We start from the raw sequence: 421,935 nt of genomic DNA on the forward strand, positions 1-421,935 counted from the left end.
CCATGTTCTCAGGTTTCCCAATCCTTGAAAGGAGATTTGAGAGTCCTCTATGGTTTATTTCCTCCTCTGGCTCATAAGTCAGCTCTGTATCCCTTCACCCAAACATCACTTCCATAGAGCTTTGAAGCAGGAAGGACAAGGGGTGAACACAGTGTGGTTTTGGAAGGGGGCGCGTGGGGGCAGGACGAGGGGTGTTGAAGGGAAGAACTTTGTTTTTCTTCCCTCACCATCTTGGGGACATGGGCAGGAGAAATGTCACTGGCTTCTTTATGGGCTGTCAAGCTGACATAAAACCTGACTTGGAGGAAATTGTACAAAGGCTTTATCCACGGAGACTCTGCCCTGAACTGCAGAGCAGAAAGGAGTCTACAGCTCAACAACCCTCTAGCTCAGCGAGGGGCTCACGGGGGTCCCTCCTGCACCTCCGGCATGAGCAACAGCACCCTGCTGCTTCACTGGCAAAGGCTGATCCCTAGGGATGCTCCAAACCAGGCCTTGCGTTTGCTGTGCCAAAAGCACCAAGTGGCCAATGTCTGAAACCCCGGTGAGAGCGGCAGGTTTGGCAAGCCTCTCACAGGGACTGAGCTCTGTGGGGCCGCTGGCCCTGCCCACGGCCTCTGCCCAGGTGCTGCTTTGGGGATCCCTCGCTTGAGGGAGGTGAGGAAACAAACATACACGTGCCCTTTGGACTCCATCCGCGGCTTGGTGCTTGTTCCTGTGCCCTGCCCGTGGCGACTCACGCTGACAGGTCACCTGCGCAGCAAAGCCAGGCTTATTGCCCGCTCCACAACGCAAGAAGAAGCTAAGAACGTCAGATGCCACAGAGCAGGCCACTGACACAGCAGATGAAGAACTGGCTTAGCTGTAACTCAAGTCTTAAACTGATTAAAGAAAAACAGTGAGGCCTCTCCTGTCCTGCGAGACTTTCAAGCACTTTCCAGTAACTAAAGGGGCTCCAAAAGGCCTGGAGAGGTACTTTGCACAAGGGCCTAGAATGACAGGACAAGGGGGAATGGCTTCACACTGAGAGACGGCTGGGTTTGTTTGGGCATTGGGAAGAAATTCTTCCTCGCGAGGGTCGTGATGCCTTGGCACAGGTTGCCCAAAGAAACTGTGTCTGCCCCATTCCTGAAAGTGTCCAGGGCCAGGCTGGATGGGACTCGGAACAGCCTGGTCTAGTGGAAGGTGTTCCTGCCTATGGCAAGGGACTGGAAAGAGAGGATCTTTCAGGTCCCTTCCAGCCCAGGCCATTCCATGACTCCGTGACTCCATCGGTCTATGACCCACTGGTTCCCAGGAGTGGAGTGGGGTTTGTTGCCTGACAACGAGAGTTGTGATGAAGAGGGCCATGAGCAGCACAGGCTCCAGTCCTTTGCTGGATGAGGAAGGAGGAAGCAGCCTGCTGGCTACTCATCCTTTTTATTATCACTTTTGCCCATCGCTTTTATCATCCCTTTTGCTCACCGCCTTCATTATCCGTTTTGCTCATCCCTGACAAACCCAACTGGGCAGGAAGGCTTGTGTCCCACCAGGGACAGAGCACGTGCAGACATGGCAACATCCCTGGACACGCTCAGCCTCTCCCAGCTGCTGGATCTTGCCTTTGGGATGCCCCAGAAGGGGGCCATTCATTTTGCAGCCATGCGAAAACTGCTGCTGGCTGTGCTGGGGCACCTGGACATGCAGTACCTGACCACCCAGGAGCCATGGCCGGGCCAGCTGAGTGGCCCCTCACTCGCTGATGTTGCAGCTGGAGTGAAAGAAATTAAGAAGGAGATGGAAGTCTATAAGACACACATGTCCAAGGTAGAGGCTCTTCCCGGCCCCCTGGGTGCTCCCCCAGCAGACAGCCCCTCCCTGCTTCCTCAGTCAGCAGTGCTTGGCCCTGCCCTCGCTGCCCAGGTTGAGCCACTGGCAGTGGCTCTTTGCTGTCTGGATGGGCTTCAGTGCTCTGGCACTGCACTGGGCTGGTGCAGGAGGCACTGGGACTCTCCCTGCTGACCTGGCTGTGCCACGGGCTGCCTGTGGCAGGGTGGGGCTCTTTGGGGTGTTGCTGCCCTGGGCATCACCCCTGACATCCCTGTTTCTCGGACTGCTTCGCAGGTTCTTCATGAGGAGATTGGTGGGATAAAGGGCGTACTTTCCCAACTCTCAGAGGATACTAGGAAGATCCAGAAAGCACAGGTCTGTGCAGGCCACTGTGGTGGTGTGGGTCGTGTTCCCCACAGGCACTCCCCAGGGACTCGTCTCTCATACCACTTTCTCCTACAGTCCTGCGTGGCAGAGGACATGAAGAAGTTCCAGGAGGCACGGGATGAGGTGAACTGCTGTTGGGAGCAAATCGTGGGTCTGAGACAGCAGCCAGTACCCTCGGCTCTGCCGGATGGAGGCTCAGCACCCCTGGCCCTGCTGGATGCATGGAGAGTGCTGCCTGCAGGGCCCTGCCAGCCCAGCTGAGCTGGGCCCTGCGCTGTCACCCCCATGCTGCACATACAATGGGGGGGGCAATGCCCTGCAGGTCCCCACGTACCAACCCCAGGGGCTGGCCAACACCACCTCTCCCTCCTAGGCCATGTCTCTCTCCAAGGATTTCCGTGAGGAGATTGGCATCCTAAAGATGACACAGTCCCGCATGGCACAGAAGATCAAGGAGTTGGCTGCCTCGGTGAGCTACAGGGTGATGTCATCTTTGGGCTCTCATGGGGAACTTCAGTGTGGCTCTGTGAGCTCAGGGTTTGGAGTGAGGGGCTGGGGAAAGGTTGGCATCCCCTGGCTTTCCATGCAGCTGAAGGGCCCCCACACAAGGACAACATGAGGTCTATGCCCTGACTCTGCCATCACTGGCCTTCCCAGATGAAGAAGCTGGAGGAGGACATTAAAAAGCTGAGGGAGGATGCAGCCAAGTGGAAAGAAGAGAGCAGCAAGGAGATCTCTCAGCAAATTGAGTAAGAGGACAAGAGTGGGTTTCATACCCTGTGGGGCTGCAAGGGAGCCCAGGGGGTCTGGGAGCATGCTGGTTTGTGGGCACAGGACAGTGCCTGAGCAGCCCTGCAAGGGCTAAGCCTGCCCCTGCCCCCATCTCGCTGGCCAGGGCTGTGCTGCAGGAGATGAAGCACGAGCTGCAAAAGATGGAAAAGCAGCAGGAGATGAGGAATAGCATGCTGGAGCAGCTGGTGACTGAGACAGCCAACCAGCTGAACGAGCAGGTGAGGTCCTGGGGGAGCACTCCCACCACCCGCTGCCTCGGTGCAGTAGTGCTGGTGGTGTTCCTGGCCATATTGCCTGACTGTCTGGGGCCACCCAGCACTGTTGGTTCCATTCAACCCACCTCTGAGCCTTCCTCTGGCCTTCCTGCAGCTTGCTGACATAGGGGAGATAGTGGGGAGCATGCAGGAGGAGCAGGAGAAGGCAAAGGCAGAGTGCTCCAACTGCACTTTTGACATCAGAGTGCTTTTGGGGGAGCTCCTCCAGCGCTGTGAGAAACTCCAGGAGCAGGTGGACTCCCTGGAGTCAAGGCAGATGGCTGTGGGCAAGCTGGAGAAGATGCTGAGGAACTGGGGCCAGGTAGGCAGCTGGCAGCATGAGGGACTGGGGGAGGGGGAGATGGTGTCCCCCGGATGGATGTGCTGTGCTGTAGAGTGGGGGAGCCCCAAACTGCCCCAGATTGGCCTGGACCAGTCAGCAGCATGGACAGAAATTAAAGCCTTGATGCAAATGTCCTGTTGACACTGAGATCCCGTGGCCACTAGCTGAGTAACACAGGTCTGTCCCTGGGGAGAAGCCAGATCCACTTTGGTCAGCACCACATGTTTTTTCGCCATGGAGCAGGACCAGGAGCTGAGGCAGCCCAAGGACGGCACGGTTGTACAGATGCAAAGGGACTATGAGAAGCTCAGCTTCATCTCAGGGAGCCTCCAGAAGGACTCTCAACAAAAGCAGAAAGCAATCGAGGTGTGTGGCTGAAAGTCCTGTGGGGTCAGAGCATCCCCCAGGCAGACCCCAGGCAGGGGACCACAAGGAATCTGTCTCCCTGCCAACCCGCTCACAGCCCTGTGCCGGTTCCACGTGCCTTTCCTTGAGGTTTTTGGGTAGGGGGAACAGGGTGTGCTTCCTGCTCCTGGGGTGTGCCCCAGGAGGCAGCTCCAACCCTGCTGTGGTGTCATGGGTTCCTTTCTGTGCTGAAAGATGCTGTTCCAGTCTCTGGAGAAGCTGCAGAAGGAGAAAGCAGATGAGCAGGACATGTTGGCAGCGATGGACATGGTACAGTCTCGAGGGGCCTCTGTGCCAGCCCAGGGGTTCCTGGGCAGGGTGACAAATGCCCCTTGTCCCTTGGGGGCTGGGTGGCAGAACTGGCCTGGGGGAGAGAGGATTTCCAAACTGCGTGGGGGTCCCCCGCCCTTCAGATGGTGGGATTGACCTTGGCCGTGTGATGGGGCAAACGGGGCCACAGCACCCTGGAAGGGGCATGATGGCCTGCAGGAAGCACTTCTCCCTCTGCCCCTCACACGCGCCGGCCCTGCCTGTCATTCCTCAACCCTTTCTGCACCACTCTCCTGCCTTTCCCCTCTGCTAGAAGGCAGACAAAGCTGCCTTGGGCAGCAAGGTCAATTGCAGCCAATTTGAAGCGAATATGGAGCAGCTAGATAAGAGGATGCAAGAGTTGCAGAGCCAGATTTCAGGGCAGAAGCAACATTGGAACAAGGTGCAGCAGCAGTTCAGTGATGCAATGGAAGAAAAGGTGAGGGATACCTGGTCCCCAGTGTGACAAACTGGCACCTTTGGGACGTGTCAGCCTGAGGCAGCATCCCTCTGAGGATCCCCCTCCAGGCTTTTCCCTGGAGACCTCTGTGTCCCATCCTGGGGCAGCTGGCTGATGCTGTGCACCTGTTCACAGCTGGATCGCCTGGAGCTGAAGGCTTTCTGTAACCAGATGGAGGAGACATGGAACAGGAACATCGAGGAACTCAAGAACAGGCTGATGCGTGACAAAGCTGCTGGGATTAAGAAGTGAGTGCGATGGAGATGCTGATGGCTTTGGGGACAGCAATGGTTCCATTTCCTCCAACTGTCCCAGCCAGTGCCTGTGTGGTCCCCTGCCACGGGAACAATTTAGCTGCTAAATGAACCATGGGGATGCTGATGAAGCAGCTGCACCTTCTCCTTCCACCAGCAGCAGATTCCACACAGGAAAGGAGGCACAAGGAGGGGGCACCTGCAGGATGGAGCCCACCCAAAGCAAAATGGGGGTGGGGGTGCAAAGGCTCCCAGAAGCCAGGGTGGGAGATGGCAACTCATCCCCCCAGGCAAGGGTGTGACACACAGCATCCCAGAGCTGGGTCCAGCCCTGCCCTCCTGGCCAGGCACGGGGCAGGGGTGGCATTGGTGCCAGAGAGGGGCTGAAAGCGGTGCAATGGCTGGTTGGGATGGTGACGTGGGTGCCTGTGGCCTTCACCTGGCATCAGCCCGCAGGTTGGGGATGGGGAGAAACAGGCTCGACAGCCCACGGTTCACCCTGCAAACGCCGTGACTCCCTGCAGTTCCCGGCGCCTGGCTGCTGCCACTGAGCTGCTGCCTGTGTGCGGGCCGGGCTGCGGCCCCAGGAGCTCAGCCCGCCCTCTTCTCTCGCCCTCCTCAGGCAGCTGCCAGTCCCTTTCTCGTGCCTGTCCTGTGACCGCATGCTCACCATGCAGGTTCCTGGCCAGTGAGTAGCACCAGTGCATCAGGGGGTAGCGGGGGTGTGATGGGGGGAGATGGGTGCCAGCAGTGACCCGCTGTGCTGGGCACAGGGGTGAGAGTGGCTGCTTGGGAGGGTCTGATGTGTGGAGCCCCCTCTGCAGCCCAGCCCATCAGCAGGGGGTGTGGGGACTCGTCCCAAGGGCTGCAGGCAGTGGGATGTCAGGGACAACAATCCTGTGGCTTTTGGGCTGCTGCCCAAAACAGGTTGCTTGTCCCCTGTCACCCACCTGTGACTCCTGCCCTCCCCAGGAACCCTGAGAGACTGCCATACTTGCAGCCGCTGCCCCCCAGCAAGGAGCCACAGCACAGCCAAAGGTAGGGGCCCTGAGGACACACGCCCAGCTCCCGGGATGCAGGGTAGCCCTGCAACAGCAAGGAGGACTCTTCCCTGCGTGTCGGTTGGACTTTGGTCTCCTGCAGCAGGTGGAGAGGAGATGGGAGGGACATGCCCCCACAGGCAGCACCCCCAGTCCCCTCCCTGGCACAGCAGGGTGAAGCCCGGGATGCCACAGGGCTGGGCACTCACTATCCTCTGCCCTATCCCACAGGAGGCTGGTGGTCCATGCCAGGGCCCCCCATGTGCCACACAGCTGCGGGGACCATCAGAGCAGCAGCTCCATGATGCAGCACATCAAGGCTTCACCACGTAGAAGTGCACGGCTGCAGCATCTCCCGATACTCCCCAACAAGGTAGGGATGGTGAAGGTGGGGACACAGAAGGGTGGCTGAGGCTTGATGGCATTGCTGACTATTCAGGGGGAATCTGTGCCTTCAGTCCCCAGGGAGAGCTGGGTTGGGAGGATTACTGGGGGATGCTGATTTGGGCCCCGTGTTGCAGCCAGCTGCTCTCTCCTTCCCAGCCCACAGTGACCCAGCTGCTGGGCAGTAGTGGACACATCTCCAGGGGCCATGATGACCATCTTCCTGTGGTCATCAGGACACAGGATGAGTCAGGTGTGGCCTGTCAGGGAACAGCGGTCAGCGGGGAGAGGGGACTGATACTCTGCTGGGTTCAGGCTGGGGGACAAGCAGAGCTCTGTGTGCAGAGCTGGGCAGTGTGGCATGGCTATCTGGCATGCTGGGTGGGATGGAAGGGGCAGAAGCAGGATGGAGCAGGAGAACTGGCACATGGGGCAACTGAGCTTGGAACTGGAGTAAGGTGGGGGAATGGCCACGGCCAGTGTGGGACAAGAGCTTGTGTGCTTGAGCGGGGGGGCAACACCTGGTCCCTGGGGGTCTCTGGCCGGGCAGGTGACCCTGCTGCTGCTGCTGCCCCATCCTGGGCTGGCAGAGCCAGGGGCTGCCCCTGGGAAGTGGGGGCTCACCCTTGCCCCTCACCCCCAGGCCCTGCTGCCTCACGGGAGCACCGGCCGGGCACGGCCCCCCGACACATCTCCTGGGCACCGGGGCTTGTCTAGCCACTCCAGCCCCGCCGGACATCAACAGCCCCCACGCAGATGGACAGCACTGTCAGCAGAGAGAAAAGTCTGTGACAGTGACCATCAGAAACATGACATTTTTGTTGTATTACGTTAATAAAAAAAAATTACAGGCAGAGCCTTGTCTCACCAGCCTCTCTCTTCCCCGAGCTCCCTGATGCTCCTTAAGCTCCTTCCCCCCTGCTGTGGCTCTGCCACCAGGGTGAGCAGATCGTGCCCTGGGGCCAGGCCTTGAGGCTGGTGCTGCTCCCGTGGCGCCTGAGGGGCAGCTCTGAGGATCTGGGCCCTGCTGTGGAACCAGGAGCAGCTCCGGGTGCGCTCAGACCCCGAGCACTGCAGAGGCCGCGGCCCTGAGGGGCTGGGAAGCCGTGGGCAGATGCCGCTGGTGCCTGGTTGGCACTGCTGGGCTCGGGTGCGGGCTGCAATCCCCACGGGCAGCGCTGACGCCGGCTCAGGAGCCGCTCGGAGCCATGCCCGAGAGCTGGCCCCGACCCCCAGCCCCCAAGTGCACTTGTCCCTTAATGTCTGCACGGGGAGATTCCAAGCTCATTTGTCAGCTTCTTCCTCCTCTTCCTTTCTCGAGGGGCAGCATTAGGGGCTGGCCCAGCGGGTTTCCTCCCGCGGGGCTGGCAGCCCCTTGCCCAGAGCTCCCTCTCAGGACCCTGCGGGTGGGCCCGGCAATCCCAGGCAAGAGCAGCTCCCTAGGTGACAGAACACAGGGTGTTATAAATAAAGTATGTAATTCGTGCTATTATGTATAAAACTGGAATGTAATCAGACCATGTAGAGACCGAGTTTCAAAATCCTGGCTGAGAGAAAAAATTCACAACACCAAAAGTAGTTCTCTCACAATAAGTGAGGATTTCACCTAGGTGGGGTTGGATCTTATCACCGAGACATTTGCACCATGACGACGTGATCACCACACTCTGATATCTACATCGCATCTGATAAGGAATTGGACATTCTGGGAACTAAAAATAGCTGTTCCAGGAACCAGAAATGGCCCTTCCATCAGCAGAAATGGCCCACTCATCACCCAGGATGGACAATTCATCAGACCCAGGAAAGGCTTTGTACAGACCAACTCCGAGACAAGAAAAGTTCATGAACATGAGAAGAATAGAATTAATTCGGACTCTACCCAAAATCTGTATAAGAAGGGACCAGCCGAAGCAGCATCCGTGAACTTGGGAGGTCTGGTGCAATAGAGATCAGATCTATGCATGTTCACTCAGCTCCAACCCCGGGCTCGGTGCTGCTTTCCTCGATCGTGGCTTTTGAAACCGATATTTCGGTTGCATAATAAATGTTATTTCTTTATAAATTTTGATTGGGCACTCTGTTTATCTTAGGGGGACATTGGGGGCACGTGGAACACACGCTGAGCAGCACTTCCTGGTGTCCCCATTCCCGCAGAGCCACGATGTGTCCCGGGGCACCCAAGCACAGAGGAATGTTTGTACTGTGCAGGGAGAAAGGACACTGCAGGTGTGCGGGAAAATTCACAACGCCAGAAGTTTATGTCCAAAAAGGAGATTGAGGAGTACTGTAACTTTATTCAAATAAAGGGAGAGGGCCTGGGTCATTTTCCATTGGGTCTCTCAAATTGCTGGGGGACGCAAGCCACTTTTTATCCTAATTTCCCACACGCATCACCCTCTTCCTCATTTGTTGAGGTACTTGGAAGGTATAGACTTCCCAAATTGCCTACTCTATGTCCCTCTCTACTATGCACCCCCACACAAGAGTTTTTTTTTTCTTTTATATAACAAAACACTATTCCTAAATAAATCTTTGTTCTTTTTCTCTAAATTCAGGGATTTAACACAGCCTTGGCTGATTTAAAGTCCCAGTCAATAAGTAACATTTTCTACAACTGATAGTTTCTTCTGTTACTTCCCTATCTAAAAGTTGCTGGCCCTATCTGCAAGCAGATTCATACAGTCTGCTGTAAAGACACGTTCATCTTATTACTTTCACAGGCATGCTCCCCACGGTGTTGTTTGGCAATAAAAACTTGCTGAAAGCGTTGTAAATTATGTGAAAGTGGCAGTTAATGGAACATTATGTAACAGCCAGTGGAACCTTGAGAGGTAACAAGTAAAGGCAGCCCAGGGCAGTTATGGGGCTCTCTGGCCTAAAGAATACATCAATCCCTGGCTAATAAAGGCTTATACCATCTTGAACTGTGTAGGATCAGCCCCAGGCTGCAGGACAAGCCAGGTGTGCCCGGCTGGAAAGCAACTCTGCAGAGGGGTCCTGAGAGGGAGCTCTGGGCAAGGGGCTGCCAGCCCCGCGGGAGGAAACCCGCTGGGCCAGCCCCTAATGCTGCCCCTCGAGAAAGGAAGAGGAGGAAGAAGCTGACAAATGAGCTTGGAATCTCCCCGTGCAGACATTAAGGGACAAGTGCACTTGGGGGCTGGGGGTCGGGGCCAGCTCTCGGGCATGGCTCCGAGCGGCTCCTGAGCCGGCGTCAGCGCTGCCCGTGGGGATTGCAGCCCGCACCCGAGCCCAGCAGTGCCAACCAGGCACCAGCGGCATCTGCCCACGGCTTCCCAGCCCCTCAGGGCCGCGGCCTCTGCAGTGCTCGGGGTCTGAGCGCACCCGGAGCTGCTCCTGGTTCCACAGCAGGGCCCAGATCCTCAGAGCTGCCCCTCAGGCGCCACGGGAGCAGCACCAGCCTCAAGGCCTGGCCCCAGGGCACGATCTGCTCACCCTGGTGGCAGAGCCACAGCAGGGGGGAAGGAGCTTAAGGAGCATCAGGGAGCTCGGGGAAGAGAGAGGCTGGTGAGACAAGGCTCTGCCTGTAATTTTTTTTTTATTAACGTAATACAACAAAAATGTCATGTTTCTGATGGTCACTGTCACAGACTTTTCTCTCTGCTGACAGTGCTGTCCATCTGCGTGGGGGCTGTTGATGTCCGGCGGGGCTGGAGTGGCTAGACAAGCCCCGGTGCCCAGGAGATGTGTCGGGGGGCCGTGCCCGGCCGGTGCTCCCGTGAGGCAGCAGGGCCTGGGGGTGAGGGGCAAGGGTGAGCCCCCACTTCCCAGGGGCAGCCCCTGGCTCTGCCAGCCCAGGATGGGGCAGCAGCAGCAGCAGGGTCACCTGCCCGGCCAGAGACCCCCAGGGACCAGGTGTTGCCCCCCCGCTCAAGCACACAAGCTCTTGTCCCACACTGGCCGTGGCCATTCCCCCACCTTACTCCAGTTCCAAGCTCAGTTGCCCCATGTGCCAGTTCTCCTGCTCCATCCTGCTTCTGCCCCTTCCATCCCACCCAGCATGCCAGATAGCCATGCCACACTGCCCAGCTCTGCACACAGAGCTCTGCTTGCCCCCCAGCCTGAACCCAGCAGAGTATCAGTCCCCTCTCCCCGCTGACTGCTGTTCCCTGACAGGCCACACCTGACTCATCCTGTGTCCTGATGACCACAGGAAGATGGTCATCATGGCCCCTGGAGATGTGTCCACTACTGCCCAGCAGCTGGGTCACTGTGGGCTGGGAAGGAGAGAGCAGCTGGCTGCAACACGGGGCCCAAATCAGCATCCCCCAGTAATCCTCCCAACCCAGCTCTCCCTGGGGACTGAAGGCACAGATTCCCCCTGGATAGTCAGCAATGCCATCAAGCCTCAGTCACCCTTCTGTGTCCCCACGTCACCATCCCTACCTCATTCTGGAGTACCAGGAGATGCTGCAGCCGTGCACTTCTATGTGGTGAAGCCTTGATGTGCTGCATCATGGAGCTGCTGCTCTGATGGTCCCCATAGCTCTGTGCCACATGGGGGACACTGGCATGGACCACCAGCCTCCTGTGGGATAGGGCAGAGGATAGTGAGTGCCCAGCCCTGTGGCATCCCGGGCTTCACCCTGCTGTGCCAGGGAGGGGACTGGGGGTGCTGCCTGTGGGGGCATGTCCCTCCCGTCTCCTCTCCACCTGCTGCAGGAGACCAAAGTCCAACCGACACGCAGGGAAGAGCCCTCCTTGCTGTTGCAGGGCTACCCTGCATCCCGGGAGCTGGGCGTGTGTCCTCAGGGCCCCTACCTTTGGCTGTGCTGTGGCTCCTTGCTGGGGGGCAGCGGCTGCAAGTATGGCAGTCTCTCAGGGTTCCTGGGGAGGGCAGGAGTCACAGGTGGGTGACAGGGGACAAGCAACCTGTTTTGGGCAGCAGCCCAAAAGCCACAGGATTGTTGTCCCTGACATCCCACTGCCTGCAGCCCTTGGGACGAGTCCCCACACCCCCTGCTGATGGGCTGGGCTGCAGAGGGGGCTCCACACATCAGACCCTCCCAAGCAGCCACTCTCACCCCTGTGCCCAGCACAGCGGGTCACTGCTGGCACCCATCTCCCCCCATCACACCCCCGCTACCCCCTGATGCACTGGTGCTACTCACTGGCCAGGAACCTGCATGGTGAGCATGCGGTCACAGGACAGGCACGAGAAAGGGACTGGCAGCTGCCTGAGGAGGGCGAGAGAAGAGGGCGGGCTGAGCTCCTGGGGCCGCAGCCCGGCCCGCACACAGGCAGCAGCTCAGTGGCAGCAGCCAGGCGCCGGGAACTGCAGGGAGTCACGGCGTTTGCAGGGTGAACCGTGGGCTGTCGAGCCTGTTTCTCCCCATCCCCAACCTGCGGGCTGATGCCAGGTGAAGGCCACAGGCACCCACGTCACTATCCCAACCAGCCATTGCACCGCTTTCAGCCCCTCTCTGGCACCAATGCCACCCCTGCCCCATGTCTGGCCAGGAGGGCAGGGCTGGACCCAGCTCTGGGATGCTGTGTGTCACACCCTTGCCTGGGGGGATGAGTTGCCATCTCCCACCCTGGCTTCTGGGAGCCTTTGCACCCCCACCCCCATTTTGCTTTGGGTGGGCTCCATCCTGCAGGTGCCCCTCTCCTTGTGCCTCCTTTCCTGTGTGGAACCTGCTGCTGGTGGAAGGAGAAGGTGCAGCTGCTTCATCAGCATCCCCATGGTTCATTTAGCAGCTAAATTGTTCCCGTGGCAGGGGACCACACAGGCACTGGCTGGGACAGTTGGAGGAAATGGGACCATTGCTGTCCCCAAAGCCATCAGCATCTCCATCGCACTCACTTCTTAATCCCAGCACCGCTGTCACCCATCATCCTCTTCTCAAGATCCTCAATGTTTCTGTTCCAGGAGTCCTCCAGCCGCTTACGGAAAGCCTTCAGCTCCAGGCGATCCAGCTGTGAACAGGTGCACAGCATCAGCCAGCTGCCCCAGGATGGGACACAGAGGTCTCCAGGGAAAAGCCTGGAGGGGGACCCTCAGAGGGTGCTGCCTCAGGCTGACAAGTCCCAAAGGTGCCAGTTTGTCACACTGGGGACCAGGTATCCCTCACCTTTTCTTCCATTGCATCACTGAACTGCTGCTGCACCTTGTTCCAGTGTTGCTTCTGCCCTGAAATCTGGCTCTGCAACTCTTGCATCCTCTCATCCAGCTGCTCCATGTTCTCTTCAAACTGGCTGCAATCGACTTTGCTGCCCAAGGCAGCTTTGTCTGCCTTCTAGCAGAGGGGAAAGGCAGGAGAGCGGTGCAGAAAGGGTTGAGGAATGACAGGCAGGGCCGGCGCGTGTGAGGGGCAGAGGGAGAAGTGCTTCCTGCAGGCCATCATGCCCCTTCCAGGGTGCTGTGGCCCCGTTTGCCCCATCACACGGCCAAGGTCAATCCCACCATCTGAAGGGTGGGGGACCCCCACGCAGTTTGGAAATCCTCTCTCCCCCAGGCCAGTTCTGCCACCCAGCCCCCAAGGGACAAGGGGCATTTGTCACCCTGCCCAGGAACCCCTGGGCTGGCACAGAGGCCCCTCGAGACTGTACCATGTCCATCGCTGCCAACATGTCCTGCTCATCTGCTTTCTCCTTCTGCAGCTTCTCCAGAGACTGGAACAGCATCTTTCAGCACAGAAAGGAACCCATGACACCACAGCAGGGTTGGAGCTGCCTCCTGGGGCACACCCCAGGAGCAGGAAGCACACCCTGTTCCCCCTACCCAAAAACCTCAAGGAAAGGCACTTGGAACCGGCACAGGGCTGTGAGCGGGTTGGCAGGGAGACAGATTCCTTGTGGTCCCCTGCCTGGGGTCTGCCTGGGGGATGCTCTGACCCCACAGGACTTTCAGCCACACACCTCGATTGCTTTCTGCTTTTGTTGAGAGTCCTTCTGGAGGCTCCCTGAGATGAAGCTGAGCTTCTCATAGTCCCTTTGCATCTGCAAAAACTTCATTTCCATGTGCTCCCTCAGCTCCTGGTCCTGCTCCAGGGATGGAAGAACATGTGGTGCTGACCAAAGTGTCTGCTCCCCAGGGACAGACCTGTGTTACTCAGCCAGTGGCCACGGGATCTCAGTGTCAACAGGACATTTGCATGAAGGCTTTAATTTCTGTCCATGCTGCTGACTGGTCCAGGCCAATCTGGGGCAGTTTGGGGCTCCCCCACATTACAGAAAAGCACAGCACAGCATTAGGATGTGGCGTGGACCTTCAACAGGACCACGTCACCGAGGCAGCGGGTGGTGGGAGTGCTCCCCCAGGACCTCACCTGCTCGTTCAGCTGGTTGGCTGTCTCAGTCACCAGCTGCTCCAGCATGCTATTCCTCATCTCCTGCTGCTTTTCCATCTTTTGCAGCTCGTGCTTCATCTCCTGCAGCACAGCCCTGGCCAGCGAGATGGGGGCAGGGGCAGGCTTAGCCCTTGCAGGGCTGCTCAGGCACTGTCCTGTGCCCACAAACCAGCATGCTCCCAGACCCCCTGGGCTCCCTTGCAGCCCCACAGGGTATGAAACCCACTCTTGTCCTCTTACTCAATTTGCTGAGAGATCTCCTTGCTGCTCTCTTCTTTCCACTTGGCTGCATCCTCCCTCAGCTTTTTAATGTCCTCCTCCAGCTTCTTCATCTGGGAAGGCCAGTGATGGCAGAGTCAGGGCATAGACCTCATGTTGTCCTTGTGTGGGGGCCCTTCAGCTGCATGGAAATCCCCAGGGCCCCCCACCCAGTCTGGAGACCCTAACCCCACACCCCTGCTCATGGAGCCACACTGAAGTTCCCCATGAGAACCCAAAGATGACACCACCCAGCAGCTCACTAAGGCAAGGGCCTCCTTTATCTTCTTTATGTCGTCTTCCATGCGGGTCTGCGTTGCCTTTATCCTGTCAATCTCCTCACGTAGTTCCTGGATGACAGCCATGTCCTAGGAGACAGGAGTGGTGGCAGTGAGCCTCTGGGGAGGCTCACTGGGACCCTGCAAGGCCTTGACCCCTGCCATGGTTTGCAGAACACTTGGGTACAGCGCAGAGCCCTGCAGGCAGCACTCTCCATGCATCCAGCAGGGCCAGGAGTGCTGAGCCTCCAGCCGGCAGAGCCGAGGGTACTGGCTGCTGTCTCAGACCCAGGACTTGTTCCCAGCAGCATCCTTCACCTCATCCCGATCCTTCTGGACCATCTTCATATCCTCTGCTATACGACACTGGGCAGCCTTTAACTTTTCAGTCTCCTGGAGCTGCTTGGAAACAGCCATGGCCTAGAAGAAAGGGTTGTCGGAGACAAGTCTCTGGTGAGTGTGTGTGGGGAACATGACCTTCACAACCACCATGGTCTGCACAGACCTGTGCCTCCTGGGTCTTCTTGATGTCCTCTGACATGCGGGAATTTTCTGCTTTTATACTAGCAATCTCCTTGTGAAGAACCTGCGAAGCAGTCCGAGAAACAGGGATGTCAGGGGTGATGCCCAGGGCAGCAACACCCCAAAGAGCCCCACCCTGCCACAGGCAGCCCGTGGCACAGCCAGGTCAGCAGGGAGAGTCCCAGTGCCTCCTGCACCAGCCCAGTGCAGTGCCAGAGCACTGAAGCCCATCCAGACAGCAAAGAGCCACTGCCAGTGGCTCAACCTGGGCAGCGAGGGCAGGGCCAAGCACTGCTGACTGAGGAAGCGGGGAGGGGCTGTCTGGTGGGGGAGCACCCAGGGGGCTGGGAAGAGCCTCTACCTCAGATACATGTTTTTTGTTGTTTTCAACCTCCTTCTTCATCTGTTCCATGTGAGTGGCCAAATCAGCGAGTGAGGGGCCACTCAGCTGGCCCGGCCATGGCTCCTGGGTGGTCAGGTACTGCATGTCCAGGTGCCCCAGCACGGCCAGCAGCAGTTTTCGCATGGCTGCAAAATGAATGGCCCCCTTCTGGGGCATCCCAAAGGCAAGATCCAGCAGCTGGGAGAGGCTGAGCGTGTCCAGGGATGTTGCCATGTCTGCACATGCTCTGTCCCTGGTGGGACACAAGCCTTCCTGCCCAGTTGGGTTTGTCAGGGATGAGCAAAACGGATAATGAAGGCGGTGAGCAAAAGGGATGATAAAAGCGATGGGCAAAAGTGATAATAAAAAGGATGAGTAGCCAGCAGGCTGCTTCCTCCTTCCTCGTCCAGCAAAGGACTGGAGCCTGTGCTGCTCATGGCCCTCTTCATCACAACTCTCGTTGTCAGGCAACGAACCCCACTCCACTCCTGGGAACCAGTGGGTCATAGACCGATGGAGTCACGGAGTCATGGAAAGGCCTGGGCTGGAAGGGACCTGAAAGATCCTCTCTTTCTAATCCCTTGCCATAGGCAGGAACACCTTCCACTAGACCAGGCTGCTCCGAGTCCCATCCAGCCTGGCCCTGGACACTTTCAGGAATGGGGCAGACACAGTTTCTTTGGGCAACCTGTGCCAAGGCATCACGACCCTCGTGAGGAAGAATTTCTTCCCAATGCCCAATCAAACCCAGCCGTCTCTCAGTGTGAAGCCATTCCCCCCTGTCCTGTCATTCTAGGCCCTTGTGCAAAGTACCTCTCCAGGCCTTTTGGAGCCCCTTTAGTTACTGGAAAGTGCTTGAAAGTCTCGCAGGACAGGAGAGGCCTCACTGTTTTTCTTTAATCAGTTAGTTACAGCTAAGCCAGTTCTTCATCTGCTGTGTCAGTGGCCTGCTCTGTGGCATCTGACGTTCTTAGCTTCTTCTTGCGTTGTGGAGCGGGCAATAAGCCTGGCTTTGCTGCGCAGGTGACCTGTCAGCGTGAGTCACCACGGGCAGGGCACAGGAACAAGCACCAAGCCGCAGATGGAGTCCAAAGGGCACGTGTATGTTTGTTTCCTCACCTCCCTCAAGCGAGGGATCCCCAAAGCAGCACCTGGGCAGAGGCCGTGGGCAGGGCCAGCGGCCCCACAGAGCTCAGTCCCTGTGAGAGGCTTGCCAAACCTGCCGCTCTCACCGGGGTTTCAGACATTGGCCACTTGGTGCTTTTGGCACAGCAAATGCAAGGCCTGGTTTGGAGCATCCCTAGGGATCAGCCTTTGCCAGTGAAGCAGCAGGGTGCTGTTGCTCATGCCGGAGGTGCAGGAGGGACCCCCGTGAGCCCCTCGCTGAGCTAGAGGGTTGTTGAGCTGTAGACTCCTTTCTGCTCTGCAGTTCAGGGCAGAGTCTCCGTGGATAAAGCCTTTGTACAATTTCCTCCAAGTCAGGTTTTATGTCAGCTTGACAGCCCATAAAGAAGCCAGTGACATTTCTCCTGCCCATGTCCCCAAGATGGTGAGGGAAGAAAAACAAAGTTCTTCCCTTCAACACCCCTCGTCCTGCCCCCACCCGCCCCCTTCCAAAACCACACTCTGTTCACCCCTAGTCCTTCCTGCTTCAAAGCTCTATGGAAGCGATGTTTGGGTGAAGGGATACAGAGCTGACTTATGAGCCAGAGGAGGAAATAAACCATAGAGGACTCTCAAATCTCCTTTCAAGGATTGGGAAACCTGAGAACATGGAAAGGGAATATATTTCCGGCATCGTGACCTTGTCAGCCACCTTCTGCTGTTTCTTTGTCAGACATGTGAATACGGAAGACTCCTGCAACTCCTCGGTGGCACATCTTCTTAGCTTTAATGTGTTTAATCACTATTGCCTCTGTTTGTTTTTTTCACCTTTCAAGATTTTTTCTTCTCCTTAATTTCTCCAGCTTTTTGTTGCATAGAGTATGAGAAAGAAAACCAGTGTCAAAGGCAGCTGTCTGCAGTAGTGACCAATCAAGTTAATTTCCAGTGACATAACAAGGCTTGTAATAAGCAGCACATCTAGGGAAAAGTATAGCAAAGTAAGTTCCTTTCAATGCTCTGTTGTTTATTGTCCAAATACGTTTTGCAAGAGATAGTAGGAAGATGAAATAAGAGCAATAAAGAAGAATTAAGAATAATAAGTGAACATTTAATTATGGACACAAAATAAGAACAATGAAAGAAGACGAGGAAGGTAGAACAAGAAAGAAGAACAAATAATCAGGAACATTAATAAAGAACATGAATGAAGAATGAAGAACATGTATTAAACTGGCTTCTCTGCCTTCTTCACTTTTTTCATTGGAGGTTCATTCCAGCTGGAGGCCTTGGCTGTGGACGTTGTCTTCTGTAGGGGATGAAAGAAGACCATGATGAAGTTAATTCAAAATAGTCCCTCTCCCCACTTGTTGTCCTCCAAAATTTGGTTTTACTGTTTTCTTTCCTCTCAATATGCTCCCGTCAAAGCATCTCTCCTCTGCTGCCATAGCGCTGCTGCCCACGGAAGAACTTGGTACCGTGGAAAAGTTCCCGCTGCCAAGGCAGAAGAGCAGCTCGTGTGTGAGTGCAAAAGCATCCAGCAGGGTCCATCTCTCTCCACTCTCCTGTGCCCCATGAACTTCCAGAGCTATGGATGGATTTTGGACTCCTTGCATTGCTGCCTCAGGACAATGATTTGTTCTTTTCTTGTCCTGCAGTTGTTATTTTCTTGCTTACAGAATCTGGGATTTTTAGATGACCTCTGGGATAGATCAGCTACAGTGACAACGCTCCCTGCCCCGCAAGGACAGGTGGTGGCCAGTGTGGTGGCTTTGCCGCTCAGACGTTTCCACACAGCTTCTCTTGGTCACTTTTGGGTCAGTGCAATTAATTCCATACTTACAAATTAATAATTGGGATGGCGTATTTCCCGCTGGGCATAAGCATTGCTCCCTTTGTGTTGGGGTCCTTCACCTCCACCATAAAACTCATGGGGATTCCTGAGCTCCTTTTAAGCCTGGGAACAGGGCTGGGAGATGATGATGGAGCAGGAGCCAAGGGTGTCTCCAGGTCACTGCAAGTTTTTTGGGTAAAAAAAGGAGGAAGGTAGCAACGTGTGTCCCTTGTTAAAACGAGAGAAACGTGTGATTTTTCCATGTTCTTCCAGGAGCACATTTGATCTTACCAACACTTGAGGGGCTCATAGTAAGGGCAGGACTGGATCATCATGGCTTTGATCTTGTCCTCTTCTGCAGCATTGGCCTCAGCCAGATTGGGGGTCTGTGTGACAGGGAAGGGTTGGACACACACGTGAAGAACACGTCTGAGCCCGCACAGCCGAAGACAAGAGCCTCCACAGAGCCCCGGAGAGATCAGCCTCTCGAGGTTTTGCTTTCACAGATCTTCCTTCCCAAAAGCAACCAATCCAGAGATTAATAAATGGGTGTTTCATTGACACAGTGTTTTTCTGTACAGGAACATGATCCAGATCCACTGCTTTGGAAGCATTTCCATCAACATTTCCAGAGACATTTACAGACACTTGACCAATGTGTTTGAACCCAAGTGGTTTACAAAACACAACAAAACCCCACCAAAACATGTCTAGGAGTAGACCCAAATTCAAATATGGCACTTTTTACAAAGTCATAACAATACCAAAAACACTTACAAGATCTGCAATGAAACAAAGGAGATTGTGTTGTCCACTGTCCCCAGACCCCAATTTGTGAACAAGTGCAGCAACCAAGGAATGGATCTATAGCTGTCATGGCCAGAAATTCAAAATTCAAGCCTCGCAAGTGTCCTTGTTCCAGAAATGCTTGTTTTGGCTGCTGCAAACCTCCCTGAAATGTCCATAACTTACAGCCAGTTCAATTCCTCTGTACACATTCGTACAAGACAAACTGTTGGTTTCCAGTGCAAAAGTGATGATACAAAAAATGGGAAACAGGTGCTGAAGTGCTGCTGCTTTTGGTCTTGAAGAGGGGTAATGCTGCAACATTACGTTGGGGATGATAAGGTGGCTCCCCTTCTCTCTTCCCAACCTGGGAACTTCTCTTTTTGGGATAGCATCACAACATACATGCATTTTAAACTTACAATGAACACCTTAAATTACTAAAAAGACAGTTTTGATCACATTACCACAATTATCCAGATGTAGATCACAGTGTAAGATTTAAAAAGACTAAGTAAAGGAGTTGGTTTTTTTTTTAAGTATTTGACAGAGACTATCTCTATACCTTGATGAGCTGGGCCGGAGAAAGAGGGGCAGAAAAGTCAGCAACCTGTTCATAAAAGAATTAAACCACATTCAAGTTCAATGTCCAGCTGGGTAACCCCCAGTGTTTCCCACAGCCTGGGGCTGATCCACAGCAAGGCCAGGACTCTTCCTGTCCTTTGGCTGAACTTGAGGAGGTTCCATCTGCTCATTTCTCCAGGCTGCTGGGGTCCCTCTGACTGCAGTCTAATCCTACAATGTTTCAGCTGCTCCCCCCAGCTCTGTGTCCTTGTGTGAGTAGTGACAGGTGGTCATCTCAGGGGAAAGGACACACAGACCCCCTGAGCCGCTCTTGTTCTTCAGCCCCATTGGAAACAGCTCCAGGCTCAGCTACTCCATGTCGTTCTCTGGGATGGAGGTGAAGACTGTCCAGCAGCTCCCCATTCCTGCTCCCCCTCACTGTTCCTGGGGAGGGGCAGGCCTGGAGGCACCGTGTGCTGGCGTGCAGTGGCTTTTGAGAAGGAAATCAGCAATTTTGACAGGGACTTTGGTTCAGCAGCAAAGAGGTGGGGAGGAAAGTGCCTTGCCAGGGAGGCAGCACAGTCTCAGCCCTGATTTCCGTCCTGGGATGCCTGGCTGTGGTGCTCCAGCAAGCCAGGTCCCTGGAATTGGGGCTGCAGCAGGGAGGGGGGACACAGGCATCCCCTGCAGGTCAAATTGCACCTTTAGTGGCTCATGGGTCTCTGAGAACCAACCAGAGACCTGGGTCATGCTCCCCCCATGCCAACTCTCCATCCCAGGACTGGAAAAGGATCCCACCCTCGAGGGAGCATCAGCTGCCTCTGAAAGCCAACAGCAGGAATGTAACACTTTCATCAACTCCTTGCCCCACATTGGCGCTGGGCTGAGCCCCATGGACTTTCTGTGGCAAGAAATTCCTCCCAGAGTTCAAATGAATTATTCTCCTTCCAGCTGCTGGAGTACAGCAAAGCCCACAACAGCAGCTGATGCCATCAACACCTGCTCCATGTGGTGCATGGAACACATGGAGCACAAATAAGCCATGTGGTGACCCAGGCACCTGCTAATCTTGCCCTCCTATTTCAGGAGATCCTGAGACCCTGCACTACACAGGGTGAGGGAGTTGCTGGAGAGACAGAGTGTCTTACCCACCTTGAAAAAAGAAAATAAGGGTGTGTTGCTATGTGGCAACACGGGACAGGTCACACCATATAAGGAAATACAGTGCCTTAGAGAAGTGTATAAAACCAACTCACTCCTTTGAATAAACGATTAAGATTCCCTGCTGGTCTGAGTCTGTGCCTCAATCACCGACAAATGGTGTCCCTGTGTGAGGAATTTATTATACGCCTAACTGCGTGTCCATTGGTGAGCCCTGTGGAACTTGAAGTGCTGCTGAAAGAAGTCGAGAAGCTGGCCAGCAATTGATCCCTGCAAGTTGTAGGTGAGCCATGGGAGATGTAGGGGATGGAGTATCCCAGGAACAAAACACTGCAGAGACATTGGAATGGATTTTAAAGAAACACGGCAGGAAAGTTGAATCTAAAGATTTGAACAGACTCTTGTTCTGGGCAAAGAACTGTAATTCAACTTTAGATAGGACCAATATTTTTGATCCTTGGACATGGGATGCTTTAAGTGACGTGTTGGGGGACCAAGCTGCGCAAGGCGATGCAGCGCTGATGGAGCTTTTGTGTCCGTGGAGGACAGTGTGTAAGGCGCTCATGGTGCATGCAGCACCCAGAGACCGCATAAAGAAAGACGCTTGTGCCACCGCAGCAGCTGTGCCGACCCCTTCTGTGCTGCCAGTGAACCGCAAGTCTGTTGGGGCTGAGGGAGGAGAACCAGAAGGGGCCCCTCGTCCCCCAACCCGTTTGACCCTGGAGGGGAACCGGACGGTACCGTAGAAGAGCTCACGCCGCCACGTGCCATGCAGCATCAGCTGGAGCCGGGTCGCGGCAAGTGGCTGGAGCTGGGAGGAAGCGTGTCCCCTCTCTGTTTGCCTTCTGCGAGAGTGCAGCAGCAGCAGCAGATGCGGCGTGGGTGAAAGTGAGCACATGACGCTGGGGAGCACACGCCGACAAGTGCATGGCAGGGCCACGCGGCATCGGCGAGCACATGATGGCGAGCCATGCCGGTGAGCACATGGCAGCGAGCCATGCCGGTGAGCACATGGCAGCGAGCCATGCCAGCGAGCACATGGTGGCGAGCCATGCCAGCGAGCACATGGTGGCGAGCCATGAGCCATGCTGGTGAGCACATGGAGGCGAGCCATGAGCCATGCCGGCGAGCACATGGCACCGAGCCATGAGCCATTGCCGGTGAGCACATGGAGGCAAGCCATGAGCCACTGCTGGTGAGCACATGGCACCGAGCCATGAGCCATTGCTGGTGAGCACATGGCACCATGAGCCATTGCCGGTGAGCACATGGCACCGAGCCATGCCAGCGAGCACATGGTGGCGAGCCATGAGCCATTGCCAGCGAGCACATGGTGGCGAGCCATGAGCCATTGCCAGTGAGCACATGCCGGCGAGCACATGGAGGCGAGCCATGAGCCATGCTGGTGAGCACATGGCACCGAGCCATGAGCCATGCTGGTGAGCACATGGCACCGAGCCATGAGCCATGCTGGTGAGCACACGGCGGCGAGCACATGGCAGAGCCGCGCCACGTTCCCTGCCAGTCTGGGTCTGTGATTGAGTCGCCAACAAAGGGGATATCAGGGATATCTGCACAGACTGTTACACTCTGGGATAAGGCTGCATGGACAGTTTTCATGGTGTTGGCATCAGGCACCTGTAATTTTCTTGGGGCCTTGCTCTGGAACAAAACCAGCAACTGCAAACCTCAGCTGCTCTTGGAAAGAATTTAAAACTTTCAGGTAATCTTGGTAGTGGGGAATTTTAAATCCAGGAAAAGGAGGGTCCAGGAAGCAAGGGAAAAATCATTCCAGTTTTTCCCTCTATCTTACACAGCTGGCAATATTTTCCTATAAAGGATCTACAGCCCCTGGATGCAGGGAAACACAACAGGAGGAGATGGGTGTTCCCTTGCTATATGGGCAGTGCTGAGCCAGGCCACAGGCAGTCAAAGAAATTCCCAACTGAGATGTTGTACCATGAAAAAAAGCACCAAGCCCTGGAGTAAATCCCCCCAGTTCTGCCTCATGGGTGACAGCATAACCCTGTGATGCTCAGAGCATCCATGTGAACATGTGGTGGGAACACAGGGAGAAGAGGGGCAGGGGCTAGGGGGTGGCAGCTCCTTCTGGACTGATCCACTGTGATCCCCATTTCCCTATGCTCTGAAGGTCTGTGGTAGATGACCTGGAAGGAATGAGGATGACCCAGTCAGAGTCTATGCAAAATGAAGGTGGCACTGCTCAAACAAGTATGGATCAGTGCTGAGGTGAAGGGAGGTGGGTCTGGTGCAGCACCCTGCAACACTCCTCACTCACCTCAGGGCATTATGGATATGGCAGCAAGGGACTGGGGAGACAATTAGATGGAGAGTAATCATGGAATAATAAATAGCACAATCACTCTGAGGCCTGGGAGATACTCAGGAGCTGCCCCAGGTGGGAGATGGTGCTGGGCCTGGCTGTCCCCACCTCTGGCATGGGGTGCAGAAGAGCAAATGCCACTGTACTCCAGCTCAGCTCATCCCAAGGCAGCTCTGCAGCCTCCCAGCCACTTGCAGAGCCCAAACACAGATGGCTCAAGGCCACTGCTGGGGCTCAGGGCAGGGGGAATGGTGCCACAGCCCTGTGCCCCCAGCACCTTCCAGCTCATGACAGTTTGTGCATGGCAGAACACCCTGAACATGACCCAGCAGCCCCAGGATACCCAACTTCTCAGCCACAGAGTTTATTGTTTAGTAGGAGCTCACCATACCAGCAAGCCAGGACAGGGGGATGGTACATGAATACAGATGTGGAGGAGTTACACAGACAGATTTATACAGCTTTTGTACAGAGGAAGAAAATGAATCAAATAACAAAATAGACAGTAGCAGTCAAACCTTTTTTTTGGTCTTTTTTTTTTTATATCATACTAACAAAATCTGATAGCCAAAAAATGACTAAGCTACAAAATTGTAATACATACTGTATGGGTAAAAGGTTATCATCCATTTATACATCTAGTATCATCTTTTTTCTGGTAACTTACAGGAGGCCTATAGGATCTTAGTGTATTAATAACTCCCTACAGATAGTGCTGAGCTGCTAAAGCTGCTGAATAACAGAGTACAGGAATTTTTGTTAACACTTTTACAGTGTCCTTTGCATTATTTTGTTTAATGAAACCCTCATGCATCTCTACTGCAAGCCAGAGGAGCTGCTGGTGGCTGGGGGGAGGCAGGAGCTGTAAGGCCTTGGCTGGCAGCTTGGCACCTGTCATTTCAAGAGCTGTAACACCTGGGCAGTTTGGTACCATCATTCCATAGGGCACCAGCATGGTGCTGGCCCTTGCTCCAGCTCTCTGGATGCTGCAGGAGGGATAAAGCTGACATTCCCAAGCAAGACTGATTCTTTTCCCTTTGGTCTTGAGAGTTAGAGAAGAAATCATTCAGTACTGAGTAGTCTCCATTCCAAAGGCTTTTTCTTTCACTGGATAAGAGTTCAGCTCTCAGCAGAAAAGCATCACTAACTGTCAGGGTAATGCCACTGGCTGTGGGGGTTGCTCCCACAGCCACAGTGGGTCCTTTCCTCGGAGCCCAGGGCTCCCGCAGCATGTCACCTCCTGCTCCCCACCCTGCACCGGTGCTCTGGGCACGATGCTCAGAACCCAGCTCCAGATGGAAAACCAGCATGGCATTTCCAGGCTGGGAGAAAGGCTGGGGAGAGCACAGCCCTCCCTTACCAGCTCTCAGGGATCGAGATAAGGGCAAGGCTGAAGCCAAAGGGGGAGTGAAGGCACAAACAGGCACCAGCCTGGATCAACAACAGGACAAGGGTGCATCAGTGCTCCTGCTACCATGTGCCCCTGGAAATCTCTCCCAAAGAACCAAGCCAGTAAGACCAAGTATCGTGAAGTACTTTATACACCACCACACAGGCAAAAATAGCACTTAAACTTACAAATAAATAGAGGGGCTGGGGAATCTCCTCCTTGTCGTTTCCAAGTGTGTCCCTAGTGAGGTCTCTTACCACCTCAGAAGGGCAGCCAGAAGCTGGTGCCTGGGGGAAGCCTGTGCTAATTTTGGAGAGGGAGGAAGTGAGTGAGTCCAACCCCTCCTGGCCACAGGGTTGAGCTGAAGCCCTGATGAGCACACAACAGCATATCCTGTTGGCGTTGTGGCTGGTCCTGTTTGGAAGCAGCTCCCATGGACCTGCACCCCAATGGGTGGGGGGCTTCAACCCTCAGGCCTGCAACACAGTGACCACACAGCCTGCACAGAGAGCCAAGCAGTGCCATCAGCTCCTGGCTGATCCTCAGGGACCAGCACAGCCATTTACAGCCAGAGAAGACCATCAACATTAACTTTGAACCTGCTCTGACACATCTGCTCCTGTTCTGCATTGTCTCCCAAGCTGAATGGGAAAAGCCACAGTTCTGAGCTGCTCTCAGGGGATGGCCCTTGGGAACAGGCAGTTGCAGCCTGACAACTTTGGATCTGATTAACAGAACTAAATACATGGTCCCCATAACCACTCGCAGGGGACCCCACTTTGTACAGAGCCAAAGGGAGGTGGAAAACACAGGTATCTCTGCTCTGTAGGTGAAGGCAGCTGGTCACAAGTCACTGTAAGACTCAGAAGGGAAAATAAGTTACAAACCAGAATGGGGTCTCTCTCCTGCAGGTGCCCAGGAAGCCCTGGGAAGCCCAGAGGATCTGCAGACATGACTTCAGAGACCATCCAGCCAACAGGAGCATTTTGGGAAACATCAACCCTAAATTCTTAAAAACAGCAGTGAGGTATTCACTGTTGAGGGCTGTAACAAACAAAGACTCGCTCTGGGACTTTCCAAAATCACTTAGAAGATGAATACTCAACCAGAAGGGTTTTGGAGACCACTCCTACAATCCCTTGGGAAACTCCTAGAGGTAGGCAGAGATGTGACAATCTTCCTGGTGATTAGTAAGAACTGAAGAAACACTTCTACAAGGCAGGATGGAATCCCACGTGAATTATTTTCAGCCAGTTCGATCCCACCCTCTCCCTCCTGCTACCATGTGCCAGATTTCTGCTGTGATTTCTGACCTGCTTTACCTCCCTGAAGTCCCCTTCCTCTCCCATCCTCCTCTGAAGGACAGGAAATCACCAATCCTGCATCAAATGAGAAGGTTCAATATTCAGCATCATACTCCTCATGGCAAAATTGCAGCCATGAAGCTCAAGTTTTTCCTAGGCTGCTTCTGGCTGCCCATCCTTCAAGAAGCAGGAGTCTGGCAACGCACTAAGAAAAAGTGACACAACTTTGTGGGAAATCAGAGCAAAAAGCAATGGAGCTGATACACCATCATGTTCACCTACCAGGGGTCTGGCTCAGATCTCCTCTCCCATCTTGTCCTTTCACAGATGCCCCATCATAGCACAAGAGCTCATGAAGACTGGAGGAGTTGGGCACTAACTGAGAGAAGCCTGGAAAAAATATTGCTGTGACTGTTCCCTGTGGTACTGAACGTGAACCTGAGCTGGGCTCTTTCACACCTTTAAGAGCATGTTGTTCCCTTCCTCTGCCCTAGTATCACTTGGGAGCTGTGGTGCAAAGTTAGAGTAAGCCTTGGGAAGAAGGAACAAGATCCTCTGCTGGTACAGTCACAAGAGCTGTGTGGGCTCCAGTCTTGGATTGCCTCTGCTCCAAATACTCACACTCAGGTCATGCAGAGGATTGCTGAAGCCATCAATGTCAGGCTCACAGCAGCACCTTCACCTCATCCACCCCTGGTAGCAGGGGATGGGCATCACACTGAAGAGGCAAAGATGGCTCTGAAAAGCACCAGGCAATCTGCAGTTAGCTGTTAAATTAAACGGGCAAGGAGGGAACCATTTGCTCAAGGCATCTGTTCCACACTGACTGCCCCCAGCATGGAGCTCCAAGGCCAGCAATGCTGAGATCCAGCATCTGTGGAGTCCTGAGTTCAAAACAGACCTGATGAACCCCCCAGGAGTGAGGGGGACCAAGCTGGACAGCTGGCTATGGCACAGGACACCAGCAGGCCTGCTCAGAGATCTCACTGCAAGAAGAAAGGCCAACTACACCCAAGCAAAGTGTGCCTGACCCCAAACTCAGAGCCACCACAGCTTCTTCCCCAAATGGCAGGGGAGAAGAAACAACGTAAATATCCCTCTGAAATGGGATTATTTCCCACAACATGCTATAATAACAAGAACTAAGTGCAGCCTCTGCTCTAAAACAGTGATGTCTTCTGCAAAGGGAGGAGGGGAACATGTCCCCACACCTCTCATTATCAGCCCAGCAGGTTTCACTCACTTGTGCAGGTCCTCAGGACACCAGGGTGGGTGGGAGGGAAGGGACAGACCCCATGGGAAGGGTGCAGCCTATGGGCACATGCTTTGAACATGACAGGCAAATCCCTTTGCAGCTCCTGTGGGGTTACTGGGACCCACTGACACTTCAGCCACAGGTCAGGGCAGCTGTCATCGAGACCACGTCAGCTGGTGGGACAAGGGCAGCTCAAACAATACAAATTCCACAGTCAAAACCAATACAAGTAAGAAACCAAACCCAGAGAGGTCTTTCTGCTCCCTCCTGGAACAATGGCCATCTTGGAAAACTGGACTCTGGGATTGTCCTGATTACATCAGTTAGTACATTATAAACATTGTCCTGCTTTAAAGTGAAAATACTGTGTGTGGTCTTTTGGAGGTCCTAAAGCCAGATGTGGTGTTGTTTTTCCTGACTGTGCAGAGGAACTGATACTGGCATGAAATGATCCTTTTCACCTCTTCTCTATCAGAGCTTCTCCTAGAAGAAAACAGATCTTGTCAGGCAAAATGAGGACAAACACAGAGGCTTTTTTTGGAAGAGGCATGGAGTGGGATGCCCACGGCTTTGCCCAGTATGGGTGGATGAAGTCTGCTGTGGGAGGCCAGGACAGCACGTCCCACAAATGCCACCCATATAAAGGGCACAGCAGAAATCTGAGACTGAGCAGGTTCTAGCAGGGGCTGCCAGGAGCAGAGTCACATAGCACTGACCCAGGAGACTATGGGGAAACTCCCTTTGCACTGCACCTCAGTGTGTCCCTCACCACCACCTTCCCCATGGCTTCAAGGAGTGTCTAGTGAGGGTCCCACCACACTTGGGAACTGGAGTTGTGCAAAGCCTCTTGCTTTTGCTGTGGGAATGATACAGTCAAGCTTTGCTGGCAGAACTACCCCCATCCAAGTGCTGTCCCCACCACAGCAGGCAAGAAACCACACAAAGCAGTTAGTATTCTAAACAACATTCTACTCATAACTTACCTCTTGCTTGTGGGATTTATCCTGCTGGTGAATCCCGTTAGCAGACCCAGAATTTCCAACAGTCTGCAATGGAGAATAGACAACACTTACTGAAGAAAGACACACATCCTGGTGGTTTTGCTTACAAGCACTGAAATCTGGCAAGACTGTCATGTCCTTCCTTAGCTGCCCACTCCACACAAGGAACAGAGGATGCAAAAATCCCACCCCACTTCTGGCAAGAATCTTCCTGCCCTCTGCATCCTGGCTCAATCCCCACATGCCAGATTGCATCCCTCCCAGCTACCAAACATCCCCCAAGCTCCTTATGGTCACAGACCCACTATTCACCCCAACGCTTAAATACCAAAAAACAAACCCTCAGCCAAGGGCAGTGTTAGCTGCAAAGCACAGCTGAACATCGAGCACTGAAAAGGACATTTGCCATTCCCCATTTCCCACCTCTGAGGACAAGCCTGGCAACCAGGGGAGGGCTGGTTGTAACCTGCCTTCTCTCAGAGGATGTATTTCTAAATTTGGCCAAACGGGCACAAATTTAGTGGTGCCCAATGTGTGGTTCGAAGGAAAGTGAAAAGCCTGTGCTAATTACATTTTGGTTTGAATTTACTTATTCCGTGCAGTGGTAAAATAGTCACCATGTTGGTTGAGTTCATAATGTCTCTATATATTCATGTATTTCTGGTCCGTAGGCTTGTTTAAGGTACTAGTGCCTTGCTGGTCCCTAGGCCTATTTGCCTATCCACAACTTGCTCTGATCTTATCCTTGATAAGGAATTTTTGAAGAGCAGGGACACGAATTCGGATTTCTGTTTTGCTGTGCTCGGTGATAATGATTTATAAGAAGTTGACAGAGGTACAGGCAGCTGTTCAAAGTGCGTATGATATGTGGTTTCTCCATCCTAACCCCAGTCCTAGCTTCAGTAGCCTGTTTTGGGAATTTATTAGTAATTGCACCCGGATTGTCAGACGAGGAGGAGACGGGATTTCCCTCCCCTTTAAATTTGATAGGTTATCTTTTGAGAATGTTCAGTTTCCCCTGGATGTTAAAGACACCATCCTCTTGGCATTTAATCTGGTAATCTTCCTCTATATGATTCGCAGCTTGTCTAGAATAAGACCTCAGATTTCCAGGGTGACTGCTGAGACACCTGACCCAGAGGTGGAAAATCCTGAGTGGTGTGGGGAATGGGAGGATATAGGCCAAATCCTGAAGAAATTCTCTGACCCAATGGTTTGCAATTTCCCCCCCTGAACAAGTTCCGAAACCAGCTGAGGTGGGGAAATATCTGAAAGAAATACAATGACCATTCTAATGAGAATATTGCTCCTTGCAATATGTTGGGCTTTGGCATATGCCTATTGCACACTGCAGCAGGTAAAGGTAGAGGGGCAGGAAGATAAATCAGCAAAGCCTGCAGACACCCCTGCAGTCACTCAGGCTGCAGCCAAACCAGACAGCAAGCCCAAACCAGATGGAGAGTCTAAGCCACTGACAGTGGCTCCTGTCACGAGGAAAAAGCACACAACCAAAACTGATCACCCAGTGAAAGATGAGGATGATGCAGGGGAAGGAACCTCAAAATCACCACCTGACTCAGGCACAGAAACCACTACTGTGTCCATGTCCATAAAGGACCTTCACAGCCCAAGAAAGGATTACACCCGACGGTCTGATGAATCCATAGTAAGTTGGATGGTCCATATTTGGGATGCTGCAGGTGATGATGTGATGCTGGACGGTGCTGAAGCGAGGCATTTGGGATCCCTGTCACGTGATCCAGCTATCGACCAAGCGATGGTAAGGGGGGCTGACTCTGCCAGTCTCTAGAGACGGGTTTTGAATAGCACAAAGGATAGATATCTGTGCGGAGATGGTCTCTGTATGCAGAAAACCCCGTGGAAGACCATAGAACAAGGGATCCAGTGCCTGAGAGAACTAGGGGTGGTAGAGGTTGTCTTCACAGATGACCGAGGATTGAGGAGCCCAGACCAGGACAGAGTTAATCCATACACGTGGTGAAAACTCATACAGCTTGGGCCACAAGAATACACTTCTGCTTTAGCAATAATGAAACCAGACTACGGTGCAACTGAGACCATGCAGGATATGGCAGTGAAGCTCCGAGCATATGCAGACTCTGTGCATAGCCCAACACATGTAAAAATCGCAGCTGTGGAAACACGTGTGCAGAAAATGGAAGATAAGATGGAGAAGAATCTCTAGGAATTCAAGCAGGAGATTAAGGAGGAGATCAAAGAGGGCCTTCTCCAAATCTTGACAGTACAGATCAGAGATTCTGATACCAAACACGGATGTTCCCAAGAAAGTACATCCCACGAAGTGAGCTGTGGGATTTCCTGTGTGACAGTGGGGAAAACATGAGGAAGTGGGGTGGCCAATCTACTTTTGCTCTGGCAGCACGAATGTGTGAATTGAAGGAGAGCAAGTCTCAGAAAGGAAGTTCCACCAAAAAGGAAGTAGCTCCAGTTGCCTGTAGCCAAACTGCCGGAAATGATGGAAAAGACGATGGCATGTCCAATTCCCATGAAGGAACCTCTAAGATGCAGGCCCAGGGAAAGAAGGATAACCAGGCATAGAGGGGCCCTGCCTCTAGCCAGGTAGAGGCCGGGGAAAACCATGTTTTTTGGACTGTGTGGATTCGTTGGCCTGGTACATCAGAACCACAAAAATGTGATGCCTTGGTTGACACTGGTGCGCAGTGTACAATAATCCCATCGCAGCATGCGGGGATAGAATCTGTTTCTATTGCTGGTGTAACAGGTGGATCACAAAATTTGACCCTGGTGGAAGCTGAGGTGAGCCTGACTGGAAATGAGTGGAAGAAACATCTCATTGTGACTGGCCCAGAGGCCCCGTGCATTTTGGGCATAGACTTCCTCCAAAGTGGGTATTTCCGTGGGTATTTCAATATACATATTGGGACTCAAGTGGGCTTTTGGAATAGCTGCTGTGGAGACAGAAGGCATTAAGCAATTGAAAACCCTGCCTGGACTATCTGAGAACCCATCTGCAGTCGGCCTTCTGAAGGGGGAAGAACAACGAGTACCAATTGCCACCTCGACAGTGCCATCGCCGACAGTACCAGACAACTCGGGATGCTGTGATTCCCGTCCACAAGATGATCCGTGAGCTGGAGAGCCAAGGGGTCGTCAGCAAGACCCACTCACCCTTCAATAGTCCCATTTGGCCTGTGCACAAGTCTGACGGGGAATGGAGACTGACTGTGGACTATCGTGCCCTGAATGAAGTGACTCCACCATTGAGCGCTGCTGTGCCGGACATGTTGGAGCTCCAGTACGAGCTGGAGTCCAAAGCAGTGAAGTGCTACGCCACTATTGACATTGCCAATGCATTTTTCTCCATTCCTCTGGCAGCGGAGTGCAGGCCTCAGTTTGCCTTCACCTGGAGGGGTGTGCAGTACACCTGGAACCGACTGTCCCAGGGGTGGAAGCACAGTCCCACCATCTGCCATGGACTGATCCAGGCTGCACTGGAAAAGGGTGAGGCTCCAGAACATTTGCAGTACATTGATGACGTCATTGTGTGGGGGAACACCACAACAGAAGTGTTTGAGAAAGGAGAGAAAATCATCCAAATTCTCCTGGAAGCTGGTTTTGCCATCAAGAAGAGCAAACTCAAAGGACCTGCCTGAGAGATCCAGTTCCTGGGAGTGAAATGGCGAGACGGACGGCATCAGATTCCCACTGAGGTCATCAATAAGATCACAGCAATGTCTCCACCAACCAACAAGAAGGAAACGCAAGCTTTCCTAGGTGCCATAGGCTTTTGGAGGATGCGTATTTGTCCTGGGTTGCAGTGTATTCTATTCCCATCCTCATGAGCTGTTGAAATCAGGTGGGGCAGTGTTTCCTTGCCTCCTCCCCCCAGACTATCTCTCTGTTAATGGCCCATCAATGCCATGCAGGACTCAGAGATAACTCCCTCCGGACTATCTTCTGTTAATGAGCCTAATCAACACTCGGCCTCATGACTCATTACCCCATTGTGAGATGCTCCACCCAGGGGGAGGAACCAAGCATTCCATCCTTGATATAATCTGAGATTCTGAACACCAGAGACACCCTTTCCACTGGATTTCCAGAGGGCAGGAGCTACACAGCCACCACTGGACCTGAGGAAGAGCAGACCCTTTTTCTACAGGATCACTGCTTCAGGAGGACCGCAGCCACCATTCTACCAGACTGCTACCACCACCCTGATTAACAGGTGTCAGGTTGTATCTTGACTCTGTCAATTTGAACCAGTGTTTTCTTTTAGTTTTTCCTTTTCTTTAATTTCCCCATTAAATTGTTATTCTGACTTGGTGCCTCCTACTGGTTTGTTTTCAAACTAGTACAATATTCCTGAGTACAGCCAGATTGTGAGTCCTCTCTACCTGGTTACCAGATAGAAGAACGATTTCCATTGGGGCCCTGAACAGCAACAAGCTTTTGCCCAAATCAAGCAGGAAATCGCTCATGCTGTAGCCCTTAGCCCAGTCAGGACGGAACCAGAGGTGAAGAACGTGCTCTACTCTGCAGCCGGGAGCAATAGTCTGTCCTGGAGCCTGTGGCAGAAGGTGCCTGGTAAGACTCAGGGTCGACCACTGGGATTCTGGAGCCGAAGCTACAGAGGGTCTGAAGCCAACTACACTCCCACAGAGAAGGAAATCTTGGCAGCCTATGAAGGAGTCCAAGCCACCTCAGAGGTAATCGGCACTGAAGCACAACTCCTCCTGGCACCCCGACTACCGGTGCTGGGGTGGATGTTCAAAGGAAAGGCTCCCTCTACCCACCATGCCATCAATGCCACATGGAGCAAATGGATTGCTCTCATCACACGGCGCACCTGTATCGGAAAACTGAGTCGCTCTAGGATTTTGGAAATAATCAAACACTGGCCTGAAGGTGAAAACTTTGGTCTCACTGATGAAGAGGAACAAGAACAAGTGACACATGCTGAAGAAGCTCCACCGTACAGCCAGCTGCCATCAGAAGACACACGCTACGCTCTTTTCACTAATGGTTCTTGTTGCATCGTAGGGATGAAATGAAAGTGGACAACAGCTGTATGGAGTCCCACATGATGAGTTGCAGAAGCTACTGAAGGAGAAGGTGAATCGAGCCAACTTGCTGAACTCAAAGCTGTTCAACTAGCCCTGGACATTGCTGAAAGAGAGAAGTGGCCAAAGCTCTACCTCTACACTGATTCATGGATGGTAGCCAATGCTCTATGGGGATGGCTGGAAAAGTGGGAAAGAGCTAATTGGCAGCGTAGGGGAAAACCAATCTGGGCTGCTGAGGAGTGGAAAGACATCGCTGCCCAAGTAACAAAGCTGGTTGTGAAAGTCTGCCATGTAGATGCCCATGTCCCCAAGAGTAGGGCTAATGAAGAACACCAAAACAACAAGCAGGTAGATCAGGCTGCAAAGATAGAAGTGTCACAGATAGACTTGGACTGGAAATATAAAGGAGAGCTGTTCCTAGCTCGATGGGCCCATGATGCCTCAGGTCATCAGGGCAGAGATGCCACCTATAAGTGGGCATGAGACCGAGGGGTGGATCTAACCATGGACAGTATCTCGCATGTGATCCATGACTGTGAGACATGTGCTGCGATCAAGCAGGCCAAGCAGGTGAAGCCTCTGTGGTATGGTGGGCGATGGTCCAAATACAAGTATGGGGAGGCCTGGCAGATTGATTACATCACACTGCCTCAAACCCGCCAAGGCAAGCGCTGTGTGCTCACAATGGTAGAAGGCACCACAGGATGGCTGGAGACCTACCCTGTGCCTCACGCTACTGCCCGGAACACCATCCTGGGCCTGGAAAAGCAAGTCCTTTGGAGGCATGGCACCCCTGAGAGAATTGAGTCTGACAATGGGACTCATTTCAAGAGCAGCCTTATGAACACCTGGGCTAGAGAACATGGCATAGAGTGGGTGTACCACATCCCTTACCATGCACCAGCTGCAGGCAAAGTGGAACGGTGCCATGGATTGTTGAAAACCACCCTAAAGGCACTGGGTGGGGGAACTTTCAAAAATTTGGAACAGCATCTGGCAAAGGCCACCTGGTCAGTTAACACCTGAGGTTCCACCAACAGAGCTGGTCCAGCCCAAGCTGAATCCCTGCATACAGTAGATGGAGATAAGGCCCCAGGAGTGCACCTCAGAGGTCTGTTAGGAAAGACTGTTTGGATTAATTCTGCCTTGAGTACAGACAAACCCATCCGTGGGGTTGTCTTTGCTCAGGGACCTGGTTGCACGTGGTGGGTAATGCAGAAAGATGGAACAACACGTTGTGTACCACAGGGAGATCTGATTGTTGGGTGAAAACCACCTGTAATGTGGAATGCCTGTGTACCCCTGCTTGCTGAGGGTCACTGTTTGTACGTAGCTGGATATATGTATATGTATGTATTGATGTGTGTGTGTAGAATTACAATATATTCGTTTGGGCATTGAGCCAATGATATGGGATAAGGGGTGGAATGTCTTGGGGTGACTTTATGACATTGTATCCCCTATCACTGCCCCATGCCCAGAAATTAATTTTGTGCCTTTCTATGCCTTTAAACTGAGCCTGAGAGGGGAGAGAGAAAAGTGTACTTTTTAAAGGCAGTTGGTTTTCATGCTCCGAGGACACAGAGATAAAACCTGTCTGCTTCTGCAGAGCGAGGGTGGGGAAGCAGCCTGCTTGCTTTCCAGCCACCTTTTGGCCAGTTTTTCAGCTCCTTTTCCTCCGGAGAGTTGAACTTTTGTTTTCCTGGGACTTCATTTTTTCCCTTTTTCTCTGCTGGGCTGTTTCAACATCAGAATACATCGGGAGGAATTTCCACTGAGGCCTTGGCCCTGGACGGGGGCCCACCACCCCTTCCCAGCTCCAAGGAGGGGGAGAGACTATGGAAGGACCCTGAAATTTTCCCAGGTTTTTCTCTCCACAGTGTGAGGTTTTATTATTTAGCATTATTATTCTTTTCCTGTATGTTTGTTAAATAAATTGTTTTTATCTCTTTCACTTTCCTCTGAGGAAAATTCAATTTTTCCCCAACATGGTGGGGGAGGGCTGGTTGTAACCTGCCTTCTGTCAGAGGATATATTTCTAAATTTGGCCAAACTGGCACACCTGGCTTCCCACAGTAATCCTCTGCTTCTTTGCACCTTGGATTGTAGGTGAAGACATAATGCTATTCTGTCATATCTCTACATTTTCTTAAGCATGAATGTATCAAACTTATCTTAGCTGATCTCATAAGGTCAGTTCCAACTCCCTTCAGGTAAGATTAGTCATTTGCTAGAACTGGGGAAGAAATAATTACCACCTGCACAGCTTTTGGAGATGGGAATGCAAAAAGGAAGATTTCCCTTTCTCAAGAGACTGTGTATTAAAGCAAGTAGAGAATAACTTTCCCCACCCCTCCTGTAGCTGCCAAGAGATGAGGCTGTCATGATGCATTTGCATTTGACACATAGCAATTGCAGCAGAAGTCACTCTGGAGGTACTGACGGGATTATGGTACATCCTGGACTGCCACAAACATGTCATCCTGACTCCAGCTGTCCTGCCTGCTGCTGGCAGATGCTGCACTGCAGGATATAGAGACTTGTCTGCAACACACAGATGTTCAATGAGCCAGCAGATTTTTCAGGGTTGCAGTTTTTTACCTTGCACCCTCCTCCTGACCACCTCCCTGCCCGTACCACTGCAATGCAAACAGTGTTTGGTGTATCCAACAGAGACTGTCATGGGAAGAGAAGGCTTGAAACTCCCCAGACTACCTAACACAGCATATCTGCACCTGCATCAGTGAAAAAAAGCTCTCTGCCCATTCTGTGTCTAGTGGCTTGTTCTGTACTACCCTAAGGTGTCTGCTTGTATGTCAGTTGTAATTCATTACTGCAAGAGAAAGACATTTTTCAGCTGAGAATTTAAATGAGCAAGTATAAGAGAAATAATGGTGCATCTGAGCTCCAAAAGCCAAGGCCTATTTGCAGACCCAAGAGAAAATATAGCAGAACAAGGACATGAAGCACAAAGCTTGGCAGAAGGGGCAGGTCACTTTGCAGGAGGAATCAGTCAGGGCTGAGACTCCACAGGTATGAGATAGAAAAGCCAAATGTTGAGAGTCAAGCTATTTCCACCCTTCAGTTTCATAAAGAAGGATGTAAGGCAACAGAAGCAGCTTTTCTTTAGTCAAAATAAACAAAGGGAGATCAGAGGAAGTTGGGGAGAGAAGACAGAAACTGGAGTGGGAACATTCACAGTCCATCAGCAAACTCACATCAGACACCAAGGTGGTAAGAGAGCTCGTAAGAGAAATGGAAAACATTTTCCCAGTCACCTGCAAAGTTTCTGCTTAGGGACTGCAAAGATAAAACTCTCAAAGAAGAGGGATGTCAGAAAAATCTCAACTTCCATGTTATGAACACATGCAGCCAGACAATACTGTACACATAAAGAACAGTTACTCACAGTGCAACTTCCCCAAAACCCCATGTCTAGCAACCATTCTCTGGAGCACAAAGGGATCTGTGATTACCAACTAGCAGGGATTTTATAGCATTAGGCTACATCTGACAGAACAAGGCCTTGTCAGGTTGCACCCAAAGAGAGGACCCAGCTGATGGTATCACTCCCTGAACATAGGGCAAGATCCCGGGGGATTGATGAGGGCTGAGCAACCCTGTTTGCTGATGTTCTACCTGTGTTTTCTCAGAGGAGAGTCTCATTGCTTCCATAAGCTTCTCCATCTGGTGTCCCTGCTCCAGCGCGTTGCGCAGCACATCCTCCGTGCTGACGAGCCGGTGCTGCAGCCGGATCACTTCCGACTCCGAAGAGGGGTCGATCAGGGAGTATCGCCGCTGGTCTGTTACTGACTTCTCCTTGTCCTTAAGACAGCAAAGGGAAAAAAGGAGCATTTTACATCAAAACCAATAGCTGCAGAAACTCAAGGTAGAAATCCACATAACTCCTGGAACTACATCAGCAGATGGGGCAGAGCACAGCTTGCATCAAGGGACCAGTTTGTTTCCAGCAGTTCAAATCAATTATTCACATTTCAACCACTGGAGGACGCTGAAGTACTCGGGAATTAGAGGACACTGCTTATTCTTGGATCAGAGTGTGTGTAAAACGCGGGGGGGTAGCTGAACGACTTTCAGTTTCTCCCATAAATTGTAACCCTATTTATCCATGGATCTAAAACCTGTGGGAACAGAAAAACACTGGAGAAGGACAGAGCAGTCTACAACTTCCTCTCGACGGGAAGCAGAGAGGCACATAGCAACCTCTGCTCTCTGTGACCAGGGACAGGACCTAGGGAATGGCTGGAGCTGTGTCAGGGGAAGTTTAGGTTGGGTATCAGGAAAAGGTTCTTCCTCCAGAGGGTGTTGGGCACTGCCCAGGCTCCCCAGGGAATGGGCACGGCCCCAAGGCTGCCAGAGCTCCAGGAGCGTTTGGACAGCGATGCCAGGCACAGGGATTGTTGGGTGTCCTGTGCAGGGCCAAGAGTTGCACTTGATGATCCTTGTGGCCCTTCCAACTCGGGGCATTCTGTGATTATATGACATATGGACATCTTTGCTGCTTAATGAGATGCTGCTAAGCCAGGCCACAGCTCAGTCGTTGTCAAGAGACTTCCCATCAGATATTCAGCAGCACAAAAGAAAACACAAAGACCTGGAGCAAGAGTGAAGGGCTCAGACCCTCCCCCCCTCCTCAGCAGTATAGAGCCCTGTAGCCTCCAGGCCATGCCCAGGAGGGGTTTTAGTGCCCTCACCAGCACAACCAGTTTCTCTCGAAGCCCCTTGATGTCATCTTTGAGCTTCTGTTCCTTCAGCCGCCACTCAGCTTTGTGCACTTCCCGGCTGAGGTCCCGCTCCGGCCCCGGCGAGTGCCGGTTTGCCTCCAGTAACAGCGCTCTCAGCTCGTTCAGGCTCCTGGAAGAAGCAGCAGCAGGAAGAGATGAAGACGTTCCCAGAGCCCACAACACCACTGGAGTCCTGCTGTGCTCCCTCTCCCACCTTTGCTACAGATCCAAAGAAAGGCCAGTGAGCAAATCTGACCCAGCTCCCACCACTCTTTCCTTGTTGCACTTTGCCAGCTCTGAGATTGGGACCTGCACAAGGCACTGCTTGGGAGCAGGGCAGCAGCCAGCTTGGCTGGCTTGTAGATTACTTCATTCAGCATCTACACGGGTACTGAGCTGTCTTGCTGCTCCTGGCAAGCAGCAAAAGGACAGTGCATTTTGAGAATTCACAGCCTGTAATTCTAACCAAACTCACACATCAGCGTCTCTAAAGAACAGGAAAGCTGTGGGCTGGATTTCAACAATGCAACTCTACATTTCTTCTGGTGGTTGATTACAGCACCCAGAAGGAACATGAATATACAAAGAGCCCCTCTGTCTCCAGCTCTGTCCTCCAGACCTTGCACACCGACCTTTCCTTCTTGAGCAGCTCCTGGCTAATCAGGACCAGTTGCCCTGAGGCATCATGTGTTTTCTTGGTCAAGGCTTCCAGTTCCCCTTCCAACCTCTTCTTTTCTTTGAACACCGAATCAGCCTTCTTTTCTGCTGTTTTGCATTTATTTTCCAAAGCTATGAGAAGCAGAGGATTCAGGGGAAGAAAGGTCACTTAGTCCTTTACTTATATTCCTGCTTTTTGCCTTTTCCCAATCCCTACTCCTAAAAGCACAGACCTAATTAGTTCTTGGTCTGGCTGCAGTTAAGGGGAGATCTTGGAAACAACACACCCAGCTCCACTGACTTCTGCCTCATTAGCTTAACACATAAATAAGCCCAAACCCTCCCTCACAGGACACAAATATCTTCTGCAGTTTGTGTTCAATTCCTGAATTAATTTTTATCAGCAATATCTATTAAAAAAATAGCAGCATCATGTTTTACATCAGCCTATTTCAGCTCTGGGCTCTTGTTCAACACCAGTGCATAGGACAAGCAGGGAAACATTTCATTCCCACCAACACTGGATTAGGGAAACTTACCACTTACTTGGGCCCTTAGAGTTTCAGTCTGGGTCACCAGGGATGACACCTCTTTGTCTCTTTTACTCAGCTTGTCTTGGAGGTCTGTGAGGGAATGAAAAGACAAAGATTAGAGGGTTGGAAAATGCTTTGTGCAAATTGGGAAGGTGTCAGGCGCACAGCGTGGGTCAGGGTGCACCAGGCACCACGGTGGTACACTCCTGTTGGCAGAGAAGCAGCTGGAGATACTGCATTTCACCACACTTGGAGGTGGGATACACACTGGAAAGTTGTATCAGACAGGGTTAAGAAAGCAACCACAAAGGAGGAGGGGGAAAAGGGAGTAAAACATTTAAAAAAAACCCAAAAGGAGCTTTTAGCACATTTTTTTGCATCACCTCCTTCAGTGGAAGACAGAGACTGCTTCAAAAACATGTTTTCTGGAACTGATGTATTTCCATGCTCAGAGCTTAGATCTGAAGTCTGATGCTTTTGTGGCTCAGATCTGACCTGGTTGTTTTCAGTACATCTTTCTGGGGTTTATTCAGTGTGGAAACAATGTACACACAGACTGAGTGGCTATTCAGAGCAGTGGCTGCTGGATCTAGTTAAGCTCTACTGTCACTTGCCAGGAATTACCTGTCAGTCAGCAAACAATTTGGTGTTGGAACATAGAATAGTTTGGTTTGGAAAGGAACTTAAAGATCATCTTCCACCCACCCTGCTTTGGGCAGGGACACCTTCCACTAGACCAGGCTGCTCCAAGCCCTGCCCAGCCTGGCCTTGGACACTTCCAGGGATGGGATATAATATGAATGTGTTCTACATAATCCCATACCTGCAAAGACAGATGAGGCTTATGGACAATGCCTGGCTTGCACTGAGGGCAACAGAAATAGGACAAAACACCTCTGAATCCAGCTCTGCTATTGCTCAGACTCAGTGTTACAGCTCACCCTCTATGAAGGGGCTGAGTGTAGTTCAAGCTGAAATACACTTTGTACAAAGTTTTCTGAGTGCGTAAGTTTCACCTTTTGTTAAAAGGATGGATTTAATTTATAGTAAACTTAATAAAAAGTAACTATCATTATTTGAAGTCAGTCACATTAATATCTACCATTATCACTCCTCTCCTGTGAACAAATAACATTTAATGTCTGAATTTTACCTGCTGTAAAAATCAGTGATGGGATGGAAATGCATCAATTTCCACAGGTCTGTCTGCAACCTGCACCATCTGTTTGGAGAATGTCTAATACAGGTAAAAACATCCATCCCTGCATATGCTCAGCTTGATTAGAGGGAAAAAACAAAGCCAGACAACAAATGTCATCCAGCAAATTTTGACAGATGAAACGACTTCCTAAACCCCTTCCATGCAGCCATCCCTGCAAGAGCAGAAAGTTAGAGGAAGAGAAAGCATACAAGTCACTAGAACAGGGTGTTCCAAGTAAAAATAGGAGCTTCATACCTTCCATAGTCTGCTTCATCTTTATCTTTTCTTCAGAAATATCATTAGTCTCAATCATCTGGAATAAATGTAAAATATGATGAATAATAAACCAATCCTTTACCCAAAGATTCAAAGCAAAGTTAACAACCACAAAGCCCCATCCAAAGCAGAAAGTATCCAGTGTCCAAGTTAGGATGTTTTACATCCTTCCCAAGAGGGAAATAAAGGCTTTTTTGAGGAGCCACTTGTCCAGCTGGGTACTACTGAGGCTGACCAGAGTGCCCACACACAACCTGCAGTTGAGCACAACAGCAGGATTCACCCAGGAGGGAACAGAGCTCAGGTTTTTCCCCACAAGTTCTGATTCCAGCTCTGCACATTCAGAATTTGTGCAGAGGGACGGAAGAGCTGCTGTCCCTCGGACCAGGCATCTCTGGTCAGTCACAGCAAATATCCAACTGCAAATGCTCTCCAGCATGCAACTTGAGACCTACCAGTCAACAAGTTCCTCAACTTCTGTAGAAGCTAGCTGTGCCCAAAGTTATAAAAACATTGATAAAATAATAATTTATTAGAGAACTAATGCATTCATAAAAATAATAACAGGCAAATGCCAGGTCCATACAGGGGATTCTGCTTTTTTCCCCCCACCCTCTTTTCTATATTGCAAGGAAAAGCCAGAGACTGCAGAGCTTTCAATGCCAAGCTTTCCGTGCAGAGGCTACAACTGAGCCCTTCATGCCTCTTCCCATCCAGCAGCCTTTGTTGGAACCTCAGCACCAGACCCAGCAGTTGCTGTGGCCACCACAGCCAAGAGCCCCAAGGTCAGTTCCCTAAAGTCTGGGCTGTGGGACAAGTCAAACAGAAGCATGAGCACCCCCAGAGGAGAAATATGTTTCCTGACATACTTTTGGTATGGAAAAAACTATTTGACTACTCCAGGGAAGCACAGTTGTGGTTCTCACTTGAAGGTCTAGGAAAGACTGTCACAAGACACCTTTGCTTGTTTAAAATACTTGGACAGTGAATACCACAGTCACTTTAAATTAACTAAGACAATTTAAGATAGAACTTGCCCCATGATACTCGAAGGCTTTCAACCATGCATTTCTTCCCATATTCTCCTGATTTTAATTGACACATAGTTGAAATAATTACTTCAAGACTTCCCCGGTTCTAAACCAGTATCAATATCCCCCAGAGCCCTTCTATTTATCTAAAGGGCTCTGGAACAAGCCTCCAGTTTCTTCTTTTCCATTCATTCCTGTTTGAATATTGACAATAATGTGTTACCTGTTGTAGTAACAACCCCCTTTTCCCAGGGTCCTGGCTGTACTTATTGTTCCCAACGGTCCTTACTAGATGAAACATGCTAGAGCAACCCTTCACACACTACTAATGCTGGAGATTCCTCCTTGGCCTTTGCCTCTATTGTCCTCAGTGTGCCTGTTTCCAAGGAGTGAACTTCTGACTTAGACAACATGGAATTCATGGGCTTGACTTTGCTGCCTGGAGGTACAACTGGTTTCAGTGGGGCTGTTCACGTTGGGAAATTAAACGCAAGCATTGAATTCATTGGCACCTCTGTCTGGAACAGAAACTACATCACCAGTGAAATTTCAACAGAGTATTCTTAAAATGTACGCTTTTTACAGCTTATTTTAATTTTCTGCATCCCCACAGGATGTAAATTGGGTTTTTCCTCATTTCTCATGCAAAATCCAAACACAAATAGGGGCTCAGCCCAGAGCCATGAGTAGCAATCTCCCCTCTCACTACAGTGCAGAACCAGCCACAATTCCCTGTGCCATGCACAAAAGTGGGATGATCCATCCTGTGGCAAATAGTCCAAAAAAAAAAAAAAAAAAAGGATGACTTAAGGAGACACAAAGGCCACAATAAATTCATATTACTGCTATTATTTCAGCCTTCCCTGGTCTCATATTTAATCAGGCATTTTATTTATTTTATTTCCCCAGCCTGGTGCCATTCTGACCCTTGCTGGCAGCTTGTCCCCTATCCTCAACATCAGCATTTCCCTGTCTCCCATATGTGCTGTGAAGCCCCTGTCCTGCTGCTGGCACACTCCCACCCCATCCCACAGTTCAGCCACTCACTGCACCTCTCAAACCCTGCTCCATGCACTGAGCAAGGTTAAATCTTTTTCCACCCTATCCTCCTACCACCCCTAAAGAGTCTTGGCCAATAGCACACCAAGACTGCTGCAGCTCCTTGGAGAAACACAACTGTATTGTAGGAATGATGGTTTTTCCAGCTCAGAACACTGCTTGCTCAGAATGAGAGCCCACCCTGGCAAACCACGACAGCCCTACTTTGCTGCCACAGCAGCCTCCAAGCTCAGATGTGGCCCCACTTGCTCTTTTTTCCTAGTTGTCCCACTGTACTGGCTTTCTAGAGTAGAAAGACACCTTCAGCATGGAGATGCAGTGCAGAAAGAGCACTGTCAGTGGAAGGAAAAGACATCCAGATATTTGAGGCCTCAGAAAACTGCACAAGGCAGCGGCTGAGGGGTTACCAACAGTGATAATAAACAAGCCAAATGACCCCAAAGTCATACATTTGCATGCTGAGAAGGATGCAGGGCCTCCATGGACTGCAGCTTGTTCTCTAAGACAAGCACTTTTTCCTGCAGTCTTTGGATCTCCTGTTTGCTGTGGGCTTCTGTTTTCTGTAACGTTTCATAGTCCAACATCTTCTTTTCAGCCAAAGATATCTGCTCTTTCAAGAAAGCTATTGCTTGTGTCTGATCTGTGTATTCACCATGAAGTTTCTCCAGTTCATGCACCCTCAGCTCAGCATCTCGACACTTGTCCTTCACATCCTGGAGTTCAAGAAGGTGCTGACTGCTTTTGGTTTCCATTTGCATTTTCCAGTTGCTGTTGCTTTTTTCCACTTCATCCAAAGCCTCCTGCAGCTTCAGTTTGAGACTCTCTTTCTCCTTTATATGGACAGCTGTCTCAATGTCGTGCTTTGCTTTCAGGTTCTCCAACTCAAGCTGGTGCTCCAACTTTATACTCTCCACCACTGCCTTCAGCTCCACGATCTCCTTGTGCTGGGTGTCAGGGCCTGAGTTGAGTGTGGCTTTCAGGTCCTCCAGAGACTTCTGGTGGTCAGAAGCTAACGTGTCCAACTTGGACTTCCAGTTGTCCATGAGCCCCATGTTCTCGTTAGTGGCTTGCTGAACCTTATGCTTTAGGTCAACAATCTCCTGTGAGTACTTCTCATTGACAGATTTCAGCTTCTCCATCTCCTGCTGGTACTTCTTTAGTGTCTTTTCGTACTTCTCCTTCAGCTGGCTGCTTTCCTTCTGATGCTCCTTGTTGGCAGACAGCAGCTGATCCCGCAGCCGAAGAGCCTCTGACTGCAAGCCCAGGTTATGTTCAGGGGTCTCTGCCTGGTGGGAGCTCCGGAGGCACTGCCGGAGCTCATCCACCTCGCTGCGCCTGAGGCTCAGCTCCTCCTCCAGCTGCAGGATTCTGGACTTCTCAGCCACTGTGGTTAACTGCAACACAACAGAGAACACAAAGTCAGCGCACCTCTCCTCGCTGCATCCTTCCCCTTTAGTAAGCGTGCTCCAGTGGAAGTAAATCCAAAGTACGTTAGTCAAAGTTCAAATAACGAGGTAAAGAACACCCGGTACCTTCCAACCTGAGCACAGTTTTGCACCAGGGTAAGCAGCACCGACAACTCACGGTTATGTCTGTGCCAATTGCAATTTATTTTTCCTAATACAAATCTCTTGCTTTCCACAGAAAAACATCTTGGAAATAACCCTTGAAATTCACTAGGGAGCAACAGTGGTTTATGAAAAATAATGTCCTGGAAGGGCATTATGTTTCCAGATCAGGCATCTTGCCAGATGACGCACAGAGGAGATGTGACTGCACATGCAGGAATTTCACAAGCATCAAAACCAGCATTAAGCATATCATGTTTCCTTTATTGCTCAGCAATCCTCAGCCTGCAGACCTCTCTTCTGTAATGGAATTTGTTTACCCTGGTGTAAAAAGGAAAAGGGATTTTTACACGTGAGTACTTGTTAGAGTTTATTAGCAAAGTCAAAAAAACAAAGGAGGCTAGAGGATGCAAGACAATAAATCTGGCCATGGTGCACATTGAGCTTAAGGGCTATGGATCCATGTTTTGTAATCTGAATGTAACCTGGCAGGGCTGAACTCCCTGCAAGTCACAGGGAGTTCATGGTGCTGAAGCTATGGATGGAGAAGAGGATGAAATATTAGAAAAAGGCAACAGAAAGAAGGAAACTGAGCCAAACCCCAAGAGATCAATTCCACTCCATTTCAGTCGCCATTTCCCCAGCAGCCATCAGCCCAGGAGGCTGGTGGTCATTATTTTAGATGGGCACAGGGGGCTTCAAATCATCCACACTTCTTAGAGACCCTCACATTTGTGTTTTCTACAGCTCTCAAATCCATTGCTGCTCACTGCAACAAATTTGCTGCTTCCCACACCACACCAGCATGAAAAAGCCCTTTCCACATCTGGCCTGCCTTTAGGATTCCTCCGGGCAACCTGTCCTGCTGCAGGCAGAGCCAAGGATCAGAGTGGGCCCACCTGCATTCACCAGGACCTTCCACTTCAGATGGCAGCTCCCACAACTGGCAGGGGAGACTGAAATGTTGATTGCAATGTTATTTCCTCTTACAGCCCGAGGGGGGGGGGCCCTCGAAGCAGAATGAATTCTGCAGGGTGTGGATATTGCTGGGATATGCTAATTGAAAAATGAATTGTGACGAGCTCATGTGTCAGATGGTGGCATGGGGCAGAGAAGCAAACTCAATCTGAGAAACAAGTTCCCCACATGAGAAGCAAAGCTAGAAATCACATTGTACCACTATTTCTGGGAAAGAGAGCAAATAAAAATTAAAAAAAAAAAAAAATCAGGGAAGCTTAAGTTCAAGCCAAAATCAATCAACCCCACAAAAACCAAAAGAAAGAAACCCAAAGCAAGGCATCATGAGCACCAAGGCAGGGCAAGCACTGTCTGCAGGCAGGGCAAGTGGGGGTCCATTACCCTGGTGTCCTCTAATTCTCTGAGGAGTTTTTCAGCCTGTGCCTTCTCAAACAGCAGGCTCTGCTCGAGCTCCCGTATTCGGGCATGCTCCAACTGCGTCTGAGTCTGGTCACACAGAGGGGAAAAAAGAACAGTGGAGATGGGAGTAGGGGAAGGGAGGGAAAGAGAGAAAGAGGGAAAGAGAAGGCTGCAACATCATCTCCAGCGTACAAGACAAGGAAAGGCAGTTCACAACAGGAAGAGAATAAAGATCCAAACAAGGAGGAAAAATCCAACCAAACAGAAAACGGTCCCTACGGGATTTTACATGGTACTCGTAGTGGTTCTTCACAAGAAAATTGAATCTGTGATGGGAAAATATCCTTCTGCATTAGAAACCTGCATCAGTGTTTTCCTGCATCAGCTGAAGACACTTCCTAAAAAGCAAAGCTCCCACCAGTACAAGGCCCTTGTACACAAAGAGAATGCAAAGACATTGCAATGATTCTCCACATCTTTCCTCAAGAAGAATCACAAGGTAGAGTGAAAAGAGTTGGAAGTTTCCATCCTCTTTTTGCTCTGGAGACAGTGTGAATCCTACACTAAGTGGGGAAGAAAAAGCAGGTCAGACTGTACATGACATGTTGTAAAACCAAAAATACACGGCAGTGAAGCAGTCAGGGAACTGAGATACCAAACTGTTCTATAAATCAGTGCTTTGGGTTTGAATAGGCCTGACATGAATTGCAAATTGATTTTTGTACAGTAAGAGTCTACTAATTTTGGCACAAGAAAATAGAACTTTTTTGGTTGGTTGGTTATGGGATTTTTGGTTGGTTGGTCGGTGGTTTGTTTTCAAGGGGTTTTTTTTTGACAAATAATTCAACTAAGCACAAGAAGTTCACATGATCTACCCAAATCCAGGAGCACTGGCTCTGGGCATTCCTTTGGTGCCCTTCACTTTTAAAGCTGAAGTACCACAAAGCTGCACTTGGTGGCAAAGCTCAGCACTCCACAATCACCACTGTAGTATCATGTAAAATTCGCTATAAATAAAAGAAGAGAGGAAAGTGCATGCACACTCTGGCCGTCACATTTTTTTAGCTTACAAAACCCACATTTTCCTTTGAATTAAACTTAATTAATCTACCAAATAAAAAACTTAATCTAGCAAAAAGCAAACAAACCTGCTCAGAACCATTTTTTGCCCTTCATTTCCCATATAATTATTTGCTTCCCCCCCTCTTTCTATTTGAGCCAGTTTTCAGGATTTTCTGCCCTTCCCTACAATAAAGCAAGGCCTGGCTAGTTGTGTACAAATGATAGAAACTGAAGTTAAAAAAAATCCACATTTTATGCTTGCAAAATATCACTGTACATGTATTCATAGATGGCGACATAACTGCCAGTTATATTCAGATGGCTCTGTTTTTTATGTGCCTTGTTGGACCCCTGAAGGAGGAGGGCAAAAACACGTGGATGCAAGAGCTCAAATATTATCAAAATCCCAAATTATATAACTTAAGTGCAAAAGTTGGCTGATTGCATCCTTAAAAAAAAAAAAAAAAGGCATTTAATTAATTAAATAAAACTAATTCTGCTCCCTATAAAGTCCAAAGATCCACATCTCAAGATGGAGCTCCAGGCTTGATTTTACTTACAGGAATAAATATTCCTTTGATACCAATTAATTAACTGGTGGCAGCACATCAGATATTTTCTACCTGAAGATGCTGACCTGTTACAAAACTCATCTCTGGACTTCTCAAAGAGATGCTCTCCAGACTCCTGAGGTTAACACAAGTGCCCAGTCAAGCTCTCAGTCCCACCTGATATTCTTGATCAGTATCTATTAATCCTGCTATTTTCCTACTCTGGAAAAATATATGAAAATAGAGGGAAAAAAAACCAACAACAAAGAAACCAAAAACCATGGAAAAAATTAGATTAACTGTTTTACAGTCCTTAAATCTTAGATTCACATCAAATCCTGTATTATTTTATGTAAATTGGTTTGCTAGTACTAGCCAATATGAGTCAGAGTCTCAAATCCAAAGTTTTCCTGCACTTTGAGGAAGCTCAGATAGGAATTTCAGATTTACTTCTAGCTATTTGTCTTAAATTACTGTTCATTAATTATAAACTGATTTCCCACTGACATTCAAGGCATGCTGCAGGATCCAGGAGATGAGCATGAGAGAGTTCCTTGAAGATAGTATTTCCCGTAAACCATGGTCTTCCACCACAAAAAGCCTTTCCTGAAAGCTTTTCCTAAATTTGGTTTTCATCTTTCAAAGCTCTTGAAAGCTTTTCCTGCATTTGTTTTTCATCTTCCAAAGCACTACAGCATCAGCTGCCAACCAGGATCAAAAGTGGGTTGAATTAATAACTACGTTATTAGCAAGGCTAAATCCACAGTCCCTCTATCAGAGGTCCAAAACCTTGATCTGTATCTTCAGGCCACCAACACATGGATTTCTTTGGTCAAATTGCTTCCAAGGATGCTGCCTGCCATGCTCTACACCCAAGAGCCCTAGATTTGTTCAGAACATACATGCTATTGGGATAAACATCAGAGCATTTAGCCAAGCTTTCAGCAGAAACCCCAGAGCCATGGACCACACAGCAGAGAACCTGTTCTTACCATTGTCATAATTTCTGTTACTGGCTGTTAAGTCACAGTAAACACTCCCCTCTGAATACTTGGAAGAGCTGCTGGTGTAAGAAGACTGACAAGACCAGAGGAAAGCAGACAACTGTCACTGGACTTTGCTTTTGGCTAGTCCAGCTCTAGAGAGGGATGCCAAGGGCTGTGCTTGCAGCCACTGGATGACTTCATTGTGATTTTACACAACAAATATCAAGAACAACCACTTCCCAGGAAACACACTGCAACATGAAGGAGCACTTCTCCTCCTGATTTTCAATAAAAGGTTTCAGAGGTTTTTTTTCTCTAAGTTAATTACTTGCTTCTGGAAAGCTTAACTATCTCCACAAAAAAGCAGGAAGGTGAGAATTAACTCCAGTGGGTCAACTGTTTAGTCTGAGCATGCAAATCAGGCAGACAGGATGTAAAAACTGGCCACAGCCAAGCCCTCTGCCAATGCCTGTGCTGGTACTGATGCTGGACTCATGGACAGCATGCCAGTTCCCTGGATCAGAGGAAATCAAGCTTTCCTAAATTATTTGTTCTTTTGTACAGACAAGCATGGAAGTGAGGACAGGACCATAACAGTCTGCTGAAAGCTTAGCCACATCCCCACTGCAAAACAATTCCTTCCCAGCCCAAAGGAAAGTTAAATCTAAGACTGCAAGTCCCAAACTGAGAATGGGAGCCCTTATCCACAGCAGCTTATGATCTTGCTAAGCACGGTGGCTTTAAAAAAAAAAAAAATCCAAATATACTATCTGGCCAACCCTGGTCCCACTGTCATCATTACACAGCCAGGCTTAAACAGTTGGAGCTTACAAAAGTACAATTCACTACTCTCAAAGGGAATGATGGATGGATCAACCACTCTTCTCTAAGGCACTGGGGGAAAGCTGTCAGCTCAGGGATGAACAGAAATCTGATTTTGCACCCACACAACAGGCAGAAACTGCACTTGCTGTGCTTCAGCAAAGGTCTGCTATCAGTGCACTGCTAATTTACACCCTGTCAAACATCTCCTTCAGCTTCTGGATGAAGAGGAGAGGTTTATGCCAACAGGATCACAGCCACAGCACCATATCCATTTCCTAGTTTTCCCATTTTCCTGGGCTTTTATTGCTATGAGTGACAGTGAAGCACAGGAGCAGGGCCCTTGAGATTTCTGGCTGTTCCTAACCTGGCACTCCAGCTGAAGAGAAGAAAACCTCCCTTGATTTACATGTGGAGAACAGAGCCTTGCTTTCACAGAAAGATTTTCTTTTCCTTTTTTCACCCTGCAAAAGCCTCCCACTCAAGGGCAAGCTCCCAACATCACTTCCAGTTTGCACAATGTTCACTGCAACAGCATCACTCTGAGGAACAGCCCTTCCCAGTGACAGGGTGTCAATCCTTGCATCAAACCCACACTCATGAGCAGTGAATTCCACATGAGGATACCTCAGGACACACAGCATTTTGGCTGGAATCAAATAGCATCCAACCAGGAGACTGCGTGTGCCCATTCGCTGCTAAGAGCAGGACACTGCAGGGACAGGAATTGAACCATCAATTCATTTCTAGAGTGGAAAAACGTATGTTCCAACACACTCAGATACAGATTTTAATATGGCTTGGCAATTCAGAGTGACAGATTAACTCCAGGCAGCTCCAAGTGTGAATAGTCATTGGGCACCACACCAAAGAACAATCCTCACAGTTTACACCATGGTGTTTGCAGCAGGTCCAAAGCCATCAATAAAGTATTGTTAGAGGGGAGCAAAAGATGGCAGAGTTACTCAAGTGAGGCCCCACATGTAACTTTGGACCCCACATTTTGGCAAGATCATAAGGAATTACCTCCAGATCCCCTTTTGTAATGGATTCTTCCTCCACACGGAACTGCAAGTCCTCCACTTTCCTGGGGAAGGAAAGGGACACAAAGAACAATCAGGAACACTCATCTCAGCACCCTCTGTCTAAGCAGCCATTGTGCATAAACCTTTTCACTATTAATCAAGTTTTATGGATTACTGCAACACCATCAATGGAGAGATCATTACCAACAAATGGAAAAGCTGCCCAAAAACTACTGGTAAGCTTTTTGTGTTCTAAAACCACCCACCCAATATTAAAAAATCATGTCATGGCCTGCAAAATCAAATTCTGAGAGGAGAGGAATACAGACCACCTTTGGATACAAACAGCTCAGCAGAAACTGAGCAGCAAGACCCACTGAGCAGGACAGTTATATGCAGCTTTCCACACACAAACATGGCCTTTTTGCAAGGTACATCCTCTCTGACACCAGGATCCTGAAAACAAGCGAACCACAACCAGGTTTCACTGGTTTGTTTAAACCTTATTATCCTGCAGCCGAGCACTGGGCAATTCCTGTGCCAAATGCACAGGGTCCATACAAAATATTCCAAGGGAATTGGATCCTCTGCCTCCTTGGCAGAGAGTGGGCAGTGTTTAGTGTTTCCACAACGTGGAGACTGAGCTACCCCGGCAGAAGTGCCTTCCCCACAGATTGTACAGGCCAGTCATGTATAAATGCACATAAATTCACACACATTAACACAGCCATGCCGAGGAAACTCTTCTCTTTTGGAAGAGAGAAGCCAGTAACAGTAGACAATAATCCAATTTTCTGTTAGACTCAGCCCTCTTTTCCTCTTTACTGATAAAAAAAGGCTGAGGATGTTTAGTTGGTAGGCAGATGTAAGGACTCTGATTCTGTTAGAGATAAAAATAGCTGTGAGTGTACATAACAAACTCCACAAACAAGTTTCCTTGTCTAAACCTCCTCTAATTAGAGGAGGGAGGTATCTGTTGATATTTAGGGGAAAACTCAGCTGTCTTGGGTTAAAGGGCCTCCTGGAGCTGGGAAAGTCAGCTGCCTACCAGGAGTAGGGGGAGACTTATGCATGAAAAACATTTCATCCTCAGAGGGGCATCAGTCAATTGAAATCAACACTGTTTTCAGTTATTTAATACATAGAAATGTTTTCCTATTCCCACTGAAGAGCTTAATTATATACATGGAGCAACTGGACTCCAAGAATGACATGCAGATCTTCACTCTTACCTAGAGAGGAAAAGTATGCACCACGATATATGCATGGATGGGGGCCTCTGCGATATGGGGAGATGGTGAATCACACTACAGTGAGGTTGTACTCCAGTTTGGCTTCCCTTCCTCACAAAGAACATCCTCAAGATCAGCCCATCACAAATGGAGGGGAAGAAGGGGTCTTCAGCAAATCCAGGTTGTACAGGAGGGTCTGTGATGGCCCAACGTGCACATGCCTGTTTATGATCCAAATCTTATTTCATACTGTATCCTTAAGCCAAAGCCACCTGAAGGCTTTATCACTGCCACACATGACTTCACCTCCCTCACACCCATCCACTCCTGCTTTACCTCTTCTCCTCTTCCAGCTGGTTCAACAGCTCAATCTTCTCCTTCTGCATCCCATCCACCAAGGCTCGTGCTCGCTGGAGGTTTCCTTCTGCCTCTGTGACATACTGGAACAAAAAATAAGCCTGAGACACAAAAGCTAGCCATTTCTGAAGTAGTACAAAGCTGTTTAAGAAAGGGTCAGAACTAGGGAACAGAAAGTTTTGATGATCTGTTTCAGAGGATGCTGTGGTAAGAGCACATTTTCCAAAAAGCACAGGATGTAGGGATGGAGACAACAAAAACTGCTCGGTCTCCAGCAGCTGTAAGTGATCCATGCTTCAGTGCCTCTCTGACCTGAACCTTTTGAAGAACCCAGCTCTGATTAGAGTTAAGAACTTGAAGCCTGAAAAGTTCTGAAAATCTGGTCAGAGGTTATCAGTGCAATTCAGCCCCAGACATGAAGTGAGAGAGACATTTCAGACTTCTGTTAATTCATTTGTTACTGATAATTACTGGAAAACACGATACACAAGAAGAAAGTCAGCTTGCAGTTGATTTCCCAACTTCTCGTGCATTTCTGACAGGCAGATGTGACCTACCACATAAATGTACAGTGCCATCCCTGTTCCCAGGTAGCTCACTCGGGTTTATAAGCATGAGCAAGGAATTTAGAACAAGAGCATGTTGGAACCCTGGGTTTAGAGAATTTAGGTTTCTGGGATATAATAATATATATGTGTGTAACAATATGGAGGTGTGGATTTCTTCTTTTCTCCTTCTTCTTCACAAATCTGGGTGTTCTGGTATTGAGTCAAAAAACCCACAGTGCAGATCATGTATAGTTAGTTATTGGATTATAAGTAAAACCAAATTACTTTACATTCCATAATTGGGTAATTTGGACTTTAAAAGGCCTTGGAAGTTAGAACTCACGGCCATTTTCCACCTTGTTAACTTGGAGGCACACTGTGCAGCTGTATTAAAGATAAGAAGACATCGAAGAACCACATACTGACAAACAGCACAAACACATCTCTCTTTAAGCATTTGAATACATAAAATATCCTCTGTACAAATGCTTGTGCAAAAAACAAACAAACACACACCAACCTAATATGATCAGCCTGTTTTCCTTCCAGATTTCCTGACTTCATTAACGTGATAAAAACATCCTCTCTGGTGGGAAAGCAGTGGCATATGAACTGAGCTGGTGTTCTCAGCACCACAAAATCACTGCAATGCAGTCACAGCCACAGCTAGATTCAGTGGCTGAGGGGAACAAATCTGCCTTCCACCTGCATTTCAGCGTTGAAATGTATTGATCCACCAGACACAAACTATCCATTGCCTCTTATCTGGCACAGCCATTTTCCTGCTCCTGGCTCGGGGCAGAGACAGCACATGTGACATTGGGAGAGTGGAGAAAGAGCCTCAGTGTTGGGGTCCCTCCCTCCCCACCATGTGGTCCTGGGAGAGGGGCCCTGGGTGGGAGGCACGAGGTTTTCCCTGCCCCTGGTCAGCCTCATTCCCCATGGGCTGTTTTGTGTTCCCCTGCACAGGGCAAGGACCCTCTGGTCCCATGACTGCCTCAGTTCCTCGGCAGAGCCCCGGCCATGCGGCTGGAGAAATAAACATCTCTGAAACAGCTATCAAGAATCAGTCCATATATATTTCTTTTCCACGGGACTCCTTGTTTGATACATCGTGTTACAGAATCCCCACTGTAACACCTCAGCTTAACTCACCACATAAAAGGCAGAAATTCAGAACCCAAGTTTCACACATGGGGTAACTTTATGATCTGACACTTTCAGGGGATATCAAATATTCAGATACTTGACAGCTAGTGATAAAAAGCCTTATCACCTCCTACCTGCTCATGTTGGGCCTTCATGATGGCAATCTCCTTCTCCACCTCACAGATGTGGCTGGTGGCTTTGGCAACCTCTGCCCGCTCCAGGTCACGCTCTGCCAGCAGCTGTTCAATGTGCTGCTGCTTCTCCTTCAGTGCCTCTTGGAGAGCTGTGGTGCCAGAGATTTTCCGGGCATATCGAGAAGAGGTCTCTGTCAGCTGGGAAAAGAGTTAAAAGAGATGGGGTAAAGCTGTGTCCTTTCCAGTCTAGAATAGTTGAAGTCCCCTGTTAAATCTGGAATGCTGCTCACCTAAACATTTATTCAGCTGAACAGAGCTGCAGTTCCAGCTCTAGGCCCTACAGGGGAGGTTAAGTCTGAGAAACATCTGGACAATGCTCACAAGCTCAATTGCTCTTCTGCACTGCAATGAAAGCACCATTTCCCAAAGGACAGAACATGGGGTGGGAACTGGGTCAGGAAAAATTACCATGTACTGTATCATCTACCTTCTTAAATATAATTCATTGATGACCTGCACTGATGAAATCCCAAAAGGTGAGCTCAGCTGGGCAGACTGATTTCAAGTGGAGACCAGTACGGGGTTGTTCGATCCACTCCCAGGAATGACACTGCACACCCTCTTCCCCAGCCAAGAGGGCTGCAGGTCTTCTGCAGCAACACCACAGCACAGCCAGAGCTTTTAATAATATCACTGCCTGCTCTGCTTTCTGCCTGCTTGAGCAACTGCCAAAACCCCAGGCATATGACCCACGACATTGTCACCCTCCACAATAAGACAGTCACAGTAGGAGCTTTGCACAGCTGGTCAGTGCAGCAGTATGACCATGTGAGACTGGAAACAGTGTCCTTTTTCTGCAGGGATCCCTTATAAACCTGCTCTTGACAGCAGAACTGAGATTCATCCCACTGAAAAATCACACTTCAGGCTCTTCAATGGTCACAGTTGCTTGGTGTCCAGTACAGCCCCCGTGTCCATGAAGGGAGGCTATTTGTGAGGTGGGCAACGCTGTCCCACACTCCATTCCCCTCACCTCATCAATGGTGAAGGAGCAGCTGCACTGGAAGAAAACCCCACCCTCCTGCTTTGTGGAGTTGGGTCACAGCAGTGGATTGAGGCTGCAGAGACCATGCAGGAGCCACTTACCAGCCCACTGCGGCTGGGCCTGCCCCCGACTGATGAGGCCACCGAGCTGACAGAGCTGATGGAGGAGCTGCTGGGGCTGTGGGTCAGGGCTGACACTCCCATGGCCATCCGCTTGCTCTTCTTTGCCTTGGCAGGGCTGGTTGATGGGAATCCGATCCGGATCACCTTGTGGATGGGAGCAAAGAGGCCAAACTTGGGTGGGCACTGAAAATACCTGGAATACAGGAGATGTGAGAAGTGGCAGAGCATCCATCTCACCCAAGCCTTGAAAAATGGCACTGCCAAGCAGTATAAAACCCCGGCCCACAGCTCATCTCTGGGTAATTTGCTGTGACATTGGTTCCTGTGTACAAGTAGTTGGATTATTCTCATTTCCTACTTGTAGTACTGGCAATCTCCATGTTTGCATTTGTGGTGCTTTAGCAGGGAGACCTGAGGTAATTGCCAAGCACTAGTTGCTGTGCACTTTGATAAGATGCCAGGAAAGACACATCTGGTAGCCTGGAGAGCACATATCCCACAACATAAACACAGCCAGAGCACAAGCACTCCTCCTTTACCAAGCAACCTTTACAACAAACCAACCTTCTCAAAACTTGTGTGTGCTCTTTACCCTGCTTTGAAGATAGTGATGCAGTAAAGTGTGTCTGCAGGGAGATGTCAAAAGATGGACAAGGCTCTGCTCCGTGGGGCTCAGCAATGAGACAAGAGGCCATGGGCAGGAAGTTCAACCTGAACATGAGGAATTACTTCTTCCCTGTACAGTGACCAAGCCCTGAAAACGCTGCCCAGAGAAGGTGTGGAGTGTCCTTCACTGGGAATATTCCAGAACCTTCTGGACACAATACTTATGCCATGTGCTCTGGGATGACCCTTCCTTGAGCAGGAAGGTTGGACTAGATGACCAGCTGTGGTCCCTTCCAACCTGACCCACCCTGTGATGCTGTGTCAGATAAAAAGATCTGAATCACACCGTTCTGTAGAAATGTTCCACAGGGTAAAAATTTTTCCTACTAAAACAAGAGAAAATGGCAACTCAAACCTTTGAAGCTAAAAATACCATTACAGCAAACTCCAGCATGTGCCACCTCCTTGGGGTGGCAGAGAAACTGTTTCCTATGCAAACAAACTTGGAAAGATGCAAGCATGGAGGAAAAGGGAGGATCAGATAATTACAGTGCAAGCTCTCTTTTCCACAACCGCAGTGAGCCCAATGACTCTGTCTCTCCAGAGCCCTCTTCCAGAATAAAAATGAGCCAAAACTCAGTGTCAAACCCTGGAAACTCCTCCACAGGGCCTTGGCTGACCAGCATAAACCAAGGTTCCTTTGCTGCTGGCCAGCTGCCCTGCAGCAAGAAAAACCAGATCACCTCCAGCACTGTATCCCCTTGTTTCAGGGGAGCAGCCAACATAAAAAGCTCCTATAAGAGCTTTCTCACAGGCTTCCCAGCAAGAATAGGACTAAATACTAAATATACTATACTAAATATACTAAATTATAAAACAATCTGTCCTATTTTAATATTAAAAACCAGGTTCTAATGACTAAATTACACAAATACAGTTCTACTAGCCCAAGTTCTCTCTCTCTCCAGATGTGAGCAGCTGTTTCCCCAACTCCCTTTTATTTTTAAGTGCTGGCAGCCATACAGCTGTGTCACAGGCAGACCCCTGTGTGCTTGGGAGGCCAGGGAACAGCCTGATCTCCAGCCAGATGAGAATAAAACTCATTTTCAAACATCTGCTCAAACCCATTTTTTTTCTATAACAAACTTTAAACAACCCCTCTACAACCCCAAATCTCTCAGCCTCCTCGGCTTCCTGCCAACAGAGGCCCTTGGGTTTCAAAAACCAGCCATACCACAGGCTGACCTCTTACAAACCTGCCAAAGCCCTGCTCAGCATAGTTTTCCCAAATTCCAGCAGGCACAGGCAGGCCAACAGCCCCTTCCACAGCTTTGCCTGGTGTAAGCACAGACTGGTACTCCTGGCTGCACAACAATCCCAAAGGTTAATTCCCTTAAAAGCCTCTGACAGCTCTTAGCAAGCCCAAACTTGCATCACTATGTCTGCCCATTTTCTTTCAGTCCAGATTGAAAGCGGTTGCAATTAGCTTTTATAGTTCAGAAGCAGAAATTCGTTCCAAAACTCTTGGCAGTAAAAAAAATCCACTTGAAAACCAAGAGCTGCTCTCACTGAGTGTGGAGGAGCTCCATACTCACATTACAGAATGGAAATGGGGAAGAAAAGTGGCGGTGTGATGGCAACGCAACTGCAGGTGGGAAACGGCACAGGAAATGTTGAAAGAGATGGAAAAATCTTCAGTGTCCAAGGCTGACATGTCACAAACTATGCAGAAGTAAAAGGTCTGGGCAGTTTAGTGAGCAAGGACTCCCACTGGACCAGAGACAGAGAAGGGAGAACAGTAAAATAAGCAGGTAACATTTAAATTACTATAGATGAGTACACAGAACTTGCTTGGCATTGGGGAATTGACATCAAACCAAACCACACCAGCACCTCTGAAGTCTCCTGTGCAGACAGGAAAGCAGATGCAGCAAACCTCAGTACAAATCAGCACCATCTGATGTACAGAGGGGCTCCCCACAATGATACCCTGTCCCCTGGGCCACTGCTACTGACCCACAGCCTGCAGGCAGCCTCCACTGAAGAGCCACAGCTGCTGGGAAAGCCCAGCCCTTCAGCCTTCTCTTGATGTACATCCACACCTGAACCTGCAGGAAAATCAGTGACCCACCACAAATTTCAGCCAATTCACCACCTACTCAACTGGAGTTGCCTATGACAGCAAAGGTGGTGACAATGTCTTTTGCTCCGTGCTGCCTCTGCTGCCTCTGCTGCTTCCACCAGCCTCCAGTGTCTTGAGCTCCAGTTTTGGCTCCACTCTCCTTTTGTAGCTGCAGCAGGCAGTGCTGGGCTTGTTGACCAGGCCAGGGATGCTCACTAGATGGCAACCCATCACCAAAGCACAGACTCCAGATCTTGCAGGACAAGATCAGGGCAGCCTCAAGAATTCCATGCTGCCACAGCAAACAGGGAAGACTGACTGAGGGTTGCCTACATGCACCAAGGGAGTTGGTTTTATGATGTTAGCTTCTCCAAACCACTGCTGTTGAAATGGGCACATGCTACAAGAAAATCAAAAGGCTGGATGAAGGCACAAAAGGACAGACATGGACAATGCTGCAGCCTTGCTCTAAACAGTGTGAAACAAAGGAGAAGCCTTTGCAGACAGGGCACGCACCAGAGCAGCCTCAGCCAAGATGCAGCAGTTTCAGAAGACAGATGACTTCCAAAAGTTGGATTTTCAAACACAGCAACAGAGGTACAAGGATGAGGCAGACAGAACATTACACTCACATCTGCCTTTCACACCTTCCACATGCACAGAGACAATAAATAATTTCTGAGCACCCTGAAGATTAATCTTCCAGATAGTTTGAATTGTCTGATAAAGAAAGCAGGGACTTGCAATCACTCCATTATTTATTCTCTACCATCCTGATTCTTTTATTTTGAGAACAGGCTGAAACTCAGCCATCTGCTGCCAATCATTTACTGCTTTCTTGCCCTGATACTGAACAAGGCAGCTTTTCTTGTAATTTAAATGAAAGCACATGGCTGCTGGACAAAACAAGGCTGACCCGACATAAAAAACCTTTATTACAGAACCTGAGATCTAACAAGGCAGGAACTCTCAGCTCCTCAGTGTCAAAGTTATAGGTTGGAGTTGATGATCTCAAAAGTCTTTTCCAACCTAGTTAATTCCGTGAAAGATAAATCTCACCCCTAAAGCCAGACTGCCTTCAGAAGCTCCAGGAAACCAACAGTATTTCCCACTTAAGGAACTTGTGTAGGACAAGGAATCAGTTGCACCTGTATTTGAAACAGGGTCAAAGAGCTGCTGTATAATTCAGATTTGAACACCCCCACGCTCAAGATCCAAGGCCTGGGTCATTCCCTTAACTAAATTCCACATGAACAGAAAGAGCTTCCCGGCAAGCCTGGGAGATGTCCCTGCCTAATTTTATAGGCACCTGTAACAAGGTCTTTTTTGGAAAAGAGTGAAGGTGCCTATGGAGTCAGAAGTGGTAAGATCAATCAGCAGACACCTGTCGCACTACAGAATTAGTACAAGGACAGAAAACAACCACCAACTGTTCTTTCAGATCTCTGGAAATTTGTTCCCAGAAAAAACAGAATAAAACATTAAGCTGAGGAGAAAAGAAGGTAAAATCTTTGTCTTCTGTAGTTCTGACAAGGTGACTTATAGCACAAGAAGAATGTTTATGACAGGAATGTGTGGCAGAAAGCAGAGCTAATACAGTCAACAGAATTAATTTCTGGCAAAAATTAAATCCCACTGTAAGTTATCTTCTCTCCCTACTTTCTCCTGTTTCCTGAAGCCATTCAGGTTCCTCCTTCACAGAAGTTATCTGATCCTGCTTTAAAATGCCCCAGTGATGAGGTTTGTATTGATCTCCTTGCAAGGTTATCCGAAAGCCTAAAAGACTCAAAATTAGACTCTTCCTCCCAACCCACAATGTCCAACCAAACACAGCCCTAACGCTCCTCCCAGGTCTGATGGCATTTGCCCCCCAGCCACCCCAGGAGGTGTGTAGGACCCAGGCTGGGGTTCAGAGCACACAGTACCTTGTACCAGCAACTGCCCCATCATTCTTTCCCAGGGGTTCATCCAGCTCCACACCACACCACTCTCCTTTGGCAAAATCCGTCTCTCCCACGTAGCGCACGACTCCCGTCTTTGTCCCACCAACCTGTCAGAGATAAGATGTTGAGGATTAGAGATGGCAGCACTAGCACTGACACAAGGGGACTAAATCTGGGACAAGTATTTAGAGAGGGGGACAAGACACCTGTATTTTCTGTCAGCAGATAGTTCTCACACCAAGTTCTCCCAGCACTGAAGTTGTCTTTCCAATAATTAAAAGTGAATAGATGAACTCGCACTTTTGGGACTGCCTGCCTGGAAGATGTCAGAGTAAATATAATGAAAACATATTTCAAGGTGTCAACTAATTGCACCAAGTTACTTGTGAGGCCACAAAGGAGTTTAAGCCCTGCAGGCACAGCTTGTACCTGCCTTGCCTGAAGAACCATGACCTGCACTGACAGGTTTTCAGCCCTATGCTCATTCAGCCAGCAGTTCTGGGTAATACTGGGACAGGACAGCAAGGGGACAGCTGAGCCAGGAAAGCATTCATTGCTCCTCAGCTTGCTCCCAGGCAGGGTTTGCTAAAGATGTAAAAACTGTTCAAAATAGAGGTGTTTTGTACAGAAAAAGCCTCCACTTTTATCTACACTTCCTACAGCAATTCCCAGTGCTGGCAAACTGCATGCGAGTGGGGCTCAGCTCACTGCCAGGCATCCTCCAGCACAGGTTTCTTTCCCCACCATGGAGAAATAAGAATAAATCACACCTTTTTCTCCTGAATTTACATTTAAAGTTCTTAAAGTTTCCAGCTTACTGAGGGTGCTGAAGGAGGGTAAAAGTCAGGAACCTTTGGAGCTGTATTTTGATCATTGCTCCGAGAGCATGTGGCACTGAGCAGCAGCTGCCTCTGCACTAAACACTCCCACTTAGACACTTAGGCTGAGAAAAGGGAGACAGAAAAGAAGGAGGGTGGTTCTAAAGGTTCATACTACAAGTAAATCAGTACATGATCTAAGTCTTTTATAGCCTATCTCTGCTAACACCTAAATTCAAGGAAGAGAGCTTAAAAATAAGTTTAAAATTAAATTTGCAGCTTCATCCTGAATTACTTGCAGTTATTAATTTTCTTAATATTAAATTCAACATTAAAAGGTATCAACAGAGTATTACTTTCCTACAGAAAACAGTGAGAGCTGAACTCTCTGGGTTTGTGTATTCCAGGGTAGGCATGTTAGATTTACCAATTCTAAATCCCTAAAAAATTGCTTATGCAAAGGAAAAAAGAGTTTTCCCAGACTAAAAATAACTGCACCTTTATGGACTAAACGGCACAGCTCTAAAGCCTGGGTCCTACCTCAAGTCCTGGGAGGCTGCAGCATACAGCTTGGGTTAGTCCTCTGGAATTTTTCTCACTAGGGATTCAAAGTGCTGCTGCTCATGGAAGAAAATCTTTGGGGATGTTGTTCTCTTTGTTACAGAATAGAGTAAAACATTTGCCAGCAGGAAAAGGATCATAAGAAAGGTTTCTGGTCCTACATTGTGCCCAGGAGTAAAAAGACAATTCGATTTCAGTATTAGGTACTTAGCAAGTTACAGATTTGAACAGTTGCAGTGAATTCTTTACCTATCACTCACATTAAATGCCAATGCCTACTTTGATTGATTTGAGTTTATACAAATTTAGCCTCTTAATGCAATGATTTAATGCCATTCTAATACATTTCTTTAGCTGCAGGTTGAACTCCATATAAGTGTAATTAATCTTAATGTCATTCATAGGAACTTCCCATTCTGGTGTGCCCCCTCAATTTTATTTTCATGGAGTTTTAATTCCAGATGTTGAGTCAGATAATTCCTTTACCAATCCATATGACCCTGACAGAGGCTCATGTAAATCTTAAAAAAAACCAATGACCCCCCTCCATCAGTATGGCAGTGGCATCTACTGCAGGGTCCCACTCCTCCATCCACACAAAGGACCACTCAGTTATGTCCCCATCAGTATTTTTATTTGAGAAAGCTGTTTCCAACCAAGAGAGTAATAAACTACCCCTACTGACCTGATACACACCTTATTTATGCCAACACTCAAACTGTGCAGTAAGAATGCAGGTCATGCTCCCACCCAAAAGCCCCATGTCAGAGAAGACCCTAAGCACAGATCAGATCCAACACTTCCCTGAATGGCCACACGATTCCCGCCTGCCAGAGCAGTGTATTCTATTTTCACTTCTGAACATTAATTATTCTGCCATCCTCTCTGTAAAACATGCCCTGCCATAGAGCATCACGTTCTCCCCCAAGCCAGGACAGACACATCTGCTCTCCAAGAGCCTGGGCTCCCCACAGCCCAACTGGCAGTGCAGTTAGAAGCCAAGATCAGGCTATCACACTTACATGCCAGTGCTTGAGCCTCTTGTTGAACTTCCCATCTTTTGGCAGGCATGCAAAAACTCTGATGGATGGAGAGTCCATAAAATTCACCCAACTCAGACATGCAGATTTATTCAGCTAATGCTGCTAAAATAAAAAATGCTTTGAAGAAGCTAGTCAGCAGGTTGTGCCTGTGTATGAAATGGTCTCATCAGAACAGAATGTTTTATTCTATCAGACCCTTCAATAAGTCAGAGGTACCACCTTGGGAGAGGATACAAGGCAGACAAGGAAGTTAGTAATGGCATGGTATAACTCATGGGGGCTCACAGCCATCCCTTCTGCCCATGCCTGGCTTGGATACCACTATCTATAATCCAGGTATGAACAGCAGCTAAGCATGGATGGCTCCTATGGCATGCAGACCAGAGGATCTCAACCCAGAACATCCCAGACTGACCTTGGCATCAGTGCCACTGCAAGTCATGAATTTATGGGGAATTTGTCTGCATCTCTCAGCCTGGCCCATTGGTCAGTCACAGCCACATCTTCAACATGCCCAGTGTCCGGAGTGAAGCAAGGACAAAGTGGAGAGGGCAACCCCTCTCTGCTAAAGCCTGAGACAGCACAGAATTAGCAAGGCTGCCATCAACCTCAGTTCAGACATGTCACGGCTTTTAGAGCCATTTCACTCAAAAATGAACCAAACTCCCAGAGCTTTTCTGAGAAGCCTTTAATAGTTACCTTACCAAAACTATTGCTGAGATTATTCCTGCCCAAGAGAATGGGATTTTACCAAATATAAAGTGTTATTGCTTTTACAGTTGTTTTGAGAGAAACAACAACAACAACCACCAAGCATAAAGCATCTAAAAAGAGCTCTTTCTGGGAGTTCCAAAAAATGGAAACAATATTGACACAGTGATACTAGATTTTTTTTGGTTTGGAGATTATTTTGACCAGTCTCAACACTCCAAGTTTCTCCACTTCAGGTAAAAACACTTATGGTTAAGTTTAAACAAGCTCATGGTAGCCCTTCCTCTTCAGCTGGAGCTGAGCAGCCTCCGAGCCACACACCTTGCAGCTCCTGGAACATTCAGCTCCAGACTGAAGGTCTCTTCCCCCTTTTTCATGCCTTTAATCAAAGGCTATCTTCCTAACTGGTCCTTTCCCCAGTGAAAGATCTCCAGTAGTTTCAAGGGACAGTCTTGGGCTTGACCTTCACAACAAAATGAAGCCAAGGATATTTAGCAGGTATGTATCTACTGGTGAATCAGAGCAGCAACAGGCAGTCATGGAAGGACATCTACACACCTTCTCTGCTAATTGTAGTATCACTGACATCACATGTCACTATGCTTTTCCCATCAAAATGACAAAATGGGATCCAGACCAGTATCCCAGGGCTGAAAAGACAATCATGCTAATCGTTCCAGACACTGTCTTCATCAGAGCTAATATATCATTTAAACTATTACCAAATTAGCAGCAGGCCAGATCTCAATCTGGCTGCTGTGAGTAACACCCCCTCCAGCCTGTGTTTGCTCTTTGCTCCTCATGGCCCTGCTCATCCCACAGCAGTTTCTTGCTCTAAGCAAGAACCTCTTGGGAGCTGCCCTCACTCTAGGGCCTGTGGGCATTGCTCTGCTTGTGATACACTCCAATACTGCTCAGGAAGAAGAGAAAAATAGAATTCTCTGTGCCTTTCAGGCCAACAGGGACTGTCCCTGACCACGTCACGCACGTTCAGGGGTCAGCAATGGCTGAGGCACCTGCTTGAGCATCCTCCCATGCAGAAACCCAGAGGTAACACTGTACTTTCTGTTTGACATTCTAATTTACCCATTTAATTGATTTTCAAAGCCTTTCCACGAGACAGGGCTGCTGACCAGAGGGTGGAGGTGGGAACATAAAGTGCCCAGCACACAGACAAGCCTCCTCTGCAGAGCTCCCATGTCCCATGCTGGGTCCCAGCAGAGCCATGGCACTCTCCTGCTGCTCGCCTGTGGGAAGAAGGAGGAAGGGGGTGGGGGAAAAAGAGCACACACAGGACACTTGCTTTACACTCTGAGGACCTTCAACTACTTTTTGTGTGCAGCACATCAGCTTATTCCACTCTGTTACTGGATGATGCCAATAAGAACTTGGAAATCACCTTAACTGGACAAGTGTGGCTTGTTCTGGTTTGAGCTGTACCTGCAGGCTCTATCCAGCCTGTAAGCTGGAGCAACCATCCTTTCCCTTGGGGATAACTGGCTGGGTTTATTTCCCCCTCCCCATACTCATCCACACAGTAAAGGATCCTATTTCTACCCAAGCTGAGAGAGGCAGGAGCTGTGTTTTTCCATCACACACAGTTTAGCTCTTCCAAGCATTGAAAACCACTGTACAATAATACTTGATTTACAGAGGGTGCTTTTGGCAAAGGCACAGGCTGTGGGTCCAGCTACTACAGATCACCTGAAATAATGACCTGTAAATACCAGGGGGTAAATGTGTGTACCTATGGGAGATATGGCCATCACATACCGGAGCTGTGTCCCAGCTAGGGCTAGTGTTCAGCAGCTAGTGAAAGGTGGAGATCTGGCTTGTGGTCTGGTTTATCTGTAAATACAACTTGTGGCATCTGGCCATCAGCAGCTTTATCTGATCGGAAAAATACCATGTCATCTGAGAATGCCAGAACTGGCTTTTAGGGTGAGGGGAGAAACAGACAGCCAGGAATTACAGGCCAGCCCTCCATATGTGAAGCTACAGGAATTTTTTATAGTTTCTTTTCATCCAACCACTTTATCTTTGTGCCTACCCATCCCCACAGCACAAGTCAGCATTGCACAGTGATGAGTCTGACAGCGCTGCTGATGCAAGACATTTCTGTGCATTTATCTGTCAGGCACCAGTGAGAAAATAATATCCTAGGGAGGTGGTGTAAGAGGAAAGCCTGGAATTACAGCATCCTCTCTTGGGGCTGTCTCCAATACCAAGTCCGCCCACGTTAGTAACACAGTTTGCTCCACCACAGGCCACTTACAACACCTGTTTAATGACAGATATTGCACCCAGCAGACAAGGGCCAGGCAGTGTCTCAGTCCAAATGAATGGTTAGGAGGGTGTGCACAAAGAGCCTCTAAGGGTTAATGTACTAATGTTAGGTTGCTTTAGGCTATTTATTTCCCTCTTTGTTTCACTGCAGTCCCAGGTAATCATAGAAACAGGATGGTTTAGGTTAGAAGGGATCTTAAAATTCATCTTGTTCCATCCCCTGCCACAGGCAGGGACACCTTCCACTATCCCAGGCTGCTCCAAGCCCCATCCAACCTTGCCCTGAACACTTCCAGGGATGGGGCAGCCACAACTTCTCTGGACAACCTGTGCCAGCCCCTCACCACCCTCACAGGCAAAGAATATTTTCGTAATATAGAATCTAACCCTACTCTGCCAGTTTGAAGCAGTTCGCCCTTATCCTGACACTACACACTCCTGTAAAAAGCCCCTTTCCAGCAACAATTTATAGTAGGGAAAGAGCTCCAACTAGGAGTCCTAGGTGTTCTCTTGTCTCTTGAATCCTGCAAACAGCAGGAACACTGCACTTCCCACTGCCTGTCACAAACTTCCATAGGGACAGAGATCCATCATTCCCACACTTTGCCATTCTGCAACACTCTCTAGTCATGACATGGCAATTGCTGGTCTTATGGATGGAGCTCTAAGCAGGCAGTGGAATACTAAGAATCCTGCCTTGATAGAACTACAGAATGGAATCCTTCCTTCTTTTCTGCCTGGTTAGCAATAAGGGAATATGCCTGGTGATTGTTTGTCTGAAAAAGGCCACACAGGAGCATTGCTGCACCTCTAGGACCCCACAAACTGGGAGAGCTCCAGTAGTTAATCAGGAAAATAAAGAGCAGGAATCCTTCCTTTGTAACACCTTGCATGCCTTTCCAGCAGTGAGGCTTCAGTCTCAGGCACTGAAATAGCTCAGGAACTTGGTGGCAGCAGAGCAGTGAGTTGTCTCTGCCCAAGGAGAAGGGCTTAGGTTCCAATTCTCCTGCCCAGGGAGCTTCTCAGGAAATTATTTCTCACTCAGGTGGTTCAATGCTTTCTGCAGCTCCAGGCTGGCCAAGCAGGGCTGTGGCAGAGACGTGCTGGGGGGATGCTGAAGAAAGAACTTGATTCGTTTATTCATGAGCGCATTCCATCATTTGCCAGGAGCCAGGGGCTGCAACACACTGCAGGCAAAAGCAGCTTGCAGCAGACAGACATGATTAAAACCACACACTGAGGGGGAAGCCCAGGATCCATTTTCAGCAGCCCAGGCAGGCTCCACACAGTCCTGCCCCACGTCAGCTGAGGTGCTGCTTCATCGACTCTCCCTGCAAGTGCTGCTGTTTCAGCATTTGCACTGGCTTTGAAGACCTGCAAGTTCCAGCAAAACCACAAACCTGGAATCCATCCAAAAGGTATCTGGGGCAATACCCCTCAGCAACTGAACCAGCCACTGGGATATAACCTGGCCCTTAAACAGTCTTATTTATTACTCCACTTCAATGCTGAAGTGCACAATCCCAGTTAGGAGACACAAGCGTGGCTGAAGGGCAGAACACCTATTCTAAGAGGAATTTTTTTAGTTTAAGTTATTTTTTATTTAGGCTGACATATAATAAAACCACCTCATTCCCCCACTTCTTCAGAAAGCAATGGCATCGAAGGGGGAATGAATTCAGCTGCTAAGAAAGCCTCTCCACAAAGAATGCAAAATACATTTTCTTAGGCAAAAAAAACAAGCAGAAATTCCTCCCAGGCAGAAAATGCTCCACTGCTCTGTTTCTTTCCATCCCTTCTTTCCCTGCAGGAAGTCAGAAAGCAATTATCAGTAGAACTCCAGCAATTATCCCACTTCAGGAAGCTCCACTGTCACTAAAGCAAAGGTTAATAATTGTCCTACATTTATTTGCTAGACTTCAAGAGATGAGTTCTACAATATTAGGGTGGATTTTTCATCTCTTTAATGTAATTTTACATCCTGGGAAAAAGTCTGAGTGCCAAAGGCAAATATTATCCAACTCTTCTAATGGAAAGCTCCTAATGGAAAGCTGAAAGTCTCTTTCTGCAACTGCTGGAGAGTCAGAAAGGGTCTTGGAACAAAGTAACTGAAAAGCAAAAATGTCTTCAAGCTATAACAGATTTTAATGAAGTTAAAGAAAGGCACTATCAGGAAATGGCCAGGCTGCAGAGAACCAGGTGTCCATCTGGCTGACCTGGAAAGGTCCCCTGCAACCTTGTGCTCCATCACAAGCAGTCACTGAAAACACATATCCTCCCTCATCTGAAAAGCCTTTGGTGGATCCCATGCACCCAAAAGCCACTCTCAAATGAAAAGACACTCTTTCAGAAAAGGAAACACTAAGAGAAATAAAGACAACTAAAACTGTACCAATCCATGGAGGATTAACAAAGATTTGCTCAGGGAACTTGAGGCAACTCAGGTTAATTCAGAATTATTGTTTATGTATTCCAACAGCCAACATGATTAACTGACATCTCCCATAAGTAAAATAAGAGTCAGCTGCCAAGCCAAGCACATGTGAATGAACCATAACAGCAGATTATTTCTTCTTGTTATTATCTGTTCTTTTCCTGGATCTCTATGACTGCGTGCAAACAATTCCTGATGTTTCTGTAAGCTGAGCATTCCTGCTAGAACCAGTGAGAGACTAAGCTTACTCCAGGCTCGCTCTTTTGGAGCTATTTATTACACTAACAAGTCATAGCACAAACTTTATCTAATAACATCTGAGGTGGAGAAATTAGCAAGCAAGGGAGGGCAGGCTTTTAAGGATTCACCCTCATTAAAAACAAATAAAAAACACAAACCATCCCCAAAACACAACTCAACAGAAGTTCAGGGGAGAGATGCTCCCTGGTTGTATTCTGTGGCTATGCCAAAATTCACTCTGTGTGGGCCCCACTGACATGAGAGGAGTGTTCAGGGAACAGGTCCTGTCTCAGAGGGGTTATGGTCAGGAGAAGAAAGGCGTAAAACAAGTCTGGAGAACATCATTCCATTGTTCGCCCGGTTCAGAAAGAACATAGATTTTATATTTTGCAGTTTGCATTCTATGACTGCTGCTTCTAAAATCGTAAGTTCTAACCTGAACACTCCCCCCACTCCCTGTAACAAGCACAGGAGAAAATGGGAGCAAACAAACTGATCAAAAAGAGGACAGATCCGCAGGTTAATTTTTCCCCATGTGTGGCTGCTGTAACACACCAACATGAAGCATCAATGCTCGTGCAAACAGAACCGTGCTGCCACCTTTCCCTGCCCACCCTGTCCTGGGACTGCAGGGACAGCAGCAGCTTTGCTGCCAGTAGAGATGGGGAGGGGATGAGAGGCCGACTCTGCTGAAATCAGGAAGCAGACAGACCCTTGAGCAAGTGTCAGCTCCTGTGCATGTTTTGAGGAAAATTTAAGAAAATAGAACTCTCTCACCTCTACAAACCTACATATTCACACTAGGTTTACAAAGTATCATCCAGTGAACATAAGCAGAACCAATCTTCACTTTCCCTCCTCTGAAAATCACCAACTTTACATCGTTGACATTCTACATAAATAAAATAAAAACTATTGGACAACCCAACATCTGTCCCAAAAGGACATTTGGGATTGGCTCTGACAGTCCCTGCACACGCTCCTGATTCACGTTGACTGTGGAGCCAGTTCTACCAGACACCTGTCATTAAACAGATGTCCAGTCTGTCTGCCCTCCCCCACAACCACTGCTGGTACTGGAACCAGGTGCCCCAAAAAGGAAACACTACATGGATAACTTTAAATGGGATTCAGATTACCCAGGATGTGCAAAGACTGATCCCTCTGCAACCTGTCATGGCTGTCAGTCAGAGTCACCTTTACCTTTTAGATCCAGAGATACTACTCAGGATTCAGTCACAACAGATCTGTGCTCAAATGCTTGGCTCTTCCAATATTTGATACTACACTATATATCACACACACTAACAAAACTAGACTCTCTTACAGAGCTGCAGGACAGAACTCAGTCTCCCTGTCTTTGATATCAGTCTTTTCCTTCTTCATCTCCTTTACTAGGACACAAATAATGACAAACTAGGTGGCAAACTTCCAGTAACCCATTCCTAGTGCAAGTGTGGCATTTTGGCTTAAAGTCATCAGGTAGTCTATTCCAAATAATGAAAATAACAACAGAAATCAGATGTGGAGGACTCATCCATCACAACAGTGATCTCTCCCAAAGTCCTGCCATATTTTAAAAATTACTGGAAGCTCCTTTCTGTACAGGAAAGGAGTTTGTGTCACATCTGACATAAGAAAACTGAACCATCAGAAAGAGCAACCAACAGGAGAGATTCTTGCAAGTCCTTTCCAACTATGTACAGCCACATGCAACAAGACACTGCTGCAAATTCCTTGAAAGCCAAAATAATACACTCCATTATGGAGTATCACTAAATTAGAACATAAATGGTTTTGCTTCTATTTCCCTCGGGTTTCAGTTGTTCTCTCTCTGACATCTTTCTCCAGTTCAGGACTTGTCCAATACAAGAAGTACTTTGGAATATGTACTCCTGCACCAGTGTGAAAGAGAGACATGTCCAGAAGACACAAGTAACAGTGTAGACGTTTCACGCCTACTTGGCCCCGGCATCTCCCAAGACCATGCTCCATCCCACACCTCACCACCAACCCTGTCCTCCTTTCGTCTCGTCCTGAAACTGACCAGGAACACTCGGTGGGGGGACAAATCCTTGTCCTTTGCCCTTCCAGGGGGACCCCACAATCAACTCACCAACACACGATCTCCAAGCCGTAAGTCCTTCTCCCCTTTTTTCACAGACCCACTGTCTGAGAGGTTTGATCCAGACTCGTTGCCCGTCTTCATGGCACTGTTCAGGACGCTCTCCCGCAGCGGGATCACGCGAGTGGACAGAGGTGGCGTGGCCGTCCCCGAGTGCAATGACAAGTTCTGAGCCGTCAGGGAGTCCACGGAGGGGGCGTCACTCCCTGAGCCCTCGGCCACCGGCTGCCGTGTCAGCTTGGATGGTCGCGTAAAAATCCCCTGCAGCGGCTGGCACTCAAAGTATCGCACTCCTCCGACAGAGCCGTCATTCTTACCCACTGGGTCATCCAGAACAACCCCTGCCCACTGGCCTGGAGCAAATTGCGTCTCCCCAAGGTACTGGATCACACCTGGCTTCACTCCATTCACCCAGACACGTTCGCCCACCACAAAGTCTCCCAGGAAATCATCGCCCACCTCGGCAACCTTTGAACCCGACTTCTCGGCGCTGGTGGTGGATGTGGTACCCTGCTTGTGTAAAGGTGAGCCTGTGAATCAAGGAAAAAGAGGTTTTGGTATAAAGAGACATCCTAGAAGGAAGTCAAAGCACCAGGAAAAGGCATTTACAGAAAGGAAACTTCTGGGACAACTTAGATCGCAGGTTTACACCCTGCGAAGATTAAACCTGAGTGAACCCCATTGCTTACACACCTTCCCCAGCGGGAATGCAACCTGCACAGAATCTCCATCTGCTGCTCAGCTTCTGCAGGTCTCACACAGAACATAAAGAAATGAGCCCACACCTTCATCCCTTTTTACAATACCCCAGCCCCGTCACAGACCCAGAGGGGCTGCACTAGTGTGGATAAGCTCAAAAGCACAGGAGTGGTGGTTAAGTGCTTAAGGACCAAAAAGAGCCCAGTAAACTGCTGCTTTGCAGAAAGAAGACAAAGTCATGCTTTTGCCCAAAAAATAAATCAAAAAATGTATATATATTATTTAGGAAGTGTGAGGCACTGATGTTTTAGTACTTGGCAGTATGAGAACCCCACTAAGTGTCCCACTAAGGGCACTAACAGCTCCTGTGGGACCACACAGCTGCCTCCACAAATTCCCCATTTTTCCCAGCTGCTGCTGTGCTCTTTGCTGGAGCAAACACAGCAGCAGACACATGGAGTATGTTCAATATAAACAGCATCTCTCTAAACAGGAAGCATCTACAGACCTTAATGCACAGCCTTCCAGGGCCGCATGACGTGCATGGAACTCAATATAACTGGCAATAAAGAGTGCCCTTATTCCAGCATCAGCCTTCCAGCAGTGCTCTGCTACCTGGGGAAGGAAAACTGCAGGTGATGCTGGAATTCACTGTTCTGCTCACACTCTCCAGCAGAGCCTTGATTGGCCAAACTCGCCGTAATACAAAAGGGGACCCTTAAATACATGACAGGTGCCTGAATGGGAACAGTCAACCCAAGCAAACAAGACAGCAGTGATGCAACTCTTGCTGACCCCACTGTCAAACCCTCCTATCACAAACTGTGGGCTTTCAGCCTGGGCCCCAGGGCAACAAATGACAAGGACATGTGAACTTCATTAAAACTCCTGAAGGTTAAAGGGGGAGGTTGAGTAAAGCCCCAAAAGAAACCACAACAGAAACTGAGGACATAAGCTGGCAAAATAAGATCCAGCAAGTCACATACCATGGACCTTCAGCCATCCTCAGCTCTCAGTAGCCCTGAGGTCCCAAGTGTGGCTCTCCCACACAGCTGGTGTAGGAGGTGTGTGCAGGAGACATGATCCCACATATCCTGTGCTCAATGAAAGCTCCCTGGATTCTTCAGCCAAACTTTCAGCTGAAGTTTCTGGGTGCCACCAACCAGAAAAGTCTAAAGCACACCCAAGAAGAAATTTTTATTTGCTACCGGAGAAGGCTGACAGACCACACCCTGAGCAGTTGCAGAGTGTATGTGTAATGAACTGTGAAACTTGTTCAGCCTCAGCCATCACTGTGGCTCAGTCTGCAAGGCTGCTACAGCTCTTTCACAAGTAATGGGCCTGACAGATCAGGCTCAGCTCATAGAAAGCCTGAAAAACATAAAAGCTCTCAAAGCAAAAGCTTTCAAAGCTTTGCTAGAGGCAAAGAGGAAGGAAAAAAGCACCAGGGCAATAGCACGAAGAACTTAGTTTTTGCTAAATCATATGTGTTACAAGGGATCAATGTTGACACTTTGGTTCTCATTAGACTCCAGAGGCAACACTTGACAAATATCTGTGGCCACCAGTTTGGGGCCCCTGGAAGCAGTACCTCTGCCTGGTTTGAACCTTATCTGAACAAGAAGAGAGAAGTTAAGGTGTGATTGTACAAACTTCTCTCATGAACAGAAGTATCTCCAACCAGCTCACTGGGCTCAGTGGGCTGGAGCTGGAACAATTCTTGAGAAGATCAGCCAAAGGGGACATGCACAGCATAACACATGGGGAATGTTCGAGAAAATCCCATGATGGGCACAGGAAGGACACTAAATACTGTCCCCAACTGAAAATGTTGGTGGCAACAGAAACCATGGAGCTCCCAGCAGAGCTCAGCCAGCTCCCAGGGAGAACCTTCTCCTGGCTTCTGGACTCTGCACTGGAAGTTTCCTCAACCCCACATGTTCTTCATTAAGTTTTGAGGGCTTTTGGGCAGATTTCTGGCATTCAAGCTTGTGTCACTCTCAATTTTGTAAGACGGTACACCGAAATGAACTCCATCAGAGGGACAGCATTACATCCAAGAACCAGTTTCACCTTAAAAAAATTAAACCCAAAGACTGTAAGGATGCTTAGAGCTTTTGATCTTTACAAAAGACTTTAAATAAAAAGAAGTGCGAAGGAAACAGGGCTCCATCCATCTGAACTATAAAAACAACCACAGGCAGAAAATAAGGCCACTATTGTCATTTCAATGCTTAATAGCATGAGACAGTAAAGCAGCCAGATTGGGAAGTTATATCTTAAGAAGACTCTAACTTAAATAACCAAAGCTGGCTACAGGGATTTATCACCAACACTGTCTGTGAAAGGTAGGAGAATAAATTAAATTAGAAACACAACTGACACCTTGGTTTCGTGCTTGGCAGAGCACCCTAACACATAAAGCTTGTGCCACTTAAATGTTTGTGCACACGTATGCACCATGTCCAGGACAGCCAAACTCAACCTACTGTGCAGGGAACTATAAGCACATAAAATCTGGGGGGCTCTGCAACTATACTGAGAAGAGATCCAAACTGTTTTTCTAGTCTTACTGGAGCCTGAGTTTCAGCGTAGTTCTTGATTTCGGATGTTAGTTAATGGTCAAGATACAGGTCACATTAACTCTCACAAGCACCTCTGCAATGTGGCTGGGATAAGCAAATCCTTCAGCAGCAAAGCTCAAGCAAAGAAAGGCAGGAAGGCTGCCCAAGGCTGAACAAACAGTGCAGCAGGATTTAAAACCGAATTTAGACTCACTGTATTTCACTGCAAGAGCAAACATCTTCAAAACTTACCTGGACCATAAAAAAAATAAAGAACAGTTCATTGGATTCCTGGTGCAACACTGTCTTCCCCCAAAAGCCAGAATTTTAGTGGAACTTCACACTCTTGTTCATTTTAGGTGCCTGTCTGATAGGCAGGTATGCTGACCTACAGAAATTACAACATCCGAGGGAAACAATCTCATTCCAGGCTCCTGAGCAGTGCTGGCAGAAGCATCATTATTCTTGAGCATTAGGTGAATTATTCAAAAGTTCAGTATGTAAGTAAGGAACGGCCTGAAGGTTCACCCTCTTTATTATGGCCACAACGTAGAAACTTGTGTTTTACATGGGCTTCATTACTCACATATGAAATAATAACCACAGAGCAGCTAATGGGCTTTTGTGCAGCAGTTTTTCAGAGAAGCCAAGAGTCACCATGATCAAGTTGAACTAATTTCTCTTGGCTTTGGATCTGATGGACCCATTAACTAGACAGTCAGACAGCATCCAGAGTAGTCCAAGTAGACTGAGCTCTGACGCTCCCAGGTAGGTATCTGGTCACCAGCCTTTCAGAAGGCAAATGGTAGCAATGAGTAACTTGACTTCAATCCCATGAGTATCTTAGGATAGCCCAAAAGTACGATCAGCTGATGGCACTGCTCTCAGAGATCTGACATTGGAACCACCACTCTCCAAGTACCTCTTACAGCTGAAGGGAAAGCCACCCAAGACGATTGCCATGAAAGAACCCTGAGCTTTTCCAGCCTATAGACATCTAAGGAGTTGGTCTATTGGTCTGTGACACTTGGATTTGCTGTTTTGAAGAAGAAAAGTCTTCTTGTTCTAGTCAGACTCCCCAGATGAACGCCAAAAAGTTCCAAAAAACTCACTAAGAAACAAGCTCCAAGAAACAGCACAACAAGGGTACACAGATCTCAGGTATGAAACTGGTAAGAGTTACACAAGAGAAACACACCCAATGGAACAAACTGGGTATTTCTACTCCAACCCTGCCAGTACCTGCTGATGCCAATCAAGAAGCCACAGGAACTCTCTGGATGTCACTACTAGGCATCTAACTCAACAGCTCACCTGGAAGCCAGCAATGAGGAAAGCTCTTCCTGCTTGATCCAAGAGGATCTCCCTGTGCTGCTCTGTCCAGCACAGACCTCACTTGCTAGTCAGGACTGTGACAGCAGCTCCTGCCTTCCTCCTCTCACTGGGACCAGGCTCCAAGACACAACAAGCAGTGAGCAGCATCTCTTCCACTTGGGCTTTCCAACTTAACAACCCTATTGTGTTCATTAGCTGGCTCATTCTTTTTGGATTAAATGGGCTTCCTGTAGGTCACAGCTTCCAGGGCTGAACAACAACTTTTAAATCGAAGTCACACAGAGCATCCACTAAATGCACATCTTATCCAGCTCCAAATCTCTACTTTTCCTTTGGCCTTCACAAAGCCTACACATTAACCCCCAATATGGCAAACCTGGTGCTTAAGGCTCTTTCTGCAAACTCATCCCATCAGTTTTAGGGGCCCACACTGACAGGGCACCAGTACTTCAGAAGCCAAATTCCTACCAACCAAGAGCTGAAGAGGTTAAAGGTCTAACTGAAGTTTCAGCCTGTTCACATGGCTCTCGTTACTGTGTCAATGAAAGCCATGTGTCCAAAATCCCTGGAAGCACAAAGGCTTCTGCAAAAAGGGCATGGACTCTTCCAGCTCTTGGAAACTGCTGCAGGAAGGAGTGAAGAGAAGCTTTGTACAGTACAGAAGCAAGAAACCCCCCCTCAAGAAAGCTCTAGAAACTGAAGTGGGAGGAAGAGAGCACTTGCTCTGCAGCATCAGCATCCTTTCTCTGCAGGATCCCTGACAACATGCTCAGCCTTGTGCTATGTTTAAGTCCCATCCACATCCACTGAACCCATCCATCCCCTCACTTCCTCCACATCTTCTGACCTCCCACAGCACTCTCTTAACACCAGGCAACTGAAACAAAGGGGAAAGGAAACTTGTATCTAAAGGGGAGGAGGGAGAGGAAGGGAAGAGCAGTTTAGCATGAGAAGCAGCGCACAATGAGTGTTGCCCATGTATTTCCTACTCCCTTCAGAACCCTTTTGTAGTCCGACTGCTCCCAAGACACATGCCAGGCACCCCAACTGCCAAAGGACTCAGAAATGCAACAGCCTGTTGTGTTGCTATGGAATCAGGAGACAGGCAGTTAATTGATAAAATGGAGACACACTGGATTTAAAAGAAAGAGAAAAGAAAAAAAAACCAACCCAAAACCAAAACCCAAAAACTCTCCACCCAAACAAACAACAACAAAAAAACCCCAACAAAACAAAACAAAACAAAAAAAAGAAGATAGATTCCAGAGTAGCACCTTGTGTAAGGGAGGGAGAAATAAGCACAAACATGAGATTACAAAATAGCTTTGCAGTGCCCCTAAAAGAGGTCTTTTCTTTCCTTTTCTATTTTAATTTTCTGAGGTTTTTGCACTCAAATATCATCACATCACAAGACAGCCTGATAGGTAGCACAGAGTTGCCCACCTACTCCTGGCTGCGTTCCCTCTCCATGGTAATCAATAAGCTTCTCATCCACTATCCAGCAACAAAAAGTGCACCAGCCTGGCAGAACTGCCACTGTCACAAGACTGAAGGCACTTCCCCCTCATGTCACTGGCTCATTCTGTAGATGCCACTAACCTGTAGCAGGAGGCAGGCAGGGCAGCAAGTTGTGCAGTCTGTGAGAATCTCAAAGTGCAGCCTTGCAACCAGACTGGTCAAAAAACTTTTGGTATCAGCTCTGCTCCTCGCAGCTCGGGCAGGGCTTCAGGACAGTCCCAAGACCAAGGACTGTAATGCCCATTTGAAGCCAAGACAGATTTTGTCAGTTGGAAAACCCCACTGCTGGCCACAGGGGTGCCAGCTAAAAGGAATAACATCTGGTTTTACTGCCACAGGGATTATGCAAGAGCCTTGGAGGCATTAGAGCAGCCTGGCTTACTGTTTGGTTCAATGCTGTGATGACGAGGTAGGGATGACAGTCAGACACTATCCTTGCTCAGGCTGCAGCCTGTGCTCAGGGCACCAAACAGCTGTGGTGGATGATACAGCCCCATCCAACAGCCCACCACCCTCCACTGTGAGCTGGAGGACAGCATGGTCTTGTCCTTACAGCCACATAACTGTCAGCTCGTGGTGCAGTGGTTTTTACTCATCTATTTACATTGCAGTTACTAGAAACTTCTCTGGGTCTGCAATGCCACTTCATCTCCAAGCATAACACTGCAGAACTTACCTGATGGAGAACAGTGCTCATCAGAGCTTCCCCTCAGAGGGGGACAGTCCAGAGCATCTGCTCCCTACCGCCTACAGCAGCTAGTCTACTGGGCAAGAGAAAAGAAGGCACAACCTGCTGCACCTCCTGGAACTGCCACCTGTGCAGGGAGCCAGGGATTCTTCCCTTGGCAGCATTAGCAGCAGCCACACAGGCACAGCCAAGGCACCTCCCATGGGAGAAGGGCTGGTGCTTGCTGCCTCCACAGCACTCACTGATGGTGAGGCCTCGACACACAGGATTTCTAGGTTCCCACACAGGGATTTGAGCTTCTCAAAGCAGCTTGGATTACATAAACATGAGGCTGTTAGCAATCAAGTGAAAGCCAGCCCATTGCCACATCCAAATTCAAATTATCAAGCACAGCAATGAAGCAGCTGTTTTCTGCAAGATTTATCATGGCCCTTTCAAGCTGCAGGATGAGGCAGAAACAGAGAGGGAAGAGGTGCCTGCGAGAAAAAGCAATACTTTGCAGACAATAGCCAACTGCCTGGCAGCACACTGTGGGAGGAAGGAGCCCCAGAGATTTATGGCTGACTTGGAAACAACGACTGAAAGCTCTGCAAGTTCAAAGCTGAAAAGTTTGGGCTGTGATCTGGCACAGAGGCAAGCTCTGCATCTGGCACCCTGAAAATCTATTGCCCCTGCTGCTCCCTGGAATAACCCCAATGGTGTGAATATTAAGATCTGATACAACTTCAGCATCCCTGGCTTTAGCTCTTTTGAAGAGAGGAGACATACTCAGAAATAAAACTGCAGTGAGGAGGAAGACAATAAGAATGAGAATTATGAATGAGAAGCAAAACCGAGTAAGGACCACTGCAAAGATGTCTTGCACTGAATGCAAGGAGATGCCCATTGAGACAAATATTTGCCTCCAGAGAGACAGCTGGGAAGGGCAATGAACCTCAAACAGACATCCCAAACAAAGGCTTTCTTATAAAGGTCTCATTCAAGATGCTGACTGGTACAAAATCTGCTCTGCCACAGGCGAGACACACATTCTTGGTGCCCGCTAGAGATGGGAGGGATGGAGGAGCCGGGGGGGGTTACCAGCTATGCTAGATCAAATCCAGTGTAATTCTGAAAAGAAACAAACAGCAAAGCTACATATTTGTGTGAGGATTTGAAGTTTTTTTTTCAAATAAACAACGGTATTCAATGAAATATGCAAAGCAGATTGGTTTTGGCAGCACAGAGCACAAGGGAGGCGAGTGACTAGTAGCAAATGCACAAGGTTTCCTTCACTGAGGGATAATTACCTTGCAGCGTAGGGATGGATCTATTCATCTCAAGATTAGAGTCTTAATTTTTATGTAATTATTATTTTTAAAACCATAAGTATATTCTTTCAACATTCACTTTTCAATACTCTATTTAACTTTTTCAGCCTTAAAACAGGACCTATATATCACACCTCTGGAGAAGCATTTTTTCACAGAAAATAATGAAAAAAAAAAATCCCACAATTTTAACAGTATTGCAACTTAACAAAGATTGGAACACCCATATCTTCTTCCCCAGCATGTGCCACCCCTCATCTCTAGAAATAACATACAGACACATTTGCAAAACTAGAATTTAATAAGCCCCAGGTTAGTATGCTAAAGTAACGCAGGGTGTATTACAACATAACACAGGCTCTATTCTTCCTTAAATAAATAATAAAATCACTTCAGCTAGAGAATATTCCACATAGAAGCATTACTCACTTTATTCACCATAGCTTATTCTGACTAGAAAATACAGTTTTCCATTCAAGCAAGCCCTTAGCTCTAAAGACCCACTAAGTTTTGTCCCACTAGTCCCGTAGCCAAACTGGGTTACCTCGCACAGACCATGAAAGTAATGAAAGACTTAAAGGCAGAAAGGAGCATTAGAAAGCAGCCCAGGGTAACCTATGAGATAGCCCTGAGAGCAAAAACACCAACTGGCAGGGAAATACTTACAAGGAAGGCTCCTGCCTAGCACGGGGAGCTTCCTTCCAGCAGCCCCAGTGCCGCACAACTCCCCGTGAATGCCCGGCACACACTCGCACACGTCCTTGGCTGCAGAGCTGCAGGCACGCCGTATGTTCAGTTCTCTATAAAGCTAGCACAAAGCTGACTTCTTGGAGCCTTTTCTTTTCAAAGAAGCATGGAGAAGCTCGGGAAGGAGCTCAGCCTAAACCCACCATGCCCACAAACCCCAGCATACACACACACACACACGTGCACAGCTGTCCGCGGTTTCTTCGGCTGTGGGAATCTGTAAGGCGCAAGTGTGGTTTGGGGGCTGCTGTGATGGAAGTGAAGACAGCTGCTCTCAGGGAGCTGATCCAATGACAAAAAGAAAGAAAAGGAGGCAGACACAGGTCCTTAATGAGACATTTATAAACGATTTGCCAGGCAGAACACTGGCACTGGCACAGAGAGAAGAACAGTCTTGGGACACCTTCTGAACTGAAGAAATTTATCTTGAGCACCAAACACCGTAAAAAGCAGCCAAGTAAAGCATAGTGCTTTCTCTACACCAGAAGAAGTAATTGAGCAGCATGGTTTTGAAATGTCACAGCCTTTTTACATATTGGAATTTTGCTCAGGCATCATTCCCACACAAAACCCACTTGGATGGACTCTGGGACCATTCCTACAGCACCAACTGAGATGAGCAGCCAAGCAGTACATTGCTCAAGCACGTGCACACAGAAAGGTCACTGACTTATTCATTCAGAAATAATAGCATTAGCTCAGTCCCAAACAAATGTAGAATAGAAGGTACCAAAAAAAAAAGCCTGGCTTTGTCCAGAGGGCAATTATTACTTTCTGATGAGACTGGAGCCAGTTTAGGGAATCCCAGCAGCTCCCTGTACTGGGAACAAGATGCAGGAGAAGTTGCTGTGGGTGTATAACTCAGGCTATTTACTCACAGGGCATAACCTGAGCAGCCATGCACACGCAGATTGACTGCACCTCTAACAATCCATGGGAAAGAAAAGTTAAATGACAGGAGACAGTCTAGTTTGATTCCAGGTTGGGTACAGACTGCCTGTGGGCACAGTATTTACTCCAGCTATGCAACAAGCATTATAACCTCTCGTATATCTTCACAGTGCTCAGTGATCTGGTTAGTCCAGTCAGGTCAGATTAGCTTGAGTGCGGCACAGTATTTCCCCTGGTGTGACAGGTGATGAGCTGTGCCACTCACACCTGTGCTCCCACTGCACTCTGAGCACTGCAGAGGCCCACATGCCCCCAGCTCAGGCTTACAGCATCCTTTATTCGGTACGTTTGTGCAGCTGGAAGCTGCAAGCTCAGGCAGTGAGCGTTCTGCTGGCACCATGGTGTCTCACCATGATAAGGGTAGCACGTAGCAATAGAGAACAGCAGTAAGATCTTCCCCACTCCTCCTCTCTTGACAGATAACCACTTCTCATTTCTACCTGCTGAATCTCAGAAATATTTCTTTGGTACAACCACAAGCTTTTCTCTGACTTTCTAATTTTGCTTTGCTCTGCTTCCCTCTGGCAGGAGTTGAGATAATCTTCACAATTGCTCTTTACAAGAGCTGCCAGCCTGCAGCCACAAAGGGTATTTCCTCATGCCCTGTCTGCAGCTACTCTTGAGAGGAGAAGTAGAAAAATTTAACACCTGACATGTAAGAATGAAGGAGGATGCTTTGCTAGCTCTTTATCTGCATGCTGAGAGGCTGGTTTTCAGTGTAACCAGCTATGCAGTTTGAACCGCTGGGATGGTACCAGCAGACAGACAAGCACTAGGCTTTCTACCTTGTATGTAGTTTTTCCCCTTCCTCAGTAGAAACATGACATCAGTACAATTGCACCATCTCCTTGAGTCGTCCACCTGAAAGAGGGAGGTTCCAGGGGCCATCTGCAGCACCCCAGTATCCCAGAGGAACTATAGGAGAGATGAAGATAACCATCTCATAACTGCCAAGCAAACTTGGGCACAATCCTGGGGCTGCACTGTACTGAACACAGCTCTGATTCATCAATCCATCAGCCATTTATTCCTACAGCCATACATGCATGCACAGAGCAGGCTACACAGCACACAATGGACTGATTGTACACAGCCCCACGCTACACAGAATGCAGAGTTTGTTGGGCTGGCTTTGTTTTCCCTAATCTAATAAAAAGGATATTTGAGAGCAGATTAAAGTCATCTACTTTATTCCAAATACCTGGCTTAAACAACTAAGTATCCAATTCAAAAGGCAATGAGCTGTACGTGAACAGACATCATTTGCAGAAAAGCCAAGTCACCTATTTGCAGGAGATGCCTAATTTTTTTTTTTTTTTTTTTTGGAAGTAAACATGACCATGATCCAGATCTGATCCTAAAACACAAGAGCTACAATACAAACATTGACCCCCACAGCAAGTGTTCTCAAACCCAACAGATCTAAGCCTCAGTGACCACCAGAAATGACATCTTACACCATTCCAGGAGTGATGGTAGGCCAAGTGAGCAGCAGTGGTGGTGGGGAAATTGATTATGTGAAGTGAGAGATCACAGATAAAGCTTGGGAGATGAGGAGTTGAGCTGCACCAAAGACTGAGCACAGGGCCCCAGCAGGCACCCTGAGCACACACTAGGCTCCCTTTCCCAGCACACCTTACAGGTATAAAAGACTCACATGTGAACTATGCCTCTCTCTCATGACACTGCTTCAGCAGTTTATCAGATGATCAGTTTTAGGCTTTTTATCTTCTGAACACCCAGCCAGGGCAGAGTCAGTCACTGAGGATGATACCCCCAAGCCCTTTTTAGGGTTCAGAATTTTCTCAACATCATACCATCCCTACCCGAAATTCTTCTGTTTAAATCTCCATCAAACCCTTCTAATTTCTGGCAAGTTTTTTGGGTTTTTTTCTGAGCAAATACCTCCAAATAAAATATTCTGCAGAAAGCATTTCTGTGAAATAAGTTATACAGCAATACAAAATGCTCCTGCCATCTTCAGGGACATGAATCCCAAACAACTGTGTAGACTGAAGTGTGAAATAAGACAGGCATGTGCAGGACAGAAACTTGCCCCATAGCTCAATGACTGCACACCCTCAGCCAAATTCCAAAGGCACTAATGTTTACAGACACAACACTTCAGTCACTGGAAAGGATGAGGGGAAGTGGTATCAGAGAGGGAAGCTGCTGCTCCTGTGCCCGGACTGGGAGGACAAAAGGCCAGAAAAACCTGCTGGCCAAGATAACTTCCACTTTCACCTCTGACTTACAGGATGACATGGGCAAGACCTACTTCTTTAAGCTGTCTTGTGTGTAAGACATGGGTCATACTGACCTTCCTAACAAGCCTTCAGGCTTTACATGAGGTGGTGAGGCATTCAGAGTCTTGAACAGAGAGGTTACATGTGTGCATAGGAGGCTTATAATTACAGAAAGTGAGAATGACTTACAGTTCCTGCTTGGTAGGAATTCCTCAAGCAGATTGAGAACACTCCTGTAGCAGAGTTAACTGCTGCATAATGCTGCCCAACAACTGGAGCACTGGCAGTGCACTACATCACACAAATTAACTCCTGAACCTTGGTGCAGGTTCAGCTTTTAAGATGTACTCATGGCTAAGTTCATGACTGCCTTCCTCTGAGACCATTTAAAAATCCCCAATCACAAACATTTCCTTTCTCACAAAGAATTCTGCAAACACAGCCATGGAGTGCTCTGCTGCATCCTCCCATCCACAATCCAGATGTAGCACACAGGACACACACTCATTGTGCTGGAAAACAGCATTGCCAAACACATTTTGTAGCAGAAAGACCATCAACTGTATTTTGAATAGAGTTGCTGAAGTCACAGACAGCTCAATTTTGACAACTCTTTATTATTTTAGAGCAAATGTTGTGATAAACAGTGTTTTCTTACAGACCTTACTCCTGCATAAATACCAGTTTCTCTCTTTTATGGGAACAGGATATTTATTTACTTTCTAACATCTTCATTAAAAAGTAAATATCCTACCGAACTTAAATAGAGAATAATATCTGTATTCTAAATGTTTTAAGGCTTTTGTGGAGACCAAGTCACCTACCTGACTGCTTGCAAGGAAGATGCTCACATGCAGGGTCAATGTGTGATGGTTAATTCCAACCTATAGCAAATATTACGTACCAACAGTCTGATGCCACTTTAATCCTGCAGACTCTCATCCCAAATCCATCTATGCCAAGGGGAATCTTTCTTTTAATTTCAATGAATATTGGCTCAGGCCTTTAATGATTAATCTGCTCTTGCTGGATTAGTGCAATTGTTGGAGGCAGAACATGCAGGAGCAGATCCCGCCCTGAAGCTGCAGCCCTCCTCTGATGGGCATAACCACAGCCACACTGATGCTACTGCAGACTTACACCAGCCCAGCTGAATAGGATTTGGTTCATTATATTCCAACCTCTATAAGCTGAACATCTGTGGGAAGCTGATTTTCTTTCCCTGCTGTTCTGTGAAGAGATACAGACAGAGAGGACAGGACGGCGTCTGACCTCCACATGCCTTTGGTGTGTGCTCGCACCCCCTCCACAGTGAAGGAGCTGAATATTACAGATTGACTCTTATCAAATCCTTCTAAGAGTATCTAATCATTAAGACAATTAAAATCAGACTCACAGTTATCTCTATATGTCACCTGGAAGGAGATTAAATTAAGATTGATTCAATGCCCTTTTATATTACTTGGAATGCACTGAATTACTTCTTGGGAGAGGAATGCCACCAAAGGTACTTCCCCCCTTCAGGAGGGGAACCAGAAAGGGTGGAGGAACCACCACCTTCAAAAACCTCAGTACAAAAGGTATTTCAGAGTGCAGGATGACAGGCAGAGTGGCTCATGAATGGCACATGTGGGCTGAATACAGGCCCTATGCAAAAGTCAAGTGGTTGGTTCACAACCAAGCCAGCAAACCTTTGGCATAGGATACACCATGAGGATGAGAACAAATATGCAGGGTCTCATGACAGCATCTGTGTCCATGAGCAACTGGATTTGTACAGAGGGACATGACCTCCACACAGGGCACTTCAGTCAACCCACAGCAGCACTGAGGGGATACACTCAGGCTCTAATGATCGCTCAGCAGAGCTGCTCCCATGGTTGTTGCAGTTCCCACCCCTCAGCTGTACATCAGCCCTGCATCAGCACAACAGTGACTCTCATTTGCAGTTTTTCCTGCTCAGCCCTTGAAAACAATCTTGTTTTCTTTCAGATACCTGATAACTCCTTGACCAGGTGACTGCCTGTGCATACCTGGATACTGCAGCTCTGGCTACTAATGAAGTGCTAATCTGCTGATACTGTAATAGAGGCATTTGATCCTCAAACATCTCACTGGCACCTCAACCTCCCAACTCCCCAAGGAACTGAAAACACTGTGTATACAGACTCATTAACATAAAGCAAGACCTAATCAAACTTCATCAACACCAATGACACGTTTCCAGCAGGATCACTAATCCGACCCCAAGAATATCCACTCAGGGTTGCAGCATGGATTTAATTGAAGACAGCACTCAGAGGGGAGCTGACAATACCGATCACTCCATGAGGCCTGATGCAAAACAGCAAAACCAAATGTTTGCTAGAAATAATAGCAGCCCCTGGCCCCGTGATGTTGGGTCTTCTCTTTCAATTCACCAGCACACAACACCCCAAGTTAATATTAATCAAGAGGCACAAAGCCTTTGAATAGACAAGAATTAGGTCCCTATGTCTGTGCCAGTCAATCAGCTGCTCCGGACACTAGAATCCTATTTCTTTTGTTTTAGGCAAAACAGTGGTTTACTGTCTTTCATATTTATTTGGAAATTAGAATTAATAGATTGATACAAAACCAGAGAGCCTCAGCAGTTTCTTGCAGCTTTATAAAAAAAGCCTGTGTTAAGACACCACCAAACCATCAATAATTACCTGAGAACAACCTCCCCAAGTTCTCTCATTACTGAGGCATAAATTCCTCATTAAGGACACCATCCTTCCCTCTGTTTTTTACTGCATAAAATTCTAGAAGCAAAAGAAATTGCTTCTTACTGCTATGCATCCAGCCAATTTAACTTAAACAACATTCTGAGAAATGCGAGGGGTGAAGAACTGATTTCCAAGTTAATTTACTGATATGTTGTTGTTAATACTGTGGCAGATAAATAAAAAGGAATGAAGATTTCCCACTAGGAAAGGCAAGAGCAAGGCACTAAATGTACAAGAGAGCTAAGGTGGTGGTGAGATTTAGGGTCCTCCAGCAGAATTGAGGCAGGTACAGATCAAAAGAGACTCGGCCATAGAACTGCTGAGTCTCAAACTAAAAGCAGCCCTCAAAACATAATCACATTTCTAGAAAAGAAATTAAGAAAAAAAACTTAACCCCCTCATGCAAACTCAACCCCTGGGCAGAGCAGTAAAGTGTCCCCCAGGAGGTACCAGCCTCAGCCCATCAGTACCCAAAACCCAAATACAACTAACTGGGACCCGATACCCAGCTCAGGCTTATCAAACCCTCATTACTGTTGTAATGTTGTAGTTTAATTACCCTATGGAGCCCAGTCATTCCATTCTCTGTAACGGCCCTGGGAGTGTTCCAGTCTGCTTCACTCTTATTTTTAGTGAACAAAAGCAACAAACAGTGTTTGCAGAAGCAGACGTTATGCCAGCATTATTAGCTCTGTGCATTTATTCTTCATCTAAAATAATGCACATACACTTAGATGAAAACAGGAAGGCATTCCCAGGCTCCCAGCAATATGGTGTGTAATTTAGCTATCACAGCATAGTTTTTGGCAATAAAACTAGGTAACTGCTTAAAACCAGTTTTGCTATTGTTAGCCATGTCTAAATATGAAATTGATGTGACAGACACTTGCACTTGCCCATTCAGAAAGACAGGACCCATCTGTAAAATCCAAGGTCTGGATTCTGACTGCATGCACATAAGTCTCACAGAAAACTTAATAAGTTTGGGCTTTTTTGCCTCCAGCACTGAAGTCTCAATGTTGCCCAGCTCCATCCGCAAATCCAATATATTTCTTTTTTCCTCCACCTTTTGCTAGAATTTTTTAATTGAACATGAGATTTAAGAACCATAAACAAACACTAGAGCCAGCTGACAGCCAAATGAAGTATGAAAGGCAAATTTCTCCTCCAACCACATTACTCTAACACTGCTCTGAGCAGACAAAACCCACTCTGAAATGTGAATGCTTCTCTTCCCAGCAGCTTTCACCTGTTCCACCAGCTGGGAGGGCTCTGTGGGCCCATTCATCACAGCTTCCATTCTCTTTCCATCTTGAAAAAGCAGGCTTTTCCAGGAGGAGGGTGGGAAAGAAACAGAGACATATGAGCTTTGTAACAAGAAATCAAAATATTACATTGAGCCCTTTACCAGCGACCCACACCTTTAACACAGAAACCTCTCTTGCATGTGGGGTCAAGAGCAGTGACTTTCTTCACTTGAAACATGGGAAATAAGCCAACACATTTGTGGGAAATCCTCTCCTGAGGCAGCTGGAGATGAAATTTCAGTCTGGTTAAGGAAAGTAGTTACTGCAAAGCAGCCGAACTTATTTTTTCCATTGTTAGAGCTTTATGGGAGTGAAAGGAGAAGCATAGCCAGCATGGACACCACTCAAGGCTAATTTCTTCCAGGGGTCCATGTCAGCTGCCAGTTCCCCACTGACTTTTAGTGGAAATGGCAATTTCAGGGTTTTTTTTAAAAAAAGCCCCCAACCACAGCAAGCCAATGTACCTGACCCAGACCACCACCACAAAAGCTCTTACACCTAATGGCTCTGTGAAAGCACCAGCTCAGGAAAGGAGACACAACTCTCCACTCAAGCAAAGTTCAAAGAGGATGTAGGACATTCCATGAGCAGAATTGACTCTGAATGTGTTTTCAGGAAAAATAACTCTGATACAGCACGTAAGACAAGCTGGCTCGGTGTGACTACAGCACATTTGGTCTCTATAGAAACCTACAGCCCTGAATTGTGAAATTCTATAGACATGCACACAAAGCATCTCTCATCTGCATTGACCCTCCTTCTGGTACATAAGATGTGAGTTGTCAAGAGTACATGGAAATGTTGAAGAGGTATCTCCGTGCCTGGGAAAGGAAGAGAGAAATGAGAGATAGATAAGAGACACTTGACTTTCTACAGAGGAATATGAGCAGAGCACTGGGGAAAAGAGAAAGGAGAAATCAAAGCAACTCTGTGTATTCCAGAATAAGAATAAAGGGAAGTACCTCTACTTGCACTTGTGTAGACAAGATTAATAAACTTATGGGAGAGGAAGAAGATCAAAGTGTGAAGCTTTTAAAATTTCATTTGCATCTAATGGTTCTGACATATCTTCCATACAACTGGAGAATGGGCACCTTCTCTGAACACGCAATCTGGAAGATATAATCCCAGTTTGGGGTCTGAGGCAGCCCCAAGCTCCCAGAGCCAAGGAACATCTCAGAGGCAACAGACTGGGCATTGCTGCAGTTTAATCCTGTGCTTTGTTGGATTTATGGTTCTCTTTTGCAGCTATATTTCAAGCTTTTGAGATTTCTATCCTTCCCCAAGGTAGCAAATTCATATAGATCAGTGTTGCAGCTCTGTATTTTGTAACCCAAACCACTCTGGTTTTCTTCCATCGAGCTCCAGAAAATAGAGAAGTCTCCTTTGGCTTTTCTGGCAAGAGGCGCGTTAAGTGCAGAGGCAAGGAGTAAGGCAGGAGTTCAGGGGCATGTACTGAGTTTTTGTGGAGTCAGGAAAACCTTGTCAGCCTCCCAGGAAGCACTTTCAATGCACAGACACAGGTCATAGAGCTCATGGTTTCTGCAGGGTTCTCAAACACCTCACAGAGACTCCTTCATGCAACTTTAAGATCTCATATGAAGTCTAGAGGTCCAGATTTGATTAATCCCAGGAAACGTAATGAAATCCACCTTCTACAGCCATCTACCACGATTCTTTGGCTGCATGCACCCCCAAAATTCATATAAGTGCCTGCTGTGGTTAGGGTTTCAGTGATGTAGACACTTGGCTCTGGAAAAGAATTAAACCACTTTGACAGAAAAAAGAAGAGTATTTTCTTTTGTAGTTTTCCCATACCAAAGGCTGAATCCTGTGACTGTGCTGCAGCTAGGCCACACAGCCAACACAGATGCTTCTGTTCTCAGAGAAGGGCACACAGGCAGGTCAGCAGGATTTTGGGATGCACACTTCGTTCACAGATTATCTTTGGAAAGGAGAGGAGCAAGAAGTAGCTGGCCAGACTTTTGGAGGGATTTGCAGGAAGAAGAGCAGGTACAGGCCATGCAGGGACACAGCAGCAGCTCTTGAGCAGGACACTGAGCGAGGTGGTGTCAGAGATAAAACTACAAGCCCAACCACTGTTATTCACCCAGCCCACGTTGTTTAAGTAGCCCCACAGGTGCTCTGTTCTCACCTTCTAGGTAGGAATGGCTCAGTGCTGTGATTGCTCCAGCAGCTCCACAATTTCCAAAAGCTTCCTGCACCATCCTGAGAGGCAGAGGAGCAGCAGCACAGCTGTCACACAGTACCAGCCCACCATCACAAGACTTCTCCCCTTCTCCATGCCCACTTTTTTCCAGGAAAAAAACTTTAAACTTCTCAAGCAAAGTAGTCAGACTCTGTTTGGAGCCTGCACAGGGTACTTTGCTGCACATCCCTTGGTGACAGATGGCTGGAGCTGAACAAGGCACAAAGGAACTCCAGCGAACAGGCGCTGCATTCAGCCCAGAGGTTGCCTTGACACCACCACTGACCGACCCTTTCATACCACAACACATGCACCAACTGTGCCTGCTGAGATGCCACTACAAAGCCTCTGGGGAGAAGAGAGGCCTCAGATCTTTTCCCTCATTTTGGTGTTTTTCATGTGATTAAAATCAACTGAAAGCAACTCCATGACATACTGCAATTATAAATCCAGACCAAAGCACCTTGAGAGAGTCACAACTGGGAGCTAAATAGGCACATCACTGGAGTTCTGGTTCATTTCTCAATCCCAGTTGAGGGGATGGAAAAACAAGGGGGAAATTCAGAAATACAGGGCCAGAGGAATAACTTTAAAATACACAGCCAAACCCATCAAATTTTCCTTTGTCAATTTGTGTTTCCCTCTAGCAAACAAATAAAAGGATAATTCAGTACCTTAGATTTGGGTGCAAAATTAAGAAATCAGGCTAATATTAAAACCCACTCACACAACTGCAATCCAAACATTTGTTAATCTCCACACATAGGGTCGAGTCCTCAACAAGGGAAGAGCAGTACCTCTCCAATCCCTACAGTGCTGTATCACACGAAAGGATCTGGAACTCTGCCCATGACCTCAAGCAGCAACTGGCCCCTCAAACAAGACCTTGCAGATGTGCAAAAAGCCAAGTTAGAGCTGTGACTTTTACAATATTGTTTGTGGAAGGAATTTAGAATGGCAGAGGTTATACGTACACGACTGGTCACTGAAAGAAGAGAGAGCTCAGCTGAAAGAACCCATGAGCAAAGCATAGCCCCTGGTGAGTAATAAGGGAGCAGAGTCAGTGGCTCAGCAGCAAGTAGAGTCTGTGTGTGAACATCCTGCACAGAGGGTGGGCCTGAATCACCATCCCAAAGTGCCCAAGCTAAACAGAAACCTCAGAGATGTTTTTTTTTTTTTTGTTTAGATTAAATAACTAACGCTTCTGCATTACTCTGACAAGAGGCAGCATTGTCTGGTGACACTCATTTTGTAGCACCATTATCCCTGACTAATTTGTCCGAGCATGCTAAAGCAAATTTTGACCAATATTATCTCCTTGATTGAAAATGCTGTCTGAGAGGTAAAAGGCTTTCCTGATCCTACTAAATGTTATATATTTTGCGGACTGAAACATATAGCAAAGTAATCAGACATGTAGGAAGTGGCCTGAATTATAAGGACAAGAGGTTGACAGATCTAAAGAAGCAACCTTCTCAAATGAAAGTGTAATATAGTGAAAGTACAAGTTTTGATAGGATATACATCATCCTGATGTGTTTCCCCAGAAGCAAGAAGAAAGCCTTTTTTAACAAAGTGAAATGAAAACCATGACATATAGAACTCCCATCTTGAATATTTACTAAATTATATATAATAGAAAACAACCCACCAGCCAATAAGCCAGAAAAATGAAACCTAAGCAAAACACACCCTCAATTGCTTTTGAAGTGTTAATTATACTGATAATGGCAGTCTACAGAGCTTATGTATACATTGGATATAGCTCAACAGCAGCAAGGCATGTGTAGGTATATGAAGGTAAGTCATTATTCAAATCCTAGGGCTTCAAATGTTTCTGTTTAAACAAAGGCACTAATTTGAGGTAATCAGCACAGGCCAAATCACCTTAAGTGTTCAGTTCTTACTCCTACATCCTCACAGGCCAATAGCAATGGCTACAGGGCAGTGTTTAAGGTTATCTGCCTAATTACCAGCCCTTCCCATGCCAATGTCTGTATAGGTACCTCTGTCAGCCCTTAGCATCAGGGGATCCATCTGTCTCCCACGAACTCCACAACTTGCCTCTTTTGTGCATTACTTGGGAGAGGGAGCCCATTTATTCAGCCTGTTAGACTTGTTTTGATCAGTCCACCTACATACAGATGGGGAATTTCACATCCCAAGGAACACTGGCTCCACTAGTCCACTGCCTCCAAGCCAGACAATCACCTGGGTCAGCGAGCTCTTACCTTCTTTTGAGCCAGTGGTGACAGCAGCTGCAGTGGTCCCTGATGCCCGTCCCACTGGGCTGGAGTGCTTCCCAGCTCTGCCTGGGATTTTAAGTCCACTTGGTTTCAGCATGATTCCTGTCTCCTGTATCTCAGGCTCCTATCGCCAGTGTCTCAAGAGCTGTCCTGGTGTTACCGTTCAGGCTTCTCGATGATGCCCCTCTTCTTCCATTGTCACACACCTGGGAGAGAAGAGCACAAAGAAATCAGAGAATGAGTGGGAGGGCATGGAAAAGCTCCCAGAAAGCAGTGCCCAGCTCTGTCCTCACAGCCCTAGAAGAGTCAGAACTTTTCATTTCTTCTCCTATAAAACAAGGGTGATAATTTCCCTCATCTCCCATCTTCATGTTAAATTTTTTTCATCTCGAAGTCCTGGGCCAAAGATGAAACTTCCCAGAGCCATTAAACAAGAATTTAAATACAGTTTGGGATCTGAGTAAATGAAATGGTTTTGACTGGTTTTAAATTCTAAAGCCTCAGTTCAGCAACAGCCAAGCCCCAGCTGAGCTGTCAGAACCCTGACAAAAGGCATCACCTTTGATGCACAGCCCTGAGTCTGACCAGCCTTCAGGGCAGCCTCTCCAAACTGGCAGGGGAAGGAAGGATGAAGCCAGTGTCTGAGATGGGGCTTTCAGCTCCTTTCCTTAAAGACAAATCCAAAAACTTATCACAGAAAAAAGGGCATTTAACCCTATGGATTTACAAGAAAATTTGAAAAAAAAAACCAAAAACCCAAGCTTCCTGAAACTTAAGCATAAATCTACCAACTATTCATTAGCAAAGTCACAACCCTTCCTTATATCATTCCCTTTCCAGCAGGCACATGGAATAAAACCTCCAAATTCCTTGCAAGGATGTTGCATCAACAAGTACAATTTTATGACAAGAAAGGAAAAATAAAGGAAATGACTAAGTTGCTTTAAAAAAAAGCAATAACATTCCTAATGGATAAAGAAAAATAATCATAAAATGAGTCTATCAGCCAAAAGGAAGCTGAGGCTGGGAGCCAGCAGGCTAGGATGTGGAGGAAAAAAGGTGGCAGCAGAGTAAGCCAGGGACAATGCCAATCTAACAGCAGAGGGAATTGCAGGGAGAGCAATCCAAGGACCAGCCAGAAACTGGGGACACACAGACCTGCTTCCTGGGCAAAGGAAGGAGGCAGCACCCCTGAGAATCAGCAAAGATTTACAGATGCTGCAAGGAGGGAATTGCAATAATAGGATGGCAAGTGATTAAGGCATGAGTAAGGACCTCAACACAGGCTGGGTCAGAGTGAGCAGAGGGCTGGCAGGGCTCCAGGAAAAGCTGCAAGCAGACACAGAGGAGGGAAAACCGCAAGGAGAATTCCAAAACTGTATTCCGGAGGGCCCACAAATATCTAAAACACCAAAGAGCAGTAAGAGTCAGTCATCCTACATCAGCTTAAAGAAACAAAGAAAGGACGGATCAGCAGAGACATCCTGGGGAGGGAGCCTGAGCAAAAAACTGAGGGATCAAGGCCTTTTCCCCATGTGCCCACAAAGGTGCTCAGTACCTGGGGTGGATTCAGACACCTGCAGACATTCACCTCACACAGAAGTCAGGCCTGGTTATGAGAGGCAGGATGCTCCAATCACATCACCCACAGCAGAAATAAGAGACAAGAGCAAGAATCTCTTCTCAAGGAAGAGAAAACCAGCCCTCCTGCAACAGAGCTGTCAAGGAACAGCTGTCAGAGCTGAACAGGAGGTGGCAGCTTCCAGCTCTGTTTAGCATAAAATAGGGAGACAAGGAACTGAATCTGGAGGTGAGAAACATTGATCAGCCAAGTTCCTTTTATCTGTCAAGCCATCAGATGTGGCATCTCCCACCCACTCCATCTCATACGACACATTTTGGCCAGGGCTGGCTTTCATTTTACAGTCTAGTTTGATTTCTAGCACTTCTGCTGGCAGGTGATGTGCTCTACCCAGATATCTCAATCCATCACCTTCAGCCTGAAAGTTTGCCCTCCTCACAACATGCCCTTACTCCTGACTCCTGTGCTTTCAACACAGTAATGCTAAAAACAAATGAACTCCACAGGCTGCTAATCATGCTCCCCTTGGAACAGATAGCTGCTTTTATCCTGAAATACAGCCACCATAAGCAGTTCGTGGCCACACTCACCGGGGTCACACACAACAGATTCAAAAACTTCTCAAGTGGGAATCATAGCAGATCCCCCACCTGGCTGTGCCCATTGCATGTCAGCTTATGGGGAGGGCCTGACAGGGGCAAACTCATCCATCTAAAGTGTCAGTGTCACAAGCTGCAGGCTGACCAGAGCCAGGGACGGCTGCCTCAGCACATCCCCGCACATTCATCATCACACAGGGAAATTAGGATGAACTGGAGTAAATTTTACTATAAATGCAGTTTGTCAGCAATACACACATAAAAATAAATGTCTGGGACACTTTTAAAGAAGTCTGTGCCTGCTGCTAGGGACAGATACTCCTTCTCTGTCACAAGTTTCTCCCCCACTTCAACACAAATATATGTGATCAGATTTTTAGGAAGCTCTGAACACTGAGCACGGAGCTCTTCCAAATGACTCCATTAGGTCATCTTCACCACCCAGAGCAAGGCTGCCTGAGCCATCCAAGTCACACATTAGCTCCTGACTGAGTGATGCAGCTTTTATGCTGCAGAAATACCCTTGGCCTGGGACACAGGCCAGTGTCTCCACAGGGCACTGCCCTGCTCCATTAGAGATAACAACATGCTCTGAGCTCCTGTACAGAACCCTCAGCTCACCAACGGGCTCTATTAGCAGAGCCCTCCCGAAAAACCTGTTTCCAGCTCTTCTGAAAAATCTGGTTCCAGCAGTAAAGGCTGAACACAGGCAAATTTGTGGTGTAAGAAACACATGAGCCATCTCTCTTCCCTGACACTGAAATCAGCCAGAATACTCTTTAAGCTCTACCCAGCAACTTCAGGGGAACTGAAAATTTCTATTCTCTATGTTATTTATCATTCCTGCTCCCCATATTACCTGCACAAGCTGTAAGCTTTGCCTTCCTGCAAAACTTCATGGAAATGTGACTTCCTCCAGACACACTCCATCTGCTCCTCTGGATACTCCAGTGCCACCAGCTCTGCTTATTTTGTTTTTATTTCTTTTGTGAGATATGACAGACAACAAACATTTTCTAGATCTCTGCTACATTCTTCCTGCAATCTTTCCATACTGGGATGAATGGTTCTGTCTGTTCCCACAACCAAGAAAAACATCCCAGGAATGCACAATATGAAAGCCTGCTTCAAATGACCAAAATATTCTCTTCCCCATCCTTCCATCCGAAAAGGGGACAGCTGAATGTGAGTCACATAGGCTCAGATTCAAAAAGGGGAACTGTTCTCAACTAAGTACAGATGTACAGCCAAAAAATGCCTTTCACCAGGAGCAATATATCTGATTATGCCTGGCCAGTATCATGGATAATTGCATCAAAGCAGCACACATTAAAAACAAACAATTGGAGGTGCTTAGAGTAAGTTATTTCATAAATATGGTAGAGAAATAACACAAACCAAGGACTGGAAGAAAAAGTCTTTGGCAATACAGCTTATCCACAGCTTCTCTGCTTCACCCATCCCTCTTACCCTCAAGAAGGTACACAAGTACTTGCTTGCCACGTGGAATAACATCCTCTTCAGGATGGGCATAAGTAACAAAGCAAACACCCGGACCCAGCACACTCCCCAGAGGAAAGCCCTCATGGGTGTACACAAAATAAAGATCTCTTCACCTCAACATACTGAGTGCAACAACTGCAAGACACAGGAACAGGTTTCCAGACACCAGACTGAGTTGGCCTGAATCCCATCCTCTGCCTGGTGCTTCCTTCTGGCTGGCTCTGGATGTTAAGAAGTGTTTACCTAACATGACACCCTGGGCAAGGCACAGGGATTTCATTATGAGAGCAGACCCATGTAGAATTCCAACCAGCTGTATCTGAATACTGCTGTAACAGCTGGGTCTAGATTTAGATTTCTAATTTCCTAAATTTGAAAATTCACATGTAAGAAATTAAATTTCAATTTTTCAGTCAGAGATGCGCACACCTTTCCAGGGCTGAGGCCCATAGGAAAAAAAGGTAAAGAACAGCATTTTATCATCAGATTGAGGGAAACCAACATTATCATGTTGTCCAAAAGGTTAATGATAACAACAGTGCAGAGAAGCAGGACAACACTTTTATTTAAAAATTATTTTGACTTACGCAAATAATTACTTCAGAGACAATTATTTGGATAGGAAAAGGTTAGCACAATAAAGTCTCTGTTTTTTTCCTATTCCCATCTAAGACAACTTTTTGAGAATCAATTGCTTGTGCCATTATTTAAACACTATCCCATCTTTTCTCATGTTCATATTACAGATGAGAAGCACCAGGGTTTGGGATGCAGCACATTTGCAAGCAAAATTTCAGCCCTTTTCAGGGCTATCATATGGCTCAATCTGCACAAAGACTCTTGCATTAGCCTCCAAGAGGTTTCTGGGTTTCATCCCCTGACTTCTGTCAGAGCCTCTGGGGCTCTAGAAAAGAGCAAACCTGCCTTAGAACAGCCCCAAAGCCACCCCTGCTTCCCCTCTGAAAACACCACTACTGAGGGCAGAAACCTTCAGCATCAAGCACTGTAAATGTTCAAAACAGTATGTGAAGCTCAATATGTCCCCAAAAATAAAACAGTAGAGAAGAATTTGATCCCCTGATCACTGGAGGAGCTCTGCACTCACCTCAATAAGCACACAGAATAAAGGCAAAAAGCTTTCAGAGCCAAATCTGGTATTCCTTTATTAGGCCTTATATAAAATCTTTACTGGCCTAAAGATACTGATTTTTTTTTTTTTTAAGTCAGGTGAAGTTATTTAATTTCTTGTTTCTGAGCATTTGGTTGCATCCACTCCATGTTTCTAAGCTTTTCAGCAACTTCCCCACTCCCAGGAAAATGAGATTTTCAGGCAGCAAAGCCCCATCTCCTGGAGTTCTTACTCCTGCATATATTAATGCCAAGTGTCCCATCCCAGGGACAAGGGCAAGTAAAGATTTGGTGCCCCAGGCTCACAACCTCACAACACTGACCAAACTGCAAAGATGGGCTAGGGATTTCAAGAATAGAATTTTGCCTTGAAATCCAGATCCAAGGGCCAGACTTGAAGCACTTAGTCTTGTGTGAAAGGGACAGGAAATGAATCTGATCAGAGACAGGATCTGATAAGGCCAAACTGCAGCTTTGCTAATAGAGACAGCTTATGCTGAGAAGAAAAGGCAATTTTATCTTTTAATTCCTTAAGATGCTCCATCCAATCCAAGGTAATTGTGCCATTGCCTTCTCACTTCTCTGATTAGTTACTCCTTCTGACAAGCCACCAGAAACCCGTTTCTGACGCATGTGGCAGATTAGGAGTAAATCTTTGCACTTAATTGAAGTATAGAGGAAATGAGAGACACTCATTTTTAATTAAGATCAGACTCCTCTTCCAAGAGAGCCTTTCCTTCTCCCATAGAGGGAATGGAGACAGAGTACTGCAGGAATGAAAGGAGCATACTGCTTCCAGTTACATGTAGGGAAAACCAGGGAATCCTGGTACCCTCTGTCAGCCATCAGGATTTTTTCTCTCTTGCAGTTGGAGAATTCAAATAGGTTTTCAGCCATAAAGCTCTGTTGTTACTACATAGTTTCCCTGACAAGTGTGAAGTGTTGTTAACCTCTAGAGAAGCCCGTGCTTAGTCTTCTTGCTCACTCAAGTTTCGTAATAATTAGCACAGAATGCCAAGAGAAAGACTAGAGAACTTTTATTTAAAAACTCAGGTATTTTTTAAACTAATTCTAACCTCTATGATAGACTAAACATCTTGTGATTTACTTCTAAAACAAGATTTTTTTAAAGGAAGAATGTGCAAAACCCTCCTCCTACTGCACTCTAAAAACCACAATGCAAATCCTGAGGCAAAGTGCAGCGAGAAAAAGCCAAAGTACATTCAAGGAAGTCATCACATAATCTGTGGAGTAATTATGGACTGGATGAGCTCGTGCTCCTCACACTGGCAAAATGCCTACTGAGGACTGACACAGTAAATAGCAACAATTCTGTACTAATTGAAGAGCAAAACTGTCTCTAATTTATGGGGAAAATCCCAGGGATGGTCTTGGTTCTGCATGAGTTTCTGCTCCCTAGAGTTCAGCCCTGGTGGCAGGGAACAGTGTCCCTGCAGAGATTTATAGGAGCATGACCCCAAAAGCTTCAGGCTCACACAGGAAGGGAACAGAATGTACACAGAGGTTTCACAACTGCTGTCCTGCAGATCAGTACAGACTTGATTCATGGCCACTCTATTCCATTAGAGATTTCTCTACAATTCACGAGGCTTTGGTGAAATCCAAGAAATCTATTCACAGAAAATCTTATTTGTCAAAAACAGCATCTGGAAGAGAAATATGAGGAGAGCAAGCAGAGTGCAGGAAACACAATGATACATGACATATATATTCCATTATAATGGCTTGGTATTGTTCTACTGGAGAAGCAATTTCTTTAATTAAATATGAGCTATACAACAACCCAGTCATGCTATGCATGCTGTGCAGGGCTGCAGAAGGATCTCAATTTTTGGAATTTCCTAGCTTTTACTGCTGATTTAGCACAGCACTGAAGTTCACCCTGGCACTTAATCTGTTACTAACTGGAGCACAGATTAATACATATATTTTAATTTGTGCACTTCTATAATCAGTCCTGAACTTTGATTATGAAACAAAACCAGGACCTGGGTCCCTTCTGCCCTGATTTTTCTCCCCTTTTTACAAGCTAGGCTCTGCAGACCAGTCTGCCTGATGGCACTGCATTTGTAGCACTTTAAACTTGCAGATGATTTAGTTAAAAGCAAAGAAAATAAGAGTAGGATGCAACAAGTTTCTGGTGCACCTTGGAACACACTGGGCTTGCCCTCAGTGTGCTCCACTAATGCTGTCCAGTGCCTACACACACTCAAGTGCACTAGGAAAAGGTACCATGTTAATGCAACTCCTTTTGTGATGGAGACCTGGTCATCCCAGCAGGAACCAGACAGAAGCCTTGCCCTGGGCCACTGCCACTGCAGGTGTAACATCTACTACAGAATCTCCTCAGAACAACCCCAGTGCAGTGTCACACCAAGGGAAACCTGACCCTGCCTCTCTACAAGCTGCCAAAACCTCAGGCAGGGATGCAGGATAGGAATACCCAACCCTGCCCCTGCTGCAGCCCCTTTCCATTAGTTATATAACCACTGTATAAGATATTTCATTCCCAGCAACTTCAGCCTCTGCTGCCCAAGAAACTCCCCACCAGCTGCCAGTCCAGATTTACCCAAGCCAACCTTCTGCCCACGTACCTCCTGTGCCCTTTGCAAAACTCTGACACCCTGCCATTGTGCCCAACTCCCATGAGACAGCTTTGCCCTTTGTCTGGCTTCCCTGTGCCATTCTGAGCAAGAAATGCTCTCCTTTGAGAAGTCCTGAGATATGAGACTCACCAGTTCCTGGGTCATCTCTTCCCAGGTGACCTTCTCCAAACCTCCTCACTTGAATTCAGTCTGGTCTAGACATAGGCAACCTGAAATGCATGCTGTATCCCAGGCAATGTCCCACCAGGCCAGGGACAAACTTTATACCAAATACTATGAGCTAACATCATCTCAATCCTTCAAACAAAGCAACTGTTTGCAAAAGTTTAAAGAATAACTAACCTATCTTCACACTCTGGACAACAGGAGGGAAGCTAAAAAGTAAATACAGACTATGGTAGAACCAGCTGGCTTGGAAGGGACCTTTAAAGATATCTAACCCAACCTCTAATCACCCCATAGCTAAGATACAGCACTGACAGCCAGGACTCCTGCTTCTTTCTTCCACAGTGGTCACTAAACATCCTTGCTACATCCAGGGGGATGGTAACAGTACCAATCTGTGAACTGAGTGGGGGCAGACCAGGAGGTTACACCACTGGTACCTCTTAAAAGACCTGAGATCACCAAACCAAAGACACTCTGGAGGAGCAAACCCACTCTCCCTCTGGGACACCAAGAGCAAACCCCATCCCCTCTACCCACACAAGCATCCTGCTTCCTTTTGCTGTACTGATGGCAACAGAGCAGTGCTGGACACATTGGTTCCCTGAAGCACCCTCCTCCTCCTCCCTGCTGATTCACCAGCACAAACTCAGCCTCCCACTTAAGCAGATGACCTCTGGGTTATGTGCATTAATTGCTGCTTTCTCCTGAGCCTCTCTACAAACACTGCCAGCCCTCACTCACACTGACATATCCACACAGCTCTCACTACAACCAGACAAGGAGAACAGTAATTTGGAGAGTTTGCTTTCAGTCAGTATGTGTTAATCATGGAGTTTCTTAATTTATCACCTGTAACCTCACTCATCTCACACACTCCTCACACAACAGGAGTTTGGATAGCTCATGGACCTTAAAGTACAAGAAGGAACATGTCTTATTCAAATTACACCCCTATCATATTCAAATTGCATCCCTATCAATGAGCAAAAACATCATTTTCCAAGTTACAATGTTGACAGGTAAGATCCAATTTGATATGTTATCTCCTCCTGCCACACAGATCCTTTTTCCCCACAACTCACACCCTGCCTTGCAAAAGCCAACGTTTACTTTGGATTGCACCACATGGAGAGAGACAAGATCCCAGCTCAAAGCCTCTGGGCACTAAGCCACACCAGCACCAGAGGATGGCTCCCTAGTATCTAATACATGGGGAAGTTGGGGATTGCAGTTTCTAGGGACTGAGAAGATAAAACCCCACCCTGCGCAGTCAGATTGCACAGCAGGTGTGGAGACTGAACATGCCCACTCCAGCAGGACCTGTTGGGCTGACAGGATCAGGAGAGGCTGCCACATCTGGGCCAGGCTGTCAATCCCAGCCTCCTCCCACAGCAGCTGAGACCCTGCAGGAGCTGGACTCCTCCACAGCCTGGTTTCAACCACATCTCTATCCAAACACTGCCATGCCACTGGGAAGCACACACAGCAGTCCATGATGTGTAGATGCTGGCAGCCAAAAGGAAAGGGTCTGGATAGACAGATCAGTGCTAAAAATAGGATTTAATGGTCTGTATCTCTGGAGATAAGAGTGATGAACTCAGCCTGCAAGAAGGTAGGCAGGACAGATGGATCAGCCCACCACACTCCTGGAGTACCACAGCACTATGTATTCCAGCTGGAGCTTTAAAGTCTCCACGTGTCCCTGGCTGCTCCTTCACTTCTCACAGAAACAGGCTGTTTCTATACCCCTAATGCAGGCAAAGCCACAATCATGATTTTATACAGAGATCAAGATATAATCTCATCTAGCTAAGCAAGTACAGCACCCTTACAAAAAGCAGCCTCCTACATCACAGTGCAGAGCAGTGACACAACATCTCTAACACAAACTCATCATGTTTCAGCCAAAAAGGAAGAGCAAAAACTGAGTTGTCACTTTTAACAATGGCAATCAAAGTTGCTGGTACCCTAAGGCAGAGTGTATCATAGCACTCCATAAACCTGAATCATATGATCACCAAAAAGTACCATTTGACTTTGACATTTCCATGTAAGTGTGCTGGAAGTGCTCCTACACCTTCTTGGCACCTAGCCAATGTGCTTTGGGGAGATAAAAAGGGGAACAGTGCTTGCAGATGCTTCCGAGACATCAAGATTAGGCTTGCAGGAGGCACTGATATTGCCAGTATTGTTTACCAGAAATATACATAAATACATGTACACATATAAACAAAGTTTTCCTATGGATGAGACTCAGCAAGTTCAAAAAGCTACTACGTAGACCCCAGTAAAAGCCCACATAAACAGACACATAAAACATGAGCAGTGAAAGGCAAAACATCCGCTTCCTCTGTCTCACCAGCATATTCCACACAAGCCTGCCTTTTTGTGCCATATTGTCCATCATTAAATCTCCATTAGGGATGGCTGGTGGATGGGCCATCAGCTAAACATGCCACACTTACCAGGCAGGAAACAAAAGTCCAGCGGGAAGAAAAAAAAGAGAAGGCACTTATCCAAGGTTGCAGACTGACCTGCTCCAATTTGCATAGGAAGGATTTCAGTTATAAAACAAATAGCTACGTGCTAAATATAGCCAAGGAGGAGGCTTTACTCACCAGGGCCAACTTCATGCTGACAGGAGCCACTGAGGTAGCACAGTACACGATACACGCCAGCCAAACATGAGGCTAAAAAGCCCATTAAACACAAGTGGAGAGGCCTCTTTTCCTAGGGAGGTTTGTTCTGCAGCCAGGACAGTCCCTGCCTCCAGGGGAGGCACTTGCAGGTCATGAATGGGAGTGTTTGCAAAGGATGGGAAAGTTTGTTTCAAGAGGCAGCTGCTTTTTGTGCCTGTCAGGCTACGGAAAAGTTTCCAGTACTAATTACAGGACACTAAAGTTGTCAGAGCATGATGCAACAGATAAATAGGGGGGGAACATGCCAAAGGAAGAAAAAAACAGATCAGCCAGAGAAATCCTTTGTCAGTGACTATGCCAGAAGCTGGTGCCTCAGGCTGGACGCCTTCCCTGCCCCACCAGAGGATGTGCTTCAAAAGAAGTTCATGCTGCAAAAGAAATTGTGTTGGTTTTTGTCAGTGAAACACATTTGTCCTTTGTACAGAAACAGGCAGATAGACAAAGTGACAATGACAACAACAAAATAAAGGGGAAGACATGCACTACAGAAAGGGTTCAAACTGAGCCAGACTGCCCAGAGAGGCTGTGCAAATTCCTTCATTGCTACATTATTCTTTGAAAAATACAAATCTTCAAACCTCTGTCTTGAATGACAGGTGAAGACAGATCCAACCTGGAACAGACAGATGGATCAGATGATTTCTTGAAGTTTCTGTGCAGTCTTTCCAGTGTAACCAATACCCACGTGGTCTTTACCACACTATGCAAGTTACTCAGTAAAATAAAATAGAATTAATGTCGACCAACAGCTCCGGCACAGGCAATACAATTTAATTTGCATTACCTTTTTAAAGGAAGCACGTGTGAAAGCACAGGAAAGGTATTTATAAGGACCAAAAAGGGATTTAAACGTTTCAAGATCCACATACCAAACATCCCCAGAGCATTTCATTCACAAACCTCAAAGGAGGTCAGAATTAAAACACCCATTTTGTACCTGGGAGAAACAGATAGAAAGAAAGAATTTTTCTCAAGACTACTGAAAAAACAGTGGCAGAGATGGCACCACTATCACCCTGAATATCCAACCCATCAAAACACTTGGGAGTCCTTCTGAAGTGTTTCTTTTATAGACACAGTGTATAAATATTTTCAAAAATAATAATTTGGCTTTCCCGTGCACAAACAGAGTTATCAAGGGAGTCAACAGCAGAGTTTACAGCATAAACTCTCAAAATAAGCCAAAGTTTAGATTCCCTTTGTGCTTCAGCAGACTATGATGAGGAGATGGAGATTCCACGACTGGCTCAGAACCTGCAATGTGGAATTTTGCCACATTCCTCTGCAACTATGCAGGTGAGTAAACATTAGCTCAATAAAAATAGATCACGGAAAGGAAGGTTTTACTTAATTTCAGTGCCAGTTCAAGTCAGCATCATATATTAATCCATCTTTCTGAAGTAAAAAAAAAAAAAAAAAAAAAAAAAAAAAAAAAAAAAAAAAAGACAAAGCTTGGCTTTATTTCTTCACACATCTTTCTTTGCTTATTCTGCAACTGAACCAATCATGGCTGTTTTATAGACACAGTTTCACTTATTTAGAATGAGATAATAAAAACTGTACCGCTGTGTGGGAATGATTTCCAAAAAGTCTGATGCAGAAACATTGTGAGTTTGTTGCAGGTTTTATTTAAAAGGGGTTTCAACAGGATCTTTTTTCTGGAATAGCAGAAAGTATCAGTCACATGCAATGAAATAATTTTTCCACAACAAGAGCTACTGCACAATCATATAAGAGCAAGAAATTAAATCCAGCTACAAGGGAAGTGAATTTGCTTTGTCCTGTTTAGCATCAACACTCAACTGAGCACACAGGCTGCTCTCAGCAGAGCAGGGAAAGGCTCCAAGAGCTCGGGGGTGCTGCAGAAAGAGACTTTGTACAATGATGCACTGAGATTTCTGTGTCTCCACCAGTGTCAGCCACGGAGACAAGACCTTCCACACAGCATAGGAAGGACCCACATGGAGAAGATAAGAACAGAGCAGGACACAAGAAATACCAAGCCCAATTTCTTACCCTAACTTGGGATTCTGGAGTGAGTGTGGACAGTTCATCTTTATTCAGCAACTTAATGTGGTTGTTTTAGAAAACTGACCAGTAAAACAAAGCCCAAGTTTTGCTGGAGTCTGACATCACCAGTACTATCAGCCAAGGTGCTGTCCCTGGCTAACAAGGCCTGAAATTCTACCATAAATACCACAAGAACAGTGATAAAAGAATAGCCAGAGATTGATTAATGGGGGCATTTCACTCAGCAACAGAGGAAAAAAGAATGCTCTCAACCCATGTCAGCAACTTCCTTGGTCATTCTTGTGCTCAGAGCCCTTGGGAGATGGACAGGAAGAGAGTCACAAAGTATTTATAAAAGGCATCCATGAAAAAATAGATCTCTCTATAGAGAAGTGCACACCAGTGTCTAACATAGTCTAGCAACAAATCACATGCAGGTCTAGCTACCCACACCTGGCCTTTCCCAGAGCTTTAAAAGTATCTAAACCTTGCCACGCATTGTGTACTCTCTGCAAAGTGGTACCAACACCACGTACCTGGGGTACAGAACTTGCTTTATCTACTGTTTCCTGTCCCCACCAGAATTATGACACATTCTCAAAAAAAAAAAAAAAAAAAAAAAAAAAATTAATTTTCCCGAGTTTCACGGACAGACGCAGCATTTTGATAAATAAAGCCAACAACTTCAACTTCAATCAGGAGGTGGAATCCATGCCTTGACCCATTTTAACCACCAAGCAAGACAAGGGAAGAATTGGCCTGGATGTCCGTACAGAGCCACATCCCTTGGTAAAAAACTCCCCTCTGGGTTCTTCATCACTTCTGCCAAACCAAAAAGCACAACTGGGGAGAAAGAGGAAACACAGCAGGAACTGCTCCTTGCTAGAGTAGATTGTGGCAGTCTCCAAGGCTAGAGGAGCACACACCAACCCTCGGCCTCAGTAGATAATCCCATCCATACTGATCCTACGAGCATCTCCTGAAACACGAGGTTTCCCTTAATTGAAGGCAGCCCCACACAAGTGTTCCCGAGATGACAGATAGGCTCCAGCACAGCTTCTCCCTGCTGTGCTGCAGTGGCTGGTGCTAATGTTGTCACTTGTGCCACGTCTCAGAGCTGAGCCTTTGAAGTCCTGTACTCCCAGGGATTTCTGGCAGGCAGTGACAACTTTCATGAGAACACAGCTGTTTGATGCAGACTCCCTCCTTCCTAATCCCTGGAAGGCTCTAACAGCAGGCAGGTAGCATCTTAAAATGCTGTATTTCAGACCCAACTTTAGGATCAGGAGCTGCACTACGCTCAAAAGCATCACCACCCCAGCAATGACAGACCTGTGCTGATTAATGGGGCTCTCTTGGAGCACTGATGGGGAGAGGAATGCTGTCAGCAGGCAGCTGGGCAGAGGCAAAGGCCAACAAGGCTGGCCAGGCACCCCAAATTTATCTCTGTCCACATGCAGACCAATTCTTGAGTTGCAAGTTACCCTCAAGGAAACACTTCTAGCCAGCAGTAATGGATGGACTGGTAAAACTTGACATCCATTCCAGCAGGATGAATCTCTGAGACAAGGCTTGTAGGCCTGTGAGACTGATGCTCAACAGAGCAGCAAATAACACTCGGTGCTGACACGGTGCTTTGTCTACCAGCACTTCCAAAACGCCACTGCAGCCTGCCTGGATGCTGTGGAGATAACAACTCATGCCTTTGCCTCCATCCCTGGATGCTGCCCCAAACACCCTTTGCTGTTTTGTGTCAGGAGATGCAAGGAGCAGAGTCCTCTTCCATCTGCCCGGCTGCTCATAACCTGAGCACTGTGCCCATGGCAGCAGCTCAACCCGGGCCTTCCGCAGAAGCGCATCTCCTTGCAACAGACAAAAAAACCGCACATCAGATCCTGCAGGATGCAGTTAATGTCGATATCTGGATCGTTAAACAAGAAAAACTGAGCGAGGAGACTGAGCCCAGCAAGTAGTCAAGCTTCCCAAAGACAAAAGACAATTTTCCTCCCATTTCCAACCCAAAACTCGCTCGGCACCGAGCCATGCATGCTGACACCCACTCCCACCTCCATCCCCACGGCATCAGGCCGCTGCCTCCCTGCCGCTCCAGCCGCGCGTTTGCCGTGATCCAGGAGCAGCGATCGCCCAGCCCGCACCCTGCCTGGGGCTGTGGGTGGGTGCGCGCCCCCGGCAGCCCCGCAGCCCCTCCCGCCGCCGCCGGGGGCCGGTGCTGCCCGGCCGAGGGACTCCGCCGGGATGCCGGCCCGCCGAGGATGCTCGGCGCCTTTCCCAGCCCAAGGACAATGCGCGCGGCGGCCAAGCCTCCCATCGGAACCGAGCGGCGCATCCCCGCTGCCCGGGCTCCTCCCGCACCTTCTCCATTTACCCCTCCTTTGTTGTGGTGCGGGCTGCTCGGGCGCTGCCGTCCCTCCCGCCGTCCCCCTTACCCTTGGGCTGCCCGGCGGAGCGGGGCAGGGGGGCTCGGTGCCGCCGCAGGATGCGATCCCGGCCGGCAGCCGCCCTGCCACTCCCTGCGCGGCCGAGCCGAGAGCCGGGAGGAGGGAGCGGGGAGCCGGGAGGAGGGATCTGGGCGGCGGCTCGGAGCGGCGGGGGCGGAGGAGGATGCAGGGCCGGCACCGCCGCTCCCTCCGTCCCTCCCGGCTCACGGCCGGGCCCACACGAACAAAGGGGTCGGTTCGGAGTCGCCCCGCGCCGAAATCCTTCTGGTTGCCGGGCCCTGGCGCCGCCCGAAACCGCGTGGGAGGGTGGAAAGGCAGCGCGGAGGCTCCTCCTAGCTGCCCGCAGCCCCGAGCGCTCCTGCCTTAAAACCCAAAATAATCCTAAAATCACCTTTTACTCGCTGCAGCCGCCGCCTCCCTCCCCGTGGCACTGGGAAGGGGCTCTGGGAAGGAGGAGCTCTCCGGGCACACCTGAATTTAGGTGGTAGCGATTTTGATTGATACAAGAAGGGAAGAGCAGGAGGAGCTGGTGGGGCTTCCTGTAAAAAAGGGGAGACCCCTAATTAGCTGGGATTTAACGGGGAATGCAGCAAAGAGAACACACCTCCAGCCTTGGAAACTCGTTTATTCAAAGCCAGGATGGCCGGGCTGAGGTGGTGATCATCACCTGGCCCTCACCACCTCCTGCTGTTCCCTCCCAGAGCCGTGCCTAGGCTGACATTGCACGGAGATACAACGGAGCAGGGCCGCAGAATCATTTAGGCTGGAAAACCCCTTTAAGCTCATCGAGTCCAACCATTCCCCCAGCACTTACAAGGCCACCACTAATCCATGTCCCCCGCTGCCAATTCTACACACCTGTTAAATCCCTCCAGGGATGGCGACTCCACCACTGTCCTAGGCAGCCTGTGCCAGGGCTTCACAGCCCTTGTGATGAGGAAATTTTCCACAATATGCAATCCAAATCTCTCCTGGTGCTACTAGAGGCCGTTTACCCTTGTCCTGTCCCTTGCTCCCTGGGAGCAGAGCCTCACCTCCACCTGACTGCACCCTCCCGTCAGGGAGTTGTGGGGAGTGAAAAGGTCCCCCCAAGTCTTCTCTTCTCCAGGAAAGGGAGCACCCCCAGCTCCCTCAGCCACTCCTCATCAGACTTGTGCGCCAGACCCTTTCCAGCTCTGCTGCCTTTCTCTGAACATATTCCACCACCTGTCTAGTGTCTATGCCCTGAAACTGCATCCCTAATTTAGACAGGAGTGGAAGTGCTTTGCACAAGGGCCATAACTCTGCTCAGTGTACTTTTCTACCTGTACAGACACCCCACATGACCCAAGGGACAGCCCAGGAGATTTTGCACATCAGATGCTATGGTGGAAGGCCCCAGGATACAAAGAAACGGAGGAGGCTCCCACCCAGCAGCAATCCCAAGATTTGTTGCGGCGATGCTGCTCTGTTTTGCCTGTGGGGGCCCAGAAAAGCAGAGGGGAGATAGAAGTGAAGGAGGTGCAGGCACCAAAGCAGAGAAGAATGGAGCTGTGGTCAACCGAGCATCATCCAGAACATGAGATCTGACAGTCCTGGCCTTAGCAAGATGATCCAGTCCCAGGAGGCAGCTGTAGGCATCCTCATTTTCCATCTTGCAGAGGGGAAGCCAAAATAAGGAGAAGTGAAATGGCTGGTCCAAGCCAAAAATAGAACCTGAAGCACCTGACTTCAATGCCTCTGCTTCAACTGCTAGTTCACTGTATTTCCCTGACATTTCCCTACATCCAAGCTCAAGTCATTGCTTTGCAGTTCTGGATACAAGAATTTTCGTCTCCTCTCTAATCTGTAGTTGCCTAGGGAGACAGCATGTCACCAGGAAAAGAGCTAGATGAGAAGGTGCCTATTGAATCAGGCTTGGACTCCAACAGGACTTCTCACTTCTCCATCCAGCTCCACCCCTGATTTGCCAGCTCAGTCAGTCCCTATCCTTAAGTCTAAGTCTCTTTCCTTATCCAAATGGTTGTGGAGCAATGACAGTGACCTCCCTTCGTGAGACTTAAGAAGAAGTGTTACATGCAGACACGCATTTGGTAAGGAGGAATGAAAATTTACAGCAGTTCTGAAAAAAAATCCTCTTTAATATTTTCAGGTGCTTCAGGGTAGGATTTCAAATCAGGAATTGCTTAGAAGTTAAGCCTCATTTTTGATCAATTGTACAATTTTATGCTTAATCTTATATACACTAATTTGTTCTTAGTACAGGTAACTTCTACATAAATGTTTAAATTACAGCCCTGTGTCTACATGATGACAAAGAAGGTCAAGCAGGTCTGGGGTTATATTTTGGCTGCCAATAGTCTGTGGTACACACAGCAGCTCCAGGAGGAGAATCAAGCCCACTGGCTTCAATATGAGGAAGCTAGAAAAAAGTTCACAGCTCTTATAGTCATTTCTTTGAATCATTTTGACAAATCTGCCTCTCTGACTAAACTTTCTCAGGGGAATTTCCAGGGAGAGCAAGAAAGACAATCCAGGGACAGAGCTCAGGCAGTGATGTGGTTGAAATACCCGTAGACTTGAATCTGTGTTTTTCTATCAAGTGCTCTCCCACAAAGCTGTCCCTCAGCTTTTGTTGTACCTGCTTGTCACAAAGCTTCAGGATGACTATAAATGTTGAAATGCCATCATCCTACAGATGCTACTATTTCCCAATAACCACTTATTCACAGGGGCTCGTGTGCAGGCAACCCCACACTGATGTCCCAGACATTGGAGAGCACAGGAGACACTTAAGTTTCAGCCTATGAAGACGTGAGGACTTGTTAGTTTTACACAGGTGAGCAGAGTAATGACTTTAATGAAACCATTATGTGTAGAGAGCTGGTATGTGATCTCTAACATCTCTGGGATGTCACATTTGCCTGATAATACTCTCTACTCCCCTCTTGTTTCCTGTGATGTGATATGATATATATCTTGTTTTGAAAAGCAGCTTCTCACAGATAGTCAAAACCGTCTCCACTTGACTGATCCATTATTGTGATGAGTATTTGCATTAGCTGTTGGGATCTCTAAAAAACTTCACTGTTTTCTTTTAAATTATTCTGACAAACTGAAGCATTACACAGACAATGCAATGTAAAAACCAAGGGAATACTCATGCTTGCATCTAGGGAAACAAAAAGAGCAAACATTTTGTGTTTTGCTGTTATCTATATTGTTTAAATAAAGACAGCCAAAATGTTCAAGTACATTTCCATTTTATTCACCAGCATTAGGAGATAAAGCACCTCTCCACAAAGAGCTGATGAGATGCTCAGCTTGTCCCATACCAGTAAGTTACCCACCCTAATGCCCCAATCCTGCACTTGTTCCCCAAAGGCAGCAACCTTTTCAAGGTCACGGTTCACATATAGGCCACGTGAAGGGGTGATCACCATCAAGACCCCAGATGCCAACAAGGGCTTCAGAGTTGAATCCCTTAATTCTTTTCCCTACCACATGCCCAGAAATCCCTGCCTATGTACTGTGGGAACTGAGTGGTGGCAGAAACAGCATTTGAAAATATTGTGCAACTTCATTACTGTCAACTTTCAGTTATGTGATTTCCAGGGCCTCAAAGGTGCAGCTGCAATGACAGCATAAGCTCCTACTACTGTTCATTCAGGCTGACACTATAAATAGCCTGCTGCATTTGGGGGCAGAACATGAAATTCCAGCATTGGTGAGAGGAACAAGATTAAACCAATGATCTAAAGAAAAGCTGTTTTTTTCCTTTGATTACAGAGCTGCTGAAAGACCTTCTTATCTTGAGGATCAGTGGCTGCTTTAGGCCTTACTCATTCTAGGCTGAGACTAAAGTTCAGAAACTTCTTGTAAACAGTCTTGTCATGGTTGGACACTGGCCAAACGCCAGGCACCCACAAAAGCCGTTTGCTCACCCTCTCTTGCTACAGTTGGGCAGGGAAGAGGGGAAAAAAAAGAATTAACAAAGGGCTCATGAGTTAAGGACTGGGAGAAAACACTCTAAGGGCTAAACAGGTTCAAATTTAAAGGTATAAGGTAACTATTATTAACAGAGTCAGAGGAGGAGAATGATAAGTAAAATAAGCCTTTAAAACACCTTCCCCCCAGCCCCTGCCAGGAGACAGGGCATGGGGATTTTGGTCAGTTCGTCACTCGAGATCTTCTATTCGCTCAGGGAGAAGAGTTTTTCCTCTGCTGTGCCGTGGGGTCCCTCCCACAGGAGACAGTTGTCCGTGAACTTCTCCAGCGTGGCTCCGATCTCACGAGCAGCAATCCTGCCAATATTGCTGCAATGTGAGTCCCTCCCACGGGCAGTCTTTCCGAGACTGCTGCGGTGTGGGTCGCTTGTCCACGGGGTGCAGTCTTTTAAGGATAGGCTGCTCCAGTTTGGAAGCAATGGCCCTCTCTCTCCATTTGGGTCTCCCACTGGATCCCAGCTTTCTCCGGCATCCACCCGCTCCAGCATCAGTACTTCTCTCACGGGCTGTGAGTGGATCTCTGCATCCCCTGTGGGCCTCATGGGCTGCAGGGGACAGTCTACTTTACCACAGTCCTCACCACGGCCTGCAGAGGAATCTCAGCTCCAGCTCTTGGAGCACCTCCTTCCCCACTGACCTTGGTGCTGCCATGTTGTTTTCCCTCACGTGTTCTCACTGCCTCCTCTTCTCTGACTAGAAGAAAAACTGCTGCTCCTAGGTACGATTGCCAACAAGTTCCACCAATTCAAAGACTCTTACAGCGTCCCGCAGCGCCGAGTGGTTGATTTCGTCTGGGTTCCGTGTCGGAGAATCTCTCGCCACGTTTCCGCTGCTGGCCAGGCAGCCCCGCTGCCCCTGCGGGCACTGGCGGCCGCCGCAGCGCTGGTGCTGTTCAACGCCTCTCCTCGTGCGGGCGCCAGGAAGGAGAAGCCGCCGCCACCAGCCCTGGCCTCCTGCCCGCAGCGTGGCTGGCCAGGGGCGAGCAGGCAGGCGAGGCTTGCTGTGGGCCGCACCGAGATGGCAGCGGCCGCAGCGCCTCGCTCTGCGCTGGGAAGGCCCCGCTGGCGGCGCCTCGCCAGCCCTGGAATCAACTGGGCGTGCGCTGCTTTGGTTTTCTTCTTGAATGTGTCATCCCAGAGGTGTTACCAACCTCTCTGATGGGGCCAGCAGCATGTCCATCTTCAGAGCCATCAGAGACTGGCTCTGTCAGACATGGTGGAAGCTTCTAGCAGCTTCTCACAGAAGCCACTTCTGTGGCCCTGCCCCACTACCAAAAAAACCAGGCCATGCCAAATCAACACAAGTCTTTAAATTAAAACTAAGACCTTGCATGGTTGCAATGATTCAGCCAAGTGGTGACATGTTTCCAGGCGTTTGTTATCTGACCCAGAGCCACCACACAGCCTCTAATATCCAGCAGATTCTGTTGTATCTAGATAGGTGAGAGAAACCTCTCATCTTCAGCCATTTATATCCAAGCCAACTGTCTAGACTTTCTATATAATGAGGGCAGAGGAACAGGCGCTGGGGTGGAATTCCCCTCATCGTACTGCAGACACCTAAATTGGATTAATTGCTCTCTAACGATGCTCCCTTCCATCCATGAATTGAAGAGATATTTGAGAACTAGCCAAATGAGATGTTTACAGTTAAGTGATGAGAATCCCACTCATGTCCCTTCCAGAGACGCTCAGCAGCTGATGGTGCTTATTTGGGTACACATAGCTCAGACGTGTGTGTTGGGTACGCTCTTGTCTGAAGGCCTCACTTTGTTCTGTTTCACTGAAAGAAATGAGACTGTTGGCCAGAATTCAACACAGGCAAGATCTGGCTCCACGACCCTTTAGGGAAGCACATGTGGCTTGTGCAGTGTACTGGAAAGTGCTTTGTGAAAGGTTTTCTACCAGCTGACTTCTGTGAGTTCCTGTATACTTCTTAACATAAAAGGAAGTGTGGGTGGAAATATGTTGAAGGATCATGGCAGTTCTCATTAATTATGAAGATCAAGAGGAGCTCTTACTGTTTTTTTAGTGTATTTCCTATACTGAAATTAGTGCATTAACTGTTACTTAAGCTTCAACCATCAGTATAATTTAATCATTAGCACAGTCTGGTTCCTGTTCTACATTTTAAAAGTAAACTACCTTGCTGCAGTAGCAATGATTCCAAGGAATGTGGGACAGCACTCAACACAGATACAAAACAATAAGATGGATCACACTGCATGATTGAAGAAATAGTGTCATTTTCATCACAAAGGCTGTTTCCTGCCCATGAGCCCAAAGGCCAGTGGGTGTTTAGGGAAATTCAGCATCCATTAGGTGGAGGCCACCTGAAATTCTGTCCTCTGATACCATGTTTGTCCAAATGACCTATGCAAGTTCACACTGGCAGTGGAGAACTTGGAATAGCTCTTTTATTAAGTCAGTAGATTGTCACCAGTCTTTCATCTGAAGATGAAGCTCCTCTTTACAGATGAAGTAAATGAGTCATAGAGAGAAGAAATAACAATACCTGTGATCATCCAGCTGAAACAGAAATATGTTGGTTGACATCTGCATTTCAGAGTCAAACATCTACAACTAAGCATGACTGAAAAAAAGTAATACAGGAGGATCAGAGCATGGAGAGACTGAAGAGAGATTTGGCAGTAAGGAGCATAACATCTTATTCATGGGTGGTGGGGAACAACACAGCAAAAAAACAGAGGTTAAGTATTGAATAAACCATTCCAGCACAGTACCACCAGTACTTATTTTCCCTGTTATTGCCCTAAACCTTATTGCTTGTCTGAATCAAGACAAAAGATCAGACTGTCCTTTACTTAGTTCATTTTCAGAGATCAGGGCAACTGCCAGTTGCACTTACCCAGGCTGGCACAGAGATAAAAGAGACTTGTAAGCCTCCTGACCTCAAAGGTGAGCAAAAACCACCTATGTTTTGTAGACTTGGAATCAAATTTGAGAGGGATAAATTTATTGTCCAAAGGCCCCTCTAACACAAAGAAACCACGTAACCAGACCCTGAGCATTATCATGCTCTTCATTCAGTTCATGCACTTCTCTTTATACACATTCAATCCAGAGAAGAAAGTCAGCCTTAGAGCTCCCAGCATGGTGTCCTACACTCTGTTGATGAGGTGAAGCATAGCCTGTTTTGTAAAGCCTCTGGTAAGTCTCTGTATACTTCCATGTGTCCTCCAAAAAACAGGGAGACAAGGATCCCCCATAATGGGGCAACTCTGCATTCTTCCAGATGTCAAAGCATCATGGGCATGCCTGCAAACCCTCCAAGCTCAGTCTCTGTGCATTGCAAATCAAAATTCCTTCTGGATCAATAATTTGCATTGGATGTCAAAAAATTATTCCCCTCTATATACCTCTTCTTGTTGTCACCAGAGGTGTCAAGATTTATGTGTTCTCTGACCTAGTCAAACAAGCTCTGTAACAAATTGGAGCCAGCCTGTACTTCGTGAGAAAAAAGAAAAAAGCTGTTTATTTCCCTGTTGTTTGGGCCTTGCCACAAAGACTGTTTCAGACCCAAAGACTGTATCACTACCAGATGTTTTCTAGCAGAGCTACAGAATGTACTGCGAAAGGCAGGAGAATCCTGTTTCCTTTTCATGAACTGGAGCGTGTTAGAAGATCAAAGCTGAGGGACAGGAGCCAAGATAAAAAAGTTTCCTATCTCTGTCCAGGACTTCAAAAAATATTTCAGTACCTACAACCAAAGCTGTGTTTAATGAGTAAGGGGAGGGAAACAAGGCTTCAATTTTGACACTTAAGAAAAAAGCCAGGCTTTTAAAATGTCTTCAGCAGGCAATGCCTGGACATGGTTTGGACTGCTGGTGTGGCTGTGGGTGCTGACCACTGAAACATCCAGCTCAGTTTCTCTACCTTTAATTCTCCAAAAAAGCAAAACTATCCTTAAAAAGGCTCTGACACTGTAATTTAACATAGGGAATGCTTTTCCAGAAGATCCCAAGGCACACAAGAAACAATCTTTGTAACAACTTGCAGATGAGAAAATTGGAGCATAAAGGCCCACAGTCCCACACAGGATCACCTACAGTCCACTGATTTCCAGTCACTAAAGCAGCCAATGAGCCAGTTGGTCCCAAATAGATTGGTGTGATGTAAGTCCCACATTAATGAGCTCTGCCAGAGCTCTATGTGAGGTATGGAATAGTAGCAATTTTCCTGTGTAAAGCAGGAGGAGTCTGGAAAAGGTAGGAAGCTATTAACAGTACAACTAACTGCCCTCTGCTTCCTGCCAAAAAATGTATGCTTGTAATTAAGGAGAGGTTTCAACCAAAGACCATGTCTGACCTAATTTAAATACCACAGTAATGGGCAGAGCATAAATACACAGCTCAAACCCTCAGCACATCATGTTTCTGTACTGATGGAATAGGCTGTTACCCTGTCACCAGGAGACGACTGGAGAACCATCCACTGATCCCTGCTGTCAATTCTCAGTAAGATGATAAAAGGTTTAAAGAAAAGGTTTAGAAAAAGGAGGTTATTTCTTTATGCAGAAATATTATATCCTGTGATAGGAGAGTAGCAAGATGCCCCAAATAACCTCACTCACCAACTGGATATTGCTGCAGTGATTGCCAGGAGCGAAGGGCAGCCTCAGCTCCCGAAAATTTCAGCCTCTGCTATAACAGATCTAGAAAGGCTGAGAAAGCTTGATCCTTTGCCAGGTGTTCATTTTCATTTTAGAATGTTTATTGCAGAAAATCCTTTATAACATGGATTTTGGCTGTCAAATGCCATGATATAACCCAGATCCAGGAACTTGCACTCCCTCCTTCAGTTTCCTGTCAATTTAGTTGTATTAATTGCACTACATAAATTGTATTATATGTTCCAGTAAAACAGAATCACTGTGAGAATGCTGCCAGTGTGGCTTTCTATAGAGCACTGTACAGGGATACATGAGAACTGGCTTCTAATCCAGTTTCTGGTTTTATTGCTGGTGTAAAATGGAAACTCCCTCCATCTCAACAACTCCTTTCACAACAGCAAAAGGGAAACAATGATACTGACCTGATCTGTACAGTGCTTTGAACTCATCAGAATGAATGTGGAAGACACTCATTAAAATAGCTAATGCTGCCTTCTTCCCTGTTCCAGTCCTAAATACTGACAAACTCAATATAATATACAACAAATAAGTGAAAAAAACCCAAATATAAAGTTAACAAGTGGGAAAATACAATTAAGGTAAATTATTCTGTGGAATTCAATGCCAGAGTATATTAAAGGTAATTATAAGATAGTTATACTGCAGCAGTAGCCATATTAATTCTAATTAGAATTTAAAAGTTTGAGACAACTCAACTCTTGAAGAAAAGTAAGCTTCTCTGAACAGATTCTATGATTGTTTGATACCACACTTAAGGTTTGTTTCTCTTTTCTTTGAGCCTGTAACAGTAACAGTGAGCTTCTCAAAGGGGGTGTTTGCCTGAACAGGCATCTGTTCAGGTCTGTTCCAGTCAGTAATTCAGCTGTACCTTTCATTTCACATTCTTTGCAATACTTCTAAGAATGTTTGTGGTAACAGAACAGAAATAGCAGGTTACTATCTGAGATGTTTATTAAAGAAAGGAAATAAGAAATTAATAGAGCCCATTTTTTTTGTATGCAAAACACTCACACATATGAATTAAGCCATGTCATGCCCATTTAGCATGCTAAGAAAAGAGATGAAGATACTTATAAAATGGGCTTAAAATGTCATGGAAACAGCTGTCCTCCCAACAGGCTGAAATTCATTTATTTGTTGTATCCAGACAAGTTTGGCAGAGAAACCCACGGCATTCACACCTATGTATCACATCAAAATCTGTGATTTTTAAGCAGACTAGAAATACCAATCCAAAATCCAAACAAATGATTGCACCTTGTTGGGATTTTTTTGTTTGCAGGGGTAGATTTAAGAGATTATTAATACTTTGTGACATCAAGACCATAAAACAAAGCCATATTGCACTTCCAGAGAAAATTGCCTTGCAAATGACATACTGCAGTGACTTTCAGGTCCCAATAGTCAAGGAGTTGAAGTCTAACAATTTCCCCACTTAGAATTCCCAGCTCATGCAGATCCTCCTTCACAGGGCTGATGTGACTGAAGCCCTGATTTTGTTTCCATGGAACATAAAGAGGGTATTAGAATTAACCCCTGTAAACAGCACTTCAAACTTGGAAGGCAGTTTTACTCTCCCTATCCCCATATTACAAAAAAAGCCATATCGCTATATTTAAAGACCAGTTTGTGTCCCTGGCAGATCTAGAAGTACATAAGCAAATCAATCTGGGCTGCAGATGAAAAGAAAGTAGAACCTTGTTAGATTCACTCCATCATTACTGCCTTGGGACTGTGCTGTTTTCAGAGGTGTCAAGTGTATGAAAAATCTTGTAAGCCTATATCCCAGAAGCAGATAGAATGGTGAAGTACTTTTTCTGTACCAGTGTGGGCTTGCAGGAGGTGGGTGTCATTCCCAACACAAAACAAGACCTGTCCCACAACAGTTCTGCCATTTGTTTTCACAGAAACTGTGCCTGGAGACTGCCAAAGCTAAGGCCTCAGCAAGGACATGCTGCCACCCAGCTCTCCTGGAGGCCTCTGATCTCTGCAGCAGCAGTTTGCAATCACTTCCCAGCTCCACAACCTACATCCCACATCTGCCTGTGGGCTTGTCTCAGTGAGAGAGATTATTTTGTCACCCATTGCCATGAAACTTCATCCAAGCACCCAGTGCTAGGAAACACATTGTGCTCCCAGCCTGCTGATTTCAATAGGGAATCGCAGCCCAAATTTAGCAAAAGTCATAAGTGCAGGTTTAACTCCACATACAGGAGCAATCTCCGGGACATTAATTAGATTAATCACACCATGAAAGTCAGCTCCACACCAAGTGTGCACTGCTGGGCTGTGGCTTGCAGGTGCACAGTTCCCTAATCAGGATCAAGCCTTTCCCTGGGTTATATTTTTTGAGGTGCTGTGGGATGTCATTAAGAGACAACATAAGCTTGTAGTTCCTAAATCCTTCATTTCTTCAAGAAAGATCCACTTTGCTGCAGCATAGGATTTTCTAATTATACTCCTCCTTTCTACCCGGTTTTCCAGCTGCATAAAGAAGTCAAATCCCTTGCTTACACTGACTGATGTATTGGGGAAATAAAGTCTGCTTCTGGCAGCTATCTTTTCAATCATTCATTTCCATAAAATTCCAGTTCTAATAAACCAGTTTATAACCTACAGTCTTGACGAGGTGAGGTATATCAGGTTCCTCTGTACACCTTTCACTTGACATGCATGTGTGTGCACACAACATGCTATAGCACTGTATCCTGAGGTTATTTTCTATAAGTAATAGTATTTCCATTCTGAAATGAGGTTTACTAAGCTCAGTTGTTATTACTACAATGCACTGAAACAAGGGAAGTTCATAAGGGGCATTTTGCTGTATTCTGGTTATATTAGGTCAAACCATCCACTCACAGTTAAGATTCTGGCTGATAATCTGTACAATCAATCCCATTTTTAAAGCTGCTATAGATCCATTTTACAAAAAAGATTGTGTGTGCAGCTCTGCACTTCCCTATTCCATTCCAACAAGTTTCCTACAGTGAAGGAACTCAGTGCAGGTGGCATCTGTGTTCAGCTGTATCACCCATCAACAGGAGATGAACCCCTGGAAGACAGAGAAAGCAACAGCTCAATCCCAGCTCACATTCACCCTAATGACAATATGTATTTTTTGTGACTTTTCAGCATCTTTATCACCTTATGTCATGGCATTTTAGGAGGTTTTAAAATATGAATTCACTGATCAGACAAAAAGGGATGTCTCTAAAGAACAGTGTAGTCACAGAGGACGTAGAGCACACAGTTTATACAGCTCTACTGCTTGGGAAGCACCTAGCCTGATTAAGAATCCTCCTCTAGTGCAGCAATAAACCATGTTTTACATTAATAACAACTGAAATACTGAGCAAATGTCTTGAACAAGTTTGTTTGTTTAATTTAACAGAGAAGTGGATGAAATAACCAAACAATCACCAAATAACCATTCTACAGGTGGGGGGAAATGCATTTCATGTTTAGGGAATAAAAGTAATATTTTTCAACATCTAAGACCTTTTTCTGAGCTATTGGTCAACTTGTATTTAACCAAACCTATACCGTGTCATACACAAATACCCTGCATGTCCAAACATGTAAATACATGCACAGAGACATGCTTATTAATATGCATAAACCCTGCACAAATGTAATTGTGTATGTCATTAAAGGAGGAAGTCAAATGTGCACAATATAGGCAATAAAGGCCACATTGTAATGCCAAACCTCTCTCTTCTTGGGCAAGGCATTTCAAGCTTTCCTGGTTTAGTTTTGCCATATGTATATTGGCGGCATCTTTTTTCCAGCAAATGTGCAGCCTGGATGAAAGAGGTTTTTAGCCATTTAGGTAAAGATTCTATCAAAATGTCACTGGCAAGCATACATGCAGAACTGGAAAGCTAAATCCCAGAAGAGACTTGAAAACAATTATGAAAATATATCTACCACATTGAGCTGTTCTTAGCTGATATGAGTACTGAATTCAGGGACTGCCTTAGGAGAACTACTGAGGAGGATCCAGAAATGATGTGGGAATCAGTCTTTAATCTCAGCTCTGGTACCAGTATAACAGTGAAAAGAAATACCTGCATGAAAAGATTTGCTTGGCAGCCTGGAAATTTCCAGGACAAATGATGTTTAGGGGATAAAAGTTCCTAAAACCCAGAAAAAAAACCCCCATAGTAAATACTTTTGGTATTTACTCATATGTGTAAGAAAGTAGTATTTGACATCCCTTCACTTCATCCATTAAGTCTTCAAAGTAGGAGCACAGTAACCAACAGGGTAAACGTAATTTTTTAATATTATTGTTTGCATATCCTGTCTATTAAATCTGAATAAAGTGCCAAGACAAGAGGAGCTGCAAGAAAAATTAAGCTAATGCAAAAGAATCCGGATAAACTCTTGAAACGGACAGAAAAATCAAGGTGTGATTCAGCTGTGACAAGGGATTGTCTAACTCTACATTCATCTGGACAAATAATAAAATAATAAGAAAAAAAAAGGTGGGGAAAAGACTGAAAACCAAGCATTAGCCATGTTCTGAGAAAAAGATAATAAAAAATTTCAGTTCAAACTGAAATGCTTTAATTCCTCAGTTACAAACTGCTTGAAATAAGATATTTCAAAGTCAGCTGTTCCTTAGTATTAGCTCCAGAAAGCATAGCTCACACTGTAAACAGTCACTGGACTAAACCCTCAAACCCTTTCCTCTATCCTCTGTTCTCCTTGCCAGTGAGGGCAGAGGCATCAGCAACCACAGCAATAAAAAGCACTGGCAGTGGTTTCCTCCCTTCATGGCTCCAGGAGAACAGCTCATATTTTATTCAGGAAAAGCGAGGCCTCTGGAGGTCTAAGCAAAAAAACCAGGAAGTAAGTATTTCTTGGGGACAGTTGGTCACAGGCTGGCAAGTGTCCAGGACATCAAGAAGGAGGGGCAGGGGTGCAGGATGGAAGCATGAAAGCTGCTTTCCTTCCAGCCTTCCTGCCATGGTAGGAAGGAGCATCACAAAGGGCAAACTGCACCCGGAATGTCTGCATGGTGATCCAGAGCAGGAAGGAACAAACTCAGGTGGTGTCCTGCAGTGGGGATCCTGCAGGGAGTCACTGCCTTAGAGGGGGAATCCAAGATGTGCAGTCAGGATGGAGGCATTACAGGATGGGATCCCTCCAAGGTTTAGTTGGGAGAGCTTAGTATTTACCCCAGCCACTTGCATAAGCTCTTGCTTTGAGTTCTCTGGGTAATTCCTCTCCCCACTTTGCCACACTTCTCTCATGTCCCAAAATTACATCACTCTAAAGATTGTTTTGCAAGTGCCTTTGGAAGAGGACCACACCTGAGCCCAGAATAAGCACTTTCATGGGAAAAGAGATCTCTTCCCAGATAGCCAGACAGCCCTCTTCCATTGTGCCCCCAATAACAGACCACCCTTAAACAATCCTCTGCAGTGCTTTGATTTCCTGAGAAGACAACATGAGGTGCAGATGTCATTGGTCATCTCTAGTTGCGTGCACAGGAACAACCATCAGTCCCTCACAGCTCAAACCGAACACCCAGCACGGGCTGTGCCTCCCCTCAGGAGCCTTTCCATCAGCACTGACTGGCTCTGAACTTTAATTATTTTGCACAGGACACTGAAATAAAAACTTTCTGAGAAGCTTGAACTCCTCCTCATGAATTCTGGAATCTTCAGGGAAAGAAAAGACTCTACCTGTTACTTTCTGACAGACTTCCTAAAAGAGGACATGTGCAGACGAGTTATCTCTTGAAAATTACAGAAGAAATGTAGTATTTTACATTAACATTCCTCCTTCATCGCTTTAGTTACTGCCTAATGGATATTAGCCCTCAGAATACCTCCCCTGTAGGGCTGAGCAAATGAGAAACAAGTCATAGCAGAGCAGTCAGAATGAAAGGAAGGGGAAAAACCAACGCAATAAAAACCCCCACACATGAGGAGAAGAAGAAAAATGCACCCTGGGATGGAGCAGCCAACATTCATTTAATAATGTCAACATTTGAGATGCATGGCTTTCCTGGGTAGCAGCAAAATATATGGATTAATAATGACATGTGGTGTGATCAGATAAAAAGTAAATTTATATTTAAAGTGCTCTTTATGGTAAGGGGGTAAGAGGAGGAAGAAATAATTCTCTATCAGTGCAAGCATCACCTAAGCTTACTGTTGCACATAGAAATTTTAAAAACAACAAAAAGCCCTAAGAAACCACCCTTAAATTAAATCAACAATCCATATGTACAAAATGGTTTCATACTTCTCCAAGCCAATTGCAACAGAATCTTTTTACCCTGTGGCTTGCAGCATCAAAGCTCTGCAAACAACCAAGGACGCTGAATCAGTGCGTCTTCTGTGCAACCCAAACACTCTGAGGTGCTGTGAGTGCATGGAACAAAGGAGACTGATACAAGGATTTCCCTTCCTGCTACAGTTAAAGCTGCTTTGAGGAAGTACAGGTTAAAAAATACAAAAGAAAGATATATAAGTTAATGTTTAATTGATCAGGTTAACTCTATTACCATTAAAGCAAGATTTACTGATACTAGATAGGCAATCTGTCTCATTGGGTTCTTACACAATGGTTAAATGCAACAGTGAAGTGAAAAATGACTCTGCTGCTTCAATGGAGCCCTCCCAATATTAGAATTTAGTGCCCTTTCCTGTTGTGTTTATGTTTTAGAGGAAACCACCACCTTACAGTAGGTCAGCAGAAAGAGCAACCAGGCTGCAGGGAAATCAGGCATTTTCAGGAAAGTGACTAAACATCAGGAGGCTATCCAACCTGTGTTCAAACCTGCAGATGAGTCCCACTTACTCTATAAGGCACGCTCTGACAGGATTTGTTCACTTGGAAGTGGCACAGCCCAAGTGACTAATGCAAGAAAGAGAAACTTTTTCTCCTCTCCCCTATTTTTCAGACTTCTGTGATAACTGGAAACAATAAACAACAAATGTCCTAAATTGAAAGATATAGTGAACCTAATTAAGGTTTAATTTAGGGAAGCAGCCTTAAATTTAGGGAGTTAACCCAGGTGGAGGAGAGACTGGATTGCAGGGCTAATAAACAAAGGCTTACCTGCACAGGAATGTCCTGTCACAGCTCCTTTGAAAGAGGCTGCCTGGAGCCCTGGGGCCAACTCTACCTGTGCAGTGCCAGCTCATGCAGCACCTGGGTTTTGCTGGACTTCAACCCCATAAACCAGAATACATCTTCACCCAGTAACACAGGACTCTGTCCTTTCATGTCAGACTAAGGAAGGGTTCACAAGCAATTTTCTCCTCTGACAATCAACTGCATATTTTGGTATTTGGCTCTAGACTTACTACACCAAGTCATCATTTCAATCGCAAATTGATATGCAGCCACTAAAATGAACCTTAAGAGTACAAGACCTGGTTTTTATTCCTGATCTAGGCAAAACCACATCAAACATTTGGAGTAAAAAAATCACCTATGCACACAGAGATCCAAAGAGAATAACTCCTTTTTTAATTTTGTCAGGTTTTTCTCACGTCTTCTATCATGAGCACTCTAAACCAAACCAGACTTGACCCTTACTGTAACCTTTTGCTAAATTCCTCCTTTATGCTTTAGGAACTTGATGGCTTGGAACACAGCAGCTCTTCCTTCTGATATTTCTAAATCTATGCTCTGCAGACTTGAATGAATCCAAGAGTTCCACAGCCTAGTAAGTCCTGGACTGTCAATAAACAACAACATTATGGCATTTCCATCTGTGACATGTACAAAATGAATGCAGACCAATGTTAAGATTTATTCTGTTGCATTCAGCCAAACAAAGTCTCTGATCAAGTTTTGCCCAGCATTTAAGAGACTAGATACAGCTGAAATGGGTTGCATAATGTCATGCAGTACCAATTAGGGGCAGTCAGTGAAGAATGTTCCCAGACTGCTGATGCAAGGAATGAGCACAAGAAAGTACAAATGCTGGATGCACTCTGGCAGTATTGTGCTGTATCGTGGCTGCATGGTGTCTGACCAAAACTCAAGCAATACTGTAACGTTGAAAAGTACAATCCACTTTATATCAAATTTTTTGCAAATTTCTTTTGACGGTTCTGATAAACATAAATCAAGCCAGTCCACATTCTCATTTTTATGGGAAACATAGACCAAGTGTTACATCTGAAAACACAAAGAGAGTGGCACACTGGTAAAAGAATGGATGAACCCAGATTGTCTACCTCCATTTCAAACTCTTGGATTGTACCATTCATCAGAGCCCCCGAATCACTCCTGTGGTTCTGCACCAGCTTGGGGCTGAGTCTTTAAGCAGAAAGCTCACAGAGCCATTAGATTCTTTCTTTGTCATCAAGATCCTTTCCCCTACACAAGGGAGTCCCAGCAAGCACTTGCTCTGCAGGATGCTCTTTGCAACATCTATGTTTGGCAGCAAGTCATGCACAGAATCACTTTCTCAGCTTCCTCAGTAAAAAGCTAGAGGCTGTGTCCTCCCTGGAAGCAAACAGAACCCTGCTACAGTCTAATGGTGATGTAAGACCCTGACACGGAGGAGAAAAGGTGGTGCTCCATACCAGCCCCAGCTGCAGGTGCAAACAGGCAAGTGCACCCAGGGAGGCTGCACAAGAAGAAAAGCATGGCAAGCACAAAGGATCATTCCCCTCTCCTACACTTTCAGCTTCATCAACCACGTTAGGAGCCAACAGCTGCATTTTGGCATCTAGGAAAAATGTACGTGTAGAGAATTTACCTGGTTTTGCAGACAAAACAGGAATTCTAAGAGAAAGTCAGTTCTCTTGGATGTCCCGGGTGACCTGTGTGGCTTTAACCCAGGCGTCCATACTCCCTCTACTGACTAAAGCTGTAACCACGCGGCTGGACTTGGGCTGGACATCCGTTGCTCTCTACTATGTGCTTAAAGAAAAAAGGAAATTTCAGTCACATTTTCAGTCTTAAGCATCCAAAGGGCAGCAGAGTAGGACTGGCTAGTCACTGCTGCTGCATCCTTTTCTTGTAACCTAGTGTAAAGCTCTGACAAATGCCTCAACACATGCAGAAAAATAATGATAAAGCTTCTCTGGCTTAAAATGGCACTTAAAACCCGTTCTTTTAAGTATTTTCAGATGCTTATAGAAAAGAATTTTAAATATATGCAACTTTAGAGTCTCCCAGTAGCAATCAGCTGAACTTCATCTTTCCGGCTGCTCTGTCACCACAACCTGTGCCTTGCCTCACTTTCAGCACTGTGAATTTCTTAACTGCAGATGTTGGTGGCATGCTGCTTAAAATTTTGTGTGGTAGCATTAAAAAAAAAGATTTAAAATTACTTAATGAAAATGTAAAAAGATGAGATGAGATGAGATGAGATGAGATGAGATGAGATGAGATGAGATGCTGCAAATAAAAGTGCTCAGGTAACAGTGTGGGCAGGTGTCATGCTGTATTTACCCAGTGTGTTCTGGTGAGCTGCTGTTGCTGTGCAGCTCTTGGAGATGCTCACAAGAGTAAGGATGAGGCAGTGGATGGAGAAATACACAGGGATATGGCTGTGTGCTGGTGAAGAGGAAATGTGGGACCTCAGCCATTACACTTAGCAAGAAATTTTAAAGGGTACCTTTAAAATTAGCTCAGCACAGCTGTATCCCCAAGGCCATTCTATGGATAAACACATGAAGAATGGACAGGGCTTGTGATGCCACAAAACAAGGACAAGTTAATACCTGCATACTTACAGCATCATTCCATTTTGCTCTAGAGCTCAAGCACAGCAGCTCTGCAGGAATCAGGGCCCCTGTCAGTCTGGGTGCAGACGTGTCAGGCCGAGGAAACCTCCTGATACGGTGATGCCCTATTTCATCAAGCACCAGCCCAGCCTCCCTTCTAACAGCCCCATCATTACTTTCACTCCCACTATTTGTTCTAGCTCTGCTCTCTGCCTTAAGCCTCACTGAGCACAAGATAAAATGGTTGGTAGCATGAGAATTCATTCCACTGTCTCCAGCCTAGCTGTGTGAAAGAGAGAGAGAATAGCCTGCAAGGGGACTGCAGACTCCACACGTCCCTGGCAGCGAGGCCATCTGTGCTTCATGACCTACTTGTGGCTGTGAAACAGCAGCAGGCTGCAGCTGGAGCCAAAGCTTTAGCTGCGGTGGTGGGGCCAGCGATGAACAGCTCAAGGAACCCTGCACTTCTCTTAATACTGCAATTTCAGACCTCAGCCCCTGGTCTTCTAGACCTGCAGGATAACATGCATGTGTGTTAGCCCTAACAGCAACAGTAAGCTGAACTCATGGATTTAACCTAAAAGCAAAACAACCTTGCATAGTAAACCATTCTGCCCTCCCTCCCCAAACCACTGCATATAAGAAATTTTTATATATAATATACAGATCCATACTTCTTGCTAACAATTGCCTGAAGTTAGTTTCCTCTCATGCGTTATTTCTATTGCTTTCTGGGTTTTACACCTCACATCACCCTTGCTCTTGCTTTTCACTGTTTTCAACTACTGCGTCACTTTTAGTGTTTTCACTAATTTCAATTTGTTGTTCAAACTCCAAACAAGCCACCCTCACTTTCACCAACCATAGCATGCAAAGCAGCAATTCTTTTGCCACGACTTCTGCATTTACCCAATTCTCTGAGGAAATGTGTTGTGCTAAGTTTTAGTTTCCCTGTGGGGACTAGAGCTTGAGCCCTTGACTTAGAGCTGGTCTAAGAAGAGCTTCCATATGATCTTTAGAAGACCTGTTCCCTACACCTCAAGAATCTAAAGCTGGGACTTCCTTGCTGCTGGGCTGACAAGATCATGATTTATTTCTCTGATGGGGATCCCCACTACTAGTAATAGATGCTGTTTGAATACACTGAAGAGGAACACTCCAATTGCTGAATAAACCATTAGCAAAAAGCCTTTGTCGGTACTCTATACTGATTACAAGTACTTAGTAAACTTTTCTATACATCTTTTGGGGTATGAGGGAGAAGGATCTGAAAGAATAATCTTAAATTCAGGATTATTCTCCTTTCAGGGTAACACAGTACATCTGCGTACATGTGTATTTAGGCATTGCTGATGACACATCAAAAGTTCTGCTATTTCAGCATTGAATTTGGAATTCATTTCACCCTGGATGTATCCTGTGATCTCAACTGTCAGACTACAATAAGAACAGCTTGGATTTTGGGACATGACGGGTTTTAAAACTTTCAGCTCACATTTGCCTGTCCACCTGCCACATATCCCTATCAATACTGTTATGCCTTAATAAATACTTGTTCTGTGTTTGATAAACCACTGTGAGAAGCTCCTGCCTACGCTTGGGCTGCAGCACTTTAGGAGACCATGCTCAAAACTACATTTATTTCAACTGTTAGCCGAAACATCACAAAATCTGTCATCAGGCTCTCTGCAATGGTTGTTATCATTAGCCTTTCTTATTGTCCTTTGAGTGCTTATCAGCAGCAATCCTACACATAAGAGTGGCAGAATTAATGCTAGCCAGGAAAATGATATCTTATCTGGAAACTGGTACTTCCTAAGAGCAGAACTACTGTTTAATTCGGCAAGAAACCAAAGCATATCCAGGGTGCTGCATGACAGGCTGTTATGACCAACAGTGCTGCAGTATTTCACTGTCTCATGTTGGATTCTGATGAGCACTGCAGAAAATTAAATCTAAAGACAAGAGTAAAAGAGTGAATTTGAGTGTCACAGGAACAAACAGCCTGAATACCAAAAAAAAAAGCTAACTCTCACCCTCATATGCCATATAATTATTTAATTATCTACTTTACCTCCAATGGAGGCAGTTAATCCACTGTTGATGTTAACTCAGCCAGGCACATGAGGGCTGCAGAACACTTCAAATTTTACCCTTACATAACATCCTACAATCACTGGGACCCACTACAGCTATTAATAAAAACAATGTGCAAAACAAGATTAAAGCACTTACCACCTACATAAAAAGTCAGATATTAGACGGCACTTTGCAAAACAGGAACTTCACCCTCCAGAGTTTCAGAGCCTTAGGAGAAACTCAGCAAACTCCATCACTGTCAGGCCATAGGCAGAGCCAGTTTTACAGGCTGAAGGCAAATGCTCATATGTCAACCTCAAAATACCAATAACAGGTACTGACAATAACACTGGAATACAGATGTTGTACTTGTTGACAAGTAAGATGAAGTTACTCCGTCACTGCTCACACTGAGCTTCAAATAAGGTCAGTTGTGAGTTCCTGCCTCACACCAATCTTAAATTAGAAACACTTCCCAAGGAATCAGGGCCCAGACTGAAGGACAGATGCTCTGCTCACTGAGGTAACACAAATGTCATTAATTACGTGGAGCATAAACAGAGCTGAAAGATGTACCAAGGCCCCCGTAACTACTGAGGTTGAAAATGAGTACTGACTTCCAAATTCTAATGCTATGGATAAAACAACCCAGTCCTCTGTCAGGGGCTGGTAGCATGTAGGGGCACCAATAAGCTTGGTACCATAACACTTCATCAGAATTATCAATTAAGAAAAAAATGAGCCTTGACTTAGGTGGATGAGCCGCCTTGACTTAACCTGGAAAAAAACATTTAGAATCATAGAATCACAGAAGGGTTTGGGTTGGAAAAGATCTTAAAAGCTCCTTTCATTCCACCCTCTGCCATGGGGACACCTTCCACTAGACAAGATTGCTCCAAGCCCATCCAATCTGCCCTTGAGCACTTCCAGGGACAGGGCAGTCAGAGCTTCCCTGGGCAACCTGTATACATTGTACGTGTTCAATAAACAGAGCCAAAATCACCCCCCCCCCCCCACTATAACGTAACTGCTTACAATATTTTGCAATGCATCTTGTATTGTTTTCATTTTATGGGGGGAAAATAGAGGTAGATAGAAGAAACAAAGTTTTAGACCCCTGAAATGCAAACATGTTATTATTATTATCTTAACACGCAGTAGCGCAGGAAGCCCAGCGAGTCCAAACAGCCGAGCACAAGCTCACCCAGCCGAGTTGCGAGCGGCCTCCCCTCACCAACAGTCCCTCCTCGGCACAGCCCAGCCCGGCCCCACCACCACAGGCCGGGGCTGCCGCCTCCCCGCCCCACCGAGCAGCCACAGGAGCAGGCAAGCGGCCGGAGAGCGCCCACCCCGCTGCCTCCGCCGGCCCGCCCCGGAGGCGGGCCTGCCAACACGGCCCCCCCCCCCTTCCCTCACGGCGGCGGCGGCGGCGGGGAGACGGGCCGGGAGCGCCAACTGCGCCGCCATGGAGGTGGATGTGGCGGAGGACGAGAAGGCCGGGCCGTCGGCAGGCGAGAAGCGGGGATCCGCTGAGCCCGCGCCCATCGGCGGCAGCGGCCACTACGAGCTGCCCTGGTGAGCAGGGGCAGCGGGCGAGGCGCTGCGGCCGCCCTGAGGCGCCATGAAGGCCCGCCGCAGGGAGCGGGGCGGGGCGAAGCGCGGGGCGGGCGGGCGGTGATTGGTGCAGAGCGCGGAGGCGGGCAGGGCTGTGGGCGCCATGGCCCGCGAGGGGAGCGCGGGCCGCGCTGCTGGCGGGAAGGAAGCGGCTGTGGCGGCCCCGGGGACCCGCGTGTTCAAGGCCGTCCCCCGATGCCCGCCGGGGTGCAAGAGCTCATTCTGGTTCGGAACCGGGGACTCTGCCTGTGCCCTGTGACCTGCGACCTGCCCGGTCTGTTGCCGGGCTGGGGAGGCAGGAATCACAGAATCACAGAATGGTTTGGATTGGAAGGGACCTTAAAGGCCGTGTTGTTCCAGCCTCCTGCCATGGGCAGAGACACTTTCCACTAGACCAGGTTGCTCCAAGCCCCAGCCTGGCCTTGAACACTTCCAGAAATCAATAGTGAAGAAAATCCCATTGTTTTCCTTTGTAACCCAGAGAAAAGTCAGCCCTGCACTGTATTGACTACGGGAGAGCACGCAGGGTGGCTTCTCCCCTCAGGCTGAGGCACTGAATTCCTGTTTGAGCATTTTTTTTTCCTCCTTTTGCTTTTTTATACCAATGGAATAAATTTTTATACCATCTGTCCTTCAGTCTGGGCCCTGATTCCTTGGGAAGTGTTTCTTTCAGGGTGCTACAGCTCTGGCACAGGTTGCCCAGAGCAGCTGTGGCTGCCCCATCCCTGGAAGTGTTCAAGGCCAGGTTGGACCTGAAGCAGCCTGGTCTCGTGGAAGGTGTCCCTGCCCATGACAGGAGGCTCCAGTGAGATGGCCTTTAAGGTCCTTTCCAAGCCAAACCATTCTGGGATTCTTTGAGTGAATGATTAGTTTTGTGGAATGCTGTGCTTAGCAGTGAGGGAGACCCTGCAGCACTTGCACTGAAGACATGTCCAGTCATCTTTGTCCCGTGCTCTCTTAACATAATCCTCCTTGTCCATCACTCTAAAGCACTATTAAAGCGTTATTAGATGTGGTGAAGTGTGTGGAGTTTTACTTTTACAGGGTGGAAAAATACAGACCCATGAAACTGTCTGAAATAGTTGGAAATGAAGATACTGTGAGCAGGTTGGAGGTGTGTAGCTGTCCCTGTATCTTTTTTCTTTATTTCTATATATCTGTATTTCTTTATAGATCCACAGGCCAGTAAAAACACTGTTGTATTTTTACATACATACTTGAGTATGTGTAAGAAAGCTTCCTGATTTACTTAAAAAATTCCAAGTTTTACATAATATTTGAGTGGTGTGTAAGGAAATATGCCTTTTTCAATTGGAATATTTAAATTGGCTATTTGATACAGTTTAGATAATTTGTAGCTGTTATAATAATATTGTTTCAATTAATAAACATAATTCATATAACAAGAGAAAGAATCATAATTTTTTTTTTTTTTAAAGAAATGTTTGCTGTATCAATTCTTCCCTGAAATTGTCAAAGGCAATGTTGGATGGGGCTTGGAGCAACCTGGTCTAGTGGAAGATATCCCTGTCCATGGCAGGGGATTGGAATGAGATGGGCTTTAAGGTCCCTTCCAATTCCAGCTATTCCAGGATTCTATAATTCTATGACAAATTAATCTGTGAACACAGTATTTGTTAACAGAAAGATTATACTAGCAAGTGTATAATTAAAACAGATGCAAAGGAAAGGCAAGAGTACTAAAGACCTGTGGCATTAAGTCCTTTTAAATATTTCCATATTATTCTAGGGGCTGATTTCTAACAGTTCAGTTAAAAAAACCAAACATATAAAAGCACCAAGGTTCAAAAAATGGAAACAGGAGGGGAAAAAAAGAAGCATGTTTCTGATGCTTAAAATAGAACAGAATTGAAACTGCTTGTTCATGTTATTTTCTTACATAATTTCTTATTATCATTCTTTCTTAGGTCTTTGCAAGAGAGGGAAATGTACCAAATATTATAATTGCTGTGAGTATTGCTGTGTTATGCTGTATTTCAGTGTTAGTCCTGGATTTGAAATCTAGCCAGGATGGCCTCCCAGTACAGATCAGCTTTGTGCCTGAGTGTACTGGTGAGGGAGAGATATTGGTTGTGTGGTCTTGGAGCAATGTTCTTGGCAGAATACACAGAGAAACAAGTTTAACTCTGCCTCAGGTGCCTGCTGAAACACAACCCGTGCTTCTCCCTGCAGCATACGTCCTCTGTTAGGAGCAGAATCCTGAGCTCAGGCACAGCTTCCAGGCTGATGTTTTCTCTGCAGTTCCTCTGTTGCAGCCTTCTTTCATGACCGAGGAGATTTGTAGAGAGCACAGCTTAGACAATTGCATTAAACTTATCAGCAGTTGCTGCACTGTCACATTTTTAGGGCCCTCCAGGAACAGGTAAAACCACCAGTATCCTGTGCCTGGCTCGTGCTCTGCTTGGTCCTGCATTAAAGGATGCTGTTCTGGAGCTGAATGCCTCAAATGACAGGTGAGAATGAATAAATCTTACCAAATTTTTAATGAAAATGCAAGTTTCCATTTCTGTTTTTAAACCCAGGCCAGTTTCATAGGCTTAATGCTATAGTAAAACCTCTTAAGACTTACTTTAGTACAGTCTTTCCAATTAAAATTTAGGCAATCTTTGGTGTTCACCCATCAACACAGATATTATTTCTTGATGTTTTATAAACTTTATAGATACTTTCATTAATGAAAATATAAACAGGTAGAGTGCAGAATCCATAGTGGTACTTTTTTCTCAAATTTATTTGAAAGAGTTAAGCTTCCCACTGCATTCATGAGGATCCTAAGAATGAAATGTGAACAGGTTGTTTATACTGAAACTCTTCAGTACTTAGAGGGAGAGAAATTAGGACTATAAGGGCAGTTGATTAAAATGTAGGATCAGGGTGTTAGGTGTGTAGGGGACACTGACTGTACTCCAAGGATCTAATGGGCACTAGAGGCTGATTATGTTTCTCAGCACTAAGGGCTGATTACGTTTCCCAATTTCTGTTCAGACCCATCCTGAAGTATTCTGACATTTCCTGGTGGGTTGTCTGAGCACAATACCCTTCACCTACCTCTGTTAGTATCAGTTACAGAAGAACTACAGAATCACAACATTCTTTTTCTAAACAGAACAAAAAAAGTAAAATCCTTTCTTAATAAAAGTAGGTCTTTGCACTGACAGCCATGTTGTGCTGATATGATTCAGTCTATCCAGCTGTTTTTCTTAAACTCTTCTGAGCTACAGCTGGGGCTGTGGATGGAGCTGCGGGAAGAACTGGCAAAGCAATCTTAAATGCTTCTGCTGTTACTTATTACCCTTTCCTTGTGCCAAACAAAGTCATTTTGTGGTGGTACTGCAAGTAAGGTTACTGATTTTGTGTATAGTTGTGTTGCTACTGTTAAATTATTTTCTTCAAGACCCCCTAAAGCAAGGATTGTTGGTGTTTGAATCCGAATCAGTTGGACAGTGTGGCTTACAGCATGGTTCCACGGCAGTTGTACTGAAACAGCTGAAGGGGCAGGAACAAACAGTGGGAGAACCAGGAGCACTTCTGCTGTAGCTGCTGAAAAAAAATCTATTCTGTATTTTCACCCAACGTATCATGAGTCAATTGAATTATCGTTCCAGAGGCATTGATGTTGTAAGAAACAAAATCAAAATGTTTGCCCAGCAAAAGGTCACACTTCCAAAAGGTCGGCATAAAATAATCATCCTTGATGAAGCAGACAGGTATGTTGCTTTTCATGACCTCAGCTACTGTGTGAAATGTGCCACATCTCTCCTGTCTGTAGAGCTCCAATCTTGGACAGTATTGAGTGTTTCTATCAAGCTGTTCAAAACAATTTGTTAGGAAATTAATATGGATTGAACAGTGTTTTTATGGGAGTACTCACAGCAAGCAGAGATTATTGCTTCAAAAGAGATGCTGAATATTGACGTGGAGTGCTCTGGATATGAAACAGCACCTTTCAGTTTGCTGGAAAGATACCCCATCCCTGGAACTGTTCAAGGTCAGGTTGGATAGGGCTTGGAGCAACCTGGTCTAGTGGAAGGTGTCCCTGTCCATGGCAGGGATTTGGAACTGGATGAGCTTTAAGGTCCCTTCCAACCCAAACCATTCTGTGATTCTGTGATTCTGTGATTCCTTCTCTTTGAAGAGTTTGGCTCATATAGAGAATTTCACTGGACGAAAATGGAACATTCTCCTCCTCCACCTTATGCAGGTGGTGTATTAATATTCTTAGCAGTGTTCTTCAGAGCATTAATGATTTCATTTTGCATGTTATGGATGTCAGTTTGCATGTTTTGGAGGTCTCAGTGACATTGCAGGGTTTGTTCACGTGACTAGAAAAAGCTGCTTAGTTTATCAAACCAGAATATTAAGTCATTTATAAAGCACAGCTTAATATCAGTAAACTCTGAAGCTTGTATGAAAATAGTTCTTAGGCTGCACTTATGAGTGAGCGAAGGGCAAAATCTGTCCTAACTCCTTGTCTCCCTCCAGCATGACAGATGGAGCACAGCAAGCATTGAGAAGAACAATGGAAATTTATTCCAAAACAACACGCTTCGCACTTGCGTGCAATGCCTCTGACAAAATCATAGGTAAGTGCTGCTGGTTCCTGGGTGTTCTTGTCATATGCTCTCCATACTGTTGGCTAACTTCCAAGGCAGCTTCCAGAAATACCTTGGACCAGCTTGTTGCAAGAAAGCATGGTACTTCTGAAAAATCAAGCCACCTGTAGTTCAGCTGATAGGAGAGTTTATTTGTATAGTCAGGGAACCCTTTGAGCAGCCATTTTTAATGGATAGTGCCATATGTGACTGCAGAAGCTTTGGGCTTAACCTGCATCCCACTCTGCTACAGTTTAAGATGTTTGATGTATTGTTTACTGGGTACCCTTTTTGTCCTTTCTGAATCATAATCTTAAGTTTGCCTATAGGTGAACACATTGCAGACCTTTAGAGCTCCCTTGATAAAATAACATGATAAACATCTATATTCAGAAATCCAGGAGAAGAGAGGAAGCTGAGCTTTGTATATATTTCCACAAAACTGGAAAAACTCCAGTAGCACATTTGGGCTCAAGGGAAGGACTGTAACAATTGTATGTGCTTAAGGAGAGGCTGTGTTCTGCTTGGAGCTTACATACCAGTTTTCTTTACAAGATATAAGAATTGTTGGAAACTGAAATGAAGACATATGTTTCATTGTGGGGTTTTTTGAGAAAAAGGGAGAAGCTAATTCCACATCTCTGTCCTCAGAACCTATACAGTCTCGGTGTGCAGTGCTGCGTTACACCAAGCTGACAGATGCACAGATCCTTGCCAGGCTACTGAAAATTGTTGAGAAAGAGGATGTATCATATACAGATGATGGACTAGAAGCCATTATCTTCACAGCCCAAGGTGATATGAGACAGGTAAGAGGAGAAAGACACTGAAACAAAGGCTTCTATTTAAAGCAAAAAAACTTCTGAATTGCAGCTCTCAAGGATTTCTCTCTGGAGAGGTAAAGCAACGGGGACGTGACTTATGGCCCAAGAGTAACTAAACTATTTGGTTTTGTGAGGGCTTAAAATGCTTATTAAAAGTGAGTTGGTGGGAAGTGGATACCAAATTTGTGGGAGGAAATAAAGTCAGCAGAAATTGGTGATTTTTTTTCTGTTGTTTAATTGCAAACTGCTTATTTGGCATCATTTCCTGAAGTGCATTTCATCCTGGGGAGAGGAGTGAGAAGTAGAGCACTTCAGAAAATAAATAGTGTCTTATTTTTTCTTTCACAGGCATTAAACAACCTACAATCCACATACTCTGGATTTGGCTTTATAAACAGTGAAAATGTCTTTAAGGTCAGTAATAGCTGAAAACAGTTTTGCCAGAAGTTTAGCCCTATGGCTGTGTGAGATTCCATTGGACACATAAGCCTTTTTGCTAGTTTGCAGACAGCCCTGTGTATGTAGCAGTTACAGCATTAGACTTTAAAAAGCCCATATGCCTTTTGAAAAGATGTCCCTAATGGCACATCTGAGCCCCTGTGGCTTTGCAGCTCTCTCAAAGCACACAAATCACATAACTGCTGGCAAATTTCAGTGATAACTTGGGAACCTATACTTGGGTGTTCTCATTTCATGCTGTTGAGTCTGCCATGACAGAATATCTGAAAAGTCAGATTACTTAAAATTTAGTCTGTATTATGGAATATTTCTGATTCAGTACTTCAACTCAATGGAAGCTTGGTGAAAATACCAGAGGTTTAACACAAAGTCTTCTAATATTTTAAGTGTAATATTTCTCTTGGATACAGGTATGTGATGAGCCTCATCCTCTGCTTGTGAAGGAAATGATACAACACTGCATAAATGCAAATATTGATGAAGCATACAAGGTTGGTTTTCATGTCTTGTGTCAGTATAGAAAGACATTATTTCTCTACAAATTTTTTTGTTTGCTTTGAGGAATTCACAATGTGTGTTGTTTTTTAAGATAAGGGCAATACCACGTAGATGAACTAAATCCCTTTTGTGTGGGAGTTTGTTCAGATAAATAAGCCGACACGCAGAAAAGGAAATTGTAGTGAAATTACTTGCTAGATGCTTGAGGTTAAATCAGCTGATAAATAGTACATGCAATTTCAGTTATATACAGCTGTTCCAAAAGTCAATATCTTGACTCACCTGGCAGATAAATGGGGGATTGTTCTTGCCTGCACAGATTCTTGCCCACCTGTGGCGACTTGGATACTCTCCAGAAGATGTCATTGGCAATATCTTCCGTGTGTGTAAAACCTTTCAAATGCCAGAATATCTGAAACTGGAATTTATCAAGGTTAGTACTAACCCAGCTCCTGATGGGAATCTTTTGGGCCTTTTCAAGAAGAGGATGTGATTGGGGGCAGCCTCAGGGGTTTCCATTTAAAATTTCTTGTATATTAGCACAAAGAAAGTGTTTCTTGACTCATTACAGCTTTCTTTCCCACTGCATCATCAGTTTGTCAGTAAGGGTCACTTGAAGTTTAGCATCTGAACACCCACAGAAGTGCCAGGAGGCACTGTAGTGATCAGCCAAAATTAACAGCAGATGTAATGCTGAATTTATTATTTGTACCAAAACCTCAAATAACTCCTTGAAAATGTTTATCAAGTGTGTACTTGATTCTAGTCCAACAGATAGTAAAATATTAAATTATATTAACAGGCAGTTGACAAGTGGTTAAGATGGTGATATGTAATCACTCTTCATATTTGAAACCTGTCCTCATATGTAGGCACCTTGCTTCTTACAAAGGAAGTGGGGGAAAAAAAGGCTTTGATTTTAAAAACAAAAGGCATTTTAGTTGGTTTATAGAGTAGATACATTCTGTGAAGTTAGAGTGACTTGAAGCTGGTCTTTTAGCAGTAAGAGGTATGTTCTATTTAGTCATTAGTAAAATATACACAGACTGGGGGAGCAAACAGAAGACTTGACAATGTCTCTGTCACCAGGAAATCGGGTACACTCACATGAAGATAGCAGAAGGTGTGAACTCCCTTTTACAAATGGCTGGGCTGCTGGCCCGCCTGTGCCAGAAGACTGCAGCCCCTGCAGCCAGTTAGGCACCTCCTCGAGCCTGCTGAGAGGAAACCAGATTTTTTTTGCAAAAATGATTCATGCTTTTTTATTTAGACCAATAAAGCTCTAAAATTTACTTTAACCTGTGAGCTTTTATGTGTTTTATAACCAGGATAGAATGGAGGACTGTGACAGTCCAGAGCAGTAAGATCTTTCCAGTGCACTCAGCAAAACTGTTTATGTCCGTGGTATTGAGACCTAAGCAGGAGAAACGAAAATGGAACCCTGTTGTTAGGGATTACACTTCAAGCCTGGTCATCAGTGATCTTACCAAGACCAAGAAGGATTTTTTTTGCACAAAATACAGCATTAACTGAAGTTATAATTGAGATACATTGTGCAAGTGCCACTTTGTCCTGTGGTAGGGAAGGTATTTCCACCAAACATACAGGAGAAATTTTACACATTTCTTAATGGTGCCACTATATTTTGGATATTCCTTCTGTAATCTTTAAAAACTTTACTAAATTCTGGGATGCTCTGCATGTGAGCTCCCTTTCCTGTCCCTGCTTGTCCAGGTTAGGTAATGGCATAGTTTCAGCCTGCCAAGAAGCTACAGAATCATGTTTTCCTGTCCAGTTTTGGAAACACCTTGCCAGTGTAGATGGGCAATTAAGTGTGAAATGCAGAGAGAAAGTAAATATAAATTGAATTTGACCACCTGATATGAGATGTGGGACTTGTGTCTCCAAGCAGATACATCTTAATATAATGAAGCCTGGTCTGGTGTTCAGTTCCCTACTGCAGCTGTCTTGGTGCCAAACGGATCTTTCCTGGCAGCACCAATTGGCTTCAGCCTGGGGACTGGTCCTGCACTGAGGCAGGGGCTGGGCACACTCTCCCATTCTCTGACAAGCCAAAGGGGTCACAAGTTTCAGCAGCAAGAGCTGGTGGCATCATGACTTTCCCCTCAAGTCTTCCTGCAGCTCCTCTGGCAGAGATTGCAGACAAACTTTTGTGATTCAATGTGCAGGAGAGCAAGGGTATTGGCAGCTAAAGTGCAGGGCATGCAGCAAACAGCTCTTGGAATAATGGATGTAGTGCTCAAAAATACATTCCTCCTTCACTAGATATGTACTGCACTTAGGCTTTGGTTCCCAGCCAGTGAGTTGTCACTATCAGCACAAACTCTATTAAGTACACAACTAATAGTCTAATACTGGGGCTTGAGCTGCTGAGTTCTCTACAGACACAGCATCACAGCTTTTGTCCCCAAAAATTTAAATAAGGTTAATTTTCCTTTGACTGCACATCATAACCAGCCTACTCTGTCTCTGCTTTCTCGTTAAATGTGTTCATTGCTGTATGGGGAAGGAAGAGGTGTTACCATGGATGTTTCATAAAGCAGCAAACACTGTATTAGGATGACTCAAGGCCAGTCCTCACCCTGTGGAATGTGCCTGCCTACAGTGGTGGTGCCAGTGGAAGGGTGAGGAACATGGAGGGTCATGGCTCCTGTTCCTACCTGGTTTCAGAGGGTTTCTTCTCAACTATATTCAGTAGCTGCATTTCACAGCTCCAGTTTGGAGCACTCTCCTCTGGGCTAATAATTTCCAGCTCTGTGGGGACATAATCACACTCACTTTTCTTTAGAAGAGGACTAGTATTGATCCCAGAGGCCACCAACACCTCCTACTCTCCAAAGGTGTTTGTTCCCCCTCTGAGTGCAGAGCCGCTGCTTCCCAGCACTTAGCACAGGCTCCCCAGCTCCATTTCAGAGCTGCACCAGCAGTGCCAGAACTACTTTTCTAAAGCATCTTAAATTGAAAACAGGAAGTGAATTTCTCACTTGACTGCCTACCTAATGTGAGGAGAAGGAGGTGGGCCCAGGGGAGATGTTAGTCTCCTTGTATTAGGTTTAAATGACACTGCGTCTAGCAATTCTGATTGAGCACCAGAAATCCTTGCAAACCTAAAGCCAATCCTGAAAGGACAGCGTGTCAGTGAACACACACATCCGTACTCACTCATGGCAAAGACAAACTGTGAGGTTGTTCAGAGCAAGACTAATAACAAACATTGATGAGAGTTCCTGAAACAGTCCCTGGATACCTTCCAGTGTAATGAGGTGACTGGCTGAGAAGTGCTCCAGAAGCTTTTACAAAGCTAAGGATGGATTTACCCCTCACTACAGCTGACTGCCCTGGAGAGCTGCAAAGGGAGATTTGCTCAGACACCCAGTAAGCAAAGGGAAAATTCTCCACATCCAGCTCTTGCCCTGCCTGCTTTGGCTCCACAACTTTCAAACTCAGACTTTGGCAATGGAGGAACCTTGTACCAAGAAAATCTAATTGGTGTAATCTGCCTCCCTGCTTAGTGAGGAGAGCAGTAAATCTTGTCTTTTCATGTTTTGACCGTGCACTGACCTAATGCTTAGAACTTTCTGGGAGGTCTCCAGCTGGATCTGTTGCTGTGTGCCAAGGATCTGTCACTGCTGCTAATCTCCTATTCATGAATGGCTCCCTTGATTGGGAGATGAATCACCAGTGGGTAAGATCATCAGACATCACTTGGAACAAGCTCACCCTTGCAGTGAACAATCCACAGTCTGCAGCACTTCATGGACAGCAGGAGCTTCTTCAGGTGCTGAGGATGAATCCCAACAGTCTCATAGCCCTGTGAGGGCCAGGCACAATTTCAAGCACCCCTTACCTGCCTGGGAGCCTGTGCAGAGCCAGCACAGGCTGTCACTCTGTGCTTCTAGCTCACGGGGACCCTGCTGCCATACACCTGTGCAGACTTTTGCAGAGCATTTGACCATCAGGAAACCTAAGGATGCGAGGAGAAGCTGGGCTGGGGCGAGCAGAAAACCAGGCTGTAGCTCCCTGCCTGTGTGCATCCCTGAAGTGCACTAGATTTTCTCTGTTGTAAAAGTCCTGTGGAAACTTGTAGCAATTGTAGGAGCCACTAGTAAACCTTCTCCTAAGCCAGACTCCAACCCACCCAGTTTCAGCTACACCAACGGTGGGCACCTGTGGTCTCTGGGTGCTTCTGCTGAAGTTAGAGCCAAGTCATTTGTAGCAGGAAGTGCCTGACATCCCTTCTCCCACTCCACGGCTCTCTAACCCTTAGCTCCCCTTCTCTGCTCACTCACCGTGAGTGTGGGCTGTGTTCTTTCCTGAAACACAGTTTTCCAATCCGATTTTGAGGAAGAAGGCTTTTAAGGCATTTTCTCCCCATAAGATCCTGCACATTACTCCATGTCACCTCAAGTCCTCCCATTTCTGTGTCACCTGACCATGAAGACATCTGTATCATTGCAAACCGTAACAAAACGCCCCATTTTCTTTGGATGCTTTCAGTTTTAATAAATAAGTGTTCCAGAAGTGCCAGATCTGTGCATCAGGGCTCAGGAGATAGAGATTCTTTTTCTGGGATGATGTTCCTACAGCCATATTGAGGGACTGGTACAGTTTCTGAGGCTGGTGGCTGTGGATCTGACCCTCACAGTTGTTGCTGGTGCTTTGTATCATTATGAAACAGATACTGAAACATGAGGAAAACTGCTATAGACCAACACTGTGAATTACAAGCCATGGATAAGGCAGGCATTTAATCCTCTTTAGCTTTTGTGAACAGGTTGGAATCTCATTCAGCTCCAGACAACCACTGCTGTTATAAACACAACCTCTGTCTTGCCAGTTCCTCTTGTGTAGGAAACTGCTTCTGTAGGAGAGCACAGGAACTAAATCCAAACATAATCCCTATGGCTTAATACCATCGTGCATGAGTCACCCTGACAAATTAGGTAGCCGGCTGCATTACTGCTCAGCAAGTTAAGGATTCATTTCATGCCTGACAGCAGAAAACATTGCCCAGACTGGCCATCTTCCCCCGAGTGGACATGCAGGGAAATGAGATGGGATGAGGAGCCTGGGGCTTGCCCATGGTCGCTGGGGGCAGCGGTTTGCAGCTGGACTTCCGTGGGGCTTCAAGCAGCGCATTTCTTCCTTTCAGTAACACCCCTTCTACATCATTGCAGGCACAGTTTGGAGAAGAGATTTCACTGAGGCATGGAAATCTCCCCTCTCCCTGTGCACGTTCGCTGGGTGCACTCCTACAGCTCAGCAAAAGATTTCTTCAGACTTCATGCAGAATACTTGAAATAAGAGGAGAAAAAACAGTGAGTCCATTGACTTTTAATCCCTGCTTTCAACTTAACTCTTCTGCCTGCTACATTTTCTTTCCAGGGACAAGCAGTGACATACACTACAAAATGTCCATGTCTAAGCAGAAACACCAGTTGTGCTCCTGGAGGATGATCCCTGATCAGAGCAGGACACATGGAGGCACCAGGAGGCCATTCCTCAATTCAGCCTCCCTTGGTGGAGAACTTCTGCTGGCATTTGTTGGTTGGACATTGAGATTTCAGAATATTATTATGCTGGCAAAGGCTACAACAGAGGCATCATTATAATGGCAAAAAATGCCTGGCAGCAAGGTATGGCTGGGTCAGGTTTCTCAGGCTGGGTTTTTCCATGTCCAGCTACATCTGGCAGAAGCAAATGCCATAGGGTGCAGAATGGGATGACTGTGCTTTGCATGGTGGGTACAAATCTTAAATAGTCTGCATGGCTTCAGAAAGATCTGATTTTGGGAGTCTGTGCACTGCTGGTGTCTACAGTCTGGGGAATATAAAACCCTATAAAACTACAGCAGCTGGCACATGGCATAAGGACAACCCCACTGGGTCTCTGCAGGTGCTCAAGAGAGTAAAAATCCAACAAGGAGAGCGATACTGGTCCCAGTCCATCTCCCAGCTGGAGTCCTAGTCCAGCCTGGAGCAGGGTGACCAGCACTAACGAGTACGTCGTTCACTGTCCCTCTGTCATGCAACCTTCCTGCAGCTCTCTGCAGGTTTTTTTCCTTTATCTTCCTTGACTAATTCTTTATCAGCAGCATCAGGATGGTGCTGATAATGGGGCAGGATATGTGGTCTTAGCACAGCAGGCAGGGCTTAGCTGAGGGAATCCCTGCTCAGAGCAGGGGGGTTCTGGGTGTCCCTGTCCACAGCACGTAGCAGCGCTGCCTTAAGCTGCTCTGGAGCAGTTCAGAGTTCCTGTGCCTGTTGGAGGAGGGCAGCACTGGAGCTGGGACATGGACTTGGACAAATTTGTCTCCGTGGTCCGTGTTAGTCAGCTTGGCATTAGCCAGAGATGTGGCACAGCACAGGGTGGGCTCCTCCCACTCCTCCTCTGCCCATGTGGGCTGCTGTGCTGGTGCTGCCAGCCGAACTCCCTTTGGCATAAACCAAATCCTCCCACCCCTAAATAAACACCATAAACCAAATCCTTCCACTCTACATAAACATATCAACCATTTACTCTGTTCCTACCTTTGCTCTGATAGCAGGGCAGGGCCTGACACAGGACCCGCGTTGATGTAGTCTGGCTCATCATCCGGGCTCTCTGTCAGCGGGGCTGTGGGTGAGGATGGGAAGCACTCATCAGTGAGTTGATGTAAAAACACACAGACCACTGACACACCATGTGTCCTGCCAATATTTAGCCTTTGGTGCTGATGTGTTTTTGTGCCTGGTCTAAGAAACCTTAGATCAGTGTCAAGGTCTCATTGAAGAGGATTCAAAATGATCATAGCAAATTTGCAAACACTCTGGGCAGCTCTTCAGAGCCAAAAGGGATTTAATCTAGAGAGTGTGCAAACAGGAATCAGTTTCCTTAGGCAACTTTCACACCAGAGACAAAAAGCTCTTAAATATCTATGTGTACACTCCCCACTATCTCCCAGGCCAGAACTCCCCCCCATGCCTCACAGGAAGCCACACGTTAGATTAAACTGCAGTTAAAAGGTCAACTTGAGAAATAGGCCCCCTGATTACAGCAGGAGAGTCAAGGGCTGACCCAGTGGGTGTGTGCACACAGTTCTGTGTCACAGGGGATTACACAGCTGTGCTTGCACTGGGACAACCTCAAATGTAAGAGGATATAAGACCTGAAGAGCAACATTTTTCTGTAGCATCCCATGGTCAGGGTTTAGGCACAGCCACCCAAATGGTGGCCTTTTGAGTATGAGAAACACCATGCCCCAATGGAGCAGCATTCAGTTATGGACATGTGCAGCAATTTGCACATTGCCTTGGATATTTATCACAGACAGTTGGGGAAAAAATTAATTCAAGACAAGGGTGATGGCTGTGTTGCCCTGGCATGGTCTATACTGGCCTAGTGTAGCAGGCAGTCTGCCCATGAGCCCCATCCCCAAACAGCAAATAACAGCTGAGAACGTACCTTGCCCTTGCTGGAGTTTCCATGTGTGTATCGCCATGCTGTTCTCATAGTCTACAGTGTCATCTGTGACAAGGAAGAGTTTGGACAGGACAATACTGAACAGCAAATGGACTAAAAATGGGCCTTTGTGAAACCCCCCTCCTACCACCGCACCCTGACTGCGCAGCGCACGTGGCCGAGTTTCCAGCCAGCACGGATCTGCTGATGCTGCCTCATCATTTTTCCAGCCCTGGCCATGTGCCTGGATATGTGCAGGCACGGATGGGGATCAGACGGGTCCCTGCTGATCCTGCCTCCTCTAATCACTCTGCACAAAGCCAGGCAGGAGCAGGGCAGGCTTTAGCAGTGCAGAAAGCGTGTGTTAACTCACAGAAGGAAACCAAACTGACTTCCTTTTTTGATTACAACATCCCAGGACTGATGCTGGAAGCCCTGAATGGACACTGGGCCAATGTCATCCTCCAGAAGCTTCGTGGCTGCAGCCTTCTTGTACTGGATACGGTGAGAAAGCTGAACCATGGGCTAGAACCATGATCAGGCTGGCTGTAACAACACTAAAAACCTAGAGATGTAGACCCCAAAGCTCCTGAATTGCTGCAGAAACCACCAAGTCAAAGGGATCAGGTTGGAGGTATCACCACGTGCATTTTCCTGCAGAAAGGGGAAATGCTCCAGGCCTGCTCTGTGCGTGCAGCCGCCCCTGGAGCTCCAGCTCCATGGCACAGAGCCAGTAGGAAGAGCTGAGCTGTGAACAAGCAGGTTTCTCTTGGCCAAGCAGGTCACCGTCCCTCTCTGCACTTTGTGTAACACACACGAACCATGACAGCAACACACCTACCTGGATCGGAGCCCCGAGACGCTCCAATGGTGACATTTTCATAGGAATAGGAATCCTCATCTTTCTCTGACAGAGAGAAGAAAGAGGAGTGACAAAGGACCTAAGGAAGTCTAAGTGACCTGGGAAGATCCCTCAGCAGGAGGGGGCTGTTTCCCACAATGAAATGTAGATTAGCTAAAAGATAGATAGTCTTTGTGATGGCCTGTGGTGACCTAGGGATGGGATATCCCAGTGCAGTGGAATTGGGTGGTCACTCCCACAGGAGCATTATCACCAATGGTTTTGGGCTGTCCTGTTTATAGGCAACAGATGGACTGATGGGGGCTTGGACATCCCTCAAGCCCCACAGCCCTGCTACACCCTTTTAATGAATGTGTCTCCTGGACCCACACTTGCTTCAGGCCGTACACAGTGATGCACAGACCTCAGCAAGAACAGTCTCACAAGCTCCCTGAAGCCACGGGACAGCCATGCGAAGGAACCCACCTTGCTTGCCTGGGCAGCTACCACGGGGTGGGGCGAAGAACCTGGTGCAGTTGTAGTAGTAATCCAGAGATACGGGCTCCCTGTGAGAAGAGCAGCACTGTTAGCTCCTCCTGCCTGGCACAGGCTTCCCAGGCTGAGCTATGGGAGTACCAGGACAGCACTGGGACCAGTATGGCTCCACTCGACCGGGCTGGTGGCAACACAGGGTACTTACACATAGGCAGCATCTTCTTGCAGGCAGTTCTCTGCAAGGACAAGGGTTTGCTGTCAGCACCCCACCATAGCATCAACCTGAACAGCCATCCCTGGGCACAGCTGGACAAACCCCCCAGCACAGCCACAGCCGATGTCCCCAGCAGCCACAAGCCCTGGCACAGCCCCGAAGCCCATCCACAGCAGAGCCAGGTGGCTGGAGCAGGGGGAGGTAGCCCTGATTCACCCCAGGTCCTGAGAAAACCCTGGCTCTGCACTTCTCATGGACACATCCTGCCAGCTGGCAGGGAGATGGGGAATATGCTTCCCAGCTTGGGAAAGGAGAGCACAGCCCCACGTACCAATAATCCTCTTAGGGCAAGCACCAGCTCACACTGCCCCGGGAGGGAGCAGAGGGCTCGGGAGCTCTGCCCGTTAGTCAGATCAGTGTGTGTCTTACAAAGCAATCTCTAAACTGACCGAGCCAGAGCTCTGCCAGGTGCAGTGCCAGCTGCCTGTGTGCTCCCTGCCAGCTCCCATGCCCTGGGACCTCCCATCCCCTCGGCAGCCTTCCTTCCCAAACCCCCATACATGTGGCTGCAGCACTTACCTGCAAGGAAATTCTGGTACCTGGACTCATCCCTGCTCCCTGGGGACAAGAGATGATGGGAGTGATGGGAGCAGTTTGACAATGGAGACACTGAGTATTTCAGCAGCAGCAGCTCTACCCCCACTCAGCTCTGAGGTCAGGGGACATGGCTGCAAGGTTGGACACTCCAGGGTACAGGAATTGGGACAGCCAGGGGGAATATTTTAAACAATCTGTGCCTGTGGCTCTAACCAAGACTGGTCAGCCAGAGCAGGATGAGCACTGGGCTTTAAACTCAGACCTAGGATAGACTCAAATTAAGATGGAGGTGGACTTGTTGGATCAAGTCCAGAGGAGTGCACAAAAATGCTCCAAGGGCTGGAGCCCCTCTGCTCTGGAGACAGGCTGGGAAAGCTGGGGTTGTTCAGCCTGGAAAAGAGAAGGCTCTGGGGAGACCTTAGAGCCCCTTTCAGTGTCTGGAGGCAAGAGAGACTGGACAAGGGCTGGGAGTGGCAGGACAAGGGGGAATGGCTTCCCACTGACAGAGGACAAGGATAGATGGGATATTGGGAAGAAGTTTTTCCCTATGAGGGTGGTGAGGCTCTGGCACAGGGTGCCCAGAGAAGCTGTGACTGCCCCATCCCTGGAAGTGTCCAAGGCGAGGCTGTACAGGGCTTGGAGCAAGCTGGGAATAGTGGAAGGTGTCCCTGCCCATGGCAGGGGGTTGGAAGGAGATGATCTTTAAGGTCCTTTCCAACCCGAACCGTTCTGTGATTCTGTGGTTCATTGTATCTGCCTGTCCTAGGAAGCTGCTCACCATATCCAGTGTGACAGGAAGCACTGAGCTCTTCGGTGGCTTTCCTGAAAGAGAGAAATGAGACCTAAAATCCCAGGTCTGAGCATTCCCTACCAGCAGTTACACGCCATCAGAAGGACCATCCATGAAACTTCCCTGTGAGGTTATCAAACACACACGGAGCAAGGGGAGATGAAGAATTTGGGGTAAAATCCCAAGACAAAAATAACTGTGTTTGAACACTGCAGCAGAGTTATCATGGCTGTGCAGTTTCTGGGGGTTTTGGTGATGGGGAGAAGGGGATTTTTCACATCAAACTGCTTGTAAGTGAATAATGGCCATTTCTTTTCCACAATGTATCTATTATGTACAGCCACAGCTCACTTCCCAGTTGCCAGATCAGTTGCCAGAAGAATGCAGTCAGACTGAAGAAAATCCAGAAGAAGTCTAAACATACTATTGACCATCGATAAATGAAGCAACCTGATCAAGTTGAAGATGTCCCTGCTCCTCACTGGGGGGTTGGACTAGATGACCTTGAAAGGTCCCTTGCAACCCAAACTATTCTTTGATTCTAAATACAGTCCAAGCCACATCTATAGGGCCCAGAATGCAATCCCAAATGTTCATGTATGTTGTGTGAACTTCATCCAACCTTGGCTCTAGAGCTAGATTTTATTTGAGTTTTTTACCTACCTTGCTATTGAGAAGTTTTCAGGTTCCTTAATTTTTTCCAGCCTTCGGGTTGCAGCTGGCAACGACAACACAATTATCGTGTAAATTATTATGGCAGCAGCAGATATTTCAAAGAGCACAGAACATCCACCAGAGAGGAATCCCCAGGACTGGCAAGCATTTTCCTAATGCATCCTAAAATAGCTTCCAAATTGTTCCTTGAATGTTCAAAAATGGTCAAAACAGGAAACAACTAGAGAAAAAGCTGGTGTCTGTGCAGACCGCAGAGCTTGCAAACACTTGCTGGAGGAAGCTACAATCCCAGCTGCTGCCTTGTTGCCTGTTGTCCCCCAAACCCGCTCGATTTGGGGGTCATTCCCCTCCCTCCACACTGTGAGGTGCAGTCGAGAGCTTTGGTCGGGCTGGGACGAAACAGAGACTTGTGGAGGGGTTGAGGGGCTTGGACCCAGCAGAGTCCTGGGGCAGGGCAGAGCCATCTGCAGACGGACACATTTCACATGGACTCAGCAGCTGCTCATTGTGATATAAAAGCCAAAAGGTCAGCGCTGAACCCAACCTGCCGCAGGAAGCAGTGAGGGGGGATGATGAATGAGTCACTCCTATCACCCACACCTTCATTTTCACAGGGTGCACAGCATGGTTCCAAGAGCCCCAGAAGTTGAGGTGTCACTTTTCAACAACATTGCTTTAGTGAATTATTTTCAATGCAAAAGGCATTTTTTTCCTAGAGCTCAGAATTCGCATCCCTAGAAGCATCTAAGGTGGCTTGGACAATCCAGGCCTCATCATTTCATGGCCTGGCTTCAAGGTGACCCTTTGAATATTACTTTCACCCTGCTCTATGCATGCAGAGCCCCCACACCACGAGGCAGGAGCCACATGCAATGCTCATACTCACTGGTATGGGATCGAATCACCTCAAATCTCTGCTGGCTTTCGAGCCTGGAAAAAATAGCAGTGAAACATCAGCTGAATTTTGGGGTTTATGACAAAGAAAACAGATAAAAGAGACTTGACTCTTTGGTGAGTGGAGGGCAGAGAGCACCATGCTGGGCTCTGTGACATGCCAAGCTGCATCACTCAGCATGTCATGCGGGGCCTGTATGAGCTGGCAGCATCTTCCTGGAGACTCTTCTTTGATCCTTTAAAGACAATATGTGGTTTTGGACCACTGGTAGAGCAGCCAACATCAGTTAAGGGAAGGGTTCAGGGATAAGGAAAACATCTTTTAGGATTCCCATTCTGATGCTTCAGCAACCAAAGGCCAGGAGAGCCTTTTTACCCACAAAAAAATGGATGTTCATGCATGAAATGGCTTCAAACCCCACTGCTTCGCCTCCACTGCTGCCTCTGCCCCTCCCATCATTCCTTAACATCAATATGAATAAAATAATGTTATCAGTGATAACCTATGCCCAGTAACCTCTTTACTTTTTAGTTAATAGGAGAGCTGCTTTTCAGAGCACGAGAGGATTCAACACCTTTTCTACTGCAGGTGTTTCTACACAGACACTTATTAACTCCAATTTTGGGAACCATTTCCCCCTCTTTCATTGGGGTTGCCCCATACCCAGCTGGGATTCATGGCACAGGGCTGGTGGGAGAGATATCAAAAAACCCAAACGTAGAGTCAAACCACTTTGCTTGCAAGACACCCACACCACATCTCTAAAAAGAGCACACGCCACCACAAAACTGAAGTCAAAGCACCTAACCCAGGTATGTTTCAAGAAGTTGAGACAATTCAGCAAGAGTCTGTGAGGGATGGAGCCCGTGGGGGATGGAGCCTTCAGTGGCTGCTCCATCAGTCTGCAAGGGATCCCTCTGGAGCCTTTCCCCACAGAAACAAACACCCCAACCCTTGGAGGCCTTTGCAGAGCCCTGTTGCACCTCGTTTGCTCTTGTAACAAAGCTTACAACCCAACTTTTCTTTTTAAATGTAATTTACTGTGGTTTGTCTGTTGCTGAAGGAAATAAGGGGTGGTGCATGTGTGTACACTGCATTTCCTTCATTTCTTGTGCCGCAGGTCAGTGGTTGCTCTGGTACAGGGTCCCACCAGCACCAGCCAAGGGCAGGGGCTTCTTTACGAAGTAACCAACCTTTCTGTCTCATCTCAGGGCACAACAGAACAGGATAAGAACTTGCCCTTCTCTCCCAGACCTTTTTCCAACTAGTTAATGACTCAAGACATCACAGTCAGAGCTTCAGTTTAATTTTGGATTATTCTCTGTAAAGGCATTGCCCCTTCAGCAGCACCTTGGGCTGGGGGACACCACCTTACATCCCATCCTGGCATTATTTTATTTCATATAAACCCAGATTTCAGCCTGGATCTGGCTCTGGGGCTCACCCTGGGTGAGTTGTTTGGGGGAGAAACACAACAGGGAAAGGCAACTTACTGGCTCCTCTGCTCATGGAGCTGTGTCTCCCGTTTGGTAGCTGGAAGACAAGGGAACAAAAAGCTCTTAGAAAGGATGATTTGGGAGTTAGAGATCAGAAAGGCCAATAAAATACATTCACAGAACTTCTTCAACACATCAGGACAGTGGAGGCAGTGAGCAGCAGCTGCACTAGGGTTTTGATGAAATTTTTTGAAACCATGTTTAAATTGTGGTTTTTGTCTCAAACCCCACAAAGCAAAGCAACCAGTCCTGTCCCCAAACTGCAGCCTCTCCCCCACTAAAACCCCCCCAGTGCTTGGGAAGGGGCTCAAACCCCACTGGGTGCTCACCCTACTGTCTGTATGAATTTATCCTCCAGACTCCCCTTCCATGCCTGCCCTCCTGTCCCAGACCCTCTGCAGGATTTGTGTAACCAGAGCTGGTCCTCCCAGGTGGAGTCCCAAAGCCACCCACCACGATGACCACGGAGAGGGGTCTGCAGCCCACAGTGTTGCACCCACCCCAAGGAAGGGCTGCTGCAGTTTGGGTGCTCCTTCCCCCGCAGCTCTCTGGCAGAGCCTCTTCCCCGCTCAAGCTGTGTGAGCATCCCCACAAGGACAAAGCTGGTCCATGGCTGAGCAGAACCAAATCCACACGGGGGGAGGGGGGACATTCCAAGAGGAAAGCCCAGCCAGGGCGGCGGGCAGGACCCGGAGCCCGCGGGCAGAACTTACCGGAGCGCTGGCACTTGAGGCAGAGGCTGAGGGCCGCCCCGAGCAGCATCAGCGCCGCAGCCGCCCACAGCTCCGGCTGCACCATGGCCCAGCCAAATCCAGCCTGAAACACATGGCAAGGGGACCCCGTGAGCTGGGGGAGCACACGGGGGTGTGAGGCTATCCCTCACAGAGCTTTTACCCCCAAAAAGCCACGTGCTGTTTGCCCTCACCCCCATGGAGCCAGGAGGCTGCTGAGGGTGCAGAAGGCACTTTCGGGTTGTATGACGGGGCAGCAGAGGCAATGCCCTTTCCTGCACTGCTCCGAATTACTCATTCCTAATCCCCAAACCCACACTGCTGCCATCAAACGCTGTCAGCAGACAGTAATTTTTTAATATCTAGAATAGAGGGAAAAAGGGAGGCACTCAGCAATAGTTAAATGGTCGAGACCTTTGCACAATGTGCTCTGGCTCTTTTCTGCAGCTCAGAGTGACTTCCACTGTTAAATTCCCTGTGCCTTTTTCTGCATTGAGCTGGCTCAGCCACCGGCTCCTTCCCCTCCTTTCCATGACAGGCTTTTCCAGAAACAGCAGCTAACAGTTTTCAACAATCAGCATGATTTGGCTTCAACTTCTTCCTTTAAAATACAAAACATCCTATAAATATCACAGAAAGCAGCCTGCTGGCACTGAGATGGATCATTTAGCCCATTCCTATTCCCCAGGGCCAGATTTTTTAAAATTACAGATTATTTTAATTTATTTTGTGTTTTTAATAAACTTTTTTCCCTAGGGATGGAGATGCTTCAATGTGCCAAAGGCCAGTACGTCATCGCTCTGGCTGGCAGGAAGCTTTCCTACTGCCTACCTTCAACCTCTCTTATTACAACTTAAGCTTGGATTATACTGGTGAATGGAGGAGGAAAGATACGTTATAATAATTGATAATTAAAATAATTCAAATTAATGAAACAAATGCCAGTAGCAGACAATAGAAAGCAGCAGCTTGATACTGCCCTGCTCAGCACCTTCTGCCTCTGCCTGATTAAAGTGGAATAAACAACATTTCTCTGCCCAAACTCCACAGAAGTTTGGAAGTTGCGTCGGAGAAAACCCAAAGCCTTCCATGGCAGCTGAGCCTGTGGGGACTGAGCAACATCCTCCTGTCCCTGCCAAGCACTTGGGACAGCAGCTGAGCATGTTGGTGGGAGGTTTGTGGTCCAGTTTGTCATTGAAGTCTCAGTCCTGTGCCAAGGTCCTAATTACCAGGGCATGGTGAAAATAATCATGGTGTAAATCAGCATGGGGCAGGGAAAGGAGACGAAGGGAAGCCCCTCATTTCCACTCAGACAGACCTTGAGCAAAACAGGGAGCAATGGCTGAAGGGGTTTGGTGTCAGCATCCCCTCAGTGGTTCCCAAACACCATCTGGCTGCCCAGAAGTGACCTCAATGAGGCTTTGAGACCACCCCTTGCTTGAGAACAAACTGGGCTTATTCCTGTTATGTTCCAGGTTCCCTGGGCTCTTCAGGACCCAGCAGCTACCAGCACTCGCTCCACCATGGCTTTGCCCTTTATAGACCCCCAGAGGCCTCTATTTCTCTGCACAGTTTTTTGCAGCACTTCCTGAAGAAGATGAGACGAGTTGTTCAAAATTTAAGTGCCCAGACCTCCACGCACCCAGCTCAGAGGTGCAGGACCAGAACCCAACAGGGCCTAGTCAAAACCCTGTGGTTTCTCCCATCATTTTTCCTTTGCTCAGCATCCCCCGTGGAAATCATGAGCTGTAGATCATCTCCAAAGCATCTCCAAGAGGCAGCTGCAGGAAGTTGGCCCAATGCTGGTGACCAAAATACAAAGGGCTGCAATGCTGCTGCTTTGTTTGTGGGCTTTCTGGCTTTTTTTCTCTTTTTTCTTTCTCTTTTTTTTCTCTCTTTTTTTTTCTTTAAAGTGAAGGGAAGGCAGAGCTGAAGGCACCTGACAACACTGACCTAGTTTGTCCCATTGCATGGCAGGCCACCTTCTCCCTTCCAGAGCCAGTTTTATTTCAGTCGCGGGCAGTGAGGCAGCAAAACCTGGCTGCTCCTGAGCCCCCACTCACCAGGGACACAAAAAGTGATTATTTGAGGGGCTGATGAACAGGACATGGTGTGTCCCACCCCATCACAGCTTTATCCCCCAAGTCACACACACACCATCAGCCCTGAGATCATTCGTGCTCCCCAAATACCCAAGTTCATGGAAAATCCTTTCTTTTGGTACAAGCCCTGCTCTAGTAAGGAGATGACAGAAGGAGGTGATGAACAGATTTATGACAAGCAGAAGGCTGGAAGCACTTACTCATGGCTGGCAGGATATAAATAAAATATTTGGAAGGCTGAACATGCTTCCCTGTGCTCTGCCTTGGGGAGTTGGAGAGGAGAACAAATAGACTCGAGCCATGGAGGTCTCAGCACAGAAGGACATGTGGAGTTCATGGATGGCCAGCCCTGCTTTCAAGATGCTAAACCCAGACTCGGGGAGCAAACAGGTTCCCATCTAGTTTAGTTAAGTGTCGCAATGCCCTGTTCTGTTCATACACTTCTCTCTTCTCCTTTTGCCTGTTTTTCCCCGTTTTGTGCTGAGGAAGCCAGGGGGGCCATGGCACACCCTGAGCACCACAACCCCGCAAATCCCCCAGGAGCAGCTGCTCCAGACAAGCAATGCCTGGGGGAGCAACACGCTGGAGTCTGGATAGGGCTGTGGTCTCCTTCAGAGGGCGAAGCTCGCCTTCCCAAACAGGGGCTGCTCCTTCTCTGGCCTCAGATATTTTTAGCAATCAAGGAGACAGGCTTTTTCTTACTAAAAAAAGTTTAGGAAGAATTAATGAACTTGCAAAATCTTATCCACTCTGTGCCAGGTCTTGTCATTCCTAATTTAAGGATTCACCCCAGTAACAAGGCTCACTATGAAGATCCAAGGGAAGGAGAGGTGGTTTTATCCCGGAAGACGAAAAGGTCTCCTGCTTTTAATTCCACTGAAATGGAGAGTAAGAGGACATGGACACTCACTGTCCGTCTGTCCAAGAGCTGCACAACAAAATGGGAAAAACTTTTGAATTGAACTAAGGTGATTATGGCATGTAAAGTGAGTGGATATAAGCTGGATATGCACAGACTGGAAATAAAATTCCTAATGGATGGAAAGTCTGGAAGAACTTCCCAAAAGCAGCAGAAGAGGCACAAAGCTCACTAAAAAAAACCTGCAAGAGCACTTAAAGAGAACTTTACCTTTTTACTGAGAAACCAGGAGGGTGAGGAATGTGTTGATGTGGCCTCAGCAATGCCTGGTTTTCCATGAGATAATTTCTGCTGAAGACGTTTTAGCCCTTTGCAGACGTCAAGCCCACCCCTGTGTTTACATTGCAAGATAACGACTAAAATAATGTATTTATATTATGTATTCTATCTATTCATCAAAAAAATCCCCAAAAGACAAATATAAACCAATCACCTTCTCTCCCCTCCAGAAAGTTTTGTGGTCTGCACCAGTTTGCAGTAAATTTATTCTACTTCAGGCTGGTAGGATGAGTCACTGGTATGAAATACGAAGTGGAGAGTGTATTTAAAGACTCGCCATATGAAATTCAGCACACTGACTTGTTGAACAGATGCAATATTCAGCTTGACTCAATGTCTCTAACATGTCTAAGAAAAGCAACTCCACTTTCTGTTTGCCTGTGTGGCACAGATTGCCACAGAAAGTCCCATCAATTCAGAAATTAAAGTCTCAGACCAAGGAAGCTCCTGTGGCTGGAACCACTTCAATGACCAGCACTGAGCCTCCAAAAAAGCTCCTTTCCAGAGGTCTGTACATCTCATTTCCTACCAGATTTATGCCAGTGTCAGGCTTCTTAGGAAAGCTGCTGCCATAGAGTTAAAGTCTGGGGTTTTTACAGCTATTCAGGCAGATCAGGATTTTATGCCAATAGATGCATTTCAGTAGAACATATGATAAAAGGGGAAAATTAGAATTGATAAACCAACTTTCACATAGATTATAACTTCGGAAAACACTTTTAAAAAAAACCTTGGGTGGAAAATACGGTGCAAAACCCCAGTCACAACAGGCATGGCAGCACAAAAAGGTAACTCATAGACGTATCTTGTATTTGTAACTTCCCTGCTCCAGGCAGCATTGAAGCCTCACAGCATCATCCACTTCCACTGGGAGCCCAGGGGATGCCATGTTAGCAATACAGGCAACCCCTGTGTAACTACATACTCCAGTACCACGAAAATGAGCCAATCTCACACAAGATTATCCCAAAATTACCCTCTTCTGCTAAATTATCTGCCTCATGGCCCATATTACACTGAGCATTGATCACGCAAGAGAAAACTGATGCAAAACCAAATCTCTTTCCATCTAGAATTAGCAATTTCAAGAATTACATGCAGTAAAATAAATACATTCATATCCATGAAACCAGTCAGGTCTGTAATCAATGGAAAACCCAGAAACTGTCGTTTGAATCAGCTATTTTTGAGGATTGGGCTTTGGAGGGGGAGCAGCGTGGGCTGCAGCAGTCCCAGAAGCTACAGGCAGGAGCCAGAAGAAAGACCACGCAAGGATGAGGGAAGCTCAGCACAGATTGAATCTTCCAGAGTATTTTAGAAGATGTGAGTGCAGAAATAATGTAATTAAACCCACGTTTCCATCAGCAGATGGATGAGGAGAGGTAAAGGACAGTACTGTAAAACAGGCAATGCAGGCTGTGTGGGACGGACTCATCTCAGGTCCAGAGGGGTCTAAATGCTGCTGAGAAGAGAGTTGGTAATTCCCACCTTGGAGCTGGTGATGGCCAGGAGCAGCAGCGAGGAGGAAACATCCACCATGCTGCTTTTCAGAGAGGTTTTACAGGGATGACCTTGAACTTCTTTAAAGGGTCACCGAGGTCTAACCTGAGATCTCTGAGCTCGGTGGGCTACTGGCCCCAAAGGAGCCCCAAGCACCTCCGGACACTTTCCCCATCCCTCCCTCCCTCCCTCCCCCGCCTTACCCACAGCCTCAGCCGCTCTCCCCGCTGTGTCCCATCTCCTCCAGCACCTCTGGGGCGCAGCTGCCGGGGCTGGAGCCGGTTCCTCCCGGGCTCGGAGCAGCTGCTGGTTTCCTGTCCCCTGTGAATCACCAACCCCAGCATCCGGGCAGCGCCTCGCGGCTCCCCGAGGGACGGCGCCTGCACAACCCCGCTCGGCTCACGGTGGCCCCGTGGCGACAGGGAGAGGCTCGGACCACGCACGGCACCGAGGTCACTTCCCTTGAGGTTCAGATGGGGCTGGTGCCCCAAGGAAAGTTCAGGCTTCCTTTTGGCAAAGAGCCTTCACAGGAACGACACGGCGCGCTGGAAGTGGCAGGCGCTGCCTGGAAAATCTCAAAGCAGGCACAACAAACTGCAAGCCCTCTCTTAGTTTTTATGGAAAAGATGGTAACGAGTTTCAAAGGCAGCAAATAGCCCGAGGTCACCATTGCTAGTGGGCGAACCTGGAGCTGCTGTCCAGCGCTGTAAGAATAAAATCAGCTCATATGTTTCAGCATTGGCAGTTTGCACGCAGCAGGCACAATTTCACTGCATTCCTCAAAATAAAAAAAACCCGTAATTCCTCAGAATTTTTGGTGCTTGAATGGAATAAGGAGGGTTAATGAATAATAGGGAATTTATGTACTGGCTGTGAGCCCTGTCACACTCCATGAAAGAGGGACCCTACTCCAGCACTAGGGAAGTCTGCACACAGACAGAAATGCGTGGTTGTGCAACAAGAGTGCAAGAGCCACGGGGCTCACGAGTTACAACCATAAACAAAACGTTTCATGCTGCTTTCACTAAGGCTCTACAAAGCCTCTCTTACATGTAAATTACACAGTAAAGGGAAATTTTGTTATATTTAAATTAGGGCACTCTGAAGCTGCCACAACCAGCCACCTACACCCAGCTCTCTGTGCGAGAAGGGGACTCTTCATCACAAAAATGATTAAGGAGCCAACTGGTTACAATTTTTGCAACTCTGGGATGAAATCTGACTACTGAGCTTTCAGAGGAAACATTACTTCAATGAGATATTAACCACTGTACATGCAAATAGACTTTCTCTCTTCCAATTCTAACCTGAGATGCAAAAATAATGCACCTTCCAGAGCCATTCCCAGACAAAATCCGGGTGCTGAAGCCTATCTTGAAATCAATATAATCTGAACCAAAGATAAAAAGAGGCAGACCCAGCTTTCAATTGCTCACGTGGTTTCTGGGTGGTCTTTGTGTAAAGGACATTGCAAAAGGTGAAATGTTTTTTTTCACTGCCGAAAGAGTTGTTTCAAAATTGGCATTTCTAGCAGAGGTCTTAATGATTAAATAGTTTACTAACAGATTTCTTGCAGGGTTTTTACATGTTCAAACATAAGCTGACAACAGAAGTTTTGCAAAAGAGTTCTTTATAGCAGAACTGATAGTCTAAATATGCTGGAGACTAAATTTGCCTTTTGTACCTGAAATCAATCACATCAGGAACAGCCACTGCTAAAAAGGAGCCACGTATTTGTTTACAGGTTCTCTGGTGGGTCTCAGAGCTTCAGGGATGACTCGGTGCTGTGGTGTGGACGTTACCCTGGTTGGCTTGGGCTGCACCTCGTGTTAGTCCCCAGACTGTCCCCTGATGGACCACTCAGCCTCTTCAGAGCAGGCAGAAGCTGCTCCTGTGCCCAAGGAGCAATGCAGCAGAGTCACTCCAGTGTGATATAACAGCTCTTGGGCAGAGTGATGCACTTCAAAGGCATCAGTCCTCTGGAGAGGCCAACCACCTTGATTAGAGGGTAATTACTGCAGCAGCACATGCCTCTGTGGGGATCCTATCTCCCTTCTTCACATTTCTCCCAAGAAGGGCTGGATGTAAAGGTTTAGGATGAGTCCCCACTCTGAGAACTCTCCAGCACAGCCACAGGTTCTGCTCTTTGTGAGGCCAGACCAACGCCCCTCCAACACACACAGAATGACCCCTCAGGCATCAAACCCGGCTTGGGAAACTGGGCTCTACCCTTGTCTGCCCTCTCCCTCCTGTAACCCCTCTGCCTCATTGAGACCTGCTGCTGGAAACCATTTCTGATTTGACAAAAGGTCAAAGACATAGGAGCAGCACATTTTTAACTACTGCAATAAGTTATAGAAACACCACAGTATAATTTCACCTTTCATGTTCTTTTTAAAGCTCACCCGTTTCAACTTGGGTTTGTTTTCCCCCCATGACAAACACATAGTTCCTACTCCTTCAGGCAGGTTCACCAGCTAACCTAACCCACTTTTTCACCTTTTGATATAAAGCTGACAAGCTGCAGAGAGATCTCTTGGGCCTAGAGGGCTCATTAGAACCCATCTTCTACCCTGCACAGCTTACCTGGGCCCTGGGAAACCAAATGCCCTGAGGGGTGGTTTACATTCTTTCAGATAAAGGTAGGGGCTGCTCCAAGACCAGCTGGCTTGCTTGAATCAGGTGTTGTGACTAACTCTGATCAAAAATCAGCAGTGAAACAAGGACCGGAAAATAGGGCATCATCTAAACCTCACCTTCTGCACAAACACACCCAGTGCTGGAAGGTTTGAGAAAGCCCCAACATGCTCCAAGCTCATGCTCATGCATTTTCCCAGCTCCAACAGGCTCCAAGCTCAGCAGCTTTGCGAGTCAAGCATTGCTGTGCACCAGCATCAAGCCCCTCTTGCTTTGAGACAGAATGAACACGTGTCTCATCCCAACCACTACCCGGGATTACAATGAATTCCATTTGTTTAGCAACATTTTCATGGCGCTTTAATGCAAGCCATATCTTGGAGGAAATTTTCTGATGTGCTGAAGTAGTCCTGGATAGTTTTGTGTACACCTAGAAACGGCTTTTCTCTCTGCCGTAGTGGAACGAGTTTTTCCCCAGGCAAAGGGGAAGTGCTGCCTCCTCCCCTGCCCCAGCTGCACGTCAGATCTCTCTGAGCTGAAACCGAAAGCGGCTCCGTTCCTGCTGAAGGAAAATAAATGCTGCTACCACCCAGTGGAAAGTCATCTCACAGCCAGGATCCCTGGGTGCTTCACAAAACTTTGGCGAACTTTGCAAAGACTAATCCCAAACATCCCTATGGCCACAAAGTTTCCCGTTCTTATCCTGCTGAGTTCATCCTTGTAGACACAAGAATTCTTAAATTTGAAGACAAAAACCTAGAAGGTTTGAATGCTTTTATTTGAATTTTTATACAGCAATACAAATTATACAGATTCGTTACAGTACAGATTTTGCAGGGGTTTATAGAGGTACTTTGTGAGTTTTTGGTTTATTTAAAAGAAAGAGGCAGATCTCGGGAGCACGGTGACATGAACAAAACAATCTTGTGGTAGGAAGCAAATCCTGACCACAGGGAACACTAACCTGGCTGAAACCTACTGGGCAGAAACGTGGTGGCAACATTCCCAGCAATAACATCCCAAAAACATCAACCCTGGGATACTCTAGAGCTTTACACAGGAATTGGTGAGCACACAGGTAACAGGGTTGTTCCTGTAACGCTGAAAGTCCTCAAAGCCCTTGGATGTACTTTGCTGCAGAGGGGACAGAAGTGAGGGAAGCTGATGTCACACTGAACCTGCTGTTGAGCAGGTGATGTCACAGAACAGAGTTGTTGACGCGATGGAAAAGGAAACCAGAAAATGCTTTAGATTTAGTCACTCAAACAGGTACAGTAAGATGAGGAACACAATTTAAGACCTAATAACGCTGCCTCCATGTGCACACCAAGACACTGCATGCGCCACCAGAACCTAATGGCTCGTGTCTTGTGTCCATCTCGGGTTCCTGTGAGCAGACTCAGGAGAACAGCAGAGCTTCCCTGCAGGGGCTGAACAGATAATGTCATCAAGGTATTGCTATTACTAATGTGCATCAGGCTTGAGAGTCAAGTGTCTGGCACTGAAGGATTAAAGCCTTTCAGCAAGCAGGGTCAAAAATATGATTACACCATCCTAAGTGCTTCTATTCAGTTTGGTTTAATACTGCTATAGCAAGTGCTATCACAAACAACAGAATAAATTACAAATTATATAAATAAAATGTATGCACCAAATAAAAGATATCTCTCTGCCAGTTTGAATATACTTCGTTCCTGCAGTGGGTAAGTGGCATTTAAGAGGAGGGAGTCAACTACCAGATGAGAAAATTCCACTCTCAGCTGGAAATCAAATTCCTTTCCAGTCACAGAAACTCCCTTTTCTAAAAATTTAACACAAGCAACACCAACTAAATTGCATCCCGAGAATCCGTCCCAGGGAAGCCCTTGAGAAGTACAAAGGTAACTGATTCTACACTAGAATATGCTGGAATAGGCGAGCGGTCCCTTTCCTTCAGAGCGTTTGCACTCCACTGGTAGTGAAACAAAGAAACCACCAGAATGTAGAACATAACACAGATTTCAAGATGCTCAATGATAACAGCTGCTCTTGCTGTGAGTGCGAATAACCACGAGACGGCTTCTGCGCACAGAGAGGGAACGGGGCCGGTACAGAGAACCTGTGACTATGCCTTGGAGCCAACCTGACACACAGAGCCGCTGTCCAAAACACACCCAGGAAAACAGGGGGATTCCAGCAAAGTCACTCCAAGCAGATTTGTCCAAAGTAGCAGGACAAGGACTGCTCTGCAAGCTGCAACACACCAGCGCTCTGATTGAAGGGGCTGCACGTGCATTCCAAAATCTGCTGGCTTTAATATTAAATCTTTCCTACAAAGAGGAAAGGTTGGTTGCAACATTACAGGATTTGCTCTAAAATTCTCACAGTTTTACCATCTTTTCTGAAGACAAGTCAGCAGCCAGTAATACAGGTAGCAAATGCTCCTACTAGATTATGTACTAAATTCAGGATTGAAACTGTAACAGCATTCATGACATAAGTTAAAAATATCAGTATAATCCAAAACTGCCCTGGGACAGCAAGCTTGGCCACAACCATCATCAGCCCTGGGACACCTGCAGAACTTCAGAAATTCATGGGCAGTACTGGAGACTCTGAATAGTGGCAACACATCTCAGCAGGAGAACAAGTTGTTGCTTAGGAAGGCCAGTAAGCCACACTCGAGGGCATGAATTTAATATGACTCTACCATCACCAGCCCATTATTTGAGTGTGTGAACACTCCTCCACCTCTTTCTTCAGCCGTCAGAACAACCTTGATGGCCACAAGCACAAAAAGACCCCTCAGAATCTGCTCCAGGCTCACACAGCCCAGCAAATCGGCAACACACCCGTGCCAGCACTGGGTGCTGCTCTGAGTGCTGGGATGAGCTCTCCCAGGGCCATTCCTGGACTCAGGAGTTCAGTGGGGATTCCTTTTTGGTGGTTGACAGCAGAGTTTTGCAGCACATTAAATGCTGCTGTTCACTGCTGCAGTGTCCAACAGCTCTTCCAGACTCCCAGCTTTCCCACCTGCAACCAAACTGGAGTAACATGGCAAAGCACTTCCTACAGTAGCAAAGCAAACTCAGCTTCAGTTCCAAAACCTGCCTGGTGCCTTCCTGCCTTCAGTTTTGTTTATTTTTCTACATTTAAGCTGGAAGAAAGCTCTGCACAGCTACCAGAAATAACTCAGTGAGAACATGAATACCCGCAAAGTGAATTATCCATTTGCTACACTGCTGGTACCTCCTCAGTCTGGGCTTTACCATGCGAGGCTTAGCTTTAAGCTGCAGGTAAAGTTAAGCATCACAGGTTAAACCTCAACTGCTTTTCCTGGTGGGATGGAAAGAAAATCTTGCTTCCTCCTACAAAACTCAAATGCCGCATCCATACATTAAATATAGTTGTGTCAACTGTTGACACAAGCTGGTTGATAAGCTTCTGTATTGGAAAACATCCATCCACTAAATTTTTGAAGGAGGGAAAGAAAAAGGACTGGAGGAGTCTGACCCTGCACCAGGGGAGGAACAGTGAGGAATGCTCCAAAGAAGCCATGCAATGCATGAATGCTTGCATATGAAAAATTACTAAAAAAAAAAAAAAAAAGACACAATGATTTTGGGACCAGGCTGCATTCACTAGTGGGAAACCCTCCCAGAACCAAGATGAGCCGTTTGCCACCTCTCTCACTCATCAGGGTTCCTTTTCTCCATGCAGTGATGAAATCCCTGCTTCCAGCAGCACCAGTTTCACAGGGCAGCTGTGGATAAGCTGTGGCAAGAGCTGCAGGGGACCAACTCTCAACCAGCCCTGCTCTTCTGCACTCCTCAGGCTGACATGCAGGACAGCCAGGTACTGGCACACACAGCTCCAGCACAGGCTCCAGAGCAGGACTGGGACTCTGCTCAAGCTGTGGTAAGAGTAGGTCTAAAGAGAGGGTGGACTGAGTAGCTGGAAGCAGGAACACCTTCCATCCTTTCAGGCTATGGAAAGCAGTAAAACCAGCAGGGAGGTCAGAGCTCATTTCCTCAATAAAAACATGGCTCTATCTCTTTTAATTTACCCTGCAGTAAGCACAGACTTCAAAGCCACAGGGCAACAGCCTCCTTAACTATTATTCCTAGTGGGAAACAGGTCAGTTGGAAAAGTTGGAGGAAGTGGGCAGAACAGCAGTAGCTGATCCATTTTCTATCTCAGCACAAAGCCCCCAGAGCTCAGTACTCACACGGGAAGGACACATCCTGCCTGGTGCTGGGCACAGGGCAGCAGCACCCAGCTGGAGGAGCACAGCCTGATCAGCTGCAAGACCTGCAAGCTGCAGGAATTCCAAATCCCACCTAGCAGCCTTAGCAATGCACTCAAGTGACACTGAAGTCACAGGACAAAGAAGTTGGGCTCATTTCCACCCATAAACAATTTTGACTTCACTGTTCCAGCACTCTTTAGATTAGATTCCTCCCCTTTATCTTTTCCTCTTCCCCCCTTTATTTTGTATCAGAATGGCTCTAGGACAAATTAACACAATATTTGAAAACTGAGGGGGGGGGAGAAACATGGTAGAGTAGACTCAATAAAGACCAATGTTAAGTATTACTTAATGTTTTCTTTTATTTAAAAGATCATTCACAAAATACCATATCCATAAATTTATTTTGTTATGAAGCAGAATGTGTTAAGTGTTTGGAATTCTTTTTTTTTTTTTCCTTTGTTTTTACATTTAAAAGTCAACTGTCTTGACTAGAAGTGAGTTTTTATATGGGAATTTGTTCTTAAAATCTTTTCCACATTGAAGATGTAAATAGATCAATTATTGGTTTGGAATACAACCACACAAATGCATGTCTGTCTTAAAATTAAGTATTAGTGTTAGACAAATGGTTCTTATCTCAGAAGCAGATTAAGTGAAAGGCAGAAAGAAGGAAAGAGTAGTTCTGTAAATTGCTGGGACTCTGACTTAAAATGGGAACCGTAGGGAATAAATTCATCACTAGCAGTGGTGCTGGTAGTGGGGCAGCCATGCTTCCAATCTCTTCTTGTAAGTACTCTGGGGTGCTGGCTGGTTTTTCTGAAGGCTCTCAGCACTGGCAACAGGGGCCCAAGCTCTTCCCATACACTGGACATGTCCACACTTCAGTGTGGTAGAACCAGGTTTTGGTTTTAAACATTAATGATTTCTCCTTTTGCTTTAGCCTCCCCTCCCTCCTCCCACACAACACTGACAAGAAACATTTCAAGTGAAGAGAGGTGCAGCAACAAGAGATGCTTTTTACCCAAACTTCTGCATGAGAATCTGTAGCAGAAAGATCTCTAATCTGCCCATTTTCAAAGTATTCTGAAAGCTGAGGTGCTACAACTGTACCCCACTGGGCAAAGAAATACAGGGGATAGTGACGGTCAAATACTGCATGGCAAAGTATACACTCCTTCAACAAAAATAAAAAAGTCAATTTTATTTGTAGAAACTTCATTTAAAAATTTACCAAACACGTAAAACCCAAAAAAGTAAGCAGAAAGAGCCAGTGAGCAGTTGTGCTCAAACAGGCACAGCTTTGCAGCACTAACCTTGAGCTCAGAGGTGTAGTAGCATCATACCATTTGGAAGTCAAGAGCCAGCAGGAAGAGGCTGCTGGCAGAGGCTTTATCCATACTGATTCCACCAGCTATTCACCAGGCTTGTCAGGCAAGGCATCCATTAAACTGATCCTTCCTGACAACCCATGTGAAAGGGCAGCTGACCCCCTTTGTTTTGTAAGGGGCTCTGCTGTGAACAGCAACTATCACCAATTGTCATAAATGGTATTTCACTACTCAGTTAGAACTGTAAATTTCTGTTCAACTCATCTGGACTCTTCAGTTTTCCTCTTCAGAGCCACAGCAATACAGAACGAGACATGCAGGTCAGAAGAGGAACACTGAGGAAGTAAAAGGAAACGATCCAGGGAAATAACTAAGTCTAACCTGTGCTTCTAAAGTAAAACAAACCCAGAAAGGAAGAAGTGAAGCAGCACCTTTGTCCAGAGACCTCCACACTTGTGGAAGCAGCCACACTGCCTTATCTACTGGCAACTGTGCTGCTTGGAAGGAAACAGAAGAGGGAAACTCAGCACAAAGCAGGCACTAGATACAGCAAAGCCAAGAACGTACTAAAAACCACTTGTTAACAGCTGACATGCATTCACAAGCTCTGTGTTTTCGGTTTCAAAGAGGACAAATACCAGATGGCAGGAATGGTAAACTGCAGGGTTGACATTCCAGCAGAGCTAGTCACTCTGTACTGTCTTGCTTTTTCTCCCGCCTCCCCATTCCCTCTCAACCCCAAACTCAGTCGTGCTCTTTTACTACTTCCTCCCGGGGCTTGGCTCCTCCAAAGATTGCAGAGTTTGGATTGGCTACTTGATTGAGGGGAGTATCGACTGTTCGAGGTTTGAGCTGGAGTCGGGGTCGCTGTGCTCTTTCCTCTGAAAGGAAAAACATTCCACTTGTGAGATCTGCCTGTCAAGGGCAGGAGCTTTACCCTGACAACAAAACCAGGAGTCTCCTTTGCACAGGAAGACTGAATCACACATGGTAGGAGTTTACCTTCTGTTGGCTCTCTAAAGTCCATGGAAGACCCACGAAGGGGAGGCCCATCTCTGAAGCGACCAGTGCCACCACTTCCCATGGAGGCACCTGGTGGTCGCCGGTCTCCAGGGCGGGTTCCTCTACCCCGACCTCCCAAGAAGTCATCATCTTTGAATCCTGAAGATGGAAGACAGTGAATTTAAAGAGCATATTTTGAAATGTTTTTAATCTAGACTTTTATCTGGATGACTGGAAAACCTTGCTAGTCACCGCTGTCAGTCCAAGGTGATGCACTGAGAGCCTTTGTCTGCAGACAGATTGTTTCACAGAGCTCTAGCACCTTCTGGAGGAGTTGTTCGGGTTCCATTTGAAACCAAGTATACTATGCCAAGTTCAGGAAGTGCTTTATCCACCTAGAGGCTTATTGGAGTGTTGGAGAGTGGGTCAAGCGTGTTTAAAATATGAACCTCAGCTGCAACTTCAGTTTGTTAACACCATTAGCTGACTTGACAGACAACACTACAAGTACTTCAGAGTACTTCCATAGCCAGATCATCACACTGGCTACACAGCCTTAGCATGAAATCTGCAGGAGTAGAGCAAATGAGAAAATAGCTGGGGAGTAGTGAAATACACAGTTCCTTATAAAACGAAGTAAAACCCCAAGGCTGTTTAGCTGTACTATAAACTGACCAGGCATTTGCTAGACTAATTAAAGGGCTGGGGAAAAAACCAAATGAGACTTTAAACTGACTGCATTTCTTCAGTTTATGTATCACAAAAAAAGAAAAAAATCAAGAACTATCGTCACTGACCAGAGTTCCAGTCTGTACCAGTGATTCTCCTTGAGTATCTCTCCAAGCCCCCATTGCCTGCATTTCAGTGGGAGGAGGATACTTCAGGCTAACAACATACAGAAAGGGAATACACTCAGATTTTCAGAAGCTGCCTGGAAGAGAAAGTTGTTTGGTTCCCAACTGAGATTTTCCTTTCCACTTCAGTATTTGGCAGAGTTGCAGAGCTGTCCCTTACTTACTTCAGTGCCAAACAGGCCATCTTTAAAGACTTGACCTAAAGCAAGGCTGTACAACCTGAGAAGAAAAGCTTCTGTAGCAGCTAAGACTGAAATGCTAAACTTTTGGCTCACAAATCACTCATCCAGCATTTATCAGGCTGAAATGCATCCACGTTTGGAGAAGCTGCCAAAGAAGGTACAAAGCTGTGACACAGAACGCTTAGCTCCAGAGGCAGGTTAAGCACAGCGCTGCAGCAAGCTTCTCTCGCCAGCATCACGCTCCAGTCCATGCTGGGGGCAAGGGCACACTTTGCTTCTCCTACATCGTTCATTCCACTCACGCAGAGACCAGACACTGCAAAGTTGTACTTGCCAACATCTCCCATCAGAAAATGGACCAAACCCATGAGTTCAGAGGACAAAAGCAATTGTGTTAATGATACCCTGCATTCTAATAGCTGGAACTGACTGGAAGTTAAGAGCAAACGCAGTAGCTCAGTCACTACCTTCCACTCAGTAAGCTCAGTCACTTGCTGCAGCTGCATTACCAAAACAGGTCCAAAAGTTAATGAACATTTTGCTTTTACAAGTGCTTTGGGACACTAATCTGACTTTAGAGAAGTCAATTACTTCAGGGACACACGTACAGTGACATCACATCTCCTTAAGAAGATGAAAGCCTCTGCTCTGACAGAATATCAGTCTTCCTACATGATCTGTCTGTTTCTGCTACTATTCAGAAATTTACTTAGTTGTATGTTTGAGAAATGCTTAAAACAGTCACCATAGACTACATCTGGACAAGAATTCTGTCATTTAGGGTCATTTCATAGACTTTTTGATCAAGACTTTCCTCTGTTACAAGGCAACGGCAGATTCCCCATGAGGAATCCCACCACAGCTGCAGGATGTCCAAAGTTGGCACATACAGTAGATTCAATCAAACCAGTAATGGGGACAAATGAAAATGATAACATTTCAGTGCCTTTTAGGCTTCCTATCTGTATAAGTGTTAATACTGATACCAGAATTGAAGTCATCTCTGGAATCCCATCCACCTCCTCTGGATTCTCGGGAACCTCCTCCCATTCCTAGGAAAAAAGCCACAATTGTGTTCAGGTCTGAAGCTGTGGGAAAGACTGAGCAAGGGAATACCAAACCAATGTTTCAGTCCTTCAATATCCAAAGTTATGCTGATGGAAAATCCTTTTCTTTTGGTACTACCAAGTTCCATTGCACAGGAACAAACAGTTTAAGTTAAACAAGAATAAGTGGTCAGAAAAATTTCTCTAATGCACATTCAATGGAAACCTCTGGTGAGTCTGGTTCAACCAACTTTCAGCTACAGGCAAGAATGTTTCTACACTGGAACAAGAGACATACTCCAAAATAAGCACTTGTCTATTTGTGCTTACTCACTTTTCATACATCATCATAAAATAGTAGCAGATCAGACTGTTGGGCTTATGATTGTCCTCTGCAAGACACAACACATTATTAGGGGTATTGGTCTCACTTCCTGGGTTAGGAGTGACAATACATCCAGCCTTTGGACACAAAGCACAGCTTAATTCCAGACACCTCAGGAGCAGCAGCAGCAGCTGGTTAGAAACAGGTAATTATATACATACAACATTTCACCTTTCAATATAATCTTCATGTTCACTTGCATGCCTTGTCTTAGCATTAGTCAGCACCAGAAGCCATAACTACGACCACTGTATTAAGAAGCTACTTAGAAAAAGGGAAGTCACCTCTGTCATCCGGCCCGCCGCCTTTTCTGAAGCCAAAGCCACCTTTATCCTGTTTCCTGCCTTCTGCTATGTCCACTCGGAGTGACCGGTCACCCAAAAGCTGTTAAATCAATGGGAGAATCTGTTCAGGATGTATCGTAAGGGCTGCCAAAGGGTTTGAGACTTACGCTTGTCTTTGATTTCACAAATTAATTGCAGGTGTACTTACTGCACCATCATATGTAAGAGCTTCCTTGAGTGACTCCACCTCATCGAACTCTACGTAACAAAATCCTGTAAGGAACAAATCTCAAGTTAATAGCACTTTAAAAGGCCTTTGTAAGAAGCTACTCCTCCTGCATGTCTGCTAACAGCTTCCTTCTCTTTTAAACATGAGTTGTGACGTGCAAATGCAAGATGTGCATGGCTCAGAAACCAATCATCATCATCAACAATGAACACATTTACCTGCACCTGTTAATGATGGGGCAAATCCTGAAACACAACTCTGGGCACTCTGTCAATGCCAAGAGCCTAATTCCCTTTCCCACAGAGTTCTCATTATAGATTACATCTGATCTATGCCTTCAGACAGTTATTCAGCTGAATACTGACACTTTGTTCCTTGTGTTTTTAAACAAGAAACTGAAATACCTATGTGGCCAGAAGTGTGATTTTGTGTCATCACATCATTTAGTGGATTTACTCCTTTTCAAAGGTCCTCTGTTATCCAAGGTAAGCCTTTTCCACCCCTTAAAGTAACTTACAAATATAGTCCATTTCCACCAGACAAGTCCCACAGCAATTGAATTTGCTTCCTCTAAAACAACTGCCTGAGTGGGTTATCTATTTGCTTTTTCTCCCTGTCTACTAAAAAAACCCCAGAGCTGAAGCAAGGGGAGTCTTCTGAAGTAAAGGAACTACTCAATGCTTAAGGTCATGGGACTTAAGTGGGTCAGCTCTGGTAGAATTCATACCAGACAAGGTTTGAGAAAGTTCTTTTATGTCAGGGCAAATATTGACTCCTCATTCATGTTACTCTGTATCTCAAGGTGATGGAACAATGACTCTCATTCAAATTATACATTTATATATTAGTGAATAAGAAAACCTGCATAAGTCAACATAAACCAGAGAAAAACTGTGCTTTAGCCTGAAATTCCCTATTAAAGTGACTTTTTCTCCTACTAGTTTTTCATCTGCCACCAAAGAACTCTGAATGCTCACCTTTAAATTTGTCTGTTTCCTTGTCTCTGACTAGTCGTACACTCCTTATGCTGAGATCCTTGAAGATGGCATCTATGTCTCCTTGGACAGTGTTGAAGGGCAGATTTCCCACATATGCTGTGAAAGGGGGTTCTGTTGGCAGCTCTTTATTTCTGCGGGAACCAAGGCCACCACCACGAGACCTGTTGAAAAAAGCACAGTGCCTCTGGAACTGCCTCCCAGCACAGCCACAGTGCAATCCATAGCACTGCTCAGGTGCTATGTCTAGCTGCAAGTTGATTTTCCCACAACTTTGGTTAATTTTTCTATCTTTTTGCCTGTACCTACCACCTGAACTGTTGGTCAACTCCTTTCCAGTATTACCTGATGCAGTAGTTCAGTAGGAAACTGAATACATTACAAGGTGAACTCAGTAATGAAGCGATGAATGAACTTCTCAATCCCCAATTCATTAAGGAAAGCAGTGTAAGGTTATCTCTACTGTCCCCTGCTCAAAAACATTACCTCCAAAAAACAACATCTTAGAACAGATTTTAAGAATAATTTATAGCAAAGAAGAAATACTTGCATGGCACAGGTTTGTCAGCTTATCCTGAAATTAAGCTGGATCCAATGCTTTTAACTAACCAGTGTATTACCAACACCCACTCCACAATCATCCAAGTTATCTCAGCAACATTTAGCTTAACAGAAACACCTTCCCCTAAGTCTGAAGCTGTGGCCATAATTGTTAGATATCTGGACTGGAATGCTTTGAACTGAACACAAAATAAATTTGGTTGAACAAGGGGTTCTGAGGCAGAAAAAAATTCTGTGCTGTCTGGATGTTTACTTCTTCTTTTGTCTTGTGAATTACAGAGGTAAACTGGGTGGTCTTTTCCTGTCTTGTCCCTCACTACCAGTTAAACTCTTGGCACTGGGTGCTTAGGAAATAAATTGTCCCAGCTAAATTCTTTACTGTACTAATGTAACACATCTGTGTGAACTTCCTGCAGAGCCTCATCTTCAAAGGCCAACTTGGAATTTCTGTACAGAGAGCAAGGTATATACAAGGCAACCTGAACTTAAAGTTCCTGGAATTGTAGACTATAGGATACCACTGGTTCCAACACCATTTGTCCCACATAAGCAATCTCTGACCTTTACCTGAAATATCTACTTACTACTCTATCTTCCCTTTATCACCTTCCTTCTACTGGGCTTTGCTTGTGTCTGTTCCCTTTCCCTGAGGCTCCCCATGCATTTAAAACCACGGTGGAACACAAGCTGTACCAAAGCAGGATTTGCCAATGTGACAAATTAGATTGCTGCAGTCTTCCCTAAAATCCAGTAGGTCAAATAATTTTATAATTTCCTTTTATTCTGGCCGGTTGCATGCAGCCAAAAATTCCACTGGGCAAGCAAGGTACTTGACAGTATTTTTTTTCATTCAAGAATAAATATTTTATTACTAATGAATCAGATAATGCATTAAGCTTGAATAAGATTTCTTAACTCTTCCTAGGTAAGCCTGTCATTTGTGCCTTATTTAGCAGCTCCATGCAAGAATCGTTTGTCACCAACACTATCAACATGCTGCTAAATCTACTTGAATCACAATCTACATATCTTTAATTAGTGTCCACCCAGGTTTGCATTTTAGCATTTTTGACAATATTCCTCATCTGCCTTTGTCTCATTAACAAGTCAAAAACATACTGGAGAACTAAAGCTATAATAGTTGTGAATTAACTTTAGTCACAAGACTGAGTTTTAAGGAGGAACTCCAAGAAAGCTGAGTTACAGTTCTAAATAATCCCAGAGCATGTAGAATCAATTCCATGCCTTTGTCCTTAATTCTCATGTGTTAGGAACAGCTATTAAAATACCATACATTTAACCTGCATCCAAAAAAAGAAAATCTTAATGTTTATGTCCTACAGGAACATCAGAATTTCCCCAGGTGAGTTTCAAAGGAGCACTCCCTCCTCCTACATATTCTCAGGGCATTCCCTGTGCTGCCAGTCACCTCACAGGGAGCTGATTCACCTAAAAACCCACCCTGGAGTTGAATCCTCAGCCAGACCAACAAGGTGATCTGGACAGCTGCAAAGAGCACTTTGCCAAGATGGAAAGAAGGAGAGCAAGAGCTGGAACTACAACTTTCATCAGCAACCTCTACTCAGCTGCATTTCAGCCACTTCTAAATCCACACCCTCAATCCCCAAAAGGATTTTCTGTGCTACTGACAAACCTTTCTACCACAGTGCACCAGAACTTCATGGGGAGCATTGTGTGGAAATCCATGCCCTACTGTGCAATCCAGACTGATTTTAAAGTCAGAAAATTAAACATTCTTCTCCAACTTGATATTAAGGCTTTAGTTATCAAAACATAACTATACCTTTGGTATTTTACTTTCCATTTGAAGAACAGAAATGGTCAATAACAGTTCCAAACCAAGTTTCTTATGGAACTCAGGTATAGTAAGACAAAAAGAAGCTGTTTCTATACTTCCCTACATTTTTTCCAACACTGAAACTGAAATAAAGGAAAACGGCTGACTTCAATAACCAAACAATGAGATTGGAAGAAGATTCTCTCATTTGCAACAAAGTAGGACAAAAGTAAAAAAATAATTGAAAACACATCTGAACTAAGCAAACCAGAGTACTGAATGAGTATCTGCATTTCCCACTCTAAACTTTTGCTTAGACACAATTAGGTAATAATTATGTCATCTTACTGTGGGAATCTGAAAGACATGATCTGATTTCCTTCTCAGAAAACCAAAGCAGAAAGCTGAAGAGGAAAGCTTGCTTCTAGCAACACCCCCATAATTAAACTTTTGTGGGCTGAGTTAACAGCTTTGGCCATATTGGATAGAAAACAACTAAACTCCCATTTTGAGTAACTCCCATTACTCTTGTGCAAAGTTTAGTTATGTCTCCAGAAAAGAAGATCTGCCAAAAATTCAAAATGAAGGATATTTTGAAAGCCAGTATTTGAGTTAAATAGCCTTTCACTAGAGATCAAAGCTCAGGATTTACCTTTTGCACAGCAGAGACAACAGCCTACCTGAGTTCTGACAGAGCTTTTCTGGGGCAGCATAAGGATCAGCAGGATGACAGGGTCAACCCTCCAAGACCACAACTCTAAATTCAAACCAAATTTATTCAAGCAACCCAGGACATGTCTGGAGTAAGCATCAGATGTCTTCAGCAAAAAGCTTACCCAAGCCTAAAAATTAGGAGGTATCTTTTAATGCTAGATGGGTAAGACATGGGACCCAAGCTGCCAGAAGCATAAGGACTAACTCCCCATTTTCACTGACCAGCACTTCAGCAGGTGAATCTCAACCTTTAGTAACGTGCCCAGCACTTCAAGACACACCTAAATAAACAGCCTAGCAGCATGTCAGGAGTGGTAAACACTCCCTTTCCTTCAACTCTGAGAAGCTTTACAGATGTTCAGTTTCAACTTGGCCTCAGTATGCTTAACTGCATGCTTTCCTGTCAAATTTCAGGCTCCAAAACACTTTATAAAAAGCTTATAGTAAGCCTTTTGTCACTAATGTCAGCACCACATTCTTCACCAGGAATAAAGTGACTTTTGCATTCCCAAATATTATGATTCAGCTTTTAGTCAGTGCATCACTAAACATCTCAGGTGTAGCAAAATCCCATCTCATCACACCAGTCATATCCTGACTTCCACCATAATTTTGATGATATGAGAAAGAGGCAGATAACTTACATATGTTAGAACCTGTTGGGCACTGGTTTCCCATCTGTCATACTGAAATCCTGTGCTCTCTTACTATGTACACCAAAGGTTATGCAAAATGCAACTTCCACAAAAACTATTACATCTCAGCTGAGTTTACACTATTCCTACAGTCCTAGAGTACGTGAGCAGGAACCACTTTAAATTAACATGGGATTCTTAATCAGAACCTTCCAGAACAGTCATGTTTTCATTACACTGCATATATCACAGAACTTTACAGAACACACACAGATACCTGTTAAATTGTGAATTAGCTATTAGTAACTTAATAGTGATAATGATAAATTAGATAGAAGTATACATTGGACTCTAGTATTTGTAGTATCTGATGTTTAGAACTGCAGGTAAATCAGAGTAAGTTCATTTTCTTATCTGTAAGGACATCTATTAATTTGCAGGATGCCTTTAGTTCACCAAAGAAGGATCCACATCTTGCCTGAGAGCAAGTTTAAGTTTTCTTACAGGAATCTGAATATCAGATAAAATTTTAACTGGCATTTTTTACTTCACAGAATGTGCCTACATTGACCAGGATACACTGTGCAGCAATATCTGAGTTTATCACGAGTCAAGTGCCACTTTATGCTGCTGGCAAAGTTATTTTGTTACAGAATTTAAAAAAATAACAGAAATTCAAGTGGCTACATCATCTGCTTGCTCTGGGACATCTCTGAATTAGACACAAATGGTATCAATGCATGAAAATTAGCTTGAAAAGCTTAAGGTGTCAGAGTATTTCCAAAGACAAAAAAAACTTACTGCTGTTCTAACTCCAGCAGCTCCTCCCTGCTGCCTAAAGAGTCTGAAATGAAACCAAGTTATTCACCTAAGAGCAGAAAAGGGCATGAACACTCTTGATCAGGAAACACACCTTGGAAGATTAGATTACACAGTAATATATTTGTGAAGATTTGCTCACAAGGAAGTTTATTCCACAGCTTCATGACTACTGTTTTATTTCAGTGCACACAGAAACTTGTGACAGCATCAACCTCCAAAAAAAAAAAATCAATTGTTTGATTGCATCTTCCTAACCTTTAAGATAAACTTCTAGTTACTGGTTATTGTTTCTACAGCTCCTCCCCTAAAAACACTCTCAGCAGAGACACAGACAAGCCCGAGTCCTAAGGATCAGGGATTTGCAGTCAGCACCCGGAGCCCCGGATAACGCAGGACGGCGGCTCCCAGCGCTCCTCGAGCGGAGATACCACAAAGCCCTCCCATTTCCTCCCGCCGCAGGCACCACAACGCTGCCCGCTCCCGGGGGCGTCTCGTCCCGCCAGCACTGCGGCCTCCTGCCCTGCTCCAGTCCTTCAGGGACGCTCCCTCCACTCATCCTGCTCCGGCCCCGCACAAGCTCCTTAGGGCCTTACTTGGCTCTGGCCCAGCACCTCCCTAAATCCCCCCTCCACTCGCCTCCGGGACGGCGGGAACAGCGACACCCTCCTCCTCCCGCCCCTTGCCGGCGCTCCCGAGCCGCCCAGCCCTGAATTCTGCGGCGCTGGCCGGAGCAGTGCGGGGACGGCCGGGACCCCACCGGGACCCGCAGCCCCCACCCCGCCGCACAAAGCGGGTCCGCCACGGCCAGCGGAAGGGCGCTCCCGCGCTCTGGGGGAGGACGGGCGGGGGGCAGAACGAGCCCAAACAATTCCCAGAGGCAGCGTCCTCGTTCCGCAACCCCCGCCCGCCATCCCCACGGAGCGGGGCAGGCCGGGCCCTGCGGCCGCGCCCCAGGCTCGCCCAGCCGGGGGCGCTGCTCCCCGCTCCCGTCCCAGCTACGGGGGGAGCCCTGAGTGCTGCCCCCAGCCCCACTTACCCGCGGCCACCGCCGAAGCTGCTGTAGGCCCGGTCGTCGTAGGGATCGAAATCCGCCATCGCCGCCGCGGCCTCGTCCCCGTGCGAGCGTGACAGGACCGCGCCCGAGGACCCCGCAACGCTTATATATGGCGGCGCGCGGGCCGGGGCTGCCCCGCGCCGTGCCTGCCTCCAGCTCCCCGCCGTGACGGGGCTGTCCGCGCCGCTGCCTGTCTGGAGATGTGCCGCGCGGCTCCGTCCCGTCGGCTCTGGGACGACATCTGCCCGGGCATCTGGTCGGTGTCTGCTCTGGGATCTGTGCGGGATTTGCCCGCGTCTCTGCCTGGGGATCTGCTCCGGATCTGCCTGAGATCTGCCTGTGGATGTGCCCGGGATCTCTCGGGGATCCGCCCGGGGATGTGCCCGGGATGGGCTGCGGTAACGCCTCCGGTGAGCGTTGGACTCTCCAGTGCTGATACAAGCCCAGCCCGCGGCTCTGATTCCCCAAGCATCCCGCTGTCGCTGCGGGCGGGGATCACAGAAATCATGGAAATACATGCTGCTCCAGGTGTCACAGTCATCCTCTAGGAATCACAGTGATCACAGGGAAGGATCCTGCTCCGGGGTCATTCCCTGCACTCCCGCGGGTGGCACCGGTGTCTGGCAGGGCAGCAGCACTGCGCAGTGCTCACAGGGCAGCTGGAGGATAAGTGCTGGATTTTATTGCAAATTAAGACAACGGGCGGTATCCGAGAGTTTCACAGTGTCCTTAAAAAAATACCATTTGCACCAACTGGTTTGTCTCCTTTTGCCAGGCCATCATTTAATGTTATTTAATAAAACCACATGACAGATTCTCATACGATAACCGACTGTCCCCACACCTCGGGTGCCTGACCCCGAATCGTCGATCCCGGCTCACCCCGCAGGCTTTGCCCCTCTGCCCCCGCCGAGCCCCGTGGAGACAGGATCCAGCCTGGATCCAACCCTCCCTCCAGAGATGCGAACCGGGTGAGGGAAACCCAGGGAGCCCTTGGGGCAGAGGAGGGACGAATGAGTCCTACGGAGGAGCAGGGCTGTTGCAAAATGTGGAATATGTCAAGATTATCTTAAGTAGGGATGTTCTTTAGTGTAAGATCTTTGCATACTTTCAGCAAGAGAGGAGACCTAACCCATGGGGCAGGCAGCAGTCAGCATCCCTTACTCAAGGACATCCTGGAACTAATGAGCGTTAAGGATGTAGAAATTCGGATGTTGATGTATGTCTGTGTATACACTGCTAATTTAGCAAAAGACTCAAGGTCATGTATCCTATAGCTGACCTGTGTTCATTATAATTCTAAAAAGACCCTGTGAAGACCCTTCCCCTCAGCATGTGTAGAAATTGAGGTTACACAACTTGTAGATTACTAATCAACCCCAATAGATGGGCAGTACTTGGGAAGATACTAACTCTGAATTTCTGAGTATAAATAATAGTGTGAAAAGCCCGTAGGGTGTGCTGGATTTGTGGAACACCACCGAGCACCGCGGCTCGCGCAACTCTGAAATAATCAATCAATGTGTCCGTCGAGTGTGTGGCTATTGGCTTGTGGCACACCGGGTAAGCAATCCGGTTTTGTGGGATGAGGGGCTGAGGGAGAGGGGTGTGAAGGGCGGCCATGAGGGCAGCGGGGTCTGAGGGGACAGGAGTGGGGCTGAGAGGAGCGGGAAGCGCTGAGGGGACAGGAGTGGGGCCGAGAGGAGCGGGAAGCGCTGAGGGGAGCGGGGAGTGGGACCGAGAGGAGCAGGGAAGCGCTGAGAGGAGCAGGGAGTGGGGCTGAGAGGAGCGGGGTGCGCTGAGAGGAGCGGGGAGTGGGGCTGAGAGGAGCAGGGAAGCGCTGAGGGGAGCAGGGAGTGGGGCTGAGAGGAGCGGGGAGTGGGGCTGAGAGGAGCAGGGAAGCGCTGAGGGGAGCAGGGAGTGGGGCTGAGCGGAAGCCTGAGGGGAGCGGGGCTGAGGTACCGAGGGCCTGGGAGTAGCGGCTCACACGGCGGCCGAGCCCGTCCGGCGGCGGCCCCGCTGCCCCGGAAGAGGCGGAGCGGCGGGCGGCCCCACGTGCGGTAGCGGTGGCGGCATGGCGGGGATGGAGGAGAGGGAGCAGCGGGGGCAGCGGGACGGCGGCGCGGCGGTGACCGACCCCCGCGGGGTGCTTCGGCAGGGCCGCGCCTTCCTCGACTTTTTCTGGGACATCGCCAAGCCGGAGCAGGAGGTGCGGCTGGAGGCCACTGAGAGCCTCCTGCGGCACCTGCGGGAGGGCAAGAAGGTGAGGCGGGGGCCGGAGGGGCGGTGGGTGCGGGCGGGCAGTGGGTCACACGGCTCATCCCTCCGCTCCCGCTTGGGAGCGCGTCAGTGCGGACGGGGCACGGGCCGGGCGCGGGGGTCCGGCGGCCGGGCCGCGCTTGGAGCAGCCCAGGCACCGCCTAGCTCGGTCTCTCTTGCAGGACGATGAGCTCAAGTACACCCTGAAGCGGCTGGTGGAGGGACTGGGAGCCACCCGCGAGGCCGCCCGCCCTGGCTTCAGCTTGGCCTTGGCGCAGGTCAGTGTTTCCCAGCGCGGATCAGAGCCGTCGGCAGCCTCTGTCCATGCCTGGGGTTCCTTTTGCTGTCTGTGCAAGGCTGGAGGGCTCCCTTCTGACCGCTCCTGCGTGCACATGGGAGGGAAGGCTCTCACGATGACTGTAGTGGTTTTAGATGGTGCTACTCTGCTTAAGAAACTCTTAAAAATATGAACTATACCGGTATCACATTCATACTACAGACTTCAGTCCTGCTTCAAGGACTGTCCTTAATTTACAAACTTTGACCAAGTTTTCAATTATTCTGCATTTAGTACTATTGCTGCTTCTTAAAACTGACTTGCCCCTGGTCTTGGTCTGTTGATGTGGGATATCTGAAAGGGCAACCCTTTAACAAACACTTCAGAGTTTTTTCCTCCACAGTGGTTGAGTCTGTGACATAGCAAAGACTCCCAGCAATTGGGATCACCAGTGGTATCTGACCTCATCTCACCTGAGAATTTGATAAAGCAGAAGAGCTTATGTGTTTCCCGCTTTGATCAGGGCCTTGCCCATGGTGAAGAATTTGATTACCTCTGTTATGGGGTCAGGTAGTTTCAGCAAAATGTTCTCATTATTAATCTGTCATGTACAGAGAGAAAACCTGGAATATCAGTAACAATATTTGTGCTTGCATGGAATCCTAGAAATGGTTTGGATTGGATGGAACCTTAAAAATCATCTCCTTCCACCCCCTGCCATGGGCATGGACATCTTCCACTATCCCAGGTTGCTCCAAGTCCTGTCCAGCCTGGCCTTGGACACTTCCAGGGATGGGGCAGCCACAGCTTCTCTGGGCAGCCTGTGTGAGGGCCTCACCACCTTCACAGGGAACAGTTTCTTTCTAATATCTAACCTAAACTGAGCTTCTGTCAATGTGAAATCATTCCTCCTTGTCCTGGCACTCTGGGACTCCAAAGTCCCTCTGCAGCTCTCTTGGAGCCTCTTTAGGCACTGGAAGAAGCTGTAAGATCTCCCTGGAGCCTTCTCCAGGCTGCACAACCCCAGCTCTCCCAGCCTAGTTCCTGTTCTATACATCTTTACTGATCTGGTTGTCTTTATTCTGGCCTGATAAAGCAGCACATCTGCTGCTGTGCTGAACAACTGTTCAGCTCTAGTTTAGCTTAACCCAATATGTCATGAAATGGAAGAACTGCAAACAGCTATTCCATCTTTCTTCTCAGGTTTTGCAGGCTTTTGAGGAAATTCCACTGTGCAGCATTTTGGAACAGATAAAAGAAAAACACAATCTGGAAAAAGTGAAGAAAGTAAGTCAGCTCATGACAACATTTGCCAACTGCTACTTTAAATTAATTGTTCCCTGTTCTTTGAAGTCTTGGTGTATACTGTAGTTTTAGGGTTCTTCTTAGAGCAAATGACTGTAATGAAATAACAAATATTTCTAAAAACTGGAAGTTGATGACATTGTCATTTGGCCCTGTTTTAGTTGAGATTTGTCAGTGTGATGAAGAGGTACTCTAGGACAGTTCTTAAATATTGTGCAGGGGGTTGCTTTTCAGTATGTTCTTTCCATGGTCAGGTGTTCAAGGCTGGATCTTCCTGCCATCTTGTTCCACTGATCATGTAGCTGCATGTGAAATCTAACCTCTCGGGAAAGTAGATTTTCAGCTATTTTCTCTTTCTTCCTTTTTTTTTTTTTTTTTCCTTCCTTTCAGAAACTTGTGAGAAATGCTGCTTTTGGGAACTTTTTTGGAGTCATGGCTCTGTTCCAGTCTGGGCGGCTTGTGAAGGTAACACTGCTGTCAGGTGTGTCAGTTCTGGTTCTGGGGCTTCTGATGTGGAAAGAGGATTGACAGAGGAAGGCTGGGTCACTGGGTAATCGATGCAATGGCAGTTGAAGCATCGAGGTCAGTTCATTTCTATTGCATAACCCATGAACTCTTTGTGCCTTTTTAGTGTCTGTTCCTGAGCAGAATGTAGGAACTGTGTCAAATAGTACAGGAGGTTCCTACCTCTCCTGGAAGGAAGGGGTCTGTTGTCATACCCAGCTGGAAAACACCATTTTGAAAAAAGCTGAGTGGCCTATTAAGAAACAATTGTCTGTTTCTTATTACAAGCAGGCATAAACATCTAAAGAGTGGATTACTACCTGAGCCATCAGCTTAATTTCTGATATATGTCCTCTGTTTTTGGCTTCTCTTTCCTTTCTAGGACCAGAAAGCTCTGCTGGAGAGCATCCAGCTTCTTCAGCAGCTGACAAATTACCAAACGCACCTCCGAGATCTCCCGCGCAAAACTCTTATTGACATCACCTCTGAGGTACAGGCACAGCGCGTGGAGTTGTGGGGGTGGGTGGGGAGGAAGAGAGGGCTTGGCTTTGGGGTCAGATTTTCCTTTAGTTTGTTCATGGCTGGAAGTTACAGGGAGTGTGGAAGAGTGAGTGTAAACTGTGGGAGCTGTCCCTATACTGCCTGTGGGCAGATGCTTGTATTCTGGGGAGGGTGCTCTGGTTTAGCTTAGTTTGACTTCATCGTGGACAATCCCACAGTCTGTTCCCCAGTTCACCTGCTTGGATGATGCGTTAGACCATCTACTCTTTTGAATAGATGTATGCTGAAAACTCTGAACAGCAAACCACCTTTTTTTATGCACCAAGTCTGGGCCTAAGGTTGAATTTTGGGCTGTGGGGAATGAAATGATGTAGGGACAAGGAGTAAAGAACTCTGAGTATGTAGTAAAAGAAAATAGTTTATTTCCTTTTTTTAAAGTGGACATTGTTTGTAGATATGAAGACTAGCAGTGTTAAATAAAAATAGAGAGCTTCCGTGTGCGTGGGTTACCTGGCCTGGGTTGTCCAGGCAGAGCAGTCAGACAGCAAGAGAACAATTGCAGCTGGAGTCAGTTGACCAGAATTGCTGTCTGATGACAACATACTGTCCTACTCCCCATGGTTAAGCACCTGGGACTGTCTGGCAGTCATGGACGCATCTGTTATTTATTTTACGTTGTGTCACATAAAGACTATTTCTAGAGTTTCCAGAACACTGCAAGCTTTTAGTAAAATGTCCTCCAATGCAGATACTTTAATGTACTTGCTTCACTGCAAGTTAGTAAGATGCCTTCAGATATTTCTCATATGCTTTCACCCTTGTTCCTGTCTAGGTTCCTGAAACTGTGTTTGAGGAGGTCCTGTTTGACATCTTGCAAGGTGACCTCTCTTCAGCCTTCACATCTCCAGAGAACCTGCACCTTTTGCTTGTGGGCATGCAGAAATTCCCCGGTGTTCTGAAACCTAAGAAACTGAAGAAGCTGTTTGGCTCACCTACTGTTGTAAATAAGGAAAATATTTCCAGGTAAGTTCTTAAATAAGGAGGCTTAAATGAACATTCTTTTTCTCCTGGCTAGCAGTGAGAGAAATATGGCTGTGATTCTGATACCTGCCTGTATTTGCCACTACAGGTGCTGCTAAGGGTTAGGTGTTAATTGTTATGCAGGTTCCCAAGTTATGGTTGTGTCATTTCTCCCAGGAGGCACAGCCTGCAGTTCTTGGGAAATGTTCTGTGTCCTTCGGCAGGATGAATTTGGCCTTCTGCAATTCCCTTCCAGGTCAGATCTCTCACATTATTTTATTCCTTCTTCTAGACTTGTAGAGCTTCTGAAAAGTGCTGCCAAGTCTGAGAAGGAAGACAAGAAATTGCCCAGTGTAGTATTTGATTTGCTACAAGTTGCATTGAAGGAAGGTGCTTTTGAAGTGTTCTGGAATGAAGTTGTGGAGAATGGGCTATTGAAGGAGAAATCAGGACCTGTGAGGTTTGTTTTAACATACACTGTTGGTTGTTTCCTATGTTATCCTTCTGTTTCTTGACTCAGGGATTTTGACTTGCATCTCTCTGCATGCTCCTGTAGCCTGCCCCAGCACTCCCTCTTTGTCTTACCCCTGTGTGTGGATTTACTGCTGTGCCTTAGCCTGAGGGAATGTTCTTTGTTCCCACTCAGTTACATGTGCTACCGATTGCTGGGCAGTGCTCTCCCCTTGCTGTCCATGGAGCAGCTGCAGGTGGTTCTCAAAGGGAAGGTGATGCTGCACTATGGAGATCATGTGGTAGCGACTCAGGTAGGTCTTTGAACAAGCTAAAGGCCATGTCTTGAGCACAAGTTGTCTCTGCCCCACTTTTAGTTTCAAATCATGTTGTATAAAAAAAAGTTTATGTAGTTTTAGACCTTGAACTCTTATGAAAAGCAAGGTTACTGTATGACCACTGGTTGCAGTGGACTGAGTATAGCCTGTGTTTGATTGTCATTGCCTGTTTTAAGGGAATGGAAACTGTTCAGCACTGCTCCACCTGCTTTCATTGCTGCTGCCGAGAAAGCTCTAATGATGGGAGAAGCAGAGGAAGGGCAGCCCTCAGCAAATTGACAGTGTCATGTGGCATCCTTTAACAGTCCCTTTGGTTTTGTGTATCCAGAAGCTCCTTTTTGTTTATCATTGTGCTGGGTGTCGCATGAACATTGGAACACAAAGACAAAAAGGGACAACTCGTGCTTTTGTTTGTTAGTGCTTGTTTCAGTAAGCACATCTGAGGTTTAAGCACAAAATTTATTTGGACTTGGATTTTGGAACTCCTCTTCCTCCTTCCCTTCTGGGAAGCCAGCAAACAACATGACCCGGTAATAAATGGAGGAAAAATAAAAGGGGAATACTGATAAAAATAGGTTTTAGCTTGGCTTTTTGTGGTAACGCAATCCCAAACCTCCTCATGTGGGCCCAAAAATAGTTGTTGTCTCTGGGGAGAAATAGGCCTGCGTGATCTTTTTGTTCTGTTATCAAAGCAGCAATGGATGTGTGGGTTTGCTCTGCAAATACTGCTTACCATGGTGCCTGCCTGAATGGACCAAGCTTTCTCCAGGATTTATCCACTGGCTTAGTAGTTTTCCTATTTCTTACTTTTTGTGCTTGTTGCACAGTAAATTAGGCTGTGCTCTTCCATGTGCATCAAAAATTTGTTAATTTGGTTCCTGTCTGAAGTGTATAAATCCTGTGAAGATAATGAGACTAAATGGAAGGAGAAGCTCCTAATATTGTTGATGATGAGAGAGTAGAAAAGATCTTAGTTTGAATTAGAGTCTGGTTTTGGGGTTTATTTTGTTTTGTTTCTTGACATAGGTAGGTTGTTTTGGGAAGTAAATGCTGTTACCTTGCACTTCCTTATGGGATTCTGGTGATTGTTGGAGATGGAACTAGACAAAGCTGGAGTCTGATATCTACTGGCAGTTATCCTCCTGATTCCACTTTATCAATAAGGGAGCAAATAAACCTGATTCACTTTTCTTGAGAGGTGATTGTTGAACCCTCTGTTGAGAGCTATTAGCCTGTTTACAGTGTCTTTCCTGGAGTTTTTCTCCCAGTTTTCATATTGGTGGACAAGTACTGAGTTCTCCAACAGTAGAAGCAGGAGCTTGCTAGATTGTGTTTTTTCTGAGATCTCTTTCAGGGCTATTTATGTTATATTTGGATGGATTTGTAGTTATTTACAAGTTTATAGCTCCTTTATTTGAAAGAACAATGTTCCCTAGACTTTCATTACTGTTTTGCTCCTGCTAGGTCACTGTATTGAATGTGACAGTAGATCAAACAAGTTGTTTTATTAATTTAAAAAAAGATGTGTTGGACTTCTGGAATGAAACCGCCTCTTTGAGATTTCTCCAGTTAAGCATATATTTTTTTTCCAGAACAAGTTGAGTGGGATTGAACACTGTGGGCTGTGAAAGACTGTAAGGGATTGGGATGCATGGTGAAATGGGACATGTCCTGGTCATCTCTATGCTGCTGGACAGTGTCCAAGGCCAGCAGCCTGCCAGCTGTATGGCTTGTGGGGCAGTGGCAGGACCGAAGATAAGACTTAGCACAAAACAGCCACACTTCAGGGTTTGAGTTTAAGCTAAAACATATCAACTCCCCCTCCTTTCAGAATGCCTCAATGCTTCTGAGACACCAGGGAGAGGAGGTGGCATTTATTCTAACCCCTGTAGGTCAGCAGGCTCCAGGGCTGCTAGATGAAACTGGAATTGATGGTGGAGAATTTCCAAATCTAGGGAAACTCTAAGGCAGATGATGTGAGAAACACCCTGGAACTTTCACACAAAGTAAAGAGTTGATCAGCCTGAGAGCTTAGTTGCACTGACCAGCATGTGGTCAGTCTACTGAAGCCTCACTGTTCTGGAAGGTGCAAGTTACAAGGTTGATGTTGGTACATGGCAGGATTCTGTGGTTGCCTACAGTGGCTGCTGCTATGAGAGGAATACCATGAGGTGAAATTGATGACTGACTGTAAGCCTTAGGACAAATATTCAGGCATGTGACTTTAATTTACTTACTGCAGCCAAATTCTTTCATGTGATTTACACTGGAAGTGTTCAAGGCTAGGTTGGATGGGGCTTGGAGCAGTCTGATCTAGTGGAAGTTGTCCCTTCAGGCCCATGGCAGGGAGTCGGAATGAGATGAACTCTGAGGTCCCTTCCGGCCCAGGCCATTCTATGATTCTATGATTTGTATTTACAGAGCCACTCAGGCTGAGTATGAAGTTCCTAACCTCCTTCTTTTGACCGTGTTTTTCAGTTTCCACAGGGATTTAAGTTTGCTACAGAGATGGAGGGATATATAGATACCTTTCTGAGTGGCTGCGATGACCCAGAGAGGCAGCTGGCTGTGATGATGGGCTTCTCTACCCTTACCAATCAAGGGAAGCCAGTGTTGTTGAGTACTTCCAGGGTAGTCAGACATCTGCAGGCAGTGGCCTTGCAAAAATACATCTACTGGCTCAAAGACATGTTCCTCAGGCCAGACTTGGACTGTTGTTTAGACTTCTCAAGTAACCGGCAAAAACAGAACCGGGAAAATGCAGACATGTGAGTACATGGGTATTGCACCTTCTTCTCAGCGTTTGCTGCTTCCCTTGCCATGAGTTGACAATTGTTTATTTGCTCTGTCTCAGAAAGTTTAGCCCCAGCATCTGACTCTTCTGCTGGGACAAAATTCAATCCTGCAAATTCTGCAAGCATAGTGAAAACCAGCCAGCCTGCCCAAAGCAGACTGGATCACCAAAAGAGCCTTTTCTCTTCTTTTTCTAGTCCTGACATTTGCTTTGGAGAATATGTCCCATGATTTCCTCTTTCACTACAGCTTCTCAGGTCTTTGTAGGAATTGTGCCTCTCTTTTATCTCTGTATTAGACACACTGGCACTCAGGCCAGGTTATGTGTTACCTGTGCACCTATAAACCTCACTCTACTGACTGCTGCAATTCTTGAAGCGCTTTTTGCTCACCTGCAGAATCTCTGTGGGGTAAATAGATTACCTTTTGCATAGTAAAAGGCAAACTTGAGAAGATTATATCTCTTCTTTTGTACCTGTTGCTTTGTTACTACGTAACTTTGCCAATTCTAGTGTAAAGCCTCTAAATATCTGAAAGTCACCTCTTGATGCAGTGGATTGTGTGGTGTGTATTTATGTTGGGTTAGTGATCAGACTGCTGATGGTACCCACCTTCTTATTCAAAGAGCACACCAGAAGGCTGCTCGATTGAGAAAATGGATCATCCACCGACTGGTTAGCATCACTGAAAGTGCAACAAAAAAAGAAGAGAGCCTTGTGATGGACATTGCCAGGTGAGACTGATGTAAAGACACGTGTGCTTGGGATAATTCTTTTTAGCTCAACAGCAGTATTCCAGATAAGCTGTCCCCATGACACTAGGAAAATCCAGTAATGGAAATGTTCCATAATAAATAATTTAGGAGACTATATTGTGTTTTCAAAATACCTTCTGCATAATTGGACTAACCTGTGCCGTAAGTAGTTGTCACTTAAAACCACATTAGTCCTCTTTGTTTTCCATAAATTTTCCATTCCTACTTGCCTAAACTGCTTGAAGATTTTACTTGTAACGTCAGGTCTTAATAGGTATTTATCTGTCACTTAAAGTGTCTTGGAGAATATGATCCACATCTGACAGTCTGAGTATTGTGTTTTGTGGCCTTAAGTGTTGGTGCTTCACTTTTGTGAAGTCCTGAGCATCTTCTTCTCTTCTTTACCCTGTGTATCTCGAGAAAAGGGTCTCATTGTAAATAGTGTTTTCAGTGCTTGTACATCTTGAATGTGGTGCTGTTTGGTTTGCACACATGGGCTGATTTTGCTTTGTTGTGACCAATCTGGGTTTTCATTTTGTTCCTATTTCTGTCTGTTCTAGGTTTTGCTTCTTCCATGCTTTCTTTGTTGCTAAGAAAAAGAATTCCCAGATAGCTGAGGCGAGTGTCCTTCCATCAGAGCCCTTAAATGAACGGGATCATATGGAGACAGAAAACTACTTCTTTGGGTAAGGATTTGATTGTGTGCTTTAAGCTTGGAAATTTCTCTTTTTTCCTGAGGATGAGATCAGCTTGTGAATGGTGAGGCAAGACGTTTGGAATGGTAGGCTGCTTTTGGAGGATTTCTTTGACTCCAGCACCAGGGAATGGCTTTTTCAAAGGAGATCCTGAATGGATTTTTCAAAGATCCATGTTTTGTCCATGGCAAATCTGATGTGTATGTGTGAGATGATATGGCAGATGTGGAGTTGAGCTCATACTGCTTTTTCCTATAATATTTCCATTGCCTCTTGCAAGCTGGAAGGGGAAGGCTCCAAGAGGGAGGTGCTGGGGTTGTGCTTGTGGCTGTTGGCTTTCTGCCCACTCTGCGTGTGAGGTGCTGGTGACTCCACAGCCCTCCCTGTACTAAGGGAGATAGAGTTGGTAGTAGATGTTTTTAGATGATTGCCAAACCTCAGTGGAAGGAAAGCAAAGGACATGGTGGGACACAGAGTGGGAAACAGCTGAGATTAACTGTGTCCTTAAGAGCGCCAGATGTGCTTGGGGCCACAAAGATAATGAGCTCTACATTACTGTCTTGTGTACATGTGTGGGTTGAAAGTTGGGCACTGTCAGTCTGGGTGGCAGTGAGTGCCCAGAGCTGTAGGATGAGAGTGCTTTGCTGATGGGCATTATTTTGGAAAGTGGGAGCAGGCCATTTGGTTCCTCTGACAGTAACATGCTGGCTGTCTTTCTTTGCAGGTTACTTCAGACATTAAACACTCTGCCTGTTTTGGGGGATACAGCAAAGGCTGCAGCCTTGAGAGAGAAGCACGTCCATGGTGTGACTGCAGATGGGAAGCTGTGGGTCTTTCTTCTCGTTGAATATGCCAACAAGCTGCTCTCCAGTGAGCATGTCAAAACTGTGAAGCCTTTTACCAAGGAACAGAGGGATATCTGGGAAAGGTGAGAGGCTTGGGAAACTGGGTGCTAGATTGGTGAAGTGAGAAAGGTGGGAAAGCCCTGGTCTTGGTCTCTCTTTGGGACAGTAGAAGAGACATTGTATTCTCTCTGCCTCCTGCTGTTCTGGTTGCTGTAGCACAGCCATTTCACAGGCCCTGGCAGTTCTTTTTCTTTCCTTTGAGTATCCTGCACCCATGCCTGGGTTTCGGAGTATCTTTCTGTTTCTTTTCACCCCATTCCTTTCTTCCTCTTCCTTCTATGTGTTAATTATGTGATAGCTGTGTCCTTTTCTGTTTTTGCTCATAGTCGTTCTCCCAGACACGATTGTAACAGTCTGCTCATCTTTTCTCCTAATAATGCCTGTACAAACTTCTCAGTGACTCTTTTCTGAATTCAGTTTTCTATAAAGGTCTAGCCTTGGCTGTGGTATTAGGAATGCAGTCTGTGCACAAGTGCTGTTTTTTTATAACCCACATTCAGTGAGATACTGTTACTGGGTTAAGATTGTGTACCGTATGTGTATCCAGTGCCGATAAATTAAATGTCAACTACACAAAACAGTACTACAGTTATGGTCACATTTTTAGTCTAATCATATGAGAAGATTGCTGTTGTAATTGCGAAAAACTCAGAGAGGTTTCTTTCTTCAGAACACTTCAGTCTGTGAAGAATCTGCAGAAGAAGGAAAACAAATCAGACAGTGCCAAAGTTGGTGCTTTCCAACAACTTCTGCTTTCAATGGCCATTCATCTTTTCAAGGTAACACCTCTGAAGAATATTTCTGTGGTATAAAACATGCTGATAGCTGCCTTTCTGAACACTGAGATGGGGAGTTTCTCTGTGTTCAGAGATCCAGCCTTTCAGAACCTCTGGCTTCTGAAAATGGGCAACTGGCAGCTAATAAACTGTGATTCTTACACTACCCATAGATCTGTAAGGGGCAAAGCTTGGCCTGAGCATTAGTTCTGCTCTTGATTTGCTGCTGACTGGAGCAATTTTTACTTAATTTCATGGGTTTTTTCTGCAAAAGAGTTATAGTAGTTGACTGTAATATTTGTACCTGTTTAGAGTGGTCCTTAGATTTGGAGCATATTCCTTCTGTTGTTGTTGGTAGTGGGGAATTCTGAGCCTTTACTGTCTGCTTGTGATCAAACAGGATCAGTCTGAAACAGTGGATGTTCTGAGTGACCTTCTGAGCTGCACAGAGAGGGCGTTCAGCAAAGAAGCCAAGAAGAAGAAGACTGGTGAGTCCTTCCTGCAGAAAGAAAGGGAGTGGGATTGGTAGTGGTCAGTCAAAGACAGAAGATGGCAATTCTGCATTAGTGAAGCACTCTGCATTGGTTCTGGCTTGATGCACTTACCCCCAGTAGAATCCCTTCTTCATTCTCTTTCCGTGCCTAAGTCTTCTGCTCCAGCTCTCTGTCAGGGGGTTGTGTTCCTGTGTGCCTCGGAAAGGAGAGCTGAGCTCCACAGCTGCCCTTGTTTGGGTGAGCACTCCAAGGGAGTTCACTCTTGAGTTGTTGTTCTGTGTGGGCCATGAGCTTGACTGGTGGTGAACTGGTGGTGTCTGCCTGGCAAAGCTGTGGGCTCAAACACCTAGCAGGCATGAAGCATGTTTTCTTCTTTGCTTAAGTTCTGAGCAAACTAAGTGTGTCCTGGGTGCATACACAGCATGTTTGGAGATGGAGGCTGATCCTTGTTTGGGGCCTGTGGACCCTCTACGTTGGGACTTGACCAGGAAAAAACTTGGCTTGATCTTTTGATTTCCTCTCCAACTGTGGTCTTGTTCTCCTGAAATCTGTGTAAATCAATTTGAGGGCACTGTGAAAATAAAAGCTGTAATTCTTTGGTGGTTTGGTTGGTTGTAGATCAGGATTCCCAAACTTTTGGACTAAAGGACGAATTTCAAATGCCATCACTTTTCATGGGCTGGTGCGACTTCTGATTTCATTGAAAACACTATAAAATGCATATACTTTTGCTGACCAGCTGCTAATTGCTTTAATGTGGCCAAGCAGGTGTCATGGGACTTGCAGAACTGCTAATCTAAGTAGTGATTTAATTAATAGTAGCTCTTGTTACCTGGTAAGGCTTTGCAGTGGTCAAAAGACCATTTCAAGCATGTTTCTCCCTGTGGTTTCTCCCTCCCAGCCTTCTGGTCTGTGTTGCTGAGTGGGTACTTTGAAGAGTCAGCTAGAAGGACAATTCTGTTTTTTATTCCTTGGTGAATTTTTCTGTAGTTTCTTACTGATGTACCAACATCTCTTCCTGTCATTGTTTGTTTGTTCCTGTGCAGACATCTCAGAGCCAGGATGGGTTGAGGTGATGGTGGAAATCCTTCTCTCCCTCCTTGCCCAGCCCAGCCTCCTCTTGCGTCGGATTTCCAAGAGTGTGTTTGTATGGATATGCCCTAACCTGACCAAGAGGGGCTTGCAGCTGATCCTGGATGTAAGTGAGGCACTAGCAGGGCCTTGTACTGTTTGCCTGTTTTGTCTCTAACAGATGTGTGTACTAGCACATCTTGATTTTGGGTTTAATTTAAAGTCTACTTGATTTAGGAAATGTCTGATGATGTGTGCTACTGAATTTGAACTGTAGTTTAGAGAGTGTTGGGGCTTTTTTTTGTTTGTTTTTGTGGAGGAGCAGTTTGTTTCTTGGGTTTTTTTGTTTGGTTGTTTTTTTTACAGGAGCTTGAGATCTGCTAACTTTAAGCTGTCTTATTTGGTAGTTTTAGGCTGAAGAAATTCCTGGGTCAGTTTATATAACTGGTAGATCTTACATGTGAGTATAATGGTAGCATTTCTTTTTTCTAGAAAGGTGTTTTTTTCATAGATGTGCTAAAACTAAGTGACACCAAAAATCTGAGTTGGTCGTACAACTAAGAAGTGCGGTGTCTACTGAGAAAGTAATGTGTGGATTGCAAAGATGGGCTGTCAGGTACTTTGCAATGAACCAACTGCTTCATTTGTAGCAAACCAAGATGTGCGATGCCACTGGCCTCTTCAGTTTTCTCCACATTTTTTTTACTTACAGAAAGACCTTGGCATGTTAACAAGCAGAAACTTAATGTCCTCACTTAAAATTTTGTTATTTAGCTGGTTTACTGTGCTGAAATTTCTGTCTGTTGTACACAAGAAATGCTTTAAAACAAAACATTGAAAAAACACAAGTGCATTTTTTTTTTTTGGTAGGTTTTTGACCCTAACCAAGAGCAAAATGAAGAAAGTGCAGTCGTTGTGATGGAAGAATCGAACAAAAAGACCAAATCTTCACAGGACATGGTAATTGTGCCATTGCCAGTGACAAACACTCTTCATATCCTTAGTGTATAATGTTTCTCCTGAGCTGTGGTAAGAGATTAACATCATTTTTCTATTTGAGGAAAACAGCTGTCGCTCTATTAAGATTTACTTTAAAGGTGCAACACACAAATGGCTTGTTGGAAGTGCATGCTTGAGTCTCTTGGCCTGCTGTTGTAGGTGTGGCTGGTTGAATAGATGCCTTTCTGAGAAGAAATAGCTGCATCCTAGAATGAGCACAGGCCTCTCCTTTTGGCAGCCACAGACAGAATTGTGGCTGTGATGCACAGCCAGCTGGATTCCAGATCTCACTCTTTTAAGGACTGTAGAGGTTCAAGTCACAGGCATCGGCAGAGAGGAGGGTCACATGGGAGCTGTTCCTTGGAAGCTTCTCTTTGATACTTATTTAATATGACAGAGAAGTCTGTATTATGTTCCACTTTTAGCTCTTGTGGAGACGTGATACCCCATTATCTGAGGTGTCTGTACTTGAACCTGAGGGCTAGAAGGAAAGCAGTAGGGGAGGGGAGGGTTGAGTTTTTATTTCTGAACAGTGACACTTCTGAGAATTGAGTTCATCTTGTATGGTGGGCTCAGGAGATGAACTTTCCTTCCTTAGGATGAGGAAGGAAGTGAGGATTCCTCGGATGAAGACAGCACTGACAGTGGAGATGAGGAGAGTGAAGAAGTTGATGATAATTTTCGCAGTCAGCTGATGAAAGTTCTCCAAGCAGGGAATACTTTGGTATGTTTTTACTGCCTACCTTCATACAGATAGCAGGAGTTTGGGGTGGTGGGAGATGATCTAGTAACCCACATCCTGCCTGAACTCATGCAGTCACAGCCCTGGCAGCCATCTTTGTATGGCACTTAAAACAGCTCAGGATCTTAGGTGAGCTGTGGGAATAAGTCACTTGTTCTTTTATTTATTGTTCCTGAGAGCACTTTATGTTTCTTGAGCACTTCAGCTTGTCCAGTCTAGCCTGACACAGCTTGTGCTCCTGCCTGTAATAAATGAGATTGATGTGAACTAAAGCACTGAGATACTGTTCCGTGTGTTGGCTGGCCTGTGTGGAGGAGTGTTCCTTGAAGGCTACTCTGGAGAGTTACTGTAGCAGTGATAGAGTTTGGTTTAATGATTCCCATAAAGGTTGCAGACTTAGGAACATATGAAATGCTTTACTGAAGGAGAAACAGCACAGAGAGAGTCAGGTCAAAACTTCAGCCTCTTTCCTCTTCTGATCCTCTCGACATGTTAGTGCTGTGCAGCCAGATTACCTGGTGGGAAATATAAGTGAGATTTCTCATGGGCCTGAGCATCTGTGTTCCTTCCCTGCAGTATTATTCTGGGTTAACTATATCCCTACTGGAGTGTGGTCTTGGCTCTGGTTCCCTCCCCCCTGTCTTTTTGAAGTATATGAGTTGATGAGTTGGGTTTTGTCTTCTAAAATCAAAAGGAAGGAGATAAGAGTGATGAAGAGCTGGATGATGAGGCTATGATGGCTCTTGACAAGAACATCTCAGCCCTTTTTGCTGAGCAGCAGAAACGGATCCAGGCGAAGAAAGATGAGAAAGACAGAATGCGGAAAGAGAAGATTCTGCGGAGGGATTTCAAGGCTAAGGTGGGACAGAAGTGTTTGGTGTGAAGACCTCTGGCTTAGTAGCATGTTAGTTGAAGCCTATGCATGCGGTGAGCTACCTAACACTGAACAGCTTGGACATTCACATATATTGTGAGCTCCTGGAAGCTAGGACTGGATTGTTCTGGCTTTGTACAGCACCTGGCACGCCACTGTTGGGATCAGTGACTGAGGCTTCACAGGCCTGTTTAATAACCAGGATTGTGCTGTCAAGAAGTTCACCGTGGTTTTCATTTGCTGATCTGCAATGCTTAAATTTATTAAATTTAAATTTCCTGCAGCTACCCAAAGAGGTTTGTCAGTTTTTGTAAACTGGACAAGCTTGGTGTTCCTTAGTGACACGTGTATAAAATGCCTCGGGTCATTTTGCAACATAAGCTTTTATTGGCTTGTTATGCCCATAAAATCAGGCGGGATTGTAATAAACACCCTGGTTGGTTGTAACTGTAATGCTGAGTTCAGGCCGCCTGGCGTCAGCATGGACCTTCTGGGACGTTCCAGCATCCAGGGACTACTCCAGCCGTTCCCAGACAGAAGTGGGAGTCAGGAGTCAGGTTAGCCAAGGTGAAGGCTGAACAGTGAAGTGAGCCAGTGGCTCTACTTCGTTTCCCTTCTGATGCTATTTTATGAAAAAGGCTGATTTTATGCTAATGTACTGTCTGGAATTCAAGGGGGGCTTGCAGGGGTGAGAGCTGTCAGTCAGTGGTGCTAACAGGGACCTGTGCCGGGTTAGAGTGGCTGCAGGTCTGGCCAGGTGACACTGATTCTTGTAACTGTTCTTTCTAAATGGTGTCACTGCATGAAATAAAGTTGAAACCAACAGACAACTCTTAATCCTCAGTTTCAAATTTTAGTTTCCAGTTTCCCATGCCCTAACTGTACAAATGATACCAGAATATGTACAGATCTCAGCTGCAAATAATTTTCTTCAGCCCCTTCCAGCTGCTCCAAAGCCTACTGGTAGCTGCTCTAGGTAAATCCATCTTGTTTCACTGTCTGCTGTACTCCTCACATCAGTAACTCTGTGTTTGCAGGTGTTGGATCTGATCGATGTGTTCCTGATTAAGCAAGCAGAGAACCCCTTGGTGTTTGATATCATTGAGCCACTGCTTCAGCTAATTGAACAGTGCATGAGCTCAGACTCTGACAAGCAGGAGGTTGACTTCCTCCAGAAAACAGCCAGTATCTTCAAGTAAGTATCCTTATACCTCCAGATAATAGACAATGGCTTTTGATAAACAGCTGTGGTATTGGTTGAACACCAGGAGCTGGCCTAAGGCTGAAGGCAGTTGCTATGCTTATAGGTTGTGTAGGGTTAGATTACAAGCACCACACATATACACAGTGCTTAGTTATAACCTGCAGGAAAGGAATTAGGGTCTGGATTTTCTAGGCTAAAGGACTTCAAGTGTCAAACCTGTTTGCAGGTGGAAGCCTCAGGAACTAACACAGGTATTGCAGGTATGGAGCCATGTCACTGACTACCTCCATGGGCCTCTGGCCTCTGAGTCTGACATGCAACAACTCCCAAGGCTTACAGGATTGCTGCTGTGGCTGGAACAAACACTCAACAAGTTATTTCTGAGACAGGCAGAGTGCAAATCCTCTGTTCAGGGCCAGAAGTGAGGGATGAGACCAGCTAGACAGACTTAATGCATTCTGTGTCACGTGTGTCCTCTGTGCACCACTTCTTGACATCCTCAGCACTCTCTAAAGCATTTTCAGTGCTGCTCTCTCGCCCCAGTTGAGAAGCAGTTGTGAAGTAACAAGGTTTGAGGAAGCCAGTCCTCTTTGTGGGAGCTCTGAAGGGAAGTCAGCTCTGATGCCTATATTTGTGCTTGAAGGTGAAGAGTGGTTAAGTGTTCTCACCCTTCTTGCCACAGCCACGTGCTGCCCACAGCTAGCATTGTTTCTTATCACTCAGTGTGTTCTGGTTTTGTTCTCACTCACCCTGATAAAGTGATAAGTGTTCCTGGCCATCTGTTCCCCAGAGCTCTCTCTGTAGGTAATGGCTTTGGGTTTGTTTTAATGCTGTGCAGGAACTCGCTGTGCCGCAATAAGCAGTACTGCAAGAGAGTGGCCTCCCTGCAAGAAGATGTGCACGCTTTAGTGCAAAGACTTGTCAAGAAAGCCTGCAAGCACACCGACTCTGCAGTGGCTCTCTATTACTTCAGGTGAGTGTTCGTAAGGAGCATCTCAGCTGATGCTGGGAGATCTGAGCAGGTGTGGTGTTGTGTGTTAAGAGTCTGGGAAGCGAGAGCCTCGCAGAAGGCTTGGTACCAGCATCTGTGTCTTACATAAGGACTAGTCACTCCTGGCAATCTGAAGCATTTTCAAGCATGTCTGTTTTTTGGTGGTTGTCTTTTATAGCTTCTGTGATACAGAAATGGTCTGGTACAGCTTTGCTGTGGCTGGTGGGAAGTGCTTTCTTGTGGCTTCTTCTGGGAGTAATGCAGTGTGTGTGATTCAGTGGGGGATGAGTGTAATTCCTAGTCAATCTGTGATGATTATTCTTTAAATGCAGTGTTTACTGTCTCCATGATAGCACACTGAGGACAATAGTGATCGAGTCCTGACTGTACATACCAGTATTTTCTCCTTTGCTGTAGAACACAGGAAAATTAGGATAAGCCAGATATGTATTTGTTAGAAAGATGAGTGTTCTTGCTGTTCCGTGGTGTAAATGGGAGTGCCATTTACCAGCAGGCTCTCTTGCGACATGCAGCCAGTTTCATGAGGACTTTCATACTCAGTCTGGGATTTTTCGACTCAACTGTGTGTGCAGTGGATACCATGTTGTGTAGTCAACCCAGTGTCACTGGACAGTGTTGGCTCTGCAGCACATCTGCCCCATGGCTGTGCAGGAACCGTGCTACTTCTGGCAACAAAGGGTTGTCTGTGTGTGCTGCATGGCTCCCTGACAGCTTCCCAGCAGTGGCAGTCCTCAGTGGAGCAGTGCGCAGTAAATACTGCGTTTTCCAAAAGCGCAGAGGTTTGCACACTCTCCCAATGGATATGCCTGAGTTCTCCAGCACGTGGCAGCTGGGGCTGAGGCCATGCTGCAGCACTGGCTGAGCTGTGCAGGCTCAGAAATCCTGGGCAAGTGCAGAACTCCTCCAGCAGTGCAAAAGCTTGAGCTTGAGGAAACCAGGCTGATAGTGGGCATATCTGACTGTGAAAACAGTAAATAATATAATGATTCAGCTTCCTAAGATTTCTCTGTCTTTAGGTCTGGCCAGAGTGGGTTAGACTGAGAGAAGGGGCCCTCGCAAATTCTGTAACCATCTTTGCTACAGAATAAGCTGCCTGCGCTGCTTGGCCTCCTGCCCTCAGGTGGCTTTGCAGTGGCACTGTGGCACTGTGGTAACTGCTGTGTTCTTCCCTTTTCTTCTATAGTGCCTCATTATACCTGCTGAAAGTGTTGAAAGGAAACACAGCATCAACTCTGCCTCCCCCTGAGCCAGAGAAACAGAGTGACAGCAGGGCGAAGCAGGCGTGTCAGGTAAGACATGAGGCTGCTCCTGAGGATGTGCTTTTTGCCAGTAAAGCTGCATTACCTGGTTTTGCTGAGTGGGCCTTGCTTGTTCATTGTCACTGGGCCTGCTGCTTGCAGGTACCTGTCTACATGATCTCCAGAACACTGGAAAGTTCCCCATCCCTTTCTGGCCCTCACCCTCCTGCCTTTCAGTGCCTGCATGCCCACAGGCACACGGGCAACTGATTCAGTGGATCCAGGTTGTCCAAAGAAGCCTGATGTATATTTGCACTGTTCTCCTCCCTGATTTGCTGGTTTTTCCATTAAACTCCTGGCAGTCACTCTGAGTTTTTTTCCAGAGGGTGCTGAGGAGCAGGAAGACACAGATGTGGATGAGAGTAAATTCCTATTCCCCTGAGGTTTGGTCTAAGGTGAAGAGTGAAGGGTGAAGAGCATGTGGAGCAGCCCTGATTTTGGTGGTTGTTGTTCGGAGGGAGACTTCATCTGCCTGTGCTACAGGTGTCCATTACTAGGGGACCCTTACTCTTGATCCCCTAGCACCTACTGTGTCTGCTGCATTTCACAGTATGGTGACCCTTTATATTGGGCAGCCCACTCCGGTCACCTCCACTAGAAACGTAGCAAGTAGTGTCTCAGTCTCACCAGCTGATCCTGACCTTGCTGCTGAACCCCTCTAACTGAGCACAGGGATTAGTGCCTTAATCCTGCTGACGTCTTTTGGGGTAGAAAAAGAAATGGAGCTCCCTCATGGAAATTACACACACTGATGTATTACTGGAGGCTGAAAAGACAGCCAGTGTTTCTAGGGCTAGTGAGAAGCCGAGGGTGTTAATCCAAGTAGCTCCTGCAGTGCTAGGCCTTTTGTGAAAGAAAAACAAAATGGGAGCTCTGGGGGGAATATGAACAACATACTTGACTTTGAGGCTATAGTGAGACATGTTTCACAGCACCCTTATGCAGCTTCACAGGGAAGCCTCTTATTCCAATGGGAGCAGAGCTCTGGTCCTGACCAGGCAGGGACAGAGCCAGTAACTGATGTGAGCTGCTGGTTTGAGGGAAGTGACAGCTCAGTTCGCGTGATGCTGCTGGTGCTGACATTGTCTTGAGGCCAGGGAGGTTTTGCTGTGGGGAACCAGAGACAAAAGTGTGGTGTCTTTCCAGTGAGCTGTGCTATGTGAGCTTAATTTGGAGCTTTTCAATAAGCAGGAAAGTGGGACTAGAGCAGACACTAGGATGCAGTAGCCAAATTTATGGAAAAACTATAGAAGAAGTTTTTTACAGTAAATATATGCATGGAAGGAGGAATCAATTTTTCCTCTGCAGATGTGTGTGTCAAATAGGTGCTAAGTAGAGACACTCAGCTAGAAAAACTGAGGTCATACATTTCAAGACCCATCTGCTTTGTTCCAGTTTAGCCTGTGTTCAGCTGCAGTAGCACTGGGAGTTTCACCTGAGAACGGGACACCACGTTAACATGGCTTTAGCTTTCCGTCGGGCCAAGGAAAAATTGCTTGGGCACATGTTCACTACCTTGAAGATTACAGCTTTTTCGTCCTGGGCCCTAATTTTTCGCTCTTCCCAAAGAGCAGTATTTCCCTGGCAATATGAGAACAGTCAGGAACGTTGGGATGCAGTGCTCCATACTTGGCTCTTCAATGACTCCTGTTTGTTTAGATCCATGTAGCCTGAGCAGGTCTCAAATGGTTGCTATGTGTCTGGGATTCTTGTTCCCCACCAGAGGGGGATATTGGAGCATGGACACAGTTTTGGAATTGCCGGATCCCTGATCAGTGCTAGGGCTTGTCTGCTGAGTATCTAGGAGTCCTGGACATAGCTGCTAAGTGTATGTAGATACAAATACGTACATACACTAAAATCTACAGATTCAAGTAGCTCTTCAGCTGAGAACACCATGTGCACAGCCCAGCTACTGCAGGATGGGCTCTGTGAGCCTTGTGTATTAGATGTGCCAACCCCAAACCTAGAGCACAGCCCCCACACTACATGGAGTTTGTGTAGTCCTGCTAGGAAGCTGTGCTGCCCTTTGGTGAAAAGGTCATATGGCTGTCAGTGCCTGGGAGAGCATATATGGGGCCCACTTGGTTGTTTCTTCATGGTTCTGTGTCATATCTCAAATATATTTAGTTGTTGGAAAAATCTCTTGAGAAATTATGAAAATTAATTTATTCATTGTTAGTGATTCATTCTTGTGTTTCACTGGAAAAGCTTTTGTTCTGGTTTTTTCCCTACAGCTTTTGAACCCAGGTTGTTTGAATGTGAAGAAGGTGGCTGTTATCTATCAGCAGGCACTGACCCAGTTCCTTAGTAAACGGAACAGTCCCCTTACATGCTCCATGTTCCACGATCTCTTCAAACGCTTCCCAGTAAGTGCTGCTGACTGTGTGCTATGTTGTCTTCTGCTGGCTCCAAAGTATGATTATAATTCTGGGGAAAGTAGGGAGAGAAACTTCCCTGCTTTACTGCAGACTTTTGAAACTGCTGTGAGGTTTCCTTGGATCTTCACCAGACTCTTAATTCTGCATGTTTTTATAGCAACACTGCAGGAGGCCAGGATCTTACTTAGGGTTTGGACTGGGATACTGCATGCAGAAAGCAGGTGAACAGAAGGCTGCTCTTTAAAACATAGCCTAAGAAGCTCTAATTTTTTACCAGTATTCAAGAAAAAATGGAGGAGCAAATTTTGCACAAAGGCAACACAGGTCACCTTGTTTGAACAACCAGTGTAGCTCCTGTCCATCTCTGCTCCAACTGCATGCTCAGTTTCTCAGTTTTCTTCCAGGAAGGCTGAGGAGTGTAAAGTCTAATTGGAATCTAATCTCCAAGCCTGATACTCAGACCGTGCAAGTGTCTGAAATGTTTGAGGTATTTCCTGCAAGCTTGACCTATGCCTGGGGCTGGTCTCCACGATGAGGACAGCCAGTTTTTAAGAAACAGGCCTTGGGCCTGAATGTCATACAATTCTTCAGGGATTTTTAGGTCAGAGCAAGCTAGAGACAGCTGCCAGAAGCCCTTTCTTGAAACCTTTTAGAATTGATGTCTGACATGAGGGTGGGAGGAGCTGTAGGCTTGTGTAACTGGGGGAAGATGCTTTCAGACTCTGAGGGACTCTATCCAGGAGAGAGTTCCTCTGCTTGCCAGGTTTCTTAGGACACCAGCCCATGCTGCCTCATACGTAAGTTTGAGAAATGGAGGGAGAGCAAGGTTGTGTGTTGCCCACATGGACAGCAAACCTAAGATCCCATCTGCAGGTTTGTGGAGCCTGTGGATTCCATATGACTGTTCCTTGTAGAAACGTCTTTTAAAATCACCACATCCACGTCTTTCTAAATACCTCCAGGGATGGTGACTCAACTGCTTCCCTGAGAAGCCTGTGTGAGTGCCTGACAACCCTTTCAGTGAAGAGATTTTTCCTAATACCTAATGTAAACCTCCCCTGGTGCAACTTTAGGCCCTTCCCTTTTGTCCTGTCATTTGTTCCCTGGGAGAAGAGACCAGTCCACATCTGGCTACAACTCAACGTGTTCTCCTTTGCCTGGAACTGGGGCTCTGCACAAAGTGAACTGACACTACAGAAAGTGTCAGCCAGATGCAGACTTTAGTCATCAGTAAGCAGAACACAGGGGGTGAAAAATACTTGCCTGATTTTTCCAAGTGAATAGAGGTGAAGAGTTTTGCTGCTGTGTTCTGTTGTGATCAAAATTTCACTCAGAGGTGGTGTGAACAAAGCTGTTAATTTTCAAATAAGCTGTTGTTGATTTCTGGGCATTTCTCTTTCTTGTGTCATTTTCTTCTTGCTCAGGAAGCTGTGTAAAATATAGGCTATTTTGCTTGAAAAACAAACTCCTGTCTGTCAGCAAACCACTAACAAGAGACTGTGTCTTTCTTTGTTACAGATCATGTGTAAGCCGTTATTAGATACTCTTGTTGAGTTTATCACAGCAGCAGCCAGGCAACATCAGCAGGTAAGAATGAAAGTAAACAAACAAAGCTGTAAAACAGTCAATCAGAGAAGTCATTTAAACATGGCAGTTCAGATGATTTTTAATATGTTTATAATATGCCTTTAGGGCTGCCCAATTTTGGAAGTGGCTTCTGGGGGACCAGAGCTTTTGCAAATACTGCCTTGCTGCTTCAGGTGTGTGAAGTTGTGGAAATGCCACACAATATATCCACAATCATGGGGGTTCTTTGGTAGCATCTCCTTTAAAAACTGCCTGCAGCTTTCAGGGTTGAGACCAGATGGTGGTAGGCATTGACTCCAGTTGCTTATTCCTTGATTACTTCCTTCTTGGTAAGATGTTCCTTGGTATTAATGGAGCATGCTGTAATCCCTGCCTCCTCATGCTACCTCGAGGTCAGGTTCTGTGCCTTGCTAGCTGTCCTGCATTTTCTAGTCCATGTGTTGCTATATTTAGTTTAAAACCACCTGTGCCACAGATCTGATTTTTGATGGTTGGTTGCCTGTGCCTGACTAACACAAAATTACTGGGCCTTATCAATAAAACATTGCAGGGTGAGTGCACAGCTCAGTGTTGCTGGTGCAGGGAATGAGGCCTGTCTGGATTTTCACTGCAGTGGGGGGGCCTTCCACACAGTTAATAACCAAAACCCCTCTAGGCCAGTAGCACTGTCTCAAACTTTCCCACCCCCCAGCTGTACCCTGTGTCTGTCTCCTGCAGAAGTGCATCCTAGATTGATCTTTCTGTTTCATAAATAGCTGTTTTATTGTTTCTGATCATTGGAGGGAATGTGAAGGGGTAGGTATGTGTTTACAGTAGGGCTGTTTTACATTGTCAGTGTAAATTGCAGTTCAGACTGTTTTATCCAACAGGAATGGCTTTGATTTAAAGAAGAACAAAACAAACAAAACAAAAAGAGTGAATTAAGCTATTAATAATTTCAGTGGATGGTAATAAGGATGTGTTACACAAATAACAAATTATTGTAAGGCCCATACTTGATCCCATCCTCAAGCGACCAGAACAGCATCCCAAGCAGACAGCTCCATTATGTGGGTATCTTTGCTTCTCCACAGGGAATAGCATTGTCCTTCTACCAGGGCTTCCACAAAGCTGCTCGAGCTTTGTTTGCAGAGCTTGTTTGCCTGTAGGTGGGAGGAGTAGGGGAGGACGTGTGGAGTGTGTGGGAGCTGGGTACAGAACATGGATATACTGCTGTTCAAACAAAGGCACATGGAGAGTGAGCTCTCGAAAGCCTGTGGAGCTTGGAGTTGCAGCTTTACATTTTTTATGCAGTGCTTCCTTTTCAGGCATTCTGGCTTCCCAGCATCATATGTCCAGTTTGTTAGGTCTTCGATTAAATTTTCCCACTGATTCTCAATGCAAATGTGCTTTGGTGGTATCCTAATGGGTAGGGTAGGAGTCAGGTTAGGTGGGTGTACATGGCAAAGTGATGTGGGTAAAGCAGGGGGATAACTTCTCCCTGGCAGCTTCTGGGAAAATGAGGTGGAAGAACTCAGCTTCCAAAAGGGCTGTACTAACTCAGAGTCCTGAAGACAGCAAAGGTCTCATGGTACTCTGAATTTGGCCAGCCCTGATGACTGAGAGGCAAGTGGGGTGGTCTTCCACTTTTAGCCCTGAATATTGACTTCTAATCATTAAACTAGCTTAGTCCCAGGGACTGGAGGCTTAATTTCTGTTCTGACACTCCTGTTGTTAGTGGTGATTGTTCTGGATATGGCTGCTGCATCTCTGTGGACAGCTAATCCCACTGGGATTCTGATTTGGCTCTGCAGATACCTTTAGGAGGGTGTGCCAGGGCCGTGCCAGGTGGGAAGAGCCATACTCTGCATGGGAAGGTGGAGGCTTAGCTCTGGGCAGGTGTCTTGTGTTGGGCTGATAATGAACCCTGGGGTTCAGCAGTGAAACCTGCTCTGGCCCAGCAGGGCTGCTGGCCACTGTCCCAGCCAGCCTGGGGGAGGAGGAGATGTACCTTCAGGTTGAGCTTTAAGGTAGTTGTGAACAAAATGAAAAGCGATTCGTGAAGAGGATGTGAGGTGGGTGTTCCTTCCTCCTCACCCCATGTACCTGGGAAGGTTGTGAGAGCAGCATGGAGGCTGGGGGTCTCTTCCACATCTCCTCTTAGCCAGACTGGTCCCTACCTTTTTAGAGCCTCTAAGCAAGATCTTGTGGCCACTGGCCTACATGCCCAGCTCTTACTTCAAGGAGCTCTGCTCTTGCTGGGGCCTCTAGTGTAAAGTTAAACGTGATCATTAAGTGATTACGCTGGACCAGCCTGGCTGAGGTGGTTTGCAGAACACAGTGTACAGCAAGGCCTGGGCCTGCCTGGGGTCTGGTCAAGAAACAGCAAACCTGAACTGTGTGTGCACTGTTGTTCCTGTGCGTGCTGTTGTGGGCTGCTACAGGTCTGTCAAACTCAGTTTCTGGGCAGTGGTAACAGAGAAGATCCTGTAGGAAATTCAGGAGCCATTCAGATGCTGCTCAGCTGGCACTGGCTTGGAGAGGAGCAGTCTGGCCTCTCCAGCCATATGTCCTGACCCTGGGGACCTCACTGTCTGCCTGCTGCCCAAGTGTTCGTGCATTTACGTCACAAAATGGGACAGGAGGATGATTTGACTGAAAATTTATCTTGTCCTTGCACACACAGTTTTTTTCCCCCTTTTGCCATGTTAAAGTTAACTTCAGTCAATTCACTGGTCTTGTTCAGGGCACAGGGACAGTCTGTTCAGGGGCAGGAGTATCTGGGTGAGAGCTGTGATTTATTTCATCAGAGGCAGTGCTCATTAACATGAAATTACGGCTTCTGTGAAGTCAGTACAAGAATATTGGAAAAGACTGTGGGCTGTTGGCTGTAGCTGATGACCCAGGCAACTGGGTCTTGCACTGCTGCAGCCTCTCTGTGCATCCTGTCTCCCTCAGATGGTCACCTCTAAAACCTGGAGAACAGCAAACTCTCAGCGGCAGTGTTGTGGCTTTACAGACACGGAGGTGTTTGTAGCTACTGGGTGGGTGTTACTTGTCTTTCTGGGAGGCACTTTTCTTTGGCCTGGGTGTTTGCTGTAGAGTAGGGTGTTTTGGAGATATATTCTTGACACAGAATTTAGCAAAAGAAGCTTTAAAACATATATAGTTTAAGCTTTAAAACATTATATAGTGTGACTGACGCTGTTAGCCCTTTTCCTCTGACACTGTTCCTACATGCCTGAAGGAGCAGTGAGGTTGTTCAGCTCCATGTTGAAGTAGTTTGTGAGATAAAACAACACTTTTGGGGGGTGTGAGAGCTCTCAAGGCAGTTTTAAGTGTAGCTCACAGTGATTGGGTTGATAGGTTTCCTTAGCAGTAAGCTCAACCTGTATAACAAGTTTTAAACTGGAAAGGTGAATTTGCAGTGGTCTTACTGAGACTGAACTTGAGACTGAAGCTTGTACTTGTGGCCAAGTTCTGCTCCTCTGATGTTACTACTGGGGCACCGATGCCTGTAGGAGACAGTAATGCAGCAGTTTCCCTGGAAAAGGACAGAGACAGAGAGATTGGTGTCATTTGTGACTGGGGAGACAAAGGCAAGGGATGTTTTAACCATGGAAAGGGGGGTTGTCATTCCACCCTGAATTCATTTAGTACCTGTTTAAATCTATACATCAGAAAGATACAAGATGAGGATGTGTGTGATGGTGGATCTGCAAAACCACCTTGTTTCAGGCAGTTCATGCTTCTCAGCTGGACTTCTCACCTGTTGTGAGACCACACTGGCTGCAGGACCCTGTGACTGGAGCTCTGCAAGTTCAAATGCATTGTGCCTGAGGCAGCTGGTGCTCTGAATGCTCAGTGATACTGGCTGGCCTGTTTTCAAACTCTGCCTTTCTTCAAGTGGGAAGTTAAAGTCTCAAACGTGTGTGTGTGAAAGTTAAAACACTTCAGGCTTTGAAAAAAATCAACATACTAGTGTTTGGTTGTCACTCATTTATTGAACTGAGAAATCTGGTGGGGTTTATGACGGTTTGGGTGGTTTTGGTTTGGGTTTTTTAATTTTTGTGGGGGTTTTTTTGTTTGTGGTTTTTTTTTGTGGGCTTTTTTCTCTTGCTTTTTTCTACAGTAGCAGTTGGGATCCCTTTCACAAACTTTTGTAGATCCTTGCCATCCCATATGTATGTTAAATCAGCATATAACTTAAGGCTGTACTGTCTTCTCAGAATGTGGCCTGCCTCATCCTTGCCATGTACCCTTGCAGTGTTGTCTGTTGTAGAAAGAAGTGACTAGAAACTACACAGAATCACTTGATTGCAAGCAGCTACTGTGAAGGTTTTCAAGAGGACCTTTAGTATAGGAGAAGTGCTACAAGTTGAAGTAAAAAAAGGAAGAAGGAGGTAAAGAATGATTTTGTAGTGCAGTCTAATCTAGGTTGTTGAATGCAGTTCTGCAGACTGAGGTCCTAAGAACCAGTCACACCATGGCCTTGTCTTGCAGAAATGTTTTCAGTGGTAGGAGAATGGGGCCAGTGCCCACATAACAATCTTTTGGTACATCCAGGCAGATCTGAGAACTTTCCCTTGCAGACAAAGTGCTTACACCAGAGTAAAGTGTAGCTACCATTTCTGGAGTGCAGTGACCAGACACATACCTGTCACACACCTGAGGGGCTCAGGTACAAATGGCAGCTGGGGAAACAGACCCCAGTGATAACTGGTATGGGAAAATGACAAGGCATCACAAGTGGAGCTTGCATTATCCCTTTGAGTTGTCCTGGCGCTAGTGAATTGTGATAAGTGTCTGGCACAGATGATCTCACTGGCAGTGCAATTAGCTAGCAGAACGTGTGTGGTGCTGACAGGATGGGGGAGGCTTGTGCTGTTTCATGGACAAAGGATATTTCTGTCAGCCTGATGTCTTCCACAAGCACTAAACATATTCTCTCAAATTCTATTTGGAAAAAAATGTGTGTGAGCTAGTCCTCACTTCCTCCTTTCTTAGTGCAATTTGTTCTTACTGCTGCAGTCGCTTTCCAGGAGTCCTTGACCTTCAAATTACTTCCTTGTGCCTTGTTTCAGTGGGTGCAGTGTTGCTTTTTCAATATGCACAAAAGCTTGGTTTTTTAGTTTGTGCTGATGGAGCATAAACCAGGGATCAAGATGTGTTTAATTTAATGATTATTGTATGACTCAGCTACATACCAGAACCCTCCTGAGCCTTAGGTGAGGAATGTCTTCCTGGTTTATTTTTAGCTGTATTGGTCTGATGAGCAGAGCTACAGTAACATCTAATTCTGTAATTGTGCAGTCCTGGGCTGTCCCTGGGCTGATGCTGTTGTAGCACAAACCCCTCAGTGCTGCACTGGTAATTGTGGTGAGGTTCTCACTCCAGTATCCCCCCATTCTCCTATACGAGAACTGGATGAGTCCATGAACTAATGTTTCTACCCTAAAAACTCCCTCTGTGAGCCTGAGGATCAGGTGAAGAGGGAAAATGTGTGGCTCGTTGCATTGCAGTACCCAGGTGTGCTGCTGATGCAGGCTCCTGCAGGCAAGGGCACCTGCCAGCTCCCAGCTGGAAGCAGGCTGAAGTGCAACCTCTCTCAAGCCTGGCCTGGAACAGCTGTGCTTTTCCCTGGGAAGTTCAGCTTGTTGGCCAGCAGTATTGGAATCAGTTTGGAAATGAGCACTAATAAATGAAGCATCACTACTGCCAGGAGTAAGGTGTTGTCTCCATCTTGCTTGTAGCAGACACTTGAAACCTCTTCTAGTCTGTAACTTATTCCTAGGATTTACAGAAATGATTTAATATCCATCCCTTGTTCTTTTCCTTTGAGAAAGGCACTGCGAGTGAACACAATTGCTAAGAGCCTCTGCAATTACTTTTGCCCTGTGGTCACACATCAATTTGAATACATTCCTGCCTTCTTATTTACAGTCAAAGCTATATTGATCGAGGATGTTGCAGTAGCTGGAAGCATAATGAGGCTATATTTGTCCATCAAGTGAGTTTATTTTCTGTGATTTGGCTGGAACTCTGCAGAGCTGATGTAAGTGCAGAGCTGTCATGAAGCTAATAAAAGTCATTTTACTTAGTGTGGAAATGAGAATGGGCACTGGGACAGAGTTCAAAATGTCATCTTATGTCATATAGATTCATTAGTATTCCAGAATGTGTTTTGATAAAGCTGTCTGTGACAAGGAACCCTTTAAGATCTATCTAATAGAGAGTGTATTTTAGGTAAGTTGCTAATTAATCTTGGTGCTTTGGCAGTCTCCCCAAAGGGATCAAACATATATAGACATAATTTTACAGAACTGAAGCAAGTCTGTGCCAGAGCTGCCATCACCAGAAGAGTAAAATATGATCCCAAAGTCTTGCCAAAGAGGTCTTGGCTGGTTGACAGTTGTCCTTCTGAACAGTTTATGTTTGATGTAAATATCTAAGTTAAAAAGTAATTAAACTTTAATACAGCAAGAGCAGTAAAAGTGCTGCAAAGCCTCAGAAGCCAGCATCCCTCTGTGTGAGTGTTTGGGAGTATTTCACTTCATGCTGGGGGAGATGAATGGATCCCCACATTAATGCACTGTGGCCTGCCTGCGTGCTCACAGATAGCTTCCAGCAGGTGGTAGAGGAAGAGCTTGTTATGGAACATTTTGCATAAGCTGTTACTAAAAATGAAGCAAAATAAACCTTCCCAGATAAGAACCAGCACCAGTTCAGCTCTACCTGCTACGTGTCAGGAATGAGCACTGGGCAACTGGTGGAAGCTGAGCAGTAGGCCATGAGTGAAAGGCTCTGTTCCTTCAGAGCATCCTCTGTCTGTTGGCACAGGTCAGACACCCTGTGCCTGTGTCCTCCGTAGAGGTGTCACAGGTGGACAGGCCTTCAGAGGGTGAATTGTCCACAGGCAGTGAGATCCAAGGCATGCAGTGCTAGAGAGGCTGTTGCCTGTAGAATCCATCCTTTTCAGTATGTGCCCTCTCCTCAATGAAAAGAAATAATTTGCAGCTGGAAAATCTACATCAAATTGAACATGCTTTGGCTGCAGCCAGTGTCCTGTTCCTGGTTTTGTTTTGTGCAAGGTGATGGTCAAGGAGAGTCAGTGTTTTGCAAGGTGAAGCTGAACTATGGATGGGCTCTTGGGCATTTTTGATCTATTTCATCAGAGCCAGCAAAGCCCTGTGACACGGACTAGCTCTAGGTATGTAAACTGTCCACTGAAGTTGAATGGGAAGCAGTTGAATGCTTAAGTGCTTTGCTGGGTCAGGGCCAGAGTGCTCTACTTTTTTTTTGTGGAGATTTTTAGTTCCCAGATCTTTAGGATGGCTGTGCATGTGGATTATTGCATCCCAGCCTCTCATTTTTGAAAGTGTTCCTTACACGGGGATTGCTCGAAGAAACCATTTTCCTTTGGTGGGGAGGACATTGACAGCATCTATAAATAGTCTCTGATCTTTGGAAAGGTGTCTGATGCCACAGCAAAACGTGTCTCCCTGAGGAATTGCTTTCTAAGCTGTGTTTCTCTCTTACTTGTGTGAGATGGTTGAAAATTTTAAAAGGTCTGTGTCAATTTTTCAGGTCCTCCTGACCGCATTTAAACTGAGTGCTCAAAATTCCACGGCATGAGTTTTCACTTGGATTTGCATTGAGAACTTGATGTGCTCATGGTGAATTTCAGCTAAATGTGGGACCCCTGTCACTGAACCTGCAGGGTCTCTTGGGAGCATCATGCATGTTGTAAGCTGCTTATGTTTGTTTATTTTTCCTTCATACAGGTTTTTTTTTTTTTTTGTTGTACTTCTTGGTGCCTTCTAATGGTCTCTGCGTCTTTTGCCAGAAGTGTCTAGCAGACAGATGCCTGCATTGCCCACAAACAGATCCATAGTGATACCAGGCATTAACTGGCTGGCACAGAGACACTGCCCTGTTATCAGCCCCAGTCTTTATATTCCACCATACTCAGTGCAGCACAAGCAGAACATGAAAAAGCTTCTGTTTGCCTCTTTATTGTGATTCTGGAGATATAGGCTGTGTTTATTTTGCTCACTACTGTTCAGCTGATTGTATTGATGATCATATAGCAAATCCTCAGTAATGGAGGAAGCATTCCAGTCTGTTGCTGGGAAGAAATAAGAAAATTAAAAGGTCACATAACTTTCAGTTCTTGCTGTAGACACAGCTGCTGGTAAGAGCTGTCCAAGGAGAGAAGTGCTCCAGAGCAGTAACAGCCCTGTGTGTAGGATGGACTTGCTGAGTTAGATCTATACCATATTGCAGTGATTTTCCAACTGAGTCATTTCCTAGCCTACCAAATTAAACTTGCCATCTGACACATGGGTAGTTGATAGTTTTTAAAAAGTGAGTTGATAGTTTTTAAAGAGATTGAACCACCCAAGTGTGTTGTGTTCAGCCTGCCAAACACAGCCCCTTCCACAGCTTGAGGAGTAGATATTTGTGTAGAGCAAATGGGAAAAGTTTGCCCAGAGACAAGGTCATTGCCATGTATTTAATAATGGCATAACAAACACAGGAAGGCAAGAAATGGCTGTGGTGTGATAAAACTAGCGACTCTCAGTCATACGGACTCAAGATACATTAATGTTACAAAATATAAAAAACTATCAGGATAGAATCCTGTTGAAGATCCAGAGAATGATTTATGTTCTGTTTACAGTGAGCTGGTTTGGGAGTACTGGCAGGTGTGTTGGAAGGGTGTTTTGTTGGGAAGCGAAGAAAGATGAGGGCTTTTATAGCATAAAATGAAATGCCAGTCTGGGCTCTGCTCACTGACAACGATGTCCCCAGGTGGGAGGTCCATTTTTGTTGTAGTATGGGGGTGTGGGAATAGTGGGGTTTGGCTGTTTCTCTTTCTGCTTTCCCTTGGGACATACTAAAATGCCACTCTGCAAGAGTTGAAGCACAAGAAAGGAATTCAGGTTCCTCTGCAGGATTTCTCAGCAACCTCCACAGACAACAGGGTCTCCAGCCCTGTCCCTCCTGCCAAGGGCACTGTGCCCTCTGTCTTGTCATCGTGCCTCTCTCAGTGGATTCTGCAAAATGAAAAGAGGTCTGCTGGTGAGCATCCAAAGCAATGAATCTTCAAAGTTCAACCCAGTACAGTTTCCAGCTTTGTTTTTTTTTTTGCTTAGCAATGCTTTTTATTTCCGTATTCCAAGCTAACAATTTTAGTAACGTGTGAGTACCTTTTTTTTTTTAAATACTGCATGAAAGCTATACTTCAGTGGTTGATGTTTGAGTGAATTGGAATTCTAATTTCTCATTATCTGCTGATATGAATGAAATATTCTCAAAAGATGAAAACCTTTGTCCTTGCAACATCAAGGCTGGTCTAGTGTATCGAGGGCAGCAGCTGAAAGCACACAGTGCCTAGGCAACATGGGCTTTTTTTAAACATGCGCTGCTCTTAAATCTCCTAAATTATTAAATTTCACTTCAGCAAAGTCTCTTTAAATATGCTGCATTATGCTGTAGCTGCCTTCTGAATTGCCTCAAGAAAATCCTACTGCGAGTCTCTCCTGAATTGAGGGCTTTGTTGTGCAGGGGAGACATCTGGCTTGGAAAGTCTTGGGAGGAGCAGTGAGGGTGAGGCAACTGGGGGGACGGTTTTGGTCTTGGTCTTACCAATGTGTGTGAGTAACTTGAGATGTCAGTGGAGCCTCTTGGTGTTCAGTATTACAATATATAAATAATAAATAAAGTTAAATAGAAACTGACAAAATTAAAGCTTTGGGGATAGGTTGGTTTGGGTTTTTTTTCAAGAGGAAAACCAGAGTTGGGAGAAAGGAGAGTGTCCCAGATAATTTCCTGAGAGGTTTCTTGGTCATGTTTCTTTGAGCCTCAGATACTGGGATGTCCTTCAAGAGTCTTTGCTTTGATTTCTTAACAAAAAAACATTTCTTGCTCTGATGTTTAGAGTGAGAAACTTGTAAAAGCAAAGTAGAAATGCTCCAAAATAAACAGGGTCTTATTAAGAAACCAAATTGTTTTAGATTATTTTTTAAAATTGTGACTGTGTCCTTAATTTGGCAGAGAAGAAGGAAAATGGGCATATTTTCTGATCATTATTTTTTAATGTGGGAAAGGGAAGCTTGGTTGCATTGCAGGGTCCATTCCTGTTTTTTTCTCCCTGGTCTCAGTATGCTTTGTGGTACCAGTATTCCCCAGCAGTGTTTCACTCCTGTAGTTGTGCATTACAGGAAGAGCAAGAAAACATCAGAACTCATGGATACTAATCTGTGTTGTGCTGCTGATTTATCTTGTGTCCTCATGGCTCACTTAATTATGGCATCTTTTCATTTTCCAAGAATTTAGGGTAATAATATATTGACTTTTTTTTTTTGGAGCAAAACATTAAGACTGATTGGCCTTTCTGATATGGTAAGTGGTTACCCCAGGGAGAAATGAAACTGTGTGTTGACCAAAGCAGCAGACCAATATATGGATTGTTCTGTATGGATTGCTGTGTCCCAAGGGTCTGCCTGTTGGCCTCCGCTGAAAGAAGAGCACAAGGTTTTTCCCAGCCCTGAATGCTCACCATTTGCTGTATGCAAATGAAATACTCAGAGCTGGTATCTAATACCATCAGCCAGGCCTGGCCCAGGGGTCCTGTGTATTATTTTATATGCTCATTGTTTTGACTGCACAAATGTTCTGCAGACCCTTTATCTGAGGCAGAAAACCTGCCAGTGCATCCCACTGTTTTACCATGTAGGTACCCTCTAAAAAACTGCACTGTCAGATCTCTCTGTGTGTGCTGACTCCTCTCTACTCCCTTTAAAATATAGCAACTTCTTATTTGTATCACTATGTCTTGTTAGACTGTGGTGACCAAAGGAGGAAGCTTTAATTTTTTTTTTTAATTTTTTTTTGCCTCTCCCAGCTGCCAACAGAACAGTGCTGAAGGAAGCAGCTGTACCTGTGCACACTTGTATTGGGCACGGATGTCCTGCTGCAGTGAGCAGACTCCCAAATGGGCCCCTCTGGTCAGGCAAGTGCAAGTTGAGGCTTTTCCTCTGGCAAGAACATCCTCCAGAGCACTGTTCGCAGGGGAACCAAGCATTGAAAAAGTCCATTCCTTGGCAGCAGTGAAGAGAATGTGATTTGCAGGGTCCCTGGTTAAAAAAAGTACTAGGGCATAAAGAAACCTGTGAGTGAATGCTGTACATATGGTCTGCAGGTTGTATATGTAATCTGCCAGGACTGCTTGTCCTCGGATTTCTGCTGTCTCAAGTGCATTTGAAACTCATCTGGTGTGACTGTGTCAGTGAAATCAGTGAGTATCTTTACCTGTAGGGTCTAGACTGACACAACTTGTGTAGGTGCAGCTGCATTATATAAAGGTGGTTTGTGTGGGGTATAGCTCAATCCACATTTTCAGCCAGATTGAGCAGCAGTGGTTAAAGTGCTTGTCATGCTATAGCCATTTTCAGGTTGTGGAGGAGGATGTGCCAGTGTAACTAATGGGATGAACTTTCTGTGGTCTGGCAAGTGCTCAGTTGCAGCAGAATGAAGTGAGCAGCTTGTTTGATCAATGAGCTGCTGCTCTTTAGAGCCTTGGGAATAGTAGTGGAATCATACAGGTTGCTTAACTTCTACTTGCTACTGCCTAGAGCAGGACATCTGAGCCATAGGTGAAGAGGTGTATGAAGGACAATAGAAATAGGAGAGGGCAGTTTGCAGGAGGGGTAGGAAGATGGAGATTTCTTCACAGCCAGTTTTGTCTCTGCTTCCAGGGAGCTTTGTTCCTTTTCAGAAGAAAGGTAGCAAAACCTGAAACTCAAAAGTAGAGTATCCAAAGTGGGGACCAAGGTCTGATCTAGCACTACATCCTGTCCTTTTCCTCTACTTGGAAGCATTTTAGCCAGAGATTTTCACCATCCCTGAGTCTTGGTCTTGAGCCTCTCTCATGGAGGTGAGGGATCCAGTTCACTTGCTACCTTAGGAGATGATGAGCAGGTGATTGCTTTTCCATTTCTTCCATTGCTGAGATAGTGACTGGGAAGTTGACCTGCACTGGGAAATACTGGGATGTATTAAACAAAAATCAAACTGTATCAAACAGTCCCAGGTAGACACGAGCCCCCTTTGGTTTGCAAACTGCTGATCTGCGTGTTAAACCAGCCAGAGAGAGGGAGGGGTTTAGGAATAAAAGTTAAACCCACAGAGTTTATTCATCATTTTTGTGCTCAAGAAGGCCTAAACAGATCATCTATACGATGGTGATGGTCAAATGAGCAAAACATTCTTGAATGGCAATTATTTTCAATGTGCTAATTATATATGTAAGCTATTGTGAGTGGTTTAAAGGTTCCTGCCAGATCTATGGAAATCTGCATTTTTACTGGGAAGGAAGAACAGGTAAAAGTGCCTTAAGCTGGGCTGCAGTGCAGGTTGGCTTGTTCTGAACCCTGAAGATTGCAAGAGCTTGATGACGTAGGATGTTTGGTGGGAGTACACGGAGGTTGCCTTTATCATCCCAGGTTGTAAAATGTGATTTAGGTGTCACTTAAATGCTTTACATGTTATAATTAACCAGCCTTGCAAAATTTTTCTCATCCATTTGTCGCAGGAACTTAATTTAAGCAGTAAACCATCATTTGTTTTCATCATTTTTTAGCAAGGAGAATTTTTTTCCTGAGCTCATAAATCTCTTATTTGTTTTTTTTTTTTTTTTTTTGGCAAAGCCAGACTGAGGGAGGAACCTACTTTCTGACCCAGAGTGTGATGTTTGGAGCACTGTGAAGGTGTGGGAGCTGGGGATGGTGGATGATGGCTGGGGATTTCTGCTCAGTGTTTACTTCTCCTGCATTCTTCTATGATCTCTGTTTCTGGAGGCAGAAGGACAGACCTGGAAACTGTCATCTGACAGTCTGACAGCTTCTGTGCTGGCCAAGTTGTGTCCTGCTGGTGCTCTGCCGACCTTAGACAGCAATATCACACCTTGTCAGGGCTGGCTGAGGGAACGCCTTGAAGAAGCCATTTCGTTAGTCTGAGGACACTGGGTTGTAGCAGGAATTGCTGAATTCAGCTCCAAAGCCAGGTGATCATACAGAAGATGTTTCCATGGTCTTTGTGGGCAGTGTGAGCTCTCTCTGACTGCTTTCAGGCACAGGAGTCTGTCTAGTGACTGACAGTGTCCTTGTGCCAGGCAGGACAGAGGAGCCAGCCAGGAACAAGGTGCAGGAAAGGCTCTCCTCGAGTCCCTTAATCAGTGGGATAACAGGGTAAATTTGGGGTAAAAGTTGATGTCCAGTTTTTAAACCAAGAAATAGTTGTGTTGTTGCTCAGATGTCCTTGCGCAGGCAGTTCTGCACAGCTGAACATGCCAGGCACATTCTCATAACCATGCATGAACAGAAGATGAACATGAATAGCCACATTCTCCTAACAGTCCACTTATCCCCGAAGGTGTGAGCTCTTTTCACACTGAAACCTTTTAAACAGCTACTAAATGACAATCTCTTACTGCTTGTGTGTGCCTTGTTTCAGTGGTGGTGAGGAGGGAAAATTAGTTTTTGTTATCAAAAATAGTTTTCTTAAGCCACAGCCAGGGCTTTGTCTTATCCTCTCTCCCCGTTGGGTTTGAAGTATGTATGAATCATGTCTGTGTGCACATGCTGTGTGTGAGATACTGCAGTTACATCTTGGGGATTGAGGAAAAATGATTTGGCACAAATGTTTCTTAAACACCACTCGCTTTCACTTTTTGTATCTAAAGCCTTCAAATAAGTTTTGGATGTTTTAAGTAAATAATTGGTGTTTGATGCTTGTTTAGCGAGGATACGTGTTAAGGATCTTGAAGCATAATTTCTTGTTTGTCCTTAAATTTGGAAAGAATCCTGTTCTGTCCCTCTTCTTGCCTCCCACTAAGGAGGCCATGGAGATGCTCCAAGGGCTGGAGTCCCTCTGCTCTGGAACCAGGCTGGAAGAGTGGGGGTGTTCAGCTTGGAGAAGAGAAGGCTCCAGGAACACCTCGGAGCCCCTTCCAGTGCCTAAAGGGGCTCCAGGAGAGCTGGAGAGGGACTTTGGACAAGGGCCTGGAGTGACAGGACAAGGGGGAAGGGCTTCCCACTGCCAGAGGGCAGGGATGGATGGGATACTGGGAGGGTGGGGAGGCCCTGGCACAGGTTGCCCAGAGAAGCTGGGGCTGCCCCATGCGTGGAAGTGTCCACGGCCAGGTTGGACAGGGCTTGGAGCAACCTGGGATTGTGGAAGCCCATGGCAGGGGTGGAACAGGATAGGCTTTAAGGTGTCCCATCCAGGCCAAACCATTCCATGATTGTATGGTATACACAGCATACATTGAACTGCCGTTGCCTCTGAACAGCCTGCTGGGAATTTGCTGTGTGGAACAGTTCCATTGTTGTGGATCTTATTGTCCCATCCCTCTCATAATTGGTCCTTTTGAATAACCTTCAAGGCTGAGTTTCTAACTCGGACTCAGCTGCCAAACCAAGATCAAACAGACTTGTAGCTCATGGGCTCAGAAATGCTCAAATGATGAATCAAATATTGGTTAAGAAATAAGAAGCCCTGAAACTCGAGACTGCTCCAGTGGAGCCTTTATCTCCATCCCACATCCAATGTGAATGTAAAAATAAAATAGTTTGACTGTATGAGCAAAAGTGGGGGTAGATTGGCACTTGCTGCATGGCTTTGGATGCTCTTTGTTTTCATTTTAAAAAAGCTTCGACAGTAATTGGAAGAGGCTTTTGCTGTGGTGCTTTGGATCTCCTGCTTTGTAGTAATAAATGATAGGTTGTTCTCCTGTAACCAATAGCCCTGTAAGGTGGAGTTTTTGGGTTTTGGAGTGGGTTGGTTGGTTTATTTTGAACATGTAGTGAATTACAGATAGCTGAGGAATTTATTTCACAGTTTTATTATTTATTAAAATTCAAGCAAAACTTATTTATAATTTCCCATATTCTTGGCCTCTGTTCTTTTACCCAGCTTTCTTGGTAGCATTTGTCACAAATGCAGCATGTGATTCATGAGACTGCAGTCTCAAAGGGCTTGGGAGGAGAGAATTTCTAGAAGTGCAATTATTTTTTGCCATATCCCTGTTGCTGTACACGCTGAGAGTTGCTGTTTTATGCCTTGTGCTGGCACTGAGTCAGATGTGCTGGCAGGGCAAGCTCTGTGCCTGAAGGGAGGCATTAGTGCTCTGAAATACCAGTGGACTCTGTGGTGTGATACCAGCTCTATATTTTTGTCTCCTGGACTTCCAAGGGCAGTGGAATGTTGATAGTACTAAAACTCTTCTTCACTTATAAAAATGCATTTGAGTTGCACACACCTGTAATTTTCCAGGTAAAATGTTTTCTTTTTTTATATATATATACTGCATAAAGGGAATAAGAAGATCTTGCCACATTGGTAACATGTTTCATGTGGATAAACTTTGTTCATGTTGCAAAAACAACAGGCAGAAAGATGAGGAAAATCCATCTTTATGTCTTCTGTAACCATTTAAACTCCCCACTACTTCTCTTACAAAGTGTAAAGAGGTGTGATAAGCTCAAATACTGTCCTGGGTCAGATCTAATAAGAGTTTCTGTCCTGCCATGTGCTTGAGGCAAGCCAGGCAAACTTGCTGCCTCTTTACTGAAAGCTGGAAATGGCTGTCAGGGAATTTGGAAGGGTTACTCAGCTGTAGCCTGCAAACTGCTTAGGGATCACCCAGCAGAACAGCTGTGTGAAAACGCAGGGTTTGGTGTCTCACAGTGCAGGCACATCTTAAGGTTCCCGCTCCTCTGATGGTGGCAGTGGTGGCTGCTGATTTCAGTGTCTTTACTCTCAGGAGTGTGCCTGGGTGGCAGGTTTTTTCACTTGTTTGCAAAGCCACCTCCAGCCAGTATCCTAAACCACTTGGGACTGAAGAGTGTTTCTTTTTGCATCAGAAACAAGTGTCCCTCTATTAACAGTGCTTTTCTTTGGAAAAACAACTCTGAATTTAGGTCACACCTTCATCTCTTCAGAATTGCAAACAGAATCTCTACAGTATTGCAAAGGCTTATTTGTTTTGTTCTTTCTGTTCTTTTTCACAGCAGTGATTGAAAAACATCTCAATCTGTTCCCCTCCATCCAGCTCACCTGGATGGTGACAGAGGAGAGTAACTTCTGACCTACCTGTGCTAGATAACCTGCTTTCAGTAGGAAAACAGTGGCTGGATGGGTAGGGGTTTAATCCATTGCCATGTTTAATGGTTAGGCCAGATGTCTTGTCCTTCCCTGTGCAGGATAAAGTTGGGTTGTGTGCAGCCTCCACTCACACTCTTTTTTAGTATCTGGCTAAGGTGGGTGAGCACACCTGGGAATTACCAGCACATCGTGGTTACTGCAGTGAGCACGTTGCCTGTTTCAGAAAGAAATCACAACCGTTTGCACTGAATGGCATTTTGTGTAATCGTTGCAGATAGGAGAGAAATGAACAAAGCCACAGAAAATCTTGGGGTCACCACTGCCCTTAGTTACTGTTTGTTCTCTGCTCCCACGTGGACTGATAATGAGCCTTTCTGCCTCATTTAGTTGTATGCTTGATAGATATATGTGGGAGTCTCTATGTGTATCTACTGTGCCTGCTTGAATAGACCTCCCTTGTATTTTTTTTCTACTATTTTACTGTTTTTACTACTTTATGGTCTTTTTAAAAACTGGCATTTAGGAGAAAATGTTTTGATTAGGCAACTGCGTGGCTTCTAGTGCACAGGATGCACTGCAGCATTCAGCTCCCTTTAGAAAAAGCTCTAATCTGGCTGTCAGCTGCTTGTAACTATTGTCACACATTCTCATTTCAGAGACTGTGCATGAGTGGGGATGACACCCCTCTTTTCTGAGCTGGACTGGAGTTTGGTAGCTGGGACTCTTTGAGTCTTCTGCTATTTTTGTCCATTTGTGAAGTGTTGATAATACTTGGCTCTCTCGTAGGGCTGTCAGGAACACAGCAGGCTTGATTTGGCACTGAGAAAATGGAGAGAATCTTCTCTGATATTCTTGGGGACAGTATTGTTCTGCCAGCCTCCAAAATTGCCAAATACTTGTAAGACATTCCAAAATACCAGTGTTGCTGTGGAGGGCAGGAGGGAGAGAGACAACTGGCTTGTCTAGTGGTTGAGCTCCAGGTCCGTGCTGGGTTTTGTGGAAGTACTCTCCAAACTTCAAATTGCTGATGGTCTGTGATGTGATGGTAAAACATGCAGCTGGTCCCTGTATCATCTGTAAAAGACACATCATGAACATATTAAGGGTAAGTTATGAGCTGTGAGAAATTACAAGGGTTGTAAGTGTTGATGGAAAAGATTTGAACTAGCTGGGGTGGCTTGGCTCCTCCTAAGGTGCTCTGTGTGGTCTTGTATTTCGAAAGTTTCAGTGAAACCTCTGCATCACAGAACAGAACATAGGTAAATTTTGTGATTATTCTTCATTTCTGAAAAGATCTTTCTGGATTGCTAGTATTGCCACTACTGTTTGGTGGTGCTCCAGTGATGTGTTTCCTGAAGTTGCTGGGGATGGGAAGATCCTCATTCCAGGAGATGGGTTGAAAAATCCTCTGAGCAGTCTCTTTTTCTTTTTTAGGCTATTTTCATTAAAAACATTTTCATTCCCAAAAAGTGGGATGTGTTGAGATGGGTAAGAAAGTGGCTTGCAGTATCTCTGACTGGCCCTCTAAAGCAGGGGAGGGGTGATGAACATTCACTCCCATGTGCATGGATGTCACGCCTCTAACATGTCTGCTTTCAGCTGCATTGTGTCCATGTATTTGAGAAGATAAAACAAGGAAAATGAAATGTAACAGCAGAGCTGTTTCTCTGCCCCCTCAAGGAAATGGTTCCTGAAGATCTGACTGACTTTGGGTCTTTCCTTTCTTATGCAAAGTGCTCATACTCTTAGCTCCCCTTATATTAGGTGATAAAGCGAAGCTTTTGTTACCTGGTGAAGCTCCTGAAGGTCATGAAAGTGATTGCACTTTTGAGTGTTCAAAATCGTTTTTGCAAACCCTGCCAGGAGGGACTATTCTACCTGGAGCTATTCCATGCCCTCCCAGCCAGTGCTTTGATGTTTCTCAGCCCTGACAGATTAATTGTGGCTGAAAAGCCATTGCTGAGGACTGTTGCTTTCCAGGGGGATGGCAGCTTTGTGCTCCTGGTTGCTAGATTGTTTTCTCTGGGTACATTTCCTTGTTAAGCAATCTTCTGATGACATCCAGGATCATTCTTCACGTGCTTATGGATGCTGTGAGTGACATGTGATGGTTGCACCACCTTCTAAAGAAAACTTGGTGCCCCTCCTAGTTTTGTTTGAACTTGCTGAGGTGGGATGGCATTAGCAGGAGGAGTGAGAAATGTTGTTTCTTATTGAGTTCACCCTTGGACCAGGACTGAAGAACTTGATTTAGTTTTGGTTCTGCCCCGATGTTTTTGGCTGAGTCCACTGATGTCAGTCCCTCTCCCTGTGGTTTAACGTTTGCTGTAAAAGGATAGGCTGTACAAGGGCTGTATGTTAATAACAGCTCTAGGAACAGGGAAATCATTGACTCTGGGATGAATATGATAACCTTAAAGTACAGCATAGCATGGTACTGACAACCCTGTAGTTATTAGTGTCATGTTTACTCTCTGACTGAGATGTTTTTAAGCCAAATTTTATCTCAACCAACAAGTAAATATTCTATTTTTGTTGTTTCAAATGAGAAAAGTTGTTTGTGCTTAGTACTAAATTATCATTATTAAATTAAACAATCAGGAAAAAGGATAATGTTGAGTAGAGCAATAGCAGTGTTTTAATTATGTGAAACTCAAACATATTTTCACTTTGCTGGAATCTAATACACAGGCTGGAGGCGTGAAAGCTCTGAGTGTGACAAAATTACTAAAGAGTGATAGCACCAGCCAGGATCCTCACATGATTGGGTGTTCTGACCTCCTCACTTATGTCACACAGAAGGGAATGCTCAGTGGTTTGGTTTTTTTTTTTCCTTTCTTTTAAAATACTTTTCAAGCTAAGTGCTTACCAAGGAGTGGGTCCCATTCAGGGACTGTTCTCAGTGCACCATAAGAGTCTCAGGTCTCCAGAGCTTCCATTCCTTTGGATGGCTTTGATTTCCTTCCAGTTCTTTTCCTCATTAATTTGCAGTGCTCCTACCCACTGCTGACTGGAGCAGTTCCTGAGCAGGCCCTTGTCACTGGTGCCTCTGGAGTAAACCTGCAGTCCTGAGATATCCCAGTATACCTTAACATGACCCTTCTCTCTGCTTTGCACCCATTTGCAGTATAAATGTGTTTGTAATTGTCAGAGAAGAGCTGGTGCCTGGAGGTTTGTGACCCTGCCTGGGCCTTTCAGAATGAATTGCAGTCTTTCATCTGCTCCGAGGGTCACATTTTCTTTGTAATTGCACTGAAGTGACTTTCCACTACATTTGGTACATGCATGCAGACATGCCATAATTTGTTCTGTAAGACACAGCCTCCCCATAATTACAAGGAATATGTAAGCTGGCCTGCCTTGAAGATGGCATTAGGGTGTTTTCTCTCATTGAATGAGCATAAATCTTCTGACATGGTCTCATTGGTTCCCTGCTGCACTTTCACCTTCGAGTAAAGAACAGAATTTCTGTTTGGATAATTCTCTTCACTGGCCATACTGGTGCAAACTGGAGGTAAGCTTACAAGGATGTGTGACATTATCTGTTGTGACACAGATACAAGTGCTGGTATTCTCCAGGGAGCGACCTGTGTTCCAGTATCCCATCTGTCCCAGAAGCCTGGAGTATGTTGTATAGGAAACACAGACTTCCTTGACCTTGTGATGGGTTTGTTTGACTGCCTGCGACTCTGGCTGGTCATGCTGCTCTCAGGGAATCCAGGGATTTCTTCTCTTTGCTCACTTTGAATAATTCAGTAAATAGTTCCCTAGAAGCGACCCAATAAAAGTCTGGGTCAGGTTTTAGCCTCCTGCTCCATGTTTTTCAGGTTGCTTCTTTTTGACCCAAGGGGTACCTGGAGGCCAGGTTGCATATCACCATGTTGCTTTTATCTTTGGGGTCTCAGACTTTTAATCTCAATGATGTCTTTGATAAAGAGCTTTACAAACTTTGCTCATTTGTTTTCTGTGATATGTGGTTAAAGAACAGCAGCCGTTGCTTTTTTTGGATGAGATTAGCTCTTGTAATTCCTTCTGTTTTTTGATATTTGTAACTGCATTCAATTTTGGTCTGTGTGACAGCAGCTAGAGGCAACATTATTTTCTTTATATGAGTAGAATTTGCTCACTAACGCTGTGCTGCTACAAAAAATCCCCCCTTAAATCCTCTAAGCTATTTGTACTAATCCTCATTACTGTATTTCGTGCATTTTTATATTTTGCCTTTGCTGCATTTTTCTCTTGTACCTAAGAAAGCCTTTAAATAGGAATTCTGGAATAGAAAAGGATGTGTAAGAAGATTGCAGATTACTGTTGGTTTTCTAGTGGCCATTCTTTTCATTGCTGTGTTAATATAGAGGCTTAATGAACAAGTTTGACTCCAGGGCAAGGCCAAGTGCTGCTCTGAACTGCAATTCCCATCTAGTATTCCTCTGAAATGAAGCATTTGCTATCCTGCCAGCTTCTATTTTTTATTATTTGTGCCTATTGCATTTGTCAGGGTACGGTAAAGGGTGCAGTCACTCAAAGGTGCTGCCTCAAAACTTCAGGAGACCAATAGTGATGCCCTTGGAGCAGTTGCTAACGAACATTTTGGATATTCATGCCTAAATCTAGAACTGTAATGATCCATTCCACTCCCCTTTGACCTTCTCTTTTTTATATGTGCATTCAACCAAAACCCACCACCCTGTCTCCTGAGGGGGTGACTCTATAAGGACCTAGAGAATGTTTTCAAACAGAGCTTTTCGCTGAAGGAGGACAGATTTACGTTGGATATTAGGAAGAAATTTGTGGCTGTGACGGTGGTGGGGCACTGGGACAGGTTGCCCAGAAAAGCTGGGTGGCTGCCTCATCCCTGGAAGTGTTCAAGGCCAGGTTGGATGGGGCTTGGAGCAACCTGGGGTAGTGGAGGGTGTCCCTGTCCCTGTTCTGGCCCTGGCAGAAACTAGGGTCCCTTCCAACCCAAACCAGTCTGTGACATACTTGTTTGGCGAGGGTGTGCAGTCTTTGTAATGTGGCCTCCCCTAGATGGTGTGCGTAGCTGTTTACTTCAGCAGGGTGTTTACATTGCTAACACCTTCCCTGGAGAGTTTCATGTTCTTCTCTCCCCTTTCTCTTTCAGGCCATGGCCTGTTTGCTTCTCCACAAAGTTCTGCTACTTCATGAACTGAAGCTCTTCATTACAGAGGAGGAATGGGAGGAATTGATCAGCAGAAGCATCAGCCAAGTGACAGAGGTAACAAGCTGCAACGTGTTTAAAGTACAGATGACACCTAATGAGTGCTGCTTTCATCTGTCTGGTGCTTGGTCTCAGAGCTGCAGTCTGGGACTGTGCTCAGCTTAAGAGGTCTTAGAGACCTTGTGCCTGCTGGCACTAGGTCCGAATAGTACCCACCAGGCTGGCAGAATTCTTATAACACCACTGTGATGTTCATGGTGCAGCTCAGCAAGGCTGTGTACGGATCCAAGAGACAGAGCTCAAATTTTAGGGAATACACTCATACAGATCAATTTAAGGTGTTTTTAAAAAAAATGTATAAAAAGAATGGAACGGTATTTTGAACACGAATTTCAGGACACATCATGCAAGTTCTTCATTGGAATGAGCTTCAGAGCCACAAAAGTAGAGCTGAGGTGCACTGGACTTTTGGCTGCTGGTGCATTGCAGGCCTTCTGGACCAGACTCCCTTGCTAATATTGTTCAAAAGGGAAACCTTAAAATACATTGGAAAATAATTTGTATAGAAGAAACAGTGAGAGAAATTGCAGGGCTCCTGAGACAGTGGCCAGTGCAAATTGTACCTGAGGATGGTGTTTGGGTGCAGCTGTTACGTGGGACAGGAGGTTGAAGAAGCAAATGCCATTCACTTTTATTCTTGTGGATTGACGTGAGGGGAACCAAGCAGCCAAATTAATGTTGTGATGTGGTGACTAAACTTGATGACATGGGAGATTCCAGTGTTGGAGTTTCTGTGTAACTGTAATAGTGACCTCTTTCTAAGGGTGGCTTTCATTCTTTCTTACTTCTTCAGATGCTGGTTACATGGTAATTTAGGCTATTCTATAATTTGCTGTATTGAAACAGAACAATTAGATCTGTTTCTTTTTGTCAAGGAGGAACAAAATCTTTGTTTAAAACAGGGAATTTAAAGATGCTGTTTATAGTTCTGGAGAAAGCAGGTAATCCTCGGTTTCATTAAACACTTTCTATTTAAAGATTACATCAGGAATCCAGTGGGTGGAGTTAGGTATGATTTTGTTTCTCAGCTACATAAAACATGCCACTCCTCCCAACCTGGTCATCTCCATGTTTCTCTCTAGCAGCTGAATACATGCAGAACTCAGTGATTCACTGGGAAACCACAAACATTTACAATGCCTTTATGTTGTTCTTGTTAGGGAGAGTTTAGCATCTTGCAACCCATCCAAGATTATAATGAGCTTTGCTATTAAAGTTTCCTCAGTGCCTCTCATTTCTGTGGTCATGTGTGTTTAAAGAAAAATTCCTGAGAAATACTGTCAGTTTGTTTGGGTTGTCCAAGGTTTACCCTGCGGGCAGGAGGCCTCCCATATTGTTAAATGGCAGTGGCATATAGCTGCTGGTTCTCTTTTTGGCCTGCAAAAGCCCTGAGATAACATTTTTACAGACTGCTGTTGGTGTTCATACATGTGGGGCTTTTGTCTCCCTTCCTCCCGCTCCCAACATGTACTTAACCCAGCTGGTGTGGCTCTGTGGGGCTGGGGCAGCTGCGCATTAAATATTGCTGTAATGAGAAGGGGTCAAGGACTTTATATTCCACACAACAGTTCTGATTCATAGCCAAAGCTGGCACTTGTGCTGCAAGACTTACTAAAGCTGGAAAAGGAATTCTGTGTCATTTTGGTGGTGCAGAAACATTTACTTCTCTGAGTAAGAGCTGTAAAAACGTAGTAGCTCTATGGTGTAGTAAAACGGTGTTCTCAGTGTCACTGATCTCTTTTGAAGATGGTAAAAAAATCTCTTGTAGTAAAAGTCAGAGGCTGGAAACTGAGCAAATTTAGAATCTGTAGAAAATATGTATTTGTCAAAGAGCCTAATCCATCATTAAAGTAACTTGCTGAAGAATTTATTAGCCCTGAATCTCCAGGTGGAAGTTGTGTGCTTGGCTGACAGAGAAGCTGCAGGTTGGGTAGAAGTTCCAGGCCCAATGTTGAAGTTATGGGGTGATGTCCTGGGTTGCAGTGTATTCTATTACCATCCTCATGAGCTGTTGAAACCAGGTGGGGCAGTGTTTCCTTGCCTCCTCCCCCCAGACTATCTCTCTGTTAATGGCCCATCAATGCCATGCAGGACTCAGAGATAACTCCCTCCAGACTACCTTCTGTTAATGAGCCCAATCAACACTTGGCCTCATGACTCATTACCCCATTGTGAGATGCTCCACCCAGGGGGAGGAACCAAGCATTCCATCCTTGATATAATCTGAGATTCTGAACACCTGAGACACCCTTTCCACTGGATTCCCAGAGGACAGGAGCTACACAGCCACCACTGGACCTTTCCAAAGAAGAGCAGATCCTTCTACAGGATCACTGTTTCCACAGAACCATCGCACCTGCCCTGCTCACCGGGAGCCGCCAGCGCCCCTGCCGGCTGCGAGCGGAACTGCACCCGAGGGGAAAGGGCCCGACAGCCGAGAAGGCTGGCACTGGGTTTGGGATTGTTTGCTGTCACTGCCAGAGTTATTGCTGTTTGTTTGACTGGTTCTACACATATAGATATATCATAGTAAAGAACTGTTATTCCTATTCCTCTTATCTCTGCCTGAAAGCCCCTTAATTTCAAAATTATAATAATTCGGAGGGAAAGTGGTTGCATTTTCCATTTCAAGGGAGTCTCCTGCCTTCCTTGAAAGACACCTGTCTTTCAAACCAAGACGGATGAGTTTGTTTGGGAAGAGCTTGGACTAAACAACAGCCCTTTCTGTCGCTGCTGTCCTCACACGCTCCTGCTTAGCTGGAGGATTGGGAGGATGTTTGCAGAACTCTGAGTTTCTCCTGCAGCTCAGTCTCATCCTTTACTTCTGAGACTTGTTTCCATAGGACATTCCAGGTCAGCTGTGATTTCAGAGGTATGTGAGTAGATGCTGGCAGATGTGGGTGCTTACCTGTGAGAACCTGGACTGAGAGCTGTGGGGTGTTGTGGAAAATGATGGTATTTATCACCCTGCCTCTGCTTGAAATGTTTGTATTTGTTGTCATTGGCTATCCCTGCCACTGTCCCTCACAAATAGCTGTTTTAAGAGGAAAAAAATTATAATCTAGAATTTTATACCTTTCTTTGACCCGGGGAGAGGTTTGCAATGCTTTAACTGATGTGCACTTGTAATTCAAGCAGTGCTGTTGCTCACAAGGAGACTGTCACCTGAAGGCTTTGCTGCACTCTGTATCCTGGGTCACATTTGCAGCTCGGAGGCTGTAGCTCCCAAGGTGCAGGATTGCCCTGGGAGGCTTAAGGCTGTCAGAGAGGACAAGATACTATCTCCTGGTGTCTGCCTGCTTATCCTGTCTCGCCTCAGGGATTGCGCTGCATACCTGCTGAGATCCCTTGGTGAGGAGCATCCCCACCAGGGAAATCTGGGATGGCTTAGGCAGTGATATGAGCTGGAACTGGGGAAGAGGCAATGTGAGACAAGTGCAGTCTTGGATATCACTGAATTATGCAGGCAAAGCTAAGAGGCAGATGAGGGAGAATCAGTGGCCAGGAACGTTAAGTGAAGAGACAGGTTCCCGAAATAGCAGCTCCAGCTGCTGCGAGGCAATGGCTCTTGTGCTTACATAAGCTAACTTGACCTTATTTGTTCCCAGATTGTTTAAGCATGCTTATAAAACATACATCATGGTCATGAGGGATCCATGTTTGCCCTCTCCTTGCTGTCACCAAGGCAGGTCTTGATGTCCCATTGGGTACTTTGGAGTTGACTTGCTCGTGTGAGAGCCCTGCTTGCTGTTGGTGCTCTTGGCTTGTGCTGCTGGGTCACCTGGCCAGAAAGCCTCATCCACAGCCCTTCACTGCAAAGATGAGGAAGCAGAAAAACAGCTCTGGCACAGTTTTGGGTTCCCAAATCTTAAATAGTTACTTTACAGAAAGCAGAACCTTGCTACAGTTGTTCAAGTCTGTTCTAACTGGGGGTCTGGATGACTCAGTTTTGTTCATGGTATAAAGAAATAAGAGTTGCTTCATGTTATAAGTGACAGAGCTCACCTGGGATGCTGGAACATTTGACAGAAACATCTTCTCTTGGAGAGCTTTGTTCTTTATCAGTAGGTCTAAAAGTGCTTTACAAAGGAAATTCAAACCAGTGAGTTGTTGATGTAATGCAGAAAGTATTTTGCAGAAACCCAAGACATAATGGATTTGGTTTGCTGAAGTCGTTCATCCTGTTTTACAGGTGACACTCCTTGGCTGGGAGCTGAGCCAGGAATCAAACTCGGGTCTCTGGAGACATCTCAGAGGCCCTTCTTGTGCATGGACAGTCTGACTGTCTCTTAACTTGGCTTCCGAACAGCCCCGTGTGTTGGACAGTCATCTCTGTCCCACGGTCATCTCTGCTGATTGTTGTGAGTTCAGGCTGCCCCGAATCACACAGTAAAGTATTGCAGAGCCCGAGAGGTCCAGTTCCCCATTCCATACAGGAAGCTCTCACACAGTTTTGGTGAGGGATCTCTGGGTTTGCTGCTATAGCTCAGACACTCTTTTTTACTCTATCCAGCATCTCTCATTTTGATCTTTCAGCTGTCCCGGTTGTCACTGTAGGCATGTTTTGGTGTTTCCTTCCCTTGTTAAGATATATTTATGTTTCCTTTTTATATGTTACAAAATTGCTGTCTTGACTTTGGAGAGATCTTGAACCGGTGCCAATTTTTTTTATAACTCACGGACAGATTTGGGGCAGGAAGTTCCAGGTTCTGAATACATAATTTCATTGCCTTTTTTTGTCATCCCTTTCCTAGAGACCAGCTTGCCCTCCTGAACTGAGATGCTCTGTGTAATTCCCAATTTATGCTGAAACTCCCAGTTACGATGTGAAAGTCAAAGGGAGTGGGAATAGTCCAGAAAATACGTATTTTGATGGCTGTGAACTTCAAAACAGAACAGCCCTCAGAAAACTTGTTAAAACTGCTGTCTTTGGCTTGAACACAGTGGTTTCCTGAGGGTTTCCTTTGTCTTTCTTCTGCAATAAGTCCATCGTAAGAAGAGACAAACTTTACTACTGATTTTCCCTTTGCTTGTTTTGTCAGTGTCATAAGGAATGGGCAGAGCACACAGTGTTCTAGTTGGCTGTTTGAAACCCAGACAGGATCAAGGCATCCTGCACTGTAAAAGTGCTGACAGAATCTGATACCTGAGTTCAGTGCAAGACCAAAGCACTCCCAGTCACCAGTTCTGGAGGCTTTCAGATAATTACACATAATCCCAATGAGATGCATTTGATGCCTCCATACACTTAAGTCGTTGCTTAGGCCTGGACTGGGCAGGCATGAATGTAGACAGATAGGGAATTACATGGCCTGGGAAGGGATGGCATAGATAACCCAAGACCTCTTTTCCATATCATGTGGAAGTTACTGTGTACTCCCTGAAGACTTTTGTTGTATGGCATTCCAGGGTTTTGTTACTATGGTGTTGTTCAGCGAGGGATTTAAAATAACTATTTGGAGCTACTGAGAGAGTAGGGGAGAGAGGGATATACTATCTGGCCTTCCAGTGTAGACATGCCCTTAATTTCTGAAGGGCATCACATTTGATTATTGGTGTCTTAATTTGTAGTGAGATAAATTATTAAAGTGACTTAATCAAATCTCTAAAAAAGCCATCCTTCAATTTTTTTCCTTGAAGATTGCCTGAACTTTTATCTGTCCATCTTTATAAATTCTTAATTCACTGCCCTTTCTCAGCCTCTTAGCTTGTAAAATGAGGCCAGTAGTGATTTAACTGATATTTTCGACGTGCTTTCAGAATACTGGATGTCTCTGTGGAGACTTCCTTCTCTTCTGTTCTCTCAGCTGTCCTGTGTGGTTTTTCCCTGCTGCATTTTCAGCTGGCCTTTCGAAAAAAAATCAGATCATTAAACTTGGGAAAGCGTTGACATTTTCTGTGAGAATGGCTTCTGGATTTTTTGTCTCCTCCCTGTAATAACTGCCAAAATAAATATCACCAAAAATGTCCTTTATTTACACCCTTCAGCATGTGGGTCTGCTTAGTCCCCTGCCTTCCCTTCTTCTCAGTCAGGGGCAGGCAGAGACTTGGTGGTTCCCTCCTTTCGGGAGCATTTCTTGATGACTTGTTTGTGTTAGAGATGCAAGGAGTAAGTTTTGAACATTTATGCTTTCAGTCTTTAGAAACTTAGAGAAAATGGATGGAGGAGGGACTGTCAGTGCTTCTTTTCGGCCTTTTAAGGCTCAGTAGCAGCTGCTGTGCTGGTCAGGTGGGTGGTGTGAGAACCTCTCTTTGTGTGCCTGTGTACCTGGAATTGGAAATGGAAATGGATGTGGCTCTGTGGATAGATGGAAACTGGAGTGAAGAGATACACTCCTCTTCCCTCCTCTCTTCTTTGTCTTCCATGATTTAGCCCTAAGTTCTGGTTTGGGATCTATTGTATAGTGAATATTATTGTCTTGGTTTTGGAGACAAATTTAGGAGAAAACGCTGTGAAATGAGTGTTTCCTCTGAACAGAAGAGCTCCAGTAATCCCTTTTGCCAGTGAGAGAAACGGATACCAGTGGGCAAAAGTGAAAAAACCCTCCTGTTTATGAGCAAAAAAAGGGTGCCCGCAAGGCACAGAAAAAGAAAGAAAGAAAAATATTGAATGAATGCTAGATACTGAAATTGTGGAACCTTACCCCCGCCCAGACGCCCGGTGCCGGCCTCCATCGGCCGCAGGCGCTTTCCCCTCGGTGCAGCTCCGCTCGCGGCCACCAGGGGCGCTGGTGGCTCCCGGCCGGGCAGGGCGGCTGCCCTGGTTCCCCCTGCCTCCAGGGGGCGCTGTGGCGCCAGCTCGGCCTCCTCTCCCCACACGGCGATGGCGGCTCGGCCGCCGGGAGAGAAGGAGAAAGGGCTTCCTTTCAAATTCACAGGGGGAGCCGATCCTGGTGGCCCTCTGGATAGCGAAAGGGGCTGTAGCAGGGACTTCAGAAGCAGGGTGAATGGCAGGGTGGGCTTCCCCAGAGCAGCAAGCAAGAGGCAGCAGAAACTCTGTAGCTGTAGCGGGAGGCATCCCGGCAGGCGGGGGGGAAACAGCCAGAGTGCAGCACAAGCCCGGAGCAATGGCAGAGGTACGGCGGGGGCTGGGCAGCAACAGCCCAGCTCCCAAACACGGCAGAGAGAGACTCTCCGGGATTTCTCATCGGCGCTGGCTGGGCCCTGGGTCTGGGCTGTGCGGAGGAGGGTGCAGCCTCCCAGCGGGAAATGAGGGTGGTCCCGGGTGCTGGAGCGGCATGCACTGGCTCTGGGCTCCCCCAACAGCACAGCAGCAGAGAAAATAAAGCAAGCCAGCAAGCCCAGTCACAGTGCCGAAGCAGGCAAAACCCACAGAAACAGCAAGATCCCTGGTCAGAGATGCCGGCTGTGTGTGTCCAGTCAAACAGTCCGTCCCAAAAAGTGGGAGCTGCCTTATGCCACCCCCAACTCCCTCCAGAAACCCTGGCCTGACTCCCATTCATCACAAATAGTCCCAGGGCCAGGGAGGATTGGGGGACAGCAGCCACCCTGGGGACAAACAAAACAAAACAGATCAAAAACCCCCAAAATGGTATAGGATAATAAACCATCCCCAAGACAATTATCATGAAAGGAAATATTTGGGGTCAGCCTGTCTGGATTTTGGGAAGCTCAGAGTTGGCTCCTGGCTCTGTCACAGTTTGTGTGGCATCATGTTACTTGGCCTCTGTGAGATGCGGGGAATGATGCTGGCTTACCTCCTTCCTCTCAGGAGAAGCACAAGCAGAATTACAGGCGAGGCGAGGGCATACTGAGCATACGCTATTTTGTATGCTCACTTGGGGTAGTAACAGGGGCTGTGAGCATATAGAATACTGCAGTCCTTCAGCTGGTGGTCAATTTCCTCTTAACCTCTCAATAACACAGGAAGGCTCTGCCCTTCCCAAACCTCACCTGTATGGTGATGTGGGACATCTTGTCCTTTGGCTCAGGTACTAGACACGGCTTGTAGGTCCCACAGTGCTCTTGCTGAGTTCCTCTGGGTGTGATTCCACCACAGGGACCTGAGCCACACCACCAGCAAAATCTCACGCTGGATGTTCTGGGATCCTGCATGCAGCACGGAGCTGGGGCACAGCTTCGACCTCAGCATTCGGAGCTCAGACCTCTGGCACTTCCTCATTGTGGCTGAGGACATTCTGTGGGGTGGAACCTTTGCTGAACTCTGCTGCTGGAGAAGAGACTTTACCCCAGGAACCCTGGGCTGTCCAGAGGTGTAAGGCTGTGGAGGGGTGTGTCTGCAGAAGGACTTGGCTCTGTGTCCAGCCGTGAATCCACACATTCATCCGTCAGTGTCTGCTCTGCTGTGTGCGAGGAGGGGCTGGATGGAGGTAGCGCAGTGTGCAGAAAGAATGCAAGTTGGCCGGGCTTCTCCAGCTCTCAGTGATGGATCTGTTGGGCTGATCCCATGGAGGGGAAGGGCTGTTTGTTTCAAACAGTGGACTAGGCTGAAGGACATGCTGGGAATGCATAAATATTAAATGGTATTCAACGTTCCAGTTGGGAACTGAGCTTGTCTCTAGTGGCAGGGCACTCTGTGGCACTGAGATGCTGCTGTGAGTCTGGGCTGAGCGTGTGCCCCCGTGGTCTCTGTGAAAGGGGCAGAGGTGCAGGCAGGTGTGGATGTGGAGACTTACAGAAACATTGCATGGCTCCGTGTAACAGCATATTGCCATCTCACCTGCAGGGACGTTGGGCAGCTGGGATGCTGACTTTGGCTCTAGGTGCACATACAGCGCTTTTGCTGTGTGACGGGTTTCAGGGGAATTTTGGACTTAGAAACTGATCTGCGTGGTAATAATTACCTGCCGGCCCTCTGTCCTACCTGTGTGACTGAAATTGCTGCAGCTATGCACCTCCTGTGCTCTGACTAACTTGTTTTACACTTGGTGAAGATGGGGGAATGTTGTGAAGTGCAATGCCACATGGAACGAAGGCTGGATCCTGCAGTAGTTGGGATATAGTCATGTGTCATACAGGAATGAGGGATATAGTAAAACCCACTGATTGTTAAGATGCTGGCAGTGTGAAGTTCTTCTTGTAGAAATCTGAGAAGCAGAGAACTTTGGATCTAGGAGTGCCCTCCTCCAGAAACAGCCAGAGGCTTTTGGAAGCAGCGTGTCTGACATAACAAGACAAAACCTTCTCTGCCAGCTGAATCCACGTAGGGTGAGGCAGGAGCTGTATTGCTATATTGGCTTGAGGTGAGATGGGAGTTCCAGCTGTGAAAACTGCCTCCATAGTTTTTCCTTTTGAAAAATGACCTGCCCAGATCTGCTGACAGCTCAGATGTACAGGCATGATTAACCATCACAGGTATTGCTGAGCTGGAACTGGAACTGAGATATCCTGTGAAGTGGGACAGGCTGTTCCTGAAGCAGCAGAGTAAGAAAAGCAGAAAATGGGAGAAAAGCAACATAAATCAGCAAGTGATGCCAGTGTAGCTGTTGGGTATAAATCATGTGGTCTCTCTGCTTTTAGTAGTATGTAATTGGGTTGTGTGACCCTTGGGTTGGTAATGCTTCCAGAGGCCAGGGAAAGAGGGAATTAGATACCTCTGGAACAGCACATGGCAGAGAATCACAGAATAGGTGGTTGGACAAGTTCTTCTGGGTTTTCCTTTAACCCTCCACCACTGACCTGTAGCATAGCTGGAAGCAAACCCCTGCTTTGTGCCTCAGTCTTGGATGTAAAACAGATCTTTACCAGCCCTGTGCAAGTGTTTGTGATCTGATCGGTGTTCGAGGCTCTCCCAGGGGTGCTGCAGAGGACTGAAATACTACTTCTCTTTTTAAGGCATGTTTGCCATGTGTTGCAGTTTGCCATCTGTTACATAATAGCTTTTGCTTTGATTTTATGATTGGATTGTGTACATTCCCCAAATAAAATTAGGGTAGGCCTGTAGGAATGATTGACCTCTGCAATTGGGGTGGCAGAGCTGATTTCATCTCTCGGGGAGCTGAGTGAGGGAGCAGAACACAGCATGCAGACAATGGTCGGTACCCTGTGTAGCAGGAAGTTTTATAATTGCTTAAGTTACATAAATTCTTGGGAAAGTTGCTTTTGACTTCTGAACCCAGTTCCCATTGAAGAGGCTTTGGATTTCGTTGCCTGGGAGCCATTTCCCCAGGCTTGCCAGTAGTCCCAGCCCAAAGTCAGCTTCTTTTACATAACAAGAGTGAGCATGTTTGTGTCTCATGCTAACACAAATAACACAAATCCCATTGAAGCAAACAACACAAATAACACAGATCCCATGGAAGCAAATGCTCCATTCTATGTACTCCCTGCTGTGGGAGGAGGAGAATGAAGCAATGCCTAATCAGAGATACCATCTCATGGAATGCTAATGGGAAGTGCTCTGAGTGGTGAGATCAAGATAATAAGTGACTCTGGGCTGAGCAGGAATTGGGCTCGACTCTTTAAGGAGGCTTTTGACTGTCTCAGCCTACCACATACAGAGGTGGTGGTGGTTTTGTGCTTTAGTAGCAAATTTGTTTTACACTCTCTGTAGCAGAAGGGAAAGGGAGAAAGGCATATGTTGAGGAACAGTAAAACTTTACCTGAATCCAGCTTCCTTAAAGCCAATCCTTTCTGCTTCTGGGCTAGAGAAAATTGTACAGTCTGTAGGAATGAATTATCTGCTGCTTCTTTGTGGCTTCTTTGGCTTCTCCCCTCACCCTCCTTGTTCCTTCTCGGTCTTTGAGAGCTGTTTTGAAGTGATCCATTTCAGTAGGGAGATCTTTGTTTGCAGAGCATCTAAATTGTACCAGTTTGCTTCTGGCTATTTATACTGGTGGAGGTGTGGTTGTGTTTCCAGATTCATGCAAAACACTGCTTTTAATATAGATGTTTAGTCACTAGACTAGTGATGTTTTCCATCTTCAGCTGGGCCAGCCACTCTTCTTTCCACGTGAATTTGGTTGGGTACCTCCCACTAGATGCACATCCCAGTTTCCCCAGCACATCCCAGTTTCCCCAGCATCTGAAAACTTGCGTACTGGTGAAAATCAGCCCCTCAGGTGTTGTTTCAGAGCTGCAGGACTTTTCTGTTGACTTCAGCAGGATTTATTTCAAATCCTTCAAAGCATCAGGGCAGCAAGAACAGGCAGAGTCAAGCCAGTGTGATTTGAATGCAGCTGTCTACATCACTCGTGTACGGTGAAGAGAAAATGCAATTTATTTTTAACACCATTTTAATTCTAAAGTGTTTGTATATTGAAAAGATGAAATGACAGTTGACTTCGCTCTGGCTCCATCTCACAGCACTGCCCTGATTCTTCTTGTCCCAAGGAGCTGACAATCCATGCTGATTTTCTCATACTGTGAACTTGTGCACAACTTAGCAAAATAAGGATCTCAGCCTAATAGCCTCTCTGAAAGCCGATTTAACCACAAGGAAGACTGTTAGACTGGCAATATTTTGTTCTTCAAAATGCAAAGAAAATGTTTATGTAAATCAGCCTTTTTTGTACATTATTATTTTTATTATTAGTGGTAAGCCTCATAAACTGAATGTGCCTGACCCATGGGGTGTTATATCCTACATGGGAAGATTTATGGTTTTTTCCAATCACCCCCCCTATATTTGTTTCTGTTTTTACCTGGGAGACTTCAGAGCTGTGGAATTGTATGACCTTGTAGGTTAACGACAGCTCTGGAACAGAGTTGCAGTGCATCTGTCTATATCAGGAGAGAGTAATTAGCAAGTTATTGATAGTCAGATGAAGTTGCAGCTTGAATTCCAGCCAGCAGAATGGCTTTCTAATACAGGGCTTGAGTGGACCATCCTGAAGAGGAAATAACTGTATCTTTATTATTTAAAAAAGATACTCCCAGGGTGTGGAACCTGTACAGATCGTGAATAATTCTGCTTGAAGGCTGCTGTTTTTGCAGACATGTTATCTTGTCTCCCCACTTTCTGTGCTGAAAGTGTTCCCTACACTCTTGCTGGGCATCATTATTTTTCTGTTGTGAGTGTCAATACCAAAAGAATTTGCTTTGGGGAATAGATTTCTTACTTCTCTCAGTGTCTGCAAGGATTTTTATGTTATTTGCCAACTTCATGCTGATGTAGATGGAGAACAGTTTGCTGAGTCCTTAAATTGTTTCCAGTCTGGTTGGAATACAGGATCTGTGAGAGAACAATGACATTCCACTGCTGGGTCCAGGTTTGGGGCAGGGAGTTTTCAGCCTGAGGAACTGAGGATGCTGAGTGTGGTGTGGGCTTTGCCCCTTGGCTGTGTTGAAATGTCCAAATTCCAAGGATAGGAGGGCTTGGCCACAAGTGCAGCCTTCTTTGGCTGCCACTGTCTGCAGCACACTTGTCCCTGCAAATCCTATTTCATATTAGTGTGATCTGTGTGGGGTTTGCTGTGTCCACACAGAAACAGAATGGGGAGGAAAAGGACCATGTAAGCAGGGATGAAGGACCAGCTGCAGGCAGAGGATCAGTGCCCCTGAGCCACTGGGCCATCTCTTTGATCCAGCTGCCTTTTTATGGCTATTTTCTGCCCTTTTTGTAAATAACTGGCTTTTATTTGACCTATCTTTGGAGTGATTTTCCTCTAAGCCAGACCTTTCAGTGTCTTGGAAACCCTGCAGCATATAGAGAGAGCACAGGGGAGATTTTTCCCTCAGTTATTTCAGTGAACTTAAGCTTGACAAGGCCTGTTATAGGCAGGCACCTGGGATTTCCTGGGCATAAGTCGTAATGGATTTTAGCAATAATGCTTTATGTGTAAATCCGAGTTCCTGAAGCTGAGTAGCTGTGGTCCCTCAGGTCTGAGTCTGTTTTCTGACAGCTTCTTGGCCTCTCCAGGGCGAGGTCAGGGATTATTGTACCTGTTTTTCTCCAGGAAAGCATCTCCAGTTGTGCTTTAGCTTAGAAACTATGGACAGCAGCAAGTTTGTGCTTCTGTGATATGGCTTGCTCTTACTTTGTCCAGTTGTTTCTTAATTAACCTGGGCATCAGAAGCTTTCCCCAAGTGCCTTCCTGAGCTTTTCCACAGTTTGGTGGGGTTTGTGTTCCAGAATTACTTTGCTGACAGGTGAATCCTGCCATTCATTACTTGTTCTCTGTTTTCTCCTGTGAAGTGTGGTTTGTTTCCCCATCTAATGTGTGTTTCTTCTCAATCTTCTCATTTAATTTGCAGTGTTTGAAAACACTTGGAAAACCCATCATGAAGGCTGAGAAAGAGAAAGTTGCCAAGAGCTTGGAGCTGTTGAACTTTCTCCTTAAAACTGTGACAGGGCAGGTGAGTGTGTGACCCAGTATGTGACAAATGGCTGTTTCCTGAGTATCTTTTAAACGTCACACTTGGATTTTGCCATGTAATTACTACATCCCACCTCATTTCCTACCAAAAGTACCTCTAGAGGGAATGCCTGCTTGGATCTGAGGACAGAAGAGCCCTCCTGTCTGAAGGAGTGATCCACAGTCTTTATGAGCTGATCTCCAGAGGAGAATTTGTGCAGTGCTCAGCAAACACTTGTGGCATCTGCTTTCTTAGCAGCAGGAATATAACCTGGGGTACAGTGTGTGTGGGCTTTATCCCAGGTGATTGCTCTTTCCTCTCCATTGAACTCCAGAGATCATGATTCCCAAAAATAGACTTAATAGCTTTAAGAGCAGGAGTGAAGCTTTGTTCTGGGGCTTTGTTTTCCCTAATAAAAAATTACTTTTTTGAGCATGTGAAGATTTTCTGTAGGCAACAAAATATGTCCCTAATGTGGTCTTTTTTACTGGAGGAAAACACCAAAAGCAGCAGAATTGCTGAAGCCCAGTTTGCTACTGATAAGCCCAGAACTCAGGCCACAGCCTGTTTCTTTGTGAAGACCTAACAGGAAAGTGGGTAGAGAAGAGAGGTTATTTCCAAGGCTCTTTTAGGAGCTGAATAGCCTTTGAGACACCCCTTTCTGCCTGGTTTGACTGAGATTATGCAGTGGGTTACAGAAGAGGGTGCCAGATCTTTAAAAACCAGACTGAACATGCTGCTGCTTTTCTCCTGGATGGGTATATAGTCATGTGTCTTCTCTTCCCTGCTCCCAGCCATGGACAGGAAAGGAGAGCGGACTGAAGGACCCGCCAGTTCTTTTTATGCCACTACAGTTCTGTTAGACTAATGCCTCTCATGGTAGAAACTCAAGTTGTTGAGCAAACCCAGTACCTGATGGTGTGGTGTGACTTACCAGTTTTTGCCCCAAACTGAAGTGGTGTTGCAAGTGGGCTCAAGGCAGTGGCTTGGAGAGGCCAGGCAGGATTGGTAATTCCTGCCATAGCCTTCCCCTGAGGATGGCCTGTGCCCTGCTGCTGTGAGTGCCCTCCCGAGTTCACTCTGCAGATTGCCTCTATTTGCCTCTTGCAGAAGCTGAATGTGAAGTTGACAGAGGTGGAGAAAGTGCTGCTCACTCTGAACCAGTTGGAAGACATTGGGAATTCTCCACGGCTCGACTCTCTCTACTGGAACGTCATGCGCTGGCTGAATTACACGTATGTGTGCTTGGCATCCTGGCATTCTGCCTTGTCTGGGTGCTTGTGTACAATGATGTGGGGAGGTGGGAAGAGAAAGGAAGTCAAGGCAGTGAGCTCAGGGTGGAGTTTAATGGAGCTCTTTGGTTGGTGGGGTTGAGACACTCACTAATGCTTATTTGGAGTAATACCAGGCTCATTGTTCTGTGTGCTTACATCTTGGGATTGGTCCTTGATGGGAAAGGGTTGTAACACATGACTGACATGTCTGATACCTGATCATGTGTTGCCAGAAGACTAAGAAAGCCAGGGCCACAGGCAAGCAATTACCTCACCTCCATGGATAACCTCATCCTCACAGCATTCATCCTCATCCTGTGCTTCTGGCACCTTTCTGGTGCTTCTGCCTGCTCATGGACTGCCTGTCACATGGATCACACTGTTCCCTGGCTGTAAATTAAGTTGCTCTTGATTTTTGGCATTCTCTCTGCAGGAAGCCCAAGAAAGAGAAGGCAGCCAGTAAGCCTGCTCAGGGAGCAGAGTCGCTTAAGCGGAAGAAGAAAGGCTTCCTGCCAGAGACCAAGAAGCACAAGAATCGCAAGAAAGGCATCCAGGAGAATGGGGTGACACCAGGGGAAGATGGAGAACCAGCAGCCCCAGAGGAGCAGCCCCTGGGAACAGAAACCCCCAAGCAGAAGAAAGTCCTTGTGCCTGGTGGTAGCAAAAAGAATCCAAACGGGGGGGGCAGGGAGAATGGAGTGGCAAAGGTGGGTGGTGGGGACCTCCCCACTGCTAATGGAGGAGATGCTGTGGCTGACAAGAAGAAGAAGAAGAGGAGAAACAGAAAAAGAAAAGGTGCTGCAGGCGATGAAGCTGAGCAGGTTCCAGCTGCAAAGAAAACCAAGGGGAGTGTTGTCCAGGAGACCCAGCAGAAGCAGAACAAAGCCAAGAAGAAAAGAAAAGAGAAGAAAGCTCGAGTTCTGCAGGAGTAAACTCACCCAGGCCTGGCATGGCTAGCATGGCTCAGTAGACTGTTGAAATACTTTTTATATCTATAGTTTTTATGCTCTCCATGACTTTTAAATAAACCTTCCATGATGCTGAGCTCTAAAACTGCGGGTCTGGCTTGTGTGGAGGGTTCAGCCTAGAGCACAGAGAGCTTCAGGAGGTTACATACCCTCCAGGCTCTGGGAGATGCCCACTCTCTCTGGCAGTGCCAAGGAATCCTGTCTCCATGATTTCCCAAGGCAGAAGTGAGAGGCTGGTTTGGATTCCTTGGGGAGTTGGGGTGGGTGTGCTGGCACTGCTGAGTTATGTGGTCAAGCCCTTGTGGGAGATTCAGAAGGAGCTCCTAAAGGCTCATCCCTGTCCTGCCCAGGCCCTGCAGTGCTTACAGCTTTTCCAGTGTGGGAGATGCAGCCTCCAAAATGCCTGGGGTCAAATGGGTTTGCACATGCAAACTCTGGGGTCAGCTATTTCCAGTTTGAGCACTCTGGTGTTGTCAGTAACTACTGTGGTATGGTTTTTCTTGCCTTTTTGCTGCTGAGTGCAGGAGGGGTCATGGCCCCTGTGGTAGTGCAGGGAAGTCAATAAATTAGTGAAACAATTGAAATGGTTGATTGATTGGCCACTCTGCCAGGCCAGCAGTTTGTGTGCAGCCACGCAAGGCACCTGGAACAGCAGGCCTGCAGGAAACGGTCTGGGGAGGTGACTGCCTGGAATTGCATCTGCTTATTTATCCCCAGGCTCCTGAATGCTGAAATGCCTTCATCCCTTTGGAGAGTGCCAGGACCAAATTCTCCCATGTGTTGGGTACCTGGTTCTTGTTGAGAGCTGAGGCTCAAAGTGTTTGAAATGCTACTCATGCTTTAGTTGCCACTAAAGCCTCCTCCCTCCCCTGCTCCTCCCCACCTGCTGAGCACCGTGCTCCTGGATGCCAGAACATGGGTGTTGGTGCTTGGCCCTGACTCCTCTCCAGCATCCAAGGGAGCAGTGCTGGGTTAATTAATGGTTGGGCTTGATGATCCTGAAGGTCTTTTCCAACCTTAGTGATTCTGTGATTGTCTGAGGGCCTCAGTGCTCTCCACCTTACTGCAGAGGAGTTTGGTGCTGGCTCCTGGCAGAAGCTGCTGCTGGCAGAGGGAAGGGCCGGGAGCAGGGCTGTGCCTGTTGTGCCTTCGGTGGGTCTGTACTACCAGGCAGAGATAAAGGCACTGGAAATGTCATACTGCGTTTGGAGGGGGTGAGAGAAGAGCTGCAAAGGGCTGTGTTTCCCCATGGCTGTTTATCTGCCTTTGCAATGATTCTCTGCTCCAATGGCACAGAACTCCTGGAGACAGCGGCTGGCAGCAGCACAGACACATCCCATTGCAGACCCCTGGTCTGCAATCCCATTGCAGACCTGCAGCTTCCTCTTTCCCTGTCCCAGCAGTGATCCCACAGGCTGAGCTGCACATCCAAGGTGTGCGCTGGCTCCTGCGAGCAGCAGGTGGCAGCTGGAATTTCTGTGCCCACAGCACAATATCCCTCCTGTGCCTGCCTTTCACTTCCTGCCTCCACAGCTGGCTCCCACGGGCACTCGGCTGAGTCAGGACTGAGGGGCACTGTGGTGTTGCCTTGGAGGACACAGCCCTTGTGCACGCTGGATGAGGAGGACTTGGCAGGCTCTGGACTCTGCAGGTCAAGAGTCTTTCAGGTATTGGCATAGATTGGGCAGGAGGTGAAGGGCAGCTCTCCTTGTGCCCACCCTTGATGACTGTTGGCTTCCAGCCTCTGAAGGGTTTGCAGAGGTACCCAGACAGGATGGAGACTTGGGCTGCAGGTGTGTGGCAGGATAGTGCAGATGGTTCAGGAGGTGGCTAGTTCCTGCTCTCTGTGGTGCTCCCACGCTTGTCTGAGCAATTCGGGGCTGGACTCGCCCTGCTGGACCTTTTCTCCCAAAGCACTTTTTCATCTGGAGGTGGCTGTAGGCTCTTGACTGGAATAGCTGCTGTTGCAGCCTGCAGAAGAGCTGCAAATCTCTATTCCCAGGCAGAAGGTGTTGGCAATTATTGCCAGTCCTGTCTCCAGGAGAAAAGGTGCCTCTGCTCCAAAGGGGCCTGTTGGCACTGGGGCTGCTGCCCTGCCTCTGCCATTTACTGCTGAAAGCTGGTTCACTGCTTCGTTAAAACCTCAATCCCAGCTAAGCCCCTCCAGCTGTCCCCTGGGTGATGACTTTTCATGTATTATGCAAATGCAGCACACAGGAGGCCAGCAGGTCAGGCCTGTCCGTGGTTTAATGATCCGGAAGGGCTCCAAAGGGGACCAGGGGCTTCAGATCTGAACTGCCTCACTAATGATTTCTTTCTTTGTGCCTGTAAGTGGGACATCCTGGGATTTTGTGCCTCTGCTGTGTGGAACCAGAGGAGGAACAGCAGGCAGGTGTAGTGGGTGGGAAGCAAGGAGTGAGCTGGTTGAGAGGGTTCTCTGCAGGCAGCTTAGGGAGGGAATCTTCACCTGCCTGCAGAGAGCACAGCTGTGGCACCCAGAACCACCATGCTGGGCAAGTCCTTGCCCACATGAGGCCACAGAGCCTGGCTGAGCTGCTCTGGGATACCTGCCAGGGTCACTGCAGTAAGAGTTCACGTGGATCAGCTTGTCATTTTGGGAAGGGCAAAGCACGAGGCCAGAGCTGTGCCAGCTGTTGTTTCTGACAGAAGGATGGCCACTGGGTAGTGCCAGATGTCAGCTGTCAGGCTGGAGAGGTTGACTGACCTCTGCCTTCTGTGTTCATTGGTGGGCTTAGTCTCCAGGACTAGCAGAGTGGTCAAGGGGAAAAGGGACAGGAGAGCTGCAGGGCACAGTGCGAGCCATGCTTCCCTAACAACTCTTTTGCCAATTAAATTATCTGACTGTAGGCTGACTTCGATGCACAGCTTATAGAATGCAGTCACTAATCCACCAAGTCAAACTGTGTTTCACCAGGACTTAATTGGGCCTTTTAATATCAATCACAAAGGTTTCATTTTACTTGATTTCGGGTCCTGTCTGTTGCTTGACCTTTAAGGCTTTAGACCACTGAGTATGCTTTGATTTAAATGAAGCATTTTCTTCTCAGCTGTCTTGGACTCAGAGCTCTTGACAGAGAGCTCAGTGGTTCTTCTGGATGCAAGAAAACAGCCACAGGCCCTGGGCACTGAGCTCGGGAGGGATGCAATGCTGGAGACTGGCCAAAACCATGGGACAAATCCAGGCACGTGGAGTCTTGGGAGAGTGGTGAGGCCCTGGCAGAGGCTGCCCCATCCCTGGAAGTGTTAACGGCCAGGCTGGACAGGTCTTGGAGCAACCTGGGATAGTGGAAGGTGTCCCTGCCATGGCAGGGGGGTGGAATTAATTGGTCTTTATGGTCCTTCCAGCCCAAACCATTCCAAGATTCTGTGATTTCTGATGTAATATCCTGTATGCCATACAGCGATTTTGCCAAGGACTCTGGCAATGGGTGCAGTGTTGGAGTTGTTCAGGAGAGGTTGCCATGCAATCAGCACCTCTGTGCAACGTGATAAATGTAAATGCACCAGTGACACCAGGGCACTGCAGCACAAAGAGCATCAGCTGGTACAGATCAGCTCAGGAGAGGGTCAGAGTGGTCACCCTGTGCCAGCCCATGAGGCTGTTGTTTGTCAGAGCATGGGTGGCCCTGTGAGAGCTCTACAGGCAGTGACGGGAGGGTTTCTGAAGCAGGGATGGGGAGTGAGTGAGTGTGTGGGGGCACACACACACACAGGTATGGCCATGATCCAAAGCCAGTGTGGACAGCACACTCTTGTTAGCAGTACTTGATGGATGGAAGCTAAAGCTGCTGAGCTTCGAAGCTTATCTATCTGCTGGAACATCAGAATTTGGAAAATTATTCTTAATAAAGTCATTTACAAGAATGATTAAGCAGAAAGCCCCGAGAAGCACTGACAAAAGGCCATCAGGGGTGATTGTTTTAAGTGACAGAGCCTTTGCTTTCGCGGTGTCCTGGCTTGGACACTTGCCCTGTGCTGAAGGAGGACACTGAAGGGAGGCACTGCAGGGTGCTGTGGGAGGGGTCTCTCCCAGCTGGTCAGGGGAGCCTCAGATACCCTTGTCTGTGTGTCACGGCAGCCCAAGGCAGAGCTGCAGGGCTCCTGATGCGGCAGGACCAGCCCCTTCACTCCTTTTTTCCACAAGCCACCATCCTGTGAGGTTGGTGGGCATGGCTGCTGCAGGATCACTGGAGAAGGGCAACCTCGATGCTCACTGTGGGACCACTTGGGAATTCATTTCCTGGCTTCCTGTCCATCTTCCTGAGCACTTGACCCATGGCTCCCACACCACCCATTTTCATCAGTCCATCAGCCAGGTCCTTTAGTTGTGCTGTAGGGAACCTAAATGGGGCTGGAGCAGGACCCCACCTCTGTGCCCACCACTGACTCCTTCCTCCCAGCTCTGATCCTGGCTGGATCCAGCTCAGAGGGAAGAGGAGGCTGTAATTCACCACCTTCCCTGCTCCTGGTGTTATTTCTCAACAAACTCCAGGCAGGCTGGTGTCCAGGTAAGTCCTTGGCAGCTCCGTGGCTGCTGGAACTTGGAGCATCCTTATCCCAGGGACCAGCCCTGCAGGCAGCAACCACAGGAGTGCACAGCCAAGAGGTGACACAAGAAAAGGAGCCGGGAGGTACATTTTAAATACTTTTATTTCTTAATTTACATAAAGGTATATATTTGGCTTATCTTTTTTTATACTCTGAGATTCACAATCAATTGCTCTTAAAAAATAAAATAGTCATTTGCTTCTGAAAGAAATCAGAAAACTATTTTATACTCCTCCCTTGTATAACAAGAAAATATACTAATACTCCCATACATCACATAGTAAAAGTGATTGTAAGTGCTGGTTTACCAAACAATGAAGCAAATGGAGAAGAAAACAAGCATTTGGGATGGAGCTTGGAAGAACTCTGCTTCCCAGAGCACAGCCAGATGTTTATGGGGTTTAATCACCATGACTGTAAGGGGAGAGGCTCCTGGGGCCACCCAGACCTGCTCTGGGAGCGGTGGCAGCAGGAGCCGCTTGGGTTGGCAGCTTGCTGCCTTTTGGGTCATTCTCTTGCCTCTTTGGGCAGGTCCCATTGCCTCAGTTTCCCACACTGTGTACAAACCACCTCATTGCCAGTGCAGGATCAGCTGGGGAGAGTTAATGCTTTAAAAAATCCCCTTTATGTAGTGGAGTAGAAGAAAACCCTTGTGATTAACCGAGGGGCATCTGGAGCCTCCCCGGTGCCTCTGGACACTTGCACAGACCCTGGTGAATGCAGCAAGGATCTGGAAGGAGCCTGAGCCTCCCTCTCCTAGCCTGGAATGTATGAGAGCAGGGATTCAGGGATCCCTTGGTGAAGGTAGGATGCATTTCTCACTCCTCTGTTTGCTCCCTTCCCTCTGTCCTTATTTAAACAGAATCCACAGCATTTCCTTCATGTGCACAGAGGATAAAACCAGCACGGAGCTCTGACAGGGACTGGAGCCTGTCACAAACAAGGACTGCCAGTGACATTACAGAACATTTCAGTTCCCTTTTCACTGTTGACTCCTGAGAATTGAGTTTAAGGAGAATTCCTAAGCTCTGAACCTTAGCAGAAATGTTCCATTTTGTTGACAGTAAATGCTACAACAGAGAGAGCCTATCAGAAAAGCAATTTAGGAAATGTGGTTAATCTTCTTTGGTCTCTGAGATGAAATGACTGATTGTTGGGTTGCTTTTTGTTTCTTTTCAAACAGCTTAAAAAGGAATTTCTTAATGGGAATCAGAAATTCATGTGCCTTTAAAGCCAAGTGTTTGGCTCCCAGACTACAGCTGCTGTGTTTTCCCTCCAAGTGTAAATAGTGGCACGAGGTAGGAAGTGAAGCATTGTTTGGGATTTGCTTTGCTTTGTTTTTTCTAGCACCTGCTTGCTCAGGCACTCGAGGAACACTTCTGGTTCTGGTTCTTTAGCCATGTCTTAGAGCTATTGTTAAGGTATTTCAGGTGACAGAACCCTTGCAGAGGAGTCCTGGGAGGTCTGGGGAGGAGGAAAGGCTCACGGGATTATAGGGCAGGGACTTGCTATGGGGTGAGCACCTGGAATTACAACCATCTCTGCTGTGCTGTAGGTCTCAGCACATCCTGGCAGGGAATGGGAGATAAACCCAGATTTACTAACAGTACCTTCCTGTGCCTGACTAATCCTATGGCACAACCAGGACAGCAGCTCCCAGCCTTAACTCACATCCAGTCCTGGTTTGGCATTTCCTGAGCTGATTTAATCCTCCTTGGAGCCTAAGTGCAGCCACTTGTGAGCACAAGAGCGAGGTGCTTTCACCTGCTCAAGTTGTGCTGAACTGGAGGGGTGATCTGAACTGTGAGAGGGGGCTCAGAACAGAGGGAATGGGGCTTGCTGAGCCAGTGCCCTCCCTGTGGCAGCGCCCTTCCTGTGGCAGCCTAGCCCTCTGCAGGGTCTGTGCTCCCCTTCCTCCTCCATCCAGCTGACACAGCATAAATTTGGCTTGTGGAGGCCAAGTGCAGGAAACAAGACTCCAGTGGAATGGCACCATGACATGCTTCTGCACTTGAGTCTAACCCAGTTTAGGCACTGGCCTTGTCTGAAAGCTCTCAAATGCACCTTTGTAAAGGTACAAGTGACACCCCAGTGACAGCACCCTGGGACAGGCCAGGGTTGGGTGTGCAGGAACCCAAGCACTGCTCCGAAGGCAGTGTCAGCCACCTGCTTTGGAGTATTGACAGGGAGAATTAGCATTGACAGTCTGAGTGATATGGTATCATGTAAACAAAGCATGAGGTCACTGGCACAGCAGTATTGCACTCCCAGGCCCAAGGTACAGCCATTCAGCCAGGTGGATTTTGGTATTTTAAAAGCCTGTGAACCTCCTAGGCAAGGCTGAATTTAGCATATGGAAAACTCTAGAGCCCGTAGGGATTTCAGTCCAATGTTCTTCTGGGCCCTTCTGTGACAACCAGCAGCATACCCAGTGCAGTGAAACTCTCTCCTCTGTCCCATTGCTCAGTCTCAGTGACAGGTAGGTCACCCACTGGAATTTTTCCTGTGGTGCCCTTGCAGGCCCTGGCACCAGGGCACTGAGAGGAGGAGGGCTATGGACGTTATTCATGTCTGCTATGGTTGCACAGGCAGCTCCAGATTTCAAATGTTTAAATAAAAAATGTTTATCTAAATATATATATATATATATATCTCATCTAATGTCTTCAGCAGAGATAAAGCATCTTACAACATATTTAAATAAAAAATAATAATCTGAATTGAGCCTTCAGTGTCAAAGAAAAGGTGATGTACAGAACAGGTCCCCAACTAGTGCAGTCTGTGGGAGTGGGAGTGCTGGCAGAGCAGCAGCATTCCATAGGACACCAGCTGCCCTACAAACAATGGACTTCATTGGCTACAACTAAAACCATTTACACAATCTACAGTTGCTCACTTGGGCAGCACTTTCTGGGTCCAGTGGACAGTTGGTTTCCATGCTCGGGGACCCCATGAATGTCCCTGCGCTCCAGGAGTTCCCATGTTCTTGGCTGCCCTGCTCGTCTCCTGGTGCCTGGCCCTGCAGGCTGGAGCAGCGGGATGGATTTGGTGCTAGAGAACCCCTCTGTGATGTGGAGCTGAAGGATCCACTGATACCCAGTCCAGAAGGGCTTCGAGCTTGAGATTGGTATGGTGGGAGCAGGAGTCCACGTGTCATTGCCTTCACTGGCAGCTGCAAACAGGGAACAGAAGGAGGTGGTTACTGGGGAAGTCCCAGGTATGGATTGGTTTTGTGGTGGGGACCAGCTAAGGGACCCCGGGTCTCTGTGCAAGCTGAGGGCTGGCAAAGCCTGCCCATGGTGGAGGCAGCACTTTGGGATGTGCTGTAGCCATTTGGAATAGAAACAAATGCACTGTGATTCAGGCCCAGGCTGCTCCGGGAGGTGACCGGCAGCAGGTGTAGCTCCTGTGTAGTACTTAAGGGCAGGTGTGTGGGTACAACTGCTCCTGGTGTGGGCTGAAGCAGCACAGCACATTACAGGCTCCATTTCTGTAGACTGTTTTTGACCCCCTCACTTTACTAAAGAAAAGAGGGACCACCTTGTGCCTTAAATTGTCATTTTTGAAACTGCTGTTCCTTGGAGAGCCCAGCTCAGGTGTCAGTCCAGCACAGCCCAGCTCAGCATGCTGCTGACAAGGCAGAGCAGGCACTGCAGGTGGTCCAAGCTGGCTTTAAGGAGCATGTCAGCACCTATCTGCTGAGGTACTACTGTGGTGGCCTATCTGGCAGCCAACAGCTTTCCTAGATAAGGGGGCACGGAAAATGAGTTCTCTCACTGCAGGATTTCCTGTGAGAGGATCTGTGCTCCATGTTATGCAGGAAATTGCCCCTGACCTTAAAAATCAGTGACTGCTGCATTACAGAAGAATTCTCCTATGATGGTGCCCTTGTTTCTTTCAGCCTGTATAAAACTGGACCAAAAAAGAAGAAAGTGCAGTGAAAGACTTTGGTGTGCCCAGGACCTAGATAGTCACTGGTTTATAAGGCAAGTTTCAGCAACAGCACGAAGTACTTCCTCCCAGATTTACTGATGGCTTTTTTTAAAACAAACCTCCAACTTTATCTAAAAGCTACTGTTAAATAATACTGTGTGAGTACACATCCAGCCCAGAGCCTGCAAGCTCCAGGCAGCCCTATGCCCGAAACCACTCCCCTCTGTGGAAGTAACACATCTGCTGTGCTAGAGATTGTATTAAATCTTTTCTCTCAAAAGGCCATTCTTAAATGTCTCATTGAGTTCTGATTTTCTGATTAGTCTTTCAATGCATTTAATTTATGGGAAAGAAATCTCCTCCTCAAAAACTTGCTTTAATTAATTTTGGCTCCAGTAAAATGCTGGGAAGTGTTTATCACTTGTGGCGGCTCCAAGCAGCAGCGCTGTGGCTGTGGGGGAGTGATAAGGACAGCATGACCACAAGGGACAGGGTGGGCAGCAGGAAGGGGACGGTCCCTCCGGCTCAGTGCTGTGGCCCTGGATCGAGGGTCGCAGAGGGGACAGTCCCACAACAACATGCAGGGTCGGGTGCTGCCAGGAAACACTTTCTGCAAAAAATTTGGACTGTGCCAGGAATGGTGCTTTGGGAGCAGCCCATGTTTGACCCAGAGCAGGGCAGCAGGAAGTTTTGTGAACACCAGAAGGTTTGAAGTTCTGGCCTGGGACAGTCACACTGCTGGTGGTCAAGGGGACAGGGGTAATGGGCTTTTCTGCTCCACCAGGTTCTGGAAGCACCTCGATACCACAAAGGACACTTGAGCTGACCCCTGGTTTCCCTGTTCTTGATCTGCTCTGCTTTGGGCTGAGGGCGGCAAAGCTGCAAACCAGAGCTGGCTAAGGAAACTTCTCTGCAATACGTAAGGAAAGAAATGGGCTGACAGGGGTTTGGAGCAGAGGGGTAGCTTGAAACCTGCTGCTGGTTTGGGTCACTCACCGTCTCAGACTTTCACAGAGGCTGGTGGCATCACAAGTTGATTCACCCTGGTGAAGGGAAAACAAAAGTGTTGTGTGAGAGCTGCAATTAGCAAAGAAATGGATTCCTAATAACATACCAGCCTGGTAAATCCAGGTTTTGGTTGCTTAACAGTGTCTAAAGAAGTAGGACATTAATAACTGTCCTGTACAATGGTATAAAGCTGAAACCCTGTCACACAGGGGTGCCTGACAGCAATGCTGACAATGGCTGGAACATGCCAAGTAACACTGCTGGCACTAATTGACAAGGATTTGGGAACGTCCCAAAGGCATCCAGACATAGCAACTATTTCCCCAAGCCAGTACAAGATTGTACAGTGGCTGTCAGTGTCCTTCAGCCTGACAGCACAAATGTAAACAGTCATCACTGATAAAAATTAAGAAAAAATGAGTTGTCTTTCAGTTTCCAGCTCCTGAAGACCTGCTGCTGTTCCAGGCACCTGCTCCTGGATGATGGACAGCGTCTGGCAGGGACTGCAGCATCACCAGGCAGGAGCTGTCCCACAACTCCTGGGATGAGGGCAGCAAGGGGACAGCTCCTGTCTGCTCTGTGGGACCCAGGGGACAGCAGCAATAGTCCTATGAAGTCCATCCCTTGCACCTGCTGCTTGTCCTTGCAGTACATGCCCTGGAAAATTCAACCTTCGACGGCAGCAGCTCCTCTCCCGTCCCCTCCCATGCTGTTCTTGTTACTCAGAGCAGCAGTGAGTGCCTTTGATAGTGACACACACAGCAGGCCCCCGGGTGACCTGTCAGAGTTGTCATCCTCGGACTCTGAGACCTTTGGAACTTGCTCAGATGCTCACTGACCTCAGTGGGAACACCTGGATTCTTACAACACTGGGAAACCCCCACCACACCTACGGGCCTGCCCTGATGTGGCCGTTTGAGTGCTTTACCCAAGGGCTCACTGGCTGTACTTGGGCAGCAGCAGCATAAATAAATCTGAGTCACAAAGGGAGAGTCTCCTCCTACCAGTGCAGGTCAGCTGTGCCAGCTTCAACTAAAAACCAAACTGCCCCAGCAGTGGTTTGCACCTCTGCTGTCAAAGGCAGCTTCTCTCTGCATCAGTGAAAGCCTTGGACAGGTGCACAGGGGACATCACAGAACTGCCGCTGCCTGAGGCCCTGCCAGGTGACAAATTCTCAGGAAACATCATTCTCCTTTGGACACATTAAAACTTAGTTGTGGCTCTTCACCACACTTTGTACCTGACCCAGAATATTTTTTTGGCTGAACTGGACTCAAACATGTTCCAGGATAAAAATTAACCAGTACTCAGGGGACACCTTCCAAGAAATAGCTGCATCAGGAATTGGTCCAGTTCAGCCAACAGCTCTTAACTTCACACCAACCCCACAAGTCTCCAAGGTGCACAGAAGCCTCTGTCCCTTTCCAGGCTATAAACTGAAGTATTTCTGATGCAAGAGCTGACCCAAGTTTCTTTGTACAAGTCCCATCCTTGGTAACCCCACTGCACTGGAAATCACATTGTATTGGACACTGGAATTGTGCACAATACATCAGAGAAAATTACCTTAGAATGCTACAGCCAACTTCAGAAGTAGGAAGCAAGCTCTGGAATGTCACAGAACTATCACAGAACACCAAAACTCCAGAGGTTTGAGTGAGACATAAGTCATATCCCTTGCCACGTCATTCCATGTTCTTTGAGGATACAGAATCTATACAGAGGAAGTCAGTTTTGCCATGACTTTAGCATAGAGAACCCACCTGCATTGCTGACAACTGTAAATAGACACAACTTTCCTACTCATATAACAGTTCAGCCTCCTATGGGATAAAATGTACCTCCCTTTTATTTTAACATTTCTCTCAAGTTCTGCTTTATCTCTGTTTCACAGGTGGGAACAGAGGCCTGGAGGGGCTAATCCTGAAATGCGTTTTGAAGATTTCATGGGAAATTAGACTGCACATGACTTGTGAACCTCCTGGGGAGAGAAATGACTTTCAGGGATCGCACAGGAAGCTGGTGGGCAGGAGGGAGAACTGAAATAGTCCCCAAATTTGGGACAGTGCCTCCTCAGTCCCTCTGAAGCCCTGTGCTGCAGACGGTGGTTACTGCCACAACCAATGGCAGTGGGGCTCATCTTATGGGTTAGGTGGGATTTTGTTTACTTTTTTTAAAGCAAAGTCACAAATAATAAATTTTAAACTCTCTTAGGTGGCAAAACGTTGTGCATGGGTTTAAAATAACAAGGTTCAAGAGCATCTAAATCCCTGATTAAGTACCACTTGCCTTTCTAATAACGATAATCCCACACTGAATGGATCACTGAACAGTGGCTCCTAAATTGTTCTGTTTTCTCTGCAGTGTTTTCTTAAGATTGAGAATGTTTTCATTCCTTGAAGAGAGTAGGGTGGGAACCAGTCTGTTATTTCTAGAGGAGGAGGAAACTCACCCAAATTGCCTTTTAAGAACAGAAGCTGTACAACTTTTTTTGGTTTTTTTACTGACTCCTCCAGCAGTTAAAAATGTGGCTGATTCTCTCTAACCCCATCACTTCCTCTCCTGTCAAACCTAAATATTTCTCCTAGATCCTATCAAGTCATTTCCATGTACTGTGACAGCCTCTATAATTCTGAAGTATTTATAAGACTGTCTGTTTAATATTAAACTACATGCTCTAGAGCTGTTAAATATTTATGCTATGTAAAATGGATCTAATTTCACTGTACCTCAGCCGGTTAGGGACCTGCATGAGGACAAGACAGCCAATTTAACTTAACAGATGACTGGCTAGGATCTTTTACAGGTCAGCTATGCTCTATTTCAGGAACTGGGCAGGATTATTCTCCAAATGCTCTGTCCCTTCCAGCCTTGCTGGTGCCCAAGCCAGCAGCTAATGGAGATTACAGGTTGTAGTGCAGCCAGCACTGCTGGGCAGTCCCAGGGATTTGAAAGAATTCCTGCTGCCTACATCCAGTGCAAGAATGTTCTGCTCTGCCCTGGGCCAGCAAGGGGAGAACCCAGATCCCCCTTCTCACCTGCAGCTCTGTCTGCTCCAGCTGTGAGGAGCACTGGTGGGATGTGTGTCCCACTGACTTCCTGCTGAGCACCAGGGATGTGTCACCTCTGTCCCTGAGCTCCAGCCAGGAGCAGGATGTCGGGAAGGAGGACACACCTCTGTGTGCAGCACTACTGTGCCCAAGGCTCCAAGAGAGGCTGTGCTTACAGAAAGCTTTTGGGAATGCTGCCAGCCCAGTTAATGTCAAGTTTCATGCCGAAGTTAAACACCACCTGTATTTCAGTATCCTGCAGCTTTCCCAAAGCCCAGTTTTCTCGCTATCTAAACAAGCCAGACTCTGGCTTTTGTAACTGAGAAGCACACTAGGAAGTGATGTCCTGGTTTTTACAGCCTGCTGTACTTAACATCACTTAACTTTTACAACCAGCAATAAAATGCTTCAGTAGGGTCCTTCTAGCCTGAAAATAACTCAGTTTTTGAGTTACTGAGCAGGAGTTTTTTAGTATTGAGTTTTTGAGCAGGAGCTCATTAGGCAGACAGAAGTACTGGGGCTACAGGGGCAGCTAGACCACTGGACTTAGCAGCAACTCCTGCCAGTGATTAAGGATCCTTTTCCTTAATTTCAATGGAGAGAATTCTGTGTTTCTGCTGCAATGTGCCATCACATGCCTGTTTGAAACAGTGCTTTAGGAAGGGACACAGGGGGACCAGTCACTAATGGCAGCCCCCAGCAGATTCCTCCTTGTCTGAACTTCCTCAGACATTGTTGGGAGGTTAAAAACATCTCCAAAAGGCCTTGTGAACACACTGAAACCTGAAATCTTAGGTGATGAAAAGTTCATGGCCAGACATTCAAGGTCATACCTTGAAAGGTAATGAGAATTTATGGCCTTCATCTAGAAAAACAAATCTCTTTTTCAAATACAGCCAGTTAAAGGGTGTTTTTTGGCATCAGAGCATAAGGGACAACACCACCCTCCACCTGTGCCTGAGAGATGATGAGCAGCCCAGCCAGATGCAGCAGTCTGCAATTCCAGCTACTGAAACAGCAGCATTCAAAGCTAATGTTGCTGCCTGAGATTGGACAAGGAAAACAGGCTAAGGATGGTCATTTGTAGCTCCACACCTGTATGACTTCAGCTGTAGAGTGAATTTTATCAACTGAACACAGGAAGGGACTTGCAGTGATGCTGCTGTTATTACTAATTCCTGCAGATAACTGATGAAAGAATTACGGAGTAGGAGAGCTGGAGCAGGCCCTGTAACAAATCAAAACCACAGCTGCTCTGCTTTCTCTCACTGTTTTGCTCAGTGCAGAAGCCAAAACAAACCAGAGATCTCTCAGCTGGACTCTGCCACACCCTGAGTGCAAACACTGGCCCCAGTCCTGCACCACCTTTCTACTAGACACTCTAGGAGGAGCAAAGCCAGCAGGCTGGACACTCCAGTTCAGGTGTGTACCTTTTATGCCCTTCATTATACAGTTTTTGATCAACAGTGCAAAAGGTAACTGCGTTAGATGTTGCTGCCCTGCAGTATCTAAGCCCATTTTCACCTGCAGTTAGAAGGAGATGGCTTTGGTTCCCTGCTCCACAGCAGTTCTCCCAGGATGCTGAACAAGCTGCCACAGCCTCCAGCTCCTCCCAAAAAAAGGCTGCAGAACATTAACCCTCACTACAACCTGTTACCTTCAGTAAGAACAGCGGAATCGAGGATTGCTCCCAGAGAGCAGCTCCTGCTCTGACTGACCTCAAGCTGTTTTGATGGTGAAGTCAGTAATTCTGGGACAAGACTCGTGATTGACAACATGAATTCCTGCAGAACTTCAGACTCCAAGTAGGCTGCAGCTGGAAACAGTGACTGAAAGGGAAGGAGAGCAACAGTGATACATCAGCCTACAGAGCTCCTAGTGAGTGGCACAGGGATAAGATGGCACAGTTAAAAATACTCCAAATACTGAGCTTCCTGATGCATCTGACAGGTTATCCAGCCTGCAGGAATGGGCTGATGGAGTTGAGGTCAGTTTGCTGAAGGAAAAGGATGCTAACACAACTCTAACAAAATTCAACCAACTATCTGGCACAGGAGGAGTTTGCTTTGGAGCAGGAATAGTGCTCACTGTGGCTGCTGCCTGCCTGTGCTCTCATTCCCAGCCAGGGATGGGGCCTGGGGCTTTGTGCACCTGCAGCCCTCCATCCCAAGGCTCACACAGGAGCTGGTTGTGCACAGCAGCAGAGCTGCCCTTCCCTCTGGATCACTCGGTTGGTGTGGAGTGACAGCTCTCCAGAGGGGACAGGGGCTTCTCCAGCTGCTCTGAAGAAATGAATTGGCTCAAATCCCCTTTTCTTCCTGCATGCCAGTGGGTTTAGCAAACAAAATATGATAATCATGTACAGCAAATGTATTTTCCCCTCTATTTGGTTCAGCCCCTTAAAGCTGTACAGACTGTAAGATCTTCCATCTGTTCATTTAATTCAGGTGCTGATTTGTCTCCAGAGGCAGAAACATGGGTCAGCTTCACTTATTCCTCTTTCACAGATCTTGACTGAGGAGAAAACTGGCATAAAGGAAAAATCCTTTCCTGCTATTTTCCCAGGCAGCTGCAGCAGAACAGATGTGAAGATGAGCAGTTAACAGCACAAATCAGGGTCCCAAGGACCTGGATGGAAATGAGCTCCAGAGCTCACCAGTCTGTGGGGGTACTCTGACATGGACCCCTGAAGTCTGTGAAGATGGGGGTCTCGAAACCTTGTGCCTGAGTCTGTCTCTGGAAGTCTAATTCTGCCAGATATTGATGGGCTTAGTATTGAGGTGGAGGGATTTTTAGTGCCACGGAAGATGTGTGTAACATCATATATTTATGTCCACTGAAATAATGGGGAAAAGAGACAGTGGAGTACCTCGCTTTTTGATTGAATGGCAAGGGAGAGAAAACATGACATAAAAAGCAGATTAGAACTATTAAATCTTAAAATAGAAAATCCTGTAGAACTTCCTGATGGCACTTGATTAAAAACATACTTCTTATCCTCCAAAATAACTGCCTCATGCTACAGCTCTTTTCACAAACCTCTGAGTTACCAGGTGTGGGGAACTATAGAACCATGGAAAGAAGGGTTGGAAGGGACCTTGAAGAGCATCTCATTCCAACCCCTTGCCAGGGGCAGGGATACATTCCAGTAGCCCAGGTTGCTCCAAGTCCTGTCCAACCTGGCCTGGAGGCCTCAAGGAAACATCCATCCATTTCACTCCACTGTAACAGTCCTGGCAGTCCCCAGGAGCCTTGTAGTGGTCTGGCAGCAACTTTGGGGATGACCAAGCCAGAGCACTTAAGACACTCCTTACTGGAGCACTGGAGGTAATACTCCAACAGTTTGTCCATGTTTCTCTAAAATACATCATTTAGGCTGTGCTGGGTCTGGCTGGAGTAGATTTAATGACATTTTCCTCCCAGTGTCTGGAATGGGGCTGTGTTTTGGATTTGTGCTGAACATGGGTGATAATACAGAGATGTTTTTGTTATTCCTGATCAGGGCTTGCACAGAGCCAAGGCCTTTTCTGATCCTCGCCCTGCCACGCTGGTGAGGAACTGGGTGTCCATGGGAAGCTGGGAGGAGATACAGCCAGGACAGGAAACCCAAACTGATATCCACGCCTTTTGACACCGTGCTCCTTATATAAAGTGAGGGGAAGAATGAGGAACATGTTTGGAGTGAAGGTGTTTGTCCTTGCATGTAACTTGCATGTGATGGGGCCCTACTCTCCTGGGGATGGCTGAATACCCACCTGCCATGGGAAGTGGGGAATGAATTCCTTTGCTTTGCTTGTGGTGCAGCTTTTGCTTTCCCTATTAAACCATCTGTACTCAACCCACATGTTTTCCAGCTCTTACCCTTCCAATTCTCCCCAGTGCACTGGTGGGGCAGGGAGTGAGTGGCTGTGAGGGACTTGCTCGGGTTAAAGCCTGGCCCAGGCCAAGGACCCAACAACAAGTAAAGTGCTCTAACACACCCACAGTCACAGTATCTGCCTTGCAGATTGCTGCACAAGGAGAGGCTGCTGATAAAAGCCAATACCTCTGCAAAATGCTCTGACATCAGGAAGCAGCAGGGCTGAATTTTTCATGATTTCTTCCATTTCCTTGTCTCAGAGACTGTTTCTTGCTTGGAAGGCTGCTGCCTTCTGCTCATGCTCCAGACACCTGCGTGGGATCTGATCAGATTTTGTTTCTATGCCAGGGCAGCCTTAGCAAAGAATCTGTCTCAGTGAGAATTTAAAATCTCCTCCTGCATGGCAAAGTCCCTCCAAGCCAAGAATTCTCCTTTGCAGTGTCAATGCCGGATAAGTCCATTGGTAGCATATGATTTCAGTGCCCCTTGTACATTGTGGGAAAGTGCCTTCAATCCTGTTTTACAGCTGATGAGCATTTTAGGGACAGCATCTGACTTCTTGGGGCTCACAGCAGAGAGTCAGTAGCCAAGACAGCAGGAGGACTCCCAAGTAGCTCTTGATCTGGAGCTCTTGGAGAAGTGAGCTTTGGCATTCCTATAACATAAGGCACATGGAGAAGTTCCATTCTTGCTGTAAGAGAGCACTAAGTAGCTAGGAATAGTGTAGGAATATTGTTTTCCTTTCTCTGTGGCACAGGGGATGAACCTGGGAAGGTCAGTCTGGTGGGGAATGGGTGGTTTTGGAGAACCCAGAGCTCTGCCTGCAGCCCCTTCTGCAGCTCAGGAGTTCCCAGAGCTGTGCCAGCACCAGCTGCCCCCGTCCTTCTGCCTGGGCTAAAGCAAAGCTCCTGCTGCCAATGCTTAACTCCGACAGCACCTTTCAAACACCGTGTGAGGACCACAGCTGAGCTCAAACTGCCTGTGAACAACCACACTGACCTTTGACACCTCCCTACCCGACCTGCAGGAAATCCACAGGCTGACTAACGTGACACAGCAAATCAGCAATCGTTCTATATGAGACTGTTTTCCATTTGCATGACAACTGCAGCAGCAAACCAGCATTTAAAATTCAAGTCCTAAGCTGCTACATTCTTGGTTTGGCTAACTCTGTTTATGGAGTTACAAACATGGCCAGTAAACACGTGAGAAAACCAACAGCAATAGAACTACTCACATTTTCACCACCTCTCCCCTTCATATTCTTAACACGAATTCTATATAAACCATCCAATAGTCTAATCTTGTTCCATCTGCAGTCTGTGAGTTTTTATCATGCCACTCTCAGATACACAAAACTCAGTCCTTGCCTCATTTCTTCCATCACCCCAGATCCTCTGCATCCTAATCCAGGCTTTTTGCTGTAAATTCACATGGCTTCAAAGGCCAAGGATATCTTACCTGGGCTAAAAAAGCCTTGTGAGTTTCTACCACTGTAGGAAACGTTTAATTATTGTTCTTTTGTAAAGTCAAAACAAACAAAGCAATGATATTCTTCCCCCTAAGCAGCTGAATATCAGCAGTGAGCAAACTGTTCTCAAATATCCCTTTTTGGGAGTTGTTAAAATCCACTTGCAGCTCCTGAAATCCTCAAATCCAAACTCTGCCTCAATGCAGCACTGACACATCTCTCTAAAATAAGTGTCCAGCCTCTTAAAACCCTCTGTGATACAGCTCCAGCTATTTCAGAGAAGGAACGTTCTTTTTGGCAATGCAAACTACCAGAATGGAGCACACTCAGTGTCAGTCAGCTGCCACTTTAATACCTGGGAAATGGTTAATGGAGGGGCCTCTGGGCTTTGCTGGCAACAACATCAGGTCACCTGGTGGGTCCTTTCTGTCTCCAACTGCTGCCACAGAAAAATCAGAGAAAGGGAGGGTTGACAACTCTGTGAGTCCTTCCCCCGCCCCACATAATAGAATCTGCAAAGCAAAAATAAGGTCACTTTCAAATTGCTGCAATAGGAGAACTGGGAGATCATTTTATATCCAGTTCTGCAAAAGGCTAAAAATAAGCATGATAAGAGGCAGAAGAAAGAGCCTGAAAATGGATTATTCTCATTTTTCCTGTAATGCAATTTGCAGATGTGCCACATTTAAGACAGCAGAAGTGTCTGGACTAGGGATAGTTCTTTTTGTGGATTTTGCTATTTCCTCTGTAAAGAATATTATTTTTCTAGTGTTTGTACCCACCACTTTTAAAATGAAATGTTCACCAGCACTTCTGCTCAGCAAGAGCTTCCACACCTGATCAAAGGTGTTAAGACTAAAATTCTTTTCTTATTAAATGTTTAATTTTCATTTTAGGAGAAAAGAAATACCTGCTTGAGTTGTTTAAATAACCTGATTCTTGCCATGTAAACAAAGGGGTGGATGATTCAGGCTTGCAGGGCTCTCAAGTGCTGAGTGGTTGTCAGAGACTGAAATATTATAATTTATGACTTAAACATTTTCTTGTAGGACTTTTAAAACTGTGTTACAAAAGCTGCAGAGAAGACTACTGCACCCTGGATGGGGCCCTGACTGAGGCCTGACACTGCTCGATGATGAAGATAAGATAAAGTAACAAACTCAGGGCTGGGGACATTCACAAAGCACAGGCTTAACACCTCCAAGGTGGAGACCACAGCCCCAGGGCTATCAGCTGCCAGGCTCACACAGACCCTGCACCAAAGGGCGGGGGGAGGAGAGGCTTTGGGTACCTTGGAAAAGCCTCTGGTCAGAGGTGCAGTGAGCGCCCATCCTGCACTGTGCAGAGCCCGGCTGAGGGATCCTCACGGGGGGAGGAAGCTCATCCACAGCAGAAGGGGTGACATGGCCCAGCACAGGGGCCCCCAGAGCCTGCAGCAGAGCACCAAAGATGATGCCACAGACCCTCAGTGTTGCAAGGGACAGTGTCCAGCCAGCCCCTGCAAGAGAGGCACGTGGGCGTTCCCAGCTGGCCCAAAGTGTGCATTAACCCACGGAATTCTGCACCCTTTGGTGTGTGGTGGTGTGGCCACAGCGGCGACGGGGGACCCTCAGCACCAGCAGGGCAGATGGAGGGGAGCAATGAGACATCGCTGGGACCCTCGGATGGGTGATGGGCTTGCACCTAACCCCTGTCACCTCTCCCTGATCCCCCACCCCCACACACACTTCTTTCTTCCGTTTCTTTCTCTCTTCCTTTTCCCTTCTCTTTGCCTCCTTTACTATTAAATAAAATACGTCCATTTTTTGGCATCAACATCTAACCTCGTTTGGTTTTAATCTCGTTTCTGGGAATATTTAGAACCTTCTAAGTTCTTTCTGGTTTATGCACAGAGACTTAGCTTGCTTTGCTTCTCTGGGTTTAAACTGGATCGTAGCAGGGGGCACTGGTTAAAGACTTAAATTCTCTTGTTCTGACCAGCTGTTTATTCCTGCTCTGGCTGCACCAGGGATTCACAGTGCAGTTGCATCCCACTGCCTGATCTGCTGTATCCTTGGCAAACATATCCAGCCTCTATCATGCAGAGAGGGACTGAGCCATTATAAAACTTGGACACCCATCCACCCATCCTAAGCATCTTTTCATACCTCTGGAAAAAACCGGAAAAATCTCATGTTTCCAGGTGTAAAACCAGGGATTAAGTAAAAAAGGAAAAAAAAATTAAAACAACAAAATCCTTTGAGGAGCAGAGTATCCCACACCTGCACAGGGTGGTTTTTCAGGAAGAATCCAGGTGAATTTGGTTTTCCCTCAGCAGCAGCTGTGAGTGGCCATGGCTAGGGACAGGGCTGCAGGATCACTGCACTCACTGCCCAGGAAAGGATCCTGATACACGCTAATTAGGGTGATTTATATCCCTGGCACCCCAAAATTGTCACAGCTTGGGAAAAGGACTTTTTTGAATCCCTCTTCATAAGAAAGAAAGCACATTTTTCCTAATTATTGATGGAGCTTCTAGCTAGTACCAAATGTAGGCTTTTCTTCTGCAGGTCTCCAGGGTGAAGCTTTGTTTGTCCCAGTTCTCTACACTGTGATCGAGGAAGGGGATGAACACAAACCACAGACACAACTCTCAGCAGTGCTGAGCTTTTACTTCCATTTAGTGAAGCACCTGGAGTGCTCCCAGCCAGAAATGGCTCTTTGCCAGGGCTGCACAGGTACCTGTGATGGAGCTTGAGGATAAAAGTGCAATTATCAGATTTCTGATCCATTTCTGAGTGAGGGTTCTGCCACGGCAAGACTGTATCGTCTTCCAGAAAGTCTAAAATCTATCTTGGGTCTCACCAATATTCCTCAGGCAGGGAAGAGAAGTACAGTTCAGAGTGCTGATGTTTGGAAATAAAATACAACTGCTTTAACCCTCCTCTGCAGAGGTGCAAAGCAGGAAAGAAACAGCAACATAGGCAAGTGAAATCACAGAAGAAATTGTAGTTGAGTGGTTTAAAAAACAGTTGAAGTATTTATCATTCCTAGTGCCTACGACCTCTTACAGAACCCATTCTTAACCGTTTTCTTGCTCTTATCACTTTGGAAGGGTGGGATTAAATTTGTGTTATAGAACTCGTCCCCAAAATGATTGGATTATAGCACAGAGTGATGTACTCTATCGTGTTCTCTGCTAGTACTGAATTTTCTAAAAGCCTCTTTAAGCTGTCAGACTTCTGAAGCAGCATGAAAATGGTTATAAAAGAATTGTGTTAAAAAATAAAAGAATTGCTATAGAAAGAATTTTTTTGTCATGAATGTTTTGTGAGCAGCCTTGTTGACTGGAATTCCTGTGTTAAAAAAGTACAAAATATGCCAGGAATTGTGGCAATGATAAAAGTAGTGTGAAAGCCTGGAAATTCTTTTTTTGAAAGGAAGCATGGTGGAAACTGGAGGAAGCTTTACAGGAAAGACAGGTTGCTATCCTGGTATCTGCCCTGCCTGCAAGAAGAAATTATCTCTAAGCAAATGCCCAGAGACAGTTACACAAAGGAACAAACAAACACAGAAATCCCAGCAATAAATCCCTGAACTACATGTCACAGAAGTGTGCGAACTCAAGCAGGGACAGCTCAGTTTCCATAGGCTGTGAGAGCAGTGTTCCACTTCTCTGCTTCCGTATTAGTTCACGGGAGGGGTGGGTGACAGCTGCCCTGTGCCCTGACCCCGGGGGTGATGGATGGGTTTAATCTCTGGCGTGTGACAGCGGCGCTCGTGATTCCCGCAGGTTAATTGATTTCTTTTGGCAAAGCCTGTTTCCAACTCCTGTTGTCTGAGCAGCAGGACTGACTGCAGTGGGAAAACAAGGCATCCTGAAATAGCAATTCCTCTGTACCCTGCAAGTAATAGGTAAGATGGAGGGGAAGACTGGCTGGGCAGAAAACAGCCTCTGCCAAGGGTGTGTGATGCCAAGTGCAGATGGCCTGACAGGTGGGAGCTGGACGGTGGATCTGGGGTCCAGCATGGAGTTTTTAGCTGCTAATAGCAAAATGCTCTGTTACCTTTCCTCTCACAGGCAAGCACAGAGATACTAACAAATAAAATAAACAAATAAATCCTGCCCCATAAATTCTGAGGAGCCACTGAAGCTGCTGGTGGGGGCAGATGGGGCCTGGTCGACAGCACAGACCCTGGTGCACAGAGGTCCCTCTGCAGTCTCCAGCCTTATTTCTCTCTTATTTCACTCTCACTTCTCAGTAACTTGACTGAAGCTGCACTCCAGGAATCTCACTGCAGGATGCCAGGGTATTTTTAACATAGGAGTGGACACATCCCAGAAAGAGTATCCTTCCTAGGAGTCACTTGAGAGAAATTATTTTGTTGACCATTATTTATGCCAATTGTTCTCCCCAGTTTGCAATACAAAATATCTGTGACTGACTAATACAAAATTCCTGACTCACATTTGTTCATGAAAGGGAAAGTTGCTAAAAGAGAAAGAGAAACAAAACCAGGTTTGACACTTGAATGTTTTTCTTCTAAGAGTGGAGCAGTGGCTGTTTGGGAGGCTGGTTGCTCTGGACGTGGATGGAGTACAACCAAAGTTGCCCAGGGTAGTCAGCAACAGAGGAATAATCCCTTTGTGCAGGAGCAATTAGAGGTGTGGATGTGATCTCCCTCTCACATTAACACTGCTGCAAAAGCTGGGGCTTTGGCAAACAGCTGTGTAAGACACACCAGTGCTGGCAGCCAAGCAGTCACCCAGCTAGTGACCAGCCTGTGACAAGTGGTGTCTCCTGAGCGAACCAAAACCCTCTTCCTTGAGATCTCCACTGGAGCTGAGAACAGCTGGATACCACAGTGCCCTGCCCAGCATAAAGGTCCAAGTGGGCTTGACATGCTGAAAAAATGGGAGTGACCAACTCATCAGTATCTGAATCCTGAACTCCTCCTTCACCACCTGAGGTGCTGCCATTCCACACTGGCAGCACGTGTGATGCAAAGGGACACAAATTTCCACCACAGTTAGAAGTGGAACGAGCAGTCTCACTCTCCTCTCTGAACACAGGAAAGACAAGCCCTGAAGCTTCCCTAGGATCAGGTGAGGGCCCTGAGCAAAGGCGAATGCTACAGAGGGTGTTTCATCTGCTGCACTGACACCAAATAGGCGGCTCCTTGCAGCAAAAAAGCCACCCTGAGCACCTAGAAACTTATGTTCATCTTTCTACGTCTCCAGGTGGTCACCACCTGGACTGGCATGTACAGTTTATGTGCACAAGTGCAAAGCAGGGCTGGGAGGCAGCTGGAGAGCAGATCCCACCTTCCTGCCTCAAGGCATGCCAGGGAAGCCGTCAGAAGCAAGGGACAGCTTTCACATCTTCCCCAAATAAGCTGCTATAGGATTTACCTATTTTTTCTCTTAGGAAGTCCTTCCTAGCATCTAATCTCCAACTTCCCTTCCTGCCATTTAAGGCCCTTCTATGCAGATAACAAACTAGGCACACTCATCACGTCCCAAAGCCACACTGAAGTTCAACTCCGTAGGACTTCCCATCCTTATGACATGAGGTCTTGTTTTTCCACAATGTTTAAACATCTCATTATAGGGGATCTTCTCCTTTCTTTGGTATTTATGTATGTAGTAAAAGGAAGGTGGAACTGCACTTACAGGGGCACAGCACCGTCCGTGGCACTGCTTCCAAATCTCTTGCATCCATCTGATAAGACAGTGTGAGCCAGAAAGTATCCCCTAAGCTGTTCACACACTTACATCAACCTCCAAACACCTAATTTTCCTTCTAGCTGTACTATGCTTAGAGTGATATTCCAGGGCCCTTCTCCTTAAGGTAAACCAAGACTCCCATTCTCCATTGGGGAAAAAGCAAAGGCAACTTACAGTCAACACCAGACAAGTCACCTACGCACGTATTCAGCATGACATTACACACAGTAACTCTTATTTTTCAACAATTATGAGAAAGAGACTAACCCCAGAAGTTTGTATGTCATGTGGAAGCGTCTTCTGAATTACTGTAGTTGCCAACCGTGAGATGATCCGAATCGGTTTCTTTACTGAAAAACAGTAGCTTTTTTTTCACAGAGCTGCAAGAAGGGACTGGGAAAGACTCTTTATCACAGCAACCCTTGAGCGCACATGTTCCCACACACAGCTTGCTTCCTCCTTGCCTCATGTTCCTGACTGCCAGAGGTGGTGAGCAGGGCTCCGGGGATGGAGGTGGGCAGGTGCAGCCTCGACCACCAAGCTCTGGGAAGCACCTCCTGCTCCTCACCTCACACTCCACCGGTTCCAGCACATGGCAGCCCCTCACCACGGACAGCCCGGGCTGTGACATGCTCAGGCAAGGGTGTAAGGGGCCTGTGCTCCCCTCTGAGCCATGTGGCCAACAACTGAGATCCACCAGAGCAGAAGCGTGTAAAGGATGCTCAGCCAGCACGACCCAAGCCCCTGTGCTTCGTGCAGCCTCATGCACTCTGCTGAGCCCAGGTTCTTAACACACAACCCAACATCCTTTACCTGGAAGGACCAAGGCCAGGGGCAGAGTACAAGCATAATGTTCAAAAGAGCAAACAGGCTGTGGTGCCTCCCCGTTCGCAATGGCCAGGCTACTCACTGTTGTTCAGCTTTGGCTCGGTCACTTAGGAAGAAGAGGGCTGTGGCCAGGAAAAACATCCCTCCCAGGACAACGACAAACGGGCAGAGCATGAGCGCGTAACCCAGGCTGAGGAACTCCCAGACTGGGGACTCCTTTGTGCTTTGTCGTATCAGGTCGGAGATCTAGGAGAGAAGGGCAAAAAAATTAGTCACTTAGATGAAAAAGAGACACAGTAACAGTGAAGGGAACACGATTCCCGAAACAACCACCCACCAAACGTGTGAGGTTTAAAATGGAACAGTGTGTTCAGCAGAAGTTGAATGTCCCTTGCACCCTTCAGCCTTCCACACTGGAGCCTGGCAATTTATGCTGCGAGCAGCTTGGCAGGGGATCTCCTCTCCCTGTCACTCTTCTGGCCTGATCTAATATTCTTCCCACAGTCCTTTCCATGTTCTCCCAGGCTGCATCAGTGACAGCATCTGTGGGTGTCTGACCTTGCTGTACTTCCCAAACACCCTGGGGAGCCAGCAGGGCCACGCCGGTGTTGCTCAGTGGGTGAGGGAGTGATCAATCTTCTGCAATTCCTATCAAGTCCTGCTTACTCCCATGTCTGACCTACCTTTCAGCAAAGGGAGGTATTAAATTCCATTTCTGTGTACTGAGTGGGAAGGGGGGAAAGGTTTTTCAAAGAACAAAAAACCAGAGATCCCATCTGATTTGGGGAAACAGAACTTGAACATGGGGGGTTTATGAGGTATGGGACTCATTCCCTCTTCCAACCTCCCAAGCTTGAAGTGTAATTGTGTGCAAGACGTGGCTCTGTCCCAGGCTCAGGTAAGGGGCTGTGCTCGCACTGCACACCACCAAATTTATGGATTAAGGCAACCTGTGCCTTCTGACAACCAAAAAGCATCATTACATGAAAGTGAACACAAATTTACACCTACACAAAGGAGCAGAGACATGTAACAGCATTATTTAGTTCATTATGAAAAGCTTTTGCTAGAACTCAGTAAAATTTAATGCATGTCTGTAGCTAAAACTACCATATTCACTGCATATTTACTGCCCAGCGAACAACTTTGCTTTCCATAAATCCAACAGAGAAGTAGCAGCAGTTGGGGTAGGTCTCAAGGCATTGGGTATTTAAATGTCCAGCTCTGGTTTTATCCATGACCTTTTGTTGGGGGAGAAACACTAGTTTATACCAAAAGACTGCAAGGAATTTGCAACATAAAATCCTATTGCTGTGCACACACGCAAATCAGTTCCAGAAATAGTCAAAGCTTGTGCAGCAACTTTAAACTGCCACATTACTGGTAATGGAAAAGTTGGAGTCAAACACAACCTACAAGCAAGTTCTGGCATTCAAGACTTAAATATTGACAGTGAAGAGAGGAACTGTGACATGCAGGAGAAATCACCAACTCACACTCTGCAGAAACCTGGAAGGTAAATGTGTGTGAAGAGATGCCTCAGCAGAGCCAAGCACAACAGAAGGTCCCAGAAGGATGATGCTCATGGGGACTCAAAAGAACAGGTCACTGGGTGTGTTTTAGCAGGGAGACTCTGGAGCACTGGAGGTCTCAGTGTGTTTATGCCCCTCTCACAGCTTAGCCTGGCTCCCATGGAGGGACGGAAAGGAGGAGTTGCCAGCCCAGTGCTGGAAATGACACCACTGCACATGTTGGAGCTGAGGTCTGTCCTACAGGATGGAGCCCTCTCAAGTAAAGGGGAGTGAATTAACACTGGAAGAGTGTAACTACAGAAAGAATTGAAGGGTTTTAGCCTGATTTCTCTGTTTCATTCCCTGCCCTAGAAAGGATGAGGAGAAAATTTCAGTGCTTGGGATATGGAAGAGTTCTAGTCCTCTCAAAAAGAACTTTATTCACAGTGTAAAAGACACAAAGAAAAACAAGAGTGCTACAAACAATTCTCATGTGAGACTGAAGGCAAATAACACTGACCATTAGTCTGAGAGATTTATTAAAAAATAGCAACAAGACTTGTATGTGAAAAGAATGCACCCCCAAAAAAGCAGCAGAATGTTCTCTGCACCCAGGAGACAGGGACATCAGCTGGTCATTAATTCCCTTTTGTATCCAGACACCCTAACTCCAAACATTTCCCTTACTCTTCATTATGAACCAGAATTTAGCATTGAGTCAACCACTCTGTCAGGCTGCAATAGCCAGAATTGAAAATATTCTAAAACAGAAATCTAGACATTCTAAACCACTTTTCATTTTTGGGAATGGATACAATTATTCTCCAAAAGGACCAGACAATAAATCACTTGACAAATTGATGTGATAAGTCAGCAGCAGAGGATGAAAAGCCAAGCATGTGCTCCTGATTGCTTTCTTCATGGATGGCATGACATTCTAGGCTAAAAACCAGCTTTGAAAATGTAAAGCCTCCAACAAATAAATCTCCTAATGCAGTTTGTCCCACACCTTCCCTTCTAAGGCACTGTGTTGGCATTTTATAGCAACAAATCATGTTATTATTAAATCTGCTGTATTTTTCATTTTTAATCAAACACGTTCTGTAAATGCACAGTTTATAAAAAAAGGTCTTTCCTCCCTTTCGAGGCATAATTCTTTCCACCAAGCCTCCTGGGCTTCCTCATCCAGGTTCCATATAATTCCCTCCCCAGTGTCTTCATCTCTTAACTCCAGAATTTTATCAGGGCCCAAATATATGTTTTTGCTGTTAAAAGTTACCATTCTCTGTTTTTTTGTTCCATTCGGTTACAAACCACCTGCTAAGGCTGGAACTTTGGCATCTCCCCTCAAGAGGACACAGAACACAATTACAGACCTGGGCTCCAAGAATGACACACCGTTTGCCAAATGGTCTGCTTTGTATTGCCAATTTTGGGCTTTCCAGGCTCCTCGCAATGACAGCATCCTGAGCCGGCCAACTGTGATTTGGCAAGACCCAATCAAGCATAATTTTTGGTGTCTTCTCTCTAACATGAGTAACAAACTGCGGGGGCTGTGCGTGGCCAGTGCCAGCTCTGCAGCACAGAGTCATGTGTGGGATTCCTTCCTTTGTTTCTCCAGCTGGGAGATGGCAAAAGGCTTCAAAACATTTATGCAGAATGTGGGGGTGGAAAATAAGAAGGAAGTCCCGTTGCTGCTCTGCAGTCTAATCACAAGTCTTTGATACCAACGTAACTATGAAAGTTCATATCTCCTCCCTCGCTGTGTAGCGCAGAGCTCAGACCAAGAGGAATGACTTTGCTAAATAAACCTCAGCTTGAGGCATTTTTACAGCAGAACACGGCCGGCGTGTGCTCAGCTGGTGGCAGCCACTTGGATGGAGTCCAGCTGGAGACAGCTCCTGCTTTCCGGAGAACCAACAGTGCAGCTGCAACGGGCATGATCCCAACCCCAAATCCCCAACTGTGTCTCCATCTGAGTGCAGGAGACAACAGAGGAACAAAGGGAACTTCGTTACTTTCTTGGGAAGCATGTGGTGTGTGCTTTGGAACAGGGGACAGGCCATGGACACAGTAGAAGCCAAGGTGGGCTGAAGCCCAAGGAAGGCATCTGGATTTTGTGTTTTGTCTCTCCTGAACAGCCTGGGCAGGTAAATTAACTGATTTATTAATTACACAGTGTAATGGTAACAATCTCTGAAATCACTGTTTCGCTTCCTCTCTCTCATTGCCGAGTCAATATCTCAATTCCTCTGCAACTGGCTTTTCTAAATTTCTGATGTTGCCACTTGGGCACAAATCCTGCTACATGAAAGGGTATTTCTGGCACATATACCTGATTTTCATGACTACCAGTTTGATACAAGCCAGTGCTCCCTGGCTGATCACTTCAGTACAGTTCCTTAACACAGTATTCCCTGTAACCCCACAATGGTTTGGGATCCACCCACTCTGAAGTCAGAGTGAGTGTGAAAGGTTTCTTTGATTTTCTAAAAAAATTGAATATGAATGCAAATGAAGATGACAAAGCAAAAATGAGGGATTTTATAATGTAAACAATTTGCTGGGCCTGTGGGGGAGCAGAAGCATTTACACTGTGCTAAATGGCTTAAGGAACACTTTATAATAAGAGGAAGTAAACCTGTTTTTTTAAATTATATTTTCCACCTCCCAGGATGATCAGGCTGCATTAAATACATGGTGCTGCCTTGAAAAAGGCTGCAGTAAATTGAGATGCTCCATAGGGGTGCTGCTTGCAATGCCAGGACATGGACTCAGTACATCTGGAGTCAGAGCAACATCTGCCCCATTTGCCCTAGAGAGGGTTAAAAGTCTCTTTTCTTCAAGTCATTAACTGCCTTTCTCTCCAGTGTGGTCTGCCCAGGGATTTTCTAAGTTAACACTGGACTTTCTCTGATCCCAGAGGGAGATGCCTCATACCATGGGGAATGTGGAGGAACTCCCATGACAGGGCGCAGGCAGGTGAACTTGTAGGGATGGATGGGGGTGCCCATTCCCATGTAGAAACAGGTCTTTGGCACAGGTCCTTTAGCAGCACCCCTGTCCCCACTTCTCCTGCCAGCATGGGCCCCTTCCCTGTCCGTACATCCCAGGAAAGCGAAGGGATTCCTTGTGTTAAAGAATCTGGACACTTCATTCTGAAAGGTGCTCAGCACCATGAAAACTGCCTGTCTTGGGAGTGTGCAGGATCCTTGTCAGCTCAGAGGAAGAAAACACTTATTTAAGGAGGTTTTCAGTGCACAGAGGAGTAGCAGAGCACATGGGACAGAGCTTGAAATACTCAAGTGCAACAATGACCTGCTCTGGATTTCTGGGCTTTCTCTAATGAGATACTTTCACATACATTAAATATTTATCGAAAGTACCGAGAACTTGTACATCTAACAAAGTCATGAACATGACAGATGCACAGAGCTCTGGAAAAAGACCAAAGCAGGCTGTGAACCCTTGGCACAGAGCATTTTATAGATGGGAAGTCATTTGGTACTTTACTGGCAGACTTAAATCTTGTCTGTTGCTGAGTCGTAAGAAGTGGGAAGCTTGTTAGCTCGTTGCAATGAAGAGATAAATCCCATGAGGATTGGTCTCCAGGTGGTTAATTCTCCTCTTATTTTGCAGCTACAGCTATGTCAAAGATTTGGCCTTTCAGTGCACTATGAAAAAGGCTTTTAATTACTCAGTCAGGACCAGAGAAATCCTCAACTTAAAGTTACTCCCTGAAGAAACAGGTAATAAGGATGAGGGGCTGGAGGTTCTCATCCTCACACTATTTCCCTGGCAAGCACAGCAGATGTTCAGACTAGCAAGGCCAAGTCCCATTTTACCCACCACAGTGTGGGTCATACACAAGCAGGAACATGGGAAGAGATCTCTACAGGAGGAGTGATGCCATCAGGGTTACACCACACCTGTCAAGCAGCTGGGACTTGGTAAAGAAAGAACAATAAAAACCATAAAGGTGTATCACATTTCATCTACCAGCTCTATCAGGGGATGGGAGATGCTGCTTATTCAGACTCAGGTACACTATATCAGAACATGCTGTAAAAGGCAACAAGATAGAGACCTGTGTTCCATCCTCAAGAGCAGTGGAATATCTCCTGATGGTCCATGAAACAGAGAGCGATGCCTGTCAAAATACTCAGGAGAGTATTTTGCACATTTTTGTTACAGGACATTACTGCCTTTTTGACCTCAAGTTGATCTCTTACCCTGCTTTGACAGGAGAGTCAGGACTGTGTAACCACCAGCAAGCACCCAATGGGCCATATTTGAGGAATGGCTGCATGGGTCAGACAGGAACAGAACACCCAGACTGCAACATCACAACCCAACTGGATCCACTTCATTGCACTACCCTGTTTTTAAGTCAGACAGAAGTGGATTTGACTCCCAGTGGGCTGTGGCCTGTTTTAATCTAGCAAACTAAACTGGAAAAAGTGTTCTTCCAGAGTAAGCATGTCCTACTCTGAAGCAGCCACAGCATTTTAAACCATAAAATATGAATTTTAAACCATAATACATGAATTCTGCTTTCTCAGGCAGGCAAGTCTTTACACATAGAGCTACTTTCCATACAGATATACTTGGTTAGGTAAACACCTTCAAACCAAATCAACAAAAAGACTGTTTCAAACTGGGCCAAGACGCTGTGAAATCTGTGCCTCCAGTTAAAACTTTCATTGAAAAGTATCTTAATTGCTGCATTTACTACTGTTTTTCTTGCCTTGCCCCTAATGAAATGCTTATATGCCTGCCCTGATACTCTGCACCAGGGATAATTAACACTGCTCCGCTAACTACTTGCTGAAGAAAGGTCATTAGCATTCTTGCTGCTTAAATAGCTCATTAGATTTATCAACCTGCTCACAGGAAAGCTGGGGAAGGGAGAAAAGTGAAGGGTGTCAAGGCTACCACAGCTCAGCTGGCCTGCAGTGGCTGGAGGTGGTGTCCCTCCAGTAAAACTGATACAGCCCAGGAGGGCATGAAAGATGGGAACCACCATCAGAGGAGGCCAGGGAGTAGGTTTTAGCCCACCAAAAGGTGCTGGTGGAGGAGAGCTGATCTTTGGCACTTTAGAACTCCCTCCTCACAGGTTAATGTTGCCAGGTGACAAGCAGATACACACTGGTTTCCATCCCCAGCCTTCACAAACAGCTGCACAGAGAAGATGAGAGAGAGTTTAAGCAAACAGGAGAGCAAGCAGCACCAGGGCAGTGTGTGCCCACAGCAGCACCTGCCTGGCACATGTAGGGAGAGCAATGCCTGCTGCAGGTCCTGTTGGCATCACAGTCAGAGTCAAGGCAAAGGTGAAGAGGCAAGTTCTCAGGTAGGAAGCAAATTACAAACTTGGAGGAAGGAAGGAAAAAGTCCCAAGACAGCCTTGAAATAAAAACCCCCTTTTGTCTGTGCTCAGATTTCCAGAAGCAGAAGAGCAGTCAGGAAGTGGAGGGGGACACAACAAGGAGGATGATGTAAACCCTGAGCAGGGAAAACAGGTTCATGCCTCTGTACAGATGGACACGGGAGCATGGATTTACAGTTGTTTTATTTTAAAGGGCAACCAAGACCTAACCAGAATTAGTGATATATAGAGCTGGAGCTGTGATGCAGCCTGAGAAGAGTTAACTATTTCACATGCTGAGGCCACCTCCCTCCACTTGCTCTTTGGAGTCTGAAATGCTGTCTAGGGCAGCAGTTGAATTTTTATCTGATACTCAACATGAATGGTGGGATTTAGGGCATTTCTCTTAACTCTTCTGTGCTCCAGCAATCACGTCTGCATAGTGGGAGCAGTCAAAGACAGAAAAGTACAACAGATATTTGAGTGTAATGCACTGAGCAGGTGAGACTTCTCATCCATTGCCTCAAGAATAAAGCATGGATTGACACTGGAGTTGTTAAAAAGGAGTTATTTAAAACTCTGCAGGTTGGTTATCACAAAGGTCCTGAAAAAAGTTACAGCTCTCTAGGAATAAAAGCTGTCTCATCTACTGAAATACTGCAGCAATGCCTATTCTTATTTGTAAATGAACAGGCAGTGCTGATTTACAGTAATTGATCTCAGAGCTTGCCACTTAGTAAAGCTTTATGCAAATTCCAGCAGCCACCCTAACGCTGCATTTGCATAACTCCTCTGTAAGTCAATCTTAACCCTTTTTACTATAATAAATTTGATCAATATTTAAAGAGACATGAAAAACAGCCACACATATGTGCTCCCTGCCACTTAGCTGTTAAGCACTAATGTGTATTTGGTGCTTTGGGTGGTTTAAGGAGCTGCAGTGCAAGATTTGGAATGGGGTGAAGTAACAGAAAGTCTGAGTGTGACCTTGAGCTCTCTGGACACACTACAGGGGATGGCAGCAATTGCACACCTGAGGCTGTGGCTGATCAGCACCTTCTATGTTCCACACGGGGATTTTAAGATCAATGCAATATTTATTGGTATCCAGCAGCAACAACTGCCTGCCACAGCTCAGCCCTACAAGGACAAGGGTCGCCAGTTCTTTATAAGAGCACTGCTAGAGGGAATCTCACTATAAACTCACCAAAACCATGTAGGATTCCAGCCATGTTTGATCAAAGCACTGATCATTTAGTGAGGGAACTTCAGGGGGATTCTGTAAGCAGTTGGAAGACACAGCAGAACTCCAGGATCCTGGGTGAACCCAAGTGATCAGGAGGCTGTTTCACCCATTCTGAGCCTGACTGTTACCACAGTGCACAGAATCACAGAATCATTAAGGTTGGAAAGAGACCTCTGATATGATCAAGTCCAACCTGTGACTGAATACCACCTTGTAAACCAGACCAGAGCACTGAGTGCCATGTCCAGTCATTCCTTGGGCACCTGCAGGGCCTTCTGCTGCTCTTGTTCAAAACCTACCCCCTGCTCTTGGTCTGCCTCGTGAAGAGTCTGGTGTCACAGCAGTGGGAGTTGATGCCCTCAGGGTGGAGAATCCCAGAAGGGTTGTGGAAATCAGGTTCCCAAATTTCCCTTAAATCCAGCAGGAGTAGGTTACTCAGCCCTCATAGACTGCCTTGAAAATCCTGGTCAGACTCTGAGCCCCTTCTGCAATCTGCCCAGGTGAGGTTTTAGTGCTGCAGGAAGGTCTCCATCCTGTATTGCAGCTGGAAAATTCCTGTGGTTTTTAACACCCAGGTTCAGTGCTTGCCTTAGCTCTGGTGCAGAAGTTGGCTGTTTGTCATTTCACTTTAAATAGTATTTGTTTTCCTGTGTTATGTGGAGTTGTAGTTGACCTTTCAATCCTGGTAGCAGAGGGAGGATGAATCAGCCCAGCCAGAGAAGAGGCTGCACAAAGGGATGCTGGCTCCTTCCATGACACGAGTGCTTCACTCCTTTTCTGCACAGAGCCTTGGACCTGCACCCTCTCCTCCCAAATCACAAGTGCCCAACAATTACAGCATTAGAAAAGGATAATTCAAAATAATAACTAATATTTTCCCAGTCTAAAGAAAGCCTAAAGCTGTTATTAAGTTGGGGCTATGCATATTTCAGCCAAGAATCCTTAAGTAACTCACAACTTGCTTTATCTCTGAATACCAGGAGGGCAAGGCACATTGCTTCTACAACCAAAGATCTTTATTTAAAATCTATGACATTAAAGACTCCCAGGCAACTTTCAAGAATAATTGCAATCATCCAGGGTCCCAGGTATTCCTTCTGGACATCCCTCTTATGTAAGGAAAAGGATGAACATGCAGCAGAATCACCTGAGCCAGCCTGGCCTGCCCCAGCCCTGCCCTCATCTCCAGCCCCTGTCCTGCCTGTCTCCTTCTCCTCCCCACATTCCCCACGTCATCGGCCCTGCAAGAAGCAGCCTCTCCTGCAATTCCTTTGCACTTGCCAACTTCAAGTAATTTCTAAAATAAGATCATTTCTCCCCAGGTACCCAGAATATTGAAGTAAATAAAGAGTAAGCTAAACTGTGCATTTTTATTCTCTTGAGAGATTTCTCATTTTTTTGGTCTTCTCAGTCTTATCTCCATCCTCCTTTTCCCATGTGCTTCAGAGGGCTACAGAGCAGCCATAGCACTGCCATTCAAGAGTAAACATTTATGTATATTTAAACAGATATACTCACAAAATTAAATATATATAAATAAATGTGTAGCTACACACACCGGAGTCTACAGGATGAATAGATAAGCAATGATGGTTCTAAAAAATAAAAAAGCCCCACAGCACCCAGCAGCTGTGTCTGGGCTGGAGGAGCACATCAAAGTCCTGTCTCTCAGGTGATGGGACCAGTGAAGATCCCAGTTACATCCCTGGGTAGCAGCACTTTCAACACACCATGAGCAGGGTCAGCTAGGGATTTTTGTGGAAGCTACTATATTTTATAAATGATGATCTGTGATCCCTGAAACGCCATGCATCAAACTCCACAGAAGGGAAAAGACATTTCCCCAGTTCATCCAGATTTCTTCTCCTCATTAAATTTCCCAGACCTTTTATTTTCAACTGTGAATATTCTCTGACTGCCAGATTTTGGAGCTTGGTCTCTTGTTCTGTTCTGCCATAGGATAATGGTGGCATAGAAAGGGAGATCCCCAATCAGACCAAGTCCAACCACTGAAGCAGTCACAGAAAGGAACCTGAAATGAACACCCCAGGAAGGAATACTAATAAAAACCCCTGGTCGGGCACTGACCAGGCTCCTCAGGGAATGGTCACGGTCTCAAGGCTGCCAGAGTTCCAGGAGCCTTTGGACAATGCTCTCAGACACAGGGTGGGATTGTTGGGGTGTCTGTGCAGGACCAGGAGTTGGACTGGATGATCCTTGTCAGTCCCTTCTAGCCCAGAACACTCTGTGGTTCTATGATTTACTGTCATACAAACCAGGTACAGCTGTGTGCTGCTGCCCATAAACAGGTATTTGGTTTCTGAGGTCAGTTAACAGCTAAACACACACATGACTCTCTTCCAACCTAATTTCTATCTGCCCCATGTGCACACCACAGCAAGAACTCTTTACAGAGCTACCTGAGAGCTTTATAAACACCTTAGGCTAAAAAAATGTGGAAGCTTATTTCCCACTGTTGGAGAGGATGAAAGTTTGGTAGGAAAGTTTCACAGGTATGTAGGCTTGGCAGAAAGATCTCTGAATGTAGAAACTGAGGATGAGATAGAAATGGAAGCAAGTTTTGATATAGAGTAAAAGATGTTTTGCTGAAACACTGAGCACTGAATAACTGAGAAGGCAAAGGTTGGAGATGAGTTGGAAGGAGATTTTTATGAATAGGACAAAGGTATGTGACTACAAACAAAGACGTGTTTTTCACCAAGTAAGTAAGTCTCAAGAAGAGCATAAGTCAATAGAAAACATGTCTTTACCAAAAAGAGAGATATGGCAGGCAAACAAGAGATGTTGATGTAGCAAGAAGAAGAGAGGTCTGAGAATTTTCCATTGTAAGCTTAAATTGTAACTTACTCTTGTGATTGGATAATAATGACTATAATATGGTGATGGTAGTAGCTATGATAGGCTCTAGGCAAATGTAAAGGTATTGTGTATGGTGCTTATTGGTTGTTATGTGTTAAGATACTCTGCAAAGAAAAGTATCTGATGCTTTGTAACTTGAACAGCAAGCGGCTTCAGGTATGCCCACAGCTGGAGCTGGCAGCTGTAGGGCTGGCTCTGGATACCCACTCCCTGAACTGCTGTAACTTCACCTGTGCAATAAACAGCTTTCAAGAGAGCTGCCTGAAGTGCAGACAGCCTTCGTGAAACTTTCTCCTATACCCACACCCAAGCAGTCCCCCCCGGTTTGAACTGCAGCTCACAGCAACCCAACCAGGTAAAAAAAGTTGCACTGCTCTGCAGCACTTCCCATTCTGCTGACAAAGACAGGCCTTCCTTCCCAGCAGGATCTAACTTGGCATTTCAGATGAGCAGTTCGGAAACAAAAGCAAACCCTGCCAGAGCCTGCTGTGAGCACTTACAAATCCAATGAGATAAGGACTGCCAGCATCTCCCAGGAGGTGTGAAGTGAAACTCTGCAAGGCCACTGCGGTTGCACGGCGAGTTGGAATGACCACATACTGCAAAGAAAGGGAAAGAAACAAAAAAAGGTAAGGAAGCTGAAATAAGAACCTGCCCTTCTGTCTTGTACTGCTCAATTTATGCCCAGGGCAGCACAAAACAAACCAGCCACCCCAGACAGAGCCACTGGCCAATCCATGGCTGGCTCAGGCAAGTGGGAGCCTCAGATACCCTTCCTGCTCTGGAGTTCTCCTGTTGGCAGGTGCTGAGGGAAGGAAGCTCTGCCCACTCTGCTCCACTCTCAGCAGTGCTTAGACTATAAGCTTTGCCCACAAGACACTTTGCTGTTGCTCCTCAGACTGTATTTTGCTTTGCTGGTGGGGAGAACGAAATTTAAAGTTGCTCAACACCACCAGCCTTCCAATCAAGGACTGTGCTGTGACCTGGGATATTTGGTTTATTCCACAATAAAAGTTACTTTGTGTCCTAAACCATCAGCATTCTACATCAGTATGAAAGGTCACGGTCACGCATCCTCCCTTCCCACTCCATCTCCAGCTACTTTATATTTTTCTCAAAAATTTGTGATTCCATTTGTGAAAAATGACAAAGTCACGTTAGGAAAATTTTCCACAGCCAAGATACTGTATTTTGGTCTCTAATAGGACATGACACCCTTAGCCAGGTCATGCAGAATCAGTCAGATTACACAGGAGCAGTGGAAAACAGAAATTACTTCCCCATGAAGGGACTAGAGCTCACAGATAACAGAGCCCTAACCATGGACGGGGATGAAAAATTAAAAAATAAAAAAAACCAGCAACCCCCGACCTGTGGAATGACCTTAATTTTAGAATACACTTTTTAGAGGCAGAAGAAAGTAATTGTCTCTTGCATAAATTGTTAAAGGCGCTGGCTAAGGACATCTGCATCAAGTCCACATATCCCGGTTTATAAATTGATCCTGTCTTGATTTAAAGGCTGGAAGTAATGAAGAATTCAATAGGTCTCTAAATCCAAGTGAGCTTTGTTTCTGCCTGTAAGCACTGAATCTCATTGTGCCTTTTCCTGTGGCTCTAACAGGAATGACTCTTGTTCAACTCTTTGGAGACCATGATCCCTTTTATTTGTCCACTTTCTCTCTGATGGGCTGTCTTCAGTCTTTCTTTAGAAGTCCTGCCTTGCCAGGATCCTTGCAATCCTTTCCCAAAGTCCTTTATTAATTAAATGTGACATTTCAGGACTGGCCCATCCCCAGCCAGAGCTACACAGAGATCCTTTACCTGAGCTGACTGGCAGGGAGGACTCACTCAGGGCACAGGACTAAAGCACATTGCAGTGCTTGAACAATTCCTCACAGGGAAGGGGAGTTGCCCTGTCTGCAGTGGAAAGAATTACCATAAAAACCAGAAACTAAAGAAAGAGCATTGAGAAAATCCACACTAGAAAAAAACTGATGCCTGTTTAAAATTATCATCTCATTCCAAGCACAGACAATTCCGAATTATGGGTAAAATTAGATTAAATGCTTTTCCTTAGGGTTTTACCATGTGCTTTCAGATGACCTGCCAGTTCTTTCATCCCTGCTTTGACAAAGCTGCAAATGCACACTGCTAATGCACTTTGATGCCACGTATTAAGCAGGCACCCTGTTCAACTTCTGTTGTGCAACAGAAGAGCAAGGTATGTTCAGATCCAGAGCAGCCACCCGGCTGTGGATGTCAGGCCCCGTCCTCCTTTTGCTTCCAGGAACTCAGAACACGACTTGAAGAAAGAAATCCCAAGAGGAAAATTAGCTCTAAACTTCATTAGAGACACAGAAATGTGCTGAAGGTCAGGCTGTGAACAGTAGGAGAGCCCCACAATTCATTCCCACTCCCCAAAGAGGCAGATAATGGATGCAACCTAGATAGATCAGACAGAAGAAAAGAAAAATTAAGAGTGAGTTATTTTTGTTCTTCCCACCTGGCCCCAGTTCACACAGGGACAGTGGAGAAGCATTCTGCAAGAGCTCTTTGGGAAAGGGCATCTGAGTAGATAAAGTGAAATTCTACCTAATTCGAGAGATGTGCATAAATATGAAACATGGAATTTGAAACCAAAAATATTTTTCTTTCTGTAAAGTTTATGTTAACAAATCTGGAGAAGAAAGCCTGCCTGGTTCTGTGTTCTATCCATTTTTGTAGCAAAAGGACAAAGGAAATGGCACATTTATTAAAAATTATCCACTTTCAGGGAGTGGTAGTGAATTGATGCTAATTAGAGGAAGAAATCTTAATGATGATACCTGTATCATATGTGTGCATGCATATATAAATATTTATACACATGAATACACACACATATATTAGACATAATTTTGCATGTGTAGCTATATTATGCAAACATAGTTTTGCAAGTAGGAATACAGTTTCCAGCTTAACTGAAGAAGTTATTGATGGTTGAAACACCATAAAGTGCTAAAACTTGGTATATTGGGTCTGGAATTCAAGAGACAAACACTCCCCTCAAAGCAAAAAACCAACATGTAGCAAGCAAATGAACATGACATCCTTGAAAAAGATATTGGAAAGAAAAAAAAAGCTTAAACCAGCACCTCCAAAACACACAAAAAATACTCCGCCCGATCCCTACTTAAAAAGCATTTTGTTCTGATGGACAGGAAGCAGTTGGTAGCAAACATCTACTGTTCTAGGAAGACAGCAGTAAATTACAGCTCTAAATGGGCATTGCAATACTGAAATAGACCTAAATTCAAACCATACATGGCCTGGTTTGGACATCCCACAGAAACTGGAGGTGGGAGAGCCACAGCAGCCAAGGCGGAAGCCTGTGGGATTGTCCTGGCTCATCCCTTATTCAAGGTTCAGAGGCAGGCAGCACAGAGGATGGGCAGGGAAGCTGACCAAGCAGCTTTGGAAACCTCTGCTCTTTAAATAGAGGTTTAGAAAGCCCAGGGATTACTGCTGACATCTCCTTCCTGTGATGAAACCAGCAGGAGCTGGTCTGAAAAAAGTTAATGGGGAAAGCCAAGGAGAGATGACCCTTCTCCCAGGAAAAGAGGTATGTCCTGATGTTTATGTCTAAGCTTTAATAGAAACTCTACTCTCTCAAGCACTCTGCTGCCCTTTCTGGGTCAGGACAATTCATACTGGCCTCTTTCAGCACCAAAGACAAAGAAAACAGGTACTAACTGTGTTCCAGCCACTGACAGAACCGGGAAATAGCCTAGATGTCCCTGCTGTTCAGAAAAGGGAAAGGCTGGGATCCAGAGAGACCCTCCACAAAAGCCAGGCAGACACTGTCTAAGAAAGATACTCCTAAATGAAGTAAAAGGAAGCTGCTGTGGTTTCCACCTCCCTGCACACCATGGAGTAGAACACCTCTACCTGCAGCCCTTGGCCCAGCTGCCCTTGGATGGTTTGGAGTGGGCTGTGTTCCCTCAATCCCAGGCATTCCTCACCCTGCCTTCAAATCTAACCTGCAGCACTTGGAGTATTTTTGTGTGGAAGCACCCAGAGAAGCAACAGCAAGAACCTCTAAAAATGCAATTTATCTTTGGCTATAAAAATAAGGCAGCATTTTCTACTAAATAAATAACTGGGTTTTATTTTTAGGGAAAGTGATCAGAATAAAAGCAACATTCCTACATGCCTATGGCAAAACTGAGCACCAGTCTATGCCTGTTTCAAGCCTAGAGGAAGACTTGACTCTACAACAAAACATCAAAGCAGCTCCTCCATGGCAGGTCATGACCATTTAGAAAGAACTAATCTTTTAAAAGAAAACAGAAATATACAGAGCAATTTTTTGCATGAATGTCAGGGGTATGAATAAACTGAGGATGGCTTTTCTCAGCAAAGACCTAAAGAGACTGTGATTGAAATAGAGGCACTTTAAATTGCTTCGTGGCTCTTACACAAAAATTCCAAGCTCCTGTCCATCATCTCTATTTCTGATGTGCTATGGAGGAAACCCCCACTATTAGGGCCAGACTCCCACAAAGTCCCACACACCACACGTCTCAGAGTGTTACACACTTGCCTGCTGCACTGAAGCTCATTCATCATTGCTGTTACGAGGCAGTTTTAATGCTACTTTGGGGTTCTGGTAATTTTAAGGCCAATTTGCAAAGATGGCTGATGAAATCTGTTTCATAATTAGCAAGCTCCATATGAAACACCCCTCCTCTTTCCCCAAGCACCATCTGAGCATGTGCCTGGGAGGAGATATGGAGAGTTGTGCTCAGGAGAATAAGACCTGTTTTGTACAAATCTGCATTTGGAACAAATATCAGCCTTTCAGAATCTCAGGCAGTGCAGAACACTCTGCAGCACTGACAGTTTATCAGAGCCAGCACTTGGCACCTTGGACTGCAGACAAGCCAAGGAGCTGTGCTCCGACCCTTCTGCAGGAGGAGCAGCAGATGCAATGCAAGCACAGAGCTAGGAAGAGCCAACAATTAAATTGGAAGATAATAAGCAAACATCCTTGTTTTGCCATGGAAATTAAACTTGCAAAACCTCTGGAGGGTAACAACTTGCCCGATAAGATTCTTAAGCAGTCATGGGATCTGTAAATCTTGGGAGAGCTGTGAGAAATCATCTGGGATGCAGTTTCCAAAAACCCTCACTCCCGGCATAATGAAATCGGCAAGAACGGTGTTCAGCCAGTATTGAGAGCTTTTATCCATGAAAACAAGGTAATATTTATGTATAGGATGAAAGTGTTGTTAAGCTTACGCTAATAATGCTTTTAAACTCCTTCCCACCCTCAGGCAAGAACAGACACACTTCTGATTACACCAAATAAATAGTAATCAGTAGAAATTAATTTGCCAAACATTTGAAGTGCATCTGCTAAAGCATTTCCACACCTCTCTCTGGCAAGGACTTCCCACCAAGCTGTCTGTCAAATGTGGCTGTAGCCTTGCTCTCACCTATTGACATTCTAAGCCCCCTCTGATCCCCTGTGTGATCTGTCTGCACTTCTTCCATCTGCTTCCAGCCCTGTCCTCATCTAAGTGATGTTTACATTTATTTCTTTAAAACTTTCACAAGTCCACTCATGCTGTTAATGCATCAAACTGGGCATTATATACAATGCTCAGTTCATTTTCTTAAACAGACTAGAGAACAATGAGCTGAAAAGTTGGCAGCAATTACCAAAATCCAATTTTTAACATGGCTTTAGTTTCTTTCCCGTGTTTTGGAAAATTAAACTATTATTTCCAATCATTTCTTATGGAGCCCTTTTGCACTAAAGCAACATAAATAACTGCAAGTGCATCCTACAAAATGGAACTGGCTATAGGATGCTGGTAAGACAGGTGGCAAATCCTATAAAAGCTGTTAAAAAACTACAGGATAGCGAAGTCACATTGAAATCAACACAAAAAACCTCTGTAATTAAAATGGGACAATGATGGCAGCCCTAATGCCCTTGCTATAACAGAGCAGTTGGTTGAAAAATATCTTTTGGGGTTACCTTGAGACAACACAGGTCAAATTTCAGGTCTGTCTCTGGCACAGATTTTCTGGATGACCTTGAACATGTCTGATAGGATCTGCCCTCCTGGCAGCTGGGACCACCTCAGCTGAGCCCTTACCTGTGCCAGCCAATGCTAGGGAGGGTCTAAAACAGCTGCTATTTAAACGTCTCCACTAATTCTGAGTGGAGAGAACTGGGATTGATCCTGGGAGCACCACAGCTGGAGGTGGGATGCAACAGGAAGCTCTGGCAGGAGGCAAGAATGAGCAGCTACACATATTGTACTGTAATTTCTTCCTCAGCAGAGCTGTCTCCAGGCTGCACATCTGTGCAAGTGTTGAGATACCACATCATGAATGGCCACAGTAGCCTTGAACTCAGCACAAGCTGCAAAAGCCCATGGAAGTCCCGGGGAAGCCCCACAGAGCTCTGTCCCACCACAGCTGACCTGGCAGGAGGAACCTTGGGAATTAAAAGCCATCCAATGCTACCAGAGTACACTGACAACCTTTGTTCCTCTATGCTTTACCCACACTGAGAGAAGTGGATTTAACCACCCCACCCCACCTCTCAAAGTGTTCCCTGCACAAATGAGTGAAAGATGGAAAGTTCATCAGGCAATGCAGTGATGGCAACTGCAGAGCTACTTTAAAATAGAAACACAACCTTGAACGTCAACATAAACAGAACTTAAGCAGAGGCTTGAAGTTCTTTGCTGAATCAATATATCAACACCATTATCTTTACATCTTAGAATACTGAGCCCGATTGTTTCCTCGCTGATGTTTACATAACCAACAAATACAAGCCAGGGGAGTTTTCTATTGATGCTGGACTGATTATATTTTCAATTCTGTCAAGAAGCTGACAAAAGACCTCGGGAAAGTCCTGTAATGGTTTGGTGCCTTTAGTGCCTTTCTTTTCATACAATAAGCAACACCTCCTTCACAACAGGGTTTCAACATGTATTATGTTTGATGAGCTCTGATGGAAACCTCTACAAAACATGCAAAGCTCTTGAACAAATGTCCAGACTATTTCATGTGAAAATGGGGCTGCTGAGGTCAGCTTGCTGATTTGAAAGACTTAAAAAGCTCTACGGTGGAGAAAGAATGGAAAATGAAGGACATGAGTTGAAAAGTTCCTGACAGTTTCCTCTTGGATAAGGTGGACATAGTCCAAAAATTCTTTATACTTTCTTTTCCTCTCTGCTCTCCCAGAGGTGGGTTTCTATTGTGTATGTGTTGAATGGTAGGTAGATGGGCTGCCTTTGTGGTCGGAGAGGGAGGGAGGGAGGGAAGGATTTCCTATTGCAGAACAAAGCTGAGTTATTGATAACAAAGCTCACAAACATGCTGACTGTTAGCAAATGCTGCCTGAATTCTGTGCATGTGGGGTTTTGCACAAACACTTAAGATTTTGGGAAATTATTCGAATTCAGAAATGTTGTCCTTTCTGGACATCTCTCCCTGGTGCTCAGAACAAAGGACAAGAAGGATCTTTTTTCTCTCCTCCCTATGTCACTTTTCATTTCAGTAAGCAAAAATAATAATAATGAAAACCAGAATAGGCTGAAGTAGGGACTAGGATCTGGAAAAAATTGTAAACTTCAGGTTGTTTTTGCAAGTTGACAAACTGCTCTGAACATGGAAAGATGCTGGTCCAAAGTGCACTCACCATTAGTATGTCTGCTGTGATAGCCCAGTTTGAAAACAGAAGAGTTTCTCCGATAAAAATGCAAATCTGTCGTAACAAAACACACAAAAAGGAGAAGATTTATTCACTTGACATTAAAAGGAAAAAAACCTGCCACAAACTTTCCTTTGTTGCTTATGTTTCTCATACCTACGCAGTACACTCCTTGTTGCTGTTGTGGTTTATCCTGAGTATTAACAAACCATAGACTTGTATCAGAGCTCTAGAGGGCTGGCCCGAAATGTTGTTATTGTAAACTAAGTTTATGATCTACAGAGCAGCTAAATAAAAGGCTGACACATTTGATTTTAGAAGAACATGAAAAACCAGCACAAAGAGACAGCCCCAGGCTTGCATACTTAGAATCATTGCATTGTTGAGGTTGGAAAAGACCTTTAAGGATCATCAAGTCCAACTTGTACCATTCTGTTCCAAAAAGCCAGTTAGAAAAGGCAAGAAGGCCACAACACCCCAAAGCACAGCCATTTCCATTCCTGGGAACCAAGTTATGTGTTCAGCTCTGTAGCAAACCAGCTGAGGTTCTCTACACACTCTGTGGAGGATCCCTTCCCTCCCCAACAGCATTACAGGGGTAATGTCGAGACTGGAATTAAGTATGGGCTTTGCAACATCAGTGTCTTGTGCTGAAACACAATCCTTGGCTCTGTGGAGATGATCAGTAAGAGACATTAAAAGCCACAGAACTGCAAGAGTGGCTCCTGTGACATGATGTGACCACTGCCACTGTCTTTCCCACACAACAGCTGAGGTTGCCTAAACCCCTCAGACCATCATGTCACTGCCAGGAATAATTTGCTTTATTTAGCAAGTCTTACGCACTGACCTATAGAAGCTTCCTCTATTTGTTTCTAAAATTGTCTTTGTTTCCCACATCTTTTCCCTCCCTATCCCTTTTTTCTGTGACTGGATCTGCTTCCTCTGTGATGGTGTCCGAGCCAGTCATTACAGCCCAGCTGGTCAGTTAGGAAATCTCCATTTCCATTTCCCACTGCCCACTGGTCTGCCTTGAGCTTGGCTCTCACCAGAAATGACAATTGCCAAGGAAAGAATACATCCAATAACCCAAGGTGCTGGCAGGAGTTGAAGCCACGTGTCCCGTGGATACCAGATACATAGTCAGACCTGCTCTGAAATCTGTCCTGCTACAGCTTTACAGCTGCTGTTGCTGGGATTCTGTGGCTGGAGAGACTAAATTGAGCTTGGGAACGATGGAATCACACTTCTGAATGCAGCATCTACGTGCCCTGCCTGCTCCCAGCTCTGCAAACAGGTAATTGCTTGCCTTGAGCTGATAGGAACTGCACACATTTGAATTGTCACAGGCAGCAAGTAGAACTTGTCCCTTGTGCAGGAATTTAGCACAAGTCCTTTAAATAAATCACTGAAATCCTACAAACTTCAGAGCACACTAGTTCTGAGCTGATGAATGTGTATTTCAACCAATCCATGAAACATGAGATTAATAGGTGGGTACTGGTAAAAGGAAAAAAGGAACACGAAGATCAAAAAGTAGATAGAAGATACTGACATTAAAAAATGTCTGTCCTTCAGCTGCTGATGGGGGTTTATAGAAATGAGTTCACTGCAAAGGGCATGTGAGGATATGTGGCATTTCTGCAGAAGAGAGACTCTAGGGATGCTAACAGCAAATAAGGCAGCCCCAGAGCAGATAATAGCTCCTGAAATGCTCATGGTTTTGACTCCTCACACTCTTTTTGAAACCTCATTTTATACTGAGACTTCACCTCTACAAATAGATCTGTTTCTGACTCTAGCTGTGCTGTGTAACATCTCACCCTGTCCATTTGGTGTCCAGTTGCTCATCTGTGCTTTTCTGTTTAAGTGATCAGTTAGCAAATTCTGACTGCCAGAAATGATAAATAAAGTAGGTTTCAGAGTGGACACACCTGAAGCTCTCACAGCAAGTTCTAAGCAGGTTACAAACTCCTTCCATGACTGTTTGCAAATCTTCATTATTTGTATTTCTCTCTGAAATGGTAGGTGAGACACCCTCATGTACTCCTGAATCTGGAGCAAGTCTAACTCCAGCTCAGTTCTGGGCAATATTGATGCCTCAGAAGCAGGCAGGTCACCAACAACATGAAAACAGGAAGTCCCTGGGGTTGAGACTGAGATGCTGTAAAAGCTCTCTGGCAAGGCTTTACCCTGGGATTTGCTGTTTCTGCAAGATCATAGAATGTCTTTGAGGAATTGAAATAGATGTTGAAATTGAGGAATTTGGAACAGTGTCAAAAGGAAGGCAAAGCAGAGCATCTCTCTCCAGTCACTTGGAGATTTAAACAAGTGTAAAATCTGCAGTTGAAATGTCTGAGCAGAGTGAGATGATGATGCCACACAGAAAATGGGTTTCCAGGGACAGGTTTGAAAACCAAGTTTCAAAGAGTTTGTATTTCAGAAAAAGTGGGACTTACAGATATGCAAATTGGTGCTCTAAGGAGCTGGATTACAACACACAAATCCACACACTGCAAGGCAAACTGAGTAAGAGCTGATTGGACTATACAGCCAAGCAAGATAGTAAAAGAGAGGAATACCGGTGTCTAGGCAGCTAAATGATACAGAATTGTCATTTTATTCCACCTTGCCAGCCACTTTACCACTGCCAATAATTTACTGGATCAGTATGAAAAGATTGGCTGGAAAAAAGTCGTCTGTCTACCTGCCTCAGATGGGAGTGGCTGCTACAGAACGGGAATAACAACTGCCCCAGGGACCAAAATCACTTGCAAGAGAGGACTGAGCAGGAGAGAAATAGTACATGTGTCCAGGGGAGGAAGAGAGCAGACAGTACACAGCATGTAAGGGACAGGGTGATTGTGTTAATGGAAATGCAGGTCTCTTCCAAAAAAATAAAACCTATAAAACCAAGAAATTAAAAAGCAGGAGCTGTGTGGGTTCTTGCTGGAGTGCTGAACACTTCATTTAAGCTGATGCCTGTATCAGTCAGCATTAAAGCTCTCAATTGTTAACTAAGGCAGGGAGGGAGATGGTGATCTGGTGGCCACCACAGCTCTCTCTCACAGTGAGAGAGAACATCATCTCATGGGGACCCACCTAATTGCTTGGAAGTAAGAATTTTAAGGCCCTGAGCCAATGAGGGTTCCAAAATCATTCACTGTCAATTATTGCATGGTGTGATCCATGACAGAAGCCCAAGGACAGTCAGAGTACAGAAGGCTGGCAAATACCACCATGCTGGGGGACAGACCAGAACATTGCCTTGCCTTTCACAGACACAGAATTCAAGGACGTGAGCCAGGACAAGCTGTCAAGACAAGAGACAAGAAAATCAACCCATAAATTTTACTGTATTGTTTCCAGAAAGAGATTTTATGGTGGATTTTGAGATAAGGAAGGTATCCTAGCCCATCATTCTGTCCACCAGTCACAGAACACTCTCCCCTTCATTATGGACCAATGAGACTTAAAACAAAGAGCAGTGAGAAACTGCTACACCATGCAACCTTGCAGTGCAGGTCTCCTACTGAAATGCAAGGGAATTAAACACTCTGGAAGTCTGCAAGATTGCAACAGCTCTTTGAATGGCATGGAAAAACAAGAGTTTGTGTTAGAAACTTGCCTTGGAAACTCAATTCAGTACGGCACTGCCACAATAATACCTTGTGTTATGAGACACTGGGAGCTCCAGCACAGACCTGTCCTCTCTTTCTGGGCATCGGGTTTCCAGCAGCAGAGTATTTAGGGCTATGGAGAGGCAGTGCTTCCTGCTTCAGCCTAATAGCATCATAAACAGGCTCATATTCCTTATACCCCCTCCATATGCAGCTGTAACTTCCTTTGCAAATCATTGACTCTTTATTAGATTTACTGCTCATCCATAATAAAATAAATTGTTTCTAGGATTGTTTAAATCATACCATCTATATTTATATACTTAAACAGAATAGTCACATGGCTATTAAAAAAAATAGAAAAAAAATATTAAAATGAGACTAATAGCTACCTCCTGCGGCACAATTTTTGAAAACAGTATTTCCAGCCTAGAAAGGGAGAGGTTTCTGTATAAAGAGACTGAACACCACAAATGAACATGTCTGTCACTAGGTCTGAAAAGGAGAAAATCACAGTTCTGTCTGCACAAAGAGGTGGAGGGAGCAGTTGAGGGGTGTGATAGATCAATGAAAGGAGGGTTAATGATTCACCAGCCAGTAACACCCTCTCACAGGTTGTCTGAGGAGATCATTTTTCTGACAATTCAAATGTTAGTTCATGGACACAAACCAGAGACCTGAATCTTAAATAGCCAGATGAGGCATTCCTGGCTCTGTCTCAGTGATTTTGAACTTCCACTCTTTCTGGTTGTGCTTCCCCATACTGTGGCAGCTGCTGAAATACTCAGCAAATAACCATGGCCAGGCCAGTGCTTGAACTACAGAGAAATGAGGAACAGCAGTTGGCTGGTTACTTGTAAATGAATTCTCCTTGCTGGCTGAGTGTGTGCTGCTGTGTGGAAGCAAAGGGTGAGCTTTCAGAAGGGATCCCACTACTCCAAACTTCTCATGCTTTCCCTTCATAAACTTCTCTCAGGCCCCAGACTTCTCTCATTGTGACATTAAAAGGGAACCAGAGACTTGTTCAGTGACTGGATTTTTACTCCCTACTGAAAGCAAGATTCTAGCCCAAGGCTGGATTATTACAGTTGAGCTTTACTTTTTCCCTTCAGTCTAACTAAAAGAGGGTCAGTTTAGACGAGATGTAAGGAAGGAGTTTTTTACAAAGGTGGTAAAGCATTGGCACAGGGTGGCCAGGAGGTGGTGGATGCCTCATTCCTGAAAACATTCAAGGCCAGATTGGAGGGGGCTCTCAGCAACAAGGTCTAGTGGAAAGTGTACAGTGCAAGGGGGTTGGACTACATGACCTTAAAAAGTCCCTTCCAACCCAAACCATTCTATTCATCTGGATCTATTTGATATCTTTTTATATAATTCAATTATAAGCACTCAGGGAGGGGCCATATTTTAATCTGCCTTTATGCAGCATCGAGTACTGTAGGTTCCTGGGCTATAGTGGGGCTATGGTAATATAGATAACAAATTGAAATTACTGGGTAATTAATATTGGCCTGCTGCAATCCACCTAGTTATGGAAATGAATGGTACTGAAAGGGAGCCAAAAGCTTGCCCACAGACAAATTACACTGTAATTGTCATCTGGTACCACTGCAGCTACAATACCCTCACTGCAAGGGAAGTGCTCAATTTTCCTGTACCAAAACATTAGGCAAGAGCAATAAAGGTGTGGACTGAGGTGCAGATAAAACAGCCTAAAGGCTGTGGGTTTCCATGGAGCTCTGAATTCTGATGGCAGCAGGGATAAACAGTTGAGATATCAAGCACACTTAGGTAGTGCCAGAATGCCAAGAGGCAAAAAGGACATTCAGAAGGGCAAAGGCAAGAAAACATCCCAGGCTTTCTGCAGGGGACGATGCACACAGTCTTGTAAGGAGTTTGGTAGGGGCTGGCATATGGAAAGGATTGTACTTACATAGGCTCCCACGATGCTGCTCTTGGCAGCCACAAAGATCAGACAGATGAAGATGGCTGATCCCAGCATTCCAACGGCACAGACAAGAGGATCAGCTCGCTGCGTCTTTGACCGGCACCATTTGGTTGCTCCTGCCCCTGTGATTACACCCAGGAAGCCAGTGAAGCAAGTAATTGCTCCGAAGATCAAACTATTAATAAAAAAGAAAAAGAAGAAAAAAAAAAAAAAAAGAAAGAAAATAAGAGAAAGGTAGGGGTTTTTTTGAGTTTTTCCCTAAAATGGGCATAGTCTTTGGACAAATTATTTGGGTAAACTGACTAATGGAAATTTACACAATGACTTTGCAAATTTTAAATAAAACAAATGCTCATGATTTTAGCCCTCTTCCTCTGCAATTAAGAAAAACACAGCATATGAAATTTATCCTTGTACACAGGCTTTGATCCATAAGTGAAGGAGTGCAAAGGGCTCACACTGCTTCCTTGGGTGGAACTGAGATTCCTACAAAGTGCCCTGAACAGCTAATAATGTATACATAAAACTAATTCATAACCTGTACATTGATCATGTAAGGGGAAATCATGGACAGGCACCAGGAAGCTGCAGGGCAAGGAAACCTAACAAGTCTCTTAAATATCAGCGATTTCCAATGTACTTTGAACTTTATAAGTCCTTTCAGGCCACTTCAAAGAAGCTTCTTGCTGTTAGGTTACACATTTGAAATGTGCTCATTTCAATTTAAAGAGCCACGAGGATTCTCCATATTATATGTGCAGGATTTGGATTACAGGGTCTTGGGCAACCACATTAGAATAGCTTGAGGGCAGTTCAAAACTGAGGTGTCATCAAGGAGGGGGAACTTCTCTTTGTAAACAGCAGACGGGCAGTCAAGCTGGAGCTGTGTGTTTTGCTCACTGCATTTTTGTGGAACAGCCTGAGATTGCCTGCTGGACACTCTGGTTGATGGGACTCCACACCACTAACTACTTTAATTGAGATGGGATTATGTCTGCTACAGCAAGAAGGTTTTCCTTATATTATTTTCCCTCATGAGCTAAAAAGCAAAAGAGCTGACAAAAGGCATTTTTTAATATCTTTTATTTACCTGGAGGAAAGCTTTTATAGCATTTTCTGGTTTGTGCCACCATGGTAAATCACAAAATGAATTACTTTGCATAGCTTTTGAGTTGCAAGTGATATTCCATAACCAGAACTGAAAACCCAAACCACTGTATAACATCAAACACTCCAGCCCAAAGTGTCCCAGATCTCTGGGACATTCTTCAGCAAAACTCAGCACACACAGCAGTTTACAGAGCAATAAAACAGGGAAGTCCTGCCCCACACAGAAATAAAAGCCTACGGGATTAGTCCCTGCAGCTTTAGGGGAACCATTCCAACCTCTGAATTACAGCCACCACTGGGGCTTCCCAACCTGCCAGCTTGTTCTGCTGCTGTCACAGATGGGTATTAAGAAACCAAATTCTCAGCTCTCCAAACATCTTCCTTAGAGGATTTCTCTTTTCTACTCTGCACCGCAGCCTGGGAACTAAGACAGAGCTGAGGTCATTGCTTCTCCCTTGGTTTGACTTCATGCAATGAAATAGAGAAATAAAACCTAGTTTACAATCCCAGCATTTCCTATCATTGTTGCAAGGACCAAGAGGAAATTACAGACATTCTAGTACCTTGTCTCTGTGGGACTTGCCTGCTTCCTCTGGTAAATAAGCCCCCACCCCCTCTCCCTGTCTGTAAAGCAGCTGACTCTGACTCTCACCTATCTTTGGTGCCACAGGGCTGGGAGCTGCAGGTCTCTGCTGTCTTCTGCACGACCTGTGCTCTGTGAAGGTACAGAGGGATCCACATGCCAAGTGCCCCTGTGGCAAAGGAGACAGCTGAGGTGGCCAAGGATGAGAACACGTAGCTGCGGCTGTGGAGACAAAACCAAGAGAAGGTTTAGTGGGGAAAGTGAAAAAGCAGGAGCCTCATGCAGGAGCCAATGCTTCAGTGACAAAGCCCAGTGTTCCCCCACACTTGCCCCCTCCCTTTGCCAAGGGGCAGGGGTAACACGAGGTACAAAGGAATGGAGAATAAGAAGCATGGAATATTCTCATGTGATGCTCCACTGATAATAATATACTGAACTCATCAGAGATGCTTCACAGGACTGTTTTTCAAGGGACTGTTTGAGAAGACAATCAGTACTTGGTCACTAAGACACATGTGAATGACAGGGTTTTCACCCTAATGTCACCTGTTTACCTGGATGAGCAGTTTCACTTCTCCCTCCCCATCCGTGCCACCATATGGTTACTACTTACATAAACTACCAAAAGCAGTAACATAGAAATATTGATAAATTATCTATCATCACTTTTCATAGTCCTTTGACACTGAATGACAATACCAGGGAGGTATTCTAGCCAGTAGTTCTAAAAATAAAGGACATCACAAGTTTCCCATCAGAATTACAAGGTAACCCTGAATTCAGAGGTGAAAGTATTTGCACATTCACAGGCCAGCTTTCTGGAAGGAAGTGCAGCTGCTTAAACACTCATGAACGTGTGAACCTTTATGCACACATACAAGTGCCCAAGCACATTCAGTTCTCATGGATTCAGTCACACATGGTTGTATAAACACATATCTTGAAACTTGCTGCAGTGCAAGCTTCTGTGTGTTTTTTTCTCTTAAATTGCTAAAACTCTTTTTCCCCTCAGCAAAATAGCTCTTTCAAAGAAGAAAAAGGATCTAAGTGTCTGAACAACAGTGGCACAACAATTAATACAGGAACACAGCAATTTCTACACTTCAAAAGCCCTGATTTGTGTGAAGTATGAGCCAAACAAAGCGGGCTTTTTCTTAGATGTCAATCTTGGAAAGGTTAGAGCAAAACTTGGAATCCATCATTGTCACAGCAGTCGATACCTCATGTAACTGTGATTTTCTTTCCTTGGTCCACAGACTAAACTTCCTGCAACTCCCTGCATGTCGTCACTTTCCAGTCTCACCATGCTAAATCCAGACCATTGGATGTTCCAATTACACATTAGAGGCAAAACATGGTTATTACTAGTGCTCTTACTTTCTAATCAATGCTTTCATGTCTCTCAACCATGAAGTTCGAGCCTTCAGCTGCCCCCCAAGTTGTTCAGCATTTCCTCTTTTAGCAGCAGGCACAAATATCAAGATGAGTGTCCCTGTTATCATTCCTAGGAGTGGAGATACCTGCAAGAAAGGAGCAGGGAATTAGCACAGGAGTCAGGAGGGTTTGCTTTGACTGGTCAGGAAGAAGCAGAACACATCAGTTTGGTTTCAGTGACTGTTCCTCACAGCCAGTCAGAACCTGTGAGCATCGAGGCATCTGCTCCTTTCCTTCCTCCATGTCATTCCCTGGACTCTCTTATCTCACTCCGGAAACATGCAGCTTTGAAAATACTCTCATTAAGGCACTCCCATTGTGTTAATAAGTACCAAGATTCATCCAGACATGATTCTTCAGTGATGTTTAACTCTTTGGAAACCTACTCCCAGCTGGACTAAGAGATCAGCTGGTTTCTAGGTGAGTGCAGAAACCTTTAAAAGGCAATCAGACCAGCTGAAAGATTTCTGGATGTAGGGAACATGCTGGCTTTGAAAATCCTTGCTTGACATACATCCCTCTTCCAGCTAACCCACAATGGCTTCCTATTTTCAGGCATCTTCCTCAGGTTACCTCAGTACAACAGACCAAGAAAAATAGAAAATTCAGGCTGGAACATAGGAAAACAACAAATTCAAGGGCTTGGTTTTCCAGTATCCGATCCTTTCTCCCAAGCACTAGGCAAACATACAAAGATCCCAGTGTTTTGCAAGCTATAAAAACTATTCTTGTTTTTACACTGAAATTCCATTATTGTCAGAATGGAAAATAGTTCCATCAGGAAAACAGGACCATGGATTTCACTGAACTATCATCTCATCTAGATATGCTATTTAAAAAATGAATTCCTGTTCCAAAAAAAATATGCTTCCATTATTAACCTGAGAATGGCCTTTACACATGGAGCAGTGTTTCATGTCCAAAGATGACAAACACACAATCCTTCTAGGGAATGAAAGACAAAAGTATTTCAGAACTTAAAAACCAGGAAAATCCCTCATCCAGGAATACACTGAAGCCTGATACAGTATCCTTATGACAGCTGAACACAAGACACAGCACTGGTAAAAAATATTGGAAATGCTGTTTTTTCTACAGCCAGATGATTTCAAGTCTCTTTGATTTTTATCTAAAAAATTTTATCTTAAGTACCCACCAAGACAATATCCATGAACACTCAGTAACGCTCCAGTGAAACATTTGCTTTATTGTTAGATCCAGGGACAAAGCTGCCACTTGCCCACGTGTCCTTCTGTCTTTTTCAGCCCACTGAAGTATGGATTATTCCTGACCTCTTCTGGATTTGGAGCCCACAGGAGATCATAGAGGGAAGCATCATCTTGGGGAATCATTCCCATCTTGCAAGAGCACAGTAATTGTCATAGGGATGGAAGCTGCTTTACCCTGATGTCTGGAAGCTTTTTCTGTGTGCTGTGTGACTACAAAAACTGAGCAATGGTGTCCAAAGCAACCATCAGAGATGCGTGCAGCTCATCAGATGCCCCAGATTTTGTACAGCCAGGGAATCCTGCACCAATGTGTCATTTATAGTGGAAATCATGACTTGTAAGGGATACAGTCTTGCAGATATTCTGGATTTCTCAGGGTAACTGTGAAGACACCATCTGAAAAGTCCCTAGTGATGATCTCTTTGCACAAATTAACCATTTGGGTTTTACAGACAGGTTTGGGCTTTCCAAGAACGCTCCAGTTAAAGCCCACTGACCAGAGGAGGGGCTTTGGGGCTCTCACTCCTTGTGTTGGCCTCTGTTCAAAAGTTCATGTTGCTCTTAAATATTTCTGCTGTCTAATGAGGCAGCATCCTCTTGGTGGGAAGATGTAGGCTACTCCACTTTCCACTCCAGGTGCATAGCTGGAAACTGCCCTCTACTTTCCCAGCTACATATGAACTGTTCATGGTGATGTTCCCAGTTTTGCTTACCTGGGGCATGGCCTGTGTCACAGAGGGCATGTTTGCTTCAGATGGGAACCCCTGTATTTCTTCACCTGGTGTTATAAACAGTGTTGGCTTGAGCTTCATGAGATTCATGGTCTCCATGAAGTGCCAGAGCCAAAGAATGCACCTCACGTGCCACCCACAGCACCAAAGGTCAGAAACCAGTTCTGCTGGGCCACTTCCTCTCAGCTCTTTCAAGACATCTTTGTGTGCAGAAGCTGTTTGTGAGTATGTGATTGGAGTGGATTGTCTTTTCAGCCCATTTATCAGGGTCCCAAGAGGTTAAAATAGAAGGAAACTGACTGTCTCAGGGCAGAAAAACAAGCGGAAACTGGAACAAAGTGTTTTTTCCTCAAAGCAGGAAGCCATTCTCAGAGTTTCTTGACAGCAGGGGACTGAAAGACTGTGGAGTTGATTTAAGGCCAATGTCTCGTCTTCCTGTCCCCATCAAGAAGTCATGATTGATTTATTGATAACAAAGTGATTGGAAAATTCTTGCTCCTAAGCAGGGAAAACACCAAGTCCCACAAGCCAAGCCCACATACCTTTGCTTAGAGAGTGCATCTGCCATGCACTTAACATCCACAGATGTAATTCCCAATACTTTACCTTCCAGATATAATAACAGGTTGAGCCATTGTGTGATGGAACTCTTCCTAACACCAATCAACCAACCAACTCTCATTAAGATGTGTCATTAAGAGGGACTTACCCGCAGTGCCCAGTGCCAGTCTCCAGCAACCTGCTTCACACTCGACCCAGTGATGTATCCCAAGCCACTGCAAGAAAGGCCAAGATGAGAGTTGGTCAGAGCTTTAAGTGTGCCACAGTCATAGCTGTTCTTAGACAAAGGCAAAGAGAGGCATACCAACTGTGTGTCCTCAGCTCTCTTGTCCTACAGGAAGAAATATGGGGATTGAAGCAGATGGTGACTAGTACGTGACTCTACCCAGCACCGCTGATCTAAAAATGTCCAAATCTGATGGAAATTTGGAAGTTTATAGCTGACCTTTCAATCTATAGTGGATGGAAACAAAAACTCAAACAAGATTTATTTCCCAATTTCATTTCTACATCAGGCCTTTCTCTGTGCTAATATGAATATTAAACAATTTTATGTTCAAGCTTTCAGTTAAAAAGTGCCCTTCAAGGACAGATAATATTCCATCACCAGATTTTTTTTTCTTGCCACTTAATAGTACTTGGTTCTAATTATGCAGGAAGAGACCATTTTCTATTAGCTTGGAAGAAAAACCAAGAAGAACATGCAAGAAGTTTGATGAGAGACCTTCAGCCACATGTAAGACAAAAGGTGCATCACAAGAGACTGATGGTGAGCATAGCCACGTTTCTCTCAACATGAACTGAAGGTAAATAACCTTTTTCACAACTGCTGCATTTGTTGCTGAGATTGCCTTGGCTAAAAGTTGCCAGGATTGCAGTGGGGCAACCATGAGCCACCCCTCGCCCTTACTGAAGAGTCTGCTAAGCTTTGGAGGTTGCCAGCTACAACCTCCCCAAAACTGGACATTTTACCAAGACAGGCCCCAAATCAAACCGTGAATCATCACAGACTGGTTTGGGATATAAGAGACCTTAAAACCCATCCAGTTCCACCCCGTGCCATGGGCAGGGACACCTGCCACCATCCCAGGTTGCTCCAAGCCCCGTCCAACCTGGCCTTGGACACTTCCAGAGATGGGGCAGCCCCAGCTTCTCTGGGCAACCTGTGCCAGGACCTCCCCACTCTCACAGGGAAAGAATATTTTCCTAACATCAAATTGAAAGCTCTTTCAGTTACAGCCCTTGTCCTATCCACCATGGTCTTGTAATCCATGCTGCTGCTGGATATTGAGATAATGAAGTCCCAGAATCAGGCTCAACAGGAGGAATATTTGTAATTTCTAGTTCACTGAATTCTCTATGTGAATACCTGGAATCCTTGGTCCTCTTGGCAAAATATTCTTTTCACCAGTTAAGTATCTGTTTCTCTCTTCCTCCTCACAAATGGATGTTTGCGAGTTTTATCTCATGGGTAAGTGTTCCAGCTTGTAAAATGCACTACCAGAAATTTTCTCTGAGTTTGGAACATGTTGCCCATGTATTCCCTCCTGGTAATGAACCCATAATGCCCCTTTTGCACAGGATGTTGTCCAGCTCTGGGAATTGGTATACAAATGATGCAAAGCCAGCCTGCCAACAATCTCACAATAGATGGTCAGCCACTATTTTAAAAAATAAAAATAATGACAGATTCCCTCCTGTCCCAAAAATCAGATACTGTGTTGAGCTGATAAGGAAACTCAACTGAAAGAAAAAGTCAGCTAAAGTATTTTGATTCCATTTCCACCCCATTGCTGTAAAAAAGTAGGAAAAAAACCGAAACAAACCAACAACAAACTTCCCATCAGTTCCCAAAAGTCACACATGAACCGGTAACAGGGCCAAAAGAGAATCTAATTCCTGCAACTAATTAGTCACTGCTCACAATATTTTCCTGTCTAAACCGTTCCAACCAAAGTCAAGAACTATCATCATTAGCAATTTCAGATCTGTGTGAGTTTATTTAAGAGAAAAGCCAAAACCAGATTAAAGAACCTTACCTGCCCAGAGGAATTGCAAAGTAGAAAACAGACAGCATAAGGGTCCTCGTGTTCTTGGTGAACAGGTCTCCGATGATGGTTGGTGCAATAGTGGAGTAACTCGCTTCACCGATGCCAACCAAACCCCGTGAGAGAACAAGGAGCCAGAAATACTGAGAAAAGAAATATAAACATCAGCAGGTCCCCCCTCAGCTTGTTAAATTCAGGTTGGACAACAGTCAAGGAAATACAAATTCATGTGACTGGAAAATGATCCTCCTGTATATGCTTATTTTTTAGAACTTCAGAGTTGTTTCACATTTGTCTTTTGCCCAGAAGAAAGGGACTATATTTTTGGTGAAGATTTATAGGCATGAAAAAAACCTAATAATAAAACGTTTACTCAGTGACACTCAAGAATATATTTTAAAAGAGGCAGAAGACCCCCAGTTTGTTCCCAGGTCCCAGCTCACACTTGCTAAGCCTGAGTTGGAGAGGTCTGGGGAGGTGGGTGATTGTAAAAATCCCTGCTCTGGGATCCAGAAACAGCAACTCCTGCCAAGCACAACCCACCCTCCCCAGCGTGCCAAGGACAGGTTCTGACTGTGGAATCCTGAAGGCTCTTCAAGGCTGGGAAAGAGTTGAACCTGCAATCCCCCCAACTAAATGTCTTCCTTCATTAAAAACTATGGAATAATGTCATCTTTCAAAGGTGCTAAGCACCCATCTCACTCCACTTGCCTTGAACAGCAAGAGACACCTCCCCAAAACTCTCAGAGGAGACCTGAGCTTTACTGGGAACGCCAGGAACATTTGTATGCTCGATAAGCAGGCCCTGCAGGGAATGACTTGGAGCCACCCAGGGCAGGGGCATGAAGGAGGCATTCAGCTGCCCAGGGAACTACCTGCCTTTCTGGGTAAAGGGCAATGCCACAGAACGAGGATATACTTCACATTCAGCACAACACCATCTAAAATGGACAAAAAGGAATTGTTTATCTAATAGAATTTTCTTAATGGCTCTCAAGCAGCACTTTCGGGAACTGCAAGGACCTGATTTGCCACCTAAGCTCCTTCACTGCCCCTGCAGTTTTCTGGGTGCTGCTGAGTGCAGGCTAAGACACAGTGCTTTGATGCCTGAATACCTGATACATGAGCACAAGCAAATTCTCAGCCATCTAAGCAGCTTGAGCTACACCCACAAGTAATTGCAGGGGCAGAAATGAAACAGTCAATGCAGAAAGTTGTAAGCACAGGGAAATCTATTTCTACAAATGTAACCTCTACAAATCCTCAATTTACTGTCATTACTCTATAGATCATTTGTGAGAAGAACAGCAGGGATTTAAATGGAAGGAAGGCAGGTTTAAATTAGATATGAGGAAGAAATTATTCCCCGTGAGGGTGGTGAAGCCCTGGCCCAGATTGCCCAGAGAAGCTGTGGCTGCCCCAACCCTGGAAGTGTCCAAGGCCAGGTTGGACGGGGCTTGGAGCAACCTGGGACAGTGGAAGGTGTCCCTGCCTGTGGCAGGGAGTAGAACTGGATGGGCTTTAAGGTCCCTTTCAACTCAAACCATTCTATGATTCTATGCTTATGATATGTCCTTAAACATGAAAGTGCTTTGGGAGTAATTAGCAATTACTGATTCTCCTTCTTCAGATAGGAAAAAGTCAAGGAAAATGACTGATTTTGTGCCCTACAGCAAAGCCAAGCTAAAGTATAACTCTCATTCACAAACATGGAAAATGTCATGCAGACACCAAACCACATGCCTCAGTCTCATATATATCCATCAGCAGACCAAAATGTACCACTGATGTGTTTGCATTGTTTTCCTCACTGTAAGCCCTGGTTGAAAAGAATATTTTGAGGATTCCAATAGCCACAAAAACAAAGTACTTTTGTGTACTCTTCACTTCCTCATATTTTGGTGTGAGTTCTGGAGTAATACCCATTTTCTGCAGGAATACAAGTTCCTTGTTTGCTGGCAGGGTGTGTGCAGTGCTGCTGGCATTCATACACCTCCCAAAGCTGCACATACGTAACTCACACACGTGGGTGTGAGCAGAAAGGGCAGTACTGTGACTCAAGTGCTGTAATTTATGTCAATTACCCAACACGCAACCACTCCACTGCAGAAATATGCTGGCAGCCATTGGTGCACAGGTAACCAATGTATTTGGAATGAGCAACAGTATTTATAACGTGCTGAAAGGCTTAGTCATGCAGAATTAGAAAGCAGGGAACTGGAGGCTGCCTGTGGTTTCTGAGCAGGTTTAGATCTGGATCACACAGAGGGTGACAGGCAAAGTAGTCACCTGCCTGGGATGAGCATGGACAATGCTACTTACACCTGGAGAATGACAAGTTTGTAAATGCACTGGATGTCCCTCAAATTTGAAATACTTACAGAAAAATGACACAATTTTGTGCTCACCAACCAGTATCACTCCCAGTGAACGCACTGGACAGGAATTTCCTCCAAACAATGTTGTTAGAAGGTTACTCTTACAATCCTTGCACAAAGCAGGAAAACTGTATCAAGTATTCCTTTTGTGGTACAGTGACTCAGTTTCATCAATACCATGAAATCAGATGCTCAATACAAAGAAATCATCTGCATTCACTCTTCTCTCTCAGTTCCTCCTCAAATCCTCCTCCCTGGCTTATTCCATGCTGACACACTCCAAATATCTGTTTAATATTTAAACTATGTTCTTTGAAGCAGTGGTATTCCAACTTAAGTCATGAGATTTTGACTTAATCTGGGAATAAAAGCAACCTTAAAAAGCATAATCCACATAACGACCTCAATAATATTGCCCTTCTGAGATCAATATTAAAGACTATGGACCGTGCAGCCATTAAGTTGTGACAACTAGGCTAAACATACAAAAATCTAAAATAATTTAGGGAATTATTTATGGTCGGTTTTATACTGTGTCTGGTTTTGGAGCTCTATAGCTAGGATTAAAGAGCTAATACCTCTTCTTACCAGTTCTTTGGGATCTTTGGCTAGTATGGACCCTGTTGGAACTTATATGATAAAATTAATTTGTTAAAATGAGCTGGGACACCCTATCTTCCATCTCTAATCAGTCACTCAAAACTTATGTTTTAGTTGTTTCTGAAGAGGGACAGCTGGGGAGATCCCCATGACAAAAAATGGTCCCATCCATGATGGGCCTTGTCTTTTTGTTTTTCATATAAGAAGAAAACCAGAAACAACAAAACAACTCTAAAATTCTTATGCTGCTGCTCATTTGGACCACAGGCATTTCACGAACCACTCAGAAATTGGTCCCAAAACCACTCCATATGTAATACAGACAACTGCTATTTTTTGTGTACATTTATACACATGCACCCATAGGAACATCCCTTTTCCTCTCCAAGTGTATGTGGACATGACAACCTGCACAAACACATGGCAAAGTCAGATATTCCGCATGCTGAGGAAACTCTCTTCTCCTCCACAGCTGTAGCAGGACACCTCTGCCATTTCCTCTGCACTGGATTTTCGCCCCACTGCTTTTCCATTTATGTCCTACCTCAAGGTTCTCAGGAATTTAATGGGACAAAAAGGGCTGACACCAGTTCAATACTGTCTGTGCTCAAAAGCAGAACAGGCAGCTCAGACTTTAACTGAATTTCACTGTTCCCTAAGTAGAAATTGATATATATTGAAGAAGCTTGTTCCTTTCTATATGACTTGGGAACTCTTCTGTAATTTGTTCGTCTGTGCAAGTAGGTCTCTGGCAGGCAAACTGAAAATAAGTGAGTCAGCTTTCAGGACCTGACCTAATTCCTTCCCCATAGGTTAAGCCCAGCAACCTCAACATTTATCACCTCAGTAGTGTTTTTCTAAAATGAAATGCTTGAACCTGAAGTTTTTTTGAAACAAGGCACTATTAGAGCAAGCAATTAATTTGTCTTTAATTTTGGAAAGCAGTCATATCAGAGACTGTCTGCACCTCCGTGAGACCTGCCAACACTTCCTGGTTTGGAGAGATGAAATGGTTTTTTTGGAATGAGTGCATGGCATCAATCCCCCTCCTTGCCTGTGTGTCAGCCCAAAGTGCAGCTCCATGGCTGTGCCAAGATTCCGCTGCCACCAAGGCACCTGCCTGGATGTGACACTGGAAAGGGACACCTGAACCACACAATGTCACTGCTATGAGCTCTGGGAGCAATTCAGAATGCAAAAAGGCTTCCAGTCCCTTTCTCCAACTTGTGTGGCTGGTGAGACACAAGCCAGGGAAGATTCCGTTCACAATAAACCATCAACATATGGAAAGAATGGTGGCTGCAGAGACCCAGAACTGCCACAGCCTTCCTGGGAATTTCCCTTCAAGAGATGACATCACCAGAAATTAATGCATGGAGAAAGCACTCATTCCTATGAATGTGAGGTACAAAAGGTCAATGGACCTGCTCTCTTCTTCCCATCTCCTAAATGTATAGAAGGAAAAACACTCTCTAGCCATAAAGCAAAAGAAACCACATTCCTCAAAATAGAAGTGAGTTTCAGAAGGGATACAAGTCCTTATGCCTTGGGGATGTGCCAATAAGGAATAGAAAACTCTACCTACCACCTTCTACATTTCTTAAACTATCAGCAAGCCACAGACAACAACAGTGACAGATCATGGGGTCCAAGGGACCTGGTCTCCTTACTGTCACCAGTGTTACCAAACACCAGAAGCTATGGATGTGACACAATCCTTCCAGAATTTACATCTGAAAAAAAGATTTTGTGGTTGGAGTTAAATATTTATAGTACAGAACCATTGAATTGTTTAGGTTGGAAAAGACCTCTAAGAACATCAGGTCCAACAGATAAAATGTATGATGTGGTTTCTATTCACACCTTCATACTGACTTTACTCTCAATCTCCTGCACACATAAATGTTTGATGGTCTAGGACACATGACTGGCTTTAATCATGTTTGGTGAAACCTCCTAATTATACATTTATCCTAGTTGTATAGACCATTCAGGGAGTAATATGTGTCTTAAGAGGTCTAATTACAGCTTGAAGTTCTTTCTCTTTTTTTAATTAGTTAACAAAAGGAGTAAAGCCACAGGTCTTTAAAAGATTATCTGCCAGTGGTAAACCTATAATCTGCCAAATATGTGTACAACTCTGAACCACCAGATTTACTGTCTAAAGAATCATATGATCCTTAAGCTTTGGTTATTAAGTATTTGCATTTGAATGTGGAATAGCTTGTAAAGGTCTCAAAAGAAGCTGAACACACGCTGCTTTCAGATGAGGGACACATGGACTGAGGAGATCCCACAGACAGAGTCACTCCAGAGTCACAAATTCCTGTATGTGCACAGCACCAGTGCAAACCATGCTTAGAACTGCTGTTGCTGGTTTAAAAGAAGGACCTTTTATAGCACCTGCAACTGTACCTTCCCTGTGTGAGGATGTTGAGTTAAACTCCTGTGGATATTGCATTTAGCTGCTGTAAAAGAGCACTCAGTACCATTAAATTCCTCTTTGAGCTGAGTTTTGCCATATTTTCCTTCTTTTCTTATATAAACATGATGCAAAAATCAAGAATATAGTAGAATCAGGGTTTTCATCCTTTAAAAGAAGATGTGCGTGAAGTCATTCCTACCATGGGCAGCTGGGATTGCCACACAGAGACTAAAATGTGGTGAAATGACAATAAACTGAGAAGAAAGCATTGGGATTGACTAAATTTCCCTGAGTTACACTCCTGGATTTCTCCAGCTGGCTAAGCCTTGCACTAGGCAGCCAGGGTAGCACAGCAGTCACAAGTGAAGTTGGATAAATTTGAGATACTGCAGGAGCCAGTGGAACAAAGTAAACCCCATAGGGCTCAAACACCGATTCAAGGGCTGCACAACAGAGGTTCCCTTTGACAGCTACACTCACATGCAAGAATTTGCCCTCCTTGAGCAGACCCTGCATCTTATGGCCAGGCAAACACCACTTCCTCCTCCACTCCAGTAAGTTTTCCCAGCACTTTGCAAGATTTAAATGGTTAATGATGACACACCACACCTTTTGCCAGAAGATGCACCATTAACCATGAGGTAAGCCAAACCAGGAACCTGCTCTGAGTATCGGGGTGGTGACGAAGAGCATTGACTCCTGCACACTCACAGTACAAATTCCAGCTCATTAGCTGAGAGTCACTGAAGAGTTGAGCACTGGAATGACATTACATATTTGTTTAAACACTAAACGCTCCAGTTCTCTCAGCCCTCCCAGGAATGAGGGGTCACCTTGAAGAATCTGAAAGTTTCAAGTCAAACAAGGACATTGACATAGCATGAGAGACAAGCTGACATTAAACAATGATGTTGATGTTTCAAATTCCATTCTGTGCCTGGCTGGATGACAAAGGCCATAGCAGAGCAGATAAGTCTAAATACATCTTCCAACTTTGTGCACCCCTAAAGATTTATGAATTTTGCATATATATAACCAAAGCACCTGGCTTCCATTGGTGGATACGAGTCCTGGGCCCAAATACTTGATGGGAATTCTATGTCAAATCTAGACACAAAACTCAAAGTCAAATACCTCAACTTTTCAAACATCAATGGTTCTAACTCTTTTCTAATAAAAGCAGAAGAAATATTTCAAAGAGCCAGGGAGGGGCTACATAGTACTGGTGAATTGTTCCATGCTGATCCTGAAGAACATGTCTTCCTGTCAAGTCCAGCCCAGACTTTTAAGTAACTGAATATTTATTCCAAATTTTGGCCATTTGGTGCCTTACCATCGGGGAGATCTTTGAGCAGGAACAAAGGAAGATGAATATCTTTATTGACAAGTAATCTTATCTAATCCCTCACGGGTATTGCCAGCCAAGAGACCCAAATACAAACCAACATGGGGGGAAAACTGTGCACTCAGATGTTTTGTTGATCAGTACTTTTCCCCCATGCTCAGAGGTTGGCTAAGCACTGGTTTCAGGATTTCCTACAACCAAAGGAGTGGGTTATGCTCAGTCTCTGAGTGGTACAAAGGGACCAGCAGGACACATGCTTGGGTGGAGACTGGTTGGAGACAGACTGATGGGTCATCATCTCTGAGTCAGTGCTGAGTGTTATCAGTGTTTATCTGTTTGCTGTAGAGATAGAGGTGCACTTAGAAGTTCATGCTAGAGTTACCTGTCAGATAAATATAACTATGAACCACCCTTCTCACCTCGACCAAGAGTTCTCCCCTTATCAGCCCTGAGTCCCCCACACAGGGCAGCCCTGGGCAGACCCACTGCAGCTGCTGCTTCTTCTGCCATTTGTCCCACTTCAGGGAAGTGATTTGGTTTAGATTCCTCCTTCCCTCATTGCGTGCTGTCACTCACCCATACCTACTTCTCACTCCCCATCCTACAATCACAAATACTTTGTCAGTCACTACTGCACACAACATTTCCCAGAACTTCCATCACCACTGGATTCTATTAAAGTTCTACAGTTTCCTCCCTTCAAATTGAACTCTTGATGCTAAGTCCATCTTCCATCAACATTTTCAAACTGCTCTTCTCCTTGCAAGCACTCCCAGAATAAGAGAATAGCTGAGACTGGAAGGAGTTTTGGAGATAGTCTGGTCCGTGTCCCCTGGTCACAGGAGGATCAACTACAACAGGTTGCTCATGATAATGTCCAATTGAGTTTTGAGTACCTCCAAAGATGGAGGAGCCACAACCACGCTGGACAACCTGTTGCAGTGTTGGACCAACCTCAAAGTAAAATTGTTTCTTCTTATGTTTAAGTGGAATTTCCAGTATTTTAGTTTGTGCCCCTTGCCTCATCTTTTCACTGGGGACCTTTGAGAAGAGTCTGGCTCCATCTTTACACCTCCTATCAGGTATCAATATCCACCAAAGCAGCACTACGGGCTCTGTGGGGACAGAAGCAGTTCTAGAGTGAGGATGCCACTTTGGCAAAGGTAAGCTATTTAAATTCAGTTAAATCCATATGGCAGACACCATCTCACATTTGCTGTGTCTCTGCTGCATTCACACTAGCCAGGTTTTTCTTCACTCCTTTTCCCTTAAGCCTGCTTGGCATAGAAAGTATGCAAGTTTAAATATTTGTGTCTGGCAAAGGATGCTTCTCTCACCCAAAGATCCTTCCATCAACTCTGACAAGCAGGTCACTAAAATTCAAGTGCAAATGCCCCAGGCCTTCCTTCAAGTGTTCACAGATTTTATTCACACATTCACATTAGTTTTATTCATATGTACTTATTCTACGTATGCTGGCTGGAAGTTATAACCGTGTTACAGATGAAACCGCTACACCATACCAAGATTTAACAGCAAGCTACTGAGTTACTGAAACCTTAGTACATTTGATTAATCATTTGCTCAAGGGTCAACACTGAAACCCTTTGCATTTAGGATGGACTTATACAACAGCTTCTAAAGCAGATCTGATTCCTCTACAGCATCCATTTACACTTTGTCAAACACTTCCAAACTTCAGCTCATTTGGATGCATTAAGTGTTCCACTGATTGTCAGCTCGAAACACCTCACCTTTGAACAATTCCCTTTTGGGAAAATTCAGCTGGTACTCAGAGCCCTGCAAGGAGAAAAGAGACTACAGCAAGCAGAAAGAGACCAAAATACATATTTAAATATAGAAATTAGCAAGGGAGATGAAGCAAAGTCCACTCACCTTTCATTTGATTGTCTCTAGTATTTCTTAATGGCTATAGTTTTCCCAGGCAGCCTGTTCAGGCACACTTAATTGAATGTGGAAAGTTTTATTTGGGAATGCACTTAAGATTCTGGCTGATTAAAGCATCCTTATTTTATGAGATTTATATTATTACTTAGTACATAAAAATAACAAATAAAGACTGTAAGAGACTCCTTTTTCACTCATCATACCCTTCAATCAGCAACTAAAGTGTTTAACAACTGCATACCTACAGAGAGGCTCTAAAGTGAAGCACCTGGAGATAAAAAACAAACCCAAACCACCCTGGAAACAGCAAGACTCCCACGGCACTTCTTCCAGAGAGCTGCTTTGCGCTTCACAGGGACAAAAATCTGTGGCAAGGTTTTCTGAGCTATTTGCAAATGTTGAACGTGAAATTCCCTTTCAACACTAAAATTGCAGGGTCTGAAATCCAGGTTCCCATCACTCTCCTGCCTCCAAAGCTGTGGCAGTCCTGAGGGAATCCTCTGTTGCTTTTCAGTCATTTTTGGGCAGCACAAAAAAAAGAGCAAACCCAATTCCCATTCTCCATCTCATTAGGTAGTGTAATTACAAGACACTGGGTGATGAAGCAGCACCACCAGGTCCTGACAATAAACTGAGTTAAGACAAAGCAGCATTTTGGCTCCCTAACTGAAGGGCTTTTCGTTTGATTGACCTGCCCAAAGTAAAAATATTACATGACATGCAAATGGTGGGATTTACATTCTCCTCAGTTTAGTTTCTTGGTCATAAATACTGGATTAATGGCAGGGATCTGGGATGCAATTGGGAGGAAGGTATCAGGTTGCTCACTCACCAAACCCCATCCGGCAGATGCATCACTGCTGTAAAACAGACCTTAAAGAAAAAGACTGATGTTCAAATAAATCACAGGGATCATGAAGAGCCCCATGTTCCCAGTGCCTGGTAGAAGACAGAGTTAAAACACTTCTTTTCATCCTTGGCTCTGATGTAAGGCCCACAGGAGTCCATGGCCCTTCATATGGCTGAAATAGTGGTCATTCATCCCTGTTACAAAACCATTACACCAGAATGTATCTTCCAAATTGGTTTCCCTGAGAACCTTGATAGCTCTGGGTTGGAAGCAAATGGTTGCTTTTTGTTCCAGATCTGTCAGGTGGGACACACTTACCAGCACTTGCCTCAAATATTTCTGGCATTAGGCACTATCACGGCTTCCTTCCTGAGACGTGCAAACACAGCCATAATCACTAAAATAGGGATTGGGAGAAATACAATGTATTTTTGCAACTGTGGAAACACTGCAAGGTTCTTGACACACACAGGTTCCCAAATGCAGCTGGAATATGGGCTGGCATTCACTGAACCAAAGCATATTCACAGGTAGTAACAAGCTACTGTGTCCCAGCCACAGCTGAGCCACAAGCAAAGCCTAAATCCAAGCAACAAACAGATGACAGATTTTTCAGAATGAACATGTCCAGGTATTGATACCTAGCACTAACAGCATCTCCACCTCCAGTGATGCCTACAGAAACATGTGAGATCCAACCCCTTTAACACGATGGGCTGTCTTGGCTTACACTCTTTGGTTTGGACCAATTCTTAAGCAAAAATTTACTCAAATCCATCATTGGATTGGAGGTTCTTGGCGAGCACAACCCCATGTCCCTATCCCTGAAACCATTGCAGAAACTGTGATTTCTCAGGACCCTTTGAAAAAAGCATCAGCCAACTGACTGAGACAACCAGGTGTGAACACTTTGCTCTCACTAGATGCATTTTCCAGTGTAGAATAAGTTTTGAGAGACTGTGAAGGACACATTTTAATGGAATCCCTCAAGGTTTAAAGGAAATTAGCACAAAGTTCCAGGTCCTGCAGTTTTCCCCATACTGTTGGTTCTGCTGATTCTTGGCCTACTTTGCTTTGCATATGCTAAAAAAGTCAAGTACACCAGCAGGTCAGCTCTTGCAGGCAACTTTGCTGAAGAACCATTTAAATCATTCCAAACTCTGATTTTTATTTGTTCCTGCTTTCTGTTTTCACGCTTCCCTGGCTTGCTGACTCAATCAAGATCCAGAAGCCTCCGAGAAGTGTGTGGAAGGCTGACCTTGCAGTATGTTTGGCCCACATCTGAGAGATGTCTCACTTTTAGCATCAGATTTCCAGAGAGAAACTGGTGCATCTACCAATTCCTTCCACTTAGGAGTTGCTTCTTATTCATGATCTTCCTTGAACAGTTGTCATGCTCCTTTTTGAAGTGTTATTAATTGACAAGGTTTTGTCGTGCTGTAGCTTAATTTCATTCTCTAAATTCAGCCTATTTGACAAAATGACAGCCTATTAAACCACACTAAACACATTTGGATGTTTTGTGACTATCTTCTCATGAGACTTCGTCAATCATGTTTTCAGACTTGATGATCAGCACCACTCCCAGGGATTTCCAGCTCAAAATCTATTACATAGGGTTGAGATTAGTACTCTAATTCAACTTATCTGAATTGCAAATGCAGTGTTTTGTGTAGCCTGGGAACTTTATGCATTTAAAAGAAATGTCAACACTTCAAAAGACTAATTTAGCACCTGGTACTGTAAGACATTTCCCATCTTCCCACTATTTGCACATGACTTAGAACATAATGGTCCTTTTCCTAGCCTTTATGCACAACCCAGGAGGCCACAGACAGTGTGGCCATTGAGGAAGCAGTTACACTTCCCAAGGAGTGACTGATGCTTTTGGATCAGCAGGCAACCAGGAGCTCAGCCAAAGAAAAGCTCAAATCCATACTTTTGCATCTGAACAGAAGCTAGAGCCTGAATAACACATTCTCTCTCTCCTGCATTCTGTTTTTCAGAACAATATGCACAACCTTCAAGAACCACCCTGCTAATAGAAAGTTTAGATTTGTTTCCAGGCCTCCTAATGAGCCTAAACCTGGGATGAAGGGATTATTTTCTCTGTGAGGCATCATTAACCAAATTCTCCTAAAGCATCCTGCCTCCTCCCAAGGCATAAGCTTCAAGAACATCCATAAGCTGCCTCACTTATATGCTAAACACATGTCAGTTTACAGCCTTCAAAAACGGTAACATTGCTCCAGACCCATATCTGAACACCTCAGTAGATCATGGAGGCACACGTTCTACACCACCACCTTGGCACCCTCTCTGTACCCTCAATACACAGCTAGTTGGGAAGCTTATTCCCAAATTAACAGGACCACCCAGGCACTGTGGCAGTGACTTGCTCTGTCTTCTGAACTCGTTTGACCAAGCCAGACATTCCCCTGTTGGAAGCCCAGCATGCATCCATGGACCCCACATCAGGAATGACTCGTGTTCCTCAGGCCACAACACTACTGCAAGGATCCTGTTAGGCTGATAGGAAATTTTACAATTCCTTTATATTTAAACATTTGCTTGGAAACTTACATGCAGCACTACTACTTTTTTTGTTTATTTTTTTCACACCAACTGATTATATCCCAGTCTATTTAAGGAGCATTTTCCCTTTCTTCCGTTCCTTCAATGTTTTGAACAAGGCTGATCTTAAGATACTGTAATAATTATTTATAAAACATAATGCTAAAGCATTATAGAGACTTCCACTTCCACAGAATTGAAGAAATAAGATATCTTTTGTGTTCCATCAGCATGCCCTGGGGTTAGGCCTGTGCTGCAGCATGACAAGCAGAATATACATTTTAACAGACAACACAAGAAGAAGGAATGTTTCCAAGACACACACAGCCTGGAAAGAAAACAAACATGCCTTCTTCCCTCTGCCTCCTCAGCAAGTAACTGAGGTAACTTGCTGAGGCCCAGGTGAGATTTCCTGCTCAGGTACAACAAAAGCACGACAGGTGGGATGTTACAGCAGGCTTCCACACCATCCATTAACTGACACAGCAGATCAACTTTCCTACTTTTTAACCTAGAGACTATCAATTCAGCTTTCTGCAAAAAAAATGGGACAAACTTGTAAAGGTCTTTGACCTGCAAAAATCTTTCATGCACCATGCTGTTGTCTCTAAGCATTTCCATGATCCAATGAAACAGCACCAAATATGTGTTGATGTAGGATCTGACTTAATTCCCACAAAGACACACAAAAGCTTCCCACAGACTTCCAAAGAAGGAGCTGAATCAGAACCACAATCACAGACCCTGTGATAATGGTTTCAACATCTTCCAGTAACCCAGATAACAAACAGCTCTCTGAAACAGGACAGGCAATTAGAGGGGGCCCCCGCTGAGACCCCGTGCAAATTAGCCTTGAGCTTTGAGCCTGTTTCTTGATGCTCACCCAGCACAAACGTCTGTCCACCTGCTCTAGAAAGTGCCTGAGCTCTGAGAGGCAGGTCTGGCATTTCAGTGCAAGGCACTGCCCTCATTCCACTGCACTGGAATCGCAGCCTCTGCAGCAGTACACAGGGGTGAGCTGCAGGTGAATTCTGACAATCAGCAATGGAAACATCTCTTCTATCAACATCCACAACGTTTGATTTGGGTTTGCGTGATTTCAGACCAATAAATGACCTAAAAGAAGTGGCAGAGGGCAGGAGGCACATTTATGGACACATAGCTGCACATAGCTGGAGTGATTTGAGAAATTTGAATAGGACATGCTAGACTGACTCCACCTGGGGAAGGTGGGACGTGGGGGGTGCATCTTGTTTGCTCTCAGGTCCCAGAAGGGAGAGCAAAACCATTCCTGTTCCAGACATTCTGCAGATGGGAAATGCAGTGTGTGGTAGAGATATTCCTTATGATAGTTATTTGAAGTTCATTTTTCTCATCACAGGAATAAGCTTCTGAGTAAGCTTTGGAACTGTGCTGTGTCTCTCTCCTGGCAGCCATCACCAGCTGTGTTTTCAATAACTCTTCCCAAATGCTTCACAGATACACGGACACAGATACTGGATGGAAAAAAACCAACACGGAGCAGAAAATACAATAGCTCAATTTCTGATAACACCTTCGAAAAGCTGCCTCCTCTCATAGATTGGCTTTTTTTGGGTCTGATGCTCTGAGAACACCTTAATCTGGTTTTCATTTATAGTTTCCCTTGGAAGAGCGACAGGTACAAAGGGACAAGGTACGAATATAAAACAACCGGGAGACAAACATGACTAATTCTGCACTCTACAACTATTTCATTTATATAGATCTTTTCCCAACACTTCTGTCTTAGGTTGGCAAAATCTGAGGGAACAATGAAGAACCAAGATTCAAGAGTTCAAATTGTTGCACTTGTCTGTCCAAGAGATGTTCTTGCAGCAAACCAGTTTCCCACACAGTATTTGGAATCAGCTGTAAGAAAGATGATAGCAGACTTGACAGATGCCCAGAATAGTTTAAGACCAGCTCAGTCAGTGCTCCATTATTAAAGGAATAAACAATAGTGTACCTTTTCCTACAGTACACCTCATATAATCCATATGAAAAGATGCGAGATAGTAAAACTTACAAGAGCACTGGGAACAGCTCTTGGAAAGAACAGCAGGTGCCTTCTTGCTATTGAGGGGGCAAAGAAATGGTGCCTTTCCATTTCTGCATGGTGGTGATGCTGGGTTAATGTCTGGACTTCACCATCTCATAGGTCTTTTCCAGCCTTAACAATTCTATAACTCTAAAAGGGGCTGTAGGAATGATCTCTCTTTAAACTACCTCCTTTCAGACATACAGGGGAGGGACAGTAAGGCAGAATCAGTCCATAAAGAATTGCACTCTGCAGTGTAAAGCAGAGATGAGAGCCCTTATCCTCTCCCTCTCTACTGGGGCTTCTGAGCCACCTACGCCCAGCACAGCACCTCCTTCCCCTGGCACTCACTGACCCACAGCTCCACTGTGGGGAGGAGGGAGCTCTGATAGCTGGAAGGAGATGCACAGATTACTGCATCTCACTTTAGAGAGCAGAGGCAGAGCAGGAGGAGGCTGCAGGTACTTTGTGGTGCAGGGGGGCATTAGGGCGACACAAAGGGCTGGAACTGCAGCTCAGAGTGATTTGGGAGCTGACACCACCCCCAGAGAGAGCACCAGCACTCATCTGACCTCCTTCTGATAAGAGAGTTCACAGTAGGCAATATTTTTCCTGAGCAGTCTAGCAAAGGGCAAGTGTGCAGAAATCCAAATGTCAACAGCACGTGCTCATCTGCAGGGCTCCTGTGCCACATCAAAGCTGGCAAAACACAGCAGAGCCAACCAAGAGCTTTGGCCACAAACCTCTTTCGTTAGTTCCAGCACCACTTCTGTGACAGCCACAGGGCCTGCCAGGAGCTGCCTGTGAGGGAAGGGACTGAATGCACATGCAGCTGACTTCCCAAAGTTGCTGGGAGAATCCCTTTTGCCTTTTTTCTACAAGAGAGTTCTGCTCAAAAATAATAGGCCGGAACAGTAGGATATAAACATTCCAGTAATTCATGGTGACTTCAAAGACAACACTCAGTCTCCTCCTTACATACAAAACGATGGCTTGGGGATTTTGGTTTTGTTTGTTTCTGTTTCTCAAGCTGTGGATTTATCCTGCACAGTGGAACCACAGGCACAGGAGCTGTATGTTTTATATTACAACTTCTGGCAGAGCGCTTAAGGCTTTTTTTTTCTCCTGTAGTGAATCATCACGTGTAGGGGGTGGTTGGATTATGTTTATGTTTTTTAAAATCAACCCAGCTAACCATTTGTTCCATACTGCACACAATTTGTTGCTTCTGTTTTAGAAACTCCTTGAAAGACAAGCTTTGGAAATAAAAATACATCTGGCAAGTCTGAAAGACAGGACTTGAGCAAGCACTGCAGACTAAATGGAACTCCACCATGGACAATTTGCCTCCTCTTCCAGAGATAAATCAAAAGAAAAGGAAAAGAAAATAACACTAGGGGAAACACCTATCCAGAGTTAAACTGCAGTGGGAGCAAAAAGGTTTTATTGTGTCAGCTATATCAAAATCTGAACAGAAATATTTACCAAGAACTGGAAAATTCAAAAGCACATTCCTGGTTTACCTTGTTAATTCTTTGCTTTTCCATTTCCCAGCTTTCTAGCATGTGCAGCTCTGGTGTCTCCCAGCCAACCTACGTTACCACAGCCTGCTCTGGCTGGTTATTATGTGCTCTTGGTCTCCCAGCCTAGTGGAGCAAAGCCTTTGCTCATTTGTAAAGCAGCACCCCTTTTACACAGAAATATGCTTTATTCAAGGTATTTACATGGACATAGAAGTATTTTAGAAGACTAGAGAACAGTCTGCAAATTTCCACCTCCAAGCTCTTTCTTGCTCTAAGATAGTGGCATCTGCCCACAAGGGAGAGGGGTCCTGATGTCCCAGAGGGTTGTGCCAAGAGGGGCAGGAAGTCCAGCACCAAACCCCAGGGTTCATCTAAGACAATCTGCTGCCCAAAAAAGCCAGCTGAGAGCATTTATTATGATTAATAGATGTGGATATCCAAGCAGCCAGAAACAAACTCTCAGCACGTGGCAGGATCACTCCTGATAACCAGGTTGCTTCATATTAAGCTGTTCAGAAAGAGAGAAATGGTGCAATTGGGATTACAGACCCTTTCCAATGACATCTTGGAATATAAACCACCTGAAGGTGATCAGCCACCACATGCAATCAGGCACTGTGCTCATCAAAATGCTACCTAGGGAAATAAACCGGTTACTTATTCAACCAGAGTTTATATTGATACAGAGGAAGACAAACATGTATTTAGCTTTTTGTGTGGATGGAAACACATCCTGGTAAAGAAACTACATGAAGAGTGTGTACTTGGTTCATTTCTTTGGGATATGACTCTATTCCACACAGAAACCTACTGATTTTTTGTTGATTTATTGCAGTTCATGAACCAACGACCAGTGTTTTCCCCAAATGCTTGGCAAAAGCCAAAAACAACACAAGAAAGAGTTTTGCAGGTGAAAGTGCCAAAAGTTGTGCTGGTAGGTGCAGAACTGATTTAAAGTCAGGCTTAAAGGGAGCAAATCTCTAAGCAGGTGTTTGTACTGAGAAAATACAAATTAAGACACATCCATTCTTTATTGGTTTCTACAAATGGAGTTGATCTAGAGATATGTCTAAGTATGTACCAACTTTACCTAATTTTATATTATTGAACAAGTTTGTCAATGATTTGTTAACAGAACTTTTGTTTTAGGAAGTGCTAAACAGTGTTATAGAGCAGAAATGTGCAAGTACCAAAGCAGAGGAGGCCTCATGTCTTATCTTTCTGTAGAGAAATTCTGCAGTAACATCAATTATCAAGCCACGTTAAAAAGTGAGTTTATCAATATTATCTCAGTCTTACTACTTCGGGTGACTTTCTTTAGTTAAATTTATCATTAGCTATTTTTATCCATGGAAATAGGTGTATTTATGGAATCACTCTGTGATACAGTATTTATTTGGTTTCTTACTTTGATTTGCTTCAAAATTAATGTAAGATCTCATGAACAGTAATCAAACTTTTAAGCATCAGTTGTCCTGTTTCTATTTTGCTATGTGTGGAATTAATGCATTGCTGTTTTCTATCACCCCCTATATACACTGGAACTACCCCCAAATTTTGGTCTGATTCCCTTTTTCATTGTGAGAGCCTATTATCTAGCTATTTAGTAGCTACCAGCAGATAAGAGATTAATTCTTCATTTATTTGACAGTCATTATCCCATGTTAAGAACCCAGAGATACTTGATAATAAATAACTAATGATATTAGAAAATGGCAGAGCTCTCTAGCAACTGTCTGCATGGCACATATATCCAATTCCTGATTTATCTGCTGATTTTCAGTCACGCTTTTTAACTCAAGCAGAACAAAATAGCATTTAGACAGTATCTCAGATGAGCTGTTTACTGTGCTCCAATCCTTTTGTGCTGGTTTTGGCTGGGACAGAGTTAATTTTCTTCCCAGTAGCTGGTATGAGACTGTGTTTTAGATTTGTGCTGAGAACAGTGTTGATAACACAGGGATATTTTCATTGCTGCTGAGCAAGTGCTTACACAGAGTCAAGGTCTTTTCTGCTCCTCACCCCCCCAGTGAAGGGTTGGGGGACACAAGGAATTGGAGGGACACAGCTGACTCCAGCTGGCCCCAGGGATATCCCAGACCACAGGGCATCATGCTCAGCAGATGAAGTTGTGGGAAGACAGTAGGACAAATAAGAATTAACATGTCCCTTTCTGTAAATTTTATTTGCACAATAATCTAGTCATTCACTCAAACAACAGCAGTTTTCATGGCTTCCTTTAGGTGTTCAGATTTTAACCAGGAAACAACACACTGCCAAAGACCTTTACAAACTGGTGCCTTCACCAGCTCCGTAGCTGCTTTTGGCCTTTGTTAAGCTGTCTCTTTCCATTTGCACTCCAAATTTGAGCTGTGTGGCTGTGCATTCTATTTAATTACACAGTGACAGGATGCATTTTGACACTGTCAAAATTTGAAGAAAGGCAATCCCTGAAGACAGTCTGGTATTCCTCTTGAATGGCTACTGTTTCTCACCTAAGTCAGGGTTTTTCGTGCTGCCACATAAAGGAGTTCTCTAATGGGCTCAGCCTGTGTCCACTTGCCCCTTCCAGCCCTGTGTTCTCATGTCAACTGGGATGTGAGCACTTCTCTACTCACAGTAGTGTTACTACTGCTTTTATTTGTGCCAGCAAAGAGGTTTTTTTGATATTTCAGCTCCCTGCCCTCCTTCCCAACAAGCACATGTACTGTCTTAAAAGGAAAAAATAATGTAGAGAGAAAAGGCAACATTTTACTCCTCAAATGAATCCTAGACAACGAAGATCAGGAAAAATGCCTACATGAAAAAAAGCTGCATCAGCTCTTCTCTGAACCTTTTAGCATGTCAGGAATTCACCTTGTTCAATGTGGTGTGTCTTCCCAATTAGAGATCAGGCCTCCAACACAGACACCAAAGTCAGAGGGATAACATGGGAAGCTGGATTATTCTTAGGACCTTGCTCAGCTGCTGTAGCCACTGGGTATAAAACATCCTTACAGCAGCTGCAACATTTTCCATCACCTCCTGGAGCCAGTAACAGGAGCTGGGCATGAGAACTCTGGATTAATAGCTAAGTCTTCTGGTGGAGTTGAGGATCACAGGAAAATCAGGACAGGGGATTTTTCTAAGTAATAGGATGGTTTTTGTCAAGATGGTCTTTGGGGTCCAGAGTTAATACTGATGCAAATCCAGGATGACTTAACACAGGCCTGGATATTTTGATCTTGTCTGTCTTATGAATTCCAAAACATTGGGTTTGGATTCCAAACATAATTCAGCTTTATAAACATTATTTTCCCTATCTTTGGCTAACAATATGCTACTGCCACTCTGACTCCCTGTGCACAAATAACCATATATATAAATCCCTGAACTACTTCAGCTAATAAACCCCAAATCCTTAAACTGAAATTCGACTCTGAAAACATCAGTCCAGTTCCAGTGCTCCCCTACTTCCAGATGTGGGACCCAGGCCACTGCAGGGAGATCAGTGAGAACCTAAGCATGAATATATGTCTATAACACAAGAAGTGTTTATAAGAAGGCCATTGGTTCTCTCTAAAATGCTTCTCTCTTTGGGCTCTGATCACAGCTGCTTTTGCAGAATGTTATGAGAAACATTTAAAGAAAAAAATTAAAGAGAAAACCAAAAAAAACCCTTTTTTATTTTAGATGAGAGACATTCTTTCTCTGGAAAAGGTGCTTCCTGGCCAAGGGTAAACCACAACAATTTACTGAGTTAAAGGCTTCCACATTTGGCCATATGCTTTTTGCTCTAGAAATGCAGCAACGACCAATCCTGGTAAAAGCCAGACTGACATGAGTGTCACTGCCTCCTTTAGGTGGAAACTTTTTTTTTAGAAACTGAAGAGCATGTGGGTGGGCAGGAGAGAGCAGGGTGGAGAGGTTTAGTCCCTGGTTGTCATTTTTTAGGTGTGACCACAATGCTGCAATCTCTGGAGCGCAGCTGGACAGAAAGGATGAGGAATGCCCCTGCCTCCCTTGGGGAAATCAGTCTGATGATGCCAGGAGCTGTGATTTGTCTCTCCAGGAATGTTGCCACCTGCAGCAATTAAATCTCCACTGTAATATGATTTAAACAAGAGGATATTTCCCCCCAGAAACTGCCAGATCATTGTTTCCTCCAAATGCCTCTGACAGACAAGAAAATTAATGCAGCAAGGAGTCCTGAGAACGGGGTACTGCAGCTGTCCTAGGAGCAGGAGAGGGATGCAGAGCTTGGCAAAATTAAGTGAGCCTGACAACTCCATCACCAGTTCCCAAGACAAATCCATTGACAAGTGTTAAAGGAGCTGAAACTGTGTCTGATCTCCATGTTATCATCCACTTTCTCTGCCCTGGTGGACAGAAACCAAAGGGCAACTGTAAAACCACTGCTGGATGCATTTTGTTATTCCACATACCACGAGCAGGCTTCCCAACAGACTCCAATGGCTTTAGTTACATACCAGAAGACAAGAGAACCGCTGTGTAGCCATGGATTCCTTTTCCCAAGACTTTTGTAAAGCCTTTTAAAGCTTCTTTAGGATCTCCCTCAAAACAAAGCCCTTATGTCAACAGAAACTCTTGCTTAGATAAGCTTCATCTGTTATTTTTTATGAATATGCACCATCAAAGGGTGACAGCTTCCACAGTTAAGCAAACACAGTTACACAGAACACACTTCTCCCACAAAAGGTCAGATAATACAACATACTAAATGTTAAATACACACGAGAGGGATACGTTCCCCTTAAGCACATTGGGATGGAGAGCTATTTAGGAATATATTGTCCATCTTTTCAGGACACCTTGCAAAGTATCTTTGCAAAGATCTTACCTGTTCAGTGATGAAGGAGCTTGAAAAAGTGACAGCTGACCAAAAGAAGATTCCACAGCTGAGAATGACCTTTCTGTTGAAGCGGTCACCAAGGTAACCAAAGATGGGCGCCGCGACCATGAAACTACAGATAAAAACTGCAAAGGAGAGAAAAAGGAAAGAAACGTTTAATAAACATCAGACCAAGAACAGGAAAACTAATTTTCTGCAAGCCAAATCCTCTAGAGAGCAGTTCCATTTAATTAGACATTCTGCAGCCTTGCCATACAGAGCTGTGGAGGCTGATAGGCTTTCTGAAGTCAGTGTTTCCTTAATCAAACAGATTTTTCATTCCCAGAGAAACTTCAGACCAGTGAACTCTTATTACTTGAAAGCACCAGCCCCTCACAGTCAGCTTCAGCTGAGCTCAGATCTGGGGATGGGCAAAACCAGGACAGAATAAATAAATTCTGCTTAAATGTTACTGAGATGGTGGAGGTTGGGAGGAGTTTCAAGCAAACAGAAAGCAAGGCAAGGGCTTCCTGTTGGTTCTTGCAGCAGAGACCTGAGAGAAATGGGCCACAGAAGCTGAGGTTCTTTCATCCTTCCTAGCACCCTTCCTATTTTAAAGAAATTATGAAACAGTGAGGAAAACCAGTAAACACCACTATCATCCCACTGACACCAGCCCTGTCTCCTCACTAGGTCCTTTCACCATCATTAAACTTGTATTTAAACCCATCACAAAGTCCAAACAGGCCAGGATTGTTCTCATCTGAAAGACTTCAAGTTCACCCTTGTTCTCTCCAAAACCCCCAAAGTATTAACCTAAGTCCTTCTGTTATGTAGGAATGAGGCTCTTGATAGAGTAACCTCTGCAAAATCCCCTCGATTCAGAGTTCACTCCTCCACCCATCTCAAAACAATCTGGTCTGTGACTCCCCTGAGAACACCTGAAATGGGGCATTCACACCATATTCCTGATTAATTTGGATCTTGGCAGAAATTGCCATGTTTTAAGCTGATTTATACCTGGCTTTTGTCTGTCCACATTAGAGATTTGGATAAGGGCAATTACGTGGATTTTATTGGTGCGTAGTATGAACTCTGCCTTTAACTGGCTGTCTTGTATTCAGCAAATCAGGATAGGGCACCAGGACACCTGCAGGTCTCTCTTTAGTCTCTTTAGTTCTGACACTCATTTGTTATCAGGTAGGTCTTGGAGGGCACAGCCTAACCCCAGCTGTCTACTTTTAATTGTATAAAATGGGGTGGGGGTGTAGAATAGCTTAAAAAAAAAAAAAAAAAAGACAAGAGCAGAGGACACACCCCCGTTTGGGTGGAATGTGCATATAAAATTAAAATGGTTAAGACCCGAATCATGAATTTTTCATGGATGATGATAAACGACAGATCAAAAATGTGCAGAATGCTGAACTATGACTAAATGTCTTTTCCTTTTTTAGTATAGTAAGATGTCAAAGCTTCTTTATAAATAATACATATCCATTTGCATCTGTGTTTTGTGAGCCATATGAGTGTGTATATATTTGGCACTGCGATATTTGATCTAAATGATAGAATTATATATTTTTATATTATATTAATATTATATTAATATTAATATTATATTATTTATATTTAGAGTAAAATAAATCAAGATAATAGAGCGTTAAGGCCTGAAATGCAGCACATGCAACATTGCATCACACACACTCCAGTAGTAATGCTACGAACAGTTTTGCTGTTTAGCTCACACATAAACCCTACTGATAGAACTCAGTCCCTGCATCTATCCCAAAATCCCTGTGCAAACAAAACCCTTTGAATAAAACTATGAGCAGTGTCTTCATCTCTGTTTTACAGAGAAACTAGACCAGAAGTGGCTCAAAAATCTCTGCTCAGCAAGGGCACATCTGCACTGGCCCCACTCCAACAAGGCACTTAAGCACATGCTTATATTAGGCACTTTAGAGTCATCAATTCTGTGATTAAGTGCTTTCCTGAATTAACACCAAGGGCTCGGCACCTTGCAATGCAGGTGCAACAAGCTGGCACGCAGGATATGTGGCTGTTCATTGGGAATGAGAAACCGAAAATGACTGTGACTCGTCCAGACCAGTGACCACTGTAATTTGATCTTTCTCTTGGAAGGACACTTCCAAGCAATTCATTCATCTCAGAATTCCATATTCTGCCATTTTTACGATGTAAAGAGACACAAAACTGAAAAAGCTTCCAAGGGAAAATTAAAAACATCCAAGTCATCCATTTCAAATATCAAATAACATGGTTAATTCAGCCTCGAGACATGCAGGGTGTGATCCAAAACTCACATTAATCAGTGGGATTATTAGCTTCAATGACCTCTGGATCATAAATGAAAAGTCTTAATTCTGAAATGTGGGCAAAATGCACAAAGCTCCTCTTTCAAATAAAACAAACAAAAATAAAGATCGTCCAATGACTTTCCAACAACATACATCCTGCTGCTACTCAAATCCCTTCGGAGGATTTATTTTTGGAAGACTCTGAGCTGTGAGCTTTGTCAGTGGTAAGCAGCTGACTTGACAGCTCCATAAGGTGTAAAATGAAAGGACAACAGAGCCAAATAAATAACAGGTAATGGAACACAGCTGTCACAAGAATAAATACAATTTATATCAGAGTATTTATGACCCAAATATGCATCAGAGCATTGATTGACTCAAATAAATGCAGAGTATGATGGCTGTGTGGTCTGTCAAAAGGATTTGCCTGTTACAGGCATTTCCCATGAATCAATTTTTGCAATTACTCCTGCCAGTGACAGCCGAGACTCCTGAACCCCAGCCTGGGCTGGCAGAACAAAGGTGAATAAAAGTAGGGCACATTGCCAGGTAGGATGGAAACCTGAGTTACTCCAGACCAGGAGCTGAGCTTCTGTGACAACACCACAAAGGAAAGACCTCATCCAGAAGACACAAAACTGCAGCACGTTCATTTGGAGAGAGGGGCAGCAGAAACATGTTTAACTTGTAGGCAAGAGGGCAGAGCATTGCATTCCAGTAAAGGAGCCTGGCACTTATGCCAGCCTCTTACTTTCTGGATTCTCTCCCCTCTTCCACAGCATTTTCTGTTCCTTGCACTCACCCACTCCCAAATTAATAAAATTGAAGTGACACCACAGCAGCTGCTGCTTCAGCTCAACCACAGCCACAAATCTTTTCTATTAGGGCGGCAGTGGGACAGAGGCTGGCATTGCACTTTCCTCTTCCCAATCAACAGCTCCTCTTCCCATTTTCACTTAGAGACATCTCGGAATATTGCCAGCTCTTGAAGGGAGGTAGAGTGCAAGTCAGGGCAGAGTCAGAAACCCAGTGGGATTTAAGATGAGCTACTGTGAAGGCAGTGGTGGCATCGGGAGCAGCTATGGGCAGGTATAGCTCTGGCAGTCCCACTGTGGATGTGTACAGCTAATTTCTCCTGGTAAATGATCTCCAGCAGTGCCAGCAAAAGTGGCTCAATCCCAGCGCAGGGTGGAGCTGAGATACATTTCTGCAGGAGCAAATTATCATGTGAGCAAAGGATGAATAAACAGACACATAATGAATGCCATCGAGGAGGGAGGTTCTTTTAAGTACAGGTAGTTTCAAAAGGAGAACCCATTTGTCTTTATTGCTCCCTTTGTGGCTTAGCTGCTGAAGTGCCGACTGTAGTGAGAAGGCAGGAACAGTGTAATTGCCCAAACAGGATGGCTTGGTGTCTATTTCTGCCTCCGGATGCCTGTTCCACCCTGTACAGGTGCACAAGCACCTTCTCAGCCAGCACTACCCAGCTTTTTCTGTGCATGGCTGGAATTACAACAATGTGAAGCATAAAAAGTCTTACATGTCCCACCCAAACACCCACCAGAGAAGGAAATCATCCTCCCCATCCTCTATTGCTGCTACATGTACTGCAGCTTCAGTCCTATTTCAGGATTATGGTCAGGGAGCTGGTATTCTGACCACATTTTCCCTTCTCAAGAGCTGCCTGTGTACCCAGGGAAAAACTAAATCCCCCAACAGTGGAAGCAAAGGAGATGAGAGGAGAGGAAGGAACTGTAGACTTTAACAGTAACAAAAAGCTCCTGCCTACTGGAACTAGAAACCATCACTCTTATTTTTTTTCTTTTGCTCCAAACAAATTTACCAGCTTGACTCTACATCTGTTCCCTGAAAAGGCTCTGACCCAACAGCTCTCCACCCTGTGATTCCAAAGACACTGTTGCCCCCATCTGACTTACTCTTTAGTGGACTTTCCTTTAGTGGACTTGTCAACCCAGAGATAACCTCAGAGAGGGGCTTCTCCTGCCAGCAGGTCATCCACAGAGTGGACTCAAGAAAGAAGGGAGGCAGTGACAGAGGCACACAAAGAGGCTGCCATTCCTCAGTTCCTGGAAGGTTGAGCAGATCACAGGCACCTCTGAAAAAGGTCCCTTCTTTTAGTTTTGACTTTAAGCACATAGGGCTTATTTTTTCCTATCAGGAATAGTGCTAGAAAGGTTCAGAGTCAGGTAAAAATAGCTTTCTCTACACAAGGATGCTCAACAAAAAAAAACTAGTGGCTATCTTTGAGCTTTGAGTCAGCACAAATCATGTGTACACATCTAACTGAGTGCTGACAGTGACCTTGGCTCTGTGGAAGGCAAATCCAGACAGCCTCTGCCTCAAGGGACTGGCATCCACTGAGACACTGATGAGAACTGTGTGCTGAGAGGTTGGTAACATCTTCCCAACAACAAATTCCCAAACAATGAGAATACCTAAACAGGCAGCTTGCCCTGGATGGGATATTTTACGGGTGTGTACAAGTACAACCCTGGGATTTGGTTGAGCCACTTCTACCCTGGGGACTTTCAGTCATGAGTGAATGTGTTTCTCAAGCTGCTTGTGGCACCAGTTACCATCTACCTGCAATGGTGAATAAAGACTCTCCAACAGCCCAACCAGCTCCTCTATTCCAAAGACATGTTTTTGCAATGCTTCTCTCTTTTAATTTTAATTTGCTCTACAGTTTTATGCTATAATAATACTACTCAGCACATACAACACAGCACATTTAATCACAGTGAGGCATGGGACAATTTAGAAAGAAAGTTAAACATTAACTTCTACTTTAGGGCTAAGGAAATTAAGACACAGGAAAGTGACCTGCCCATGATGAATTACAGACATCTGGAATCCACACAGGTCTTCCAGCTTCAGCAGTGTCCTGTTTATAGGATCATCTTGATGCTGAAGAGATTTCTCAAGGTCTAAAACCACAATTTCAAGTGATTTTTTTTTTTCACAGCACTATTTAAGCCAAGAAAGAAGAAAGATCCTTTCATGCTACTTCACCATTGAACCTGAACTGTGCCACAGTTCATGCACAACGTGGTGATGGTCAAGCATTGGAAAAAGTTACCCAGGGCAGCAGTGGATCACCATCCCTAGAAGTGTTCAAAAACTGTGTAGTTGTGGCATTGAGGGACATGGATTAGTGATGGAGTTGGCAATGCTGGATTAATGGTTGGACCTGATGATCTTAGAGGTCTTCAATCTTACTGATTGTATGATGTGATCAAGCTAAAATTGATACCCAATGATGGGGCAGTCCAAGGCCCTGGGAATCTCAGAAACGTGATTTAAAACATTCATCCTTTGAAGGAGGATGAATTAATACAATGCAATTGATTTTAGAAAACATCACCCCGAAAATCATCCCTGGCACAAACTTTACTATAGGTACTCTGTTACATCACTCTGCACATGGGCTTTGTTTTACTTCATTGCTAATTCAACAGCCAACAGATGGATCGTGTTACTGCGCTTTGCCGAGTGCAAAACACAAGATCACCAGGTTCCAGACTCTCAGGCAGACGAGAAGTTTCTGACAAGTGTGAGGAGCTTTGAAACACACCATCAGTTCCATATGTCATGCAAAGCTGTCACACACTGACAATATCGAACACAGGAGCATTTAAAAAAAAAAAAAAAAAAAGCTTGAGAATGCACCAAATCAATTGGAGTGAGGTATACAAAGGTTTGGATTGCATGTGGTCTGAAATGTTCTCCCAGAACAGACCACAGGACAAAATAGAGAATTTCATAAATGCCTCATTGTGTGCTTGTGTCCTCACCAAACTGAGGTTCAATAAGGCAAAGTGAGAAGTCCTGCACTTCAGTCACAACAACCCAATGCAGTGCCACCGACTGGGGACAGAGTGCCTAGAAAGCTGCCCAGTGGGAAAGGATCTGGGTGTGCTGGTCAACAGGGGCTGAACATGAGCCCAGGTGTGCCCAGGTGGCCAAGAGGCCAACGGCATCCTGGCTCGTGTCAGGAAAAGTGTGGCCAGCAGGACCAGGGACACTGTCCCCTTGTACGGGGCATGGGTGAGGCCACACCTTGAGTGCTGCATCCAGTTCTGGGCCCCTCACTGCATGAACAACATTGAGGGGCTTGTCCAGCAAAGGGCAGCGGAGCTGGGGAAGGGTCTGGAGCACAAGGATGATGAGAAGCAGATGAGAGAGCTGGGGAGCTCTGCCTGGAGAAAAGGAGGCTCAGGGGTGACCTTCTCACTCTCAACAACTCCCTAACAGAAGGTGGTGACCTCTAAGATCATCAGGCAGCCAGTGGTGGTTGGGCTCTGCTCTCAGGGAATAAGGGACAGGACATGAAGAAACAGCCCCAAGCCATGCCAGGGAAGACTCAGGTTGGACTTCAGGAGAAATTTCTTCACTGAAAGGGTGGTCAGGCATTGGAAGGGGCTTCTCAGGGAGGTGGAGGAGTCCCCATCCCTGTGGGTACTCAAGGATCAACTGGACATGGCACTCAGTGCTCTGGGCTGGGTGACAAGGTGGGAATGGGTCAAAAGTTGGAAAGAGAGGAGAATAAGTGTTTTAAAGGTGTGGCCCTAACTACTCACACAGTCTGTGTTTCCCGGTGTGTGTCTGTGTTTGACAGGACACTCTAGATCATGTTTCTCTCACTGCAGATGCCACTCATCAGTATTCAAGCTCCAATCTTGTCTTCTCTATAGGGAGCATGTTGTACCATGAGGTGCCAGCTTTTGCCTTAGCACATACTGATACAAAATGTAAACAAAATGTTTAGGAGGAGTATGTGCACACACAGCTGACACACACATTTACATCGAGAAGGAGGTTGCTCTACAATACTAATGAGTTCCATTTGCTGTGACAGGGTCAGAACCTGGTTACAAAAACACCACTTATGAAGCCAGACAAGGCCTGAACACAGCTTGCCTGGCAAGTTCACAGTTCACTCAACAATACACAAGATGCAGCACTTGGAAGAATTCAGTACTGATAGTTCCACCCCTTTTCCTCACTGAAGAAACCAGATTCTTCCAAGGGTTAGCCCCTATATTCTCAGCAGAGGATATCCTGAAGCTTGCTTTGTTCACCTTAACTAACAAGAATTATTGCTTCAGTGGGAATTGCTGGGAAGTCCACTCCTTGGAAACAGAAAATGAGATAAGAATATCCAGAAACCCAGCACTCAATTTTTTAACAGCTTTTTTATTAATTTCCTATATTATGCCAATTGAAACTGCACTTAAATATTCAGCCATTCATATCTTCCTTTTTGCTGAAGTCAAAGGAGTTAGTTACAGTTATCAATTCACAACCCTTTAATACATCTGAGGTTCAATTCCATCCTGCTGTACTTCAAATTTTTTTTACCTAAGTGGAAAAGCCAGAATTCTACAGTACTGTTTTATCTCTCTGGATGTCCAGCAAACTTACTTGGAGCAGGAGCTAACTTGCTACAAGATTAAATTTTGAACAGCTGTACACAGACATCATCATTTAAATAGAAAAGAGGAAACCCCCTACTTCTGCTTTTCATTGTGGGAATTACAGTGACTACATTAGCACTGTTTTAAAGGGATTTGGGCAACCTGAATATCAATAAACCAGTTGCCGTGTTCCTAGAGATGTGCTCTGTAAGACAATGCAGCAATCCAAAGGAATGGTTCCAGTGTCCAGCTCCCCCTCCATCACTTTCCTTGTGCCTGAACTGGTGCTTGCCTGACCCTGCAGTGAGCTGGCTCTGGGAGAGCAGCAGCCATCCAGACCTGAGGAGCAGCTTTTCTGATGAAATAATAGTGTATTTGTAGCAGAATGTCTTCTGTGGCTATGAGAACACTTGAGGAGGAGCAGACACTACCTCTCCTCATCAATTAAAAAAAATAATCTTCACACTGGGATCGGTTCCACAATCTGGTTCATTCCACGAAGAGGGAAGAGGAGGCTGTGGCACAGTTGGGTTTCCACGGCAGTGCCATACAAAGCCATGCAGATTATTGCCTAAGACAGCATTAGGTTGCTGGCAATTGTCAGCAGAGCCCAAAAACTGTGCTTTTCTGGCAGTGCTTAAACTCTGCTTTTGCATTTCTTACTGTTCAGAAGTGATGGATTAAATAAGCCAAGGCGAATTCTGTTTTACAGCCACTTCCACTTTGAGTTGTTTTCCTGCAAAATGCTTTCAGTGTGGTTTGATTTAGACTCCTGACCAAAGCTGATGGAAGGACTCCTTGATTCAGTGGGCATTAGAGCTGAGAATTTTGTTTAGATAGAGCTGCTTATGACTTCTAATGACAGCAGAGAACAGAACCTCTTTGCCAATAAAAACACTTCTGTACTTGTAAGTTTACTGCATCCCTGTAATATTAAAGGTTATTACTGGGAAAGTCACAGCGGGCATCAAAAAGAATTGCCAAAAGGACAAAACAAGTTCTTTTACAGTAAAACATTAAACATGCTGGAAAAGGAACAACTAGTGTGGGATATGGAGGAGATCTAACACTATGAGTAACAAGGAAAAGGGGAAAACTGAATCACCTTCTCTCTTAGAAGACTGCCAAATAAGATTGGCAGCTGAAAAATGCAAATCAAAGGAGACGTTTCATTCACAAAACTTAACTAAACACTAGAATGATCACAGGAGGCCCCAGGAGCTAAGAGCTTATGTTATTACAAAACAGGATTGGACAAAACCCTGTAGGAATACTAACTGAAAGGCTGCTAAAAGTAGCTCCTTTTGTTCAGAAAGTCCTCAGCTAGCCAGTTGATTTGGTATACCCAGGAACTATCACCATAATCTTGTCCTGTTCATCTTTTCCCTCCCTATATATGTGATCACAACCAAAGGCTGGCTAACACACCAAAAGGACCTGCGGTCCAGAAATAACAACTATTCCCACAGTATTCTAAAAAAAATAGAAAAGAAGTTAGGAAGACAAAATTGCATCTGCATCATTTCCACCAGCTTGATCAGGTAATAACTTATTAACATGTCCCTGAGCTGCACCTAAATTATTTCTAAAAGCTGGAGCGTGGTTCACAGTTACATTTGTAAAACCATTAGTTACTCTGACCCTGTACATACACGAGGTACAGTTATGAAGTTCACAGTCAGAGCTTTGTCCTCTTGCAGTTCCTCCTCCATTCGACTTAAGCAGCTCTAAGTGTTTGAGAACTTTCTGGTTACACAGTGGAGCAGGACATGTCAGCCCTGCCCAGCTGCAGTGCTCACACAGTGCGTGACAGGGTCGGTTCACCGTTGTGCAATCAGTTGGAGGGAAAGTTCATTAACTTAGTTAGCCAATTAGGATGGATTTGTATCCATTCTGGTCAATCCTGAATTAGACATGAGATCCCAGAGGTGCAGACACTGGTCAATAGCTGTGCAGCACTGCAGCATCGTGAGTGACACAGCTACAAGACTGGGTTTGCCTCAACATGACTAAAATGTACCTAAATCAGTCTTGGCTGCTGTTACAGACAAAGGCAGCAATCACTCCCAGCACTCATGAAAGTCTGCATCTGAACAAATAGCAGTTTTGCTTTTCCCTTTCCATGCAGTTTTCCAGGATGTTCTGCCCACTTGCCATCCCTCTGAGAGCTGCAGTCACAAATAACCCTCCAGCTGGGAAGAGGCTGCTCCTATTTGCCAGGAGGATGAAACACCTAAACCCAAGGCTCGCAGCCAGAGAAAGGTGTCTTAAAAAAAGCATTTAAATAACCACAAACCCCAAAGGAGCTTTATTTTGCTCTGTTCCCTTCCTCTACTTGAGGAGCTCTTTCTTTTCCCATTGCAATTATGACTCCAGGCACACACACAGAGCTGCATCCGCAGAAGCCTTTGGAAGCAAAGGTGAGATGTCCTCAAGGAACTGGTCAGACTTTCCCTTGTGCCAGTACAGAGCTTGTGTGGCCATCTGGAGAGCAAAATCTGGGGCCTGCTGACGGCTGAAAACTAATCTTGTATCTTTTCTGGCAAGTTCCCTGATCCAAGAGAGGCAACACAAGCTGGTGGCTAGAACTACACCAAGTCCCTTGGGGCAGGGACTGGGATGTGCACCTTTGCCCTCAAAGCCTTTTCAAGCACAGCAGGCACTTAAACACACCAAGAAATGACAGCCTAAAGCTGGTAATGCAGAATAATCTAAATCCCTTGATCCTTGAAATCTGCATTGAGTACCATGAATTAGATTTAACTAGGAATAAAATACTTTAAATCTGTTATTCTCATAATAGAATGATGCTTCATTTGTATCTGGTATAAAGAGAAATAATGTTCCTGGTTCCTAATTTGAGATAGGGAAGACTGTTTTCATCCTAAAATGAGCTTTGCCATCCTTCTTTATAACAGCACCACTAATCCTGCATCCTTCTTCAACTAACATTTTAATTTCAAATAATTAACTAGGGTGCCATAGAAGTTATTCTGTCTCAATCTCAAAACCTATTTCCTGCAGCAATAGAGAACAGGATAAGGAGGAGATGCTTGTACTGGGTATTACTAATAAATTCCTTGCTGCATGTTATTTACCAACAACAGCAGTTTCCTAAGAAAAAAGAAAAGAAAAACAAGGCAATAGGAAGTCCTTCCCCTTCTCATGTATTTGTTGCAACTTACTGAGGGAGATCATGTGATATATTCTCATCCCACAGCTTTCAGACTTAAGTTTGTTGGGTTTGCTTTTAAAAAGAAATTTAAAAAGAAATTTAAAAGAAATTTAAAAAGAAATAAATGACTATTCTGCAGTGGGAATGCCTTGCTGACCTCTACACACAGCTCTCAATATCTGCTGGTTGCATTTACAAAGAGGGAAAAACTCAGCAGTAACCAAACATTCGCTTCCCAAACATGCCACACACACAGCTGGGGCACAGGACCGCACAGGACCGCTCGCTCACTGGTCCATCACGGAGTGAGGGATTTGGGGAAGGCTGGAGCAGGGACGCTGGTTCTGCCAGCAGTCTTGGCCAGAAAGAGACCCTCAGCCATTGCCTTCCACCAGGACCACAAGCCCAAGGGAGATTTTGGAGCTACCAGTCCTGATGGCTACCCTGGCGGGAGCCAGGTGAATGCTCAGAGTAGTGAGGAAAAGCTACATCAAAGCCTTGCAAATCCACGTGGCTCTGCTTTGGGAATGGGGAGCAGGGCACAGCTCTTTGCTGACATTCTCCCCAGGCCAGCAGTGGGACTGATTGATTTCTTTTAAATTATTTTTTCAGTTCTTTAGGGGGCTGTTGTACCATCTGTAGTAGGCTTGGCAAAACACATGCTCCCTCTTTGGAAGGGAAAATGGCCATACTCACATTTTTATAATGGAATTGGTTGTCAACTACCAGAGCACCAACAGCCTCGGGACAGCATCTAATCTAGCAGGACACAGAGATGAAATGAGACTTTGCTCTCAATTTTAATGTCTATCATTGGCACCCACCAAAATTGTCCTACGTAAGAGTTAAAACTGAAGACATTTCTGCAGATTACATGCTCCAGAAATTACTCAGGAAAGCACGTAAACACAGGCAAATGGGCAGGAAATGCCCTGGGGTGAACGAGAGACATCCAGGGAACCCCAAATCTTGTTTCAGTGTTATCACCAAGGCACAGGAGCAAAGCACTGATGTCCAGACAGGGAAGGACATTGACAGTGTGTGTTTTTGCATGTGCAGATAAAAGCGTGTCAGAGTTTGGTTGCAAACTCCTTCCACACCATTCTTCTTCACAAAACTGCTCCCTTTCCAACTCAAGCCATATGTCTTCAAGAGTGCTTTTAGCAGATCAGTAAAATGCCCTGTTTTAAAACTCAGTAACTAAGGAAATTATCAATCTGAAGGGACAAAACACAGATTCATCTCTGTATTACAGCTAACTTCCTTCACAGAGGTCAGGTCACATCTTTCTGAATTTCTAAACACACTGACTTCACCCTGGTCTCACACTGCCTGCCTCTAGATATCTGGAGGAAGGCAAACATTTGTCAAATTAAACTGAATTCTAAGGGATGAAAATATATTCTTTCTCATCATGAAAACTTCAAGAGGACATGTGAAATATCTGACTTTCTATTCACTTGCTCTAAGATGTAGGCAGTGCCAGCAAGGGGTACTGCTCTTAAAATCCTACCATCTGCAGCCTTATGGTAATCCACTATTTTAGGACTAGAAAACACTGTGGAATGGGAATATGCTAAAATTCACAGAAGATATGGATGTAAAAGCCATTGCGGGCAATTACTTTTGTTTGATGCTAATCCAACAACCCAGAACTGTCTCATTTTCCTCAAAGATTTCCCCCCTGCCAGGGCCATTGATAGCTTCACCTTTATTTGCAGAGGAAACACACACATTTCATAACACTGCCCAGCCAATCCTTACTTCTAAAAAGCTGTTTGCTGGTCACAGAGGGAATTTCAGTATTTTGTCCTGCTCAATCACCTACTTTTTTCTGAGTCGCCTGTAAAATGCAAAGTGCCTTGTGCAATGACAGCTCCCTATTTTAGCTACCACCCAGTAGGGATTGGCCCAAAACCACACTAACTTTACAGGGGAAATTTCTGTAGGGCTGACTGGGTTTCAATTCAAAGCACCAACACAGAAAGAGAAAAAAAATCATCTTGCTATGGAATCTCAGAGCTTCTCCCTAACAGCCGTGTCCATCTTTCTGCCTAAGGCATTGCCAGTGAATAAATAATAAGTCCCCCAGTAAAATATCTTTCATGTAACCTCAGGAGACCACTTCATAAGAACACAAGAACAATGACAACAAATCAGAAAACCGTGTAGTCTTGCATCCTGTCTGTGACAGGGACAGCAATCAGATCCTTCCGAGGAAAGTACACAGAATTCCTACACAGGCAGCTGAATTACTCAGAGGCTGGCTTCAGCCCTCCCAAGAATTATAATATGTTATCCACATAAAGATCTGGTCTTTTAAGCTCAGGTCCTGACAATATGCCTCGTGACATTCATTTCCACAAGCTTGGAACGCTTTCCAGCAAACTGACCCCTACTGATTGTTTCTGCATTGTGAGGAAAAAAAAATCAGAAAAACACACACCCCACATCCTACCTTTTCAGGAAATTCATTATGTTATGTGATTTTACATTACTGCCCTCTTACTTTTGAGGACAAGCAAATTAAAAATAATAATTTTTGAAACTCCTCCTGTGAGAAGGAAGTGGAGGGTGTACATGAGATGATGTGAGTGCAGCAGGGGCCAGGGCTGCCTGGTCTGGACCAGACATGTTGGCCCAAAGTGTGGTTTTTGTGTAAGTGCACTCGCTGTCTGGTTTCATTATGAATCACGAATCCTCTACAAAGCAAGGAAGGAATCATTTGCTTTCACCCTGAACCCTGAGCTGATTCTCATTTATTACCTGACATTAAACTCACACAGCCACAGAAACCGTGTGCTCAGACACAAACAATCACCACTACCTGCAAGAGACAGGGAATAAAATGCTGAACCACTATCCTGGTCTGATTAACAGCTCCATGAGGGTCAGGGAGGAGTCTGGAGCCACCAGACAGCAAGATCTACCTTTGGCAGAAAACAAGGCTCCAGCCCCTCAGCAGTTGTCAAGCTGCTTTCTCCCGTGTTAAAGCACAGCAGGTAACTCCACCTATTCTCCCCTGAGGGTCTGGCACCTAAACTACAACATAGATATAGATATAAAAAACTATCTATCTATTTATCCATCTATAGATACATAAATAAAGACATAAATATAAATGTATAAATACTTATATAAATAAATACTTATTTTAAAATACAACAGGCTTCCCTGGCAACCACCAAACCCCACATAACAAGATCCACAAGTGAGCCAAAGCATTTTGAAGATGACCTTAGGACATCCAGAATACCCTCATCTCCCACAGTTTCGTGTGTCCAGCAAGCTTTAGACAGAGTCTCACCATCATTGAAGCACCAGTGGTCTGAGCAAAGCTCAGGGACCATAAATACTTTCTACTTCCTATCCAATGCCACATGATGCCCATTAGCACTTCAATAACTCTCTGCCAAGGTATAGAGCCATGGGCTGATCCATCTATTTTTCAAGATGCCAGTAACATTTGAATAGGCTTTTGTATCACAAAGTAAATGCAAAGAAACATCGTCATTGACTGCGATTTGCAACTGTGTATTGAGGACTAGGACAAGAGCTGAATAACCAGCAGGCCACAAATGAACACCTACAGTGACAAGCAGCCTTCATTCCACAGTGAAGAAGCATCACAGGATGTAGGGAAGCCTCTCACACCATTTTAAGTGCTATTCGACAGAATTATTTGCCAATTCAATGTTGCTTGCAGTATTTAGAAAAGCTCCTGCCTCTTGCTGTTATAAATGGCAATTTAGACAAAGAGCAAGTGTTTCACACTGGCTGGGGGGTCTTCAAAAAGGGACAAATTAGTTTAAGGAAATGGTTGAAATACTGACATATCCCACTGTTTAACTTGCCATGGTTTGGAAAAGGATCACAGCTACACTGGAGAATGAATCTCTGTGTGTCTTACAGAAATCTGTCTGTTTTACAGTTGTTATTTCTAGGATTATCATCCATGTGTCATTCCTGACTTGGAAAAATACTCTAATGCCAAGCTGAGCTGCAGTTCCAGGAGTGAGCTTTGCAACTGAACTTGCTCCCATGGATAAAAGAACACCACATCTGTAAAAGACCCAGGGTTAATCACATTTCAATAGCCATGGAGTGTGACCGGACCCTGTTTCAAATAATCCCTCAGTTTAAATTTCTTTGGACCAGTACCTTTCTGGGAGAACAAGTACCACTGGAAAAAAACATCCTGAAACAAATACTGCAATGCGCAAGGTTTGCAAAAGCAATTCCTTCATGCATCATCAATTACACTAATGGAAAAAAGGAAAGGCAATATTTGGTAAATCCAGGGATTGTCAAGGTATTAAAGAAGCCCATTTCAATTAGGTCTAAAAATGTAGAAGGTGAGCCTGATGAGTGACCAGTGACCCATCTGGTGTTGGATTGTGTTCAGCGCCTGTTCCAGTCCCCTCCCAGGAGGCCAGAAATGCCCTGAGGTGCCACCTGAGCTCCACTATCAGAGTCCTGTTCAGCTGGAACTGAACCTTGGGGGAAAACTCGGCAGGGTGCTGCCAGAAGTTTATTTGTCTGGCGACTAGACGAGAAACCAGTTTCTGGATTATGAATCCAGAAAGAATAAGTTCAGTAAGTACAAACAAGGAAAATTAACACATCTTTTTACATACAATGCAAATATTTTCTCCACTCACTGTGTCACATACAGTCCAAGTCCCTGGAAGGTGTAACATTAGCAGCTGGTAGGAATATCTCACTGGGGAGCTTTTAGTGAAAATTCAATATCCATTGTATAATATCCTGTATTATACCTCTTCTGCCATAAAACATCCTCTGTGAGAACAAGGACAACTTTGGACAATTTGCTTTTCAGGAAAAGGTTTGCTCTCTTCACATTTTTTTTTTTCCCCAGATATTTTCTTTTAATATTTTCTCTTTGTTTTGCCACCCTCCCCCTCAATATGACATATTTGCTGTCCCACTTGCTAATAATTTTCCCCATTGTCACATCCATGGGTTTCAAGGCAGTTGGCAGGCAGCATGACTGCTGCATCAGCCAAAAAGCTGGAAGTAACTGAAGGTGCTGGGTGGGTAAAGCAGGAATGAATCCACCTACACTTTTATGAGAATGTAAGAATTTTCTAAGAAATGCAACCCAGTAACACTTGGTGACAGAAACTCTTTCCAGGCCCACATGACTAAGTGCTGAGGCAGTCTCAGCTCCCTGAGCTACAGCAACAGTGGTACCTCAGATTTACACATCCCAGCAGTGCTCCTATGAACCCCTGCCCAGAGACATGGTGGGCAGCAATGTGATGGTGGGAGATGTCAATTTAAAAAGCAGGGGATGGCAAGAACTAAACCAGCAAAAATTATGAGACATTTTCATGCTCACGCTCTGTAATTTTACTTTCAAGAAGACAGATAGGGGAGATAGATTTATCTAGTGAAATATTGCATGGTTCTCACCATAATAACTGTTTACATCAGCCCTTCTGAACTAGTATCTATTTTTAGTTCAGGTTTTCAAAAGATTCTTAACTCTATCACTAATTTTGAGCTTGAAATTTAACCTGGGAGCAATTTTTCTGGTGGAATTAGTGCCACTTTACTTTGATTTGCAGGTGCAATTAGTAAGTTAAGCATTTATATATCCTAAACTACATCTGTAAAATGGAAGGCTGCTTTTCAAAAAAGCCCATATGCTTAAATTGAATGGAACTCAGTAAAACCTTGCTTTTTCTTTTTCTTTTTTTCTTCTCTTTTTTTTTTATTGGTGGCAAAGTTATTCTTTAACTCACCCATCTTTCTTAGTGTGACTCATTCTATCACAAAGGCTCTCATGAAACAGTACCTTTCTTTGTCAGACTTTGTCAATGATTTCTAGTGCTCAAGAGGTGTGGCCAAGGGCACTAAGACAATTTTATTGTTATTTTTACTGCCAGGTAGGTTGGACAAAACCACAGGATGCTGAAGACACAAACACAGTGCTGACAACTGATACCATCAATTGCTGAGGTAACCAGGACCACTCAAATCCCAGGGTTGGCAGAGCCAAAGAAAAATCCAGTAACTGTGAATAAGGCAGAATTAAAAACAAAGAATTCAGAATGTATTTCAAACATCCTTCAAGGAAAACAAAACAAATCCAACCAACTGCAGACAGACAAATCCTCTGCTGAAAATTTCACTGTGTAACTCTTAGCAAGGTCAGTTTTAACAGGCATTCATTAGAGGCTGACAGGGGATCACCCTGCCTCCACAAACTGAGGATCCAGAGAAAGAAAGAAACAAGGAAAAGACACAGAAAAGAGAGCACCTTGGCCACCACCGTGGAATGATCTCAGACACATGGTGGGACTATTGGGGTGTCCTGTGCAGGGCCAGGAGTTGGACTTTTATGATCCTTGTGGGTCCATTCCAACTCAGAACTCTCTGTGATTCTACAGATTGTAAATTCATAGAATTTACAATAAAGAAATCAAAGCTCAAACTGTTTTACCTGTACTGCATCCCTAATTCACTTCCAAGTCCACCCCAATAGTAATTTATTGTAACCATCCATTTAAAGTTAGTGCAGCTCCAAATAAGAAAGTTATTGCAACTCCTTAGTTCTTTAAGGCAACTCTTTGCAGGAAATGTGTATTTTTATTAATGTCCTCACTTCAACACCACTGTCCCACAAGGAAATAAATTAGAGGTGCCACATCTCCAGCTCACCTACAAAGAACAAGGAGAATGATGCAGTAGGAGAATATGTAAAATAAGTCTTGCTTCTGTAAACATTAGTGGATTAAAAGTTTGGAAGGAGCAAATGGTTAAAACTGTTCAAATGTTTAATTACTAATAACCTAATGTATAATTGAATGGGGGAATAAAAGACATCAGAACTGAACTTTCCCTAGAAATACCCTTTGCACTGAAAACCAAAGCACTTCCCTGCTTGCAGCAGCAAAGAGCACAAGAATGTGTGTGAACCCTTCCTCCTACTGCTCATCCCATCAAAGAACTGTTTGTTTTTCACCTGTGATTTAAAGCCGTCCTCAGTCATCTGACTACCTTGAAAATAACTGAAGAGAGTTTTAGCAAAAATGTTTATATACATTTACGTAACAGTAAATCTACATTGAATTTGGGGAAGTAATGGATTATGATCATTAATATTTTATCTCCAAAACTTGGCTCCCCACATAACTTAAGCAGAAAATGGGTCTTTGCTCTATAATCTTACATCAGCATACAGGAAACATCCCCAAGTATGTGCAGGTACTGGGGGCAAGGGGAGAGTGTTGGAGATTGGTACAACAGTACACCATTCATGCAAGACAGGCTTACTTGTGTTAATTGGAATCTAGTTCTGCAGGCTGCTAACACTACCCAATACCATGAAGAATGTTCACTTTTTACGTAAGTGATGCCCTGGAATTCAGTTTCAAAGCCAGGTACAAGTGTCTACGAATGAGTCACTCCTCCTCAGGTGCACGAGGGTTTGTATATGGGAATTGCTGCAGCCCTGATGACATGTTCTTGCTTTTGCCAAGGCTACGGTTCCCAAAATTGTGGTCCACAAGGTAACAGCATGTTCTTTCCAGCCAGACATGTAGCAATGCTACTTTTACACTGGTAATAAATTACTATACAGATTTGATTGTAAGGATGCAGAGTGGTCTGGTACACAGCCCAAAAGGTTTGAGAATCACTGGTTTGGAGGAGAGGTCACCTGGAATGCCAGATAGGAAATCAGAGAAGCAAAACAATTTCACGGACTGGTCCAGGATCCCAACATTCCCCCTACTGCAAATACACCCCTGTACTTCCAGAGTCATCTGGATGCCTGCTGTGTTACAGCAAGCAACCTCAGTGCTCTTCATTCCCAAACAGCACCTTCAGTGCTCCAGGGCCCTTCACACTCAGTCAAGACTATTTGGGTTATCCAAGTCATCTCTCTCTCAAATCCAGCACCACCTCCAACAGCAATGCTTCCAACAGTACTGGATCACCTTGGGGACCTCTCAGTGGACACAGACCAAGCCTGACCTCTTTCTCACCTATCTCACCCTGCTGTTCACATTTTTACTACACCATATGTTGCCCTGCTCTAAGAAAATGAGAGTTCTCCAGGTGTGGGAGACAAGACAAAACCAAAACAACTTTAAAATAAATCTTTTAAGAGAGCACACTTGAGGCTCCCCTTGGATGATGGATGTTAAATATATAAAATGTATTATAAAAATTAGTTCTATTTTCTCACCCCCAGTTCATAGAAGACCTGATCCAACTTCACTTAAGGTCAAGGCAAAAAACCCCTTCCCTTCTGTGCTAACACTTATCTTTAAATTGGGCCCAAGATGTACCAACAGCAAATGTATGCACAGATCTAGATCAGAGTATAGAGAAGAAATACAGGGCTCCTCCTGATTCAGACCCTACACAAACACTCCTCTGGTCACCACTCTTGAAAATTAAACTTACAGGCACAGTGAAAGCAAGAATTAAAGATAAGCAGGTTTTCCACTTACTACCAAAAGCTTTTAGAGCCACTGAAGAAGGGGAAGAAAAAACTAACCTACTTATAAGGGTTTTGAATATAAGTACACACTTCCCTTCCAGCAACTGGTAGTCATTAAATACATAATAACTGACAATGTAACTCAAATGTTCATCTCCCTCTTTCATAATTCCCACTACGGTGATAATGAAAAAAGTCAAGGGAGCCAGACCAGCCCTTCTAAACTGTTTGTGCACAAAACAGTGGAGATACCAGTTACATAAGAATGCACTGCTGGTAATAAGAGGAAAACGCTGTTTGAGAGTATTACACAATACCAGCAAAAATCCTGACTTTCACTATACAGTGCTTGAATCAAATTCTGAGGTCTGAGGAACATGTGTGGAGGGATGGACAGGATGTGTTAAAAGATGTTGGGACTTTGGGAAGAATGATAACCAGTTCTCTAAAATCTGTGGGAAATCTTTCCCCTCATTATTTTAATAAATTACAGAAGTAAAGACAACCTTGCCAAGAGGTGCCTGAACTACAGCCTGAGGGAAAATAAGCCAATTTCTACTGATAGAACAGATGTGCCACAGGCAGCACAAGTGCAAGTTTCCCTCGCAACACCCAGCCCAAGTACCTGAAAGGCCAATAGTGAGGGCAAACTTTCCTTGTGCAAAGCAGAAAGACGGGATGGGGAAATGAATTGTTACCTTGTGTTACTGGCCATGCAGTATCATAAAGTGAAGATATTAACAAAGACAAGGCAGTCTGGAGAGTCTCTCTGTTCTAGTAGCCTGCCCTCACTTGCTGATATGAACAACAGAAAGACAAAATACAACACCAGCTGAAGCACTTCCCTCATCTCAGCAGGAAGCAAGGACACCTTCTCTTCCCACCCTGACCATTTTATCCCCCCCAAGAATATTTACTTTGCAATCCAGGGCTGTCCAGTGAGAACACAGGCTGTAAACGGCATTTTTATAGTTTGGTCCTTGGTGCGTGGGGACTGGGCCAGGGCACAAACACATTTTCCTCTAACCTGCTCACTGATTCAAGACAATACTTTCATTTTTGATTGCAGAGGCATTTCCAAATAGGTTTAACTGCTTTCATGAATCAGACCCTCAGACTGCCATGGCTTCTCAGGATATCAGACACCGTTCTAGCACACAGGAAAAAAGGACTGTCAGAACTTGTGAAGGACTTGGGTGGGAAATAATTGAGCTCTGGACTGTGTCAACTCACTCCAGTAAAATAAGTAAAAGACCAACCCTTGTCACAACATTGATCAAGGCATATTGAAAGAGCCCTGCTTTCTCCTCTTCATTGCTTAAACTGACCTTGTTTAATCCCTAGATCAGCAGCATCCTACAGAAGATGGAAAAAGGTCAGAAAAAAGGACACAAAGTCAGGTATGGAGGGGGAAACGGGGAGAAAGGTTTTGCTCATTATTGACAGGACTTAGAGGATCTCCTGGCAGAAAAAGAGCTCCACCTTGTCCTGCCATTCTGAGCACCAGACTGCCAGAGAAGTAACCTGGATTTAAGAATGCTTGGTGTTGTTGGAAGCAGGGAAGAAGGCAGTGGGTAGGACATGGAGGACCAAACCATTTGCAGGCATAAGAAGAGCAAGCACAAAGCATTCTATAAGCATTCTATCTCACCTCCTGGCTCGGACACCTGAAGGACCACCTCCTTGGGAAGTGCTCTGGTGTAGGAAGCCATTCACCCAAAAGGAAAGCCCATGAACTTGAAATAGAAACCAGACAGTGTCTAGATTATTACTTTCTCTGTTCTAGCAAGAAGAACAGTGAAGCAGGTGCAGTAGGAAGCAAAATGTGAAGATGTGGTTGAGTTCTGTGGGGCACAGCTGAGGAGAAAGACAGCATCCATTTTAGGGAGAAGCAGATGGTAGAAAAGAAACGTGCAGCACGTGCAACTCATGTAATATACACATATTCTGGGGTAGCACCTGGCGGATGTGGTCTCTGCATGGAATAAATAAAAATGCTAGAGAGGTATAGCTGCCACCCTAAGCAATGACAAGAAGACGGGAGTCAAAGGGAACTGAATTCATCAAGTCTGATTTATCCCACCATTGTGCTGCATCCACTATGTCGAGTTCCCTTCTCAGTGCACGTGTCTGTAGCTTGGTGGGAACAATCACAGCACACCAGAGCTGATTGTGTACTTGCAAGGCTGCAAGCTACTGCAAGGTCACACCAGGTCAGCTCAAGAGGTAAGGCAACACAGGTAGATAAAAGTTCCACTTTTCAAGTGAACAGAGATTGTAGTTGGAAAAGTTATAGGAAAAGTGAGCTCACAACAAGACTTACGAAAAAATACCTGGCATTGCTTGGCTTTCTGGGAAACCAGGGTCTGAAAGGCATCTGGGGGAATGCCCATCTCTCTGCACAAGTTCCTACAAAGTCCCACTTATCTATATTATTCACCTTTAATAATTCTAGCAGATCTCTGACCTCCTTACATTTCCTGGCTTGTGACCTTACACTATCCACTTTTGCCTACCAGGGTTTCCTCTAATGACATCCCTATGCTCTTCCTGAAGACAGACACTTTCCCCCTCTGCATTTCCATGGAATCCTTGCAATAACCTCCATTTGATGCCTCTCAGTTTCCACCTGCAGAAGTCCCTGAGCTGGAGCTGTCTGGGCTGGAGGATTCAGGTACCTAGTAACAAGGATGAAATCTCTGGGTCTAAGCATTAATCTCGTTAATTGATTAATTCATAACACTTATGCTGCATGTTCAGGAACTGGACTGTAGTTCTCATCCTGGCTCTGTCTCAGACCTGCTGTGCCACTTTGGACAGGTAATTTTTCCCATCTGGGTTTCTTGGTTTCCCCATCTGGAGAAGGCCAGCCCCATTAGCCCTCCCAATATAAAACATCCTGAGATTTTCAGAAGACAAACTGTATTGTAAGCCAGGCACTACTATTATTAGAGCTCTTGTGTTCTACAAAGACACTGGCAAGATACACAAAAGTGAAATAAATTCAAGGGCACAGAGAGCAGACAGAGCAATAAAGCACAAGAATTGAAGAAAGAAGGGGAAAAAAACTAGTTAAAACCAGAGTACGGTACTGGGGCATTACTCCCATGGTATAGTGTATATGGAAGGATAACACTATTTTGAAGCAGTTCTACAAATCCAGTTGTCCATGTTCTCAGCCTTCATGCTCCTAGTGGCCTGTAGTTCTGTAGCTGCTCCTACTTAACTCCACACACAGATGACTTTTTGTATGGTTTGGTTTATAGATGTATTGACTGACTACAGCTGTACAGCTCAAGCAGGCACAGAGATGCTCTACCACCTTCAGATTTCAGCCATGTTTATCCTTTCTCTAGCTGGGAAAAGCAGCCAGTAAGAACTGAAAAGCACAAGAAAGTTTGGATGCAGACCTGTGGGATGGTGAACTAAACCAGTATTTCTACAACTGCATATGTAGTGCTTTGAAAAGGAAGATCCACACAGAATTTCAGCATCGTCCAGAGATAAGTGAGGCTCAAATCACCACAGTTTTATGTGTGTTACTCTACAATGCTACTGAGCAAGCAGCAGTTGTGCTCCATCTGTCAGCATGTCCTCTGCTGTCACAGGTTCCTTGCTGCAGAGACTACCAGGTTCTGCTTCTCTCCATTATGGATGAGGCTGGAGTGTCCTGTGATTTTTCTGTACAGGGAGTTACAGTGTCCCTCTAACCAGTTTACATTATCTCTTGGGCAAAAAGATACTTGTATGTCAGGATTAATATAAAAGAAGACAAAAATTCTATTTATTTCTCTGCAATTTCTAAGGAACAAGTCACCTTTGCTTTCCAGACAGCATCAGAAGCTGAGAGTGTATGGACTGGCTTGCAAGAGAGCAGAGGGAGAGAGATACCAGATCAGCTGTGCCTGCAAAGAGTGGGGTGTGGGATGAACACAGGGTCAAACGTTACCCTTGGTGGATTTGTTTTCCCCCCTTTCTGGGATTTTCAGAACCATTTCCACCTAAAAATTTGTGCAACCTTGTTTCTCAGTTAAAAGGCTTTTTAAATTTTTTAAAGTTTTTTATTCATTTTATTGCCTTTTTGATGAGTGATATGAACTGTCAGCAAATACTACATTTCACTCCCCCTCATTAACATTGTAAATTAATTTAGGACTGATTTAGATGTAGGATTAACAACCTGAGGACTAATGCACTCTTTATTCAGAGGACATAATCAGGATGAACAGTCTTTCGTCTCACATCACTTGATTAGTTAGCAGGACCATCTCATGGGAAGCAAACAATATTTGTGTCTCTGCTGGCAAAGGAACAGTTCAAGGTTAAGGCAGAAGAGTGGAAGACACCAGGCCTGGCCCCAGCTTTGCTCCAAGCTTCTTCTGCAACCCTTGGCAAGTGCTTTTACACTCTGCACCATTTCCCCTGATTGTAACATTGAGAAGTCAGATTTAGAGAAAAGGCAAAAGATTAAAAGCAATGTTTGTGGTGGTTTAGGGTAGCATCTTTTATTTCACCAGGGTTAAGGATACCTGGGCCATGGGCCAGCTGCCAACATGGAAACTTGGTAAGCTGGAGTAATAGACTTAATAAGCTTTCACTTACCTTCACATGCCTTTACCCTTATTTATGTGAAATGGTGTTTTATTTTGTGAGCACTCTTTTCCTCTGATAGCACTGTGATTAGTACATTATTATCTATATTGCAGGAGCAAAGTCAAGCCCTCCGTTTTCAGATCAGCAAAAAAACCCAAGAGAAAACATTGCTTTTCTTAGAGCAACGGTTACCTATTAGAAAACTTGACACGCTCAAGAGCAATCCTGCAATATCTCAGGGATGCTGTTTTCAAATGCCCTGTGTGTTTGCTAGAGGAAATAAATAACATATCTTGCAATTAACAAATGAATATCCTGGTGAAGTTAGCTTTTACTTGCTGTCAATAAATAATCTTCAGAAGGATTTCATCCACTGAGGGGAATGAAGATTAAATACATGCTTTGGCAAGTGTCCTTTTTCACCAGAACATTTCTTGAAAGCACTTAGTGTCTAATGATACATTGAGGACCTGTTCCTCTGAGTATAATAAATAAATACAAATAATTGCTGTAGAAAAGTGTCTGACAGACAACCAGTGCCATTTTGGGCATAACTGATTGATGCTACTTATAATCAGTGACATTTGTAAAGCTGAAACCTTCTGTTCTGGACACATGCTGCCCACATCAGCTGAGCTGAGCTCTGCTGCCCCATAAGGGCAGCATTTTTTAAACATTTAATACAAATTGTTATTAATTGTTTGCATTACAAGATTACCAAGAAACTGCAACCACAGATGAGGACCCTGCTGTGCCCTGGGCTGCAGAAAGTAAAAAAAGAGGGCATCTTGCAGTGGTTCACATAGTTTGAAATCAAAGACCAATTGATGGAGCTCCAGAACATTCTCACCTTTAGTGTGATCATAAAGAGTAAATGATTTTATACAATTCAGTGTTGGCCACAGTTTCACAGACAAGCTCCTGACAGGTGTTTGGTATCCACTGTGATAGCATGGGAAAACGCCTTTCTGGCACACTATTTCAAAACCTAACTGAATTCTCCCTTTTTCAGAGATATAATTGTTCCAGTGTGGTTCCTTCAGACAGATGACCCTGACAAGACAGCCACAGCACCACAAATCCATGACTCTAACTAATAGTTCTGTAGGAGGTTTTCAAACCAGACAGTTTTCTTAAAATACTGCATTTCTTAAAAATACTGCAACTCCTTTCAACTCTCCATGAGAATCAAACATGCTGTCACATCTACATGAGACTGGTCCTCAGTGTCATCCCGTGCAGCCCACTGATACAGGCCTTCCTCTCAGCCACCTCAGGACTAGAGGCCAGAGAAGCTGGGCTTCTCCTGGGGTTGTTCAGCTCTGCCTGATGATGTCTGAGAAATGAAAATGCCTGCTCCATTAAAAGGACATCAGAATTACAATAATCTTCCTTACACAACAAGAGAAATGTCAGAAGCTAACAGCACCAAAATTCTAGGGCTATTGTTAATCCATGAGTTCTCATGGATGCAATTGTTGTTAGCCTTGCCTACAGCTTTCATCCTTAGGTTCTTGCCCTAGTGAGTTTTACATTTTCATGCCACACTGTGCTCCCAGGGACTGTCCATTCAGCAGATTCTCTGTCAAGCACTTGAAGGGCAAAATACATCACACTTATTACCAACCTAAAGAAGCAAACAGGATCTTGCTGTTGGTTTATCATGAGTCTTCTGATCTAGGGGAAGTAACCATCTCCTATTTGAATTTAGTTCTTGTAAATAATATCATTAGTTTCTTTTGCTTTTGGTCCATTCTACACTCAAGTCATTCTGAGACCCAATCTCCTGCCCAGCAGCAAATCAAGGCCAAAATAACTCTCGTGTTCATTTAGCTTCCCAGTAAGAGTGTATTTATTCACCTTTCTAAGAGTAGATTTCACAACCTGTATTCCCATGCATCATATGAAGAAAACTGTAGGCAGCCATTGGACAAGTGGAATGTTACAAAGACCAGTGAGAGAAGAAACACTCTTTCTTACCTGTCTGTAACAAGCCAGCCCCGCTGTCTTTGACTCCAAAATGCTGCTGGATGTCTAGTAACACACCTACAAGGAAAACAGAGAATACGCTCAGTGCCTTCAGTCTTTGAAAAGCATTTAACTCAAACCTTTTGAGAAGCGTCACCAAAGCTTCAAATTCCAGTATAAACACATAACTTCTAAAGGTTGAGCCTTTTTTTTTCTATACATGCACACTCAGTTATTTTGGGCTACTACAATAAAAGCAGAGGTGGGCAGATGTAACATTGTGCAGTGAGCCTGGGAATGAAACCCTCATGAATTGAAACTGGTCTTTCCTTTCTACCTAAATAAGATCAGGCTTTTCTTTTTGTGTGTTTTCTGCATAATCCAGACCCCTTACTTCTTTTATGTCACAGAAATACAGGGAAACTGATTCTGCAACTAAGGCGCTTCAAATGGTTTGACAAGACAGACAGATTGAATCCAAGACAAGTTTTAACAAATCTCTGCTGGGAGGAGATATTACAGATTGATAGGAGCAATGATGAAAGCTTTCATATTTAACTAGTTCTGGGGAGTTTTTACTTTCAAAACAAATACATTTAAAATATAGTAGTAAAGGTGGCTAAGTCACCAGATGCTCATATTTAAACCAACTACAAGCAGAATCAAACCAAAACTTCTGTCTTCCTTGAACCCCAATATAGTAATTGGCACAAGCAAAATTAACAGGTTTTGAAGTATTTACACATTCCACTAGATTTAACATTTTTGTACCAAACATTTTGACACATGTAACATCAGGTATATGGGACAGCCATGTTTTTGTAACCAACAAACCAATAGGAAAACCCCCAGCAGAGCTTTAATAACTCATTTTGGGGCACACAGGTTTGCCAACTGTACATGGTGCAGTGGTCTCAGATGCAGATCCATAGGCCCGAATATTTGTCAGTGGTCTAAATAACCAGCAGCTGATTTCCTGGGTCTGGAATAGAGACTGTTGCTCTCTTTAGATCTGGGACTTCCTTATTTAGACTACTGTCTTCCCCAAACCTGAGGATATGGAAGTTTCTTCTTTAAAAGCATTTTCTAATTACACTGAACATCCATGAAAGTTCAAATTTTGATCCAAGGCTTCATCCAACGTCATTCTTCTCATCTCTGCATGTTACAGAAATCAACTGAGCACCAACCTGAACTCACTCACCATAAGTATCTTAGCTTTTAGGACTGCCAAGATCACACTAAATGACAGAGAGATAAAAGACACAGAGATAACTATTCCCAGAAGACGTCTGGGACAATGCCAAGGGAACAGTCATAAATTAATACTAAACGAAAAGAAAAAGAGAGAAGGAAAGAAAAAGCAAGAAAGCTCATTTGAGCTATTCTGTACTATTTGTACATTACCATTTACTCAGGACAGCACTCAGGTGGGATTTAGGCCTCAATATCTGCCTAGAAACATTAGTTCAACCTCCTGCAAAAATTCTCACTTCCCTACTCTCCCATCAGACCGTTTAGCCCCAAACAAGAAGGCTGAGGGCGGGGAAGGGTGTGAACCTAATTAATGTATGTCATTACTGATAACAGAGAGGGTAGATGCAGAGCCAGGCTCTTCACACTGGTGACCAGTCAAAAAGGCAAAGGGCAACAACTGAAACCTAGGAAATTCCATTTAAATATAAGAAAATGAATTTTTACTGTGAGGGAGGTCAAGCATGGATGTTCAGAGAGGTTGTGGGTTCCCCATCCCTGGAGATATTCAAAACCCAACAAGACACAGTCCTGAGCAACCTGCTCTAGTTGACCCTGATTTTAGCAGGGGGGTTGGCCTAGATGATCTCCAGAGGTCACTTCTGACCTCAATTATACTGTGATTCTATAATTTTCTGAAGTATTAAGTGCCTGATTACATCCATCCTGACACAGTGTTCCCCTGGCCTTTCTTTTCCTTTGGAACATTGCTGTCTACTACAATTCCAACAGGGAATTTCTTTGCTTCCTCTTGAATGGAAGATTTAACTCCATTTACAAAGTGCCCTGGCATTTCTTGACTGTGCTTCCCCAGTTTGCTCCATTAACAACAGAGATACCATTATCCAGGCAGCAAGTGATGAACAAAAAGAAATTTGCATTTGCTTAGCAAACCCCTCCGTGGCTCAGCTGACTTACCTGCTCCCCTTGGTGTTCCACCCTTCCACAAAAAAAAATGTTTCTCACGCAACCCAACTTAGACACCTCACTGAGCTGAAGCAGCTCTGAGCACTTTGTGCTCCAGTACTGCTTGGTCCCAGACTGCCCACATCAGGCAGAGCTCAGCAAGTCAGAACAACTCCTGGGCACTATAACCCCAATTTTAGGGACAATAAACCAATAAACCCATCAACATCCTCAAGAACAATGTGGAAGAAGGGAGGAAATACCGAGTACAATATTTTCTCATGCTTTCCTATCATCACTCAGTCGTGTTGCACAGAAATGAAATATCCTACTCATTGCTTGCAGCTGGGCAGGGGGTTGGACTAGATGGAATATATTGCACGAGGGAATACACACACATGTCCAGAACTCCATCCAGCACCCTGAAAGGTGCCTCTCCTGCCTTCAGCACCATATTCCCAGCCATGACAGAATGCCAAAGAGGCACATTAAACTTCTACAAGTTATGAGAAGCAGGAGCCTGGGATGTGATGGAAAACAGACTTTTATGGATTTGCATCAGAAACCAGAACAGAAAGTAGTGGGGAATATAATGGTTCCTACACAAAAAAAGCAGAGGAGAGTTTCCAGTTTGTGATAAGTTATTTGTCCAGTGACAGTGGTTTCGCAGTCCTACAGACCATAATGAGTTTTACAAACTCAAACTCCTGTAACCACAAGTGAAATACATTCAGGATGCAGACGTGCAGACACCTTGGATTAATCCTACAATTTTATGCTGGTGGTGGAGAGGAAAGTGGGTTCTGTGGAGAGTCAATGCAACAGGACAATGTAGAACCACAATTATGAGTCCTGTGTGAACTTGGAAGAAGGTCTCAGATGATTAAGAGACCTGCATGTCTAATTGGCATGGATTTCCTACTCCAAGTTATTTTATATTCTCTTTGGACTACAGGTGTTTTGATTTGGGATTAGAGCATTAAATTAGAGGTAGCAGCAGGCAGATGATGCAACACACCTATGAAGTGATAGTAGCTCCTCTGCTGTGGGAGTTTTCCTGCTCAGCCACTCACCTGGGAAGACACTCCTCCTCTCTTAAATTCACTCAGCTCTGTTTCCACCTCACTGTGGCAATGACTCACCCCAGAATTTAATAAGATTTAGGGATACAATTAAGCAATGATAGACCAGGGGAGAATACAGGAAAATGATAGAGCTTTTGACTTTCCCTTCTGCTTCTAGATGATGGGAAGGGAGAGAGCTGGAGCCAGGCTCCAGACAATGACCACACTGCTTGAAGAGATGTCTCACAGCACCTGATGCAATCCAAGAAGTGAAGCCACCACATGTGGCTGGCAAAATCTTTCTTGGATTAAAGCTCATACCTATGACCTAGGAGGATCTCAAAATAGCCAAGAGCAGCCAGCAGGCACCAGTCTTCCTGAGAACCTCTCTGGAGGGCTGCTGGCCATTTGGGATGCCTGTATGATTACATGGCACCTGGTGTGCTCCCACCTATTATTTCTTAAGCACATTCTGTATTTTCAGGACTGAGCAAATGTACAGGGAACATGGTGCCAATTCCCAAAGTATCTCAGCAGCTGAACGAGACACTGTTAATGCTGATGTAGAGTTAGGAACTCAATGAGATGAAACACAGGCAGCACCCAGCCAGGAGTGCTGATCAAGATGGGCACAGGGACAGGATTTACTGGGGAACCCAGACAGAAGAGCAAAGACTGGTTACTGCAGCCTTCTCTAGGGGATTTTTACCAGGCCTAGTGTCTAAGCATCTGACAGACACCAAGGCAGTTATCAGACTTCTGTGGGCACTGGGCATGAAGAGGACTTTTAAGAGCAATTTGGAGGATAAAAGGTCATGAAGTGCTACAGATAGAGAGGGACATACCTGACCTCACCCACTTGCAGGGTCAGAGGGTTTCTAGGGTACTGCTGACATTTCACAACATTGATTGTAAAAGACCTGATTCTGAGGCTTTTGGAATTCAAATCTACATTTAATGGCCTAGGTTATCTCTGTTTTAGGGGAAACACTTTGGAAAAGCCAAATTTTCCTGGAAGCCTGCAGTTCACACTTCAAACAGGGAGGTAGGTGGTACACATGAGGCATGAGGCAAGCTGCTTGCCTAGATAGGTTTTGTGTTCCTGACCTGAGCTACAACAAATCAAAAGCTGCAGGATTCTACGTGGGCTCTTCACCAAATACTGCCGCCTGTGTACATTGCCACAATAAGAAACAGTGTCCATAAGCTAAACCACAATGAAATCACAATTTCAAAGCAAAAAGACATTAGAGCTTCCCTAGGAGAGCCCCATTTTCCAGTCACCAAAACAAAACATCATGATTTGCTTTCAAACTGCTTCCAAGGCAGGCGAAAAATGCAGAGTTGGCCTGTGCACAGAGTGCAGAGCTACAGAAGCAAAGGCACCAGTTTGCAGCTCACATTCTTTAAACATTGTGTGTGTGCTGCAACACCACTGGCCAACATAACTACTTACTTAAGAAAGCATGTGCATTTTTAAAGGTATTTTTAATGGGGAAAAATGATGGTGCTTGAAAGGAATACAAGGTTTTCCACAGGATGCAGGATACGTGCCCCTAGCACCCTCCCTCCTGCCCCAATGCAGGTCTGGACCTCTCTTTGGGGAACCCAGATTCACACTCTCAACTCCCTGAGAGGCAGCACAGACTCTGTACTGACAATACTGTTTCTTCTATTACCTCTTGCTACCTACCTCTCCTCCTTATAAAGGCATTCCCAGACTGTGGTCCCTGGGACTTCCAGGACCAGCTTCCTCAGGAGGAGGTAGCTAAGCAGGGATAGCCAAGTCCTGGCCTTCTATCCATTAAAGGCACAAACCACCTTCCTCCCATCGGGCTCTTCCTCATGCCTGCAGTCATATTCAACCTCCTTCAAAGAAAGCCTTAAGGAGGCAGAGGAGTGGTACACACACCTGTCTCTTCAGAGATATGTGAAAAGATTAGGTGGAGAGAAGTTTATTCTGAGGTCTCTGTGATTACATCTTCTCTTCAACCCCAAGGTGTGACAGCAGTTCACACACCGATCCCTGAGCTTCAAACGAGCTGCTTCAGCTCAGCCACCCACCAGCTATTAAACACCAGCGTCATAATTTGTGCCCTATTTAAATATTCAGCTGCACAAAACCACCGTGGTAACCCTGCTGATATTTGTACCTCAAGATAAATTCCCACTGCTGCCAGAACTAGCATGTCTAGAATATAAACGCAGTACCACCTTCTTTGGATTGCCATGAAAGCATTCCCTGCCTGCTCTGCAAGTACTGATAAATGCCTGGTGACATCTGGCTTGAAAACACTGACAGGAGCTTCCTTAGGACATAAACACCGACTTTCCTTCTGCAAAACTAGTTTCCACTGTTGCATGACATGACAATACGCACTGGCGAAACAGTCTTTGGTTTTGAAATAATGCTGCAGGATTAAAAGAAACAAACAAAACAAACCCAGCAATTAAGACAAATCAAAACAAGGGTTTCCTGAGATCTGCTCACACTGGAATGCATGAAACTTGTGACCTAGAAAGCACTGAAAAGCAACTGCCAACACCCACAGTGGCGTGCTTAGGAAGGGGTTTCCCTAAGTAATAAAGTAGAGAGCTGGGAAGACACAATCACAGCAGCTTGAGCTGAAGATCAGAGTGAGCCAGGGATGTCATTCACAGGACATGAAAAAGTTGCTTAAAAATCACAGAATAGAATCACAGAACATCCTGAGCTGGAAGGAACCCACAGGGATCACTGAGTCCAGCTCCTGGCCCTGCACAGACACCCCAACAATCCCACCCAATGCCTGAGAGCATTGTCCAAATGCTCCTGGAGCTCTGGCAATCTTGGGGCCATGAGCATTCCCTGGGGAGCCTGTTCAGTGCGCAACACCCTCTGAGGGAAGAACGTTCTCCTGATATCCAGCATAAAACTTCCCTGACAAAGCTCCTGCCATTTCCTAACAAAACCCCAGTGAAGTGTGAGAGTTCAAAGCCTTTACAGGCACTGAGAGCATCCCACTACCTACAGAAGATGATGGGGTGGAGGCTCGTCTCAGGTGACAGTGTTGGACTGTCAGGACACAGCAGAGGAATGGCTGTTCACTCCAAGCAGCATTTGCAGTGGGTTTTTGGAAGGACAGGTGCTGTGAACTCTGCAAAGCACACACTACTGCTTGGGAAATGAAATAAAAATGCCTGTCTGAGGTGACATTCATATTCTGAATCAAAACTAATGTTATCCTTGGAGACTCACACCACCTGTCACACCCACTTTTTCCATTCAATGTTTTTGTCATTATTATAGTATCAGTAGGAAAGTATCTGAGCTATTCATTCATTCATTCATTCCCAAAGGCTACTGGCTTACCTGCATGGCATGTAACAAGTAATTAAGCATCAGGGGAAAAAAATAAGGAATGCAATTAACCAAGAACATGGAGAAGAAGTATATTAAAAAAGCAACTTCTCACTCTGGCAGTAATAAATGATGGTTTCTCTAACACAGCTCAAACTCCACTGGAATGTGGTATGCAAAGTCTGAGCACAAAATTGCCTGCAAGACTGGGAGGAGATAAAAAAAGTTCATCAGGTGTAGAATCGATTAGCACAAGGCATCATTAGCACAGGGTCAGAGCGTCTAGGGAAGGCAGCACAGGACAGCCACTCCTGTTGGGATTAAAAATCAAAACAAAACAAAACAAATAGGAGTTTGAATGCAACCATGGCTGCCAAATGCTGGGTGCTTCATTGGTAAACTCACACCCTAATCAAATCCTTCATCTCCTTAATTACAGTGTAGGTCTTTTCCCAGGACTATGGCTGGGAAGGATGTCCTTGTCAAATAGGGAACAAGGAATATTCAGCCAGCATGAACCAAAGAGCTTAAATAAATTCCAAAACATGGAAGATTTTTCATTTATGACCCATTGCAATTACAGCTCCCAGCAGTAAAACTGAAAAATGACATGGGCCAAATCTGAGGAGAAGCTCACAGTGTCGCTTCACTCTCCTCTCCACCCAGGACACAGCTCCCTACAAGGAGATCCCGAATTTCACCCCAGCCTCATCTCACTTGCAGACTCCTGCTTAGCCTATCTTAATCAGCCTGGCAGGTCCTGCAAACCAAGGGAAGACTTCAATTAGAGATAAGTGACAGGATTTGGCTCAAAGGACAGACTAAAATGAATTGGCACCTAGACCTGAACTTAAAACCAAATTTACTCATTGACACTTGGAACGATTCCTTTATGTGGAATGGGAAAAATCAGAAGCTCTTAAAAAATCTGAAAAACCAACAGAAACTGAAGTAGTAGCTGAGGTTTATATTAGTCACCTGAAAGGATAGGAATCATTAACAGCTTTCAGACAATGCTCAGGACTCAGCTTAGACCAAACTTCTGGGGTTTTTTATCTCATGCGAACACCTCTGCTCAAATACAGAATGAAACACAATCTTTACCAATGGAAAAACTACTCTTGGGACATTTTAGATCTAAGCAGCAGCCTCACCATCTGTCCACATCAAAGAGGAGAGCCTCAAAAAATAATGTTATTATTTCAATTATTCAAATCTCAGAAAATTCAGATACTCCCCCAATTCACATTCTCCGCGCGGATTCTGTAGCAGAAAAAATTGGGCCTGCCACGAAAAGCTCTACTTGTCTTGCGCCTTTCTAATCTTTAGACAAGACTAACAAGTTGAGCTAATTCATGCAGTGAAACATATCTCAGAGACTTTGTATGTGAACTAATTAAAATAAATAAAACCAGTACGGATAATGATAGAGCAAATCAAGTGCATATGAATTCAGTCAATGACTCACTGCTCCCTTGTTTTCCTTATTGGAAAACTTGGCTTATCACCATACTGAGGTGACGATGAGTCAGGAAACTGGTATGAGCCACAAATTGCAAGGAAATTAAAATAAGTATCTACAAAATCTCTTTTTGGAGAGATTTTGGAGATTTTTGCTAGCTTTGTATGGATGTGGTTATAGACTTCACAGTTCTAACCTCATCGTTTTCTGACTAGATAAAATCAAGAAAGGGAAGAGGCATTTATGAGTTCTAGAGACAATACATAATGATTGGGCTCTTGTTGTCAGAATCAATCTGATGCCTTTACTTTTATAAAAGTATATATTTTAACCAAATGCATTTGAAGCATATTACTACTGAATGCTTGATACTACCTTATCAAGTAAATAGGTTGGTGTTAATCACTTGGAACCAGTCAAAGCACATGCAAATATTTTAACAGAACTAAACTGAGAACTAATGGTGCGCATGGCATGAGGGTAGCAGTTCTGAACCTAAGTCTGTGCAAGCACAACCACTTTGCTGCCACCTCACTCATACAGACCATGAGAACTTGCTCTGTTACACCTTCTGACACAACACCTGTTGGATTTGAGGCAGGTTGGGAGCACAAATCCCACCAAAAAGCCTGGGCTATCACATGCACTTCTGTACAAGCAACTGTGTCTCTGGAGCTCATCAATATTATTTCACAATAATAAAATTCAATTTGAAGTGTTAAACTAAAAAAATCAGAGAGTCAAAAAATGCAAATTTCAAGGTTGTGAAGGTGGAAGAAAGAAAGCCTCAATGTTCTCTAGTTCCACACCAACAAGTGAGGGGTTTTTACCCACTTCCTTCTCTCCTACAGCCATGCACATTTCTGTGACACAGGAGACTGAGTCAACAACTGGGGTAATTAGTGACTGATGATTTACAGCAGATGACAGCTAATTTCTCCAGTTATGAAGATTTCTATCAAATCTGTAGAAATGTGCACTCAGATTCGACATACTTCCAAGTGACTGCATCTCATCTCTCATTTACATTTTGCTTCTTCTTGGCAATGCCTCGGAGCTATTTCGGAACATCACAAGCTGTCCAGGGCACACTGGTATATTGAATGTGATTGTAAGGAGCTTCCTATTCTTTTTTACCACAAAGAATGTTTTACAAAATGCAAGGGAGGTGCCAGATACAGAGGTACCTTGTACAGAGCGATCTGCAGAAGAGCAGCAGCCAGGAGCAAAGCAGCCCATCAGGGAATGTCAGGCACATTCCAGGCAGGTTTCTGCAGTGCACGACTGTCAGATTTCTCAGTTAAAGAATGAAACATCCACTGTCATGGTCCTGAGCTAACAAAGAGCTCTTGTCATCAACTTCATGCCAATACAGGGGTGTAAGAGCACATCTCCAGTGCTCCTGCACACTGATTTTCACAAGTGCCTGTGCAACGTTAATGTCCACTACACGAATCTCCCTCTGTGACCTAGATCTGCACAGGCTCATGAGGCTTTAAGTGCACAAGCAGGAAAAGCTGGAATTGTCTATAGCATCTCCTCCACAGATTAAAACCTGGATAAAACTGTGATGCAAACTTGGTGCTGCCACCCACTTTTAAGACAACAGGAAATCTGTAAAAGAACCCAAAACCTTACTATTTCAAATAGCTACCTAAACCTTGTTTAAAGTTCCAGATGAAAAAGCTTTTGGACACAGATAAAAATACTTACCCCAACTTTAGTAATCCCAGAATAGCCCTTACTCTTAGACATATGCTTTAAACACCCCTGAGACTCTGCTGCTGAACATGGCAAGTAGGTTCATGAATCTGTCATCCTGCATAAAGAATCATGAAATGGCTTAGCTTGGAATGGATGTTAAAGCTCATCTTGTTCCAAACCCCTGCCATGGGCAGGGACACCTTCCACAAGACCAGGTTTCTCCAAGCCCTGTCCAACCTGGCCTTGAACAGTTCCAGGGATGGGGCAGCCACAGCTGCTCTGGGCAACCTGTGCCAGGGCCTCACCATCCTCACAGCCCAGAATTCCTTCCCAATATCCCATCTATTCCTGCCCTCTGGCAGTGGGAAGCCCTTCCCCCTTGTCCTGTCACTCCAGGCCCTTGTCCAAAGTCCCTCTCCAGCTCTCTTGGAGCCCCTTTAGGCACTGGAAGGGGCTCTAAACTCTCCCCTGAGCCTTCTCCAGGGTGAACAAGCCCAACTCTCTCAGCCTGTGCTCATAAGAGGGAGGATAAGACAGGAGGATAAAGCTGCTCCAAGGCCACCATAACGCAGTGCTTCCTTTTATCCTCCTCTTTTCCCTGTTCTCTCTAGAGCACCATTTTTAGGACTTTTGTGGCCCCCTCACCCACCCTGATCTGGAGGGCACTATGATTCCTACAGCAGCTTCTCATATCCAACACACATTCCCTTCCTTCTATTCCTTCTCTCCATTCTGGTATTCAGTTGGGGAATTCTCCCATCACAAGTGCACTGACCTGCAAGAATCCTACTATGTGCATGATGTAAATAAATCAAAAGGTCCTATTTTATCCTCACATGCTCTGAGGGAGATGTTTTTCCCACAGATGAGGCTTGGGGATACATTCCTACACACTGCCAATCGTGGATCCTGGAACCCCCTTCAGCTTTCTGCCACAAGTGTTTAAAGCAGCCAGTGCAGAGCTCTAACCATGGGCATTTAAAAATGTAAGAGTGGAAATGCCCTTCTGTCAGTGCCCACTACAACATCTCCCACAGATTAAAACACCTTTCCCTGAGCACAAAGCAATGAGACATTCCTTACATGCATTTACCTCCCACAGAAACACACTGAGTGTTTTTATTTCATTCAAAGTCCTGGTCAACCTGTGCCAGGTCACGATTGAATATGGTGCCCAACTGTCCATCAGTTATTCTAAGCAAAGTGTCTTTAAATTCATCTCACTGACAAAGTAAGTGGCTTTGTACAGGTAATTAGTAGGAGCACACAGTTATTCAAAGATCTGTGTAGGGCACAAAAGCTGGTTAAGGAACCCACAGCTTACCCACAGCACTATTAGAGAAAAGAAACCAGCTTTGGAGTTATCACAGGAGATATTTAAATGCATTGATCTAGCTTCTTAAAATGATCTAGTAAAGAATTTACTATGTTCTACAATAGGTCCATAGCTGATATAGCAAAAATCTGTGGATAAAACCTGATACCTGCATGAGAGTGTGTACTCAGATGAGAATAGGGGACACTGAAATGAGCGTGACAGCAAGGGCTTCTCCAGAACTGCAAGGAGTCAGTGGTGTGGGCATGTGGCTACAGTGAGACCAGGAAGTCCTCACAGCACAAAATGGTCTCGTCCTGTTGTTTCTATAGAGCGTTTTATTCAGTGCAAGTTTCTGGAGCTAAAAAACCCTTCACAACAAGGTTTTTGATTTTGCCAAGCTGCACTGCCACAGGACCTCCATGAGAAAGGCTGTGGTAACAGGACAGTGATGCACACCCCTAGATGACACAGCAAAACCTGAATTCCACCCTGAATTAGGAGACAGGGCTGCTCTGCTCTCAGTCCTGACACTACATCACTATTTAACCTTGGGTATGTTACTCGATCATGCAGAATTTCAGAGTCTGCATTAGCCTAATGAAGATAATAACAATAATCATGTGTGTCACAGATACAGTTGGGCTTGGTTATTATGTTCTTATGAAGTGCCTGGAAGAGCCCCAGATGAAAGGGAAATTAGGAGAAGGAAGATTAATTATAAGATGTGCATCCCAAATAAAAACCAGACAGGAACATTGCTGTTGCTGTTATTAGGGGAGAGTCTGTCTGATTTAGGCCAGCTTTTATTTCTCTGTTGGTAAAGCAGACCCATTTTAACCACTTTCCACGTTCAAATTTTATTTGTAGATGGTGGGTAGGTGATAAAGACTGCTGAGCTCCTGATACTGCAGACATAAAGGCCTTTGATTGAAGGTCTGATTTCACAGTAACCACTGTCTGTAATATGATAGGCCTGCCTGTGTTTTCACTGTTGTGAGGCAAAACAAGGAACCAAAAGTTTACTGCCACTCTGAAGGAAAGACCAGGACTGAAGAAAAGGAAACATTTCCTGCGGCTAAACACACCATGGTGAGCATAGTCATAGTGGGAAACATTGCACTGATATGATATTATATTAAGAAGCACTTGGATATTTAACAAAAACTTGTGCAAATGGAAACATTTTTTCTATAGTGATTTTCTCTTAGGAAGTACCAAGTATTTCTCATTTAGGTTAGTATCTTTTTCTGCTTAAACATGGGGAAAAGGACACAGGGAGAGGCACAGCGATACATCTGAGATCACATCTAACTGAGCAGCACAGCCCAGAAAGAGACGCAAGCGTTTCCCCAAGCCTCAGCCTGGGCTGCTCTCCCCTGGAGCTGCCTTCCTCCTCTGCCAGAGATCAACCCTTGCTCCTCCTGCACCATGCTAAGAGTGTTCTAGAGATCGCAGAATCACTGAGGATGGAAAAGACGTCCCAGATCATGGAATCCAACCTGCGCCTGATTCTCACCTTGTCACCCAGCCCAGAGCACTGAGTGCCCCCTCCAGTCGTTCCTTGGACACCTCCAGGGATGGTGACTCCACCACCTCCCTGGGCAGCCCCTTCCAATGCCTGACCACCCTTTCCATGGGGAAATTCCTCCTGATGTCCAATCTGAACCTCCCCTGGTGCAACTTGAGGCTGTTTCCTCTTATCCTGTCCCTTGTTCCCTGGGAGCAGGGCCCAACTCTCTCCTGGCTGCCCCCTCCTGTCAGGGAGCTGTGGAGAGCAAGAAGGTCGCCCCTGAGCCTCCTTTTCTCCAGGCTGAGCCCCCCAGCTCCCTCAGCCATTCCTCATATGACTCACTCTCCAGACCCTTCCCCAGCTCCATTGCCCTTCTCTGGAATGCTGCAGCCCCTCAATGAATGGCAAACTTAAATTCAACATCATCCAGTGATAAATACAGTTCTAACTCTAACTTCATTGTGATACCAAATTTCATGAAATATCCCTTGGGGCATTCAGTAATGAATTGCTTAAAAAATAGATGAGTACAGGAACCTGGGAAAAATTCATAATTGCACTTTCTTTCCAGGACACACAAACTCCTTGCTTTCACCTTGCATAGAAAGTTTTCAGGTTTTAAAAAAACAGGGTGGTATTGAACCCTTCATTTCTCGAGAGTCAGATTTTTGAAAATTGCTGTCAGCAAGTCACCTACACCTTAATTTGTGATAATTAACAACGCAGTAGAAGAAATAAAGGACATAGCCTCCATTTGTTTCAGGAGACACTGCAATACAGCTAAAGGAGTTTCACCCCTTAACTATAAACAGCAAAAGGCTCTAATTTGTTCAGCTTCTGCTCATGAAATGTGTATTAATTCCTTAATGACAGGTGCACCTTGGAGTCAGGACAGCTAATCACTAGATCAGGAGTTAACCACAGTACAGGGCTCAGAGAAGCCCACATCTTTTTCAAAGAAAGCCTTGGCAAGGTCCCACAAGCCAGTTCACAGCAAGCTTATAGCAAAAGGTTATTTCCTAAATGTAGAACTAATGATCCCTGTTTTTCTATGGCTTTATGCTCGAGACAGCAATCTCCAAGCTTTTTCAGAGGTGGTGGATATTCAACATCTTTTGTCTTCGTGGTTTCTTTCACATCTCATAAAAATTAAGCTCATGTTACAGGGACTCCCTCCTTTCCCTGGCTCCAAATGTCTATGAAACCTCCAGCAGTATTGTATCATGGAGAAGTCTTCCTTCAAGTGTGGCCAAAATTGCCAGTGGATTAAAATAGGGAGGAGGGGAATAATGAATAACCCAGAGAGAGACCAACTCGCAAAATACCCTCTGTTTAAAAGAAGCTGCTTCCATTGCAATTCATGTCTTCATTTACTGGAATTGAAGTTCTTTTATTTTCTATTCCACATTCTCTCCCATAGTGACTTTCCTGTTTCCAAACAGCCATCTGCATTACAGATCCAGAGTCAGCCGTAGCAGCTCCTCCTCTCCACACAGAAGCAAACCAGCAGTATTATTCCACTGCATCTATAACCTTGGAAATATGTGCATTATTCCTGGTCTCTTAAAACTCTCTCTTCTGATAATCAACACTGTCAGTCATTTAGTAAGATAAAACACCACACAACTTTGGTGGCTGGCTTTTGGGGTAGTCCCTAACTCAAATTCCTTATCTCAGGATGTTATGTAAGAAGTGGAAAGCTGTTAAATCTTCAGAGATAATCAAGATCAGTCACAGGTGCTGCACACAAGGGACTAACAGTGAAATAAAGCAAACAGAATCTTTCCCTACCACACCCTTCTTTTACATAGAAATACTGAAACAGCTGAAGAGATGGGGTCAGGAAGAACAAGCCACCAAATGGAACACAACAGGCAGAGCTTCGATGAAGAAGCCTGTCGCTGTCCTGAACTTGCTTTCTCACTAAGAGAAGAAAAAGAAAAGATCCATTTCAAAATTAAAAGGCAACTCAGTCCTAAATCTGGGAAGTCAGTAATCCACACACTGGTCTTGCACTTCAGTCACTGGTATCAAAGGCACTTCTTTCAGGAAACATGTCAATCCTTTTGTTCATTTATTCTTGAGTTAGACATTAGGCAGAAAAATAAAGCACCTGAGCTGTGTGCCCATTAGAATGCTGCATAATATAGAAGGGCGGAAATAAAAACAGTGCCAGTCTGAAGCAAAAAGGAAGACTAGCCTCAGTGCTGCTCGGGTATTGAAGGCAACGCACAGTATTGCAAAATGCTTGTGTGGTCAGTAAATTTACAGTAAATGAGGATTCAGGAAGTACTGCAAACTCTGAGCACTGGAATTGATACCATCAGATAAAGTGATTGTTGGATATAAGAAACTCTATGTCAAGCATTCTGCTGTGGGGGATGCATGTTGGAGGTAGAGAGCAGGCTTAAGATCTTGCCTAAGTGTGGCATGTCCCACAGACTTTATCCTGCTCCTAACACTGGCTGGAATCATGCCCGGCTCTAAGCACCCTCATGGTGCATGAGGAGTTTGCTGGGCTGTAGAGCACCTGCTGACCACTGCTCACATCAGTCCCTCTGTGCTGAATGAGGAGTTTGCTCTGGAGAGAAGCACAGAACACACCATGGTGCAGATACAGCTCCCACTGAACATGTTTGAGCACATATGGGTGGCAGGTAAATCCATGAGGACCTGACGAGATAGACAGGTGAGCTGCCCCAGCACAAAAAGCTTTGTTTTCAAACAGGCCAAAGCCAAGCTAGCAAGGGTGCTTTCAAGTCAGTCCAACATCCCGCCGTGAGTGCCACCCAAAGCCAGCAGATGTGTGTGCAGGTCTGAACAGGCACCCAGGTGCCCCCAGGAGGGACGCACTCTACCAAGGGAGCTGCAGCATTCCTCGGCAGCCGCCGCGCTGGAATGGTTTTCAGCAGGGGCCCCAGAAGCAGTTTATTCTGTAAGCTCTCCCCCGCAAGGTATTGGGGATGATGGAAATGAAAACAAGAGAAAATTAATCTTTTCATTAATTTAGAAAGATGCAATTCATGACTCATAGCAAGCTTGTATAAATAATGACATTGTTTAAATCTTATTTGTAATTATACTTAAAGTCAGAGACTTTAAAAGCTGCACTGAGAATAAGGCATCCAACTGTCTAATTTATTGTTATTTTAAGCAGGTACTGTATGCCCAAATTCCCTTGGCAGATTATATCTCAGCTTAAGTGTTTTGCTAGAGGTAATTTTCACATGTTCATGACAGCAGCAATGAGAGGAAGGAAATCAAACAAAAGAGAATTCCATCTATGTCATCCAATTTCTTCCTCTCTCTGGCAAGCCTGGAAGTGCTTTGTGCACAACTGAGAAGCTGCACATTCCCTGTGCTCCACCTGGTTTGGCAGGGAAGAGAAAGTGGAAGTGAGGAAGGACCAAATGCAAGTGGCTTGGAAAAGGAAACGAACCAATAGGCTTTCTTAATCTGCTATGCAATCTTAGAAAAATGAAAAATTGCTCTTTGTGCTACTTCTTCTCTTTCTATGAGGCACCTGTTCATTACAGCAATGGCAATAAGGAACACAAACACACAAGTAGATCACCTTGAAAGTCTTCTTCATACTTCTTCAGACTCCTGCAACCCCCAACCACAAACTTAAATTTAATAAGGATCAAAAACCATGTATAGAAAACTAGAAGTTACCAAGGGAAAAATAATTTGTGCTAATGCATATATAAACCTGGAACAGCAATCTGCCTAGAAAATGAGTCTTATTAACACCTTGCTTGAAATACCCGTGGCATGCTTGGAGGGCACCTGGTGATCCTCAAGGAAATTGATGCAATTTTGAGGAACTGCCATATAGCTGGTTGTTCTGGAAAAGTTGGACAGAGAACAAGAATGGTTGGAGAAGTGCCTATCATGTATCTACTGCTTTTAAATACTTATCACAGTGCTGCACTTGTTGCATGAAATCCAAGATGTAGCAAACACATGGAAAATTATCAGCCTCCTAATATATGTAACTGCTAGTAGCCAGAAGGATCACAGTCACCCATTTATTCAGCACAGAAGTTGGGCTGGGAAAGAGTTACCATCCGTCTTTCCTCAAGGCACTGTTTTAACCATGAGAAATTTCTACATGTAAGTATAATCAAATCCTAAAATCCTGTATTTATTAGGACTGCAGGATATATATTGTATATTCAGAAAAATTGTTCCCTAAATCAGTTTAACTTTTTTTTTTCTGCTACTAGGAATCTGGGCTGCTCCTCCCAAAATGAAGAAACTTGCCTTTCATGTCAACTCAAATTCCCATGCAATGCATTTGATTTTTGTTTTGTCTCCTGCTCATTTTGCTCCCACTTTGTGATGGAGCTGACACTGAGGAATCAGAGCTGCTTCCTGCACACTGAAACTGAAACCAAATAGAGCAGGTTTTCCATCTGTGTTCAGAAACATGATCAGCAGTTTGACTTTTATATGGCCATTATTTTAAAACACACACACAACCTTTTCCAACCTGGAACTGACTTTCAGTTTCTTTCTTGACTTAGCTGTGTCCCTATCAGTGCCTGCTATAGGTAAGAAAATCCAGCTTGATATCTTCAGTGGCAGAGACTGAGAAATCTCTTGCAATTAATGCATTTTAAATGACCTGTAATTTCAGAGAACAACATTAATTCACCTCATCACATGTGGGGTCACAAACTGCTGTTCCCTCTCTTCTGATGCGCTAAGGGCCCAGAGGAGGACTGCAGATGTTGAGGGACAACAGACATTAGACGTTAAAAATTCAGGTGTAGAAATGACAAAGATATTTGTCAAATGCAGACACACTCCATCCTACTCCTACCTTCTTTTTTGTATAATTTCCTCCTTTTTATAGTTATTCATGCCAATTTTGGGGAGAGATGAGGAAAAAGTATTCACCTCAGGCACACCACCCTAGGATACTGCAAAAAGAAAAGACTGCATAAAACATCTATAGACATAAGGTTCCTGCTGTGTGCTGGAGGCAGAATATATCACCATTCAGCTAAATGGTGCAATAGAGAAGTGGAGAAAAACTGCAGAAATTGCTTTGAAAACAAAAACAAAAAACTGCTTTCCTGGAGCTATCATCAGGTTTGCTTGTGAGATCAGATGCTTTTTTCCTATGCTCCATTCAAATGCAAAGAAAATGCTTGAGGAAAATTGCTAGTTCTGATACTTACACCCTTCACATGCGCAGCTGGAATGAGATTTCTGCCGTGGTGGAGCAACAGCATCAACAAAATAGTCTAAGCCTAATGGCAGTCACACTGCACACTATTTAAACATATGCAAAGGATTTCTTGATTCCCTGCTACATACTTTCTAGTAAACTTCATACTTTTATAATTTTTAAATACTTACTTTTACAGCAAATTATAGGCAAATGGGCCAACTCAGGGTAAGATGAGTTTGAAAACAGAACTGAAAGAAGGACTTTAATAAAGGTAGGTTGAGTCATCTGTAGATGTGGCACTTGGGGACATGGTGGCCTTGGCAGTGCTGGGGAAACAGTTGGATTCGATGATCTTAAAGATCTTTTCCAATCTAAACAATTCTATGATTCCCTGAGAAACCTCCCCACTTCAGCAAGGAAAGCAGAAGCTTCACAGAAGTTCCACATAAGGCAAACCTTTCCTGAGTCACCAGCAAACATTTGTTATGTTCTAGTTTCCATCTGACGGCAGCACACACTCTGCCTCATGCCATGGCTTTCCAAGGAAACACTTACAGAATCAGCCCCAATTTTTAGAGAAGTAGGATTTAAGAAATGCCATCTCCTGTGAGATTTGGCATTCTCCTTAAAACAGCTGTTACCAAATGTTTTAAGACTAAGCTCTACAAACCCACATGGTTGTACAAAAAAATCCCCCAAACAGGAAAAAAATCAGGCTCCAAATCCAAAATACAACTTAGTCACATCCAAAACCTATTTATCTCTAAGTTTCATAGCAAAGTTGAAAGGTCTACTCATTATTGTGGTAATTTCTATCGGTAGGGTGTAAATTTCCGTCAGACATCAGCACCACATCTTTATTTTTTTGCAAACAGAAAAATTATGATTCCTGACACAAAAATTTTGCTCAGACATAAGACAACAAGGTCACAGTTTAATAGAGACACAAATGAAAGAAGAATACAAGAAAACAATGCGTAATTTCTGTCCCTCTGACAGGTATCCAGAGGTTTAGTTTGGATATTAGGAAAAATGTCTTTGCTGAAAGGGTTGTCCAGCCCTGGCACCGCTGCCCAGGGCAGCGGTGGAGTCACTGTCCCTGGAGAGATTTAACAGATGTGAGGATATGGCCCTTGGGGACATGGGTTAGTGGTGGCCTTGGCAGTGCTGGGGGAATGGTTGGACTTGATCTTGGAGGTCTTTCCCAACCTAAATGGGTCTATGATTCTATGCTGATCAACTCAATGCCCTTTTTTATTATATAACTGCTGCAAAACAAACCCTGCGTCTGTAAATAAAATCCTCTGCCTTTTGCTTTGTTAACAAAATACTACCATGGCTTAAGGACATTGTCTGGGGTTTTGCCCCCACAAAAATTTAATTGCCTAATCTTTCTTATCCAATCAGCACAGTGTCCCAGTACTTTGCTTATCAGCTGCTTATTCCCAGAAACCTGCCCTGCCCTGATCCTCTTACTGCTGCTCCCTGAGTCACCTGCCAAAGCAACTACTTGTGTGGCCATGCCCAGAGTAGAGAGGGAGCAAAATCACCTGGAAGGGAAAGGGAATAGAAAGGGGAATGTGTGTTTTCGCATTACTTTCCTCTTCCTGCAGAAAACAATTACTGATTTGCCTTATAAGACAAAATTAACAATGCTCCTGCCTACAAATATTCCAGAAAGCCTTCAGAAATGACCAAACACATTATTCCAGCTGAAGCATATCCTAATCCTCAGCTCCATTGCTCCAGTTAGATACAGGCTGGTTCCAGAGCCTCCTAAAGTGCTCTGAGTTGCATCAATTTCCTCTTCAAGTCCTTTATACCAACTGGTATGTTCTGAAACACATCAGTTTCTGTCACAGTACAGGTATTTAAAAGCCCTCCATCAATATATTTTTACTTACAGCCCTTGCCTACTTTCTCCCTTTCACACTCACACTCACTCTCTCAGAATAAGCAGGGAAAGCCTCATGCTTTAATGCACACTTCCATCATCTGCAAACAAGAGGTGTGAAAGACATGCAAGTCAATTCATTCACAAATTAACTGCTTTGTCATGTGCAGGAGCACTGGAAGGCCCTGCCAAACAACAGAAGGGGAGCAGCGGTGCTTTTCTAGCAGCCTGTAAACAACTGGAGCAGGTAGATGACAGATACCTCCGTTTCTCTGAGAAGCCATTTCAGGATCGACTCCTTTTGGTTGCTGCTCCCAGTTTCCAAGCACAGGGCAGACATCAGCCTCATCACCAACACTACAATATTAACGATAAACAACTAACTTACAGGGCCACTGTGAGTACTGATTATTTGAGAGGAGTTTTTATGTGCCAGAGAGCCTTGCTGTGCTAGGTGAGAAAGCAAAGCCAGAGAGGCTGTGCTTAGTTATCCCAGGGCATACAGCAGGTCTGAAGAATGGTCTCCCTGGAAGAAGGGCCACCTGTGTATCCCATGTGTGCCTGCTGAAGGACCCTGATGTGACTGAGCCTCCCCTCTCTCCTTTTTATCCTTGCTTTATCCAGCACCACAGTTGGGATGCAGCAACTGAAGAGCACAGAGACTTCTGCAACGGGATCCTCTCCTGTGGACCTGCGGGCTCTGTGGTAATACAAACAGCAACACCTCATGGCAGTGCCCAAAACCAAGCTTGTGCTCTGGCCCTCCGTCCATTTATCCTAGCACAGGAAAATAAAGTAGTAAAATCTAGATCTCAGTTGTACAGTATAAACACTGCAACTGCCCTGTATTCACACTAACATGAAGAGACTTGAGCCCAGCTATTTTCCTTACAAACTTGACATTACTCAACTTTGATCAAGATATGCATATCCTTTCCTTTCTGAAACTTTTCAACCCAAAATAAACATTCCTTCCTTCACAATCAAAAAGCATTTTGCTTAAATTACACACTCTTTTTTCATAAAATTCCAGCATGTGGTTTTGCCTTCTCTCCATCCCTGGGTTTGCACAAGAGAACACTGCAGGCCCATATTCTGCTTCACATTAAACAACATAAAACCCCATTAATTTGTTGAGAAGCCGATAAAGACAGTCAGGCTTATCACTGAGGGCTGCCAAGGGCAGAGAGATTGAGGTAAGGAAAAGCCAGTGAAGGAATCCATGCCTATAGCTATGGCACAGGTGATCCACATGCTAAGCAGAACTCCAGTCTCCCAACATAACCAGCATGACAGTGCCCTTAACTGCAATTCCTAAGTGTAAATGGAAATAGTACATAATTACTGTATAACCAAAGAGCCTTCCCCAGGCATTTCAGATTTAAGACGCATCCATGACTACTTTAGTAAGCATCAAGACTTCAGAAAATTTTAGAGCTGAGCAGAAAAGTAAAAATATCTGGAGCTGAAAGTATCTTTGTACTTTGAGACTGACCTCCATCTGCAGCTTCAGTTACCTCAAAAGCCCAAATCATGAAGATGTGAATAGTTGGTTAATTGCATTTACTTGCCATGTCCTCTTACTTGAGAGATCCATACTACAGCTATGAGAGTAGTAACAGTCGTAACAACTGGAGTTGCCAAGAGGATAAAACGGATGTAAAAAGCAAACAACAAAGAGTAAGGTTAAATTTATTTGGATTCCTAAAAAAAAAACAAACTCAACAACAAAAACAACAAAACCAAGATGAAACCCAACTGAAATGATGAAAACCAGATCAAAGTGCAACTCATATCCATTTCTCCTTTCATCTCAGCATTTCAAGTGCTGAGATTTGATAAAAAATGATATATTCTTTCAGTTTATGACATAACAGTTAAACATATGGCATAAAATGAAGAGACTGGGTGCTAGCTGAACCTTAAAGCACGTAGCTAGTGATTTCAAACCAGCCAAAGGCTCAAAGCAACAGCTGACCCTTCCAGCAGCTGATAGGAATTAAAGAGCAGGGCACATTATTTGGAAAATTCTTGGATTTTCCATGCCAAATGCCTCAGAATTGTTCCTGCAGTATCTTGATCTCACATGAAGAAGTATCCCAGAAGAGGACAGCCTGTTTCTTTAGCAAACCCTTCTGCTGGATGGTTACGCTGCTTTCCAAAGGGTACAAACTTTACAGCCAACACACAACCCAGGTGCTGCCGCCACACCCACCGCAGGCACCTCCTACACCCCTGCTCATCCTCACTGCCTTCCCAGGGCTTTCTGTCCCAGCAAACCCAGAGCTGCTCATCCTCCCTGCAAGGCGGGAGCCTCCACCTCCACCAAACAGGGAAAGACCATGCCGAGGAGTTTAAAGCGTTCAAAATTCCAGCTCAGAAAGAGACAGCTGTCCGTGGCCAACATTTCTAAAGGCAAAATTACAGCATGCGGGAATTACAGATCTGCAGAGAAACCAGCAATTTGTGAGGAATTCAAGTCACCAGAAGCGACAAATCAGGACCACAATGCTAACAAAATTAGATACAGTCTCCTTTTAACCTCTTCTCTATTTTAAGAGCTTTTTTTTTTTTAAATCAAAAAAGGGTTTGTATTTGTTTTGTTGTTAAAGTTTCCATGAAATTGGGCTGAGAGCAACTGTTTAAGAACAATGTTTCTCCATCATTTACTCTCTTTACCTTAGGATGTGTAAAATTATGTCCATGCCTGTACAAGGAGGTTGCTCTCAGCCATTTAACAGAGTGACAGAGTCACCAGCAGAGACAAAATTCAGTAGCCATGAAAATTTCCATCATCTTTGCAAACATGCTGCTTGACTGGAGGCTGTCAGCTCTGGGATTTTTTTTTTAGGTTCCCTTGCATTCTTCAGTCTTTTCCCAGCTAGGGACACGACTAGAGTCAAAAGGCAGCTCTTTCCCAATGTGACTCTCACTCATCTACATGTCAATAGACTGAACTATGGAAAAACAAAACAAGAACCAAACCAATTTCCACCTGCTCCACTCAATAACAATAAAATCACACAACAGCATCTTTAAAGCCATGCCTGTTCATTTGGATAATTACTCTAACAGCCCATCTAAGCATGGCCTCCGCCCGGTCCCCGATGGAGACCAAAACCTGAAGGAGAAGGAGGAAACAGCTCATCTGCTGAACACAATGTTCGGAAACGTGAGGTGAACATTCCTCACCACAGCAAGATGAATGTTCCCACCCCAGCACAAAGAAAGGGTTCATATTTCATATATTTTCCATTGTTTGAGCTTGCTTGTACATAAGCAACTACATTTAGCAATCACCAATGGGAGAGACTGAGCACTTAAAAAGATTATCATGTTTTTAACAATGCAACAGCAGAATCAACAAGGAGGCTGCACCCTGTTCAGTTCCACTAATGTTCTCCAATTCCAGCAGAGAGCCACCCTTCCATGGGTACTGTTACCTGTAACACTCACTTGTGGGATGTACATCATCTGCTGCACAAATTAAAATTATCCATCATATGAAAAGTTATCCTCAGTGAGGGGGCTGCAGCAATGAACCCCAAAGGAAGCCAAACACCACCATTTACTGCTTAGTCTAAGCAGGACTCTTACAAAGATTCCCTACACTCATCCTGTCTCAGTGGTCTTCAGTGGTGGAAAGGGAGTGGATACAAGTCTGTATGGAACCAAAGAATTCTGGATTGAAATAATCAATACTTTGAAACATAAAATATTTCAATGAAATGGCTTCATGACATAAGGAAATACCCTGCCGGTAGTGATGGAGGCAGTGGTTTTAGACTGGTTTGACTCCCAGGGGTTCATCAGGCAGCGAAGAGCACAGAGGAAGGACTTGTGCAGCCCTGGCAAGTCTCACAGCCTAGTAGTGCCTGTTCCACACTCATGCTGCTACACCTCCACCCTGCCCAGAGAGCAGCTGCTGTGGCTGGCACAGGGTCTTGCACAGGGAAAGGGCAGCAGTCTTGTACCCCAGGGAAGGCACAACGCCCAAGGATCTCAATAGAAACAGCAAGAAAGGCTTTACCGACCTACAAAGGGTTTCAAAGAGAAGTCTGCAGTGTTGCATGTGTGACTGCTCCAGCTAGAATGACACAGCATCCTCACACAGTTATCACTGCCCAGCAAGTGCTGCCTTTATGTGTTTAACAGAAACCTCCTAACACTGCCTGCTGTAGCTTTCATTATTCGTTCTGAAAGCACTCTTCTACTGGACCCTTACAAAAATAATGCAGAGTGTTTAAGGACAAAGACAAGCTTTAGAAGACTGGCAAGGAATTAAGCATCCTTAAAACTATTAATTGGGATGGAAGGAACAGGGAACGCTTATCAGTACAGGCTGCTGGCACACGAGGTCACAGCAGCAGCCAGACACGGCAGGTGCAAGCGATGAAATCTGCGTGCACATTCTGGAGGGACAGCTTCAAACAGAGCTGCTCTTCTCCACCGTGGCTGCTGCCGCTGCTTAATTTGATTACACACAAGTGAGAGCCGGGGGGAGGGAGGGAAGGAAAGCAAAGGCAGGAGCGAGGACCCTCTGGGCACCCATGCGGAAGGTACTGGGCACCCGCAGCTGTGGTCTCAGAACAGGGCTCTGAGCAGGGTCTCCGTGAAATTACAGGGGCACCAGACAGCTGACACGGCACGAGCCTCCGGGAGACAAAAAATGACTTGCGTTCCCCTCAGCAAACCACATGCCGCATAGCAATTTGGACTGGAAAGATGCTATTCTGGATTTAAAGGGAAACCAATCTGTTAAAAGAAACAGACCCCAGAGCGGGAGGGTGTAGAGTCCCTGTGCGAACATCCCTCACATAAACTGTGTCACTTCGTCCATAACACTTGTAGGTGCTACATTCTTTTAGGTTTCCACCAACCAAGTCTTTTACTACCTGGCTTTTTAAGAACTGCCAAGAGACTCTTTCATAACAATAATCTCTAACCTAAAATTATCAAAGTGTGCTCTTGCTTCCCTCTAGCCCTGAAATCTTACAGAAGAACCCTGGGACTGTTCCTTTAAAAGACAGAACAATTCAGTCTCTATTGAAATCTGGGTTGAAAGGAAAAAACCAAAGCAAAAACCCCAGAGTCTAAGATCAGGTCCTCCAGACTAAGACCAAGAATATCACTAAAGAGGAAAAATTGCTCTTCTTGAGATATTTAGATACAAGATACCTTAAAATATAACCTTAAAATCTGCCTTAAAATTGTTATGACACTACCTACCAAAATCTAATTATACTTTCATAATTATATGTATTAATATCTAAAGTGTGTAATTACAAAGGAGCCAATATATTTTAGAAACACCATACTTATAAACCTATTTTTTTTTAAATAGAAACTTCCTGCATGACTGTAAGATCTATATTTTAGTTCTCCTGTCTTTATGACTCAATACTAGCAACTGGAGGCAAAGGCAACTGGAGTCCACGTGTTTGAATGGAAGCCGCAAACAGGGATCTTCTATATTATGTCAAAGGCACTGAACAAAAAAACACACTAAAACCTTGCTCCTGCAGAATTAAAAAAAAACCCTGAAAACAGTGGAGAAATTAGATAAATAAATAATAATAATAATAATAATAAATTTTCTTCCTATCAGCTTCCTTCATTAAAGCAATAACTTTTATGCATTTGTTTTACTCTACAAAGAGAACTGGAGCACCAAAAAATAGAGGTCTTGCCAGCCAAAAGGGTGATTAATGGAATCTACAAACATCTTAATTATCAGACCAGTGATATAAATCTACTAACTAGTGGTGTCCATACCATGGCTGAGCCTGCCTGTTGTTTTCTGGCAGTCTCTGGACAGAGACCACAGGCTGAATATCTATGATTGCCTGGACAATCCAAGCTCTCCCACTGCTGGGCCCATTCTGTACACATAAACCTCTTCTGCAGGTAGCAATGGCCCAGGAAGTCTCTCTCACTCAGGACTGAAGTGGTTTGTGTTTCAATTGCACAAGTCTGAGTGAATAAAACCAAACATCATTAGGTTACAAAGCCAAGTAATTTCTAAATGGTGATGAACGTATTTCCCATTCACATAGAAAATGAGAAGGGATGGTATAATAGAGCTTGACTAAATAATTAAATCAAAAATGTTAAATCCTGATTCAGATTTTACTGCATGTGCTTACAGACAGAGACCTTTCTCTGTGCACTCACATAACTTCTGGTTTTATTCAAACATCAGCTCTACTTCTAATTTATTCTTGTTAAGTGGCTTTCAGCAATGCAAGTGATTTAAATGCACACTTGAAAGGCAAATATAAGCTTGCAATAAGGTGCAGTTTGACATTTAAACCATTACATATTTTTGAACATAATATGACTACAGAAGCATTACTAATTCTGAGCCACTTCCAGATGGAAGTTTAAAAAGCACAATGAAATGCAGACCAAAAGTGATTTACCTCTTTTCTCCAGCAACTGTTGCAACTCTCTTGATTCACAGTCCAAAAACTTGAAAATTTTGGTAGCTTTGTAGTAACGTAAAGTACTCCCACTGCACCTTAAATAGCTGACAAAAATGTACCTTAATACCACATGCATCTCAATACACCTTTAAGAACAAACGTAATTTTAACTTGACTAGAAAAAGTGTTTTAGCGTCTAAGAGCACCACTCCTCCGATGCCCCCATTTCCAGCAGCTTAAGAGCACCACTCAAAACTTAAGTCATGGAAGGTCTGCCTTCATGGGTGCTCAAGCATACATAAAACAGTGCACTACCTTCCAAAACTGGTCCCAGCTTACAAAGTTACAAAGTAACTGTGAGCAACATTCATTTATGCCCAGCTGGAATTGCCAACATGTAAGAGGTGAAAATTTTGACTACCTAAAAATATATGTTTCATGAAGGAAATAGCAAGTGACCCTAAACTTTAGCAGATCTGTCAAGACCCTGCTTCAATGAAGTAGGCAAGAGAAGTCATTAATTTTATTGCTTTTGCAGCACATCTGCACAGTTCAAGGTACACCCCAGAGCTGAAAAGCACACAGCAACACATGCTGGGGAGGTGCTGCTAACTGCTCCTGAGAATCTCTAATGTGTAAAAAGGAGATTAAATAAACACAAAGGTAAATTAAATAAAGTTGGTTATTTCCTCAACGACTAAGAAATGCTGTTGGAGAGAAGGGAAAGGGAGGAGAGCAGAAGATATACTCACTATGTGGGGCACCAGTGGCTGAGTAACCTCACGTTCTGACCAGTGACTCGAGGTTCTTCATTAGGGATTGAGTAATGGCTTGTGCCATCTGTATGTAAGTGCAGATGAGCAAAACCACCAGAATTCCTTTCATTTAGAGGGGAAAAAAAAAATCTTCCCTGTCCTAGTACCAGTTGGGAATAAAACACACAAATACCACGTATTAATTGATCATCAGAAGCTCGGGATCCTCATCATGTTGTTCTTACAGTCAAAAATCAATGACTAGAAGCCAACACTTGGCATTTTCTGTACCTTGTTACAGGAAAGTCATGAGAGATTAATGTTTGCCCTTCTAAGCACTATTACTCAGGTACTTTGTTTGGTACTTCTGAGTTACAAATTCCTGAAAAATTGTGAAGAAAAAAAGTCTCATATCCTAATACTACTACATTAAATAATTTTTTGTCCTCTTTCTTCTCTTCCCCATGAGAAAAGGAACTAACACATCCAAGACGGAGCTGATCAGGAACTGTCAGTTTTAATCAGAGCGCTATAGCTGTCAGTCACCAGTGGCCCTTGGGTATTTTGTTTCCTGAATATATAAAAGATTGTTATCCTGAAAGTTAGTCAGCATTTCTGGCTGCTAGACGGAAATAACAAGACTATTAGAAATGTTTTAACACTGGTATAACTGCAGCAGTATTTGAGTTCTAATAGCTCAGCACACCAACACAGGCAATGACCCCTCTTTATGAGCCACACTGGTGCAATAGAAATAATTTCTCCTTATTGCATAGTTTGCACAGTTGGTATTTATTAATAGTGTTGCAATTCTGTATTAATTATTATTTAGCACTGACAACACGCCTGAAACTGCACAAAATTAGTGCCTGGCCCAAAGTGTTTAAGCAGCTCTGATTCAGCATCCCATAAGCAACATTTCATCCACCAACCTGCTCAGGGACTAAAGCCTGGGCAGCAGTGGCACTTGGTCAGCTGATGTCATGTCAAATTATTTACATCCTACAGCTTGGGACAGCCAAGCCCCAGTGGCTCTGGCTGGAGCAAAATTTACAAGCACCAGTCTGTTGGAGAAAACCACCCAACACTAAAGGCAATGTGGAAATGAGAATCCAGTATCTTATGCAAAATTATTAGAAAAAGAGTCCTGTCATAGTCTCGCATTTTCAAATGAAAAGTCTCACTGAAGAGGAACAGAGCAAGAGCACACAGTGATTTGTGAACTTCCCAAACTGCCCACCTGGTAGGAACGCTGTACTAAAGCAGCTGCCTAAGCCAGGATAAAAGCAAAACTTCCAAGGTCATCACCACCACACAGGCACAAATCATGAAATGCAAACGTGACAGGCAGCGAGAAGTGAAAATTGCAAATCAACAGAAGGCCAAGACCCCCCCTTTCAGATCCATACTGCTTTGTTGGCAAACCCCCCTGAAGGATCACTTCGCTGAAATGAGAATATGCAGAGAGCACAGATCAGCAAATCCCAGGACAGCCATGGGAATCAGAGTCAACCTTCAGGCAGGTTTAATTCAGGCCCTGCAGACTCAACACAGACACGAGTCCTGTTGCCACTGTAAGTTCACCCATTTTTGTTGTTTTCCATGTTGCCAAGAACCCAGAGCTGTATTCTAAGACAATAATGACATGTTACTAATACAAATAGAGAAAATAGGAAGCTATGAAACGAATAATTAACTGTGATCTGTTATTTACATAATTATTGGCAGAAGCCTGAACAAGGAGCAAGATGGATTACTGCAGTTTTGGTTCGATGCAGCCTTAAAATAAAAAAAATTAAAAAATAAATCATCACATGCCAAGGCTGAAAGGATTTTCATTCCAGCATGGGGTTCTCTCACTCTGCCAGCCAAGCTCCAAGCTGTTACTGCAGCTATTCTCCAGATAAACACTGATCTTTTCCCTTTGCTTTTCTGTTCAGTTACTGCAGCTGCTGGCCACCAGCAGAAGCATAAGAAATGTATTTTTAAAAACCCCAAAACAAAGAAACAAACAAAAAATCTCAAGAGGAGATAATATTGCTCACCAACAATACAACCCCAGTATGTTCATATTGTTCACACCTGACCTTAGGACAGGCAAGGCATAAAGCCTAGTTTTTCTTGTGTATTTCTCTCCCTTCTCTTAAGCTAAAATTGCTCTATGACTTCAGTTGTGGCAGGAGATCGGTTCTTGAGAAGGATCATTGATACTTATGCCCTCAAAACCAGAAGTACAGAATAGGTGGGAGCAGCGATGTTGCTCTCACGACGTGCTCCATTGCTGTCTAGAAAGTTCAGCCGGACAGAAGAACTCCATTCCTTACTCTGTCATAAGTGAGAGATAATGTGGTGGTTCCAGCCATGCCTTGTGCAGAGGCTTCCATGAAACACACAGCACAATGAAAAGTGGAAAGAGCCACCAGAGCAACCTGAACAGCTCATTCAAGAGCCTTCCAGAAGAAACTTTCAGCTGCTCCTGACTGGTCACAGGTCCAGTCATGACTACAAGTGGGAAGGATTCTACATCCCTTCAGTCACTCTCCTGATTTTGTATATACTGTTGTAAAACCAGGAGCACAGATATTAGTGCTCCCTCCCTTTCACTTCCTTTCCCTGCAACTCTACAGAAATAGCTGGGTTACATCAGACAGAAACACACACAAAATAACAATGACAGCAGATGTGTCAAGAAAAGAAAAACCATGCATGAGATGCCTGCTGTACTTGGCAGTTCAGCAGTTCTAGGTAGGGTACTTGTCCAGTCGATGAATCACAGGGTTAGCTGTTTTACAGCACCAAAGTCAAAGCAGGCATGAGTAGTTAAGAACTCAGTCGTAACGACTTGGGGGGTTGTTGTTTCGTTTGGTTTGTTTGGGGGTTTCTTTCTCTTATTTTGCCCTTACCTGTCTCAGATTTGCCTCTTGATTTTCAGACCAAGAATATCAGACCAGTTCACCAAAAATGCAATTTACAGGAGAGGTCCATGCCAAATCTGTACCCAAACTTCTCTGGAAACCATGATGTGTTGTTCACCTCACTTACACCTCTCTGGGCTCTGAGCCCAAGCCCATTTTGCTCAACTCCCATTAACTTCCGTGGCGCCTTAGGCACTTCACAGGTTCTCTGTACAACTCATTTTGCGCACACATTACTTTTTCTAGAACACTCATCACCCTACACCCATAGTGCAATTTCCACAAAACTCTCTCAGCCAGAAGGGCATCATCCTCCTTTGTCCATTTCCAACAGTCAACTTCATCCTTTCTCCTGTGATGCTTATCACGTTTGGTAGATGCTGTTTGTAAACTATTGCTGAAAGCTGCCCTTTTCTCCCCTCAACTCCCTCCTCACCACTTGGCTATAGTGCCTACCAAAAAGCCACATCTGCTTATCTTGTAGGGCCCCTCACACTGACAAATGCTGTCTCATCTCCCTCAGTCTCTCCATCTTTGGCCTACAGCTCTCTGATATATCTTGGAGATATGGAGATAGATGTGGATTGTAAGTACCTTGGGTGCACCACCTGATTCCCTAGAAGCTGCACGACAATGTCCTGGTCCATAATACACGTCAAACAACAATGATGCAAACAAGCAACTCAGAAGAATTCTGATCTCTGGAGTTCCTAACTTTTATCTGTTATATAAAATCATAGTTTCCTGCTGAACTCCTGAAGAGGTACCAGGAGCTTTTCCTGATAGTTATAAGGAACTTTGCAAATGTTATTTGATATAGGTGATACATTATAGAACCTTTCAACCACAAGTTCCTCAGCAGTTGAAAGACCAAGCAAGAGCTATGGGATTTTATGTTACAGGAAAAGTCACCAGTTTTTAACAACGTCTGTTCAAATTTATAACCCACCATGTTACGTCATCAGCAGCTTATTTGCTTCTCATGCACAGTGTACCAGAAGAAATGAAGAGTAAATGTTCTCAGTTATTCCCTTTTGTTACACAAATTCCCTGATAGAAATTAACTCTATTGCAGCTTGGTATGGTATTTGAAAAGTCTGAAGGAATGATTACAGATTTCCCACAATTTTGACAAGAGAAGCTTTTTCACAAAGCTTCTGGTATTGACAGTCACAGAGATCAAGGGACTAATAAGATCATCACATTATTCTTAAGAACACACTCAATATTTATGAGTATATTAACTCCATGTAATAAAGGCCACATTGTCTGGCTGCAATGACTTGGATGCTTTGGGGATAAAATTAATCAACATGTATGAAAGAGGATCTCAGAGTCAAACAGGAAAATCTGCACATAATAACAAAGATAGTTAGTATCTGGCAAACCTACCGCACAAGGAAGAAAAAATACTATGATTAAACATAATAACACTTCACTTGAAATGTAAAATACTCTGGAACAAATCCTGCCAACTCGCATAAGAACCAGCAAACAGGAAGCAGCAGCCTTTGCAATAAAGCCCATCACACAGGGAAAACAACACTAGAGAACAAGATGCTACTGCACAGTCCCTGTCATTGTGCTGTAGAACACTTGCTGTCTCCTGCTTTTGAAGTGCATGAGGTTCAATTTTAACTTCTGCTCCTAGTGCAGGACCTGTTGAATTTTGAGTCAGTAGCAGGTCCCTGCTGTCCAAGTAAAACACTGTCATCCTTTCACAAATGCTCACATGTGTGAGCTGGTGGCACTGCTGGCTCAAGTGCATTCTGTCAGTATTATTTTCTAATAATTTCCAGCATAACAGTCCTTCCAGAGCTGTGTCGTGCTGGGTTAAGATTAGCTCAAAGTGATTAAAAAAAAAAAAAAAAAAAAAAAAGGAAGAGCTTGCACTGCCTCTTAATAGTTTTCTCCCTGAAGCCAGAAGCCCTGAGCATGGTCTTGTTACAAGGGGAGAAGAGGCTCTCTTTTTATCCCATTCTATGTGAGTTCTCTGACTACATTCACTTAGACATTCACTTAGAAACACTCAATGGGGCACTATGTTACTATCAGAAATGTGAGCTCATAAGTAAAAAGAAGCAGTTTTGGCTCACAACCTCTTGAGAGTTAGTGCTGAACCTTTCCTAACCCTTCAGCTGGAGTCTGTACTACATCGTTGTAAACTTGACTTTCAACTTTCAATGATCATTTGCATGTATGTATCTTCAAAGAATGGCATTTGATTTGCAACTATGTGTTGTAATGAGAGGCTAATTAACACAAATATGGTTATTAGTAAGTTGCAGACATTTAAAGGACAAAACCAGCAGACCAAAGTCTGTGACATTACTGTGTGACAGGGATGGAGATCCTCAAGGATGAAGTGATACCAGCCAAGGCTCTGCCACTAACTCCATTACCACAGGCAAATCACCAACATTCTGCAACTTGGTTTCCCCTTCTGTAGTGGGATGGTGAGACTCATTTACTTTGCTGGGTAGTTCTCCAGCTTAATTAAATCATTACCTTTAAATTAAAGCACTACAGAAATGCCAGGAAGTAGCATCTGAATTAGAAGGTGGAGGTGACACCCTAATGAAGCAAGAATATTTTCATTGTCAACAGCAGGCACAGTAAAAGGTCACCCATGGTATAATTGTGAAACCACATTCCAAGCTTCTGAAGGCAAGATGACTTTTCCCAAAACTTCATTAAGGAAGAAGATATGTCCCAGCATCACTGGATGGCTGAAATGCTGCAGTTTCACAGGCAATCTACAATGGTTTAATTACTTTTGTTTTCCCCTTGTCCTTACTCTTTGCTATCCTAATAGCAGCAAAATATCACAGCTTTTTCCACAGGCAACTGTTTTCAGTATGATCAAAGACCTATTAAGAAAATTGCAGAGGATCATTTCCCTTCAAGTTGGTAATGCTCAGCACTGATTGAGTTTTCAATCTTTTCTTTACAAGAGCCACAATAGAAGCACTCACACTTTTTGTCTGGGACAGCTTCTCCCAAATATCAGTATATTCCAACATACTCCACATGCACTGGAAATTTCCAAGTCTTTGTAACGTAAGGACCTTATTGAAATATCCACTACTGCTGTGCAGACACTTTATTTTTAAGTACTGGAAGAAACTTATTCTTAAACCATAAGAAACAGGCCAGTCCTCTGCGGTCAGGCCCATTTTCATCATGTACTCCCAAAAAAGCTGCAAATTTAGTGTTAGGTGTGAAGCTGTGTATGCCCTGTATCTTGGAAACTGCACTCAAGCTCTGTCCCAGATACCAAAAACACACATCCCATCATAAAATCATTTAGTCCATGCTGGGAAGCCATTAAACCAAAACCAGGAAAACAGACAGCTACTTCCTTGTGTGTTGGACTTGAAAAAAACGATCACCCAAGAATAACTCATTATATACAATGTTTATGTGTCCAGAGTGTAAACACCAAGAAATACCATATTTGCTGTTTGCTTTGTAGCAATGCAAAAACTTTTAAGGGCAAGATATGCTATAGGAGAGGTCAGCCTAGTTCTTTCTATTATATAAGATGCTCTTGCATCTTATGTATGACTGGATACATACTATCCAGCTTCTGTGAGGATATGTTAGAAAATAGTGGAAGATACTCGGGAAATTACATCTGGAAATAATTCTGTATATGATCTTTTTTTCCCCAGTAAGTAAATACATACTTGCATACACTTGTTATATATATATATATATATATATATATACAGGAAATATATACTTGCTTTTTCTTATACTTTTTGGAAAACCAGAATGATTGCAACCAAGTTCTCAAGTAAGACAGAAGACGTACTTGGAGTATCGTGCCCATACAGCTGGATACTCTGTTTGCTTATGTCTGTCTGTCAGCTGCCTGCTAATTGCTTTGGAGGCCACTGACATGCTTTTGACTAAATTTGACAGCAGGAAGAAGTCCCAAAGCTTCCAACACTTTCATTTAAAAAAAATGGTTGGGTAGATGCAAGACTCTTATAAGACAAGAAGAGAAAGGTTAAGACAAAGGTCAACTATTATTTGACGTCAGAGAATCCACAGCAGGGATCACCCTAGAGACAAATCCTCAGGAACCAGTTTCCATTGGTACTGCCACTCTTCTAACACTTGTTTCAAATAGAGCTGGAACCAGAAATTAGTTCCAGTTCTCACAACAGTCCACTGGCCTTAGGTAAATCGTAACTTCTGATGCTACTTCCCCTGCCATAATGTGGCTGGTGTTAAAATCTCTTATTACGTTGCTGCAACAATTCATATTTGAAATGTACTTTGAAGGTCTGGAGAGTTGTATTTACTAATTATTACCTGTCTTGAGACATGAGCTGAATATTCAAAGTGCTAGCTTGATTCATCTGCAAGTGCACATCACATAAGCATGTGGTATACACTAAGACTCAAAACACAAAAGTAAAGATTACTTTTAGAGAAGACTTTATAATCAAGTCAGTTTTGAGCTCAAAACATATAATTTTTATTACCACAACTCTTCTATTACACTGGATTTAAATTATTCCATGTTTTAGATTAGCACTTTATAGAACACCGGTTTGAAAAGTAAATACCAATTGACAGAAGACAAAAAGCCCATGCAAAGTTTGATTCTGTCCCCAAAGGCAAGTCTGATGTCTGAGATCTTAAACCTTTGATATCAAACTGAGTGTTAACAGATAAATTGCACAGGGCAGTTATTGAGCACAGTAAAATCAGAGCTTGTCCTTGAAATATCAGCAATTATAGCACTGAGACGGGCAATGCCACATTACAGTAGGCAGGCATTTTTATCTTCTGCTTGGTCAGGCACCTTCCAGCCTTTCCAGAAAAGAAGATGCTTTCACTTCTTGCAGGCAGAAAAATCAGATGACAAAGGTCTTGGTGGAAGTGCTGGAGCAAATAGCTGAACTAGATGTGATTTTTTTTTTTTTTTTTTTTAAAGAATGCACGAGGCGGGGAATAGCTTCCTAAAAAGGAAACTTTCCATGTATTAAAGGTGCTTTGTAGTAAAACTGTCTACTAGAGAGGTATTTGAGGGCAAGGGAACACACTACAATTTCCTTCAATAATAACAGGTTAACCTTGTATCTTCAAGCTTCCTTCTGTAACAGACTGATTACCAGCCAAGTACTCAGTATCTCCCAATACTGGCCTTTTACATTTCCTGAAGGAACAAGCCACATCTAAAAAGAAAAACAAAAAAGCTACAACAGTGACAGCTAAATATTCCATCTAATCCTCCCCATCTCCTTACTCCAGACAAAATAAATACAACCTGGCCAACTTATTCTGACAAAAGTGACTTAGATTTATGTCCCTTGCTCTCTATTACTGCCCTACAAACATACATTATTTTAATGCAGTATAAACAAATAATCAGATTTGCTTAACACCACATTGAGTCCTAGTGATTAAAACATATATATGCATAGAGAAAAATTTATACATGCACAAACCCCTTTGTAAGCTCTGAAGATAAAATTATCAGTATTGCCAAACAGAGAATATGTATTATATTCTAATGACATGAGACAGTTGATTACCAACAAGCCTACTTCGTTTCTAATTAGAAAAAGTTCAGTGATGATCTTCTTCCCTGCTGTTATTGCCTGACAAGAATAAACAAGGAGTCTGCTCTAGGGCTGGCACAGTAAACATGCAAACAGACATTTGTTTTGGAGCTTCGCTTCACAGTAGTAGTAAGTACTGAGGAACATAGTGGTTCACGGAGTACAGCTGGTCATGCATCCATCAGCGCATGATTTTAAGTGTTTACCTCAAGAAAACCGAGCTTTGCAAAGTGCACTGCGGCTGCCTAGCTGCTCCTCCTGCGCCCGCTCCTGCCGGCTCTGCTGTCACCTGCTCGGGAGTTCTGCAGGGAAGGGACCCTCCTTGGCACAGGGCTGAAGGGCAGCCGGGTGTTCCAGGCTGGACGCACTCCGCAGAAACAAAGCAAAGGGGATTTGCTTCGCTGCGATTTTCACCCAAGGACACACCGCGCTCACATGCCCGTCTCCCCCCCTTTGGCATCAGACTGTCTCTCCGGCCGCAGCTGCACCTGTCGCCCGCAGCGTTCACCCTGTGCCGGGATCGATAACGCGTCTGCCATCACCCCCGAACCTCGCCGAGCGCCCCCCGCCCTGCCCGCGATGCAGTCGCCGGTCCCTCCCGAATCCCATCGAGCACCGATTCCTCCATCGAGCCCAGACAAAGGGCGCTTCTCTTATCTTCGACAAAATTCAGACAAACTAGAGAACAATACCGGAAGGGCCGCACAATGGGCACCGGCCGCGCCGCATCCCTCACGCCATCCCTCCTCCAGCCCCGGCACGGCGGGCGAGCCCCGTTGACCCCAGCCCGGGACAACCCTGGGGACGGCGGCGGCTGTACCGTGCCCGGGCAGGGCTGTCGCCGGGCGGCGGGGGATGCCCTCACAGCCGCGGGTGCGCTCACCTGCCACCGTATACCGGTCCAGGTAGTTGAGCACGTTGCCCACACTGAGGATGCCGGCGGCCGCTACCCGGGCCCGGCCGACGCTCGGCGCCTTGCGGAGGGCGGCGGGGCGGTCGGGGTGCTTGCCGGCCGCCGGTGGGTTCATCCTGCCCGACAGGGTCTGCACCTCTCCCTCGGCGCCCCGGCCACAGCAGCCCCGCTCGCCGTCCTCCTCCTCCTCTTCGTCGCCGGCTCGGAGCCGCCCGCCGCAGCCCGGGCTGCTGCCGGAGGAGCCGTCGCTTTCCAGGCACATCATGGGCTGCGGGAGGGAATCTCGGCGTGCGGGAGCCCGGGCGGGGTGGCTGACTGACTGACTGACTGACTGACGGACGGACGGACGAACGGACGGACGGAGAGAGCGAGCGGAGAGCGCTCAGCGCCGCATCCCGCGGTCGCCCCGAGCCTGCCCGGGACAGGCCGGCTCTGACAGCCCGGGCGGGGCCGGGGCCCGCGGGGCGGGGCCCGGGGCAGGCTCCGCCCCTGCCCCCGCCCCGCCCCGCCTCGGCGGCCGTGCGCGCCCCGCCCCCGCGGCCCCGAGGGGTCCGTGAGCCCGGCCCGGGGCGGTCCAGGGGGGCGGGCCCTAAGCCGCCCTTGAAGCGCCCCTTGCGGGTGTCCCCTCAGCCGTGCTCCACAGCGGCCCCTCAGCCGTCGGCGGACCAGCCCGTAGGGGTGTCCCCTCAGCCCGCCTCAGGGCGGCTCCTCATCCCTCCTCAGACCGGCCCCGAGAGGTCCGTCTGCCGCCTCAGGTCCGCACCTCAGCTGTTTTCAGTGTCGCCCAGAGGGTGACCCTTCAGCCCCCTCCATGTGCCCTAAGGGGATCCCTCAGCCCAGCCAGGAGCGGGTTCTCCCTCAGCCCCCCTCAGACCGGCCATGATAGGCGGTTCCTCAGAAACTTCAGCTCGGCCCTGAGGGGATCCCCCCCTCAGCCCAGCCCGGCCCGGGCATGAGGAGGTTTTCCCTCTGCCCGCCTCAGCTTGGCCCTCAGGTGGTCCCCTCAGCCCGGCTATGAGGGGGTTCCTCCTCAGCTCACCTCAGCCCCTCAGCCCGGGAGAGTCCAGGTCTTACCTACTCGGAGTCACCAGCGCAGTGGGACCGAGTAATGAAATCCCTTTATCTACCTTTATTATTCTTCAGCACTGCACAACGGGCTTCAAACACACGGGTGGAACTGTAGAGGTAGCTGGAAAAAAACCAAACCCACCAAACAAAACCAATGGCTCCAGCACTACCGGCTTGTACCCAACAATCAACTCCATGTGGGCTGTGCAGGCCCACCCTCAGATGTGAGTTTAAGAATAAATCTGTACAAAAGTTCTCCTTGCCTATCCTGGGTGCCCAGAGCTGTCTCCAGTCACACAGGCTGGCAGGGAAGGGGCAGTGTGATGGAGGGCAAGGGCACACTGGGATGTGCCACCAACCTCGCAACTTCCTGCTTGGCCCCAGATGATTTTCCTACTGCACAGAAGTAGTTTCACAAACAACACACATCTTCAAAGGAAGTAAAATTGCTCTGGAGTTCCCCCCACTGCAAACAGTTCCATCCCACTCCCTATAAAGTTTCACCTTTGAGCTAAGAATGGCCAACAAACATTTAATTTCAAAAGGAGAATCTTCAAAGAGATAAAAGTGTTCACAACCAGAGTGGCTCCAGCCTGTCATACCTGTCATAAAACTACAAAAGGTAACTAAAACCAGAGAAATAAAAAGACTGAGAGCCAATGCATGTCCAAAAACAGCATGTTACAATTTCAGATTCCTCTCTGTTTGTTGATCTTACCTAAGAAAATGTGTCGTGATTAAAGCCTTTGTCTCTGGGGTATTTAAACGAATCCCCACTGCCTTTCTCTGAGGAACACAGAGTTGCTCGCAGCACAGCCCGTGTGTGTGTGCTTGGCATACCTGGCTGTGTCACACCCTACCCACCGATGACACCAGGTCCAGACTATGCCAGAAATCTGGTGAGATACCACCAACGTAACCCTCAGGATGCTAGCAGAGAAAAGGGCACTTTTTGGTGAGTCAGCTGCAATTCCGGGCTGCTTGTGCAATACCGCTGAGGAAAGGAGCAAACACCGTTTCCGGGGATACGTGACACTCCCAGATAGTGAGAGGTGACATTTTAACTTTGGGAATGGGTCTGCACAGATGTTCCAGAGTTCATTTCGGTAGCAGAAACAACGTATCTGGTTTAATGATAATGTTCAGGTTGACTTGTTGAAGTCTAGGGAATCATTTTTTGCTCCATAGCAGCATCTGCAGTTCAGATGTGACTATATGGGAACAGTTATATTGACAAAACACATCCCCACAAATTTCAGAATTCTAGTGGTGTACTTAATTTGGTTAAGTGGCAGTGCTCATGCATTATATAGCCCAAAAGGAAAAACAAAAAACCAAACCAACCAAACAAACAAAAAACAAACCAACCAAAACCAACAGAAAATGGTAGAGCTGAAAAGAAGGAAAAGAAACAAAAAAGGGAAGGAAAAAAATAAGGGAAAAAGAAAAGGGAAAAAAGAAGTGAAACATCTTCATAAGGACCCAGCTTGCCTAGCAGTGGAAGCAAAACCCATGGGGTTTTTAACATATCAGACATATCAGGCACTAAAAATATCTGAACTGCAGGTTCAAGGAGTTCCACAGAGAGCAGGCAAAGTGTCCAGGAGCCCTCAGATATGAATGGTCTGCACCACAGTCTATTCTACTCAATTTTTCTCACTGCTTGGTCTACCCCAGGCTCTGCACACAGAAAACAATATTCAGAAGATGTCAATGAGATTAAAAGGTAAGGTAAAATTAAAGACCTTAGTCTTTTGGATCAGATGGTTCTCCTGAAAGCAGCTAAGAAAGCACAGTTTTCTTAGGGAACAGCTGTTTAATTTCTTTTTTTCTTTTCATTTAACCAGTATCAGGCACACAAACACAGCTAAGACTGAAGCCAAGGTGGCTTAATGCACATTAGAATAACTGCCTAAAAAGACTGGGGAGTGACTTCTCCAAATCCACCTCCATGCATCAAATCGCCAAGAAAAGAAAAAACCATCCCAAACACCGACTTACTATTAAAGGTCAACATATATGTTCCAAAGTTCAGGCAGACTTCTGATGGCCATTGAACATGGAGCAATGCAATACCAAGCTGAAGGAGCTTACAAGAGCATCCTTTTATTTCTGATGCAGAGAGAAGTTGCAGCTCAGAGACAACCACAGATACAGCACAAAGTTGTTGGCTGGGCAGTGAGTTACGTGGACACACAGGGTCTTGCAGCCAGCCCTAACACCTTCAGCTGTACATGGAAAACTCACAAACACAGAAGATGCCAGTGCATTCATGTCATGAGATTTATGTAAAGGGAAAGCAGAGGGAACTGGAAAAAGTGTGATAGAATGGTCTTTACTGGCAGGATGAATCATATAACTGAACAGCTTTTAAGAGGAACAGCACAGATTCTAGCTCAGGGACATTGCTGGGCTTGGCTGTTACAGGGTGTTGAGAGGCAGTTTGATTACACAGTGCAAGTTCCTACATGGGGAGAAAAATGCCAGTTTTAAGAGCTCTAATCAAGGGGGAAAAGGCATAGCAAGAACCAGAACAATGCTGAGAGCTGGAGTTAGAAAAATTCTAATGAATCATCTGTTTCGCATTTGTTACAGACTGAATATCCTCTGGAACAAAATGCTAAAGAAGGAGTATATTCTCTATCCCTTTATGTCCTTTGATCCAGGTTTGATTGCCTTTCTAGAAAGTGCATTATTGAATTCAGCATGAGCTATTGCACTCCCTGCAGAGAGAATGGGCTGTAATTTGATGATACAGGAGGTCAGGCTAGGTGGGTTAAAGTCCTAGCCCTGAAGATACAAGTTCTTACTCTGCTTACCAAGCATGCATTTTCTGCAACTACTTCAGCCATTGGACTGAGCTGAGAACAGCCCCTAGGAAAGCACATGACAGCAACCTAGTCTTGAAATGGTGACTGCAAACCAGGAGTGTCCACATAGCCCATGTGATAAAGATGGACAGTATCTTCCTAGGTACTGAATACTATATGTTTTGTCTGAAAGCTAGGAATCTCCTTCATACTGGGATCACTACCAAGAGGTGTGTGGATACATCGAAAAGCAAGTCTAAACTCAGCTAGCTCATCTTTCTGCTTCTTCCACGTTATGCATGTCATCTCTGCTCCAGAATGAGCTCTGGCCAGTTCCTGCAGAATTGAGCTAACAGGCACTAGTAGGACAGAGAGAATCAGCAGCCTTCCTGGTCTCTGAAAGCCCCTCAACCCATACCCCATTGCTGTCTGGTCCCAGTGGCCACAAACACAACGCTGTCTAGGTGAGACCAAAGCAAACCAGGCACTAGTCCTGTGCTGAGGGAACTTGTAGGCATCTGGCTGCGTATTCAGTGTGGAAAGAACAGACTCACTTGTTAGTAGCCCTTCTCTCTCCCAGTGCAGTCAATGGAGCTTATCCCTTCAGGGATTATTTTCTTCCTGAAAAAGTATTTTGTTAGTATCTTAAAAGCTTGAAAATGTTTATTTTAGTTTATCCTAGTCTGCACTTATTGATTTTTCCTCATCTCCAGAGTTCTAGAGAGGGTCAGCATGAGCAGAAGTGCTTCTGTTTGACAACAGCTAAAACTTATCTTTGAGGAAACAAACTCACATTTGCCAGTGCACCAATATTAACTTCAGTGACATAGTCCAGTAGCTGGTCCAGGGGCTGTGCCTGGCCTGCAGGAAGCTTATGACCAAACTCCCACCTTCTCTCTGAAGGGGACATGGCTGTTTGCAGAGAATAATGGGGGGTTGAACCACCTGTGGAAGGCAAAACCCAGATGTGATCTCTGTTGATAACCAAGCTGGACCTTACCTAGTTTAAGCAGTTACTACAGGCTGAGGAACTGGACCATCAAGAGAATATCACATTGCCCTTTTAGAAATAATGGAAATTATCTGTAGCCCAGATTGTTTAAAATCCAGATTTCTTCTTCAGTTAATAAAAATCTTGGAAAAAAACCCCCACTTTTTTGTCTTCAGAAAGTCACAACAATCTCTAAACCAGAGCTGTTAAAGGACTGGAGTCTCCCAGAAGTAATGCTTTACCAAAATGTACACCAGTGTAGCCACTAACATTATCAGGAGCACTAACTGCCTACAACAGTATAACATGTTCAACTGTAAATAATTATGAGTCAATGCTATTATTGTCCTTTTCCTGTGTTTTGTTTTATCTGATTTAAAATCAGAGCTCAAACAAAGACACACAGAGACACACAGCTTCTCACTTAAGAAAAACAGAGCTACACAGAATACTACACTACAGGATCACAAGCCCCAGATTTTGGGTTATCCAGATATAAGCCTTAAACTGACCAAATTCCATGCAGGGTTGTATCATCAGGTGGTCATCAAGGCTGTGAGAGCAAAACACAGGACAAAGACACAAATGTCTCTGGCACTGTGCATTCTTGGGCTTCAAACAGATTGCAGCTCTGTAGAACAAGAATCACAACCCTGCAATTATACACCCACATTCCCATCATGCCCATGGTTATCTCTTGGCTTCGTTTTTCTTCACAAATTTCTCAGCTGAATTAACCTGTGTTACTGACACTTGATATTACACAGTAGCATTTACAAACTCATCCAGCTCAAAGGTTTCTTGTGAGAGATGCCGTACCAGGGAGATGTGACAAGGATAAAGCAGCTCTCCCAAAGCAGTGAAGAGGGATATACATTAGCAGGTATCTCCATGTTTTCCAGCAGTCACTCTCTTAGACAAGCTCTCTACTCTAAACTACCTCTGGAGACCAGCCTCTGGATCTCGCTGTTTAATGCATTCAATACTCATTGATGTGAATAACCTTCTGGTCATCCATTTCCCTCCATGTTCACATATGACCGTCTCACTGAGGAGAGCTCTGGACACTGACCGTGGCACTTCCAGAACAATTTAATTAAGCAAAGAAGATACAAACAGTGCCCCAAGATGCACAGAAATTTTAAAATCTCTCAGAAGCCAAATTAGGCTTAATATTTAAAGTGTAGCAGTGTTTTAATTCCTTGAATTCAACAGAAACATGAGGGAGGGAAAGAGAGTGAATCAAAAGCAAAAATCCATGAACAGAAGCTGGCATCCCCAGGCCCAGTTCTTTTCTGATCCTCATACTGTTGTGCATGAAAAGATAAATTGCATTCAGAAGAAGCTGTATTTCCATTAAAACGTTTAGCTTTTGCAACAGTACAAACAGCTGCTCTCACCCTCCACTACAATCCTACATAAATGCTGGAATATTTGTGAATTTTTCAGTTACAACATTTGTGTAGTGTTCCAGACTGCCTGGCATAGAATAGCTCATGCCAACCAAAACCAAATTAAAGGGAAAAAAACTAAAAAAAACCCACACCAAAAATACTCCGAGCACTCCAAACAACCCTGTTCTCTCCACTCCCAGAGAAAGTTGGTACACGAGGCGAATGCTGCCACTGGCCTTTGTGATTTCTTAGCGAATGGCCTTTGATGTTCAGGTTTGTTGAATGCCATGATCCATCTCTAGAAGTCCTGGCCTTCATTATACTCAGAGGAATCTTAATGCTCCAAATAAATGGATTTCGTGGTCTTACCTCAGGTCCCAGCAGGGATTACAATTACTAGTATGCCACATTTTTGGCAAGTTTTGTCCCGTTTAAATGAAGGATGTAGGCTCTGAACTTCTGCCTCCGCCCACTGGAGGAGTCGGATTCTGCAGATGGTAAGATGCATCTTTGCTTTTAGTCCCACTTCTCAGAACAGCCAAATGCTTGAGGTCTGATTAACTAGCATTTAAGAACCCAGTGTGGAATGGATAGCTACAGAAATAGCATTCTTGCACTACCCCAGCATTTTAGGAAGGGACTGCCAGATCCATGTGGGAGCAGAGGAATCCCAAAACAATAAGAACAGACCCAGAAGTTACCAATTCATAAACAGCTTCCTGGAATCTTACAGATGGGCTCAAGCCATGAGAAGGGGATCCTTGCAAAAACAACATTAATAGAAATGGTTCCACTGCTTTGCTTTGCCCACATGAGGACAGGTAAAAGATGAGGTCACACAAAGTGAACAGGCTGGAACTGTAGAGCTCTAACTGTGTGGTTTACTCAGTTGAATTGACTTAACTCATTTCAAGACCAAATTTCCTCAAGCAACTTTGAAAATTCTGGATTAATACTAGAAGCTGTAATTAGGGCTGAGCATTCATTGTCCCAGATATTGTCCCCGAAATTACAAGCCCAGTCTCATAACATCATGTGCTTTATGTTACTACATCATCAGGGTCACTTGAATTTATAGGGCTCTAAGTGGACTGGAGCATTTTCAGTTAAACAAAATACATCTATAACCTTATTACCCAAAGGGTCGATCTGGGCTTTCCGAAGAGGGGATTATTTTATTTCACACTTAGTAATTTTCATGCCTTTCAGCATTTACAGTGAAGCCATTTGTTTTACAATAGGATACTGGGAATGCAGCCTTCTAGGCTACCAGAAATTACATCCTGGGACTGAATGGCTGCCTACAATTCTGTGGGACAGGATTTGACAACCAGGTAGATAGGATGGAAGGAACCAGCAGTTATTCCTAGTGGTTCAACACTTAGTTCAGCAGTTTCAAGCTCTGAAGTCCACACTGGAGACTGATTCACTTGATCAAACAGAACAGAACATGCAGGGGTTGCTTCACTGGTAGATTGCCCTGCCCGGCTTGTAAAGAGACCAAGAATATCTGTCAAAGAGCTCTTTGTGTATCACAGCAAATTCTATACCATGAGCATTAAAATAAAAAAGAAAGCAAAAGAAAGGCAGTCCTTCTTCAAAGCCAAAATGCTACTCCGAATTTAGAAAGCTGAGCTAGGTTTCTACCCAAGGTAGCAGCAGTTGCAGGTGCTAGTGAGATGCTTTGAAGGGATCACAGTTTGAATGTAGTCAGGATCAGGAAACTTGAGAGCAATCTGAGAAAGAACATCCAAATTATTCTCAGATCATTCATGTCTTAAAAGGAAAGAGAAAGAATGAGGTTCTCAATCTACTGCCTAGGTAAAGTAGCATAGGGTAAGGGGTAGGTAGATTTGAACTTACCTCTTATAGAATGGAGAGATAAGGGAAAGAAAAAAAACCAGATAGATGCTAAATAAAGGGATGTGTACTGCCAGTTAGAAAGTTACCTGCAACTCTGGACATTACTAGCAATTTCTACTTCTTAGTGCAAATAATCCTGTATCCTAATAAGGGAAGCTTTAAATTAGGAATCATTTTTGACACCAAAGGGAGCTGACCCCATAACTAAACGTTGGTTGTGATTCATGTACCTGGGTCATCTTTCTTGTGTGCAAAGAGAATATAGCCATTGAGTGCTTGGTGTTTTAACAGGGATTTTTTCACAAAGCTGAAACAATCATGAGTCCAATTAGTCAAGAGAAGGGTTAGAGAACGGTAACAGTCTAGAAAGCCACTCACTGAGAAAGAGGCTACAAAAAACTTACTATTACCTTAGGACAAATTTTGATAACTTGGAATATAAAAATAAAACAAGTTGATAACAAAGCAAAAGGACACAGAATATTCTGTAAGCAATATTTTCATTTTCCAGTCTGTTTTAACATAAGAGCAGTGCTGACAGCATACTGCCTCCTCATTAGCTAATGGGATAGAGCTGCCAGCAGCAGACCAGGCTGCAGGCTGAAGCTACAGAGGCCTAGACAGAACGTCACAGGTTGTAAAAAAAGCTGAATGAGGGTGCTCTGATCTGGTGACATGAGACTTGCTGATAACTGGTCACAGAGAGAACTGCAGGAGCCTGGAAGGATGCTTGTGTTGTGACAATATTTTAAACAGAAGTACTGGCCTGCCAGCCAGGCATCAGTCCTGACTAAAATATCATAAGGGCTGACTTGATTAATAGAAAAGCAGGGGGATCTAATAAACAAACAAGTGTTTATTAGAAGGTAGAACTTGCCAAATGAATTTGATTTTTATTTTAATGGAATCAAAAGTTTCCTTGCTTGCTGAAAGGTATCAGTGTCACTGGACTGGACTCTTGCACATTTCACTTGGTATTATGTGATGTGCTGATCAGGCAACTATGGAGCTGAGACTTACCATGACTATTAAATGAATTAAACCTGGCTATACAACAAGTCACACAATAGAAGTGGGGATATTTTACTAAGCATAGTTCTGAAGGAGTTCCTCAGGAATTTCAGCTGTTTTCTTTAATACATTGTTAGCAACAAGGGAGGACACAATCAACAACCATGTCCTAATGCTACAGCTCTTAGTAAATGAGGACAGCAGAGCTTACTGCTGGAATGATGTGGGTTGCTTGGCAAGTTGGAATATTTTAATGCCTAAGAACATAGATCTGAGTTTTACAGCCAAAGGATCCTGCTTTGGAAAGCAGTCCCTTTGGAAAGGTGATGAGGCTGACAGCAAGAAGCCCAGACCTCAGGAGTGCCTAGCACAGAGCTGTAGGGAAATGGGCTCTCAGCACTGGAACTGCAACAGGCAGCGAGGGCTGTCGCTGTTCAGTTGTGGTGTCATGTCTACCCCAGACACAGCAAGTGCAGCTGTGTTGACTGCCACTCAGGAAGGCTGTTGATAAACAGAAGAGCACTCAGGAAACAGCTGCAAGAAAGATGAAGGGGCTGGGAATGATGTTTGATAACAACAGATTCAAGAAGCACACATGGGTTTGGATTTTTAGGCCAGCGGCTGATTTGCACAGGGCTCTCTGCTTGTACGTAGGAAGACTAATTCAATTGTTACAGTTGTCTGTGTGACAAAACTGTAAAAAAGCCCTGACCAGCTGGATACAAACAGCAAAAAAGGGACATGTTTATTAGTAATGAGGATAATTAGCTGGAGCAATTCACCAGCAATTGTAGCAATTCTTCTTTACAAAAAATTATTCAGGTCAAAATCAGATATTTTTCTAAAACCTGTGTAGTTCAAACAGGAACAAAATTTACAGAAGTCTACAGCTAAAACATACAGGTTATCAGATTAAATAGGCAGAAATGGTCTCATCTGCTCTAATCATCTGTTTTTAAATAGAGACAAATTCAAATATGCATATATATATATGCAGACACACACACACACATATATGTAAAATAAGAATAAATCTTAGGGCGTTTCTGTTTGTTCAAATGCTTTTTTCTTTCTGAGCAAGTGCAAAGATAAAAAAAAAATGGCTTTAACTGCAGTGGCAAGTGGTACTACTGAGGAGCATAAATGCCAACTGTTCTTATCACTTGTCTATTTCTATGCTCATTGCTGCAAAGCATAACGAACCACAAGTGATATGTGGCAAGAGGGCAAGGTTTGTAAGCTTTGCTAAATAACAGAGAATTACGAAGTCAGAACAAAGCTAGAGGGCATTGCTTAAGTGCTTAATTCTCAAGAATAGAACAAACCTCTCAGGATTGCTGTTTCCAACTAGCTCTTTTTAGCAGCTAATTCTTCTAAGATGTATATCAGTGTAGCTACTGCTCATTTGAGCTGCTGGAGCAGCTCAAAGCTCATCCTGGAATGTAACCTGCAGCAAGACCAGTCACACAACCAGGAAAGCCAGGTAAAAGCAATAAGGTAAACTATATCTGCACGTGTAGCACTGGAAACTGTCACTCTCCTGCTGTTCAGGGACATCTGCCTGAACACCTGCAAAACCCTACTTCCCTTTAAAGCACCAGATGCCAGACACAGTTAAGGTAATGTAGCCTCAATAATAGAATCAATGACAGATCAATTCTTGCCACATCACAGTTTACTACCGGGCGTTCACTAGCAGACAACTTCACTGTAAAGAGGGCTGGGCTGTATGTTGGAAATACCCACTCCAGCAGGAAGAATATTGTAAAGTTTCCAACCTGCATCATTTCCTAAAATGACTCAAGCAGCAATATTCACACAGATGTATCCTATGGCATATTTTACAAATTCCACACATTCATCAGTATAGTTGTAAAGAATATTAAAAATAAAACCTTTGCAAGTAAGGTCTGTGTCTTGCAATGGAGGATCTGGTTCAATGCAACTGTAGCTCAAGTTTTCCTGCCATTCATAAACTGCACAAACTGCCATCAGCAGTTCCTTTAATTGAATTAGAGCCACGTTGTAGAATCAGGAAACATATTCTCTACTCCAAGGGGATGACGATGTAGGCACGTGTTCTTTCAGAATGAGTATGTTCGACATTGGTTCCCAGGCAGGTCTGAAAGCATTGTAGCAAAATGTGTATTGGCTTGAAAGTTGCCCTGTTGTCCCAAAAAACAGAAGTGAGTAGCCTTTGGCAAACACCAGTGGAGATAACCAGACTCCACCTGAATGCTGCTTCTAAAAAAATAGTTCCGTTTCCTGCCACCTAGAACAAAATTATTATCTCCTGATGGCACCTGGTGCTTTTAATGTCAACTTGTTCAGCTGCATCTGCATTATCCTTTCCATAAAACATGGGGCTGGAAAGGCCTTCCAGACCTTCATTTTCTAGAATAAGTTTCTTCTCTTCACAGCAGCAGTTTGGAGACTCTTTTAAAGTCTCCCTGTTCTGAGGGTTATAGGTATTTATCTTGTTTCAAGACCAAGTTTATGCCTAGCTGAGTCATACCCTTTTGCTCTTTGACTTATGCTATCCTTTGGTTTAAAAATGTTTCTCTTCCTGTTGTTCATTCCTGCAGTGTATTTATAGATGGTAGACTCTCTCTTTCTCTCATCAGGGGGGTTTCTTGGGTTACTAGAAAATTAATAACCTTTTTCTACACTTGTTTCAGAGCTAAGTACCTGCAAAGCTAGTTAAGACTTCATTCCTGCTTTATACGATGCATTAATAACCCCTCATCCTTTCCCAATTACCAGGACTGCCATTGCGTTTTTCCCACCTGGCAGGTCAGACCCAGCCTTTGACTGGCCCTCCCATCCTTCTCCCCCATCTGATTACACTTACATGCTGTGTACAGTGGAAATCTCTCTTGAACAGTGGCTCATAATCACGTGTTTTGTCTTGCTGAATTGTATCCATTTCAATTCCATTACATTTTTAAATTCTCTGTGAAAGTAAACCAATATGAATATTAAATAATATCACATGTACTGTTAGGAACACCATTACTCTCTATTGTCATCTCATTTCTATGCTGCCTGGTTTCTCTCCTCCACCTGTATGGTTCTATTCTCAGAGGACAAGTCTGTTCAAACACTTTTTGCTGCTATATTCCAGTTCTTTCAGAATGCTGGAGTGAAAACTGCTATACTTAGGTAAGATCCTGGTAATAAGTGTACAACAGCTGACAAAGAAATTCCAGACCTTTATCCATATTCAGGTATGTTGGTTTCCCTAATCAGTTCTCCCTTTGAAACAGAAAAATCTGAATCGCAAACCTGCTTTTGTTTATCCTTAGAGTTAATTTAAATAGAATCAATCTTTGATCACCCCAGCTAGCATAATGTTTTTCAGCACCCTCTTTATCATATCATTAACACTTGGAAGAATCATATTTGAAGTCATATCATCCCTTGTTGATTCAGGCATATTTTGATGATATAATAATATATAATAATCTATTAGATATTCTATCCAGGGCTATCTGACCTCACATTGATGAGCATTTGCTCTCCAGTCTGTTATCTGGGAGGTTTGTCTTTGTGTGATGGTCCCCAGTAATATATGGCTCTTTAATAACACCACAAAGATTTTGCCCAGATATCATTCTGATAAAAGAGAGAAGCCTTCTAGCACCAACAGGCAGAACTTTTTATCCATGCAGTCCTTCCTGGTTCCTTGTTGCCTGCCTTGTCCTGAGCAAAAGACAGAAAGGGGAGCAGTTGTCATTGGAATTTTCTGGATAATTCACATGGATTTCAGAGAAGCAATTTAGACAAAATCCGGGTTACAAGGAAGATTGAGAAATTTGAAACAACACGACAGAGTCAACCTTTTATGCTGGAACAAACAAATAACAGGGCGCCTGCCATTAGTTCTGTTTGCACAAGTGTTTTAGACTGTGCCCCAGCTAGACACCAGCCAGAAGGGAGCAGCTGGAAAAGCTGATTTTATTATTCATTCACAAAACATTTTCTACCATTATGAAAAAATAGGCTCAGTGATACCCTTGAATCTGAATCTCCAGCTTTTGCTTATAAAAGCAAAACCAAGGCCTTGGAAATATTGCTGTTGAAAAAAGCTGCCACATCTTTCTCTCTGAAGAAGCCACAACTTGTTGAACTGTGAAGTCCTTCACAATTCACAAGCCACAGCACTTCTATTACCACAAAGCAGCTGGCCCTTGATAGCACATGAATGTGTTGTGGGTTTTCTCTTCCATAAAAATATTTTTAGCATTTGGATTTTTCCCTGATTTTTGATGGACTGCACTCCCCGAGGAATAGGTGGTGGAATGAAATGAACTTTCTCACATCTGAGCACCATGGGAATAGCTCTGCCCTCTGCATCCAGCCCATGGAGAAGTGTGCCATAAAAACAACATCGCTAAGTAACTGACTTAAATTGCAGCTTTCCTCCCAAGCCCTTGGAAACATCCTCCTCCCACACAAACATGGTAGAGCTGATTTACAACTTGTTTGGATCTCACAGGTAGGAGCTGATTTACTTTTGTCAGTTATCAGCAAGAGAGTGAGAAAAACTAGTTTTATAGGAGGCAAAACCCGAGCTGACTCCAGGCCATAAGAATGCTCTGCTCCATCTAACCAGCTCACTGGAGAGGTGTGGTTTTGGCATGGCATCGGGAAAAATTATACCAGATAAATAAATGCAGTTCTGACAGATTCCATTCCTGTCCCTGGACAAGCTGCTTCACTTCCTTTGTTTCTCCATTCTATAGGCACCCAGCCAAAGTGTCCTCAAAGAGATTAGACTGACCATTTTGGTGGAAACAAGGCAAAAAATGAGGCCAAACGAGTGCAAGGCTTTGCACAGATAAACCCACTGGAAGGCTCACTTGTTCACAGGTACTTTAAATATAAATTAGTAGTGTCCCTTTCAAGGTCCAATCAAACATCTGTAGGTCCAAACAAACATCTATAGGTTATACCTGTACAACTCTCTCATGCTGACAATTTCCAGCTTATCTATGAGCATTTCCAAGGGGAACTCAATGTCTGTAATCATCTTTAAAGTGATGCAGAAATACTCAAGCATCCAGTCAGTCCCAATGTGATTCTAGGTGGGCAGTGAGTTACTCTGCTGAGCTCCAATGACTCTGAGTATCTGGAAAGGAAGTGACTAGGAAAGCTCCCACCACAAATTGATACAACAGGCATTCCCTCAGATACTGTATAATGGCTATGGAGACATCCCAGTAGCATTTTAATTCCTTACATAGGAAATCCAAGGCTAGAGGACAATTTCTTCCAGAATCATCATCTAGGTCTGTTGATGCAGAAAGAAGGGATCCCTTCAGAAAGGGTGTACCAGCAACCTGACTTGTCCTTCTGGTCCTTGAGAGTGGGAAAGAGCTTCAGGTCAGGTGTTCTGTAATGGGAATGCATCTACTCATCGAGTGTTGGGCCTCAGATACAGCTACAATGACACAGTCTGCTCTGTGGGGAGGCAAAGCACTGGGAACAAATCAAAGCAAGCTACTTCCATGGGACTGGTTGCAAGGACAAAACATTTTATAGCTACAGATCTATATGCAGGAGCAGAAAAGTAGACAGGAGTTTTAGTTAAAATATTCGAATGCTTCATAAAAGAAATTGCAGGAGAGTCACACAATGTTTTGGATGAAGCAGTACCCCCTCAGGAAATGATCCATGAGAGCTGCTCCGGGGTCCGAGTGAAGGAACGGCATCATCCTGGCATGCAGAGGAAGGGGCAGGGTCACGCCCTGTGGGTGTTTGAGGTAGAACAAGCCCAGGAGCACAAATATTTCTGTCACTGCAGCATTTTTACCTCACTGAGCAGTCTGGTAGCACTTCCAGACTCTTCAAATTGCCATGAGGCATCCAACTAATTTTCTATGCTTCTCTCATAACCGAGTTCATACTGCAAGCCTGGAAACAGAGCTAGACTCCACCAGGTCCATCCTGCCCAGGGTTAAGTCTTCTCCTCACACCTCATATTAAACACATTACAAGAAAGCACAAGAACGTGCTCCCATTTCCTAGTGGCAGCAGGACTTAAGCATAGCTTGCAAAACACTTTGCATGTTTCCGATAGCAGGTGCAATAGAAACATTATTTACCTCTATATTTTCCTGGCATCTTTCCTAGATCTTCCACGGAGCAGATGGAGAATGAGCAGCACTAATGCTGAGCTGTGGGTGCAATCATTCACACATGCCTAATACTCCTCTGAGTAGCAATCACTACTTTCAGTATGGAAAAGTGTGCTTACCATCACTACAAGAGCCAGAGCCCTTCCTTTGCTCAGCAACCCTGAAAACACTGTTCACAAGTGCTCCCTGGTCACTTGGAAGGGGCTTCTTGCTGCCACGAGCTCAGAGAGACCAGGGCTGAGAGTTACAACACAGGAGCAGTGATGAGGAAAAATATGTGAAGTATTTTCCTGCACCCCCAGGGGACAGGTCACAGTTCTATTAGCATGAAGCAAGAGAAAGGGGGAGAGAAGGCTTTGAGTATTGTAATCAAACCACCTCGTAGGACAAAGGAAATACTCTGTTTCTTGCAGAGCAGTGTGCGCAAGCAGATGCCTTAGAAGTGACAAATCTCACATGCCCTGCAATGCTTCCTCACCTTTCGTTTCCCAGCTCCCAGGAGGCCAAGAGCACGTGTCCTGTACACGATCCAGGAGCAGTGTGCTCAGCCTGGGAGGGCAGCAGCAGGTGCAGAGCACACCTTCATGGGGAATGTTCCACTGGGTGTAACCATGCACTGCCCTCATGGTTGTGCTCAGCCTGGAACACAAGTAAGGTTTTCCTGGATCACTCCAGATTTCTTGTAAAAAGTGTCAGAACAAATACAATGGGAAAAATACACAAAGACATTTGAAAGTATTTGTACAGTGAATTTGGGTAGTGAAGCTGTTACACCAGCTCAGTCACAGCAGTTTAAATGTATATCCTGGTGAATGCTGGCATTCCTTTCCCGTGTTTACTGGGTTCCCAAAGCTAATACCCTGCAGTATTCTGAACCCACTGATTTTGCTGTGGCCATTCCAACCAGGCAGGCAAAGAGAATACCAGTCACTTCCAGTTGAGCCTCATTGTCTCTAAGGACAATTGTGGGAACAAACATCTATCTAGCCTCGAGAAAGGCCAATGCAAGACCTGTTCATGTTCTCTGCTTCCCTTCCCTCTTTGCCTCCTTCCAGCCTTTGAAGGCTCAGGTGACAAACTGACCTTCAGCAGGGAGTGGTGGGACAGGGCACTGCCAGGTCCTGCATTCCCGTATAACCACACCACCGTGCCTGCTCCTTCTGAGGGCAGGCAGCCCCCTCTCCTGGTGAAGGGCTACCTGCATCTCCAGCTCACCTATGGATACAGTTCCATAAGGACCAAGTTTCCCAGTCCTATGGGAGTTCATCTGACAAGCACAGACTGACTTCTCTGCATATAACCAACAAGCTCCAGACAAAAAGCAAAAATAGGAAAAAATTAGAAGACAGCATGTAGTAAATCTTTCATCAAAACCAGATAGCCCTCACCCTGCTGTTCAACCAGGCTAGGTTAGTTTATAAATATTCCTTCTAAGTGAAGGAAATGCTTGGAGATAAAAGAGGTGATGAGTTATCTGCATTTCAGTCAGCCCTACTGGATGGTGGAGCCCCATTCTTCACACACACACAGTGAAAAACTATCACTGCTACATGTGGCTCAGTGTGAGTTGAGAAAACACAAGGTGCAGTAGGAATCCTCCCATGGCAGATGGGGGCTGTGACACAGAGCAATTAGATGACATGCTAAATGTGTCACTGTAAGCCTGTAGCACAGCCAAGGACTGAATAAAGATGTCAAATACCAGTGATGCTCCTGTGATTTCCTTGAGGGACTATCTAAAATCAAGGCTATAAAAATTCACCTAGGTGATACAGGCATGGATGAAAATACATTCCCTGGTAAATTCCATCCTGACCTCCGTTTTTCAGAAGCTCTCCCTGTCCATCCCTCCCCTGATCTCTAGTGGCTTAGGCTCTGTTCAAAGAGAAAGACTGACTAAGCCAAAGTGACAAGTGACTCTGCTAGTTCTGGCCCAGTAAAATGCAGTGCTTCTCTACTGAGAATGAGTGTATAAACAGGAACTAAATGCTAACCACCTTCAAATGACATTTGGAACTTGTAGAGTTTGAACTAGACAAGCCTCGTTTGCTGTTACTATTTGTGAGCCTGTTCCTGCAGAAAGCAAAGAAGGCTTTTCAGAAGAAATATTAACCTTGTCTTAGCCCTTCCTAAGCTCAAGCATGCGCAGGTTTCTAAGGGATTGGTCTGTTCCTCCTGCAGACTAAATAAGGGAGGGAAAGAATAGAGAAGATGCCTTACAAACCCAGGTAACACAGGGACAGAAGCTGGGACAGTCTCCCCAGAGCCATGCACCAGCACAGCAATGGCCAGTTAAAACATTCACGTTCCTGTAACCCAGACATGGTTGCCTATGAAATATTCTTGCACAGGTAAATGGATGCTTTAATTCTGGGCTTTGGGTGGAGGGTGCCATAGACACACAAAGTCCCGTTGGCTTCTACAGGGGTGTGTAGAACACTTTATGAAGTCTGGATTCTTTATGAAGTACTAAGACTTGAACCAGAACACATCCAATATCCAGTTTCTTTGCTCAGTTAATGCACTGCTTATAAATACAACTACAAGGTCATTGTGCCTTAGCAATCAAAACTATGTGGCACAAATACAGACATGCCGATGTGTGGGAAAGATTACAGAAGAAATTGACTCTCTGCATTTTCTAACCAGGAATAATTCCAGGTAGTCAATGGCTCATAAGTTGCTATTGACTTAGAAATGGATTTCCCATAATCTCCTTGTAAAGAGGATGTAGTAAACAGCAAGAGAAAAGTGGGAAAAGGAATCTGGAAAAGATGTGTTATTGCTCAGTAAAAGACAAAGGAGGTCTTCCCTGTTATTTTTAACTCCAAGGACCTGCTCTCCTTCCCACCTTCAAGTCTGGAATTTCAGCCAAAAAACAGAGCCCTTCCAGGTGATGTCTAAAACATTAAGGTATCAGCAGGAGTCCCTGCATGCTCCTGTCAGTAATGCTAAGAATAAAACCATTTGCAGGATTAAGATCCGCTTGTGAACGGAAAGGGAACAAAAATTTTCCCCTAAATTTATTTGCAGTCACTTTTTCAAACTCTCCCTGTTCCTGGCATCACACAGGGTTCCTTGAGGTAAGTAGAAATTATCTTCCACTATAAAATACATTTTCTGATGTCAGAATAAAAGAGACATGGATGGAAGCTGGTGCAACAGACATCCAGCTTGCTTTGAGCTGCACATTAGTCACACACCTGCAGAACATCCAGGTGTCACACAGGACGTGGCAGGTACCACTGAACATCACATACGTAAAAAATAAATCATCCAAGCTGTGGGCAGAGGGTGCATGGAGGACGACGAAGTATTCCAGCTTTCCTACTGAAATTACAAAAATAGAAGTGCTGGTTAAAACTGTTAGTTTTACAGCACTGCAGTTTATTAGGCTGTTCATCCATGAACATTCCCAGGAGAGATTGTTATTTTCAGCTTTCTTCTACCCAGCCCATTGAGATGGGTGAGAGGACCTGTATTCTCCTCAAAGCTAAAGCTTCTTCCTCAGAAACTGATCCTCAGCCCAGGTTTGCAGAGGGGAAGCCGAGGCAGAGCCGTTCAGGCATTTCCTGCTGACATTGTTCAGATCTGTCTTTATGCTGTGACCATCCTGGAATTTTCACTAGCTCTTGGATTCAAACCTACAGAAATTGTCAACTGCCCATCAGCCCCCATTCCCTCTCAGAATTGCCCTGTATCACATGCAGAAATTCTGAGATTCACTTCCCTGTTTGTAAAACTTATCCTGCCCTGGTTTGTTGTTGCAGGCCTGTTTTGGCCGTTTGTGCCTTTTGAAAAGGAAAGACTCGTATTTAAGGTCAAATTAGATTTTGAGGTGTCCAGTTTCCTACTACTTTTTTCCTCAAGACACTGCTTTGAAGCGACTAGAATTATTCATTTGGGTTAAAAGTAACATCAGTTGATTATATTTCTTTTTAGATGTCTGTGACTCTAGTGAGGGATGGATGGAAATGTCAGCACTCTAAGGGCCACTCACTGACATATGGCCCAGCTGCCAGATCCATTCCCTGCTGTATCCACAGTACTCACATCACACACCCCTCCAGGGCAGGCCCAAAATTTGACCACAAAGCCACAATTGTCATGTGTCCCTAAGAACACAGGAAAAGTCAGGTCACTGCAGGGGCCTTTGGTCTCTGAGGAGGCACTGCTGAACAAGCAGTCCTAGGATGGTCCAAGGACATTTTGTGCTATGGGAGAGACAAGCTTCAATGGTGCCAGTTAATGGGAACATCAAAATTTGTTTCTAACTTGAAACCGATAATCAGTTTAACCTTGAATATTCAGGATACACCCACCCCTACAAGAGCTTAGCATCACTCACAGCAGTGGCCTTTGCAGGAGATTTAGGGTGTGTCTGTACACATTCAACTAGCAGAAGATATCTTGATTTCACAAAGAGGATCTACAGAATTAGATCAGTTAATGCTGCCAGTAAGATTTCACCGCTACAAATTACCATAGAGACCAAAGTCTGATCCAATCATCACATCTACAAAAAGACTCCCACTGATCTCGTTCTTTAAAATCAGAGAGGTTCCCTGAGACTTTAGCTAGGGATTTCCCTAAAATCAGCACATATGTCAGTCATTAGTGCTTTAGAAAATACCACTTCTCACACGCCATTGCATTTTGTTGCCAAACCTCAGCCTAATTTTCTTATTGTTATTTCCATAGGGTTCATTACCTTTGTGTGATACTTGAGGCTGTCCTTTGCAGGGCCAGGAGCTGGGCTTTGCTGAGTTGTGAGTCCATTGTGGCTCAGAATATTCTGTGATTCTCCCCTAGCTGCTGTCCAGCTCACACTTTTGGATGCACTTCCCCTTATAAGCACCCAGTGACATTGGTGTCCCTCCACTGTAGCAGTGAGGCCCAAGCCATGCTGAGCATATCTCTGCTGCACTGGGGAGGGACTGAGGTGCCTTGGTGACTTAGAACAGGGTTTAAGAGACTCAACACTATCCCATAGGAAGGGTGTAGCAGATAGGGTTTCTCCAAGTCCTAGGCAAGTGACTGCCTGTATTATTTTTCTGCCATAATTCCTTAAAAAAAAAATCTTGGAGGAAAGCCTACTGAGTCCATTGGGGAGTTTTCCAGGAGGAGATTGCTGTCAGCTTGATACCATTGTGGGGATACTGCTGTTCTTACACATCTACAGCTCTTCAGCACAGAAACACAGAAAGAGACCAGAAGCAGAATTAAGAATGTAAAAACAATTTTCCCCTCTTGTCTTTCTCCTGAGGGATTCTTGTTTAGATCCATTTTGTCATGATTGTTTTGGAGTTTAATGCTGGTAAGAATAAATTTAATTGCAATCTTGATACTCCCTCTGATATCATAATGGATACATGTAAATAATTTGAAGGGAATAATCTTTTTCACTGCACTTTCCCGTAAAAGAAGCCAATGAAGGAAGAACCATGCATACACTAGTGTTGATAATTCATGCTCCAGAGAAGTGCTCATTCTGTACCAGAAGACCCTGGGCTAGATTGCATCCTCAGTAGTGTTAATTTACATTCCAGGCTTCCAAAGACTGGATTTGGGATGTCTTCCAGCAAATAAAGAGATTCCCTGTGGTCACTTTTGTGGTCACATAGTGATTATTTTTCTACCTGTTTTGGTAAGATGGGTTACTCCAGGTATGCTGCCAATTCCCGTTCATTTCTCTTTTACCATCTGTTTCTGGTAACTTTTGTGTGTGCCAGACACGTTGAATTTTTATTACCCATAGTTAATGTGACTTATCTGGGAGCCTCTCCCTGCCTATTTTCCCATTTCTTTCTGTCCTGAGCAAGTGGTAGTGGAAAGGGAGAGAAGAATGATGCTGTTATCCACAGGATGTCTTGACTTACCATCACTTAGTTAATAGAATCTGCAACACATCCCATATACTATAACAGCAGTTAGTAACACCATGGTTGTATTTCAACAAGTTTACCTGTTCATGGAGTACTTTTGATTGCCCCTCAGTTTTGTTGCTCACAGTCCTAGTCCACAACCTTCCCAAAACACAGGAGCTTCTTTGCATTTACAGGGAGATGCATAAAGTGGAATCATCACCATCAACACAGAGGAGACCTAAAGAAATGTTCCTCTTTTACAGTACTCAAGCCAGGATGTCTTTGAGACAGAAATCAACTCCATGGCATGATTTTCTGTACTATGGAAGAATGGTCACAAAGACCCAAAAAATTATTAGCCCAACAGAAGAATATAATATGAAAAAAAGAAGAAAATGATGTGAAACAAGGCTACTGGATCCACACAAGTGCTGAAAAAAGGCTGGGATATCCCACTCACAGATGGAACACCAGCCACTGAGGGTGACCTTGCAGGCAGTGCACATTTGGCAGCTTTGTTTTAACACTTAGGAAGGAATCTACAGAGCTGCTCATATCTTTGTGCTGGCTGGAAGAAAGAGAGCCCAGTAAAGCAGGGACCAGTCAGGGGTACCAGGGATGAACTTAGAAAAATAAATGCAAAAGAAATACATTAAAAGCTTCTTCCTATATGTAACCTCACTTCCAGAGTTACAGAGCAGAGTTGGCCCACTGAGTTTCTGGGCTTGAGCTGGCAGCCCATGCACCAAGTTGCTCCATCTGCTCACAGAGTGAAGGAACACTCCAAGCCAGAGCAAGAAATGCGCCTTGGATTCAGATCTGATGGAACTTCAGCAAGACCTTGAGATCACTGCAGAGTTTTAGGTTCTGAAGAAGCTGCTGCTGATGCCAAAATAGACATATTTATCTTTCAGCAAAACTAGTGTGCAGACAGCCAGCGGAGCTGTGACATTTAGTAAAAAATAGAAGTAAAAAGAAACAAATAGAAGGAAAAGGTACAGTTACATTTACTGAGTGAAAACAGCCCATGCAACAATTCAATTCCAGCTTGTCTTCACCGGTAGTCTGCAAGTTCATTTTTACCCCACTAAAGATAAACAGAAACACTGCCATCACAGAGCTTTACTCTGAAAGAGAGTGTGCAAAGAGCGGCTGGTATGACAGCAGATTTCTCCTGGCATTTTGTTTTGATATATTCTGTGTACTTAGTGACAGATCTGACAGCTCTTCCTCAAGAAGTTTTCGCATAACAATGCAAAAAGAAAGATTAAAACTTACTGTTTGTTATGGATTTCTGTTTGGGGGTTTTTTGTTTGTTTGTTTTTCTGCTTACAATAAGAAGCTATTTAGCAAAGCCAGTTGCAAGCCATAAAGCCCATGCATTTAACTCCGAAAAGCACAGTTGGTATTGCAAGGCACTTAATTCTTTTGTGGGAAGTCACAGCAAGGATGCAACTACTTTTTATGGGTGACAATGATACCTTACCCTCAACAGTCACAGCATTCCAGACTTCCAAATCCCTCTCCACTGCCCAGCAATAGGGTTCTCTTAACATCAATGCAGTTTTGCTATAAAGTGAAAAGCAGAATTTACACAGCAAGAAATATTGGTCTTTCCTAGGAAAATCCTTCAAGTCTAGTAAATGACATTTAGTTAGATGAGCAGAGGGAAGGCAGAAGTAGTAGTCTGCACTGAGAGAAGAGAACAGAGAATTCCTGCCAGGGACAGGGAATAAGAACAGGATGAGGACAGTTGTTGTCTTTTTGCTATTCAAATGGAAAGAGGAGTGGGTAGTAGGGAAAAATGTCAGAAGAGGAACTGCCTGGCAGACAAAAGCTCTAGAGCCTGTGCTGGGCTTGTGTGTGGTTCCCTGGTCAGAAGGACTCTGCCCTTCACAGAAGTGAATTAGGAAAAAAGCAGAAAGGGAAGCCATAATTTGCTCTGAAGGCTAAGGCAGGAACGATTCTCTTTTACTACACGAGGAGCACAGGACTAGCAAGTGTCAAAAATAGGTTAGAGACTGTTATACTGTTAATAGTAATATTGTTAAATAGTTAATAATTGTTATGTTAATAATGCATGTACTGTTAAAAGATTTGGATGTTATGTTATGTTATGTTATGTTATATTATGTTATGTTATGTTATGTTATATTGTGTTATGTTATATTATGGTATGGTATGGTATATTATATTATATTATATTATATTATATTATATTATATTATATTATATTATATTATAAAAGGGGTACTGTGTTACACCTAGGTAAAGTGCACCACCACCCCCCCCCCACCCCCGCCCCAAGCAACGAGCCAGCCTGGACGAAACCCTTAAGAACCAATCAGTGCCTTTAACCTTCATGCAAATGAAGGATCCAAACAGAGACCAATCCAAAGGGCCAAAAAACAGCATAAAAAGGGGGCATCCAGGTCAGTGAGGCGTGCCGCTCGACCTTGAGCATCGGGAGCATCCCTGCTCTGAAGAAGAAGATCCCGTGCCAGCTCTGCAGCAGCCACGCTCGCCGCTGCCCGGAGCCCTCCTGCGCTGCTTCCCCGGACCGTCAGCGTGCACTCAGCCCGGACCCCTGTGCTTTAGGGCACAGAATAAAAGCTGAAATCGCTTTAGAACCGGCAGTGCCTTCCCATTTTTAACAGCAAGAGTTCCTCACCCAGGCACAATGCAAAGTTTTACAGAAGACATGCTGTGGGAGCTAATCAGGGGTTTGTTAAAATATGTATGTGCACTAAATAAAATATCAAGTGGTATAAATATATCTCTGTCCCAGTTCATTCTGCCCTGTCAGGAAAGCACCACAATCTGTACAGCTTCACAAGGGCTTTCTTCTGCATGGCACTGAACTTGAGTCCTCAGCTCTTTAACTCCTGACAGCCACATGTCAGACATCAATCACATTTTGATGTTTCTTTGCACATCTGTCCCTGTTAAAGTCCTAGGATTGCTTCTATTCATATTATTTTATAGCTCTTTGCTTTTAAATTCACCATTATGAGCCAAATGTGCAGACTCTAACTAAAAATCTCTTCAGTTCTCTGGTTTCCATGCAGTGGGACTTACAAAAGCACCATAACACAGCTCTGCAGCAGGGTTAGTTTGGTCTCTTACCAGGTGAAGGTCAATACACATAAAGTAGCAGCAGGTGCAAGTGTCCAGGTGCTCCATTTGCCTCTGCACCAAGGCTTGTGCCATCACAATCCCCATACATGCAGGTGGGGTTCACCTTTCCTGTGCAGTCTGACAAGCAGCTACTGGGAGCCACAGCTACTGACACACCACATCAGTTCTTTTTGCAGTCCCCATTTGTAAAGAGGGGCCAAAGCAAGGCTAAACCAGCTCTTACAGGTCCCTCTTGGGCACAGCTGCCACATGTCCAGCCTTTTACAGTCCTTCCCCCTTCTCTGGCCTCCTTAGGGCACTTTCTGTGCCCTGTCTGGCAGCAGCTTTCTCTCATTGCCAGGCAGGAAACACAAGTGCTAATATGTCCTCCCTGCAGAAAGCTCTCCTTGCCCTTTCCCCAGGAGGGAAGGCATTGTGGGTTAACAGTTCACTTCCACAAGGATCCTTTAGAATTTTTCAAACACAGGTTATTTTAGGGTTCTAAAACAATTATTGTTTCATTCCTTTTATGCTGTATGGAAAGATCTGGGCAGAACTGCATCCTCAGCACACATTGTCTCTTTCTCTGATGCTGTGCCTTCCTTGGCACACTTGAGATTCCAGCAAAGTCCAGAGATCTCTGACACGATGTTCTAGCACTGGCCACCCTTTATCCCTTAGGACCAACAGTCTTCTACCCACACAGAGTGAAGCTTAGGCATGTTTTCATAAACACATTGGGGCAGAATGGCAGCTTTTGATCACTTTCACATAAGCTCCATCCCTGTGAAGCACATCCCAAAGTGTCTGTCCTTGCAGGAGGAGGTGAAAGGAGCTGAGTTCAGATGAAGATGACTCAGCTCTTTCTTGCTAGAAATTGCTGTCAGAGCCCATGATGCCATGTTGGGTTTTGCCTTTTTCTTTTATATATTCTCTATATTCTTTACACATATATTTGTAGCTCTGTAGCCTGTTGTTGTAGCTTAGCTTCAGTATTTTCCTAGGCAGAAAGACAAAACACATTCCAAGACCCCTATCCTATCTTGGCTCTCCTTAGAAACCAAGGCTAAGACCAGCTCTTTGAGACATAATTTTATAAATGAAGTTTAGTCCTCATCTGAGGGGGGCGGATTTCAAAGGTACTAGAACTGGGGGCATGACTTCACCACGTATGCTTCTAACTGGGGATTCTTGCCAACTTCCAAAATCTATAAAAACTGTATACACATTACAGGGTGTGTGCATCTTTGGCGTTTTCCACCTGACAAATTGTGCACCTAAGGATTCTTATATAAAGGTAACCCCTTTTTATCACCCTAACTGTGTCTGGCTCATAATTCTAGGACCAGAGAAAAAGGCATCACCCATTTATGGTCTATGAACTGTGACAGTTTTACTGTATGAAGGATTAAAGCCCATAAGATCAATAATATATGGAGATACAAACCCCACTGAAATGGGTCAGTGTTTGTAAGACTAACAGTACAGCTGGTAGAAAGAAAATCACTCTCAAGCTAATGCATTACTTTTCTGTACCTCCACCTGGTTAGTTTGGACAATACAGCTCCAGTTCTTAAATAGCTACAGAAATGTCGTTCACCAGGAGACGTGGCTGCTTTGATTCACTTTGATGCACTGTCATCTGATGATGCAGGGTAATCTGCAAATTGACTCGAGGCTCTATATAAACTGCAAGTTTCAGACTGGAAAAATAAGGAAAAGGCTGGCAAACAGTCAGGAAGTTATTTTGGTTTGTGGTGCCCATGTAGTTTGACATACTGATTAGATGAAGGCAAAAGCAAGTCCTACAAGGTGCCAGGCAAAATCTCCTGGATGTGACCATTTACAAAACCAGGGGTGAGACAGCCCAGTGCTGGACACTGTGTTGGTTACCCAGCTCCAGAGCACGTGAAGAACAAATACCTCTGGCCATCTTCATCCTCATGCCCCAGTACCTGAGAGAAAAGGAAGCTGCAAGAACATTTGACATCTCAAAGATTCCTGTGAAATAACTCCCATTTGTAGTAAATCTGCTTTGCACAGCTCTGTATGCTCAGGCTGGGCCTCTGTTACATTTGCATGCAGCACATCTGTCTCCAAAGCAGATATTGCCCTTCAGAGCACAGCTGGCACTTGCTGCACCAGCAATACCTGAATATCTCTTCTAGACTGTGATGCCTCCTCTCTTTGTTCACCTCTCCTGCTAAATAAATTGTGAAGGGAAGAATCTCTTGCTTTGATTTCTCTGCAGGTATGATCTGAACTTTTTCATTATGGTAACTAAATTCTAGAGCCCTGCAAAGTGGTTACTGTGCTTTAAAGCATGAAGATGAATCTGTACTGACTTACTTCCAAATCAATTCCTCTCAGCTGTTATTGCTTCTGGCTACATCAAAGTTGGGGTAGAACCACCAGAACTGACACCTTGGCTCAGCTTCTAGGACTGTGCTAAACTCACAGCCAAACTCCCTGATGCTGGGCTGCCAGAGAGGCTGGAAGGGGTGTAAGGCTCTGTAGAGTTCCCCCCAAACACTTTGGAGCCCAGTGTATAAACCTGCAGTTTCAGTGTCTGAATCAACCCTGGCCAATACTGTGCTAACAGGAGAGGACTATTACTGTCTTACTACTACAGCTTTAAGACTGGAGTAGACAGAGATGGAACATTCAGCCTGTAGGACCTATTGGAGGCCTTGTGCCCCAAACTGGCCAGACTGGTGTCAATTGGTCACTGCTGAGCAGCACCTGGGCACAGAGAGCAGAATTTCACTTCAGCTTAGGAAATCCTGCTACCACTGGAATCAGTGGCTGCCATGGATGCTGGTGCCAGGTGTTTTGAGCTGTCACACTCTCCCACCCCATTTAGACCAGCTGGAAGGGTATTTTATTTCTTTGCACCTTTGTCCCTAAACATCTGAACCCAGAGCCACAACCTGCATCACAGGAATGAAAAAGGTGCCTCGTGTTCATCAGCACTTGCTCAAGTTTGCTTTTAGGGGATTTTTAAATACAAGGTCACCACCAGCTGCCCAGCTGAGTCCTTTTCTGAGCTCTGAGGCTAATTTCTGAAACCACTGAGAGGATTTTATCCAGGGTCTATTAGCCACTGTACAGCAGGAGGTACATTTTCATGGAATAACAACTTGCAAGGAAATAGCTCAGATTTACAGTGCAACTGAACAGAGTGAGAAATTAAATAGTCCCAGGTGTAGCCTGAGTAAGTTCCTTGTAACAGAAAGCAAAAAAAAAAAAAAAAAAAGAAAAAAAGAAAAAAAAGAGTGAAAACTGAGCAGGAATGGCTCCAGGAAGGTTTGCATGTCTTTCACTCATTTTTCTATTTAAGAATTGTATATTTTATCCAAATTTTTACCCTAGTCCTATGGGTGTACAACAAATAGGCTTTAACACACTACACATGGATAGAAATATAAATGCATTTGGAACTAATATTGTACAGCTATAGAAAATTACAACCTGCTAAGTGAGCAATTCTTTACCAAAATATTTATGTGCTGTAAGTTTGTAAGTTTTTACTATTGTGAAATACTACTTATTCTAGAGTACACACAGAATTATCACTAAGTGTGTGGATTGTAGTCCTGCAGTGTCACAAGGATGTGATGCTAAATGCTTATGAATGTTGAAAACTCAGTGAATTGAGAGGTCTGGGTGACAAAACTCTGGAGCAAAAAACAGCAGGGAAAAAAAGAGAGGGAAAGGGGGGGGGGAACCAACCAACCAACTAAAAAACCAAAAAGACACACCCACAAGCTCTAGTGTAGCAGGAAAAACAGAATAAATATAAAATGGGAATGATATCAAGCATGTACAGCATTGTGCACTAAAGATTGCATTACATGGCTGAGCAAATACTGTGAAACACTGCCAGGAGCTCTTTACCCTTCCTGTAGTGCCATCAGCATCCTTGAGTAAGGTTCAGGTTCTCTGCCTGTAGGAGAAAGCAGCAGGAGCACCTGTATTGTGACACCGCTTTGGGGAGCTGCTGCTCTTAGCCCAGGCAGGGAGGGGAAATCTCTGGGTGTTGCTTTCCTTTTCCACCTCACAGAGCTCACTGGTGATTCCTAAACTGGTGCAGATCTGGGAATACCCTGCACTGGCAGGAGAGCCAGCAGCACTTATCTCTGCTTGCCTAGAATCACCCAGAAAACAAGTCTCTCTACTGTGTAACATCCGAGTTTTGGGGCTGCAGCTATGAAATAAATACCCTCCAGGACAAAGCAGGCTGCCTAAAACCCAGGTGCATGTGACCAAAGTGCCTCAGTGCAAAGGTATAATCCCTTGACTTCTTTGTGCAAGGCAAAGTGTGGCCCAAATGTCTCTTTCTATAAAGGAAATCTGGGAGCTGGGCAAAGCTGCTGTGTCCGTGTCAGATGGGAGAGCCCTGCACAGGGCCAGGGAAGCCAGGCAGGAACACATGGTGCCTCTTCACTCACACTCATGTTCTGCCATCAGGGATGAAGGCTCCCACCAGGGGAAGATGCAGCTTCAAAGCATGGAATGGCACGAGTCAGGACCAGAGCAGCTGTGTGGGACAGCCACAGAGGTCCCAGAAAGGGCCCCAGTTCTCCCAGTGGGTTTGTGGAGATGCCCATTGAGGGATGAGGTGGTATCACACCTGCTTTAGGTCACAGATTTTTCCTCAGGGTCTCTGCATTTCTGTAAATGGGCAAGTTCTCACTGTTGCTATTACAATATAATTTGCATACAAACCATTAAAAACAAACCCATTACAAGCTGTTTACATACACAATATATGAAATTCCTCCATTGCATCTTCACAACCTTGACTGTTATCTGTCCTCCTTCTCTTAGATAATTTGAATTTGTACAGGAATATTTTTCATCCTCCAACTATTTTTCCCTGCCTAATACGAAAGCACTACTGGGGTCCCAACATGTACTTGACATGTGCATTGAAACAAATTTACCCAAGACAAAATAAAAATTTTTGATCTGCACATCATGTAGAATCTCACCTGCAGTGCCAAGTACATAACAAAGTTAAATACAACAGACATTTCTTTTCCAAGTCTGTGTTCCAAACCTCACTGTACTCACTGCTCCAATTCCAAGTTCTGTGCAAGGTAACAAGCAAACCCTGCACAATTATCCTCTGGAAATAAGCTCAGTTGTATTTAGAGCAAAGGAAAGTACCTCAGGGATGAGCATCCTTAGCTGGATGGAGGAGCAATGCCTCTGTGTGTTGGTAGTGAGGCTGGTTGTGAAAAGAAGCCTGATTTATAATGTGATTTGTGTTTGTGAAAGTGCTCACTGCAAATGCTGCTTATGTGTGCTGACCCCTTAAATGCAATTACTGACTATGATTATAGCTCAGATTGGTAATATTTTGCATTTAGCCTTTGGGGAAATAGTCAAGAACAGAAAACTAGATGGAATTGTGTCTTCTTACTGAATCTGAGAAGTAGTCTGCTTTGGGCTGACAGAAAATGCTTCTTTACATCAACTAACTTGCCAAGGGGATTTTGGATGGCAAAAGAATAGGCATTAAGGAAAACCAGTGGATTTATATAGGCTAAAAAAAATCCCTCCTGAGTAACCAAAACAGTGTCTAGGCCAGACAAACCCACCATAATTTTCCTTTTCATTGGGGCAAAATTAGATTCTTTGGCAGAAGAGCTGAGCACGTCCATTCACACCGAGGGTTCCCTCGTAGATGGAACATTGTTTGGATCCCAGCACTTGCATCTGCCCTTATGCTTCATCAGGGCTCCAGCAGAGAGCACAAGGAGAACATCCACATCTGTCACTAGGACATAACAGTCTCTTGGAGAAGCCATACTTTGGGTGGAGGTCCAGATGGACCATATTCCCTGCCAGCCTGGAACAAGCTGTGGTGCTGCAAACACCGTGACACACACAGGGCTGCCCCTTGCAGAGGTAGTGATGAACATGAACATTGCAGATTTACATGTGGGGACATCCCAGAGAGCCTCTGGCAGAACTCCCCTGTGTCTCTGCTGAGATTGTTTTGCTTTAAATGTGATACACCCAACACTCTCCTGCCTTGCCTCTGCCAACTGGGATCCTCCAGGGATGCCAAAATTTAAAGCAGCAGTAAGCAGACAAAAAAGCAGAAAGCCTGATTCAAAGACATGCCCCTATGATAGCAGTGATGGTTTACTCTCATCCCATTCTGATGCTTTTGGAAGCCACAGAACTTCCTCATCACAAGGAAGACAAAGGCCTTGCTCAGGAGTCTGAGAACAGCTCCTCACATGTGGTTCCCAGTACTGTAACAGTGTCAGTTAAAGTCTGAAGTGCTTCTGTGTCACATTTTAGCCTGTCAGATTAATGATATGTTTAATGCTCTGAAACTCTTGAGGGACAGCAAGGACTAACTTACAAATAAGCACAATGGGAGTTAATTTCTGCAGCGTGAAAACATCACCTCAAATTGTAGTTCCACACACAATGCAGGTATTCTCAAATGCTTGGGATTGCTCATCATGGCAAAGTATCAACATATGGCAGATAAGATGCAGCTGAAAGGGAAGAACTTGGCTGCTCATGGGCTTTGCAAGTCAGGGCAGTGGTACAAAATGAGGATACCTAGATAATGAATTTCCTGTTCACAGTTCAGAGCAGCCCAATTCCAAAGAAACAACCCCTCCTACAGAACTGCTGCCAAGAAACCTTGAGTGAATCAGCCTCAGACACATCCTGTCCAGGGTATATAACATATTCTGTCAGAAACTCTAAAACTCACATTGTTAATGACAGAAAATGAGGCTTTATTGAAGTCTTTTTCCATTGGTCTCTCCCTGTGAGACTTTATCCTGGGTCCCAAGGTGTTTCCTATTAGACGACAATTTAAGCACTGCAGGAATCACTGACAAAACCCAGCAGGAACTCTTTGGACCACATCTTTCAGATGTTTAAAAGAGCCTAGTTTAGCTTGGAATCCGATATTCAGTATGCCCTGGAAGGATGGATGGGGCCACTCTAAAACATCAATAGTACAGTCTCTCTGTCATTTAAGCAATTACTTCATTTCTCTTGCTACTGTCTGGAAAACAAATCCTTCAGCAGTGATGGACCTGAGCTTTGTGCTGTATCAGTCAGGACTTGTTTTCTCACTCAGACTTTACCTTGCTGCTCTGCATATCACAGTCAAGGTTTATCCCAGGGGTCATTGTTTTAATCAGCATTTTAAAATCTCTGTGAATGGAAAACACTACATCAGGGCTTTCTTCTCTCTTGTTTGTTGGGTTTTTTTCTCTTTTTTAATAAACTGATATTCTGTTTCTTTAATAGGTTTAGTTCTCACCAGTGCTCAATTCTTACTCATTTGTTAAGTCTAATTAGTCAGTATTCAAATGTGCCATGCATTAATTTGGCCACTGCTCAAATAGCACACAGATTTCATAGGAAAATGGATTATTTGAATTTTAAACACAGTCTGTTCCACCAATTCTGACATATTAAGCAAGCTCACAAGCCATTAGGGCTATAAAATGCCAGTTGACCTAACAGCCTGCAACAGTAAGGGAGTGAACAAAGCTATTTATGTTATTAACTGATGCTCTGAAGTGAGAGCTACACACACTGATCCTGTATCATTTAGTTTCTCCAAGATTTGGGTGAAGCCCAGATACTTGGCTACTTCAGCCTCAGCACAGAACTGTTGGCCATTAGACACAGAAGCAGAGCCTTGAGATTCCCCAGAGCCAGGACTCACTCCAGCCTTCTCTGGCTGCAGCCAGAGAACACAGATCATCCTGCCTGCTTCACCTGTTTAATATGATAATTAAGTCATTTGAGCTAATGGGCTTTAAATACATCTTTTAGGGTAGTCTAGACAACTCCTTAACATTGTCATCAGAGCAATCTGTATTTCTGTGCCAGTTTGTGCTGGAGAAAAGGCAGAGGCTGATCAGAGCTTGAGGTAATCAGTTAAAGACAAGCCTAAGCCCCCACTCCTCCTCTCACTGATGGGTGCTGCTGTCAAGTCTACCAAAGGGTTTTTGCCTTCACTTAGATCACTCAAATTCTCCTTCTAGAGCTGAGGGAACAGTTGGATACACAAGCCTTTCCAGGTTCCCCCACTGCCTCTGGCACACAAATCTGTGGCCATTAGCTTGTCTAGACAGGGATGCTCGGGTGGTAGCTGGGCTATTTACATTAGCATAGGAAAAGGAAAGTGCATTTGAACACAAGCATTAAAGTCTGCTCTGCCTCTGCTAATGCACTTCAGCGGCCCAGCACAGCCACTGTCCCTTCAGCCAGTCTAGACAAGGCCACAGGGACTCTGGGATCTGGGCTGAGCACTCAACTTACATTGCCTAGAACTGCAATAGCTTTGTTGTAATTCAGCACGACAGCACCTTCCAAACACAGCAACCTGTGAAATAAATGTTTCAGAGTTCAAATCAGGGTTAGCCTGACTCCTTTGGCAACACTTCCTCCTCCAAATAAGTGCGGAAGTTACAAAACAAAAGCAAATCCACCCAAACCATGGCAACAATCCAGGACAAGGATGATTAATAAAATCACCTTAAGGTGAAAAAACGCAGGACTGCCGAGATCTTGGTAAATAACAAGCTCTGTAATTCCACCACTGAAGCTCTCATAAGGCAGCAGTGTTCAGAAATGTGATAGTATCCTCACACTGGGCAACAGCAAATGAAAGGGAACCTTCCAGTTCTGCTTCTCTGCACAGGGTCAGAAAAAAACAAAGGACAAGAGCAAAGTGGGGTTGTTTTGGCTGCCATAGTTTTTAAACATCACTGACTTGGTAGTTCTTCTCAAAATGAACATGAGACCAGACAGAGAAGGGACTTGGCAAATCATCCACAAAACCTTTCACAACACTGCCCTGGCAATGGGATGGGTTCCATCCATCAGCATGATGTGAAAACTGATGAACTTCTTCAGGTTCTGTGGACCCAGAGAGGAGAAAATAAAGTATTTCTCTTGTAGTCCAAAAGTGAAATTGCACATACATACAAGAAATTGGGGGGGGCGCAGAGAGACAAATTTTCAGAGTGGGGAAGTGGAGCTACAGATTTGCTTTGGGATAAATGAGGTTTTTCAGGTGCATAGAAAGAGTCTGTAGCTTTTGACTGAAGAGCTTTCCAGCCCAAATGAAGTATTTTACTTTGCCTTTGTAATATGCAAGACTTATATAATTCTTAAATTTTTTTTTCCCCATTTCAAGCTTTATATTTCTTAGGTGAAAGTCAGTTTTTCAACTGGCAGTCTTAGGGCAAAATGCTTTGGTATTTTAAAGGTGCTATCCTTTATCCTTTTGAGTTAAAATTATTTGCAAACTGCTTCAAAGGCCAGCATAGCTGGTCAGGCATGTAGTGCTGAGCACAGCCATGGTGTTTCTCATTGCAGTCCCAGTTGTCCAGGATTAAGGCACGATGTAGTATGGACACATCCTTTGTATTCGTGTCTGATAACATTTTTTAATTTATCAAGGACTTTGAACACTCAATATCTAAGGACACCCCTGCAGTTTCTGGTTTGGTCTGTTTTAAAACTTCTGGTCAGCACAACAGGATTAAGAAACCTGAATTTAAGAGGAAGGACAGAGAATGGCTAAAGCTCCCCGTGTTTGAATACGCCCCATTGTGTCTTTACAGTCCCAGATTTTCCACAACAACTGTCTTTCCAGCACGGTCTTTATCTGGATATCATTGAGCTGGTAAGTGGCAAAGAAGAGCCTGAAGAGCTCTGTCTGATCACTGCAGCAGAGATGAAACTGAAGCTATGGTATCACAGACCACTGGGTTTTCTTCCCTCAGGTGCTGGATGCAAACACTTCACTAATGAGTGAAAGCCCAACTTCTGTTCACAAGGAGAGAAGACACCAAAGGTTTGATGGTTATTTCCAAGAAATGGACAATGACAAGACAGCAGAGCCACCACTTTGTTGTGCTGCTGTGCCTGACTGAGAACAACTTTGCACTGCCCCAGAAGATGGGACAGGGAGCGAGTCACTGAGTTACTGCACCTTCTGGAGCTCCGTGTTCACTCATCTGTGCATGGCTGAACCCACAGCTTTCCCCTCAACACCACTCTCAGCTGCTCCAGGATCAATTTCCCCATGAACTGTAGAGAAAAATGCACCTTTCGGGGCTGAAGAGAGACTTGTGAGAAGTCATTGGGAGGGTGTGAAATGCACAGAAGGTAATGGCTGTAAGCAGGCAGCCCCTACAGCCCTTGTAGGACACCTCATCAGCAATGGGCTGACCCATGGCCTCCCTGCTGCTGCTGCTGCCTGCCAGCAGCTGACCCTGCAGTGCTACTGCACCTCTGCCCAAGGAGCAGCTCATCAGAACCACAGTCACATCAACCTTCAGAAATACTGGGTTTTCCCTTCACTCTCTGCCTATCAAGAAGCTTTTGGGAATGCTGATAGAAGCAAAAGGAAAAAAAATCTTTCACTTCAGAACAATCCCAGCAGGAGCCTTCTGTGTCTCCCTCTGAGAAGAATTGGTTTTGTGATACACTTAATGACTGGGGAACCACACAGTGCAGCAGGCATGAGGCAACAAGCAACATCTTCCACAACTTAAGCACTTCCAAGCTTCCATGCTGTTCCCAGTGCTGAAGAAGATCTGCCTCTCAATGCATCCACCATCCAGACCCCATCTGGGAAGCCTGTGGGAAGCCAAGGCAGACAGTCAATTCGACTGTCATTCACTCAGACTAATCAGTGCCAAAATGAGTCCAGAGCTTAGATTTCTAAACTGCTTTCTCCATTGTCACCAAAACCTACTTTTCAAGCAAGACTTGCCAAAGCTTCAAATCTTAACCAAACAAATCAATCTAAGTGATGAAATTGGAAAAAATAGAAACTGAAGAAATCTCATAAAGCACAAAGCTGTTCTACCACACAGGCAGATGAGGCCATAGGTATAGGAAACACACTTTGCTGTCTAAAGGGGAAAAATGATGAGCTGTGGGATGTGTTTTTCAATGGAAGATCAAGTTTCCATTACCCTTGTCATTCATAGGTCAAAGTCATCAAAACTCTACAGCAAAAAGGAAAGAGATGCACCTGTGCTACCAGAGAGTGAAGGATGAGGACAAAGATAGAAAACCAGAGACAGAGAGGCCTTTGACATTCCTCAGGAGAGAGAGACTTTTTCATGGATTTAAATTAAAACTGTGCAAAGAGAGCACTTTGCTGGTTAGCAAAGACGGACTGCTGCCATTAGCATGAACAAACTTGTCTGACACATTTTGTCTGCAACCCTTTGCTGTGACAGGGAAGGCAGAACCTCGCCAGATTGTTGTGGCTGAAAAATTATAAATCACCAGAGGAGTGGTGAAATGAGGTAATTGAAAACAATTTTTTAAAAATCCACTTACCATTAAGGATTCAACACCAACACGTGTTTCCTTTAGAGAAACAGGGAAAAGTTTCTTTTTGCCCAACTTAATGTATTGGGTTTGTGTAGCAAGGTTTTGGTAGCAGGGGTACAGGATGGCTTCTGTGAGAAGCTGCCAGAGAGGTACTGTGTCTGATTGGAGCCATGCTGGCCAAGGCTCATTCAGCATGGCATTTGACCCAATACATTTGGTACCAGCAAAGGGCATCGGATATCTCTGATCCATGTTGCTTCCACACTGAGCAGCAGAGCAGGCAGAAGCAGGACAGTGTTGGGTGCAGGCCTGGCCAGGAACAATGACTCCTCTGCATTTTCCATGACCTTCTCACCCTTTGGACTCCGTGGCAGCTGCTGACTTTGCACACCAGCCACTGCCAGGGTTGAACACTGCCAGGTACCGGAAGGATTTACACTCTCAAGCTTGTTGCTTCTCTCTTCCATAACAACAGCAGCATTATTTCCCAAACTGAATTTGCCCAGCAATCCAGCCTGCATCTAACACTGTATCCTGTATGTGACAGTACACCATTCCATTGCCAAAACACCCCCTAACCCCTCCAGCATGCTTACTGATGAATGAAGCACCAAATTTGTTCTCAGTAGTTAAACATTTGAGGCAGATACTGTATGATATGAGAAATGAGAGTGTATTGAACTTGTACCAGGCCACAGCTTTCCCCTGTTTGCATGGCCAGCTGGGCGATAGAGGTGTCCAGCACACACCACATCAGCGTGATTTAATGGCGATTTAATGGAGTTCCCATCACTGTGGTGCAATCCTGGAGCACAGCCTTTCCCACAGAGAGGAGAGCAGAGACAGGCTCAGATAAGCATGTTTCACAAGGAAGCAGAAGTATTTCCACTTAACTTTGTTCTTTAAATGTGTGTGAAGACATAAACACTTGGTGTTCTGGAGGAGGACAGCTGTTCCTCCCGTGCCACGAGCGGCTGTTCCTTAGGGAGTCAGCAGCTCTCCAGAGCACCGTGGTACCTCTCCAGCTTTCAGCCTGCTTCCTGCTGGGCAGTCTGCTCCATTCATACCTGATTCTATTCCCTTCAGGGCAGCACTCAGAATGTTCCCTCTGAAGTGAGGGAGCCATGAGCACAAGCACTGGGTACAGGCCTAAGTCCGTCAGCCCAGCCGGCACCGTCTGCCGGGAGCAAGGGGCACCCCTGGAGAGGGGCTCGGCTGGAGAACGGTCCTGACCATCACTATCAGAGTCTCATGCAAACCCCTCAAGATCACAACCACAGAGTCTGAGGAAGGCAAAAGTTTAACAGTAATGGGAGAAAAGCTCAGGACCATCCAGATGTTCCAGTGCTCTGGAAGTCAAACATAAAAAAAAAAATATACCTGCAATGTATTAGAAGTGTTCAGCTGGGTCTTCTGTGACACTGAAGTCAATCATCGGTGTTAGCATGACAAATTACCAGCAACTCTAGATTGTTAATTCTCCTTAAGGTTTCAAATGTCCACAGGTGAATGGATTTAACCCCAGATCCACTTTATACAGGGATTGAGACCAGCTTTCACCCATAAACTAATCTCAGAAACCTAAACCAAAAAACTATAGAATGAAGTTTTGATTAAATCCAACAGACAAATCCACAAGAATGATGTGCTGAGCTCTGCTCTACAATGAGCCCTTCCCTTCCCAAGCAGAGCTTTTCAATAACAGTGAAGACTCCAGAAATCTAATTTATTTTTTTTGCATTATTAAGATGTTGTCCAGGAAATAACATTTAAAGCTGATGTCAGTCACTGGAGTTGATTGGATTGCTTCCGAAATCAGCCTCATGCAGCAGAGTCCAGTATTTTGGCAGTCAGCAGTAACAGGTATTACATGAGAGCTCAGAAATCAGTTCTTTCCTGTGATCTCATCCCCCTGATGAAGAAACCCTTTAATTAACCAAGCAGCGCAGTTGGCTCACTCCTGTAGCAGCACCACTCACTGACGGGGTGAAGAGAAGCTGCTGCAGAGAGGATGAGTCCATTAAAGAAAGAGAAAACTACCCTACAGCCTTTCAGGGAGATTATACAACTGCATCAAAGTTAAATTGACATTTATCCAATTCTCATTTCACTGTTTGCCAACAAAAGCTCGTGTGTGACATGGAACAGTCTCTTCACTTTTTAACCAAAGTCTGGAATGCAAATTCAATTGTTATTTTGTCTTTGGTCTAACCTTAGAGGAAGTCTGCAACAGTAATTCTTTCAGGTTTTAGTTCACTAGGGGTCTCCAGAGGCACCAGCCTGGGTGGATCCCCTTCCCTGCCAGGTGCTGGGATCACTCCTATAAACTGGACGGGGCTCCTGCTCTGCTCCCCAAAAACTTCACCAACAGAGAGCCATCGGTTTCCTTCCGTGAGCTGGGGATCGCTGCGATCACTGAGGATCCAGCTCCCTTCCCCAGCCACAGGTTTGTGTCAGCAGGGACTTTTGGCGAGTACTGAAGCTGAACAAACGCCTCACCCGAGAGCGCTGTGGCCGTAACTCCTCGCACACACGGCAGCGGCTGGTGCTGCTCTCTGCAGCTGCTTCCCACTCGCTCTGGAGCTCAGAGCACGCTCTGAGCAGGGAGAAGCAGCACTGACAGCTCGATCAGCATGGCAGGAACTCAGCGAGGTCGGCGCTTCGCCCCAGCCCGGATGAAGGTGCCCCCGCAGCCTGCCGTGGGGGGAACGATACCCCGCCAGCTCCTGTTTTGCCCCTGTTTTGAAATCAATGTGACCAGTAGGGAGCTGTCAAACCTTCAATATTTAATTTGGGGCACTATGATAAGACTCAAAATTAAGCTGGATCCAGGGCAAAGTAATTAAAAACATGACTGGGGTCCTACTCGCATCTGCCTCAGGCACCTCAATCTGCCGCAGAAACACGGCAGCCTCCTCCCTGCGGGATTCAGAGGAAGAGCGACCCTCCTCAGCAGCACAGGATTAGAGACGTTGAAGTTGCAAAAGCCACATGAATGCCAGAGGGAATCTTTTTGTTCATCCCGACGGCATTCACTGCAGGGATTATCGCTAGGAACGCAATTGAGGCGAGCACGGGTGCAGTGAGAGTTTGCAATCTATTCTGATGTCTTTACATCACCTTCCTGCTCGGAACAGCCCTGCTGCCTGTATCCACTGCCTGATAACAGCAGCAGCTTTCAGCCTTCTGTTTTAATCTACACAGTCGTTAAAATTCACTTTTCAGCAATTACCTGGCATAAGTTTTAGGAGAATTTTGGGGTTGTTGTACCCAGCCAGCTGATTAAAGCTGCAGAGTCAGAGCCCCAAAGTGCTCTGGGCTCCCGTTGGACTCGGGATGATCTTTCCCTTCAATAGCCTGAGCAATGGTAGAATATTCACATAGGATCTCCGTAGAGAACCAAAACTGGAAATCCATTCTTGATAATTCTGTCTGGAGAGGACCTTCCTCACACAACCCATAAGAGACTCCACAGCTGAAGCCTTTTCTACCAAAGCAGTATCAGACCTATTTGCAAACTTTAGACAAGTGCAGTTATTTGAACAGGGAGCATTGTCTATCTCCACTGAGCAAGAAAAACACAATAAACTTGGCAGCTTGTCTTAAAATCTGGAAATGCTGGATTCTGGCACATTTCCCCAGCCAGCAGCATCTTCCCTCCTGCTGTTCAGTGACAGCACACACAGAGCAGTGTCCGTCAGCTGGTGCATGGGGGAATTACTGGGGAAAAGCTGTTTCAAGGGTGGCTTCAAGCTGAAGTAGAACATCATGTAATCTCCAGTTAGCTGTTATTATTCCTTATTAGAGAAAGAAGAGCCTCTCAGGGATCACTTACACAGCGAGATGTATCAGAACTGAAGGGTTGACTCTCAGTGCAGTCAGCAGAGCACAGCACATGCACCAGCCCCTTCATGGTGCTCCACAACGGGAAAGCACATCCCAGCTCCTTGTCCAGGTGCACAGGGGACACAGAGCCTATGGGACTGTCCTATTCTCGTTTTATGTTACCCAGTTCATGCTCTGCCCACACTTCAAGGACCTTGCTGACATTCAGAAATGAAAGCATTTTGATGTGTGTGTGCTTCATTACAGAAAATCATGCTCAGAGCAAGGCTATGGTAAGCCACATGGAAAAAAAAACTATCTGCAGGAGAAGAGATTCCCAAAGCACCCCAGGCAGCCCTGCAATTATTTGACAGCTAGTTTGGGGAGAAAATGGAGCTAAACAAAGGCTGCAGGATGTGCAGTGCTCTCACATACAGCACAAGTTAAACATGTTACAGAAAATGGGCCTGTGAGCCAAACAGGGATTTCAGGCAGTATCTTAATTCCCAAAAAACAGTCTATTGACAGTGATTTACATGTGACAGGAAGGCTCCCAAGCAGATGGGAAGCTGGCAGACTGTTTGGATAGCTGCAGTCCAAGGAAGATTGCCACTGAATGCTCCAACAGTTCTATAGAGCAGAGACAAACCAAATATGCAAACTGTAAATGTAATTAAAAGGACTGGAGGGATTGGTTAGGAAGGGAGAACGAGAAGGGCTTGAAAGGTATATGTGGAAATATTTAGGCTAACAAGTGGAATTTGTATGACAACATTAAGAAGGATGAGTATCAGACAAAGAATAAATTTATGGGGAAATCCACAAGGCTGTTTACTAATGCTACTGATACACTTAACTAAGATAATTAAAAGCTCTAAGCTGAACTGCCATTTAAGGAAAAAAAATTATAGGAAATAGCCTGGCATCAGCAAAGAATAAATTGGTCCAATATACATTTCATAACATATACCTACTGCTGGAGGCTCAAGTTAGTGAGATCCTGAGTGTGCCCAACCAGAAATGTTTCCTGAGTGGATCAGCTGCAGTAGAGTATTTGTGATTTACAATAAACCCCTTACTGCTAAGGCAGACATGCACACAGGAAATAACAAAAAAGACCAGCTAAAACACTGTGACCTCTTACAAGACTTAGAGAACTGCCTGTACTTGACACAAGACAAAAATAAAGTTGCAGTGGTCTAATTTAAAATGAGAGAACATCTGACTGTTATTGAAGGCGTCATCAGCATCATTAGTCACCTGTAGCATTTAGAGCACCTATAAAGTAGCAAATAAGGCTGTGTGAGCACCTGTGCCTTTATAACCCTTTCCAAAGTTAGCATTTGATAAGATAGTGTTTGATAAAATTTTAAAATAGGAGTAATTCAAGTGCAACATCAAGTGATTGATGTACCAAATACAGGCAAAGTACATTGCCCAAGTTTACAAGTATATAAAATATGTCATATATGTATTAAAAAGCTGCACTTCTGGTTTCAGCAGTTTTTCTGCAAATTCAATGCTGAATACCCTGAATATTCCTGCTACATCCCTACTAAGCCAAGGAGATTGGGATGCTGCAATGGTTGGGGTGTGGATGTCAGTGACCAGAGTTTAACATCCCTCTTCTGGTTTCTGCTGTAAAAACATAACGTAGAATTATTTTTGTGGAACCTGTTGGAGGTGACATGCAATTAAATGACACATTTAATGTCCCTGTCTGGCAGCACTCTGAGAAACTGTTTTAAGGAGAATGTCCTGTACTAAATGCACTGTAATAAACACTGTGAGTCTCTCAGTTGGAGCTTCTCAGTGACACAGAGAATCCAGAGGCGCCACTCCAGCAAGGCTAGGCCAGGAGTTAAAGCAGGCCTTCATCACCCAGGTGAGGAATTCTGACCCTGGAGAGCCCCAGACAGAGAGTTTCACGCAGAGATGTTAAAATATCACTCCCTTTGGCTGGCTGGGAGTGTGCAGCTCTTTCCCTCCCTTACAGCCAGGTCAGTGTCTTTAAAAGCAGGTGGATGTATTTACCTTGTACCATTTCAAGCCTTTTAACCACAGAACAGAGCAAGACTCTTTATTTTTTAAAGCAGGGTGCTCACTGATGCTGGGCTTGGCCAGTCTCCCAGCAGACATGAGAGTTGTTTACACTTGACAAACTCAGACACACTGCAGCACCTATGGAAAAGGCTCTTCATTCCTGTTTCATCTTTCCACTTAGGTAATTCCCTTTCCCCTTCAGATCACTACATGTATTTCTAAAATTAATCAACACACGTCCTTTATTGTGTATTTTATCCTGTAATTCAGAAAATGGGCTCGCTGCCACTGAAGCTCTACAAAATACTCCCAAAGCTGATTTTCACCAAATGAGACTTTAGGAGCAGGAGCTGTGCCGGGCCAATAGACCCTTCTTTGTGTTCCCTGTGTCCCTGCTGCTGTCACAGAGGGACAGATGGCCCATCTGAGCACCACCAAGAGCTCAAGTAAGAGTTTGCTTCGCTTCAGCTCCAACTGTTTGGATGCAACAGTCAAGAGTCAGTTCCATCTACCTCCCCTCACTTAATGTGATCAGATTTTCCCAACTCCTCTGCACAGGACCTTCATCCTGCAGGAATGCTGGCCTTCCCTTCCTCAGCTGAAGAGACAAAATATTCTGGAATACTCAGGATGTCTTTAGGTAGCTCCTGGGGATTGTTCAGTGAATTTTCCAGTGGTTAAATCCATATTCTCATATGTGTCAGAGTCATTTAAAGTGTGATCTTGCACCTTGTTCAACCAGACCATGACAATATAAAACAACTCAATGTTAGTCTCAAACTGCACATCATTGCTGTCTCTCAGCAGTTTTTGTAGATATTAACAAAAAATGCTGTTTTCACTGAAATTTTGCAGCATCTTCAATCAGGGGAGGTGAAGGAACAGTTTTATCAGATCAAAGAAAAAGTAGTCTCTTGTCTCAATCAGAGACCACCTGGAGTCACTTCAGGAAAAAATGAAAGAAACTGTACAGGGTTTAAAGCTACTGCCTAATTTTAGAATAAAACATTTCCCTGAGGATCTTTACAGTAACTTTCATTCATGTCAGGGATTTTTTTTTCTTGTTGCCCACCAAAAACCTTTGGAAATGTTTGTTTGCAGTGAACAGAGCACTGCTGGGCCATAGGAAGGTGGGTACAGCAGGTATAGATGTATTTTACAGCTCTTCCACTGGCTCAAGCCAAGCTGGAGTCCCAGGATCTCCTCAGGGCTGTATTTTGTGTGTGTACATGTTAAACATCAGACTGCAATGTTTTATGTACCCATAAAATTATAATGCAATCAGTAACAGATACTTACTGAACAACATCCTGATTTTATAAACAGACCTAAATTGTCTCCAAACGTCCTACCCCACTTCAAAAAGCAGTGTCACAGACATCACTTTTTACAACCAAACCCAGCCCGTGGTTATCACAAGGTGTGAAGTAAAGCAATGTTTGGGCAGTAGTTATAACATTCCTCATTGTTACCTGTAAGCATCAGAGGAATACAAAGTGCTTTGATCTAAGGAAGAGGCAGTGCAGGATTCCAGGTAGAGTTTAGCAGAAATTTATTTCATTAAAAGCTTCATTAACCTGAATTGTTTTACATCTCATTAGCTTCAGACACTCCAGTTTAGCATATGTTCACTTCTTCCACTTCTGCAGTCCTTCCTCCTCTGTCAGATGGTTCCTGAGTGTTTTGCTATACACCAGCAGTTGCTCCCACCACCACTGCTGGACACTGCTCTGGTAAAACATGCTGATTCTGGAAATACTTTGGCTGGCACGAAAGCCTTCCAAGGGAAGGCTGAAAGCAGCATTCCTCTTGGCTACAGAAAATTAATTTTTCTAAAGTTTAAATTTACTTGCCATGCTGGAGAGAGTTCCCTTCCACATCCCTCATGACACAGGATCTAGTCAAGAAAAATTGGTGAAACCTCCATGTCCCACAGTCCCAGAGATCACACACTCCAGGGACAGAGACCATCAAAGCTTTGTCCTGGCATTCCTCTGTGAAAGCCAATAGCTGCCCACCTCACTAGAGCACATCTTTTACTCAGACATGTGGCAGCCCCTTTTCTCCTTTCTGTGGATCCCTCTAATCCAAATTCCTTTCTTTTGATTTTCCCATCTTCAGCTTTCTCCTTGTTACAGTCCCAACTTCCTGTGCCCTTTCCTACTTTCAAGTTATGGTGCTCTAAGCATGTTAAATTCCTGCCAATCAAACCTGCAGAGCAGGGGGCTCTCCTGAGAACACTCACCTGTCTTCTGCTGCTTTAGGCTACAAGAACTGAGCATTTGAAATCTTTATTTTGGTGCCTGTGAAGGTCTGACCTTGGAGATGGCAGTGTCTGAAGGCCTCTCACTGACACATCACTGCACTGGTGGCTGTTAGGTCAAGGCCTTTCAGAGCAGTCTTGAGAAGATGAAAAAGAGAAACTGAAGAAATCTGGAGAAAGGTCAGCACCTAAAGGCCATGAAATAGTCCTGGCTCAGGTAGTTCATCTCAACTTATTGCAGGACACTCCTCTAGTTCTAAAAGGAATAGCAAGAGGATTGAAATCTCACTATCAGTGAATACCATTTGGAATATTTTTAATTAGCATTTTCATTATCACCATCTACTTTGGAGCCCTCTCAAAACCTTTCTAAACAGATCTGTGCAGAGCACCTTACAAGTACATGACGATGCAAGGCTGGATCACAGTTCCATGAGTTCCCCTCCCTACCAGGGCACAGCCAGTTTGCTGAATGGCACTAACACTCCATTGCTTCTCTAATCTATGTTGGGAAAAGTGCTGTAAATCCAAGGGCACCACTGCCAGGGACAATCCTAAGGGACTCTGTGAACCTGTCTGTGGCTGCTGCCACAGTGTGAGCTCGGGACACTCCTCAGAGGGAAGCACTGAGCAGGGAACAAACAGCCTGAGAGTTCAATCAGGTTCAAATCCCAGCTCCACCTGACCAAGACACTTCTCTGGGCTTTACTACCATCAAAAACAACCCTGTAGATGACACTGTTCCCTCTCAGTAAAACACTGCTCAGTTGAGGGTTTTTTGGTTACTTATGAGTGAATTGAGTATTACGCTCTTCCCTCCCTCCATGTAATTCTTTTTTCAAGAGACACAATTTCAAAAGATGGGAGAAAACTGCAATACTAGTGCCAAAGTTCTCCTGTTGGTCTCTTCAGAAGCTGAGAACTGCTGGCACTAGCCCAGGAAAAGCAACAAAGAACAGGAGGAGTTTGGAGAGCAGCTAGACTTGCAAACCTCAGAGCACTGTAGAATAAACCAAACACAAAACAGAATGATGATTGGCAGCGATGGGATGACTGTGCTGCTAGAAATGAAAGTGCTATGAATAATCAGGCACCTCTGACCCAGGAAAACATTGACTTCATTTGCAGCACAAAACAGATTGCAGATGGTATTGGGGAGGGGAATCCAGCTATTCACTGTGCTTTCCCCTCACCAGAAAAATTCATTTCCTCTGTACTGTTGAGCAATGAAATGCACCTGATTGGATCTGCTGAGACAGCTGCACATAGAAGATCTGGAATGAAAAATTAAAGAGCCCATGGGGTGATGCTAAAGGTAATCCTATTAAAACAGTGGGCTGAGGGCTAAATGCACATATAACTCCTATTTTAATAAAGAATTAAAACGAATCCCTTAAAGGAAAAAATTTATTTGGACATTTATTTGAAATCCTAATGTCATTGTTGCTGAGTTAGATGCTGGATGTCAGTGCACAAACAAGGATGTTTCTCATTCCCCACTGCTCCCCCTGTTTGTTCCTATTACTGCTCACTTCGTCCTGCACTTCCAGCTGCTCCCTGCCTCCCATCTCCCTGCGTGCTGGGCACACCTGCCAGCCCTCTCTGCTCTGGCTCACATCCCTGTGAGTGCTCGTTCCTGTCCAGCCTCTGCAGGGACAGGTGACAGCTTCACCTGGGGCTCTCAGCACTCCCTGCTTGCTGTGACACATTTCCCATGGCCAGGACTCCAAGGGAGAAGGGAGAGCTGCAGCAAAGGCCCATCTTTAAAGCAGGCTGAGGGCCCTGGGTGCTCCTGTCCTCAGCTGACACCAGAGGAGTGAGGCGGCTCTGACTGGAAAGAAGCCTGAAGATACAGAATAACATTATCCCTTGTTATCCCTGGTCTCAGCCTTTGGCTAGTGGAGAACAGGATGCAGCAAAGCCTGCCTGGGAAGCAAATGCAAACAGCTCAGAATGTCCCTCTGGAAACCTCCATTGCCTTCAGCATGTCCGTATCTGACATACACAGGTCCTTGCTGAAACTTAGGTGTCACAGCCCCTCTGACAAATGCTGCCTCAGAACAAATGAATTTAAACACTGGCTTTCCAGGGCCATTAGAAATAAAGTCCAGAGGTGAGGAGGAAGAGGAGGAGGAGGAGAAGGAGGAGCAGGAGGATGCATTTGGATCTTTTTCTTGCCCCTCCCCAGCATCACTGGAGGACAGATGTTTGTCACATCAGGAAATAAAATGGATATCTTATAGTAGGAAGCTGAGCTTGGGTTTAAGGCAGGTTTGCCTAAAGAAGCAACATGTACTTACTCATAGTTAAAGAAGTCTGCCCTGGAATTGTTGGGATAACAGAAAAGCCAATCACTTGTCAAAGTAGACCCATCCCACTGCCACACCTCTAAGCTGTCTACGAGATCTCTCTTCACCTAAACAGGCTATTCTTTTTTTGGTTAAACATTTGCATTTTATGGAACATCAGCAAAGGGGAATCTTTCCCCTTTCCTCCCATACCTTGCCATTAAAGAGACAGAAGTGTCTCAATTAAGTTGGCAAGTCCAGGCAATCCCAGTAAGTATGACAATTTTCTTCTCCCCCAGACACAGATCACTGACTTCTTAAGAGCCACCGGTGTCAACACTTCAATAACAGAATCACAAAACAGGTTGGGTTGGAAAGGACACCTTCCACTGGACCAGGCTGCTCCCAGCCCTGTCCAACCTGGCCTTGAACACTTCCAGGGATGAGGCAGCCACACCTTCCATGGGCAACAAGTCCTGTTGTTCTGTCATCCTCATCCTTCCAAGAGCACTTTGAGCCTCTGGTAAAGTGCAGCAGAGAACATTCACTGGTGATTGCTCCAAGTCAGGAGACACAGAGCTGGGAGCCACCGTGTTTAACCACACACACTGACCTTCGAGGGGAAGGCAGCTGCTATGACAGTAACTGCACCTGCTCCATGGCTAATGTGCTCCCACTTGCACATGGTGATGGATTCCATTGATTCACACGCCCTCAGAGAAGGATCAGACCCCACAGTGTGGGCAGGTTTATAGGGTACAGATGCCCATACCCAGTGCCCAAGGAAAACAATTCTAAAATTAGAACTGCAATTTCCTTTAGGAGCTCTTCCCCCTCCCTGTGCATGTCAGGAAGGCAGCTCTGTCGTCCATGACTTCCAGGCAAACAAAGGGCCAAAGAAAAATAATTCCCTTGCTCAGGAGCTTACCATACAATTCCCATTATTATTATTATAATTATTATTATTATTCCCAAATTAATTATTATTCCCAAATTAATTGGAAGGACAACTCAGAGAGATTACTGGCTTGCAGGGGCTTTTGTGGTAAAAATCAGATCATAAACATGATTTTCTTGGATAAAAGATTGCCTAAACACTATCCAGCTGCCACTGAGCATCCCCTTGGTGAACATCTTGTCATTCCTAATACAAAACCCAGATAATATGTTTACTACAAAAAGAACTGGATTGGTAACCAGCCCTTTTCACCTCTCCTCTTCCCCACTGCACTCACACCCACATACTTCTCTGCAAGGCTTCTAAAAATCATTGATGGGGACTCTGCTCCTTTCTACTGTGATCTGCATTTTATCCCACTACTAGATTAATCCATATTTATCCAAATGGGCTAAAGAAACAATTTTTCACCTGGTTTTACTGCAGAAATATTCTCAGCAAGAAGTCAGGATTCTTTTGCAGTTCATGTCCTCCCTTAGAGCTCTGCCTGCTCCCACCTCTGCCATACCAGTTCCAGTGACATCTTCTCTGCCCTGGGTTGTCAATATACACAAAAATGAAGTTCATGCACTGAAAAGGTAACCTGCCAAGACAAAAGGCTGTGCAGAAGTTAACAGCTGCACTATTTGCCAGACTGGAGATTAAGCAACAGTCTCAGACCTGCATTTCTTAAAGTGATGTTTTCATTAAGCAGGATAGATATTCCTGAAGAAAATGCCTACAATCAAGATTTCAAACATAGGTGCCTAAGATTAGGCTCCCAAGCCTATCTTTAAGCTCCTAAATCTTTAAGCAAATGGCCTTATCTTCTTGAGTATTGATCACAGAGTGACTCAGCCCACCTTCGCTAGGAACAGAGAGATGAGAGGCTCTTGGGAAAAGAGGAATGAAAAAAGGAGGAAGTCAGGCCCCTTCCTAAGGTACATGCTGGTAGAATAAAACAGGTAGCTTGAAGTCAGCACTTTCAAAAATTATTCCCTCCATCTTTTACATCAGTTTCAAGCCTACTGCCCAACACATTTGACACTGAAAAGCAAATTATACCTGCATACACGAAGGCATGAATTTACCTCTGAATTCAATTTAAAAGACCTTTTCACAATACTATGAAAAGACCCACCAGAGTGTATGAGCAGATGCAGTCAGACTGTGGTGCCACAGTGTGAGCTGAGTCCTGGGCAGGTTGGGTTTGGTCATTGCACAGACTCCTGGTTTTAGGGAGACAGGGTGTGTTTCCCAAGTCTGCTCCAGCTCTCTTGGCAGGGTCAGGCCTGCTGGGATACAGACACATTCCAAATCTGGGCACTTAAGAGGGCATTTACAAAGCACCTTCATACAATGGGATTTGACAGCATGTACATTAATCTCTCCAATTAGAGCTATTTGACTCTTGCAGGGTATGTAGGCAATTTACATACTAATAACAAAACTGCTAGGAAATATTAAATGACACAGAGTGAGACCCACACAATTTGATCAGCTACACAGCAGCAGGATCAAGAGCCTCCTCATATCAACCCTTGTTTCTCTTATAAGCCAAAAGCTCTCTAAGAACCTTTCCAAGGCTTTATTGGATTACAATGAGGGTAATTATAGCACTGAGATGAATCCAGTGGCTCTCTTGTAATGAAATACAGCCAGTTGTAGCTACTTGAGTGCCAGCCTGACTTGGCAGGGCCCCACAGACACTGTTTCTTTCATGCATTTTTTGCCTATTCCGAGGGATGAGGTGACTGCTCCCCAGTCCCAGGCACCCTCACAGGCAGGATGGGAGAACCCAGTGCTCAAAGGAGGCCTGAAGAGGGAACAGTGTTTGCAAACCAGCAGAAGGATCTCTCAAGAAAACTTTTGCCATAAAAGTTTGGGGATAATGGAGGACTTTTAGCTTTCTTAGTTATTTCAGAATTTATTTCAACAGACACTGCACAGGCATTGCATTGTGGGGAAGGGAAAGAAAAAGCAGAGGTGACAGATCTACTGCTAAGAAAAAATAAAATCAGCTAAATTTGGCTGTTTGGGCCTTTCTGCACTCATATGATGCTATTCTTAGGTGGAGAGTGTCTATCTCCTTTAGCTTACTTTCCATACTGGAATTCTACAGATTCTAAGCCAAGAGGACATATGTACCTAATGGTAAAGGCACCAGCTGAGCTCCAGCCACTGGGCAGTGCAGGGCTACAAGGGGAAACAAGTGCAGGGGAGAGGAACAAGACAGAATTCAGCCATCTATTCTGAAATAGAATATGGGGGCAAACACCAATTTTCATTGCTGGAGTACTGACACAGGACACCTGTGCAGGTGCTGATTTTTTCAGTGGAAGTTAGGAATGAGTTAGCAAAAACCCAGCCATCAGGGCTGGTGCAACTCTGAGCTGTCACAACTGACCCAGGCTCAGCACAGGCCCCTCAGAACCACCCCCTGAGCCTTTTTTCCCCACTTTTGACACCCATGGCTACATCAGCAGCGTTATAACGTTCACAGCTGTTCTGCAAAACAGTTTGCAAAAGACAATTCAGCTGCAGAAGTAATGAGGGCAAAGAGGAATAAAACACAAGATGTTCTTAGGAGAGAGCAGCCCAGACAGCATCTCCAAATCTGTCGCCTGGAAGGCCAAGCTCTGCCATCTGCACCTTCAGCCACAGCACAGGGAGTTCCTGAGGGGCTGTGACATCCTTTTCCAGAGAAGAGCACAGGGCTACTTGTTTGGGAAGGAGAGAAGCAGTTACATGAAACATCTTTGGCAATTAAAATTCTGCTGACAGGAATGTCACGCCACATCACTGGTGGAAGAAGTGAACCCTCTGGAGAAGTGGTTACACACCCTGGTATTGTGACTTAGACATGTCCTGCCCACTTGGTGCCTTTACAGGCTTTTGGCAGAACCTAGAAATAATCACAGCTCTGAAGGCAATTTTTATGCAAAGCAGAGCTCTAAAACTTGTTAAAAAAATATCCACAAACAGCACTAAAGGTCACCTGTCCCTGCTTTGGGAATGAGGGAAGGGGAGGAAAAGATCAAAAGGATTACCTGAATGGACTTATAAAATCCCACCTTTTGGAACTGTTTCAATGTGTATCTTACTCACTATTTTGATTGGAAAGAGCAAAGAACAAATGTTGAGGGTAGGAGGAGAATATACAAACAGTTACAGAAAATGCACATTTTGACAACTTGTTTGATTATCATTCAGTTGCTGCAAGGGACACAGATTCGCTGCAGCAGGAATGCTGCAAAACAAACAATCCCAATAACCAGCAGCTTCCAGCAGCAGCTCTTTCCAATGTAGACAGAGCATCTGATTTAATAACTTTTTAAAGCCCTCCATTTTTCTCTTACTCATACTTAGTTGGAACCATAGAAAATAACTGGTATTTCAGTTGAGGCCTGAAAACCTCAGCTCCTTCACTGGCTGTGTGCCAGGACTCTGTGACTTTCCCTAATGCAGGTTGTTGGTGGCATGAAGACTGTAATGTCTGAAATAGCTACCGTGCAGCACAGCCCCCTCCAGCACTAAGTTAACCCCTCCATGCAGAATTTGGTGACACCCACTAAGAAGCAAAATCAAGACATGCAGAAAATGTTAAGAAATTCTACTTCTCTTACAAATCCTAGCGAGGAAGTTCCATCTTTAAGAGACAGCACTAAGCAGGTGATGGAAACAGCTTCCCTGCCATGGAGGCAGAGGCTCCCCAGGCTGTTCCATGCAGGTGCTGCATCTCTCCATGGCCTCTGTCAGCAGCTCTCAGTGAGACAGGACAGGGCAGCTCCAGGGAGGCCCAGGCACAGCTCAGATTATCCAGTTG

General features: G+C 45.4%; 6 protein-coding genes across 6 annotated transcripts; 2 read left to right on the forward strand and 4 right to left on the reverse strand.

Moving 5' to 3' along the window:
• Positions 1-26,795: 26,795 nt before the first annotated feature.
• CLIP2 (CAP-Gly domain containing linker protein 2) lies at positions 26,796-104,792 on the reverse strand. Its single transcript, XM_082294483.1, has 16 exons — positions 104,702-104,792; positions 89,924-90,144; positions 69,360-69,898; positions 59,133-59,257; positions 54,459-54,672; positions 53,313-53,510; positions 51,461-51,564; positions 49,894-49,954; positions 42,951-43,895; positions 40,391-40,448; positions 38,941-39,024; positions 38,377-38,533; positions 37,715-37,874; positions 36,639-36,824; positions 27,913-27,975; positions 26,796-27,412 (listed from the first exon to the last, which is right to left on the reverse strand). The coding sequence occupies exons 2-16, from the start codon at positions 90,033-90,035 to the stop codon at positions 27,401-27,403; spliced, it is 3,018 nt and encodes a 1,005-aa protein (XP_082150609.1). The 5' UTR covers positions 90,036-90,144; positions 104,702-104,792; the 3' UTR covers positions 26,796-27,400.
• Positions 104,793-126,559: 21,767 nt separating this feature from the next.
• On the forward strand, positions 126,560-134,438 carry RFC2 (replication factor C subunit 2). Its single transcript, XM_082294502.1, has 11 exons — positions 126,560-126,713; positions 127,797-127,866; positions 128,681-128,722; positions 129,120-129,226; positions 130,379-130,480; positions 131,256-131,356; positions 132,017-132,174; positions 132,538-132,603; positions 133,059-133,139; positions 133,466-133,579; positions 134,236-134,438. The coding sequence occupies exons 1-11, from the start codon at positions 126,604-126,606 to the stop codon at positions 134,344-134,346; spliced, it is 1,062 nt and encodes a 353-aa protein (XP_082150628.1). The 5' UTR covers positions 126,560-126,603; the 3' UTR covers positions 134,347-134,438.
• Positions 134,439-138,149: 3,711 nt separating this feature from the next.
• On the reverse strand, positions 138,150-152,382 carry LAT2 (linker for activation of T cells family member 2). Its single transcript, XM_082294507.1, has 13 exons — positions 152,345-152,382; positions 147,324-147,426; positions 146,608-146,647; positions 145,106-145,149; positions 144,208-144,262; positions 143,533-143,576; positions 142,737-142,775; positions 142,149-142,179; positions 141,935-142,014; positions 141,449-141,514; positions 140,611-140,673; positions 139,698-139,782; positions 138,150-138,461 (listed from the first exon to the last, which is right to left on the reverse strand). Exons 2-13 carry the CDS (start codon positions 147,406-147,408, stop codon positions 138,443-138,445), a joined length of 651 nt encoding a protein of 216 aa, XP_082150633.1. The 5' UTR covers positions 147,409-147,426; positions 152,345-152,382; the 3' UTR covers positions 138,150-138,442.
• A 3,155-nt stretch (positions 152,383-155,537) lies between these two features.
• EIF4H (eukaryotic translation initiation factor 4H) lies at positions 155,538-170,990 on the reverse strand. The gene is made up of 6 exons (XM_082294690.1): positions 170,881-170,990; positions 165,297-165,478; positions 164,299-164,363; positions 164,091-164,190; positions 161,340-161,498; positions 155,538-161,218 (listed from the first exon to the last, which is right to left on the reverse strand). The coding sequence occupies exons 1-6, from the start codon at positions 170,937-170,939 to the stop codon at positions 161,082-161,084; spliced, it is 702 nt and encodes a 233-aa protein (XP_082150816.1). The 5' UTR covers positions 170,940-170,990; the 3' UTR covers positions 155,538-161,081.
• A 1,982-nt stretch (positions 170,991-172,972) lies between these two features.
• On the forward strand, positions 172,973-232,116 carry MYBBP1A (MYB binding protein 1a; the record flags this gene model as incomplete). Its single annotated transcript, XM_082294379.1, has 27 exons — positions 172,973-173,161; positions 173,340-173,435; positions 174,638-174,721; positions 175,130-175,204; positions 175,626-175,733; positions 176,577-176,767; positions 177,057-177,224; positions 177,411-177,528; positions 180,031-180,320; positions 180,971-181,078; positions 181,660-181,785; positions 182,519-182,722; positions 183,370-183,478; positions 183,876-183,963; positions 185,016-185,167; positions 185,911-186,000; positions 186,638-186,763; positions 187,476-187,640; positions 188,693-188,850; positions 189,698-189,832; positions 191,055-191,160; positions 193,407-193,538; positions 195,069-195,137; positions 216,409-216,522; positions 229,702-229,803; positions 230,914-231,038; positions 231,511-232,116. The coding sequence occupies 27 exons, from the start codon at positions 172,973-172,975 to the stop codon at positions 232,007-232,009; spliced, it is 3,927 nt and encodes a 1,308-aa protein (XP_082150505.1). The 3' UTR covers positions 232,010-232,116.
• A 4,648-nt stretch (positions 232,117-236,764) lies between these two features.
• LOC309580564 (sphingosine-1-phosphate transporter SPNS2-like) lies at positions 236,765-371,505 on the reverse strand. The gene is made up of 13 exons (XM_082294628.1): positions 371,108-371,505; positions 334,929-334,994; positions 308,958-309,094; positions 288,447-288,598; positions 286,556-286,622; positions 283,830-283,972; positions 282,522-282,674; positions 280,745-280,934; positions 275,180-275,245; positions 267,973-268,071; positions 256,553-256,716; positions 241,544-241,590; positions 236,765-239,786 (listed from the first exon to the last, which is right to left on the reverse strand). Exons 1-12 carry the CDS (start codon positions 371,400-371,402, stop codon positions 241,548-241,550), a joined length of 1,575 nt encoding a protein of 524 aa, XP_082150754.1. The 5' UTR covers positions 371,403-371,505; the 3' UTR covers positions 236,765-239,786; positions 241,544-241,547.
• Between the last annotated feature and the right edge of the window lie 50,430 nt (positions 371,506-421,935).

The sequence above is a fragment of the Coloeus monedula genome (assembly GCF_965178545.1).
Source record: "Coloeus monedula genome assembly, chromosome: 20".
In the NCBI taxonomy this organism is placed as follows: domain Eukaryota; kingdom Metazoa; phylum Chordata; class Aves; order Passeriformes; family Corvidae; genus Coloeus; species Coloeus monedula.

Bases quoted from the DNA above. Each gene is read 5' to 3' on its own strand.
- CLIP2 (XM_082294483.1), bottom strand. From the start codon at position 90,035: ATGCTGAAACCAAGTGGACTTAAAATCCCAGGCAGAGCTGGGAAGCAC. The intron at 40,449-42,950 runs GTATGACTTTGG...CATTTATTCCAG, and splicing joins ATCCTTCTCAGCATGCAAAT to ATGATTGAGACTAATGATAT. The intron at 39,025-40,390 runs GTATGAAGCTCC...ATTCCCTCACAG, and splicing joins GATGAAGCAGACTATGGAAG to ACCTCCAAGACAAGCTGAGT.
- RFC2 (XM_082294502.1), top strand. From the start codon at position 126,604: ATGGAGGTGGATGTGGCGGAGGACGAGAAGGCCGGGCCGTCGGCAGGC. The intron at 127,867-128,680 runs GTGTGTAGCTGT...ATTCTTTCTTAG, and splicing joins ATACTGTGAGCAGGTTGGAG to GTCTTTGCAAGAGAGGGAAA. The intron at 132,604-133,058 runs GTCAGTAATAGC...TCTTGGATACAG, and splicing joins ACAGTGAAAATGTCTTTAAG to GTATGTGATGAGCCTCATCC.
- LAT2 (XM_082294507.1), bottom strand. From the start codon at position 147,408: ATGGTGCAGCCGGAGCTGTGGGCGGCTGCGGCGCTGATGCTGCTCGGG. The intron at 146,648-147,323 runs GTAAGTTCTGCC...CTTGTCTTCCAG, and splicing joins CCTCAAGTGCCAGCGCTCCG to CTACCAAACGGGAGACACAG. The intron at 141,515-141,934 runs GTGGGTTCCTTC...TCTCTCTGTCAG, and splicing joins TAGCTGCCCAGGCAAGCAAG to AGAAAGATGAGGATTCCTAT.
- EIF4H (XM_082294690.1), bottom strand. From the start codon at position 170,939: ATGGCGGATTTCGATCCCTACGACGACCGGGCCTACAGCAGCTTCGGC. The intron at 164,364-165,296 runs GTGAGCATTCAG...TGTTCCTTACAG, and splicing joins GGAAACAGACAAATTTAAAG to GATTTTGTTACGTAGAGTTC. The intron at 161,499-164,090 runs GTGACTTCCCTT...TTCCATCTTCAG, and splicing joins CGGCGGGCCGGATGACAGAG to GATTCAAAGATGATGACTTC.
- LOC309580564 (XM_082294628.1), bottom strand. From the start codon at position 371,402: ATGATGTGCCTGGAAAGCGACGGCTCCTCCGGCAGCAGCCCGGGCTGC. The intron at 334,995-371,107 runs GTGAGCGCACCC...TTTTCCTTGTAG, and splicing joins GGACCGGTATACGGTGGCAG to GTGTGTTACTAGACATCCAG. The intron at 282,675-283,829 runs GTAAGAGCACTA...TTGTCTCCACAG, and splicing joins ATGAAAGCATTGATTAGAAA to CCGCAGCTACGTGTTCTCAT.